We start from the raw sequence: 576,716 nt of genomic DNA, 5'->3' as shown, positions 1-576,716 counted from the left end.
GAAACGGGTCACTATATCAGACCGCAAAAGCGAACTGGGTCTCCAGTAACTACTTCTTGTCCTTATACCAAAAACAAAAAGGGTAATTATATTTCTCATTCTGGCATCCAAGAAAGTTCATCGCGACGGCAGTCGCTGAATATCAATTAGATCATCACCATAGCTTTTTTAATAGTGCTACAGTGGAACTGTCGTTCCTTGTTCTCTGCTTCAACAGACTTAAATTACTTAACAACTGAACTTAATCCTGACGTCATAATCTTACAAGAAACCTGGCTTACTCCTGAAAAAAAAATTTCATTTTAAAGATTTTCGATCTTTTCGGGTAGATCGCCTTTCACTAGGAGGTAGTTATTATTTTGTTATCATCTAAATTCTGTCATAAGGCGAAAATAGCTTTCAGGTTAATGTCTCCAGAATGTGAAATTTCGGCAGTGCACCTTAGCATCCCAGGCTACCGTTCATTTTCTATTATAGATGCTTATTTCCCTACAGGCGTACACAGTACATACCAATTGGATAGCGCGCTTGCCAGCTGCAAAAATGAAGTCGTCCTTACTGGTGACTTCAACTCGCATCACGTGTCATGGGGTTACAAAACAGATGCATGTGGGACACGTCTATGGGACTGGACCATAGATAAAAATCTTTCATGCCTTAATGTCAGACGACCTACTTTTATCCGTGGGCAATCTCGCTCAGTGTTAGATTTGACGTTTTCTAGCACAAGCGTCGCCGTGACATCTTGGACTACGATTGATTTCGGTACAAACAGTGATCATCTTCCGGTATACTTTGAAACTGGATGCCCTTTAACATCAGTTGATCGACACGGCAGAATATTTGTGAATAGCAAAAAATTTAAAGAATGCTTGCGCTCCACCATTGCGTCATTAACTAATAGTAATAACGAAGAAATTGGCTTGAATATTTGTTCAGCGTTTTAGATGTCCCGACAAAAGTCTGAATTTGTAATTCAGACCGCTAAGCGTTCCCCATCTAGTCCTTGGTGGAACAGTGAGTGCACACGAGTTTATCGAAGAAGGAAAGCTGCTTGGAAAAAACTTCTACATAATCAGTGCCCACAAAATTGGAAAGATTATCAATTTATTTCGGCAACCTTCAAACGTGCGATTAAACACGCAAAAGATGAGTACGATAAAAACCATTTCGATTATCTATCTAAGTCCAAAAACAAACGTGCTTTATTTAATTACCTTCGGTTTAGAAACAGACTCCCAATGAGCGTTAATGTAGACTCAATCGTCTATACCTCACAGGAAATGCAGGAGTCCTTAGAGCTATTGGCTAAAGGATTGGAGAGCCGGTTCGCAACGCGCCTTCAAGCTTCTGTTTTTACTCCTGCATTATCGGACTACAAAGAGATATCCTGTTCGGAAGTAGCACAAGTTATGTTACGGTTGCCAACTACAGCGCCTGGCCCGGACGGAATAACAAATGCAATGTTAAAGATTTTCTTTAAAGAAGCTCTACGTGAGCTTCTGAACTTCGTAAACTACTCTGTTAGCAATGCATGGATTCCATAAGAATAGATCGCCAAAATTATTCCGTTGCTTAAAAAGCAAGGGGCAGGGTACACTATCGACAACATCAGACCAATTGCATTGACATCAAACATAGTGAAACTTATTGAAAGAGTGCTTCTCGTACACATAATAGAGTTTATTGTCGAAAATCAATTGTTGAGTCCTTGCCAAATTGGATTTCGATCTGGCTATTCAATATGGCACGCGCATGTAGACCTTGAAAGTCGAATTGACATCGCCAGACAGAAAAAGCAATACGCGGCTTTAGTTGCCTTAGATATATGTAAAGCCTATGACAGCATTGAACACACAATTTTAACAAATCGGTTACAGAGCCATTGTTTTCCAGGCTATATTGTAGCATGGGTGCATGAATTTTTAAAAGACAGGGAATTCTATTGTTTTCGAAGCGGCTATTCTTCTAGAAAACATAAGCAAACAAGAGGTGTGCCTCAGGGATCGGTACTCTCACCAGTATTATTTAATATTTTACTGAGCAGAATCCCCGTTCACCCAGGAGTCAGTACCTACGTTTATGCTGATGACATTGCCTTTTTTGTATGGCTTGTGACATATACTCTCTTTACGAAATTTTGCAGTCGTATCTAAGCGAACTGAAACACTGGCTGGATACCTTACACTTAAACCTGAATGCTAATAAGTGTGCTATACTTGTTTTTCCAGTTAAAGACCCAGTATACATATCGCTGAACTACCATCTCGAAGATATCCCACGAGTAGAGTCAATAAAGTACCTTGGAGTTATTTACAACGGAAATCTTAACTGGCGGCCACATATTGAATATATTGCGACAAAAGGAGCTCGTACAATGGGCATTTTGCACAAGCAATCGAAGAACAGGTATGCGCAGAAAATCCCTCTTGATGGTATAGAAAATGTACGTTCGTCCGGTGTTAGAATTTGGATGTGTGTTATTCTCAGGTGTTCCATCATACAAGCTTCGGCCGCTAGTTTTGTTAGAAAGAGAGGCTCTACGTCTGTGCTTAGGCCTTCCAAAATACGTTGCAAATGCCGTATTATACATGGAAGCAAGAATCCCATCCATATTATGCCGATTTCACCTTCTGACCGTTCAGACCTTCTTAAGGCTATATGAATCACCATTAAACCATCCTCAAATTATTTTCATCTCCGATCCAGAATTATTTATTCCTGTTCATTGACCCAGGTTTCATAGACCACAGATTATATTTGTGCAAACATTACTTGAACCACTAAATGTGCAAAATCGTGATGTGCTTCCTAATAATACGCATTCAAATTACTCAGAGATCAGGTTCGACGACATTTTCCCGAACCACGCGAAACTACTCCCTTACGGCATCTTAAACGCCATGTTGCAAGACCACCTAAGCACCCTAGAAACAAACATTATCATTGCAACAGATGCCTTACAGTGCGAGGAAAAAGCTGGCATTGGAATATTTTGTCCTGCGCTCGACTGGTCTTTTTCTTTAAGATTGCCTGATTTTGTGCCTATTTTTCTGGCCGAGTTGTTAGCAGTTATCCTAGCTTTACGTAAATTAGACCAAATGATTACAACGGCTGCTATTCTTACTGACTCCCTTTCTGTATGCTCTTGCCTTACCGCTACTAATGAGTCACCCATGCTAAAACTCTTCCACTTACTAGTTCCTGCCCATGTGCAATGTATTCATTTGATTTGGGTGCCTGGTCATAAAGGTTTGTTTTTTAATGAAACTGCCGATTCACTGGCACATACATCACTAGCCGGCACTGTTCTTCCTATTCTACCAGTGACAGCACAGATCACGGCGGCAAGATTTCGGATGAGATCAATTAGATCAGCCTTATCAAACCCACATTTGACAGCTTCTCCAGAGTATAAACACCTGGCATTTCCCTGGCATAGCGAATCTTGTTACACAAAGATGCTTGAGGTCTGCCTCACCAAATTACGCTGCCGCATTCCCTCCCTAAATTTCTATTTACACAGGTCGGGTTTGGTTCCCTCTCCCCTTTGTTCTTTTTGTGAGGAGAAGGAGACGATGCAGCACTTTCTTCTATCTTGTCGCCGCTTTGCTGCGTTAAGAAAAAGATTGTTGGAGACACCTTTTCGAAGAATTGGCCTGGACGTGACAGAACCTGCAATTCTTTCGTTCGGGGCGTCCACTTTGGGATTCAGCCACAGGGATGCGTGCTTCGCTGTCCAAACATTCTTTACAGAATCTAAACGAATCCCCTGCTAAATTCGATATTTTATTACTTTTAAATTAATTATTACTCATTCAACAGCACCTTCCTGATTTTATTTTAGCCGGTAATTCAACCCTATTCAATGCTATTCCCATAGATATTAGGAAATTTATGCTCTATATTATTTTGGAATAATCCACCCATTTCTTGGCCAATCCCCCATCGTGGGTAGGAGCCACACGTGCCGCAGGCTACAACAACAACAACAACAACAGCGCTGTTCTTTCTAGCTCCAGTTTATTTCTGTGAAAATCTAAGTTCATCCGCTGGTCCTCGCTCCCTGCTCGGTCGTGATGGAAGTGGACGACCCCGCACGTCTGCCGGCGACGGCGGCGTCAGCGGCGGCCGGCTCCAGGAAGCGGATCGGTCAGCAGAGCGACAGCGACAGCGAGGACACCCATGTCTACTCTCTCAGCAGTGAGGACACTTCCGATGACGACTTCCAGCTGATGCAGAGCCGCAGAGCGAAGAGAACAAACACTAGGACGTCCTCATCGTGAAGCACGCAAACAGTAAGACACACGCAGCGGCCGGACGCCAATACCATCATATTTGTGCCCCTGCTTCCGTCAACATGAAGCTACTCAACAAGCAATCTGTGTCGATGTCACTGGAAGCCCTGGTGCCAAATGAAATATCAGACATTCGAGTCAACACCCGAAAAAATCTACTGGCGGTTGATGTCCAGCATGTACCTGCTCTAACCACGCTACGCAGCGTGACGGACATCGATGGCATTCAGGTGCGCTCTTAAATCCCTCTGGGATCTGACGTAGTCACCGGCGTTATCTACGACGTAGACGTCGCCATCCTTAATAACGACTTGCCGATTCTTATCAAGCCAGCCAATGATGAGGTCAGTGTTGATGTTAAGCGGCTAGGCAGTTCACGCTGCGTGAAGGTTGCATTCAAGGGTAAATATATACCCTCGCATTTTAAGGTGGGACACTTCAGACATGCAGTGCGGCCTTTCATTGCGAAACCTCTTCAGTGCCGCAAATGCATGAAACTGGGGCACGTGAGCAGCGTCTGCGAAAATCAGGCAGCATGCCCCCGTTGCGCCGAGCCACACGCTGCACATAAACGTGGCGCGACTGTACTGAAGTGTTCAAACTGCGGAAGAAATGCCCGCATATTAAGAAGGAGATGGCTATCTTGAAAGAGATGGCGAGAGATCATTCATCTCATCGCGAAGCCGCCGATAAAATCAAGAAGCGACGTTCCCGTCGCCGGCGCTCCTCAAGGAAGGGTGTTGTCTCTGCGACGCGCATGCCACTTCCTACAACAACACCTGCTCCTCTGCCACCCAGGCCAGACTCTGTGGAAAGGACCTCGAAGAACAAGGCCACTGAGAAGACCACATCTGCAGAATCTTGGCCGGCTCTACCGAAACGACAGCATCCACCGACAGAATCACAGCAAAATTTTGCTGGACAACCCCCGACGTCTACTGTAAGTGATTTATGCGACCAAGACATGCAGGTGGCTGATAAGCTGCACTCGCTAATTAATACAATGTGCATCATACTGAACAAGCTGCAAACCCCAGCAGCTCGAAGTGCTCTGCAAATACTGGATGCACTAAATCCAGTGCTTGCTAGCATCGTTTAAGCATCATGGCTCGACCAATAGTCCCCTTCCGCATTGAAGTTAAGTCGATCTTTCAGTGGAATGCTAGGAGTCTAAGGACCCGTATAGCAGACTTTCGCCAATTCATTTTTAGAAATCGCTTTCCCATACTGGTCATTTGCGAACCAAATACACCAACTCCTCTCAGACTGTCCGGTTACGAATCTTTCGTCTCGTCCACATGCGGTGCGAGCACGAAAGTTATCATCTACATCCGCACAAACTTTACATATGTCGCTAATGCGGTAGAGCCTCATGACGACAACCAATATGTCTGCCTGAATATCCAAAAGAAGGATGGGTCATTTACACTAATTGGAGCCTACATATCTCCAGCGGGTCATTTTGACGGCGAACGACTCAAGAAAATATTACTGATGAACAATGGCCCCTGGGTTATCACAGGTGACTTCAACGCGCATCACCAGCTATGGGGAAGCGCTAAAATTGATTCCAAAGGCAGGAGTCTCGCCTCCTTTGCTGCCGACCATGATCTGTGCTGTGTGAATGACGGCAGCCCTACGTTTTTGCGAGGCACGACCTATAGCAGCTACTTGGCCTTAACTTTGGTGTCACGGCGCTTTGCCCCGAGCATCCACTGGTTTACGGACATTGAAACGCATGGAAGCGACCATATTCCAACATACATAAAGATCAGAGGAGTTGAGCAACGTTCGTCTACTGTCTTGCGTACAGTTGATTGGACAAAGTTTAAGAAGGATATGGATGACGCATGTCTGGAAGGCCTTCCACACACTATCGAAGATGCAATCGCAGAGGCATTGAAAACATCCATCTGCTCGCTCACAAGGTCAGCAAGGCGAACAGACTTGGATATGGAACTGGAGAGGCTGCGTGCGGCACGCCGACAGGTGGAGAGGAGGTATCGGCGTACGAAGTGCGTCTTGGATCTGAGGGCTTCACGACGCATACAGAAGAAAGTCCAGCGTCGTATGGATAAATTGGAAGACAAGCGATGGAAAACTTTCTGTCAGTCGCTTGATCCCCGAAAATCGCTCTCGCACATATGGCGAACGGTTAGGGGCCTTCGCTCATCTCCGCATCAAAGGAAGCCATTTGCAGCTCTGGCCCTCTACCAACTCCGCTCGGAACTTCAAGTGGCTCAACAGTTCTGTGCACGGGTTGCTGGGTCCGTGACCATCATTACTGACGCAGCATTGCATGACATCCCTCAGGCACGTGTACCAGAAATAAACGTGCTTTTTTCACTCGAAGAGCTCGATGCTCCGTTGGCGACTTGCAGGCGTTCTTCGTCACCAGGACCTGATGGCATCACGTATGCTGCCCTATGCCACCTTGGACATGACGCACGTGATGAGCTGCTCAGCTACTTCAATGAGTCTTGGCAGAACGGCGCCATTCCTAGACAATGGAAAACGAGCCGCTTGATCCCCATTCTGAAACCTGGAAAGTCTCCGCTTGAGCTCTCATCATATCGTCCGATTGCGCTTTCGAGCTGCGTCGGTAAAGTGATGGAAAGAATTATTCTTGCTCGCTTGGAATGGTACCTAGAGCGATTCAACATCTATCCGGACGCCATGACAGGCTTTCGTCGAGGTCGCTCGTCCATTGACAACGTCATTGACATCGTAACCTGGATCCAAAATCAAAAAAGCCCCAAGCGCCTATCAGTGGCACTTTTTCTAGATATAAAAGGAGCATACGACAACGTCGCCCATGAGGCCATACTGAACTCACTTGAGGCTGTTGGAGTTGGTGGCCGGATGTATCAGTGGATTCGGGACTATTTGACTGAGAGGTGCTTTTTCTTACAGACTAAAGACGGCCCAACTTCGCAACATTACACCTGCCGTGGTGTGCCGCAGCGTGGGGTGTTCAGCCCCATTCTGTTCAACCTCGTCTTGGTAGGACTAGCGGAGTACCTACCGCAGTCAGTTCACGTCTCAATATACGCCGACGACATTTGCATCTGGGCTTCTGCGGTGACTCGCCCTCAGGTACGAGCCAGGCTTCAGCGGGCGGCAACCATGACGGCGTCTTATCTCCGAGAACAAGACCTCAGCGTGTCTACTGAAAAGTGCGCATTGGTTGGCTTTACGCGCAAACAAATGACATCGTATCCTGTTTCAATCAATGGTCAAGCTGTATCCTATGCTAAGACACATCGCTTTCTGGGTGTAATCATTGACCGCAACCTCTCGTGGAGCCCCCACTGCGTCTATCTAAAGAAGAAATTAGTTAACATTGCTCAGGTCTTTAAATTTCTCTGCGGGAAAAACTGGGGTACACCAGTCCGCTCTATGATGCAGCTCTACAGGGTACTGTTTCTCGGACTCCTACGTTACAGTCTACCAGTGTTGTCAAATGCATGCAAGACGAACTTTCGCGCTTTGGAGAGCATACAAGGTCAAACCCTACGCACGTGTTTAGGGCTGCCTCGGTGCACGTCAACAGCCGCAACAATTGCCATCGCTGGGGACCATATGATTCAGACACACGTAGCTGTCGACTCTCTCAGAGCTCTCTCTCAGAGCCATCTGTCAAGGATCCCCGACCATTATTTGGCCTCCCTACCAGCCGAGAGACCTCAAGCGACCTTTTCAAGAGTGATTAACGCTCATAAAGAGTGCATACCGTCATATTTCACACCGGCGACGAAGCGTTCATCTCCCCTGTGGTGCCTACGACAGCCTAAAGGGCATTTTGCTATTCCTGGAATTACAAAAAAGTCCGATCATCCATCGCCGGCTCTGAAGCAACTTACGCTCCTATTACTGCACCAGACGTATCAGGACCACATACATATATATACCGATGGTTCGACCTCCCGTACCAGCTCAACTGCCGCATTCGTCGTTCCAGCCAAGAAGGTTACAGTTACATTCAAATTGTCGCATACGACTACATCTACATCGGCAGAGCTTGCAGCTCTCCGTGCCGCTATGATGTACGTCAGCGAAGAGCCAACAGAGAAATTGGTCGTATTTTGTGACTCTAAGGCAGCCTTCACAGCATCAAGTCTGCATCACGTCACAGAACTTACGAGCAGATGACATTTGACATCAGGGAAGCGCACCGCCATGCTCTGGAAAGAGGGCACACCATCATATTTCAATGGATTCCTGCTCACTGTGGCATCGTCGGCAACAACCTAGCTGACAAGGCTGCCCGGTCTGCCCACGAAGATACTCAGACGCATTCAATAATTTTGGCGAGGTCGGACGCTGCCAGGGAACTTCGCCTACATGCACGCAAAAAGTCGCAAGATCTCTGGAGTTCAATTGCCGATTATATAAACTGGACCCCACGCTACGGCTACAACTGCCATCTAGCCTTTCCCGCGGTGAAGCAACCTTGCTGTACCGCTTGTGGCTGGGAGTAGTGTTCACGAATTCATACTCTTATCGTTTGGGAATGGCCGAGATCCCCATGTGCGATTCCTGTGGGTGCGAGGAGACCATCGAGCACTTATTGTGTACCTGCCCCCGCTACGATGTACAACACCTCTCTCTGCGGGAAACTTTACACCGACTGGACTTAAGACCGTTCAATGAATCAAAGATACTCGGACCCTGGCCACACCCGTCACTGGCACGAAAAGCGAATCGTGCATTGGTGCAATACTTGAAGTGCACCGGCTTACGAGACCGTTTATAGTGTCCCTGTGCATAGTGCCCCGCCCACACGCACTCAGTGATCACTTTCTACCATTTTCCTCTTTCTATTCCCCTTTCCCCCACCCCCAGTGTAGGGTAGCAAACCGGATGCTCTTCTGGTTGACCTCCCTGCCTTTCCTATCCTTGCTTTTTCTCGCTCTCTCTCTCACTCTCTTGATAGGCGCGCTTGCCCCATGCTTTCGTAATGGCTTCATCGGCGACCAGGTCACGGCGCACGCTACTATGGGGCCATCTCGTACCCGGTCGACGCCGTGAACCACGTCTCATGTGGCACTCCACTTTCCTCCTCCCCCTTTTGCCATACTCTCCTTCTCCACTTCCGTCCTCGCGCTCGCTTCGTTAGCGCTGTCTTTCATCCTCCGCTGCGCTCCGCGTTCGTTCTGCCGGTTACGCCGACGCCGGTGCTCAACGCTAGAACGGCCGGCCCCTTAAGGCCAAGCTGCACGTACGCTTGCCGGCGCGCGAAAGCTAGAGCCCGCACGCCATTACCGTTACCATGTCGCCCTTCCCCTTTCAACAAACGATAAACCTGTTGTATACTAAGCTCTGTCGGGACACTGGGAAGTATAGCTGATAGCGTCCCACATCACACGCTCTAACACGCGAATAATAATTTTTTTACACATGCTGTGTTTGATCCAACCGCATTTAACTTCGCACATAGAGTTTCCATAGTGCACCACCAATTTTCGCTAAATTTGGTCTTGGTGGCTTTTATAGTTCTGCCAGGGCAGCGGGCTCGATTCTTCTCCGCTCGTTAGACACGCTCAAACACTCTGTATTGCTTGCATACGTAATTTATTGCCAAAGCCCCAATTACCCACCGATTTCGAACTTAACCTACACATCAACCATTAAGATGTCCTTACATTCACCAAACATAACGAAGCTGCCTCCTTTGGTTCATTAGAGACACCAGGCGAAACTCATACATCACGCATGAAAAAGAAGAAAAAAGATGGCGGTTGAATAATAATTCGTGACCCTTCTAAATAATAATTCATAACACTTCTAATTCGTAACACTTCTAACACCTCAGTTGTTTTAATTATGCCAGCGCAGCCGTCTAAGTCTTACACAGGTCGTATGCCGCTCGGTGACTGCGCGTCATTGCGGCCGCAGTGTCGGCTTTCATTCTGCTATGTTATTGTACGGTTCCCTTCGTAAAACAAATATGTTTCTTGTTCTTCAAGAAGTATGTATCTCTCGTGTTTATAGTTTATAGCATATAGTTTATAGCATATAGTTTTTCATCAGTAGGTCTTCCGATACGCAGAGGGAAAGAAACACATCTGTAAGCTTCCTGCTTGCCGTTTTAAACAAATAAAACATATCGGCCCCATCCGGCTTCCGGTACTCAGATTTACTGGAAGTATTCTCATAGAAAAAGAAAAAAGAAACTGCAATCCAACATTCCCTTCACGTTTCTGTCTTCCTTGCGTAACAGTGCGCGGAGTAATTGGCACGGGTTCTTTTATTGCTGTCAGCAATCGGGCACCGAAAACAGCTTTAGGTAGTTATTATATATGCTAATCTTCGTCCCGTAAGCCGTGTGAAATTTTTTATCCAGGAGCGCTATAACGTAAAATTATTCCAAACCTTTCTATTCCGATTCTGTAATCAGCTCTCCGCGATTGGTCAGGAACTTTTTTTGAACCACACCCACTTCACCGGTCTGTCACGCGACGTCACAAAAATCGCGATAGGCGTTTTCATGGTATGGCGTGTACACACTGATTATGCAGGGTTTGACCGAAAAAAGAAAAATTGTTATTTCTGATTCGACGCCTTTTCGCCATTAGCCAACGGCTATTGGTCAAAAGTTTTCGGGCTGCACCCACTTCACCTGCCTGTCACGCGACGTCACAAAACCGCAAAAACTCCTCGCGTCGAAGTGACGTGTACGCATTAAAGATGCATTAATATGCCGAACAAAACTGAATTTTCTTCTGAATAGCCGCAGGCTGCCCCGTTCCGAAAGGAATAAAAGATGGCTGCCGCCGATCGCTCAGGCGCTGGCGAGTCGCCCCTGCCGGAGAGCATGGGTTTATTTGTGTATAATAAAACTTTAACGTAACGTTTTCGTAACATTTTCGAGCACTTTCGGCACGTTTACGACCTCATTCTGCCAACTCTTCTTTGCTGAGGATCCGTTTTAGCGTCATTCTTAAGCTTCCGTTGCTTGCCGCCGCGATTTTCGACCAGGCACCGCAAGCTCAGTAAGGGAAAGCGGACCAATCGCAGACGCCGGCACTGCCTTCTTCATCCGGTTATCGACTTTCAGTGCAGTGGCTCGGCCCTATCGAAGCCCTCTCCACTTGAGCGTGCTCCTCGCCTCTTGTGAGCCAATGAGATAAGACAAGCCGCTCAGTGTAGGCAACGTTATTCGTTTTTCAAGTAAGCAAATGTGACCTCCTATGAATGAGGAGAGCGTTTGATTGGTCTGTTGAGACAACCCTGCGGGTGACCGCCCGGTACTTGCGTCGGCGGTTACGCAAATTTGACGTCCGGAAATTGGAGTAAAAACATATTAGAATAGTTTTACGTTATAGGGCCTCAGTCTAGGCTTAACAACAACAACAAAAGAAAAGTCAGTGCCCTACCACTCTGTGAAGAAGGGTGACCAGCGAATGTGTGTGTATGTGGGCCCCTAAATGGCGAACTGCCCTTCCACCGCGGGTCGGCCCGGCATTGCGCTATCTTCGGGATTTTCTTCTACACGCGGACACGATAGTGGGGAAAGTAGCCCTTAACAGGGTAGGTGTAAAAGAAAAGAAAGGGACGCGGTAGCTTGATTAGTGGCTGCATAGTGGATGTGGCGTTGCGCTGCTAAACTCGAGCTCACTGGCTCAAAGCAGGTGGCGGAATTCGATGGAAACGAAATGAAAAAAAAAAAAAACACTCGCGTACTTGTGTTTAGGTGCATGTTGAAGAACCCTAGGTGGTGAGAACTGAACAGGGTGCCTCATAAGCATATCGCCAGACGTAAAACGCTAGAATTTGGTTAACTAAAGAAAAAAAGAAGAAGAAAAGAAGGTAGCTGCGTCCTTTGCCTTTCTTCTAGGGGTGCGAACGAAATAAATTATTCTCGAGTCCTATTTCTGAGAAAAACGTGTTCCGCTTATCTTATATTTCCTGCCTAAATGTAATGCCGATCCCGATTGTACGTCCGCTCAACTAAGCAGTTTCTGTGTTACGAACGGCAGCTTTCAGACATCCGGCGCACTATCATGAGGAAAATAATGAAGAATTTAAAGGAACCGCATGCCTCACATACACGTGGAAATATTCGTAGATCTGCTGTGTTCGTTGAAGAAGTGTGGTACCACATTGGGCACCCCGTTTTTAATGGTATACAGTCTTGCAGACATGGTGAGACTGTCAAAAAAGTGTTTTCCTTTCCTGAATCAAGTTTGCAGATTTACAGACTTTCCCAAAATGGAGCACTTATATTGAATGACAGCTAGGAACTTGTTCAGCAGAACCGATTAGCACCCATGCGTTAATTATCTCAGAAACTTGTGCGCCTCTGCGCAACAGCCCCGACTCTCCATGCATCACAACCATTTGAAATAAGAATTCTCACTTGCATCGGCCCCTCACCTTCTAGACTTCAAAAGTGCTGTCGTGCGTTACATTCGAACGCAAACGGTTATTTCATCATTTTTAATGGTGAATTCTGAAGTCCAATACGATCTGAATGGCAAATACCTTTCGATTACACTATATATTTCTACTTCATTTCGCCTGCTGGCGCATTGAAGGAGATCGCCAGGCAAGCCATGGAGGTTACTTTGGTAAAGGCTTCCCGGTATCTCCGATTCAGTCTGAGTGCATCGGCAATATCTTGTCCATAACACTGTTGCTCACATTAACGTCCAATAATTGTCTTGATTCCTGTTCTCGGAAAGTCGATTGGTTCACGTAGGGCTGGTGCAGCTTTTAAAAGAAACACGCTTATTCCGGTCAGGAAACCTCACTTTTTCAATCGGTGCAGTTAGAATATTTGATAATTGTTCTCTTACATATATCTCGTGGATATGTATGTCCATGTGCCCTTAGATTTACCTAGAATGCATTGGCATTGGTCATCTGCATCTCTTCGCGCTAAGCAGTTGATAAACCTGGTTTATTTCACTATGATATTGTTATCTTTGGTCATTATCTCTGATCAATATTCCACCAACAGGAAGCGCGCGTAAAATAACACGATATCAATGAAAGTTTCTTACGCAGCTGCATGTTGCATATAGGCAGCTTCTGTGGCAAAATGATGTGTTACTTTTAGAAAACAGTGTTAAAAATAGCAGTTTGCCCGGCTGAAACTACAACTGATACCGGCCGACAAGAATCGCGGGCTCACCAAGGCGAGTAAAACCATCAAAAATTTCACTGCACCGACTTTTTGCGAGAAAAACTGGGCGTCCGCCAGCGTCCGCGCAACGAAAGCGCGCTCTCTAGCAGACGACGCACGTGACAACGACAGCAAAATTGAAGACTACATATTCTATTGCCCATGCCTCAAATATGTACACGTAGCAAAAAGGTGTCAGTATAAATTTGCAGTGGAAATAAAGCACTATTATAAGAGCGCGCGCGGGCAATCGGTCTCAGGGCCCGCAGCGAAATTGCGCCGCGAAAAGCACACAGATGCATGATTACTGCCATAAAAGGGGGTTCGTCCCTTTATTACTCACAGTAGTCGCTTCTTTCCCATCCTTTCACATGACTGTTTCGCGTGCCACAAGTTCATCGTCCGTTGTCAAAAGCAGGAACACTGCACAGCCGTCACTGACGTGCAAGGTGTTTATCGTACATAATCTGAAGCACAGCGGTTTCAGTCTGTGATGACAAGTTAGCATGAATCCACCGAACACGGGAAAAATATCCTCACGTCGTCCTTCGTCCGTGGCGTGGTGTACGGCGTTGCATGCGCGCACGTTTCACGCTTTTTACTTCTTCCAGTCCCACCTGGCCACAACTACAGTTGGGAGAGCACAATCTGCATAACACAGCGCGGTACAACACACGAAGACTAACGCAATCCAGCACACGCGACGCTTTTGCCATCGTACTAAACCCACGGAGCAACACGTGTGAGCGCACACAACAATAATGAAGCCGCCATTGTGGCCCGAGAACATGGCCGCTACAGCGAAAGAAAAAAAAATAAAGAAATAAAGTAAAAAATGAAGAAAATACACGTCACTTCCTCCACACTTTTCTCCTAGTGCGCGGTGGGGGTGTGCCTCTTCTCAGTTTTTTTTTCCTTCCTTCATGCAATCGAGCAATTTAAGCACACCTTTCGATAAAATCAAGTCACGATTTCGTCTACAAATCCACGACCTATGGAAAAGTATGATAAGCGTTCAGTGAGTTTATTTAAAAGACTAACTGTTCGCACTAAATGGTTTCATGTGTTTTTTTTTTTTACTTAGTAAAAGTATAATGCATTCTTAAAGTTACATAGCAAAATATCCTTCAGAAAAGCAGTCCAAGAACGCAGGTTGCTTAAGATAACCTGCAAGCATAATAATGGAGAGTGCGTCCACCATAAGCATAGCGTCGTCGCTCTGTGCGTGCTCTCCCATACGTGATCGTTTTTGAATGTGCATATTTTAGAGCATCGCTACTAAATCATGTAAAGTGCCTCTGTCCCATCATCATTGTGCATAAGCACTGTATATGCGGTGTTGTTATATGTTAGTGAGTGAGGATTCGGACACGTCCTTGAAAGCGCGCCGTGTATACAATGCTTCATACTTTGTATATGTTATCGTCCTGGCGGAATTATGCCGAGATTGTGACTCAATGTTCCCATCGTCTCTTGTTGAAATAAACTTTTTATAAACACAGATTGCGGACACATTGCCCAGGGAACGGCTCCTGCGGTCTCCATGGTTGTTTGCCTTGACCCATTTTTGAGCAGAAAAGGCAAACCAAGAAATCAAAAACAACCAAGCCAACAGGCGAGCGATTTGCAGTCTCCTTTTGATAAACGTGAAAGTCATGATTTTGGCTAGAAATCGACGATCTATGGAAAAGTCTGAGAAACGTTCGTTTAAAAGACCAACTCCTCACACCAAATTCCATCACATGTTTTCTTATTCAGCAAAACGGTGATCTACTGTTAAAGTTACATTGAAAAATATCATTTAAAAAAACAGTTCAAGGACGCAGTTTGCTTAAGCCAACATGCAAGCATGAGCCTTGAGCCACCATCTCGATCACCAATGGTTAGGTCATAGTGTCTGTTTTATTGCATATATACGCGCCTGAACGCTGTCGTGTTGCCCAGGGAACGGCTTCTGTGGTCTCCATGGTCGTTTGCCATGACCTCTCTTTTGTTGAAGGGGTCCTGAACCACCTCACCGGCTTAGAGAAAAGACATAGTCCGCGATAGCATATGCTGCGGTGAACATATCAGCCAGCCAAGTTTTGCAGTCGTTCGAGGCGAGTGGATCTTGCAAGCTGAGCGCGAAGTCAGCTTTCTCTCAAACGCTCTCTTTTCAACAGAAGACTCCTTATCACTCTTTTCTGGACGCTTAATTTCGTAATACAGCGTATTCCCGTACGCGACTGCTATTGGCCAATAGATGACGTCAATCAAGGCGGGTATTTTTGGATCAGTGTGCTTCTTCCTACTGTTACTGTCTATATTTATTGACGAAGTTTAATCAACAGGATAATGTAACCAAAAATGTACTTTCGAATTTCGATGATAATTGCGTATTTCAGGAAGAAGCCGACTATCGTTGCTCACGCTCGACCGCGACCGCCGAGGTAGCGATTAAACTTTGAACGCCCTGCTTATTGGTGTCGTAGCCGTCGGGTGTCCCTAATTTCGACTAGTTTCGAACGCTCAACTAGCCTCGAACGGCGCGAAACTTCAGGCCAGGTAACAGACACGCTCGCCAGCGCGCGCTCTCTCCTGGCGGCTCTGTTGGTTAGACGCCTCTGCAAACTTACTCATATCGCTTCAAAATGCAGAAGTTAGACGTGGCTACTATTCGGCGGTGAAGCTGGTGAAGGACAAAGCCAGTCCGCACCACGTAGCACGGCCAGACGAGCGTATGAGCGCGAACACGCGCTCAAGCCTTGTCGTGCAACTGTGCGTACGCACTTCAGTTGCTTGTAGCTGCGGTCTGCTACGTAGCCTAGATCCCGCAGCCACCGTATGGTGCCGCCACGAGTCCACCGGCAAAGCGTACTGCGGCTCGCTAAGGACAGCCGCGTTTGGCGCATCCTAGGCGCGAAAATCAGAAGTGGTGGCGTCTATGTTAACACCGAAAATCAAATGTGAACTGAACGCTACGGTGACCTGCAGTAGGCGGAGCGTTGTGAACACGTCCCGCTCCACCGCAGCCTTCGCAGTGCAAGGCATTGAGGAAGGAGCGCGCGGAAGCACCGCAAAGGGCATGTTTGATTGGCAATAACTCCGCTCCTGCTGAACACATTGAAGTACTTTCTGCGGCAAGGTATTTCTTGAACGGCCTATTTTACCTTTAAATGCATTGGGTCCCAGGCCCTAAAAGCGAGCACCGCCGATTGTCTTGAAAAAGAAAGAATGGCACAGTTGGCTATCGTGTGAATGAGGTGTCACCAAAGTATTTTTTAGGAAAAGAAATTCATCACGTAAGTCCTCCTTGAAGTTTTCCCGAAGAAGGAGATGTCGGTTAGAGGTAAATTTTTTACGCTCAAGTGTGAAGCTAGGTACAATGATAAACCTTACTTTATAATATTCTACTCACGTGTATATTTTATGTTGCTTCATAAGTGAACGCATTTATGAACTTTCCGCGTTTAATTGTCTCATTAAAACATCTAATAATTGTGCGTTTCACTAAAATCTTGCATAAAATATTTAATATGTTACAGGGTCAGATTTTTGCCGCTTTGTTCCAGTACCTGTAATTTCTGCTAAACGTCACGTTACACAATGAAATTAAGACATCTTCTACAAAATTACTTAATAATTTGCCATAAAGTCACTTCTTCATAATGTTCAGACCTAAATTAAGCATCGAGGCCCTGCTGATCAAAATACGTGAGACAGGCTTAATATTTGCAGCAACCTTTCGGCGTGTGATATAAAAATTTCAATTCCGATAAATTTTGTTTGAGGCGAGAAAAATAAACTGGAAGTCCTCAACCAATCTCGACCGGATAAAAAGCGCAAAAAATTATTCTCACTGAAACGTTAACGATGTTTACGCGAAAAACTCGTCGACGATTACGACACTGCGTAATGCGAAATTTGAGGATTCGGACACGTCTAATGCATTTAGGCCTTATGAATTGTCAGTGTACTCAGGCAAAGAATTTGCTCCTGAACGGCAGGGTCCCGTCGGCCGCGGCGCTCAGCCTGTGCTCGGGCAGCTCGTTTAAGGCTCGCTCACACTACATAGCCCAACACGACACCGACGCCGACCATCGGCCGAGTAGACGACAGACTGTGTCGCCGAGAAGCACTCTGTCGATACGAAGAGGTCCCACCGAGCGGCCACTGCTTCTTCGGTGAGATATTACTTTCTGTTTTCTTGGAAGCATCAGTGCTGTTTTGAGACTTCGTGCTGTTGTCCAGAGAGAACAGACATCCCATGGGATACATATGTGCTAAAGATCACGCACAAAATCGCGTGCCATATGTCCGACTGCGGGTTCGTAGGCGCATGAGTGCCGCAGGATCGGCGCCGCATTCGGAAGTGCCACAACATGCGCCTAAATCCGTCAAGCCGGCGACGCTAGTTTTCACCGCTGCAATACGTTCCAGCGCACCTTCAGTGAATATGCGAAAGTGCTGAGACATACGAAAGTGAAGTCAAGAAACTACGGGTTGACGAAGTCAGGACATCCATCTATGAGCTAAGCGAACATGAAGACAATAGACTGTGATGATACGCCACTCTCCTTGGTAGTGTATAAAAAGAAGCGACCTGAGGGAATTCGAGTTCTTTTTCGACTCTAACAGGAAGGCCGCAACTTCTGGCAAGCGATTCGAAACCGCGCTGCGTAAGAAATTGTTTCCGCGGGAAAGGAAAAGGTACAGTCGTTCCGCGTGAATATAGATGGAAGTTTCTCTGTAAACGTTACTTCAGTCTCATCTGCAAGACATCCACTGTCGATAAGTGTAGTGGCTGGCCTGGGAGTCAAGCAATTTATTGCGGCATCTCATACCAAAAATGTTGGCAAGATACATGTCCAAGTGGAATATACAGAATAACAACTGGTTGACTTCCTGAAGGATTTTGGCGTGACATCTGCCCGTCGTCTGCCGCGCTACAATAGCCAAGAAGATGGAGCGAAAAATCACGCCCTCTGAGAACCATTATTCTTCATTTCAGAGAATACAAACCAATGCTGCAAAGGGTGCACTTGGGTTTCTCGAGTCATCCTGCAGAAGACTACCATGGTCCCGCTCAGAGATGCTACAACTGCCAGAGATTTGGACATTTAGTAAAGAACTGCCGCAGTCCACGTCTCTGCAAGATATGCTCACATCACCACAACCATTCAGAGTGCAAGTATGTGTGTCAGCCAAAGTGTGCCAATTGTGGCGGAAACCACACAGCTTCCTACTCCGGGTGCCCTCAAAGCGGAGCTGCCTCAAAGTTGCATAGACATGAGTTGAAATACGGAAGGCTGCCTCCTCGTAATGCACCCCCACCCAACCTCGATACTGTAAGATATGCGCCTCCAACTCCCAACAAAGAAAAAGAGCAAGGGTACAATTTCAACTATTCTGTAGCTATAAAGCACTCAGGTCGACAACGTACTGACAGCGAGCGACACGATCCATCTTCAGAGAATGCTACTCATCTTGCCCAGACATCGAGTCAAACTCGCCGACCTTCTCAGCAACGCCCTCTGCCATTGACACAGCAACCTCATCTAACATCTGAGCGACTACCTCAGCCACACCAGTCATCCCAGCGACAATCCCAGTCAGCTCTTCAGCGACCTGCTCCGATAACACATGGAGCTTCAGCGTCGTTTGGTGATTACGCGTCTTTACCCGTGGCATAGATGATCCTGCCCATGCTATTCACAGCTCTGCGTGCAATTATCAGTGCCATTCCACACGCAAACAACCTGCCAGAGGTAAAAGCATTGCTTTCTATGAAATCGTTGGTGGTTCCACAAGCACCAACAGCTCCCCGGCAGGCTTACAATGAATAATCGTTACAGCAATGTTTTCACATTTCAGTGGAATGCTAATAGTCTTCGAAATACGTCAGCTGATTTTCGCAAACTACTAGCTAAACATAACTTTCCTGTTTTATGTATACAGGAGGCAGGCGTACGAGATGACTTTCGTCTTTCAAACTGTTATATGTAAATCATCGCCCATTCCTTGAAGTAACAGAGCGATCTCGTGCGTGAGAAAAGACCTGTCGTCCTATTTAATACAGTCGAGCGATTTAGATATACCGGAGTTCGTAGCATGCAAGATATCTTTTAGAAATAGATGGATCTCAGTGATCAGTCTCTATATACAATGTTCTAGCAAAATATATGTAGACAGCTTGGTGAATGTGTTCGGTATCGAAAACTCGCATGTGCTGGTTTGTGGGTACTTCAACGCACATAACGTCATCTGAGGCAGTGAATATAATGATTCCTTTGGAAGCATTATAGAGTGCGCTGTAGAAAAAAGTAAATTGATCGTGTTAAATGACAGCTCACCAACGTTCTTTTGCGGGTTTCGTTACTCATGTTGTATAGATGTTACACTCTGCTCAGAAGACCTTCTTGATGGCGTTGAATGGTCAACGGACATAGAAACGCACGGTAGTATCATTTTCCGATCCTGGTAAAACATCGCCTCGTAGGCAGTGAGGGGACCCGGCGCTACTCAATATATACTAATTGGCAAAGTTTTCGTTACTATTTAAGTAACTCATTGGGTGAAAATCAGAACTTCCAAAGTTTTGCAAATATATTGTGTGAGTCTTACAAGATCTGCACAAAGCATGTCATTGTTCCAAATGAATACGCTTCAGTTGACTGGGAATATGATTGTCTAAGAGCAATTAGAAGACGCACAGAACGTGCTTACCGCCGCAGCGGAAAACTGGATGACTACAACATGGCATAGAAAGTTCATTCAATTTCCTGCAGACGCTCACAAAAATTAGGCACGAGAAGATGGCGAGAATACTGCGCGTCGTTGTCTCCGTTCACTCCAGTTCCCAGAATATGGTCAGTTTTCCGATGGTTTAGTGGTCCAGTTACCCCGAGCCATGCTTTCCGAGCTCTTGCCGCAGCTCAAAGCACTCCGGAAACATTTGTTCCTGACGAATTCTGTCAGCTTATATCCAGACCAGGAATTCCGTTAGCTTACCTACAATTATAAAAGTTCCACAACACTATCAGAATAGAAGGTTCGCGCGTGCTTTATGTCACAACACCCTCAACTTGGCTGTGAGTTTAGTTTAGATGAATTGAACTGTGCTCTTTCGTGATGCCGTACAAACACAACCGCAGGCCCAGACGGCGTTACGTATTTTATGTTAAGGAACCTCGATCCAGCAGGAAGAATGGCTCTTTTGGATACATATAATGGTATCTGGATAAGAGTGGCTCTTCCAGATTCGTCGAAATTAGCTCGGGTAATTCCAGTACTGAAACCAGGAAAGACTCCCCTTTGTCTTGACTCCTACCGAGCCGTCAGTCTCACAAGCTATTTTTACGAACTAATGGATAAGATGGTAGACAGTCGACTGCAGTGCTGGTGTGAACACACAAATGTGTTTTCGAACTACATGATCGGCTTTCGACAATATCGGCGTACGATGGATGCAGTATTAGATATTGCCACATGCGTGGAACATGAACGAATGCGTGGAAATGTGATAATAGCAGTATTCGTAGACACTCAAAGAACATTCGACACTGTAAGTCACATACACGTCGTTGCTGGTATGTTAGAGCTTGGTCTACACGCTAGAACACTGCGATGGATACCAAATTTATTGAACGAAAGAACATCAGTACATTAATATTGCTAGTAACTTGGAGATAGCCTGGACAGTTATTGAAATAAATTACGAAAAAATGATAATGGGCGTATGTTATCGCGCTCCTACTGACGCTGCCTCCTTTGCTAACGAATTACAAGACGCAATCAATATCGTCGTAACACGCTTTCCTTCCTTACCCTTGTTTCTACTGGGTGACTTCAATATTCCCAACATAGCCTACTGTTCATCACTTCAAGCCTCTGTCAACCTGGGAACTCCTGTCTATTTTTCACACTCTTGAAACGGTTGCAACTGATAAGGTGTATTTTTGCCTCGCAACAATAATCGTCATCTGTATTGCCCGCATTTCCTTTCTTTAACGCTGCGAGCCCGGTACTTCCAAGTCACGAATGGCATGCGCGTTATGAGCGTGACAGAGCATTGTGGACAGGAAAGCAGCGAGCGCAGCGTTTCCAAGAAAGGAAACGCAAGCAAGACAGATGACGATTATCGTTGTGTGGCAAATATACACCCCAAAGGGTGCAGCTGTTTTAAGAGTGCATAATCTATGGATTATTTTCCATCAATTCCTTTCGTTTCCAATCACGCCGTCGCCACGAGTGACTAATACATGCGATAACGTAGGCGTGGTGTCCTGCCATGATTTGATAAAGGGCAAAAAGGAAATGACTCGACCGATCATCTCATTATCACGAAAACGAAGGCTAGACTAGCGCAGTAATTTTACTGGTCATGATGCTGTAAGGAGGTTGAAAGCATTGTTCGTTCGTGCTACATATGTCAGAGATTAGGCAAATGTATTGACAAATTCGAAAAACCCGAACACAAAACCGTTCCATAGGCTTATATTAACAATGTAGATCCATTACGGGGAATCCTACTTGCCCACTTATCCTACTAGTTGCTTGTTTATTTTGACCATACTATGTGTAGCAGCGAAATTTCCGGAGGCTGTTCCGCTGAAGGAAGCTATCCGTACATTGAAGTTTTACTCTTGTCCATATTCGCTCGCATGGATTTGCCGGCGGAGATTCAAAGTGACAATGTTTACTAATTGTTTAACAACCACTCTCTATAAATCATCTCTAACAAATTCAGTCGAGAGGACACGTCCGCACTTAAGCTAGTGCTGTGAGCACTTTGTTGTGAGTACAGGAACATCGGGAAGTTAACATTCCATCTGCGCTCTTCCCCGTACACAGTCTGAAAAGAGCTTGTGTTCGGCATCTGTTCTGAAAACAAAACACGAAAGGAAGGGCATAATAAAAAAATTTTAAAGCACGCCTTATGGCACAATATTAGACGAAAGCCTCCTAAGACTGCAGACATAAATGCTATGAATAAAACAAATGAATTAGCTTTTCATTTATGTAGTACTCACGAAGCATTAATTTACTCACGAATATAAATTTTTTAAAGATTATGAACCCATCATGAATATACATAATTACCGCAACATTTTGCTCTTTCTTTGGTTGTTTGCATGACAGCTGGCCAGAAGCGCTCTTTTGACCCTCCTTCCTTCTGCCTCGGTGAACTAAACTGTTGGCCGCATTGACCCTTATCAGCACTTAGGACCCAATTCTGAAACGCTCCTCAATAAAGAAGTCTTACTTGCCTTAAGGCCGGTTTGTGTCGATTCTGACAGGTTCCATGCCGAGGCGCTTTCGTAAGGTGCTTTGATGCTCACCTTGGTGCTTTGTTTCTCAAGGTTTCTCAAGACTCGAGGGCGCCGCTTAGGCGTTTCTGGGGATATAACTTCTCTGTCCTACTTATTCGTACTTTTTTAGACTGCTGCCTTGGTGCGCAATCTGTGCGTCACCTTTAGGGACGTTACGAGCGGCGCTCCGTTGACATCAGCAAGGGCCACATAGCCACCTTAGCGAGAGGACTCCCATTTGTCGTCCACTACATTTCGCACAGGATCGTCGACTTTCTGTTTCGTTCTGCTCTAAACCGATCGCTGTGGAGAAATTGAGCTAAAGTGTCTCACGGCTGCTCTTTTTCTATCTATTCTGCGGTACAAATAAACAAATAAGACAATCTAAAAGATCAAACAACTGAAAAAAGCCATAGTTAAGATGACTGTAACAACGATAAGAACGCCTCGACAAAGAGTTTCATCAAATCTAACACAAGTAAAATTATATTCTAGGAATTTACTTGCCAAATCCACGATCCTAGGTCTTGCATGCCAGTACCCCAGAGCTACTGTTATACTTACTATAGAGCACACACAGAGTTCCATTACTCACCGCGAAGGCAGCCTTCCGCTGTGGGGCGGAATGTGACAGCGCTCGTTCGCTGTACTTAGGGTCTGCGTTCCAAGGACACCAGGTCGGCAAAATTAATCAGGAGCCCTCCCTAAGGCATATTTGATAACCCGTGTGTTGCTTTAGCACGTTAAATGTTATCAATCGATTCTCAATAAGTATAACTACTACTATTTAATTAAATTCTTAAGGTTTGCGCGCCAAAACCACGATATGATTATGAGGAATGCCGTAGTGGAGGACTCCGGAAATTTTGACCGCCAGGGGTTCTTGAACGTGAACCTAAATCAAAGTACACGGGTGTTTTCGCATTTCGCCCCCATCGAAATGCGGCCGCCGCGGCCGGGATTCCATCCCGCGACCTCGTACTCAGCAGCCCAACACCATAGCAACTGAGCAACCACGGCGGTTGTGACCATTCATTAAATTTCAATATTAGGCATACAAAATTCATTTTTTTTATCTTACATAGCACTACATCCAGTGCCACGACACCTTTTAACCGCGAGGCTAGTGATTCAGTCCCAAAAGATCATAATCATCATCATTATCATCGTCAACATCAGTCCATTTTGACGTCCACTGCAGCACGAAGGCCTCTCCCTGCGATTTCCAATTATCCCTGTCTTGCGCTAGCTGATCGCGCTTGCGCCTGCGAATTTTCTAATTTCGTCACCCCGCCTACTTACTCTTCTGTCGTCCTCGACTGCGCTTCCCTCCTCTTGGCACCCATTCTGCAACTGTAATGATCCACCGGTTATCTGCCCTGCGCATTACATGGCTGTCCAGCTCCATTTTTTTTCTGTTAATGTCAACTAGAATATCGGCTATCCCCGTTTTCTCTCTGATCCCACACCGCTCCCTTCCTGTCTCTTAATGTTACGCCTAAGATTTTTCGTTCCATCATTCTTTTTGCGGTCCTTAACTTGTTCTCGAACTTTTTTGTTAACCTCCAAGTTTCTGCCCCATACGATAGCACCGATAGAATACCATGACTCTACACGTTTCTTTTCAACGACAGTTCTAAGCTCCCAGTCTGTATTTCGTAATGCATGTCGTATGCACTCAAACCCATTTTTATTCTTCTATAAATTTCGTTTTCATGATCAGGGTCCCCTGTGAACAACTGACCTAGATAAACGTACTCCCGTACAGACTCTTTTCCCTTTATTCAGACTCTAAAGACTCACTGGCGATCCTGAATTCTTGTTTTCTTGCTAGCCTATTCAACATTATCTTTGTCTCCTGCATATTAATCTTCAACCCCATTCTAACACTTTCTCGGTTAAGGTCCTCAATCATCTCGTGTAGTTTATCTCTAGTCTTACTGAACAGGACAACGTCATCTGCAAACCGAAGGTAGCTGAGGTATTCGCCATTGATCCTCACTCCTAAGCCATCGCAATCTAATAGCTTAAGTACTTCTAAGCATGCAGTGAATACCGCTGGAGAGACTGTCTCCTTGCTTAACCCCTTTCACGATAGGTAACTTTCTACTTTTCTTGTGCAGAACCAAGATAGCTGCGGAATCTTCGTAGACATTTCCCAAGATATTCAGTCATGCATCCTGTACTCCTTGATTACGTAATGCCTCTATGACTGCTGATATCTCTACTGGATCAAATGTCTTTTCATAATCTATGAAAGCCATACTGAGAGGTTGATTGTGCTCTGCAGATTTCTCAATTACATTAACGATTACACGGATGTGATCAATTGTAGAATAATAACGTCCGGACGCCAGCGTGTTTTCTTGGTTGATTGAAGTCAAGTGTTGCCCTCGTTCTATTGGAGATTATCTTGGTGAATATTTTATACAATACGAAAATCAAGCTAGTGGGCCTATAATTTTTCAATTCTTTAACGTCTCCATTTTTACGGATTAGTATAATGTTGGCATTCTTCCAGTTCTCTGGTACACTTGAAGTCGTGAGGCATTGCGTATAAAGGGCCGCAAGCTTTTCAAACATGATATCTCCTCCACCTTTGACTAAATCGACTGTTATTCCACCTTCTCCTGCCGCTTTTCCCCGGCTCATGGCTTGCAGGGCCTTTCTAACTTCATCTTTAGTTAGAGAAGGAGCCTGTGTAACCTGTTCATCGCTACTTCGAAATACATGTAGCGTGGCTTCTCTGGGTACTCTACAGGTCTGTATACAATTCTGCCGCTTTCACTATATCATTGAAATTGCTCATGGCATTATCCTGCTTATATTTCAGTGCATACATCTTCCCTTGTCCTGTGCCAAGTTTTCTTTTCACTGATTTCATGCTGCGGCCATTTTTAACTGCTTCCTCAGTTTTTCCCACTCAATAATTTCGGATATCCCTTTACTTTCTTCTTGTTGATAAGTTTTGTAGACATTTTCATGCTTTGTCGTTCCTTTATTAAGTCCTTTGTTTCTTGGGAGAGCTTACCTACTCGTGGCCTTGATGCCTTACCTCCCACTTCAATTGCTGTTTCTCAAATCAGCCTAGTTACAGTTTCATTCATCACTTTAATATTATCTTCCCATTCGTGTTCTAAAGCTGCATATTTATTTGCGAGCACCAGCCTGGATTGGTCTGCTTTTACCCTTACTGCGTCTAAATTGGCCTGTTCTTGAGCAATTTTACTCTTTCTCTCTTCAAATTCAGAGAAGTCCTAGACTTCATTAACCTGTGGTCACTGCCCTTTACTCTACCTAACGCTTCTGCATCCTGCACAATGCTGGGATCGGCTGGGAGTATAAAATCTATTTCATTTCTTGTTTCTCCATTAGGGCTTTTTTAGCTTCACTTCCGGTTACTGCGCTTTTTGAAGAAGTTATTCCTTATTCGGAGCCTATCCCTTTCTGCGAATTCTACCAACATCTCTCCTCTAGTCTTCCCAGAATCGATGCCGCAGTTGCCTATTGCTTGTTCCCTAGCCTGCTTTTTTCCCTACATTTACAATGAAGTCGCCAATGACTACAACATACTGAGTTTGCACATTTCCCCAATGCTAATTCATATCTTCGTAAAACTTTTCTATTTCTTCATCGCCAAGACTGGAGGTTGAAGCATAGGCTTTTACTACGTACCTTTATTCTATACCTTCCATATTCAGCTTTATTACGGCGACTGCTACCTTCGCATTAATGCTGTAGAATTCGTCAATGTTACCCATACGTCCTTATGAATTAGAGATCCTCCACCGCCTCCTATCTCGTCTGGAAGACCTCTGTAGATGAGGATGTGGCCATTAGTCAGCACTGTATAAGCCTCACCAGTTTTAACCGCATTAAGGCCAATAATATCCCACCCGCTGCGGTGGCTTAGCTGCTATGGTGTTTCACTGTTAAGCACGAGATACCGGCCACGGCGGCCGCATTTCAATGGGCGCGAAGTGCAAAAACGCCCGTGTCCCTTGCATTGGGGGCACGTTAAAGATCCCATGGCGTTCACAGTTAATCCGGAGTCCCCTAGTATGGCGTGCCTCACAATGAAATCGTGGTTTTGGCACATAAAACCCCAAAACTCAATTCAGTAATATCCCAGGCAATGCCTGATAATTCCTCAAAGAGCCCTGCTAAGTTAGCCTCTTTCAAGAGGGTTCGCGTGTTAAACGTTGTCAGGTTCAGTTTCCAGTAGCGGCCTGTCCGGATCCAGAGATTCTTAGCAACCTCTACCGCGTCGCAGGTCTGACCGCCATAAGCGCTTCGCAACCGCTGTGGACGGGGTCCCATTGCTACAAAGGAAACCCATAGTGGTTCCTCGAAAGGAAAGCCTCGCATTTCAAGAAAAATTCGTCCTGGTCTGGGACCAGGAGGAATTCGTCCCGGGCCAAAATTTATCCCGGATCAGGACTAATTTTTCTTCAACTGCGAGACATTTATTTCGAGGAACACGTATGGGTTTCCTTTGCAGCTATTGCTACGATTGGGTGGATGTCACATTTTCCCGTTATTAATTAGCAAATATCTATAATGATTCCACAGCTGCCTTAATACTCCACACAAATAAAGCGGAAAGATACCGATCAAGAAAGGGGTCAGGCAGAGAGACACAATCTCTGCAATGCATGCTTCTCTGCATGCTTAGAAGGCATCGTGTTTGAAAGTCTCGGAAGAGAACAGCAGTTTACGATAGGTAGTGAGGCACTGGAAGTGGTAAGGGAATACATCTACTTAGGACAGGTAGTGACTGCGGATCCGGATCATGAGACTGAAATAATCAGAAGAATAAGAATGGGCTGGGGTGCGTTTGGCAGGCATTCTCAGATCATGAACAGCAGGTTGCCATTATCCCTCAAGAGAAAAGTTTATAACAGCTGTGTCTCACCAGTACTCACGTACGGGGCAGAAACCTGGAGGCTTACGAAAAGGGTTCTACTTAAACTGAGGACGACGCAACGAGCTATGGAAAGAAGAATGGTAGGTGTAACGTTAAGGGATAAGAAAAGAGCAGATTGGGTGAGGGAACAAACGTGAGTTAATGATATCTTAGTTGAAATCAAGAAAAAGAAATGGGTATGGGCAGGACACGTAATGAGGAGGGAAGATAACGGATGGTCATTAAGAGTTACGGAATGGCTTCCAAGGGAAGGGAAGCGTAGCAGAGGGCGGCAGAAAGTTAGGTGGGCGGATGAGATTAAGAAGTTTGCAGGGACAACATGGCCACAATTAGTACATGACCGGGGTAGTTGGAGAAGTATGGGAGAGGCCTTTGCCCTGCAGTGGGCGTAACCAGGCTGATGATGATGATGATTATGATGAACATTATTATTATTATTATTATTATTATTATTATTATTATTATTATTATTATTATTATTATTATTATTATTATTATTATTATTATTATTATTATTATTATTATTATGTTTGAAAGAAGTATGCAGGCTATTAAACTGGGAAAGACTTGAAGTGAGGGTCCACGACGAACATCAACCAGCAACCTTCGGTTTGCAGATGACATTGTCCTGTTAAGCGATGCTGGAGATGACTTGAAACAAATAATTGAGGAACTTTTAGCCGATAAATAGTAACAGTAACTATGCTGAATATAAAGCCTTGCAAGAGAATGAGAATTCATAATTCATAGTCAGCCTCAGAATATGTGCAATGGTGCGTTAATCTAGGCCAATTACTTACAGGGGATCCTGATGATAAGAAGGAAACTTACAGAAGAATAAAAATGAGTTGGAACGCACACGGCAGGCGTCACCAAGTCATGATCGGCAGGTTACTGCTATCCTTGAAAGGAAAAGTGTATAATCATTGCATTCTACTGGTACGAACACATGGGGCAGAAAGAAAGTTGGAGGTCAAGATAAAGTTAGCGACCGAGCAACTGGAGATGAAGTTAAGGACCAAGCAAGGGGCGATGAAAGAAAAATGTTAGGCGTTATGTTAAAAAGACAGGAGACAGAGGTATGGACCAGAGAGTGAACGGGAATGAGCGATATTCTATAGTTGACATTATGAGGAAGAATTGGCGCTGGGCAGGCCATGTAATGCGTATGGCGGATAACCGGTGTTATATTAGATTTGCAGAGTGGGTGCCAAGAGAATCTTGAAGATCGGGATGCTTCGATTGAAAGACGCGCTAGAAATGTCACATCGTACCTACGACTTGTTTCATTGCGTCCACGACCGAGTCATATGCTGATTGCCGTTGTTCCTTTCTCTCGGCAAAAATAAAATAACTCCCGTCCTCACGGTCCCCCCCCCCCTCCTGTCTAACGGGATACGTTACAATACAAACAGCGCGAACTGGTGGGCATGGTTCCACAGCGCACAGTAGAGCGCCCGGACGCATGCAATTCTCGCTTATCTTCACCAAACTTGCGTGGACGACCTCCCCAAGGACGTTTTGGAGAAGCAACGTGGTCCATTATCGCGACTGTGCACGCAGCAGCAGTTACTACATTATACACATGAGGGTGGGCCGCACGCCGCTGATTAGCCGACGAGCGAGTATATAGTCTCTTCCGCGCGCCCAGCCTGTTCGTGTAGATCCTCCTTTCCCGAGAAACAAACAAAAACAATAGTACAGCAATAGAGCAGTGCGCCATACGCGTGTCGCAACTCATGCAATTAGAGCTAATAACGAGCTAGACAAGCAGGCGGGGAAGAGGAGGCGGTTGATCCAGCAGCCATCGGCGCACTGCCGACTCTCCTTCCCCGCTCAGGTCGCCACCCTCTGGAGGCCCTTGCCTGTCTCTTGTCAAAGCTTCGTGGAGCTTGTCACGACACCATTAGGCGTCGAGGCGGATCGGAAAGGACAGCAGCGTGCTGCCTACCCGACGCGCGCCATCCTTCCATTCCCAGCGCGTCCATCTCGCTGACCTCCCAGTCGTGCAGGCGACACAGCGTGCCACCGTGCGCAGCCAGCGGCGGGGCCGCTCTCTTTCGCGCAGCATTGCCACGCTGACAAAAGGCGTCGCACCCTGTAGCGAATGCTATTAAACGCTTTCTGCGTACGCTTGCTTACGCTCGCACGTGAGGGCACGTAGTTAGAACTCGACGCATCGTTAAAAGTAGGGCCGCGCGGAGCGTCGACTGTCGCGCAGCTTACGGTGATCAAAGAATCGAAAGCGGGTTCGCTACAAAGCGCCTCACACACCGTGACGTTGCGAGCACGGGCAGGAGACGAGACTGTAGCGCCGGCTCACGTTGTTAGCTATTCATTACAAACGAAAAGGAAATTAACGGTGCGTGGGCACATAAATAACCCACATCGTTCTCTTCTTGTGGCGCTCAGTCAGGTTTATTCTTCAGTGTGCAGCCGCCTCGTGGTCATGTGTGAGTCTGTTATTGTTCTTGTAAAAGCGCCTGTACATGTCGTCAGAGTCAAAACGTCGTGTGTTATATACCTTTGTCGTACAAAGGAGTGCTGGAGCCGGACAAGGCTATGTATTCGGTTGTATTTCAAAGAGCTTACCACGACTTCTTGCGATGTTTCCCTGGATATATCTACATTCGGCATACAGTGCATTGCCTCGACTGAAACGGAAGTCCCGTTTGCAAGTTACGCATTTTAGTTCTTAATTACAAAAACCTGTTCACGCGGGTTATGGAAGACGCTCAGCCACCAGATCGAACAGCAGTAAGCGTATGTGACTGTTTTCTTGCTCTGGCTCTCGATGCGCTGCGCTCAAATTGCTTGAAAATTCCTGATATATTCTAAGTATGTGCCTCTTTTTTCCTACCGGTTCATTTTTTCGCTAGCGTCCCTGGCGTCACAAGCTTTCGATCATACTATTAGTTTAACTTTATGCGCCAGAGGTAGAATGCAATCCCATGAAATTTCGCGTCAACGGGTGAGCCACGGATGCAACGGTTACGCCGGCAAAGCGACCGTTTCCGGCGGGCAGAACTGCAGCGAAGGCTGACTCATATCAAGTCGTCGATGATCGTGGAATCCGTAACGCTTTGCTTGTTTCACCGGAAGCTAGCATCAAATTGGTATTGTCTCGTCATCTTGTGACCGATCAATGGATTTTACCCTGCATTTAAAATGGACACAAAAATGCATGATAAGGTGGATTGACAAGTTAAACCTCTCTAATACCAGAAACGCTAGAGGTATCATTACCGAGGTCCTCGTAAGCTATTGTTTACCAAGGCTCGGCTAATTGTAACACTATAGGAAATACGCAAAAACAAAAGCCGGGATTCAAGTTTCTACATTAGCTGTTCATGTCGTCATAAGGTCCCTACAGCGTCTGCACAAGTCTGCTTAATAGTGTGTCAATAATGAAGAATAACATTCAGTTCTTTAGTAGAACCGAATACTCAAACAATAGTGAGTTTCGATAACTGTTTCTGAAAGAAAGAAATGGCCCAAACATGCAAAAATGCCTCAAAATCCTGGACATCATAATAACGCATCGACGATGCGCGCGGCTCGCTTTGCTATGTTGATTTTTTCAACTATAATAAGGAACATTTTCCCGTCAAATAAATGCAGATGAAGTCTTCGAAAGATACTTCGGGAGAATAAACTAACTTAGTGTGGTTCGTCAGGGTGCCTTTAAATATTTGAATGGGAGATGGTTTTCTTTTTTTTTTTTTTTTTTTTACATATATGCGGCTGTGGCTAAAGGTACGCCTGACTCGCGGCTTTTTTACAGACACGTTAGACGGATTTGGCAGTTTTTTGTGGAAGTACGTCCGACCTATCTCGTAGGTTCCGGTGTATCCCACGTTAAGATACGTCGGGCGTAAGTACGCGTAAGTACGTGTCAAGGTTCCTGCTATGTGCGTTGCTGTGGAGCGTGCCTCCGTGAGTGCAGATCGGCGAGCTCATCGTTGTTGCAACAACTGCCGCACCTGCTTCCATAGCGTTGATGCCCACTGTCACAGAAAGAAAAAACGCATTCCATTCAGTTCCTCTAGACGCGATACTATGTGTATATACAATGGCAACGTGTGCTTATCGCAAATGAACCAATGTCGCAGTTGCTCTCAGCCACCCATCCGCTTGAGTGATTGGCGCAAATGCGTCCGTGTTGCAGCTGCTATTGATATATTTCGCAATTATGATCATGTCGAAGTCAAAACTACAATCCGCAAATGAAGAGAAACGTTAACCAATCCGGAGCAGCCAAGCGCAACTCTTCACCGAACCGATAGCTCCGCATACAGCTCTTCAAGATCGCCTTGCATCTTTCGTTCGCAAAATGGCGGGAGTGACCCTTGTCCTACCGTTTGCCTTCGACATACTCACAAGCAGTTCCGTCATGATGCTTATTCTGGATAGTATGATTTAGTTCTGTCGGCATGCAGATCACTAATAAAAAGCTTGTAAATTGGTAGCGCGTGTACACGGCGTCGTATACGAGACGTCGTGCTTCTGCAAGCGATTGAAAGCATACTCGGCCGTGTACGTACACGCTTATACTTAGATGCTACTTCGTCTACCCAAAGTAGTGAAAATTGTAGGTGGGGTTCTGCGCAAACATGACCGAGAATCCACATGCAGTACGGAAATCAGTGCCAGCGCGGCTGAGGGCTCGCCTTTCTAACGCAACAGACGCTTAGAAGAGGTTGTAGGTGTGCAATGCGCTACAGATAAAGGGTTAGAGTATAGAAGTAAAATAAAGGTGCACAAGAATTAGCCTTCGCAGACGTCAAAATCAACAAACATTGGTTGATCTCTCTTTCAGAGGAACTAGTCATAACAAGAAAGTTAAACATATATTATAAGAAGCAGAGGCAGCATTGTTGCCCATTCACGAATGCAAGTAGATAAATGTGCACAGGCTTTATTTGATCATCATTATTAACTACAGTTTCGCTCGAAGGACGAAGCATTCACAGCGATATACAGCACGTGAAGCCTGTGCTGCTTCGCAGCGTAAACAGCACCCCGATGGCTACCAAGCGTAATACACAACGGTGAGTGTGTATGTGGCGAAACTGCGTCAGAGCTCCGGCGGCATCGCGAGCTCGGAGCTCATACAGATGTTCAATGGTGAGAAGACGCGTGAAAACGGTGTATGATGGTAATCATGATTATTATGATTGATTGACATCCCCTTTGAAACGGGGTGGTGACAAACAGTCTCCTAGCCTGCTTGCGTTAATCAGGCATGCTACACATCTCCTGGGGTGTAAAAGCCAGTTTTCTCATCGATTCGGTGCCCGCGCGATTAACTCGAGATGCGTTCAGTTGTCACCATCTATTGCAACAGTCACTCGCATCGCTGTTGCTTCGTTAGTTCAACCTTCTTTTTTTAGACTATTCCAGGGACCAGGAAAGGGATTCGGTTCGTAGTCAGCTGGTCTGTATGCATGAGGAACGAGTTGCAGCCGGAGAAAATGCCAGTTGAGTTTAACTTTTCATTTTGCTTCATTATATTATTTACCGCGCTCCCGTAACAAACGCTCCGAATGGTTTGAAGAGAGATACGGGTAGTCCATTGGTAGCGCCTTCGAAAGGCCTGCCTTTGTCTCTAGTTCTCCGAAAGGACCGGAAATTGTCACTAGTGCTATTGGCAGACACACGCTGTGTTCCTCTAGCACTGACTTGATCTAAATTACCTTCCCTGTATAATCCTCGGCGTCTACAAAAGAAGGGTGAACTAGGTCCATGGTTGCTCCGTGTCCATTAATACCTTACAGGTTTTTCCGCTAATCCGTAGCTCCTGGAGGTATGGACGAAAAAGCTCCAAGCTTGCGTCGCTTCCGCCCACGTAAGAAAGCACTACCGGCTTTTTTTTTTTTTTTTTTTACGATCCGAGGCATAGTTACTTAAGCCCGGGCACTGATAACATCGGACCGGTCGCCTCTTCTCGAACTCTCGCGTATCAACCTTCTTTGTCCCCTCCTCCGGAGGGCTGCTAGCTCCTTTATCGTTGTTCCCTTCCTGAGTTTTTTTCATCGACTCGGCCCTCTCGGTCGCTTTTACCTGTGTCTGTTTTTTGTGGAGGATATACCTTCTCGGATTATCCCTTCCATTTGAACGCTCGTCGTCGATAGTGAGTTTTGGTCGCATCACGTACGCATCAGCTAGCCGAGCCGCCTTACTTATCGAGTCTACGGCATCTCTATCCCGCACCCAAAACCTCACTGACTGTGGAATGCTGCGGTAGAATTGTTCGAGACAAATACTCTCTATAATGTTGTCTCTACTTTCGTAGACTTCGGCACCTTTAAGCCACAGTCAACAAGATTTGTTTTCAAGCTGTTCGCAAACTCTGAGTAGCCTTCGTCGCTCTTTTTGCTCGCTTCTCTGAATCGCTCTCTAAATGCTTCCGGGGAAATTCGGTACCTCCTCAACAGCGCTGCCTTTACTTTCCCGAAGTCTTCCGCGTCATTCGCCGTTAATCTTGAGACTACGTTCGCTGACTCACAAGGCAACAAACTCACGAACCGCTGTGACCAGGTGCCCTGAGCGAAATTACACATTTCACAAGTTCTCTCGAAATGAACCAAGAATAAGGCAGTGTCCTCTCCAACCTTGTGCAGTTTCATTCACTGGCCCATCCGACATGGCTCGACCTCACTTGATCTGCTACAGTTGTCCCTTTCACTGCCCGCCGCTGGACGTGATTTCCGAAGTTCAACCTGTAGCTCTGCCTTCTCGTGCTTTTCCCGTTCTCGCTTACGCTCACGCTCACTCTCACGTTCTTGACGCTCACGCTCCCGTGTTTCTTTTATGACCTTCCAAGCAATCTTAATGTTTTCATCACCATTGCCACTATCTTGAATTGCCTTTTGAATAGCTGGATTTTTCATCTTTTCGTTCGCCTCAACTCCCAACTCGTCGCACAATAACAGCAAGTCTGACCTCGTCAACCTTCTAAGATCCATGGCAGCTGCCCCGACTGGTGGTTAGAATTGTTTTCCTTAACTAATTTGTGCAAACACAAAATATGTGACAAATTCACAATTCCTAGAACCATCAAAATAAACACGCAAAATTTGAAGTCCGGCGAATCAAAGGGAAAAAACCACGCGCTCACTCATGGATGCAGCACCACGCCATCTGGTTCATCGGTCCGCTGTTCCCGGTTCCTCGGGACTCCTTGGGTCGAAGGCTCTTTCTTCTTCACTGTTTCCAGTCCCTCAGGACTTCTTTGGACGAAGGTTCATCCTTACCGCTGCCACCAGTTATTAGATCTTGCCGTTGAGTGCGGGAGTTAGCCGACGTTGAGGAGGATTTTGAAAACTGAAGGTTTAATTGCATTATTTACAGTAATAACACAGAGCAATGAACAGTCATAAATTCATCGACAGCCGGCGGAAAATTGGACGCTGCGGCTTGTGGCAAGAAGAACGAAAAACTCTTCTCCCTGTCTCTCGCTTTTAACCCCTTCGGTCTCTCGGTGTCACGTCATTTTCGGCCAAACGCTGAGCCAGCTTAGGTGTCATCATTTTCCTCCAATGGTAGGCGCCCGTGCAAGTGCCGTCACTTTCGACCAATGGGGACGCTCCAAGGGCTCCATTGTCCGTGGGTTGACTTGCCTCCAGCGTCGCCTCCTCGCCTGGAAGCGCTCAGCTGGAGGAGACGGGTTGTTCTCGAACGACCTTTCAGAGCCGCAAAACAGCTTTGCTCGGGACCAAGATCAACTACCTGGAACCTTGCCAGCCTCCCGTTGCACTTTCGGGAAGAGTCAAGCAGGGGCCCGGGGAGACAATAGTTAGACGTGCGGCGCGTGAGGTGGGGGTCGCCATGCTGTTGACGGGTCCAATAACATGGTAGACGCGCCCCGGCGCACCATAATTGGAATTCGACGGCGATTGGATGTGGTCGCGGAACTTGAGTGATGCCAGGAAAAGAGTCTGTATCCAACAACACTCGCCTTAATAAGATCACCTGGATACGTTAGACGTACCTGGAGTATTATGGCATCCATTGGACGTCTCTTTAATAAATGTTCGCGCTTACGACCGTTGTAACCTTAGACAATTTGTTTCAATATTTCTGCAATAGCTTTGGTTCGCGCTTCTGCTGAGGCGGCGGTCTGTGTGCGCTTAATGGCTGTAATGTATTCTGCCTTTGTGACTTGACATGAACCTATTCAAAAGTGGGACAGTGCGATCTATTTCATTCCATGAACGCATGTATCGCGCTTACTAATCTGACACGTGGGACTTGCAATTCCGTCTAGCACATTTGACCTCTCATACTACACTCAGTTTTAATGCGATTAGCATTCTTTGCCTACTATAGCCTGTCACGCATACCCAGTGACCGAAGTTGTCCACTAGCTTGGGCTAGGGAACATTTTTAAGTTTTATGGAATTTTAGAAATTGCCTGTTGCAGATCCCATAATTCTAGTCCTTGAGCTGAATTATTCAGAGAGACAGACATTACTTGCCCGAGAAAACACAACACCCCCCGTATTGAACTAAATAAAAAATACTTTACGAATTGTAGCTGGTGAGTTTGCAAGGCATATCCATTTGGAATGAATTTCTAGAATGACACCAGTTTGGAGATATGCGCCATCACACTCGCCATAAAAAATGGACTGTTGTTCCACTTACTTTTTCAACAAAACGCTCTTTTATGCTTCGAAGCACAAGCGTAACTGGGATGCACATGCATTTTGTGTTCCACTTTGGGAATGAATATCTCGAGACTGGTGTCTTCCTGGAAATTTATTTCAGGTGGATATGTCTTGCGAACTCACCAGCTACAATTCGTAAATTCCAACATGTGCTGTAATATAACTAATTAGTTAATTAGCAAATATCGATTAATTAGTTCAATATATGTTTCGATTTCTCAGGCTTGTAATAGCGTAGCTCATGGACAAGAATTATGCTATCTGCCACAGGCTATTCTCAAAAATTACATAAAACTTAAAGATGATCACCCCGTGCTCGTGGTCGTGATGCCATCGTGGTGTTTGCATTGTCGTCATTCCAGCTTTATCCTCTGACTCTCGCCCTACCGTTGTCGTCACGCTATAGTCGTCATCCTATTGTCGTCATGCCATGGTCACAATGTCGTCCCACTGTCGTCATCAATTCAGAAACATCGTCGTATTTTCATGACACCGTCGTTGTCACACCACCATTGACGTGGTTTTATTGACACATTCCTCCTTCGTCGTTCCATCATACTCATGCTGTCGTCATCGAATCGTGTTTATGCCATCGTCGTCACTGCGTCTTCTTCATACAGTCGCTGTCGTGCCGTCGTGGTCGTGCTGTCGTGGTCGTTCCATCGTTGTCCTTCCAGCTTCGTCATCCGATTCTCTTCATACCGTCGTCGTCATACATTCGTCGTCATCCGCTCGTCGTCATCTCATTGTCGCAATGCCGTTGTCTTCATACCGCCTTGGTCATTCAGTCTTCGTCACTGCGCCGGAGCGCTCGTCGCCTCGATGATAGGCACGCTGAGTGCCACAACAGTATGTGCTCCTGGTCGTGATACCGTCTTAGTCGTTCCATTGTCGTTATTCCAGCTTCGTGATATCTTACTATCGTCATGCCTTCTATCCCAACCCAATGTCCCAGGTTGTCTGGTAGATTGGGCCACTAGATATGGGCTCATGGTCGTGATGCCAACGTGGTCGTTGCATCGCCTTCATTTCACTTTTGTCATCCGACACTCGTCATGCCGTCGTCGTCACGCCATCATCGTGATGCAGTCGTCATGCATTCGTCGCCACACCGCCGTAGTGATACCGTCGTGGTCATTCAATCGTCGTTATTCCAGCTTTGTGATCTTCCTCTTGTCATTCTGTTGTCGTCACGCCTTCCACTCCAACCTAGTGGTCCAAGGTGTGCAATATCTTGGGCCACTAGGCTTGTGTACAGGGTCGTGGTGCCGTCGTCATCGTGTCATTGTCATCACACAGTGTCGTCATACCGTCATCGTCATGCAGCCATTTTAACATTGTCATCGCTTCATTAACGTCATCACATTGTCGTCATGCCGTCGTCGTCATACCGCCTTCGTCTTTCAATCGACTTCAATATTTCTTCGTTATTGTGTTGTCATCACACTGTCATCGCTCAATCATGATTATACTGCCCTTGTCATGCAGTCATCGTCAGACCGTAGCTGTCACGCCTCCATTGCCCCTACCGTCGTCGGAATGCTGTCGTAGTTGTACAATGATCGTCACTCCAGCTTCGTCCTCCAAGTCCCGTCATGCTATCGTCGTCATGCTAACATCGTGATGCAAGTCTCGCTATACAGTCATCGTCACGCCATTGCCATCATAAACTCGTCGTCATCCCATTGTCCTCGTGCCCTTATCATGCCATCAACGTCACTGCATCGTCGTCATGCATTTGTTGTCATACCATCGTCGGGATGCCGTCGCGGTCGTTCCACCGACATCACGATAGTTTCCACATCCGACTCTCATCATACCATCGTCGTATACCGTTGTCATGCCATTGACGTCGTACCACCGTCGTCAGTCCATCGACTTCATTCCTTGTTCATCATTCTATCGTAATCATGCTGTCGTCATTCAATCGTGATTATGCCGCCATTGTCATTCCATCGTCGTCATTGAGTCGTCGTCACACAGACGCTATCATGCATCCCTTGTCATACCGTCTTGGTCGTGCCAACGTCGTCATTCCCGCTTCTTCATCTGGTTGCAGTCATACAGTCGTCCTCATCCACCATCATAATCGAAGAATCGATATCTTATTGTCGCCATGCCATCATCGTTATACACCTTTGTGTTCGATCGATATCATTCCTTCTGCCCTATTCCATCCTCACTGCGTCGGCCTCTTACAGTCGTCGTCATGAGTCCATACTCATGGGCGACCTTGCCAAGCGACTGCCATAGCAAAGTGGGACGATATCGAAGTATGTGGCATATAGACGTATTAAACAAGTGTGACTCCAAGAATATGGTCTGTCGATACATTGCTGGATTGCTATCGCATTACCGTCAAAAGTCATCGCGAGATGAGTTGTGCCGGAATTTTATTTTTTTCTGCGCTCGGCGTGTTATCATTACTACGACCTATCTTGTCGACTAACACGAGATGACCTTAAATGAGTACTGACAAATATTTTTTGAATTTGTAGAGAGACTACCACACACTTCCCACATGTGCAAGGATTGCACCTAGCAAATATGAAGCTTGCACTAATTTTCTCTCTGAATGCTTTACAGGCGTCACCGACATCAACATTCCCCTGAATTCACGACACAAGGATAGTTTTGCTGCCGTCGTGTAGAAATATTGTTAGGTATGAGGACGTTAGTCATAAGCAAAAAAGAAAAACAAGAGTGCTGCGAGCGTTTCTTTTCGCAGCGCTCACGTGTGGCCGCCGCAGCGATTGCAGGAACGGAGCGAGAAAATGTATCATGACGTCATGACGCACAAACTTCCTGGTTATTTGAAGTGGACCTAGTTCGCAGAAACAAGTATTATAAAAATTTATTTAGGGTGCACTTGATGCTTGCCAATATTTTTATAAGGTTTAAAGGGCAACTCCGGCGATTTTTCGATCACGTCAAGGTAAGAGAATATTTAGGTTCCCGAGGCCCACCTGTCACGCGTCTGATGGTAGAATTGCTCCGCAACTTCTAAAATAATTTTAAATAAGCAAAAAATCGCAAAAGCGAAACCTAAACCTCACCAAGCAGCCGAGCGAACCCCTTCGTGTGACCTCACGGATGTCCCCAGCGGGGAAGGCGCGCAAGGCATGCCGATCTCGCCCGCTGGGCGAAGGAAACCAGCGAAGAGCCTACGCTCAGCTGATTCGAGACCGCGCCGGACCTTCGGGTGACAATGTCAGCTGCAGCAGCTCTTCGGATCTGTCAAATATTGACAGTTATGATTCTGAAGAATTCAATAGCCACGAATCGCCGTTCGCATTCGACCCGTCACCACGAGAACCAGCGCCCATGCGCTACATACCTTGCTGTAACATGAAGACCAAAGGTAGCCCTAACCACCGATTTTATACGTTCTACTTGCATGCGAAGCGCTTCCCATCTCAGGGAAGCGCTTCGCATGCTCACTGTAAGATGCGGAGCACGACTTTCCGCATTTTTATCCTGCAAGAACGCCGCTGACAGTCCAAAGCACCAACCGGCGCATTGGTTTACATCGGCAGATATAGCGACCACTCGTCGTTCGCTTGATATAATGCTAGCCGCTCATCGGTGACATCAATTAAAGTCAGAACGTATCTAAACAGGCAGATTTTGTGCATGCAAGCACCGTCGCATCATCCTGAATCGCGCTGATGTGAACGACCACACATCATGGGAAACAGCCAGCGGGAGACCGAACCACGGGAGCGTTATTATGCTGCCTACTTATCATTCTTCGTATTCTCTTCACGTACGCAATATGTTCCGTAATGTAGACACGGATGAGGACTTTGCGCGTATCATCGTTCAATTAGAAAACGCATAGTTTTCTCGTGGAAACGCCGATGCCAATATTGACACCGTTGGCAGCTGAACAAGGCGGTTGTTTACGCTGCTGTATGGAAAGGGCCTACACTTGATGCCCATTTGGGATATGAAGCAAGTAGTGCATCTCGGAAGCTAAATAATGAGTCTGCATGACAATGCGCAAAAATAGACCCATGTTCGTAGTCGCATTTAATTTAGGGAAGTGCCGGTGAGTGCGGCTGGCAGCTTTCCGTCGAAAACGGCAACGTACCGATATCGATACTGCTCCGTGTCGTCGCATCTCGCTTTTGGTGTGTGCACTGTACGAAATGAGGAATGGTTTATTTCACATTCGTGCGGTCAAAACTAAACTACAGAACGAGTTTTCTTCATCCTGATGGCTTAATTAGCTTCAGGTCAATCGCTTAGGTCTGCAAGCAGTAGACGCATGAACTACGCGACTTTGATATATATGCTTAAAATCGGCTGAACGCGATCGACATCGTCTCAAGCTATGTGTGCGGATGGCGAGGGCTGAAGTCCGTGCAGCCAACAACGCAATACAACTTGCCTCCCCCCCTCTCTTGCCCGTCTACAAGGAACGCAACTTCTCGCGACAGCAACTTCTCATGCCATGTACTAACTCACTATCGTCGACTCCTCGACGCTCTCGTCGCTGTCGTCTGCATGACCCCGCATACTCTACGTGTAACACTCCTGACGTCACAAACAACGTGGCCTGTAACTGATGAGGAGGTAAGCTAGAGGTTTCCAAGGGAATCATTTAAATTCATTTGTAAAAAAATCTGTGTAACTCTCAAACCTGCTTTTTTGAGAACATGACGGAAGTGTGCAGAGGAACGTGCCCAGCGAATTTCATCGACGTCCGTTTACATAAAAAAATCGCCGGAGTTGCCCTTTAAAAGTCTTGTACTTTCATTTATCGCAAAAAAAGATTAAACTAGAAAATGTCATGTCAGGGCTCCTTGAACAGAGCTTTCAGCCAATGTTATGCAGTGCTTTCTTCCGTCATGTCTCTCAGCTCACACGTAAGGTTTCTCATGCACTGAAGTAAAATAAATGAGTGAAGAGAGCCTGAGTCATTTTACTTCGAGTAAATTGGCGAAAACCGTGAGCCAGTAAACTTAACAAGAGAGTGTCCCCGGATTCTTGAAGTGCTGTATATTAGAAATAATTGAAACTTTTCAGCTCAGACCATAAATAATGTGGATGAAATAAAAACGAAAGCAAGGAAACGAACAATGCAGGCTAAGTACCATCGTGGGAAGCTCAGTCAACGGATGATGTCCGAAGGGCGACGGCCCTTATAGTCCTCATATATATACTCTCGGGAGACATCGAGCACTGAAAATTCGCGAGTTGAACGCGTGAAAAGAGTGGACACCTCCGTTCTGTGTTATTGATTACCACCTCACGCAGGATCTATTGGATTAAATTTTTGCTCCAATACCGCCGCCAAAATCTCATCATTACAGAAGAAGGCACCTTCGAGCAAAAGTTCTTCTCTAAATTCAGTGCTGGGAGCCACTCCTTCTTTCGGTTTCAGTGCTCCTCTGTGCACGTACATTTGTGTATTCGTGTTTGGTGCCAGTCTTCTATCAGCGCCCAGCAAAGGGTATCAGACAGTGCTTGACAGGAGTGTCAGGGGCAGCAGCAGCGGCGGAGGAGGAGAAAGGAGGATGGACCAATTGCGTGCGTCAAAAGCCTGGGTCCCCGATCACACCTCATTGTCCGAGCCAACTTCTCTGCTTCATCCGCAGGCGGGTCCTTAAAAACGACATCAAACGTTGGCACGCTTTGTTGATAAAGCTGTCTTTTTTTTCTTGTAGGCTCTTTGAATGAGCTGCGCTGTTATTTCCTGTATATATGCTTGACAAAGAATAAGGGCAGTGCGCTCGGGAGACATATGTGCCTAGTTCGGGAAGGTTTGCAGGGTGAAATTCGATAAACGTTGCATATCCCTTAATGTAAAGGAAAAAAGGAAGGAAGGAAAGCAACAAATGAGCGTTCTGCGGCTGCGTGCAGTTTGTGCAATGTCACATTTGGACCACTTCGTAACTGCTTAATGTGAACTCATGTAAGGACAGGACATGTTATGTGCGTAGTATTTTAGCGAGCCTCTTGGGCGAAGCCTGATTATTACTCTTAAAGCTGATATACCATGTTACATACGCATCCCCACAGGCAAGTTCGAAACAAGGTCGTACGGATTCGCAGTCAGATGTGGACACGGTACCACAAATGTGTACATATTTATTTTCTTGTTGATAGCATTAGAAGGGTATAGGTACTCTGCACTGAAGCTTTCTAGAGGTGACACCAAGCAGCACCCGAATATGCAGCCTATAGCCAGTGGTAGCAAAATGGGAAGGACGCGATAAACATTCGCCGTGACACTTCTGCAGTCGCTCATCACTAGGCAAGAGCGTCTGAAGATGTGAAAATGTTGAAGATGCTCTGCATATCACTGCACGTGTTTGCGTTCGAAATAGAACATTTGCGAGGTTGAGCTCGGCAAAGCTCAGTGCGTACACACTATGACGAGTGGTGAAACGTGGGTCACTGCAGCTTGGAATGGCGCCTCATTTTCTTCGCAGCTCTCGTGGCCGGTGTCGGCGACTGCTGGGGTTGATACATAAAGACGTAGCGCGCTCTGGCCGGTGCGAGGTGACTACGTTCTATATAGCGCATATGTTTTCGTTACGCCTATGGTACGTAGCAGCTGAGACACCGCAGTACTAACTGCACTGCATAACGGATAGGCTAGCGAGGGTAGGAAAGAGGATATGTTGAGGCTTAGCGAATTAGTCAAGGCTCATCTTAGTCAAGGCTCATCTTGAGGCACAGGTGCCAGCTTCTGCCGAGTGACGTGTTGCTAGACAAGAAATTTTGTTGCTTCCCTGACGATATCACTAATTCTCCCAGATTGTCCTGTCCCGACGGCCAGCACTCGCATTTCCCTGAGGAAAGATGACTTGGAGAGCACATTTAGCGCCAGCGAACAAGGGCCGAAGAGACACGACACCACAATGCGGTATTTAGTTTACCACTTTACCCAGTTTACCAGCACGCCCAACAAATGGCAATGAGGAAAGATGAGATCGAGTTACGAACATTTTTTTAGTATGAAATGAGTGGCCGCCAGGCAATGCCAGAAACAACAACGCTCACCGCTTTCAAATTAAACAAGCACATAGATCACAGCGTATTTTCAGCGCATTCATGCGAAATACTAGGGACACTCCCCCTCCCCCCTTCTACTACCACCATAGCAGGATGTCTGAAATATTATTCTATCATTATTAGCTTCAGGCTTTTCTTCTCTTTAAAGAAAAGTTCACGGGAGAACACTGTAAAATAATTTACACCCTACAAAGTGAAAAAGGGTGTAAATGTGTCTATAACTCACACCCTTAGGGTGTCAGTTATATAAATAACACCCTAAGGTTGTCAGTTATAGACACATTTACACCCCTTTTCACTTTTAAGACTGACAATTATTTTACCGGGAAGGCCACTTTTCAAAGGCATGTTTGAACGTTGAGTTCCAGTACTGAAATGTTTTAGATGCGTGCAAGTAATTTCAAGCTTTTGTTCCCGTTTATTATTTCTTCTTTTCACAGGGCAGTTAATCCCGGAACCTTATATATATATATATATATATATATATATATATATATATATATAGGGTGTCTCAGCGAACACTTTCAGAAATCTTTAAAGGTTGACTGTGGCAAATATCACAATTCTAGTTCATGAGCTCGTCTACTCGAAGCGGCGGCCAATACTTGCACAAATAATAGAGATGCAACATCGACTAATTAGTAAAATTTCACTAATTAAGTTTTTCATTTATTACATACATTATGGCCCATATTGTAATTTACAAATTCTAGTCGTGGAGTTCGCAAGGCGGATCCAATTGGAACGAATTCTCAGGACCACACCAGTTCCGAGATATCAATTGCCGAACTTTGCAGAGAAATGCATTGGCGTTACAGTTAATTTGTTAACAAAACGTTGCTTCATGCACTAAAGCACACAAGTAACTGGAACATCAATGCATTTCTCCGCAAAGTTCGAGAATTTATATGTCTAAACTGGTGTGGTCCTGAGAATTCGTTCCAAGTGGATCCGCCTTGCGAAGTCCACTACTAGAATTTGTAAATTGCTATATGGGTCATAATATAATTGGCTCAATAGTTAATTATTGAACTCTTGTTAATTAGTCGATTTTGCGTTTCATTTTTTTTTTCTTTTTTTTTGCGAGTAGTGTCCGCCGCTTCGAGTAGACCGGCTCATAAACTAGAATTGAGCTATCTGCCACAGGCAACCGTATAAAAAATGTTGAAAGTGTTCGCTGAAACACCCTGTATATACTTTTGCGTGAGTTTCTCATCTGAACGGCACGAGTCAGCGAAGGGGATTCGGGGTGACGACGTTCCTGCCTGAGGGATCTAAATGGTCCGTATCCGCCGAGGGGATTTGCTGGTATATTATGAGTCCATTTAACGAACTCGCAAACACGGGATACACGAGAAAAGGGGATATTGAAAACGGCATGGCTGACCTGAAAGAAAACAAAAGCGAAGAGAAAACAAGAGGCATACATGAAAAGCAAACAAACAAAATACGAGGGGTCAAGCACGGTGCAAGGGGAAAAGGAACGGCCGTGCATTATTAATCATGACTGGCCAGGGGAGCGGTGAGTGTCCTGTCACGGGCTCGCAGCCTGCGCGCAAAAGCTAAAATGTATCTGGAGCCGTCACTGTATTAAATACATGTACGACAGATAGCCAGTCTTGCTTGGCTCTGTCAACTGATGAATGAGCGAAGCTATAATAAACAAATGAGCTGAGTAGGCACAGCGTGCCCAGTTTTGACAAAGGCAGCATTATAAGTAGAGGTAATTGAATAGGAAACCTTTCTAATGGAGTATGATTATTCCAGGAAAACTACCTTCGAATATCAAATCGAATATCCAATATCCTCTCAGAAAAACAAGAAGATTCGGGCTTATTTTTATTTACATTGTTTCGATGCATGTAAAGCCGTTTAAAGATGAACCTAATCCGATCAACTGAGGAACTTTAAATGAGAAGCAAATGAAATGGGATCATATCTAGCGGACCATGACAATGACAATAATAAAACACAGGAACAGCACGGCCGCCAAATGTTAATGATGAAAGTGTAACGCTGCATCGCCCCACGTCGTTTTAAAGGCACGCAAGCATGAGGAGATTGTCCAAATAATAAATTACATTGCCTAACTAAAAAAAAAAGTTTGCTTGGCTGCCTAAAAGCCAAGCAATAATCGAGCAGGAGTTTGCCACTCCAAGCGTTCACTCAGCAACTGGTGCGTCTCCGCAAAAGCCGTGGTTCCCCTGCAGCAGAATCATTATAGGAACAGCAGCCACTTGCAACTGGCTTTCCCCTGTAGGCTCCAATAAATATTCATATCCCTTGTATTCGAACCGAATAGCCGACAGCATTGAGAAGGGAATTCTGGTAGAGAAACCTGTCCTCCCAGGTTTCTTGTTCTTTTTGTTTTCTTTTTGTTGTGCCACAGCTGTGGAATAAAATGTTGAACTGTTATCTCAACTCTAATGAAGGTTTTGCTGTAGTGGAACAATTTCGCGATAATTTTTGTTATCAAAGACAACGTCGTTCCCGGAGAAATATGATGGCTAGGTAGCACTGCAAATTCAGCAGGCACTCACTCGCGCTTGTAAAATATTTTTCCGACCTGAATCCACTAGCGTCCCACCCAATTTACTGAAACTCACTGAGAATCACATTCACTTATTAGATAGGAGTGGACTCGTTAGAGTATGCCATCCAACAAGGGATTTACATATGTTGCATAAGAAATTTCGAAGCTGAACGTTTCGCCACGAGCCACAATGCATAAACGATGGACGAACAATGTTGCTTATGCTCTATAAGCATCTACAAAACTACAAAACATATATATTTTAAGCTTACGTGTGCGGCATAAATATATCTAGCTCAGTTTACACAACCGCGAATGATTACGTACAAATTAGTGTAATGATATTCTACCAAAAGTATGACGACCCGTGGCTACTCCCCCCCTCCCCCCCCCCCCCCGGGGTAACCATTGGCAATAAATAAAGAAGAAACGCTGAGCGAATCACAGTAATCTGGATTCAATAGCACCGCTGAAAGCACGTACCGCTGTGCCTTGGAAGAGAATTTCTAGCCCGGCCTAGAGTATGCGCACCGTACGCGAGTGCTCGCAGCATTTGTACAAGGCGTAATGAGCTCGGAAGGATGGATCGGCGACATTTATATGCAATCTAAAGCTTCGGCCAAAGTTTTGTGCCATTCGCGCAGTTATTGACGTCGACAAACGTCGAAACAGCAGCTTCGTGCGCCGCACCGGCGTCGTGCGCTGCCTCTATGAACAGAAGCTGCGGAGGCCGGATGAGGGTAGCAATGGACGCGTTTACACATGATCAAACATGGCGGCGCCCACGGGAGCGCGATGAAAAGGATCTATAACATTAGTACTCGCAATTCTGAGCATAAGAAAGGGATTTATTCACTCTGATTTTTTTTGTTTTGTCTTTGGAAGTGTCATCTGCTGATATGAAAAGTAAAATGTGATGCCTAAAGTGTCTCGGTTCAGGACTGTACTTAAGAAATTTTTGCAGAGGGCTCATCAGGCGTCTTACAAGCCCACGGCAGCCATTCTATAGTGACTTGCTATGCGAATTTTTGTGAATGAATTAGAAAAAGAACTCTCACAAATATGGTGGTCTTATAAAGAATTAACGTGAAAGTTTACTTAAAGGACTCTTTAGAGCCAGAATTATTCGCACAATTTTCTGGGGTGGGTGGGTTGGGGCGGGGCAATGGGAAAATTCAAACTTGTTAACCCCTCCCTTGGTTATGGCCCTGCCTCTGACTCCCTCCATTTAATTCAGTACAATCTCAGCCTACAGAACTTGAAATAACACGTTGTGAGCCTCTTTCCCACGTTTCACATTTCTTTATGGTTCGCTCAAGCAAATCAGGACCTAACATTCTCTTGAATCTTGGGCCCCCTATAATTAAGTACAGTACTCCGGACTTGCTGGAATTCTTGACCTATAGTGTCCGAACCGGTTCAGCAGGTGCTTCAATATAGCTTGCAATGTCCCTGTGAGTTGATCAATCCCTCTTTTTAATATGACTGTGTGGGCAAACAATCAGGTCAACCACATAAATTTACAATGAGGAACACACAGTACATTGACAAAAGTACCATGGATGGCGAATTCACGTGAAGCATGGATAGTAGCTATTGCCGTACATTTCCGTTCAACACAAATAAAATACTTTTGTCCTTCCGAGAAAAAGTGTTGCCTCCTGATGTAGAAGCCTTCTTCGGAGGCTTTCGACCTTCCCTTGGTCATGGTATCAGAGTGTGTATGATACTTGGATCTCACTAGAAACGGCAAAGTTGTCAGTACAAGACATTTTGGGCAGCAGTGGTTGCGACTGTGTGCAAGTACTGATCCTTGTGTTTCTCCGTCCAGGTGGCGAATGTATTCTGGGCGGTCCACTGGGCAGCACTGTTAGGATGACTGCTGCATCCACGGCACATTCACATCTTCCAAATACGTTACTGAACTTCAGCTACTACATTCGCCATCTACCGGACAAGGAGCTCTACAAAAAGGTCATCGCTTCCCGTTGCTCGTCATTTGGGCAGCAGTGGTTGCGGCTATGTGTAAGTATTGATCCTTGTGTTGCTCAGTCCAGGTTCGTTGCTTTTTTGTACACTCGATTCTGTATTGCGCTTTTGCCCGCTTCCATTGCTGCCTCTATTTTGTGTTTACTTTTTGCATTGCTAAACTTGAGCATGCGGACTTGTGCTGACCTAGCAAAGGAATTGCAGGCTCTTCGTGAGGAGGTTCCCGAACTGAAAACTAGCCTAGTGATGTTTAATGACATCTGTGAACGTGTGAAAAATTACAATGAGACACTGACCACAGAAAACAAGGCCTTGGGAGATAAAAATATGAACTTAGTAAACAAATGAGTGATCTCGAACAATATTCGTGACTCAATAATGTTGAGCTGAAAGGCATCCCCGAGTCGAAAGGCGAAGACTGCCTGGCAGTCGTCCAAACTATTGGTGAGAAGATTGGTTGCCCAATCGCCAATACAGATATAGACACTGCGCACCGGGTGCCCACGAAAAATGGAAGCCACATTACTGCGAGATTCTGTTCGCTAAATAAGAAGGCTTAATTCACTAAAAAGGTAAGAAAGGTGCGGCTGCCTACCGCGGACATAGGGTTTGCCCGGTGCATAGGCCCCAAACCTGTGCATGCGAACGATCACCTCACGCCAGAGCGAAAACGCCTTTTTGCGAAGGCACTTGCGCTTAAAGGAGCACACCAGTGGAAGTGCCTCTAAACCGATAATTGCGCTATCAAAGCCCGGATGACTGATGGCAGCCGCGTGTTTCGAATTGCATGTGCAGAAGACCTTGGTATCTTACGTTAGATATGCTGTCGTTTCTCATTTTAAACCGGCCTTAAATCACCATGGCTATCTACACGCGCCAACAAACGACAGATTTCTTACACGAAAAGTGATCAGCATCATCGCTTCTGCACCTAAACATCCGCTGTCTTAGAGAACACCATGATGATCTTGTTGCGTTCCTTTCTCGATCATTCCCTCCCTCTTATATGTTTGGCTGAAACATGGTTATCTGGCAATGAAGGCAACTTCATACCAGGTTATCATTCTGAATATTGTAATCGCGAATGGTGGTGGAGGTGCCCTACTTGTAAACTCGTCCTTAACATACACGCGTCGTCTTGATATCAGATTTAAAAAAATATTCCCTGTTAATCTGTCTGGCTTGAATTTATCCATAGTGTTATACCAATTAACAGTCGTAACACCATCGTAGCTTCCATTTATCGGTCACCTTCATCTTCGTATCCGGAATTTTGCAGTGAATTAAGCAACATTCTTAATAACTTGGTAATCAAAAATAAGAACGTTGTTATACCTGGAGACATTAACATTAACATCATCAATCCTGATAGTGCATCATGTTGAGAGTACATGCAATGTTTATACAGCTTTGGCTTTTCTTCACATAATTCAGCTCCAACTAGAAATTATTTACTGGGCTCCAGTACACTAATAGATCATATCTCCATTTCATCTGATCACATTGCAGGAGTGGTAGATCATTGCATTACCAGACCATGATCCTACTTTCTTCACCTTAGGCTTTAAAAATATAAAGAGTAATAATACATTGACAAAGCGGCGATTTGACGCCGTAAAATTTGTGCAGTTAATTCGTGCCGTACATTGGACATCAGTGAGTAAGGAGGATTGTGCAGAAAGGCTTTTGCGTCTTTCTCGGAAACAATAGCTATGTGCATAGAAAACTGCGCCACTTACACTACTGTGACGAAGTGGTTTGGTCCACCCAGAAATCCATGGATTGCTAACTCACTGTTCAAGTCTATTAACAAAAATAATAACCTTCATAAGAAATAAAGTCGCAGCTTTTTAACCTTACATAAATTCCCACTTTCACGAATATTCTACAACGTTATCATCTTCTTTATTAAGGCGCGTTAAGCGCAATTATTACCAGGATCTTACTGTAAAAAACATAAGCAACACGATGCGGCGCTGGAAAATTATTAAAGAGATTCTGAACAAAAATGATCGCTCAGAGACCACAATGAAATTAAAGCAAGGCGACGAAATGTATACTGATCCTCTTAGAATAGCTAACGCACTCAGTGAGCATTTATGCGTATCTACGGATACACGGCAGCCGGCTCGTCCTTTACCTGATATACCTCGGCGTGGTCATACCTTTTATCTGCATTCGACGACTTCAGATGAAGTTCACCAGGTCATCACATTTTTGAAGTCTACAAGCGATGGCTTAGACCACATTGATCCTTGTAAAGTAAAACTAATTTCACTTGAAATATCGACAGTTTCGGCACTAATAATTAACGAACTGTTCTCAACAGGGGCGTTTTCAAGCTGTCTTAAAGCTGGTACAGGGTGTCTACCAAGTTGAGATTTTCAAATTCCCTGAGTTTTCCAGGTTTTCCATGAGTGCCTTTGCAAAATTCCCTGAGTGACACAGAACGTTGTTTTATCTGAAGACCGGCTGACACCATGTCGAACGATGCTGTCACTCTCAAGTAGGCATGTTAACAAATAAAAAAAACGTCTTAATCCAGTTTGAATAGTAAGGAGTAATGTTTATTTTATTCAAGATAGAAAATTGAAGGCCGGGGTTAGTAAAATGCACAGCAAATAATATATCTTTGAAAAAATATGGTAAATCCCATTGCAAATCGAGTCGAACATTTTCAAGTACGAATAAAAAAGAGGCATACAGAATGAAATGTTTTCGAAAATGACCTATTTCTATGAACTGATAGCAAGCTCATTGGTATTAAGCCCGAGCATTGACACAAGCGAGATTCTCTCTGCAGCTGAAAGTGAACATCAACTGTCCTGACATACTCACAGCCCACGCACAATGCCTCAGTGTTGCGTTTCACTGCTTTAAAGAGTTTATTTTGGTTTGGATGAGGGTCACCTGCATCTCGGCATCCGCCAACACTTTCCTTTTTGAGCTCAAGCTCCTTCAAAGAATAGGCGGCAGAGTTCATTTCCCATTCATTCCTCCATGCAACGGTCCTTTCTGTTCTCGTCCTCGTTCTGCCGCATGTTCGTCCCACGGACCATTTCAAGCATCTTCTTGGTCAGTTGCACAGTCAACGTCCGATTTTTCGGACTCCCTAGGGGCCGCTAAAGCTTCCGAAAAATCGTGCAGTCCGAAAAAATGAATGCATGTCTTTTACTGCCCAAGGACTTATTACACTTAGTACACTTATTAGGCATATCGGTGCTCGTACTGTGACAGGAGACGGCGGGTGCGCGCGTGTGCAATTAGAGAATACGTACTCTTTCCCGCGCTTGTTAAGCTTCACTGCAATACTTTACATATGCTTAACCGCGTAACATTTTAATGCTGAGGCGAAGCTGCCTTTCGGGAACAGGCATTGTGCAACGCGTTGTGCTTTCCGAGCTTCGAAGCCAGTCGCGAGAATTACAGAGGCGGAGTCGGTACCATTGCTGACAGCGGCAAATTCTTTCAATGAAAAATACGGCACCTAACGGCAAGAACTTTAATAGCAAACGTAGAAGCAGCTAGGCCTCGCGTTGCCGCGGTGGTGACTACGGCTGCCAGCGGATCTGCGTGCGAGAGCGCCGGTTCGACGCGGCGAGGTAATTAAAACTGCGGAAGTGGTTGCTCTGATTAATGCCGTTTCGGACCTGCGATCACGGCAAAAGTCCGGAAAATCGGACGGTGAGGGGTTCTTGCATCCGAAATTTCAAACGTTCTAATACATTGACTCTATGGAGTACGTGGTCGTGCCGCGAAGCCGCTCGAATTATGGGGTGTCCGGAAAATCGGTCGTTGACTGTACACTGGCAACTCCTCCAGCCAACGACACGGTGTCAAAGACAATTCCTTACGATTCCTCTCTTTCACTCGACTTTCGTTCCCTTTCAATAGAATGACAGCTAATTTTCCCTGATAGAAGCACAAATTCCTTGAGTTTTCCCTTGGTATTTCCAGACTTCCAAGATCCCTTAGAATTCACCGTTTTCCCGATTTTCCCGGTTGGTAGACACCCTGTGGTAGAATAGTTCCTGTTTTCAGGAAAGGTGATCAGACTTCAGTAGGGAATTACAGGCCAATTTGTATCCTTTCTTTTTTTTGTAAAGTGAATGATGTATGGATGCGAAATAAATTTGCTTTGATTTCACTTGAAAAGCTATTCCACACTCGATTAATGCGTTACTTAAAGAAATTTAACCTTTTGTCTCCTCAGCAATTTGGATTTTGTGAAAGATATTCAACCGAATTGGCACTTAATTATTACTTCAACTGAAGAAATCAAGCAAGCAATTGACAGAGGTCTAATTGTGGGTTCTGTATTCATCGATCTGACGAAGGCATTCGACACCATAAACCATCGCGTACCACCTGTTAAATTCGAATCATTTGGTATATCTGGTCCTCCACTAAACTTTATTAGAGACTACTTGAGTAACCGGTCACAAATGGTACAGATTAACGGCCATCTCTCATCATTCAAGCTATTTAACGTAGGAGTCCCGCAGGGATCAATTTTAGGTCTACCTTTGTTTTTGATGTTTGATAATGGCCTACCCACTATTCTTGCTAAGACCAAGTGCATACTTTACGCTGATGACACGACCATCTTTACAGTAAATCAATTGCCCCACTCCAGTCTAACTTTAACACCGACTCAAACAATATTACTTTATGGTGCCAAAATAATCATCTAAACATTAATCCCACTAAAGCGACATTTATGGTGTTCCATTCCCAGCGAATTTCAATCGACGTCCCACCTTCTGTTCACATTGGCGATTACATCATACAGGTTTCAAACGAAGCGCGGTTCCTCGAGGTCATCTTAGATACTGAACTAAAATTTCATGGACACGCTAGATCACTTGTGAAAAAGATTGCATTTGGCATGCACATCATCGTCAAGACAAGAACTTATTTTCCACCTCTTTGTATTTTGCTTATATTAATAGCCATCTTTCGTATTGTGTATCATCATGGGCCAATACGTATTCTAAGCATACTGAACGCCTGCAGCTAGTTCAGAACCCAGCTATGAGACTAATGACTTTCAGCCCATTTGATTGTCCAGCAGGTCACCTTTTCCTAGACTTAACATTCTCCCGTTACAATTATTCTGTCAGATACTATCCATAATCGCATATAGGCTCATCACACGCGACACCTTCATTGAATGTATTGATCCTGAACACATTACTAACAACAACAGTACCCGGTTTTGCCTGCGCAAAAAACTTCTTTTTCATGCTGTAAGGACGAATTACGGCAAGTTCACAGCCCTCTTCTCTGATATAGAGATATGGAATTCATTACCTTTCGACATAAAATAATGACACGACGTTCATACATTCTACGTGCGAACCAAGAAATATTTCATTCAGGAAATAACCAAATCACCTTAATTTCTTAATTACCTATCAATATGTATGTCATTTTGCTGCATACCTTTTGTTTTTGTATAAGTAATTAATTTATTGATTATGAAACGAGTTTGGTCCCTCATGTCGGTTTGATTATTTTTGTTAATATTCGTTGTTATTCTGCTTGTTCAGACGCTTTCGATTATTTTTAGTTTCAATAATTAGCATTACCATTAATTGTGTATCCAATTACCTAATTATTATTATTGTTGTTCACCTGACCGTGCTTATTCTTTGCTGTTCTTGCATAACAACCCTATTTATGTAATCATAGGAGGTCCCCCTGGCAGCTCTTTTTTTTCAGAACTTTGAAACATCCTGCTGTAATACTATTACCATGTAATTCCAACTTGACTGTTGCAATAAACTTTACTTCGCTTGACCTGTGGCTGCTCCTGCACTTTCAGCCAGTGCCCCTGAGCGGGTTGACCCAGTGGCATTTGTTCGCCAAAAGCCATCGATCAGACCACGGAATTTCTTTGGCAGCCGACGCTTCAAGCTGCTGCAGCAACATCAAGCCAGTTTTGCGGCAAAACCAGTGGTCCGTTTATTCGATTCACCGGTTATTCGAATTCGAAAACCGGGTAACCGGAGGGATCGGCTGGGCTGCCTGGATATTCTGTTATAAAACTGTATAGCTTATTATTTATTCCTTGCATGTAACTGTGTTTTTTCTACAAATGTTCTCCTACAAATGATCTTCAATGTTTGTTCTATGTGAAATTCAATTACTGACCCTCCCTGTAACGTCCCTCAAGTGAGGGTTAACAGTATGACTAAATATAATATGTATAATATTCGGATATTCGAATATGCGGATATTTGTTTTTGTGTGCTAGTACATAATTTTTTTAATTAGCCATAACTTCATGGCGCGAATGCCGTACAAGAGAACGAGGAATTACTCCAAGCCTATGTCAACACTGCGCATGTGTTTGAGTATCCCGCTTTTGAAAGCCACGCCTAGGGCAAATGCTACCGCAAACATTCTTTAACTTGCCACTACCATTATCTGCAGCGATGTGGCGTCCCCCGTCTCCATCGTTTTCCCTCTGATGAAGGCACCCATGATGAATCAAGTGAGGGATTCATTTGGCTGAAACGGTTCGTGTAGAGATATATCTCACCAATCTTTTCTGAACCGGGACGCCCAGCACAGCTTGGTGCCTGCTAGTTAGAGAGCCTCCTTTCTCGACCTTAGGTACCAGGGCCTCCAATATGGGTAGCCAGATGCCAGTGGGAGGAATCTGGCATCGATATATGGACGCATGCTGAACATAGCCCCTCCAGTTGACGAAAGCTGGAGGGCCACTAGCCAGGCTGAACCAGTGGCACTCCTTATACTGTTCAATGCGCAGCCCCGTGTCAGTCAGCTGTTAGGCGTATCTGTTAGAGACCCGGCTTGGAGACGCTCTGAAATGATGGAAGGCCCGCGGAGCCGAAGTACCTCTAATAGCACAAACTGCAAAAAACGAAAAAAAAGATGAAAAAGAAACGAAAGAAAGAAGAAAACGACTAATAAAATAGTAATAACTATTAATAATAGTGATACCGTAATAACTTTAATAATAGCAAAAACGACTACCCTACGCTGGGCAAAGAAAGAAAGAAAGAAAGAAAGAAAGAAAGAAAGAAAAAGAAAAGGAAGAAAGAAACAAAGAAACAAGAAAACTACTATTAATAATAGTAATAACGCGTGCAACGAAGCCTCATCCTCAAGCTCGGAATGCATGCTTTCAATTGCAAGTACGCTAAGAGACGTTGCTTCTGTCAGAAGCTGTCAGCTTCTTCGCGTTTATCTACAAAAATGGCGCGTGCCTCGACATCTAAAGAGGCGGAAATTGATTTATTAAATCGGTATTTCTTTTAATGTCATGTAGTTTAACCCCCACCCTCTTTCGTGCATTTTCTCAAATTTTTTTTATTGAAATGAAAATAAAAGAAAGAGATGTAGTCGCTCTATAATGGTGACGGCCACTCCATCTCGCATAGCAGAAACAACAATACAGAAGATATATATATGTAGGAAGAAATGGAAAAGAAACAACATCCTAGGGCCAGAAATCCACAGCACGCAGTCTTACACACACACGCATACACAAACATATAGATATAAAAGGAGAAGGCAAGTCGCACCACACTGAGTTTGTAAACAGAGTCACAACTCACGCACGCGGCCGCCATGCTGTCTGTGATGAGCAGGTAAACAGGTGAGGAATACACACTAATAAAATAAGGCACGCACAGAGATACGAAAGTCAAAAGTGAGCTTCAAGACACAATACAAGAGAGTATAACCCACGTAATATGCGAGCGCTCATAAATGCAAATAATGGAAGCAAGTTGTAGTTACATTATCTTACTATTCAGTGCGGCATCTAGTACTCGTCAAGGATGTTTGTGTCTTCGAAAGAATGTTCGAGTGCGTTTAATGCTACTCGCTGCGTTATTTTCGATGACCAAGGCCCAGTTATTTTGCGCGCGAAAAAGGTAGGTGAAGATCAATGGATTGTAGCCTTTGTTGTAAAGCTGCCGTCTTTGCGTCGCGGGTGTGGGGAATTCGAGGAGTAGATGGCGAACATCCTCAACGTCGCTGGCACAGGAGTAAGAAGCGAAGGATGAATCCCGTTTTATGCGACATAGAAAAATATTTTGTGTATGCTGTCCCACGGTGCAGTCGATGAAATACTGTCTCGATACTTTTCCAAAGTTCTACATCCAGCAGGTATTCTAGTTGGGGGTCCACTTCGTGAAGAATCGATTCCTTAGTATTTTCATTAAACCAGGTTGATATTCACAATTCTTTCTTTAGAACTTTTATTATGCGTTGCGTATTTATTGGTGGTAAAGGGAACAGTTTAATTTCTGCATCTTTATGGGCTGATTTACCAACGATTCAGCTAAGTTATTGCCTGCAATACACCAGCATGTCCCGGGACCCACTGTAATATCACTTCATATTTTCTTGCAGTAGCCTGCGTTAAACTGTTTAATACTGCGTACGTTATCCCTGAGCATGATTGGTTGTTGTTATTTTCAAGACATGATAAAGCCGATAAGGAGTCCACCACTTTTGTTGTGTCTTATTCTTCTATTGCCCCTTTCCCGTCCCCCAGTGTAGGGTATCTGCCAACCAGACGCATTCCTGTTTAACATCCCTGCCTTCTCTCGTTTTTTCGTCCTCCTCCTCATATATTTTGATAAAATATGCGGCTTGCAGAATTGCCATTAATTCCGCCACTGTTTGGGACGACGTGCGTCCTAGCCGACAAGCGTACTCTACCTGTAAGGATCGTATAATACAAGCTGCAGTCGCACTGCCTTTGATCACGGAACTCTCCGTGTAGACGTGAACAGTGACTTCGTACTTGACAAATAGCTGGTGTAAAGCTAATTGTTTCACTGCTAGCGTGGAAACATCACTTTTGCTTTTAGGACCTTCGTTTGACGTTTATATATTCAGCGCCTGTAGAAGCCATGGTGACTAGCAGGGTTCTGAGTGCCAAAAAATTGATCGTGGAAGTCGTGATTTATGCTCCTGAAACATGGCGTGTATCTGAGCACCCGGACGGCTCTCTATCACTGAAAGAAGCGGTTGCGCAGAATGCTGAGCAGTAATTCTGAGCAGAAGCCGGCATGTTTCCAGGCTGGGAATTAGGGTGAAATCTAGTTCCCGCGCTTCTGCAATAGTGAGGTGGGGACGGTTCTAATATTGTCTGTCCACTCAGAAGACGATCATCTAGTTTCCTGAATGCGTTGGACATAGAGTGTTTTGTACTTCAAACTGAGGACAGGGGCACAACAGGTGATCAGTGTTCTCCTCACAGCGGCAGACATCACAAGAAGAACTGTCAGCCATTTAAATCAGTGCTGAATAAGCTTTCGTGAAGGCAACTCCTGCTTAACAGAACCAGGGGGCTCACAGCTTTTTTACAGCGAAGGTGTATATGGGTAGCCAATTCGTCCATCCGTCCGTCCGTCTGTCGCATGTACGCCGGAAACTCCTCCGCCGCAACCCCATGCGCATGCGCGAAAAAAACAATAAAGAGAAAGAGAGGCGCGCGATTGGCTATGCCAGTAGTGACGCCGTTGCTCTCCGTCGCCGCCGAGCGCGCCCGTAGCAGTTTCTCACCGGCTCCGAAATGGGTAGGCCACGCGACATACGTACTCCTGAGGAGCAGGCTGCTTTCGATCAGCAACGCCACGAGCAGAACCAAGAACGAGCTCGTCTGCGCGGTACCGATGCTGCAGCCTGGGCACAAGAACAAGCTCGTGCAACCGAGAGCAAGCAGCAACTGCGTACTGAGGATCCGACTGCCTACTCAGCCGTCATTTAAGGAACCATCGGGATTAACCCAGTGATAAACACCGGGTCCGCACGTTTCAGCATGGTTAACCATCAGTACGGAGTGCTTAGGCGGTGGCTTTTCTTTTTGTGTGTGTGAGGCCATTTGTATACACTGCGCAATATATTTTGCGCGAACACAGCATTCACACTTCTTCAAATCTCTACACTTCAGGATTTCAGGATTATTTGGAGCCCCAGATGAGTATTTTCCACGCCTTTAGTGCTTTCAATGGCAATGTTATTATTGATAAAAATAAGAAAAATAGTCCTCACTTGTTTATGTTCTCTCGGGCATTCTACTTTGTTGAGTCAACTCAGGAACAAGAATGGTCGCTTGTACCGGGTGTCCCAGCTAAAATTAGAAGCTCCTAAATATAAGTGACATAATATACGATTGTGAGACCTACGCCGTTCAGTTAGCAGTCTTCATCCGCCACCAAAGTAATTATTGCGTGGTAATTACCGGCCAACTAAAGAATCTTACTTAAACATTTTTTTTTAAATTTCATTTGAGGAAGCAGCTTCCAATGACAAAATAATTGTTGTGTCCTAAGGCAAAACACTCAGTCGTTTTCATCGCGCTATGTCAAGCACAATCAGTGGTTGGTAATAATTTATTGAATTGTACGGCAGGTTTTTGGCGACGCGGACTCAGGTCTCCCACGACGGGACGTCGAGATCTTATCTCAGGGCCGCCTCGCGGGCCGGCTGGACGGCCAATTCTTTTTCGCGATTTTCATTATAGCGCGCGAAATCGGAAAAGTGCCGTGTAATTGCGCGCCACGCGCGCTGACAACAGCGCTCCCAAAATTGGTTTGAAGAAACTGTGCTTCGTCTCAGACATCAGGTGCAACGCTGCGGAAGCGACACGCAAGAAGTGCGGGGACGGAAATTTGCCACTCCGCGCGTTTCAATCATGCTTCGCTGCGCGCCAACCGCGTTTGCTCGCGCGAGCGTGCTCGCGAGGTTGCCGCTACGGGCTGCTAATAATTAAAAAAAAAAACTCGAGAAAAAGCGACGCAAAGCAAAATGATCTAAAACAACGCATTACAGCCGTATACCAAGGTTTGTTTGTTTCTAAGGATGAAAACTTTTTTCTCATTCAATGCGGAGTCTACACTATAAAGAACAGTTTTGCAGAATCGCAGTCAAGAACATCCATTTCCAAATGCGAACGCAGCCACTGCAAGAAGTATCTCTAGCCTCCGCATCGTTACTCTGGATGTCTGAGTATAACTCCACTCCTTGCCTGCATGGCAACCGCCTGGCCATCGCGATCGGGTGCAAGCGTTGCGTGGAACACACAGCTCGCGATCAGCGGAAACCAGCACTGACAGTTTGCCACTTCTAGACGGTTGCCGCATAAAGAAGTGGTTGCCGAGTTAGGCAGTGAGAGGACTTCATTAAGGTCGCTTTTCGGACCACTGGTGTCAAGGTTCGTGGATGCGCAATCGCGCCACGACTTTCCATAATTCGCGTGCTACGAGTGCAGCGCGGAAAAATATATTTACGCACGGCATGGACTCAGTAGGTTGTTCCAGGACGTAATAGTAAAAACCACGTCTTAAATTTTAAAAATTAAACAATAACTCATTAATGTTATCTGATTAGCTGGATAATTAGCACACAATTATCCTCCTGGAGGAATAGGTAGGGTGACTGAACAGTGCAGTCCTCTAATCGTATATTGTGCCACTTTGTTTAACGGATTGGCAACGTCAGCTGGGATACCTTGTATAATAAAACTAAAAACAGCCGTGAGCAGATTTGTCCCCTAACAAATTAAATCAGGATAAGAAGTCATGAGCTAACACGTCATGCGCTAACACGCAATCTCTGTTGTAAATGGTAATATCGTAAATTTACACAAATCCTTTGCTCGCAGAGTAATGAGCATCCGGCTAAATCACTGCGTGCAAATTTGCGCCTCGTTGACCTCCCTACCTTTCCTTCCTTCTTTTCATGCTCCTCCTGCTTCACTCTTCTTTACGTTGGTCTTTATGCAGTTTTGTTGAAAGGAAATCAGCGCCACCTGTAAAAAAAATTTCATAGAATGAAAGACACAGCCTGGTTATTGTTTGGCATTGCATTGTAACAGTGCGTTAGCGCCGTCGATGAGAAATACGGCCCTACAGTGGTAGTCGTATGCCTAACAACGATCGTGCATTACCGAACAGAGACTACCGGAATAACTATTAAAGAGAAGTGCACGGTGCTGCTGCTGAAGTTACCCTCAATGAATTTCTGGGTAACTCCATAGGGTTGAGTCGTTGACCGGAATTATCAGAGTAATCATCGAAGCTCTTTATTTTATAGATAAATAAAACACGCAGTGGTGACCATGTACGCGTAAGGCCGAACACTATAGTATCTGTTAATAAATAAAAGTAACGAACAGGTGCGCCCAGTCATCAGTGGCGACGCGTCTTATTCACTTCAGCAATTAATTATTTCTGGGATTTGCCGTGTCAAAACCACAGTCTGGTTATAAGGTAATAGGTGACTCGGGATTAATTCTGACCACTTGAGATTCTTTAACACGCACCTAAATCTAAGCACACGAGCGTTTTTGCTCGTGTAAGACGGCGCGCTTCCTCCCCGCTTTTCACCCTTTCGTACGCAAGATCGAGCCGCGATCGCCGGCTCACCCCCGCACGCTTTGACTCGCACATACAGGATACGGCGCGCGGCGACGATTTTATCGCCATTGGACTCTATAGGGAACGTCACGGCGACGGCAGAAATATCTATATAATTGCTATTAAAATTATGGCGTTTTACGTGCCAAAACCACTTCCTGATTATGAGGCAGGCCGTAGTGGAGGACTCCGGAAATTTTGACTACCTGGGGTTCTTTAACGTGCACCTAAATCTAAGTACACGGGCGTTTTCGCATTTCGCCCATATCTAAATGCGGCCGCCGTGGCCGGGATTCGATCCCGCGACCTCGTGCTCAGCAGCCCAACACCATAACCACTGAGCAACCACGGCGGGTAATTGCTATAGCTATAAAACACGCTGCACGCACGTTGGCACGCGCCGACTGATTCGTATACGACTCTGGTGTTTTCTTCTTTTGTGTGTGTTTTGTGGGCGTCCGCCAAGCTGGTTCGCCATGCCTGCGAGTTGTTGCGAGGTTGGATGCGTAAATCGCACGAAAAAACGCAGTTTTTACGCTTTTTCTCTTTACTCAGGAGACGAAAAGCGGCGACAAACGTCGGTGTTGGCGATGCACGCGTCGCTTCAATTGCCAGCCGTCAGGCGCCGACGCAAGATGCGCAGTTCACATCTTCACTGGTAAGTGCGGTTCTCTGGTGAGCGTCATTGCACGTATCTACGCTGGCAAGAATGAATGTGAATGTTTCCGCCGGAGCTTGAAAAAAAAAAAAACGCTACTCGAGCATACGCAGCTTATGAGCAATGCAGTTGAATTTTATCTGTGGTTGCGCAGCTTTTTATTAGAGGCGAGTCACATGTAAGCACGCGGCGCTCCTCCCGCAGATTGAATTTGATGGACGCTGTTCTGTGCGTATCGCTAGCTAGGCATATACGTCGGCGAACGTTCGGTCAACGCTTCGGATCGTTTTTCCAGCTGTCTACGAGGAAAGGATGAGACACTGCTCGCCGCAAGCGAACAGCATTTCGACGTACCGCTTACGGGCAGCTTCTGGTGGCGAACTCACGTACTCGGACAAATCCATCGCCGCAGATGTCGTGGCAGCTATGGCGAGAGGTAAACGTTTCGCCCACCAGCTATTTGCGCTCGTCTCGCACTTCGCTTTGCGCGTGGTCTGTGACGTTGCGCTGCTTCCGAAAGTGAGAGGCCCATGAAGTGAACGGCGGGCGCAGGTAAACGCGACGGGAACACGGAAGCATGCACAGCCCGCTATACCATTCATCACTAACAAGGAACAGATGAAACACCTACGACCGATATGTATAATAACTCGTATATGCACAACGCAGACGCGCATTGACACACGATGTTCCGCGCCGCGACTTCAAACACAAAGAGAGCAGCAAATTAGGGGCATTTTTGTTTTTCGCGCAATACTTTTCGCTTATCACAAATTACCAAACACACGCATTTTATTTCAACACTTAAACTGCTCCGGCAAGAAGCAGGAGCTAAATGGTTGTAAAAACAGAAACGAGGTCGCTTTACTTCAGGTGCTTCGGGTTTCAGCCAGCTGCTGGTTCCTTCTTGTGTCACAATAGCTTTGACGCGAATATGACACAGCTCGCGAGCGCTCGGTTCCGCTGCCTTCATCGAACGACACATGCTTCCTCTAATCAGATGACCAGCCGTAACCACATAGACAAAACATGCTTTAGAAACTCGTACTTGGACAACAGCTCGTATTTTTATTATTATTATTACTGTGCGCTAAACGTACTCAGAAGACAAAACACCAACAATTTTGTGCAAGTGGAAACGAAAATAGGAAAAAAAAAAAAGAGTTACTGAGTCTTCCGCGATGAGCACATGTCGGATGGCGTAGTTGGCAGTTGGTCCGGACGTCACATATGTCGCGAAACTACTAAGCCACCTGCTGCAGCTACGTTGAGGCAGATGGGAACCCCGGCTGCGAGGACGTGTACTTGCTGACTGCCTTCGTTCCCTCGGACACGGCATGGCGGGCAAGCTCACCGGGTAGCAGCAGCCGCGTCACAGTCTGGATCTCGCGCGCCGTGACAGTGCTACGTCGGGAACAGATGGAAAGCTTCGAGGCCTCTTCGCCGATGCGGTCCAAGATGTCGCCGACGAAACTGTTCATGATGGCCATTGCTTTGCCCGAAATTCCAGTGTCCGGATGAACTTGCTTAAGCACTTTGAAAATGTAAAGGCTGTAGCTCTCACGGCGCCGGCGCCGGCGCTTCTTGGCGGCACCGTCGATGGAACTCGATGCAGCTGGCTTATGTGCCGCCTTGCCGCTCTTCGTCCGCAGCGTCTGTTGCTGCTTGGCTGAAGCCGCCATCTTCGTCGCTACTTTGGATGACATAGCCACCGCCGATAGATTGAAAACGTACAAGATGCAGTGACCGAAGAACGTCAGAATGTCAGCCGTCGCTGGCTGCGCTCCTTTTATCACGGTCGTTGTGTTCTACGTATATACTCTCGTGGGCGGCCGCGCACTATCTTGATCTCTTCATGCTCCAGGGCCACGTGACGTGCAGCGCTGTTCGCTGCTCTCAGCAGCAAGGGCAGAAGCGCACGTCACCACTGAGACTATTGTCTCCTTCACCTGCCATGTAAAGTCGACCGCAAAAGTTTAGCACTGAAGGATTGAAGCATAAGCACTCATACATCGATCATCATGACTGCAATGACCAGGCCCAAGGCTCCCGAACCACTTTCGTGCATGTTAGTACAGTCGACAGAAAAAGTTTAAGAAAGAATTATGGGGTTTTACGTGCCGAAACCACGTTTTGATTATGAGGCACACCGTAGTGGGGGGCTCCGGAAATTTTGACCCCTGGGGTTCTTTAACGTGCACCTAAACCTAAGTACACGGGTGTTTTTGGCCCCATCGAAACGCGGCCGCCGTGGCCGCGTTTCGATGCGCGCGACCTCGGGCTCAGCAGCCCAACACCACAGCCACTAAGCAACTACGGCGGGTGACAGAAAAAGTTTACGGACCACGCGAGCTCGTACCAAGCTGCCTCTCCGCGTCAGTGGTGCGAAACCTACTGTCAAAAGCAGCATTAGACCGGAAATAAATCCTTGTTTTCCATCGGCATGTCAATTTTCTGGGTCATACTAGGTTTTAATGCATAGGCATTCTAGGGCTATACTTACCTCGGACTACGAGACAGTCCTGTCAGCGCGCGTTCAGTCGACGCCGGGGCTCGAAATAGACTGTGACGTGCAAACAAAAGCGCTCACCTCTAAGCACAACTATACCACGCAGATCACTCAACCTGAACCTGACTGAATCTGACCCTGACAAGCCGAGCTAATAGATGAAAGGGGCCTACGTCGAAGGCTACCGTGAGAACCACTTGGATTCCCAGATTGCTACACGCTTGCGCCATATTGGGTGCGAAGGTGCAACATACACTTTTAAGCAAAATTACACACTTTGGATCGTATCTTACCACACAACAATAATCGTCATCTGTCTTGTCCGCATTTCCTTTCTTTAACGCTGCGAGCCCGGAACTTCCAAGTGACGAACGGCATGCGCGTTGTCATCACGACAGAGCACTCTCGACAGGAAAGTAATGAGCGCGGCGTTTTCAAGAAAGGAAACGCAAGCAAGACAGATGACGATTATCGTTGTGTGGCAAATATACACCCAAAATGTTGCAACTGTTTTTATAGTGCTGGAAGCGAAAGCTTAAAGTCCCACCTGCGCTGCAGTTCTGATTAGGTGGGGTAGTCTTCCCGGCTTCGGGTATGCGCTTGACAACACTTGAAAGCACTATAATAGGTAGTGACTGCCTTTGAAGGCGTGCGACATGGTAGGTTACTGCTCGGTGCCGCAGTGCCGGACGTACGCAACGAAGCCCGGTGTCAGCCTTATTAGGCAGTTTTAGTTGGGCGTCCGCGACCACCCACGTACGTACGCGCGAGGTTGTGCGCGCGTAGCGAAGCGCGCGCGCACGATTCGGCAATAGTGGGCAGGACGCAGAAGTTGAGAAGGGGATTGTTGACTTGCATGCGTAGGAACCAGTAGTGTGCTACTCAGCGCCGCTATATGCCCTTCTGAAACTGTGTAGCCAATATCAGTCGCCACGAAGTCAAACCACAAGCCGGAGTCACATCTTCGGCAAGAGCGACATGGAAAAATGCGCTCTCGTGGACACGCGAGAACGTCCCGCAAAGCCCGCAGCGGACGCTACGCAGCTTTTGAAAAGCTGCGGGCGCATGCAAGATATCGTGCGTGCTCCTGCATACCGCGCATGCGCACTGAGGCCTCCGCGGCTTTGCTGCGTACGCAGAGCTGCTGCAGACGCCCAACTAAAACTGCCTATTCACACCCGCAGGGCAAGAAGTTGCGTGAAGCTTGGATCGCGAAACTTAAAACCGGCAAGCAGCCATCGCCTAAACTCGGGTGTGCAGCAGGCACTTTCCAGAGAAAGATTTATGATACCGCGTCGGGAGCTGCGACGTCGGGTGAGCAGCAGAAAGCGCGCACTGAGACGCTCGCCCGTGCGCGCTGCCTGGCTAATGTCATGAAGCTATGGTCTATGAACGTGTTGATGCTAGATACTGGCAAGTTCATTTTGGTGGAAAGGGAACGGTAAAAAGCCTGGCATATGCTCATCCTTGTGTAGTACCAAACAATGTATAATGTAGTGGATTGACAAAAAGCAGCAGCGAGTAATTGCTCGCCAAGAAGATCGATAAACATACAGTGCGACGCAACATGAGAAATAATGATATCTAAACGTGAAAGACTTTAGAAGAAAAGAAAAAAAGGAGATTGAATCGTCGCGATGGAACATCACAACCCATTGGACCACAGATCTCAAGCGAATGTTCAAAGGACATGCTACAACGAATATTTTGATGTCTGTCGGATATCCACAGAAGTCCCAATGATGTACTACGGATGTCCGTAGGATTGTCCAGCGCAAAAGAAAAGCACATCCAAAAAACGTCCATCGTACGTCAAAATCAGATATTCGGACGTCTACAGGACGTTTGACTATAATCCATTGGACCACCAACGTCCTACAGGTGTCCAGCAGAGATCAGAAACGGGACATTCGAACGTCCCTAGGACATATGTAAGCCCGTGGACCATTCTTGGATGTCCATACCTCCCCACCATAGGGCCGCTTCGACGATGAACTTCCACTAAATTCTTTGGTTCGCAATGTAAGCCTGGAAGTCGTCTTGTCGTAGTACTTTCCATATTTTTTGTAGCTCCCGCGACGTTCTCTTAAAGGTTAAGGCATTGTCGGAGTAAATGGTACTTGGGAGTCCGCTTCTTGCAATGAAACGCCGGAATGCCAACAGGAATGCAGGTGAAGACACATCCGAGACCAGTTCCAAATGCAATGCTCTTGTTACTGCACATGCATGCGAAAAGTACGATGTACAGTTTCCTGTCGGAGCTCTCGGATGACTTTGCATACAATGGTCCGCCAAAATGAAGTCCTGTAGTGTTGAAAGGTTTCGTCCTTGCAACCCGGCAGACTGGAAGCGGCGGGTACGGCGTCACAGTGGGTTTCGTACAAAAACGGACGCATAGCAGGCATCAATTGATTGCTTTCTTTGCCTCTTGTCGTGCTCTTGGGACCCAGAATCGTTCGCATACGTTGTGTATCGTCGCCGTTACTCCTCCATGCATGACTCGATGATGGGCATCCGCAAATACAAGCTCGGTGAAACGATGTCGACTTGGAAGTAGCAATGGATGCTTCACGTATCGGCTGTCTGTGAAGTTCTGTAGTCTTCCTCCGACGCGTAGAAGCCCGTTCTCGTCGAGAAATGGGTGTAGTTGTGTTATCCATGAATTACTGGGCGGACCTTGCCGTTCCAGCAGCCAACTCCTCTCCTCAAGAAACGATTCAGTTTGAACTTGCCGGATGCAATATCTCTCAGCTGCCAATATTTCTTCAGCAGAGATAACCCCGCTTTTTTTTATATCTTGCACTTAACGTTGGAGACAAAGCGCTGAACCCATGCTGTGACACGGAGAAGCTTGCGCAGAGAACTGAACTTCGTGGCGTCTAGCAGTGGGGTTAACTGCACTGCGTTTCCTGTAGAGTGAAGCTTCGTTGGTTTTGTCGCTGTTATCCCTAGGATGTCGTTGATTTGGGGCCGTGAATGCTTCGCAGCTGATCATTTTTCCGAGTCCTTACTCAGCCAAGCTGTTCCTTGCCGCCAGTCTACTTCGGCAGCCGGTGTGTCTAAGGAAACACCTCGGGTCCGCATATCAGCAGGATTAGTTTCTCCTGGACAATGCCGCCAGCTACACTCCGAAGCAATAGACAGAATTTATGTGACTCGGTTCTTCCCAAAGACGTCTAAAGTCGAAGGTGCTCGCTGTAACCATCCAAGCACTATACTTGCGTCAGTCCAAAGAAAACATTCAGCTCTTGGCATTAGATCTCCGCAGCTTTCCACTATATATTTTAACAGCCTGCTTCCTGTTAACGCACCCATTAGCTCTAGTCTCGGCAAAGATAGAGCTTTCAGTGGGGCTATCCTTGACTTGGCTACAATCAGAGGGCTAGCCATGCTCCCATTCACATCTTCTACACGGAGGTATACATGCACAAGCTCTGTACGCTTTTGTGCTTGCGTCGACGAAAACGTGTAGCTGAAGGTCATGCGGTTCTGCAACTCCGCTAATGAGGTGAAGCGGAACGTTGACTTTCGACAAATGGATCAACTCCTTTCTCCAGTCGTGCCATTTTTCCGCAATGTGATCAGGAAAATCTTCGTCCCAGTCGACCTTCGAAACCCATAACTGCTGAAACAGCATTTTTCCTCGCACTAAGTATGGTGCGAGAAATCCTAATGGGTCGTAGATTCTCGACACTGTCTGGAGCACAAAACGCTTAGTGTCCTTTGCCTTCTCCAAGAAAGTAAAGATGTTCTCCGGGTTGTAGATGAAGGCGTCTGTTGCTTTCGACCAACCCATCCCGAGCACTCTCGATGTCCAGCGTCCTCAAAGGCTAGAAGGATAACAGCATCATTGGAGTCGAACAGTCGTTCTAGTTGCCTACAGCTTGAGCTCCATTTCCTTGAAGGCATGCCAGCATCATTCATCAGCTCTTTCATGCACTTGTAAAGAGTCGCTGCTGCTTCTAAGTCATTCGCTCCGAATATGAGGTCATCGACGTAGAAGGATTTCAGAAGTAGCTGTGCTACAGCCTTTTTCTCGGGATGAACTTGTGTCTTCAAGTGATGATGTAGAGTATCCGTAAGCATGAATGAACTTGCTGTAGTTCCAACGGGTACTTTGGTCATACACCAAACGTCTACCTCTTCTTCCTTGAAAGGAACAGCAGGACTTTTGTCAAACCTCTGAACAGCTCACGGTCCTCTTCTCGTATCTCCACTTGCAGGAACGCCTCCTCGATGTCTGCTGTCATGGACACCAGGCACCATCTGAAGCGAAGGAGAACCTGCAGTAAGTCCGGGTTTAGGTTCGGGCCAGCTTCGAGGCAACTGTTGAGAGATCTCTCTCCTTTGGCGAGAGATGACGCATCAAAAACCACGCGGAGCTCAGTTGTGAGTGAGTCCTCACGCATAACCTCCCAGTGTGGCATGTAGTACGCTGGGCCATTTATCGATTCCTTGTCAAGTACAACTTCAGCATGGCCGGAAGCAATGTACCGACGAATTACCGTATCGTATCTCTCAAGCCATCCTTCGGGCTTCGAGAGGCGCTAAACCAGATTTCGTGAACGATTGAGTGCGATGCTGTAGTTGTCTTGTAGCAGCTCAATATCCGGTTCTTTACACGGCACAGCTGCTTGGTACCGCTTTCCAATCTTTGCAATTTTGCGTTGGAAAACAGCCAACGTGTCTGCGTGCCCATGCGTTGCTTCCTTTGGCGCAATTCCCATAGCATCCAACGTCCAAAACGACTCCAGTGTGCTTTGGTCTAATCCTTTAGTTTCTGTAGCTTGCACTCGCAGGACGCAGATCACTTCAGATGTTCCGTTTATGAAGCTCGTTTTCATGACAGGACCTTGTAGCGTCCAGCCGAGAGTAGTCTTTACCGCGACCAATCCTCGTACTTCCGTGCTGCGTATGATGTCGCCGCTCAAGATGTTCCGCAGTTGATCAGATCCTATTAGCAGGTTAATGCCTTTCTCGCCACATCCCCGAGGCACAGCTTGATCGTTCGCCAGCCGGTAACTTTGCTCGCGTAATTTGGCTGCGAAGGAACATTCCATAGCCGTGGCAGGGATGTCGTGGCAAATTACTGGCATGGCTATCGCTTCAATGATGTGCTCGCTGTCATCAAATTGACTACGAGACGAACTTCGACGACACTGCAATTTCTCACACTAGAAGGAGCGTCTGACGCAAACGTGTTCACCTACTAGGCATGTCTCTCTAATGAGTTTTAGTCCCAACCGGGCCACCAGGTACTCCTTAATGAACGTGCGTTGACTGCCTCTGTCGAAGATGCCTCTGATATAAGACGTCTCGTTGAAACCGACGATCCAGGAACGAAAAGTCTGTAAAATAATGGTCTCGTCAAGTTGACAACTTGTAACGGCAGTCGACCGCGGACTCTTTGCCTTCATTGGCATGGTAGCATCAGATACGACGTTATGTGAATTCTCGCCCCTTGTCGCTCGATAAAATGGGTCGCACATCGTTGAAGCATACCTGCCTTTGCATGCCGCGCACACCAACTTCCGCCGGCACTCGTTTGCACGGTGGCCCTTTATAGTACATCGGTAGCACTGCATAGCTTGAGCCAGCCGGTTCCTTTTCTCTGATATGGTCAAGGTAGCGCTGCATGCCTCGGTTGCATGTCTTGTAGATTTGCAAAAGAGACATTCGTTGCGCATTTGTTTCGATTCTTCCGATGCATACAGGACTGATGACGATGGCACATTCCTTCTGTGGGACCCGCCGCCTTTGAAGGAGGATGCCGATGGAGCACACTGCTATCTTGTTTCGAGCTCTATCTGTGTATATCGCAAGAGCTGCTCGAGTTTCTTGCAAGGCGTTGTGGTTGCCTCCTCTGAAGCGGAGGATGCCGTGCCTTGTGCGTCGTCTTGGAGACTGCTATGGCGGTGGAACGCCACGACGATTTCTTGTGGCAGGGATTGAAGCAGAACGTCGTAGAGCATCACCGCAAAACTGCTAGTTAGAATTTCTAGGACGTTGAGGCCGCGCGCAATCAGCTGGACTCCGTCGTACAGCCTGAGCAACTGCCTCGTATCCGATGGAGAAGTCACGGGTTGCAGTTCGCGGAGCGCTCCGAAATGATGCTGTACAATCCGGCTCCTGTCCCCGAACCTCTGCTTTAGAAGCTGGATGGCACTCTCATAACACGCTTTAGTCGTTGCCAGTCCGGCGATGGCAGTGGCTGCGTCCCCTACCAGGTAGTTGCGGAAGTAATGGAATTTATCAATCGTGCGCAGAGTTGTATTCGCGTGAACCGCGCTGTTGAATTGCTCCCAGAACGACGTCCATTGGCACACGTCCCCATGGAGAGGCTTGATGGTCAGTGTTGGGAGATGAGGTCCTAAGCTCATTGACGCAACTGTCGTTGGGGCAGGTGGCGTATTGAGCGTCGTCGAGGGAGGAGTCTGCACCGTGCTTCGGACGCTGAGATCTGCGAGCTGGCCCCGGAGGCGTGTCAGGGTCTCACTTCGGATGGTCCTAATGCACTGCAGACTTGTACTCTCTTTCAAGCTCATGGACGGTAATCACGTCCTCAAGCTCGGCATTGATCTTCCGAAGCTCGTCACGGCTGGCGACGAGCTTGTCTATAACCTTGCTGAACGCCGTGCGGTCGTTGCAGCCGCTCTCCAACAGCGTCGTCGCCTCATTCATGATTTTCGTTGATTGGGTTCGTCTAGCAGAGCGTTTCGCTTTCAGGCGGTTCATGTTTCGTGAGGATTGCGGCTTACTTGCTCGTGAGGTAGCCGGTTCCGCGCGTTGCTTCGCTTGGTGCGGTTCCGATGAGGATCAGGTTGCTCCGGCTGCAGTTTCTAGAAGAAACTCGTCGGCGCCGTAGCTCGTTGTCCACGTCGTTGGGATCCGCTCGTTGTCCCGGGTTTCGGCTCCATATGTTGCGGAACGCCGGCCACTTACAGGTCGCGCCGCCTAAAAAAAAAAAAGTATGGAGCCGCGAGACGCCTAACAAAGCCTTTAGAGGGCGAGAGACGAGCACAAAAAAAATATCATGATGATGATAAAGGCGCGCGCACTTCTTGGCGCCAGGCGCGGAGGCAGCAGCCCACGATCCATTCTTTTTCTTCGTCGTCTGCTAATCTCCGACAATGAGAACGTCCCACGAACGTCATAATATGATATTCGGACGTCCAAGAGATGTTTATATATGGATTATTCTTACTACCCAATCCGGAGTACGTCCTAAGGACATTTTTGGCAGGATGTAGGATGCTTCTGGGGCGCATAGTGTTACGTTTGGGACCTTTGGTTGCGGATTTAGGATATCCACAGGACGTTCAGATTGATTATAAATTAACATAATAGGGACGTTCCTCATAATGTGCCCTGTAGCAGTACAGCAGGCCTGCTGGATTTGACATACCACTAATAAAGTTAGTTTGGCCTGGTTTTTAGTTTGCTTGAGGGGCAATGATGAAAAGGAATTGCATAGCTCTTGAAGATCCATACCAGCGGTCCAATAAGGCGACGAAACATTTTTGCCGTGCAAAAGTTGAAGTACCAGGAGACAGGCCAGGAATACATGCCACCGCATCTAAAAACAGGCTAAAGAAGGCTGCAGTGCAGCTAACCATTGTGCTCATAATTCTTTGCTACGGTAAGCTAATATATACAGCTTGATAAAAATGCAATAAATCAAAACATATAGACATGCAAGCTATATTTTTGTGCTAACAGGAACAAAGCTACAGAACTAAGTTCTGTAGGCTGCTGTATCATTCGACAATCTCATTAAAAATACAGCATTTATTCCAATAAAACAGTTGCAGGAAGATCACGAGTTCAACTCTCAAATGTGCTCAGCAGTTGTCAGTAAAGTGCATCAATGCAGACAAACAAAATTCAATAATTGCATCATACAAGTTCGGTCATTAGGAGTTATTTATGACGCACCGTGGTTATTAAAAGTGGGTGTGACTTAAACTGTTTACAAATGTACTTTGGGGAGCTAAAAAATTTGATACTTCGCAGTGGGGCCACTACGGAAGTTATCATGAGGCTTGCTGCGGGCTCACTTCCGTGGTCGCAGGCACATCAAAGCAAAATTTGCTGAACAGTTGAAACATGTTAGCCACTTTAAGTTACCAGAGCCTTTCCCTAGGCCATATTTAGTGATTACACACTGTCACGGGGCGCCATTATTCGATTCGGCGAAGCACTATTAGATTCGTCGGACGATCTCGCCGCTGCCACCATTTGAAGGAGTTGAAGGTCGCAGAGAGGAACTCGGTGAACAGGATTTATTTACATTATTTACATCTTAGACAAGACATATATCGACAGTCTAGCGTGACTCCCATATGGAGCCCGCAAGACTAACATACAGCAAACAGCTTACGAGCACACCGCTCACTAGTACATTTCGAGCATGACAACGAGCACGCAGCTCACTAGTACATCTCGAGCACGACAACGAGCACACACTAGCAGCCGACCATGGCTGCTTATAAGCTCTCTGCTCGACGCCATAGTTCGACGTCATTCAAGATGACCCGCCCTTTTGGAGGATGAGGGCTGTCATACACGTGCCGCACACACACACAGGTGTAAAGGTCCGGAGCCGACGTCAGAGGGGCTTCGTAGAACTCCTTCACTCGCAACGGCGACGAGGCTAGAGGTTGGCGGCGGCATTCCAAGATGAGGTTACCACCGCTGGCGTAACCGGCTGGCAAACTTGCACTGCAGCTGGCCGTTCTTAACAGCACCGATCAACGGGCGCCGAAAGGTCGTGGAAATAGGGACTGGCGAGCAAGACGGTTACTGCCGGCCACTCGGGCAAGCGGCCAAAAGAAGTCGAAGGCAGATTTAGAGATTATTGTCTTCTTGTCGTCGGCGTGATCGTGACACCCCGACGGTTTTTTGTAGGAACCCCACGTCTATTCTCTACCCCGCACGTTCTCTGAGCTTACTAAGAAGGCAGGGGTGCGAATACTCCGAAATATGTGGTGTCGCTGTGCAATCCTGTGTTCACGAATTGCTAACAGTGTATGTGTGCCGACAGCGCTGTATAGCCGGCTGCCGTCGTTTCTCCTATGTTTGTGAACGCACAATAGAGGCCCGCCACGTACTCAAGGGTGTGCGTGTGTGGTGCAATACAAGTGCCCGACTTCTAACAGGAGGGGAGAATCAGCCGTTCCCTCGCCCTTAATTAAAAGGGGCACGGCCAAGACCTTGGTAGGAGCCGGGATCCAATTGAGTGAACTTGGGGCCCTATAACGTAAAATTATTCCAATCTGTTTTTATTCCATTCTCCTGACGTCAAATGTGCGCAACCGCCGACGCAATCATCGGGAAGTCACCTCAGGGCTGTCTGAACAGACCAATCAAACACTCTCCTCGTTCATAGTAGGTCACTTTTGTTTGCTTTAAAAACGAATAACATTGCCTAGAGCGACCGGTTTGTTTTATCTAGCTGGCCGACAAGAGGCGAGAAGCACGCTCAAGTGTAGAGGAGTTCGATGGGGCCGAGCTACTGCACTCAAAATCGATGACCGGATGAAGAGGGCGGTGCGAGCGTCTGCGATTAGTCCGCTTTCCTTTACATAGCTGGCGGTGGCTGTTCGAATATCGCAGCGGCATGCAACGGAAGCTTAAGAATGACAATAAAACGGATCATCAGCAAAAAAGAGTTGGCAGAACGATGTCGTAAACGTGCCGAAAGTGCTCGAAAACGTTATACAGACAAGCGAAAAGTTTTATTATGTGCAAATAAACCCATGCTTTCCGGCAAGTGTGAGTAGCCAGTCCCTGAGCTATCGGCGGTAGCCATTTTTTATTCCTTTCGGAATGGGGCAGTCTGCGGCTATTCAGAAGAAAATTCAGTTTTGTTCGGCATATTAATGCATCTTTAACGCGTACACGTCACTTTGACGCGGTGAGTTTTTGCGGTTTTGTTACGTCGCGTGACAGGCAGGTGAAGTGGGTGCTTCCCGAAACCTTTTGATGAATGGCCGAGGGCTAATGGCGAAAAGGCGTCGAATCAGAAATAACTATTTTTCTTTTGTTCGGTCAAATCATGCATAATCAGTGTGTACACGTCATATCAGATAGGGAGCTATCACTTTTTGCGTGACGTCGCGTGACAGACAGGTGCAGTGGGAGTGGTCCAAAAACGTTTTTGACCGATCGCGGAGGGCGGATTGCAGAATTGGAATAGACAAGTTTGGAATAGTTTTACGTTATAGCACCCTTGATTGAACCGTCACCAATATCTGCCGTACCCCAACACAGGGAACTAGGAAAAGGAGAAGTTATTTAAACGCAGGTTTTAGACAGAGCTGCGCAGACTAGAAGCTGAGCCTACGATTGCTGAGAATCGTCAAGGAGCTAGTACCGTCCAGTATCGCCTGGGCCGCCTAGCCGCGTCTGAACTGCGAGTTACCAGTTGACGTAAGAGACGACAAACCAACGTCTGCAACGAATGGTATTACCCCTCAAATTAGCTCAACCTGCTCGAGGGAAGACGCCAGAGCTAGACTCCCGGGAAACTCAGCCCAGCAATCGCATCCACCGCAACGAGATCGGCTTGCCAGCGTTCTTCGGCAAAGCTCAACCGTCGACTCCACGCTTTATGGACTTGCTGCTGCTGACCGGCCATGCGTATGCCATCAATTGTTTTCTTTTGAACTTTGTTTAGTTGACCAACGTTAAGTGTGTTTTGTGTAGCGTTAATTTCTATGAGCAGTAAAACAGCGCTAAACAACAGGACGAGGAGAGGGACACAGACCACAGCGCTGACTAACAACCAAATGTCTTTATTCTTTCAGTCAGCATATATATACTCCGCCGCTATCTCAAAGCACAGAATCAACATAATTCAGCATGCGCAGGGGAGGAAAATGCAATTAATTCGATGGGAAGGCAATCTCCTTCTGAAGGAGGGAAATAGAGGGAAGGCTTACACATACTTCGACGCTAACATGAATGCGGAAAGCTTCGGAAATAAGACGTGTGCGGTCATCGCGGTATATTGACGGGTAGGTCCAGAAAGAGATTTGTAAAATTATACGTAAATAAAAGAAAAGGACTTTTTTCACTGTTGCTTAAAACAGCCTATTTAGGGGGTTATTTCTTCGGCTCTCTTTCTTTTTTGTTGAACCTAGTTTTCTAACACACTGAGCTAGAAGCTGCTTATGTCTGTTTCCGATCGCAATCGGCCAGTTCGATCACAACGCGCGGATCACGATCAACTGGATTCCGATCGCGGCTCGATGGCGATCGAAGGTGACTATGCAGCAGCATCTGATATGAATTAGCTCGATCGCGATCGAAAGGGCCCGTGTGACAGAGGTATTACTATTAAACGACACCCGTTATGTGGCATCCAGCTGGTACACCCTACAAGCACAATCTAGCTGCAGCTCTGAAGTCAACTACGTGAAACTTCTACGTCCCCGCCTCTTTGGTGAATTCCGCAGAGATCATTGCACCAATATCGAGGCAAACGGTTAGCTGAACCACGGCCGCTGGATAAAAAATAATAATAGGTGCGGCCTGCCATGTGCATCGAAAACGCTGTGGTCCGCCCCGGCGCCACCACTCGGGGACTTCTCTGGGATCGGCATAGAAAATGTGCGAGGAACGCGCTTCGAACGCCGTCGCCCGTGGAAACCAACGCGTCCCGTTCCCGAGAGCCAGCGCCGTTCGGCCCAGCCAAGCGGCTGAGAATGCAACTACGGCTGAGACATTCAAGTATAAACCCCATGCAAGCGATCTTGCACGCGACAGCGACGAGCGATGTGATGGAGATGGCTGTCGCGTTCTCTCGTCGCCTACAAGTCGTACCCCATACGAGCGACGATTTTGAGCGACGTCTCCTCGTTGTTGCCAGTATGAGGGCAGCAACATACGCGCCGATGCTACCGTGACCAGTGCTTTATTAAATTAAGTTGATGTATTTTAGTGTAAAAAGCAGCATAAAATATTTCTGAGGGTCTTGCAGTAGGTTTTTATCCTTGCACGTATAAAAATTCAATCGTTTGCTCCTTCGGTGCGACAATCGGTATAGTACTTGAGTTATGTACATCCAATTCAGGCTTCCCGCTATTGGCTGGTCGCTCATAGCACTTCTGGGCGACGAGCGACGGATTCTAAATTTCTAGAATCAAGCCATCGAGAGAGAGAGTAAAACATCTTTATCATTAATATTTGAACGGAGACAGCAGTGTGGGAGGAACCCTTGTTAGGGTTGGCGTCTGACACCACGTGGCGACAGGTCATTCACCCTACCCCCTGAACCGGAGCCCACGGGCGACCTCATCCCCTTCAACTTCTCTTGGTCGTGGCATCGTGTGTGCTTACCTCATCCCCGTCACCTTCTCTTGGTCGCGGCATCGTGTGTGCTTACCTCATCCCCCTCACCTTCTCTTGGCCGGACCCCACGGCGCCGGAGAGGTCATTCACCCGACCTTCTCCCCGGATTCGTCGAAAAGAGGATCGACTTCTCCTTCCGTGCTCGGCATGGCAGGAGGAGGGGCCCTCTCTCCGTGCCTGTCACGTGTCATCGACGGAAGCAAGATCCCGCCCACACTTGTAGAGAGCCTATTTAAGGGGCTCCGAAATGTACTTTTGATATACTTAATACTTGATACTTCATACTTCATGCTTTTCTTATTTTCTTTCAACTACCTTTGAATAAACAGTGCAAGTTTCGCACTAGCAAATCGTCTCGCCCCTGCTTGGTCGCCATGATCTACCGGATGCCTGCAGCCCGCCGACAACGCCACGCTACCCAATAATAATGTCGGTCGAGCTTCGACAGGCAGGCGCCGCTACTTCTCGGCAGCAGTACGGTACGCTACCCTGGAGTACGCAACACCCTCAGTCCAAGGTCCCTAAGATGATTCCGGCGATGTTTCGAGCCCGTTGTATCACAGCTCGGAGGACCTCGGGAGGTCCGTCGCGGAGGGCATCGTCCCACAGCTCTTTATTGCGTAGGGGGTAAAGGAGAGTTGGCAAGGGAGGAAGGAAGTTTGCAGTGCACTCAATCGTGACGTGGAATATTGTGGGCGAGCTGCCACAGCCAGGGCAACGATCTGCATAACAGTGTGGGTAGAATTTATTGAGAGAGACAAGATTAGGAAAAGTTGCGGTTTGTAACTGGCGTAATGCCACTGCTTCCTCTCGCGAGAAGGACGGCGGTGGTGCGGCGTGGGTGCGACGAATGCGTGTATAATGACGGAGTATGTCGAGCGACAAGAGCGAGCGATCTGTTCAAGCGACGACCCGTTTTGTCGCTCGAAGGCGTCGCTCGTCGCCGTCGCGCTAAGGGGTTTAGCCTTCACTCTCATTGCAGCCAACCTGACGTGGCAGGCCGTAGCTCTTTTTTTTTTATCCAGCGTCCGTGGCTTAACATATGTGGGAAGCCAAAATACCAGCGAGTGAGGTGTCAACACACAAGCGGACACGACTTTTCACTCGGCGTTCAAGCACACACATTCGAGGTCGCCAAGCAAAGTGCGAAAACCTAGACAACCACTTCAAGTAGGTCGTGGTGTAAATACACCGCACTAGGCACAAAAAGAAAAAAAGATGTCATGCGTTATTCCACTCCGTGAAGGTGGATGACCAGCGAAGCTGTTTAGCACACGACACAGAGGTGACATAGAATTTTGAACAAAGGTACGAACACATTTGTTGTCCTGATAGGTGGTCATCGTGACGATAGGTATGCACACACATTCTCGTTTACACCTCTGTTATTAAATGTGTCCGTCACGTAAGACAATGAATGGCTCACACACACTTAAGCGATGGTTCATATACCACCGTAAATAAAAGAAATTTAACGCGGCCACCCCAATACGACGCCAGAAGAGAAATGAAATTCTACGCTGGAATGATGAACAGCAATGGGGCCGACAAGAAGAGGACGACAAAAAACGCGCGAGCGCGTTCGAGCGGTTGTGCCGAGGGGCGCAAGCGAGCCAGCTGTGGAAGAAGACGACGATGCTCGAGCCACTGCTGATTATTATTGTTGTTGTTGTTGTTGTTCACGATGATGATGATGATGATGATGATGATGATGATGATGATGATGATGGTGGTGGTGGTGGTGGTGGTGGTGTTGGTGGTGGTGGTGATGATGGTGATGATGGTGGTGGTGGTGGTGGTGGTGGTGGTCGTGAAGATGAGATGATGATGATATTTACTCTTGCCAATGAATGGCTCATACCTCCTTAAAGTGAAGAATGGTTTCTTCTGCATCAGTAAATTACAGTCATACAACGCCAGAAACGCCACTCTTACAACGATAAGACGTTTGGTAAGCGAGAAAAAGCGGAAAAACGAGATACGGGTGGCGACGCCTAGTTAAGTTCCCGCACCGGGGGGCTGTGACGTCTTGGATTTTGATGTCATCTTCTAGGGCCTACTAATTATATATAGCGGTACAGATTGACTACATTGTTTTCTAAAGGAACCAAATATTAAACGTGGCAAGTTTCGGGAACCTTTATTCAGCCAACGCGGCCCAAATGCGAAAACATACTTTGGAATTCCTGGCGTCACGCTGACGTACCAGCGCTGGGGTTTCGCGCGAAATTCAAATACTGATACTTGGAACTTCATTTTCTCATCTAATAATCAAACTATCTTTTTGGAATGACTGCCTGCAGTGTTCTCAAACAATGCTGCACTAGTCTAAACTGATTTATTGTTTCGCTTTAGTGTCCCTTTAAGCAATGAGCGGCAACAGAGCCGCTGTGGAAGGAGACGACGACGACGAACTCGCGAGCTGGTTCGCGGGCTTCGCAGACGACAGGAAGCTCGCGCGAGGCATCCTGAAACTGGAGCGACCTTTCGCGTCCCTTCGAGAGCTTTTAGGTGCCTCTTGAAGCTTCGTTGACCTGCAGTGGTTTTTTTAGCTGAGTATATGGTGGTTTCAGGTGTCTCACTAACCTTATTTTAGTCCCTGATTTATTGGCATTCCTTGCGTCAGCCATCTCGGGCTGATGTCGACCAGTTATCCTGGCCAGGCGCGATCCGCCAATAGTCAGCATCCCTGCCACCTAGTTAATTGCCTGTAAGTAAAATTTGCCTAGTTAAGTAAAATTTGCTGAAGGTCTCTTTCATTCGGTGTTAGATTTAGCATTTTGTAGCGCAGGCATCAACGTTTCGTCGTGGGTAGTGGTTGACTTAGCAACCAACAGGGATCATCTTCTTGTGTTATTCGAAATCACTTGTCCAATAACATCTTTAGAATAGCAGACATGCACATTTGTGAACCACAATAAATTTAAGGCTTCCTTGCTTTCAGAATTTTTGAAACTTGCCAATGCTAATGATAAGGAAATCGCTTCAACCATTTGCTCAATTCTAGAGGGTTCCCGGAAGCAAGCTGAATTTGTCGTCCCTTCGGCTAAGGGCACCGCTTGTCGTTAGAAGAATGCTGACTATGGAAAAAGAAAAGCCGCTTGGAAAATGCTTCTGCATAAACAGTGCCCGACAAATTGGAAAAATTATCTGTTTCACGCTGGTGTATTTAAGCGAACTGTAAATCGAGCCAAAGATGAATATAATATTAGGCATTAAGATTATCTATCAAATTCAAAAGGTAAGCGTGCTCTATTCGCATTTCTTCGTGCTATAGGAAGGCGCTACCAACACCCTTAGCATTAGACTCGATCGTTTTGACCCCGCAAGAATTGAGCGCCTCCCTAGAAGAAATTGCCAAAGGCTTAGAAAATCGATTTACAGCCCGGCTTCCGGCTATTCATTTTGCGTTAGATCCTTCGGATGGCTTCACTCCAATTTCCCTATTTGAGCTAAATGAGACTGCACTATGCTTGCCGAATACAATCGCTGGCCCTGACGGCGTCATAAATGCAATGTTAAAAATATTGTTACAGCAATCGCCTAACGTTCTTTTAGACCTGGTAAATTATTCAGTTAAATATGCTTGGATCCCGTTGCAATGGAAGCTTGTCAAAGTAATAATGATGCGTAAGAAACAAGAGAGAAGGTATGTATTGGAGAACATTAGGCCCATTGCGCTTACATCAGATGTAGTAAAACTAATTGAGAGGCTTCTTCACCTTCGTATCACGAAATTTATTAATGATAATTTCATTCTTAGTCTCTGTCAGATTGGATTTAAGGCTGGCTGCACCATCTGCCATGCCCACGTCGACTAGAAAGCCGAATACAACTCGCTCGACGTCATGAGCAATACGCAGCCTTAGTGACGATCGATATCGCTAAAGTATACGATACCGTGGAGCACACTGTATTGATAAATCAGTTAACATCCTGTGCTGTTCCTGGGTATATAGTAGCATGGATTCACTCATTTTTAGGTGAAAGAGTTTTAGGTGAAATTATTGCTACAAAAACGGCTTTTCTTCTTCTAGATATAAACAAACGAGAGTAGTACCGAAAGGCTCAGTCCTTTCCCCAGTGCTTTTTAATATTCTCATGATCACACTTTACTGTCATCAAGAAGTAACTACATATGTTTCTGCAGTCGATACTGCGTTTTCCGCATCTGCAAACGACATCCACACGCTATACCAACGACTGCAAACTCACCTTTGTGCTCTGGAGAAGTGGTTAGATATTAATCACTTTTTACTTAATGCCAGCAAATGTACTATTCTCGTTTTTCCGATGCATGATACAGTGCACATCTCATTGTCTTACCACATTCAAGACATACCGCAGGTAGAGTCTGCTAAATACCTTGGAATGACTTATAACGCCTTTCTCAACTGACCCCCACAAATAGATTATGTGAGTGGAATAGGTACCCGTGCAATTGGCATATTGCGTAGGCTGAGCAATCGTCGAATAGGATTGAGAAGAGATACACTCCTAATGATATATCGTATGTACATTCGCCCTGTATTAGAATTTGGTTGTGTGCTCTTTTCTGGAGCTCCATGCAGCCTACAAGTCCCGTCATCTAATCCTCTTAGAAAGAGAAGCCTTACGTTTGTGTTTAGGTCTTCCTAAGTTTGTTGCAAATTCTGTTCTCTATCTAGAATCCCGTGTTCCTTCTCTTTCGTGCAGGTTCCGGCTTTTGACAGTGCAGACGTCCTTGAGAATTTATTAATCACCGCTGCCCCCCCCCCATCCCAACGTTCTCAAACAATATTTGTTTCACAGCCTGCGCTGTTCTTATTTTTTTCTTCACCTAGCCACGATTACATGCTCAGCAAATTACATTTGTGCAAGAATCACTTGACTCTTTGGACATGCTCATATGCGATGTACTTCCGATTCCCGACAGAGTTGTTACCACAGATATTCAATTCGATGACATTGTTCCTAATTATGCAAAATTACTTCCACATCATATTCTAGACGGTATATTACAATATCATCTGCAGAACCTTCAAACAAACATGGTAATGGCGGCAGATGCCTCACAATGTGAAGAAAAGTCAGATGTAGGAATATTTTTCCAGATTATTGATTGGACATTCCCTCTTAGGCTTCCACATATTATGCCGATCTTTTTAGACGAATTCATAGAGTGGCGCTGACATTACGCAAATTAGGACCATCATTTACGTCAGCCGTGATAATCACTGATTCATTATCATTGTGCTCATCCCTTACTGCTTCTCGTGATTCTCGCGTAATGAGGACGTTTCATTCTTGGTACCTGGGTACTTGAGAAGCGTGCGTTTTATTTGGGTGCCTGGCCATAAAGGACAAATTGTAAGTGAAGTTGCAGACTCTCTAGCCAAGGCATCGATAAGTGGCCCGATTCTCCCTTGCTGCCCTTTGACTGCTTATGTTACTGCTGCTAGATTTCACAGGAGTATCATTATACAGTCAGTATCAGGCTCCGCAATTACATCTCCTACACCCTTGGAACAGAGATTTTTGCCGAACACGGAAAATTGAAGTGTCCATCACGAAGCTGCGCTGCCGTATACCTGCATTGAACTTCTACCTACACAGGTCTGGTCTGGTCCCCTCTCCATTATGCTCGTTCTGTGGGGAACCGGAGGCAGTAGACCATTTCTTGTTGTCTTGCAGGCGTTTTTCTTTTATAAGAAAACGACTACTGGAAATCCCTCTTCTCAATATTAACCTAAATTTATCACGGCCTGTGATCCTATGTTTTGGAGCCTCCATTATTGGGTTCAGTCACAGAAATGTTTCCTGGGCAATCCAAAATTACCTAATTTAAACTAATCGATTTCCATGTTAGACTGACCATCCTCTCTCCCCACAATAGCTTTTATTTATGTATTTATTTATTTGATTTTTATGCACGATTTTCTTCCGATTCCTTTTTTGCAACATACAAATTTTTTTGCTTTTTTAAATCTCCAACGTTCAAATTGTTGACTCTCTTGTTTTTATACACCTAATTTAACATGTGGGTATGCGCAACAGCCACTGAGGAGAACAACAACAAGAACAAAAATGCCCTAGCCGCATGCAGTGCCACATGCACAAGCCTTCACGAGCTTGAATCGCTCGGTGCGAAGAAGGGACGGGCATATACGGTGATCGAGCACCAGACAGCTCCAGCGCGAGTGCATACAACGTTAAAATGATAAACAACGGTTCACTTACATGTTCGTTGAACCATGGACTAGAGCTTTGTGTCGTCTATCTAGCCGCTGTTCATCGGTAGAACCGAAGCAACAGCGCTTGCTGCGGCGCCACCCATGCCTTGTTACGATCGGCCAGTGGGGTAAGCGACCTTGCAGCCTCTCCTGCCCTATTGCGATGAATGGCTTCGTGAGGCTCACACTACGTCGCCTTGGACAGACTGGCAGCGAGATCAAGGCGAGACACGTTTGACGGTTACGGAGTTGATGGATGGCACTTGGTCGCCGACTACGACACTGAAATCAAGAAACTCCTGTGAAAGTGCGTAATACGCCACTTCGTTACGGTCGCTACTGAGCCATACCAGGAGCCAAGACGCGCACATGGAGTCAAGCGTGACACTCCTGTCTTCAAGCACCCCTTTTTTCCCTGGGACAGTCCTATGGCGTGCTATCGTGTGCTCTGACCTGTAGCTCATTCTGCGAGAACGATGTACTGCGCTCCGTGTTCCGGGCAATACGAGTACCCCTTGTTCTATGTAAAGAAGTTTGCCTTTCCAATGTAAATAAACCCCCTGCTCCATTCGTCATCCTCTCAACTTTGGGCTCTTCACTAAAGAAGCAACCCTCGTCAAGTAAGCTCGGACGACGGCGAGAGCCCGCTAAGCCTCCGTGTGACGCCCCGGTAGCGTAGGCCAACTACCCGTTACGAGATGCACCGGCGCCGTAGGCTAGACAGCGACCCTCATTGTGACGCCAGGCTCCGAGGCCACGACACCGGGCTCCTGCAGCCTACAGCCGTACGGCCGCTTCGGGTGGCCTTCAAACCAAGGCCAGTCGAGCCGGTGCGAGCAGGTGATCAAACATGGCCGCGCCCATGCGCCGCTGGTGAAAACCGTCTTCGTTATATTTCTGGCACTGTGCCAAGCTCGCTATCTTCGCCAAGTGCCAGAGAGATGTCGGCAGTATATTTCGACGCGGCAGTGCAGAGTCTCGCGAAATCTCGCGAAAGTGGAACTATCTTCGAAAGTGATGACCCGAGAATACCGCTCCAGCGCATAGTCAAAGGGCACTGACAACCAGACTTGTAGACGTTACAGAAAAAAAAGTTACCGATTACACTTACTTCATTCAGAAATATAATTGATTACAGTCACAGATTATTTCCCGACGAAAATAACTGAGCAATTACTGAAAAGTAATCAATTACGCATACGTTACTTTCGTTCGAACTTTTTATAACATTGCGCAGATACCATAATCAGAATGACCTGGCCTGGCACATTCAGTGCGTCCTCTGTAGCCCTTCCTACAGTGCTTATGTTTACTAACGGTGGCTTTTCAAAAATAAAAATTCCATTGTCATCTCCCTCGTTTTTGTCGAGAATACATCAGTAGTGACAAAGAAAACTCGCTCGATTTGAGCAATAGGCAGTAGAGCGCTGCGACGTAGCCAGAGGCTGACGCACAGGGTACATGCCCTCACCCCCCCCCCCCTCCGAAATAACTGTGCTAGTATGCTGCCTGCTCAGCACCCCTACCCTCCGTCACCCTCCTCGTCCCACGTCAAGTGTGTGCCCCCTCAGTTTCCTAAAAAAATTTCTGGCTGCGCCACTAGTAGGGCGCAGCCAGAAACGTACGGACGTCTTATGCGCAAGATTGTCGTTCGTCAGCATTTTGGTCCTCTGTGAAATGCAGGGCTTCATTGTTTTATTGTTGCCATGGGACTTGAAGAAGACGATTCCGGTTGGGCCAATGAAAAGGTGTACAAATGGTCCGTAGGCCATTCCATAATACTAACGACCTGAAGGGTCGTCGTTATCGAGACGTACATGCACCAGTTCAATTCATCAATCAACATCTGGTGACTCCGTAGCGTGAGGAAACAAGTATTCAGTTCCCGGGTTTGCCTGTCTAAACGTGCGCATTCGCGGCGCTGCTGCGTGGCATGATCTCGTACGTTCTACTACAGTTCCCAACAAATTCAGGTTCCTAAAGCTGAGTCGCCTGTTACAGCTTGTCTCGTCAGTAAAGTAACTAACTATATGTAATTCATTACTTAATAGAGTAATTGAATTACAGCGATCATTACCAATTAAAAATGTAATCATAAAATTACGAAGGTATGTAATACATTACAAGTTAATTAATTACATGTAACTGGTTATACACACTAGACGTACACACACACATACACACAAGAGTGCGTACGACTAATCGCTAGGCCCAGAGTACAAGGAGGAAGTATAGGGTTAGGGTATAGGGAAGTATAGGAGGAAGTATAAGTATAGGCTGGAAGCCGTATTATGGCTGCAAGTACGTGGACAAAAAATTAACGTATAAGTCCACGAAGTCAGCCCAGTCTCTATCGTTCCTGCCAAACCTTACCGCCCAGCGCTGCTTAAATTTCCAGTTGCCCTCCGTTTCAACGAAGCTGCCAAAATTCGGAACATTGCGTCATTGACACGGAGTCAGCTCGTTCTGTTCCTGGACGAGGAAGCGATGCTCCTATGCCTCTGTTTTATGCTGTGGTGAAGGCACGCACTCGTGCCCTTCTTGCTGCCCCCCAGTCAATGGCGCTATTGGATCGAACGTAGGCACTGCTGGTGTTGTGGAATGGTACACTAGACCTCCGTCTCAACGTTGAACTTCCACTACCAGACCTGAGTTCTTCCATTGACCCGTGACTGGACACTAAGTGTTTAAAGGACTAGGCATAAAATTGATCCCTTATTCTTTTTCACAGAATATTGCAAGTTGTCACAAAAGTTGATGCATGCCATCGGCATGAAATTTTACACTCTGATTACAGCAAAATCAAGGCAAGCGAATTTAAAGCAAGGTCAGTGTTGCATGGTACATCCTGCAGACTGAATGTATCGTACCAGCATCAGAACTGGGCCACAACCACTAGGCACCTAGTGTACTCGCACAAAACTAGTATGACACTATGCAGCAGTGGCCACATATTTCCTCTGTAGAGCTGCCATGAAAAAAGAGGTGACGGAGCCGTTGTGCTAACAATGTCGCATGTTAGTTGAAAAGTTTTGCTAGACGAGAATTAGGCCCAGCACACCGGGCTACTTGTAATCTTGTCAGCATGAACGCAACATCATCTAAATACTGTCCCTAAATTGTGGCAGTCTTGCATGACACAGTCCAGTATTACAAAACAAATTTAGTGACCATGCACTCTTTGGAGAAGGCAACTAGCGATGCTATATTGGCGTGACTATATTGACAACTATATTGAGCTATATGGTTATTGCCACATTTATTCAATAAAGACAGATACACGTAACTTGGTGGTTGTTATCGTCTTTATTTTGTCTCAGTCGTTACCAGAGTGGTCATAGCTTTGGGGCCACCGTGCTATACCGCGATCGGTTGTACTGCCATGCTAGGCATGTTCTTGCCAAAGGTTAAGTCTGTACACGACCGGTGACGCGTGGTCGGCACGTTGGCGGCCGCGTAGCACTCAATTCCAAGCCGTTCCAACAGGAAAGATACAATCCACTCGTCGTCGGGGCGCGCTAGGTCCACGTTAAAAGTCGGCAATTGGTGGGTACACTATTGCGTTTTGTTATACTTTTCGACCCTCCAATGGGAGCGAAGGAGAGGCGCCATCCCACGTTTTATACAGGGTGTCCCACGTAAATTTAGCCAAACTTTAAAAATATGCAAATGGCACGTAGTTGGACAGAACAAAGGTAATGTTTGCCATCGCTTGGAGATACTCAAATAAATTTTTGTGATTCCGCCTAATCAGATAATTAGTGCTATTAATTAATCAATTTCTCAAATAATATAGTTAGATGAAAAGTGTTAATGAGAAAATTGTAGAGAGACATGAAAAACTTCCGATACAGCTTTCTGTTGCGCAATACGTGCTACATAAAAGTATTTTTCCGAGCGTGAAAGCAGCCCACAGATGCACGCAAAATTGACGCTCGAGGCACTTTGCCTGTATTCACGGCTTTCTTTCGCGCTCGGAAAAACACTTTTATGTAGCACGTATTCAGCAAGAGAAATCTCTATCAGGAGTTTTTCATGTCGCTAATTAAATTATTTAATTAAATCTAATTATTATATTTGAAAAGCTTATTAATTGATTAGGACTAATAATGTAATCATTTTACCAGTGCCGACATATGGGACATAGACTTGGAGACTGAGAAAGAAGCTTGAGAACAAGTTAAGGACCGCGCAAAGAGCGATGGAACGAAGTTTGCTGGGCATAACGTTAAGAGACAGAAAGAGAGCGGTTTGAATCAGAGAGCAAACGAGTATAGACGATATTCTAATTGACATCAAGAGAAAAAATAATGGAGCTGGGCAGGTCATGTAACGCGCCGGCTAGATAACCGTTGGACCATTAGGGTTACAGAATGGGTACCAAGAGAAGGGAAGCGCAGTAGAGGAAGCCAGAAGACTAGGTGGTGAGATGAAATTAGAAAATTCGCGGGTGCTAGTTGGCATCGGTTAGCGCAGGACAGGGGTAATTGGAGATCGCAGGGAGAGGCCTTCGTTCAGCAGTGGGCATAAAACAGGCTTATGATGATGATGACGTATGTAATTAGGTTGAATTAAAAAATAATCTGAGTATCTCCAAGCGACGGCAAACAAAATTATTTTGGTTGTGTCCAGCTACGTGGCATTTGCATATTTGTATACTCTGGCTAAAGTTAGCTGGAACACCCATTATATGGCCATGATCATGCGTCATAACATGGTCGATAAGATGATAACGTTCCGAGCGACCGCCGCGACAGATAACGTAATGCGGGCGAAGCTACAATTCCGTTACGCAGAGTATGCGCAAAACATTCCCAGATCACTGACGTTTCGACACACATCGTCATAGAGAGAGAGAGAGAGAGCTCTTTATTGGAAAAACAGAGAATTTTGCCGGCGCGTATATAACCGCTGGCATGCTACTCTGTATATGGATGGGGAATGGGATTAAAAGATTCCAGAAGAGAGTGGGAGAAAAAGAGGAGAAAAATAAATATGAAATGTCCGAGTGGACCTGATAATAATATTTACAGGTGACATGGCGGGTAAATTTAGGCTTTTGTTATGAAGGGTGCAATTTAGAGAAGCGTTTGGGCAATAGCGTTCATCGCTCCGGCGCATTGTTTTTTGTAAACATCTCGGGCACATTTTTTTTTTCAGATCCGAGCAATAGACAGCTTTGCTGTCAAATATCTGTTCTTCCCCTTTTACCTGGGACCTTCTTGGGTCCCATGTGTGACAAGGGTAGTTCAAGGGCGCGTTAAGGTCCCCGAGCCCATAGAGGTATGTGCCATTTTGCTTGGACCCTTTCTTTTGTTTTTGTCAGCACCTCGCACACGTTTTTCCAGATCCTATAGCCATAGACAGTTTCGCTGTAAAGCTTGCCTAACGGTACAAAAGTAGGTGTAGCACTGGTGAAGCAGTCAGCTTCTTGCCCGCTTACACGGCTCAATGTGGGTGAGCTTTACGTGTAACTGGCCTGAAACACAGTACGTGCGCGAGCATGAGTGTCACGGCCAAATTTATAAGCTGAGAGTACGTTTTGCCCTCAGTTGCCAAGTCTTGCACAACAGCAACTTGCTTGTGCAACTAATCCGCCCTGCTAAGGGCTAGTCAACTCTTGGAGAAAATAATGTGACATTGAAGTACATGTGCCCCGATGTGTATATTTTAATACATCAAGAAAAAACGAAACGGAAGTCCCTGAAAGCAACCAACTTGTTCGCATGAAAGTGGAGCATTGCTCTCTCACAGCTATTGTAATCTAAACCTGAAGCTATGCACTTTGCAGCAAAATGTGCTGTAGGTCGAAAAAAAAAACACACACGGCACATAAAAACCAAGTTCCTGTTTGAGTTGCTGCAGTAACTAAAGCTCAGCAGGAGGTCACAGTTATTGGCAAAGCAGCAGCAAAGCGATGGTGGCAGCCCAAAGAGAAGCATTGTTTCGTGAGGTGCTGCTTGCCCCCCCTCCTCCACCCCACGCACACTCTAGGGGTTATACTGGAGGAAGATGCTGTATTCGAAGGGGAGCCAGATGCGCTTCCGCTGCTGTTTCCCTGTGCACGCTTGATGTAGAGATTGAGAAGCTTACACTTGCTTCCCGTAAGGGAAGCCAAACGCGGCTTCATCAATTCAGAGCTGACCACGACATGCAGCCTCACCATACAAAATACAGCCGCCTTCCGTACTGAACTCTCGCTGTGGTCATACACCTTCAGCAAAACAGGCATCATCTGGTTCAGAAACTCCACAATTATAATTTTTGGGTGCACTTCCGCGAGTCCGGACATGACCTTGATTGCAGTGATGACGTCTTGGTCATCCGACTCACCGATGAATGAGTGCAGGAGCCGCATTGTTTGCTCGGGTGGCAGCCCAGCAGCAGCCTCCATAGAACACAGTTCGGCAGCACGGCTCACCTTTCTCTCAGGTTGCTATTATGTTCCGAAGATCTTGATTATGGTGATCTCGGCATACTTATGGAAGTGTTGAGCTGCCTCTTCAATTCAGCCAAGGCGCTTAAAGCAGCCACTTTTACAGGCACCACTTGTTCTTCGAGGTTCTCCACTAGGCACCGTAGCACGTTCCTGAAGTTCTCATCCCACAACTCTGGTGAGTCATCGTTAGTGAGGGGTATGAGCTCAGACAAGGCTTGCTTGCGAAGCTCCGTCCTGCTGCTAAGGCTTTGAAGTATGGCAAAGATGTTGTTGAGGGTGTCTTTTTCATTTCTGCCGACAACGCCATCTAGTGATGTTCACCTGATCCGATGCATACCAGTTTCACAATCGTATTCCCAGCTCTCCATGCGGTTGACGTGCGAGACCTCGCGGCCGCCGGTCAGGCACTGCTGCTGCGAGAAAGTGCACAGCTCCTCCCAGTCCTGGGGTGCGAACCGCCCTCTGAAGCTTCCCCCTACACACAGTTGCAGCAGTATCTTGGCGCCTCCAGAAGAAGGGGTTGAAGCATACTCCACCTGGTCTATCCCCCGTCCCGGGTCCAATGCCAGTCGGTGGGTGAGGGCAGCGGTTCGGCGCTGCAGCGAGCTGTACAGCTCGGGCGGGTTCACGTTCTCAGTGTTGTCCTCTTCTTCCAGTGAACGCTGTATATGCATGCTTGAACGGCTCCCAGTACACCGGCTGCCCCTGTTTGGCGTACGGCTGATGGGAGAATGGACATGTGCCGTGGTGGGACTAGGTGTTCGTAGCTCACTGTCATCAGTACGACCACGCATCTAGGACTGAAACAGACCCATCGCAAAAGCCTCATTGTCAGGGTCAAGTCTGCTGAATAACCCATTGATTTCTGCTGCCCTCAGCTTGAATATGGACCCAATTACTTCCTGGACATGACTCGTAGGTTCAGGACTCTTCTGATCACGTACTGGAAAGAAGACCTTTGATACCATTGAGTGTGCCTTGGATGTGTTGACCAGCAAGTCCCCAGAGTCCATCGCTTGCAGCCGCGATATCAAATACTGTAGAATTGTGATCTTGTTCTTGATGTTTAGAGTCTGTGTTGGATCAGTGATGTAATTCGCTACTGCTTGAGATTAATGGCCGCCATGGGGAAAGCAGTCTCGAATTGTCGAGAGGACCTTCTGTATCTTTGTTTGCAGCGAACTTAAAAGGTCGGTTCCAGTCTTGATGAAGAGACGGGTCGGCAGAACATACAGCCAGCTATGCAAATCCGCAGTATGGACATGGATCAACTCCCCCAAGGCTACCAAAAAGCGTGTGAACACCTTGGTGTGTGGATTCATGAACATCTTGGTGAACATGTCGGCGACTTTCTTGTTGTCAAGCAGAGAGAGGGTGCGCCCCGACCACAGCATTCACAGCAGGACCAGCAAACCGTCTTTGCGGTTAGAACAGTGGATGCTGGTAAGATGCTGCAAGATGCTTGGCACATCTAGTAGTGGGATGTGGCCCTCATAACCACCTCTGTTGTAGGAAGTGAACGAGCGGTCCGAGCAAACACTGGGCGTTTCGCTCTCATCCGACTGATCGTCGAGGGCATTGTACCGGTTCTTTCTTGGAGGCGTGTTCCGACATACTTATGCATCCGCCACAGCAGTCTCTGCCTCTTTGCTATGTTGCAGTATCTACTGTGCCATCAATACAGCGCCTGTTGTGATGATAGTTGGGTGATACCATTCCTCAGCACCAACAAAACGACGCCTTGTGCCTCCGCTCATCCCAGGGGTTGTCCATCCCAGGGGTTGTTCCAGTGGGCCGCGTGGGGCTCTCCTCGCGGGTCGTGCGCACTGACGTGGGAATGCCAGATTTTCGGCGGACTGGTCCCGTGCCGTCTGTGAGTGTAGCCGAGTACGAAGCGTAGCTCAGCCGCGATGTGGGTGAGCCAGACCTACTGCGTGGCTGTGACCGGAAAACACCCTTCGTTCGACTTCGACTGATTCGCTCCGGCGATGCCATAGTGCTTGACACCATTGCAGGAACGCAGGGTAATTTTCACTTGTAATTCTTGCTGATGAAGCGGATCGAAGGTACTTGTAACGCCGTCCATGGTGCTCGTAAAACTTGCACTACTTCAACCGCGGTTGCCAAATGGGTGAGTATCGCGCCGCCTGTTGTATAGTCGATGGATGAGTTACGTAAGTGGCGTCCCCTCAGTGCCGTGGTGGTTGCTGATTCCCCCTTTGTGCCCGCTGTTGCTTCTCAGTGGTTATGGCGCTCTGAGCCTGAGGTCGTCGTGGTTTAATTTCCTGTCGAGGCGGTCACTTCCCGATGGGAGCAGAATGCTAATATGCCCACATACTTAAAAAGTAATGAAAGTGAGTCCGAAGCCCTCCGCTATACAGCGCCTCTCAGTGGACGTAAAACCCTTTCAGCTATTGTTTACGTTACCACCCCGACACGGACCCGCCGCGGTAGCTCAGTGGCTATGGCGTTCCGCTGCTCAGCACGAGGTCAGGGGATCGATTCCCGGCCGTTTCGATGGGGATGGGACGCAAAAAAAAAAACTTTGGAGTCACGTTTAAGAATCACGGGTGGTCGAAATTAGTCTGGACACCCTCCCACCATTACGAAGTCTCCCATTAGCCCGTGCGTTGCTTTGCATGTGCGGTCTGATCGCCTCAACAGCACCTTTTTCTTCTTCGGGCAATAGGCTCTCGCATCATACTCGGCCAGTGTAAGTCGTTTTCGCTGCTACCTGTTGATTCGCAGAAATTAAACCGGTCTAATGAGCTAACCGATATTCACGAGGGCCGTCCATTGACAGATAACCTGTTATGGTCCCAATATTTTTAGTGGGTGTACAGCAGATATGAGTGTCAAATATTGCCTGGCTGCGCTACCATAAGCACGTAAGAGTAGTTTTGTAAGGTGTTCAAGACCCTTCCCCCATTTATTTTTATTGCTGTTGCTCTTAGAACTGCACCCCCCCCCCTATTCCTGAGAGACATGGTACCATCCCCACCTACTTCTGTCCCACGAAGACTATAGAACTTGAAACCTGTGAACGCACACAAGTTGGTTCGAGATTCTTTCTTTTCTTGAGCGGTAGTACACCTCAGGACCTAATTAAAGTTCTCTGTCTTTCTGTCTAGTGTCTACTACGGCCAAACAAACTACTTAGCTAACCGATGGAACGGTCACTATAGCATGACAAAGCACGACAAGACGATGAAAAATCGCATAAAACCTAATCCGCTCATCACTCTTGTGGTCAATTAAGTTTAGCGAATTTGTTGCGTTAGCAGCTCCGTACAAGCGCCGTAAATAAAAGAGCGTGCTTGACACCAACAAAAAAATCCTGTTCGCGTATTTTGTTTCAAACATCACTTACAGCGCGTACAGCACAAGGAACCATGCGCTGTAAGTGATGTTTGAAACAATGGAATACCAACTCGCCCGTACCCAAACCTTGCTTCTGCGTATTTTGTGCGCATATGCACCACGACGGCCTGCGCTGCATGTGTGACGGTTATACCCGCCTCCACGTTGGACATATTGGATTGAGGGACGTGATGAAAGCGAGGAAAAAGAAATTGCACATTCAAGCTGCCTTCACTTGACAGTGAATCGCAGTGAATTGGTGATACTCGGTCGCAGTAAAAAGAAAAAGAAAGAAAAAGCGCGTATTACGTGTCAAAACGACGACCTGATTACGAGGCGTGTTGTAATGGGAGATGCTGGATTAATTTTGACCACCGGGGGTTCTAATTATAAATCGAAATACACCGAGTGTTTACGGCCTGACGACAATTGGATGATGATGCTGGAGCGATGACAACGTAATGCCGTTGCCGAAATTATGCCGAGGGTACGAGGATGACGGCATGACGTAGGAAATGACGGATCTGGTATATATGACGACGGCGGCATAACGACAATAGGATGATGATGCTACAATGATTAGAATGATATGACGACGACGGCATGGCGACAATGGGTGGACTGTCGTCCACCCATTGTACGAGACCAAGAAGTCGGATAAAAAAGTTCTTAATATTTTATCTCGCAAAAAAAGAACGAAATAATAGAACACGGCCTAACTCCATGGTCCAAGCATGGTCATGCCACATGCTTGGACCCTGCATAATAGCGAACACACAGATATGCATCTATCATGCACTGCTTCGGACGCTCGCGCAGTCTGCAGCTATAGCTAGTCGCTCGACCACTCGACAATTGTGATTCAAATTCTATAGTAGGCTGTTATTATTAGCCAAAACTATTTTCTTCGTGAACAGAAACCACGTCCAGCAAAAAGGGAGTCGCGCGATGTATTTACAGATAACAATTTGAACGCTTGTCGAAGTAAACAGCACACTTATTCTGTAGCAGAACGTCATACCCCGCTGTTAGGATCTTCATATGTTGCGTAACAATTCATTGCAGCTAAACCAGAGCTTAGAATTACAGTAAAAATGCTACAGTAAGGTCTCATTCGTGAAACGAATTTTCACAAATACACAACTGATCTTCGACACTGATTGTAGGCTCAAACACGCGCACACATCGCGCTGAGTGTTCCGTTCGCCCCAACGCCAGCAGAAACTCCGGCCATGCCGACTTAAATCACTTCAGGTCATCTCACAAAACCTTTTCCCGCGTGGAAGACGCCATGTCATGCTAAATAGACCGCATGAGAACGAAGAAACCACCAGAAACTGCCGCCGAGATTATACCATGGCATACCACACCGAACGCTCGCCCAAGTCAGCATGCCGACTGCCTATAGATGACACCACTGCCTATGCAATATGGCGATGCCCATGGGGGAAAAAACGGTCTATAGGCTGCAGGGCCAGGCGAACATTATAGCAAAAAAGTGAACGATGACCTTTTCTTTTTCTCTTTCTTTCTTTTCTTTGTTAATACTGTTAACCCTCGCTTGAGGGTTGTTGCAGGGAGGGAAAATAGTAGAACACAAGCAAATTTGACATTTCATAGCATCAGGTTGGGTGCTCACGATACAAAATATCAATCAAGCATTCATATTTGCGCATCCGTCTGATCTACAGCAACATCAGGTAAGGCATTCCACATTTCAATTACATCCGGCAAAAAAGAATAATGAAAAACATCAACACGTGTGTTATAAGGCTTGAAGGCTCTGCTGTGGTTTATTCTCTCGCTGCGATTTGCAGGGAACTGGGCATATTTTTCCTTTTTTATCTTCAAAACCCTTTGAAGTATGGGGAAAAAAATCTTAAGTCTGGCTTTTTTCCTTCGGGTTTCCAGCAACTCAATCCCACTTTGCTAATTAACTAAAAGATCCTATTTAACGTGCTAATTACTAACTTTAGGGCACATGTAAATGAAAAATTTATGCCGAGGTGTAATGGATATATAGTGTGTATAGTGTGTGTGTGTGTGTGTGTGTGTGTGTGTGTGTGTGTGTGTGTGTGTGTGTGTGTGTGTGTGTGTGTGTGTGTGTGTGTGTGTGTGTGTGTGTGTGTGTGTGTGTGTGTGTGTGTAGTGCAATGAGGGGTTCAGTGGATCAGCTCGTAGTTGTAACTTGAACGAAGGCACGATGAAGCGTTGTCAGAGTTACTGTTTGATTTACCAACAATTTCTTAAGTTGAACTTTCTTCATCAGGGGTATAATATATCCTCCCGAGTTCCAGCTATGGGGAATTTGTCCAATATATTGGACATCAAATGCTCCACCACTACCCAGGCCGCAGCATGTTTTAGCCCGTAAAACCAAATTCTCCAATATTTTAGACACCTACTAGCGCCACCCATGAAGTTTTGTTGAAAATACATTAGTAGTTTGGCCACCAGAGGTGTTTGCAATGGCGGCATTCAGCAGCATGGCTTTCTACGGCGGCCGCCGAAAAAGTAAGTTCTATTTCTCATACTTTATCGCTCGTTCTTTTTCTGTGATGAAATATTAATTATTAAACAGATTTTGCACTTTCGAAGCCATTTTTAATATTAAATTTGCCCTTTGATGCTGCATACCCACTACCCCAAGAATGACCGGGTAGAGTTCCAGCGTTCAATATATTGGACATCATGCTGTGCTAAAACAGCCGATGATTGTGGAGTACTAACATTCACTTTTCGTCTCTGTAACGTAAACATCAATTTCTGAAAAGCTCACAAAAATCTGTGAACTTTAATACACCTCGAAACTCAGGAGTATATATATATATATATATATATATATATATATATATATATATATATATATATATATATATATATATATATATATATATCTTATAAGAAGCCAACAAAAAAGACACCAAGGACCACACAGGGGAAATTGCTTGTACTTATTAATAGAAATACAGAAATGATAAATACATGGAAATGAAAGTGGATGAAAAAAAAACAACTGGCCTCACTTGGGATACGAACCCACGTCTTTGCATTACGTGTGCGATGTTCTTGTCCCTTGAGCTACCTTGGCGCCGTTCTCCCATCCATTTTCTGGGGTATTTGTGTTTTACTACTGTAAGTAACCCTAGGAGTGTTAGCCAGAGCCACCACTCACAAACCTTGGCGGCGGATGTGGAACATCCTTTCTGCCGCAGGCGTCACGAGTACGTGATCTTTTTGGGTGAAGGCAACTGGTCAATAAACCCGCACTTGCTACCTAAAAGCATCAACGTTGCCGGATTCGAGACCCTCGTTATGCAATGAACTAGAAGAAAGGGAACCGAGGGGCCGGTTTTTTATTATATGATAAGAAGGCAACAAGCAATGACGTCAAGTTGCATAGGGGGAGATTACACAAATTACAATAACAATCGGGCAACTTGGCCCCCTTTCTCCTCGTACACACACACACACACACACACACACACACACACATATATATATATATATATATATATATATATATATATATATATATATATATATATATATGTATATATATATATAGACGGTCCTGAATTTCGCTGCGCGTGTTCAAAAAACGGTTTTGAGCTTATCGCGCGCCGTATTCTTGCTCAAGTTTTGTAGAACGATCGCACTTTGGCGTCGACTTCGTTTAGTATAACACTTTGCACGATTATTCACCTGTTTATTAAGAAAAAATGAGAAATTGTTTTTGTCTAAGGGAAAAATGGCGTCTGAAAAGGCGGCCCTGACCCATAGGGCCCATGCATTAAAATCGGGAACCGCAAGAGCGCCGCCATGTTGCTACGCGCCGAGGCTGCCAGCTCCTGAGATGCTTGCTAGACTTGGTGACAGTAGTCAGTTTTAATCCGGGTAGGGCCTCTCCTCAGTTTCCTTCCTTCATGGAGGAAGGAAACTGAGGAGAGGCCCTACCCGCTCCGCGCGCTAGGAGAAAAGTGTGGAGGAAATGACGTAGTAGGTTCTCCTTTGTTTTGCTGTTTTTTTTATTTCTTTGCTGTAGTGGCCCCGCCTTTCGGGCCAAAATGGCGGCTTTGTTATTGTTCTGTGCGCTCGCACGTGTTGCTCCGTAGGTTACTTACCGTGGCAAAGGCGCCGTGCGGGCAGGTTTGCGTTGGCCTCCGTGATTTGTTGCGCTGCGTTACCTGGACCGCGCTGTACCGGATGTTGCTGTGGCCAGGTGGAACTAAAGTTCGTGAAATGAATGCGCATGCAACGCTGTACGCAATGTACCGCGCCACGGCAATGGCTACGGACGAAGGAATATCCGCGGGAAAAGTTGCCCTCTTTCGCGGAATCATGCTAACGTGCTAACGATTGCTTAGTATTGCTGCGGAGCGCGCGGGTCCGGGCAGCACGGTTGCGCGCAGCGCGGCGTGGTTTCGCGAGGAATGTAAACAAGAGAGGAGAGCTGGCCCGATAGGCGGAGCAACGCCATGAGCAACGCCAACTTCCTGCTTCACTTTAGCTTCACAAAGAGTGACGTCAGGGCCTCTCCTTAGTTTCCTTCCTCCGTGGTTTCCTTCCTCCGTGACGTTACGTAAGCAAAACGGGTCCACCAGCGCCATTTTGTTTGCGTCGCGCCTACGTCACGCATCGAAGAAAATGGCGGAATGTCCAGAATAGCGCCCCAGGGCGGCGCCCTAGAGGTTCCCACTTTTCCGGCCCAGCTTTTCCTCTAGAGTTGTTCTACTAACTCTATGCCCCAACGAGATTATCTAGTAGCGATGTCTATGCCCGGCACACACTTGTGTCGCCACCTGCCGTCATCTGCAGAAAGCAGCGTTTCAGGGAGAGCTGCCGTGTATTGCCAAGTGGTGTTGCCCGCTCGTGGAACCACCGTTTATAAAGCTTTTTTTTTTCTATATACGGTGTCTGGAACAGGCGCCTGTGCTCCGTGAACGCTGGTTTCTACAGATGACGACAGGTTGCGACACAAGTTTATGCTTGGGCAGTTGCAGCAGTAATTTGCATCCTCATAAACGCAGGTAAATTTCCACTTTTTTTCGTAGAAACTAGGTAATTAATTGCGCCAAGTTTTCTACTAAACGAAGTCGACGCCAAAATGCGATCGTTCTGGAAAATTTGAGCAAGAACAGCGCAGTGGTGAGCGCAAAATCTTTTTTTGAACACGCGCAGCCAAATATTCAGGACCCTGTATATATTTACGGAAGGTTGAATGGGATGAGTCTTGCCCAACTCGAATAAATCAAATGTGCATTCTTTTATAATAAATACAGCGAGTCCAGGATCATTACATGCCTTACGTTCACAACTTGTATACGTTATGCCTAGTAGTACACATCTGGAATGTAATATTCATTATTTAAATTGTGACTTCGTTAATGCAAATATTTTTTCTAGGGCTGTGTATCGAATAAAAGTTTTAGACTGATTAATTGGATTTGTGGATTTACATACATTAGCTAAAGATCAACAAATTTGAATTCATCAATTCATTCAAAAATGTTTTACGTGCAGGCACAAGAATTGGCATCGAATAAATACGCAAAAACTTCGAAGAAAAAGCTAACCCGGTTATCAAAAGCTAACCACACCTTCCTTAGCTAACCTAAGGAAGGTGGCAGGCAGGTTAGGAGTCCACCTTGTCTTTTCGGCCCCTTTTAAGCTGTCGCCGCCAGCGTTTGTCGCGGCTCCGCCCTCGCACCTCCCGTGATGCTAAAAGAAGAAAAGGCTGTGGCAAGAGCCATACCAAGCCGTATGCAAAATGCAATGTAGGTGTTGTGTACGAAATCCCCCTGGCGTGTGGGAAATACTACATAGGGCAGACAGGACGGTGCCTGAATGATCGAGGCAGAGAACATGAACAAAAGTTAACGAAAGATGAACTGGCGCACTTGCCTGGCGCACTGCAATGCCTGCCCCTGTGCACCCCTTTTTAAGGAGATAAAGATTCTGGGGAGAAGCCAGGACTAGACTGCACGCGAACTGATGGAGGCATATCACTTAAAAAAGAAAGGCCAATACTGTGTTAGTGACACTTCCGTTGGGTTGTTCCAATCGGAGATAGATTTTTTTTTGTCATTGGTTGCCCCGCTAGGCTCATGCGTGTTCTTGTTTGCTGCGTTCTGCGCATGTTCTATTTGTCTATATATGCCCACGGGTTGCCCTGAATAAACCACTTGAAAGTTACCGCCCGTGTTGTTTTTGTGTTCTTTTCCGCTGTCCCCGTCTTTACTTGCGGTCAATACGATATGCAATAAACACCAACTGGGCCAAACTGAAGTTCTTTTGACATACATGAACTTTGTCATAAAGTAGGCACAAGCTTCAGTATGGAAGGAGAAAATTTTTCAAAAAGTGAGGGGGCAGGGATGAAAACGCAAAAGGGATAGTCTCGCCCAGTCACACGTATTAGTCACTGAAAGTTGCATTCCATCGAGAAGTTCGCCCGACGGGAAGTGCATAACTATGCATTAAACTTCATCGCACCTATTAACATTGTTTCGTGCGAGAAAGGTATCCTGTGCATTCAGAAGCAGCAGGGATAAGCGATGAAGTTAATTTTTAATAGTTTTCCGCTTGCGCATCGACTGCTCGGCTTTGAAATGAGTTTAAAGGGTGGTTTAATGTAAGGGTTTCTTTCGCTCGATTATATTCGTAACTAATCATCGATCGTTCAAGGCCGATCGATCCCTGTGATAACGGGGGCGGAGCACCGCTCAGATCACTGACGAAATGATGAAAAGAAAAAAAGAACATTGACTAGAACATTACATTCTCACGACGGGATTCAAGGATGTAAGGTGCGCTATGTTTATAAGCCAGGCGGCTTGTGTGAACGCTGTTGGTGCGCTGTTATTCAGCCATCCTAGTGCAGCCGAGATATTGTGGATCACACCAAGCGTTTGAAATACCGTGTGTTTAAAGCAGGCTCCTCCACTGAGAGGCCCAAAGAAAGGGACGCAGAAGAGCCTAAAGTTGTTGAACGTTGTATCAAATCATTCAAATGATGATGCATGTGTTTGCTTCCGTTGTTCAAATTTCGCGGTAGCGCGAATGTCTTGACTAGTCTGGACTGACCGCGCCGCCTATAGTCAGGCTACCGCATGATGAGCAGCGTTTTATTTACCCTGCACTTAACTTTTAAAAAAATCGTTCAAAACACTAATTTTAATATAAAAATGTTTATTCTCAGTATTTTATTTCAGTGTAAGTATTTTATTACGCATAAACACTCTTTTAATTTTTTTCGTTCCTCACAGATGGCGCTCACTGTCAAGAACTTCAAAGGCGTGGGTTTGCGAGCGTTGCAATCATCTAGGGTAAGCCGGTAGCTTTCGAGAGCAAAAGTGGTAGAGAAAAGTGATGGAAATTAGGCCCGACCCGTGCAGCTTTTGTGAATCGTAGCATGCTCACGGCGTGTGCTCCCACAAAAGTGACCGTTAAACGTCGTTTCTCCTTCTCGGGACCAGTGTTATGACGAGGCTCAACGCCGCACACCGCCGAGGTACGAAGACGTCATAGCCCTCTCTCTTCCCCAAGCTACCAGTGCGACGAACCTACGTGCTGCGCGAACCAATGTTCAAAGCCTTTGTAGGCGCCGCAAGGACGCTCCTAATACACGTCAGTCTTGTGTGTCACAGCTCGCACGATTGTTGGTGAAGTACTCAGGCGATGCGTGCGACCACTTAGGGGTCTCCAAGTTCACTGTGCTTCAACGCCTTCACGCCAGCATGACCAAAGCTGCGATGACCAAAAATTCGGGATGGCGATAAAGTCTTTCGCTTTCTGCATCGTCGTCTGGCTTCTAGGGTGAGTCTTGTTTTGTTCATTGTTTCTTGTACTTGGACCGGCTTGACAGCTCTCTCTAGTTTGCATAATTTGTTTTCGGAATTTTGAAGTTCTGTGCCTACCCTTCTGTGTAAATAGCTCCTGCTTACTAAATCGCTCCGGCCATTTAAAGCGTGTGCGCAGGCCATCGGATTTCGTTTCCGCAGTGTGTTTACAACTACATTTCGAGAGCGCATCCTTACAATGTGTCAAAGTACGTTTGCTGTAGAAAACAATCACACGCAAGAACACTAAGTAATGCTTACGAACATTGCAGCAAGGTTACAGTTACCAATTCGCTGTGTGCTGATATAACTTGCCTTATTCAAAAGGAAACTTATCATTAATGGCACTGCATCTCAAGGAATGCAGTTCATTTCTAGCCTCACTCAATTTCATGAACCCGTGTAAGCATAATCAAAGAATGTTTGTGAAACTATGGCAACGTATGACGAAAGGTGTCTTTCAATTCTGTCCTGATTTCAGTATTACTTGCCTGCCCGCGCACTTCTCAAAGCATAGTCGTTCTTGCATTGTCGAGCTGTTCCGATATATGTTAGCAAGAAATAAGTAATCTTGCTGCTTGTGAGCCCTAGGTAGTAGAGACACAGCATATCTTGTGCAACGAAATGATGATCCAACCACAAACTGACGGGCACAGACAGTAATGCAGCCGCTTCCTTCAAGGCGTACGGATGCATAGCTGTAGTAGTACTGTATGTTATCGTTTGCGAAAACTCTTTTGAATATTTTAGAGTACGTTCTGTCGCGTTAATGTTTTGGTTGAAAGCACACGCATCAATTTCTTCTCGTTTCTTCTGGTCGAACCTGTCATGACGTGTATTTAGCTGCGGGGTATTGTCAGCACTCGTTTTCGCCTTGAGCTAAATGTTTTGAGCGACGCATATGCATCATGACCAGCGTTGATATTGCATACAATGCTTCCTGCATGCAGCGTCAAGCGTGCATGCAATTAGCTGCGACCGCTGGCATTTCAACTTACGGGCAGCAAACTTTGTTCTGCTACGGAACGCCAGCCGCTAGGTTCTTTCGAAGGCGCGCAGCACAGCGTTAACGCGGCGTAGTATCACGAAATGTTCACGAAACTCGGTACGGGTGCTAAAGTTTTCGCAGTGTACGCAGTAATATGGAAAAGGCATCGCTTGCACGGAAAATAGGCGCAAGCATGGCGTTGGTAAATTTCCTTTTGTTTCGGGCTAGCGCTGTTTTCCACATTTCGTCATAGTGGTTCATCAACGGGCGTTACTTTCCGCCAGGATAGGGTGGCTAGAATTGGTAGCCAGGATCCGCCGCTCTACTTTGCTATGCATGGTTATCACGCTGGGTTAAGAATTTCGCGGCCGGCCAAAGCTATCCTTGTTTTACCGTAACTATTTACTACCCCTGATCAATGTGGCATATAAATAGCCCGACAGCAGCTCGCAAATCCCGTAAAAAAAAAAAAAAAAACTCTTTTAAAAATGGTTTCAGCTTCCGCAATAGTTTATAAAATTCCGACGAGTTTAGCACAATCTCAATGGGCACGGAGGCAATTGATGTCCTCGCCATCCGTTAGTTTTACCACCGATCCATTGGCCGAATAATACGTATGTTGTGCATCATGCAAAACACGCAGGCCTATTTGGACTAAACATTAAACTTTGTTATTGTCGATCGCCTATGCTAACATACTCTGAAGATGAGGACAGCAAGCGCTTCAGGGAGATCAAATTACCAGGACGGTATTGTGCTCATAGGTAGTGTTTACATTAATGTTTGCTGTGAAGGGCATGGCAAACTGTCTTCTTGATTCTTTCGAAATAACTCTTTTTCGTAGATAAGCACGTATTTATTTTGCAATTATATATGTATTTCTCTTCTCGCGATTTTTATGCACGGTTACGTAGTGTCGAGCACATTCCCGACTACATGCGTTAAGAAAAATACTTTTTTCCATACGTCTTTTTAATTGCCATTTTGAGGCTTGACCGGCATTATCTCATATTTTCTGTCAGTGCAGCTTTGGCGGATGTACGATAACTGTCAGTTAGTGTAAGGCCAAGCCTTCGGACTGTGACAGGTTTCCGTTCCCCCCTGTTTCGTAAGAAGGGTGGAGGATAAAGAACCTTTCGCGAACAGATATACATATTCGTAAAGCTTTCGGCTTATGGAGTGTCCTCCTTGGAAGATGTATAGAGCTTGTCGGAAAGCCGATGTGCGACTATCGGAGCACGCTCACCGCATGCAACGCAGGAAGGCGGTACTTATAGTCTGGCCATGTGTTTTAGTTCCTTGACTCGTTGCCGCCTCCTTGCGCTGCTGCGTTCTCATTAGAGCACGTGACAGGGTTATATGGTCGATGAAATACTGTATTTTCGCTCGTCTAAGATGCGTCTTGCTTGGTGTGAGTTGGTGAGGAACGCGCCCATGCACACGGGCACAAAACGCCGTCCACGTGCCTTGACGTCACAACGGTTTCATAGGGATGCAAATAGCTCTTCCGTAATTTCCGCGGTTTAGCTTTTGGTGTTTACTGCGAAGGATCTTTTCGTTGAAAACGTCTGTCGGCGTGTGTGGCTCTAGCCATTTGGTTCGACTTTTCGCAGTGGTATTGAGAGAAGTAGTCGGGGCAGCGTCATCATCATCATCATAAATACTTTATTGTACAGACTGAGGAGTTTGGGGCACGCAGGCTCCCGGGCCCCCGCATGACCCCACTGCACTCAAGCGTTTATGTTACTTCGGTCCATAACGCTGGCAGCCCGATCAGTAGCCTGATTTGTCACCGATTCCGAATCATTAGAAAAACAAGAATACTAAGATAGCATTCTAAAGAATACATATTACTACATGTAGGAGCAACATGCCCCCTTCAGGTAGGTTCCTCAGAGGCCCCGTGCAAGTGGAACATCTTTTGCTGTGTGTGTGTGTGTGTGTGTGTGTGTGTGTGTGTGTGTGTGTGTGTGTGTGTGTGTGTGTGTGTGTGTGTGTGTGTGTGTGTGTGTGTGTGAAGGTTAAACTGGCGGCCGTAATTCGGATAACGATAGAGATAGAGGCTGTTCTGTCGCATATGCGCATTTCAGCGTTGGATAAAAATAACGCCAGCAAAGCAAGGCTGGCGCGTTACAAATTGTGACGTAACCTTTTAGCGCTGCTAGGTTCGGCGATGCCGCCGCTTATTCATATTCAGCGCGGCTTGCGCAGTGCGTTTCGGCAGCTGTCAAAGCTGCAAATGTCCCAGCTGGCCGCATACGAACTGCTTCTGGCTCTGTCTTGAGGTTGGTACCTTGGTACCAAAACTCAGAACGACCAGCTGTTCGTCGTCGCTATGGAAGGGTCGATTCTGTGATGCCATTAGAAAGGAAGTCTAATCCACGTATTCAGAAATGCATCTTAACTTGAAGCTCATGCTTGACTTGATTAAAATGGCACCTGTCGTGAACGCACCAAAAGAAACGCAATGAGCATCTTGGGCGCGTTCGCACCAGGCGTCATTTCTATCAAGTTAAGCATGAGCTTCAAGTTAATACACATTTCTGAATACGGAGGTAAGATTGCCTTAGCGCGCGCAAACCTTTTCGCATAGTTCCGGCCTTTCATTATGCTGCCCTATGTGCGGCTTATCTTCGTTCACACATCGTTGACTTTCACGAGCTGCTGTTTCTGTCACTCAATTTCGCACGTTTTCTGCACACCACTGTCAATGTAGCGCGCATGCAATCGGGACAGCGTTGTTCTGGGCGAACAGCTATTGCGCAGTGCAACGATGCTCGTATCTGCGAGCGCTTCGGTGTTGGCTATCGGAGTTTGTGTAAAGGCAAACACGTTTGCAAGTACGCCACGTGCTTGCATCATAATTTCTAATTTATTTCAACGCCGTTCGCACATACACCGAAGGCGAGGACTTTCAAAATCACTTGAAATCAACATTCTTGTTGTTGTGATCTGCATTACCACCGACACTACAGCGAAACGTGCCACCCAAGGCTGCCGGACGGATTGTGCAGGCCGTTGTGGAGTGAGCACGTGTGGACATGCGCATATGCAAGTCTTCTCCGTTGCTGGGGCGTAATAGCTCTATCCTAATATCTTCTCTTGCGACATTGTTCGCTGCCATTTTCAGGTGTCCGAAATAATATTGCTGATAAAAACGGGTTTCACAAATAAAAGAATGAAATAATAAACGTCTGCCGAAAGATTATTGAATTTCAGAATTATCGCTCAAAAATGCATCGTAAATTACAAAATTACGATGAATTGCAATTCAGGAATACGAGGAATCAATTGTTGCGCGTTTCGTGCAAGGTTTGCTGGTAGCTTCTTGGATCCAGACTAATGAGTCACGTGAGAGCTTGTTCAGTTAGTTGGTACATAGTCAGTGGGGCGAAAACTGCGAAAACGAACGGGACAATAGCGGTTTCATGTCCCGTTCACCTTTCACCTGCCCGCAGTACGCGCCTGCTAACTCCGCTTGGTCAAAATTAATCCGTCGCCTGCTGCTACCGGGTTTCTCGTAACCAGGTTGGGACGTAAAGCCCCATATTTTTTTTTTTCCACATTGACACGTTTATTCGTTAGTTGGGCGGAAGATTCGTAAATATCGGAGGTGGGAAGTTTTCTCGTGCTACAATGACAAAACGCACTCTATAGCTCTTTTTTCCGTTGTTGTAGCTTGAAAGGACAGATGTAACGTACAGAGCACGAGATGCAAGCCGTATCCACGTTGCTTTATGTCACAGGTAGGTGATGGCATCATTTCGCGTGGCTGCTGCCGAATGTACTGCAGGTAACCGGCGCCCAGAGGGGGCAGGCTGTCACTTGAAGCACTGTCGAGCCGCGAGATGCCGCGGACAATCCGCGGACGCTGACTCCGCGCTCTGGATTTTTCGCTCCGGGGACGCGTTGCCATTGCGGAAGGGAAATAGCTCTCCTCCTGCGCCCTTGAGACCTCTGAAGAGTGCAAAGGGCGGGTGTGTGCATTCCGACCTTGTGTGCGCATTTCCTGGCCCGCGCGTCTCACCTGGGGCGCTTGCGAACGCAGCTGGCGCAATCAATGCGCAATGGGAACAGCTGGTGCAAGCGCGTCGTATGTGCGTGCGTACTACGATCACGCGGGACGAGTGCGCCAAAGTGCCGCTACCTGATCGCGTTGAGTCAACGGTTGCGCCCTTTCCCGCTGGAAACTCGCCGACGGGGGACCGCCGAGGGGCGGCGGGCACGCGGAAACTGCTTGCCCGAAATGCAGGCTGTGGCAGACGCTTGCTGTGCGCAACTTGCCTCCGTCGGCGCACACCTTAACTAGCTTGCTGCTCTGAGAAAGTGGCCATTGTTCATGTCCGTCGCGAGCGCTTTGCTTGCCACCCAAAAGGAATACCAAGAGCTGGAAAGGATAGACCTCCGAAAGAGAAATGAGAGAGAGAGAGAGAGAGAGTGAGTGAGTGAGTGAGTGAGTGAGTGAGTGAGTGAGTGAGTGAGAGAGAGAGAGAGAGAGAGAGAGAGAGAGAGAGAGAGAGAGAGAGAGAGAGAGAAAAGACGTTCCCTTCCGAGTTTTTTCCGTCTCGAGTATTGCTTGTGATGAAAAGCTCCGCTTGCTCTTTTTTTTCGTTCGGGACCTTGTATTATTATTATTATTATTATTATTATTATTATTATTATTATTATTATTATTATTCGAGAGTTCCTTATTGTGCATAACAATAAGGCTACAAACAATGGGGATTATACATAGAGGGAGGTCCCATAGTCAACAGACTGTACAGGGGACCTCCCATGAGAAATGCGTAGGATACGTAAATACAAAGCAGCCACGTGCAAACACACAAGACACCGTATTAAATTGGGCGTTAGCTAACGCTGTAAGATATTTAATGACACAAAGCAATTATTAATGTAATGGTAACGATGACGTTATTATACTTGCTGCAAAAATTTACGGAGGTTTGATTTGGATGTGTAAAAATGAGAGAGCATCTTAATATGACACGGTAATGAGTTCTAAAGTAGTGTGGCTGAAAAATTAGTAGTAAATTTGCCATAATTAGTTCTAGGCTTTGGTAATAAATAGCTGTTGGTATGAGTGAAATGGGTAGACGTGTAGTGTGGAAACTGACTGTTAGTTATTATGGGGAATGGGAGCTTTCTGTTAACAGATTTATGAACAAGTATTCTTAGTGAGTATTTAGTTTCTGTAACGATTAAATACCATTAGAGCTGAGCAATGGAGATGCTTCCGATGTGTAGCTGCTATGTGTATGATGCGAATTTCTTGATTTTGGGTATGCCCTAGGGGGGATAAATGTGTGGGATACGTGTTCTCCCATGATGATATGCAATAATTAATGTGTGTGTGAATAAAGGTATAGTAGAGGGAGATGGGTGTTTTCACATTAAATAAATTGTGAACTTTAATTAATAATATTCTAATCCCATATGCTGCCTTCTTTAAGGATAAAACGTGTGCATCAAATTTTAGGTGTTTAGGTGTTTTAAGTGTGCTGGAAGCGAAGGTTAGCAATGAAGACACTGAGATGAGCTTTTGTTTAGCTGAGAAAATGAAGTTAGATTTTGCAGTATTAATGTGTAGTCCATTTAGTCGGCACCAGGCTGCAATTTTAGCCGTGTCGTGGTTACACTTGCACATTAATGAGTCAAGACTTTTGTCTGAGGTGGAGATAGTAGTGTCGTCAGCATAAAGGATACAGTCAGAGCACTTTAGGTACTGTGGGAGGTCATTAATGTTTGTTAAAAACAAGAGAAGTCCTAATATAGATCCTTGTAGTACACCAATGTTAGTTGTTTTAGGGTCTGAGTAAGTGCTAAATGTTGATCCAGTATATTCTCTATCTCTCAAAATAGTTGCGTAATAATCACAGTGCCTGGCCAGTCATACCAATAGTCTAATTTAGCAAAAAGTATGTTATGAACAATGAATCGAACGCTTTAGAAAAGTCAATAAATGATGCGCCAGTAAAATTTGTGGTTTCCATTGCCTGCGGAATCTTGTCTATTAGAAATATTGATGCTAAATCAGTTGAGTATCACTACCTAAACCCAAATTGGTTTGGTGATAGGATACGAAATTTTGATAAATAACTTGATAAGCGTATTATGATTAGTTTTTCGACACTTTTACTAAAGAACAAAAGTATAGCAATAGGGCAGTAGTTAGATGTTAGACGCTTATCTCCCTTCTTGAAAACAGGAATTATTTTTGTCTTTTTCAAAGAATTTGGATAGATTCCTGTCTTAATGATACGGTTCACTATGTGACAGAATATTTCAGATATTAGGTACGCTATCATTTTTATGAGAGATGGGCTGAAGTTATCAAGACCAGGCCCTGTTTTTTTCAGACTGGAAATGACTGTGACTGTGTATTCAGGTGTCGCGGGATGAAGGAAGAAGCTATGAGGCACACGGGGGTAATTCTTGGTCAATGGATTGTCGCACCCTTCATTATATGCGCAGAAGGAATTAATGAAGGAGTTTACAATGTCCAAGGGATTATCAAGGAGAAGATCCCCTGATTGTATCATAGTTATTTCGGCATTATTAATATTATTATTATTGTTGTTGTTGCTTGGCCAAAAAGCTTGAAGAAAAGGAGGAAAAATAAGCAATTCGCACAGTGCATTCACCATTGATTGGATTGGCAGAGTATTGCAGCACATCGGCGCTGGTCACTGGCGTGGTCTAGAGCTACTGTATATGCATATACAATAACTCTAGCACCGTGGTCAGCACTTGAGGTTATGTTTTGAAAGGGGGCAGAGAGAGAACAGTGTGTAGTCTGGTCAAGGTAAAAGGCAGAGAACAAGCACCGTTTCTTGTTAACGCATCTGTCATTGTGACGGTGGAGAAGTAAGGCAAAAAAGCGTCTCTCCTGTCCCAAATGCGCTGTTTTTAGGTGCGTTAAGCGTTCGATTAAACCTCATAAATCACTTGTCACTCAAGGGCAGTCAAAAGACTCGGTACATGAGCACTCATACTCAGCACCTTTTTGTTACGTCCAGTCTATGCCCTTTTTCTTCTCTTTCTTTCTTTCGTTCGATCATACACACGATGAACCACGCATGCTACTTAAAGCTGGCACTTATAGACTTAACAATTTGGGGAAATGTTCGCGGTAATCGTGCTTGCCATTAATAAGGATTTCCTCGCACCCTGGGTGTGTCACCTTGGTTTGAAGTCTGCAGCATTCACTTGCGACTGCGACCTCTCCACTGTGCTTCTTAACTCCAGGCTGCGCAGCTCAGTCTGCGAGGAAAGCCTGGCTCTGCGCTCTTTCTTTCTCTTATTTTTTTCTCTCGTTTAGTTTCTTCAGTAGTTCATATTTCCCCAAGAGCACATACATGAAGGAACAAAGTAAGGTTGGCTCGAGTGGAGGAAGCAGGAAGTGCGAAGGTGGCAGCGCACGTTGCATGTTGTAGAAGGGAGCACCTGGGACAGGAACTGAACAATTGGTCGCAGTAGCGAAGTCAGAGCTGGATTACGGAAGGAAAAATCTTACCATGAAGGTTGAACTGGTGCAGAGTGAAAGGGTTAATTCTGTCTGGAATTCTGTCTCTCGAGGTGTCCGCTCATCTTTACACCGTGTCTGCGCGAAGTGCATGAAACAGATTGAAGTAGTGAGACTAAATAATAATAATAATAATAATAATAATAATAATAATAATAATAATAATAATAATAATAATAATAGTAATAATAATAATAATACATTTCTCGTGAATCCATGTAAGGGGTTGGATTAACGATCCCCCCTTCCCCCCCCCTTTCTTTCCTTTGAATTTCCGTCGGCATGTCTATACATGTTCTGTAGGCGGATGCTTAAACTCAATTTTAATTGCTATTTGCTCATTCAAAATGTCTATCTATTTGCACGCATATCGCGTACTAGCCCAAGCGAATGTTTTTCTGATGGCTCATCCGGGCGTAATATTCGATGGCGATCGATCGTCGAGCTTTTCTGCACGCTCCAAACACAACCGATAGCCAAGATACACGAAGCACCATTTCCTGCCACAAGAACTGTTGCTGTTTACCTAGCGGCTGAAGTAAGTAAAAACACTCGAAGCCGTTCCTTACAAGTTCACAGAAAGAAAAAAAAAAAAAAGCTTCAGTTGCAGCTGCACGTTTTCAGAAAGGCTAATGGGTTCAGTAGGGCGTTGTTGAAGATTGTAACGACCTGTGATTCACGAAAGCTCGTGTAACTCTGTAGCAGCTGTGAGGTGTTTCTGCTGCTTTGAATGGCGGTGTGGAAGAGGTGGAAACGCGCACGCGTGCTCTCGTCCGTCCAGCAGTCGGCGAGCATTTGGGGGGCGGGCCCCGCGAACGAAAGAAAACGCGACGTCGGTCACGTACTCCGCCGGCGCGGCTGTTGTGTGTTACCGACGGCACCGCCGCGCGAGCCAAGCGAAGATCGCCGGCAGTCCTGCGTGCACGTCTGCGCCCAAATCCTGCTCGGCGCCGTGCGCCCGCGGGTGGCCGCAAGAGGAAACGTGCTCTAGTTTTCTTCGTGGCGGCCGTTCGCTCGCAGCATGGATATTGTTTGGTCCCGTGTCTTGAAGGTACGCGCCGGCTCTGTGCCCTAGATGTACCGTATGCGCTATCCGCCTACGGCTGCCGAGTCTGATCGTGAATGGGAGCGGGGGGGGGGGGGGGGGGGGGGGGTATGTAGCGGGGGGTTCCTTCCCCCGGATAAGCAGCTGCCGGTTACGGAGCGTGCGGGGGGAAGGGGGGGGGGGCATCTGTCGGGCCATCTCTCCTTGTTGAATAGTCTTTCCGACAGTGGCTCATCATTTACCCAACCATTTGCTTCCAGGCGAGATCAGCAACAGCGTTATCGACTGTAGGTGGGTGTGACAGATTCCAAGCAAGTTTCTTCTTGCTCGAAAAACCTCATAAAACGTTCGAAGGGCTTCGCAGTGGTTATAAACGTGTTTGAGCATCTTGAGCTGTATGACTCTTTGGAGCGCGCATTTCCACTCTTGCATTTTCGTCTACCTTGCAGTTTCTTCAACGCGAACGCTCGCGCGACGTGTTAAACGCTGTAGTTCGTACACCACGCTCAATGACGACAGCGTCTTCCTGCTGAGCTTACTGTCGAAACGGTAACACCAACTTGCATAACGCCCATTATTGGTGGGATAGAAATCCCCGCTGGCTGCGAGAACACAAACACGAGGTCCGGTGGTCAGCAAACGTCTGGTGCGTCGTTTTTCAAGGCCGTATGGGGAACCAGCGCTGGCCAGGAGGCGCTTCAACAGTTTTAGTGTGCAACTAAAATGTGCTGACACCGTCCAGTAGGGAGTCCACGAAGATGGCACGACACGTTAAACGATAACAGACGCGCGGCTGTGTCAACGTTTGCTTAGCCTGATGCGCCCAGCCATGCGCGTTGCGCCGAGCGCATGCGCTGCTACGTCCTAGCTCGTCGGTTTCCTGTCATGGGAGGAGCCGTGAAAAGTGCGTCTCGAGATGATCGGCGAATTTACTGACACGAAATCGCAGTATGTGCTACTGAAAACTGTGTTCGCCGCTCGCTAGGCTGTGTGTTACGGCGCTGCTGTTGGCAGGCGAAGCTCCAGCGCTGGTTGCCCATAGCGGGTGATTTCGGTTGCAGGCCGCATTCCGGGAAAATAGGGGAAGGGGTGAAATTGCATCCAGCCCGTCTGCTGAGATTTAGTTGACGAATCACGTATAGTGCTCGAGGCTAGTCAGGAGCCGCACATTGCACTTTCCCGCACAGCGCATGCTGTTAGCGGCGAGATTTGAAAACCACCAACCGGTCTACCAACGGCAGGTTGAAAAACTAGGCGCACAAGTGCCCTGAACCCGATACGCACGACTCTGGCGGATTCTACTCTCAATGAGCCCTTTTATCGCACGATCGTAGATAACAGAGGATGTCGCCGCGGAATTACATCATGCGGATAGCTCGCAGCGTTAGTAGTGCACAGTGGAAACAATGATCAGCGTCAAGCTCGAATCAGAGTTCATGAGCTCATAGTCTGTCTACGTTGCGACGTTTGTTATCACTGGCGTTATTAGTTGACTGATTACGTCGAAGTGTCGAGTAGGCAGCCTCGCGTAACCACACTGTCTCAAGTTCGTTGACCCCTGGCGTAAAGCCTCTTTCTCTGGCGTGAAATTGGAGTGTGGTTTATCGCTTGGGCGAAACACCCTATTCCCTTTCGCGTGGCATCTCCCAAACGGTTTTCTTGCACGGGGAGAGTCTTCGGTTGTCATGTTGTTTGAGGCGACTTAGACCGTTTTTTCGTAGGCGCCGCCATATTTCGAACGCAGTGGCGCCGCCTATGAGCAGCGCCATACTGGCTTGGGTGAAAGCGGTCTTTTGCATGGCAGGTATACGCTTGGGCGGTAGGTTCTGGCGTTTGTTTTCGCGGTCGTGCGGTCTGTTTAGTATGACGTGCGTCTTCTACGTAGTGAACGGTTCTGCGAGACGTGCTGAAGTGGTTTAAGGCATCATGGCCGGAATTTTCTCTGGCGTTGAGGTGGACAGAACACGCAACGCGATGTGTGCGCGCATATTCGAGTCTGCAATCAGCCTCGGAGATGAATTGTGTATTTCTGAATGTTCCAGTCACTAATGTGACCTTATTGCAGTATTATCCTCTATTTCTAAGCTGCGGAAACATACGCGACGATCATAACAGCGTGATCGTGGGTACCGTTCTGCTACGATAGGAGCTGTGATGTTATACTTTGACAAGCGTTCAAACTGTTCGCTGCAGGTTACATTGCGTGACTACTTGGTTCGATGGGTGAGGTTTCCGCACCTGAATAAGATAGTTTTGGAAAGTGATAGCAGCGTACCTTACAGTCTGAATTACGCTTGTCCAGCAGGGACTGTTTACGAACTGCGCGAGCGTCCTAAGCAGTGGTAAGTGCTGGATTACATATATCTTTGTTCTATATACCGCATGGTCCAAGCATACCGCATCAGCGGTTATATATTTATAAACGTTGTGCGGCGTGACTATGCGAGGCCCTATTGCGGCGTTAGCCCGTTTTCTCTTGCTTTTTAGAGAAAGAGGATTATAACCGAATTTCTTTTTCGGTTGTGTTTGTTCCGTTCACTACGATGCACTCACACGCATTACGGAAATTCTCTCCTCAAAAATACGCATCGCATTCTTTTTATGCGATCCTTCATATATTATGGTTGTATGCAGGCAAAAAAAGCAATGCCGAAGCGCACAGCTTACATATGCACCGTGCTGGTTCACAAACCGCAGTGATCGCTGTGTTGAGCAGCGCCATCGGCCTCATGCAGGAAGGCTAGCGTAGACATATGGTAATTTGAAGCCTACTAGACTTGAAATGCGCGAGAACGATGCCGGTGCATCACAAATATTTGACTGCGCCTGCCGCTTAGATGTTTCCGGGTTGCCTTAGGTTGGCCGTGCACGAGCATGCGCTCTTATGTTTCTGCTTTGCTCCCTACGCCAAGCGATCAGATATTGAGCAGATTTACCATTTCATGCTGCTAATACAGAGACACTGGGTTTCTTTGTTGAATTAAAACCGATATAAGTAAAATAGTTCACAACACATACGCACACCGCGACTGATAATGTGCGTACACCGCGGCTTATAAAACGCGTCACATTTCTGCGCTCCCAAAAGATATTTCCGCCTACTGTAGTTACCGATGCACCGAAAGGCTTCCCTGACGACCTTATATGAACGGACACGGCGTAAACTTCACAAAATACCATCTAAAACATCTCAAAATCGCTCCGCAGCACGCGACAGCAGTACTTTCAAGCAGCGCCGCGCCGGTTCGCCCAAGCCAGAGAGGAGGAAAGGCTCTCCGCGCGCCCTATCCTCCTCGCCCGATGAAACGGTCTATAGCTTAATTCATATTCGCACAATAGAGTAAACACTCTAAAATAAAATTGTGGTAATTTTACTTTTTTTGCTGTCAGATGGTATTCAAATCGTGGAGTGGAACACTGCGACTCCCAGGTGCTCGCCGACCTGGTCGCGCGAGCGGCTTCGCAGCTGAAAATTCGGCATGTGAGAGGCGCAGATGGGAACATACGTGCCGTATACGGTTGTACTGCTAATTGGACCCAGTATTATTATAAATCGCCATGGCATTTAAGTAGATTTTGTCTCGTATCAATTGTCCTGAGCTACGCCTGATCCGGGGGGTGACCTACTGCTGCTTAATGAATATCTCCGTTGGTGACCCTCTTAACGTGGGAGGAATACTGCGAGCACATGGCCATTGTGTTTGTGGCTCTTCCTGAATGCTTACGCCCTCTATATGGGAATAAGAGAAAGTTTATCTGGTACCCAGTTGCGATTTCTCTAGTTAAATACACGTGAGATGCAGAAAAACGAAAGTTCTGGACAAATTTGAAAGATAATTTTTGCGTTCTAAAACAAGAAAAAATGTAACCACTGATCGCGACAATTATTTTCATGGGGGCAAGGGGGCTGCTTTCGGGGATCGTCTTTGACAATCACCATATATTGTCGGTACTAAGATAAGCCCGCGTGGAATTCCCGACATCCTTCAGACTCGAACTGCGTGCACCCCTGCACTGCGTGCACCCCTGACATCTCCATTTAGTCGCTCCGCTACCGTGTTCTTGGAGGCAGCGCTGCACCCTTCAAAGTGCGGCTGGATTATCCAGATGGAGTCACCATCTCAGTATGTCTCGAGGCGCTGGATCATTTTAGAGCACGCAAGTATCCGAAATTCTGATGGCGTTAATTTGTCGAACGCCAGTTCCGGAAGCGAGAGGGTTTCTGGTCGATTACGATTACTGCACCTTTGTTGTTTGTTAATGACAGCACTTACCGTTATCGACGTAATTAACGTTCTCGATTACATGTGTACGCAATCATTTCTGTCGCCTGTAAAACGAACAGAGTTCCAGAAGTGGACGTCTCCCTACAAGGCTTCTTATTGTGGAGAAGCAAGCTTTCGCTGAAATCTTTTTGAACGTCACCTTAGAGCACACAGGCGGACACATATGGGGTGCGTTTATCGACTAGTACGCGATGAGTCGCTCCCGCTGTATGCGCGATCGGCCGTCGCCGCTTGTTGTTGCGACCAGCCGCGATTTCGCCTGCCTGCTTGCATGCAGTGGCCACTTTACCTGAAAGTCGCGTTGGAGCTGCTGGTGCTTGGCTTGACAAAAAGCGAACAACGATAATGAGCGGCTGGTCTCAAATTCTGAGCGAGGTCACGCCGCGGACGCGCCACTGGCCCACTATATCGGCTTCACCGCTTTAGTTGCCGCCTTTTTCTGGTTGCTTCGTGCCTCGTCTCTTGATTGTAAGCGCACATCGTGCGGCCGACCCCCGTATCCAAATTAAGCGTTGCTCGACTAGATATCACACTTCGACTCACGAAAGTAATGGCTGCATGTGCTGTTAGGCTAATCGGTTTGAAATAGCGCTGTTTTCTAGCGAAAAAACGGGGCAAGCGCAAAAACGGGGCAACCTAGTAGACAATACATGACAGCGCTACACCTCAGTTGTACTGGCCACTGGGCTGCGGTGACATTCCAAGACGAATTCTGAGCGAAAGTTTTGTAACCATGGCTCTTTCGAAGTATGGTCTAGGATGCAGTGGAGAAAAGTGCTCTGCTCTGTTCGGTGGAGCATGAGATGAAGCTTCGAGTCGATTCCCGTTCTGAATACGGGGGTGACTCTCGCGTTGTTCCGCGGCCTCAAATAACCGCGAGTCGCACGACCTTGCGAGAGGCAGTCGCGCTCGGACAACCTCATCAGAGGCTGGCGACCAACCCGCCGCCGCCTAGCTACCGACGGAATTCATGCGTACAGACTATTTTTTTCCCGAAGAGATAGGCGACTCTCCTATTGCTACAGTCTGGCCCGGTGTTGTTTGTGTGAAGCAGGTTGTGCTTGTGTAAGTGCCTCGTGTGATGGACGTGCGTCCGGAGGCACTTGGCCACGCGTGTGTACAAGCTGCACCTGTCTTTTTCTATTTTATTTTCTCTGTTCACCTCCTTCTTTCCCCTTGAAGCGAATTCGGGGCTGCGAATTTTGTGTCTCCATTTTGCGCAACGTGCCGCTGACATTCCAGCTGAAAACTATTTCGTTATATCAGTTCCGTGTGTCGCTGTGTCAGCAATACGCAACCCGCATAGAAATGCGACCAGCCATGCACGCGCCTACCTCGTTACTATTTCAGTCCACTGTCGTGCCATGTCACTGCCGGGATTGTCTGGTGCTGCGTCTATCGTATTTACAGTTGCGCTCAGCGTTACCTGCAATGACCAGGGAGGGCGTTGCGTTTTAGGACTGCTGCGTAGCACTCGGCACCATCAAGCACATCAAGAGAACGGGCAGGAAGCGACAGGCAGGAGTCCGGTGCATAAGTGCCATCACCTAAGCTTGTCAGCAACGTTTGCCACTTTTTGCTTCCCTTGCCTTGGTCGCTGCACAGAGACCACAGTCGTGTGATTGCGCTCATGGAGCGACTCTTCTTTATTTAGTTGGTGTTTTTTTTTTTTCAGTTTACCTCATGCTCACGAGGGCAAAACAGTACCAAAGATTTTGTTAACGCTGATGTAAATAAGCGTTGGTTGCAAATAATCCCCCCTCCCCTTCCGCTGAGTGCGTTGAGAGGGGGCGTCGAAATGGCGCGCCGAGAGGTTAACGATCTTGCCTTTCGCGAAAAACACGGAAGACTTTTCATAACATCGGCAGCTTCAAAAGTATGCCTACTAAAGACGTCGGTTGCGAGGAGCTTTGTAGTCGCAGCACCCTTTCCGGCCCGTGCGTTGCATTCCTTGCGATGCTTGTCTTTTACTTTCCGACCCAGCGTTCCAGCCGACTTCGTTTTTCCCACCCGCGCTCAGACCTGCCTGCTGCTTCAGTCGGTGGGGTGGCGTGGCCTATGCGCGTGTGCGCGTAGCCAGCCCGGCGAACAACAATCGCTGACCCCGGGACCCCGCTAACCAATTGCGCCCAGTTTCCATTGTCCCTCTTCCTTCGCTCTCTTCCCTTGTGCCAACGCGTCACTCCGCAGCTGTGCGCCATAAAATATGGCGGTGAGCGACCGCTCTGGGGGTGGGTATCAGGCGCAGCATGTGAAAAACATGAGCTGGGCTGGTCGCCTCCCTTGTTTTGGCTGTTATGCGCTGCGGTATGAGGCACTCTCTCTTAGCGCTGCCCTTGCTGCATACGCGGGCACATTGACTCGTTAGCATGTGCGCACCCACCGTGCGTAAGAGCAAACATCCAATGGAGTTGCTTCATGTATATTTTAAAAAATAATGCAACGTCTTGTTTTATACTAAAACTGATATTGTCTCTCATTTTATGCACTGTAGGTGTACAGCGCACAGTGTAGGTTAACAGTGTAGGGGATAGTCGGCTAACAAGTAACTCGTGGGCAGGATGTGGAACTGTCATCTGAACTGAACCGCTTACTTTTGCAGAACTTGGACAGAGCTCGAACGGAAATGTGTGTCGCCACTTTGGAGCTGAACTTCAACCGGAGCAGTATGATGGATTGTAGTATCGGAATACAGCTCAAGTGCGAAGAGAGGGAACGAAAGCGCTTGCTGACCCGCAGCGGTAGCCCAGCGTTGCGCTGCTGAGCCTGAGGGTGCAGGTCTGAACCCCGGCCGTGGCGGCCACATTTCGATGCGGGCGGAATGCAAAAAGGGTCGTATACCGTGCATTAGGTGCACGTTAAAGAAGCCCAGCTGGTCACAATTAATTCCGAGCCCCCAACTACTGCGTGCCGATCTGAAACTTTCATAGAAAATTTTATTTGTCCCGCGCGATTTAAGATTAGAGTTTCGCCTGCCAAGAGAGAGAGAGAGAATAAACTTGATTTGCTCCAAAGGTGGAGTTCTGCAGAGCGCCTATGGATGGCTCATCAGTCCAGAACTCCTGCGGCCTTTGCTGTCTGGCTGGCACGTTCAACCAACCAAATCTGGCCCTCCCGTTCCCATATCCATATTCAGTTCCCATTCCCATGTCTGGGCTGGCATATCTTCGAGCTACAAGATTGGTCTGAAGATTCCCAGCAAGTGCTCTCGTGCCCTGGGGCCCAAATTATCTTGTGTTTTGACTTTCGCCACCGGCCTTGAAGATGCTGGCTGCTTTTGTGCCTGCCCTATTGTTGGTCCTGGCAGGCATTCTCAGAATCCTTGTTAATAACTAGCGAACAGCCGGACCTGTTGCCTTCGGCAACCGCTACAGTGACGGCCTCCTCGGTGTGCAGGTCTCCAGCGTTGCACGGACCTTCTTTAGTTGGGAATAGATTGTCACCACGGTGTCCCTCCCATTCACGTACGCGCGTAGACTACATACTACAACGTAGACTATGTTCTTTCGTTCTGGTAGATCCTGGTTATGGCTCCTGGCTTTGCGTCTGCCCTGGTGACCGATGGGATGCGTGTGCCTGAGGTTGGTAACCACCTTGAATGTAGACCTGATCTTGTCCTGTATGTCTACCGTGTGTTCAATCTCGTATGCTGTCTTGGTGGCGTAGTCTCCGGAGCAGGCCTCCTCCTGTCGTTGCTCGCTGCAATCTTGTCTTTTGAGAAGTGAGCTGCACTCCCTGGCATTCATCATATGTATTTGTTGTGCTGAGATCTAGTAGCTTTATGGTTGCTGTTCTTCTTGTCATACCTAACGCTGTCTTATAGGCCTTCATGTGGATTACCTCAGCTTGTTCACCTTCCCTTTGGTTTAGGTGCTGGCAGATGTGGGGCCCAGGGTAGCGTATCCCACCACCGTCAACCAGTTGTTGACACTTAGGCTAGCATGGACCATCACTGTCATACAGTTGTTGCGACTCTGCGTCCAAGCGGCCGTTACGGTTCCGTGGCTGATGATTTGCCAGGTGCTGGGTGATCGAGGGGTCCGGGGTGATGTCCAAGAGATGAAAGAAAGGGTTTAGTTACAAATTTACATGATGAGACATTAAATGTACTAGGTTCAGTATGAGTACTGGTGCGACCATGAGTAAGAGCACACATACGAGCTGGAGCACACTCCCACAGCACTCAAGATCCAGTTATGTGCTTATTTTTCCTCTTTCTCTCGTCAGGCAAGTTCACTGTTCTTCTCGGCTAGCCACAATCATTAAACCGTTTGCAAAAGTCTGCCCGTGATGTCGCATTGTCCCGCTGGACTCTGCCTCCAGTGTTGCACGTTCACCTCCACATATGAGGCAATGACGTGGCAAGCTTGGAACATGATGTTGAAGTCGTTCCCATGAAAGTCTTCGACATTAGCCCCTTTGGTCAATTAATGGGCCATTCGTGACGGTTTGTTTGTCAGGGTCAGGCTCTGGTAAAGTGGTACTCAGGGTAGCTGTTGCTTCCACAAAGGAGGGTCGCTTCGACGTAAGCACCTTTGTTCATGTGTCGCCGTCTATATTGGGTCCAGTCTCATCCAGGTGGGCGCTCGTCTCACCTGTCAGCTTTGATTACACTGATTTCGTAGCCAGCTCTCTGGTCCATTAATTGTCGAGAAGGGATGCTGGGTAAACAATGCTAAAGGTCAATCGTAACAGCATCTCCGGCGGGAGACGAAGATCCTGATGCATAGGAGCCAGCAGCCACTGGGCAAGGGATCGGCGTTTCAACTGCGGAATCTCCTTCCATTGAGATGGACCTTTTGTTTGCAGCACGTGGATTCCCTGGACTGGTTCAGCAGGCCTCATCGTGCTCTTGTGCCTTTTCTCCTTGGTTCCGACTGGTGAAGCTGCACTTGCAAAGCAGTCTCGCAACCTTTCCGTTGCCTGTTTGATAAACAATCACTCGATTACAGTGCCAGACTCACAACACCACAAAGCAAGCGAGCACAAGGCCACCCTCCACCGAGGCTTAAAAAAAGAAGAAAAAAAAAGTCTACTTCTTTCTTATCCTTTCTCGCACGCCCGCCCCCTAACTCTAAAAAAAGTCGTTTCCTAAAATCCCCAAGAATTGATTACCAAAATCGGCTAACCAGCAACTATAATCACGCGATAATAACAAATGTACGATAAAAAATATATACCTACAGAAAAATGACACGGAAACCAGAATGGGCATGACGCTTTGCTACACCAAGGGCAATGACTCTGACCATCTGCATTCCCATTAAGTCTACCCCTCCTATAGCGAAACAGCTCCTAGACCACTGTAAATAAAGTCACACGATACGAAGCCTAAATTTTCTTCTTTTTATTTTCATAGAATTGAGATCCTCTCCTGGTAACGTGTCCTGCGTCTTCAAACTCTGCCTTTTCGAACAAACGATTTGCTCATGTGGTGCGTGATTCACAAAGTCACCACGGAAGAAAGAACAAAGGCACATTTTTTAATCATGGAAGTCGTGACTATGATTGGAAATGGTCAAAGGGATAAATGTTGCATGATGGGTTGCTTGCTCGGTCAGTGCAACCAGCCAGTACCAGCGCCTCTAATGCAAAACATACTGAGCTCTGCTGACTGCTTGAACTCTTAGCTAATTCATAGAGTAACATTCAAAACCCTGAGACAAAGCTACACTCGATCTGCGTACAAAAAAAAAAAATCTTGGAACAAAAACATTTTGCTTCTCCAGATGTGCTAATGCAAAGAAAATTCCTACAATGGTAACTGATACACACCCTACCTGTGAGTATCAAACTACCAAACTTGGGTCTGTGTCTGCAGACCTCTTAGCTCAATGGTTACTTATAAAATCAGTGTGACCACTAACTACCACCGTCGTAAAACCTGCTTCACTTTCATTCGTGTAACTGGCTCGTACAACGACACAAAGAAACTCTGAGCCTGACATGAAACTTTTGAATTTAAAAGGAAAAGTCCATAAACGAACAAGAAAAAGGCATCACATTCTATTTACAAACAAGAAACTGATGGGTGTGCCTAATTTATCAATTACTTCTTAATGTGCGTTCGATGGGGTTGCAGTCCTAAAGCCTTTGTACTTAGCCGGGGACAACAAAGAGTGCCAGACATACACTGCCCTCAGCAGACATCTGCCACTTTGTGTCCCTGCAGCTTGCTTTCTTGTCCCTGAAGGGGAGGCCGCAAACGTGGGAAGAATAGCCATTCTCCCTTTGTCCTCACTCTCGCGGCACATTCCATTTCAGTGACTGCTCAACTAGCCTGGTTTGTATGCCCTGGGAACAGCTCGATCACAGTTACGTACTGCCTGGTATATCACTGTCTTAACCAGATTGAACATTTCAGCCGCACCTTTGCTGACTGTCCTGTCGCAATCAGCCTTTGGCGCTGCTTTCATTTTCTTAACTGCCGCAAGGAACCCTTTGCCATTCTGCGCGATGGCCTGTTACCTTGTCTTACGCGCTGCAGTGTGGTATCTTTCTCAAGTTTTCGCCTCGCCGGATTCTTGGCTCTGTTTACCTCATGGCGCTACCTGAAAAGACTTTTCATTGCCACGTGGTCATCTATAGCCCACCTGAAATCCCCGAGCGTAGGGTTCCTCTTCTGCTCAGCCGCCATGGCATTCTGCTCTACTTCGTCTCTGCAAAGAACGCCCTCTGAAATCGTCACTGGCTCTACTTCTGCGACGTCTGTGCTCTGTACGTTTGGCACTGTCAAAGAAAAGAGCTGCTCTATTGCCGAGACACAAGGATTGCATCCAGCTCCACACTGACCCCATTGGGGTTGCTGGAACAAGCCTTTTCCCCACAAGGAGTGCTCTCCGAGATGGCTGCTGACTTGGTTTTGGTGGACGCCTCAATGGTGCACTCTCTGAAGATCGAGCCTAGAGCAATCTCCAGTTCCCTGTACTGTCAAGCCAATTTATCCATGCTAGCACTGCAAGACCGTTGCTTAGCCAGGCCCTCTGCGACAGTACCGCTGTAATCTCGAATAGTCGCTTCCTTACTTTCTCGGCCTCCCCGCTATCTGGGCCTACTTTAGATGACTCTGGCATTTTGCCCATATACACAGGCATGAGGAAGGTCTCCAGCGACATCTTAACTTTCACATGGCTGCTCGAACCAGCCTCGTCCTCGTAAGGAACACTTTCCGGAATGGTCCCTGAACTCAATCTGGTCCCACATAAGTTCCAGCTAGTAATCAGAACATTTTTGCAAATAGTTGAGCTTGACTAAGTGTAACTTGCACCCCAGGTAAAACTTAAGATGTGCAGAGCAGTGTTTCGGTCATCTTTACTGGGTTGTATATATAGCAGCATCCCACTTATTTATTAGCTGGCTCATAGTTAATCTAGTTATATACGTAGCACTGTTCCACGTACTATTTGGAACACTGTTTCACATGCATTTTTAGTAATTTTACCTGTATTGTGTTCCACAACAACTTGTCTGGGCAGCATTGCAGTAAGGCAATAACTGCTTTATAGAGCAATGTTCTCATCCTATTATACTGAAAAATAATCTTGAAGTTGTCGGTTTAGGTATACAATGAATACATAAGAAATGTCAATGCTGACTTGTCTGATTTAAATGTCATGCGACCTGGTGCTCACCCCAATATTTTATTTGAATTGTACGATTACTTAGACAGTTGCCAAAATCAAAATGTTATTATTGCCGGGGACTTCAGCTTGCCTCATATTGACTGGTATTTAATGTCGTGTGGCTCAATGGACACTAAAAGTTCTGAAGCCTTACTAGATATATTACTAGTACATAACGTTACCTAAACAGCTTACCTCCCTACAAGGATTACAGATTCAGTGACATCAATTCTCGATCTTATGTTGTGCTCTGCTAGCGTCTCTGACTATAAAGCCGAAGTGAACGAAGGGATCTCTGACCACAAAATAGTGTACTTGACTTGCACACTTCCTACTTGATCACAGTTACGTACTGCATAGTATGTAACTGTTAAATATTATGATTCTGCTGACGACCTTCAAATTGTGCATTATTTGGAAGAAGCACTTGTACAGATTGATACTGACGACGATGTGAATTCTTTGTGGAACAAGTCAAGTCCTCTGGCCACTTTTGTATTAGAATATTCATTCCAGATAAAACCAAAAAAGATCGGCAGACAGAATCCTTGGATAAATAGAGACATTAGAGAAAAAAATTGTCTTGACTTTCTTTCAGCACTTATTAGCAATAAATTGATCATAGAGCCATAATATATATTAAACCTTTAACGACTCGAAATATCTGGCACCACCAACCTCACACTTTAACCCCATATTTTCATCTACTGAAGCGTTCAAGAATTCCTTTTTTCCGCGCACTATTAACGATTGTAACTCGATGCTGTCTCCAATTGTACCTACTGCTGATTGACGTATGTTGCTTTTTTTTTTCTTGTATCTATTCAAATGCTTTTGTACACACCTTGCTTGGACCTTTGCAAGGTCCGCAGTATTGTGTAAATAAAAAAAACTAATAAAAAAGTTATTCATCTCAAACGTAAAATAATACTCTACCGAAAATCTAAAGATTATGACAAGACGATTGTTAGCGTAATGGCAAATGATTAGCTTATTAGTATTAGCTTGTTCCCTGATTATTACTTTAATAAATCTTCAGCCTGTGATGCTGTTGCTGACGATTGGCGTTTGGCGCGAGCAATACCAGCTTTTAAGGAAGGTCCCTGATCTTCTGTAATTACAGACCAATATCAGTCACCTGTTGCTGCTGCAGAACACTAGAACATCACAGTCACTTACCTGAATGATTTTTTGGAATGAAACAATATGATTATGGCTAATCAGCATGGTTTTAGACAGGGATGCTCCACAACCACACAGTCACTGTCCATGAGCTCACTTCAGTGTTTGATGAGGACGGACTAGCCGATGCTGTCTTTTTAGGTTATTCTAAAGCATTCGACAGAGTCCTTCACTCAAAACTAATAATTAAAATGAAACTTCTTGGAACAACCCTACAGGTCATAAACTGGGTAAATTCATATCTGACTGGTCATAAGCAGTATGTAGAAATAAATGGATCATGCTCCCATTTTTGCGGGGTCACTTTTGGTCTACCTCAGGGATCGGTGCAGGGTCCAGTACTATTTAATATTCACATTAATGACCTAGTTAAAATTGTGGAAACACCCGTTCGTGTCAAATTGTTTGCAGGTGATTGTACTATTTTAACGCCATTCGAACTGTCTCTGATCAGCCTTTTTCTGTAAGGAACATTGGATAGGTTGCAGAATGGTGCAATGAATGGGATATGGTTATTAACTATGACAAACAGTGCATATATGCATTAGAAGTAAATTACAAAAAATAGAATACTTGTACAAAATGAAGGATAATAAGATTGGGAAAGTAGAAAGCTGCAAATACTTTCGGATAACTTTAACTTCATGTCTATCCTGGATGCCTCACATAGACGATATAACCTTTGTAGCCCAGAAAACGTTACGATTTCTAAAATTCAAATTAGAATTAAAATTTAAATGCACGTCTTCATTAACATTTAAAGCCTATAAAAAGCCCCAGAACTGAATCGATGGCTTCAATTCATCCCCATTTCTGTCTGAGTGCTTCTCAAGCGTGTTATCACTTGTGAAAAATTTTGTCGCGCTCTTAGACCTAGTATACCTGGGAGGGTTGTCGGATCTGGAGAACAATCCCAATTGCTGTCCCCCAGATTTTTGGACCTTGCCGTTGGGTGCGGGAGTTGGCCGAGATTGATGAGGACTTTGAGATTAAAACTGGAGGTTTATTTACATTATTTACAGTGAGTACAAAGAAATTAACAGTCATAAAGTCATTATGGGCCCGCAGCAACTCGGACGCTGCGACCTGTGGCAAGAACCTCGAAACAGATGAATGAAGGAAATGCTCTCTAGCTGCTCCCGGTCTCTGGCTTTTAGCCCCTTCGGTGTCTCGAAGTCACGTCATGTTCGGCCAATCAGCGAGCCCGCTCAGGTGACGCCATTTTCGGCCAATCGGTGAGCCGCTCAGGTATCGTCATTTTCGGCCAATGGTAGGCGCCCGTGCGATTGTGTCACACCCGGCGCAGAGGATCGCTCCTTGGGCCCCAATCGTCCGAGTGCTTACTTCTCTCTGCGGTATTGCCTTGCTGACTTGCAAGCGCCGTCACAATAGGTGGAAGGGGGCGACGTTTCAGTGCTGCAAAGCAGCTTTGCTCAGTACCCACGTTACCTGGAACCGTGCCAGGCTCCCGCTATACTTTCGGGAAGAATCAAGCAGGGAATAGCTCCACCTGCGGCGCACGAGGTGGGGGACGCCAACTCGTTTGCACGCGCCGTGCTTCGGGAATGGGGTAGATGTGCTTCTGCGCTCCTTAAAGGGAAGCTGAAGAGTCTGTCGAATTCAATAAGATGCTCATATACGGATGCGGGAACCTTATAAACCATGCAGGTAAAATTTTGTGGGGGATTTTTCACTTAGGAGCGACGCAATCGTTGGTTAAAATTGCGCTGTAGCTCCGCCCCCCGTCGAGCGCCACGCGCTGCTGCTGTCGCTGACGATGCGAGCGGAGACCGGAAACAGCGGCATAGTGACGTCAGCACTGGTGTTCCGTTCCTTTGCAGTCTCCGCGACCGTGCCTGACCGGGCTTATTTCTGCGTGCGTGCCGTCCTAATCTGCTTCGCTCGACCCTACATTCCTTTGTTTGTGTGTATATAGGAGTGGTAGTTGACATGCGCAGCATCAATTGAACTTGTAGGCCGATCATGCCAGCGTTCTGTGCAGCCTGCGCTTGCACGAACACCAGCGGCCGCGACGATGTTCCATTAGTTCCTGCAAGACAAGAAGCTTTCAGCTAAGTGGGAGGCTGCTGTCAAGCGAAACAACTTCAAGCGCTCAAGAACAACAGTGTTGTGCTCTAACCACTTCCGTGATGATTACTACCGGAGTTTATCAATAATGGGTGCTTTGGGTTCTCCTTCGTGTTAGCATGCTGAACGGAAGGCGCATGTTTGTCTCCCATGCTTGACGCAGTTTTCATCGGCAAGCGCCGCGAATTTTCTATTCGCACGTGTGTTGTGAAACAGCCTGCATGCAGCTACCATAACGAAGTGCAAACATAAAGTTTGCATCTGTTGGAAAGCCTGCTCACGCCAGGACGCTGCGCTCCCCCTTCTCTCGCAGACATAGAGAAACCGACCATCTCATGTAGCCGACTGAATTCGCTGGTTGCGAGTAGCGTGCGGATGGCGCGCTGATGAAGGTTCTATACTACACGTGCTACAACAGCCAGTAAACTTTTCCCGCGTTTAAACCGTCTGTGTAGATTGCCGACAGCTTTGGGGCAGCGCACAAATGCCGAAGATCGCATCACCGCTTACGTTCTACGAGGAGGCATGCAGGAACATAACACTACAGTTGTTTGTCCGGAAACAGTACTCACTGGAACGCTGAATGCAGCTTAGCACAAAACATACTCGCCAAAGAACATTTCCAACACAAGGAGATGCTAACACTTCGCCTTCGTTCGCGTGGAAAGCAGTGCTCGTACCACCATATTTTGCTTCTTGGAGAGGCTGGCTCTTCGCAGTCGGCTCATACATGTAGTGAGTAAAGTATAAACCCTTTACAAGTGATCTTGCACGCGACAGCGACAGCGTGACAAGCGAGGCGATGGCTCTCGTGTTCACTCGTCGCCTGCAAGCCGAACTCCACGCGAGCGACGACTTCCTGGTATGAGGGCAGCAATAAATGCGCTGAAACTAGCGTGACGCATGCTTTATCAATTTAAGTTGATGTATCTTACTGGAAAAGGAGCATAAAATATTTCTGAAGGTCTTGCACTCGGTTCTTATTCTTGCACGTGTAAAATTCAATAGTTTGCTCGTTCTGTGCGACAAACAGTAGTGTTTGAGTTATGTACATCCAGTTCCAGCTTCGCACTATTGGCTAGTCGCTCGTAGCACTTCCGGGCGACGAGCGACGAGTTCTAGATTTCTAGAAACGAGCGATCGAGCGACAACACCGAGCGATCGAGCGACAACACCGAGCGATCTGTTCAAGCGACTGCCCGTTTTGTCGCTCGTAGCCGTCGCCCGTCACCGTCGCGCGCAAAATCGCTCTCGTGAAGTTTGGACTTAACGCCGAACTCCTCAGAGAAACGCAATCTCTAGAAATTTTCCATGACCGTCTCAGCAAAACAGCACCAAACTACCTTGCACCATGCTTCGTGTGTAGCGGCAGCAGTCGGTCCGGACGAGCACCATTGTTAACGTCACGAGGCACCCGACCAATCACAGGCGGAAACGAGGCGCATGAGCTGGGCGTGTCTGCTGCTGCACTTTTCGTCGAAATAAAATATGTTTGCGCTTTCTTTCGCTCAATTTTGATGCGATATTCAAATTCAGAGGGTTGAAAACCATTACGTACTGCTCTTCACTCATTTTTTCTAGAAAAGCTTTCAGCTTCCCTTTAATTAGCTGTGGCGCGATTCGATGTGGTCTGGTGAACTCGAAGGGGGCTCAGGAAAAGGTGCTGTATCTAACAGGGTATACTGTAAGAGTCCACCTTGTGGACTGTCCATTTTGGCCACTGCTGATTGGATGCAGCTCTACAAGAGAGGAGGAGACGAGCAGCCCTAGCCAATCAGCAGCGGCCGAAATGGACAGTCCACTAGGTGGACTCTTACAAAATACGCCCCTGTACAAACGAATCACACAATGTCCAATGTATTTCGTGTGTTCATATATCCGGCCCTTCTGTCAGATATTTTAGTCTGCACGTGTGTTAGGATTAAAGACTGTAGTCATGGGGTGGTAGTAACATGGTCAACCTTGATGACCTCATCACTGTTGCCCACTAGAAGTCCTTAGAGTGGCTCCATGTAATTGGACCTTGGAGCAGCGCTTGTACTGCTTTGCACTACTAGTAACTTTAGTTACTTGTTACTTCTGTGTGCGGGTGCGCAGTGTATGAATGCATCATATGTCACGGCAGGCGTATGTCATGGCATTTTCTCCAGCTTCTATTAAACAATGTCTCTCTCTCTCTCTGAATTGATAGCATTGAAAGTTAACATAATTATTTGTAGCTCTCTTGAGGAATTGCAGCTTCATAGCATAATTCCGGTGTCATTAGCTATACAAAGAAAAGAAAGAAAACGAGGGAAAAGTTGTCAGTACTCTTTTAAACAATGACTCGCTTTAAGTCACATAGGCACACACAGTAGTTAAAATGTTGATTAGTTTAACTTTGTTAGTGTATGGAGTAATATGATAGCTTTTTTCTTGAGAATTAAACCAGTCAAAAGACGAAGGACAGAGGAGAGAGACGGCACACACCAGTTGTTGTGTGTGCCACGTCTCTCCTCTGTCCTTTGTCCTTTGACTGGTTTAGTTCTCAAGATTATGTACCAACTGACCCAGATCGCTAGTCTTCTCCGTTAGCTTTAACTTTGTATACTATTTTGGCCACCTCTTTATATATATAACCAAGCTGAATATGCAAACCCATGGCGGTGGGTCAGTGGCTAGGGCGTTCTGCTGCTTAGCATGATGTCGCAGGTTCGATGCCTGGCTGCGGTGGCCACATTTGTATTGAAGCGAAATGCAAAAATGCTCACGCACTTACATTTAGGTGCGCCTTAAAGAACCCCAGGTAATAAAAATTCGAGACCTCGCCTCTGCGGCGTCTCTCCGTTGCTTTGGGAACCCCGTACATCGAGCAACGAAAATGCAGGTTCAGCGTGTCTGTCACTGCTACAGTCTACAAATGTGGCAGGATTGCAATCTAGTCGTTAGTGGTGGCCAACCTTGACTATACCTCTCCAGGTCTAGAAGGCTTTAATTTTGACCCGTGTATTTTCGCATGTTCTATTATTTCTTGGGTTTTTCGAACAAAGGTGTCCCTTTCCATTCGACCTTTTTACCTTGGAGCCATTGCTCTGCGTAAGAAGAGTGAAAGGGAGAGAGAAAGAGAAAAAAATGTGCTGAACTTCTCATGGTGTGCGGCAAGACTTGGATTCTCTGGCAAAGGAACATCGTAAACGAGGGCGCGGTAAATCGATGATGCGCGGCGTATTGATGAGCGTATTGATGAGCGTATTGGCGACGGATCTGCGGCCGCGATGTGTATGCGTGGTGCAGGGTTCATATGCGCCGGTGGTCGCACGCCGACCTTGTACACGTCGGTGCACTGGCGGACACCACATGTGCGCACCGCGTGGGCACAGCTCTCTTTGTGCATTTGCACAGCAGTTGTTTGGGCGAAGTTGCGCTCAGCGCTTTCCTCTTTTTTTTTTTTTTTATTCTGCCACGTCCTTGTTGACGCAATACGGGTACAGTTAGCGCATAGCTGAGCAAAAACAGTATACACTTGGCGTTTTTCACATCGGAGTCGAAACAGCGCGAAAGAACAGGACAAGGCATGAACACGGTCGACAAAGCTCTGCACATCATGGACAAAAAAGGACAGATGGGGGGAAAGGAACCCGAAATGGAATGTATACGGAGTGACCATTTTTAAGTTTTACAGAATTTTTCAACATCGCCTGCTGCAGACAACATAATTCTAATCCTTGAACTGGATTATTAAGAGAGGCGGACATTACTTGCACGAGAAGCCCAAGCACATTCAACTAATGAAAGAAAACACTAATTATCTTCTTAATTACTTTATGGCACATATTGCAATCGACGAAGTGTGACCTGTGAGTTTGCAAGATGTATCCGCTTGAAATAAATTTCCAGAATGACACCTTTTTGGACATATGCGCCATCAAACTCGCCGTAGGAATGCACTGTTGTTCCACTTCCTTTTTTAACAAACGCTCTTTCATGCATTGAAGCCCAAAAGTAACTGGAACGTCCATATGTTTCATCCCACACTTCGGGAAATATCTCGAAACTGCTGGCATCATGGAAATTCAAGGGGATAAGTCTTGCAAGCTCACCGGCTAAAATTCGTAAATTGTAGTATGTACCGTAAATTAATTCGGAAGGTATTTAGTGAATTTTTGTTAATTAGTTGACTATGTGTTTCGATTAATCGATTCCACCTCTTCGAATAATCCAGCTGAAGGACAAGAATTATGCCATTTGTCACAGGCGAGTTTAGAAATTCCACAAAACTTGAAAATGATCACGCCATATACTGAACGAGAGCGTCGGCAAGGGGTTTTACTTTGGCCCGTTTTTTGCCTTGCTTTGTCGCATTGTTTCGCGCTGTTTAGACTCCGATATGTATTATACTCGCGGACAACTTTCTGTGGATGTGAAGGGAAAGCTACGGGGGCTGAGCTTCTGGACATGTTTTACCGCGCGAAGTAGTCCGCCAGCATTTAACAGTGCTTTTGGTTGCTCGGAATAGACGCTCAATTGACGCAGCCGCCTCCACGTGCGACGGTTTCGCGTTTGCCCAGACGCGAAAGGGAAAAGCCGCAAAATAAGTAAACTTTTACATTCAGTGGTGTGTTTTGTCTTATTTGACTGTTTTGTAATAAGTTGTTTGTTTTCTTTGGCCCAGCTTAAACTAACGTGGTTGAAAATACGGGACTCTCTTCAGAAGCGCTCTCACTTGTGCGCGCTTTGCCTCTGTAGTTTTCCCTTCATAGCCACAAAAAGTTGTCCGCGAGTATAGCTTGCCTGCATTACCGCTCTCTTTCGCATCTGCCCAGTCTGTGCACATGTACTTCCGTGTCATTGCTATTGAAGTGCGATGATTCTATCATTGCGCATTTTATTGCAATAGCAATTATGTGAACATTTCAAGCTAATTTCCACCGCCGGCGTTGGCGTCGCCGTGAGGTTCCATATAAAGTATCAAGTGCGATAAGATCGCGGCCGCGCGCCATATGTTGTAGGTGCGAGGGAAAGACTGCGAAGGTGAGTTGAGAAGGATGGTGGCTTGGTGCGGCGGCGTCTTCTCATGCACGCAAGGGAAGGAGGCGGGGAGGGTACGCGCTGACTTTTCGCGCGCGGTAGGCGAGGGGGGTGGCAGGGTAGCGGGCGTCTCCGCTTCTACCCCGACCGCGGCTCCACATAGCGCAGCTGGGCACGGCTGCGCGCATCTTGGAGCTAATCTGTGCTGGTTCGAAGGCTGGCTGACTCAAGATAGCCGATGGCTGCGTGTGTGCTGTTTTCGCGCGCCCGGTTCACATTGAAGTGAGAGGCAGCACGAAGGAGAATTCGCTCTCCGCTGCTGCCGCTGTTCATCACGCCACAGCGAGTGTACGTGGTCATCGAGTAACATGAGTTCATGTTCCTCTGTGCGCGCGTGACACCGTGCTTGTTAATTTAGTTAGTAAGCGAATGTTTACAGCACTTTGTACAGCTAATAAGTATACTAACCTTACTATGCATAGCTGTCTAATAATTTGCTATCGCAATCTATACTTCGCCTTTTGGACGAAACTGCGACTTTTTTCAGCATAGCATCGCTAGATATAAGCAAAAGCTGTTTTCGTTTTTCCTACAAAGTGGGAGTGACGTTGTTCATTTCATCCCCGTTCATGCGGAATCTTAGTCATGTTATGTAGAATGCAATATTGAGAAAGGGAAGTATATTTCCTTAGTCGCATATATAGACTCTTCAACACTGCCGCGCTATTCGCCCTCTTTGTGCGTACACTCGTCGATTTATGCATGCACTGGCTCCGCTGAAAGTAAACCTGAAAGAATATGTCCACTAAAAATCAAGCACCATTGCTATATGGCTGATATCGTCATTTCGATATGCTTACTGTAGAAATGGTTTACTTTCTTTTAAAATATACAATGATGCTCTTTTTTATGCGAGAGCGTCAAATGGCCCATTGAGCGAAAAAAGCCTCGCGTATGTTGTCTGTAGCAGCAAAACGGCACCTAAGCTCCCATTGCCATTGGCTGCGGTGCCACGGCACGAGCGCGCCTCGACGGAGCAGAGCGGTCGGAAAGCAACACCTACTACTTCGTTAGCGCGCCAGGTGTTGCAGGAGGGCAGAAGGCACACGTGAGGCCACGTCACCCTCGCTCTCGGAAGCATGTGTTATCCGTGCGTTCCTTGTCCGTGCACACTATCGCCTGCGTTCTAACTGCGCCAGGGTAAAGCCAAATCAAAACGCATCAAGTGTCTCAACGCGCTCGCTTGCCTGCCAGGAGTTCATAACTTGAAGTACCGCTAAATGGCGTTCAGTTGGACGTTAATGCTTTCGCATTCACAACTCATATCAAGTGCTTAGGTGTCCTTGGATTTTTTCTTCTCACGGAGACCACGGAGCAGACGGCTAGTATTTACGGGGTGCCCTCCATTTGTAGACTGTAGCCCTGTTGCTGACAGCAATCGGGTGATTTCGATCAACTAAGTCTGGAGAATTAAAGGCCGTGTACCCTCCTCAGCGGAATGGCCGTATATACCTTTTCATCGAGAACGCATGGGCGTCACCATAATGCCCTCTGGGCTATGGTAATTGCGCGTGAACCTCCGCGCAAAACCATTGCCGAAGCTGCCGTGCGTGCCTTTATACTCCCCCGTCTACCCGCCGTGGTTGCTCAGTGGCTATGGTGTTGGGCTGCTGAGCACGAGGTCGCGGGATCGAATCCCGGCCACGGCGGCCGCATTTCGATGGGGGCGAAATGCGAAACCTCACTCGAAACCTCAGCAGTCATGGAGGCATTACGGAATCAGGGTGTAGATGAGCCATATGTAAAAATACTGGAAGATATATATAGCGGCTCCACAGCCACCGTAGTCCTCCATAAAGCAAGCAACAAAATCTCAATAAAGAAAGGCGTCAGGCAGGGAGATACGATATCTCCAATGCTATTCACATCGTGTTTACAGGAGGTATTCAGAGACCTGGATTGGGAAGAATTGGGGATAAAAGTTAATGGAGAATACCTTAGTAACTTGCGATTCGCTGATGATATTGCCTTGCTTAGTAACTCAGGGGACCAATTGCAATGCATGCTCACTGACCTGGAGAGGCAAAGCAGAAGAGTGGGTCTAAAAATTAATCTGCAGAAAACTAAAGTAATGCTTAACAGTCTCGGGAGAGAACAGCAATTTACAATAGGCAGCGAGGCACTGGAAGTCGTACGGGAATACATCTACTTAGGGCAGGTAGTGACGGCGGATCCGGATCATGAGACGGAAATAATCAGAAGAATAAGAATGGGCTGGAGTGCGTTTGGCAGGCATTCCCAAATCATGAACAGCAGGTTGCCGTTATCCCTCAAGAGAAAAGTATATAATAGTTGTGTCTTACCAGTACTCACCTACGGGGCAGAAACCTGGAGGCTTACGAAAAGGGTTCTACTCAAATTGAGGACGACACAAAGAGCTATGGAAAGAAGAATGATAGGTGTAACGTTAAGGGATAAGAAAAGAGCAGATTGGGTGAGGGAACAAACGCGTGTTAATGACATCTTAGTTGAAATCAAGAAAAAGAAATGGGCATGGGCAGGACATGTAATGAGGAGGGAAGATAACCGATGGTCATTAAGGGTTACAGACTGGATCCCAAGGGGGAAGGGAAGCGTAGCAGGGGGCGGCAGAAAGTTAGGTGGGCGGATGAGATTAAGAAGTTTGCAGGGACGGCATGGCCACAATTAGTACATGACCGGGGTTGTTGGAGAAGTATGGGAGAGGCCTTTGCCCTGCAGTGGGCGTAACCAGGCTGATGATGATGATGATGATGAAATGCGAAAACACCCGTGTGCTTAGATTTACGTGCACGTTAAAGAACCCCAGGTGGTCGAAATTTCCGGAGTCCTCCACTACGGCGTGCCTCATAATCAGAAAGTGGTTTTGGCACGTAAAACCCCAATTATTATTATTATTATACTCCCCCGTCACAGTCCAGGGAGGAGACTCGCGCTCTCTCCGATGAAAACGTTGATATTGACCCTTTTCGAGGCGATCCCGTTGGCGTTGCCATGTTTGATCACGTGGTGAAGCGTCCATTGCTTGCTTCAACTGCCTCCGTTGCCTCCGCGTTTACAATGGGTGTGTATGAAGCCGGTGTGGCTTAGCAAACCTCTGTTTCGGGAGATACCGGAGACGGTGACTGGGTGGACGGCACGAAGCTTTGGCCACAGCTTCTGAGAACATGCAAAAGTGCTTTGGAAGCTGTTTAAGCTATGTCCAAACGGCGCGAGCAGCGTATATGGTGCTTGTTTCAAAAGCGAGGCTAAATATGTATTCCAAGCTGTCCAAACTTTCCGCTCATGAATTGAATCAGGATTAATGTGTCTTGCTCTTCGTTCATTATTTGGCAAATATTTTGAAGCCGCGGCTTATCACATTTCTGACTTCCTCGGTGCGTTCAGTATGTGATTATCTTCTGTCTAATCGCTCGCGGATGTGCTCACCTCCGGTATATTTGTTCTTGCTGCGCGTAAGGCTTGAAATGTAGCCGTTTTGTACATTGTAGTACCTTGCAGCAAAGATGTATTATCGCTAGTAACTCGCTTACGCTTGTGGACCGTCGCGAAATCAGCTTCGACCGTCCGTGCGGTATAGGTGTAGTCCGTCATTTATTGTGCGTATATATTCAAGTTTGTGCCCATTCCTTTATTTACACGTTGTCGATGGAGTGGGCGTAAGATTCCGTGCCATTTGGGGTAGATGTGTGTAGATACTGTGCGCGAAACGTACTATGACAGGAAGCGGCGCTACTTCCTTTGTCGTTGTTTAATGAGCGGTGCTCACTCTTGCCAACATTCCGGGGCTGAAGCACCTTCTGTATCCTCGTAGAAAGCCGTACATCTCAAAGTGCCGGTAACACATACGGACAGTTGCAGCAACGGTTCGCGAACTCGGCTACACAGATGCATGCCATTCGTTAATATGCCGGTCACTATTTTTGCACCCAACTACTGCACACGTCTTCAATCCACCGCTCCACAATTTGCAGCACGATTGGAGGACAGTGCGTTAGTGGAAACTCAGTTGCATTTCCGACAGCTGATCGCACAGAAGCAAGGTGGAAGCGCTAATGGTTTCGTATTCGTGCGCTGTCGCTGAGGCGACGTGCGGCGCGCCGCCGAAAGCGCCATCTCGTTTCTCTAGAACAAACTGCTCCGCGAAAAGGGTCAACACCTACTTGCTCAACTTACGTCGTGGCGGAAAATCTTCCGCGTCACGCGGCTCTCCGGAGTCGTTACGTGGAGCGCCCGTTGATCGATTGTATTTTCGTCGAGTGACCGTTGCTAGGCTATGACAGAGCTCTGAAGAAAGTTAATGATGTTTCGCGTCACCGCTCCAGACGACATACGATTTCTCTCTTTGCGCCAGATCAGGAAGTGGGACGCATACGGAAGGCAAGAGACCTCGTCTGGCCATTATCCTTTTTTTTCCGCGTTCGTCTATTCCTCTGTTTACATACAGCCTGTCCACCAATTTATGTACAGTTAATTAACAGCAACAGACACCGCATACGTAAGCGCGCTTCTGGCCTGGTGTTTTCCGTAAGAGTTGACGTTCACTGTTAACAATCAGCGACCCAGGTGTACGTTACGTGTCTGTTGCGATAGGCCCCTTGGCAGGGCGACAGTGCATTCTAGTTGCCGGTTCCATACATACTAATAGCATCGGAAGTGCCACGGAAACATGCAATACCAATGCTTCTGCCCCCTCCCTCCTCTCCAACTCTTGTTTTTTTACCCCATAGTTTGACCCTTTCTTATGTTCAGTTCATTTATTGCGTTATTGAATTTGCAGTGCGAAAATGCTACAGGCGGGCTCTCCAACCCTCTGTTTTTTTTTTCATTGATTTTGGCACCTTTTGCGCTGTACACTTTTTTTGCAAGAACATTTTTCAGGCGCCTTGTATGTGACTGCACGCTCTGCCGCAGCTCGAAAACTGCATAGTAAAGAAACGCATATCCTTGTGAGTGCTGTTTGCACCAATAGCTTGTGGAACAGGGTTGCTGTGAGATGAGGACGACCATACGCGGTGCGTCTTGGTGGGAGCGCTGTCCGTGCAGTTGTATGCACTTCCAATGCGTACCGCACGTTTTAGTGCCACGCGAAAATCCGCTTATTTTTATTCTTCGCTTCCTCCTTGTACTTTTAGTGGGACGCATATTTTTCTGTTGGTTCGTACAGTGTTGCTGTTGTAGAAAGCCAGCGATAAATAAATAAATAAATAAATAAATAAATAAATAAACGCGACTATCTAGACGCGCGCTAAGTACAGGCATTGATTGGGCCCTGTCCTTTATGTGCCTTTTGCGATGGTGTTTTCTGCATTGGAAACTTGCATAACATTCTGTGTTCCCTGAACTTTTGCGGTCGATCATAGCTTATATAACGCCGCATTCATTCTCTCATTATATAGAATTCTGTTTCTGTTTCGCCTACGCGAGAATAAACACCAACTGACGAGGTGAATTGCGCACGCCTTAGGCATACGTTCGACTGGATATAAAGCCCATTATGTATCGACCAACGAAGATAACGTTATCTTGGAAGCCCTCCAACTGGCGAAAAGGCCTATAGTGTCAACTGAGGCCTCTTCGTTGAGACAAGGAACATGCGGCTTTACGTATAGCGTCGTGATCCTCCCTCACCTTACGCATCGTCTTAACGTGCCCTGTAGATGTAGAAAATTGAGTGCTGGTTCTCAGAATTGTGCACTGCAGATATTGATACGTTTCATGTACAAAAGCCAGATATACACATACATCTGGAATGGCTCGAGAGGTTCTGCTGAAGATGCCGCGCAGAAGTTCTTTGGTACAGTGCCCCCTGTCGTGTATTCAAGTCTATAGCTATATGTACTGAGTGGCTAACGCACACATTAGTGCTTATCGTCATGTGGTCCGACTCGCCGGTACTAGAACCTGTGGTATGGGGAACAATATAGTTTAAACGCCTAAGACTGATGCAACTGCGTCTGGTGTCATTGTAGTATTATATATGCAGGGTGTTTCACGTGACTTGAACCAAGGATTGAAAAAAAAAAAAAAAGTGGTGAACTGCAGCTGTATGAAACCAACGGTATGTGGTTTGCCGTCATGTGGCGCTCCTTAATGTATTTTTTTTATATTCGGCTTAATTAGTTAACTAAAATGACTTATGCATTTTTAAATATTCACTTTAAGGCCGAGTGCGTTTCGTTGCGTTGTAGAGGGGTCCAGAAACGGCCCATCCAATTTTTTGTGGCTACGTACACGCTGCGTGGCGATTTTTTTGTCGCTTAAAGAAAGCCCGCGAAATATGAAATAAAACCACGTGACTGCGCTCGTGCGCTATCGTATTGCAGCGCTCTTAACCTTGCGTCGAGCTTATCGCTTATCAGGGACGACGGCGCGTCCTTTCCCTGTGCCACCGCCAAAGATGCTGATGCACTGAAGCCTGCGTCAAGCGAATTTAAGAGGGAAAGATATGAAACTCTCCTGTCGGATATTTCTGTGCGCCCAAGGCTGTCAGAACGATTACATAGTTATCACCTACGTCTTTTGTCATCGCACGTCTAGTTAGAGCTCTGTTGTCGTCCTCTATAAATTTTTGTAAGGCCCTAAGGGTACGGGTGTTACCAGTCGACTAGAAAAGACCCGTGTGGGTGTTAACATTTTTACTGTGTAGCTCCACGCTACGTCAGGTGGATGACAATTTTCTACGTTTCATGAAAAATATTGCGTATAAAATGTTCGTGCGACGCCTGGTTTCACCCTAGAGTTCGTATACAGGGTGATCATGTTTAAGTTTTAGAGAATTTTTAAATATAGCCTAATGCAGATAGCTTAATTCTAGCCCTTAATTGAGCTGCATTATTCAAAGAGGCGGAGATTACTCCCTCGAGAAATCGAGACACGGATTCAACTAATTATCAGAATTAACTAATTATCGTCTGCATTAATTAATTTACAGTACATATTGCAATTAACGAATTGTAGCCGGTGATTTGCATGGCGTACCCACTTAGAATCAGTTTGCAGAATGACGCCAGCTTGAAGATATATGCCATCTAACTCGCCGTGAAAATGCACTTTGTTCCACTTACTTTTTTAACAAAGCGCTCTTTTATGCATTCAACCAGAAAAGTAACTGGAACGCCCATGTATTGCGTCCGCACTTTGGGAAATATCTCGCAACTGGTGTCATCCTGGAAATTAATTTCAAGTGGGTACGTCTTGCAAGCTCACCGGCTACAATTAGTAAAAAATTGCAATATGTGCCGTAAAATAATTAATTTAGAGGTTAATTACTTGAATAGTATGTGTTTCGATTTCTCGTGCTAGGAATGTTCGCCTCTTTGAATAATGCAGCTCATGGATAAGAATTATGCTACCTGCCACAGGCGATTTTTTAAAAATTCCAAGAAACTTGAATATGATCACCCCGTACATCAAACTGCGCTTACGGAGCCAAGTCTTTTTTTTTTTCTATCGTAACATAATATGCTTCATGTCACTGTGAACAACCACGTTCTTATAGGTGTGCGTGCGTGCGTGCGTGCGTGCGTGCGTGCGTGCGTGTGTGTGCGTGTGTGTGTGTGCGTGTGTGTGCGTGTGTGTGTGTGTGTGTGTGTGTGTTTTATAGAAGATCAGAAATAGACGAGAAAACGCTTCGCATGTTTGAGCTGGAATGAACCGGAAGTGCACGTCTCGAAGCGGTACAATGAACGGCCTTCCATGTGTGTTTGATGCTTGACAGTAAACTCTGCTTTCAGCGATAGGAAAAATGTCAGCGTTCGCAAAAATGTCAGCGTTCTGTGCTGCGCAGCTTTGTTAAGGAAACGGGCAGTCGTTGTCGATTGATTGATTGATTGATTGATGGAATTTGGTGTCCAAAAGCAACGCTTGGTCATTCCGCGCCAACTGTCCCGACCGTGGCGCTCTAGAGAAGTAATTTCTCTAAAAAAATTGCAAAAATATTACACGTATAGAGTACAAGCATTATTTGCACAATGTTCACCCACAATATCATGAACGGCAAAAAACGTTTTTTGGCAAGTGAGGGCCATTTGAATTGCACGAAATAATGGAAAAGCAGGTGCAAAATACAAGTTCGCGAAAAATCGACCGTATTGCGCAGTATTTCAAGATTTGCGTTATCTGAACATTGTTCTTTCATTATAAAACAGTTTCACAAAATAACTTCGTTTTTTTACTCATTACACCGAGACGAAAATGCCCAAATTATAGCGTTTTGGGGAAATTTTTCACAAAAGAATGGTCAGGGAGAAAGCCTGGAATTACTTTTATAGAACTATCCCTTAAACGTACTATCCTTTAAAATGTTATTTTTGCCTACGTGCTGCTCACAGGCTCTAGAATAAAAGCCTAAATTTCGCAATAACACTATTTTGGCCTATGTTTAGACGCTGGTAGCACACTAAGGTGGTCCATGAAAAAGTAAGCAGAAAAGCAGATATCATCATTGAGAAGAATAACAGCTTTCGCCACGGAAATTTTAACCGAAGTAATTTGAGTTTTCACCGAGGAAAAAAATTTGAATTTGAGTCCCACCACCATCGCATTATCTTGGTTCGCGCTTCGGCGTCACCTGATAGCATGTTGGCGGGAAATACAAACCAGGGTGGTGCAGATGGTTGTCTATGCGGTGAGGAATAAAAGCCGAGATCACCACGAGTTTGTAAGATTTTGAATCTTGAATGTATACTTACTCAAAGGGACACTAAAGGAAAACTTTAAGTCAAGCTATAGTGATAGATTAGTGCTCGAGAATCTCTATGGTGGCAGTATTATCGCGAACAGGGCCTTAATAATCGAGAAATTGAGGTAAATGCAGGACATGATTAGAGACTCCCCCGGGACATTCAAGCACTTGCCCGATGACAAAAGCTCTCCTCAGTTAAATTCTGTCACTAGTACTGAAACACTTGTTGCAAAAAACATCCTTGTATTATAAGACGAAAGAAAATGCTACTTGTCCAGTTCTATTTCATTAGAAAAAAGAACTAATTGAAATTGACAAAGACGCGGGTGGTCGAAATGTTTCGTTTTCGTTCGACTCCGCCCCGCCCACGCTATCGCGTTTCAGTAGTTTAGTTATCGCGTACTGCTGCGCTGTTTTCGATGGCTCGCAACACTCGCACAAACTGCAAATAGTAGAGAATTCAACGTCCATGTAATATCGCGGGATGCCCGAACGGTCAACGCCATTTGACCAAAGAGCAGCTGCAGCGGCGAATTGACCGCTCCCGCTCCGATGGATGTATGGATGTTATGAGCGTCCCCTTTGGAATGGGGTGGTGGTTTGCGCCACCAAGCTCTTGCTATTATACTGCGTAATGACCTACCTAGGTTTAAAGAAAAAAAATGACGCTTAATGAATTCCCACAACCAAATTTTCTGACCCCCTATTGGGAACTTTGCTTTTGTACGTCTCCGTTTTCTTTCTTTTTTTTTTTTTTGTCGTTTCCCTACTTCCCCCAATCTTCCAATCGCCTCTTACTAATCTCTATTGCGGACATGTTTACTTTCCCCCTGCTCTCGCTGAACCCAAGGGTTTCAAGGAGTCCACTGGTGCCTAAATCGACCGCTGGGCAGATATCTTCACATTCTAATAAAACATGTTCCATTGTTTCCCTAGCTTTACCGCAGCAAGCACATGCTTCTTCTTCGTTCTTATATTTCGCTTTATAGGTGCGTGTTCTAAGGCTTCGGAATGTCGCTTCGAAAAGTAATGAGCTTCCCTTTGAGTTATCATAAATTTTTTCTTTCCTGATTTCGTTTTTTTGCTCTTAAGTAGTTACTCATGGCAGGTTTCTTTTCCATTGCCGCCAACCATGAGATTATTTCAGCCTCTCTAACTTTCCGCATGACGTTCTTTGTTGCTGTGTTGCTCACCCTACAGGCCGCGTACTTGCTGGTAAGCTTCCTAGTTCTTTTCATCCACTGTAAATCAATTTTTATTCCTGTACAAATATTTCAACACTCTCCCAGCCCATTTACTTCCTTCCATATTCCTCAGTCGTTCTTCTTAATCAATTTTACTGTGAGCTTCCCTCACTTAGCGAATCCGTCTTGGCTCGGTACCGCCGTCTGTTGGGCGCCGTTTTACTCACGAACGGCTGCAGAGGGTGGTGATGGCGTATGCAACGTCACCACTCCGATTGGGTGGCGGGAGATTTGAATTCCAAAAAAGGTATTCGGACCCTTCAGATGCAATTTTCTCGTAAACTAAGTCAATTGTTGGCACGAAACAAGCGTTGCAAGGTTTCTGGAATGGTATTTAAACAGTTCACGTCGACTTAGCGTATGCCTTTAGTGTCCCTTCAAGGTAGATCGACATTGCGCACTTCCATGCTATACTGGAAATATACATACGCGGCCGCCTACGCGTGAAGTGGTAGAGCGGGCCATAAATCACTTCCATGAGCGTGAAATGGGCTCACCACCTTAACGACACACGTTGAGTCACCGTGAAATCAGTGAAAACAGACCAATTATTTGGTAAAGATTGTTGATACGTTGATAGGGAGCTTTATTGACCATATTTCACTAGTTCCGTGATTTCTCTACGATTCTTCCAGCTACTTCGGGCCAGGTAGGCAGTTGTCGCTAAAGTTTTTGTTGGGACACGAACCACAGGGCCTTTGTGATGTCACGCCTCAGGAAACCACTTTCTCAGAATACTTTTATAAAAGTAGTCTCAGAAAATGAAAGTGATTTGTAGCCCGGGCTACCACTTCGCGCGTAGGCGGCCACATATGTGTACTTCCAGTAGCATGGAAGTGCGCAATCTGGTTCTACCTTAAGTAAGCATACATTCAAGATACCAATTCTTACGAACTCCTGATGATCTCCGCTTTTATTCATCACCGCACAGACCACCATCTGCTCCACCCTGGTTTGTATTTCCCGCTAACATGCTATCAGGTGACGTCGAAGCGTGAACCAATATAATGCAATGGTGGGACTCGAATTAAAAGAATATTTTCTCGATGAAAGCGCAAATCACTTCGATTAATATTTCCGTGGCGAAATTTGTTATTCTTCGCAATGATATCTATCTGCTTTTCTGCTTATTTTTTCATGGACCACCTTAGTGTGTTACTAACGTCTAAACATAGGCCAAAATAGCGTTTTTTGCCAAATTCAGGCTTTTATTTTAGCGCCTGTGAGCAACACGTGGGCAAAAATAAAATTTTAGAAGATGGTACGTTTTAGGGAAATTTCTATAAAAGTAACTCTAGGGTTTCTTCCCTGGCCGTTTCTTTGTGAAAATTTCCTAAAAGCTCTATAAATTGCGCATTTTCACTTCGGTGCTAATGAGTAAAAAAAAAACACGGTTATTTTGTGAAACAGTTTTATAATAAAACAACAGTGTTCGGATAAAGCGAAAACGCAAATTTTGAAATAATGCGCAACACGGTTGATTTTGGGCGAATTTGTATATTGGACCTGGTTTTCCATCATTTCGTAAAATTCAGATGGCCCTCACGTAGCCAAAATTCTTTTCCGTTCAACCTGTTTTGGGAACATACTGTGCAAGTAATACTTATATACGTGTAGTCTTCTTGTAATTTTTTGAAAGATTTCTCGAGCTTTCTCGAGCGCCACGGTTGTGGGACAGTTGGCGTGGAAGTTAGTATAGACGGCGTAGGATGGGGTGCTCTGGATTAATCTTCACTGTCTGCACGGTACACGAGCTTTCTTGCTCCGATCGAAACGCGTCTGCGGCGATGAGCCACCGCGACGTGTGTCTCTGCTGGCGCTGCGGCGATCCGGTGTGTTCCGACTCGTGGCGAATAAGAATGGCCGCTGCTTCCGAGTGTCGCGAGTGATCTGGTTCTCGTCATGTTGCGATAAGCATTGCATGACGGTCATACAGACGACGAGTGCGCTATTTGTGACGAGCCTCCGAGTAGTGCTACCCTAGGTTCCGGTGACGCTTATCGGAGAAACTGCGTTCGTGGAATGTCGTTTTGTCAAAAATAGGTCTTGTTGAGCGCTACATTGAAGCACCACTTAGAAGCCAGCTGAGAGAGGTATCAGACAAACCGTGATTTGCTTTAGGCGCTGTTTTGGTACTATAGCTTTAGTCCCGAGTACACAGTAGCGCTATCAGAATTCACTAGAAAATTGCACTCGCCCCTCACGGAAGAAGCATTCAATGAGAGGCCATAGTTTCCTCTCCCCTTCTGTGCCAGTGCGGGTGTTGCGCGTCGTGCGCCACGAGTCTCGTGCGCGACTGCAGCTGCAGCTTTCTCAGCTTACCGCGTCGTTTTGTTTCAAAGCATAGAATATGCCTCCGTGGTAAGTTGGAAGCGACGTCCTCTAAGCTGTTTCACGTATACGTGCATGCGGGCAGTTCCAGAAATGGGCATCGTTTTGATCGGCGCTGTGTTCGAGATTGCGTCTCTCTCTCTCTCTCTCTCTCTCTCTCGGGACTATCGACACTTGGCGTAAGCGTGACATACACTGAAGACGCGCATCCTTGTCCGTACCTGGTCTGCGTCGTGGCGACCCAGCCGTTCGCCGTTGCCTGCACCGTTTATGCAACCGCGGGTTGCGCGCCTCCGGGGGGAGCTGCGCTGGAAGTCGCGCTCCGGGTTTAGCCTAGGAAGAGGGGTGCTAGTTGTTGCGCCGCCCCGCGGGCCGCTATTTTCGGTCATATTTGAGCTCCCTTCCGGCCACGTTGTTCGAGCCAGCGTGGCATCGCGGCGTCTTCTGAGATACGGTTGACCTTCACGCGCCGCCGACGCGTCGTGACGCGAAGGTTGCATGTGGCCCTTCCGCGTCGAAGGGGGGGGGGGGAGGGGCGAGGAGACCCAGATGCTGCTCGCAGGCGGACACCCTTTTGCGGCACCCGGCGTGCTAGTCGCACCTGTCGCCGCGATCTCGCGGCACCGTATCCCGCGACGAGGAAACCTCCATTTGCGACATTATTGTCGACTATACTGACGTTCTCCCATTCATTGTTCCGGCACCATTGTCTGCCCACTTCCCCCTCGGCTTTCTCTCTCTAATGCGCACGCACACACACGCTCGCGCGCGGGACACATTTGCAAGGGGCCGCTTTACATGTATCGTGGATGACTCGCGCGCTCGGCATTGCATACAACTTGTTCTGTTTGTTCACAAATAGTTTGCAGTTTGTCCTGTTTAGATGATTTTCTTCATTCAGCAGGAATAATGCGTAAGTTAAGCAATATAACTCAGATGCAGAATCATTTTTTTTTTCAATTTCTTTGGTATATTTTGCTTTTTCATTGTACAAATGCTCTCTCGGAAAAAACGGACATAAGCATAATCCTCTTTGTAGCGCGTGACCGTCTGTACTTGTGGGTCATTTGGCAGTTTTCCTTGGGCCAGTTTGTAGACGTTAGTGACTATATATGCAGCGCAAAATTGAAATTGCTCACCTATAGCCCCACTATATAGCTCAAAGATATGACGTGCTCAACTGCATGGCTTAGTTGTACCGCTCTGCGTGTGTGCACTCTTAAGCTAAGAGGACGAAAGAGATTCCTGCACTAAACGCTTGAAGCCTGTTTCACATGCTGCGACTGCAACGACGAAAATCGGTGCTGTCGCACGCGTCGCAATGCGATTTTTAGAGGGCTCATTTCACATGATTGCGATTTCAACAATGCGACTGGTGCGACTCCCAGGGTTGCTTACTGCCAGGTTTCGTGGCACACGCTGCATAATTACTTTATTGTAGTGAATAAAATGTTTACACTCTAATATTATTGACTTATCTTGATTAGAAGCAAATAATATGTACGTTTACTAATTTAAAACCGTTAGTTAAGATTTGTCTTGGAGTGCGCGACGGCGGTTTCTGTAGTTCAGTGCGACATCGCGCAAGTAAACAGCTGTTTGCAGGTGGTTCAGCGATTCTTTATTCTATGGTTCAGCGCTGTGTGTTGTCTTATCTACCTTCTATGACCGTTTCGTTTTGCCTGCGCTACAACAATCTACAAGATGGCCTATCGACAAGTTCATATAGCTGCCCTCACCGTATATGCAGTATTCGGAATTCGGCTGCCACGAAGTTGTGTCAGCCCAACAAGATCCTCGCGCTACCCGTGCTAGGCGTCAGCTTCTGGAGAAATGATGTGTGTGTATTGCCCGTCATTGCGCATATGTTGTGCCTGCTCCTAGCCATATTCTTACGCCAAACGAATCAAGAAGCACCAACCCGAACGCCCGCGTGTGCCCTTGAACGAAGCCTCAAACGATCTGTGTGATTACGACGTGGAATGAAAATTGTGTTGTGAAATTCAACCTTAGCGCTAGCCTGGTTCGTCCATCGCCGTGCTTGCGCTGCGAATATATATATGGGAGCCCTCTATAAATATTTCTAAAGGCGCAAAAGCCGACGCATCAAATGTTTCGAGCAGTTACCGTCACTTTTGTAGAAACCTGTACGTTGTAACCACGACCTACTGTAATACAGTAGGTCGTGGTTGTAACATAGCATTCTAAAAGACACGCTTCTCGTCCACTTGTCCCGTGTCTCGCGCTGGTAGTATACTCGGAACTTCTAACAAGAAGACCATATCAGTACGCGTTATTCATAATGCAGGATCGTAGGCCCACGGCAGGCGCACTTGCCGTAGAATTTTTCAGCTTTCTGCTCAGCCTCGCACGCCTCTCACGGTTAGCCTGTTCTGTGGAAATAAATATTATTATTATATTATTAATGTTATTAGATATTATAGTTTCTTCACTGTAATTTATAGCAATCTTCCAGATTTCTTAAGCTAGAAAGAGCGTAGGTTAGGGCGTGTTAGCTAGTCATGCATTTAACCTGTATTAGATCAACATTGTTACGACATGCTTATGGGAGTCATTTCAAACTAGATTGCTCAGCCAGAGGAAGTACAAATGCAAGCCTCAATGTTTGTTCCAATTTGGTATTCCTAAACAGATTATATTGGCAGAATTTTGTGTCTGCTTGCATTTCCTGCAATTCAATGTTCAGAGCTCGAAAAACTAATTCCTTTTCTTGCTGTCGAAAGGCTGCTTCAATGTCGATAGCAAGCTATAATTATTCATTTCGAAAGTGTTAAGCAATGACTATATGTCTAAGCTTATCAATGCGTTCTTATTCCACGAACACAATCAAGTTTTCTCTCTCCGTCTCATTGACAGCCATGGAATGAAACCGTTCACTTTCATAAGTACCAGGATGCAAACATTCTGGAGTTTGTCCTGAGCATTTGTCTGCATCCTATAGTGTGCATGTTTGTATCAAGTTCTGGTGTTACAATCTATATTAATTAACTATAGTGCAACAGAAATACGATGGACAGGAACGAAGTGAACACACAGAGCGCTTCGTTCTTGTCTGTTGTCAATTTGTTGCACTTTAGTTAATAATGAATACACAGAAACTCATCTAGTTTTCAGTTATTATGTCGGGCTTATAAGCCCGCTTGTGTCCTGGAATATCTGCACGGCTATGTATCCTGTAATTTAATTTCTGGCCATGTGCTTGCAAGTCACGTGTCAATCTCCTGATTTTCCTGACAATCTTGTGTGATGTGCAGGCCCAAATAGTTTCTGGTGAATCCATGCAGGTGTTGTGCAAGGTGTAATCTGCACTACAAGTGCTGCTTTGATATCTTTCAGTTCAGCTTTTCTAGGTGTAGGATGACCTGGAATAGTACTCACTTATATGGGGTTTAGCTTTATGTAGTGTCATACTACTGTTACACTGCTATTGCCATGCCATATGTGCCTTATGTTTGCTTGCAGCTTCATGATTAGCAACCTCCTCTGTGTGTTTGGCAGTTGCATATAGTCTCCTGGCCTAATTGTTTGCCCCCATATTCCACGGTATGGGCCTGTTGTGTTTCAAGTTCAGGCACTCCCGAGGTTGTGTTTTTGAAGGGAGGGGTAGTCGTCTTTGCATCTCATATGCTAGCTGGCATAGTATCTTGGGACGAGGTTCTGAGCTCTTGAGACAAAGAATTTGTGCTGCAGGCTGCAACTCTCCTGTCTAGGTGCTTGTTCGTTAGGTCTTTCTCATAGAGGTCTTCAAGCATGGTAAAGTTGGAAAGACCTGTTATTACTACCCGATGCCTGTATTCGATGAGTTGTCTTTTTTGTGTGCTGCTGGTAATTCATACCGTACCATACCTTGGACACAAGCACAGCATCTGCGATTTTCTATAGTATCCACTTGTCCACCCCCATTATTTCGAGATTATTCTTTTCACCAGGTGTGGAAGTTGCGTCCAGGCATTGCGAAATTGTTTCATCCACGTGCTGGCTCTGCCGTCATGGGCTTACACTAGCTGAGGATTTGTGGATGTTGACTTGTGGGCATATTTGTCCAGCTATGTGGATCACAATGTGCAATCTGGGGTAGTTCTTGATTCTAGTTTTTCTTTTTTTTCCGACGTTGATATGAGCTGACTTATCAGAAAGCGAGAGGCCAGACTGGCCAAGAAAGTTTGCAGTGTTGTCAAGGGCTTGTTGCATCATTCTTGATTTCTGTATAAGATAGCTTTCCCATAGACTGTAATACACCATAGGCTGTAGTGTTTCTTGTAGTATGCCCGTGTTGTTGGTGTGTGTGGGCCAAATGTACCTCCAACTCTCACCTGGAATTTTCTGCCTTTCAGAAAGTTACCGTTTAAGTGCTCTACCAGAAATGTTTTTGCTCATCATTCCTCTTATTAGAGCAGCATGAGGTACTGCTGTTAAAAGCCTCTTCACTCTCAATTCTTTCATAAGCGGTATTACACAATGTCCTGCAATAAAGTTTCTGCTGCTTATGGCCCACTCATATCTGCCAGAAGGGACAACTCTTGAAAAAGGTTTTCTTTGTGCTATGTGTGCGACATATATGTAGTATGAGCATTCATGCCTTGACATTATACATCTGTAGAACCAGCTTCCTGACAGAGTACTTGCTATGCCTGATCATGCTTATTTGTGCAGTGCTGTTGAACAATACATATTGAATAATAATAATATTTGGGGTTTTACGTGCCAAAACCACTTTCTGATTATGAGGCACGCCGTAGTGGAGGACTCCGGAAATTTTGACCACCTGGGGTTCTTTAACGTGCACCTAAATCTAAGCACACGGGTGTTTTCGCATTTCGCCCCCATCGAAATGCGGCCGCCGTGGCCGGGATTCGATCCCGCGACCTCGTGCTCAGCAGCAATATACATATTGATGCAATGAATATTTACACACTCGAATTATCACGAAACATGGTTGTTTTGCAATTCTGCCCTTTGCTTTTTATTGGTGTTAGATTTTGCATAAGCATGCCCCCTATGCAATAGTATTTTGAAGTGTAAGGGTTCAATAAAAGGTGATGAACTAAGTCTAAGTGCAAGAGCTTTTTTTATCACCTATGACTCCCATCGAAATGCGACTTCCATGGCTGGCAAAACAACCCCTCGCCTTGTGTTAGCAGCAGAATGCTATAGCCACAGTGGCAGGTGAACAAATTGAAGAACAATATTTCTGTCGATAATTTTTTTTCTTGCCTGTATGTAAGTAAAGTTTGCAATAAGTTTGTCATTGCAAAAAAGCCCAGTTTGTGTTCTTTTATTGAATAAACCACATATTGTGCATAATTGAAATGCAGAAATTTGTTCTAAAATCCTCGGGTTATATATGTTCTTGCAAGTAGCATGGTATTTAATTACTTATAAAGATAGTAATCGCAGCCGATATCGTTATATGGTTTTACACACTAATATATGTGATCACAAACTTATTAGAAACTTACTAGAAACATGTAAGGCATGAATGTTTCTGCACACTTAATCAGCCGTGAACGTGCAAGAACTGCTTGTACTGGCTGACGTCACTGCACAGTTTTGATTTACTTTTCTTCAGCGTGTCGTTTTATACTGTTTTATCCCCACAAGAACAGGCCGTTTGCCTACTTTTCGCATTGTTGCACGAGTTCTATATGATTGTGCAGGAGGGTATGTTGTCGCTGTGCCACTATAGCAAGCAATTTACTCAATCTACTAGCTGTACAGTTAATTACCTTGCAGAGCAAGTGTTCACACAGATGCAGTAAGGATACAAAGTCCGCAACATAGTCAATGTTTATTGGTTTCTGTGCAAGAAAAAAAAATTATCCAGAGAAGAGGTGCAACTTAACGTGCATGTCATGTTTTATTCAAGCCACGGATTTAATGCTAACGTAGCAAATTCATTACGATAGCCTACACTTTCGCTCTGTCAAATTTAATAAGAGGCAAGATAAGCTTTCAAGATGCATCGGGAAATTCGTGCTTGAAAACCGACAAGAAAATGCAACTGAACGGTACCGCGTTCAGCGCAACGTTGAAACTTCGGGTACTTTGCTGTCTTGTCATTTGCCCTTGCCAAGGTTGAAATAATTCAAGCTGCTCCGTAAGCGCGATTTCTGCATGCTACTCAGCAAAAGAAAATTGTGACGACCTCGTCGTCTGCTGGGGATCGAACACCTCCTAGCACTCACAACTCGCAAGGCGTACGAAGCAAACGTGAAAATGCACTTCATTTACTGTGTAGTGTGTCAACAAACGCATAGAAATCGGAGAATGCAATCTGCGGTACAAGTTTTTTATTCTTTCTTCGCGTACGTACTGAATTCGACGATCCACGTCTCCGCGCATTGCACTTGTCGTGCGAGACGCCATTTTCCAAAATAAACCGGCGAAATAGCTCCGTTGACAGCTCTCCGCGCAATTTCGACGTAAAATCGCAGCGATCGGTGCGACGGTGCGACTGTGCGACCAACCGGTTGGTCGCAGCCGAAAATCGGGGGGTCGGCACTGCGACTGCGATTTTCATCGCAAACGACGGAAATCGCACTTCCGGTGCGACGAAAATCGCATCATGTGAAACAGGCTTGAGACGGCCGCGCCCACTATCGCTGGAGCCAGCGGAGACCGAAGCCTTTTGTCTAAGGAGCCAGCCACACATCGTGCCGAATGCAGGGAAGCCTTTGGCGCTTCGCAGGCTTTGTTTTGTTTGGCTCTACAACGGCGAGTCAGCGCCGGTGCATGGCGCGACGGGTGGCGGCGTCGGCGACCTTGCCCGGCCGCCGTCGCGTCGCAGCTTTGCGAGCGTGCGCCGCCCCTAACAACGTTTACGGCGTGTTCGTTCCGGCGTGCACGACTCTGCCAGCGGGCAAACACGATCGGCGCACGGCGCATCCTCGCGTGGCGCCGCGTAGTGGGTGCTTGCTGGTCGATGGGGGAGCCCCGCCGAGCGCATGTGGCCTGCTTTTCGTGCGCCAAGTGGCCGACTCGGAGAGCGTGTGCACCCTTTGGAATCCGCCAACGACATTTTAAATCGCTTTGCACTCCTCGCCTTTTGAGTAAGGGATGTACACACTGCGAGGCTAAATGGACTATTTGTGCGTGCCTGCAACTTGAAGGGACTGACAACCGATTTTTAGGGACCCGCTTATTTATGGCGCAACGAAACACTCATCCTCGTAAGTGGTTATATAGCTGCAGCGGTTACTTACAAAAGTACGTAGAAATATTGTAAGCGGACTTCGATTTCAGCAATCTATTAAGAAAACGGCCTATAAGTGGCTGTTTTCATAATACCCAGTATATCCAACACGTACCCAGTACATCCAACATAGCGGTCGTTGAGTTGATCGCGCCAACGGGCACGTTTGGAGAAGAACGGAATTCGTTGCACTGCAATTCCCTGTTCTCTGATTTCTGTTCTTGTGTATGCAGGGAAGCGAGAAGATTCTGTCAGGATTGTGGGATCGTTAATATGAGACGTTAATATGAGATGTGCTTTGGCGTATTGTCAATATTCACGAGTTCATTAATGTAAAGTATGAAAAGGAAAGGGCCTAAAATGCTCCCTTGCGGAACAGCTGAAGTTAGTGGTTTTACTGAAGAATTACTACACTCATCATCGGCTTGGTTACTGGCTTTCGTATGCGAGGTTTGATCACCCATGTCGTTTTTAACTGCTCCTTCGAAGGAACCAACGTAGGCTTACGTCGGCTCTAACTGACGGTGCGTGCACTGAGGCACACAACAAATCCTTTGTTGGTTTTATACTTTTCGTGCTTTCTGAACAACTCAGTGTCAAAGAAAGGTCCAAGAGAGCGCACAACGTCGCCAAAACGACTGCGAACAACATCGAACACGCGACAACACCTGCTCTAGCTCTCAAGCAGGTCCGACATTTCGATAATCTCTACAGAGCTTCCTGGGGCCGCCGCCCGACGGAGCCACGTTTTGTTGCGACCTCGCAAACTGGGAAAGAAGGATGATGGGTGGCTGTCGCAAGAGGGAGTGCAGCTTTTATAACCATCCGTAAGAAGTAGCAGCAGCGCTGCGTGGTGGCGACGTACGCGTTGTGACGCTGTGTCTAACCAAAACGTGTTGACTTGGTATTGCAATTAGCGATTTTGTTCCACCCGCCGCAGTAGCGCAATGGCTATACGGCTTCGCGCGCTGCTGAACTCGAGGTCGTGGGTTCGATCCTGGTTGCATATCGACGGTGGCGGAGTGCAAAAATGCTCGTGAACCCAAGTGGTCAAAATTAATTCTACGGCGTGCCTCATAATCATATCGTGGTTTTGGCACGTAACACCCCAGAATCTAATCCACTTATCTACTGGCGCAAACTGGTCGGCGGCGACGTATAGTCACCGCTAAAATATTTTTTGGCATTTTTTGAGGAGAAAACTAATGCAGCGCAATAACCTTTTAACACGCTATGATAAAACACAGTACAAGATATAGGAACAGCGTAGACCAGTAATCCTAATCCGCATTTCCCGCTATTCCGATACACGGCTACGCTAGTACATCTATACAATGTGGTAAAACACTGTATGCATTCAGACTGTTGTACGTGTAGATATATGCCCTACACGCACTGCCACCCTTGGTTTTAGGGCTGGCGCAGTAGGCTCCTTCCTTCGCTTATAACTTGAATGGCGCCGCACCACCGCACGTTTGCGACTGCTGGATGCCAGCAATAACAGACGAAACATTAAGCAGGGCGCTGTGGAAGAACCTCTGTAAGGGGATCTATATCTATAAACAGGGGTGTGATGCCGCGGCAGCGTCTGTGGCCTCTCGGCAACCTTTCAGACTTACCGCTGTTATCAGCTGCCCTCAGGGCAGTGTGTTCAGATGCCACGGTGATATGAGTGGATATAGTTTCTAACCACGTTTCCCTGCCGCCTTCTCGTTTTACTTCAGTTCAAGCAGTTAAATAGAGGTTCATCTCGACGTCACCATAAAGGCACATTCATACTCACAATAGGTTTACACTTATACAACAGAACTTACTATTATGTACCACACACGCACGCACGCACGGACGCACGCACACACGCACACACAGAGAGAGAGAGAGACGCGCGGCAACAAGAGCATCAACGGCAGTAAGAGTAATGCAAACCGTTCGAGGCGGATAACGTACACGGTTTATACATAACAGCATCATTCCTCGAGCCATGTTGTCTTGTTTATGCGTATTAGAGGTTCTCCTGGGATAAACGGGCGCCCGCAGGCTTCGTGTGGGGCGAGGGAGGAGCGTCTCGCCGACAGCGCGGACGGTCGCAGCTGCTGCGGCCGATAACGACGCTTGTGGGCCTTTGAACGTCCCGAGTGGCCAAACAACGAGGAACGTGGGGGCGATATGCTCCATTGCGGCGCTACATATGTCGCGAAACAAAGGCGGGTGAATTGTTTTTGTTGGTACCGCGCTGCTATCCGGATGCTCAAGACTCCGATAAAAATGCTGCCAAACAAAACAGTTTGCTCCGTAAAAAGAGGGCTGGAAAGAGAGCGCTGTAATGGTAACGCCGATGGCGGCCCAATCGTGTTGTTGTGACAGACGCGTGCGCATTGCATTGCAAGCTCGAGAGTGAAGTCGGTGCCCTATACGCACAGCTGCGTCGGGACCGAGAAGTCTGCGCTGATTCGGTCTGTGCATACATGTCGCGTTGCTGGCCCGCGAGCGCCGTGCGCAACCTGCGGTTTTGCTTCGTGCTGTGCATGGTGTGCTTGCTTGCACTGCCTCGGGCCGTTCTCGAACCACTTGCATGGTGGAACGCTGTCCGAATGTTTTCTGCATCACGATTTGATTGGCTGCCACGCTCGTGGCGACCTGTGGCCAAAGCGGGGTGAGTTTTTATTTCATGAGCAGAAGGACGTCCTCAGGGTGGTTGTGTAACAGTAGTAGTATAGTAATAATAATAATAATAATATTTGGGGTTTTACGTGCCAAAACCACTTTCTGATTATGAGGCACGCCGTAGTGGAGGACTCCGGAAATTTTGACCACCTGGGGTTCTTTAACGTGTACCTAAATCTAAGCACACGGGTGTTTTCGCATTTCGCCCCCATCGGAATGCGGCCGCCGTGGCCGGGATTCGATCCCGCGACCTCGTGCTCAGCAGCCCAACACCATAGCCACTGAGCAACCACGGCGGGTAGTAGTAGTATAGTAGTAGTACCCGCGGCGGTATAGCCCTGTGGCGTTGCGGTTCTATAGGCTCGTGGTCGCGGGCTTTATCCCGGCCGCGGCGGCCGTATTTGGATAGGTACGAAATGCAAGAATGCTACTTAGCTTCATAAGTGCACGTTAAAGAACCCCAGGCGTTCAAAATTAAAGCGCCGTCCACCCACTATACGGCGGGCCTTATTATAGTGTCGTGATTTTGGCAAGCAAAGCCTAAGAATTTAATGTAGTAGTAGTAGTAGTACTAGTAGTAGTAGTAGTAGTAGTAGTAGTAGTAGTAGTAGTAGTAGTAGTAGTATAGTTATTGAGTATTTTTGATAGCGTTTAACGTCTTGAAGTAGCACAGGGTTATGAAAGACGCCTTCTAGAGGCGGAGGGGGGGGGGCGGAGGAGAAGGTCTTAGTTAATTTTGCCCGCTTTTTCACGCCTACCCAACACACAACAAACGATCGAGCGTTGCAACATTCGAGCGTTTCCGACCGCGAGCCCGCGGTATGCGGCCTTCGCGGGCGGGAACCGAACTGCGACCCTTGTGCTCTGTAGTAGTAGTAGTAGTAGTAGTAGTAGTAGTAGTAGTAGTAGTAGTAGTAGTAGTAGTAGTAGTAGTGAAAAAGAAATGTCAATTGTTATCTGGATATACATACTGGCGGGTATCTTAAAAGAAAATGTGTCACGTTCATATATATACGTGCATCTATAACCGGTCCTAATTGTCGCGCTCTTCGTATTGTCGCAGCTCCTCTGCGTTATCGCGATGTTCTCAATTGGTCGTCCGAGCGCGACCTTGATTTCTGGGGCGGGTAGCGCGGTCTCTGGGGCGACGACGTATAATGATCGCACGAAAGAAGCTCCCCTGCAGCTTGATGCGTCCGCTGATAAAGTGTCTTCGACCTCGTAGCCTTGTGGTGAAAAAGCAGCCTGGTGTTTACAAAGCACGCTCGCTCTGTGTGTCATCGCTTGTCTGGTGTAGGCCCCTAGCTCGCTCTATTCATGCACTGCACTGTCAAGTGGAACGCTGAAAGCTATTCTTTGTCTCTTGTGATGTCTTTCACTCGTCTTGCATAATCTATGCCTGCGGACCGTAAAGTAGTACTGCATGAATAAAAAGCCGGTTGGAGCGGTATGGCAGCGCTGACGTGAGCATAATCTGGTTACGTAGACGGCCGTGTATTTGTGTTCGCACGTGCGAAACACAGCGGATGTTGTGTGTGTACGCGTTAGCCTCATGCGTTTCAGTTCTCGGTAGTGTGGCAGCGTCATTTTTAACAATGGGTGCCCTTATTTCGTTGACTGGTCGTCGAAAACCCTGTGCGACCTTGCACATGCTACCAATGACGGCACAAGTCGCGCTTGTGTCGCGGGCGCCTTCTCATTATTGTGCCCTGATGTTTACTGGATTCACCAAAGTACAAATGAAAAAAGCCTTACGTCGAATTCCTAAACCTCACCGGCCTTATGTCGTAGAGTTGCATAGCTTAATACAAAGTACATTTCCTCTATTGCGGCTCTTCTAGCAGCAGGCAAAAGTGGCCGCTAAACATCGCGCAAGGATAGATACGCAACAGATCGGATAGGTCGAACGGACAGATACGCTAACAGATATGTGGCGTACGGAGGTCGCTTTGCATGACATCGCCTTTGTTTGTGCGCCCTGGAGGGAGCATTCCGGGGAAGGCGCAACTACAACAACGCCCAAGCGTACTGAAATTTTGGCAGTCTGTGGACCTATAGCAGAGAGGCAAATGCTACGTGTTTGAGAATACCTTGTAAGACGAAAGGCAGTGTACAGAAAACCAATGCGAGCTCGTATACCTTTTCAGTCGCCGTTACAGCCCGTTGCGCCATCTTGATTCCCAATGCCAGTACGATATTTAATAGTATTCGGGTTGGGGCATGCAGCGTTACTACTCCCGTCGAATATACAGCAGCCTGTGAGAACCAATATAGATTGGTCAACAAAAATCCTCATGACACGTTTCCCACGGCCTTATAAGCATTTCTGACCTCTTTGTGGAGGTATCCTGATGGAGCAGAATGCTATTCTGACTGTTGGAATTGATGCAAATTCAAACCAGGTAATGCCAGGAGCGCAAACTGCAGTTTGGCCATGGCTATAGGATATACACGCGCGTCTGCTCGCGGCTGAGACACCGGTTCTCCATTTAGCACGTAATCGTGGCTGTTAAGTATAGGCGCCTGGAGGTCCCGCTTTTTTGGCCTGAAAGAAAAATTGCTGTGCACTGCTGAGCCAAGGGATTGCCGTTCGTGGACTGTAAACACCACTGTTTAACTTGAAGTTTTCATCCAGGCTCAGAATCTACGCGAGACAATACGCACGAAGTGCGGCAGAAGGTTACACTGATTTGCGTCATCTAAGCGACACCGTGCGCCTTGCCTGTTCGATTTTTGGCTGAAAAGCGACATGCCACCAGCTTCACGATGGGCGCGTGTCTTGCTTTGAATCAGTATTCGAGCGGCGGCAGCGCTTGGCGTGCACGCTGCTCGCGATTGATTTCTCAGGGCCTCGCCTTCGTGCATGCGTTCGTTCTCGGCACGCACCACAGGTGGGGTAATGCCTGAAGAAGAGAGGAGGAGGAAACGGCTGAACACCTGATACTTTTCTGTTAAGAGCTTCGCCGTATATCACTGTAAAAATGTTTACACCCTTAAGGGTGTTTTCTTGTCACACGGGTAACACCCTCACTGTTAGGGACTTGCATAAATTTGTAGAGAACGACAACGGAGCTCTAACTAGATGTGCGATGACAAACGACGTAGTTGAAAACTATGTAATGATTCTGACAGCCTTGGGCGCTCAGAAATATTCGACAGGAGAGTTTCATATGTGTCCCTGTGAAATTCTCCTGTCGGATATTTCTGAGCGCCCAAGGTTGTCAGAATGATTACATAGTTTTCAACTACGTCGTTTGTCATCGCACATCTAGTTAGAGCTCCGTTGTCGTCCTCTATAAATTTATGCAAGTCCCTAACGGTGAGGGTGTTACCCGTGTGACAAGAAAACACCCTTAAGAGTGTAAACAATTTTGGTACCACTTTTTAAAAATTTTGCAACCTTTGGGGCGTATCTTTTGCCCCACAACAATAATCGTCATCTGTCTTGCGCGCATTTTCTTTCTTTAACGCTGCGGACTCGGTACTCTCAAGTCACGAACTTCATGCGTGTTATCAGCGTGACATGACATTCTTGACAGAAAAGTAGAGCGCAGCGTTTTCAAGAAAGGAAACGCGAGCAAGACAGGGCCGGTATTTTGTAGCGATGCATTTTCCAATTCTATGCTTTTTCACGCTTCTCGCGCTTGGCCAGGGGTCAGAGCGACGGTCTGCCCACATTATTAACGGGATCGGAAGGCCGTGTGTGGTGGATGATAAGAATGACATAGAATAAGGCATAAGGCATCGCTACAAAATAGCGGCCCAGATGGCGGTTATCGTTGTGAAACAAATATACGCCCCAAAGGGTGCAACTGCTTTAAGAGTGTGTACAGTTCGAAGCAACGAGGCTGATTTTTTCAAAACATGGGGGTTTAGGGACAGTGGAGGCAAAATGGACTTGTGTGTAGAAATAACCAAACGGAGATTATCTCATTGGTGGCCAAAATGAAGGCAAGGGTGAAAATTCACCCTCCACTAAATACAACATGTATTGCTAGTCACGGCTAGGTGGCGCGAGCCGCCGCCTGGTTTTAATTGAAGCCTTATCCATCCATCCATACCGGAAACGAAACGGTACTTCGACGCCGCGCCTCTTTCACGCAAGCACTGGAGAGGTGGGCTGCGAGAAAGCATGCCGCCGGACGGGCTTGTTACGGCGAGCGAGCTCAGTCCGACGGGCTCGTTCCGTTGACCCAGACGGCGGCGGGAAAGGGGGCTGCGGTCGCTCGAAAGGACGGGCCACACGCTGCTGACCCTGCAGCGCGCGGCCTCCGCTTTCGCCGTTTCGGCGGCGCTCGGCGGGCTACCGAGGGTTTGTTGGCTTCGAGCCGGCTCGAAGGGGACCCGCCACCGCCCGCGGGCTCTCTGGAATGCGCCGCCATGCGCACGCCCTCGCGCCTCTCTCCGCTCTCACTTGTAAACACCTTTGTTGGGATTTTCAGCGAGCTGCTGCGGTTTCTTCGGCGTTTTCTCTTCTCTGGCGTTGAATGGCAACGAGGTCATTCATAGCCTGACGGTGACGCGCCGTTTTGAAAGTGCCTCGCTCCAGTATTGATAGGTACTCTCTCCATGGCGCGAAAAATAAACGAGGACTGCGCGCGCGCGCCAGGAGGTGCCGTTTACCTTACGGTACCTCGATCTCCTTCGGGGGAGGAGGCACGCGTTGAGACACCCTAATTTACTTGCATCTTTTCAGTGACCCTCTGTCCGTGGCGCCGTCCAGTGGCATTACAGTGGCGTGCTGGATGCGCGTGCATGTCTTTATATCCTAAGCGATATTTGCTTCACTTTTGCCTAATATTCATAATCAGAATCAGGTGGAACATCGATGCGTGGCGTACGTTGTCTCCAAGCTACTTTCATGCATAATGATCGCATGCGAGATAGGTTATGTTTACTCATGCAATTCAATCGACACACGCTTAGTGCACCGGCTGAACTCGTGTACGCGGCTTCGTGCGTATAAACCTTGTTTTAATGAAACGAACATCTCTTTATCATTCATTCCCGATTCGTTCGTGCTCCGTTACTGTCCTCACGCAGCTTAGGACAACTCGGAGGCATAAATGCTTAAATTCTTCAAAAGTGTAGGGTTTGCTAGGAAATGAAACTCGTTATCTTCGACATTTACATTAACGCATTCTTTCCGAATTTATAACAGTTTATCTTTGCCACCTGTGCCATTCTGGCTGCTTGCAGTGATTGCTTAATTTGGGAGGAATATTCATATCGAGCAATCTCTGAAATGCGAAGGGTGAAGCAAGCCTTTTGAACACGAGCATGCAGTACGTTTGAGGTTTAAAAAATAAACACAAAACCCATTGACATTAGTGGCGACAACAATGGGACAAAGAGACAAACTGCAACTAATGCAGCCGCTCGTAGATGCGCGACCGAATAAACAGTGAAGTAGATTTGCAGAAGCGCTGCAACTACCAATGATGCGGCTAACTCATATGTGCTCACGGCCGTGCGTATTATATGTCCGGTGATTCTTTAGTGCACTGACATAGATTAACTGAACAGACTTCCCACTTACTTGCCAGAATGTACTGATTCGAACTTCATCCCATATGATTTTGGGAAGGGAAGGGCTCAGCGGAAGGACTGCTGAAAGCCTGTATAATAATAGTCGCGGAGGCTCTTAGAAGAAAAAGAAAATTCTGTGGAGATTCTCCCTGCACAATGTTCAATGACTCGCCAGCTAAAGTAAGAAGTGGCGTCTCCTCCCGAGATCCTCGAATGTTTCCAGTGGCTTGAAAGTATTTTGTAGTCGAAGGAGAGTTTTCGTAGGTGTGTTCAGTTCGCCTTCATAGGTTCTAAAGAACTGCTGTCGATTTAATAGAATTGAATTGTGAACCCCGTTGGACATCGTGCTTTGAAATATACGTCTCCTAATTTATTAGTGATACGTCTCTACGTCGCAAAAAGTGCACTTTGGTGTTGTGGGGCGTTGTCGAGGGGTTCATACTAGTTTCGACAATGCGAGGTTATTTTGCGCTCACTACGCTCTGATTACGGACTTTCTTTCTTTTTTTTTCTCCTCGCCGTGTGGGAGTGCTGTTCGATCGACCTCGCGCAGACAGCCGCATCTACTAAGCCACCGTGGCGGGGGACGGCACTGCATCTACTTGTTCCATCCTGTAGGATAATGCGCCATTATAGCATTCTCTCCGCGGGCGCGCTTCCATGCTAAAAACACAGACTTTTGAACTCGTTGGCGCCAAATTGGACGTGTTGGCACCCAAAGCACGCTCGTTTGTCAGGCATTGGGTGCTCGTTACAGAACCCCATGTTGTCGAAATTAATTCGGTGGACGTTAAAGAAGCCAATAACTCAAATACGGACGCTTATCGCACAGTTCATACTCTTCAATCTGTGATGGCTCTTGCAAAACTCGCTGGGGGACGAAAAAGAAATCGTTCCTCAATTTTGTTATTTAGGGACTAAAGAAAGTAAAAAGGCTTTAGGAAGACGTCCTCAAGAACCTTGACCCGATTTTCGCTACCGCAAGTGTTCTCGGACGTATAAACTAGATCCGGCACGCGCTCACAAGGCCGACCAACCGTGGTTCTCAAACAGCTTTCTACGTTTCACCTCCGCTGCGCAATGGCCCCCGAACAGCCCGTAATGCCCACTTATCTGTCCGGTGTGCTTTCGTGTTGAAGAGCGAAGAGTGCACTACTTCGTACAGGAGTTTGGTCTCCCTTCGCCGCGCCTTGCGCGGAGAAAGCCTGAAGTGGTCTAGGCGAGAACTGTTAAAGGGACACTAAAGGTTAATATTAAGTCAACGTTGACTGTTGAAATACAATCCCAGAAGCCTCGAAACGCTTGTTTCGTGCGAAGTAGATACTTATTTTAAGATAAAATGCGTTCTGAAGCGTCCGCGTACCTCTAGCGCAGTTCAAATCACCCGCCCTCCGATCGAGGAGTATTGACGTCATGGTCTCATAGCGACGTTGCGCCGTCGGTGAGTAAAACGGCTCCCGCAGACGGCGCTACGGCTTTTCTGCACAAAACGCAAACGCGCGGCCAGAAACAGAGCCAAGACAGAGCCGACAGTAGCGCGAAAGCGGAACTGAGGTGGCTAGCGGAAGGGAAAGCGCACGACGATAAGCTGGTTCTTTATTTTATGACGCCAACTTCGACGCTCGTTGCAATGGATGACCCTAACAACGACACATTAGCTCGCGACGCTGGGCTCGAGTTCTGCGATTTAAGCACTGATGAACGTGACCTGCTGTTGAGGGCTCGCGCTGCCGGCGTCGTTGCGTACTACTACTACGACGACGGCCTGCTTTGAAAGGCACTTCACGCGACTTCTGTAAGTCGGCGTTGAACTCGTAATCCTCTGGAGGAAAGTGCAGCGAGCACACTACGTGATTTCTCGGCTCTTTGTCAGCGCGCTGTGGCAGAGGTACGGCACTTAACCACTTCGAACGGAGAGGTTCAGTCGTTGGCACACAGTGATAAGTAACATTGGATTCGCCGCTGCAACTGCCCTTGGCCAAGTTCCGCGGACCGTTCGCGCATCCCAGGACACCACATGGACGTGTCATTCTCGCTGCTTGTTCCAAATGCAAGTTTCGCGAGCCAGCAGGACCACCGCAGCACGACGCGATAAAGAAACAACTGAAACTCCAAAGCGCGCGCGGCGCAAAGTCGAGCGCGCAGAGTCGAGCGAAAACGAAACCTTTCGATCACCCATACTATTCAAGGGTAACGTCAAAATGTTATTTTTTCTCAGAATCGAATAGAATTAGACAAGTAGCATTTTCTTCCGTCTTATAATCTAATGAAATTATCTTTTTAATATGAGTAGTTGAGTACTAGTGATATAAATTATGAGGAGGAGTGCTTCCGTCATCGGGCTAGTACCGGAATGTGGCTGGGGGGTCTCGAATCGTGTCATGCATTTACCTCAATTTCTCGGTTACTAAAGCTCTGTTTGCGATTATATTGACGCCTTAGACGTTCTAGAGCATTGCTTTATCACTTTAACTTGACTTTCTGGTAACCTTTAGTGTCCCTTTAATGCATTCGTGCCGTCGTTGATGCATTCTCCCATTGGCTCTATGCCTTTATTTTCGAAATAAAAAGAAGGAAACGAATTTTTAAAATGTTGTCGTGTCGGTATGCCCGTTGCGTAACAGGCAATAAGAACTACTTTCATTATTGGTCTTGGCGTCTTCTTCATTGAGTTTCCCGCAGCCTGATGCTGTTTGAAAGTTGCCTGGAGGACGCAGGTGCGCAGATTTACCGCGTAGCGTGCAGCGCATGCAGTCGCTCCCGGCGGCTCGCTGCTGATTCTCCGTACTGGCCCTCCCGAGAAGACGTGGCGCATGAAGCCTCTCGTAAGCGCTAGCGGCGCACTTGGCGTTCCTGCACGTGAAGGTTACGCCGCGACGCCGCGCCGGTATGTCGCCGCCGCTTTGGGGGCGAAGTCACCCTCGTGCGCCGGCCACGCTGGAAGGCCGCCAGCCCCGCATGCTTTCACGCGCTCGTTTCATTATCGATGCCGAACGGCCGCCGCGGTTGTTTGCCTGTTTTGCTTTGCTCCTTGTCCGAGGGACTGTTCACGGGCAGCAGTGCGACGATAGGGTGCCGTTCGCAGAGCATGCGGTTCACGTACGAGCACCCAACTGCGAGGGTTCTGCATATCTCTGTGCTTTTCCCGTCGCTCCCGTCCAACTCGAGGACGTCGGCAGTGTTGTCACAACCGGCTGCTAGCTGTTTCTGTTTGATGCCAAGTGCTGGCGACGTCTCTGGCGTCACCTTGTGCGCTATCGCACTTCATAGATTACACTTGCGCATTTTGCGTGGTGCCGCGTAAGTAATTGTGCTCGTTGTTTCGACGGGAATAACAAAAGAAAAATTATTGGTATGATCATGTCCTTTGTCTGATGGGGGTTAATGTAAGCTGCGTTGAGTAATGGAAGTAGTGATATATAAATAAACAAAGCAACGAAAACATACAAGTTCGCGTATAGCTTGAAGAACATACAGATATACCATTCAGTCCCGGAATACGAATATGGATGCCGTATCTTATCAGTGGCTTTTTAAATGTACTTGCAAACTTGCGTAATTATAGGGCGACTTTCCCATACTTCTGGCTAGGTTTTAACAGCCATTTGATGTCGCAGCACGGAAGTCCTTTACTGACAGAGTACACTGTTAATGTACAATACTTAACCTCAGCCGCTTAATAATATGTGACGTTCGTGAAGGCTAAAACAGCCTCTAAGGATATCAATGGCGTCAGAAAGAAGCGAAGGAACGAGAACGACGATACATTGTAGTGTTATTTTATTTATTTATTTATTTATTTATTTACTTTGCAAGCACACGTTTAGTTCTAGGCGTGATATAACCGCCGTGGTTGCTTGGTGGCTACGGTGTTAAGCTGCTAAGCACGAGGTCGCGAGATCGAATCCCGGCCACGGCGGCCGCATTTCGATGGGAGCGAAATACAAAAACACCCGTGTACGTTAAAGAACTCCAGGTGGTCAAAATTAATCCGGATTCCCCTACTACGACGTGCTTCATAATCAGATGGCGGTTGTGGCACGTAAAACCTCATAGTTATATATATTTCTCTATCGAAAGTTTGTTAATTAGGAAGTCATTTAGATTTCTCGCGAAAATTATTTTTGCCTTCTATAGTACACCGGCTCATTAAGTAAAATTGTGCTGCATTTATGTTTGCAGCGTGGACTTCATACACACACTCGCACCAAGAAACACCAAGAAGCAGATTGGACGAGCGCTAGACGTTTAGTGGTTTTAAAGCTTAGTGCTACCAATAACGACAACGCCGTATAAGTAAATAAATAAATAAATTGCACGGTACATACAGCGCTGTTCGGCTTCTTCAGATGGATCAGTTGAAGAGGCGGGTATCACTTGCACGACAAATCGCCGTGTCCAGGTAGCTAATTAAATAGATTCAATGACATACCTTTTAGTTGTTGATTGCAACACATGTTGCAATTGCGAAATTGGAGCCGATCAGTGATGAAGTCACGCCTACTTAGCAGAAATCGTAAGGCTAAACTCGCGGGCAGCTTTCTGCGGCAGTGAACTTTCTGGGGGCTATGGGCTTCAGTACATCTGCTGTCGTGTCAAGTAGTCCTGCCGCGTTTGGCAGCGCTTTTTTTTTTTTTTCGGGACAGACGCTGGGGGGGGCCGGATCGACGCAGCTTCAACGTGCGACGGTTGTTTCCCGTTTCTCCCGATGCGGAAGAGAAAATCCGCCAAATAAGTCAACCTCAACACTCAGTGGCGTGTTTTGTCTGATTTGGCTGCTGTAAATAGGGTGTTTTGTCTTTTTTTCCCGAGCTTAATTCGTTGCGGATAAAAATGTGGAACTCATTTCGGAAGCGCTCTCGCTTGTGCGCGCTCTGCCCTGTAACTTTCCTTTCATTGACACAGTTGTCCGTGAGTATAGGGTCACGTGCCAGATACCCTTCCCAAAAATTTGCTATTGGCGTTCTATAAGATTGATTTATAGTTAAGATTGTTCCGAACCACTAGAGAGCTTTTGAAAAACTATTTACTCGAACGCCAATGTATCTTGTAGATATTTCGGAGCATGGTATGACTTCACTAATGCTCGGCTCCCATTTCGCAATTGCAACATGGACCTTAAAATGGATTAAAAATCTCATCAGTAAGTTTCTTTAATTACCTCGACATTGCGGTTACTAATGCAGGTAATTTCGGTCTCCTACAGAAATCCACCTGAAAAGGCGGAGTTTGGTGTGTGTGCGTGTGTGCGCGCGCCCGTCTGTGTGTGTGTGTGTTAATGACCGTACAGAACATATACAGATCGCCTGTGACAGAAACGCGATTACGCCTCTTGATCGGGGTACATCAAGATGCACAGATGACCCCCAATGTGTATTTATTGTTAAATAACCATGCTTCATGGATTATCTAATTACTTTGGGGAGCGTGTTGCACTTATCCGTTTATTCAAGCGCCCGGTCACTGCTCAAGGCATTTTTTTTTTTCATTCGAAACACGCCAGATCCACGTTTTTTGCGTCTGGTAGTTTAGCGCTAGGATACCTCCCAAATGCTTTAAACACTATTTAGCTTTGATTTCAAGCGCATGCAACATTCTTCCCGAAGTAATTTATTATAAGGTCACCTATTTTTGTCCTATTTTGTCCTAGTTTATTATATGTCCTATTTTTGAAGTAACCCATCTGAAGAGGCGGACTTGGGTTATTGCTATATTGCCGGTATGTAAAAAAAAGATGTCTACATATATAGAAAATTCTTGTTTGTTTACCGTCGCTCTTATTGCCTTCACCCTTGTGCACATTGCGCACGGTGTGGCGAATATATTGAACGGCCACCGACTACCTTGGGTTGACTATTATTGTACTGCTCCGACCGCCAGCGTCTCACGGCAAGGTGCCAGAAGCGGCACTCTTGCGAAGCGGCCCGATACGCTCTTGGCTTAGTGGGAAGCGTGACGAGCTCTGCGTGTCAGACCTGAAGTCCGCGTAGGGTTTCACGCAAAGTCCGGACCGGGGAGAGCTACTGAGGCGAATAAAGTTGTTAGATTATGTTGCCCAAAACAAAGTATATAGAACATTTCACGTGTCCTTCGCACGTGTGCAGCGATCGAGTTCGTGCGAACGCACTGCGTCGCCCGTCCCGCGGTCGGTCCACGTTTAGCGGCAGGCGACGTATAATGGTGCCCTGACTCGGACCAGAAGGAGCCGTCAAACATCCTGCAGAAATACAGGTCACATTTTGTTATTGCCGCGTCGTGGTGTTTGGTGCCGGAGGTGGTCCATTAAAGGGACACTAAAGGTTACTATTAAGTCAACGTGGACTGTTGAAATACTATCACAGAAACCTCGAAACGCTTGTTTCGTGCCAAGGAGAGACTTATTTTAAGAGAAAATGCGTTCTGAAGCGTCCGCGTACCTCTAGCGCAGTTCAAATCGCCCACCCTCCGATCGAGGAGTACTGACATCATGGTCTCATAGTGACGTTGCGCCATCGGTGAGTAGAACGGCGTCCGCAGACGGCGCTACGGCTTTTCTGCGAAAAACGCGAACGCGCGGCCAGAAACAGAGCCAAGACAGAGCCGACAGCAGAGCGAAAGCGGGAATATGGTGGCTAGCGGAAGGAGAAAGGAATTACGTCCCACATTACGTCCCACGGCACACGGAGAGTCCGTTTTCGTTAAACTATAGGCTGCGGCGAGCTCGCAGCGTGGTCGGCGTGGTCTATGAGAAGCGACGAGCCTTTTCGCACTCGCAACAGGGCATAAAAATGTGCGAATAGACGCAAAACTCGGCCTAGAAACGTGCTTCGCCACAGCCTGGGCTCAATACGACCCAAGCTGGCACGACCCAGACGTCGTTTCCCGCACCGCCACCAGGCGCCGCTACTATACCTCAAACTCCAGCGCAAGACGCCCATAAGCTGGTACTTCATTCTGTGACGCTAACTTCGACGCTCGTCGCAATGGACCCTGACACCGACAGATTGGCTCGCGATGGTGGGCTCAACTTCAGCGATTTGAGCACCGACGAGCGCGACCTGCTGCTGAGGGCTCGCACTGCCGGCGTCGTTGCGTACTACGACGGCGGCCTCGACACCGGCTCTCCGGAGCGGGAAAGCAACAAGGGCTTCCCACGACATCACATGGACGTGGCATTCTCGCTGATTGTTCCAAATGGAAGTTTCGCGAGCCAGGAGAACCCTCACAGCACGACGCGATAACGAAACTACTGAAACTCCAAAGCGTGTGCGGCGCAGAGTCGAGCGCGCAGAGTCGAGCGAAAACGAAACCTTTCGAACACCCATATTACTGAAGGGTAACGTCAAAATGTTATTTTTTCTTAGAATCGAATAGACGTAGACAAGTAGCATATTTTTCCGTCTTATAATCGAATGAAATGATATTTTTAATACGAGTAGTTGAGTATTAGTAACACAAATTATGAGGAGTCCTTTCGTCATCGGGCTAGTACCGGAATGTCGCTGGGGGGTCTCAAATCGTGTCATGCATTTACCTCAATTTCTCGGTTACTAAAGCTCTGTTCGCGATTATATTGACGCCTTAGACGTTCTAGAACATTGCTCTACCACTTTAACTTGAGTTTCTGGTAACCTTTAGTGTCCCTTTAAGGCGCAGCCTCGCGAAGTGTCGAAACTGTGGTTGTGAGCTGTTTACATTGAAGACGCCCTTTCTGCTGAAAATGAACCTGGGCTGAGCGCACGGCCTATAACTGTAGTCGATGCGTAGCATGCGTCTCAGCAATAAGGCACCACCCGTGAAAAAAATGTGTCGCACGGAGTTGTGCGCGACTGCGCTGGAATCACGGGCGCACTAACACATCGTTCCGAGTCAGATGCTCGCGCGTCGCGTGACGGCCCTCGCGTTGCGAAATTAATTACGTTTTTTTTTCTGACGAAATGCGTCGTTGGGCAAGTAATCCGCGTCGTTGGTTGTGCGAGCCGGCGTCCGCAGACGGTTCCGGGTGCTAGGCGCCGAGGGTTACGTTCATCGCGCCTGGACGTCCGCCAACTGTGGCCCCGTGGACACCGCTCTCATTGTGCGCTACGCATATCGCCGCCTACATGCGGGAAGGTGATGGGACACTCTGTGCTCGGTGTGCATGAGCTTGCAGGCAAGCGCGGGCCGTGGTGTATACGGCCGGCGCAGCGCGACCCATGGTGCCATACTGGACGCTGTCAAATTATGCCGTGTTGTCGAATTCCGCCATGTTGGTGTGTTGAGCCAACAGGCCGTAGGCAATTCTTTGGGCCAATCAGAACTGACAGTATGGCGGAATTTGACAATTTCCGGAATACCACCCCGACATCTCCTGCCGACCAGGCCTTCGGCAAACACTCGTTCTATATTCTCGTGCCGGCGCGCAACTTCCTCTCGTTCGCCCGCTTATCATTTTACTGGTGATGCGTACTTTGCGTTCTGTGGCATATATGCCACTCGCCATGTGGATGACGCTGCTGTTCATGGCTGGCTAACTTGATGCTTTGGTGGTTTACTGTATGTCTTTTAGGGCGACATTAATTATATGGACACTCCAAGCGCATTTCTGCCGTCGGCGTCGCCGTCTCCGTCTCCGTGAGGTTCCGTATAATGTCCAATGGCGCTAAAATTGTCGACGCCCGCCGTATGCTGTATGTGCGAGTCAAAGCGTGCGAGGCTGAGCCGGCGATCGCGGCTCAATCCCGTGCACGCAGGAAGGAATGCGGGGAGGAAACGCGTCGTCTTCCGTCGCGCGCAAGGCTCCGGGGGAAGGCTAGAGAAGGGGGGGGGGGGGGGGTACTTATACTCCGGGCGGCTGCGCGCGCCCGCCTGGGCCTCTGTATCTTGAAAGTCATCTGCAACGGGCACACAGTCCGCCGTGCGCTGTGCTTTCGCGAACTATAGTTCGCGTTGGGAGGATTCGAGATGCAGCGCGAATGTCAATTCGCTTGTTGCTGTTGCCGCGCTTCCCTATTCCAGCGTTTTGACAGCGAATTTACGCGGTCATCGAGTGCGAGTATTTATGTTTGTTTGTGCGCGTGTGACACCATGCTTGTTAGTTTAAATAGTATACTTATGTTTACAAGTTTATACGGCCGATAAAACTATCCTTACTTTGTATAGCTGTGCACTGATTAAGTCAGCCGCGATCGTCGGCTGACTCTCGCAAGCTTTTACTCGAACATGCTCCGTACAGCGCACCGCGACGATGTTGTGTTTGGACTTGATGCGGAACATCACGGCGACGGCAGAAATTCGCCTGGAGTGTCCACATAATTGCTATCGCAATAAAAGCGGCGACAGCGAAGACGCGCGAGGAGAAAAGCGTAGAAGGGTGTGGCGAAAGGGTGACGAGGAAAGCGGAGTGCCGGCAGCGACCAGGCGTGCGGCCAGCGCGGAAACAAATCACTGGCGTGGGCTTCGGACCCACTGCGCATGCGCTACTTCTCTACAGCATGCGCTCCGCGTTCCCGTGTTCTCGCTTGCTCTCTGAACATTGAGCGACGCAACCGGTGGAAATGCTTCGTCTGCCACTGCTGCTAAGCGAGCTGCCCGAGCAGAGGATCAGCGTCGCCGCCGAGAGCACCCTGTCATTCAGAATTTAATTTGCCACAGTATATCGCGAATTCAAAACACCTAAACAGCTGCGCTCAAAATTACCGTTTGGGAGTATCGTGATCGTTGGTTAAATTTTTCTAGATGTCTGTGGTCTCCAGACTTTTGCTCGCGAAATAGTAGTGCCGAGAGGACACATCTCTTGCCAGGCTCCCCACTTTATAACTCGTAGGCGTGTGCAGTTTCGTAAGCTGCCTTCCCTGCGCAAATTGCGCCTAACTTTAATTTAGCGGCTTGAACATTTTGTCTCGGCGGTAGGGTTCGTTGACGTGAAAAGGCGCTTGCGGGCACTGTGATCAGCGTGGCTGGCTCTGCGGTGCTTCAAGTTCGCTCGCCGCTCCCTCCTCTCCTTGTTTCGTGATGACCTTATAGTATTTTGCTTGCGGCTATCGCGCACGTACACGAGAGCAGAAGGAAGAAAGAAGAAAGAAAAAGTTACCGTCTGGCATGGCACAGACGCGCGGCCGTGGAGAGATAATTGATGCGGCGGTGCAGCGGACGAGCGTGCTTTTTTTATCTCTGGCGTTTCAGCTGCGGTACAATTTCCTGGTTGGATTGAATGAACGCACAGCGAATGACTGAAACGTACGCCTATTAGTAGCCATGCGCAAAGTAATACTGCTTTTTTGCTTGCTTGTCAAGAAATGTTTCCTCCTTAATTTTCCCTTCTTTCTGCGTTTTTTCTTTGTTGTTTTTACGCATTTTTGCGTTACTGTTCGGAAGTCGTCGGTCTACGTCGAGTACGCAAATGAGATTCGCGTTCCATATGCAACGAGTATCTGTCTTGGCGTGTTTTTGCGTGATTTGTCAACAAGAAAGTTAATAACGGGACCCATGTTTTGTGACGTTCTATTCTCCACTGTTATGATGCGTCGCGCCGAGTGGGCGATCCCGGCGGCGTCCGTGAGCGAACGGCAGAGGAGGACGAAAAGAAGGGGAAACGAAATGGATTGTTGGGAAATATGGCTGCATGTGGCAGGAACCGCGTTTTCTCTGACGACGCCCTCGGTGCACATGCCCTCGCGTCAGTCAGAACGGATTGCGAAACGTGTGGTCACCACTAGGATGGATGGATGGACTGATTGATTGATTGATTAGCGAAATCTGATCGTTTGTGATTTGTCAGGTCATTAGCAGAAGTGACTCTCGGAAATTAAGTTCTTGGCAGTGTTTCTTGCTTAAGAAGTTTATTGCGTGTTCGAGAGAAATCATTTGAGACAAATGGAAACTCCAAGAATATGTCTACCATTGTTGTTTCAAATCATTGTTTGTTTAGTTTACTAAACGGCAGGTTAATTCACAGCTTTAGGCCTTGGATGTTGTAAAGCACGCGGAGCAGCAAAATGCCGGTTACTTGCATTAGTTGTGCACGCATGTTGGCATTTTGAGAAGGGCCCGGATTTCGCTTGGTTAGGTAGCTCACGAGCGGCATTCGTAGCCGTCGGTTTTTTTTTTTTCGCTGGCACAAGACGCGTGTCTGTTGCCCTCTTCGCCGGCTCGTTCATCTCCAGCGGCTTTGACACTGCTGCGGTGGAATGCCCTGTGTACTGACGTATACTTTTCAGGTTAGTTTGTTTCTTTTTGTGTGTCTCTTTCTACCCAACTCCGGGCACTGTTCTTTTGCTGTTGTAGTCCTGTCTTTCTGAAAGCGACCCAAAATGCTCCTGGCGCCGTGTCTTGTCGGAGACACGACTTGTCCTGTGTCTGCTTTTCTTTTGCTCCCCAGCCCCCTTTCCCAGGCGATGCCCCCGCGTGCAATTGTCTCGTCGTCGGGTATACATACGCGCACCGCATCGGTTCTATGCTGCGCGTGACTCGGCAATGCGCGCACGGCGACTGTGGTAAATTGAAGCTCCACAAATGGTCTTTTCCTGGCTTGGAGTTCCGCTCCTTTGCTTTGACGCGCTGTGGCGGTGCGCCGACCTACGTCGTATATTCCCCCCCCCCCCCCCCCTCCCCATTTTTTCCGGCTGTGTCTGGGTGCGCTACTACTGCGCCTCTTGCTTATAAGCCATTTAAGTGCCTCTTGGGCGATGCCGTGGATGGGTCGTCGGCGCGTTTTCCCCCGACGTTTTAGCTTCGCGCACTTAGACGGAGCGCTTACATAAACTGCTAATGTCCGTCCGTGTATGCGTAAATGATATATATACCGTACCGTTCATTTGTTGCTGCTCATACTGGAAGTTCGCGCCTTTTTGTTCAACTGAGGTCGAACGACAACGTTGAAAGGCCCGTTCTGCGGTTCGCGGCTGTGAGACGTATATCTGTATTGCCTCCGCGGAGCTATCGAGAAAGACCGATACGCCGACCCTTTAAACATTCCGTCTCTGTCCATTCAGAGTGGAGCGTTCATTGTGGCCTTTCTCATTTCTATCACTATGAGGCCGACATCGCGCACGTCATGTATGTCATTTTAATTAATTATACGAAGAAGTAAAAAAAAATACTGGAAAGCAATGTCCCATTTGTACTGAAACCAAGAAATAATGTAGAGAAATGAGTAAATGTTTGGAACTGTACGGTTAGTTCTGCCGATGACAGAAGTAGTTAAATACGTAAGTAAATGTAAGTAAATGGGGTTTACTGGCGCAAAAGCGACCAAGGCTCTGCTGCGCCAAACACAAGGCGTTATAATATCCAATTGAATATTCACCGCCCACCCACTCCGTAAAGATGGTTAACCAACACAACTGAAACGTGTGGCCCCAGTGTTTATCACTAGGTTAATCCTGGCGATTCATTAAACGACGGTCGGCTTTGTAGGCTGCCGGATCCTATAGATAGTGGTAGGTTATTTGAGGTGCCTTACAACTTTTTAATTGATATGTTTGCGTTTCAAACAATAATTAAACAGTTCACTAATCAAAAGTAAATAATTAAGTGATACTTCGTGATGAAAAAAAAATACTGGCTCTAAGTACGTGCGACTACGGCTACTATGCAGTCGGTACGATTTCTCTAGAGCTCTTGGGTATTTTTAAAATCTTGGTCCAAGTTAGCTGGGACACCCTGTATATATATATATATATATATAATATGTGTGTGTGTGTGTGTGTGTGTGTGTGTGTGTGTGTGTGTGTGTCGCGTATGCAGGTTTATTTAGCTATTCGCAGGTCTCTCTGCCGTAAAAGTGCATACTAACATCGAATCACCGCGTTTTAATAACCTTAACTAGCGATATCCTTCCGGTGAGGTTGCTTGACCAGCTCCGACTGCCTCTTCGCAATATAGAGTCACTCTTCGCACTCCGACCAGACAATGTAAGCACTTGCTTAAGAAAATTTAGCAGAGGAGTCATCAAGGAGCCTCAAGTAGAAGCGCAGTAACTTGAGATGCGGCTCTGCGTTCGCTCGGTGGGGGGTAAAGGAATAACTTTTGCGTATATACCGCCACCTGTGAATGAGCTCGTCAATCATATCGTAAAATCCTCGCAACGATATCGGCTTCATTGTTTCCATTGTCGAAATGCGTGTATTTTATCGCTAAATTCGCAAGATCCAAATCTGATTCCTCCCGCGGACTAAATGCCAGCGAGCCACGTCGCGCTTGGTCAGCGGTCTGAATCAGCAACTTCGCCCCTTGAGTGAGTTTACCTTTGCTTGCGTGCTCCGCAAGCGCAGCGTCTTTGTGACGTACAGGGTTGACGTGTCTTTTATGTTGGCGTGCCACGTCAGGACGCGCCGGACTCGATAGCGGCTTATCGGCTGACCGGCTCGAATCGAGGGGCCAGTCGGCATGCTCGTCAAATCGATTAATGACACTTGCTGTGCGGCTAAAGCCTTCATAATCGCTTGTTTCATTTCTGCGACCGTCTCCCATCTTCGCTTTTCTCCTTATAGATACGCTTCTGCTGATGACAGTGATACACACCAGCGGGATAACGGCATATTCGGCTGGCCGTTTCGGAGCGCTCTAGACCGCTCTCGCGAGCGGCGTTCTATTCGGCTGGTCGAAAGAGGGTGGGCGCCTTGCGTTCGGCTGGTTCTTCTCGATCACTCTCCTCCATCTTCGTGCGCCCTGAAGCGCTCCGACCCATGTCGCCGGAGCAGTCGTCGAGATTGAAGCGTTTCTGGCGTTTCCCGCAGCGTCATCACACCACAGCGTCGCCGCTGTTGGCGACGGTCCACCGTAACCTAGGCAACCTAGGCCACTGCATGCTGGCGTCTCGACGAACGCTCACCCCACCGGCGCGTCCGCCGGTTTTTCCGGCAGCGCCGGAAGCTTTGGGGTGTTACAATTCTGGCCAGCATCGGCGACAGTCCACGTAGACAGCTAAGGAAACAGCCGTGACAACTTCGAGAGCATGTAATGGAATGCGTTTCTAGCCGTCTTGACAGATGTATGGAAGACGCTTCTGCGACGTGCTACCACCTCGCGGCCACAATAAAAAGTTGAGAAAAGCACACGTTATTCCTGTATTTTAAGTCTTTGCGCCTGAATACCTATGAAAAACCCGAGGTAGTTTACATTAAGGGCGTCGAAACGCGTGTCTAAGCCATCGGCCATATCATGCTGAATACGCCGGTTCTCGTCCGAACGCGTGTCTACGTTTTCTTCTGCGCAGGCAACCGTCCTGTCGGCTTTCCAAGCGCCCTGCTCAGCCGCCATCTTGTTTGGACAGGAAAGTAGCCTGCATCGTTTTTGACTTCGATGCTGTCTTCGCGAAGCTGTCTACTTTGACGTCTTCGTGAGAATCGGAACGAGACTTAAGATGGCCGCTGTCCGCTTAACCGTCTGGACCGCTCTACGGCGAATATTGGAACTCAGCCTTGTATAGGACGAACATCGGACGTTGACAGTAGTCACGTGGTTATGCATCTGCCATTTCCTCCTCTGAGAGCTAGCCACACGTTCGACTTGCGCGCTTGTCCTCTACCTCTGCGTTCGGAGAACGCTGGATCTGCCCGACTCTGCTTCGGGGGATTGAGGCGACCAGTCGAAGATACCGTAAGTGTCGGCCCGGCCTGGAAAGGAGATACTAAGCATTTGGTGTCCGATTTTGACTGTTTTTAAATAAACTGTCAGTGTATTTTTTAATAGCAGCAGAAAGCGTGCAGTCGAGAGCCTGCCAATCTCGAAGTGATTATGCGGATAACGCGCCGTGGAATAATTTTATAAAAAGCCTTCGATCTTGCAGTCATGCTCTTCTTGTGTAGTCTTATGTACGCTGGAAACTAGTGATAAATGAGCGCTGTAGCAATTGTACGCCGGCAGATATGAAAGCCCTCAAGTATATGGCCCCAGCTGTAAGATATTAATATTTCGTTTATCAAGAGCGATCTTCATGTGGCCGATGTTTTCAGAGCTATTCAATTATTTCTACAATAATATGTACACGATTTTGCTCTATCCTGCCAAACGATCTTTAACTTGACGTTCATCTCCAAGTCGAGCAAGTTTTGCGAGTAGTTTTTGTGGAAGTGTCGAACAAGCAGGTCATACAAAATTTGGTTTCGACACCCATTTATGGCGCAGCAAGTTGGGTGCTTTACGTATGTCGCTGGCAGACCCCACAGAACTCTGGGGGACTCAGAAAATGCAGGGCGCCGTCTTGTACTGAGGGGCGCCATTGTTCTGCCGTTTCATTTGTCGCGAAAGCAGCGCTGCTTGTAGACCTGAACATGCCGGTTTAAAGTGTTGAACCTTGAGATTTTAAGTGTTTCATTTAATGGGGTGCATCGATGTCTACGCGAGGTTACCCTGAGTTTGTAGCTCAAGTACACCCGTTTTATCCATTTGAAGATCGTTGTCTGCCCCGTCTTCGTTTTGAACGCATGGCGTTGTTCAAGTCACCGTGGGTATGCGGCTTTGAGATGGGCCGTACGACGCGTCGCCTGTGCTGCACAGAATGCTTAATCATCCGTGGACAGCGTCAGCCTTGAAAAACTAACTAGAAGAAAAGAGAGGGCAACAAAAAGGAAAGAACTCGCATTTATGTTTTACAGACGAGCTCATTTGTGTGCTCATTTATCGCTTGTCAGGAAAAAAAACGGACAACTTGCCTCATGCAAGCAGCGGCATAATTGACCGTACTACGCGAGACCAAGAGCTTATTACAGGTGCTTGCCTTCGTACTTGTACGCACTGCTTGTATATGCTGAACCGCCCATTTCAGGGGCATAATTGTAACGACGGTCAGTGTTTATAGGCAACCAGGATGGCGGCGCCGTCTCGCTATAGACTGACGGCCTAGTTGTCGGCATCGTACCGACTGCACGTTGCAGCGGGGTCGTGCGATCGCCCCCGAGGAACGCGCGTCGGTGGTCTGCTTCGTGTACCCGCGTTGATTTGCAGCCGGAGCGTTTTATCCGGTTTGACGATCGATGCATCAACATATTACGTGGACGTATGTCTTTGACTCTGTCATTAGGCAAGCACAGTTAAAACTGAAGTTCCGTTCAGTTGTCACTATCTGTCTACCAGACCCCTCAGCTGAGTATAGGCAAGCATATTTTTGAAAAATTAGCTCGTATTTTTTTTACTTATCTGTTACTATTTATCTATCTTTGCATTTTATTTCGTTGGGGCTGTAGGCTCGTTTTTAGTCATGAATTTCAGAGTGCCATGTACTCCAATAAGCGTTTCAGCTATTGGGCACGGAACGCTATTTTTCCCACAAAAACTGCGTGTCATGTCCAATTATTTTCCGTCGTTAATGCTGGCAATCGTATATATAGAGTAAAATATCCGCGCATGGTTTCTGCCCCGGATGCCCGGAGTCGCGAAGAAGTGAATAGAGCTACGTTTTCGGAGCATTTAATTGCAGATGTCGTAAGAGTCCGGCGCGAACGCAGCATGCGTAGGCCTACAGATGCTATGCGTCGTATGTTGCATTGCATCCGCGAAGCGAACTAACAGTGCCACGTCTTGGACGCTTGCATAGCTTTTTACAAATTCGTCAAACCACCTTTGTTTTTACAGTTCCGCTTAAGAAATGAAAAAAAAGTGTGTGTGTGAGAGAGAGAGAGAGAGAGAGAGAGAAACAGCTGCCTTTATCTTAATCCGCAAGCCAATAGTAATAAAAGCAAATATATTTGCGCGGCCCTGCTATCGCAAACACCAGAGACCAGCGGAGCTGGGGGAAGGCCAGTAAAGTTGAGCCAAACCGCCCACTTACACCCCTGTCATAGCCTGTGCACTTACGGGAAGTGTACTTCGGCACCTTGAGTGACACTTTAGGCTACGCGGTGCTAAGCGGGTAAGCGGAGCGCACTCGCAGTAAAAAAAAAAGTGACAGACTAAGAGCGCGTTTTTTGAAGATGTAGATTAAAAAGAAAAAACTTCACAAAGGTGATTGTTTTACGTTGTGTTATAAATAAAAAGAAACTTAATCTGTTCTTTAAAAAAACCTAATGATTTTTTTTTATAAGAGTGTTGCAAGTCAATGCCGGCCAAGACGAATGCCTAGCCATTCCATAAGAACATTGCGGCATGCGACGAGGTGACATTTGATCCTGCTAGAACAGAATACGAGTGAATTCTGTTTTCATTATTTTGTTAAAAGCTGTTCAACAACTGAAATTAACTTCGCTGTCCTTTTTTATGCATTACATTTTGTTCCATTAAAATCGCTGACGGCAAGGCTAGGCACTCGGCCAGCAAAGTGCGTTCCGTGAACGCACTCCGACCGGAGTGCACTCTTCTACGTGTACACTCTACTTGCAACGTTAAGATTTGGGAACGTGCACTTAAGCCGAGTGACACTGTAGGTGCACTTAACTTGCCCGCTTGACAGGGGTATTAGTCTAACTTTTGCTGGGCTTCCCCCAGCTCCGCTGGTCTCTGGTGTTTGCGATAGCAGAGCCACACATAATTTTTTTTTCCTCTGCGAGAAAGAGGACAGCCGAAGCGAGCACGCGGGTTTTTATCGGAGAGCAATGGCGTCACACCACCTGCGCCCCGCCGCGCCGCTCCTTCTCCCCCGCTTGGCTCCACCCACCCTCGCCGCGCCACTATGCTGCGCGATGCTATTTTTAAACTCCGATCTCACTCACTCAGCTCTCTCCCCCAGCTCGGTGAAGCTGCGGACGTCAAGAAAAACCCTGCGAGGTTCTAACAGCTCCACTGTAAGAAGGAGTAGCGATGGTTTGGTTCAGCTACAACACGCAAAAACAAGGAAACGAGGGTCTGTATCGCACTTTTCATGCGAGGTGGTATATATGAGAAATAATGACGAAAAAGGAAAACTCCCCACTCAATTTCGCTCCTGGTGAGTCTCGAATCTTTCAATAGTTGGTTTCGGAGACCAACTTATCGACCTAACTGCGGCTGTTCCGAGTTAAGATAATAAACCGCTCGTAGAAAGTAAGCGAGGCTGTTTTAATTGAACTATATTGCCAATATTTGGGACATGTGTCTGCGCTATTCTGTTAACACCCTAATGACGAAACATATCAACACCAGGAAAAAATATTTTCTGTCTGAATATGCAAAACACGTCGAAAATAAGCATAATGAGCGAGAAGAAAAAATATTTTTCGGGAACTTTTTCAGCTACATATAGAAAACACCAGGCCGAAAACTGAAGGTGAGCTTCACCGTAAGGCACCTGTGGTTCCGTTTGAAATTTGTATGCGTCATATGCGAACAATAAGTGTACATTTCATATGCTTTAGATCGCATGTCAAAAATTAAATTTTGGGGTTATACGTACCAAAACCAAAATCTGATTATGAGGCAGGCCATAGTGTGTGTGTGTGGGGGGGGGCTCCGGATTAGTTTTCGCTTCCTGGGGTTCTTTAACGTGCACCCAATGCACGGTACACAGGCGTTTTGCATTCCGCCCCCCATCAAAATGCGGCCGCTGCGGTCGGGATTCGATCCCGCCGTGGGTTACGCTCTTTCCGTTACGCTACCCTATGGCTTGGCAGCGCAACGCCAAGCCCACTGCGTCACCACGGCGCGCCATCATTCGCGTGGAACCACTGCAGCCGGAGATCTTGCATTGTCTGTCTCATCTGAACGCGCTTTCAAAAGAAATCGAGTTGCGTGCCGAACTTCATCATCTAGTATTCCTGCTCTAAACCAACAAGCCACACTTGCTGCCTTTCATGCGGTGTTGGCCGAGGATGTTTAGCTAGAAACTTCGTACTCAGAACCTACACTCGGCAAGAAAAAAAAATTTTTCTTTCCTGCTACGTTAACCGTAGCACTCGTCCGTAAAGGGTTAAGGTCAGCGAGTAGCATCTTACGTGTAACAGGTTTGTTTGGACTGAGAAATTCTGGCACTAGCCGATTTTTCTGATGCCTCGTTCCCGTGGCAACCGGGCGTAAAACAAAAACAAATGTGAAATGCCATTGATTACTCGTTGTTTCCGAGGAAACGTGAAGCAGTGCGATTTTGGAGCACCGTTAATTAAAATACTTCGAAATGCGTGACGTCGCACTAACATTCCAGCGCTGGAATTTCGGCGCGTAATTGAACTAAAGTTTGGCCTTCATTTCTTTTTCTTCTATGTGATCAACTCCTTACCACGAAATGAACGAAAATAAGGTTTTGAAAGAATACGTTATCACTGTAAACTGATTTAATGTTTTTCTTTAGCGCCCCTTTAACATTTATGTCGAAAAATCTGCGCCGCACAGGCTGCTAGACGCGGGGCTGTTTCGCATTCCATTTTGACCACCTGAGGTTCGAATTGCGTACGGGTATGGTCCCTAGAATATTGGCCAATATTCTAGATACCATATACGAGCGCTTGAATTTCGGCCACCGCTTTTCAGGCGTCGAACCTGCTGGCTGTATAAGCGGTGCTCAGTGGAAGGAATGCGCAATGCCACTGAGCCATTGCGGCAATTAACGAGGCTCTTTCTTGAACAACAACAAGAGTTAAATGTATGAAGAGATTTGCAGCGGATTGTGTAATGCTGCAGTCTCGATTGACGCACTCGTTCGACACCACGGTCATTGTATGCTCGCAAGCAGTTCAATGCAAGTGTGCGCTGCCGCCAATCTCTCCCTTACGCTGCTGGCGTGTGCTAACTCTCCCAGGGCTCGAGTAACAACACAGAGGCCAATGTGTTGTCTGAGTTGTTAATTTAGAAGGAAAGGTGGGTAGGTGGGCGGGTCTCTCAAGCCTTAATGTTTTAGTAGTGTTTAAACAAAGCTCTACGCGCAGAACGAAAACAAAATGACGCAACGTGCGCTCTTAAACAAAAGATCGTGAAAAGTTTGTAACTGCAAGCAAAAAGTGAGTACGGGATTTACTACGTCTCAGACAGTTACTAACCTTTTACTAGATATTTGCTAACGCGATATCTCTACAGGGACAATCGAGATAAGTTAGTGATGGCTACATCCTCATCTTGCCCGTGGTGCATTTTCCTGAATGGCGGTAGTTTTTGTGCAACATTTGAATTAACTAGCTTCTTTCATTATTTTGGATTAGCGCTTACGTGCTGCCTCGTTTCGCACATGCGTGTAGATATCAGGTGTACATATGAGGTTATAGAAATGTATGACCACAACGTTGTTTATTTTTGAAAAAACACAGGTGCTTACCGGCACAAATTCTGGTCCCCAATACTTTGGGTATACATATTGTGTTTAAGGGAACTGAAGATGTGTTGTGTATATTAGCCTGTTCATTGCGGTTGTGCGCTACGTTGTTTTCTCTTATCAGCCACGCGCACCTTAATATTCTTTGTATATAACCTTATTGTGCCATAAATTAAGGGTGTAATCAATACAACGAAAATTGAACGTGCGGATTTGGTCCGTATTGTTATCTGGATATGCTGTTAAATTGAAGTGGCCTAATTATTAATGCAAGGCTGACACAGGTACGCTTTTGATAGTGATAATTTCAGATGCGTTCATAGCACTTCCAAGGCTTTGGGACTGGTACAAGAGCCCCATTAATAACGGTTGCTACCTTTTCTGGTTAGTAACTGTTACTATAACCCTACAGTCACTATCTGCAGTGGCTAAGACGGTTGCAACATATGTGACAACCATTTAGTAACCTATAGTTAGTAAATACAACCTTTTTAATAATGAGGACGCACAGTGGAACTGCAGCCGAAACGAAGAATGGCTGAGGTGCGAAAGAGAGATAATGCTTTGTAAAAAATTGGCGTATCTTGAAAGTGCATGTGCCGGAGTTAATGACTTTAAATAAATTTTAATGTAAGCAGGTATGCACTAGTGGCAAAGGACATCGCCAGAAAAGCAGACAGGAATACCGCCTGCCTGCAAAACCGCCCACGTAACCTGGATACTGCTGAAGTGCGTCACTCAAGAACACATCGATGTCAGTGAGACAACTGTGCTTATTGGAAGAACCACGCGCATTGTCCTGTTTCTCGCTGCGTCTCCTTTTTATCGCGTCGCATACGCTGAATATTGCGCTAAGGGGTTTGACGGTGCAGTATTCCTGTCAGGACATATCTGCATTGTAGAACATTGCGAACTTGTGTTACCTTTCTCACCTTCGTGCTGCACTTATTTATTTGGCGCCTCAGTGTATGTATAGCGGCCGTTTCGCGATTTCTGTTCCCAATGTGCAGCTGCAGGCTATAGATGCGAGCATGTTGATAATCAGATCGGGGTTTTGTCCCGTAAAACTCCATATATATATATATATATATATATATATATATATATATATATATATATATATATAATATTGTTACAAGCTGTCATGAACCACGCCTGCCGCGCAGACAACCAGAAGAAAGAAGAAAACGACGTTGGCCAAGCTGCCGCGAGACCGCTCTTCAAGAACCGCGCCTATCAACCAGATTCATCTGGTTCTGTGTTAAACACCTCGTGTGTAACATTTGGTGGAGCTGTGCGGGGTAACTTCCACGACCTACAACGGAACCACCAGCACAAGAGCTACGCCGAAGCCGTCGCCTCGCCGGACTTTCGCCGTCGCGCTCCATCATGGCTACAGAGAAAAATACCCTCACCAGCAGTGCCTCGGCAAGCCCAGTCCCTATCCAGCACTACCGAGAGCCACGCACGTTCTCGGCGAAGGCAGAGGAAGATGTGGATGAGTGGCTAACCCATTACGAAAGGGTAAGCCAATACAATAACTGGAATGCTGCCAGTCAGCTTAGGAACGTTGTTTTCTTCCTGGCCGGCACGGCGCTGGTATGGTACGACAACCACGCGGACATGCTAACTACATGGACACGCTTCGTTGAGGAAATCAAAAAGTGTTTCGGTGACTCGGACGCAAAGAGGAAACGTGCGGAACTCACATTAGCCCAGAGAGCTCAGGTACCCGGCGAGACTTGCACTACCTATATAGAAGAAATTTTGAAGTTGTGCCGAACCGTCAACCCTCACATGACAGAGGAAGATAAAGTGGGGCACGTGGTAAAAGGAATAGCGGAAGACGTGTACAACTTCCTCATTGGTAAAGAGAACTTGCACACTGTATCAGAACTGATACGGCACTGCCGTACGTTCGAGGCGCTGAGGACTCGCCGAATTACACCAAAGTTTGGACGGCTGGCCAATGTAACAACTGTAGCAAATATTGACACGAGTCCTCCGCTCCCAGACCTTTCGTCCGCCATCCGCCAGATAGTCCGCGAGGAGCTACAGCGACATGAAGAACAGGCACGTTATGCGGCGCCACGTTGCAGTCCCTCCGTTTTCCGAGACACTCTTTGGGAACCCCCTTCGGCTACTTGGAACCACTCGGTGAACGTCGCGGAGCTTAACGGCTCCAGAGACGAACCGCATTACATTACGACCGAACCACCACGCAATGATTCGCCCCCTCAACGTTTTCATCCTCGCCCACGCAACTTTCGTCCAGGAAGACTCGCCGCTACCTACGACTTTCAAGGGGAAGAGCCTCGTTACCCTCAACCGATGTCTTCGGCAGAATACTTCAATCCGCATTCTGAAGTTCGCCCTTCGCCAGTGTGTTACTGCTGCGGCATGCCTGGCCATATAGCTGGGTACTGTAGCCGACGCCGAGCATCGAACTACGGATCGTCAGCGCCGACTATGCGGTCTAGCGGTCGTACACTGCGCACTCAGTGGCCAGGAGACTCCACTTCAGGAAGCCACTTTCGAGAGGACCGATGCAGCGCCCAGGAGACCTACCTTGGAGAAGAAAGAACCCGGAACCGCTACCGCTCCCCTGCCTCCGACCGTACTCTGACGCCACCACCAGCCTTCCGAGCCTCCCGATCACCATCCCCTAGGCCGCGATTCACGTGACCATCGCCTCGGCGCCGTTTCGTGTCGCCCCCGCCGGGAAACTAGCCAGCGCGGCCGATGGAGGCGAGGTCGCTGGAAAATGTGTGCTGCCGACTCAACTACCTCCAACTATTTTCATGCTAAAGAATAAGGTTCATGTACTGATTGATGGGGTCTCTACAATAGCTTTAGTCGACACGGGAGCAACTGTCTCGGTCATGAGTGTGGGGTTTAAAGGCCTTCTGGGACGCAAGGTTTTGTTTCGTTGGGACCAGTGCACAAGTTTCCGTGGAGTCAGTGGTGAATCATTATACCCGGTTGGTGTGTGTAACGTGGATGTGTCATTGGGTGGGAAAGTTTTTAATGCAGAGTTTACTGTTCTTCCTCGCTCCTCGCATGACGTGATTCTGGGGATTGACTTTTTGCAATTGTGTGGTGCGAATGTTGACTGCCGGGCGGGAGAACTCAGTGTTGACACCAGTGTTTCACCTGTGCTCTTTGAAGGTGAAGCTTGCCCGGAGAGTGTGCTGTGCGTGTCTGAGGATACAGTTGTGCCCGCCTTATCCGCGATGCGTGTTGCCGTCGTCTGTTCATCTCCGACTCCTATCTCGTTCGACGCTGCAGTGGAACCTGTACATCGGAACTGCCTCAAGAAAAACGTGTTAGTTCCGCACTGCGTAGTCTCAGTGACCAACGGATGCGTGGGGCTGTGGGCGCTAAACTGTTCCACTGAAGCGGCAGTGCTACCGCAAGGCCTAAAGATTGCCACGTTTCAGGAAGACTCGCCCGTATCGGTGGCAGTACTTACAGAGCTCCCCGATGGAGGAGCAACCAGTGTCTCGAGCCCCGGGAGCTCGAAGATACTTTCCATGATTGACAAGTCACTCAGCGACGAGCGTCGAGTTTTGATGGCCCTGCTTACGAAACATACCTCGGTATTCGACTTTGCGCAGCACGATGGCCCGCCATCAATTCCTGCGTCCAGAACTCGTCACCGCATCAACACGGGAGCCGCCCAGCCCATCCGACAAAAACCCTATCGTGTATCCCCGTCAGAACGCAAGATAATCAGCGATCAGGTCCAAGAAATGCTATACAAAGGCGTCATTCGAGATTCATCTAGTCCTTGGGCAGCCCCCGTGATATTGCTGAAGAAGAAAGACGGTACGTGGCGGTTCTGTGTTGATTACCGTCGCCTAAACGCCGTCACTAAGAAAGATGTATATCCGCTCCCACGAATTGACGACGCCACCGACTGTCTCTTTGCGGCATCTTACTTTTCCTCAATCGATTTACGGTCAGGTGACTGGCAAATTCCTATACACAAGGACGACAGAGAAAAGACAGCATTTGTAACACCCGACGGACTATTCGAGTTTAACGTGATGCCTTTCGGGTTGTGTAACGCACCCGCAACGTTCGAAAGGTTCATGGACACGATATTACGCGGCTTAAAATGGGAAGTTTACATGTGCTACTTAGACGACGTTGTGATCTTCGGGCGAACGTTTAGTGAGCACAACAAACGTTTGGATTTGGTCTTGAACTGCTTGGAGAAAGCGGGCCTTGTGCTCAATTAAAAAAATGCCGTTTTGGGGAACGACAAACTCTTGTGCTAGGCCATCTGGTCGCTAAAGAAGGCATCCGACCAGATCCACAAAAGACTGCGGCCGTAGAAGCATTTAGAGTACTCAAGCAGTTAAGAAGTTTCTTGGGCTTGTGCTCCTATTTTCGCCGATTCATTCCCCGGTTTGCTGACATGGCTCATCCCCTTACCCGCCTTCTCCAAAAAGGCGTTCCCTTTGAGTGGACTGCAGATTGCGACGATGATGCGACTCATCGTTTCGCCAGCTCAAGTTCCTGTTGACATCCCAACCAATTCTACGGCACTTTGATCCTTCATCACCAACTGAGATTCACACCGATGCCTGCGGCGTAGGCATCGGTGCTGTGCTAGTTCAGCGTGTTGACGACAGTGAGCACGTGATCTCTTACGCTAGCCGGTCCTTGAGCCGCTCCGAGCGAAACTACACAGTGACCGAACAAGAGTGTCTGGCGGTCATCTTCGCCGTGCAACGGTTTCGTTCGTATCTCTATGGGCACCCCTTCACTGTGATAACAGATCATCATTCGCTATGCTGGCTTGTGAATCTGCGGGATCCCTCAGGACGACTAGCGCGCTGGGCCCTCCGTCTACAGGAATATGATTTCGTTATTTGCTACAAAAGTGGCCGGCGACATGCTGACGCTGATTGTCTCTCTCGGATGCCACTTCAAACAACTGAATGTGATGTGGACAATTTTGATGAATACATGGCTTTTGTGTCCCCGGAATTTCCGGATATGGGTACCGTCATATCCGAGCAGCACAAGGACGAGAGCTTACAACCGCTCTTCGCGGCAGCACAGGAGTCACCTGCAGGCAGTCGCTTTCGCCTACGTGATGGTGGCGCGCTGTATAAGAAGAGCTACTCGACCACCGGTGCACGCTACCTTTTAGTTGTCCCCAAGAACCTTCGCCACCAAGTATTACACGCCATGCACAATGACCCAACTTCCGGTCATCTTGGTTCCACGCGTACACTCTACCGGGCTCAAGAACGTTTTTACTGGCCTAAGATGCGGAAAGATATTGAACAGTACGTCGCGTCGTGGGCATGGACTTAAAACCAATCTCAGCCGCCTCTGTGCGGAGCAAAAAGGCACACGAGGCGGAGGAAGCGGCGATCGCCCTAGGCATTATAAGCACTGAAGCCAACACGATTTTTAGCGACTCGAAGACAGCCGTTCGAAACTTTGCAAAAGGGAGGGTCCACAATAAGCCCGCCAAACAAATCCTAAAACCGCAAAATTTCAACGTCAGACCCATTAGAATCATATGGGTTCCGGCCCACGCGTCGCATCCTGGGAACGAGGCGGCCCACAATTTAGCCCGAGGTTTCGTCAACCGGGCAGTGGGCGAGCCGGTCCTGAGGTCGGCCAGGGAGACCTTGACCACCTACTACGAAATAACATTATATTACAGAAACAACAGAAGGACGCTCCCGCCGCCGGACAAAAGCCTTAATAAACATCAACAAGCGGCCTGGCGGAAGCTACAAACTAACACCTTCCCCAACCCCTATATATACTCCAAGGCCTACCCAGGAGTCTACACCCCCGAATGTAAGCTCTGCGGGTTCACAAAGGCAGATTTAAAACACATTTTGTTCGACTGCGACAATCTAAAACCGAAAAAAGAATGGCATCTCTCTAACGAGCAAGAGTGGGAGGATGCGGTGTCCAGCTGGACCCGGCGGTTCAACTGCAGGCCGTCAGCTGGGCTTTGGAAGTCGCCGACAGAGAGGGCCTCACGACCATAACAGATGGCACTAGAGGAACTGATCGGACGGCCACCTCACGCACCCTGGAAGCCCACTAAAGTTAACCAAATCCTTTCTGTTGACGAAACAAAGTTGTTACCACCACCACCACCACTCGCACATACAGCATGCGGCGCGCGGCGACGGTGTTATCGCTCTTTATACGGAACAGCATGGTGAAGGCGACTGCAAAAATGCGTCTGGAGTGTCCATATAATTGCTATCGCAATAAAAATACCGGCAGTCGTGCTTGCCTGGTGTTTCAGATTTATTTTATGGGTGATAAATTTGTCCCGTGTGTGTGTGTGTGTGTGTGTGTGTGTGTGTGTGTGTGTGTGTGTGTGTGTGTGTGTGTGTGTGTGCGGTGCATTCACCGCATGCTTAGAAGAAGTATTCAAGCTATTATACTATTAAAAAGAGAGTGGTGTGTATCGGAGAGCAAACAGGGATAGCCGATGTTCTAATTGACATTAAGAGAAAGAAATGGAGCTGGGCAGGTCACGTATGCGTAGGTTAGATAACCGGTGGACCATTAGGGTTACAGAATGGGTGCCCAGAGAAGGGAAGCGCAGTCGAGGACGGCAGAATAGGTGGGGTGATGAAATTAAGAAATTCGCAGGCGCTATTTGGAATTGGTTGGCGCAGGACAGGGGCACTTGGAGATCGCAGGGAGGAGCCTTCGTCCTGCAGTGGACATGAAATAATCTGATGACACACACACACACACACACACACACACACACACACACACACACACACACACACACACACACACACACACACACACACACACACACACACACACACACACACACACACACATACATACACACATACATACATACATACATACATACATATATATATATATATATATATATATATATATATATATATATATATATATATATATAAACAAGAAATTCATAATTAAGAAGATGAGTGCTTCCAATGAATACCGGCACAAAATTTTCACGGTGTCTTTGAAGACGTTGTCTATCTCCGAAGATTGGCGCTGTGCAAATGTCGTACCAATCCATAAATCAGGTTCCAAATCAGACCTGAGCAATTACAGGCCAGTGTCACTCACAAGCGCGTGTTGCAAAGTTTTGGAGCACATAATCTTCAAAGCCATTGTTACTCACCTTGAACAGAATGATATTTTATGCCATCAACAGCACGGATTAACACATGACATTGGTAACGAAGTTAAGTCTTAATAGAGGAGGTCAAATTGATGCTGTTTCTTTTTTGTTGTTGTTATTGTTAATCTTTCCACAGCTTCTGGTGTTGTTCCTCACGCTGACTTAATTACTAAACTTCATGCTTACAGTATTCATAAAAATGGTGTATCTTTAATTTCATGTTACCTTGCTAATAAGAAACAAAGCGTGACTGTAAATTCCAGTTTCTCTGAAAAAAGAAAAAAGTTTTCCTGGTCTGCTTCAAGGGTCGGTTTCGGCGCCCGTATTATTTCTAATTTATATCAATGGCTTATAGTGCTGTGTTCACCTGATGGTTCATACGCGATTGCTCGCTGACGACTGCGTCATATATAAGCCATTGCTTAACTGTACAGATCAGCTTACGTTAAATGACTCTTGACATTCCATTGAAGAGTGGTGCAAGGTATAGGGTGTGAGACTAAACACTACTAAAAGAAAATATATTTTTCACTAACAAAAAACGCCCACTTTACCTGAACTTCATGCCTAAAGTATCTGGGGGTAATATGACAAATAACCTAAGTTGGGAAACCTATATTAATGATGTTTGTCGCAAAGCCCAGGGTAAATTGTCACTGTTGAAAAGGAAACTGCGCAGAGCAACAGCGTCCGTCAAATTGAAAGCTTACAAAAGTCTAGTAAGACCTACACTCTTATACAAAAAGTACACCCTCTGGGGTGTATATCTGCCACACAGCGATAATAGTCATCTGCCTTGCTTGCGTTTCCTACACTCTTAGAAAAATGTACACCCTTTTGGGTTTATCTTGTCCCACAACGACAATCGTCATCCGTCTTGCCCGCGTTTCCTTTCTCTAACGCTGCGAGCCCGGTACTTCCCAGTCACGAACGGCGCCGCGTTATCAGTGTGACGCAGCATTCTCGACAGGAAAGTAGCGAGCGCCGAGTTTTCAGGAAAGGAAACGCAAGCAAGGCAGATGACGATTATTGTTGTGGGACAAATTTACACCCCAAAGGGTGCAACCGTTTTAAGAGTGTATCTCGAAAACGCCGCGCCCGCTACTTTCCTGTCGGCAATGCTGTGTCAGGCTGATAGCACGCATGCCGTTCGTTACTGGGAAGTACCGGGCTCTCAGCCTTAAAGAAAGGAAACGCGGACAAGACAGATAACTCTTATTGTTGTATGGCAAGATACAACCCAAATATTGTATTAGAGTGTACTTTGTATCGGCGTACTCTAGTGTACACTCTTAAGCAAAATCACACCCTTTGGGGCCTATCTTGCCACACAACGATAATCGTCATCCGTCTTGCTTGCGGTTCCTTTCTTTAACGCTGCAAGCCCGGTACTTTCCAGTCACAAACGGCATGCGCGTTATCAGCATGACAGCTAGGGCATTCTCGACAGAAACGTAACGAGCGCGGTGTTTTCAAGGAAGGAAACGCAAGCAAGACAGATGACGATTATCTTTGTGTGGCAAATATACACCCCAAAGGGCGTACATTTGTTTAATAAGAGTATATGCCGATGCAATTTAGAGCCCGCATCAGAAATACGTAATTGACAAACTAGAACGAATACAAATATTAGCGGTTCGGTTTGCCTTCTCAGGTTATTCAAGATAGATGAGTATTAGCCAGCTAATGATGAAAGCTAATCCACAGTCACCAGTCCGTCGTAGAGCTCTATCGAGGTTAACTTTTATGTATGAGCTGTATCATCGCCACTTGAAGATGAGTTGCTCTGCCTACTTACACGGCCTCACGAGACATTCACGTCGCACGGGTCACAGTAATCTAGTCAAACAAGCCAGAAGTCGTATGAACTCACGCAAGTGTTCCTTCTTTCCAGCCGCCATTGCCTGCTGGAATAAGCTACCAGAAGTAGCTGTTTGCTCTACTTCGATAGAATCTTTCGTTAATATTGCAAACGTCAACTTCGGTATGTAACATGTTCATAATGTAACACTGTGCGACACACGATTTGTATTGACGGTTTTTTTTTTTCTCTACAGCGAAGCTGTTAAGGGCTACTTTCCCCACTATCGTGTCCGCGTGTAGAAAAAAAATCCGAAGATAGTGCAATGCCGGGCTGACCCGCGGTGGAGGTGATGCAGGCGTTAAGGCTAAACCCCATGAGCGCGATTTTGTGGGCGACGGCGACGAGCGACGGATCGGGCCGTCGCTTGAACAGATCGCTCGGGCTTGTCGCGCGATCGCTCGGTTCTACAAATCTAGAATTCGTCGCTCGTCGCCCGGAAGTGCTATGAGCGACTAGCCAATAGCGCGAAACCGGAACTGGATGTACATTACTCAAGTACTACCAATTGTGGCACGGAACGAGCAAACAATTGAATTTTTATAGGGCAAGGATGAGAACCTACTGGAAGACCTTCAGAAATATTTTATGCTGTTTTTTTACAGTAAAGCACGTCAACTTAAGTTAATAAAGCACGCGTCACGCTAGTTTCGGCGCCTATATTGCTGTCCTCATACCGGCAACACTGGGGAGACGTCGCTCGAAGTCATCGCTCGCATGGGGTACGATTTTTAGGCGACGAGCATGCGACGAGCGAACGCGACAGCCATCTCCATCGCCAAACCTGGCCCTTGCGCCATAAAATACCACACATCATCATCATCATCATCATCATCATCATCATCATCATCATCATCTCCATCGCGTCGCTTGTCGCTGTCGCGCGCAAGATCGCTTGCATGGGGTTTATACTTTAAGCACTCCTCATGCGTGAGCCGATCCCGAAGATATAAAATGCCGGGCCGACCCGCGGCGGAGGTGCGGTTCGCTATTAAGGGGCCCATGCACATACGCAGCTTCGTTGGTCATCCTTCTGTTGTGTGGAAGGGCACTGTTTCTTTATCAATTTTTTTTCCAGTGACATTGTACTTTTATACGCTTAATATGCCGTTCATGTTTTATGTTGTTGTTGTTTTTTTTTTTGTTAATCACTCCTGCTTGGGCCAGACTGCGGCCTGCAGTTTGTATACATGAATAAATAAATTGACTTACCCCCCTTGCCCTGATCACGCTTCAGTTGCTCTTGTTGATGTCGCTGGCCAGTTGGTTCTGGAGTCACATTTCGGCACAAGCTTCGCTACCCATGTAATAAATAGACTTCTCTGCTGTACTCGCTGTCAAATGTAGCAGGCCAGCATGACGGGCTTGACCAGCTGGGAACTATGGATGTCTGCCTGGGGGCCTGCCTTTGCACACGGGGTGTTGGTGTCCTGCACACGTAACCGCCGTTTGACTGATTGACGAAATCATGTACATATTTTCTTACCCTTTAACTTTTATTCGCAGTGCCGTATTAAAGCTTTTGTGCGCTCCTCGCACCTTTCTTTGTTCATTCGAATTAGTTGTGGCGGCCCTGACCATCTATCCTGCACTTCGCTAGTCTACATTAGCATTAGTTGACGCAACCGACATAATGGGAACAAGCAGCTTTACTCAAATGTGCGACAGTCACCCAGCCCTACACTTCCTTCGACATGATCCACTTCGTATTTCGACCTCGATCGCTTTTCCCAACAACATTCTCATGCAGCATTTCACTGTTCTTTCTAGTCTGCAATCTTGCGATCACTGTGCCCTTCTCGTCGGCGTCTACTACTGTCCCAACGCGGCATGGTCATGCCGAGCAACTGAATCCGGATTAATTGCGATAACCTCAACCAAATCATTTATCTCGCCCCCCTTAATTTTTTGACTTGGCGGGGAGTTCACTGAAGATTCATACGAACTCCGGCCCTAAATCTTGTCAGCAATCGAGCGCGAATATGTTCCGGTTAAAACAAGTCGCAAACATGGGCGCAAAGCCTGTCACAATTGCCTAATTATTTCTTATCGTTGGATAACGGTATCAATGCCAACGCCTTACCTGGACGCGAGTGTGTCGAGCATGGTAGGGCATATTGTCAGTAGTTGACCATTACGTTCGGGCGTCCAGGTCCTCCCTTCTTATCCGCGTATTTTAGCAGGGCAGAAGCTTTTCACGTTGAAGCAACATTACGGGTCGCATCTGTTTTCGTTTTGAGACAAGACGTCAGTTTCCAGCTGCAGCGACGGTTGGAGACTGTACAGCGTTCGTCCCTGTGTTCGGAATGCGAAACGCTCAACTGCTGTAATTTACCGTCGTTTATGCAATCACTAATGTAGTCCGCATTTTACAACTCTAAATACGGAGTGCCTCAGCGAAAACCGTGGCAGTCAATAAAGCTAAAGGAGGTCTAAGACAAAATAATAATTTTTGTGGGTAAAATTAGGTGCAGAGGTACAAGTTAGAAATTGTGCAAAAAAGCAGCGACTGTTCAGTAATCAACATTCTTAGTTAATAACGTTAGCGCACATGTTGCAGTTACGGAGCTGAAGCCGGTCATGTTCACTTATCGGAAATTCTGAGGCTAGCACGAGTTTCGAGGTGTTCATCACCAATATCAGCGATGAAATAAGTCGGTGTTTCGCGTGATAATGTGGGAAAAATGACACGCGTTCCGCCGCATGTTCGGGGATGGATTTCTCGAAACGGGTGCTAGTTTTGGGATTCTGAGTGGACATTACGTGCCTTGAGCACGGACCGACTTCAATTCAGCAGCGAAAATGTCGGGTAAGATCACTAATTCAGTGTTAGTGAAGTATGCTTAATTATAGAGCTTATCGGGGATCATCACGCGATCTCTAAGGTCTGCGACTGCTACAAATTTCGGAAAGCAACAATTATCTCTTTACCTGGAAGTCCTTATTTTTAACAATTGGGGCCAGTGATTGCTGATGTCATTATCGCGGTGTGCGAGCGTGGTGGGTTGTAGTCATTCCGGTTCACGACCTATGGCCCACTCGCTGGCGTCTTTGTAGAAGCGCCAAAATGCATCTTCCCCAGCCGGCGCCCAGTGCCGCCCCGCCGCACGGCTGTTGGGCCGATGGTTGACTGCAATCTCCGTAAGTGCCCGAGTGTCCCGTCGTGCCTTATTTATTTGGCCGTAAAATTTTTTGTTTTCGCACATATTGTGCCCGGCAGAGCGGCTGGTTGCGCACATGAATACGCGCTCAAGCCCTGTTATATATGCCGGCGACGCGCGTCGCGTCTACCTCTTGGTGCGGCTTGACCGCGTTACGTTACCTTCGCACGTCGCGACTGTCCGGGGAATCGGAGGAGAGGTTGGCTGTGCTCATTAGAACGTGGCTCACGTCCCCCCCCCCCCAACCCATTCCCTCACCCTCGATATGGTAGCACTGGTCGGCCAGCGGCGGGGCTGTGCACCCGGTGTGCGAGCGAGCCCGACCCGTATAAATACACTGCCGCGTGGTATCGCGGCCTGGGCTAATTGCGAGTCGCGCCGAGAGGCGTGCTTGACCGGGCGTGCGCCGCCGCCGTCGCTCGTTCCCGTAGCGATCGGTGTGTGAAAAACACTAGACGAGCACGTGCGTGCGTGCGCAGGCGGCGAGAGAGGTGGGTGGCGGCGGGCAGCGCATGCTGTAGCTGGCGCGCGGTGGGCGCACTTGATCCGCTTCTATAGATAGATGAACGCACGAGCCAGTCTCTGTTCAGGCCGGCTAAAAGTGTGCCCGCTGTGTCTTCTTGGATTAGGGTTGAGTGGCGTATATATACACACTGGTCTCCCGCGTGCGATAGCGAACGCGATATACAGGGCCGAGGCGGCGTCTTTTTTGTACAAGAGCAGTTCGGATACCCCCCCCCCCCCTCGTCTGCCGTATCGAAAGCATTCGGTCGTATGCACGGGAAACCGCTGGCAATCTCTAATCGTGACGGCCGGCCTCGTCTGCCGACCAATCGTCGTACAATTGATAGGCACATGCGCTTTCTCCTTATGGACCTATGGCGATCGGTGCAACTGAAGGCTTCGGGCCGGCTGCTTCATTCTGAGCGAACAGGCCAGATTGACGCGTGAACCTCGGCGTCTGCACCGTTTTAGCGCAACTGTGCGTGCTACCCTTGAACCAGAGTCCCTTTAAAGGTCAAGACGAGGCTTAAGAAAAATTAAAATTAAATTATGGGGTTTTACGTGCCAAAACCACTTTCTGATTATGAGGCACGCCGTAGTGGAGGACTCCGGAAATGTCGACCACCTGGGGTTCTTTAACGTGCACCTAAATCTAATTACCACGGGTGTTTTCGCATTTCGCGAGGGCGAAATGAGGCCGCCGTGGCCGGGATTCGATCCCGCGACGTCGTGCCAGCAACCCAACACCATAGCCACTGAGCAACCACGGCGGGTGCTTGAGAAAAATGCCGCTTGCTTACATAATATGAACGTTTCACCCGCTCACTATTTTTTTCCTTTTGTCTATTGCTGCTAGTAGTTTTCAAACATGCACAGTCCCTGTGAAATTTTCAGGTCCGACGGCGCCTTTCCCGCGGCTAGTCATAAGGATCCGTAGCCTGGAAACTTCAACAGGGGATGCAGAACTGACAAGCCTTCCTGCTCACCTTGAAAATGTTGAACGGAGATGAACCTGGTGCCGTCGTTATGTACTCACTGAGCACATTCGCCCAAACGCTTAATTAGTGCAGATTCGCCACTTGTGACAAAAATAAGTGCACGCTTAGAAAAAGTTTTTTTTTTGTTACCTATATCAAGTTTTTAATAATGCGAACCCTTCGTCTAAATTACTCGACGAGGCGGCCATTATTTCTACGAGAAATGAAAGTGCTTAATTAAATAACACAATTACGCAAATACACCTTTTAAATTGTTTTACGACACATATATTAATCTACGAATTGTAGCTAGTGAGTTCGCTAGGCGTATCCACTTGGAACGAGCTCTGGACAGCACCAGTTTTGAGATATTAATTTTGAAGTGTACGATGAAATGCATTTGTTTTAAAGTTACTTTTGCGCTTCAATGCATAAAACAACGTTTTCTTTAAAAATGTAACTGGAACGCCAATGAATTTAGTTCCTTGCAAACTCGCCGGCTACAATTCGCAAGATGAAACATGTGCTGTAAAGTAATTACTTAAAAAGTTCATTCGCGTAATTATGTTAATTATTCAATTAAGCATTTTGATTTCGCAAAGATGTAATGGCCGCCTCAGCGAGTAATTTACATCAAGGGCTAGAATCGTGCTATCTGCCACAGGCTATTTAAAAGAAAATGGCGCAGAAAAAAAAAAAAGGCACCGTATACCGGGTATTCAAAATTGCTTTATGGTTTTCTTAAAATTAGGCACTCGAAGGCATGCGAAGACCACCTGTGCAGATAAGTTATGTGGGCAGGGAACACAAAAGTGATGATAATTATCGCTGTGAGCAGCCCAATTAACTAATAATTCACTAATAATATAATAATAATAATAATTAACTAATAATTCATCTTTTGTTGACTGCTGCAAGTGGGTAAGTTCGTACTGAAAAGTTAGAGGCAGTTTTATTTCTACCCAGTACCAGTTGGACAGTATCAGTTGGAAGAATTCTTCTAGCGGGTCTGTGCTCCGAGATATCCGACTCCAAATTTTAATTGTCGTTCGCACGATTACGCATGCAAGATAGTGAGGATCGGCGCAAAGCTCCTCTCTGGTGTGACGCAGCTGTTGCGTGCGGCGTTTAGTCTGACGACAAGGTGCAGGCATAGACAAAGATAACTGGTTCCCTTTCCCTCTCGGCTGGCGAAATCAAGGTATGACAGCGCGGTGTGCCGTGCAGTTGTTGCTCTTGATTTCAGTAAAGCTTACTGTACTTGGAAATCGGCAGCCACTTTATTTGCGTAGCCCAGGCAAGGACCATGCCCACTTGTCAAGTCACCATTGCGCACGCGCGCCGTCCTCCGGCTTCTCCGCTCGCGCCATTAAGTTTACGCTGCGGAGCGGACGCGCGAATGCGCATGCGCCGTCCGCTTAGCCGTAAGCGGGTTAGCGGAGCGAGGAACACGGTCCATGGCTTAGAAGCTGCCTGAACGGAGCGTGCTGCGCAGAGCTTTGCCCAGCGTTGGCGTCAGAAAGGATTGGATGCAGAAAGCAAGCTTGCTGGCTATCACGTGGCATTGCCCAAGACGGCGCTTTATTTTCCACTGGATAAAATGAACCGGTAACGCATTACAAGCGCACGTCTAGATGCTTCATGGACAAATAAGTTATATAATGTGCGTTTTACTCTATAAAAGTGATCAATGCGTGTTTTTATTTTCTTTAATTACCCTGAGTTTGGTCTGAGCGTGCTGCAACTATGGAAGGTCCGCTCCGCTGTGGCTTAGCGGGGCGACTCGGAGCGGAGCGTACCGTAAAGACGTTCAACTAAAACACTCCACTATTAACTCGGCATGGCAGCTCCCGCCTTCATTACAGGATGCGCGCTCGCGTGTTACGACAGCGGTTCGGGTTCTTCGATTTTTTATCTCGCCAGCCGAGAGGGGAAGGGAAACAGTTATCTTTGTCTATGCCTGCGCCTTGTCAGACTAAATGCCGCACGCAACAGTCGCGACACATCAGGCAGGAGCTTTAAGCCGATCCTAACTCTATTGCATGCGTAATCACGCGAACGACAATTAACATTTGGAGTCGGATATCTCGGAGCGCAGAAACGCTAGAAGAATTTTTCCAACTGATAATGTGTAGAAACACGACTGCCTCTAACTTTTCAGTTCAAACATACCCAATTACTGCAGTCAACAAAAAGTTAATTATTCAATTTCAGTTAATGGGACTGCCGACAGCAATAATTATCATCTCACTTTGTGCCTCCGAGTGGCTAATTTTAATAAAACCATAAAACTTAATTTTGAACACTCTGTATAACGGAAAACTGGGATATTTGCTTACCATCACACGCTGGCGTTACATGAAAGGAGTGTGCATACGAACTGCCCTATAGACCGTTTTTTCGTAGGCGCCGCCATATTGCGAACGCAGTGGCGCCGCCTATGAGCAGCGCCATACTGGCTTGGGTGAAAGCGGTCTTTTGCATGGCAGGTATACGCTTGGCGGCAGTTTCTGGCGTTTGTTTTCGCGGTCGAGCGGTCTGTTTAGTATGACGTGCGTCTTCTACGTAGTAAACGGTTCTGTGAGACGTGCTGAAGTGGTTTAAGGCATCATGGCCGGAATTTCTGCTGGCGTTGAGGTGGACAGAACAGGCAACGCGATGTGTGCGCGCATATTCGAGTCTGCAATCAGCCTCGGAGATGAATTGTGTATTTCTGAATGTTCCAGTCACTAATGTGACCTTATTGCAGTATTATCCTCTATTTCTAAGCTGCGGAAACATACGCGACGATCATAACAGCGTGATCGTGGGTACCGTTCTGCTACGATAGGAGCTGTGATGTTATACTTTGGCAAGCGTTAAAACTGTTCGCTGCAGGTTCCATTGCGTGACTACTTGGTTCGATGGGTGAGGTTTCCGCACCTGAATAAAATAGTTTTGGCAAGTGATAGCAGCATACCTTACAGTCTGAATTACACTTGTCCAGCAAAGGGACTGTTTACGAACTGCGCGAGCGTCCTAAGCAGTGGTAAGTGCTGGATTACATATATCTTTGTTCTATATACCGCATGGTCCAAGCATACCGCATCTGCGGTTATATATTTATAAACGTTGTGCGGCGTGACTATGCGAGGCCCTATTGCGGCGTTAGCCCGTTTTCTCTTGCTTTTTCGAGAAAGAGGATTATAACCGAATTTCTTTTTCGGTTGTGTTTGTTCCGTTCACTACGACGCACTCACACGCATGACGGAAATTTTGTCCTCAAAAATAGGCATCGCATTCTTTTTATGCGATCCTTCATATATTATGGCTGTATGCAGGCAAAAAAGGCAATGCCGAAGCGCACAGCTTACATATGTACCGTGCTGGTTCACAAACCGCAGTGATTGCTGTGTTGAGCAGCGCCGTCGGCCTCATGCAGGAAGGCTAGCGTAGACATATGGTAATTTGAAGCCTACTAGACTTGAAATGCGCGAGAACGATGCCGGTGCATCACAAATATCTGATTGCGCCTGCCGCTTAGATGTTTCGTGGTTGCCTTAGGTTGGCCGTGCACGAGCATGCGCTCTCATGTTTATGCTTTGCTCCCTACGCCAAGCGATCAGATATTGAGCAGATTTACCATTTCATGCTGCTAATACAGAGACACCGGGTTTCTTTGTTGAATTAAAACCGATATAAGTAAAATAGTTCACAACACATACACACACCGCGACTGATAATGTGCGTACACCGCGGCTTATAAAACGCGTCACATTTCTGCGCTCCCAGAAGATATTTCCGCCTACTGTAGTTACCGATGCACCGAAAGGCTTCCCTGACGACCTTATATGAACGGATACGGCGTAAATTTCACAAAATACCATCTAAAACATCTCAAAATCGCTCCGCAGCACGCGACAGCAATACTTTCAAGCAGCGCCGCGCCGGATCGCCCAAGCCAGAGAGGAGGAAAGGCTCTCCGCGCGCCCTATCCTCCTCGCCCGATGAAACGGTCTATAAGTAGCGGCTGAGAACGCATTCTTGCGTCTTTGATGCTTAGCACGAGGTTGCGCGTTTGATTTCCGGCCTCGGCGGCCGCATACCCATGCAGGCGTAGTTAAGAAAACATCGGGTGGTCAAAATTAATCCGGTGCGTTTTATTACGACGTCCCTCACGAGTCAGAACCCACTGTGCAATGCCGGGACGTTAAACCACAGTTTCTTCTTCTTGTTAAAAATAAACTTGGCATGATAGCGGAGATGTGTTGCATCGTAGGAGCGTATCCAAAGTAGTATTTACGAGAAAATAAGCATACTTTTGCATCGCTTTCGAACAACGTCAGCTCGTTCTTTCGCCCGCGTTTCAAAACAAAAGTTGCTTTGAACGATGAGCGCGCACAATGTATGTGACGCGATGTCTACGGCCGAACGCCGTGTGTGTGGATATATCGCGCAGAGGGATAAATGACTGTGATGTACATAATCACAAACACTATTCCACCACCGCCGCTTCCTCCTCCGTGTAATTTGAAAGGAATCGCAATGCACGTCCGAAGCTGTCAGCATTTGTGCGATAAAACGGCTGTGAAATACAGCTTCCAACGTTATTCCGACATGCTCGATATTCTGACGCCTTTCGAACATGTATGCGATGCCTCACATTTTCAAAGCGCGCCCCATCGACTCGAATGGGGATATCGTACGGTAGTAACAAAAGGGATAGTATCGTGCGCAGCTTCTTTTTCTTTCTTTTTCTTAGAAAAGGGATGGGGGTCTGCCGTTCTGTTGACAGCAGAACTCGAAGAGAACGCGGGTCTGCGGCGGATGAATGCGAGAAAATACGGTAGTAAGTGGCCGACTCCCTATGCGCCTTCATTGCGTAGGCTCTATTCCTGCCGCTGTGGCATTAAAAATATATGGTCTACGGTCGCGTCCGAACGTTTACTACGATGCGTGTTGATCTGCAAGATATCAGAATTGCTTTTAAGCCTAGGCGTGCCTCCAGGAAATTATAATTTCAGGCTGCAGTACTACCTGCCACTAAAGCCCCTCCATCCACGTGCTGCTCGGCGAAAACGTGTATAGAGGGCCTTTACGGCGACCGCCACCGCATGTATACATGTGACGAAACTCGGCAGCACAGTTTCCCTTGTCTCTAAGCTAACGTTCAGTGATCCTACTAAGCTACTGGTAGTACAGAAGCGACCTTTTAATTGTTTCCTCGTATTGCCCAGGCGGTACACGCTTTGTGCGGACCTGGCGAGGCCTATATGCGACAATCCTGGGTTCTGTGCCCCTACCCTGAATGTTTAGTAAACTGCAGTGTTTACGTTTTCGAATGATTGATCTGATTTCCTTTGTTGCTTATACGAAAAGAAAGAAAGAAAGCTTTCCGTATATGAAGCTTTGTTCGTTGTATTCCTGCACGGTAAAAAAATGGACTAATTTTCCTGATTACTGTTCCTGTTTTCAGCATTAGTCTGTGTTCCAATTTCCTTCCGTACAGAGTCAAACATGAAACCATATTTTTCCTTGTATGAGAATAGCGCAGATAGCTCTTCGCCTGTAGTGCCTAGATATGAAAGTGGCGGAATATTTAAACTTATATAAGGTACGTGTATTCCACTGCTTGCTGCAAGACTAGAATCTTTTCAAAAGTTCATTCAACGCAAAGGGATCGATTTCTTGTTTACAGCGAAGCTCTATATGGCTAGGTTCCGTGCATTTTTGTTCTCTGTGAACAAAAACTATCATCATCAATGGCTCATAGCCCCGTAAGGCAGAGGCTACGAGCACCCCGCAAAGTGAAGCGAACAGTGCTTAAATTCTTTCTAATCGCGCATAGAACATACATAACAGCATGTCGAAAACTATCATCAGTGGCTCATACCCCCGTAAGCAAGCAAAAAATGCAATGATTCATGGTCCCGTAAGGTTCATGGCTACTCACTTTGCGTGAATTAGCTGCGATGACACTACCCCTGTTGTCGTTGTCGGTGATTTCAATGTGGATGTGTCGGTACCGAAAAGGGAGCAGTTTACGCGTTCACTGTTGCAGACATATCCCTTGCGATGCCACCGACCCGGCCCAACCGACCGCCCAGCGGCGTACGTGCATCGATTTGACATTACCAAATAATGTGATTGCAGTTGCGAGTGAAATAATGACCACCGATCAAGACAATAAGAGAGTGTGCCTACATTTCGTCCCAATGACCACCCATCAAGACAATAAATGATTTCGTAGCTTTGTTCAAAATTATGTGTCACCTCCGTGTCGTGTGCTAAACAGCTTCGCCGGTAAACCGCCTTCACTGAGGCTCATGATTTTTTTTTTTTTTCGGAATTCTTCTGAAACCTCGGTAACATTGATCTGAACGAAACCAGCGTATCCGTTGTCTGTGTATTATTCAATCTCAGGCTGCCATCCCGTAGCAAACACCCTGGCGAAATCCATCTAGGCCACGTCTCGTGGCCATCATGCCGCAGCTGTGTGCGCTACACACATCCGTACACATGTCGGACATGCAGCTGCACGTCGCAAGATTGTTGTGCATGCGCCGCACCGCACGCGGGCACGTGTATAGCCGTGACGGAGATGGACCGCATAATTGTTCGTTTGGCCGCTGTTGCTCACACGATGAAGAATGGCCTCCCGACCGCTTGCTAACATCACCATCGCGCGGACATTTACAGTTGTACGTGCCTACATAGAGCTGGAAGAGGGGAGGGAGGTTCTGCCGGCTCTGTCTATATACGTGAAAACGGGGTTCCCGTTAGGCGAGCGAGGCGGGGCACGCTGCCCGCCCGGCCGGCACTTTTGCGCATTTGGCGGCGTCGGTGGTAGGAGAGTTCGCGCGCGCCGGCCGTGGTGGTTGCGTGCGCGGCTCGGCGGAGCCGGCCGGCCCTCGAGGAGAACGTGCTGCACTCGGCGGAGGAGGCGCCCCCCCCGTTAGATGAAGAGCGTCAACGTTGTCGGCGTCTGCTGGGTGCTGTGCGCGTTCAGGCTGCTCTTGCTGCGCGTCGACGACGCTTACCGGCCGTCTCCGCAGAGGTGATGCCCGCGCAGCTGTGGGCTCCCTTTTCGCGCGCCTCCCGCGCTTTTGCCGTCGCTCTCCTTTGCAAGTGACTGCATCTTTACTTTCTCCTAGGTCTGAGCCCGAGTTTGTTGTACTCCTCCAAACATAGCCGCCGCGGTTGCTCACTGGCTGTGGCGTTCTGCTGCTGAACACGATGTTGCGGGTTCGATTATCAGCCGTATTTCGATGAGTGTGGATTGCGAAAACGCCCGTGTATTTAGACTTAGGTGAATGTAAGGTGAATTTCGAGAATAGACGTAGTCAAAATTAATACGGAGCCCTCCATGAAGGCGCCTCTCGCAGCCTCATTGTACGTTTGTGACGTTAGTATCGCTGATATTCTTGAAACATCGAGTAACAGTAATTGGACCCACATATGAGCAGAGGCACGGCACATTGCTGAGCTCAGAAGATGAGAATTAAAGAAAAGGCAGTATTGAAAATTTAGTCAGCGCTAGCTAGCTCGCACTTTAGCCGACGCTAGTTAGCTCGTAAATATTAGCTGACACATATTAATGAATTACATGATTACATGGGCAGGGGATATGACAGCTAGCAAGTAACAGCCCCATTCAGGGCTACTCCCTGCGGAATTTGTCACTGAAAATTGGGATTAGTTCATTTGCAATTTCCTTTAAACATTTTGATGGTGATCAATTTCATCACCATGTATTTGATGTAATTGCCATTGAAATTTGTTGAACAGGAGCCCTTAATGCACTTAGTTGTATAAATAGACGCATTGTTGGATGCAATTCAAGAAAGCCGTCTATCAAATTGGAAACAGCCAATGAGAGAATTGACTCACGAAAAGTACCACAGTACAACGTTAAGCCTAGCAAGGTAGCCATAAATGTAGCAGAGCTGTCACTGTCAACTTTTTTTGTTATTGTTATTTGTTATTGTTATTGTTGTTATTTCTGTCATCACTTGGGCAGCCTGAAACCTTGGAAAGTATTTCACAACTTTCAGGCCAGCATACAAGGTTGCAGTCACATTGTTGCCCTGTTCATAGTACCATAATTCAGATAGTGCAGTGCTGAATACACAGACAATTTTTAACAATGGAATATAGTATTTAAATGCAGTTCTGCTTCAATACAAGTTTTCTCAGTTCACAAAGTACGGTTGCCGCAGCGGCCCCACTCTTCTTTTTCTTTAAGAACTGCACAACTTGGGAACATTTCATTTCCCCAGTGACTTATGATCTGCCCGTTGCCCCAACTAAACGTCAGCAAAAATTGAAAAAAAAAAAATATGGAGGGCTTTAAATGAACTGCACTCGCTCTGTGTTGGTGGGCGTTGTTCATGCTAGTCATTATAATTTTTTTTTTCATTTTGCTCAAATTATTTCATCTCTTAACTGCTAACTTTTAATGAACTCACTTACTCAGCTAGGTGTTGATGCAAAAGTTGAGGTGGGTATGTCAAGAAATACCGATAACACCATTTAGAGAAGCAGCATAACTCTCACCCTGTCTGTGTTTTTCAATATATTTGTATATATAAACGCATGACAGTGTGTCCATGTACCAGAGATCGCTGCCCTATAGCTCGTAGATGCGTTGGCATGTGGTATTTTTAAAGCTTTACGGGCGTTATTTTTTTGCCAGAAAAATAACTGCACAAGGTCTACGTCGCTTTGAAGGCTGTTGTAGGTCATCTCTCGACATCCTCCACAACTTTTCCATGGACATCTTATCGATTAAATAAGTTTATTGTTGGATTAAGTATAATAGCTGTCTTTTAATTATTTGTGCACAATAAAGAAAGAAAAGTTTTCACGACTAGCATGAGCAATGCCCATCAACATATAGTGAGCACCGTTTGCATAAAGCCTTCTGTAATTTATATTTCTTGACAGCGTTTAGTTAAGACAATTGCTACCCACTGTATTGACTTGTTAAAATCATGCTTCGAAAGACGAACAGTCAGGCTGTTATAGCAATTAAAGTGACTCCTTTTCTAAATGGTTTGGGTAACATATACTGGTGCATTTCTGAAAATGTTTTGAGAATAAGCATCGGGAGCAACCTTAGGAAAAAAAATTCAATAGAGAAATTTCATTGGTTTCATCTAATTTGAATATGGAACAGACCTGATACACTGGTAAAACAGATAGCCTCCGTTTATCTATTAGCTTGCAAGTGTATTGGTGCAGATAGGAGCACTGTGTACCAAAGCAGGTTGTACTACAAAGATGCATTACTTATTCATTTTAAAGGAACACATTCTAGGCGAACCCTCCTGGGCTTTGCTAATTGCACTTGCTGCTACTGTCTTGCCAAATAGCACACACACACAGGACGAGAAGAAAGGGGGTTAACCGAGGTGCCCGATGTTTATTAGTCATGTCATAAGAAGCCAACAAACATTGACACCAAGGACAACATAGGGGAAATTACTTGTGTTTAATAAATGAAATAAAGAAATGATAAATTAATAGGAATGAAAGTGGATGAAAAAAAAAAAAAAACTTTCCGCAGGTGGGGAACGATACCATAAGCTTCGCATTTCGAAACAGCTACTTCGCATTTCGAAATCCATTATTTTTGCAAGCTGACAGTCTACATTGTATGTTCGTTTTACATTTTTTTAAATGGTGTTAGCACAGCAGGTGGGTTAGTCTTAACAAAAGGAAGTGGAAGCAATTCTCATGCCTTTTCAAAAGAATGTGCATACTATTCTTAATAATTATTGTTTGTTCACAAATGCCTGGTTTATACTTGTAGAAGAGAAAGGAAAAAGAGCTGGAAATTGCACTGAGTTCTTCCTTTCTTATACTTGTGGCCATGTAGAAAGATTTGCACATTAGCTGACTGAAATCTGTTTAAATCTGTAACGCCCAAACACAGTTCCACATCAAGGTGAATTAGAACAACCCGCCATGGTTGCTTAGTGGCTATGGGGTTCGGCTGCTAAGCACGAGGTTTCGGGATAGAATCCCGGCCACGGCGGCCGCATTTTGAAGAGGTCGAAATGCGAATACACCCGTGTACTTAGATTTATGTGCACGTTAAAGAGCCTCAGGTGGTCAGAATTTCTGGAGTTCCCCACTACGGCGTGCGTCATAATCAGATCGTGGTTTTAGCACGTATTACCCCATAATTAAATTTTTAAGGTAAATTAGAACAACTTGTGGGTCGTTATTTCTCACTATGGTGAGTACATTTATTCTGGCTATGGTGATTACATTTGTACAAAAAGAATAGATGAAATGCTTGATGGGTTAAGATCTAATTAATTAGTAATTAATTATTTAGGCTTGCTGAACCACCCCAAACTGGAAACTCACTGGAGTACACCAATAACGCCACTATAGGCCACGCGTTAAGTTTAATCATAGCGTTTAAGTATTCAGCATAGCATATATGATGCATTGGGATATGCATTGATGCATGGTTAAATGTTTTTTCATGTTAAATCAAAATTGTCTAACGATAGACCTAGGTAGAACAAGACCTGTTTATTTCTTTTCTTCCTTAAAAAGGTCAGGTATCATAAAAGAAGCGCTCAAATCTTTCTTTTTGTTTTTTTGCAAGTTTTGAAAACTGTCATGATTAATTAGGTCACTCCTTATGTCAGAATATCATTGCTGTTTGCAACAAAGTAGTTCTGAATATTCCATGTGTGGCTTTTCTGTGCTTCTGCTGCCAAGCACTGTCTCCAGAAATTGTAATGCATCTGCTGTTTCGTGGCAGTTTGCTCTGTGCATGATGTGTTGCTTCACCCTCTTGTAGCATTAACCACTACTGACACCTGTCATGATCATAGTTTCTAGATCTGTCTCAAGTTCTTGGTTGGAATGGTTGTCCGGGGCAGCTATGCTGGTATCACTTGTTTTCCAAGTGCTATAGAACTGGCAAATACTTGCCATTCTGTGCAAGCGCATGTGCATGAAGCACTGAGGACGAAGAGAGGGAAGACCAGGGGTGCCCCTGCTCAGTATTGTTCAACTTGATATGCTTCAGATGCACCTGTTGCTGCAAGGAGGACATTGAGAGTGGTTTTGGTGACAGTGCCAGGACCAATGGAGCTAAACATGCCAGTCATGCTGCTGTTTCTGCATCAGAGTCTGAGGCTCCAACTCAGGTGAGAACATGTTAAAAATGTGCTTCGTTTATGTATATTAAACATAAATAAATTTATTTGAACTGAGGGAGGAATGAATGCACAGCCAGCATGTTACGGCAATTGTATATAAAGTTAATGCAAAGTTATTCATACGTTTGTTTGAAGGTAAGAGGCTGTATTTTTGGTAGGGAAAAAAATAAATCTTACTGAAAAAAAAGTAGTACACATTGCAAGAAAAGCTTGCTGGCACATGCACTCACTAGTTGAAAAATTAAGCTCAGCTTTGAAATGACGTCAGCATTGTGCTGGAACTGTCTTTTGTAAAGGTTGTTTACACTTGTTGCTTGGATAAGTGCACATTCCCTAGAACATGCCCACACAGCACTGGAAGTGCACCCTAGTATCTGATGGTTGAATTTGTTATACTAGCAATATAGGAGTTACAGCGCATGGACAGGACAAACCGAAGGTATGGACAGCACCTCATCTTTGCATTCTGTTTGTCTCATTCATGTGCTACTGTTCTATTTAGCTATACTATGTACCAACTTGCCCAAGTCAGCACTCTGCTCAAGTTAAAGGCCTACTCCAATGAAATCTTGGGCCACATAAAGCTTTCAGATCCTGCACACTGTGGGAATCGGTGTAAGCGAAGCCTTAATGAGCCTGCAAGACAAAATGGCATAGAATAATAAGAAAAGCGTAACCCTCTTTGGTGACGAACATGTCCTATAACCTGCCAGTGACGTGCAATAGCTGTTGGGGCATACCTTGCAAAGTAACGGTAATTTTTATTCAGGGGCAATGTTCTCCCACCATCTCTGCTAGATTTTGCACATCTTTGCACTGGGTGATATGAAGTATTCAGACAAAAGCACTCCTGGCAGCGTGCAAAGACAGCGAAATGGCACAACTGCCAGAAATCCTGTCAGTAGAAACTGCATGGCACATTTTTCTTGAGTGAAAATGCACAACAGCTGCAAATGCTCACACTGCCGCTGACTCAAGGGCATCCACACAAAAAGAACAACGAGGCGTGTCCATGCCGCAGCAAAGCTTCCATGATACTGTGGAAGCAATCGGTGGGTTCCACTGTCTGGTATGCACGGAGGGAAACACCATTTGGTGGTGTTGCAGGGAATCGAGCTTTGCTTCACATGACTGAATGACGACGACAATCGAAAGAACGATGATGACAAGCGCTGTTGTTGTCATTCTTTTCGTCCTTTTGTCTATGTACACGCTGTAGTCGACTTTTCTGCTACTACTGAAAGTAGCAGAAAACTGCTTCTGTTGTGAGAAGAAGTTGTTATTTACTGGAAGAATACTTTGCACTTAATGTGCCTTAAGTTTCAAATATTAAATCAGATGTGTTTTTTGTCTACTGAAGTTAAATTAATTCCTGCTCAAGTAATTGAGCCATACATGCTTCATCTGCAACTTGTTGTGAACTTCAAAATTAACAAGCATTATTTCCTTGCTAAACATCCTCCTAAAGGCAGTGATTTCAGCTCTCCTTAAACTGATAACAAATGTCGGGCAGTAAAACAGTGCTCTGCTTGAAAATGGGTTCTAGCTGCCATGAAATGTGAGCAAAATTGGCCTTTCACTTAAGGAATTAAGCTTGCAACTGTGTCCACTGCTGCCTGCTTTTTCCACTTTGTCACAGGAAAAATTCCCCATGCTTTCCCCAACTCTTATTCATGCCTTTAACTAAAACTTTTACAGTGCATATAGGTTACTGTCATTACGCTAATGTGCAAAGGGGTGGTGACCCCATCTGGTTGTGCTGCTGCTGAAGTGTACTCAAGGGTGAGGTTTGTGTATGATTATGATCAGCTAATTTATATTGCTGCATGAAACAGGCAGAGCACATAACTGTACAATATCATTCCTAAAAACTACTTTGCTTTTATTCTGTAGGAGTTTCCTGAGCATTCCAATGACTTTCAATATGTTCGACCACAGAAGGCAAATGAGCTACCTCTATCACCTACCATGGAGGTTATAGCACAAGTAAGCCACTAGTGCTAATTGCATTTGTTGTGATAAATTTTTGTGCTTAACCATGATGCATTGAACTTTTGGTGGGTCATTTCTAGAACCATTGTGTGTAATAATGTGTTTCTTTATAGCAAAATTTTTTCTTCAGGCTGCAACAATTATGTGTACAATAAAGATTACTGAACACAAATTTTAAGGCTAGGACTGATGTAGAACATGTAAATAAGCCACTTTCAACTGCTTTATTTCTAACTTGGCATCTAATTTTATGCATATGTTATCCACAAAGAAAATTTTCGGATAAGGCAATTCAAATGTTCTCTTTCACTGCCACGCATACATATCACTGTTAGACTCACACAGCCCTGCCCTTTCGTAACAATAGAAAAAAAAAAACTTCAGTGACTTGAGGTGCTGTGTTATCTCTGTTTTTGCCTGGAGTCTTATTCTCTGAAGTGAGGGTTGGCATCTGAAATCTTTGCAGTGTGCATCTAGGTGTGCCCCACTGATGCTATTCTTTATATGCAGTTCATGTTCCTTTGCTTGGTTTGTGAATCTGCCATTCTGGCCAATATAGGTCATTTCATATGACAGTGGTATATCTTAAACAACTGCAGCAGTGCATGCTATATAAGTTCTTGTATGTTTCTTCACCAATCTTTGTTACACTTGTGTCCAATCAGATTATGCGCTGGTATTATTTTATGCCCAAGAAAGCTTGCACAGCTGTTCCCATAAATAATTGAAAGCAATATATCAATAAAGTATACCAAGTACACTGTGACGTACTTGCCAACTTCCAGGCAAGAAACAGCAATTGGGAAGTTTTGTAGCGCATGTCCTGACCAGCATTTATAGCCTGCTGCCAAGCACAAGAACACCTTCATAATGTGACCATATTGTGTTAAATTGAGAAAATTTTCTGAAATCATTCATGTTAGTGTAGCAGTGGGATACAAGTAGTACTGTATTACTGTGACTGAAAGACGTATATCTTTCTGTTGTGGGTATTGTGAAGTAATAGAAAGTGTTTTCCTGCTTTCTCTTTAGAGTATAGGTTTAGGTTCTACATCTTCAAATGAAAACCCAGAGCAAGAGGGACAGCAAAGTTCCCTGCCAAATGCAAATATTGTTTCTGCTGATAACGAGAAACCAAGGTTAGTTTTATTATTATTATTATTATTATTATTATTATTATTATTATTATTATTATTATTATTATTATTATTATTATTATTATTATTATTATTATTACAGGTTCCTTAACTCCTTCAGGTGCTGTTTACACAATTGTGCATGCCAAGATAGTGCCCAAGAGAAAAAAAAACTGATGAAGATAAGATATTTAATATGTGTTGCATACAACTTGAAACACTTCTGATTGGGCGTATGCTGCAAGTTTGAATAATATATGTAAAATGTTTTAGTAAAAAAAGTTGGTAAACAAGTTGAGTAAACAAGTAGACAGCTGACTGTTTGCTCCGAGTCAATATGCCATGTAGCGGGTTCACTTCTTTCATTGTTTTCAGAATGCTTTACATCAGGGATATTTTTCAAGTGACTGGATAGGTGCTTTCCAACTATGCTAGACACGAAATAGCTTTGTTTTCATATCTGATGTTCTTGTAGAGAGTTCTCGCATGTAGTCCACATTCTGTAACAAGGTAAAGAAATTGTAGCACAGAAAAGACACGGACAATGGCAGAGTGCGCAGGACATGCACTAAGATTAGAGCCTCTCGTGTCATTGTCTTTTTGTGCTATGATTTTTACTTCTTTGTTACGAACCAACTCGCCTAAGAAATCGTTTTTCTAAACCACCTTCTCTAAACTTAGTAAAACTCACCGAAGAATTGAAAATTTTTAATTCGTTCTGCATAAGCTTTTAATTATTCTAAAGGTGCTAGAACAGGGTGTCTACCAACCGGGAAAACCGGGAATTCTCAAGGATTTTGAGTAGTCTGGAAAAAGTCAGGGAAAACTTGGAATTTGTGCCTCTATCAGGGAAAATTAGCTGTGATTTTATTGAAAGGGTCGCAAGTCGCGGTAATGCTAGCTCGAGTAACAGACAGGAATCGTAATGAATCGCCTTTGACGGCCTGTCGTCTTCTGGAGTTGCCAGTGTACAGTCGACGACCGACTTTCCGGTTTCCCGATAACTTGGACGGCTTCGCGGCACCGCCACGTACCCCACAGAGTCAACGTATCAGAATGTCTGAAATTTCGGACGCAAGAACTCTTCGCCGTCCCATTTTCCGGACATTTTGCCGTGACCGCAGGTCCGAAACAGCATTAATCAAAGCCACCACCACTGCCATTTTGATTACCTCGCCGCCTCGAACCGGCGCTCTCGCACACTGATCCGCTGCAGCCTTAGCCACTACTGCGGCAACGCTAGGCCTTTGCCTTTGACGTTCGCTATGAAGCTTCTTGCCATTGGGTGCCGTGTTTTTTATTGAAAGAATTCGTTGCTTTCAGCAATGGCATGGACTCCGCCTTTTTGGTCCTCGCGATTGGCTAAGAAGCTTGGAAAGCATGGTGCGTTGCATAATGCCGATTCCCGAAAGTCAGCTTAGCCTCCGTACCGAAATGTTACTTGGTGAAACATACGCACGAGTATTGCAGTGAAGCATAACAAGCGTGGGGTGGGGCTATTGCCACGAGACACAGTATCTATTCCTCAATTACAGACGCGTGCACCCGGTATTTCCTATCACAGTACGAGCACCGATATGCCTAATACGTGTACCTACAGGCCGTCGGAGCGTTTTCGAATGTGCCTGTGGCGGTTTAAGCACTTAAGAGCAGTAAATGACATGCATTTATTTTTTCCAACTGGCCGATTTTTCGGACATTTTCGCGGCCCCTAGGGAGTTCGAAAAACGGACGTAGACTGTGCAACTGAACAAGAAGATGCTTCAAATGTCCGTTGGGCGAACGAGTGGCGGAAGGAGGACAAGAACAGAAAGGACCTATGCATTGATGAAAGAATGGGAAAGGGAGTGTGCCGCCGCTTATTTCAAGGAGCTTAAGCTCAAAAAACAGTGTGGCCTGACGCCGAGATGCAGGTGTTCCTGATCCACGCTGAAATGAACTCTTTAAAGCAATGAAACACAACACTGAGGTGTTGTGTGCAGGCTGAGAGTATGTCAGGACAGTTGAGGTCGACGCACCAATGACTGCGAGAGAATGTCACTTCTGACAAAGTTTGGACCTCATACCAACAAGCTTGCTATCAATTGATAGAAATAGCTTATATTCGAAAATCTTTGCTTCTGTATGCATCTCCTTTTTATTCGTATTTGAGAATGTCCGACTCGATTTCCAATTTTTTTCGAATATATTTTATTTGCTGTGCATTTTACTAACCCCTCCCTTCTATTCTCTTTTTGAATAACATGACCACTCCTCTTTAGTATTCAAATTGGATTAAGTCGTTTTAAAAATTTTTTTCATATGCTTACTAGAGAGTGACAGCATCGGGCGATATGGTTTCAGCCTGTCTTGACATAACACATAGTTCTGCATCACCCAGGGAATTTTGTAAAGGCACTCAGGGAAAACCTGGAAAACTCAGGGAATTTGGGAATGTCAACTAGGTAGACACCCTGTAGAAATATGGTGAAACTAAATTTAACAGAATTAATTGGCACTTGAAGGGGATAATCAGTGATTATTCTAGTATTGCTTTTGCTATTCAGTGAAAATTGTCAGCTTACAAACACCATTGCCATCTTATTTGCAGGCAAACCTTTAGTATACAGGGTTATTAGTTATAAGTTTCATGGAATTTTTAAACATCGCCTGTGGCAGATAGCGTAATTCTTGTCACTGAGCTGGATTATTTGAAAAGGGGGGACATTACTAGAATGTGAAATCAAAACACATATTCAACTAAGTAGCGAAAATTGGCTAATTATCTTTTTAACTAATTACTTTAAAGCACATATTGCAGTTAACAAATTGCAGCCTGCGAGTTTACAAGACACACATACACTTGAAATTAATTTCCAGGATTACTCCAGTTTTGAGATATTATTTTCCAAAGTGGGAGACGAAATATGTAAGCATTCCAGTTAACTTTGCACTTCAATGCAAAAGAAGAGTGCTTTGTTACAAAAGTAAAGGGATCAACAGTGCGTTTTTACGGCAAGTTTCATTGCACATATCTCCAAACTGGCATCACTCTGGAAATTTATTCCAAGTAGATACGCCTGGCAATCTCACCGCCTACAATTCGTAAATTACAATGTGTGCCATACATAATTAGGAAGTTAGTTATTTAATTTCTGTTAATTCGTTGAATATGTGTTTCGAATTCTAGTGCAAATAATGTCCGCCTCCTAGAATAATCAAGCTTAGTGACATGAATTATGGTATCTGCGGCAGACGATTTTTAAAAATTCCATAAAACTTTAAAATGATCACACTGTATATTACCATAGAATTGGCATTGAAATAACTTGAAAATCAGATTGAAATATCTTGCAACAAAATGTTTCAACATACTGAGTGAGAAAATTGTTAAATAAGTTGCACTGTGAGGTATACGCAATTAAGGAGAGATGTGTCTTGGAACACCATTTTTCTTTTTTAACATTAAATATAAGACTGGAAAGCTTTAGGCAGTGATAGTTTTGTTTACTTCTTCCAACACTGTCATTGTCATGTAGTTTTTATTCTTTGTTTGCTGTGGCGTAAAACAGCAAAAGACATTTTATGTGTGCACACTTTTTCTCATGCTAATCTTTTACAATTATTTTCATGCAGTACCTTACTTTCCTCCCTTATTTACTGTGAAGTGCTATTAAATAGCGTGAATATGAGTGATATAGCTTTCTAGAATCGTAATATTCTTCATGTTCATATTTCATACCCTCATTGAGAGATTTTATTTTTTCATGTAAGTTTTATCAGAGGTAATCTATGCACATGTGTCTAATTGCAATCTATGCATATTAAAAAGTATGGATTCAAAATTTCATAATGCTAAGGCAAACATTAGGCATCCAAAAGTCGTGAGTGTATAAAAAATGCACTTTTATTAATATGCAGTTTATAGATGATGCATTAACAGCAGGCAGCATTTTCTTTCTTTCGGATGGGGGTACTTGTAGTTGTAGCTAGTGCCTGTTTGTTTAAAGGGACACTAAACGAAAATATTAAGTTTAGTTAATTCGATAGCTTATCTGTCCAGAAGTCTATAATTGTTTTCTGGGCACCAATATATGACTTAGTTGCATCGAAAACTGCCACCGAACGTCGTGCTGCCACTTCTCAGTTCGAATCACCCGCGCCAAAAATGAGGCCATGCGTGATCTCCATGTTACTACCTCTGCCACTGTCTGGAAATCGGCCACTCCCATCTCAACTCATGATGGCGGCATTCCTCAAACCGCCCGCCTCCAGCTTCGGCTCCATTTCCCGGCTAGTGGGCTGCTGGCATCGCTCAACGCCCTGACATCACACCATGCGTCACATAAGAGAGGTACCATACTCCTCAACAGGTGGCATCACTCTAATTTTTATTTTCATCATTATCTCATTTACAAAATTTCTATTCCCACTATGATTTACGAATCAGTTATTGCAGAAGCTTAATGTTTCAGCCTAGCTTGACTTAATATTTTGCTTTAGTGTCCCTTTAAAGGCAGGTGCGAGAGACCGCAAAATTTATTTTCTTGAGCTATTGTGGCTGCTTTATATGCACTTTTTGCTGTGTTATATTTAAGTTTTTTCTTTTATATACTTGCTTGTGAGAGTAGAATTTGCAAGCACAGTATTACAAGCAAAAACTTCAACATGGAAGTTTTCAACAATAGTACAACTTTATAACCTGCATCTTCCCTAAAATATACTTCATAGACTTAGGTGTGCATATAGCAGTTGAAGTTAAGGAGTCCACAAGATCATTTTGCAAAATCAGAACGCAATGCATGTTCTCTTTTGTTGAAATCTGGCACTTCATATTTTTTTTTTCAGGGAAGCAACGCATATTTTAGAAAATGACCAAGCACCTTTAGCGTATAGTGCTAATCAAGCTCCTGATCAGACCAATGACACAGAGCATGTGAAAGCCACGACATTGGACTCTATCGCTGATACTGATAGGTAAGTTTGCTTTTATGCCCTTCTCCGGTGGTGCTCATAAACTCTGCTATTCTGTCAATGAACAGTGGATTGGAGTATGTGAGATCCTATGTTGAATGATACGGCAGGTCTGAGGTCCTAGGTGCACTGGCATTCGCTGTGCTGTTCTTCACACATGTAGTATATAATGTGGATATTGCACTTTTGCTAAGTGACATTGCATATTTGCATTCTCTCATATTTGTTCAGTGAGTTGCAGCACTTGATACAATTTTTTTAGCTGTTTAAGAAATCATACTTCACAAATAAAATTTAGTGAGCTCAGCTTTCTTTTAATTTCGCTTCAGTTATAGCATATTCAAATGATTATTTAAATGTTCACCATTATATGTGAGTTTAGCTAATTATGTTGTTAATATCACTTTAGCCAGGACATCGTATAACCACATGCTTAGGAACTTCACTAGATGTACATTTGAGGATTTGCTGCCATCGTAAATCTGCACTGAACACTTCATCAACATTTCCTAATACCATTCTTTTGTTCACTGCTGGGACATCTGCAACAGGGTACCACATTCTTTTTGTACTGTCCATTTCTTCTGCCATGTTTTCTGTGTCTATAGTGTCTTCTAAAATATCTTCTGTTTGCTTTTTGCTTAATACTAATATAGTCGTCTTTATAGTCATAGCGCTGTCTCTGTGTATGTGTTTCTTTCTACGTCCTCGTTCAGGTGTGCTTACACACTCTATCATGGAGTCGTCTTTAATTAAACTAATATAAAGAGAAATGCGAAATGAAAGCATATTGGTAGACTAGTTCTTGAACTGCGAAATATGTCGGTTTTGTTACGTGTGGAAGCCTGATATGTCAGGAAGAACGCGAAACTGAAAAAATAGATGGTGATGACACCTCAGATTTCTCTCACCAGTTTCCTATAATGTCAGACATCTTGATTACATCTTTTTTATGTTAGATAATTGGCTACTGAACTACAAGGATTATATCACATATAAACAAACTAAGAAACTCCACCTGGTAACATTTGTTAACATTTTCTGCACAAAGAAGAACCAAATGTGTGAAGATATTGTGGAATTCATGATGTTACAATGATGTTGCGAGTTCCAAGGATTAGGTGAGAAAATTGAGAAGGGTAGTGTTGGGGGCCTATTTTGCATTCCTTTGCCCACTGCTTCAGTGTTTTATTCAGCAGTTCTTCATTCAGAGAGGCAGCACAGCAGACACATTAATTGAAGTTTGTCAGTGACAAACTGCCTCCTAATATATTGTTATGATGGGATGCATGCAGACGAAGTCCACTGGGCAAGTAACTGCCATGTGCACTCAGAGTCGCGGGGACGACAGCGCTTCAGGCGGGTGACGTGAACAAGATGCGTCTTCTTAGAATGGTAGCCATTAGACACGAGATGAGCAATCCAATAGGTCACATCACTTAGGTGATCGGCGATGATGAGAGGCCCGATGTAATGAACGAAAAACTTCTGGCATAGGCCGCACTTGCGAAGTGGGGTCCGAAGCCATACTATCTCCCTTTTGTCATACGACACATTCTTATGCCGTGAATTGTAGCTGATCTTGGAGTGATCCTGGGACGCCAATGTACGGAGCTGAGCTGTGCGGCATGCTTCCTCAGCATGGTAGAGAACCTTGGTGAATGCAGAAGTAAAAGGCAGAATAATATCAAGGAAGCTATGGGGTGGTTGAACATGAAGGAGATAGAAGATAGCCAGTGGTCTCATGCTTTGCAGTGTTGTAGGCATATGCAATAAAAGGCTAAATGTCATCCCAATTTTTGTGCCTGGAATTGACGTACATTGAAAGCATGTTGGTCAAAGTTCTGTTAGTGCACACAATGAGACCATTTGTCTGCAGGTGATACAGGATTGTGTGGCGTAACTGGCAAGCACAGAGATACAACAGCTGTTTAACTACATCAGCCACGAACTGGTGACCACAATGGTTCACAATAATACAAGGGGGTCCATACACAGTATGACAGAGGACAGGAGGAAGCTCCAAACATCAATAGCCATGTCCGTTGGCATTGCTGCTGTTTTACCATAATGCATCAGATGGTCGATGCAGACTATAATTTCATGGTTGTCATTTGTTGAGCGCGGGAATGGGCCGAGAAGACACACTTCAACCATTTCGAGAGATGATGGTGGTGTCACAGGGTGAAGGAGTCCGACCAGAGCAGTATTAGGACACGAATTGCTGACACTTATTACAGCTGCTCACATACGTTTCCATATTCTCTTGCTTACTAGGCCAGCAAAATTGGCCCTGAATGTGGTGGTATGTTTTGGTGAAACCCAGGTGCCCAGCGGTCACGTCATTGTGCATAGCACAGAGCACGTGTGTTCTCAAATTCTTAAGGACTACTAAGAGGAGGTGGGCACTATCAGCCGCATAATTATTTTTGTAGAGCAGGCCATCTTGGGACAACAAAGCCATTGCTACTAGTCGGCTGAGCAGCTGAGGCGAAGAGGGCATCCAGGCTGCGGTCGTTGCACTGCTCTTCCCGGAAGGTGGCCAGGTCGGAAAAAAGAATGTTGTTGATGGCGGCCAGAAACTCGCAGAAATTGTCAGTTGCAGTTGTCAGACATGCAGTTGTCAGACATGCAGTTGTTGGTAGAAGGAGCCTTGAAAGACAGTCAGTGTCCGCATGATGGCAGCCACCCTTGCAACGGACTGTAAAGTCAAATTCCTGCAAATGTAGCGCCCATCAAGCAAGACAGCCAGACGGGTCATGGAGATGAACCAACCAACCAACATAGTGAATGGTGATCAGTAACGATCGTAAAGCGGCACCTGCAGAGACTTGGGCAAAACTTATGGACTGCAAAAACGACAGCGAGGCACTCTTGCTCAGTGACAGTGTAATTCTGTTCAGCCTTGCTCATGGACAGCCGGCATTGGCAATGGCATGCTCGGTGTCACCAAAATGCTGGACAAGGATGACGCCGAGGCCAATTCCACTCGCATCAGTGTGCAATTCTGTTGTGGCTGAGGGGTCAAAATGACAAAGTATGGGTCTGGAAGAGAGCAGAAACTTCAGTTGACAAAACAAGGGATTGCAATTCACTGTCCAGGTGAAAGGCTTATCCTTGCACAGCAATGAAGTCGGAGGGTAGGCAGTATCGGCAAAGTTCGGCGCAAAATGTCAGAAGTGTGAGCAAAGACCCAAGAAACTCCGCAGCTCGCATTGTGACTGTGGTTGTTTTAAATCACTAACTGTAGTGACCTTTTGTGGGGCTGGTCACATACCCTGCTTGACCACTAGATGTCCAACTACTAGTGCCTCTCGTTGGCCAAGGTGACATTTCTTTTAGTTGAGGGTAAGGGCAGATTGGGGGGGGGGGGGGTTCAAGCCACGTCCAAACAACGTCAAGTCGATGGTTGTGCTCTACAAAAGTGCGGCCAAAAATGATGACAACGTCAAGGTAACACAAACAAATCTCCCATTTCAGGCCGCGCAGTACCGTGTCCACAAACCTTTCAAATGTCACAGGTGCATTGCAGAAACCAAACAGCATGACATTGAGTTCAAGCAAGCAGTGTGGGGTCACAAAAGCGATTTTCTCTTTGTCGGCTAAATGCATGAGTAGCCAGTAGCCAGTAGCCCGATCGGAGGGTCACAGATGAAAAGTAGGATGCGGAATGAAGACAGTCGATAACGTTTTCAATACGGGAAAGTGGATACACATCCTTTTTCATCACAGAATTGAGACGCCGGTAATCAACACAAAACCTCCAGGACCCATCATTCTTTTTCACGGGGATGACTGAAGCAGCTCAAGGGCTAGAGGCATCTTGGATGGCGCCCTTGACTAGCATGTTGTCGACCTGCTGAGCGATGATCTTGTGCTCCGATGTGGACACACGGTAAGGCTTCTGCATTGTGGGATGCACAGACCCCATGTCAATCCTGTGGCGAGCCTGCATAGTTGGAATGTTAACTTTGTTAGCGTTCTCAGTGAAAGCAAACAATGAAGCATGTTTAGTAATGACGCCGACCAGGACTTGACGTTCCTCTGAAGACAGTGACTTGTTGATAAGCTTTAGAAACTGCAGCAAGTTTCCAGGGCCACCAGGGCCAGCCCCGAGCGCTCGGGCTTTGTGCAACGTGTCATCAGTTAAAGCGTCTATGTTGAGACTAGGATAACTGGCACAGCCATCACTCTCTTTAGAAACTGTGCAGTCGGTCTGTGTCAGTAACCGTTTTGGAACTGATAACTGGAGTGTGCCTTCATAATAGGGTTTGGCACTCTTTAAAGAGGCGCAAAGTTGTAGGCGTCTACGGAGGCGGTGGTGATGGATGCTTCACCGAAGTCACAGGAAGAAAAATGCTCTTGAACCCAAGGAGTTGAGAGGGAAATAGCCTCATGTTGGTCAAGCTCTTCACGCACCACTCGCTGAATCAGTGACGTGAGGTCTGATGGAGCTGGGACCACGTCAACTCTACAACGTTAGTTGGTCAGGTGGCTGAATTTCGGTGTGATGCGCCGCGCTTTCAAGCCATCACTTACGGACTCCACACGGTCTTTTCCAATGCCAAACTGGTACGCATCCTCGGTGATCCCTTTTGAAGATGGCCAACTTTGTCCTCTTCTGTCATCTGAGGATCCAGGGCTTTGCACAACTTGAGCACTTCTTCGATGTACGTCGTGCAGGTTTCACCAGGAACTTTGGCTCACTGCATTAGCATTTGCTTTGCATGCTTCTTTTTAGCTGCCAGATATCCGAAGCATTTCTTAACTTCATCTACGAACTTCTCCCACATTGTCATGCTTTCTTCGTGATTTTCAAGCCACACAGATGTTCCTTTGAGGAAGAATGCAATGTTGTTCAGCTGGGCGGTAGCATTCCAGCCATTGAACCGACTGGCTCATTGGTAAAAGCTGAGCCATCTGTCCACGTCTTCCCCGGCTTTTCTGGCGAAGGTTCATTGCTTGATTTAGGGCTGCCATGGGACGCTAGAAGACAGCGGTGGGTTGTTGCTGTTGGAAGCCATTTATGGTGGCAGATCAGCAATTCGGTGACTTCGGCAAAGCTCCATGGATTGCGCCTCTGCAATCGGTTCGTCGTCGTTCTTCGGGGGCGCCATTGTTTTACCCTGCACCTTTCCCAAAAACTGTTATGATGGGATGCATTTATTTAAAGATGAATTGATGAAAAGGAGAGAATGGTTGCTGCGCAGACATCGAGCCGTTTCAAAGACAAGCGCACTTTGTCCTCTTTCTTCTTCTGTCCTTGCTGTCGCTTTAGCGTGACAATATAATTGAAAACTATGTTCATTAAGAGGAATTACTATAATCTTACTTAAACCACAGAGATGCATCTATGGCACTGGGAAATGTGAATTTTCCTTAAGTTGTATTAGCACCACAGATGCATCTGGGGCAGATTTGACATTTTGGGTTGGAGACATTTGTCTACTAATTAGTAATGTTTTGGATAACAATCATCAACAAAACTACTACAAATGGCTGAAACTTTAACATGAAGAAAAATTTTAATATTCTGTAAACAGCTGAATTTTGTAAAGATTTAATTGCAGTTTTTGTAGATCTTTCAGAATTTGCAAATTTCCCATAATTTGCATTTTTAAGATCTCACTCAGAGTTATATCGTGTTCATACCAAAGGAATAAGTGTGTATACCTTTGTACTTAAATGAATGTACAGTTTAAGGATAAATTTATTTATTCAACTTCACTTTTGAAACTTAGAAATACTGTGGAACCAGTCTTGCCAGGAGCCAAGCAAGATCAGGCATCGCAGAGCCCAGATAACACTAATACAAGGGAACCCATAGAACTGGAAGAAGAAAGCTCTGTTCCGGCCTCTACACCTGCAGCAGTGGAGACAAACAAGCTGCCTGACAACATGCTGAAGAAAGAAGGGGACGAAGGTAGTGACCATGATCGCAAGGAGTCTTCAGAAAAAATGCCCACTTTTGTGGAATGGAAGCAGAAGATGTTGGCAGAGCATGAGAAAGGTGGTAAGTGGAAATTTTGCTTGCGAAGACATGTTGAAATCTTGAACTACTGAAGCAGGGCTAGTTGGGAAAATGTCCTTATAGCATTGTTGCTCCACACTCACTTGCTTTGGCATTTTTGTTGATTCTCTGTGTCCAATGGCAGCTGCTCTCTGTACGTGAGTATTTAAAGGATTATAATGTTTATATGTGTTGACAAGAATGTAATTAGGTTCTCCCGCTATAGACACTTAAAAAAAAAGAACAAAGTTGCCATTTAATGTATGAGCCAACTCTCTTCTTATTGAGGCCTCGATTTTAACATCTGGATTTTGGGAAGAGTTGCCTTAAAGGTCTGATGTGAAATACCGTATCTACTTGCATAATGATCGCACATTTTTGTCAAAAAAATTGCCACAAATTCAGGGATTAGTTCATTACGCAGGTAAATTTCCTGCGAAAAGAAAAAAAAAAACATTTTCATCCCGCATTTGCTGCGGGATGACAACAGGTGAACAAACAGGCGGCTGCCGCTGTAACAGTGCAGGACACCAAAACAAAAATGTCGGCTGGCGGAGCAAGCCAAACGCGCCGAACACATTTTTTTTTTTCTTTTCGTGAGTACATTACGCACATTGAAACAGTTTCTTTCATATCAGTAATAAATAATATTGTTAATATTGGCAAGTCTGCGGCAATAACGTAGCCATGTCCACTTTTAGGGGACAGAAACAGAGATGGGCATGCTTAGCTGCCAATGACATAGAAACACATGGCGGGTATAATGTGGAAACTGCTGCATTTGTCTTCACTACTATCTTAATACGGCACGTTTCTGCTAAGGGTGGGCGAATACCTTAGCTGTGTTACAAGCGTCAGCGTGTGAATAGGGTACACTTTTAACGTAATGTAGGTATCATATTATTAGGATGTGTATACTTAGCTGCGATGTGATGATATATAATGTTAAAATTTTCATCATCATCGTCATGTTATTGGGCTATGCTCTATGCAGTTTACTGCAAAGTCTGAAGACTGTTTCAATTTTTCCCCCTTTAATTTTAAAGGGGAACAACTACCTGAAGTACGAAGTAGTCCACCTAAGAAAAAGCCAACCGGGAGCAAGAGCCGGCGTAACTATGCCTCCTACGAATGCGGTGCCAAGGTGCTCGCAACCAATGCAGAAGCTGATGGAGCAGGACGTGTCCTTAGTGAGCAGATGGATGAGTACATGCTCAACCCATGCAAAGCCAAGATTTGGTTCGTCATAGAGCTGTGTGAAATGATTCAAGTTTCTCAGGTACGAAGGAAGCCAGTTCTATTTCATACTATCAGACATTTACTGTGAGTTCTTAAAGGAGCCTTGACACAGTATTATGTATTGTTCTTAAATTCATTGAATCACTAGTGGAGGCCTTTGTGGGTATTATTTAGTACCAAGTTCTGACACTTTGCGTTTGCCCTGTAATTTACAAACATATATTGAAGATTGCACTTCCCAGTCAGTTGCAGTGACATCACTGCACATTTTTGCCCATTTCTGCCTATCGGATGTCAAATTAGTGGCTGGTGTCACTTAGGAGAGCAATTCTATCGGCTACATTCTATACTGTATTAAGAAAAGAGCACATCAATACCTCATGCAGGACCTTGTGGCACTAATTGAAAACAGGCACAAGACATCTACATCATAACCCGTCATGGTATATTAATTTTTGCAGGACAAGTTATAGGTGTCAGAGATTTAAATATTGCCTACCATCACTTCTCAACGAATTACACCTTTCTGACATATTTCCTAATTCACTTGTCCTTTGCTCATAGAGACACCAGTACCTTGACTGACTTTTTTCTTTAACTATTGTAAAAGTAGTAAATTTATGTATTTCACATTCTTTTTATTATATTTTGTTTAGCAAGCTGTGGTAGCTTTATGTTTACATTTTTCATGGTACTGTTAACACTTTTATTAGTTTTTTTTTTAAATTTCATTATTATAGTTTGTGTGCCTTACCTGTTCTTGCTGCTGTTGTTTTGAGTATGCTAACCAGGGGATGATTCCCCTCAAGCCCAATGTCTATGTTGTCTTTTTTGACTGGACCCACAAGACAGATGTATATGTGCACCCTGCATGCACTTATTGTGTGGTGGCTTGACAACGAGGCACTTAATTCTGGTAAACCAGTGCACCTCTTTGTCAAGATGTGTGAAGGGTGTGGCTGTGTTCTAGAAGATGCAACTAGTATTGTACCGAATGTAGGCCTCAAGCGTGCCACAATTATTGCAGAGGGTGCACTGGAATGAACCAAGGGCACGAATGAACCAGGTACAGAAAGAGATGTGAGAATGGTACTGACTTAAAGCTACTTGGCATAGACAAAATTTGTATTACTGGATGATGTAGCACCTAGTAAGGTGGAGCTTATGCCATAAACTAAGAGCTGTGGCTTGAGAGGAGGGACCTATGCATGACACTCTATGAAATAAAGTGTGTAATAGTTTTATACTAAACTCATAACATATGCATAAAAGCATTCATTATGCATGTGTTGTCACCAGCTTTGTATTTATTACCAAAGCCTGCCCTTCTTTTTTTCCGGGGTTGGGCAGGGGGCTGTGTGTTTCTGAAACCATTCTGAATGAAAGGGGAAGTATGGTAAAGAACCCTCAATTGTAATTTTTTTTTTTTACCCTCCCCTTACCAGGTTGACATAGCCAATTTTGAGCTGTTCTCTTCGATGCCTAAAGAGTTTGCAGTGCTGATGAGTGACAGGTATCCTACAAGGGACTGGACTCCACTTGGCATTTTCACAGCACTTGACCAGAAAGTGGTCCAGAGCTTTGAGCTCCATTCAGAAGCGTATGGAAAATACATCAAGGTAACTTTGGTGTCATTCTTGTTTTGGCACTGCCAAACTGAACCTACCTACATTGGACTTGGCCTAATAAAAAATAGTGCAGCGTCACCAGTGCTGTGATGCAATATTTCTGCAGTTAAAGTTGTTCTTAAGTTGGGTGATCGTGTACTGCAAGGGACAACACGAAACATCCAGGATGAGGCAGAGAGAGGGAGAGATAGCAACTGGGCATTTAGGCTTTTTTGTTCACTCAAGGCAGCGTGGCCTTATTGTTTCATCTGGTAAGCTGTTTACGAAGCCCTCAAACAGAGCAGTACACTGGACAACATATGTTTTCCAACTTCGTTTCTTTATCACTATAGTGCCAGAAAGACAGTCCACTAGTGCAGCTATGATTTGATCCATTTATTGCGCAAAGTGTTTGAACGGAGCAAGAAGAACGGCATCATACATACAGTGCCCATGGCCTTTGTACAGTAGGTTTAGTTCACAGCTCCATATTGTGCTCGGTTAACCAAGCTCTGCGTGTGTTGACTTCAGTAATATGCGTGCTTCCGTAAATATGTGACATTCTCTCTCATTTCAACAAAAAGGCAGGATGGGAGAAACCATCAAAAAAACATGAGACATTTTGGGTGTGGTATCATTGTGCTAGTCCAGACCATAACACAGCACAGTGAGGATGCGTCTTGTACAGACCTTTAGCGGCATGTCTTGTGTACTTTTCCCGCTGTAAATATCTTCAGTTGAGCTTTGTTTGTTCTTGTTGCATTATGTTTGTTTGCGTAAACATTTGTTGATTGTTCTTTGCCAGGCTGCAATAGGCAAGATTGAGGAGCAGCAGATTTGTGGGAAATTCTGCACAAAACTTGGATTCTTTACACAGACACACTAGCTGTTAAAAGCACCACTTGTCTTTAGGCAAGACTACAGCTTGCATTAGAGGAAATGCTTTAATGTTTGATTTCTTTTGATGATTAAAGCCTATCAGAAAAAAGCTTCTTTTAAAAATATATTCTCAAGGTGCCATATGTGTCCGGTTTCTTGCATAGTAAAAGGTAGTCAACAGGGGATATTAACTGGAGCTCATTAATTAAAGTTAAAGCAGCAGTGGGAAAGAAAGGACAGCAAGCTCTGAAAGGAACAGTTCTGGATGTTCCATCAAGACAACGCATCTGTTCACATGTCTCTACCTTTGGTTTCTTTTTTACCAAGAAATTGATGCCACTTGTTTGTTAACCTCCATAATTAGTATACTTAGCTCTATTATATTTCATTTTATTCCTGAAATTGAAATTGCCCATTTAAGTCTACTGATATCATTAAAAAAAAAACATTGGTGAAGCTGTGCCACATTACAAGAGTTCCAGGACTTTTATTCAGTGCCAGAGGTGCCAGATTCAGTAAATATACTGAAAAGGGTACCATCTGAAAGGTGACAATTTCTAGGTACTAATTGCACACAGCTAATATGACAGACTCTTTGTAGTTTAATAAGAGTCTGCATTAATGCAACTTTGGATCTTAGTTTTAGATAGCATTATTAAACAAGAGTTATAACTAACATTTAATTGTGAATGCTATTGTGTATATCAGATTTACATTACAAACTATATAAGCTACTCTATTAAGTCTTTGGTGGGCCTTGATGCAGGTTGAGTTGCTGAGCCGTTATGGATCGGAGCACTACTGCCCTCTGAGTCTGGTGCGTGTTTTTGGTACATCTATGATTGACGACTATGAACAGCTGGTTGAGAAGCCTCGGGATCCTAGTGCTCAGGACGATGATGAAGAAGAAGGTGAAAAACTACTTTGTTTTCTGTTTACAGCCACAAAGGAATCTTGTAAACAAGGTCATGTTTATTAACTACTACTGTTGAACACCATCTGTGGGAACTGTTCATTTCACGGTATTGCAAGACTTCTCATGTGCCCTGCCGATAGGTTATTTTATCAGAGCACAGCAGATGTTGGCACAGCAGCACCACGGTCCTGTTCTCGTTGAAAAAGTCTGTGCAATTAACAATTTTGAGAATGAATACTTCACCAAAACAGCACTTGCAGTGAGGTGTGCTACATGAGGAGGCAGGGTTGTACTACTAACTAAAGCGAAGATTTAATTGTTTTTGACAACCTGACAAGTGTCTGTTTTGCAGCGCTTAAGTTTGTTACTACAAGCAGTGCACACTGAAGTCTCTTGCTTCAGCATATTCTTCCATTAATCCTTTTGGATACCATTTCCCTTTTTTTTTGCTCCCACTCTAAACATTCTTTACGTGACCTGATAAGCCAAAATGACAAGGTTGGGAAAAACAAACATGGTTTATTTTTTTACAAGAGTGAACACAATTGTATACTAAGCATCTCAATAGTCATGAAACTGGCATAGGGATTTTAGTTGTGAAATAGGAAGAAGTGACTTTGCTTTTTGGTGAGGCACAGTAGCACCTGGAACTTCATGCAAAATATTCTGAACCAACCCTTGCATCCTTCACGATTCCATCTGGACGAATCTACTTGCTCCCCGAGCTTCAGCGTGTGTTAAATGGAATCATACTGGACATCTGGACCGGCCCATTGAACAATTTCTTTCCTGGATAAGTTCAGGTGCCAGGTCTTGAATTTCATGTGATGGTTTTCCACTCTTGCTTGCCCTTCCCACAGATGTGGTGAGTTCCTCGGCAACCTGTAGTTGGAAGTGCATCCAAGTCTTGGAGCTTTGTCCTCCATCCTCCTGGGCAATTCTTGATATACAGTAAAGAACTTTCCTATTTCTTCAGATGTGCTGACGTTTAGGGATGTCTGGATGCTGTGTAGGTTTGCCCTGCAATTTGCTGAAACAAATTTGGGCACATACCTTTCAAAGTAGTTGTATGGAGTACACGATTCATCTTGCTGTCAGTAAGGCTACAGAATTATGTCTTAGGCAGAGGGAAATATTGTTTCCTTCTCTATTGGAAGTTCCTTTGAACATTGTCTGAAGAAGATATTTCTTGCAGTAATGCATCCAACAGCTTGTTTTCATCTTTGCGGGCAGAATGCTGGAAATCATGCTTTTCCTGGCCAACCTCATCTTTAATTAATGATTTCTCTCCACCTTGTGTGTTTCCACAGAACTACCTATTACGTCAACCTCATCTTCATAGCTTTTACCAAAATCTGGCACGTTACCGTAAGCAATGTCCTTTCCACTCTGTCGTGAGATTTTTTCACGACAGATTGTGAGAGTTTGAGAGTTTTCCTTCTAAGATGTTGTGCAGGGTACACAAGATCTCTGAGAAAAAAGAAAAAAAAAAGAGCCATCGGACGCAGTCGGTTATCGCATGAACACAGGGGGGGGGGGGGGGATCACTACACACCCATTATCACACTTTGCACACATTTGTGACAATGCTATAATGCTGCTACTGCCAGAGTACTTATAAGAGCAAAGCAATATGCTTTGTTGTATGTACAGTCTGAAGAATTTCACATGTATGACAAAATTTGTAAATGTTGCAGGGCATTCTAGAAAAGCAGAAAATGTTTTTATTTGCGGTGACATGCTGGCGTTGCCACAGGCATGACCATGTGTTTGTTTTGGCACATATTTAATGCTTCTTTAGTAAGATGGTGCTGCAAACGTGTGGATTGCCACAGCAGAAGCACAAGATTCGGGTAAATTAAACAAAAATGCCTAATTTTGAATGAATCCACCATAATGAATGTATTTTTACAATGTGCACAGTCGTGTACATAACGATGCAAATTGTTGACAAAGCTTTTGATAAATCGAGCAGATTCAGTAAACAAAGTGTTAGTCACAAAAACATTCAGTAGAAGAAGGGTTAATAACAATTTTGCTTATAGGCGGCGGCTGTAAATCTTGCATGACACAACTGATTATGCAGGTTGCCTCTCTGACTTTCTGCACTGTGAAACTTTTGTTTGTTTCTTCTTTTTTTTCAACCAGCTTCAACTGAACGGTCTGCTTCCAAGAATGTTGTGGACAGGGCGAAAGATGTCGTGATCAGCCTCTTTAAAGTGCTCAGGAGAGACCAGGAAGGAGGTGATTTGTCTCATTTTTTGTCTCTACAATCTCTTCCACAACCTGCTCATTTTAGTTGGTTTATAGGGCATTCGCAGTTAAGCTTTAAGGAACCTTTATAGAAGAAAAGCTGCAGTTGCTTAAGTACTCTTGTGAAGCCAGGAGTACTTGGCTTTTTGTTGAGTTTAGAAGTAGTGTGTCGGGCTGCTTGGGTGCTATTGACAAGTTTCCTATGTTGTGAATTTATCAGAAAAGGTAATCAAGAATGAAAGCCATAAATTGCCTCAAGGTTTATATATATATATATATATATATATATATATATATATATATATATATATATATAAACGAACTTCAGCTGTAGTTGTATGATATGCAAGTGGTGCTTTCTAGTTTCAACTGCTGCTTCATTTCCATGTTCATTTGCAGAAGGTGCGGATTCTGTGGCAAGTGCTCCCTGCAAGGAGTGAGTTTTAAGCTTTCACTATTTTAATTGCCATGGCGGCCGCATTTTGATGGGGGCAAAATGCAAAAAAAAAAAAACACCCATGTACTTAGATTTAGGTGCACGTGGAAGAACCCCAGGTGGTCAAAATTTCCGGAGTCCCCCACTACGGCGTGCCTCATAATCAGAAAGTGGTTTTGGCACGTAAAACCCCATAATTCAATTCAATTATTTTCATTGAGAGTTGCATTATCCAATGTGCCCTTGAAGTGCACTTAGTATAAGCCTCATCAGTGAAAGCTAGAGGGGAATAGTTAGAAGGCTGTTAATGCCACATACAGTGCATTTCATTTAACTGGAACTCGGAAGTGAGCGAAAAAAGTGATTTGGCTAATTTTCATTGAATTGAATGATACAAATTTCATGAACAATTATTTTTTTTAAACATCTCGTGTGTTGATTTCACTGTAGTTAAAGAAAAGACATTATCATGATTTACTTTGAATGTCTCAGTTTTTTTTTTTTTTTTTCTTGAGGTATGTGCTCTTCTGTAGAAGGTTGCCCAAGGATTCCGCATAGCCCTTGTTTTCAAAATGGCACTACTGTCTTTAAACTGCATATCTTGCTGTTATGGTGCTAAACAGTAATATGCACTGTAACACTAATATCTGTGTCATCGTCACAAAAACGGAAGCTTTTAGTCAATTTAAAAGATTTTTATTTATTCAGAATGTCCTGCAGTGCCCTTAAAAACATTAAAACAGAAGGGGAAAACACACCTATAAAAGCTTATTGCCACTATAACAAGAAATATACATACATTGCATGGAAATAGCTAAAGAATGAACATAAGAAAGGGTTAACAGCAAATTCACAATTTCCTAAAAACATTGCCTTGAATACAAAGAAATACAGAAAAATTGAATGTAGACAAAGCGATTAAATATGGTCACCAATTCACAATTTCCATGATGGCCCTGTGGCTGTGACATTATGCTACTTAGCATGAGATTGCAGGTTCAATTCCCAGCTGCAGTAGCAAAATTCCAGTGGAGGCGGAATGCAAAAAATGCTCATGTACCATGTTCTGGGTGTACGTGAATGTGCCCCAGGTGGTCAAAATTAAACTGGAGCCCCCTACTACGATGTCCCTTGTAACCAAACAAATGCAGTTTTTTGGATGTTAAATCTTATAATTTCACTTTTTAAATCACAATTTCCTGCAACGTGGCTTTGACATGTGGCTTTTCAATCGATAATGCACTAATGTGATGTGTTCCATACTGCTTATAATTGGTGTTGTCCTTAGAATTTGTGCCAAGTTGATCCACCTTATGAACTTCCCAGCTACACTGTGTAAATTGCAACATGTGCCATATGGTAATTAGTTAAAAAATTTAATTAGTGAACTTTAGTAATGAGTCAATTATGCATTACAATTTCTTGTGCAAGTAATGCTCACCTCTTTGAGTAATCAAGCTGAAGGATTAGAATTGTGCCATATGCCACAGGCGATCTTTGAAAATCCTTGGCAATCTTTGTGGAAACACTCATTATGTTGTACTACATTGTTTTAGATTCACACTTTTGCAGATTCGGCACTTTTCTAGCTGAGTCCATCCTAAAAGAGCTTGAATGTGAGAAATGTTGCCGTGCAAGCGAGAATCAAATTCGATGAACCTGTGCTGTGCTGAAAAAGTAGGTTTTTACAAATTGTTACATTCTTTTCACTGCATTTTTTCATGATTGGCTCTTTATGCTGAAAAGGTTAAAAGAAACTGAAAAGATTAAAGCTGAATCCACTTGCCCATATTAATATGTTTCTATGGCACTTTATTTTACCGCAGCTGCTTTAAAATAGGCGTGTGGACAAATGAAATAACCATGTAAGCCTACTGATGAATCGGTGTTAATGCATGCATTTATTTATCACTGAAGAAGGCTGTTGCCTGCAATGGTGCCTTTTATATTCATGCTGAAGTTTTCAGTAATGTATTTTGTGGTTTATGCATGTTAGTAAAACACCTGAATACATGTCTAATGCAGACTGAGATTCAGGATCGGCAGCGCCAATCTTTTGACACCCCGCAGGGGCATCTGCGTAAGCAGGCTTTTGGTGTGTTGTGACACCACGTACTCGAGCACACATGGGTTGGACCCTCCTGTGTGTAGTCATGTGCAGCTTAGCAGTGTCTGGGGAAAGGAGGATCCTGGGGGTTGAGCCGACGCTGGGTGTTCGGACCTTTAAGGCCCCTCGGCGGAGGCAACACACCTCCTTGGCCTCTGCTTCACATAGACAGCACCTCCGGCCTGACCCGGACGGGAGAAATCGGCAGTCACCTTTTTCTATCCTCCTCTCCATCTTTCACTTTTATCTTCTTTCTCTCTACTCTCCTGTCTCTTCCTCCCTTCTTGTTTGTTCCTATCCTGGCGGCTAGGGTTAACCTTGTGTAGCTAACTACCCTGAGTTATGCCATATTGGGTAATAGCCGCAGTATACAGCTGGCGTGGGCAAGTCTTGCCTGAAAGTGCCTATCCCGTCTCCTCGTTGAGCTCTGCGGTGGACATAATTTTTAGGGCTAGTTCTTTTGCTTCAATCGATCGCCCTCCTAACAAGAAGGGGCGCACCGATGTCACTGCTCAGTTCTTTGTGAAAAACAAAAACAACTTTCCTAGATTACATGTTATGCATAGCGAGCACTCAGAAATTACTGCACAGCATGTCTCTCCTTTCAATGTTATGAGGAGCCTAAGCTACGCCATTGGACAAGGATATAAAATAAAGAAACTAGCAAATGCGGACCTTCTTTTAGAATTGCTGTACCAACATCAGTATAAGAAATTTTCAGGAGTAACAGCCTTTGGGGACATTCTCATAGCTATCAGCCCTCACCGATCACTGAATACCGTTCGTGGCATCATTTCTGATGATGACCTAAAAAAGTATGTGACTGAAGAAGAACTGCTAAATGGACTCAAAGAACAAAATGTCACAAATGTGTACAGAATAAAAATCAGACAAGAAAACAAGGAAATCAAAACAAAGCACTTCGTCCTAACGTTTTCATTGAGCATACTACCTGACTCTGTGGAGGTAGGCTACACCAAACTGAAACTTCAACCGTACATACCCAACCTGTGATGCTGTTTCAAATGCCAAAGGTACGACCACGGCTCACAGAACTGCCGGGGCCGAACCACATGCACTAAGTGTGTTTCCCATGACTACCCTTCAGACAACTGCGAAGTTGAATTGCACCTCTGTATAAACTGAGAGGGCAGTCATCCTGCTTCCTCGCGTGACTGCCTAACATGGAAACAAGAAAAAGAAAATGTCACTCTCAGGGAAGCACGGAAGCGACTTTCGTTGGTCCAAAACAAAAACTTTTCCGTTGTGCTGCAACAGGGCACGGAAAAACAGCGGCCTTCAAAGCGTGCCCAGGTCACACACAGTGAGGCTTGGGCAGAGCCTCCTGCACCCACAGTGGACGCAGCTAGCATTGCGCCACTCCCTCGAAAGTAGGCTGTGCGGACCCCCAGCTCAGCAGGCCCCAAGGCCTCTCCCTACACGGCGAGGCCCAACTTGAACATACCCGTGCATCCAGCATGGACATCCAGTGTACCGTATTTACACGATTGTACCTAAGTCGACTCAAATGTAAGTCGACCCCCCCATATCGCGTGATGGGAAAAAAAAAAAAAAGGAGAGCATATCCAAGGGCGCATTCGATGACGAAAATTTATTAGTAGCTGACATGGTCACTGGACTACTCGCCTTCACTAGTGCTGCCATCGTCATCGTTGCTACCGTCCCACAGCGCATCGTTGTCCCGCGAAATTTCACATTTGGCAAACGACCACACCACGACATCTTGTGGAACAGCAGCCCACGCCAAATGCACCCAACCACACGCAACCGTCGGGGACGTTCTTTTGACAGGTCCGGCTGGCGTAATTTCGCGGCCTTCTGCCGCCAGCCACTCGTACTCATGGCGGAGCAGGTCCTTAAAAGGCAAAAATCCAGGCTTGTTTCATGACCATGTCGCACTTCACTGGCAGTGACCGATCACACATTTCAGTGACGTACGCCGCAAGCTTGGCCTACAGCTTCCGAAAGCGTCCAGACTTCGGCACGTGGGAAATTCCTCACTTGCCGTCACAGGTGAAAATTTCGCTTTGCTGCAGTCGCCACTCCCGCACCACCCGTTCAGAATAATCGAACTTACGGCCCGCTGCGCATTGATTTATTTCTTCGGCGTAAAGGATGGCAGCCCTCTTGAATGCGGCTGTGAACGAGTGCCGAATGATTAGTGGGCCTGGAGCACTCATGACGACTGAGGAAGAATAGAAGTAGCACGTAGCCAGCAGTCGAGTGGAACGTGTCAAACCAATGCTTTTCGTCGGAAAGCTAAGCGCAACAGGCAAAGAGAAACCCATGAGCGGTGTCTGCTTTTCCATGAACTACCGATACTCCCCGCAAGCGCTGCCGTTCTGAGGGTGCCGCCGCAAATGAAACAGTGGCGCTTCCATAAACTATTGACACCCCCTCATGAGTGTTGTGTGCACTATAAACTCTCAAAAATGTTGAAAAACCCTTCTGAAAAGCAAACAAACACGCGGGATAGTGAAAAGCTATGGGTAGGGCCATAGAGCAAACATAAAATTGTAACTACGTTGTAGCTCCCATTGGTCTAGCTTTTTTGGCAGTGCCATGTTTTGGTTTCGATTGTGAGTCAACCCCCCAGTTCAGATTTTCAAATTTTCAATCAAGAAATGCCAGCCTAGAACAAATAGTCTCAAATAATCTCAGCATAGACAAACTTAATGAAGCTTTCACAATCTGTATTATTGACGCTGCACACCTAGCTATACCTCAGTCCTCTGGAGTAGTAAAACAACATCAAAGTTTGGTATACACAAGAATGTGGAGAAGCAAAACAAAGAAAAGAACAAAACAAAGCATAGGAAATTTTCTCCGACACCCAACAGCAGAAAATTTTATAAATTTAAAAAAAGCAAGAGCGAAAGCCAGATATATCCGCTGCAGTGCCGAGAAGTCTTTGTGGCAAAGCTACATGCTGTATAAACAGCTCAACCACATCAAAAGAAATGTGGGAGAAGGTATGAAAGCTAAATAACAGCTACTCCCCATTCACAGTTTCTCTTCACATAGCCCCTGGTATACAGAAAAGTACAGAAGAACAGGCCAACATATTGGGTGAATATTTCTCAGTAGCTTCCAGTACATCACACTATGCAGAATCATCTCTAAAATTCAAAACTACAGCTGAGAAACAGACTACCAATAGATGGCAGTAGAAATGAACCTTACAATACTTTAATTACAGTTCAAGAAATCCACAGAGTACCCTCTGCTGCTAAACAGACTGCACCTGACCCCGATAAAATACATTAACAAATGCTAAGCAATCTCTCTGAACCTGCTGTAAAAGCCCTTCTAAGTTTTTTAACAAAGTTTGGGTATCAGGAAAAATACCCGAAGCCCGGAAGAAAGCTATTATCATTCCGATTTTGAAACCTGAAAAACTACCAACCTCCCCCGGTAGCTATAGGCCTATAGCCCTCACCAGCTGTCTTGCGAAGTCCTTTGAAAGTGTCTTGAATATTAGATTAACCTTTGCGCTAGAAGCTCGTGAGCTTCTTGATAGTCATCAATGTGGTTTTAAAAAGACATCCTCCACTAATGACCATCTAGTTCATCTTGAAAATACGGTCCGAGAAGCTTTTATGCACAAACAACACTGTCTTGCTGTCTTTTTTTATTTAAAGAAGGCATATGACACAATCTGAAGGTTTGGGATTCTTAAAGATCTGGCCAAGCTTGGCATCCACGGCAGGATGTTGAACTGCCTAAAGGACTTCTTGTCTAACCGTTCGTTCCATGTAGGCCTAGGCTCAACCCTTTCAAAGAATTTCGTTCAGGAAAATCGAGTACCTTAGGGGTGTATTTTAAGCACGACACTCATTGCTATAAAAATTAATTCTATTAGCAAAATAAGCCCAAAATCCATCATGTATTCAATCTACCTCGATGATCTTCAGATAGCCTGCCCGTCATCCAACGTATCAGCATGCGAAAGACAAGTACGGCTAACAATAAATAAACTAACAACATGGGCAGACACAGAAAACAGTGGCCATTCTTTTCTCACTCAAACGAGGTGTACGGACAGACCCCACCCTACACCTGAACGAAACCGAATTACCTGTCGAAAACGAGCACAAATTTCTAGGTATAACTTTTGACAAGAAACTCACCTTCTTTCCACAGATCAGTGCGCCGAAAAAGAAAGCATCTCGGTCTCTGAACATACTTTTTCATGCAAACACCGAGGTTCTGTAAGGGTATGCCTTCTACAAATTTATCGTTCTGTTATACGCTCCGGCTTAGACTATGGGTCTGTAGTGTATGGTTCAGCAAGGAAGTCATACTTGAACCGCCTGGACCCAGTACACAATTTAGGTTTGCGTCTTTCAACTGGTGCATACAGGAAGTCGCCTATAAACAGTCTGTATGTAGAAACCAATGGACCACCACTTTCAGATAGAAGAACCAGCTTACATGCTCATACATACTAAAAATTTGTTCACTGCAGTGTTGTAATCGCACCGCTGGCACGAGTTGTTGGGAACTCGGCGCTGACGCCCGTTGTTGCACCTGGGTCGCAAGCCCCAAGGGTAGCGTTGGCCTGGCGGCCTGGGGTACAACTGGAAGCATCCGAAGGTCCCGGCAAAGCATGAGTCGACTGGTAACAACAAAACAACTTGTTTATTCTAACATCGCAAAGAGTTGGCGGTCAGGTTGACCGAAGTAGAGAGACGGGAGTGCACGTTACTCAACAGAAGAAATCGGAGCCTCTTGGCGTCCGGGGGCAGCTGCTTTTATACTCTCGCAGTTGAGGGCAAGAAGGAACCCCTCTATAGACGAGCACGTGACTGTGCCGCTCGGGCACAATGGGATAAGGTGGCGCAGCCGTCGTGCCGGCGCCGCTGGGGCACAATGGGAAGAGAAGGTGGCTCATACGTCGTGTCGGCGCCGGTCAGACCCCCTCGCTTCACAGTTGGGGGGGAGCTCCTCTCCCCGGCTGCCGCGCTTCGACAAGCGTGGGCACCAACATGCACATACACACACACACGCACATGAAGACACGTGGCATTAGAACAGGCCTGGACGCGCTTGGCGGGGAGGCGTAGCGGCGGCGCCGAACGGGCCAAAATGTCTGCCGCTTTGAACGAAGCCCCGGCGTCCGTTGCATCCGCGCCGGCTTTACCGCACGTCGTAGGCGAAACGTAACAGACCGCCCCGCCGGGGGAAGGAGATCCCGATGGTCAGGGGACTGCATCCGCTGTCCGGAGGGATGTCGCTCGATGATGCTCATAACCGAAGTCGGGCGTCCCTCGACGTTTCTTGAGCGCAGCGCACAGAGAAGGCCTCGTTCTCTCGTTCAGGTTCGCACGGGACACTGCAAAGTGACTTCGGGAGAGTTCATATTTTTGTTCTCGTTCCCGGCAAGCGTTAGAACTACGCTGAAACTCAACCGCTTAGTCAGCAAGCATGGCACAATCCTCACTAAGCCCTGCCAGGCTCTTTCCCCTTCTATACCACTGCCTAGTTCCTTACAGTAGTCTAGCAGCACTCAGAACGCGTCCACAAATTGGAAAATTGCACTAGAAAGCATGTCATCACTTTGAAACACTAAACAAAAGCAATATGTTAAAAATCCTGCCTCAGGAAGAAAAACATCAGTAACAAACAATTTTGAGGCTGATTCCTACGTTAGGGGCTTCGACTTAAGCCATCGGCGTTACCGTTGAGACTCCCCTTTTTGTAACGCACCTCAAAGGAATATTGTTGCAAAGCGAGGCTCCAGCGCAGGAGGCGGCCATTTTTGGGAGAGATGGTTTGCAGCCATTGGAGAGGGCAGTGATCCGTCTCAATGATAAACCTCGAGCCGGCTAGATAGCATGACAATTTCTGAACGGCCCACACGAGACACGCACACTCTTTCTCGGTGGCGCTATACGCCTGCTCACGACTGGTCAGCTTACGACTAGCATACAGGACGGGGTGTTCTACTTCTCCATTTTCCCGTTGGCACAGTACAACGCCCATGCCTCGCTCACTAGCATCGCACTGAACAACGAACCCTTTTGTATAGTCTGGTGATCGTAGCACAGGCTGGCTTGTTAGGGCACTCTTTAGGGCGCTAAAAGCTCTTTCCTTTGTCTCGTCCCATACGACTGTTTGGGGCTCTGTTTTTCTTAGAGCATCCGTCAGGGGAGCCGCGATATCAGAGTACCTGGGGATGTACCTCTGATAGTAGCCGGCGACACCTAAGAACGACCGAATATCGGTCTTCGTGCGCGGTTGCGGGAAGTCTCGCACAGCGGCCACCTTTATTTCAGAGGGGCGGCGACGACCCTGACCAATCACGTGACCGAGGTAGACAACCTCGGCCTGTGCTAACTGGCACTTAGGAGCCTTGACTGTCAAGCCCGCTTCGCGCAGGCGGGTTAGCACTGCCCGCAAGTGTGCCATATGCTCAGACCAGGATGCGGAGAATATCGCTACGTCGTCTAGATACGGTAAAGCGAATTCTTGCTGTCCCCGCAACACTTTATCCATGAGGCTTGAAAAACAGTATGGCGCGTTCTTCAAACCAAAACTCAACACTTTAGGACGGAATGTTCCCATTGGTGAAATGAACGCCGCATACCTACTAGCCTCTTCTGTAAGTGGAACCTGCCAATAACCCCTGACAAGATCTAGGGTGGAAATAAACTGAGCGCTACTAACTTTCTCAAGGCGCTCCTCGATGTTAGGGATCGGATAAATTTGATCCTTAGTGATGGAATTAAGCCTGCGGTAGTCGACGCAAGGACGAGGTTCCTTGCCCGGTACCTCTACTAAAATCAAAGGGGAGGTATAATCACTCTCACCTGCCTCAATAACACCGAGCTGTAGCATTTTCTTTACCTCAGCCTCCATAATATCGCTCTGGCGGGGTGACACCCGGTACGCCTTGGATCGTACTGGCTCTGGGGAGGTAAGTTCTATATCATGAATAAGTACAGAAGTCCTACCAGGCCTCTTAGAGAACAGACCTTGAAACTCTTGTAAGAGCTGGCGTAGTTCGGTTTTCTGCTCAGGCGACAGCGGTGCTTTACTGATAAGGTCACTAATGACTTGACCGGTGTCTTCCCTGTTCGTCACTGAGCCTAGTCCCGGAAGCTCGACCGGAAGCTCTTCAGGAACGTTTACCATCATGCACACCACTGCTTCCCTTTGTCTATAAGGTTTGAGCAGATTACAGTGGTAAACTTGCTGTGCTTTCCGCTTTCCTGGCAGACTCACCACGTAGTTAACGTCCGACAGTTTCTGAACAATTCGTGCTGGGCCCTCCCACTGCACGTCTAGTTTGTTGTTTAGCGATGTGCGCAATATCATGACCTCATCGCCCACCTCAAAACGACGGGCCCTGGCGGTCCGATCATAATAAACCTTGGCCCTCTGCTGGGCCTTTGCCATTGCTTCACCTGACAACTCCTGTGCCCTTCTTAAGCGTTCGAGGAGCTTAAGCACGTACTCCACCACGACTGGGTCGTCGCCCCTGCCTTCCCACGATTCACGAAGCATGCGAAGCGGAGATCGCAGCGAGCGACCGTACACCAGCTCAGCTGGCGAAAACCCCGTAGCCGCATGCGGCGCGGTCCGTAATGCAAACATCACCCCAGGCAGACACAGCTCCCAGTCAGTTTGATGTTCAAAACACAAGGCTCTCAACACGCGCTTCATGACGGAGTGGAGCTTCTCAACGGAATTCGACTGTGGGTGGTACACTGAGCTGTGTAACAGCTTTACCCCACACCTTTCGAGAAAAGTTGTCGTCAAAGCGCTAGTAAACTCTGTGCCCTGATCTGATTGGATTTCCGCAGGAAAACCAACTCGCGCAAATATGGACAGTAGTGCATTGACTATCTCAACTGAGCTGAGTTCTTTAAGCGGCACTGCTTCAGGGAACTTTGTCGCTGGGCAGATCACAGTCAAAATGTGTCTGTACCCCGTGGCTGTTACCGGCAGAGGTCCCACTGTATCAATAACGAGCCGTCTAAAAGGCTCCGTAATGATAGGTACCAATCTCAACGGCGCCCTTGATTTGTCCCCTGGTTTGCCCACCCGCTGACAGGTGTCACATGTCCTCACGAAGTGGTCTGCGTCCCGAAAACACCCTGGCCAATAGTACTCTTGCAAGAGACGGTCCTTAGTTTTCTTAACTCCTAGGTGTCCGGACAACGAACCCCCGTGCGACAAGCGCAACAGATCCTGACGGTAGCACTGAGGCACGATCAGCTGATCGAACTCCACTCCCCTGCGGTCTAGATACTTCCGGTACAGGACCCCACCTCTTTCCACAAAGCGAGCATTTTTCTTGGCGATACCTTCCTTGATAATGCAGCGTATGTTTTCTAGGCTGCCATCCTTCTTTTGCTCGGCTATCAAAGCCGACCGGCTGACTTTTAGCAACCTATTAAGTCCGTCTGACGTAGGCGCGATGAGCAAATCTGTAGATAGCTCTTCTAACTTTCCCACATCGGGAATTTCCTCTCCAGTATCTGGTGCCTTTAACGTTACAGACTCAATTTTATTCAGTTCGGGCGTGCTCTGAATATCGGCTTGCTGCGCCTCTGACCCTTTTTCATTGTTTGATAACGTCGGCCCCGCAACTACCGCCTTTGCAGCGAGCTCCCGAACCTTCGATCTGGTTAAGGCCTGAACGCTAGCCTCACCAAACAAAAGCCCCTTCTCGCGCAGGAGGTGATCGGACCTGTTCGAAAATAGGTACGGGTACTGGGGGGGCAGCATAGATGACACTGCGGCCTCCGTCTCAAGCGCTCCGAATGGTCCTTCAATAAGCACTTTTGCTACGGGCAGACACACGCTATGAGCTTCCACGGCTTGCTTGATCCATGCGCACTCGCCCGTGAACATATGGGGTTCTACGTAAGAGGGGTGAACTACATCCATTGTAGCTGCGGAATCGCGAAGCACTCGGCACTCTTTCCCGTTCACGAGGAGGTCTCGCATGTAAGGCTCGAGAAGCTTCATGTTCTCGTCAGTGCTGCATATTGACAAAAACACAACTTTTGGTTTTGTTTCCGGACACTGCGCCGAAAAGTGACCCGGCTTCTGGCACGTATAACAAACGCGCGCTTGCCTCGTCTCGAACCGCTTTCTGCGTTCGGCTTCGGTTGCCGCCGTCTCCTTTCGTTCGTTTTGCCGCCGTCTCCGCCGTCTCCTTTCATCCGCACTAAGCGTGTTCCCCTTTGCTCTCATGGGTGTGAACTTCGGCCTCTCAAACTTCGAGCCAAATTCACCCTTTTGACCGTCCTTAGCTCCGCGAGCCCGACGCGTCACAAACTCCTCGGCTAGCTCAGTGGCTTTAGCCACCGTACAAACGTCTGGCCTATCCAAGACCCAGTACCGCACGTTCTCAGGTAACAGACTATAAAACTGTTCCAGCCCGAAGCACTGCAGAACTTTATCGTGGTCACCAAACGCTTTCTCTTCTTTGAGCCACTCCTGCATGTTTGACATAAGCCTGTAGGCAAACTCTGTATATGACTCACTTTTGCCTTTCTCATTTTCCCGAAACTTCCGACGGAACGCCTCCGCTGACAGCCTGTACTTTTTTAGCAGACTCGATTTCACTTTGTCGAAATCCTCTGCCTCCTCTCTATTCAAGCGAGCGACTACGTCGGCCGCCTCGTCGGGTAACAAAGTGAGCAAGCGCTGTGGCCACGTTTCCCGAGAGAACCCCTGCTTCTCGCACGTTCGCTCAAAGTTAACCAGGAACAAACCAATGTCCTCTCCAAGCTTAAACGGCCGCATCAGGTCAGTCATTTTGAACAATACTCGTTCTCCTGCACCGTGTGCCTGACTTCCATTACGAGCGCGTTCCATCTCTACCTCAAGACGCTTCATTTCCAAAGCGTGGTCGCGCTCTTGTTGCTCTCGCTCTTTCTGTTCTTTACGTTCACGCTCTTCTTTTTCTTTCTGTTCTTTAATTTCGCGCTCCTGTCTTTTTGCCGTCTCCCTCTCCTCAATGGTCTCAAGGCATTCCGACAGCTCGTCATCCTCAGCTTCTAACTCAAGAATAGCCCTTAGCAGTTCAGGTTTTCTGAGTTTGTCTGAGACATCCAGACCCAACTCTCTTGCAAGCTCCAGCAATTTCGGTTTGCGCAACGACTTCAAATCCATGGCTGCTCTGAATGCTGCTTTCTCTACTGCCTATTATTGTCTTGCCGCAAACTAACCCGGCAGCAACGACAACCACAATTACCAGCTCTGTTTCTGACACTAACAAAAGCCTGGCAAAACTCAGAAGAAGAAAGTCCCGCACTCACCAAACCTCGCAGCCAAGAATTCAGCGCAGTCGTTCCGCTGCAGGCAACCAGTCATCACACAGGGCTCGTTGCACTGCTCCCGGATGGTCGTTGTGCTGCTCAGCATACAGTCAACTGCATATCTTCGCTGCTGGCCTCCGTTGTCGCGATCCCACCACTGGCAGACAGTTGTTGTAATCGCACCGCTGGCACGAGTTGTTGGGAACTCGGCGCTGACGCCCGTTGTTGCACCTGGGTCGCAAGCACCAAGGGTAGCGTTGGCCTGGCGGCCTGGGGTACAACTGGAAGCATCCGAAGGTCCCGGCAAAGCATGAGTCGACTGGTAACAACAAAACAACTTGTTTATTCTAACATCGCAAAGAGTTGGCAGTCAGGTTGACCGAAGTAGAGAGACGGGAGTGCACGTTACTCAACAGAAGAAATCGGAGCCTCTTGGCGTCCGGGGGCAGCTGCTTTTATACTCTCGCAGTTGAGGGCAAGAAGGAACCCCTCTATAGACGAGCACGTGACTGTGCCGCTCGGGCACAATGGGATAAGGTGGCGCAGCCGTCGTGCCGGCGCCGCTGGGGCACAATGGGAAGAGAAGGTGGCTCATACGTCGTGTCGGCGCCGGTCAGACCCCCTCGCTTCACAGTTGGGGGGGAGCTCCTCTCCCCGGCTGCCGCGCTTCGACAAGCGTGGGCACCAACATGCACATACACACACACACGCACATGAAGACACGTGGCATTAGAACAGGCCTGGACGCGCTTGGCGGGGAGGCGTAGCGGCGGCGCCGAACGGGCCAAAATGTCTGCCGCTTTGAACGAAGCCCCGGCGTCCGTTGCATCCGCGCCGGCTTTACCGCGCGTCGTAGGCGAAACGTAACAGCAGAAACATACTGTATTTACACAATTGTAAGTCGACTCAAATGTAAGTCGACCCCCCCATATCGCGGTGACAGGAAAAAAAAAGAAAAGCATACCCAAGAATGCATTCGATAACGAAAATTTATTGGTAGCTGGCATGGTCACTGGAATACTCGTCCTCACTAGTGCTGCCATCGTCATCGCTGCTAGGGGCCCACAGCGCGTCGTCGTCCAGTGAAATTCCACATTTGGCAAACGACCGCGCCACGACATCTTGTGGAACAGCAGCCCTCGCCGAATGCACTCACCCACACGCAGCCATCAGGGGGGCCCTTTTGACAGGTCCAGTTCATGGTCTCCTGTTGCCAGCCACTCGTTGTACTCATGGTGGAGCAGGTCCTTAAAAGGCGAAGATCCAGGCTTGTTTCATGACCATGTCGCACTTCACTGGCAGAGACCGATCACACATTTCAGTGACGTACGCCACAAGCTTGGCCTACAGCTCCGTAAAGCGTCCAGACTTCGGCCCGTGGGAAATTCTTCACTTGCCGTCACAGGTGAAAATTTTGCTTGGCTGCAGTCGCCACTCTCGCACCACCTGTTCAGAAATATCGAACTTGCGGCCCGCTGAACAATGATTTGATTCTTCGGTGTAAAAGGATGGCAGCCCTCTTAAACGCTGCTGTGAGCGAGCACCGAATGTTTAGTGGGCCTGGGCACTTATGATGACTGAGGAAGCATGGAAGTAGCATGTAGCCGGCGCATAGAAGCCGGCAGTCAAGTCAAACGCGTCGAACTGAGAGCTACAGGAAAGCAGAAACACGTGAGCGGTGTCTGCTTTTCCATTAACTATCAATACTCCCCGCAAGCGCCACTGTTCTAAGGGTGCCGCTGCGAATGGAACAGCGGCACTTCCATCAACTATGGACACTCCCTCCCATGAGTGTTGTGTGCACTGTAAAACTCTCAAGCATGTTGAAAAACCCTTCCAAAAAGCGAACGAATGCACAGGATAGCGAAAAGCTATGGGTAAGGCCATAGAGCAAACATAAAATTTTAATTACGTTGTAGCTCCCCTGATATCTCGTTGGTCTAGCTCTTTTGGCGGTGCCATGTTTTCGTCTCGTTTGTAAGTCGACCCCCCCACTTCAGATTTTCAAATTTAAAAAATAGGTTGACTTACAATCGTGTAAATACGGTATCTGTTACCCAATAGTTACAAGGTGCCTGTCACGAACACTGTTTACCAACAAACTCCAAGCAATAAGACCACTCTTTCTCCGCTTTAAGGAGAGATACAAAGAATTAGACATAACAGGCACATTGCCTCAGATAGTCCGGAAACCCGATCCACTCCCGCCTTGTTATTGCTAAAGCCCCTACATCCACGCGCCACCGCCGCTTTCTTAAGTAGCAACAACCTTTGTTGTGCGCCGCCTTTTCCCCTCACACCAAATCCGGTTCCGGTATTTCCGGTTCCGGCATTTCCGGTTTAAAAATTTCCAGTTCCGGCGTTTCCGTTTCCTGGAGTTGCGCTGCGGGAATTACCGCGTTGACTGCCGTTGGACGATGGTGAGACGCCCGCGCGTGCTTGGCACAGCTGTGGCAGTCACCATAAGAAGAATGCAAAGGGGACAAGCTGTGTATTCCGCTGAAGTAGTAGTTCGCGGTCGCTGTTTTCAAAATGCACGAAAAACGGCAGTGGTCTCCAAGCGCCTAGGCACTACATTCCACTGTACATTGTCGCTCGTGCAACAACCCGTCGCAGGTTGACGCGAAGCAGCGAACACGAGCAGATCGCTGGTTACAATAGGCGGTGGTTCTTGACTGGAATCGCATTCACAGTTTCAACCGCAGCTCGTGCAATTAAAGCCTTTTTAGCAACACAAAAGTAAACAACGCTAAAGAACAAAGCGTCACTTCCACTCGTAACAGGAAGCTGCAGCTACGTAAGTTCCGCTTGCCGCCGGAAGCTAAGGGGGTGAGTGGGAGAGGCGCGTGGAAGAGGAGGGCAGCTTGGCGGTACTTAACCTGGTCGGCAGAAACGTGTATGGAGGGGCTTTAGTTATTGCCAGCCTTCAGTGTGCGACTTCACATTAACACATTTTCAGAAAAAACAAACACCACATGAACATATATTACAAGATTATTTAGCACTAAATGAAAAATATGCAGAATATACAGCGTTTTATACCAGTGGTTCCAAATCAGCAGTCTACATTGGAAGTGCTGCGATACAAATCAATTAGGAAAAACCGGTACGCCTACCTCGGTGTGCATCCATTTTTACTGCGGAGTGTTACGCAGTCTCTTTGGCCGTAGAAAAAATAATAAATGAGAACTTTGAGAACAGCATCATTTACGCAGATTCACTAAGCGTACTAACAGAACTTCACCCAAGAAATGCAATTGCACCGTTAATTGGCGATATCCTACATAACGTAAGAAGAGACACAAGACAAAGACACAACATAAAATTTTGCTGGGTGCCGAGCCACGTCGAAATCTGTGGAAATGAGAAAGCAGATGAATGTGCAGTGAAAGCTCGAGATAAATAACTAATCAAAGCAAAAATTCCTTACAAAAATTGCATGAAATTAGTACATCATAAACTGAGAAATAAATGGCAGACAACATGGAAAAATGAAGTAAACAATAAACTACACCTAGTAAAACCTGTCATACAAGAATGGAAGTCATGCTCACACTGAAAACGCTTCATCGAAGCCATTTTATGTCGCCTTCACATTGGACACAAGCAGTGGCGTAGCAACAGGGGGGGGCCGGGGGGCCGTAGGCCCTGGGTGCAAGGGGCCAGGGGCGGGGGGGGGGGGGGTGGGGGAGTCATATACGTCTGAAGACACCCCTTTATCCGCCGGCTACACCCGGTGGGGGGGGGGGGGGTGACAGAAGACCTATGGGCCCCGGGTGCCAGACGACCTAGCTACGCCACTGGACACAAGCACCTTACGCACAACTTCCTTCTGACAAAACAAGACAAGCCAGTTTGTGAAAAATGTGGCAACGAACTTACCGTAAACCACATCTTATTATCATGCGTGAAACTCTATTTGATAACTTGTCGTTTCCAGAAAGCCGGCCCCTTGTGGCACACTAGCATCTTCGTGTGTTTAGAACGTTCAGCCACGCGGAGATCAGTAAAGCTGTTTGCGTCGTCTATACCAGCTTTAGCCACAGTGGTTCTTGAAACACTGAGAAAGAATATTTTGTTTTGCAATGAACATATTCTATTTCACCCAACATTGATTTGAGGCGAAGATGCAGTTGTCAATATGACACATGTCATGAGCTTTTTAAGGGAAGCTGGTGTCCTTGAAAAACTCTAAATTCTGACCCTACGCTCTGCTTTATATTATGATACACCTCATCCACCTTCTCACATTTGAGAAGGGATCCTCCGAGTCCTTGGGATCCTCCGAGTCCTTGGGATCCTCCGAGTCCTTGTCCATACAAGAGCTGTCGCTGAGGTGATCCAACTTTTTAAAATAATTTTTACCTTGTGTTTGGCACACGGTAGCCTAAGTTACTTATGTGCCATTAAACCCAATACAACACAACACAACACAGTCTTTTGACACCTGTTGTTTAGGGTACCATAAGTATTTTTTATGATATTTCAGTATAAGCTCGCTCATACGTTTTGAAAAACAGAAACATGAGAAAAAACATACTAACTGGGAAAACCTATGATCCAAACTAACTAAAAAAAATTGACAGACTCTACTCTTGTTGACATCTACATAATGCGAAGCGTCGTGTGGATTGTTGTGGCACGAGATGCCGATGTGCGTCATGCTGGTGGTGCTCCAGCAGCCCGAGACACGTTTTGTTGTTTTCTTATTGTGTGTTGTTTTAAGAGGGCGATGGGAAACCGAAACAATATCGAGCTGGTCAGTGATGCCAGATGCTGCCGAAGCGAAGCGCGATGGCCACATCGCGCCCCCTGCAGCAGGGAATGGCGGCGCATTTGGATTATCGCCTACTAAAAACGTGCAGTACGCTACCAATGGCACTACGCACTACGCGCTGTAAAACAGAGAGGTGAAGATGCTTATCGCATAGGTTTGACGTCAAAAGCTGGGAATGCAGCGTGCAACGACCCAGGCGGAGATTTGCTGGTACCAGAATAAGAAACTGCATGCCATTGTTTTTGATGTGAGATGGGCGGCTATATACTGTTCTTAATCATGCGTGCCTCGCACCTTTTCTTGTTTACATTGGATCTAGTGGCCAGAAAACATATCATACAATTGCAGTTTGGCGATGTACTGAATGTTGATGCTGTAAAATCCTGTTTTCCGATAACGTATGAACTGGTAATAAAGGAACGTAACTTTGTTGGGTCATCTTTTTTTTTCTCTATTACGAAAGTGGGTGCTGGAAAAATGCACATAACGCAAACGTATCAACGAGGTTCTACTGTACATTGTTTCAGCTGCCTGTGACTTCTGTGGCTTGGGTTTATGTTATAGCTTTCCTGTGTCACTAATATTGTGCAAAATAGGATGCCACTCACAAAGCACATCACACTTGCTCAAAAATTGTTATCAGTGACAATCACTACAAAGTTTCGGTGTTTGTTTATTGGTGCATCTGTATTTTATGCAGCAACCTCTATACATCTGTAATCTCGAAATGCAAATGTACCTTTTAGAAGTGCTTTTGTTTATTCAATGTTTGCGAGCTAGTATATCTGCAGTGGCTGCATCATAAGTCTTGTCACTTTTAATTTTTGTCAGAAAGAGAAATACTTGGCAGTGGACCTTGCTGACTTTTATTCTTTTCTTTCCACAGTTTACATGCAAACTGCAGTGTTGTGAATGCGTCTCACCAAGCACAGAATGCAACTGCTAGACGCCTTGGCTGCCAAAAAAACAGAAGCCGCCAATTTTTTGGGTCGGTGTTTCAGCCATGCACCATGTGCTCATTGTTTGTGGGCCAGTCAAAAGTCACTCAGACTCTTAGTGAAACCATTGCCTGCCGGTTTCTCCGTACCGCTCTGTCTCTAGAGGATGACTGCCCCATAGATGAGCCTGATGAAGAAAGAGATCCCAGTAAGAGCACTGGGAGCTTTAGTGACGTGCCCCAGGAGACAGACAGCAGTTCTGATTTGACAGCAGCAAGTTCCTCTTCTGAAAAGACTACGGTGCCAGTCCCAACTCAATCGTCGTCCACATTTTCTGCGAATGCCACATCTGAAGTGGAACAATCAAAATCTATTGCTTTGCCCAGTAGTGACACTGCACAGCCAGAAAGCATGAAAGCTTCCTCTAGTCCTATGAGTGCAACAGCAGCCTCTAGTGTCGAGGCAAGTACCAGTGTTGACCATAAGAGCCACTATGACAATGAAACAGAGTCAGAAGACTTGGGCAGTGCATCTGAACCATCTCACAGGGAGAGCACAACACTGCATACTTCTACAGCTTCTACAACTCTTCAGAGTAGCTCTCAAGCATCTGATTCTACAACAGATTCGGTGACAGCGACTCCAATAATAATGGATGTACCCACATCGGTGAAGACGAGTCCTTCAAGCACATCAACTGCTGGTGCAGAGATTGCATCTCCTGTGGTGGACTCTGCATTGCCAAATAGTGTAACAACTGTTTTAGGAGTGCCACCTACGAGTGAAGTGGACAGTGGTGTCTTGGTCGTGGGACCGGAGACGGATGGTGGCAGTGTAGTTGCCACGGTACCTTTGCCTCTGGATGAGCTCGTCCACGATGCTGATGTGAGTGTTCTGTCTGATTATTATGCTCTTTTATTGCGATAACAATTATATGAACCCTCAAAACAAATTTCTGCTGTCAGTGTTGCCACAATGTTCCGTGTAAAGTCCGAGTGTAATAACATTATGGCCGTGCCACCGCTATATGCTGTAAGTGCGAGGGAAAGCTCGCAAGGGTGAGCCAATAAAGATGGTGGGTTGTTGCAGAAGTGTCTGCTCGCGTACACAAGGCAGGAAGGCGGGGAAGGTGCACACCGACTTTTCACACGTGCAATGGGGTGAGCAGGGGATAGGTTAGTGCGCACCTCCTCTTCTATTCCGGCTGCAGTGGCTTAGCACGGTCGCCCACACTCTATCTTGCAGGCAATCTGCACTGGTTTCAAAGACTAGGCGACCTGAGATAGCTGATGGCTTTGTCTGCGATGTGTTCCCACGCACCTTTTTTGCATTGAAGTGAGAGGCAGCATGAAGAGGAAGTTGCTCGCCACTGCTGACGCATTTCATCACTCCAGCATTCTGGCAGCTAGTGTCCGCGGTCATCGATTGAGACGTGGTCGTGTTTGCCTGTGTGCGCTTGACAACATGTTTGCTAATTTAGTTAATAACCAAATGTTTACAGCAGTTTATGCTGCTGATAAAACTACTAACCTTACTTAGTATATCTGTCTAATAATTTGCTATCGCAATCAAGGCTTCACGTTTCGAGCAAAACTGCGACTTTTTTTATCGCTACCTACGTACACACACCAGATACAATGTACTTACATTTCAGTTAATTTATTTTTTCATTTTTTTTTATGTCTAGGCATGGTGTTTTGCATTTGTTGTTTACGAAGGGGTTCACTAGTATTGGTGGAATGTTGAATTTCGTATTGCCATTCTTTACCAATCTGTTTAGAAAATATTCTAGGATCTGTGCAAGGAAAGACGTTGCACATGACTGAAGTGGCAGTTTGTTAACTGCTGACTGTGCTATAAATTAAATTACTATCATTAGCAGCAGGCATATGTCTGCCGTTGAAAATTTGCATCATCGAACAAGTATTATGGAGTTGTATCTACGATTCAGCATATCCTGTTAAAACTAAACAAAAGAAATAGAAAGAAGTACATGAAATGTATCTTTGGAAATACTATCTTTATCAAAATGAAACCTGCATCTTATCTAAAGTGTGAAGCAGTTACAGTAAAAGCTTGCGCAGTATTATAATACTCAGTGTTTCATGCATCATAGGTTGCAGTGAAAATTCATAGTCATGCACACTCAATATACCATGGAGAACCACAGCTTTTGCTCCATCCTCTTTTCTGCCACTTCATGCCACCAGCTTTGCTTCTTTCACCTTTGCACTGGTTTAAGACTATTGTGCACAGTAGCATGCATCACAACCCATGCTTTGTGATTCATTGCTACTCTTGGCATCTGTATATCATTCATATCCTAGTGGGGCAGTTGATTGGAGAGGGGCCTTCCACTTCAAGATCTAGTTGAAGTGATCTGCTTACCTTTTTTGTGTGCTTTATTGTTATTATGATCGCATGGTCATTTCTAAAGGCTATTACAAGATACAAAAATGCTACAAATGCTACTGGAAAGCACCAGTAATAGCTACTGCTATTTAAAAAATCATTAGTAGGACAATTACATGAAAAGAAAGCATACTACTTAAAATTTTGTAAACCTAAAATGTTACAGCACATTAGCAGTAAAGATCTGACCTGCAATTGGTACTTGTTTTAGTAGTGAAGCATAATATGTACATTTACTTATTGCTTAGTTATCAATTAGATGAAATCAAAATAATGAGAGAATACTCTCCCCCTCTTCCTCCCTTCCTCCCTGCAATTCGATTTGGTACAAATACTTGGACAAGAAAGAGGCTTTATTGAATGGCTATTTGCAGTGAGACAACCATCCACTGAAGGCAGGGCAGGTGAACTGAATGAACTTGGAGTAGTCCTAAATGTGTTTGGGCTAAGTCCAGTCAACAGATAGTATGTTCTCGCAAATGTCAGGCATGTGAAGCAGTGAAATTCTCCTTTGTACCCTCACATGCACTGTCCTCATCACATTTCCTTGCTCCAGCACACTTAGCCTCCACATGAAATTGTAGAGCTACAACACATCAGAGCATTATGCTGCGGCACTGCTGTTTTTAATGTAGTGTTTGTTTTTGTTGCACGACCATTGAACACTCCCAGCCATCGCATCTGTGTGCTAGCTCAAGTGGATTTGCTTTCTGCCATGGCATATGCTGCAGAGCACATATCTTGACATACGGTGATGCCACTAGCCAGCAAGCAGAGTGGGTTGGCACCACCACATCATAGGAAGCGTGGGATGGAAATGATGTTGAACTTATTACGAGCCCTCTTTGATAATTTGCAAACTTGTGTCCATGTCATTCTTTCTTTCTCTTTTACCGTGGTGCATTATTCCATTCCCTTGATGTAGTTATTTAGGTCCACTTAGAAATGTACGTATCTGAATGCTCAATAATTGTGCTAGAGTGATACCATGTTCGAAGTTTTGGTAGCAAGCCATAGCTGACACAATATCACTGTGTACAGAAAAAAAAAAAAAAAACACTTGCTGTGTGTGGTGCCGATGTTTCTGGCTGGAATAGACGACTGCATACTACTCGGAATGCTGGTTGCATTTGGCAGGATTTCTTGGTAGCCTTAGCTCCTAGAGCAGGAGCATTAGCATTGAGCAAACAGTGAGAATTGGTGTTACATCACCAATAGAATGAATTCCATGTAACTGAACAACTTTTCTATGACTCCCATTAGAGCAGATTCCATGGCTTATGTACCGATGGTGTAGAAATGGCAATGCTATATGGTAGCTTTAACTATATGGCAGCGTTGAGTCATTCCTGACAAGCTGGGTCATTATGATGAGTTATCAGTTCTTGACACATGTGAAAGCTTTTTTTTCTTTTCTTTGCATTTTGTTATTGTGAAAAAACAGCTTCCAGGAACTCGAGTAGCAGCCACAGGAGTGTTAAATTTCATGTAGTCATCATGACACACTGTTCCTTTTTACTTCGCACAGTTGCAGCTGAGGGAAGCAGGTGTTCGTGCTCCTCCCCCCGAAGCAGGCGCCTTAGCTCTAAGCAATCAGCGAGAATCTGTGTTCATGCGCATCAACAACCGCATCAAAGCTCTTGAACTGAATATGTCCTTGAGTGGACAGTACCTGGAAGAGCTGAGTCGCCGTTACCGGCATCAGATGGACGACATGCAGCGGGCCTTCAATCGCACTGTCAATGCACTCAACAAGACTGCTCAGAAGGCTGCTGAGAAGGTGAGAGTGCATCTCCTTATTGTCCCCAAAAGTTCCAGCTTTTCTCTCTCTCATAATCATCCTGAAAAAAATGATGTAGTCAGAGCACCTATAAATAAGACTTGACTTGACACCTGTTAGCTTTGCCTGTATGTGTGTTGCTACTCTCATGGTTCTACCTGCTTTCAGTGTGGCAAGGAGTAGGAAGTGTTTTACAGAAAAACTTGCTTCTTTTTTCCTGTGCTGAACTATTGCAACAACTGTTGCAAAGCAGTGATAACAGAATGTCATAGTCATTGTGATTGCAGTTGCCTTTTCTGTTTTGTGGAACCACCAAGCACAGTTAAGAGCACAGGGGCTCTATTTGTAGGTCCCTTTACTTGATCTGCTCCATCATTCCTAACTCCTCTTCCTCATCTCTTAAGCTGTACCCCACTACTTGCTCATGTCTAAAACCAGCGACGTACCAGAAGAAGAAAAAAAAGTTTACCACAGATCCCCCCCCCCCCCCCCCCTACGGACAAGTGGCTAGGGTCACTTGGAGAGGTGGTCAGACAGAGGTGTTGATAATGGAAGCCAGATTGATCCTTGTGATAGCAACTATGTCTTCACACCCAATGCGCAGGATTGTGAAAGGGTTGTCAGAACAATTGATGATGGGAAAAGGACCATCGTAGTGGGGCTGAAGAGAACGACGAGGTGTGTCAACATGGACAAAAATGTGTGAGGCTGTTTGCAGGTTTGAGGGTAGGAAAATGTTGTGCTTATTCGTGTCAGCAGACGTTGGCGATGAACACAAGTGTGCATGAAAATGCATAGACGCTGGACAAAAGAAGATGGATCCGAAACAATTCGCATAAATATGGGGTTGACGAGGTCACTGGCCAGATGGAGGGTGCAGCTGTACACCATCTCGGCTACAGAGCAGGCGAGTTCTGGTCAGAGTGTTGACCGAAGGCCGAGCAGCACGATCGGAAGGTGCAATACCCAATCCTCTGTGTGAGGCTGAGCAGCGAGTGCAGCTTTTAAGTGTCAATGTAGCCTCTCAATGATGCCGTTGGATGCAGAATGGTAAGCAGTTGTGTGAATGCGCACACAACCCAAAGGAATGTTACAGACGTGAAAAGTGCCCACTCAAACTGTCTGCCTCTATCAGTGGGCACCTTTGATGGTTTGTTTGGCAAAGGACCAATGATGTCCAAATTTGCCCAATGGAGGCTTGATGTGTCGTTGCACCTTGATACGTGGACACGCTGTACAAGTGTAGAACCAGGTGTGTGTATCAGCGCGTATGTACGGCGAAATGTAACATTCGGTGTTAAGGTGTTGGTTGCGTAGCACATATGTCTGGATGGCAGATTGAGTGCAGTGTATGAAAAACAGCACAACGAAAAAGAACAGGAACATAAATGCGAGAACTGTTAGGTGGTCGGGAAAGTTGACTTGCTCCAAGCGGAGGGATGTCGAAAATCGGAGTCGTTGAAGTTCGTCGTCGGATGCTTGGGCTGCTGTGGGTGAAAACAAGGAAAGGTGGACAGGACTTGTCGTGGCGTTGACAGTAATACGACTGAGAGTGTCTGCTGCTCTGTTAAGGCTGCCTTTGACGTAGCATATGTTTGCCATGAATTCGGTGATAAAAGCAAGATGCCAGAACTCTCTAGGAGTAGGAGGTGGCACTGCAGGAATGTAAAGCCGAAACAAGTAGTTTGTGGTCGGTAAGAATTAAAAATTGTTGTCCTTCAAGGAAGTACCTGAAATGCTTCACTGCGAGGTAGGCCGTGAGGAGCTCTCGTCCGAAAGTACTGTATCGGCATTTAGTGTCGCATAACTTGTGAGAAAAGGAGATGGAGGCCCTTGCACCATTAATCCACTGATGAAGAGTGGCTCCCACGCTTCCAAAGAAGTGTCCACCATAAGTCTAGTGGAAGCAGTCTGTGAAGGGTGATGCAGGAAGGTGGCTTGTGTGAGTTCGGTCTTAACAGCGGCGAAAACTTGATCAATGACTGTGTCCCAAGAAAGTGCGGTAGACTCAGCATTCAAAATGGAAAGGAGTGCTTCAAGAGGCTGCATCAACTTGGAGCATGCAGGGATGAAATGGGGATAAAAATTGATGAGTCCGAGGAAACGTCGCAAGCCACGTGTGGACTTCAGTGGCGGGTAGTCGATGATGGCCTGGACCTTGTCAGGCAGTGGAGTGATTACATGATTGGTGATGTGATGTCCGAGAAAATGGATCTCTGGAAACCCAAACTGACATTTGTCAACATTGATGATGAGATTAGACTCGCGAAGTCGAGTGAAAAGATGACGTAGATGTGCTTTGTAAGTTTCAGCATCGCTGCTGGCGACGAGAAGATCGTCTGTGTAGGCAAAACAGAACGATAAGCTTCTGGTGACTTAGTCTATAAAATGCTGAAAGGTTTGAGCTTCGTTGCGCAAACTGAAAGGTGTGCGTAAATACTCAAAAAGGCCAAATGGGGTAGTTATAGCAGTTTTGGAACGTCAGCTGCCTCATGCTTTCACAAGATCGATTTTCGAATATATTGTTGTGCCGATTAAAAACGCAGTGCAATCCTGAATATTGGCTAGCGGGTATCGGTAAGGAACAGTGAACCGCATTCACTGTGCGATAATCACCAAAGGGCCACCAGTCATTGTTCTTCTTAGGCACCACGTATACTGCTGGCAACCACGAGCTTGAGGACGGATGAATTATTTTTAGTTGCAACATATGCTCAGATTCATTGTGGACAACTTGAAGTTTATCAGGATCTAGCCAGTGGGGGCGGCAGTGAATGGGTGAGCATGGGGTAACAATACAATAGGTTACAGTGTATTGAGGGGTTTTATCCATTGGAGACCATGTAGTAATCTCCAAAAACTCATTAAGTAGAGCTACACACTGTGAGGTAGGCAGTTTGGCAAAAGTAGGATTGAGAGCAGTAGCATGCTACAGAAAACCGTTGACTGACAGACCCGTGATGTTGTCCACCAGGTGACAGCGGCTCGTGTCTACGAGCAGATAAAAATGGGTAAAAAAATCAGCCCCTAAGATGGCATAGTAGACATCTGGTATCCAAAATAGCCATGGCAACCTTCTCTTACAACTGAGATCGAGGGTAAAACATTTCTGTCCGTAAGTTGCGATGACGGAAGAGTTGATAGCTTGTAGGGGCGTTGATTTTATGCGGAGACGCCGCTCAGCTTTGGACGCAGGAATTATGCTGCCTCCACACCAGTGTCTACCAACAAACACAGTCCTGTGGTTCATTCAGTTATATGGAAAAGGCAGCTTGACGTATGTCCACGATCGCCCGCTGCCATTATTGACAACTAGCCTGAACGTTTCCTGTGTGCCACGAACAGGGTGACACAAATCGAAAAGCTGGGGTGTGAAAATGTCGGTGGTAGTAGCACAGGCCCTGTGATGAAAAACTGTACTCAGGTTGTTGGAACAGCCATTGCATAGAAGGTAGCGTGAGAGGCTGATGAATTGGATAGGGTTGACTGTTGAAGTTGCGAGTGTTGCGCAATTCCTTCAGTGACTTCAGATGCGAGCTCTTTTACTGTTTCCCGAAAGGAATCCACTTCAGAAAGTGGCGAGCTACAGGCAGCATGATGATTTCCAGACCGACGTCTGTCATATCGTCGGCGAGTTCCGACGAGGGCTTATGCTTAGCTGTGACGAGGGCTGTGCGTTTTGTTGGCTGCGAGACGTTGTAGAAACAACTCACGTAATATGGCCATGTCCAAGGAGTCTAGTTGGTCACCAATGAGGTGTTGCAGGTAACGGAGAAACTGAGTTGGATATCAGTCACTGAGCTCTTCGTTGTTCAGGAGCTGCTGAATATGCCGATGCACAGGCAGGATGAGACAGCAAAGAAGAGCTTCTTTGATTGTTGTGTATGGCGTTTCCTGATGTGGCTGGACGAGGATGTGGCATATCTCAGCCATGGCCTGTAGCGGCAAAACTTCAAGCTGGAGTTCATATTTGCGAAACTCCAACGTGACGCGATGACTGCAGAACTTGTTCTCAGCCTGTATGAACCATAATGTGGCATCGGCGAGCCATTGAAGTGGCAGCTTAATGGTAGCAGTAGCTCCTGTAAAACCCATAGGCGATACCTCACCAGTTGCAGAGGTAGTAGGAGCGGAGTTGAGGTTGTCTGGAGTCTGGGTATGCTCCATTGAAGTTTGCGTTCGTAGTCTGGGTCACCAGTAACTGTGAAACCACAAAGCACAGTTAAGAGCACGCAGGTTTTATTTGTACGTCCCTTCACTTGATCTACTCCATCGTTCCTAACTCCTCTTCCTCATCTATTAAGCCGTACCCCACTACTCACTGATGTCTAAAACCAGTAATGCGCCAGAAGGAGAAAAGCTTGCCACAGTTTTTTCCTTTGTATTATAATTAGCTTCGCCTTTCCTTTCTGGATTTACTTTGCATTTTGCCATTGTCTATACTATCTTGGTAATTACTGCTGCAGCTTGTGTGTGCACATGCACATACTTTGCCAGACAGGTGACTAGGCATGTAGCCTGAGCTGTTGCTGTGCTGTGGTGGTGCTTTTGTGGCAGTTCTGTTGCTGCAAAGCTTTAAGGATGAAGGCTAAGGTTCTGCTGCTCTCCAAAAGCATTGTAGCCTTAGTACACAGGTAGGGTCAACTTCAGTCAGATATGTTGCCTGCATGTGTAAACAAAAGCTGAATGTGTGCGCATTCAGCTTGATGTGTATGCATGTACGTGCATGCATGGGTGTGTCTATGAGGTCTGTTCCAAAAGTTTCTGAAGTGAGTCAGTAAAGGAGTGGGAGAGGATGTGGCAGTGCTGCTTTATGCACTCCAGAGGACTCCAGTGTGAGCTGGACTACTGTGCAAGATAAGCCAGAATTTTATGCATGCATTTTTGTGCAACCCATTATTGGTCTTCGTTTTAATGTACGGTAGATTGACCAACATATGTAACAAAGGATTGGTATCAAGTTTCTTGTGAAATTGGGTAAGAACAGTGCAAAGATTTAGATGTCGCAAGAGGGCCTACATACAGAAAGGAAATGAAAGAACTGCCTTCATGTTGGCTCACCATTTTTGGGAAGACTGAGATAGTACAGACATCGATAATGTGCATTCTCCCACATTCAGTGGCCCTAAATGAAAGAACTGCCTTCATGTTGGCTCACCATTTTTGGGAAGACTGAGATAGTGCAGACATTGATCATGTGCATTCTCCCATATTCAGTGACTGTTGAGGGATTATCAGAAGCACTTGGTCTATATCGGGAGCATTTGGCTTGTGAAAGTTGTCTGTTCACATGATTTTGATGGAAAAAAAGGTTTGTGCCCAGATGGCACTGAGACTGCTCACTCCTTGGGAAACGTTTTGATGAAAGAATTATGTATTGATTGGAACACTTTGGGCAAAGGCAATATCTTCTCGCAAGGAGAGTTGTGACGAATCCTGGATTTACATATCATGTCAAGCTGAAGTTGCAGAGCAAGGAGTGAAAAAAATAAAGATGAGCCAAGCTAAAAAAAGGCAAGCGTAAAGCTAAAGTCATGTTAATTGTGTTTTCTTTACTGCCATGTAATTTTGCGCCGTGAATTCATAGGTGAAGCTCAAACTGTCACTGCAGAGTTCTATGTGAAGGTTTTGAAGCATCTGAAATAATGCATGTGCTTTGTGTCCAAATTCATCCACGAGAGGGACTGGATTCCGCACCAAGACAATGCCCCTGTGAATTCAACTTTGAAAGTGCATGAGATTTTGGCTCGTAATTCCATCACTGTGCTTAAACACCCTCCTTCCATATGTGCCGGATTTATACCCTGCGACTTTTTTTTGTTGTTGTTTTCCAAATGCAAAGTGGTCCTGTGGAGGCAGAATTTCGATGATGTCACAACAATTAAAAAAGAAGCAACATCACTGCTGAAGCACTGAAGAGAAGACTACTTCCAAGAGTGCTTCCAGCAATGGAAGATGAGGTGGAATCAGTCTATTATAGTGTCTTATGGGGAATATCTGGAAGGTGACCACATTTATGAATGAATATTTTTGGACAACCTTTTTTTTTTTTCATGCACTGCACAAACTTTCTGGACAGACCTTGTCCTTTTTGGACAGCCTTTGGACATACCTTTTTGGGCAGGCGCAATGCACACACACAATGCCCATTGTACGGTTCTTAGGATACTACAGTATTTAAGGAGTGGCCATGCAGACACATTCAAAGAAAGTAAAAAAAGGAATGATTTTATTGAAAGCCTACAGCTAACATTAGTGCTGTTCTAGACACTGCCATTATTGCTTAATCATCTAACTTTATGAACTTGTATCACTGCTGTCTGTTTACTCAGCTGGTGATAGTTACACAACCAAACGATTTACCATCTTTCTCCCCCGAACTTATTGTGTCAAGGTACTCCATTGCAGGTGTCTCATGGTGCAGCACACCTTTGGAGAGTGTCATCATTTAACCCATGTTTAGGGTGGTAGAGAGGGGTGTTTTTAGGTATCCATGGTGATGTTAGCCCATCCGCAACTGTTGCAATCAAATTGGCATTTTTCTTCAGGACACGATACCACACTGAAGAAAATAATGTAGCATGATGTGTGAGTATATTTGGCGAGAGGAGGAACTGGAGAAAAATGTTAGATGCCCAGATAATCAGATTGTTAGTACCAGTTTTTGTGTTACTTGTAATAATAGTTTCAAAAGAAGACAAAACATTTCATCTTTGTGCAAACTGTAGAAGTACTCTTGAGGCTCAAAAAATTATTTTAATGGATTACAAACTCCAGCTTGCCAAAAGAATAACTTAGTGAAGTTTTTGACTGAAAACAACTTGTCGTATCTAGCTGGAAGGGTGTGGTCAAATAATTGTGCCCGTAGGGACATCGGCAGTACTTTATCTATAGAACACCTCTGGCTAAGCTGTTATACAAGAGAAATGGGACCGTGGTGGTTTTTAACCCTAGGGTGCTGAAGTAATGTTTGAAGTGAAGGATATAGCTCTGATGTTCTAGCAGAAAGAATGTGCCAGAGATAATTAGCTATGTGGTCAATGTATTCTTGAGTGGCTTCTGGTGGATATATGCTGAAACAGAGTGGTTAGCGACTTAATAGATAAAGCAGCAGCAAAGGAGCCTTGTCAATTTGAAATTTTTGTTCATCCTTGCACATGAAAAGCTACACAAGCTTCTAGTTCTTGATAAAAAGTGCTTGGCACAACCACTTGATGTCACTGACATAAATTTCCAGTAAACAGATTTGTTGTAAATTGAGCGATTTATGATCGCAGCCTTAAAGCAGTTGAATGAAAGAATCTCAGTTCATCACCTACTGAGTAGGTCATAACATGAAAGGCATGGCTAAAATTTGGGAAGATACATTTTGGTGCACTTGTGCCCAAAATAACTAATTCAAAGTATTTAAATAGATACTGCATAGCCATGCGAGCTGCTATGCATTCACAGTGTGTATTCCATATTATTCAGCTGTTATCGCTCATCCATTTGTATCACTAACCATCTTGATGCATGAAAGCAAATTGTGTGTGCATTTTTCCTTCAACTTTTCTCGCATGTTGTGTTACAGGACCTTCGTCAGCAAGAGACCTTGGTGCAGCTTCAGCAACAGCTGGACAATCTGACTCAAGTAGTAAATACTCTGCTAGCAGAGCGCCAAACACTGAGCAAGCAGGTACATGATTGTCTGCTCTCTAACATGACTAAGAGCAAGCAGTGGTTCCCTCGCTATGAATCACTGCAAAAAGCTCAGAGTTCAGCAAACAATTTGTGTAGATAGAAGTAGCATGATATGGCTTGCCTCTTCCCAGCACTGGCAAGTAGTGTAGCGTAAAGTCGCAAAAAGCTTTTAGAGTGCAGCTCTTAAGAGCTCATTCCTGCAACGGCGTGCGTTGGCATCCCTTGGCGTAACCGAGCAAACGAGCCCAGCAAAGGATGAAAGAGTGAATGCGGAATGCAGCGGCAGATGAAAGACCGCAAGAGCTAGGAAAGCGGAGGGGAAGAGTATGGTGAAAGGCTGAGGAGGAGAGCGAAGTGCCACACGAGACCTGCTCCACGGCAGTGACCAGGCATGCAACGAGTGCGTCCACCAATACAATACATGGAAACAAAACACTGGCGTCGGCTTCAGACCCACTGTGCTTGCATTACTTCGCCTGCGCTGCCACCACTAGAGAATGTGCGCCACGCGAGCCATGCGTTCCCTTATTCATGTTTTCTTTCTGAACAGTGGGCGACACAACTGGTGGAAATGCTTCGTCTGCCGCTGCTGCTAAGCGAGCTGCCTGTGCAGAGGCTCAGCACCGCCACTGAGAGGACCCTGTCATTGAGAACAAATTCTTTGCCACAATATATCGCGATTTCAAAACACTTAAACAGCTGTGCTCAAAATTTGGATTAGGGAGTATCGTAATTGTCAGTGAATTTTTTCGAAGCAGATAAGGAGCCATCTGTGATTCAACATTTGACTGCACATTTTCCCAGATCTTCGAGAGCCACATTTGCCTGATCCTGATCGAGGCCATCATTTTGGCTACGGTGTTCTCATTGTGCCTGCGCCGCATACGTACCTCACCAGCCATGCTGGCGCAGCAGGAGAGTGCAGTCCGGCCCCTGACCCCTGGCCGCCTGGTACTGAAGCGACGCACAGCATCTGTCGGCCATGAGGAGCGCATTGAGGAACTTGCCACTGTGGCAGAGAAGAAGCAGAGGCCTAGTAATGAAGACTTAGGCACAAGTGGGTGTCCCTACATGAAGCTATTTCAGAACAAAATTTGCTTAGTGCAAGTGTATGCACTGTGTTCTTGACTGATCGCATTCAATAGTACCTTTATCTTTGCACTACATAATACCCAGTATGATGCCTCATCAAATAGCAAAGAGCATTTTGCTGTGATATGATGTCTTGTTGACGCATGAACAATGTCACCGTTGTAAAAACAACATTTGTTGAGGATGTACACACCCCACAGCTATCTCTCGTAATGACTGTTCCACTACTCAAGGTCGCTGGTGTGCAGTGAAAATGATGTCTCCCAGAGGTGATAATTCAGGAACGAGGCCCTATAGCATGCCCATTCAGAAACTTTTAAGTCTCACCTGTGTGCCAGACTTTCAAGTTTAGCTGCGCTGAAGCAAGTATATTTGCTATGATAAATAAGTAAAATTATGCCTTGTGTAAGATTTTAGGCCAGCTGGTTATAGAAAAATGAAAAATGTAGCTTGAAAAGGAGACTAACAATTGGAAAGGAGTGATCATAACCCTTTTCTGTTGCCTGCTGTAGTGTGATTGCTTCCTTCCTCCCCTCCCCCTTTAGCACTATTCATAAACGCAGGCATATTTGTATGATTAACCTGATTTTGCAGGCACTTTATTCATGATATGTTCAGTAGTAATGTGGTATGTTTCATAGAGAAGTGAAAAAGTAAAAGTACATATTATAGAGTATAGTAATTGTTACTGGTGTTACTATATATTATAGTAATTTATAGATTGACCTTTAGTCAATAAGTATATCTATGTGGTTAAAATGGTAAGGGCTCACGAGGTTGTGGTTTTCCAAGTTTAATAAAATAAAAAGTAACAAAAACCATCCATCAATTAAAAGATAAAAGCTGGAATGGTAGAACTGGTACCATCATTCCTTTGAAATTTTTGTCCTCCTAAGATGATTTATCTCCAGATGGGTGTGATGCTGTGGCTGTTGTATGCATAAGCACTAAGTAACAAAGAGTTGTTTTATCTCTTTATTTTGATAAATGTTGTGGTAGGGTGAAAAAAAATAAATGATGGTTGTAATATGTATGAGATATGTTAACACTGCTACATCTAAAGGAATTTTAAAGAAGCAGTATTGTGAAATTTTTTTAGAAAGGAAGCTTCATTTTTTATATACAAATCCTGACTGATTTATTGTAACCTACAACCCTCAAAGAGTAAATTAAGCAATTAATCAATGCTGTTTTCAAAACATTACTGTCAAAAATCATGTATATGCAATACACAATCTGACAATAGCCATGTAGGGCTGCAGCTGTTAGAAGTGTAAAAAACTTTTTGTGTGCCAAATTATGCTTATAACCTTCAATGCTCTTACACGTGGTGTATACAGATCCACTAATAGGCCGGTCCTATGCTGCATATTTTTAATTGAAGATGCCACACACGCCGTCTATCAGATGGAGCGCTGGGTAAATGTAATGTTTTGCACAGAGTTAGAGAAGGGGTCAGCTTTGGAGGCCTACACATTTACCAAAGTTATGCTAAAATTTATAGAAGTTCACTCATTTTGTTCTCAGAGACACTGCACTATTCTGCAGTTTTTAATGGGATGCTTAACTGTGAACCCTGCAACGAAAAAGAAAACACTAGGGATGATTCAACGAGAAGAAAGGGGGTTAACCGAGGGACCCGATTTTTATTAATCATATAAGAAGCCAACAAACATTCACACCAAGGAAAACATAGTGGAAATTACTTGTACTTAATAAATGAACCAAAGAAATGAGAAATTAATGGAAATGAAAGTGGACGAAAAAAACAACTTGCCGCAGGTGGGGAACGATCCCACATCTTCGCATTACGCGTGCGATGCTCTACCATTTGAGCTACCATGGCACTGTTTACCCGTCCACTTTCTTGGGTATTTATGTTTTCTACTAGAACCCTGGGAGTGTTAGCCAGCACCACCACTCACAAACCTTGGCGGCGGGTGAACATCCTTTCTGCTGCAGGCATCACGAGTACGTGTATTTTTTTGGATGAAGTCAACTGCTCAATAAACCCACACATGCTACCTGAAGGCATCAATGTTGTTTGTTGGCTTCTTATGATATGATTATTAAAAATGGGGTCCCTCGGTTAACCCCCTTTCTTCTCATTTATCACATAACGAGGGTCTCAAATCCGGCAACATTGATGCTTTCAGGTAGCATGTGTGGGTTTATTGACCAGTTGCCTTCACCCAAAAACGATCACGTACTCGTGACGCCTGCTGCAGAAAGGATGTTCCACATCCACCGCCAAGGTTTGTGAGTGGTGGCGCTGGCTAACACTCCCAGGGTTCTAGTAGGAAACGTAAATACCCAAGAAAGTGGACAGAAAAACGGCGCCGTGGTAGTTCGATTGGTAGAGCATTGCACGCATAATGCGAAGACGTGGGATCGTTCCCCACCTGCGGAAAGTTGTTTTTTCATCCACTTTGATTTCCATTAATTTGTAATTTCTTTGGTTCATTCATTAAGTACAAGTAATTTCCCCTATGTTGTCCTTGGTGTCAACGTTTGTTGGCTTCTTATGATTAATAGGGATGATTCAAGAAGCACATGACCATCACTCAGTTGCTGTGAAGACAGCATTGCAAAACTTAGCAATCTGGTGTGTTCATAATGTCAAACCACTGTCTAGGTGTTTTATTATGCACAAACCATGACAGAAACCAGCTAATTGTTAATGAAGATGCCATCAAAAGAAATAAAAAGCCATGCAATGCTTATTGAAAGCTCATCCTTTCCCACTGTCCCAATGACAAAACACTGGCCCACCAGGCTGTTTGTTAGTGACGGAGTTCCTAGCCATGCCTGAGGTCGTTAGCATCAGCCACTTACCCTATTTTGGGAACTGCATTGTTTCCGCATTCTTTTTGTTCTTCACTATGAATGTGGCCTCAAAAGGTTGTTTCATTAACATTTGGAGGATGCCATGGAAGCCATGACAGCACAACATAATGTCTCAGTGAGTGACTTCAGAAAGAACTTCTGGAGAAGTGAAGGTGCACGTAATGGAGGAGGACTATACTCTGTTCAGCCACGTGAAAAAAATGGACAATGAAGCCAGAGAAAGCATGGGGGAAATTAATCATTGAAATGAAAGAAGTAATAGGGGACAAAAGGACAACTTGCTGTGGGTGAGAACCAAACTCGCATCTTTTCATATGTGTGCGATTCTTTGCGAATTAAGCTACTGCGGCAGCCATCCTCTGATCCACTTTTTTTTTTTTTCATGCATGTGTACATGATTAGCACTGCTCATGGCGGTGGCAGCATATATGGGACATTCTTTTAACTGCAGGCATCATGTGTATGGCTGTCAACATTATCATCCTAAGCCTATCTTTATGTTGACTTCAGGACAATGGCCTCTTCCAGTGGTCTCCAATTACCGCTGTCTTGTGCTAGTTGATTCCAAGTTATGCATGCAAATTTCCTTATTTCATCACACCACCCAATTTTATGGCATCCTCAACTGCACTTATCTTACCTTGGCACCCATTCTGTAACTCTAATAGGCCATCGGTTGTCTGCCCGACGCATTAGATGACCTGCCCAGCTCCAATTTTTTCTCTCAATGTCTACTAAAATATCGGCTATCCCCGTTTGCTCTCTAATCCATACCACTGTCTTCCTGTCTCTTTAATGTTATGCCTAAAGTTTTTTGTTCCGTCACTCAATGTGCGGCTCCAAGTTTTCAAGCCTCTTTGTTAAAAGCTTTTGTGGTAAAAAAAATTTTCACATTCACTGCCATGGCCATGAGCAGCCCTAGCTAACACTTGCAAGGCTAATCCTGTACACATGCATGAACACCGAAAAAAGTGAATGCAAGGATGCCGACCACAGTAACTTAATTGGCAAAGCACCACATGTGTAACGCAGATGATATGGGTTCAGCTCGCACCTTCAGCAAGTTGTCTTTTCATCCACTTTTATTTCCCTTTTCCTTATTATTTGTACATTTAAATTAAAGATAATTAATTTCCCCTATGCTTCCTCTGGCTTTTTTGTCTGTTTTCTTCATATGGTTGCAACGAACAAAAAAAATCGAGCCCTAAGATCCCCTCATTCTTCTCACTCACACTCTGTTGAACTACCACAAATGTTTGCCTCTGCAACTTAAGTTCTACTTTTTTGTACACTCTGCAGTTGTGAAGCATTATTGTCAGACAATATATTTTGTTGTTGTATGCCACACAAGGAAAAGGCTTAATTGTGAAGACCACTTACAATATAAAAACATATGCTTGTTAAATTAAGTTTCATCATAGGTTTATTAGTAACAGACCATTAGAGGAGCTTGGAGGCATGTCTCCCTTTAGATCAAAACTGCAATAAGAAATAAGAAATATGATGAGGAAAAAGGTCTTTCAAAGAAGCAGGATTGAACAGTGAAAAAGATTTGGCAAGTGTTACATTGAGGTTCTATTGTATTTCACTAATTCATAACAGGTTTTGATCATTTCTAGATACAGCAACTAACGAAACATTAACGTCGAGAATAAAGTGCTAGGTTTCCAAGGAATTCAAGCAGGAACAATAGAGTGGTTTCAGTCATTTATGCAGGGCTTTCATTAGCACTGTCATTTGGCCAAATGCTGTCAAATTGTGTATTAATTAATAACCTCATTGCTGAATTTGCTTTGAAAACAAAGGAAAAGGAAAGCTTCAGCTTTTAATAGTAAAACAAAACAAAAATATTCTATATTATAAGTGCCTTTGGTAACTATCACTCTTAGTAAGACCACAAAAATCAGGCCACTATCTGGTCTACTTTTTTTTTCATTGTAGACTGTTGGAAAAGTAGCAGCTTCAAACTGAAATTGATGCAATAGCTGTTTGTTTTCTGTGAAGAAAATTTCTTGGTTATGTAGAGATGCTGTGGGGAGTTTGCTTCTGCTGCCAGTATGCTGGTACTGCATGAGCTGCATTCACCAGGGCACATGCAAAGCATGTGCTCATATCACGTGCTTTACTCTAATTGTGCTTATTTCTTCTTTTAAATGGCTGCTCATTAGGAGCTGCTAATTTTTCAGGGTAAGGGCATGTCATGCTGATCTTTTTTAGTCTTGAGTCTGTTGTTAGCCTATGATCTCTGCCCATCAAACTAGCAAAAAGACAACGATGTATTATGACCAGCTCATCTAATGCAACATAACTGTTGTGTTTTTTTATATTGCAAACCACTGTGGGGAAAGCATTGGCTGGTGCAGCACGATTTGTGAACACGAATTCCATTGTGGGTGGGAGCACCAGCCTTATGACACCTATCACAGCCCAGTATAACTTTTTGATGTAGACCTTGACATGTCAGTGTTGTGAAACAGCAATTGGCATACTGCTCCAAAGCATAAGTGCAAGCATGCATGCTGCACTATTTCTGTAAGCAGCTTCTCTTTCATTATTTCAGAGAGGCAGAACTGGATGTGAATATGATTGGGCAGGTCTTGGATCGAGGTTTATGTTCTGCATACATAAGGAGAGAAAGAGACGTTTCCTGCCCACATTCTATAAACAGTACAAAAATCAGAGTGGAAATATTGTAAACTTCTTAATTGACATGGTTAGTTTTTGAGACGTTCAATATTGATAGTTCTCCACCAGACTAGACGTAAAATTACATATCTCAAAATATTTTTGGCTAATCACTTGGAACACTCTGGCAGCGTTAAAGAAGCCCTCTAGGGGACAGCTAAGCTTTACCATGAGATTGAACTGGTTCCAGTATGTACAGTCAAGCTGGTTGTTACTGTTAGGGCTTGCTTATCTTCAAAATACAGATTGAACACTATGCTACACAACATTTTGTGCTCCTAAACCACTCTGAAACAACCAGTTGAGATTCCGTTAGGCAATGCTAAATTGAACACAGGAGTATGCCTATCTCACATAGCTTTTTAATAGCAAGACCTACCTAAAATGCTGTATGTGTGTATAAATTTAAGGGCAGGGAACTTAGCAGGTTTTGAGTAATTATTGTTGAGTTGCAGAAGTGCGCTTCATTTGTAAGCCTGCTTAAAGAAAAATTCACTTCAATGTCATACAACTAAATCTCTATATCAGACTAATTTATGCAAAATGTTGCTGTATTAACAGATTTGCTGCAATATTCATTGTAATTTGCTGCTGTAACAAATCTGCAGACATTCGCTATAATTAAGAAGACTGTAAGATGGCAGTATGAAAATATTGTTTTTTTTTATGTTTATGCAGCCTTGAACAGAAAGTTTAAGCATTCACAGTATATTGAACATAATACGCCGTCACTGTCATGTGATAGACTTTTTCATATTGTGTTCTTGGGGGGGGGGGGGGGGGGGTTAATGCAAGCCTACAGTGTGCACTTTTATTGTAAAGTAACAGCTAAAATGAGTTGATTACTGCATTCTGTAATATTTTTGGTTCCTCTTGGTTGTTTGCTAGGAAACCAGTGCCACCCCACTGCCAGGCCAACTGTAGAAACAAAGAAAAGAAACAGTCTCCCTTTTCAGAATAGTATTGTGTATTTTGCAACTTACTCATAAAGATGTGGCTTCTCAAGAAAGCACAGAAGCTTTTAGAACATGGAAGCTGTGAGAAAACTGAATTTCCTTATAGCCTAAGCAAGCAGCGAGAAGTTGTGCTCTCTGATTTCACTGGAAACACTCAAAGGATCTGATAAAAGTAGTGCTAAGATGTGGCACCAGAGAATGTCCTACCATTTCATACATATTTAAAAGCTATGTCTGCACCAGTATTGATTGTCATGCCTCATTCTATCAAGAGATGTTATTCAGCTCGCTGATTCGCTTTAATGTTGTTTGGTGCTGTACACCTCTGTGTCACAGTTGGCTTGAGGTTAAAGACTGTGAGGATGTGCATATGCTTAATGGTGGCGGTACTTATGTGGATTCCAAGGGTTCAGTGATTCACCTCAAGAATGTACAGTATTAGAATTATTTAGTTTCGTCAGGCTCTGCCAGACATGCATGCTCGTAGAACATGATGCTATCCCACAGAGGATCCATAGGCAGCATTTACCCCTGCTGATCTCCATGGATTCTCCTCAGATACTGCAGACATATTGAAAAAAACATTCATTTTTCATATATCTGAAAATAACAGCGGCCCAGTCATGTTGAAGACATATCTGTAGAAAATATTCACACCTGATAGTGTATGTGTTAAGTTGTTTACAGTTCTGATTGAAACTTTACAGTAGTAAAGTATGTAATATGAAAAACATGCTGGAAAAGTTTGAGTTGTGACTGAATGAAGGTGCCACAAAAAACTAACTTTGTAAGTGCAACATTTTAAAATGTTTGTGCCCCAATGATGGGAAATAATCAGCTTGTTTTATCTCTTACCTGGGTCAGTTCAGAGAAGCACTTTGAGAAAACAATATGTTTTAGGCTGAAACTTTCTACAAATAAAACAAGTATTTGTAAAAATACATTGTGCAGGCTGGTGGAATTTAAAGTTGTAGTGTGAAAGAAGCCATAAAAAATGATTAAATTTGTAATTGGTATGGATCCTGCAGTTTGCTGGGAAACTAAAATGTCTTTGTGAAAGAACTATACTCAGTGCATTGGGTAGAAATTTTGAAGTATTTACAGTGTGTACTTGGGAGAATGTGCTGGTGCAATTTCAACTGTAGGGCAAATGGGGACGTCTCAATAAATTAACGTAGTACTGCAGGAGTTGCAAACATTTCTGAGTAACAAAATGAGTTAGAAATTTCTGCTGTAAAAGAGTGTGCAGATATCTTGAGATGAAACTTTGTCCACATATAGTTTGTAGCTCTGTTATTTTAGCTTATATTTTCCAACAGTCATTGGACACAGGCACACTTTCTAAGCAATGGAAAATTGGAAAGATCGTTCCACTTCATAAATCTGGGAGCATGAATTCTTGTGCTAATTGTCACCCATATTTATCACTACTACATGAGCATATAATTTTCATCACTCTAATCAGCTTTCTCGAGAGCAATTCATTTTTCTTGTCTGTACAACATGGTTTCTGCAAACCATATTCATGCGAAACTCAACTAACTACTTTCACAGATAACTTGCATCATATACTTAACAGGTCATCAGTCACTGATTGCATCTTTTTAGACTTTTCAAAAGCATTCGATAAAGTTTGCCATGATTTGCTTCTACTAAAATTAGGCCACCTAATTATTGGCAGTAACTTATTGAAATGGATAGAATGTTTTCTCATTAATTGTTAACAATTTGTTAATGTACGTTCTGGTATACCACAAGGTTCCGTTCTTGGACCACTACTATTCCTAACTGATATCAATGATCTTCTTTCTTATGTGTTGTTTAACATACATTTATTCGCTGATGACTGTGTTATTCTTCATGAGGTTAAAAACGATAATGATGTTAACATGCTATAGCACGACCTTACGGCTAGAGCTCATTGGTGCAACCAGTGGCTAATGGAACTGAACTTTAACAAATGCAAGTATATGCGTGTCACCCTTACTTCTACTCCTTTTCCAGTATACTATCTAAATGACATTGCACTTGAATGTGTCAATTCTTATAAGTACTTAGGCATCCACATCACACCTAATCTAACTTGAAGACTTCATATAGATTACATAATCAATAACACTAACAAAATGTTAGGTTACCTGCAATGTAAATTTTCTTGCACTCCATCTTCTTTGAAATTAGTTCTTTATAAAACATTAATTCATCCTAAACTAGTATACTCAACAGCAGTGTGGGATTCTAGCCAAGACTACTTGATTACTTCCTTAAAACGTGTTCAGAATGACTGTGTTCACTTAATTTTCTTTAACTTTAACCGAGGACCAAGCTTACAGCAATGAAAACTAATTTGAATCTTCCATTGTTGACTTCATGGCGAAAGATTTGCCGGATCACTCGATTCTACAAGTTATATTATCATTCCGCCTTGCACAATAACTTCTTCCATAGTCCCATTTATATATTGCGTCGCATGAATCATCTCCGAAAAGTAGGCACCTCCTTATACCAAACAGCCTGTTTATTCATTCCCTGCACTTCTAAAGAATGGAACGACTTTCCCAATGAAATTATATCTATTACTGACATCAATAATTTTCGCAAAGTTTTGATTGGTATTGTATGAACACTGACAGTTCTGTGTTTGATATTTACTAACAATTTTATTTTTTGTTTTTTAGCAAACACTGTATACCGTATTTACTTGCATAATGATCGCACTCGTGTAATGATCGCACCCCTGAATTTTGTTGTCGAAATTCAATCTTTTTTTCTTTCCCGTGTAATGATCACACCCCGAACTTGCCGCAGCGATATGTCGTGTGCCAAGTCTAGTTAATGATGATTGCGCTTACAATCTGTCAAATGCTGTCGAATGCTACGCAAACGACTCTTCAAGACATACCAAGCGGTCTGCACCAAACATTCTTAAGCAGATGCCCCCATTTCATCACTTTCTGCATTTCTATGGAAAAAAAAAAAAAAGCTACAAGCAAACTTGCCTTGGCTTTATTACTTGTAAGCGTTAGAATGGTTGTGGTCAACAACAACAACAAAAAAGGCGCCTTTCGATTCTTCTCTTCTGCACTCGTGGGCACGCAACAAATCGCGAGCGGCAACGATAGTAGCCATGCTTACATTGATACATTAGAAGTGTACCTTATTCATATGCCGACACTTGTAACAAAGCTAAGATATTCGCCCACCCTTAGCGGAAACGTGCCGTATTAGGATAGTAATGAAGACAAATGCTGGAGTTTCCACAGCATGCCCACCATGTGTTTCTATGTCACTGGCAGCTAAGCGTGCCCATTTCCGTTTCTGTCCCCTCAAAGTGGACATGGCTACGTTACTGCCGCAAACTTGCCGATATTAACAGTATTATTCATTACTGATATGGAAGAAACTGTTTCAATGCCCGTAATGTACTCGTAGAGCAGAAAAAAAAAAAATCTAGTTTGGCGTATTTAGCTTGCCCCGCCGGCCGCCATTTTTGTTTTGGTGTCCCGTACTGTTACAAGGCAGCCGCCTGTTTGTTGACCTGTTGTCATCCCGCAGCAAACGCGGGATGAAAAAAATTTGTTTTTCTTTTCGCTGGAAATTTAATCCGCGTAATGATAGCACCCCTGAATTTGCACCAATATTTTTGACGAAAAAGTGCGATCATTATGTGAGTAAATATGGTACATAGGAACAAGCATTTATGTACACTCGCCCACAAAATATTGCAGGGTGCGCGAGTGCGTAGCAAAATGGCCTTCCGCGCCTTCTAGCGGCGCACCCCTGTTGTCGAAACCGACACCTGTGCGCATGCGTATCCCTCTGGGACTGCAAGCGTACATGTTTCTGCGCCGACGATAACCGAGTTCAGCCGCAAGGTGCCCCTCTTGTGATTGGCGCTGTGGTGGCTTTTACGAGCAAAATTATGTGAAGCATGAGCTTGCGCGCACTGCTGCGCCCACTTTTTGTCGAGTCACGAGCGCAGACGCATAGTGCCCGGTGGCGAATGCAACAAGTCATTTGTTTTTTTTTTCTCCGCTGCACCTTTTCATGGCCAGTCTTCGTTGTTCCTTTCTTATTGTGAACGAGGCGCTCTCCTGCAGAAGAACATGGCAGAAAACTCGCTCTATAGAAGGAGGCAGGCAAGACGAAAATGAACTCATGATTTCCGTTATATACACCAAGTTTTGCCTGTCGAAGCTGCCACAGTGCCAATCGCAAGAGGGGCACCTTGCAGCTGGACTCGGTTATTGCCGGCGTGCAAGGAGGAAGCATGGAAATACGCATGCTTGCAGTCCCGGAGGGTACGCGCGTCGCGCAGGCATTGGTCTCGACAACAGGGGTGCGCTGCTAGAAGGCACGGAGGGCCACTTTGCCACATGCTCGCACACCCCGCAATATTTTGTGGGCGAGTGTACCTACATTTTTTCACATTGTCTGCTTTAGTTTTCTTTCTGCCCAGTCCCATCTGTCCTTCTACCCAGGCCCTGAGGGTAATAAATATATAAATAAATAAAGCCCTCTCGACATTGAAATATGTTAAATGTTTCTATGAGCATACAGAAAGGCTTATATCACAGCATTAATTGCAAGAGGGTTGTCAGTAGGAGAATTACACCTGGCATTCGAAGGGATAATTAGATAACCACTATCACCGGAAGAGCCATAGCACTGGGCTTAGTGCAGAGAGCGAGACCAGCATTCAGAAAAGCATGTACGCACACCTAGGGTCTCTCTCAATTGAATTCATGCTCAAGGGGGTTTGGGGTGTCATACTAACAGGCTAGTTACACCAATAGCTTTGCTGGAAATAAATTATCCTGCAAGGTCAGGACAAGTTTGCAGTGTTTTTCCCTATAATGCCTAATGAAAGTTTATTTACTAGTTCCTTAATTAAGCTTTCTTTATTGTAGGTGTACTAAATGATGCTTATTTACTCTAGACGACTTCATGTGTTCGGCAATTCTATTTTGCTGAACTGCTGATTAGCTAGCAAGTTTCTAAAGGCCAGTTATACTTCTTATAAATGAAGTCTGCTGTAGATGCTTTACGACATTTGGTTTTATACCACTGTCTGAATGCGTCGATTGGAAGCCTTGCGCCTCTGTTGCTGCTGCCCTTTTACAGAGAGTGTGAGCATATAAAACATTTGAACACTGGTGCTAGTGTAAACGTGGGAACTACTGAATGATGAAAATTGTGCAGGTATTTTCTGCACCATGCCCCAAGTTGTGCTTCCAATTTACAGCAAAGTTTCTAAATGACAGGACTTATGTTTTTGAGCCACAATTAGTTGTGCCTAATCAACCTCATGAAGTCCGAATGGCATTGTGTCTTCACACATGCAGATTAATGTCAACAGGGTTTTTTTTGTGTATGTGGGTATTTTATCATAGTAATGGAACATTTCTACAAAGGTTAATTTTAATGCAGTTTTTGAATACAGTAATTCGAACATCAAATAACTTGAACCAGTTGAACAGAATAACTTGAACAGATATTATCAAAGTTGAATTCACCGAAGTAGCCTTTATTTAGTAGTGAATGCATGTGTCTTTTTTTTTTAATTTACAAACTTTGTCACTACTTGCAATTCATGTTTTCTATACCATTCTGACACTTGCTTGTTGCTATAGTTGAGCACATGCACAAACCTGGAAGTCACACAGGATTTGATGTGCACCCATATGCTCACAGTATGCAGACTTTCCAGAATACAGTGAAAATATTGTTTTTGTTATGTGACCCATGAACCAGTTTATAGGCTGTTCAGAGCAGACAAGTGTTCATCTATGAGGGCTGTGTTGCAGTTTATTTGCTTTAAGGGCACAGTAGACATTTGCAGTTGTGTTCACAAAGTGAAGTAGAATACTTTGGTAGTTTCCATTAAGAGCAGTACTACCTTTGCTGTCATGCCCAAGAATGAAATGCCTGGCAAAAAGAAAAAAAAAACAGAAAAAAAGAGGCATCTAGGGTTTTACGTGCCAAAACCAAGATGTGATTATGAGGCATACCGTAGGGGGATCTCCGGGTTAATTTTGACCACCTGGGGTTCTTTAATGTGCAACCAATGCATGATGCATGGGCATTTTTGCATTTCATCTCCGTTGAAATGCAGTCGCCATGGCCATGATTCGATCCCGCACCCTCGGGCTTAATAGTGCAACGCCATAGCCACTATGCCACCACGGCGGGTGATACTGAGGAGTGAAGGCAAATGGTCAACCCTATCAGCAGTTCAGCCAAACTAATAACCTGTCACTTTTGTATTGGTCCACCATGAACAGCTTCATGATGTTTTCATGGCACTTAGCCAACTACTATTGCTTACCAAACATACTTTATTTTTCTTTCTCTCTATTGCTTTTCACAGACAACAGCTTTGTCATTGTGGAGCCTACAATGCCCATTGTTGTGGAAGCCCCACCAGCTCCAAAGGAAAAGGTAACTACTGCAGTTCCCATGTCTTGCCTTGCCTTGCTTTCCATACCTGCTTGAGCCTCACCTGCCTTCTGCTTTCCTGGCGCTCTTTTCAGGCAAAGAAACATAAGGGCAAAAAGCGAAAGTACTATACGTGAGACAAGCCAGAAACACACATACATCCAACAGCTGCTCACTGTCTCAAAAAGATCTCTTAGTCAAGTTCCTTTTTACAACTGCCATATATAATATTTTTTCTGCTTGAAAAAGACTGTGATATCTAATAAAATTTTCTTTATGGACTGAGGGTGTTGTTTCTCTGTCAGAATAGTGAAACAATATGCACACGCATATTCAGGCTGTGTATTTTTCAGTAATATGGGACCAATAATACCTTGGCGCTCTTGACTTCAGAATCGGGCAGAAAGGGCTGTTATTTCTTACGTGGACCGTTAGAGAGCACAATTTAACAAATTGTACAGGTTGCTCGAGAAAGTTGTTTCCTGACGAATGAGTTTCTTTGTTGAAGTTTTTGCTTATTGCCAAATGAACAATTGTAGAGCTACATTTGCGAATGTGTAATGCCATACTATGCAAACATAAGAATTCAGGTCAGTGTGCATAGTCTCGAGGCTCCCCTTGAATACATTAAAACTTATACTGACGCCACAGCTGGCAGGACTTCAAATTATTTATGCAATTCTTGAACAAGTGACTGAAAAGACTCTTCAGAAATGAATGGGGAATAGCTACCAATTGCTCTAGACCATTCACCTGGTGAGCGCAAGGTCATGGGTTCAATTTCTAGCTGCCACATTCTAATAGGGGACAAAGCAAAAGCATTTGTGTGACCCGAGAGTCACCAAAACTAACCCACAGCTCTCCACTATAGCTTTCCTCATAGCCCACTTTGCGATATGACACCTCGTGAATTCAGTTTGAGCTCCTAATTTTTACATGTGAAGTTTTTCTCCTTAGCAGACATCTGACGACATTTCATGTTTGGGAAAAGCTCTGTAAACTGATATTTACTTATAGCACTCCTCTGTAGCAGTTACAAGGCAGACCTGGCCTGGCATTATTTAGTGATTATTGGTAGCTTGTCACTAATTTCCCCACAGCTTAACCTTGTTAACGAAGCTTTATATGTGGTGTGGCTGCAGCGATGTCAGCAATACTGGCAGTGGCCGAAGCACATCTCTATTTGAGGATCCAGCTGAGAATTTTTTTTTACGGAGAAAGTGGATTCAAATGGGGAAATAATATAAAACAGTCTTGAGGTGTAGTGCTATAGTGAAATCTGCTTTCACCTAAGAACAATAGGCTCCACTTATGAGGAATTACATTTTCTCCACATACATGAAAGTGTATTCATCTTAATTAAAACATTGCACCATTCCCATGTGTGTGTATCCTGCCTTCTTGCATGTTATAAAGACCTGTCATGCTTCTTATACCAAGTGATCATTTCTAGTGGAAGGAAATTTTTAAGTGGACTTTAATACTAACAGGATTATTCTTTATATCCGTGCCCTCAGTTCAGCGGGCAATAGATGGGCTAGTATCTGTTGCAGTCTGCTAATTTGACCTAAAGTGAAGTAATTTTAATGACATTTCAATTACTCTCCTCAGTTAGGCTATTTAACTCCCGACTGTCAAGACCATTTTGCAATGGCAGCATTGCAGGGGGTTGCCATAGGAAGCCAAGTCGATTTACAGGATTATGAAAAGCCATCCTTCTAGATTTTTGTTGATATAGTATTGTCACTTCTTGCAACAATATTTCACCTTTCTCTACTCTGAAACTGGGGCCACAAAGAGCGATGGAAGTGCTGCCCACATAACGCTTCATGCCTCATTCGGTCTCCTTAACTTGTCTGGGTTCACTGCCAGTAGGCATGTATTGCAAAGCGTATCTCTTGATGGTAGACCATTGCTCAGTATGAGCATGCAACAATGAAGTGGATGCCGCAGCAGTAGACCATCACACTGAGCTGCTTTGCATCGTGGGCAGGTTCAAGCATACCACAATGCATCTGGTGCTTTTTGTACAGCCAGTTTCGAGACCCAAGTAGAGAAAGGTGAATTGGCAACAAATCTCTATATGGCTAGTGCTTCTAAAATTGTGCGAATTTCCCTAGCCTCCTGGAGCACCCCCCAGCAATACTATCATGCAACATAGGCTTGAAAGCCAATAATTAAAATGTTAAATCAATTAGGGGCACATTATGGAGACTATTTTCTTTTATAATGTACTGCGCACCGAATTCTGCTTTTGAATTTCGATAAGAGTTTCGTACTTCCGGAAGAAGCAGACTATTGTCTACTTACGCTCAGCTGCAGCCGCCCACATAGGAACTAAACTTTGACCAGACTACTTATTGGGGTCACAGCAGTGGAGTCTCGCTAATTTCGATTAGCTTTGATCACTCAACTAGCCTCGAACCACACATGCTTGCCAGCACACGCTCACTCCTGGCCACTCCTGGCTAGACGCCTTGGCAGTCTTCACTTCATATTGAGCTATTGACAGAGCTTCAAATTGCACAAGCTAGTGCAGTACAAAGCCTTCCTGCACAACATAACATGGCCAGACAGGAGCCCATGAACTCGAGCGCGCACTCAAGCCCTGTCGTGCACTAAGCAGATGCTGTGCATATGCACTACAGTTGCATGTAGCTGTGGTCTGCTATTTAGCGTAGATACTATGGCCGCCGTGAGGTGCCGCAACGAATCAGCTCGCTGAGGACAACTGCATTTGGTGCGTCATGGGCGAGAAAATCAAATTTGAACTGTTCGCCATGGTAACGCTCAGTAGGCAGAACGTTGTGGGCACGTCCCCCTCTGCCGTAACTTTCGCAGTCCAAGGCATTGAAGGAGCGGAAGCACCGTGAAGAGAATCGTAGAAGACCTTTGAATGCCAATAACTGCTTCTGCTGAATGCATTGAGGTACTTTTTGCATCAAGGTATTTCTGGAATAGTCTATTTTAACTTCGAATGCATTTTTCGACTTCGATAAAAAGTGGTTCAGGGCCCCTTTAACGATAAGACCGAACTTACACCAAACAAAGCACACCTTTACAGCCCAGTTGAACGCAACCATTGTAGTGTCATTTATCTTGTAAAAAATTCAAACACAAACAAGAATAATTCAACAAGAAAACGTTCTTCTTTGTAGGTCGGAGGCTTCCAACACATACATCTGGTCCTATGCTAAATTTTTTAAAAGTGAGCTATGTAATGTTGCACATCATATGATTAAGTAATTACGTATAAAAGGTATTTAAATTATTTCCTGCTCACATTTTAATCTCTGCTGATGGTACACATTAATACAAGAGGGCAATTAGTCTGCATACCAGTTAAGAAAAAATTGTGCATCAATAGGCTGAGCTTCGAAACTTATTGCACTATTTATAGATTTCATTCATTTTAGTTCACCTTGTAACAGTGGGTGTAACTCTCAAAATAAGTGTTACGTTATGCAAGCCAAACATTCCAACTTTGTGTGGTAACCTTATTTGCTGTATGGCGACATCATCTCAACCTTAAGTTGTTTTTTTAATTCTGATAGCACGTAGCTGTTGGTAATACAAAGGAATAGCATGCATGGCTCTTAGCTGAACAAATTGTAGTAAACAGGAATGCACCTTTGTCATTTCAGGCCAAGAAAGTGAACAAGCAGAAAAGGCACAAGGGACCCCGACGCAAGACTTCACTGCCATGCTACCCTTCATCGAAGACAGAAACAGGCAGCAGAGCAAAGGAGTCTTGCATTCCAGAAAGCAACGCTGGAGTTCTGTTTAGTAGCAAGGATGCACCAAGAAACACACCACCAGTGCCGAAAACAGCTGGAGCACGTACACCAGTGGTTGCAGCAGCAAAGGGCATAGGAACAGGCACTTCCAAGTTCCAGAGAGGTGCTGAGAGTAAGGGTGGCCAGAATGGGACACTGAAGAACACCAGCACATTGCAGCCAGCGGACTGCATACGGTGGAGTGGCCAGAGTTGTTGTGACAAGGATGATCGTCTAGGGCTTAAGTTCCTGAGGCTACCCGGGAAGACCCCCGTCTAGTCAGAAATCAGGCAAGAAACGGGACTGAAGGATTCAGTGAGTGTGGGGGTGCGTGATGTGTGCACAACCAAGGCACTGGTGTGCCAGGTTCGTTTATTTATTTTTTAAGGCAGTGTTGCAGTCAACTCTTAGGAACTAAGTTTTATTGTATGTGTGTGTGTGTGTGTTGTGTGTGTGCAAGCGCACATTGTTTTTACCTTGTTCTACTGCTATTAAATATTTGTTCCTTTGATCACAAGCATCATTTGACTGTTTTCTGAAGTCGTCAAAGGACTTAAAATTTGGTTTGCATGTTTTGTTTTTTTTGTATGCAATAAATTGAATGAGATATACAATGTTTTAATTTGACCCTCCTTTATATTCCCATTGCAATATAAAGTTTGTTGTCCCGTTATGCACATATTTTACCACTATATTACTGCAGTGATATAGAGCAGTGGGGCGACATCTTGCGAGGTTATGCTATGTGTTGTTTTTCCACAATTTGGTTGAACAGAATAGACATAAAATAAGCAATAGTAAGTGTATTAAAATCATGCCACTACCTAAAACTTAACACAGATGTCAACCATCGGTTCTGTGGTTTATCTGCTGAGGTTTACTGCCATATTGCATGTTGAGCCAGGACATCCCGTTAAGCAGCAGCTTTTTCAAGCAAAGCTTGTATTGGCTCAGAACTTTCAGTGACAATGTAATCATGCAAAAAAAAAAAAAAGTTGCTCCCAGCGCAGAGCAGTTTGACGAGTTGACAGCTGCGCCGGCGCCGAAGAGCAATTCATTAGCAAGGATTGCAGCTGCATAGGCGTGTGCTTACGCCACGCGTGCAACCAATCAGATTCGTTTTGCTTCCGCTGGGGAGGAAAAAGGCAGGAAAGGGTTTGGCGTGCGCTGCGCTGGCTTCATTTTCATTCAGTTTAGTCTTGGAAAACGGATTGGACGGCCACGCATTGTGCGTTCCCCTGAGGAATGGGCAGCGTTCTATGAGCGGCGGTGAGAACTCGCCCATGAAAGGGCTTGCCGTCGGCACCACGATCCAGCAATTAGAGCCACCCGAGCCCAGGCAATCCGACAGCAACGAGAAGATACCAAGCTGAGGGAATGGGAGGCTGAAGCAATCCGGCACCCTTACGTGTCGGTTACCTAATAACTGTGACAAAGGTCAGGTGCACGCAGGACAAGCTCCGCTTACCCCCATTTTCCCGTAGGAAAAGGGTTAGTTTTTTTTTTGTTGTTGTTCATTTGAACTGATGATACAAGTGTGTGTACGCTCTTTACATTGTGTTGGCTTGGGCTAGTTGGTTAGATTCCATGCTGAAAATGGCGCAAAAGGCATGGTTGAGGGAGTAGGTGACATAAGCGCTGACTGGTAATGGAAGGTTTTATTAGGCACATCTCTTCAGTCCCTGGGTACCACTGTTCTGTAGTTGAGTGCTTGCTCAAATACATACAAGTACCATGAGACATTGCTATAGGTTCCAAGCAAAAAGTAAGTAAAAATGGCAACAAATAGTGCACACATTAGCAAGTTTGTCATCGTGGCAAGTTGATTTTTTCTCCATGATAGTGTAAGCAAGGACATACACCCTACCACTATGATAATTTTGAAACCTTTGAACTCATGTTGACAGGTATTTCAGTTAAAAGCTCTTGCAAAACGGTGCATCAGCTAACCAGTGATACATTCAATACCCAAATGGGTACTGTGTGTCTCAGTCACGTTATGATTTTCAGCAAGGTACACTAGTTATAAAGAAATTCAAACTTAATGTGTTGACAAAGCTGCTTGCACAGTTTATTAAGAAGCCCATTGTGCTTCAGTTTCATTGTCCATTGTTACACGAGCATCATGGAACTTAAGCAAACTTGCCTGTGATGTGACTTTACAATGATAATGTTTGCCTGATTTCACCCATAAGTGCCTCTTTCATTCAACCCTGTGATGCAACTGCATCTGGTCTTCTTCGATGTGAAGCAGCCCTATCTTGCCACTTGACTGGGTACCTATGCTTACTCATCCTTGATTAGAATGGCCAACAGCAGGTAGTGATGAAAGTATAAAACGCCTAAGCGACTACCCTTCCTCAGAAGCTCATCAACTTGCCCTCTGCACCACCTTCAGCCAGCTAGGTAGAAAATCTTTCACCGATAGCAAAATCTCGGGCCTGTGATTTTGTACATCACAACAGCAGACAGCTACAGGTGCACTACTGCACTTTCTGAAGACCACCAAACTGATTGACCATTTGTAAGGCAGTGATGAACATTCCACATCTTGAGTCTCCACTATGCCTGAACTCTGTCCTATCTCCCTTCCAGTAATGTAGCCAATCAGGCTCATTCCTGGTTTTAACTTCCTTGGTTTTTCCTTTCTCTTCTTCTCAAGCTCTTCTGGAACATAGCGATGCTGATTTGTCCAATTATGGAAATACATACAGAACCTTTGGCTAAGACATGTTCACATCTTGTATCCAGACACTTTTTTTTTTTTTTGAAATCTGGCACGCTGCAACAGCTAGGTCAATTATTAATGAAACAGAGGGTCATGCTTTCTGAAAAGCAAGATCTGCTACAGTTCAGTTTACGGTAGTAATTCCAAGTGCTTATCAGAGTTGATGTGATAATCTAGTGAAGTGGATAAAGGTTGTGGCGGCGCAACAGAGTAGGCTGCGAATTTGGGAGAGTTGGTTATGCATACTTGATGAAAAACACATAATCGGAGACATTTTAAAATTCTTTCTTGCTGACTTGTTTTTTATGCATGATGTCAGCTGACAAGGCACACATGAGGTTGTTTATAAATAATGTACTTGGAAGTTAGCATGTGTCCTCTTTGTTTCATTGTGTGTTGTTTCTGATTACACACTGTTTCGTAAGGAGTGCAACAGAGCACTTCCCTTAGCATGAAAAGCACCTGTCACAGATGAAGTGGTGGTGCCTTCGGTGTGCTGGAAAGTATAGGGAAAGTGCACAATGCATTATATGTACATCTGCCTTAAATATTGCAACTGAACTTCTTTTTCCATTTTTACATCATTGAAAAATTTGTAGTACCCATGCGAGTAACAACTCCTTTTTTTGTTTTTCTGTACTGATTTGTGTGTTACAAGAGCACAGTAAAAACGAGAAGAAAGGGGGTTAACCGAGGGGCCCAATTTTTATTAATCGTATCATGAGAAGCCAACAAACAAAGACACCAAGGACAACATAGGGAAAATTACTTGTGCCTAATAAATGAAATAAAGAAACGATAAATTAATGGAAATGAAAGTGGATGAAAAAACAACTTGCCGCAGATGGGGAACGATCCCACGTCCTCCCATTACGTGTGCGATGCTCTAACCAACTGGGCTACCGCGACGCCGTTTCCCGATCCACTTTCTTGGGTATTTATGTGTTACTACTGTAACTAACCTTGGGAGTGTTAGCCAGCACCACCACTCGCATACTTTGCCGGTGGATGTGGAACATCCTTTCTGCTGCAAGCGTCACAAGTACGTGACCTTTTTTGGGTGAAGGCAATTGGTCAATAAACCCGCACATGCTACCTAAAGGCATCAGTGTTGTTGAATTCGAGACCCTCATTATGTAAGAACGAGAAGGAAGGGGGTTAATCGAAGGGCCCGTTTTTTATTAATTGTATCATGAGACACCAACAAACAGGCACCAAGGACAACACAGGGGAAATTACTTGTACTTAACCGAATTAAAGAAATGATAAATTAATGGCAATGAAAGTGGATGAAAAAACAACTTGCTGCAGGTGGGGAACTATCCCACGTCTTCACATTACGCGAAGATGTGGGATCGCACGCGTAATGCGCATGAGCATTGCATGCGTAATGCGAAGACGTGGGATCGTTCCCCACCTGCAGCAAGTTGTTTTTTCATCCACTTTCATTGCCATTAATTTATCATTTATTTAATTCAATTAGTAAGTACAAGTAATTTCCCCTATGTTGTCCTTGGTGTCCTTGTTTGTTGGCTTCCGATAAGAGCCCAGTAAAGAGGCTTTGCTGTAATAGCTGATGAATTATTGTCTTGATACTGAAGATGATACAGTCAGACAGAAACCGCGAGCACAGGGAAGAAGCAGTTATCGTGGTCATTGACAATGCGGCAGCATGATGAAAAAAAAAACATTTCATTCTGTGAAGATGGAATGGCAGTGAAAGCTAACGACAGCCAAAGCTCTCAAATGAAAAACCAAACTGCTTTTGCTGCCATTCTATCTTCACAGAGTGGAATGGTTGTCTTCTTCAGCGCTGATACCTCTCTGGCTTATATAATGTGATAACCTTGACGTCATGCTATTTTTCACAGCGAGCGTTCTAATCTGTTCCACATTTTGACATCTGCGCCACTGCACTGCACTCGTACGTGATCACACACAAAGCAACCAATAAAAGCCATTGTGTATGGGTTTGTTAGATGTTGCTAAGTCCGTTTCTGTTGCCGGACGCCGAAAAAACTACGGAAGGTTGGTCATATACAGCTTTCGCTGTAAAAAACTGGAAATGGTAGGTGGTGAGGCAAGGAAGTCGTCATGCTGTTTAGCTGGCATCACTGACCACAATGTTTGCAATTTTACTGGGCATCTTCCTTTATGCTCAGAGTTTCCATTTTACTATATACAGAGTGCTCGAATAAACTATCGGTATCCCGCTTGTATATTGTGAACAGACTACCAGTGAAATTGTGATTACATGCAGCTGTACTTCAAGTCTCTGTGTGGAGCGCATAATTAGCTGCATGGCAAACTAGCCCTCAACGTCTTTGGTACAGGTATAAACTATCAGTAATTTTAATAAAAAGCCTAGGCTGGCTACGCAAATGCTGTTTGCACAGGTGGTTTATGTGCTTTGGCAGACAATTTTCTTGAACAAGTCAGTAAGTACATAAAAAAATGAACATTAAATTTTGCGATTGTGGAATATGTATCAGAAACTAGACGACAATCAATCATATTCGAAGATAACTCTGCATTATTTTGCATCTAAAGCATTTGTGCTGCGATATCCATCATCAAGCTTGATACTCCATGTACTAATTTCACATTCGGAGGCAGGAGTCTCGATAGAAAAACCCACGTGATGCAGCTGGTTGTGGGGAAAGGGGGAAGCCAGTCTTGTTCTTGCCAGCCAAGAGCAGAAAACAATTATCAGCTCTGACTCGCTTCTAGACTGTTCTGCCATTTGCAATTTGCTATATCGCATGAGGGGCAGGGGGGATTTATCTTTGTCAAGACTCCCAACTGTCAATGCAAAATTAGCGTATTGAGCATTGAATTTAATGATGCATATTTTGGAACACAAATTATTTAGAAGAGTAAAATGGAGTTGTCCTTGAATATGATTTTCAAGCGAAGCTTGTACTGCCTCACTAGTGTCAGTGGCGGTTAGCCATATGAAAAAATTCAAGCTGTGCAAAAATAAAAATTGCTTGTCAGGCTGTGGATTCGTACCACAGACCTCTGGTTTGCGAGACCACCATGCTAACCAATTCAGCCACTGACAGTTCATCATATGCGCCCTTTAAAGTGGGCTTTTATATGCATGAAGAAGTAGACGCAGTGCAAGCCGCGAGCCAATCACAGGCGTCCCCTCCCTCCAGAGGAGGGAAAGGGTGTGATCGCATGTGCGCCCGCCGTTTCCCACCAGTTCAGGCCCGGCAGTCAGATGGGGAGGCCGCGTTTGGTACGTTCTGCTGAAGAGCAGGCTGCGTTGAAGGAACGGCAGTGGGAGTGGGCCGTGCGTCGTGCAATCGGCCAAAGAACAGGCGGCGTTTCATGAATATGGACAGGAACTCGCTCGAGAAAGGGTGCATCATCAATGTGCCGACCCCACCGTGAGGGAGCGCGAAGCCAAAGCGTTGCAACAACGAAGAGCCGCAGATCCCGAACTTCGCTTGCACCCCTCTTCACAGTAGTGGAAGCGCGGTCAATTTAAAAAAATTATTTGTGAAAAAATATATTTTTGTTAATTATGGCCTCGTTACTTTGCTTGTTTGTGAAAACTGTTTCCGCCAATGTGCATAAGCCACCTGTGCAAGCAGCATTTGCATAGCTAGCATAACCTTGTTTTATTAGGACCCTGCATTTTGCCGTATATAGATTAAAACGTTGAAATGTGCTACTGAGCATTTGTGCCAGTCAGTGCTAGTGTCTGTGGCATTTAAAGTTAGTTGTGATGCTGCAAAACCAAAACTTTAACACTTCTGATTAAACGCCAAATTTGAACTCCTAAAGATGACCCTAGGGATGGTATGGGTATTACTGTGCAATAATGAAACACTGCTGTAACAGATGTGCTGCTTCTATGTGGTAAATAGTGCACCTAATTCACTGGTTTGTGTTTCACATGAGTGAAGAAAGTGAAGTTATAAGCTTTATAATTGGTGAAGTTCAAAAAGCAATACTGAGAAGCGCTTTTTTAATCCAGGCTACTGTGCTATAACAAACAAAACACAACTTCCATTCACTAAATTTTATATGTTACAATTTTCTTTCCTATTTTAGAATGTGAGTTCATCCGAGTTCTTCTCAGTTCAGGTTTTATTTAAACAGAGATGTCCAAGAGCTCTAGGACTACAGGCAACAGAAATGCCTGACAGAGTCCTGGGCCCCTGTGATGCACTTGGCAAGGCATAACACAATAGAAAACATTACAGCATTTCAGTTGTAATAAGAGGCAGGCAAGACTTAAGAGCTTAATAATATTAGATATCCACATAATGAACACCCATAATACATACTCCTGAAAATAGAAGTTTACATGCACTTAATGTATGCTACTAGGTGCATTTTGAATAACCACCTAAAACATGCACACTATATTTCGTGATGAAAGAGCACAAAAAATTCAAACAATTAAGAAATGCTGCTGTGACATATGCAAGTGTTTGAATGCTGTAGCATGTTCTAGTTCTAGAAATAATAAATTGTTAATATCTCGTATTACAGGCAATATGCTTCACAAGTAGGCTACTGAAGGAGTCCAGGTCCAGCACATGCATATCATGCCCAACTGCTTCATAGTCAATAATTTTGAAATAAGCAAGGGTGCAACCATGTTTCCTAGGTACCAGCAAGTCCACGGGGTACTACGGTTATGTACTTGTAATGTCGCACAAGTTGTGCTGCCGGCAATAAAAGTTTAGCTGAAAAAAGTGGCTATATGTTGAATCTTGCCAAGTTTCCCACTAGGACATTTTGGTATTCAGTTGAAAATGCTAATGAAGCAATACTATGTTACAATGAGCCAAAATCTCTAGGAAATTGGAAACTAGGAAATTCCTGTGCAAAAACATCAGAAATATGCTTATGCACTCTGCACAGCAGTTAAATTCCGTAAGGTTGTGTGCTAATGCCCTAGGACCTTTGCACTGTACTACACTTGCATTTGGTGCAAAAATATCATTGTCACAAAAGTGCACTCAAGAGACGTTTAACTTTCTCAAGCCACAGCCTATGTGCAGCTGCTTGAACTATCATCCAAAGCATGGAAGCCACGCTGAACAAGGTGCACAGCCTCGCACTGTATACATCATGCGTGCAGGCACACAAAGCATACACAGATTTTAGGCTATGTGCTTGGGGTAGTGAGTAAGCTTGCAATTTCGTACGCTTCCATGTTTCAAAAACACTTGTGAGCAGCTGGACAGACCGTTATGTCTTCAAGTGTGACAAACATCACAAAATAAATGCTGCTCGTGATATGTTGGTTTAGATTATAGCACATTTTTCAGTTGCTGTACTTTTGGCTTGTCTGGCAGTACAGCAACTATTTTAAGAACTTGCCAAAATCTCGCACACCTACAGAAACCTTTAAATGTGGTTGTGATTTATCAAGCTGCAGTTTAGCCAAAAAGGATCGCAGATACCAATGCTCTGATTGCACATACATCCCACATACGTAGGGGAAGGGGTTTAGCATGCATATTTAGAAACATTTCCCTGAGCACACAGCCTTTTTTGACATACATATGCACTTTATTAATAATGATTTAGCTTTACAGGTAGCCTAGAAGCAGCAGCAAACTTGGCACAGCAGAGACTGTTATGTAACATACTGTTTTTATATCACGGTGATGTTTTCTGTGACTTTGCTGTCAAAGCTCACTCGAACCAAGTAGCCTTTTGGTATATAGCATCTTGTCTAATAATATGGTACCGCCTCATCTTACACCTTCAAAAGTTTTCGTGAAAAGAACTTATTTTTCGTAAAGCATGGCATAACATTAGTAAAATTGCAGAATGACCTCAAAGTCAAACTTAATGAAAAATTCAGGAGTTGGCAGGTTGCACATATGCACACGCTGCTGCTGCAGAGTGTCCAACCATGCATTGCACACAAGGCTTTTTCATTCTGTAGACTGTTCCATAGCAACATAGTGGAAGGCTACAGATTAATTTTAACCACCTGAAAATGTTTAATACGCAATGTATGATACACATGCATTTCTTCATTCCCATTCTATTGGAAAACTGCCATGGCCAGGAATTTACCGTGCAACCTTCTGCCCAGAAGCAGATCACCACAGCTACAAAGCCGTGGCAGCATGTCATACAAGACTTTCTACAATCTATCATTCCTGCAAGGTTAAAAGAGTGCCTGTATGAACGAGCCCATCTGATAGTGCTCAGTTTTTTTTTTTTAACACAGAAGTGTTTCATGCCAGGCTCCACCGAAAATCTGTTCCATGTATGTACGTCATGTAATTATCATCATGCAAATCCACAAGATGGCAATACTTTGAGTTTTGTTACCCAATGGTTAGGGAAGTAGGCATAGAAAGGTTTGCTTTATTAAAGTAATTATGCTCATGATGACATGTTTACTGTAATGAAGATATGTAGGTATCATTTGTATTACCACTGAGTAATTTCATAGACGACATGGCTAACAGCCTAGACACCTATAAGAGCAGTAAATATGGTAGAGCTTGGAAGTGTCTTGTGATCATAGTTCACAATTCTGTGCCTACCTAATGGTTAGGAAAGTAGGCATAGAAAGGTTAGAAAAATTTACTTTATTAAAGGGGCCCTAAAACACTTTTTGAACATAGTAAGAAAGCGTTGCTGATCTGTCATAAAGGCTGCTGTGAATATGAGAGCCAAACTGCACTGCACAGCACAAAGCAGGGAATTTAGTCTCGTGTCAAAAACAGAAAAATTACTTGCTCTCACTTACGCAGTGTCGCAAGCAGCTGGACCCACCAACGCTACTGGCTGATTTCATGATCGTGATAACATTCTCAGTAATACAGAATAGCTAATTTTTAGTTACAGAAGTGAGACATATATGTTTGTGATCTAAAAAAAAAATAATAATAATTTCACTTCTTAAAATTTACATTCTGGGGTATTACGGGCCAAAACCACGTTCTGATTACGAGGCACGCCATTGTGAAACTTTTACCACCTGGGGTTCTTTAACGTGCACCCAATGCGCAGTACACAGCTTTGCATTCCTAGGTATTACATGCTAAAACCACGTTCTGATTATGAGGCACGCCATAATGGGGACTCCATTAATTTTGACCACCTCGGGTTCTTTAACATGCACCCAATGCACGGTACACGGCTTTGCATTTCACCCCCATCAAAATGCGGCTACCACCACTGGGATTTGATCCTGAAACCTCGTGCTTAGCAGTGCAATGCCAAAGCCACTAAGCAACTATGGCAGGCCATTTCATCTGTGTGTAGCTGCGTCTAATGTCTATAGCGTTTCAAATAGCAGCGGTGTTCTTGGTAGAGTAGTTTTCTACAGCCACTACGAGGTGCTGCAATGAGCCCTTTCACCACTGAGGCAGTTAACTTGTGGGCAAGGCGTTGCTCTCTTGGCTTCTCCCCTGCATAGCTTCCAGTGTGCTAGCAGAGATGAAAAGAGAGAAAGCTGTGCACCAGTACTAATACTTGAAGGATACGAAAATTTTTGTGCAGCATGAGATTCGCGAGACGAGGTTCTTAAACGGTGAGGCCATTCTAAGATTAGTTAGAAGTGTTTCAGGGCTTCTTTAACGGGGGGTGCAGGGCTGAAGGGTCAACCTATGAACCGTTTAACCAATTTCAATGAAATTTTGTAGGGTTATTTATTGCTGTGTCATTAGAGTACATATTAAATTTCGTATGCTTGGCTCAAACAGAAAAACTTATGGTCATCATATTGAGCAGTTGAGTGTGTCAGCTTAGGAAAACTATCATTTCAAAAATAAGAGATAAAATAATTTTGAATAGATACATTCTAGGTGGTCCATACTGCATGATAAGGGCAGCCACTTTTTTTATACTTCTGTAAATATACCTCCACTTAAAAACCAAGATTGTTTTTTGTGTTTTCACTGTACGTAAAATATATCTTCATTGATGTAGAAGAAATTTAAAAACCTAAAAAGTACGTTATCTTGTTTCTGACAAAATTTCACTCAAGAAGCCACCTTGAAAGCAGCTTTTTGCAAAGCAGTTTGGTAAATCGTTTACCTAAAAGTGTTGCTTGCCGAAAAAGTGGAAATTAAGAAAACTCAATTCAACTATTGCAGAACATGCTACTTTACGGTGACTAGCGATTAGTCAAAGGCCCGTAGTGCATTAGTTGGGCCCCCTTCTTCAACAATGCACTGATCGGTGGCAATCACTTCAAGTTGTTTTCTCTTTTTATCAGCTTCAGAGTTGTCAAGCACTCTTATTTATGCTCGTGAAATGCTTCCCTTAGTTGCTTGCTGGACGTGCTTCATCGTCTGAACTCAACAATCCAGCTCCAGCATATCGAGCACTCCCTTAATGCCACATGCACCCTTATTGAACACTAGCACTGCCAATGCTCCAACGCTGCTCCAGTCTTCACTGTTCTCAGAAATGCGAACTCCATCTTTGGGCACCTCTTCCACACGCACTCATGCATTGAACAATTCATTTGCATTCTGTGTCTGCATCCTCAAACATAGTGCAAGGAGATCTGGCTTACTCTGTCTCTTGCACACACACACACACACTAACTAGTATTTTGCATTGTCTCTACTGAAGGCTGGACGACGGGTTTTTGGCACCGACAGCTTCTTGGCATCAACAAGGGCTTTAGGCAAATTGTACTAGAGATCACCAATTGTAATTAGATCGCCATCCACCAGAGTGAGTTTCAGTGTTGATTTGCCAGTCAATCTAAACTCACTATGACTAAAAATATGTCACTTATTGTCTTTCCATCAAATGGAGTTTCCAGTTTGGTTTGCCACTCAATCACGGCTCACCACAACCGAAAATTTTTCTTTTGTAATACTTTTCCTCTATGTTATGCTGCACTGCAATAAGCCTCTCGCGGCTAAAATGCACAAAGAACTATCTCGCAAACATTGGCACCCATTCTGCGTTCAGTTTCTCTCATGCTCTGCTGCCACGTTTTGACAATAGCATTCACGAGCCCTTTCAACGGCAAGCGCATGCCACTGTAACGAGAGAAAAGTTCTACAGTGCACGTAGCAACCAAACCTGGTGAAAGGCTTCTTTATTAGCTAAGGAATCAAAAACAACATAAATCTAAAAATTTTTATTTTTGGTGAAGATTGCAATTTTAGCCGAGCATCCCGCCTTAAAGGAATTGTGCTCTTAATTACATACATTTGTTGCAATGAGAATACTTAGGTATCATTTGTTTTATCACTCAGTAATTTCATAGACAAAGACATGGCTAGACGCACAACAACAAGAGCACACAGGATGTAATGCTCCAACTTGAGCATCAATTATAGATAACACAAGTCTGAACACCAAAGCTATCCTAGGATTGGACCTAAAGAAAGCGTTTGACAGTGTTACTCACGAAACAATACTAAACAGAATAAATGAGCTAGGCCTAGGCCAGCGAGTATACAGTTATATACGATACTGCCTTACTAGCAGAAAGGCACACATTAAGATAGGAAACCTTAACTCCGAAGAACTACAGATCGGAAGTGCAGGTACGCCCCAAGGTTCAGTAATATCACCGATGCTGTTTAACCTGGCTCTTATCGAATTGCCAGCAAAGCTACAGGAAATCGATGGCCTCAATCATACCATCTACACTGACGATATCAGCCTCTGGGTGAGCGATGGCAACGATGGACAGGTTTAAAACACATTGCAATGTGCAATAGAAGCAGTTGAACAATACCTAGCAGGAACCGGACTGACGTGTTCGGCAGAGAAATCTGAGCTCCTCATTTATGTACCATCGCGACATGGCCGAAAACCACGTAATTACGAGGAACGAAACAATCCGCAAATTCACCTAACTACGGCAGATGGTACGCCCATACCCAAGGTTGACAAGATCACAGTATTGGGCCTCATCATTGAAAGTAACTGCTACAATGGAGAGACCATACGCAAATTAGACAATATAACATCTCAAATCATGCAGCTACTTAAACAAATAGTCAACAAACATACTGGAATGAAAGAAGGCAATCTGCTTAAACTAGTCCAAGCGTTCTTAATAAGCAGAATAGTATACGTGGCATCGTACCTACGATGGTACTAGTCAGAAAAATACAAATTAGACTGCTTAATCAGAAAAATCTACAAGCAAGCAATCGGACTCTCCATCACCACCAGCAACGATAGACTACTGCAGCTAGGTCTTCACAACACACTGGATGAGCTAATCGAGGCACAATGAATAGCACAATACGAATGCCTGTCCAAAACTAAAACGGGTAGGCACATATTGGATCGCCTAGGTATAAGGTATCATACCCAACATGGCATCAAAGTAGATATGCCCAGACACATCAAAGACATGATAACCATCCCTCCAATACCCAATAATATGCATCCTACCCACCACCAGGGTAGACGGGAAAGCAGGGCACGCAATATACAGAAGAAATTCGGTAACAGCAAGGACACCACATTTGTAGACACAGCTAGATACAGACACAAGCGCGCCTACACAGCAGTGGTGATAAATTACGAGGAAAAATGCACGACGAGCGCTACAGTCAACACGATACACGCAGAAACCGCAGAGGAAATAGCTATTGCGCTAGCCATAGCACAAACACAAGCGGGCATAATCATCAGTGATTCCCAGACAGCCATACGAAACTTCGCCAACGGTCGAATCTCCCCAGAGGCTCCTACGACTCCTAAAATAGCTAATAACCGCAGCGACAAAAGTGTCGATCTCATCTGGACACCCGCTCACACTACCAGACGGTAGCAATGAGGCGGCACACCGCACGGCTCGAGAGCTTACGGACCGAGCCTCGGTTAGCCCCGCCTCACCGACTACAGATGAGTGGGAGTGGGAAGATTGAATGACCAGATTTTACAAAATTACACAACACCATAGACTGCAGAGGCGTACATTCCCACCGCCTCACCCAAAATTAAGCAAAAACCGGTCTGTCGAATGGCGGCAGTTACAGACCAGATCCTATCCAAGTCCAGCTATTATGCACCTAATACACCCAGGTTTATACATCACGGACAAGTGTAGACATTGCGACTCTAGAGCCACCCTGGAGCATATCCTATGGGAATGTCCAGCTGTAATACAGGATAACGGTGATGCAGCCTCAAACAGCGACAGCCTCCGTGCGCGCTGGGAGGCTGCATTGCTCAGCTCAGACCTGCAGCACCAACTCTGGGCCGTCCAGCGAGCTGAGGAAGCCACCAAGGGCCAACAACCCTTGGCCGAAACCTAGGCGGGGTCCAGGCCCACCCCACCAAATCGCAGGGCACTGAATAAAGTTATTTGAATGCATGAATGAATGAATGAATGAACATGGCCGGTAGCCTGGACACTTACAAGACTGAACAAAAAGATTAATTTTTCATTCTGGGCCCTGAGCTAAACTGCTCAGGATGTTGCTCCTGATAGTTATGCCAGACCAACACGCACTACCATGTTATGTTATTCACACTACATGGCCCAACCATCACGCATACTCTAAGAATGTGTCACAAGGGAACCACACACACACACAAGCACACACACATGCACACACACACACAGTGGGGAAAAAGCAGGCTAGTGAACAAGCAATTGGCAACTACGGTGTCGGTTCTAGGAACGCCAGAGGAGAGATGCTGGTATAATTTGAAGAAAGGAATAAGTTTCGAATAATGAACACCTTTTTCAAAAAGTGTAGCAACAGAAAGTGGACCTGGAAAAGCCCTATTGGTGAACCAAGAAATGAAATTGACTTCATACTTTCTGCTGATCCCAGCATAGTGCAGGATGTAGAAGTGATAGATAGGGTAAAGTTCAGTGACCATAGGTTAGCGAGGGCTAGGATTCACCTCAGTCTGAAGAGAGAAAGAGCAAAATTGGTCAAGAAGAAACAGGTAAACCTAGAGGCAGTAAGGGTAAAAGCAGGCAAATTCAGGCTGGTACTTGCAAACAAATATGCAGCCTTAGAACAGGGAGCTAATGATGACATAGAGCTAATGAATGAAACCGTAACTAGGCTGGCTTCAGAGGAAGCAAATGAAGAGGGAGGCAAGGCACCAAGGCAACCAGTAGGCAAGCTCTCCCAAGTAACAAAGGACCTAATAAAGAAATGACAAAGAATGAAAGTGTCCAACTCAAGAGATCAGATAGAACTTGTGGAACTCTCAAAACTGGTCAACAAGGCAAAAATAAGGGATATTTGAAATTATAACGTGAGAAAGACTGAATAAGCCGTAAAATATGGAGCAGTATGAAAACAGTGAGAAGGAAACTTGGCATCGACAAGCCAAGATGTATGCACTGAAAGGTAAGCAGGGTAATATTATCAGCAATTTAGATGATATAGTAAAAGCAGCGAAATAATTCTACACTGACCTGTACAATAAATACTCAGAGGAGTCAGCATGCCTCCATTCGAAGCAGTAATGAACAGGTTACAGAGGCTCCTTCTACAACTAGCGATGAAGTTAGAAGGGCCTTGCAAGACATGGAACAGGGAAAAGCAGCAGGAGAAGATGGAATACCAGTCGATTTAATCAAAGATGGAGGAAACATAATGCTTGAAACACTAGCGGCCCTTTATATGAACTGTCTATCGATGTCAAGGGTCCCAGAGAACTGGAAGATCGCCAGCATTATACCAATCCACAAAAAGGGAGCCGTTAAAGAATTAAAAAATTATAGGCCCATTATCTTACTTCATTATCTTAGTATTATACAAAATATTCACCAAGATAATCTCCAATAGAATAAGGGCAACACTGGACTTTAGTCAACCAAGGGAACAGCTAGGCTGGCTTCAGGAAGGGATACTCTACAATGGATCACATTCATGTCATTAAGCAGGTTATCGAGAAATCTGCAGCTTGCAATAAGCCTCTCTATATGGCTTTCATAGATTACAAAAAGGCATTTGATTCAGTAGAGATACCAGCAGTCATAAAGGCATTACGTAATCAATGAGTACAGAACACTTACGTAAATACCTTGGAAAATATCTACTGAGGTTCTACAGCTACCTTAATACTACACAAGCAGAAAGATACCTATAAAGAAAGGGGTCAGGCAGGGAGACACAATCTCTCCAATGACTGCATGCTTGGAAGAAGTATTCAAGCTATTAAACTGGGAAGGCTTAGGAGTAAGGATCGACAGCGAATATCTCGGCAACCTTCGGTTTGCCGATGACATTGTTCTATTCAGCAACAATGCAGACGAGTTACAACAAATGATTGAGGACCTTAACAGAGAGAGTGTAAGAGTGGGGTTGAAGATTAATATGCAGAAGACAAAGATAATGATGAATAGCCGGGCAAAAGAACAAGAGTTCAGGATTGCCAGTCAGCCTCTAGAGTCTGTGAAGTAGTGTGTTTACCTAGGTCAATTAATCACAGGGAACCCTGATCATGAGAAGGAAATCCATAGAAGAATAAGAATAGTTTCGATCGCACACGACAGACATTGCCAGCTCCCGACTGGAAGCTTACTATTATCATTGAAAAGGACGGTGTGCAATCAGTGCATTTTACCAGTGCTGACGTATGGAGCAGAGACTTGGAGTTTTACGAATTGTAGCCGGTGAGCTTGCAAGACGTATTCACTTGAAATTAGTTTCAAGGATTACACCAGTTTCAAGATATTTCCCTCAGTGTCGGACAAAAAACATGGGCATTTCAATTACTTCCGTGCTTCAATGCATAAAATAGCGTTTTGTTAAAAAAGTGCAACAATGCATTTTTAAGGCAAGTTTGAAGGCGCACATCTCCAAACTGGTGTCATGCTGGAAATTCAAAGTGGAGACACCTTGCAAACTCACCTACTACAATTAGTAAATTGCCATATGTGCCATGAAGTAATTAACTTAGAAGGTAATTAGTTGTCTAAAAATGACTACCCTATTAAACCTGTAGTAGCATGCCAAGCTTTCTTCTCAGCTAACCGCTTCACCCATCATTAATATTTATCTCGCCAATGAGCTCACCATTTCACATACTGCTTGAATATACGGTTTTTTCATAATACATTCTTGGAACACGAAACTTGTGTGTAAGATAGGTGGGCTATGCAGTGTGAAAAAGTCGCTGAGGCATCCAAGTCTCTTTATGTGCATAGAATGCGAAAGCAGTATAATTCTTCCACACTATATTTTTCAATCAGTCATGCGTTCGAATTGGGCTAAGTCAATTTTGAGGCTGGGCTAAGTCAATTTTGGTAGTGGGTCAACTCAATTTTGGTAGTGGGTCAACTCAATTTTCTAATTGGGTCAAGTCAATTTTGGGGGTGGGCCAAGCCAATTTTTGGAGTGGGCCAGGTTGGTTTTGAATGTGAGTCAAGTGGTTTTTCGAATTGGGCCAAGTCAATTTTGGGGGTGGGCCAGGTCGGTTTTGAACGTGGGTCAACTGAATTTTCGGATAGGACAAAGTCAATTTTTTGGGTGTGGGTGCATCAGTCCAACGTCATGGCTATTCACCATGGGATTTCGCAGTGCAAGCTGCAGCAGGTCAAGCGCCGGGAATGTGACATCATGACTTGGTCATTTGGGTTTGGTACCATCGGATGTTAACGCCACATGGACACCAGATTTTCAGCTTCATGGGGCATGTAATGCTTTGACATTAATAATGTAACATGGCAGTGCGTGTTCAAAAGACAATTGCACTAGGCTAGCAGTTTGGCATTACACAGAAGCAACATTCTGAGCAGTTTAGCCCACAGGACCCAAAATGCTAAATATTTTTTTGTTCACTACTATGTAAGGGTTGTAAGATGGTTGTTCTTAGAAGTGTCTTGCATCTACTCACCTTTGAACATGTGTATGCGCACTCGTGCATGATGCTGCCAGAGATCTAAAAATGCAGTTTCCCCACATAGGCACTCACTGTCAAGTCAGATATGTCTAGGACACCTGGTAGCTTCCGGGATGCTGTTTACACTGCGCAGCAGCAGCATAAGCCTCACACGCTTGCTATCACTATCATTGCTTCATCTTTCGAGCAAAACTGTAATTAATAAATGACTGTGCACATTTATGGACTTGTATTTGTCAATGTGCAACAAAGCTGGCACTGCTTCTTAGAATACGCATTTCACTTTTGTGTTATAACCGATTCCTCTGAAAACAGGATCAACCAATTTTTTTTCTTCTGTATTTATACACAAAGTAACAGTGCATCATAAAACCACAGGTCACTTGAATCTGTCGAATGCTAGTTGCTGTGACCTTCAAAGAGTCTGCTAACTAGACACTTTGCATTTATCTGGAAACTAAACAACAGCTCTCTGACCTGTTCAATATAACTGCGAGTCGGCCTAGTTGGAACAGATTCATCTTAAAACTTTTTGTGCGCAAACAAACAGGGACAAAGAATAGAAGAAACGCAAGGACGAGTGCTTTGTGTTTGTGTCGTCATTGTGTTTCTTCTATTCTTTGTCCCTGTTTGTTTGCGCACAAAAAGTTTTAAGATGAATCTGTTCAATATATTGGCGAAGTCCACTAAAATGAGTTTGTCTTAAAAGAAAGTCTACTGGACTTTTCGTTTGTGGCTTGCATCTATCAAGCTGCAATTTAAGCCAGATAGCGTCCTGGCAGAGGCAGTACGAACATTAAAACTTGGTTACACAAACTCATAAGAATAGATTATACTTGTAACGTAACTTGCTGCCATACTCTAATAAGGATACCAATAATAAAACTAATACCCAATGCACCTGTTGAAGCACAACAGCCTCGACATGACAGATTTCATTGATAACTAATAAGTAACTAGTAGTAACAAATTGATATCTGGGGTTTTATGTGCCATAACCACAATCTGATTATGAGGCATGCCATAGTGGGGGACTCCGGATTAGTTTTGACCATCTGGCTTTCTTTGATGTGCACCTAAATCGAAGTACATGAGTTTTCGCATTTTGCCACCATCGAGACGCAGCCACCGCGGCCAGGATCAAACGAGAGTATTGCATGGTGTTTTTTGTGCACTCAATGCTACTGTATACTGCAATGTTATTGTATACTGCAGCATTACATTTTTTAAAGCACACAGCACATTTGCATCCATTAATACCTTGCAATCATTCTCTGTGCAGACGAATGCATTCAATTTTGAGAGCACTGCTACTTCCAGCTAAAATTCTAGCACACTTTTTTTTTCTCGTAGAAACTTGCCAATAGTGGACAATGCCAAAGGTTTGGGGCATTTCAGATAATCAGATTGTGGTTATGGCACATAAAACCCCATATATCAATTTTTTATACTCTTCTTTGTGTTGTGCTTTTGTGCACTACTTCCCGAACCCCTTTTCAAGATGATGGTTTACTGAACACTTATGCCCCCGTTCATGACTTTCTGAGTGCAAGAGCTCTGTGTCCAAATGCACTATCCTGTTCCTGCCATCCTACATAGGTCATCCTAGATTGCAACAGTGTTTCATTTTTGTCAATGTTCACACTGTTGGAATCAAAATGGCCACACAGGCTGATGATAAAACTTCTGAAAAACGAAAAATTCAATTTATTCTGCAAGCTTTCACAAATGGCAATTGAGAATGAGAACAAGATCAACTTGTGGCAAAATCTGCTACCACTTCTCGCTCTGTCTGGCTGAGCAGTCCCACAGTTGAAAATAGCACATTTGTTAAAAGTAAGGGAGAGCAAATATTCAAAATTTTCAAATACGAATTGAATACTGAACACTAACTACATTTGTATTTGAAAAGGAACTATTCAGCATTACGATTATTTGAAAATAACCAAATATTTCACAAAAGTCTAATGTGAAAATCTGATTACTGTTCTTCTAAACAAAGTACCGGAAATTATTAGAAATGAAACAATGACAAAAGTTCTTGAAGCAATGCAAAAACAAAATGGGTAATGCAAGCTTTGTTTTCGGTTTCATGGCAAAAGCCTGATCAACAGTGACATGCTCTGTGTGGCTGGAGAGCTGAAAGAGTTGTTTCTTCAAGCAGGGAGTGTGCCTCTTTCCTGATCACATGGAACAATTGGTTTTACACGAACCTGCGTTGTTTGCTTGTCTGTTATTTAACATTACTGGCAGTCTAGTCGTGCAGCAGTTTTATCTTTTATGCTACAACCTGCGATGTTTTCCTTGCGATGGGCCCTTGTACATGTGTCTACGGCACAGAAGTCCCTCAGCAGAACTAGTTCTCTTTTTCCACTTCCGACCTTTTTCTCGGCAGCCATTTATTTAGCGTTTATGGAAAGCTAGTCATAAAGCAGCCATTATTTCTCTGAAAGCTTGTTTGCAACCAGTCTCTAATATGGTTGAGAGGCTATTCATAGTTTCTTAAGGACAATTAGTAACCATGTTTAGAACTGATCCTTTGTGCCTGATAATTAGCTCTCTTTTTTGTACTAGTCAGTAGAGACATGGTACCTAAATATACCGAAATAAATATTCCTTCTACAAATATGTGCGTCTGCATTAGACTAATCAATATTTGATTCCATATTCGATACTTCCTTTTTGTATTAAATTCGCATTCAAAAATGTAATATTCACCCACCTCTAGTTAAGTGATATCATTCTGTGTAAACTGCTCTCAAATCTGAAAACATGATTATCTGACCAGCAAATTCTACTACCAGCTGTCAGTCTGACTGGTGCAGGATGCCTATAATCAAGCAGTAAATGCCTTCCGCAAATTGTCCTTCTACAGAAGAATATTCACTGCAGTCACTGAGCATGCTGCGACAAAAAACTGAACAGAACCGTGGGCTATACTATCCGTCATCTGAACTGCCAAAGTGACTTCAGAGTTTCAAGGGTGTCATCCACCAGCAGGTGAAAAATCGCATTGGCCACCTGGTCTTTGACAATGACTTCCTCACGGCTGTAATCCACCCACTCAGACTCTTCTCCTCGGGCTTCGGAAGAGAGAAGAATGTCCACAAAATTCAGTCCTTGATCATCAAAGTTGCGGAATGCAAGTTCAGAATTTTCATGGAGTCCTGGCACTGACATCACCTTGCTTCCCACAATAGAGACAAAAGATTCAAGTGTAGCCGGCAAAGGTTGCTTTCTCCTAAGACGCACATTTCGCTGCCAGGATGGCGGAGAAGTATCTGTGGCTTCAGTGCTGAAAAAAAAATTAGAAAGTTGAACTGTTACATATCTTAAGTATTCAAATGACAACTACAAGTTGTGGCACTGGTTGCTTTTATTTATTGCTTTTCTTATGCGCCAAGTTATCTTCGCATCCATCTCAGGTGTTTGTTATGTAACAAAATATAGTGAAATGGGGGGGGGGGGAGAGCGATGTGAGAAAAGTTGCCACAACTCATGCTACAAACTTAAGTAAAGCATGAGAGAGTGGGACAATGTGGCTACATTAATATTCACACTACACGGCAGATCTTTTTGCTCATATTCAAAAGGTCCACATATAGTGAAAACTTGTGCTGCTTCTCAATGGACTTCCTATGCTGAACAAGGATTGGGTGGCTAAGCAAGATAGCACTTTTTTGTACTAACCGAAGGCTAACTTTGACGCAGTGAGATACAACTACAGGCTTGACAATGCTACAAATTTTATTTTAGGTACAAGCTAGACTTAGCTGAGCAGTTACCACTTGCCATCTTTGCATTAATGAACTTTGTAGCCCTGCTCAATTAGGTAGCAGGTACAGTCTGAGAGAACAAATTCATAGACTCTTGAATGGCAACACCAAACAGCCCTTATTGGATAACTGAAAAGCACATTCATTTACTGACTCAAAGCACAAATGAACTAAAGCATCAACTTCAGCAGCTGCAAAAAGGCAAAATAAATGGAAATTTACGATTGTTTTATATGATTTTCATGGAGCGAGTCTCATTGTAGCACAGTGTGCTCAGTAAGGCATTGCAGGTCTGGAGCACTGCAGGGGCCAAATTTTATGGCCCGAGCACGCCGTTAGAAGCACGGGCCTGGCCTGCAACCGTGGCCTTAAGCCCAGGCCCTACCTAGGCCTGTGCCTGCATTACCAGGCCCTCCCCAGGACCATGGGAGGAACTCTGTGTACATGCCTTAAAAATGCCATTGCTCAAAAAACGTTTTTCCACAGAGCAAGTAAATACAGCTAACATAAACAGGCCAATGGAAGCAAAGGCTGGGTTAAAAATTTTGGGCAAGGCATTTCATTTCAAACTCTTGTGTAGGCTTTACGTCATAAGCACTAAGGATTATACAAACACCTTCATAACGAAGTACTCGGGACCTCTAAAATCCTTTGTTATGCAGGTTATTCCGTTGTGAAGGTTATGCACCATGCCACTCACAATAGAGCAGGCTATAAGCACGTTCAACAAAAGAAAACTTTTATTTACATGAATAAAAGAGAAATTTGGTGAAATAGGCTGCTAATTTTTCTGCACACAAGTTGTCCGACAGAATATGCGACCGCAGCCAACCTTATCGCATCCAGGTTCGCAGAATGCTCAGAGGTGAAGCACAGGAGCTACACAAAATAAAGCTGCAGATTTTCAAACGCCACTATCGCCTCCCTCGCCATCAAAATTCTTTGTTCCTTCATTGGCATTCGCATCCTTCCCACCTTAGATGGCTTCGAAGATGTCGGTTGTCAATTACGATTACGTCATCACGTCATCAACTGTAACATATTCATCAACTGTCGCAGCCGTTGATGAGTTAGAACAGGTAGTATACAAGTTGAGCCATTCCTGAATTACTGCAGCAGAAGTACTTCTGCACACAGCTCCTCAGCAGGAATGCTAATGTACATGTGCACAGTGCTCATGCCAGCAGTGAAAGCCAGAACACTGCCCCGACTCCGTCAGAGCCAATTAAGCAGAGCTTGAAGGTATGATCTATGTTGTTACACAGTGCAGAACAAGATAGAACAACTACCCGGTATCATACCCTGCCTGAAGGTAACTTGGCGTGATTTGGCGACGCTTTTGCAGCTCAATGAACTCTGCATTATCTATATACTCCTTCTACACCTACATGCATGAGCTGTTCTCGCACATCAATAATGTGACAGCACGACGGTGGCAGCAGAAACAAATTTCTAGTGTCCTAATTGCTATCACAATAAATATATTCTTGCAAATAGTTCTTACAGCAAAAAAAAAATGATAAAATTATATTAGGTACAAAAGCAGTCAAAAGTTCAAGCACACATATCCTAATTTGGACACTGGAATAATGAAGATAGGAGATGCACTGCCACACTAGCCCTCCAGAGCCCACAAAGAACACTGTGAATACGGTTAAGGTGGAAGTCATCTACGTTTTACATTGCAGCAACCACAAACCAAACGCAAAAGTAGCGTAATAAATGAAAAGCAGCAAAATGATGCAACTGCAATAAAATAATCATATCTGCAGTGATAAAATAGTGCAATAGCAAAAGCATTAACAGTCCAACAGTATCAAGAGCTGTCATTGGTATTTTTTCTTATAACAAGGTTTCTTTTTGTACACAAAAGAATTAAAATTCTTTTTAGAAAACAAGAACTAAGCGAAAAACGAATCACAACAGTTTTTTTCCTTTCCCATTAAGCACCACACTTTTGAACTTGCAGCTTTCTAAAGAATGCCTTTGATCTATGCAGTGTGCCCGTGTGTATTCGAAAGCATGACCTAGGTGAAAGGGCTTGTGCATGGTCCAGGCCCTCAGCTTCTAGATTGAGCCCGGCCTAGGACCGTGACTTAAGCCCAAGTCTGGCCCAGGCTCAAGGGCATCAGGCCTGGCCAGGGCCTGCGCCCGCCAGAAGACACTTTTCCTGGCCCGGCCTGCAGGCTAGGCTGGGCCGGGTCTAGGCTTTCGTGCTGGCCCAGGCCCCTGCAGTGCTCTATGGCAGAGTGCATTATTTCACATTCAATGGAAAGAGTAGAATCCATTGGAACACAACTGCAATAGCTCATACTTTTGCGAGGTTGTTGTGAGGCAAATAGCCTAAACCTCATTCAAAGAGCAAGCAAGCAGTCAAATGTACAAAATTCAATTATGCTGTTGCCATGACAACCATCTATGAATATTTCACTGCTTTTATGTTGCAACAGTTGCAAACCAGTTCAGTAAAAAATGACAGCCATCTGTCAGAAACACACACTTTGTCACCAGCGAAGAAGGTACCACAGCCAGCACTTAGGCATAGGCACAGATGTGTGAGCACATTAACTGCTTGTACAGACTCCTTGTACCATGACAGGCCAACCGAAACATCAGTTCCTGGACCAATGACTAGAAGGCATGTTAGGTTAACAGTACCTAAATAACACTTTTGAAGTGAAGCAAGAAGTTTTAATTCCCAAAAGTTTCTTGCTACATTAAGAGCCTCAATCATAAAATGTCATGAATCTAAAAAGCTTCACATTTGTCACAATAGTGTACTACAGTGAAACCCACTTATAACGATACCAGTTTTAACAATATATCGGATATAACAATAAGTAGCCAATGCATCGTCAACTTTTGTATGTGTTCTATGGCGAAATAAACTGCTTATAACAATGGTTCTATGCTGAATTATCAGTCATAACAATGAAATCTGGCTGGTGGGTGCAAGTGCTAAAAGGAAAAAAACTAAAATTCAGAAAAAGAAGAGACAAAGGAAAGTGAGCCACTGCACTTGTTTTCCTGGATTTCTAGTTCCTTTTCTTTTTGGTGCAGATACCTAGCATTTAAAATTATATTCTGTTGTTATAGTCAATATTTTTTAATCTGAGTATGTTTTTAAAACTGGCAATGCTATATAAGTGGGTCCTGGCCGTACTTTTTCTGTCTGAAATATTTTGGATGTTTGTCTCTTGTCTGACGAGAAGGTTTAAGGTCTAGTCAAGCTGCTCTTTTGCAACTTTTTTCCTGATATCCTCCATAAACTTGTATATTTATGGAAATAAATTCATTCATTCAATTCATTCATTCATTCTGTTTTTCTCTTGCAACCTGGTAAGCAGTTGGCATCGGTTAGCATCGGTTATAACAATATGATTTCCTTGGCACTGAATATTGTTATAAGTGAGTTCGACTGTATTAACACTGCAATCAAATGTGAACAGAAGGAAGCATTTCACGAAATATGCTATATTTGATTGCATGTCACTTGATGAACCTATTAAAGCAACAATATTTTACAACATTATCCACTGAAAACCAGCCTTTGTAATGTATGTTTCACATGAATTAACTTTTATATGAGCGAAGACTTTTTTATTCAAGTAAGTCTTACTCATACACTTCGTCTGTCCACAGTTCAGTTGTTAAACCTACCTTATTTATGAATCAGCTAGGTCACTTTAATACCTCTGACACTCCTAATAGATTTTAGGAAGAACAGGAGGAAGAGCAATGAATATTTACTGCAGGTGTGCAAGGTCAGTGTGCTTTCTACAGAGGATCCTCAAACAAGTATAGCTGAAGCATTCGAAACTGGCACCTCCTATACAGAAAAAGTGGTCCCTCAGAACCATTGCATCACATCTGTGGCTAATTATTTCTGTAGGAGTGACAGCAGTGATGAAACCATGGCTGAAACCATAGGTTTCATCATTCATAGGCCAGTTCCTTAATGGAATGTACTGGCCCAACAGCACGATGTCATGATTCCGAACTTCAAGCCTTGTGACTGTTATGGACAATGTTGAAATGCACCATAGTGAGCAGACTCCATGGGAAAGCAGATTTCCCCTTTAATACAAGGTGAACATAGCTAGTTTTTTCTTACTTACTAGGTTCTAAAGCTCTTTACAAGATATTTAGCAGATACAACAGCAGCACTGAATGCAACCATTGCTCATGCAGTGATGCTGCATGAGCTGCCAGAAACCATACTTTTAACATTAACAACATACTTAAATACATTACAAAATGTGTTAAGTAACTAGGAGCTAACTCTGCACATCAACTCAGGTGTTGAACAATTGCTCACTGATCCACATATCTCCTGCGGTCATTTTGCTGTCGCAAATTTGCACTGAAGTAGAATTTAACCTAGTGAAGGCAAGGATTTGCCACTGTCCATTGCAAGCTGAATTTACAAGAATTAATGACGTTCCTGTAGAAGTCCAAGACATGATTCACACGAGTCCTTAAGCCATGGCCAGCTATCTTACTGCAATTCTGAAGATCTGGAGCACATCATCCTGTACTACTGAACTCAGTCTTTATAATGTTCTACCTCTCAGCACTTCACCTCCAAAAAAGTGAATGGAAGCACCACTCTTTGACTACAGGAGTCACTGCAGATCAATGACACTCGATTTCTACTCTCAGTTCCTGCAATTCCTAAGTAAAATGTTTGTAACCAGCTGATCTCAGCATCTGCTTGAATGCATCTGCTTGAATTAAAGGTGTGCTTCTCAAGCAACTTCTTCTTGTGGGAATAACCAAGGGGCATTATTCAAGAGTAGTGCCCTTTTCAGTCAAGGGGTGGCACTGTGGCCCAGTCAATGGAGTCAAGGAATAAATCCTCGAATGTATGCTGTGAATAGGAGGGAAAGCCTAAATTTGAATAACAAACTATTATAACAAATATTGAATTACGTGCTCGATGATGGGATCGCACCTGTCCCTCAGCACAGCAGCCCGATGCTCAACCCAGTTAGGCCACAATCACACATATACTCCTATCGTGCCAACAACAACTACAGCTCTTTGATATGATCACTGCATGCATCACATAGTGTAGCATAAGTATGTGAGAGCACTGTCGCATGCATCAGTTTTTTTTACACCAAAGATGCAGGAGTGAAATGAACTAATTTATAGCATTTGATAAACTGCTTCTCGAAAGCTTTGCTTCCCAATGGTTACTTAGGTCTTCCACATGGAAAATGCTGAATTCCAATAGACATTTTCATCGAGCGAGGAGGAAAGGGCGCGTGGTGAGCCTTCCCTCCTCTCTGGCTTGTGTGAAGCAGCGCTGCGCTGCTTGAGCGTGTTGCTGTCGCATGCTGCGGAACGAGTGGGAAATGTTCTAGCGTGTTCTCTGTGAAATTTATGTGATGTCAGTTCATACAAGGTCATCGGGGTACCACTGTGTAGCCTTTCGCTGCAGTGGTAACTACAGCATGCGGAAAAGTTCTCTTGGCAGTGCAAACATGCCGACATGCATCACCAGCAGCAGTGTGTGTATGTGTTGTGAACTATTTTGGCTGTATCAGTTTCGACTCAATGAAGAGAACAATTGCCAGCATGAATTAGAACATCTTTTCACTATCAGATCGCATGGTGTGGGAACTAAAACACAAGTGCATACTGGTGTATCGCCAACCCAACACAGCCCCAAAACATCTAAGTGCAAGTCATGAAATATTTGTGTCAGCCACCAGCATCATTCTCACACATTTGAAATCTAGTAGACTTGAAATCACCGTACTATGTCTACACTATAGACTCCTGTATGAGGCCTATGGTGTTGCTCAACACAGCTATCACTGCGGTAGGGAAACCAACATGATACATATATAAGCTTTGTGCTTCGACAATGCCTTTTTGCCCTGTAAAGCAGTAATACTTGAAGATTGTCGCAAAAATGAATATGACGGCTACTTCTGAGGACAAAATTTCCGTAATACGGGTGACTACATTGTTGGAAACAGGATGCACGAAATCTACAACAAAAAAAATTGGATTTTTATTCTCTTTAAAACGAAAAAGAAGAGAAAGAAAAAAAGAAAGAAGGACGGGCTAACGGCTGCAGTAAGACCTTGCATGGTAATGCCGCATGTTTGGACCATGCAATACCTAGAACAGATCTATAACACAGCATCTACCACTGCTTCGGATGCTTGCGCAGTCCGCAGACGGTCGCTCAACAAGTGTAATTCACACTGTATGGTATGCCATTATAGTAAAGATTTCACTAGGGTACTGCCAGTAGAACCCATTTATTGCTACATTCCTCTGGCTAACTTCATCGTCATCTTCTCTTCTTCATTATCCCGCTGGCAATGTGGATCGCCACACACTCCCAATCGGCTGTCCTGGCCCCCACGATGATAATAAGGTAGCATGTTCACAACTGAAGCCTTTTAAACTTTTTCACTGGGTCCTTGGTAGTATATTGTCTTCAGCAGTCCTTGTTGTCTAGCTGTCTTGATGACATAGTAAGGTCCTGTAAATGGAGTTTTCGAGTCAAGTCCCTTTCAGACCAGAATCCATGAATCTGGTTCAATCTCCGGCATCTTTGTGCAGTGTCTGCAGTTAAAATTCTTTTTCATTGTCGCTCTATATTTTTGTCACTGATGAGAAGTCTTGGGATGTTCCTTTAGATCAATTTGTTTCACTAAGCCCAATTCGTGGTCCGCTGGCAGCCATGAGCTCGTTCCAAATGCCGCGAAATGGGGGCTGCATCCCAGGCCTGCTGTATATGATCTGTTGTGATGTGCAACAGTGGCTTCCAAGGCGCATTTCCAGCCGCCTTTGAATTCGGAATATAGTCGTATGTACATCTTCAAGTCCCTTATCACTCGCTCTGCAAGGGAATTTGCTTCCAGATGGTAAGGTGCTGGGAAGCAAAGGGTGATATTTCTTTTCTGAGCCCAAAGTCGCAATTTTTTGCTTTTAAAGGCAGGGCCATTGTCTGTGAAGACGACTCTGACGTTCTTGAAGAGTTCTCGTTCCAGTAATGATATCACACAGTTTGCGTCCTCCTTTCCAGCTTTGGCGGCTACAAAACGCGTGCATTCGTCCACGGCGACAAGGAATGCTTGCGTCCTCCTAACTCCCTCCCCCTTCTTTTTGATTTCAGCGAAATCAAGATGCACAACCTCGAAGAGGATATCACAATACTCTGGCAAGACCATCCTGTTGCCTTTGGCTTTAACAAGCTGACACTGATGACAAGTTTTCACATAATTTGTAATGTCTTCTTTCATGTTCTTCCAAGTGACGCGCTGGGCTATTTTATGGTATGTCTTCCAGAATCCGTCATGTGGTCCTGACTCTGGCCTAGTGTGGTAAAGCTTAAGTACTGTTGGCATTTTGGTCTCCGGGATGTAAATTTTGCCATTCTTCCACTTCCAGTTCCTGCATGCCTTCCCAAAGCAGTAACAGGTTTATATTTCTAGTTGGGGCTTCATGCGGCACATGGAGTCGAGATATGGCATCGGCATCTTGATGTTTCTGTCCAAGGCAATGTATGACGTCAAAAGTGAATTGTTGTACTTCGCTAACCCATCGAGCTATTCTGCCCTTCGGCTGAGATAGCTCTAACAGGTACGTCAACACCTGGTTGACTGTGAACAGCTTGAAGTGGTTGCCTTCCAGGTAGCTTCTGAAATATCGCAAGGCTAACATCACCACCAGTGCTTCCTTCTCCATAGTTGCATAATTTTCTTGTGTCTTTGTAAAAGTGGAAGAGTAGTAACCTACTACCCTCAGCTCCTTTCCTTGGTGCTTTGTAGCATCATGCTGGTAGAGTATGGTGCCTACTCCACAATAAGATGTGTCGGTATAGAGCTCAAAGGGCAGCTTGAAGTCGGGGAGCATTAATACAGGGTCCAATGAAATGATGCGGACAAGCTCAGTGTAGCTATTCTCAAACTCTTCTGACCACATAAATGGCATGCCCTTTTGGGTCAATGCGATGAGGCATTTGGTTTTTCTAGCATAGTCTCTTATGAATGCACGGAAATGGCCCGCCAGTCCCCAAAACACTAGGAGGGAATGAACATCACACGGTTTCACCATTTTCTTGATGCGTTGAACTCTCTCTTCGTTGGTGCTTTGCGTTTCACCATCGAATACCCTTCCGAGGAAAACCACCTGATTGCAAAAAAACTCACTTTTCTTCATGTTAATTTTAAGTTGTGCGGTGCTTAGTGCCTCAAGTACTTTACACATATGTTCCTCGTGGTTTTCCCTTGTCCTGGAGAAGACAATGGCATCCCATATACATTGCAAAATTTTCCAATGAATTTGCTCAGCGTTTCGTTCATCGTCTTCTGGAACCACGACCCAGAATTCTTCCAGCCAAATGGTAACCGATTATACTCGTAGATGTTGAAAGGTGTGACAAATGCCGTAAACTTCTTAGTCTCTTCTTTCAGTGGTACTTGCCAGTACCCCTTGCATAAGTCTATACGTGAAAACCATTCGCATCCTCCATTCTCGTCAATGATGTCATCTATCCTAGGCATCGGGTATGATGGAAAAAGATCGGTCTGCTTGTTTATCATTCGGTAATCAGTGCACAGTCGGAATGATCCATCTTGCTTTGGTACAATGGTAATAGGGGAAGCAAAACAGGATGTCGATGGCCTGATGATCCCTGCTTTCAACATGCCTTGAAGTTCTTGTCTTAGCCATAATTTCTTTTCATGGCTGAGACTATACGGCTTTTTTCTGATGACTGTGCTGTCGCGCAGCAAGAACGGCACCTCAACCGTGGTTGTGGCTTCGGGATATGGCCCAATGCAGATTAACTCGGGGAACTTCAGTGGCACGTCTTCTGCGCATGATGGCTTTAGTTCATCGGGTTTTTCCGTCAAACACATATCTTGCTCAGGTTTTTCAATAGTCACCTTGTCATTCCATAGTATGTTGATTTTCACATTCTTCATGTCTGGTCGTGATAAAAGAAAGACGAAGTTCCCCACTGACACGACGTGCGCTTCCACCTTGAACTTCTGACCATCAAACTCGAGAGCTGCCGTTGTCCATTTATGGTAATCCCGAGATGAACCATCGTAGCTACACACACGAATAGGCTTTCCGGATATGGTGCTGGTTGACTCCACTATAGTTTCATTAATTAGGCTCACCGAAGCACCAGTGTCAATAAATGCTGACATGTTTCGGTTGTTTACAAGCATCGGCACTGTCAGAACGCCTGATTTAACAAGGAACACCGTTTTTTCAGCATATTGGTGAGATACTGTAGTGCCTGGACTTTTGGAGGTATGGCTGGTTGTGAAGTACCGAGCCTCACATGGATTTGTCGCTCGGTCTAGAGTTGTGACTCTTTTCTCTTTTGATGGCATATTAAAATCTGTCGTCATGACGTGCGCCAGTGACTGAGGCAGTTGGTCCATTGTGCTTGGCGACCTAGCTAGAACTTGTTTCTGGCCCTCTCTTGTCCTACCGTGCATAATGAGGGCGATAACTGACGATTCTGGAAGTTTGGATCGGCTGTACAAATTAAATTCCACTTTTCCAACACATACTCTCTGTTTATTGCTTTCTGTCTAGAATATGGCGTTATTCCAAAGTTCCACGGGATTCTTTTTGCATGCTCGAGAGAAACTCTCCTTCCACTCATTCCATGGTTCATGCAACTGTGAACTTAACCGAAGATCGTACCATTTCCGTGCATTGCCATACAGAAATGCCCGCATGTTCTGTATGCGATCCACGTCACTCAACCATTGGTTTGTGGAGCAAGCATGCTCATAAAAATGAAGCCAGGTGTGTACACCGGACGAATTGACATCAAATATGTGTGGTTTTACGAAAGGCTGTTCTCTCTTGTTTCCATATCTTGACAGCGTAACAAGATCTACCAGCTGCTGCTGTTGCTTCATCTGGCATTTCTGAAGGTCAAGCAGGGCATTCAGAACAGTTATATCACTGTCTCGCGGCGTTACAGCTAGCTGAGTTTCATGAGTTAAGATGGGTCCTTTAAAACAAGTTTCAGACTCGTCTTGTTCACTGGAAGCAGGAACGGTACCTTTAGTGACAGTGTTGTCAGCCGTAAATCCGGAGGCACTTGGAACGCTCCATAGAACATCAGGTGTGGTGACATCCTCCAGTGGCCTGGCATGTTGTTCGTTACTTGCTTTGTAGCCTTCCATGGTGGTTCATCCTTCGTTGAACGCGACATTCATCTTCTCTACAGGTTCCTGTTTTCGACTGCACCAATGTAAAGATTTCAATAGGGTACTGCCAGTAGAACCCATTTATTGGTACATTCCTCCGGCTAACCTCGTCTTCTTCTTCTCTTCTTCATTATCCCGCTGGTGATGTGGATTGCCCAAATTATTACTAACCAAACTATTTTATTCATGGGCAGAAACCTTGTCCAATAGACGGAGTAGTCCCACAATGTATGAACAGATAACAATTTGAACGCTTTTGTCAAAGGAAACAATACAACTTCTACCGTAGCAGAATGGTACCCAGGCTGTTACAATCATTGTGTATGTTTCTGAACTACGCATTGCCCTTAAACCACAGCTTAGAACTACAGGGAGAATGCTGTACTAAGGTCACATCAGTGAAACAAATTTTCAGAAATACGCAACTGATCTCCGAGGCTGATTGTAGGCTTAAACACATGTGCACACATCGCGCACGGTTTGCTGTCCGCCTCAATGCCGCAGAAACTCCAGTCATGCCAACTTAAACTATTTCAGTATACCTCACAGAACCGTTTCCCACGTAGAAGATGCCATGTCCTACTAAATAGACCGTGCGATGTGAGAACAACCACCAGAAAGTGCTGCTGAGCATATACTTGGCATACAGCACTGAGCGCTCAGCCAAGCCAGCATGCCGACTTCCTACAGATGGCGCCACTACGTACGCAATATGGTGGCGCCCATAAGAAAACAGTCCATAGGCAGACCTGCCAACCTTAGAATTCTAAAAACGAGGAAAAAGTGAAAGCTGAAAAATACTAAAATTCTGTAAGAAATACTAGGAATTGTTTGGTTATTCAATACTATGTTGACTGTTCATTAAAAGTTCAGACCTTATTCTGTATTGATGCTGTGAACATGTACTCTGCTCTTTATAGTAGCAGCAACAATGATCTGCACTGAAAATGAGCAGAAATGTTGGAGAGGTTTATTAAAGGGACCCTGAAATGATTCTGATGATTTTGTACAAATGCATTGAGTTGTTAGGGTAGGTACTTCTGATCATTAAGTGACACATCTAAGAGCTCTGCGTAAAGCGTGTAATTTATTATAAGGTTTTAAACATGTGCAACACCACTGAGTGCAGTGGTGCCACTCTCCTGAGTTTCAGTCCCCCCGTCACCATCTACATCAACTTTATACATACTTAGCGGGTGCTACCCCATTGGCTACCCATCTTGCGTCAACATTAATTTTTCTAACTTTATGGTGAACAAATATTGTTCATAATAGTTGGAATGTTGGTTAATTGGTTTAAAATGTAACAGAAAGAGAATATACAACAACAATTTATCACCACACTCAAGCACTTCCAGCACACAGCAAGTGTCATCTACTTCTGCTACCACGTGATCAGTTTGACGCGAGCTGCCCGGTCAGGGTTAGTTTCAAGGTTTCTGTTTGCGAGGACCATGAATCACCCTTGTTGCGTTGTGGGCTGCAAATCTGACAGGCAACATGTACGACGTTGTGTTCCTCTGCAAGGCAACAGGCAAGCAGAATGGCTGCAGTGCATTGGGCTGTCAGTATCCGATCAGCACCAGGATCAATGCGTTTACAGCCATCACTTCATGCCAGAGGATTACTGTCACAATAAAGAGTTTTAGCATGTCCGGTATTCCGGTAAATGCAGGCGGAGTGGGCATTTTGCATGATGGGTGGAGGCGCAAACGTGAGCGGCCTGTAGGGTGCAGCCAGCCAGTGGCACAAAGCTAATATAGCAGTAACCAAGTGTATTCTACTTTGCTACTGGTCTAAATTTTTGGCAGCAGTGTAATCCTGAACACATTGTCTTTTTAAATGTCTAAATGTTTTACATTTAATGTGAAAGAACGCTGACAATGCACACTGCTTGGATAGCTCTCCCTGGGGATTGGCGGGCAGGCGGCTAGGGAAGAGGCTGGAGAAGCTTCACACACCGACCCCAAGACACCAAAAGTAGAGAACATGATGCCACATCATGACGCAGAGACAGTGAAGGCAGAGCTTAGCCCCGCTCGCACGGCAAATGAGTTGAGGAAGAAAAGCATAACTAGGAAGGAGGGTAACTTGTAATTGTACTTAGCTTGGTTAATATGAGACGCTTCACTTAAATTGTGGCCTGAATGTTTTACTGCAGCTGTACCTTATGTGTCTTCAAAATTAGTCCAAACCGTTTCAGGGACCCTCTAAGTGTGTGTGTATGCGATTTTTTCATGTTTGTGTCAGTTCGCGCTTACTGAAATATTCACATAATGGCTGCAAAGATATGGTGCCATTTTACTGGGTGCCTTTTTTAACATTAACACAATTTTTAAAAATTGCCTGTAATATTTAGCACAAATATTCTTATTGAGCTGTATTACTCGGAGAGGCAGACATTAGTTACACTGGAAATAAAAGTGCATAATTGACCACTTAAGAAAACTTTCCTGATCAACTCTAACTACTTTAGTGCACATATTGCAGTAGTATACGAATTCAAGCCAGTAATATGACAAGGCCTATCCACTTGGAACAAATTTTGAAACTAGCAGCACTTCTGAGATAAGCGTTATCAAACTTACAGTAAAAAGGCATCATTAAACAAAAAAAAAAAAAAACTTTTCTGCGTCGAAGCTGAAAGATTACTGGACCATCACTGCATTATTTCATTGCAAAATTTGGGAATACAAATTTCAAAACGGATGTCATGCTCAGAATTTGTTCCAAGTGGATGCGACTTTCGGAGTCGCCAGCTACAATTCATACATTGCAACATGTGTCGTAAAGTAATAATAGTTTAAAGTTAGTTGACCTTGCTAATAACGAGAAGAAAGGGCGTTAACCAAGGAGCCCAAATTTTATTAATCATATCATGAGAAGACAACAAACAAACACACCAAGGAAAACATAGGGGAAATTACTTGTACTTATGAATTGAATTAAAGAAATGATATATTAATGCCAATGAAAGTGGATCAAAAAACAACTTGTCGCAAGCGGGGAATGATCCCACGTCTTCACATTACGCGTGCGATGCTCGGACTCATGCATCACGCGCGTAATGCGAAGATGTGGGACTGTTCCCCACCTGCCTTCTCTCAGTCTCCTCTCTGTGGCCCCTTTAAAATGCTGGAGCATTCACAGTATATCTGTGTCCTTGTGTGGCATTTAATATTGTGAAGGTAGTACTGAAGCCATCACAGCACAGGCAATGCAGCTGTACAGTCAACTTCTCTGATAAGCAATGAAATTCCATACAATTTCGCTTGGCAAATGGCAGCATTAGGAGTGTGTGGAAAGCAGGAGTGCAACTGCTTCCTTTGAGAGTGCATACAGGAACACTACAAGTTGCCATGCAACAGGACCGGTAGAGCTCAACAAATTTCACTCACCAGAAAATTTCTTGTGCTGTCTCTTTTACGAGATCAAACAGGAATTCACAGTAGGCTCGGTAGCTATCTCTATCAATCCCTGATGCACCAGCCTTTTCACTGACACACTCGGGGCTAAAGGTCAAGTTGGCAAGACCTTTTCCTTGCAAAGCTGTTGTATAAATAGAGGCGGCTGCCTTTTGTACCAAGGCAAACAGTTCAGCCTCCATGTTAGGTACTTTCCAAACAGCCTCAGAAAACAGCCTTGACATAAAGCCACTCTTGGGGGGACTGTAAGGAGGTGGTGGCTTGTTTGGAATACGTCGTTGGTAGGCCAAAGCATTGTCACCAGAGCGCCCTAAGCCAAAGTCATCATCAAACCAGTCCTGCTCTGAGGTTGTTGACAAAAAGCAGTCTTCAGCCTGCACGGCTCGCGAACAGAGCTCCTGAAAAAAAAAAAAAAACAGGAGAGACAGAGCAATAAGGGACGGAAAGTTAGTGGAATGAAGCTGTTTACAAACCAAGTCCAGAAGCTAATTAAAATAAGGATACATATGCTTCAACTGGTGCCAATGGAGGCAGCAAGAGTACAAAAGAACAAGGAAAAATGAAAAGGCAAATTAGAAAAAAAAGTTATTACATTTTTTTTCACATTCTCCTTATTTCATGTGGTTGGTCTCTTGCTCAGCATAGTTCAGCAACTGAATCTGAAGATATTAATAAGCTTCAAGCTGAAAACTTGAAAAGTATTTTATGATAAATATACTGAAACATGTCTGCAAACAACTGCCCCACTCATCAGTGCATAGTTGTAGAGAAATGACAAACATCTGAGTGTAAAGGAGTTGGTAAAATTGGTGATTCAGCGTCTGCTGTTGGAGTTTTGATTGGCTGGGCTGGGCTGCGCGTCCACTGCAGCCAAGTGCCACAGCCAATCAGCACTTCAGCAGCAGCAGACAAAACAGACATAACCACTAGGTGGACTCTTACAGAACACCTCCCCTGGAGCGTGCTTCAGTTATGAATGTCCGTAGGCTACCACTGTTGAACAGTATCCTTGAAATGTTCCTTTCATTCGTTCCCTTGGTCACTGCCGTGATGGTTGGCATCAAGACGGTTCAAGTCGGGGAATCTTCTCCAGTTTCTGAGGCATGCAAAGTGACCTGTCATGCGTTCTTTCCAATAGTTACTTGTGCCTAGGCAGCACTGTTGAAAGCAGTATTGGACACGATAGTTGCATGTCTCCTTTGATATTTCTTGCAAATAACCTTGACTCTGCAGAAAGATGTCCATACTTCGTGTAGCGAAAACTTCCCTTTGCCGTAAGAATAGCTTTCTTCTGCTTTAAATCAAATTTTGCGTCACACTCTCGGCTTGTATGGGCCTTTGATTCGCAGAGCTTGCATTCCATGCCCGGTGTGGGGCCGTGCAATGCTGCTGCGGATGAGCTGCGGGCATTTCCCCATTGCACTGTCTTTGTTATATTTGGGAGGTTGCTTACTGCTGATGTCGTCCGGTTGGTCCTCGAGGGTTTGTTCTCAGCTCTCCAGTTCCAGCTTGAAGAACCAGAGTAGATGACGAAATGGCAGCCGCTGGGATGATTCTGATGAAGATGAAGTTGTTGACAAAGCATTGTCATCCTCAGCCAAGGACTTGTGCTGTTCCTCTCGTTTCTCTGCCCATGATCAATGATAGTTCAACACAAACTCCCATGGGAGTGCACAGAGTAGCACAGGGTGCAGCATTGCCTCGTAGGATTACTCTCCAATGCCAAGAGCTTGCAGACCTCTCATGTGCACTTGAATGGAATTGAACATACACCACAGACCATGCACATTTGTTGCAGAAGTCATTGGTTTTATGCCGATCCAGCTTTGCATGCAGGGTCCCCGAAGCACTTCTGCAGGAGGTCGATGGCATCAGCGTAGCACTCTGAAGTCACCTGGAGCCTGGCAATCACTGCAGCAACTTCTCCAGTGAGCAGCGATTTTACGTACTTGAACCTGTCAATGTTACTCAGCTCCGGATTCTTATGAATAGCGACCGCAGACTGCTCCCAGAAAGGTTGCCAGTTCTTTCTTCTTCCGTCGAGCTTTAGTAGCTCTAACTTCGGGAGTTTTGCTCTTTGAATTTGCATGGCTGGAGCCCGTTGGATTGTTGGTTCATTTTGGCTGGCACTTTTCGTTTCAGTTTGTCGGGAGCACAACTTCATTCTATATTCTAGTTTGCCCATATAAGTTGTGATCATGTCACGGTATTCTAAAATGGTTTTGAATTCATTCTGTGCATCCTGTTCCGAGATGGGGCTCAATTGCTGCATCTACATCCTTTAGTTGTTGCTCTACAAGCTGCAGACGTTTTATAAGAGCACTCACCTCTTATACCTCGCAATCCTCGTCCAGGCTGACAGCAGAAATGGTGCCCAGAAGTTCATCAGCTTCCTTCGTGAAACGCATGACTTGAGCTCTAATGACTGTACATTTTTTCTCTTCTGTATATCCATTCTCATTCAGTGAATCGTTGCCATATTCGGTTGATGATTCTCTATGGCCTTGTTTAAACCGTTCCCGGGTTTTGGCACCAAGAATTTTGTTGTAATAGGTTGATGATTGTTCAGGAAGGCACTGCTGTTTGATGTATCTACTGTCATTGATTCTTTAAGTTACAGTTATAAAAATAAGGGCACTTCCTAAAACATGTTAAGATCTCATCAGAGCGGCTGTTTAAGATGCCTGCACACCAGATCCTCCAAGCCATACCTCCATCTGCTCTACCAGCTTCCCATAGCCCTGCCTACCACCCAAGATGTCCCCCCTGGCCAGCCCAACCAATGTCATAAACTTAAAGAGAGTCTCGGGGTACAGGGAAGCCACTGGCAGAGGGACGCGCCGTTCCATTTTTACAACAGAGCGTCTGGAGTATCTCAATTCACAACACAAACAAAAGAACCAGGCAAACACAACAAAAGAACATCAGTGAGTACAAATGTCTCAACACTCACCTTTGGTTCTATCTCTGCAGGTGCATCGTCACTCAAGGTCAAAATTGGAGTGGTTGAAGCATCCTTCCAGGAAAACTCCTCATCGTCAAGATCCGTTGAAAGTACCATCAGGTCTTGCGGCCTCTGGTGCTCGCGACTGTTCCTTGTCTCTTCAATGGTCGCAAGGATCGCACTCACCTTCTGGCTTACATTAGACTTGTGACTGTCACTTTCAACAGACATGGCTGTGAGCAGTCCCTTCTCCTTTGCAATGCCTACTACAAAGTCTATTGCCTCAGAAACCAGCTGCTCAGAAATGGCATTGATCACATCAGTAGCCCAAGGCTGATCAGCTCGCAGAGAGCTTTCAAGTTGCCCAGATGTTTTTGCAATCTTGACTTCAGCAGCACCAGCCAATTTTTCTCTCCTGGTGACGTGAACGTAGAGATCATCTGTGCTCCTCTCTGTGGCCGACAGCACCTCTTCATTTAATGACGCAGTAAAATATTCGCAACTAGCAGGTACACCTGGTATGAGTGTACATTCACCATGCGTTATTTTGGCAATTTCATTAGATGAAGCTGTTCTTACTGTCACATATTCTTCAGCAAATGGTACAGAAGAGTCCTTCCTGCCCACGAGGGCTTTGATGGTATCCTCTAGAAGATAACAAAGAATGCTATTGATTGCCTTATCAACCTTGCCTTTTTCAACTGCTTCTTCATGAGACAGGCTTGAATTTATGACTATACTGTGCACAATCTCTTCTGTGTACTCAGCTACCTCCTCTGTGAGTGCTGACTCATCCTCCAAGCTAGACAGAGTGACTGGAGCATCAACAGCCTTGACGCTAGCAGGACTTGAAGCCTCTTTAAGCACATCTACCTTGCTCAGGTTTTCAGCATGACCTAATGGTTTTTCACACGGATGCTTTTGAAATGCTTGTGCCATTTCATCAGAAGGCTGCTCGTCTGGGCTCTGATTTAACAGGTTTTTGACTTCATGGCTCAAAGATGTTTTATTGTCGCCAAAAGAAGGAAGTATTCCCTCAGAAGATTTGTCATTCTGGAACTCAAACATGTCCATGGCAGGTAAATTAACCTCTCGCACAGGCTGTTCAGTCGAATTGACCTTATCTTCTACATCTCCTTCATATAAAAGACTTTCTGATGCTGTTGCGCTGATGTGTTCACTGACGTCATCATCACTCAACAAAGTCTTGTCTCTGTCAGTGGCACGTTGAGCCTTAGATGTTGGATCAGTACTGCTCTTCAGAGAAGCATCACTTGCGTTAATATCAGGCTTAGGAGTCCTGTCAAGAACCGAAGTATTATCTTGGGCCAGTAGCTCATTAGTGGATCTTACACTAATGGATGAAGGGTCTTCATCTGGTTCAATCTCAGAAATGGAAGATGGTTCTTCAGCAGCCTTGGAACTAGCATATGAAGATGTTGCCTCAGGCTGTTCAGTGCCCCTTTTAGAAGCAGATACAGAAACTTCCTTACTGCTTAGCTCATCCCCGATTTCAGAACTAGCAGATGACGCCGATGTCCTTGGGCCTGACTTATCAGTAACAGATGGAGTAGCTAATTTGGGAGTCAACTCCTCGGTCCCAGATGAGACAAATGAAGAGGCTTCATTGGATTGCTCTTCCTCGGTACCAATTTCAGATTCTGAAATAAATAAGTAAATTATTAATACATACATATGCTTCAAGGAACTGAAGCTCTGCCATAAAAAGACAAACAGTAAATTTACCAGATTTTTTTGAAGATCCAGTCAACGTTTCCACTGCTGACTCAGTGCATGGTTTAGAGTCCTTGCTTTGCAGTGCCTGTAAAGAATAAAAACTATGAGAAGTTAATGAAACGAAGAGCCCTTCATTCATAATAAACCACAGAAGGCATATTTAGAAAAAGAAACAAAAAACAATCAGTCTCATTTGCAGACTGGGGATTAGGTATGCTAGCCCATTCCCACAATGCACACTATTGGGCCTGGCGCCTTCGTTCCTTCAATTACATCAACACCTACACATATAACATGACAACCCTGAAGTACTTGAAATGAGATTCCACAATTTTTTACACAATCTATACTTGCCAGATTTAAAAAGGTAACCTTTGTACAACTCTAAGTTTCTATTCTAGTGAGCTTTTAGAAGCAACTAAAAAAGGGGCAATAAAATAAGCCAACATTTTAAGTGGTTTGTATAAAATTAGAGCTTTCAAAGAACTTACTTAGTTACGTGCCACACCTCTGTGATCTAAGCTATTAATCTCAAAGCATACACAGTCAAACCTCGATATAACAAAACAGGTAAAATCGGCAATTTGGTTCCGTTATATCAAAATTTCGTTGTATTGAAATTCGACATTTTATGCACAGTCGCCAATCGATTTTCCTTACACGGAAAGGAGCTGCAGAATTTTCCAAATTATTGGGCAATCAAAAAAAAAAGGAAATTTGAATGAGAAAATTCATTTTGATGAATTTGGGAGTCTGGGACGAATGATACGGTTCTATGCCAGGTCGACGATACCTTCACACAGGTGGTATGAATTAAGCGAAGCCAGCCAGGCTTTCGCATGCACTCCGCTGCGGCGACTGATAGCGTCGCCCGCACTGGGACGACGCTATCATGAAAAGCGCCAGCAGCGAGCAGCGAATGCTTTCTCTGCCTTTCGCTGCAGCGGGTCACCGTAACTCGAGATTATGCAACCTTCAATACTAAACGTGCGGGAAGACAGCTTATATGATGCCACATTGTCTTGGCAGGCCCACTCTTTGCACATGGGGCAGACTACTTATAAAGCAGGCTGAGCGGCTGCGTGTGCGTTCAGCCATGCACCAACTTACTCCCCCCATTCCCCGCCCCTCACCTCGCGCACGCTTGATCGCGTTACGGCGAGCGAGCTCCCCTCTCCTTCTTTTCCTTTGCTTGCGCTGGGAGGTGGCATTCGTGCATGAAGCCACCATCTTACTGTCTCATCCTGGCACACTTTCACTTGCACCTAACGCACAAAGTGTGCAGGGCGTGATAGGATCTTATTGCACTTCAGTGGACAAGCACTTCAGCGGACAAGCACTTCAGCGGACAAGCACTTCAGCGGACAAGCACTTCAGCGGACAAGCACTCTTGTCGCACGGCACCCGGCGCTATTTGAGAGGTGCATTTGCTAGCAGCCGCTTGTAATTCAACCATTTCACCATCTGCATCCATGGAAGTTTTTATTTATTTTCTCGGCATTCCTTTGCTGCGGAAGCAAAATTTAGTTATACTGAAATCGCGTACAAACACACTTCATTATATTGAGGTTCTAATTACATGGTGTTCTATGGACAAGAGGTTATGAAAAGTTAAGTACTTCGTTATATCGAGGTTTAGCTGTACTGAATCACGAGATTTGTGCAGTATTTACAGGAAAAGAGGATAAAAAGTAAAGGAAAATTCTATTCAAAGAATGTGTGCACATGTGCACACACAAACACACACACACACAGTAACAACATCGTCAGTAAAAACTATTATACAGGGTGTCCCAGCTATCATGCATGAAACCTTAAATAAAATGCACATCATTCTACGTCATTCAGAGCAAGTGCATGTTGTTTGGTGCCTCATTGCGAAGCCGCGAGTAATCTTTTAGTTTCTCACTGAGGATGGTGAATTAAAAGTAAATAGCGAACTTTTTAATTGCTGTTCTAATCATCAAGATGCCAATTAGGGAATTGCAGAGAAATGTAAGAGACGTTCAAATATGTTTCCAGCAAAATACACATTGTCTATTTTTCCTGGCTTAGAGAGAAGGCATGAAAAATATGAAGGATACCTATAACAACACACCCATGCACATGATGCAGCAGTGCCGTCAGTCTATGTGAGAAAGCAAGCTATTCATTTCAGGCTCATTGCTCAGGCCAGTGCATTTTCTTGATGTTGGAATGCAATAATAGCCTGGAGTTGTTGGGCGTCGTGAAAAGAACATGCGTGCTGTTATTGTCACTGCCCAGTCAAGTTTGTTTTCCCACAGACTGTTTGATGACACTGCTATCCTGTGTGCACAGATGCATAGTCACATAGTGTTTTTCATACTTCACCGACTTTCTCTCTCCGCCAGGAGAAATAAACATGATATGTGTACATTGCTAAAAACATCTCATTTTGACATTCTCTACAAATACACCACATTTGAAAGAGTCATAGATACCATTCCATAACATAATATGAAAAATATGTATTAGCTACTTTGATGACGTCATGATTTTAGGCTACACATTTGAGGAGCACAATGGCAACTATATCTTGTTTTAAGCTGCGTAAAAATACTGACCTAATTTTCAATTGTAAGATGATGTCATTTTGGTAAGTGGGCAACCTTGGTGCTTGGTCATGTCATTAAGAAAGATGGTATCAGGTACGATTCACACAAGAACCTGCAGCACACCCCACCTCCCTCCTCCCTCTCCTTCTCCTTTTCGAATGCTTCCAGTTCTTTAACCCTCACATTACTCTTCTGTATCAACTTCCACTCCTCACCACTGGGGGGAAAGAGTGAGCTAGACAAATAAACACTGTCAAGGAAAGCAGTGCTTGCCTTGACAAAGGGCACATGCCTTGGATGAAAGATAACTATGGGGGTGCTAATCAGTACTTAGACTTACCCAGAAAAAGATTGAGTTAGGTAGCTGCAAATTGCAATTTATATTGGCCAATTCATCTATATTCAACGGTGTAAAAATCAGCTACCTATGTTGTCAACTTATTCTTTTCTATGTGCAAAGTGATCTTGGCAGCAACTCCAGAAATGTTGTGTGAAAGAACATAGGTTCATGATCAAGTTTATCTTTCTCCAAAGGAAAGGCATGAACGAAATCTATGATGAAATGTCACAAACTCTGGGTGACTTGCTTTTCATGTACTACCATTAAATGTTGACTTGTCAATTTTAAAACTGGCCAGTTTGATGTTGAAAGTGACAAACCCAGAGGAAGGTCTCTTTTTGTCTCTGTGCTGGCAAGCGTGAAAGCCATCCATGACACGTTCGTGGTGGACCAGAGAACATGAGCTAAATGTATTGCTACATATCCGAGTATATCACTTGGGAGAGTTAGTGCCATTATCCACAATGACTTGGAAATTAGAAAACTTGCAGCAAAGTGTACCCCAAAGCTTTTGACAACTTAACAAAAGAAGAAACATGGCGACATCAGTGACTGTTTTGGAATATTTTGCAAAAAATGGGTAAGGCTTCTTGGACAAACTCATAACTGGTGATAAGGCATGGACTTACTGTTATGATTCAGAGACAAAGAAATAGTCTAAAAAAATTGAAGCACAGTGGCTCTTTCAGGCCAAAGAAGTTCTGTGTGCAAAGGTCGGCACAGAAGCAAATGGCAACAGCTTTTTGGGATAAGAAGGAAGTTCTGCAGGTGGACTACCTCCATCAAAGTCCAACCATTCATGCAGAATATTACTGTGCTTTATTGACGAAGTAGTGGCAACACATCAAGGAAAGCTTTCCAAAGATGTCATTGTTGGTAGGCAATGCTTTGTCACACACTGCAGGTGAAACAATGGAAACACTGACCTCCTTAGGCTTTCAAGTGATGTGCCATCTACCCTAGTCACCCGACATGACTCCTTCTGACTATCATATTTTCCCCAATCTGAAAAAAAAACACCTAAGAGACAATAATATGGTAGCGTTCTAGAGGCATAGGTATAAGCGAACACTCACTTATACTCACTCACCGTTACTTCTTTCAGGCTTTGTGCTCACTCATGTTCATGCTCATATCTACTCACATTCACCAGCTCTCACTGACATCGACTCACACTCAGAGGCACACACACTCACAGGACTCACACTCACTGGCACCGACTCACATTCACACTCACTTCCACCCTCACTCACTGTCACTCATTCACGTTTTCCCGCATGCCTACTCACATTCACAGGTACTCAGTCATGTTCATACTTACGTCCTCTGACACTCACCGGCACTCACTCACATTCATACTCACATCACTGAAATGACTGAGTAAATGTACTCATGAGTGTGCCGACCTATGTATTGCCTGTGCTTGCTGTGTGCTATTATGTTTACTCCATTCCCCCTCTTTTTCCTGTTATCTGTGTGAATCGAGCTGGCTGGCGACGCCAGATGCTGCCAAAGGAAAGCGTGATGCCCACATCGCGCTGCCTGCAGCAGGGAACGGCGGCACATTTGGATTATCGCCTACTAAAAGCGTGCAGTACGCTACCAATGGCACTATGCAACCCATGCTGTAAAACAGATAGGTGAAGATTATTGCAATAGGTTCGGCGGCAATAGCTGCAAATGTGGCATGCGACGACCCGGGCAGAAACTTGCTGGTGCCGGAATAAGAAACTGTGCACGCAATCGTTTTCAAGTGAGACGGGCAGCTATATTGGCCTCGAGGGCCACCACAGGAGAGACCAGCTCTGCTATGCTATTGCTGTGACGTAGTAAACGACATCATGTGACTCGCCTTTGCTGCCACCAGCCCCGCCAGCGCTGCCCACTGCCTTTCATCCCGAAGGCAGTAATTTCGTTTATTGTTTCAGCATGGATACTGCTCGGTACCGCTGTGCCGAATGTATTCAACGGAGCCCAGTGTGAGTTTTCGTGCATACCCCAAAACCAAGCCGCAGGAGGATGCATGGTTGATAAAGCTGAGAATGGGGAAGTTGCCCACCACTCATTATCACGTGTGTAGCGAGCACTTCCGCGAAGATTTTGTGTACAGTGTTGGAGCTAAAATGTTTGGTTGGCATGACGTGGAACTTCCCGGGATTGTGCCTATTAAAATTTACGACATTTATTCGCACCAGGCTGGAAAAGATGGTGCCTTGTTCCCGGAGCATTGCCATCGCAGAACCTTCCTGTCCGGCCTTTGGACCATCCAAAACACCGAGCTTCGCCAGAATCGGGAGCTGGAGATAATCACCCAGCTGATTTCCTTCCAGATGCAGAACTTGTGGGAGGTAATGCGCAATGTGCAATGCAGAACCTGACGATCTGCTAGCCTTTGTGAAGCGCTCGGTATGATTTCATTCCGTAAAGTTTTTATTGCGAGAGCAATTCTATATACACTCGAAGAGCATTTCAGCCATCGCCATCACCGTGAAGTTCCATATAAAGTTCAAGGGCGATAACACCATCGGCATGCAAAATTACGCATAATTGCTGCAGGACTGGCCGCTCGAGGCACTTTGTGTGTATTCGCGGGCTTCTTTCGCGCTCAGAAAAACATTTTTATGTGGCACGCATTAAGCAACAGAAAGCTGTATCGGCAATTTTTCATGTTGCTCTACAATTTTCTCATTGACACATTTAGTCTAATTATAATGTTTTAGAAGTTCATTAATTAATTCTGACTAATTATCCAATTAGGTGGAATTTGTCCTCATGCTGTTCCTTTACGCAGCATATTCGAACGTGGTCAGCCTCGTACACTGCCTCTCCTTCTGTTAGCAGTCGTGATGTGCTGATCTGCTGGTCAACGAATTGGTTGATGCTAGAGACCAGCAGCAGAGTCACTGAAAACGAAATATGGTGACCGTAATTAAGAGTCGACCAAGTGATGCACACTGTGCTTGCAGTGTGCTCACTTGATATGACATCAGTGAAAATACAATGTGCAGAGAAGCGCAAATAGTGGAAGCATGGATTGAGGACACAAAAAATATAATCGGTTGAAGTTCCACTTATTAAAATATATTGGTGATAAGTCATCGTCCCGCGATAAATCTGGAGAAAGTGGCACGCCGCACTCGCCACGACGAATGCTGCAAACAGTACTGTTATTGCAGCAAGAGTGTGTATGGTTACCTTTATTAAAGGTCATGCGAACTTAATAACCAATATCAAAGCATCATATGCGTCGCCAATTTAATTACGCGCTCAAAACTAGGGCGAAGCATTGCCGTGAATCATGCACGGCAATCAACGCAAATCGAGATCTTGCTTCTCGGCCGCGCACCGTGCGCACAGTCACGCTTGCTTCAGTGAAAATAAATGCACACGAGATGTGCGAGTGCTTCGGGTTATAGATTACTCGGTAAATATCATAACAGCTCCCATATACATGAGTAGCCTCTTCACGTTCGTCGTCCATGGCGCCGCGTGCCCACGCTCCGACAAGAGTGGATGATGCCGTACGTTTGCTCACTAAATACCTTTGTTAGCCTGCACGCCAGGTTGTTTTGCAGCTAAGACAGACACATTCAACGCTTGCAACAGAATAACAATGGTGGCTGAACGGGCTGAGCCACTGGAGACAAACACTTCGCAATCGGTATCACGTGATGACATTTTCTACGTGATAGAGAGATTCCGGCAGACAGCACCACGCTATGTCCTCAACGCCAATACTGTTCTCAATTGCGCACGCCTTGCGCCTTTTCTTGTTCATATGGGATCTAGAGGCTGGAAAACGTATATGATCACAGTCTGCAGCAGGGAATGGCGGCGCGTTTCGGTTATCGCCTATTAAAAGTGTACGCTACACTTCCTATGGCACCACATGGCATGAAACAGACAGGCAAAGATGCTTATCGTAATGGAATTGGAGGGGATAGCTGCGAATGCCACTTGCGATGACCCCGGGGAAGATTCCCTGGTACCATAATGAGAAATTGAGTGCGCGCCGGGCAGCTATATACTGTTATAGATTTCGCACACCTCGTACATTCTCTTGTTTACATGGGATCTAACAGCCAGAAAATGTATCACATGATCGCACTTGGCAACGTTCTGAACACTGGTGCCGAAAAATCGTGTTTTCTTGGAACATACGAACCGGTAAAGAGTGAGTGTAGCTCTATTGGGTCACTTTTTGTGTTCTCGATTCCGAACACTGGCGCCGGAAAAACATACATAGCGGGAACGTATCAACGAGGTTCTACTGTATGTTTTTTTTCACTTACAGATTTATGTATTTTCATGTCTTTCACATTATCTTTTGATGCACGTTAGCTTCGCTTGGTTTGCTGAGTGGTGTGATCATTGCGTGCTTCGGCTCTCGAACGTTACAGTGCAATGCTGTGGCTTCCGCATTCACTTTGGGAACATCCCAGACCCCAAAAGTGACCATCACTAATTCTCGTAGAAGATTGGGCTAGTTGGTGATTGTATGAATTGGGTTTTACCAAAGTATGTTTGTTGAAAAGAAAAAAAAAAGAAATCTCCAACGATTACGATACTCCAATGCGAAATTGAGTACAGCTCTATACGTGTTTTCATTTCACGATATATTGACAAAAAATTTGAGAGAGACATGTAGCAGGGTCAGCAATCGTTGAAAATCTGACCTGTAAGTCAAGCGCGTTGGCTTCTTCAAATGACTCGTCAAAGGTTCCACTGTAATTGCTGGCATTACTTGGCTTCCTAAAAGTACTACACAATTTGCGTCATGCATACAATCAGATTACAAAACAATCGCAAACCATGACAATCAAAACAAGCGCGAATGAGACCAAACCAAGGAAACCAAACAAGTGCAAGCACGAGCTGACGCTTGCAGACGATGGTACGAAACATGCGGTCCAGCTGAGACCAGATACGAGAATGCATCGAGCAGTCGGGCGGGTCTATGTGAAACCAGTTTTCTGCGAGCACGTCACTGGAGGGGTCGCTCTCATTGGTCTCCGTCCGTGGCTCGCGTCTTTCATCTGTTGCTCTAGGTTCGCTCTTTCATCTTTTGTTGTTGTGCTTGTTAGCTTGGTTATGCCACATCTGCTCGCCACAGGAATAGGCCATTAAGAGCTGTGCTATAAAAAGTACTTTTGGTAACGTAAGTTCTTTGTGAAGTTTCTGCAAGAAAGCAGAAGTTAGCTCGAGGTAAATTTTTTAAATCAAGTGTGAAACTAGGTACAATGACAAATATTATTTTGCAGTATTCTACTGGCATGGTTCTTTCATGCGACGTCATAGATGAATACATTTATGAACTTTGCACATTTAACTGGCTTAGTAAAAAAGCAAGAGATTGTGCTTTTTCTGAAATTTTTTTCATAAACTTTGTTAACGTTTCAGCCTTATTTACTTCTTCCTATGTTTTGCTCTTTATATAGCTTCTGCTAAACATAATGCTCAACTATGAAATCAAGTACTTTTCCAAAAAATTACTTCTGAATTCGGCAAAAAGTCACTTTTTAACGGTGTTCTGACCTATATTAAGCATTAAGGCCCTCCAGATAAAAATATGTCAGATAACTCGTTATATGCACCAACCTTTCAGCTAATGACCTAGAAATTTTAATGAGTAAATTTCGTTTCAGCTGAGAAAAACATTTCTGATGTCCACAACCAATCTCATCAGTAGGCACTCCTGAACTGTGTCTTCACCGCAAAACATGTGTTGGCCACAATTGAATTGTTGCCATGCTTTCTATAACTCTTCGTGCAAAAAATATGGGCGCATGCTTTTTTGTATGCCATAAATGGCAGTAAAGTATCTCTTTGCTGTTTAAATGTTGATGCCCTTGCAACTATGTTTTACGATAATACAGTACATTTGAAGTTCAGTGTTTCACGGAAGCCCGTCTGGTCGGGATGAAACATGGTTAAAAGGTAAACAAAAACCCGGGGCACTTCGCTGACCAAATAAAGATTTAAAAGAAAAGAAGACGTTTCGGCTCCCACACGGGAGCCTTGTTCACAGGTAAAATAAACAAAAGTGCTCGAGCAGCTCGCTTAAATAGTCTTGAACACGTGACGCAGGCAGCGCGCATACACTGACGGCAGATTGCCATCGCTCCTGTTGAGAGTGTGTGGCGTAGTCTGAATCATGAGGGACTCAAGATAAAGGCGTCGAGATAGCCCTTTTTTTCTGGCAAGGACACGTGCCTTCCCCCAGTCGATTGCGTGGCCGCTTGAAGTGGCATGCTCAGCCAAAGCACTGGATTTCACATTTTCTTTTTTGACGTCATAATTGTGCTGTTTAAGACGCCTTTCAAAGTTACCAGTTTCGCCAATGTACACGTAGTCACAATCCACGCATGGGACAACGTACACAACACCTGGGAATTTCTCTTTTGGTAATTTGTCCTTAACATTGACGAGCGATTGCCGTAGTTTCTGGTTTGGAATGTGTGCCACTTGAACATTGTATGAACGCAGAATACGGCTTAGAGCTTCACTTGTGGACGGGATATATGGTATTCCGGTGCTCTTTTGACTAGAGGCAGCATAGGGTAACTGCGGAGGTGCCATTTGTCGTTCGACAGCATTGAAGAAAGGGCACAGGTAACCACAGGCTGATAGTTCCCGCCGTACCACGCTTACGTCGGCTGCGTAGTCTTCTTGTCTCGTGCAGATTTTCTCCGCGCGTCGTAGAAGCGTCGAAACCACTGCCCTTGTGAGAAGCAGGTTGCAAGGAGCCGAAATGCAAGTAGCGTCCTGTGTGAGTTGGCTTTCTGAAAACTGCGAACAACAAAGTAGGCCCCTTTCTTTCAATCAGCATATCAAGGAACGGAAGCTTGCCGTCGACTTCCTCTTCTACCGTGAACTGGATCACTGCTTCCATGCTGTTTAGGTGCGAAGTGAACGACTGAACTGCTTCTTTGTGAATGATGCAAAAACAGTCGTCCATGTAGCGAAAGACTGCCTTCGGAGCAGGGCTGAACGAAGAGAGTGCTCGACTTTCAAGTGCTTCCATTGTCAAGTTAGTGGCAGTTACCGAGATAGAAGCTCCCATAGCCGTTTCGTGGACCTGTTTGTAGAAACACTTTTGGAACGTAAAGTATGTGTTTGATAAACAGAACTGTAGCAGCCGAGCCAGGTCCGGTGCATCAATGGGCGATCTCTCGGGTAGAGTTGCATCCGACTCCAGAGAGGTACTGCATACATCACTCACACTCACATACGCAATTCCTACGGCTTGATGGACAAAGTCCATGACGTCGTACTGGATAAAAACGCCACCTTGGTCTCTTTTGACGTGAAATAGCTTTTTACTAGTGTGCCAACGGAACTGGCCGTGGATGTATGCAGTACCGCTCTGGAGTCGGATGCAACTCTAGCTGAGAGATCGCCCACTGATGCACCGGACCTGCCTCGGCTGCTACAGTTCTGTTTATTAAACACGTACTTTACGTTCCAAAAGTGTTTCTACAAACAGGTCCACGGAACGGCTATGGGAGCTTCTATATCGGTAACCGCCACTAACTTGACAATGGAAGCACTTGAAAGTCGAGCACTCTCTTCGTTCAGCCCTGCTCCGAAGGCAGTCTTTCGCTACGTGGACGACTGTTTTTGCATCCTTCACAAAGAAGTTCAGTCGTTCACTTCGCACCTAAACAGCATGGAAGCAGCGATCCAGTTCACGGTAGAAGAGGAAGTCGACGGCAAGCTTCCGTTCCTTGATATGCTGATTGAAAGAAAGGGGCCTACTTTGTCGTTCGCAGTTTTCAGAAAGCCAACTCACACAGGACGCTACTTGCATTTCGGCTCCTTGCAACCTGCTTCTCACAAAAGGGCAGTGGTTTCGACGCTTCTACGACGTGCGGAGAAAATCTGCACGAGACAAGAAGACTACGCAGCCGACGTAAGCGTGGTACGGTGGGAACTATCAGCCTGTGGTTACCTGTGCCCTTTCTTCAATGCTGTCGAACGACAAATGGCACCTCCGCAGTTACCCTATGCTGCCTCTAGTCAAAAGCGCGCCGGAATACCATATATCCCGTCCACAAGTGAAGCTCTAAGCCGTATTCTGCGTTCATACAATGTTCAAGTGGCACACATTCCAAACCAGAAACTACGGCAATCGCTCGTCAATGTTAAGGACAAATTACCAAAAGAGAAATTCCCAGGTGTTGTGTACGTTGTCCCATGCGTGGATTGCGACTACGTGTACATTGGCGAAACTGGTAACTTTGAAAGGCGTTTTAAACAGCACAATTATGACGTCAAAAAAGAAAATGTGAAATCCAGTGCTTTGGCTGAGCATGCCACTTCAAGCGGCCACGCAATCGACAGGGGGAAGGCACGTGTCCTTGCCAGGGAAAAAGGGCTATCTCGACGCCTTTATCTTGAGTCCCTCATGATTCAGACTACGCCACACACTCTGAACAGGAGCGATGGCAATCTGCCGTCAGTGTATGCGCGCTGCCTGCGTCACGTGTTCAAGACTATTTAAGCGAGCTGCTCGAGCACCTTTATTTATTTTACCTGTGAACAAGGCTCCCGTGTGGGAGCCGAAACGTCTCCCTTCGATAATACATTTCTGCAATTAAAGTAAACCATTACTGCTTTGAGGTCATCTAAGACTGGATAGTTATCGGACATGAGATGTACACGGCACCGAGTCATTATTTTGAAGTACTACAGATCAGCAGGTTACGTGTTATACAAGAACCTGAACCATCCACACTACATGCCAACCATGGTGGGGGTGACAAATAGCGAAAAAATTTCTAGTTTGCAGGCTTAGACTGCAAAATAGAAGCTGTGACTGTCCGTGGGCCTGGTCAAGCGACAATTTCGTTCTGGCATAAAGCAATAGAGAATGGATGACCATGTGATTGTTCTGCCTCTGCGTAGGTCAGAATGATGGTACGCTTTTATCTGCCACTGCAAAAAACTCACATCTATGCTGTGTTCACCTACCTGACTACCCCGAGCCCCCAAAATTAGAAGTGGTGAACTGATGAACACATGCCGTTTACAATGTATGTATACTGATGTCAAGTGCCACAGCATGTGTTTGCTTGGCAAATAGCCACAGTCCATATGCCTGCTCGAAGAATAGCCGGCGGTGCATACATGTTCTATAGTAAAGACAAAGTTCGGGAGTACCCACCATTGTTGTGGACTTCAAACACTTCTTTCTTGCCCCAAACAAAACTTACTCAAATTAAGATTACTACATTACAAGCTGAATGGTTGGTGTGTATAATGCATTATCTCACATATTTTTATCTGGAGGGCCTCAATGCTAACTTCAAATCTAAACATTGTCAAAAAGTGACTTTTCGCCAAATTCAGAAGCAACATTCTTGAAGAGTACTGGATTTCACAGTCAAATATTATTTTAACAAAAACTATACCAATGAGAAAATAGCTGAAATGTTAACAGTTTATGCAAGAAAATTCTGAAAATGCACAATTTCTTGCTCCTTTACTGAGCCAATTAAATGCAGAGAATTCATCAATGTGTTTACCTATGACGTAACATGAAAGAATCACACCAGTAGAATATTCTAAAATAAGATTTGTTGTTGCACCTAGTTTCGTACTTTCTTTGAAAAAATTTACCTCCAACCAACTTTTGCTTCCTTGCGGAAACATTAAAGAGCGCTTACGTCAAGAAAATTTTTTTTCGAAAAATACTTTCCTGAAACCTCATTCGCACGATCACCAACTAGCCCAATATTTTCCAAGAGAATGGCAATGGTCACTTTTGAGTTCTGGTACATAGCACATGGAATTACCTGTATATGCTTAAACGCTGTGTAATGTCAGCAGCATTCGGCCTAGACAGTGTGTATTGTACAGACTATACTAATAACACTGACAGTCACAAAGAATGAATACACAATTGTTAAGAGAGCAACTGTATATAACAGTTACTAAATTTAACATTCATCCTGCTTCTTTAGGCTACAAAGGAAATGTCTAGTGACATTTACATGCATTGCAGAGACCATGCACTCTCATGAGATAGCTCTACAGTCATGCGAGAAATGGTAAGGCATGTGAAAACAGCTAACTACAGTTAAAGCTTGATATAACGAACTTACATATAAGGAAATTCTCGATATAACGAAGCATTTAACTTTTCATAACCTCTTGTCCATAGAACGCCATGTATTTAGAAGCTCAATATAACGAAGTGCATTTAACGAAAGTATGCATTTCAATATAACGAAATTTCACTGCCAACGCAAAGTAATGCGGAGACAATAAATGTAAACCTACAAGGACATAGATGGCAAAATATTTTAATCACACACGGCTGCTTGCAAACGCATCTCTCAAATCGCAGGCTGCTGCGCCACAAGAGCACCTCCAAAGTGGAGTCGCATCATGTTCCATATAAAGTACAAGTGCGATAAGGTCCTATTGCGCCCTGCGCACTGTGTGCTTTAGGTGCGAGTGAAAGTGTACGAGGGTGAGGCAAGAAAGATGGTGGCTTTACGAATGACGTCTTCCCATGCGAGCAAAGGGAAAGAGGGGGAGGGGAGCAAGCTCACTGTAATGCAATCAAGCGCATGCGAGGGGGTTGGGGTTGGGCTGAAGTGGGAGGTAAGTTGGCGCGCATCTCAGCCGGCCATGGCTGTGCATGGATGTAAACGCAGCTGAGCGCATACATAGCCGCACACCTTGCTTTAGAAGTAATCCGCCGTGTGTGCAAAGAGTGGGCGTGCCGAGGCAGCATGACACCATGTAAGCCGTCTTACTGCAAGTTCAGTAATGGAAGTTGCGTAATCTCGAGTTACGGTGACCCACTGGAGCAAAGGGCAGAGGAAGCATTTGCTGGCCACTGCCGGCGCTTTTCATGATAGCGTCGCCCACACTGGGACGACGACATCAGCCGCGGGGCGGAGTGCATGTGAAGGCATGGCTGTCTTCGCTTAATTCGTAGCGCTGAGAAGATATCATCGACGTACATGGCACAAAACCGTATCATTCGTCGCCGACTCCCAAATTTATCAAAATGAATTGCTTTGTCATTCAAATTTGTTTTTTCGTTTGCCCAATAATTCCGAAAATTCTGTGGCCCCTTTCCATATAAGAAAAATCGATTGGCTACAGTGCTTCTTGCATAAAAAGTCAAATTTCGATAGAATGAAATTTCGATATAACGAAGCAAATTGCAAATTTTACCAGCTTCATTACATCGAGGTTTAACTGTATATACACGTATGTCATGTGCGCTAGCATTTCACAACATACAAGTGCATAGCAGGGACGAGAGAGGCCCCACTTCATACGATGTCTGCTCAATTAAATATTCGTAGCTATGTGGGAAAGCGCAAAAGCCACCCCTTGGCTCCCCCTAGTTTGGGTTAGGACCATTGTTCACAAACAAGCCTCCCTGCAGTCCATACGGGCTAAGTAAGAAGGGCCTCACAAACAGTGCAAAAGATGATCCCAGGATAGATGAACCCGCTTCACAGTCTCTAAACCTCTCCCAAATCCAACGTGAGGTCGCTTTCATTTAAAAATGTCAAGGGCGCTGTCGTCTTATGAAGAACGAAACTGCCTTGTGGGATGTGCACTGTTTTTTGCATTTTGCCTTCAACGCCTGAATATGAACTCTAGAAATGAGCAGGTAAAAAATTCTGCTTCTTCATATCCTTCCTTCCTTGTTCATATCCAAGTCTACTTAAACCATAAAGTGATCATTCACGTTCACAATTGTGTCTACTCACACTCAATGACGGTCACTCACGTTCATGTTCACGTCTATATAATGACATATATATGTAGGTACTCACTCGTGTTCGTAAGTCCACTCACGCACACAGGTTCATACGACTGCTCACACTCACCGGAACCCACTCACGTTCCCCCTCACCGTCACTCACCCACGTTCAAACTTTCAGGTTCTCACTCGTGTTCATACTCACATCCACTCACACTCACCGGCACTTACTCATATTCCCTCAAAGGCACTCACTCACGTTGACACTCATGCCTACTCACACTCACCGGCACTCATTCATGTTTGCACTCACGCCTATTCACATTCGCAGGCACTCACTAATGTTCACACTCCCATCCACTCACACTCACCAGCACTCACTCACGTTCACATCCTTGTCTTTGAAATGAATGTGAGTGAGTGCACTCATGAGTGGTTACACCAGTAGATGGAATAACTTTATTTGCAAGGGCTTAAGAAGCTGCAGGAATGATGTTGCAAGTGCATTGATTTTCTGGGGGAATATGTAAAATAGTGTCATAGTTGCAGCTTTATAGGTGAATTTTTTCATGTCTAGGATAAATACTTATCAGCACCCTCACACTAAACACGACCTCCTGTGGCAACCACAAACAAGGATGTTGACCACGTCGATTACACGAAGCAGTCATAAGTGGAAGGCGATGATATCACCACATAGAAAACGATAACATAAAGACATGTGGCACCCTCAGATAAATGTGTTTACGTGGGCAGGCATCTCTGTAGCTGGCAAGCGCAGCAACATATGGTAAGAGCATGTGGGCGAGAGCGCAAGGCTGAGTGCATTTACTGTAGTGGACACGATGGCATATGTCCTGCAATACTTAAGTGTTTCAATAACTCCACTATTACTGCTTTTCTAAAAGCTTTTATAGAACATTTACTGAAGAATGCACAGGAGCCATCAGTATATAACAAAATTCTTGAATAAGCAGTAGAGGGCTCCTTCTAAGCTGAGGGCCAGGAGTCTTTATGACGTCAATGCACCTCAAGCACAACAAACCATTAAATAAACTATTGTGGTTCTTGCAGTAAGGGTAATGTGCTTTCAAAGGAAAAAGGAACTACTTGCCGAGGCTGGCTGCATCAGACTTTCGGAAGAACTCAACTGCACAAGCCGGTGCTTGCGCTGCTCAGCAGCACGAGGCTTCTTGATCTGTGGCTTTACAAATGGTGCTTTCTCATGCTGGGCAATGTCAAGCTCCTTCTCTAGCTCCTCCTTTGCTTGTTGAATCAGTTTATCATACAGCTGGAAAAAGCCACAAATACATTCAGCCACCAAATAAAAGCCACAGTGAGGCAGATTAATGACAGGTGTGCTGAGACCACAGAGATTGTGTCACCATGGGCACTTTGACAGTCAAAAGAAACAACTCACAGCAATGAACAAAAATACACTTGTTTCCCATCAAACAGGACTTAGCAAATAAGTGGGTATTTCAAAAAGCGCTTCATGATGTACAAATTGACATATTGATGCATAATTTCTACTGCTCACCAGTGCTAGGTCACGTTTTCACTGAACAGCCATCAAAGGTCACTATTATGTATGTTTCATGCCGCTGTTTTCTTCAATAAAAATTAATAAAATGCAGTAGGCATTACTGCAGCAATTGTTTGGTTAAGTTTTTGTGATCAGAAAGTGCACTGCCTGCAAAGTGACCAGCTAAACATATAAGCTTTAAAGCCTGTTTCTTCTCTTCAGAATTCTGAATATGCAAGTTTGAACTGAAGCATACATAGTCTACCTTTAACTTAGGGCACAAATTTGGGTCAAAAAGGTTTCTGTTTAATTTCTCTGTTCACATAATTTTTGCTTTCTGTGAGAATGCAGGACCTGAACTAGTTTTCATTAAACCTTGTCTCTTAAATAAGCATTCAATACATCAACTAAGTTGTCATCAATACTTACTACAGCCAATTCTTAAACTTTGCCTAAACCAATAAATGAAACATATGGCCAGCTACAAAAGTTTTGATTTGTTGTTTCGACAGGTAGATGCAAATTAAAGCCTCTTTCAGAGTGACAGGCATGACGTCCGCTAAGTGTGCAGCCACAAGACCCACCTCTATGTGCTTCTTGAGAGATTCCTCCCGTTCACGAAGCACTTCAGTGCGCCGACGTCTTTGTTCCCGCTTGAGCTGCTCTGCCTCTAACTGCCGCCTCTTGAGTTCCTGACTTAGTGCTATAATTCGGCACTCAATGTCACTCTGGTCCGAGGCGGTTTCTGAAAAACCAGAACGCATAGCAACACATACCGTGCCTATACAGGCGGCCTCTTCCACTTGATTTTTGGTTAGGTGAAAAAAAGAAACATTCTTAGAGAATAGAATACCAGCTCACCCAGGAAACCATTCTTTAAAAGAAACAGTGGTTGTGGACTAATGAAATCAGTGCTGTGAAATTTTGATTAAACCACGCTTTAGAGAACAAGTAAAAAAAAAAAGATATCCACACTCAAACTAGCAAGGGCATGTAAAAACTGCAGCAATTAAGGAAGCTCATGTGGCCATGGGGTCAAACTGAAACTAAATCTCAAACTGAAAGAAAAAAAAAAATGACAGGAGGGAAAGGGAAGTAGTTTTGCGTGGACTATGTTTGAACCAAACCACTTTATTGTCACTGAAATGAAACGTGAAAAGGAAAATTACATTTTTCAGTTCAAATCAATCTTTTGTGGCACTTATGTGCCTGGATGCTGCATTCACGGTCCAGTCCTACCAAAATGCAGGTAATGTGTTAAGTGTGGGGAAATGGTGAAGCAAACCTATGGTTGATCAACCCACCCTGTCCAGGTTCTTATACTACTCATGCCCTTTATGGAACCAAGACAATCAAGATCCTTACTATAAACTGAGCTGACAAAGTAAAATGAAGGGCTTGTTTGGCGAGTTAAATATACCACCTATGATCACTACAAAAACCATCACAAAGGTAGTAATGCTCAGCAAATAAACAAGTAGAGGTACAATCTAGACAAGATATCCCCATGAGCCACAGCCTACATACACCTTTGTGTACACAAATTCTATTTATTGTCATCAAAATCACTTCTCGCACTGATTCTTACATACTACACTCTAGTACTGCATATCCTTTAACTAAATGTGTATAGCATTGCTTTAGGAAAGCTGCTCATGGAAAGTTTACAACAAGCAGTTCTATAACTGACATCAACATGTTTTGTGGACCTCACATTTCTGGGTGGTAAGCAATGCTTTCACCAAGGACGCACATTTCCTGAGTGAATTTTTATGTTAAGTGAGGGCTGTTAGTTGTAAAGTAATTACTGTTTATTTGCTAAATGCAGATACAAAATTACTCTTGTTTTTAAATGTTTAGATTTTGCGTACACGTCTATGTCATGACTCACTGATACTTAGTTAAAACTCTTCTTTGTAAGCAAGCTTTTCCAATTAGTTTTTACTTTTTATATGATTCAAGGGACTAAGTTGAACACTGACTCAATCAGGAGTGGGACTGCCAAAAGTCATTTTGTAGCAATTTCTTAAGCAAGTAAAACTGCATTTTGGAGCAGTTTGGAGCAGCTTGGAGCAGAGTAAATTTCATTTCGAAGCAATTTAGAGCAGATGAAATTTCATTCTGAAGCAGCTTGGAGCAGGCCAATCTTAATTTTGGTGGAATAATGGAATATGGCAGTGCACTTCGAAACCAGGACGGAACACAGAATAAGCCAACACGAGCGCTGTACTGCAACTCTCTTAAGCAACGTCTTAAGCTGAATTTTGAAGCAGATTACCCTGATACTAAAACCGTCTAGCGCATGCAGATTTTGTCTATAGATTTTTAATTAATGGCAGCAATGACCAAAAACATGCATGCCACAACAGTGAGTCCAAAATTTCGAAAAGTAACCAAAAACATTTTTCTATAAATACACTTTTATTTAATGTCTCGACAGTGTAGGTGAAGCACCTGGAAATGCACTTCACCAACAGACTGTACGAAGAAACAAGAGTTATGAAATACTGTGGTGTATTGAAAGCCATTTTTACATAATAGAAATAGTTTTGCCTTGCCGCAAGCCAACCAGAACGTGGGGCGGTAGAAGCACGCTTAGCAGCTATAGCGTACAAGAATATTGAAGATTGGGTCGAACAGCAGAACAGCGTATGCTTTCCAACAAAGCCGAAAATATCGGTGACGCTGCAATCGAACTATGTATTCCTATGCCGACGCTCATGATGGTAGCAAAAAATGTTCTCCAATTACGAGGTCCAATCGACGCGGTAACAATTTCTGGGTCATCATATGTCCCCGAAGACCCAAAGAGCCGCAATTGACCCTGGGCTGGTATAACACAGAACTATTCCAATCTGTTTTTACAGCGAAGCTGTATATGACGAGGATTCTATGTAGTTCTTGTGTTTGTGCAATAATGCACAACACATCGTACAATATTGGGCCGACCTGCAGCGGAGGTGAAGCCGGCTTCAAGCATTATGCACCTAATACCACTAATGACAACTACTACTGCTACTACTACTACTACTACTACTACTACTACTACTACTACTACTACTACTACTACTACTACTACTACTAATAATAATAATAATAATAATAATAATAATAGTAATAATAATATTAATAATTCACCGACGATTACGATACTCGCTAATGCGAAATCTGAGTGCAGCTCTATGCGTGTTTTCATTTCATGTGTGAATATTTTATTTTATGGTTATATAGATACACAGTTTATAGTAGGAAGAGAACGCCGCAAGTAGTGTAGCTGGCACAGACAATCTGTACCATGTGCCACATTGCAAATGGAGCACAGTGTGGTGCAACTGCTTCACTAATCGGGAGATAGCAAAAGTCGGCGCATGGGTGCAATTCACAGCAGCCGCCGCAGACAGACCTCTGCTCACGCATGCTTTGTTTCCATACAAACGATGCATGTTACTCTAGCACCATATTGTAGCCATTGTCTCTGCACAGCCTGTATTGCAGAGCACTACTCTTCTCACACTTTCATTCCACCAATGACTAGGCGGCCCTTCATAGCGGGGAAATCGTGCCAGCAGTATCAGCAGCGACAACACCCAAGTGAGCGCCACATCGAGCCTTACGCGTAGCCACTCGCAATCACCCCCTGCAAGAGCAGTGATCCCCATCACACACACTGGTACCATGGACTGCCCTCAGCAGCTGACATTGTGGACGAGCACAGCCCTCCCCACTTCACGCCAGCCTGTCCCCCCTCGGAAGGGCCGATGAGATCGCCCACGTGGCTGCGGATGCCGTGGTCGCCGGCAATTCAGCGCATGTGTAGGCCGCTTCCCCTCCACTCCTCCTCTACCTTCCTTCCCACACTCTCATCTCCTGCTGCGCTCTGCGTTCACTTTCATCTTTCGCTGTGCTCGTTCGCTTGGTTACAAGGTACGACGCTGAGGCACGCCAACGCTCAATGCAGGAACAGTCGCCTAGGAGCTGCACCGTAAGAGTAAATAATAATAATAAATGAAATATATAAATCGAGATGCATTGTTTCAATTCGATGGTATACTGGAATCGTATGTGAACAGCACATGAACTCATGAGCAAGAGCAGGGCCATATAAGCAAAGGACAAAATGTACATACAACCAGACACTCTTGACTCTCAAGAGGACAATGCCACTGACTGCAGGGATGCCTGTGCCGTACAATCGAAAAATGGAATTGTGATAATCACTGTGTATACATGTCCAGGCACACCCAAGTGTGGTATCGAGAAGTTCAAGACCATGCACATTGCGTGGGTTAGCTGTGTTGACACTACCCCTGTGATCACCGTTGGAGACTTCTATGTGGACATTTCAAAACCAGACAAGAAATGGTTCACTCAGTTTGTGCTAGAAGAGTTTGTTTTGAAGTGTCGCACCAATCCAAGTCACTCAACTACTCAAAAAACGGTCATGTGTAAATTTAACTATGGCCATGAATCTGCCTAAGGTTGTAGCCAAACCAAAGCTATCGTCACTACCATTACCAAATGATGAAAACAAATGTATGTACCCTTGTTTAACCCTGTGTGATAAGCTACAATTTTACTGGTCATCCACCATCACAGAGTGGAATGGCTCCTCAATTTTTTATTCCAAATCTGCCATTAGCCCTTTGTGACAGGTCAAAATGGCTCAGGCCTCACCCATATGGGCACAAAAACAGATTGGAACACTTTTACATTATACCAGCCCTGGGGACAGATGTGCCAGCCTGCTGAACCCTCTGCAGCGCACGCCTCCCTAATATCTAGTTCACTCATAACACCCTCAGTCTACTATTCATTGTTATTTACAAAAGCTCTATTCTCGACCAGAGTGATGCTTCTCACACCTTGGAGCATTAATACATCACTTTAGATTGACCAATGTTTGCCTTTGTTTTAATGCTGAGCAGTTGTGATAAAAGTCCAACTAAGATTGACAATGAGAACTCACTGAAGAAAATATTATATAACATGCATTAGATGACACAGTAAGGAAGCAGAAAGGCATGCATGCACGCATGCCTGTACACATGCACACACGCACAGCAAAAGAAAAGAAATGGACAGGGTGACAAGTGCTACTCTCAGCTGTTTATTTCCTTAGGGGGGGCACAAGGTGAAAAAAAAACAACTAGTTTTGGCCATAAAACACATTTCGAGGTTCTTGCAGTTCCAGGTTCCAAACTATTCAAGAAGGTGCCAGAAAAATTTAAGTCACATTGGTGAGATAACAAAGTGACAATTTCTATATTTAGATGGGCAGATGGGTACCTCGGATAAAAGAAATGTGCCATGACCACTATTTTGGAAGTGCATTCGTGGCACGAGGAAAAGGCTAAGCTTAAAATGACTATGATCAGTGTAAAGGTTGGTTTCTTTTTTTTTTTTTTTTATAAGCTCAAGCAGTGGCATCAAGGGAGTGATAAGACCTAGGCAGAGGTTGATGAATAAAGCCAAAAGCGAAAAATTTTGGGCAGCAACTGGAAAGGAAGCAACACACAAGGCACTACTGCCACAGACACTGTCACTTGACTACAATTTAATGCCACATTATGCCTTGCACTGTCATTTGATTTCCTAGGACATGGGGCTTCGTGCCTTCAAACTGTTTTGGACCTCCGTTTTTGGTGCTTGTTGTGCTCTATAGTCCCTTCACCATTTCTAGTGTGCAGATTTGCATCTGTAATACGTCCCTGAAGTTCAGAACACACCACAGCTTTGGAAAGCAGCATTGTTTGATCAAGCCAAGGGGCACATCAAGCAGGATGAGACTGACCGCATGCTAGAGTGGCTAATGTTCTAGGCTTTCCAGGCCACCACAACAGATTGGCACAGCATTGGAAATGGCAGCAGCTCTGCCATTTCCAATGACCACAGCCCTGGCAGTCATGAATGCTGGCCCAAAAGGGATTCAGAGAGTGCTTGAGAATTTAGAGACTGTTTGTGTCATGCACACAGCATACCATTTGGAAAATAGTTTAGAAGAGTGCACGTCCATGACAAGAGCAAATGCAGCAAAGTGTGCAAAAGCGGCCAAAGGGAAGCAGAAACTCCGTTATTTTTCACAGAAGAATGCAGAATACAAGAAGGCCCCACATATGTTTCACGCAGGTTTTAGGGGCCACATGAGAAGTGCACAAAAAATATAGCACAATTCTGAATCTTTGAAAGTATTCTCATTTTGCATTTCTCTAGCAATGTCCAAGTTTTCAAAAACTAGTGTTTTATTAGATGAGGGAAACATATCTGTAGGATGTTTTCTGGGGTGAAATTTTATACAGAATGCTAGAGTGGACTCAGATTTTAGAGTTTTGCTTTCCTTATAAAAAAAATGTTAACCCTTATCGCATAGCATATCATATATGATACGCATCAAACTTTTTCTCGCGGAGAGCGAGTGAAGTGAAAAATGTTCTGCCACATTTTGCTTTAATTTATATCCTATCTGGCAACTACACCCGCAGTGGCTCCACCTTCCGAAGCTATTTTGAATCCTATTTGTATGCCACAACACGTGGATGCAGCGTCGCATTCTCAAGGCTTCTAACTGGTAAGTAAATGCAATTTTTTTGTGCTTTTGACATATACTATCGTTTCAAAAAATTATTAGTCCATTATATGGCTCCTTGTCTTCTCTTGTGTCAATTTGAGTGCCCGACACTTTTGCAATGCACCGCGAGGGCTACATTTAGACACGTATCACATATGATACACTAAGCAGTTAGGGGTAATTTTTGTGGTCGGAAGCGTGTCGGTGTCGTCATTACAGAAACATTACATTTGCAATGTAATGGAGCATTTTTGCATGCTTTCTTGTTGCTGGAAAGTGAAGTATCCTTTTTTTTTGTCCTAGGCAATGGATGTCGGCACTTTTTACGGTGGAACAAGACGGGGAGTTCGGCCCATTCCTGGTGATGGTGACAGAAGCAGCGATAGCGAGCTCTCGGACGACGATGGGCAGGAACTGCTGCCGTGCCAGGCTCCATCTGCGCTAGCAGAGGAGTCGTCTGAAAGCGAGGATGATAGTCAAGATAAAGCCCCTCCTGCAACATCGACTTCTAGAGGCAAGAAAGGACCTGCAAAATGTGCACCAAAGTGGAAAAACACATGCCTTGAAAGAGACCCAAAAGAAATTGAGTTCACTGGGAGCACCGTGACGCCATCGACTATCAAGGACCTTGACACTCCCTTCCAGTTCTTCAAATTCCTCTGTCCCGTTGAGGTGTTCAAGATGATTCGTGAGGAATCATTGCGCTACTCAATTCAGTGTCGTCCTGAAAAGTCTCTTATGGTGAGCGTAGAAGAATTCAAAAGGTTTGTCGGAATGGCTCTTTACATGTCGATCATTCAGCTCCCAAGCACCCGAGACTACTGGAGCTCCAGCATCGGACACCACAAAGTTGCAGACGTGATGTGCCTCAACCGCTGGGAAGAACTAAAACGGTTTCTTCACTTCAATAATAATGAGACTTTTGTTGCCCCTGCAGAAATTGGCCACGACAAGCTGCACAAGGTCAGACCCCTCTTGAACAAATTGCTTGAGCAGCTGAGGATAATTGTGCGAGAAGAGAAACTGTGCATCGACGAGCAAATTGTTCCTTTCAAGGGACAAAGCTCACTGAAGCAATACAATCCGAAGAAACCACACCGCTGGGGATACAACGTTTTTGCTCTGAGTGGGGTGTGAGGTTTCTGCTACGATTTTGAGGTCTTCAGCGGTGCCGCGGTAAACAAGCAGCTACCAGGCGAGCCTGACCTAGGCGCAAGCAGCAATGTTGTCGTGAGGTTGTCTCGCACCATTACCAAGCAAAACAGTCACCAGTTGTTTTTTGACAACTGGTTTACTTCTATTCCTCTGCAAGTATTTTTAGAGAACGAAGGGATTCACTGCCTTGGCACTGTGCAGCGAAACCGTCTACCTGGCTGCACACTTCCGAAAGAAACGAAAAAGAGAGAGGAACATATGAAGAAAGGGTGTGTGAGGTGTCGGTCACCAAGCTGTCTGCAGTAGCATGGCACGACAATAAAACAGTCACATTGCTTTCTACGTTCACCGGTAGTGAACCAGCGGGCGAAGTAAAACGGTACTTCGCAAAAGAAAAAGCGCACAGAATGGTTCCCTGCCCCAATGTTGTGTTGATCTATAGCACACATATGGGTGGTGTGGACCTCCTTGACTCGATGCTAGGCTATTACCGAATCAAGATTCGATCAAAGAAATGGTATCACCACATATTTTTTCACCTGATGGATCTCACTGTGGTGAATGCCTGGCTTCTCTGGCGAAGGCAAAAAAGTGCCAAGACTCCCCTGCTTGAGTTCAAGTCTTCAGTCGCAAGACTCTACAGGGAAAGGAAGCGTGCAGAAAGGAAGCATGCAGGGAGACCCAGTACTGAAATCGAGTCACTCATCCAAGCAAAGAAGAGGACCACGCTGACGCCACTGCCAACTGCTGATGTTCGTCTCGACAAAATGGACCACATGCCGCATTGGCTTGACAAGCGAGTGCGCTGCAGGCTGCCCTCTTGCAACCACCTTACAAATGTAACATGCAAAAAGTGCAATGCGGCCCTCTGTTTCAACAGGGAGCGAAACTGCTTCCCATCGTTTGACTAAGAGGGCAAGATGTACTAATCATGCAAGCAAATGATATAATCACCTTTGCTTTAGTGATGACATTACAGGGAAGCTGCAACACAATTGTGCAATAAATGTTATTTTGCCAATTTTCTATTCGTTTTTCAATGCAGCTTCTTCTCTTCGTATGCTATGTTTTTTCCCATGTCCAAAAAAATTACCCCCAACTGCATGGTGTATCATATGCGATACGCGAAGAAAAAGCTGTAATAAATCTAAATCGCTCATTATTTTTAAAAACTAAGTTTAGTTTGGGTGCTTGTGTTACAAGTCAAGGCTACTGAAATTCTTCCACGCGTAATTTTGTGGCAATTTTGGAGCAATTTTGGAGTAATTTTGGAGCAATTTTTGGAGCAAATAAAATTGGGTTATGGAGCAGTTTGTAGCAGACAAAATTGCATTTCAGAGCAATTTGGAGAAGACAAAATTTTATTTTGAAGCAGTTTGGAGCAGTCCAATTTGAATTTTGGTGGAATATGGAATATGGCAGTGCACTTCGAAACCAGTACAAAAAACAGAATAAACCAATACGAGCACTGTACCCAACTGTCTCAAGCAATGTTTTCAGCTGAATTTTAAAGCGCATTGCCCTGATACTGAGACTGTCTAGTGCATGCAAATTTTGGTGATAGTGCCTGTAGATCTTTATTTAGTGATAGAAATGACAAAAAATGCGCATTCTGCAATAGGCGAGCCCGAAATTTCGAAAAGTAGCCAAAGAAATTTTTTTATAGATACAGTTTTCTTTACTGTCTCGATAGTGTAGGTGAAGTGTCTGGAAAAGAGTTTCACCAAAAGACCAAGAACTACTGTGATTTATTGAAAGCCATTTTTACATAATAGACCAGGGTGATTTCAAAGCACCTAATGCTTAACTTTCTGGTATAACATAAAATGATTCCGATCTGTTTTATTCCAAGTCCGCCATTAGCCCTTCGTGGTAGGTCAGAATGGCTTAGGCCTTGCCCACGGGGCATAACAACAGACTGGAATAGTTTTACATTATATTGGCCCTAGGGACATGGAAGCCCGTCCACTGAACCCACTGCAGCGTGCGTCTCCCCAATATCTAGTTGACTCGCAGTGTCCCCAGCCCACTTTTCCTTGTTTTGCACCTCAGACAGGGAGCGCCGTGCCGCTGGGCCCACTCAATCGTATTCTAGTACACTCTAAATACAGGTGCCCTGGCCGATCTGACAGCAGCGTTGACAGCCGGGAGTGGCTGCACGCATGCTGGCTACTTGCAGGAAGCGCCGAGAAGTCCAGTGTTATAAGCGTGAAAATTACAAGAAACTGTGGTAGGCGCCGTATTCGGTGTGCGGAATGTGAATCGCTGCACTCTTTTTCGGAGAACGAATCCACTTGCTGCTCCCGCGACACATGTGCTGAAGCCATTCTGGCGCAATTTTGGACAATTTTCTGTAATTGGTGCAGTTTGGTGCAGGAATTTGCTTTTCTATCAAAATGGCGCAATTGGTGCAGAAGTTCCATCACTGATTGCAAGGTGCAAGTGCAATTGTTCTGTTGCCAATTGTATAATTTTATTTTTTCTCACTGAGCAGTTATAAAATTCTGGCTGAAAGCAACACTTATGCAAATAAAATGCTAGTTCATTCTATGTCATTATGCACACACCTCCATGAATTTTAGATGCCATGCGACAGATGCTGAAGGCATGAACAGCAGTCACCATGTTTTATCCAATGTATCCTCAAGGTTAATATGTAACTTAGGTTCAAGACTGCAGATGCCTGCAATCTAAAGGTTTACCATAAGCATGCACACAGCTACAATTAAACTGAGCATCACGAGCATAGATGATTAAGAAGCTGCCAATTTTAACACATGCTGTGTCACATTGGCATACACTTCCTTTTTATTTTTCCTCCAATGCAGGCACTATTTTGGAATGATTGAACTATAGTTAAGCTACGTGTCTAATGCAAATTGTGCATTGTGTAGCTCACAATCATCTAATTTCTCTTTGTGGTCTTAGAACCTACAGGAAAGCGAAAGCATCAGTTGAATGTTTAATTACTTACATCATTAGGTTACCACAATAGTTTACTGCACTATGCATTCCAGCTGTTCTGCTAGAGAGCATGTTTAATGGTAAATTAAAATGGCCCTAAATAAAAGACCATAAACAAACATGTGCTGAATAAAAAAAACAGTACTCACCAGAAAGTGACACGTTGAAAGAATCCTCAGAGCCGCTAGAGTCCCGCCGAATTTTTCTTCTGACTACTAATGGCTTCTTGATAAGCATCAAGCTCTTGGGGCCACTGCTGCTACTGCACCGAATGATATTTTCAGTCTGCGTTGAGACCTCTGCCTCAGAGGAAGCTGATGCCACAACCTTGCTGTCAATAGTTGATTCAAACTGGCCACCACTGTTGACAAATGCCATAACAGTTGACAAATTAAAAATCAGGAAACAATCCATTTTAAGAATGACAGAGACACCTTGGTATACAAGGGTTCAAGAGGACTTTGTGAACTTTTCTTTCACAGCAAGGAACTGCCTTTTGAATGTATAGATAACATAAACAGAGCAAAAGGAGCATTATGAAAGCTATTCTGCACTTTTTTGTCTGTGGTATGCTTACTATAATTTTAATGTGGCTTATGGAGGTACAGTGGACTTTATCTAAATGTAACCTCAAGGGACCAATGAAATTGGTTCCGTTTATCAGCAGTTCCATTTATTGAGTGAAAAAGCTTGAGCACTGCGTGAATACAAAACCAACCAACCATTAGGATGGTGTTCCATTTAAGCAGCAGTACTGTACTGTTATGCTGGTCATGTACACAGCAATTTGCTGTTTAGAGGAAACATTCCATTAGTATTTAAGCCAATATAACCAACATATTTAAAAAAAAAAGTCAGCTTACGTGGACAAATGAGCCCCATCAATTAATTTGCCCTCACCCTGCCACCTAATGAGAGCCCCAAAGAGGCAGTTGTGCTGGGTGCACTTTGTGGACCCAGATGCATTTAGTTTTCCAACTGCAATTCTTTCCTTTTTGATGAACTTGTATTGGTTTCCTAGTAACTTTATGCAAGTTTCAAGTAGATGACAACTTTCACTTTTATATGATGACATTAGTGTTGAAATACTTATGAGATCTTTTACTAACAATGGATGATTGTGTACAACACACATTAATGTGCTAAGGCAGAACTTTCTGTGACAATGGCGCTATAAATACAGCAACTGTGTAACCACTGCATCCTTCACAAGCAACAATTGGGGTAATATATAAGCATTTCAGAAAAAGTCTGCGAATTCCTCAGCTCTCTTTACACTTCCCGCTCATTTATTAAATATAGAATTTCTAGGAAGTTCCACCCACGATCATAAGCAAGTAATGAGGGTATTTTATAATTATATTGAGAAATAAAAAATCGGTATTGTGGCTGATTCTGGTGAATCACATTAAAAAAAAATTAAATTATGGGGTTTTACGTGCCAAAACCACTTTCTGATTATGAGGCACGCCGTAGTGGAGGACTCCGGAAATTTCGACCACCTGGGGTTCTTTAACGTGCACCTAAATCTAAGTACACGGGTGTTTTCGCATTTCGGGTGAATCACATTGATTGTAACAAGCCCAGTCAGTGTTTCACAAGTGTATTAACTGAAGCTCACTGCACAAAGGAGTGCAATAATGCTCGTCACATAGCCCAATGCGGGAACACCCATGACAAACTATAGTATCATCTATATGGACCAATAGAGTTTTAGCAAAGAATGTGGCACTGCGGTAAGTTTATTGACTAACCTGCATGTTTTTAATAATCCTCGAGCAGGAAATAACTGATATGTACAGAAAGGCAAAGTTTAGAAGACCTCTTGATAAGTGCCCAAGGTAGTAGGCAACATGCTGAACAAAAGCAAAGGTGTAACAAAAGACACTAGCCTATTTTTTTTTTTTAAGAGCCTTAGAATGAACAATGCAAGTGAATTATTGACCAAAATTTTGATGCAGATGAGTGTGTGTGTAGAAAAACCACAATTTTTCTCCTGCATAGCCATTTCAATCAACCCACCTCCTCAGTAATGAAAACGCAACTGATGATTGAGCAGATGACACTGTTGTCCAAGAATGCGACATGGGTAAGCTTAACTTTCTTGAAGTATGGGCAAGCAGTTGCAACTCTGTGACCATTAACAATGTTATACAGGGTCTGTCTGTAAAGTAATGAGACTGGGTCTGGTAAAAAGTATTGATATGATTGGTACATATTAAAATTCTCCAAAATAGTCTCCTTTGGCATCGATACACCACTGCCAACGCGATTCCCACGCTGCAAGGACTCCCTGGAAGTCAGCTGCCATAACCTCTTTCACAGACTCTGTGACAGCCCGTTGGATGGCGAAAACAGTGACCTTTCAGGCTTCTCATGAGCTTTGGGAACAGGAAAAAGTCTGCCAGGCTCACATCGGGGCTGTACAGTGGCTGCAGCAAGGTTGCAAACCCCTATCCGGGCTACATAGGCAGTCACAACGAAGGCGGTGTGGGCTGTAGCATTGTCATGGTGAAGCTTCCAGTGATCGGCAATCGCCAGTCATTTCCATTTGACAGCTCTGTGCAAGTGCTCAAGGACTTCTTTGTAGAACACAGCGATGATGGTTCGTCCCAGAGGTACGAATTCTTGTGGACCACCCCACGCTTGTCAAAAAAGACGATGAACATTGTCTTCACCTTGGACTTCAACATTTTCACTTTCTTGGGATGCGGGGAGTTTGTGGTGTGCCACTCCTAACTTTGGCACTTGGTTTCGGGGTCATTCTGGAACACCCATGATTCATCGCCTGTTATTACACTGTCTAAATTTAAGTCCCATTTACTTTCTAAGTGGACCAACATCTCACAGAAAACGTTAACTCGTCGTTGTTTTTGTTCATTACTCAACACCTTTGCCGCCAATTTAAAAAAAACCTTATGCATGTTCAAATTTTCAGAAATAATTTTGTGAATCATTGTTTTGGACATGTTGACATCTTCAGTGATTAATCTGATGCTCAAACAACGGTCATAGTCAAAGAGATATTTTACTTTGGCCACATTTTTTTCCATACCACTCGTTGGAGTGGCGTCCAGATTGCTCCATGTCTTCAATGGTCTCTCGTCTGTTCTTGAACTCACTCAACCACTGCAAAACCTGGGCCCTTGACAGGGCGTTGTCTTTGTAAGCCTCCTTAACCAAGGCAAGGCCTCCTTAACTAAGGCTTAACCACATGAAAGCTAAATTTAATCAAGTACCGCTGTTCCAGCGAATGTTCCATTTTTGACGTTTTCTGCCGTGACAAAAACTCGAAAACAAATTTTTCGCCACTTCAGATCATCACTGCTTCAGAGCTTGGACATGACTGCCGCTTGGTGCGTCACTTAGCTTAGAACCCACACCACAAACCCCACCTCCGAGATTGCTACTGGCGATTGAAGCACGGCATGGCAGGCAGTCTCATTACTTTCCAGACAAACTCTGTATACAGGGTGATCATCCTTAAGTTTTACGGAATTTTTAAAAATTGCCTATGGCAGATGGCATAATTCTTGTCCTTGAGCTGGATAGTTCAAAGAGGCAGAAATTACTAGCACGAGCAATCGAAACACATATTCAACTAATTAAAAGATTATCTAATTAGCTTCTTTATTAATTACTTTATGGCACATATTGCAATTTACGAATTGCAACTAGTGAGAACTAGTGAGCTTGTAAGACATTTCCACTTGAAATGAATTCCTAGGATGACACCAGCTTCAAGATATTTCCCGTAGTGTGGGACATTGGTTCAGTTACTTTTACATGGGTGTTCCAGTCACTTTTGTGGTTCAATGCACAAAAGAGCATTTTGTTAAAAACGTAAGTGAAACAACAGTGCATCTTTAGGGCAAGTTTGATGGCGCATATCTCCAAATTGGTGTCATTCTGGAAGTTAGTCAAGTAAATATGCCTTGCAAGCTCACCAGCTACAATTCCTAAATTGGAATATGTGCGTTAAGGTAATTCATTCAAAAATTAATTAGTGTATGTTTGTTAATTAGTTGAATATGTGTTTTGATTTCCCGTGCAAGTGATCTCCACCTCTCTGAATAAGCCAGCTCGAGGACTAGAATTACGTTATCTGCAACAGGCTAATTTTAAAAATACCACAAAACTTAAATATGATCACCGTGTATACTGTGATACATACAGATACACTAAAAACATGAATAAATTCCAACTCCACACTCAGTTTTCTTACCTTGTTGGTTCTGTCCCAGCTGCCTCTTCCTGTATGGATTCTGTTGTTGGTGCGGCCTTAACATCCACTTCTTCAGACACTTCTTCCTCTATTGAGGAATCTTCAGGATATGCTGAACTTTTTACTTCTCCACCACTTCTAGATCTGGAGGTTGTCATCTCTGCTTGAGATGGAGCTGCTATGACAGGTGTGTCCGATTTGCCTTTAAAAAACATTGAAGCATGCAAAATAACGAAAAATAAGACTACGAATGCTCGAGCTTTTTGCATACTGTTTCATCAAAAACTTCATTTTAAAGATTTCAAGGATAAGTTTTGAGTCCTAAGTTTTCAGTAAGAGTTCCGAGCCACATAAACATTTGCCACTGCAGCTGCAGATAATAGCTAAAGCACCTCACAGCTTGAACGAAATTAGAGGCAAGGTAATCTTCACTGTGGCTACGCATTGAATGCTCATGTATGGTCCAGGCATCACTACGAGTTCTGGCCTGCATAAAAAAATCAGACAACATGCATGCACACACATAGGGTATGGTCTTTAGGCTACATAGATTAACAAAAAAATACCTGTCACAAAGAGTGAAATTCTGCCTTTTTAGCTGGATTACATGAAGTGAACACAACTTGCATGCCAAATTGTAATTTTCAATTATTTATAAAGTTTACTTTCATTACGATAACAATTATTTGGACACTCCAGGCACATTTCTGCGGTCACCGTCGCCGTGAAGTTCTGTATAAAGTCCAAGCGCAATAAAATTGTCACCGCGTGCTGTATGCTGTGTGTGCAAGTGAAAGCATGTGAGGGTTAGCCAGTGATCGCAGCTCAATCTTGTGCACCCAAGGGAGGAAAGTGGGGAGGAAGCGCACTATCTTCCGTCGTGCGCAAGGCTCCGGGGGATGGTAGGGAGGGGGGGGCGGGCATTCTAATCCGGCCAACCCAGGCAGCCGTGCGCACCTGCCCAGGCCTCTGTATCTTGAAAGCCATCAGCGGCAGGGACTGAGTCCGCCGTGCACTGTGTTCTCACGGCTTAGTGTTGATGGGAGAAGTAGCACAAAGGTCAATTTGCACACTGCTGCTGCCGTGCTTCCTCACTCCAGCATTTTGACAGCGAGTTTCCATGGTCATTGAGTGAGATGTGTTCATGTTTGCCTGTATGCGTGTCACAACATGTTTGTTAATTTGGTTAGTATGCCTATGGTTTACAACCTTATATGGCCAATAAAATTACTATCCTTACTTTTTATAGTTGTCCACTAATTTGCTATCGCAGTCGATGCTTTGCCTTTTGGGCGAAACTGCGACTTTTTTTTTTATTTTGTCACATTTGGGCTGATATAGCTGTTGCTTGATCATGCTGAGAATTGAAGACCAGCAGTATTCAAGTTGTGTCCGTTTATCAAAAGTCGTTTAGAGTAGTAACAGTATTACGATGTTCTTTCCCAACCCATGAAATGCACACTGCGATACACATTTGATATTCACAGAGTGTTGTTCTGCAGTGCATAAGGAAGTAATTTTGTGAATATAGGTGGCATGCTAATGCATTTTGTTTCTGAGCTACGTCAAAACTGGTGCTAGGCTCAGAAAACTGACCAATAAGCGTAGCTTAGCTTTAATCCTGAACTTACAATGTGCCCACCTTGAGGACATTAATGAAATTAAAATTAGATACATTAATTATCTGATTATACATAATTTGTTGAGCAATTAATTTCTGCCTTCACAAGTAGTCCATATAAAGTTGGAGAGATTGTGCTAACTGCCACAGGTGATTTTTTTTAAAGATCTACATCGATACTTAGAAAATTCTTATCTTCGCCTGAAGGCTAAACAATGAAAGTAATAACAAGGTTTAGCGTTGTGCTGAAGGCCACTCAGAACACTGGCATGAACAGGAGCACTGCCAGCAATGTTGCATACCTCAACGGTGCACAAGACGAGACCGAAGGAAAACCGTCAGCGTTTATCAGTGCCAGCAGAAAAGGTTAGAAAATTTAGATTTATCTTTACTCTGTTTTCTGTTCGTACCAGTTTATGCACCACGGTGTAGTATGCACACAGCTGCACAGCTAATGTGTGTGTGCACAAGGCTCATGCCAGCAGTGGAAGCCAGAACACTGCCCTGGGTCCAGCACAGCAGTTTGAGTGGAGTGTGACGGTGCATCCGCTTGGCTTTGGCTTCGTCACTTTTGCAGCCAAACGCACTGCGAATCACTGGAGACCATCTAATCTTCCACTTGCTGGCTGCTCACGCGCATTGGTGCTGTGACAACATGATGGTGCCAATCGAGACGGTGTGAAAGTGCTTCAGGTATCTGCACAATTGCTTTCGCATACACAACTTATGTCACGCATACACAACTTAAGCGCAGACACACAGTACGACCAAGTTCAGTACGAGTGGCAACAGAGTAATATGTGGCTACAAGGTCTCAGTTGGCTGCTTGATAACACCGAAGTACATGAAGTTCAAGAGAACTAAATGCTATTCCAATATTTGGCAGAACCTCCTTTGGCACCAAAGAAAAAAAAAATACTATTTCAGATGTTTCAAGGCAGTCATTCAAGTTTAGCAGCAGAAGAAAAGGACACTCGCCAATGAAGAAATAAAACATGTGTCAATGTTTCGACACCCATACAGGTGTCTTGATAACATGAACGAAATGCACTATTATATGATCGCAGTTGCGAATTTCGTTCTTGTGGTCATTCCACCAAATTGTCACTGCTGTGCATTTCAGTTTTGCAATCAAAGCACTGCATGGGCGCCAAAAGGTCAATATTTTATTCCTTCATTGGCGAGTGTACATTTTCTTCTGATATGAACTTCCCTTGCCAGACAATATTTTGTCAAACCCTTGATTTCATCCAAATTTTACTGCCAGGCTATTACGGCCTTTTTCTTGAGCCACGATTTGCACTCTTTTGCCTAGTACCAGATTCTTGTATTTTGTTAACTCCTTGAAACAGTATGAGATAATCTTGTTAACACAATTTGTACTGTTCCCCTGCCTAAGGCTGAGCTCGTCCATATTAATTTAGATGTTTGTGCACTGCCTCTAATTTACTTGCCTGATTCCTGAATCAACACGCAACATGCTACAAAATCATTAAAGTCAACTTCGATTTATAGTGAATTTTTATTGGTGCAACAAACTCAGACAAATCACTCTTGCATTATATTTTTACTACTGATAATCAAATTGGTTTTTGCAGACAAATAGGGGAGTATTTTTGAGTTAGAGCAACGAGGAACAAACACAAAGAATGATGTGGACACATGCCCCTTAGGTTCCTTGTATTAATGCCTTGTTGCACTAAACTGTCCCCTGTCATCAGACCTAGCCCAGTAATTAAACCTTTTTACGAATGCTCTCATTGCTCTCTGCATAAATAGCATCAGTGCCAGCACTCACTCTGCAGTGGAGTCTTCGCACCACGTCCCCTAAGCCTAGCAAGGGCTCTGCGCTCAAGGGCACGTACGCTTGCCTCCTGTGCATTGAGCTTCCTCTGCCACTCGAGCAATTGCTGCACATTCTTGCGTCGATCCTGCAACTTTTGCTGCCGCTTTTCCAAGAACCTAAATGCATATTGCATTTACTTCATGGTTATGATCCATACATACTTGCAGAAAGCAAAAATAAAGAAACAGAACAAAAGAAAGCAAGACAAGCATTGGCAAGAACCATGCTTTTCTATAATGCAGTTTCATTTTATGGTGCAACAGCAATAACACTGAAAAAATTATGAGTTTTATAGTAGCTGTCATCATAATGTAACAGTCAATCTACAACACTCTAATGTTGGTGACTGGTCATTCAGTAGAAGATGCCTCACGAATGAAATGTGCACAGATCCACCAGCAAATCCAACCTAGTCTTCCTCTCCTCCCTCATCCCTTGCATCCATGTTCCTGCCTTTGTCTTAGGTGTTTTTCGTTTTTCTTGCAGTGAAGCTCCTCACACTGCTCGTAGAGCTTTTTTGTTGATCAGATGCAAGTGACACCCACATCTGCGAAGGGACCAACCAGGCCATTCGGCTTTTTGTGGTGCATCTTTTCAGCCACAGTATACACCCACACAATCAGGGTGGCAATGTGAACTTGTTGCCCAGTCATATTGAACTGTGAAGTGTAAAGCAATATGGGAACAGAGACAAGAAGGAATGGCGCACACTGTTTCGTCTTGTGCCTGTATTCCTATGTCGAGCTGAACTTAATCTCAATTAAGCAGCAGCACAATGCACAAGGATGCAAAAGAGGGAAGGGGGAGCCTTTCTATATCATACCCACGACAGCTATTTTGCCCATTTGTGTGTGTGGTGCATGACTGTGGCATACTTATTATTGCAGAATAACCAGGGCACTTCCTTTTTTTGCTGGCGGCATTTGCAAGGAAAATATTTCTTCAAGTGTGAGGAGATGAAGGGCGGGCAGTTTATGCTTTTTTTTAGGAGGAGACGTGCCTGCATTCTTGACTTATCACTGACAATAAAGGAACTCTGGAACATGGAGCACAGATTTCTCTACAACAGCTGCTCTAAATTAAGAAAGAAACAAAAACACAACCATGCTGTGCTGTAGAATACTGTAAGAAGAAATACCAGCTATAAGCTGGTACACCCTGTGCTTACCGTTTACTGGCATTGAGCTTTAAATGAGTTGAGTCCTCCTGGATCTCTAGAGTAAGAATAAATGAAGTGCAAAATGTTTTCAAACTCAACAATGAAACATTTTCTTAAATTTTCATTTTTTAATTGTTGCACTGTGTGCTAGTAACAACATTTAAATGAAAAATAACTCAAAATTATACCATACTGATTTCCACTAAAGTGCAATGGTTGCACTGACAATTATTTCTTTAAAAATAAAGACTGCACAACAGACATGGACATTTTTGGACACATGGAAACAAACAGACACAGGTGTTTCTTCATTTCACCCTCAGCGCAATGCCATGGCCACCGAGCCACTATGGTGGGTAAGTGTACATTACATGGCAGTGTACATTACATTCCCTTGCTTAATAATTCTGCTATGTTACTCATTCATACATTCTCACACAGCAAACCATGCGCGGTGCAAAGTGTGCACAATTAGGTTAAGGGTTACAAGATTTGTATCATGGGAAGGGCAAATACAAAAGTGAAACTGCACCCAAAATATGAATACAACCGAAATTATATTTAAAAACATGCACTGAAGAAAAACATTGTCAAGCTAGATTAGCAGATTTCACTTTGGAAGTAGCAAATACATTACTCTTCTCAAGAGCAGGGGTTCAGCATGCCTGAAAATAATGCAAAAGTGGAATACGAGCATTGATACATCATTCAAATTTTTTTAAGTACTTCATTGTGATATAAAATGTAGTAGCAGTGATTGGACAAGGCTAATTAATAAGTAAACATTTCTTATTCTTGGCTTTTTATGTGCCAAAAGTGTGATGTGATTACAAGCACGCTTTAGTGGGGGACTCCGGATTAATTTTGACTGCCTGGGGTTCTTTAATGTGCACCTAATCTAAGTATACGAGCATTTTTGCAAGGCTAGTAAGTTGTCGCTTATTTGGAAAGAAGAAAATTCCACTGCACTTTAAAAAAAAAGGTTGTCTGACAGTTTTTGGAACTGTTCCTTGCACAAAATGAGATCTGAATCAGTTGGAAGACAGAAATATAACATCAATAGAACAATGCCCCTGCTTCCACAGCTTGGCTGTCACGAATTGAAAAATGGATGGGTTCAACTTTAGCAAAGAAACATACAAAAAAAAAAAAAGGGATAATGTACCACACTAGCCTAGGCAAGTCCTCACTTTTAGCATTAATTTAAAACAAGATCCAATGTGAATGAATTTTGAAGGGTCAGAGTGCTATATCTGTATTTAAATAATGCAAGTTTTCTTGCTTGTACTTTTCACTTAAAATATGCATCTTGCACTATACTTGTAACCAAGCTACAACCACTACCTCCTTTCTTTTTCTAATGCACAATACTTAAAAACCAAGCTTCTCACTCATAGAAAAAAAGTGGACCTGAGCCCTTATGTGATATTTTGTCAGCTAACCTGAATTACTTCAATTGACATCTCAATTATTTCAATCAATTATTTGCACACCACCGATTAACTAATTTGCGCAACTGCCTTTGAAACAATGTACAGTAGAAAATGCATGAAAGCAACCTTTCAAAATTTACAGATTTATAATATTTATTATCAACTAAAATTTTTTTACAACTATTAGGCCCAGTGACTTACCTGGAAAAGTGCTACTGCTCTCAAATGTTGAAATATAGCTGTTGACTAGTGATGACTTCTGTTCAACCTGCACCATTCAAAAGTGCATGCAAGAAAGCAGTTGAACAAATCTACCATGACATGCAAGTACATGCTTATGGGGCAAAAGAGTACCAACATGCATGAATGCTCAGGCGCTTAGGGTGCTTATAAATAACTGCACGTATGTATGTACTCGTCAAGCAAAAGAAGCAGAAGTGTCCCATTTGCTTTTAAACACTAAAGAGTGCCTTATGCCTCCTTACTCACATTCCTTTCATATTACCTGTGTGCATCTGCTTTAAAAGATAGAATTATGAAGTGAGGACTGCACTAGCAGAATCTAAGAAATTTGCAACTTCAGTGATGCAATTGATACAAGGCATTTTGGAGAATTTTCTGAAACAGCCAAAGTATCCCTTTGGAGAAGGAAATCAAGCTTTTTGGAGCAGTTAACAGGCAAACACATTTTTGCAAATATTTACAGCAGTATTGCCATGTTCTTCAATGAGAATTGGTATATACACACGTATATGTATACATGCGTGTCTCTGATATCCCAGTGGATGACTTCCTCCACTGCTTTCCCTTCATTTTCCTGTGCAGAGCCCTAATTTTCTTCAGATCAGTGACTGAAGGCTGCCCTTACATATGCACACTTTCGCAATACAGTTCATATGACATTTTTCAAGCTGGCTTTCCCCACCCAGTGGTTTAGTTGTGATGCCTGAAACAATAAGCAAGCTGAAACTTATGCTTGTAGACAGGGATAGCATGTGCCACACAAATGATAGAGGAATGTTTTCCACTATTGGAAAGAACACTCATGATGCTGCCCACAATTTTGGTAAGAACTAGGTATCTTAATACCTAATACCTATTTATGCGTGTTTCCAATCAAATACAGTCAACTTTGTTAATTTGACCCAGAAGGGACTGACGAAATTTGTCGAATTAAACAAGAGGGAGAAAAAAATACCAAAACACATCACTGATTCATTTGGCAGTATTTGTCCCAATTGCAATATGACCCCAAAACGCACACCCATTTTCTATGGGTCCAAAGTAGAAAAATATAATGACCAGCCAAGTTCGAATGATCCAGTCAAGGTTAATTCCAGGATTGAGATAACGAAACCTTGGTCCCACAGAAATGTATGGGTGCTGGACGGGACCTTTGGTCGAGATCGAAGTAATGAAAAAAATCGAATTAACCAGAGCCAAAGTAACGGAAGTCTCCTGCAGTGAATTTACTAAAACCCGACATCTCGGAACCAACTCTGCTCCTTTCTTAGGGGTTAATGACAAATGGTACAGGGGTGCAGCTTTTTGAGAGAGAGAGGGGGGAGAGGGAGGGGGAGGGAGAGAGAGAGAGAGAAGTGGTTCTTGTGGGGAAGCTTTTTGAAAGTCTTTCATAATAGGGGGAAGGAGGTGGATGGGGGGTTTCACTAGGGATGGCAACTTTCTTTGTGTCCTTGACCAATAAAGGGGGCCAAAGAAAGGTGCATGGACCAGTGTGTGGTACTGTTAGAACTGGAGATGGGAGGCTACTGTTGTGCCGTGGAGTCCTTTTTTCTCCTTTTCGTGGTGGTGCATAGGCCAGGGACATATACAGTGGGAAGGTTGCCCTTCAGGAGGTTTATGTTGTCTGCCATGTTCTGAATATACAATTACTCTAGTACTAATAGCCTTTTTCAGGGGTTCATTTCTGTCTAAGATTTGAGTTTCATGGAAAGAATTTTTGTGGTTGGCATCTTCTGAATGTTCAGCAGTGGCACCTCACATTCAAGAGATGGTCATGATCTCGTTCTTGTGTTTCCCAATTCATTCAGTTAGATTTTTTGTTTCCCCAATGTAAGTTTCTGGACAGCTGGCCCAAGTGATCTTGTAAACAAAGCTTTGAGCTTTCGCTCTCGGTTGATAGTCTTTTGGTTTAGGAAGGGGGCTAGTCAAAGTGTTTGCCAGCTTGAGCACACTGTTGAGGCCCCTATACAACCGGTATAGGCTACGATATGCACTCTAAAATATGTGTGTGCCCTTTAGTGTTTATCCTGTCCCCACCCAAACAATAATCGTCATGTATCTTGCGTGCTTTTAATTTTTTTAACACTGTACGCCCGGTGCTTCTAGATAATGAAGGTACTTCCAGATCAAGAGCAGTCCCTGATCGATGAAGCTAAGGAAAACAAGTTATTAGTGGTTGCCAATCTGTTTCTGAACATTATTTTTGTACAAAAATTACTTGACAGAGGATGGCACAAGTGTCATGAGCATGGCCAGCGCTGCCTTTTCCTCATCGTTTGCTACGGCATTGGGTGCCCTGTGATGTTACGCAGCGAAATTTGCTCTGCGTGCACCAAGAAACCACGTGCTTGTCAGTTGCTCGTTATCACTTGCTCGTCTGCGGTGCGCGATGTTCCCCATTATAGGCTAAACTAAAAAGCCGAACTGTTTTTGCTGACAATGAGCGAATTCACGTTCATAAAATGTCGTGCCTGGCTTCGCGCTACAGCATATGACCCGGCAAAGCCAGTTCTTGCCGCGCGCTGCCGTCTTCTCCCTAAGCTTGGTTTGCCGCTTTATAGCAGAAATTCTTCGGAGCAAAAATTCCCCCCCCCCCCCAATCCTCAGTTGCCCAGCAGCTTTAAACTATTGGAAGTTAGTTTTGCCAGGGTCTTTGAATACTTTGGTTTTGCTCTTATGGGTGTGTTGCAGAAAAATCAAGCCAAAGTAAATAAAACGTGGAATTACCCAATCCTTAACAAGATGAATCAAAACATTAATTGATCAAGAAAACTAGCTCTAAAAGCTGACGCCTAGTACTCTCAGCCAGCTATGTTACATGAATATACAGCAGCACTAAAACTTGCAACTTTGTTTATTAAATTTTGGGGTCGTATTCCCACTTTAAATACTGCTAACAAATAGTATAATCAAAACTAACCTGCATGGATTAAAAGTACTATTTTATGAAAACAGCTTTGTTTTTTCTCATGTGCACTAGAAATTTGGTAATGAATGGGCTTTTCATGTCGTGTTTCCATAAATGTGAAGCGATGTCATATGGCATGCATGTGTTGCCACTGGAATTCGCTTTACAGTGGAACATGACATTTAAGCATAGACATGGAGCTGCGCTTGTCCTGTGTGTAGTGTTCTTTGACACAACACGCAACTTCAGTGCAAATTTGCCAACTAACCTGACAATATGTTCTGATGATGTATCTGTCTTTACAGGTTCTACACTGCTGCAGTGAGGCCAAAAGCGGAAAATATACTCACCAGAGACCACAGGCGTCATCAACCGACTGAGAGATGATACACAAAGGTATAGCAAGTCAGCAAAGTTAAAGAGCTGCTGAAAGATTACCACAAGGAAAGCACTAGAGAAGTCGATGTATCATGTGAGCCCAGAGTTCTACCAACTCTTGCAGTGCCAGGTGACACTCCATTATCGCAAGAGGAAGAGAAGAACATGGAGAAATGTTTTGCGAAGCACGCTGGTGTGGTCGTGCAGTTGTGTGGTGTCTTCACTGTACTGAAAGATAAGCTAAACAGTAGTGTACTGTGAGAAATATTTTGCTCTAATAATTGTCGCATAGACCTGCTGTAGTAGTTCTGCTATACGTGGCTTATGCTGTGCATAAATGACATCAATCTGGATCTCAAAAAACAGTGCGAGAGAAAAATCGCTGCAAAAAGAAAGCTCCAAAAGCTTGAAAATTAAGAAAAGTTTTCTTACTGATATTTTAATATTTTTGTAGTTCCGATAGCTCTTAGGGCGGTTTCCTGATTAGCCTTTCTTTAGAAAATATTTTGGCATATTTCAATATTTGCAGAAACACCGTGCAACCTATTCTTTCTGCAGTCATTGCTTGCCCACGTGCACCCTCCTCTCCAAAGATTATTGCACAGCTACCATGCATGGATCTTGTGAAGCTAGAATCTTCTCGTGCTTACTATAGAAAAGTTGTGCAAGTACTGATGTTGCTCTGAACTCTTGACTTCAATGTTTTCATTAATATGGCAAAAGTGGGAGGGAAAAGGGAGTCTCCTTTCGGCAAATTCACGAATAATCTTAATAAACAAAGAAAACATGCTGTGCCAGAAACGAGTGTTCTAGAAAAGTTGAAATGCTTTCGCCTCCTTATTGTGCCAACACCGAAATTCTCATGACAGATGACCTCCAGCCAATGATGAAACTCGTAACATAGCTCTAACACCTGTCCTATGCTTCAAACAAGTTGCACAGAACTGAGCCTATAAGCTTTGTTAAAGAAAGTGTGTAATGTAGATTCAATGTTGATGCGCGAGGGGGAACCATTCAAAAGAGAATTGTGCTGAGCAGGTTGGCCTAATGCATTGAATGCAGCTGACTTGCGTTTCTTTTAGAAAATATTACTCCGTGTCTTGAACCTACATGTTCAATAATACCTTTGTGCATCATTCTGTCGTTGCCCAACCTCTACTGACAATCAACCACCAATTGACACATGCTTCTCCTGCATTTACTGTTTCTCAGCAAAGAACTTAGCGCTATTTGTTGTTATTGCCTTGCAACTGTGCCATTTATGCCTACAGATAAAGATAGAGCAAGCGAAGTGCATTACAAATTTTAAGAAACATCTGCAATATGCTCGCGAGGAATTTCGTATTGATACCTTGTTCACAATGTTACAAATATGAATGAAGCTCTAGTGGTCTTACATGTTGTATTGCGAAACAAAACCACCTATGAAAACAGACAATAGACATTTTCAATATAATCTGCTGGATATTTATCGGCACATTAGCATAAGGAGAGCTATGCAGGAAATTGAATAGGTATAGCATGTTGTTTCGACTAGCAAGTATACCCGTTCATTCATTCATTCAAATAACTTTATTCAGTGCCCTGCGATTTGGTGGGGTGGGCCTGGACCCCGCCTAAGTTTCAGCCAAGGGTTGTTGGCCCTTGGCAGCTTCCTCCGCTCGCTGGACGGCCCAGAGTTGGTGCTGTAGGTCAGAGCTGAGCAACGCAGACTCCAAGCGCGCACGGAGGCTGTCGCTGTTTGAGGCTGCATCACCATTACCCTGGATTACAGCCGTACATTCGCATAGGATATGCTCCAGTGTGGCTTTAGAGTTGCAATGTCTGCACTTGTCCGTTGGGCATAAATCTGGGTATATTAGGTGCATAATAGCTGGACTTGGATAGGATCTGGTCTGTAACTGCCGCCATTCTACAGACTGGTTTTTGCTTAATTTTGGGTGCGGAGGCAGGAATGTACGCCTCTGCAATCTATGGTGTTGTGTAATTTCGTGAAATCTGGTCATTCGATCTTCCCACTCCACTCATCGGTAGTCGGTGAGGCGGGGCTAACTGAGGCTCGGTCCGTCAGCTCTCAAGTATACCCGTTGTATGGAATAAAAAAGGAAGTTTTTGTTACTGGTATACGAAAAATGTGGATCTGCTTCTTTTGATCTTTCTATTATTCACAAATAACCGTTGTGAGAAAAATTGCTTTGGTAGAGTTGTGTTGTGCACAGCAAACAAACATGGCCTCTGTAGCAATTTTCTGTCTAGGAGAAATTGTAGGAAGCAGTCTTACTTATGTATGATTGTAGTACAGAATGCACCCATTCGTACCGACTACTGAGATACTCAGCTCTACATTACAGTGTTGTGTATTGAATGCCTTGCTGTGCAATAGGTTGCAAATAAATAAAGTGAAAAAGAAAAAGTGAAAGAAAAGAAGAAAGGGACAAACGAAAAGTGGCGGTAATTCCCTACTTTCATAAGGTTTCCCACAACCTAAAAAAGGTTGGGCAACGTTCTGGTGTAAACGTTGTGTTTACAGCACCTAACAAACTCTTGAGGTTGAGTGTGATGAGCTGTCCCATGAGGAAACGAAAGCCTGGTTGCGCTACCGCGCACAAAGATCCTTTAGTTACATGCACTCGCAATGTTGTGTATAAGATCCCACTCTCGTGTGGGAAGTACTACATGGGCCAGACGGGCAGATGTTTAAACGTGCGTCTGGCGGAGCATAGTAACAAAGTGGAGAGCATCGCAATAGATGGGCATCTGGCTGCCCATTGTAGAAAGTGTGACGCGAAGGCACCATGCTTCCCGCTATTAAAACAAACTCTTGTTGTCTATCGCCACAGGAATAAGATTACGAGGGAAATTGTGGAAGCAGCCGAGATAGCCACAGCAGGTGACGAGTGCGTTAGCACGCCGTCTATATTTTTATCAAAGAAAAAGCTTGAATTTTTGGGCATAATAGTCACATGACTGTCTTTTCCTCCTTCCCTTCAGTGTGTTCTATTGCAGTGGCGTCCCAGTGAGTATATATATACTCACCAGCTGCAATAAATCAATTGTTGAAAGTTAGCGCTCGTCCTGTGTTCTGCTTGTCCCTGTGTCATTTTTTGCGCTATGTATCCCACTCTGAATGAATAAACCAACTTTGTCTGCCTACTTTTGTTTTGGCAAAGCAAAATAGCCATGTGGCATGGCATGCTGGCTTGCGCATCTTGAGCAGAAAAAGATAAGGTTCCACACAGATGTGTTGCATATATGTTGTAAGAAAAGAAAATTAGAAGCCAAAGGATGTTGAAAACAAGATCTGAAAGAGGAAAACAATCTGAAAAAATTAATGCACAGTGTCTACCAAGTTGACAGTTCCAAATTCCCCGAGTTTTCCAGGTTTTCCCTGAGTGCCTTTGCAAAATTCCCCAAGTCAAACAGAACTGTTTTACGTCAAGGTGCTATCACTCTCCAGTAAGCATGTTAAAAAATAAAAATGACTTAATCCAGCTTGAATAGTAAGGAGTAGCGCTTATTTTATTCAAAAATGAAAACGGAAGGAAGGGGTTAGTAAACTGTACAGTGAATAAAATACCTTCGAAAAGAATGGTAAAACCCACTGCAAATCGAGTTGAACATTCTCAAATACGAATAAGAAGGAGATGCATACTGAATAAAACATTTTCAGTTATGAACTATTTCTCTCAACTGATAGCAAACTCATTGGTTTGAGGCCTGAACTTTGTCACAAATGAGATTCTTTCTCAAGAGCTGGTAATTAAGCCAACCTCAACTGTCCTGACATACTCTCAGCCCCTGCACAATGCCTAGGTGTTGCATTTCACTGATTTAAAGATTTTATTTTGGTTTGGATGAGGGACATTTGCATCTCATTGTCAGCCAACACTGTTTTTTTTTTGTTTTTTGTTTTTTAGCTCAAGCTCCAAAGAAGTGGCGGCACGCTTCCTTTCCCCTTCATTCCTCAATGTGTAGGTCCTTTCTGTTCTCGTTGTCCTTCCACCGCAAGCTTGCCCCACAGACCATTTGAAGCATCCTCTTGGTTAGTTGTACAGTCAACGTCCGATTTTTCGCACTCCCTAGGGGCCGCGAAAACGTCCGAAAAACCGGGCATTTCGAAAAAGGGAGGATGACAAAAAAATGAATGCATGTCTTTTACTGATTTTGAGGGCTCGAAATCGCCACAGACACATGCGAAACAGGAGATGGCGGGTGCACACAGGAGATGGCGGGTGCACGGGTGTATAATTAAGGAATACGTACTGCGCCCCGAGACAATTGCCCCTTCCTACGCTTGTTATGCTTCACCGCGTAACATTTCTGTACTGAGGCAAAGCTGACTTTCGGGACCCGGCATAATGCAACGCGCCGTGCTTTCCGAGCTCCGAAGCCAATCGCCAGGACAAGAAAGGCGGAGTTGGTGTCATTGCTGACAGGGGCGAATCCTTTCAATAAAAAACGTGGCACCAAACGGCAAGAAACTTAATAGCGAGCGTCGAAGCAGCTATGCCTGGCGTTTCTGCGGTGATGGCTACAGCTGCCAGCGGATCTGCGTGAGAGCGCCGTTTCGAGGCGGCGAGATACTCAAAACCGAAGGTGGTGGCTTTTACAAATGCCGTTTCGTACCTGCGGTCACGGCAAGAAGTCCGGACAATCGGACAGCGAAAGGTTCTTGCGTCCGAAATTTCAGACGTTCTCGTCGGACGTCCGGAAGTCGGTCGTTGACTGTACAATGGCAACTCCTCCAGCCGTCGACACGGCGTCAACGACGATTCGTTACGATTCCTATCTGTTTTACTCGAGCCAGCTAGCGTTATCGCGACCTTCGTTCCTCTTCGATAAAATTCCAGCAAACTTTCCCTGATAGAAGCAAAAATTCCCTGAGTTTTCCCCGAGTATTTCCAGGCTATTCAATATCCCTAGAATTCCAGGTTTTCCCGGTTGGTAGACACCCTTCTTATGTATGCATCTCCTTTTCATTCCTATTTGAAAATGTTCGACTGAATTTGGAATGGGTTTTACCATTTTTTTTTTTTTGCTGTGCATTTTACTAACAATTTCCCTCTGTTTTTATTAATAAAATAGATTTTGCTCCTTACTACTCAAACTGGATTAGATCATTTTTTTGTTTCAACATGCTTACTAGAGAGTGACAGCACCGAGCAACATGGTGTCAGCCTGTCTTGACATAAAGCAAAATTCTGGCTCATTCAGGGAATTTTACAAGGGCGCTCAGGGAAAACCTGGAGAACTCAGGGAATTTGGAAATGTCAGCTTTGTAGACACCCTGATAAGTAGAATATGAGCTATTTCTGTCAACTGATAGCAAGCTGAGGCCTGAACTTCGTCACAACTAAGATTCTCGTTGGAAAGTCGACCTCAGCTGTCCTGACATACTCTCAGCCCGTACACATATCAGTGTTGGGTTTCACTGCTTTAAAGAGTTTATTTTGGCTTGAATGAGGGACACCTGCATCTTGGCGTGAGCCAACACTTTGTTATTTGAGCTCGAGCTCCTTCAAAGAGGCGGCGGCACGCTTCCTTTCCCGTTAATTCCTCAGTGCGTCGGTCCTTTCTGTTCCCATCCTCCTTCTGCTACGCGTTCACCCCATGGATCATTTGAAGCATCCTCTTGGTCAGTTGTACAGTCAACGTCCGATTTTTCGGACTCCCTAGGGGCCGCAAAAACATCCGAAAAATCGGGCAGTCCGACAAAAATTTGTGCATGTCTTTAACTGTCCTTAAGGGCTAAAATTGCCAAAGGCATGTCTGAAAAAACTGTGACAGGAGACGGGGGTGCACGCGTGTATAATTAAGGAATACATACTGTTTCCCATGACAATTGCCCCTTCCCACGCTTGTTATCCTTCACCGCGTACCACTTCTGTACTATGGCAAAGCTAGATTTCGGAGACTGGCATTACGCAACGCGTTGTGCTCTGCGAGTTTCGAAGCCAATCGCGAGGATTACAAAGGTGGAGTCGGTGCCATTGCTGACAGCGACGAATTCTTTAAATTAAAAACGCAGCACCGCATCGCAAAATGCTTAATAGCGAACGTAGAAGCAGCTAGGCCTAACGTTGCCGCGCTGGTGGCTACGGCTGCGAGCGGATCTGCGTGTGAAGGTGCCGGTTCGAGGCGGCGAGATAATCAAAATGGCGGCGGTGGTGGCTTTCATTAATGCCATTTCAGACCTGCAGTCAGGGTATACATTGACTATATGGAGTACGTGGTGGTGCCGAAAAGCCGTGAGAATTATCGGGCATGTTCGAAAAATCGGGCGTTAACTACTCTGGCAATACCTCGTGCCGATGACACGGCGTCAATGACGATCCGTTGGAATTCCTCTGTTACTGGAGCCAGCATTAACCCGACTTTCATTCTCTTTCAATAAAGTTACAGCTAATTTTCCCTGATAAAAGCACAAATTCCCTGATTTTTCCCTGAGTATTTCCAGACTATTCAAATTCCCTGAGAATTCCTGATTTTCCCTGTGTTCTTTCTCATGTTCATAGTCTTTCATGAGGTGTAGCTAAAAATAAATGAAAAATATATCACTTTTCACAAATTTCTGTCAACATTGCTGAAATTTGCCAGTACTCTACCAATACAAGTGAATAAAGAATTCCACACTAAATTTCTCGGAACTGTCCACACATTCTCCTTTGCGACCAAATAAAAATAGTAGAATCTACTGGAAATTGGCTTTTTCACACTACAATTTGGTTGGCCTACATAAGATGGCCGACCTCTAGTTCACACCACCACAGAACCAAGGTAGGCTTGCAAAAAGCAAGGAAGTAGTAATGAAAAGATGGTGGCAAGAATAGTGGTGCCAGCTCATGTGTTCCTGCTTTATTTTCACTTCTACGGCGGCGGCCGCCATCTTGTGTGGGTTAAACAATATAGGTGGCAAAGCACACTTGCGGAATTTCGCATATCTATTTCTATTTAGTAGTTTCAATGTTGCAAAATGCCTGGATAAGTACTGCTACCGAGCATATTATTCATCATCATGACTACTAAGATTAATATTCAAATAAGAGTGAAATTAAATTAAAATTAAATAAATTTTTTGTATCATCCTTCACAACAATGAAAATTTAAGGCCTTCAAAGAATTTTAGAACTTATTAAGAAGCACAGAAGAACACCATGCAAGCTAAGATAAACTACATGTCAAACTTGTTAGTAAGCAATAAGCAACTGCAGCCTAGCCCACTTTTAGCAGTCCAATCAGTAATGGAAAAGCAGTTGCAGTAGAAGATAGTTTCATATCAATAATGTTGCTGTGATAATAAACTAGAGAAGAATAGAAATTCGGCCTTGTTGGTACGACATACTGCAAGTTCATGGTTATATTGCGCTCAGTTTTACAAACACGATATTAAGGAAGGACAGGACGTGGACGGACGTAGCGCAAACTACCAACTGTGTCCACGTCCACATCCTGTGTCCATGTCCTGTCCTTCCTTAATATCGTGTTTGTAAAACTGAGCGCAATATAACCATGAACATTCACCAACTAGCCGCCTTCATTGCTCTACTAAATACTGCAAGTGAAGCGCAAAAAAACAGGGAGCAACGCAGGGTACAACACAGGCTCTAATAATAAGTCTTCTTTGCAAAAAAGTGTCTATAGTGTGAAACATGATTTCCGATTCCTTGCCCCCACTTACAAATGGGCTAATCTGTACTCTTATTACTCGCGACTCATGGTACATGCACACTGAAGGGCAAACACCTTGCTTGGAATCTCTTCAGCTTGGGACGATTCCTTAGACTGGTCACTGAGTTGGTCACCGAGTTGGTCACTGAGCAATGATGCCGCACGATTTTCTGCAAAACGTATCCAAAAGAAAAAAAATGAACATATGTCTATACTGACACAAAGTTTCTGTTCATTTGAATACAATTGGACTACCAGTATACTAGCAAATACTTTGACATGATGCCGAATACAAAGTTGCCTATCAATAAGCAATAATCATACAAAAGCATGTGGTTGCAAATGCTTTTATACTGAAATCATGGCACATTCAATACATCAAATACCATTAATTATTCAAAAGGTAGACCCTACACTGTGTATGTTCACGGCCTGTGCTCCACAAGAACAAGAGACGATATGCGACAACAGCAGGCCTTCTTTTTGCTATCTGAAACAATGCTCCCAATGTTTGTGCTTTCAGTAAAAACTGGATGTTGCAGGTGCGTGGAGAAGTCTGCCTACTGTACTTATCCGTCGGCTAGCAAACAGAATCCTGAGGCTCATGGTTCCTTGTAGTTCATAGAATGCAAGACAAAATAATTAATTGTTTGGACCTTTATGTCCGAAACCTACTCTGTGAATATGAGGACTGCAGTAATGGAAGGCTCCAGACTGAATTTGAGATGTTCTTTAACATGCATTTTATCTAAGTGCATGAGTGTTTTTGCATTTCACACATACTGGGACCTAGTTGCTGCAGCCAAAATTCAATACCGCATGTATCACAATTCCGCAGGCACTATGCATCTGTGGCAGGTTGAATTTGCGATGAAGAATTTCGTCCTCTGTATAACATTTAAATTAAGCATACTACACGTAATGTTCTGATCATCGTTTAGAACAGATATAAACCTGCATTTGTGGTGAAAAAGAAAAACAAATAGTGCATTGCAAATGCATATCATTCAATGAAGCCTCAAGCCTGTTTAAAACACATGTAATTGTTTTATTTTATTTTCTCTATATTGACAACACTTAACAGAAATTTTTCCTCAACTTGGTAAAGTATTCTTACAATGTGGTTTGCTTATTGCATATTCACAGTGTACACAAGCTACAAATCTTACAGTTATGTGAATAGCTTGAACTGCCCACATTTTCCCGGCCCCCTTATTCCATGGCACAAGCATTCACCGATTTGGAAATATTTGGTCAAACCTGCAATAAGGGGTAGCTGTAAATAGCAAATGTACAAGACAAGACCACACCTATCATTCAGCCAAAACTTCGCTTGTTCGAAAAACAAATTAAAAATTGTCAATTCTTTTTATTTGTCCTATTTTGTGGTGTTCACGAAGCCCTGATTATGAAGTTTTCATTCCAGACAGTGGGCATCTATAGTTTCGTTTTGATACAATGCAAGGTAACCGCGTCGCCATTTATAAGCAAAGTAAAAGTCGCTTCAATTTCTACCCACATGCTTGTGTCAAACTCGCTAACTATAGCAGTACTCGACTACGTTGCTGGCCATAGATGTGCTCACTTGAGAAAACCACCCCTAGTTTATCGTAGCACTCTCATAGCCACTTCTGATACAGGGCAGTTTTGTGTGAGTTCATCCAACATGGTCGTGAGTTTTTATAATTTGCATTCAATGAATAAAACTACCACTTCCACATTGATTTTATGTAAAATACAAACGGATTCCTTCATGAAAAGAAAAGCTTGTAAATACAGAATACATATGCCCTTTGTCTTAGGTTTGCGCAGTGAACACAAATGTCGTATTGTAAAGTAATATTTGTGGTGTTCTTTGATGACAAATCGAGCACATCATCCTAAGTACGAAACTTACAAAAGTTTTGTACTTTTAGCTGTTTGTATACATGAGCAAATGTTCCACGCATACTTTCACTCCACGAGGTGAACAGTGATGCAGTTTGCAGCAGAGCACGCGTCTTTATGCTGGCCTTGTCTTTTGTGAGATGTGGTATTGAGGAACACATCTTCATAGCCGAGCTATCAGTGAGATTGCGGTGGGCAACGGTATCTTTCAGCCGCAACACAAATGGTAATTAGACTTACGGCTATGGTAAGCTGCATCCCACGAGCAGTGACAACTGCGGTTTTGTTTGCTGATCAAGGTGCAGCGCTTTTATGCATGTAATGAAGGCTGTGTTCAGTCTGCTAGTTATCACAATCAGCCTAATCCAATAATGTCCTTTGTTCAGTACACAGTTACTGTCCTTTAGAAATCCTTAACTCCAGAGTATGTGCCTGTCAGCTCTCAAGCCAACTAAAAATTGCACTACAGTTATGAGATAGAGACTGAATTATAGATTTCGAGAGCTTGCAGTCTTGTAATTCCTCAAAAGACTGCTAAAAAGATGTCTTGGAGCTGGCTCAGTGCAAATTATGCACTTTTTTTGCCCAAATGTAGCAGGATGTAGCAGGCTTCACTTCATAGCACAGGTGGTGCAGCAATTACACCACTGCCAACAGTAATTGTGCAAGTAATGTGTCGGCAAGACAAACTACTTGCAAGATGCATACATACATGTGTCAATCTCTGCTGTGTTTAATATTCCACTTAAATCTTTCCTAATACACTTGGTACTTTTGTAATGAAGTGGTATACCAACAACAGAATTTGTTTAATATGAACTTAGTTCGACTATAGTTGATGCTTCATGTGTTTGAGTGTAAACGTTACTCTGTGGACTTGAGGGTAAAATGAATAAATATGAGGAAAGTAATTTCAACCAATCAACACATGAAAGTGTTTAGAACAAGACAGCCTGTTATAGCAGGATCAGTAGTTGGGTAGTTGGGGATCAGTAGGCAACATATTTCATTGCAGAACGAAAAAACATATCTGCGTGCGTCTCACCTATGTATGTGTCTTTCAGCACTACTATGAAGTATATAAGTAAGCCTGTTATTAGACAACTTCTTATAAAGTATCCCAAAAGCAGAAAGCTTGGTGCATTACACAGTTGTACAATATTACATATCTGGAAGGATGTAAAATGACAACATGAAAAAAAAAAAAGAATACAAGAAAAGTAAGACCAACGTAGCCCCAGTTGCATGACCAAGCACTTCAACATTACCAACACAATAGAAACAAGTGTCCATTGTTAGGCTTTGGAGAATTTGGAGTTGAGGACTAACTTTAGAAACAACAGTACTGCTGCATTATCATTTACACTTTGTTGCCAGGGGAAAGTGAGAGCAAGCAGAAATTCATAGTGCTACTTATTACTATTATTAAAGAGCCCCTGAAACGGTTCGGACAAATTTTGTAGATGCGTAGGGTACAGCTTAAGTAGAACATTCACACCACAATTTAAGTGAAGCGTTACGTATTAATGGAGCTACAAGCGATTACAAGTTACCCTCCTCCCTAGCCATGCTTTTCCTCCTCAACTCGTTCGCCGAGCCATCGGGGCTAAGCTCCGCCTTCACTGGTTCTGCGTCACGATGCGACGTCACATCGTCCACTTCCGGTTGTTTTGGAGCCCGCCCCCGGCCACGTGAAACCTCTCCGCAAGCCGCTTGGCTGTCGACCGCAAGCGAGAGCTATCGAAGCAGCGTGTGTTGCGAGCATTCTGTCGCAGCGCCGAACCTGTCTGGTATTCCATTAACCATGCACATTTGTAAAATATTTTAAACATTTACAAAAACAACGTGTTAACGATTACACTCCTGCGAAAATTTACACCAGCAGCAAAGAAGAATACATTATGTTACTGCTACTGCGTCTGGTTGAGCTCTATGCCACCAGGTGGCTGCACCATGCAGACAATTCACATTTGCGCTTCTGTTCATCCCATGAAACGACACGCAAGGGGACACGGCCAGGCCCTGTCCCCTTTGCGGTTGCGTTTACCCTAATACCGGATTCGCAAAACGCTATTGCGTTAGCAATCTGCCGGTGTAAATTGACGGCCACAATCGTGCAAATCCTGGCGCCGATCGGATAGCGGCAGTCCAATGCGCTGCAGCCAGTCTGCTCGTCTGCTGGCTTGCAGAGGGACACTATGTCGCAGCTTGACATACTGCCAGTCACTACGTTTGCAGTCCACAACGCAACAAAGTCGAATCATAGAGCTCGCGAAAAGACCGACCGACACTGACGGCGGAGCTCTCGTCAAAGACGGAGCACATTGTAACACAAGCAGATGACACTTGCTGTGTGCCGGAAGTGCTTAAGTGCACTGAAAAATTGTTCTTGTGCATTCCTTTTATGTTACTTTCTTTTTATAAAAACAAATTAACTAACATTGCAACTATTACGAACACCATTTGTTTACCATAAAGTTGGAAGAATTACAGATCATGCGTCATGGTCAGCCAATCGGATAGCTCACCCCACTGACGTCATATGGGTGATTTGCGTCATATGGGTAGGGGCGGCTTAAAATTCTCCCGCGCAGTGTGCTGCGATCGGCAGCAATGTGCATTTTTTAAACCTTATAATAAATTACACACTTTACACAGAGCACTTAGATGTGTCAATTAATGATCAGAAGGACCTACTCTAACGACTCAGTATGTTTGTAGAAAATCGTCAAAATCGTTTCAGGGTCCCTTTAAAGCAAATCAAGACCACAATGCATTCTACTGCAAGCATGTGGCCTTTGATTCAAAGAGCAATGATACATTTTTTACATAATGGAATTGACAAAGCCAAAAAGTCCAGAACAACATGCCTCCCTGAGCATCTCACAAAAATAACTAGTTTTGCCTAGGCATCAAGATTAAGATCCGCAACTGTTACTCATTATTTCTCAAACACAAAGAAAGCCTTTTCTAAAATCCATATTTGAGAACATCAATATGGATGCTTTCCTGTAAGCTTTGCTTTCAATTTCTCACAAGGAGAACATATAACAGTTTCCAGCGAGTACGGACACGAGCACAAAAAGTAGAAACGGACCGGACAACACTGGACTTACAATTGAAGTTATTGTGAATACATTCCACAAATCTCCACCACGCATGCGTATACACCCATGAACAATAACATGGTTTGTAGTCAAAAGATATACACATACACAAAAGCCAATTCACACCCCTTCCTGACAAAGGCAACAACACTTGGATTAACATGATAAATTTAGAAATTGAAGTTCTTTATCATTGATATGAACCGAAGGTTCACTCACACAACCATACGCGCCCAACTTTTTCATGTGGAATGCTTCGCTAATTTCTCTTTCCAGTTTCCAGTTCCCACAAGGAAATAAACTCCTCATTAAAATTACTTTGAGATGATTCCTCACATTAAGCTAGCACCAGTGTAATGCCTAGTCAACTAGTGCTTGAGTTCACTAGCATGAAAATGGAAGCTTGTTCACTCATATCTGCCAATAAAATGTACTCTTCAAACAGATATTCTGGCAAGCATTCTGGCAGATATTCACAAGCATTCTTTTCACAAACAGATATTCTGGCAAGCATTCTGGTAGAGCCTTTTTGAAACAGCTCCATTCTGCAATTTATTTATTTATTTATTTATTTCAAGATTACTGCCAGCCTCTGGTTAGAGGCCTTAAGCAGGAGTGGTTACATACATGACGAACAAGACTGAGTACAAGGTGTGAAGCGTGAGCAAAATGAAATAGCACTGAATTTGAAAATATAAGCAGCGTGTCATTTGCGAAAAACGTAGCAATTAGCGCTAACAATGTGAAATAATTCCAGAAGAAAAATGTAAACTGCTCTTAGCGCCAAGTTGACAAACACTTAAGAGACAGAAAAACTAAACTAGAATAATATATGTATACCACGCGTGGCAAACGATTACAGAACATACATCCTGTCAGACAAATATAATGTAGTAGTGTGTAAAAATGTGTAGCAGTGGCAGAAGCATCAGAAAACACGTGCATTCAATTATGTGGAAGGACAAGCCGAAAAGAAAAGAAATAAAGGAAAGGGGGGCAGGGATGTACCCCGGTCATTCACACAATTTCTTTAAGCAGCTTTAAGAATGATTCAATGGTGTCACAGGCAACCACCGCAGCAGGAAGTGCATTCCATTCCCTAATGGTTCGGGGAAAATATTAATTTCTAAAGGCTTCTGTTTTGCAGTAGTAATCTTTAAGCTGCTTAGCGCGGCTAGACCGAGTTGATCGACGAGCGAGAGGCTCGGTATACATGTCCTTGTCGATGCCCAATTTTCCATGATAGAGCAGATACATGTACTTTAATCATTCTTTAAATCGCCGTTTTTGCAGGGTAACCAGTTCTGCTGTTTCGAGCATAGCACTTGGTGATGCATACCGGCTGAAGGAATTGAATACAAATCTTATCGCCTTTCTCTGAATTTTTTCCACCTTTTTTATGTTAATATCGCTATGTGGATCCCAGATGACGGACCCATACTCAAGAATCGGGCGGACGAAAGTTTTGTAAGCTAGTAGCTTTATTTCATGGGGTGAATTTCTTAAGCAACGCCTCAAGTAACCAAGCTTCTGCATGGCTTTCTTTTCTATGTATGACACGTGCTCATTCCACTTTAAATCCGAGCTGATAACTACACCCAAATATTTATAGCTTGTCACGCGGTCTAAAATTTGCCCATCGATCGAATACTGGTTGTTTAAAGGGTGTCGTTTCCGTGTCACGGTCATCACTACAGTTTTTTTTCGCATTGATTTTCATTTGCCATGTGCTGCACCATGATTGCACTGTAGACAGCGAGGTATTTAACAGCAATTGTTCAGCGGGACTACGGATTTCTTTATATAAAACGCAATCGTCAGCAAACAATTTTATTTTAACTGGCAATTCCTGTGCAATATCATTGATGAAAATTAAGAAAAATAAGGGCCCAAGCACTGATCCCTGTGGGATTCCGGATAGTACAGGTCTTGAACGTGAATGTGTTCCGTCTATGTTTACAGTCTGCCGTCTCGAAGTAAGGTATACTTGAATCCAAGAAAGAAGGGACTCATTTTTAAGTATAGGTTTCAATTTTATCATGAGTTTGGTGTGTGATACCCGGTGAAATGCTTTCTCGGAATCTAAAAAAATAATATCAATTTGCCCTTGCTCATCCAGAATAGCTGCGAAATCATGAATGGTTTCTAAAAGCTGAGTAGTAGTTGAAAGCCCTTTACGAAATCCATGCTGCCTGGGGTCAAGAAAACCATGAAGCTCAAGATAAGCTGTTAGATGTTTAAAGATAATGTGTTCAAGAAGTTTGGAACATGTGCAGAGTATAGAAATGGGTCGATAGGAAGAAAGCAGCGATGAGTCTCCTCCTTTTGGCACTGGAACAATCTCTCCAAACTTCCAGTCATGAGGCAACTCGGATAGTTGCAACGACTTATTAAAAATCACACATAAGAATTTAGAGCACCACTCTGCATACCGGAACAGGAATGTGTTGGGTATCGCATCGACGCCAGAAGATTTTTTTGTATCAATGTTAAGTAAAAGCTTTAGAACACCTTCTTCCATTATTATAATATTACTAATAGGTGGAACGCTTTGCAATGTCGAAAATATGGGTTTTTCACCGTTATCAACTGTAAATACGGAACAGAAAAAGTTGTTGAGCGATTCTGCAACTTGTAATTTCTCCGACACTGTTTCACCATTAATGCAGAGGGTGGGCACGGTTTTTGATTTTGAAGAAAAATGCCGCCAGAATTTTGCAGGGGACGAAAGGAGAAATTGCTTCATAGTGACATTGTGGTAGTAGTCTTTTGCTTTTTTAATGCTTTGGCTTAAATGAGTGCGCAGCGCTGAAAGTTTGCGCATGTGACTTTCAGAGGGGTGCTTCCGCAGTTGTTTTCTTGTCTTCTTCGCCTTTCGTTCTAAGCGCACAATTTCTTTTGTTATCCATGGGCGGGTTTTGCGGACAGTGATTACTTTAGTCGGTACAAAGTTATTCACGCATTGCAACACAAGATTTTTAAAGTATTGCCAAAGATCCTCTACTGAGCATAAAGCAGACTGGGAGAGGGAAACAAAGTTGGAAAAAGATAAGTCCAGAGCACCTAATATGCGTACATCATCTGTTCGTGAGAAAACAAGCACTGAGCGCTTTTCATGCTCAACCCCAGCGACATGGTCCAAACACATCGTAAGACATACCATTCTGTGATCTGATATGCCGTTGACGATGCTAAGTCCCGTAACCTGAGGAAGCATACTTCTGCTAACTAAAAAAAGATCCAAGATAGATTCTGAGTCGTTATGTATGCATGTAGGTTGCTTTACTAATTGCGTTAGGTCATGACACATTAAAAGATCAACAAATGGTTCAGCGATTTGTGCACCTGGCTGGGGAAATTCACCGTCCCATACCACTGATGGAAAATTAAAATCACCACCCAGTAGTATATTGCAGGCTGAAGCTCTGCATGAGCAGAGAAATTCATTAAGTTGGTCGCTGAAACTGCTGTCTGTGTTAGGAGGGCGGTAAAATCCCCCGATAATGAAAGTTTTGTTAACAGTATGCACTTTTACGAGGACACATTCAACTCCAGGAATGTCTGCCAACCTTTCTGTGTGCAAAGATTCCTGGAAAATGATGGCGACCCCGCCCCCTCTCGAAATTCTATCTTTACGGAAGATTTTATAGCCGTTAGGTGCTATTTCTTTGTCACTGACATCAGGTTGCAGCCATGATTCTGTAATAATTACAATATGCGGCCTGTACGCAAGGATTATGCTTTCAAGCTCGGAGGACTTGCCCACTATGCTGCGAGCGTTCAAGTTCAAGCACAAAAAAACCGCTTGTGTCATTTTTATCGATTTATTGGTTTGCTGCCGCTACATTTTCGGGCCTGCCTGAGAGGACCATCTTTCTCTGTTCACTTTCCCAGTTGAACCATTTGCCGTCGACCTTAACTTTACACAAACTGTAACTACATCATTGAGATCCTGCTGCATATGAATTATACATACTAAATAACAGAAGTAAAACAAGTTTAAGCATGACCAGTAAGTAGTTTGAGCTTGCAATTATGAATCTCACTTACCACTATTGCCACTCGAGTGCATGCCACTGGTAGAACCATCAGGAACTCTAGAAGCATTGTACATTGGAACAGAAGTCCCATTTGATACTGAAGCATGACTAGTAGCTTCATGACTCTGTGTAAGACAGCGGCTTTGAAGTGCCTTCAGTTCTGTCCGTTTCTGGTGTAGCCTGATGAGAATAGCTCGTTGCCTCTTGCGCAGTGCTGGCAGCTTTTCTTCAGAGCCTTTTTCCCGACACTTCCTGCCAGAATAATCAATAAAACACCGAACATTGTTTGGAAAGATTAGCAAGCGCTACATAAAAAATAAATGCCATAAAAACTCTACTCAAAATGCATTAACATCACAAAGTGTATGCAGGTCAAAGTTAAAATTTTTTTTTTTTGTCAGAGTGTCCTAAGGTGCACATGCTGCGGTTGCAAACGAAAGAGGATGATGATGATTACAGCGAATACATGAGTGTGATTGTGCAATGGCAGAGAAAAATAACGGCGTGAAAAAAAAAAAAGAACCTCCTGAAAGCCGCATGGCGCGTGCACGGAACGGAGATGCAGAGCCATTGTGACAGAGGAAGATGAGCGAAGAAGGCAGCAGTGGTGGAAAAAGCAGCCTGTCGGACTATGAGTCCAGGCTCCTGCCTATGCCTAGTGCTCCTAAGCCTACAGCTTGTCTGAAGCTGGCGTATAATTGCGGGGAGTCCAGCAGAGCACAGACCACAGCCTCTATGCTCTTGGCCTTCCTTGCTGGCCTACATTCCTGCCCCATCTTGACATGTTGCATCGCCGCCCAGTTCCAGCTAGAGTACTTCAGCAGTAGCCCACTTGACGTCTGCACCATTCCAGCCATGAACTTCTCCAACACTCCACACCGAACCATGGCGATACGTGAACTTCGATGATTTGCTGATGTAGTTTGCAGACTTAATTATTGAATCCATATATAGAGACGTTGCTAATTATATTTTGTTCAAGTTATATGTTTTTGAAGTCTTACAAAGCGTGTGTGTGTGTGTGTGTGTGTGTGCAACAGAGAGCATACACTTCGTATTTTCTTTTCTAAATTTGTTTGTACTGAAGAAGTTCAAGAACCTACTACGATGAAAATATCTATACTGTGACACAGAGATAAGAACCCCAGGGGCAAAAGATGCTTGCATGTAGCTTGATGTGACCTGCAGCCCTAGAAAAGGCGACATTACTATACACAAAGTGTCTACCAAGTTGACATTTCCAAATTCCCTGAGTTTTCCAGGTTTTCCCTGAGTGCCTTTGCAAAATTCCCTCAATGACACAGGACTTTCTTTGATGTCAAAACAGGCTGACACCATGTCGCTCGATGCTGTCACTCTCTAGTAAGGATGTTAAAAAACAAAAAAGGACTTGATCCAGTTTGAATACTAAGGAGTTGTGTTTATTTTATTTAAAAAGAAAACAGAAGGGAGGGGTTAGTAAAATGCACAGCGAATAAAATATCTTTGAAAAAAATAGTAAAGGCCATTGCAAATCAAGTCGAACATTTTCAAGTAAGAACAAAAAGACATGCATACAGAAGCAAATTTTTCAATTATGACCTATTTTTATCAAATGATAGCAAGCTTATTAGTATGAGGCGCAAACTATGTCAAGTAAATCTCTCTCAGCTGCTAGAAAGTCAACCTCAACTGTCCTGACATACTCTCATCCCGCGCAAAACGCCTCAGTATTGCGTTTTGCTGCTTTAAATAGTTTTTTTTGGTTAAGATGAGGGATACCTGCAGCTTGGTGTCAGCCAACACCCTCTTTTTTTTTAGCTCAAACTCCATCAAAGAAACAGCGGCACACCTCCTTTCCCATTAATTCCTCAATGCGTCGGTGCTTTCTGTTCTCGTCCTCCTTCTGCCATGCGTTCGCCCCATGGACCATTTGAAGTATCTTTTTGGTCAGTTGTACAGTTAACGTTCTATTTTTTCAGACTCCCTAGGGGCCATGAAAACACACACAAAAAAAAAATGCATTTCTTTTACTGGTCTTAAGGGCTCAAATTGCCACAGGCACGTCCAAAAAAGCTCTGAAGGCCTTCCAGTAGACTTATTAGGTGTATCGGTGCTCGTACTGTGACAGGAGCAACAACTTGATTTGAGCGAGTTGGTACATGTCGAGTAAAACTTGAAGCAGCGTGAAGAAGACAAAGACAACAATTGAAAAAAAAAAAAACACAACAGGAAGAGCGCTGTACTGCCAACTGGAAAATTTACTGAAAGATCACACAGCTTTTATAACATGTCAAAAAACACCAATAACCGAAATGTTGAAACCCACGCATACTGCCTACAAGTATAAGTGCTTATCTAAAAAATGTATCTTATGTTTTGTTAGGCTGAGCGACGCTGTGCTAATGCATTTATTTCCTGCTTTGGTAATGTAGTAAGCGTCTACAATTTCTCTTTCTTTTTTACTCTTTGCATGCTTCAGAAACCTAGTGTCATGGAACATTGGGGTACATGAGCATTTGTTGCAATACGCAGCTAAATGGCTGCTATGCATGTTTTTTTACATTGTGTTTATGTTGCCTAGCTCTGTCATTAGAACATTGCCTGGTTTGCTCGATGTACACTTTTCCGCAATCTAAAGGCATCTTGTAAGTGACGTCAGAGGTACACTTCGTGAATTCATTCAACAGCTATCAATCATTACGGAAATTTTTATGTACAACGCACTGGTATTTGTATCTGATTTGCCTTGTCACATAACTTCAAGTCATCAGCATACATTTGTTTGCTGATGACTGTGTATTATATCATAAAATTTCCTGCTTTCATGACTATTTACAGCTTCAAAAATCATTTTCTAATTTTAGCTCTTGGTGCACTACCTTGCAAATGACAATTAACATCCGTAAAACCATTGTTATGAATTTCACTAATAAAACGAAGCCTTCCATTTTTACTTACAAAATTAATAATACTCCAATTCAGAGCGTTAGTGAATATAAATACCTTGGTCTTGTTTTCACACCCAGCATGTCTTCGTCGAAGCACATAGATTTAATAACCTCAAGTGCATTGAAAAAGTTAGGCTATCTGCGCCGCACATTGACCACAGCTCCAAGGGATACTAAATTACTGACGTATAAATCGCTAATCCAGCCTATACTAGAATATGCTTCTCCCGTCTGGAATCCGCACAAACAGTGCGACATTAATCAGATTAAGGCCATCCAAAAGAAAGCAATCCGCTTCGTATGCCGTGGGTACGATAGGGATTTTTCACCTTATACAGCGCTTTCATCCCCAGGCTTACAACCGCTCTCAGATCGCTGACGCATGGAATCACTCAAGTTTTTGCATTGCATTATTAACTCCTCTTGCCGTATATCTTCAGATAACTACCTAACTCCTACAAAACCATCTATAATACTATAAGTCACCATCGCCTCAACATCACACCTCATTTTGCCCGTACGGACACTTTTAAATACAGTTTATTTCCCCGTGTAATCAAATACTGAAATTCTTTGCCTGGTCCTACTCGTTCTCTTCCTTTAAACTTATTCTTGGCAGCCATTGAACAGTTTTGGTTTGTATTGGTTTGTATTGTTTGTATTGCCTGTATTTATTATTTGTCATGGCTCTGCCTTTCACACCCACTCCTGCAATAGCCCAATCGGGCTGCAGTATGTACAAATAAAAAATAAAAAAATAAATACTTGTGGAATAAAATCAACATTTGGTAACTGTACATTGTTCTTTATGGTGAGCATTTGTGGGTACCCTTCGGACTCTGCCTTCAATGCACATGGTTTAGGCCCTTCTCACCTTCACGTCAGCATCTCTCCTTTTAGATGTAGCTTCGATGCTTCTGGCTATTGAATGATGAGACCGACTTGGTCCTGCACTCCACTAAGTAAGGTGGGCCTAGCTCATAGCCACATGTAGCTAAGTGGACTTACCAGGAATTTTCACCTGTACTGCACGACCGTCATTCCAGTGCCAAGGTTCTTGTATCATACCCATCCTTGTTTCAGGAAACCACTTTATTGACTAAAGTATTGAAGCCATCTATGCACCTCTTTGATGAACCAACAAACCAACAGCAGTGTTCCTTTTGTGTATGGCAGGGTGGGGACTAGCTACTTGTCTCTATAGACAGTACCAGGCATGTTAAGCCCATAATCAACATAAAGCTCGCACTAGTGATAATAATGGTAATGAACAGCAACCCAAATACTACATGCTGAGGCATGCCGTGGCATTCAAAAAGGTTTGGGAAAGAGCATCAGTTTAATTTTACAGCTTCCGGAATTATATGCTGGTTCACCACACAACGAAATTTCAGATGCCACACAAGACCTCGCTAGCTTTTCTGGATGTGATGTGCACGTGCAATGTTGCATATCTATTGCAGCCATGAACAAATTTGCTACCAATTATATTACTGAATTAGAGGGGGGAGGGGGAAGTTATGCCGACTTTCAGCACAATAGCCTTGAGAAGTCTGAGTGGCACTCCTATGTGTGACCTCAGCTGGGGGGACTCCACTGCTATGCCACATGTGTGCTCACATTGTGCAAGTTGTTCCACACATCTGATAGGCCTCCTCTGCACAACTTTTTCAAACAGCATGAGTGTGCAATTTTGCACTAGAGTGTACAGAAAATTCTGGTACATTTGAATTTCTATACCTTCAATATTTTGACCCATATAAAGCTGTAGAAGCTTGCCGCTCCTGCTGTGCAGAGGTAATCAGTATTGATGCATTTCAATTCTTTATAAGTTTAAATCTGCCCCTTATACTTTCCTCAAGTTCTTATTTACAAGTGTGTTGGATGACCCTAGTTGTAAGAGCTAAGCTTGCTTGGTGCCTATTTGCTCCAAATGAATCTGTCAATGCAATGTAATTCCCTAGAAGAATAGATGTTTGGCAGTTTAAGGGAGGAAGCTACATTTAAAGGCCGAAAATTAACACAAAAATTGCATTCAGTTTTCTTATCTTTTGCAATTCTAAGACTCTTCATTTACATAAGATTCACTATACATATGATCCCAAGACCCAATATTTTCATAAGGTTTTATAAGTTTCGTCTGAATGAAGATGCTTTGGAATGCTTTCTGAAAACAATTTTCTTGCCCTTTCTATTGTGGAGGAGCAATATCTTTTGTACTACATGGGGCTATCGTTATATTTTTTTCCGTAGAAAGATAAGTAGAAGTGGTGTGTCGTGAAGTAAATTTCGTTATACTACTTTTTTCATGGAAATTTCAAAATGAAATTTTTTTAAGTATCAAGGTGGCCATTTTTATGACTAAGTTTGCCAACCTACAACTTAACTTCATAATGGCCTAAAACAACAACTTCTAGCTTACAATGCGCTATAAACATTCAGAATTGATTCTGTGTGCTGCACTTTACTGTGAAAGTTGCTGTTAATTAGCTAATTAGGATTAAACAAACGCCCTGTTTTAGATATCATAAAAAATACTTATCCTAGAAAAAAAATTAATGAATTTTTCAAATAAGCTCGTAAAAATACATTAACTGTGTAAATTTCATCCAAAATGGTTAAAAAAGCAGTTATTTGAAGTGTATCATCCCCCCCGTAATATGTCTACAACATCTTGAAGAAGGACAACAAAAAATAGTACCCAAAGGAAATTCCGCAATCATGTGCTGCAGTACTGACCCGTGAAGGAAAATTTGTTACTTCCTCATGCCACTTGATATGAACAACACATCATAAAGGACTTCATTCAGCTTCTGTATGTTATTAGACTCAGTATCCTTGTTAAAAAGCAAGGAATACAATTGATAAATAGGCTCTTGCATCAAACTTTTCTCTTCATTCTTGCCATCAGTAGCCCACACAGTTCATAAGTGAGATGTTGCCAATAATGTAAAAAAATACTTTTAGAAAATCAGGCAACAATGTTGCCTAAATACAGGTAGAGTTCATTCACTGTCCTAAATATATTTTACTTTAAGTGCATCACCCTGATCTAAAAAGAAAGACACTAAAACATACGCACCAAGGCTGCTTTAAAAACAGGCTTTAGTGCATCTCTACAACAATTAAAATATTTTTCCTCTGACAATGCAATGTTTCACAGCTCGTTTTGCTTCTGTTCAATGCACTTTTTTTCAAAAAGGCATTGAAAAGAATAGGCATACCATGCTAACACATTTACATTAATTTCCACTATGAAAAATGATGATTCTTTTGCAGGAGGAGAGTCTAAGGCATGCTTGACTGTAAAAAACATGACAAAGCTCAGAGAAACAAATACTTGAGAACCCTTTATCGACAAAATTTTCAGATTTTTCACACCATCAAGAGCTTTAAGGACCAAATGAGTAGAAAAACTAACAAAAGTATACTTTACACTTAACTACACCATGGCATACTCGGCACGCCATTCTGTGACTGAACCAGAAGACTGTGCTTCAAAAAAGCTGCATAGGTTCTCGTTTCACTCATTCAACTTGACGTTTCAGAATTATCACAAGGTAATGTTTGGGTTCCTTGGCTACAAAGGCTTTGGTTTTATGAAAGACATAAAAAATGCTTTTTGTGAAAAGAAAACTTGTCGAATACCTGAATGTAGCATGAAGCAACAAAGGGAACCTATACAGGTTTCTCAGAAAGAAAGCTTCGCATTTGAAGAAAAATTCGTCCTGGCCTGGGGATTAAACCCGGGACCGCCTTTCTGGGACGGTTGTTCTACCATCCGGGCTTCTCAGTTGAAGAAAAAAAATTCCACCTTTTCTTTTTTTCTTAGCCATTTGTAATCATCTGAACCAGTCTTGTGCTCATTCATCGCATGTACTACTAAAATGTGCTTACTGTGCAAGCTTCAGGTAGAATGCAGTACCATGTCTATTTCTTTATTGACATTGTTTTTGTTACGAACAGAGTAGCCATCCTTGGTTCAATCCCCAAACCAGGACAAATTTTTCTTTAACTGCAAAGCTTTCTAGAAAAAAAAAAACCTGTATGGGTTTCCCTTGTAGCTTCGTGCTATACTCCAGAGGATGACAATTTTAACTTTCACGAACCTCCCTTCACCTTGCAGGCTTCCACAAAACTGATTTGCCAATAATTCTTTTTGGTTTAATAGCATCCCCTTTCATAAAATTAGCTCTTCAAAAAAATATTCACAGTACTTTCAGAGCACAATTCTATTTGTGCAAGCATTGTGCACAATGGTAAACGAATAAACAGGCAGCAATTACAACCAGGGTGTAGCGCACAACAAATGTGAGTCCCATTGTTGACATCACCAGAACACTACTTATAGTGCCGCTATCAGTCGTGCACAAGACCAGACTTGGAACAGATCTTTGTTGACTTGGTACCATGTTGCAACATTCGCTAACTAGGGCAGCAAAGCTTCCAATAAAATAGCATAGTTGAAATTGCACAATCATGACGTCAGGGACATTCCAACAAGAAAGTGTGCTTAAATTCAAGCTTTAAAAATGACATGGGCAGCATTTCACGCTGCAGTTTCTAAATCTTGCAACCAAGCTCAATAAGCTGCATTTACAATGCCACAGAAGTATTCCAGCCAGCTATGAGGCTTGGTTTCAACTGAAAATGAGCATAGCTTTATAAAAAATAGACATTCTACTAAGCTCATCTGTGAGCTTGCTGAGAATAGAGAATCTTGTGAGTAGGCAGAGTTGCTGATGCTTTGTGCGCTGATGCGAAACATGCATCACACTATGCATCGGAGAAATGCAGAATGCCTGGCTATAATTAAATGTTGAGCAGATATTACCAGAGTGAAGTGCAAGACTGAGCAAAGGTCTATTCAGCATTCTGTTCTCCTTTGTGAATTTCTTTTTTTTTTTCTTCCTGTTGCTCAAATTGCTTTTGTTGGACTGTGAATAATATCTTTTGAAATATACATGCACTGTCCAAAAGGAAATTAAGCAATTGCGTGGGACCTTCTCAGCTGTGAATAACTGAAAAAATGCATTTCTGCTGCCTCAAGATGTAAATTACAGATGTTCACAATGCAGTTAGCATTCTTTGGGAACATCAACCAGTTTGCAGTATTTATGCTTGTATCTAAGCTCTTTTGAGCCAGCTTGGGTCACTGGGTATGCGTACCTCTTCAATGAACCTCTGACACCAACTCAGGTCACTGGGCATCTTCCAATGAGTACCCCCCCCCCCCCATGCTTCTCTTCAATGACAAAAAAAAATTAATTTTTTTGGTGCTGTGCAGAATCCAACCTGTGTCACATATATTCAGACATGCACCGCATGCAGACTTCACAGTGGCAGCGCTAGATGGCACAGCGTGTCCAGAGGGAATCATGAGAGAGGAGCCCAACTGACGTGTTTTGACGGTGGCAATACAATGTGTTGCTGCATAGCTCCCATGCTGATCACATTACCATCGAGGGTCATCCAGAGATGGTTTCTGCCAGAATTTTTATGATATGAATTTTGGATGTCACCAATATTTACTAGGCAACCACACAATAGTCATATCATCGAAATTCTACGATGCTTCAAATTTCATTTTGCAAAAGCTGTTACTGAATAGGAACTTTGAAACCGAGAACAAAATCACACGGTCAACATGCTTCCAAAAATCCATCATGTACAACACACACAGAAACACAGTCCAAATGAGGATTGCCGTGGATGATGAACATACTTTTCCAGTAACAAAAAACAAAGCAATTTACAGATAATATATCTCAGTATGTAACATGCTTGAGTAAGATATTAAAAAGATGTTGGTCTACTAGAGCACCTGTTAAGCAATTTGTACCAAATCCAGATTTCTGTGAGGACATAGGCCGTTGTAAATTACTATGTGAAACTCATGCAATCCTATCCCCTCTTGTTTATGTATATTAAGCCCAATAGTGGACTTCTTTCCTTCCCTTCCTCTCTCTTTCACACACACACGCATACATTATAGTGCATTTTTTTCTTTCAGCGTAAACATTTTCATGTGTAGCACATCTGGGTAAAATATATATGTATTACTGTATATAATATGCAAGACTTAAGTATTCTTTTAGTGCGTAGTGTAAATTTCCCCACCGTTGGTAGAGTAGGACCTTGATATTTATTACAAATGCAACAGTCCCAAAATATTGATTCAGTTAGCAATACTACTTTAGCCCTTTCCAAGCCGTGCTGTTCCGAATTCTGAACAAAAATGGCCAAATTACTTTAAAACTTCAGTTGCCAACGTACTAATTTACTTCCTCAGAAAGGATAAATTTGCTTCTGCTCGTGTTGTTCTGTGAATTATGTGCTGCCATCTACTGAAAGCCCAACTAAGCACTGAGAGAAAGCTAAGCAGACCCCCATTATAAGGGCTTTAAGTGACTTTCTGTAGACTCTAGTGATCTTGGTCGGAACTCCGGGCGCCGTATTCCCGGCTTTCAAAAGTGGTGGGCGGGGACAAATGGCCTGCTCCCCCCCCCCCTTCTGAAAGTGGGGGGGGGGGTTCTATGGCATTGCTACAAAATGCAAAATACTGCTGACATGCTGAGCTCGTCTTTAGCCATTTGGACCAGAAACCCGTGGACCAACCCAGCTCGTCCAAGGTGTGAAAGGGGTGAAAACTGAAAACTAAGCACAAGGTGTAGCCCATCAAAAAACAGCATTAACATATCAACCTTGACAGATTAACTGGCGTGAATTTTTCGTTAATCCATGCAGGTGCATTCAGATGCTGCAGAAATGTACCAATTGGAAATTACAGCTATTGATGGCAAAGAACTGGACATTGCTGAAAACAATGCCATCAATCACCTGAGGAGAGCTGCTCCTGTAGCTCACTTGGTAAAGCACCAGACGCAACACTGATACAGGTTCCACTGAACATGTGCATTACTTTCCTCCACTATTTCTTTATGTCAAATGCAAATGCAGAAACAAATCAATACCTGCCTTTTACTAGAACACTTCATTTGCTCTATGCTTTCCTCATTTTCAATTATTGCTAGCCTCTTATGTATCTTCATAGACCTTTTTTTTAAAATAGGCAAGAAACACCAAATCAATCAGGTTGATGTCTGTTTATTACAAGTGAAGTTGTACTATATAAAGAGTTACTACAATGGTGCCATGCTACACGACATTTCTCTCACCGCAAATGTCTAGTGTGATGTCATAATCGCTGCTCCCTCACCTTTTGAGAACCTCAATCCAAGTGAGGTCTGCTCGTGCACGCTCAATAAGGTCGCGCTCCTGAAGGCGCAGCAGTGCCAGAGGTGGCTGATCCCCTCCCTCGATTTCTTCTTTACTGGATGACCTTCCACCGAGTGGGTCCATCAATGAGCCATAACTACACAAATCCCGGTCCAGCAGGACTGTTTCACTCAGGGAGCTCTGGCTCCATGCCTGTTGTGGATTGGAGGCCCCGGCAGAATCCTAATACCAAATAGAGCAGTTCCCAGAAATTAGTCCTGTCAGGTGGGGCAGCCCTCCTATGAAGTAAGTTACCAGTGATAATTATGAGAAAATTGCAACACTGATTTTCGACTTCACCATTCATGCTCCAAATGAAAAAAACTATTCAGTCCACTTACAACATGCCAACTTTATCTGACAACTTCTCACAACTTAATCTGAATACCAAATGCTCCACCACAAATTGTGCTACTGGACTTTGTTATGATACCAATGAAGAAACAGACATGGCACTGCATTCTACCTGAAGATTGCACAATAGGCATACTTTAGTAGTACTACATGCAACAAATAACCACTGGACTGGCTGATATGGTTAGAAATGGTTAGGAAAAAAAGAGGACATATCTGACAAAAAGCATCAGTTCTATAAAGCACAAGTGCTTCACTGGGTTTGAAGCACCATGCAACATGTACTATGCACAACAGTAGAACGAAAACAAATATAAATTATCAATTATGTATGGCCATTTGTGATTAAGGTAGGATGCTCTAGACTATGCCCCAGCTTCAAAGCCTCAAAAAAGTCATCTCAAACACAATTCTACTAAGCTGTGTCACTACTTACATATCACATAGGTTAAGAACAATGCTTTTAGCATGCTATTTAAGGACTTTTGCTAAAAGAAATAGCATTGAGGGAAAAATGACATGTGTATTCTATGCAGACGACGACGACGACGACGGGAGCACTAACGGACTCCGTCAAGTGGGTCAGTGAGATTGGGCGATGACAAAGAAGACGTGTCTCTGCTCTGTTGTCCTGTAGTTCTTGAAGAACGTCTCCCTGTGTTCTGTCCGCGTTGTACCGTGACAATATAGAACACACTAACCTGTAAGCCACAATAATCTCTTTTCGAAAATAGTCATATTAGGGTTATCATAATTAGACAAAGGTATTTCGCTCTCGCGAGCAGTATTCCTTGGGATAGTTACTCGGGTGAGTTTCCCACGCTAGGGCGCTAAGCGTGCGGCGCTTGCCTCGCACCTGCTTAAGCTTTTCCTAGTCTTTAGAGTCGCTCGAGTTCCCTCTTATCGACGGTCGACCATTTTTTCAAGAAAGTATGCTTTCCAACCACTGAGAATCAGCAAAAATCGACCATTGCGGACAACATCAGGCTCTTTCCACATAAGTATGAGGCTCGGGACAAGAGGCATGCCGCTTCAAAGTAACCTGGGGCCTGGTGGACCAACCGACTAAGCCATCTTTCCGGCCAACATCCAGGGGTGACGAGTTCAAATCCCCAATTTTCTCCTTTTTTTCCCCTTTTTTTATTTCTTTTCTTCTAGTTTATCATTATAACAGGGAATTACATATCTTCGCCACGACCGTCCACACGGGGACCCTCTTAAATTTTTTTTTTCTTGAAACACTTGCAATTTTCTTTCCTCTGTTATTTATGGCCACTAACGTTCAGGTCATAAACTACCCAGTTTCTCCAGTTGAGTGCTAGTGTTGAGTGAGCAGTTTAACCGAGCTCAGATTGGTTAGCCTTGACTAATCGAAGAAGGCACCACTGTAGCTAAAAACCTAAAAGTTATGGAATACCAACATGCCCAAACCTACGCTCTTTCAGGTTAAATGAGGCATACAACTCCAGTCTCCCGAGGGCTTACGCTCACTGTGTTCCCAGAAAAACTACGAGGTCAGGTACCTCCCCCCGCCCCCACCATTCCCTCCTTCTCATTAGCTCTAGTATAATCACTGTCCAAAGCTGTAGAAAGGATGAAGACACCACTGAGAGCAGTCAAGGCCGCCTGCTTTGTGCGAATCTCAGCGTGGTAGTGCGAATGAACATTCTGAATAGCCACCCGGGAACACGAGTGTTCGAACGATAAGAGACAAGCAGACGTGACGAGCGGATCGTACAACACCCGGGGTCTCTTAGTAAGCACTGAAAAACATTTCCCTTTTTTATTTTTACGCACAAGTGTTAAGTGCTGTTCAAATTTAGCAAAAATGTATCGTGTACCTAGGCGCGCTCAAGTCCGCATGCATGCGTAAGATGCAGGAAAACAAGAGTCAACCAAGAATTGACACTATGTCATGCAACCTATACCGATCAGCAAAAACCCGCAAAGGGCGGACAAATTGCCTAGCCGCCTGCGGCATTATCTTACTGAGCTATGTCTGATGCTCGGTTGTGGTAGTCGGAAGTTCAAATCCGCCCCCATTTCTTTTTCCTTTTTTTTTCTCTTTTTTTAACGATGGTGTATCTGCGTATGACATCCTCCAGTGCACTATATCTGCAGGCTAGGAGTGGTGCCTGACACCGGCGAAAGATGCCGAGAGCGAGTGGGGCTATACTAATCCAGGTACAACCAAATTAGGAAGGCCCAAAAAGCTTGAACAAAGACACTCTCTCACCAGAACAGGAATTGGCCTCCCTGGTGTAGTATTCGGCCACAACCTCCGTAATGAAATGATCTCCTCAATGAAATGGCCCTCAGTCCTCAGTGGCTGCGGAGCACCTGACCAAGGTGGCGGTCAGACTTGCAATGCAGCAGAGGGTGCTAAGAATATCTGGGTCCGGACAGGCCGCCAATGGAAACTGACCCTTGCAACGTTTAACACCCGAACCCTCTCGAGTGAAGTAAGCTTAGCAGGACTCTTTGAAGATCTATCAGACATTGTTTGGGATATTATCGGCCTTAGTGAGATTAGAAGACCTGGTGAGGCTTACACATTGCTAAATAATGACCATGTTATCTGCCAAAGAGGTCTCCCGGATAAGAAGCAATACGGGGTAGGATTCCTAATCCATAAAGACATAGCGGGCAACATTGCAGAATTCTACAGCATCAACGAGAGGGTAGCAGTAGTCGTAATAAAACTCAATAAAAGGTATAGATTAAAAATAGTGCAAACCTACGCTCCAACGTCCAGTCACGACGATGAAGAAGTAGATCAGTTTTATGAAGATGTTGAATTAGCGATGAGAAAAGTGCAAACGCGGCATACAGTAGTAATGGGGGACTTCAATGTAAAAGTGGGGAAAAAGCAGGCAGGTGAAAAGGCAATTGGCAACTACGGTGTCGATTCTAGAAATGCTACAGGTGCGATGCTGCTAGAATTCGCAGAAAGGAATAAACTGAGAATAATGAACACTTTTTTCAAGAAACGTAGCAACAGAAAATGGACCTGCAAAAGCCCTAATGGTGAAACAAGAAATGAAATTGATTTCATACTTTCTGCCGATCCCAGCATAGTGCAGGATGTTCAAGTAATAGGTAGGGTAAAATGTAGTGATCATAGGTTAGTGAGGGCCAGGATCCACCTCAATTTAAACAGAGAAAGAGTAAAATTGGTCAAGAAAAAACAGGTCAACTTAGAGGCAATAAGGGTAAAAGAAAACAAATTTAGGCTGGTACTAGCAAACAAATATGCATGCTTAGAACAGAGATGAAGATGACATAGAGGTAATGAATGACACCGTAACAAGACTGGTTTCAGAGGCAGCAATTGAAGTGGGAGGCAAGGCACCAAGGCAACAAGTAGGCAAGCTCTCCCAAGTAACAAAGGACCTAATAAAGAAACGACAAAGAATGAAAGTGTCCAACTTAAGAGATAATGTAGAATTGTGGGACTGTCATAACTGATCAACAAGGTGAAAATAAGTGATATTCGAAACTACAACGTGAGAAAGACTGAAGAAGCCGTAAAAAATGGACGCAGCCTAAAATCAGTGAGAAGGAAACTTGGCATAGGACAAACCAAGCTGTATGCACTAAAAGATAAGCAGGGTAATATCAGCAATCTTGAAGATATAGTAAAAGCAGTGGAAGAATTCCATACTGACCTTTACAGTACCCAGACGACTCAGGAGTGCTCTATTCAAAACAATAATGAACAGTATACAGAAACTCCCTCTATAACTAGAGATGAGGTCCGAAAGGCCTTGCAAGGCATGAAACGGGGAAAAGTGGCAGGAGAGGATCGAATAACAGTCGATTTAATCAAAGATGGAGGAGACATAATGCTAGGAAAACTGGCGGCTCTCAATACGAAGTGTCTATCGACTGCAAGGGTCCCAGAAAACTGGAAGAATGCAAACATTATGCTAATCCACAAAAAGGGTGGCGTTAAAGAACAAAAAAATTATAGGCCCGCTAGCTTATTCCCAGTATTATATAAAATATTTACCAATATAATCTCCAATAGAATAAGGACAACACTGGAATTTAGTCAACCAAGGGAACAGGCTGGCTTCAGGAAAGGTTACTCTACAATGGATCACATCCATGTCATTAACCAGGTTATCGAGAAATCCCCAGAGTACAATAAACCTCTTTCATAGATTACGAAAAAGCATTTGGTTCAGTAGAGATACCAGCAGTCATAGAGGCATTGCATAATCAAGGAGTACAGACCGCTTACATAAATACACTAGAAAATATCTACAGAGATTCCACAGCCACCTTAATTCTACACAAAAGTAGGAAGATACCTATAAAGAGAGGGGTCTGACAAGGAGACACAATCTCTACAATGCTATTCACTGCATGCTTAGAAGTATTCAAGCTATTAAACTGGGAAGGCTTAGAAGTAAAGATTGATGGCGAATACCTCAACAACCTTGGGTTTGCCAATGACATTTTTCTATTCAGCAACAATGCAGACGAGTTACAACAAATGATTGAGGACCTTAACAGGGAGAGTGTAAGAGTGGGACAGAAGGTTAATATGCAGAAGACAAAGATAATGATAAATAACCTGGCAAGGGAACAAGAGTTCAAGATCGCAAGTCAGCCTCTAGAGTCTATGGAGGAGTACGTTTACCTAGGTCGACTAATCACAGGGAACCCGGACCACGAGAAGGAAATTCACAGAAGAATAAAAATGGGTTGGATCGCATACGGCAGACATTGTGACCTCCTGAATGGGAGCATACCATTATCATTGAAAAGGAAAGTATACAAGCAGTGCATTTTACCGGTGCTGACATACGGCGCAGAGTCTTGGAGGCTGACAAAGAAGCTTGAGAACAAGTTAAGGACCGCGCAAATAGTGATGGAACGAAGATTGCTAGGCATAGCTTTAAGAGACAGAAAGAGAGCAGTTTGGATCAGAGAGTAAACGGGCATAGATGATATTCTAATAGACATTAAGAGAAAAAAATGGTGCTGGGCAGGTCATGTAATGCGCAGACTAGATAACCGTTGGACTTTTAGGGTAACAGAATGGATACCGAGAGAAGGGAAGCGTAATAGAGGATGGCAGAAGACTAGATGGAGTGACGAAATTAGGAAATTTGCGGGTGCTATTTGGAATCGGTTTGCACAGGACAGGGGTAATTGGAGATCGCAGGGAGAGGCCTTCGTCCTGCAGTGTACATGATGATGATGATGATGATGATGATGATGTTGTTGAAGAACGTCTCCCTGTGTTCTGTCCGTGTTGTACCGCGACAATATATAGTGTGTTTTATATTGTTGCGGTACAACACGGACAGAACACAGGGAGACGTTCTTCAAGAACAGTGGCTTGGGACTTGGGACTGAATTTGATCACCAACCCAGGATACCCTACAAGAATCGGCAACTCGATCACCCGAGACACAACGCCTGATCTCACTTTCGTCAGGGGTAACGGCGGCGGTATGGCGGACTTTGAATGGTAAAACATGGGCCAAAAATTGGGCAGTGACTATTACATTGTGGAGGTCGCTGTCCCGCTCAGTGGTAACGACGAAGTCGACAAAAGCTTTCGGAAACAGATTTACTGACTTCATTAAAACTTCTTTCTGGGCGAGTTGGTGCATACTTGACATAAAAATTGTTACAGCGCGAACACATGCAACCACAAAGTACGAAGGACGGGACAAGTGCTGACATAAAAATTGTTACAGCACGAACACATGCAACCACAAAGTACGAAGGACGGGACACAAGCGCTTGTGTCCCGTCCTTCGTACTTTGTGGTTGCATGTGTTCGCGCTGTAACAATTTTTATGTCAAGATTTACTGACTGGGACGCATTTCGAAGATTGTTACCCGAGGAGCAGACCGAAATTACAGACATTGAGGAGTGGTCCACCGAGATTGTAAACAAGGTAGAAAAGGCCACCAAGGAAGTCGAGACGGACGTGCGTGTCCACAGGGTCGACAGCCGCCTGGCCCACCTCATCGCAGCCAAGCAGTCCATACTGTCAAGGTGGAAGATGCAGAGGACAAACAGAAAGCTACGTAAGAAGGTCGCCGAACTCAACCGCGAGATCGAGTCCCACAGCAGAGTGCTATGCACTCAGCAATGGAATGAGGTTTGTAACGCGGCGGACGGCCAGATGCACTGCGGCAAGATGTGGAGTATGCTGAGGCATCTTTTGGATGCGACCACTACCAAGTCTCACCAGCACCACAACCAGGCCAAGGTCATCCACAGGGCACTGACCGAGCACGGGGAAGACGAAGTGAAGAAACGCCTCGACGACAAGTACCTCCCAGTCACTCCCACAGAAACGCACCCAGACTACCTAGGCGAAGCAAACGAGTGGCTAGATCGAGACATTGAAGTATGGGAAGTAAGGGTTGCCCTGCACGATCTCAACAGCAACTCCGCCGCTGGTCCCGACCGCGTTACGAACAGAGTGCTAAAAAATCTTAATGAAGCGGCCATCGAGAACCTCACGGCATACTTCAACACTTGCTGGCGAGCCGGGTCACTACCTCGGCAATGGAAAGCAGCCAAGACCACCTTGATTGCTAAGCCGGACAAGACACCCAACATTGAAAACCTGCGCCCGATCTCGCTTACGTCCTGTGTGGGCAAAGCATTGGAGCATGTACTCATGAACACGTGGCAGAGGTACCTGGAAGATTCCGGACTCTACCCAAACACCGTCATCGGGTTTCAAAATAAGCTCGGAACTCAGGACGCCATGATACAACTGAAAAATGAAATCCTCGATGACACTACCAACACGAAAGACAAGCGAGCCATCTTGAGTTTGGACCTGCAGAGCGCTTTTGACAAAGTGAGACACTCTGCGATCCTGGCCCAGGTGTCACGGCTAAACATGGGCAAGAGACCATATGCGTACATCAAGGATTTTTTTATGGAGCGGACTACCGAAATCATCGCCAGTGACCTGCGGCTCCAAAAGAAGAAGCTCGGCAGTGTGCGGGACCCCCCAGGGCTTGGTCATCTCGCCATTACTTTTCAACCTTGTAATGATAGGGGTGGCCGAGCGCATCTCGCGAGTCGCGCGAGTCCAACACACCATCTATGCCGACGAGATAACACTCTGGGTCCCAGGAGGAAGCGACGGACACATCGAGAGTACATTGCAAGAGGCGGTTGACGCTATCAAGGAGCAGCTGGACGGGTCTGGGCTCGTCTGCTCCCCAGGCAAGTCTGAGCTGTTGGTGATTCCTCCGAAAAGAGCAGCTAGGAAGACGAAAGGCAACGAACCTGCGAAAGAGCAAGACACAATAAAGATCAAGACGAGCGGCGGTCACACGATCCCGGTTGTCGAGAAGATCCGAGTGCTGGGGATGCTGATTGAGCGCAAACGAGTGAACGGCGAGACGGTCAACCGTCTCGCGGCCAAAGTCACCACGGCCATCCGCCTCATTAAGAGGGTGTCACACAGAACAGCAGGCATGAAGGAAGAAAGCCTCACCCGGCTAGTGGAATCCTTCGCTATAAGCCACATTACATACATTGCTGCTTTCCACAACTGGAGGCAGTGCGAGCGAAATAAGATCAATGCACTCATACACAAAGCGTACAAGGCTGCACTCTGACTTCTTGACTGCACAAGCACCGACAAGTTCCTGGCCCTGGGAGTACATAACACCCTGGAGGAAATCGCCGAGGCGCAGAGGACAACTCAGCTCGCGCGGCTATCGGAAACAAGAACGGGCAGACAAGTGCTGCGTGGCCTAGGCCTGGGACCCAAAAATACAGAAGGAAAGGGGATCCGAAAAAGGAAAAGGGGACCCGAAAATACAGAAGTGCCTGTACCGGACGCAATTAGTAGACGGCTATGGGTACGTCTGGAGCCAAGAAACATGAACCCCGAGTTCCACAAAGAGTGGCGGGCGGCGAGGGCCAAGGCGCTCATCGATTTCCATGCCAAAGACAGGGATGCTGTGTTTGTGGATGCAGCAGAGTATCCACATGACAGAAAAGCATTCGCCGCTGCAGTCATCGAGTTATCGACCGGTGCAACGAGAACAGCAGCGAGTGTGCAGACTCGAGGGGCACATCCAGCCAAGGAGGTGGCCATTGCCCTGGCCATCACCGACCCCGAGTGCACGACTGTGCTCTGTGATTCTAGGATGGCAGTGAAAAATTACGCCAGAGCAAGGGTGTGTGGTGAAGCCGCGTGTGTGTTGCGTGTGGTCGATCTTGTGAGTGAAAATTGGTGTGTGGTGATAAAGTGGTTTCCGGCCCACATGGGCAGTGATGTGTCGGATCGCGGCAATGCAGACCACAACAAGACGGCGAATGCGGCGGCGCGAGGACTAACCAACCGTGCCGCTGCTACTGCGGTCGACCCGTCGTGGTGCTGGAAAACCAAGGACAAAATGACTTCCTACAACGAAATTGTGAAGTGGTACAGACTAGAGCGAAGGACTATGCCGCCACCTCATCTGGGCTTGACCCGTAAGGAGGCGGTTTTATATCGACAACTTCAAACGGAGTCGTTATTCACCCCGGTGCTGATGAGGCACGTGTGTCCAAGCGTTTATGAAAGTGAACTGTGTTGTGTGGGCCGAAAGGAAAGAGCCACTGCAGCTCACATCCTTTGGGACTGTGCTAAGAATCCGCACGAAGCTGCAACGATAACAACGATCCCGCCGCGGCTCGAGGCCGCAACGAGGTGCTATGATCAAGATGTCCAAGCCCAGGCCGTCCCGCAGATCTCGGCGGCCCTCGAAAGGCAATGACCGAGCGAAACTGGAGGGAGGCTGCCACCCCAAAAGAGGGGCAGGCGCGGTCGACCAAAGGGAGCAGTGCGGCCGCGGCCGAAGTAGTAGAGGCGCCACACACCGCGAAGATGTCATGGTTGCGTCACGGTGACGCCTCCCTAACAGGGGAAGGCTAACCGTTCTGCAGGCATTCATAACAAAGTTTCTTCACTCACTAACCTGTAAGCCACAATAATCTCAAAGCAATATTAGAGCACAATGGGACAACAAGACAAACCAAGATCTGATGGCACATGAACTTGTTTGCCAATTACTTTATTGTTATCACGAGACAGCAGTGCAAGAATGGGCAGTCATAAAACCCTATCACCCCCAAGTTTGACACATTTGCTACTATGTTCATATGACATATGTCCTTTATTCATGCAACAGCTAACCGTACTGCCATGATTATATGATCAAACAGACCTAATCAACACCAGAAAAAGTGCTTTTTTTTTTTGCCACAGCTGCTATATGTGCACAGAGACTGTCCTAGCCATTTTTCTTTAAACCAACAATGCACCAAACATGGCCCATTCCTAGGCATTTTTATTTACACCAATAATGCACAGAACTTGGCCCACTGTGCTGTGAGCCTTCGGTCATATTGGTGTCAGATGCACATGTATACAGTGCTTCCACAGTGCTTGGCACTTTTGTCATGACAAAATTTAAGTGATGTAGTAAAAGTGTGCAAAGTTCGGATGCAGTGACAATCGGTTCAGCTTTCAATCTTGGCCAAGAGCTTGAAAATTAAGAAGTGAGTGAACAACAGAGAATGACTGCTATTTGACCAAAGAGACCATTTTCAACAGTCATTTCACAACTAAAATTATTGCATGACCCCAACTCAACAGTGTGAATGCACCCTAAGATGCAGGAGCTTTGAAATGTTGCATTGAATGAGCACAGAGCAGCATCCAGCACCATTCTAATGCACAGTGCAAAATTTAAGTTTGTCTCAGGGAAGAAATGGCTTGTTGTATGAATTGATGGGGTATTTAGCTTTATTATAATGAGGTTTCAAATAAATGTACTGCTGAAGGTATTTCAAGGGATATTGTGATGTATTTGACCTATTGATTATATCAATTACATGACATGTTATAATGAGGTTCAATATTACTGCATATTTCTTAACCCCTTTAGTCACGACATACACATTTGTAGAGGCAACTTATTTTTACAATTACTGTGCAGTGCTTGCAAGGAATGTACAACAAACATTAAGCTTTGAGTAAATTGAACATTCTACTTTCCTAAAGTACAGCCATTTCACTTCTGAGTGAAATGTATCACTTCAGATGACTGCTTTTATGAGGGCACTACTGTGTTTGACGGGGCGTTTGAAGTGGGGTGTTTCGGTAGTAATTGTGAAAGATTTTTTTTTCCCTTGCTGTAATGTTTGCACCTAATAATTAACTTGTGCATCTAATTCGAGCGGGCGATTCAATATTTTTAATGAAGAAACATAGCATGACTGACGGTAAAATAATAGGTCTCTATAACATGCACAGAGTCATTCTCCTCCCACCTTGACTTGCTTTCTGTGGAGCCTCCAGCACCTTGGCCAAAAATTATGTAAATTTCACACATTTATCAATAATCGATCGTAATTTGTGACTGAAGGGGTTAAAGTGGCCCTGAAACACTTTTCTAACTAATCATAGAATGACATCACTATTAAATTATCTCACTTCATGAATCTTCTGCTGCAAAGATTTTTTGAATTCTTCAAGCACAAGCAAAGTTGGACATACTAGTTAGTGGACCGATCAGTGGCTTTATTTAGCCTTTCATTTCTACTAGCATGCTGGAAGCTACACAGGGGAGACGGAAAGGGGCTGCAAGGGAGCAATGCACTGCTGGCCCCACCCAAAGGTTAAACACGAGACGACTCGTGGCGGCACCCTGTGGCAGCCGCGGTATCTAATCTATGCTTTTTATCTCACAGCAATGCACAACTGCTGTGTTTAGACTAGCAGTGCAAAAATGAAATAGCTTTTCTGTCATTTTGAGATCACATACTTTTCATTTAACTCAAATTAGCAATAATTGTATTATTGAGAATGTTCTTGTGATCACGAAATCAGCCAATAGCTCATGATCATATTGCGCTTAGTGTTACACTGACGAACTTAAGGGACAAGACGCGGACGTACGTAGTGCAACGTACATCCGAGTCTTGTCCCTTATGTTTGTCAGTTTAACACTAAGCGCAATATAATCATAATCATGAACATCCACCAACTAGCCCCGTTCATTGCTTTACAGTCAATAGCTGTTGTAGGTACAGCTGCATACAACGACACTGCATGACAACAGGAAGCAAAAGCAAGCAATTTTTCATTGCTTCTGACACGAGGTTGTAAATTCCCTCCTGCATGCAGTGCAATAATATTTGGCTCACATGTTCACAGGAAGTTCATCAACAGATTGGCAACACTTTCTTACTATGTTCAAGAAGTGTTTCAGGGCAACTTTAAGGGCCCATTTTTCTCTGGAAAAAACTACATTACCATAACGGTTCAATTTCTGAAGATGTTAAATTTTTCGAAAACGTGCTTAAAATGCAAAAATATGACTTTAAATTTCATGTGGCATAGAATAACCATTTGTTTACAAGAATGAACCCCACACTTTACTCCCCAGAGCTTTGTAAAAAACATTGTTAGGAATGACAGTACTAAAAGTAGCAATCCTTTACAGCTGCTGTGCAAACTACTGATGACTAGCATAGCTATGGAAGTACTCAACACATGGAACTTTTTGCTCACTGCCATCTAGAGAGTCATCACTGTTGTTTTCATATAGAGTGAAGCACAATCAAGATCTTTGTCATTTAGGGTATCGCCATCAGAGAGATAATAACGTACCCCTTACTTCCACACCACATAAAAGAGATGCAATGTCTGTTTTAACCATGGAAAAATCTTACTGAAAGAAAGGAATGTTAAAATGTCTGCTGCCATCTATGCTGTGAAAGAAAAAATAAAAATACCATTTGACATCCTCTGTATAACACAAGCGACACAGAAAGTGGCAAAATACTCACGACAAAGTGAGCTCGTCATAAGTCAAAAAGTGTGGATCGCTCATGAAGAGCTGAGGTCATCAAAATCCCTTAAGGGTCCAAAGAAGCTTTGCAACACTTTTTGACACGAGAAATAAATCTGTTCACTTGCTAGATAATAATGTCATTAACAGTTAAGCTGAATATTTCTGTACTCGCAGTAGTGAGCGTAGTCGTTCAAAAGTCCACCGGCTATTTTCCGCTGTTGTTTCCATCAGTGAAAAGTGAGAATCATATCAAAAGATACCAGCCTAGAATTTGCACAGTCGTAGTACTCTGACACATCTCAAACAGCAGGGGTCCCTCATTGTTTCAGAGAGCTAGCTGATAGATTGGTGGGATTCAACATCTCAAAGCAATGTAGAAATTAAGAGAAACCGTAATGGAGGGCTTCTGATTAATTTTGTCCAGCTGGTGTTCTTTAAAGGGCCCCTCGCCACGTCTGGCCATTTTTAGCTGACAAGTGCCGTGCATACAATGTGCACTAACAATCGTGCCTGCTAAGTATTACATCACTACGCAGCACAGAAAGAGCTGAAATTTCAAACCAAACGCCGTTTGCCTTTCTCGCAGGCACCGTGCTCCAAGCTGGAGGGATGACGTATACATGGTAGTGCGCCTACGTACATATGTCTTTGCTGTGACATCACTCTTAGTGACTCGTGACTTCGATAATTATTCAAAGCAACATCTGTTGTTTGTGTAATCTGTTGCATCGATAGACGAATTAGGTTTAGAGAAATAATAAAACATACAAACTGAATGTCTGCGTGCATTTGTTTTACTTTGCACCGCAGCAAGAGAGATGTACTTCCGTTTTGTCTGCTTGTTCCCACATCATGCAGTCGCACCCGCTGACACCAAAACTATGCCATTTTCTACCGTGTTCCAGCGCGCAATCATGCTCTGTGATCCGCTTGTGTCTGCCTCAGTGTTCGTGTAGCACTGACTTGTACCGCTAGTCAGATGCTCTCGTGCACAGCGCGCACAATCGTGCGCTGCACGAGACAAACACAACAGCTCGTGTGCGATGCCGTCAGCAGAAGTGTGCCGTGCAACAAAAAAGCTAGGGAAAAAAAATGAAGGCAGGGCCTGTGATGTATGCGTCGCGCGATCCTCAAGGTCCGGTATGAGAGAACACAGGCAAAAAATTCACTTGCAGAGGCTAGACAGGGCAAGTGGAGAGAGTGTCTCCCTTGGCAGTGGCACACACCTCCTGAAATCATAGATTGGTAACACTGAAATATTTCTCTCGGCTATTAATGAACCAATTAGAAAAATTATTGCGGCTGAATGGTCTTTAGAATGCACGTAACAACTTCCACCATATAACCAAAATTTGCTATGGGGCCTGGTGAGGGGCCCTTTCATATGCAGCAAAATCCTGGAGGTGGAATGCAAAAACGCTATCAAAATGCTCTCACTGCGTCAAGGAGTTTAATTCATGCTAAGCAGTCAGAACACCATAGCTACTGAGCCACTATGACAAACAGAGCCAGTTCAATGTTCTAATAAAAATCTATTAAGCACTCCAGTATGGTGCAAAAGTGTCACTGTTCGCTTAGGAAGAAAATGCCCCAGTTTCTGCTGCATCTCTTGGGAGTAATGTCATACTTGTTCGTATTGTGAACTGCCATGAAAGAAATTCGCAGCATTCATTAAAGTGCTCCTGGAAGGTTGCTTTGTCCTGGATCTCAAGTGGGAGCATGTCCACTTCTTCCTTTATGTCTATTCCTGCATCTTTTACACGCTGGCCAATAATCCATGCGGAATTATTCCCCTTTCTCAGGAAAAGCACTGCCTTCATGGCCAAGATGCCATGTAAATACAACTCTTGGCTATTTCTGAAAAATTTTTCCAGAAAAAATTATTTTTAAGAAAATATCTGTAAGGAGTATCTATGTATGATTGCACTATCCTTTTGATGGCACCATCGTCATGTGCACTTTTCGACCCCATCGAATTCTGCCTGCTGCACGCTTCCCATGTTTAAGATCAAACACTGCAACTCTCAATTTAAAGCCAGTCGTACAGCTATTAAGGTGCTCGCCCATCATGCTAAAATCCTAATGTTTGGCAGGAAAAAAAAAAAGGAAACAGCGCACAATTGCCAATGAACTTGCAAAAATGGAGCCGGTAGTGCTGATGCCAATAGCTTATATAGATAGTGTGAGTTCGTGGAAGAGCTGAGAACCTGAAGCTGGCATTGACGTGTGCCATCTGTAGGCAGTGGCTGTAAGCTTCTACATGCATGTGCGTTTCAAAGGCCATTCACATGTGGGTTGTGAAAAGGGGGAGTGCTACCCTTATGGCTGAGATGCCATGTAAATAAAAAAACACCGTATATATGCGTGTAAGGGCTGCACCTGTGCAGCCCTTACACCTGTGGTGCCACCCTGTTTTCCAGAAAAAGTTATTTTTACGAAAATATCTATGTAAGGGCAGCACTCCCCCTTTCCACAACCCACATGTGAATGGCCTTCGAAACGCACACTTGAGCATTCATCGCCCCATCTCACACAGCACTATCTCCCAGCATATCGAGCGCCCTTACTACCCGCCTTGGCAACCATCTCGTCATATATGCTATTACTGTAGTTATCGCGTCCACATATCACGTTTTTGCCGCAAGCGCCAACAAGATGAGCGTCACGGGTATGATCTGAGTGAACACAATGCGTATTCTGGTGGGGCCACTTCTCAAAACTGGCGTTACGCGTCCCCTCCGTGCCGTTCCACATCTCTACCCGCAACAACCGAGACACCGAATGGTTACTGCCAGCACCAGACGCTGCTCACCTTCGTCCTTCCGCCGCTCCTCGTCACTGCTACGGCCTGCTGCGTTCACCTCTGACCGTCGCTCGGAAAACTAAGTAATGCAGTTTTCGGAGGAAAAACTGCATTTACCGATAAGACTACAATTCCTCCAGCACGCCCTTGTAATAAGAGGTCTGTGTTCATTGAGGATGTGCAAGTTGAAGCTTTGGTGGACACTGGTGCCACTTTATCTGTTATGCATGCTGATTAGTATAAGTGTCTCAGGTAAGTTACAACGCCTTACGATGGACCACTGCTGGTTGCAGCTCAAGGGGACTCTATTCCCCTTCTGCATTTTGTACTGTGCGTGTAATGATCAATGGCATTATCCACCACATACAGTTTGCTGTGCTGTCGCCATGCTCCCACAAGCTCATTTTAAGATGGGATTTCCTTGCCTCTGCTTCTGCTGCTATATGTTGTGGGCAACGTGTCTTACATATGACCGACACCGCTTATTCGCTTGGCGATGAAAAGTACAAGCCAGTTCGTCTGCTCGCTGCAGAAGATACCGTGCTACCTCCAGGCTGTCAGCAAATTCTGACCATCATGTCCGACATCATCGACCATGGAGATGCACCTTCTGCACATTGTTTCACAAAGGGGATAGCAATTGTATCAGGAATAGTTAGATTTGACTATGGGTCTGCACTTCTCACCGCAAGGATCACAACACCTGAGAAAATTCTCCTTCCTAAAGGCGCCACTTTGGCTTGCGTTGTTGATTCCGAGCCTCTCTGTGTCATTCCCCTGAAGGCGGCTCCCCCTGAAATCACTTATGCTGTACATTCTCCCTCTACCTCTGCTCTTGCAGCCGTAATCAGCCCGACTTGATCCCTTCGCAGGCACAAAAGTTACTTCATTTGTTGATGAGGCATGAAACTTCATTCGACACCCATTCTTCGACACTGGGTCAGACTTCCGTCACAACACATCGCATTCAGACAGACGGTAGGATCCATCGTACATTGCAGGCCGTATCGGGTGTCTCTAGCTGAGTGCAAGGTTATTGAGAAAAACATCACCAACATGCTGCAACCTCTGCTAGCCCTTGGTCGTCTCCCATCATTTTGGTCTGAAAGAAAGATGGCTCCGTGCAATTTTGTGTCAATTACCGAGCGCTCAACAAGATTACGCGCAAGGATGTACATTCTATGCCTCGCATTTACAATGCCCTCAATTGTCTGCAAGATGCCAAGTACTTCTCCAGCGTGGATCTGCGTTCAGTTTACTGGCAAATTCCAATGCACGAAGATGACAAAGAAAAGACAGCATTTGCACCCCCCGATGGCCTTTACGAGTTCAACGTCATGCCCTTCAGCATCTGCAATGCTCCCGCAATTTTTGAGTGCATGATTGACACTGTTCTGCGCGGCCTGAAGTGGAAAACATGCTTGTGCTATCTGGACGATATCGTTATTTTCTCATCGACATTTGCCCAGCACCTGCAACGTCTGGACGAGGTTCTCACATGCCTCGCTAACGCTGGTCTTCAGCTCAACACCAAAAAGTGCCGTTTTGCAAGCAAGACGATCAAGGTGTTAGGTCACATTGTGAGCAAGGATGGTATTCGACCTGATCCTGATAAAATTTCGGCGGTGCTTTGCTTTCCTCGACCAGAAAAGACCAAAGAACGACGCAGTTTCCTTGGCATCGAAGCTTCATATTTTCGCCGATTTATACGCGACTTCGCCTCTATAGCTGTTCCTTTACACAACCTACTCGTTCTGGTGCTCCCTTCATGTGATCACCAGAATGTGAATCTGCCTTTGACCAGCTGAAGGGCACCCTCACATCTGAACCTGTCCTGTGTCATTTTGATGAGACTGCACTCACAATCTTGCACACGGACGCTAGTGGCCATGGAATTGGTGCTGTTCTGGTGCTGTGAGACACCTCTTTGCGTGAGAGAGTCGTTGCAAATGCAAACCACGCACTCACACCTAACGAGAAGAATTATACCATCACCGAGCAGGAATGCCTAGCTGTCGTTTAGTCTGTCCAGAAGTTTCACCCTTATCTCCATGGCCGTCAATTCACTATCAATCATTACGGACCATCACGCCTTATGTTGGCTCTCCACACTCAAGAACTTGTCAGGACGTCTTGGTCGCTGGATTCTTCGTCTGCATGAATATGACTTTGAGATCATCTACAAGTCTGATAAAAAGCAATAAGACACAGATGCTCTTTCTCGCTGCCCGCTTCCTACAGCCACACTCATCAATGACTCCGCAACCACCTCCCCAGGGACACAATCCCCGACGTCTCTTCTATGGCGATTTTGTCCTTCGTCACTCTTGACCATCTCACTTCCGATGACCATGAATCATTTTCATCTCAACAACTCGCCGATTCGTACTGTTGACATATTATAGACCATGTTCGTGGAGCTTCGCACCTGCCTAACGCCAGGCTCCGTCGACAGCTGACACAATTCAGGCTACAAAACTCCGTGCTGTACCACCATATCCATCATCCTGACTGACAACGCCGGGTGCCCGTACTGCCTCGCTTCGCTGCTTTCGTGCTCATGTCCTTCAGGCATATCATGACGATTTGACTGCTGGCCACCTTGGCATCCAGAAAACTTACGACCGCATAATAAGTCGCTTCTACTGGCCTGGCCTGTCTACCAGTGTGGCGAGATACGTCTCTTCCTGCACCATTTGTCACCGTCGAAAGCAGCCAACTTCAGCTCCTGCCGGGCAGCTACTACCGGTCTCGCGTCCTGCAGAACCGTTCCGAGGTTGTTGGCATTGATCTCTATAGGCCACTTCCCATGACTCTAGCCGGTAGTCGATGGATAGTTACAGTCGTTGACCACCTCACGCACTATGCCGAAACAGGTTGTGTCAGTTCTGTATCCACTTCCGAAGTTGCTACCTTCATTCTTCAAGCCATAATCTTGCATCACAGCACCCCTTGTGTCCTTCTGAGCGACTGCAGAAAGACATTTCTATCTAAACTAGAAGGCGAAGTGCTCAGAGCCTCTGGCACAACTCGCAAGGCTACTTCAGGCTACCATCCTCAGACCAACGGTCTGACTAAGTGGTTCCATCGTACACTCTCTGATATGATAGTCGCCTATATTGAACCAGATCACAGAAATTGGGACGCAATTTCACCAATCGTCACCTTCACGTATAACACCGCCGTTCAACGCACAACCGGTTACTCACCATTCTACCTTGTTTATGGCCGTTCGACCAGTTCCTTTCTTAACATTTCCTTCTTTTCTGCCCCTGTCAGTCCATCTCCATCTTCCTGCGAAGAAAATGTTTCCCGCCTTGACCATTGTCGGCAGCGTGCCCACTTCAACACCGAAGACTGACAATAGGACCGCAAGGATCATTATGACGCATCTCATTGGGCAGTTTTCTACCAGCCCGGCGATGAAGTGCTGCTATGGACATCAGTTCACACTCCTGGGTTGTGTGAGAAGTTTCAGCACCGCTTTATTGGCCCATACACGGTCTTATAAATGACTTCTCCCGTTAATTATCCTGTGACCCCTGTTGTTCCCTCAACTGACCGCCGTTGCCGCTCTACCGAAGTGGTCCAAGTTTCTCATATGAAGCCCTTCAGGCGGCGTTCCCCGTACCTTTAGACTGCGGCCAGGATGGCCGCTCTCGCACGGGGGAAATTAGTGTGGGCATTTAGTGTGGGCATTTAGTGTGCACTTCATAATCTGTATATTATCATCATCATGTGTGTGCCCTTCTTCTTCATTGTGCGGGTAGTCGCATCCTCATAGTGGACTGTGCCGAGGGTTCTTCGCTGCGTCTCTTATGGTCAATAAAGGTCGGCCCTTACTGTGACGTCACAAGAGCAGTAAAACATTGCTCATCGAGCGCACCCCGTGTAATGCTACAGCACAAGTGTGCCCGCAGTCTTTTGGCCACTTTTCGGCATCCAAGAGACTGCGGTTTCTGCCATAGCAAAGCGTCAGGAAAACTATCACAGGGGATACCAGCAATGCGATTGCTACCAAGAAGAATGGTTCAGGCACGCTGCACCATGAAATTTGACAGCTTCCGTTCGCTCCGCAGTAAACAGCTGGGAGCACTCGGCACTCGCTTGGTACCCGTTACTAAGCGGTCATCGGTTGTGGGTTTGGTATTTTTGTGGCCTGTTCTGTGCTTACATGAGACTAATTTGTCAACGGTATTAATCTGACACTACATGCGCAAAAGAATCGCCATCGCTCACCACTTTGCTCTAAGCGAGTCAAGCTCTTCGTGCACTTCGAGTAATGTGGCTTAAAATGCATGCGTTTGGGTCGGGATCGGAAGAAATTTCGAATAAAGCGATATTTTGAGTAAAGTGATTTTGTTATAACGAAGGATTACTGTATGTATTATGGCCCCCCTTCAATCCAGGAGACTTGGCAAATATGAATGTATACTGCTCAACTATTTCAACCCAGACATTCCACCAATCGCCAAACCACTTTTTCTCAGTGTTTATAGACTTTTCAAAAAGCACTGAAAATTTTACAATTTTGCATATATGCATTCTCTTGAACAGTCCTTGAAGCCCACTTTTATAACTAACAAAATGTCCCTCATAGGAGTTCATGGTTTTAGTAGCCTCTACTAAATACTATTTTGTAACATACCATGGGGAAATTAAGATTTGAATAAACTACCCTTAGGTTGGTTTGTGTCTCCTCAAGTGTTGCATGGAAGCAGGGGATCTAGTGGAGCCAAACCAATGGTACAAAGCGCCAAAGTGTGTTTGTCAGACACTGAGCAACGAGAATGCCATCCTCTCGCTGACTGCAATTTGCTGAGAGATGTGGCTGAGAGGAAGGTGCGTGTGTGAAATTGCAAGTTTGTGAGGCAATTAGTAAAAAGAACAAGCCACAAAGATAGCTGCACAATGCTTAAACAAAGAGGAACATTGTGAAGCAGATGGAAGAAAGCAAGTACCAGTGTACTAGGGACCCCACTTTTTCACTTGGTTCATTCCTTTCACAATGCTTTGGAAACATTAGTGTATTTTAGTTTAGAAGTCATGCCTTTGGAGCATGTTTCCGCGCTGGACTGCAAATACCAGGCTCACCTCAGTGGCACTGCTGTCTAGAGAGAGAGGAGCCGCGTTTTTTGGTTGCCATTTCTTAGATGTGCTTGACTTCGATATCCTGTTGTTCTGACTTGAATCTGCAAAGTCAACACAGACAATACATTTTAGTAGCAATGCACTAGGCTACATGGTTCCCGTTGTCATTAAAGCAGGTTATCTCAATGTTATTGTACTACTATTACCCTGTTCCACAACTGTGTATACACAGTAAATATTATGCATGTACAGTCAGTGACAGGCGGGATCGGTAATGGACACAGTAAAATGGTAACATACTAAAATACTCTGTGTGCTTCTCACAAAATAGTTCAGCAATAAGCAGTGCATAAAATATACAACTCTTTATAAAATTACACACTGCACTGCAGTCAAACTCTAATTATACAAATTTCAAGACACCACACAAAACATCCAAGAGTCACAATATGAAAACTACAGGGGGGACGTGGCAATGAAAACTTTTTTGTCAATTATAGGAATAAATTGATGAAATCTGGCATTCAGGTGTGATTTGTTATGCTGATATCATAACTGAAATCAGTTTTGTGCTATATATTATAGTTTCCGAGTTACAACACTTGACAGCCTCTAATGGCCATTCACAAATGAATTAATTACAGATAAGTTTACCAAGATTTTCATATCAGCATGTTCACAAAGGCCCATTCTGTGCAATAAAGCTATCGGTTAAGTTCTTAAATGCCGAAATAAGCATACATTTCTTTTTTGAACTTTCCTATGCATATTGTCTTATAACGACTTTTGCAAAAAGCCATTGTAAATTTTTTTTATGAAGTGCAGATAAAAATGGGACAGCTTTATTGCACTCATCGATGTTTCAGTATCAAAGTGAAAAAGACTTAATGATTTTGTGTTCATTCGTTGTGAAATGGCACTGGGATCACTGAAAGCAACTGCACAAAAAATGAAAGCTGAGAAAAATGAGCTCAACGTTTCATTCGTTGTAAACATTTAAGTGTTTACTTTGAGCACCTAAAACCCGCCTGGGATGTAGTCCTTTGTCCGTGAGGACACATTTTCTTCACATTTTGATGTAGTTTTTCGCTTCTTTGCAGCAGTTTTGTGCATCTTAGTTGCCTTTTTCATGCGCCGTGCATCGATGCATCGTGCAGAAGTAGATGACAGTGCAGTCAAAACATCTGCTCTCGTCTCCTCTCGTTGCGCAACCTCTTCTTTAGTGAGAGTTAGGGCTGAAATCAGCAGCTCAATATTTGACACGAAAGCTTCTCCTCTCGCCGAATCCCACAGTCACGTTGTCCCCATAGCCCACGGTCGCGTCGTCAGCACTGCACGTGGATGCGCTTTCTCAGTCACCCACGTCACTGATCGTGCCTCGTCAACAAGGTTGGTGGAATCGACTTGTACGAGTAGTTTTCTCCCTCTGTTCCATGCCTTTCATGGTCTTCCGCACGTGTGGGCCGTTCGGAAGTGGCTTCCTTTGGGGCTCATCACAGAACATGTGCGTTAAGCTGCCACAATCATCAATCACACTGATCAGAACACGCAGCTCGCTGCTGTGCAAATGCACACGAGAGAGGTTTGTCAGCAATTCAAATCTACAACAGCCAATAGGAGCGTGCCCTGTGCACCATGTGACTACTGTGCCCAATTTCAATGCCGCTTTTGCCTTCTTTTCACTCGCATTTGCTGGTTTATTTTTCGATTGAGAAACACGTCGTTGCGACTATCTTGAGCTCCAATCTCTCCTCTTTAAAATGATATCAAGATAGTTGAGCTGCGTCAACAGATAGTCAAGCGATCCGTGGTGCAACAGCGCTTTCCAAAGCCCTATTTTTTTCGCAATTTTCGAAGACAGCACACTAGTAAAGTGCTTACTTTTCGATTTCTACAACATATTTTGTTATACTATTTCACAACGAGGTAAAAAAAGGTCTGTGGATTGTAAAAAAAATAATAGGAAAAGTGAAAATTTTGACAATTTGACCACTTCATTTGCCACGCCCCCACTACAGTGTAGCTGCAGCATTCTGTACGGTGCGACAATCATATGCAGAACTCGGGTATATCCAGGCTTGACTATAATCCTGAGTTAAAGGCATCGCCAAGTATTTGGACATATATTGTGCAACTTTTATAAATAAAAAATTTGCTGATGCAAGCACTAACTTATACCACTACCAGCCTCTGATGACTTTTGGTGATAACAAAATAACATCCAGAACCTAAAAAGTGCAAATTCAGCAGATCTGTACATTATATGCACACACCCACAACGCTGTCCGAAATGTCAGCCAGCAGTGGACACCACAGTGCACATCACGCATTGTACCCAGCACATGGTAAACCAGAACCTCCTAAAAGACAATGTATCTTGAGGTGCAGTACCAGCAGGCTATGTCTAGCTACAGGGCACACAAAGGTTTTCTTGCTTGTATCCTTCCCTCCACATGACTAATGATAAGCATGCAGTACCCTTTCTGCTCACACACGTACCCACTCAACAAAGCTGGCATCTAATCAACCTTTTATTACTCATTGCAAGGACATGTCATGTCCTTTCACTAGACACTTCTCAGCACCACCGACCACCTTGTCGTTTGTTTTCTATGGACTGTAGCTTCAGTGTGTGAGAAGTATTGTGCAGCCTTATTGTTAACCATTGAAATCTGTTAGATTTCAATGGTGAACACTGAAGTCTGTTGGCTAACCAAATTGTTAACACGTTTAAAATGTTGTAGCTGCTGCAAACAATTTCTTCATGCATGCTACAGGAAGCAAGTACAAGTATGAGATTTCAGCAGGTGCTTAATTAAAGCTTTATATAAGCAGTCTTTTCTTTGACAATAACAGCATGTGCATAACTTTAATAGCCAAACCATGTCCGCTATCCATCTGCTACTTGTTGCAAACAAAGGATGAGGTGCTCGACGTGTAATATCAATCATCATCCTCACCACTTAATCCCAATGTGTCCAGCTCCTCTGATACAGAAGCTGAAGAAGCACTTCTGTCTGACCCACATGCACCAACATTATCATCGTCTTGCTGAGACTTGGCTTGGGTCTCCTGAACTTCCTTGCTATTGTCTTCGGTTGGTGGCGAACCACTCTCCTCAGCTGAACTCTGTGGAGATGTTTTGTTGATGGATTCAAAGCCAGCATCTGTGGGTTGTGATGCTGTGGACGAGGATGATGATGCCCGCGTCCTCCGGTGAGCACTTTTGTCACTTGCAATCGACACCTGCCAGTCAGGTCTCTGGCTGGCCAAGGCAGCTGCCAATGCAGATGCAGCTAGAACAGTATTGGCTGTAAGCTGCTGCACCATGTTTTCTCCATGAAGCTCCAGCAAAGATGGGGCACGGGCCTGTTTGTAAGAAAACAAGGCATGCACCAATGTAGTACTAGAATCATGTTTTATTTTTCAGCAGCTTTAACTTGACATGCGTACTGCTTTCTTATACCATATTTTACTATGCAACCATACGGGAGTTGATACCCTCAACTTCTCAGCCTTTATCCTTAGCCTTCCAATTATGAACGGTTCAACAGAGTAAATCATTTTTAAAATTAATTGTGGGGTTTTACATGCCAGAGTCACAATCCGACTATGAGGCACGGTGTGGTGGGGGGACTCAATTTTGACCACCTGGACTTCATTAGCATCTAAGTACACTGGAGTTTTTGTGTTCTGCTCCCATCGAAATGCGGCCATCACAGCTGCAATCGAGCCCACGACCTCGAGCTCAGGAGCACAACACACCACCACAGACCCTAAGCTACTGCAGCAGGTGTTTAGTAGGGAGCCAGGACATTTACTTTGTTTAGAGATTTAACTTAGTTGGCACACTACTTTTTCTATCAAAGAGTATTTGCTGCTGCATAGTAAAAATTTACAAATACACACAAGGTTATCTTGCATGCCTTCCACTAGTGTCACGGTGGAATGAAGATAGGAGATGAGGACACGTATTACAAAAACAACTTGATTTAGTTGTCGAGCATAGATACGCCTTGTTTGTCTTCTAATCTCTGCTAGGCTGACACACGAGACGAAGCCCGCTAAGGCTCACATCGTTGTCTTTGTCGCTGACATAGAAGACATGCGGCAATATGATCTAGTGTAAGCGTAGGTCGGAAACTCACTCATGAGCCGACTCCCTCAGACTCACTCAGACTCAGACTGAGTGGGGCTCAGTTTGGGTGAGCCCCACTGAGCAAAATTTCAGTGAGTGAGTCTTCTTGAACCCGGCTGGGGCAAATTTTACTGAAAAAAAAATATATGGGGTCTTACGTGCCAAAACCACTTTCTGATTATGAGGCACGCCATAGTGGAGGACTCCGGAAATTTCGACCACCTGGGGTTCTTTAACGTGCATCTAAATCTAAGTACACGGGTGTTTTCCCATTTCGCCCCCATCAAAGTGCGGCTGCCGTGGCTGGGATTTGATCCAGCGACCTCGTGCTCAGCAACCCAACACGATAGCCACTGAGCAACCACGGCGGGTCAAATTTAATTGAGTCTAAGTTCGAGTGAGCTCTGAGCAAAAATATATTTTGTGAGCGAGTCTGAGTGAGTTGCAGCGTGCATTGCACGAGTGCATAAAAAAGAGAAGGAAAGGAAATATCGAGAATGGAAATACGCGACCGTCATTCGCATTGTTGTTCGGCTCCATGTCGCACTTGTGACCCATTACATTTTCCCATCAACCACATTACTTTTTCTTCGTGGCTTATCTGCATGATGACTTTTGGGGAGTAGGCCCTGTTGGCCTCCTCCATTGACTGGCCTTTTGAAGATATTGTTTGGTGCGCGGTAACTGAAGCCCCAACAACAATGAAGGAAAAATGCATGCGGCATGCTGCCGGCAGTGCGCCACTGTGGCAGTCACATGACAGCATGAAAATCCCGCCTCCTCTCTTTTATTCTGCACATAGCTGCGATATGTCACTCACTGTTTCCTTTATCTGCTTTTGTTCTCTGGCATTCATTCTTAATGAAAATCATGCCGGATGATGATGATGATGGTGACATTGCCACTGATCACAATCATGTTGGTGTGCTCCTTTCTGTTGCACTGTTGCCATATTCAAAGGACAAGGAGAATGAGGTACTGGATGTTGCCTCTGCATCCTTGTATTCAGGGTCCATCTTGCCGTACAGAATCGAATATGGCACGCTGTTTCCAAAAACCTTCCAATCGGGACATCTTGATTTAGGCTCATCAATGTAAAAACAGTTGCAAACCATGCAAATCAAAAGCAGCACAAGCAATAGCTGACGCGCGCATATGATAGTGCGAAAAGAGTCGTCCGGCTGACACCATACACGAGTGCAAATTGAGCGGTCGGGCAGGATACCAGTTTTTTGTGCAGATGACACCGAAGGGGCCATTCTCATTGGTCTCCTCCATTCGCAGCACGTGGCAAGGTGCAATAAATCAGTCCACGACCGATTTCTCCAGCGACACAAAAAAGGTACAATGCGACTCAATGGCAATTTCTGTGGCATGCCGTGCGCTTTATTCCTCTAGTGTGGATGGGGCTTTAGTGGCACCCTTATGAAGATCGATCTGCGCCATGCCCACTCTGGTCTACTATTTCCTGTGCACCCCGCACTCAGCAGCTAGAAATTACCGCTTGTGCATTACGCAATTAGGGCTTATTTCCTATGAGCCTTTCCATTACATTTTTTATGACTAGGCTTCAAGATGGTCGCATGACGCTCCTTCCCAGTCTTTCTCCTTCCTCCATGTTTGGTGCTTTCAGCGCGATTTACAGCAAATATATTGGGTGTTTTAATTTAGCATTAATAGAACTTTAAAATCAGCCTGTGACATTTAGCATAAATCTACTTATTGAGCTAGAATACTCGAAGAGGTATATGGTAGAATGTCGTCCATACGTTCTGGAAAAAACTGTGAGAAAAACGTACTAACCGGGAAACAGTAGGATCCGAAGCAACTAAAAAAATTTGGCAGACTCAACTATTTTTGACATCTACGTAATGCTAAGCATCGCGAGGATTGTTGTGGCACGAGACGCCAGTGTGCAATGACCTAGTGGTGTTCCGGTGGCTTGAGACGCGTTTTGCTGCTTTGTTGAAACCGAAACAAAATATAGCTGGTGGGCGACGTCAGATGCCTCCAAAGCAATACGTGATGCCCACACTGCACCGCCTGCAGAAGGGAACGGTAGTGCATTTAGATTATCGACCACTAATAGCGTGCAGTATGCTACCAATGGCACTACGCACCATGCGCTGTACAGTAATACAGATAGGTGAAGCTGCTTATCACAATAGGTTTGGTTAGGATAGCTGTGAATGCGGCGTGCGACGTCCCGGGTGGATATTTGCTGGCAACAGAATAACAAACTGCACGCGCTGTCATTTTCACGTGAGACAGGCGGCTATATACTGCTTTTGGACGCACACACCTCATGCCTTTTCTTGTTCACATGGGATCTTGCAGCCAGAAAATGTATACAATCGCAGTCTGCAGCAAGGAATAGCAGCATGTTTCGGTTATCGTCTATTAAACAAGAAGGAACAGCGGCGCGTTTCTGTTATTGCCTATTAAAAGCGTGCCCTATGTTTTCGACGGCACCACGCACTGTGAAACAGATAGGCGAATATGCTTATCGCAATAGGATTGGTGGCCATGGCTGTTAATGCCACATGCGACGACCCCGGAGAAGATTTGCTGGTACTGAAGTGAGAAACAGTCTGCGCTGGTGTTTTCACGTGAGACGGGTGGGCGAGTACTGCGGTGCAGCTGCCGCAGCTAGGTATATACTATTCTCGATCGTCCACGCCTCACGCATCTTCTTGTTTACATGGGATCTAGCAGCCGGAAAACATACCATACGATCGCAGCTTGGTGGTGCACTGAACGTTGGTACCGAAAAATATTGTTTTCCGGGAATGTATGAACCAGTAAAAAAATGAACGTAGCTCTACTGGGTCATGTTTTTGTGTTCTTGATTGCGAACATTAGCACCGAGAAAACGTATGTAACGGGAACTTATCACCGAGGTTTTACTCTACATTACTTACAACAAAAATCAATGCACATAATTGGCTAATTAGGAAATATTCAACAATTCACTTTTCAACTAATCACTTTAGTGCACATATTGCAATACACGAATTGAAGTCAGTGATTTCACAAGGCACATACTTTTGAAACAAATTTTGCAACTAGCGACTCTTTTGAGATAAGCGTAGTCAAACTTGCGATAAAAATGCAGTGTCGTTCCACTTACTTTTTTAACAAATCACCACCTTTTTATGCTATGAAGTTAAAATATTACTGGAACACTAACGCATTTTACTGCAAAATTTCGGAATGCAGTTCTCGAAACTGGTGTCATTCTCATAATTCATTCCAAGTGGATATGACTTTAAAGATTAAGAGACTTAGATGAGCTAGTTGGTTGCTGGCTTGATGGAACATGGTTATAACAGTGCGTTTTGAGGACGGAACACAGAAAGAATGCACAGAGCACAATTGCCGAACTTCAACTGAGCTCTACTACAGAAAAAAAATTACATGAGCAGTAGTTGCTGTGCAGAAACATTGGAAACAACATTGCCACAACACACATTGTCAGTGCAATCACACCAGAAGATCATCATTCCTCTCACCACTACTGAATGTCCTGATCTACGCAAGATTAAAGGCGTTTCTGAACCATGCTATAACATCATTCAATGCTCTTCATGCCCGTGGACTTCGAAATTTATTGTGCAAATATATCTCTTATTTTCTTGACAAATTGAGTGGTGCAGTGCTAATGCAACCTTCTCTTTCCTTTCTATACAAAACGCCTCAAACAATTCTCTCTCTTTCTGAGCCTTAAAACTTCCAAGTATACAAGTGTCTCTGTACACTGGAACACACAGGCACCTTTTGCAATGGTCAGCCAAGTGACCCCCCATAATGAAAGCTTGCCTATTGCTCAATGCTCCCTCCTCCTGTGGCAAATGTTACTTCGTCCAGACTGGGCAATGCGTTAATGACCTTTTGAGGGAGCAAATGCACTTTTGCACCTCCATGTCCTGTGTATGTGGTCCACATGGACAAACTTGCCTGCTTTTTATTTTTCAGAAATGTCAAATGCACTGATCTTGAATTTACAGTTTTCCAGTTTGTCCACAACTGTTTCCATGTACAGCACATGGCCAAAGTTTATACAATACACTTGTGTTGCATTCGTGTAAACGCAGCTTACAAGAGATTTTGCTATGCGACGCACCATCTTGCTTCGACACGTTTGGGTATTTGTGAATGTTGCCCTGCAAGCTACCACACGTGAAATGTGGCAAGGTTGTTCTTCACTTGTTTCGTGACTACATCAAGCCTGACGGGTAGAGCATCTGGTTACTGTGCTGGAGAATTCCGGTTTGAATCTTGCCACCGGAGATACTTCTTTTTCTTTCATTGAAAAGACCCCAAATGAGGCATGCTTTCTGATGTCACATTTTCCCTCTCCCTCGATACTGCTATGTACATTCTACCCTCTAACGTGGTAGGCAAGATGGTAGGGGGACGTTGACGGAAGAGGCAAAGAGATCTTCACTTTAAAAATAACCGCATGTGGAGCTACATAGTGATCCTGTTAACGCAATATCACTCAGAGCAGCATAGCTTGTTGAACTGAACCTAAAGACTGGTTTTCATTACAGAAATCGGAAAAAAAGAGGGGGGGGGAGGAGATGTGCATGCGTGCAAGTGGTGACGCTCAGTGCACATTACCTTGCCAATTTAATTGTACAGGAACACAGGCTCTTGTACTGCCAGTGCAAGATTTGCAGAAAATGTTGCATTGAGTTTTACATCAGCAATGCCAACAGAGTAGGCAGAATGCAAGCTGAACACACACAAAATGCACCAAGGGAGTGTGTAACACGAGGCTGTGGTTGAGTGCTAGTATCTCTTTAAATGAGCCTGCATTTCATTCACATATATTAGAACGTTTTGTGCAAGAACGTGCTATTACAGGGCAAAAATAAATATGTACGTTGCAGTCAGTGCATTTCATTACCACACAATTAGCCAAAATCACTCACAGCGAAGCAGCACTTTGTATGATTCAATGCCTATCGCTGACCGCCCATCCACACTAATGTGGCGATGGTGCTGCAATCTGCGGCTCGATCTTCTGGCAAATAGGTGCAGTGGCCGAGCAAACGTTCCAGGAGCTTTCACCCATAGACTACGACTGCCACCCCAATGTCATAACCCTTGGTTACTGTATACCTGCCTCTTGTACATATCAGGGAACAAACCCCTTTATTGATACGACATCTGGAGTTGCCTCTACACCTTGCCAGTGAGCAAACAAACCTGCTGTGACAACAATTTGCATAAGTCAAGGAGGAGGGATGAGCTATGTGTCTCGCTTTTAGACCTTAGACAGCCATTAACAAAAACATTAGCCTAAACCAAAGCAAAATTAGTCTCCATAAGCTTTAATTATCATGCATGCATGATAACTCCCATACACTGACATTTTACTGGCACCTTCACAATTCTAAAGGAACAAATGAATTGTTACACAATACAGAGTGCATGATTACAGCATCCTAAACTTCCCAATACAACAGTCAAAGCCTCCAAAGTGCAAGACACCTTGACTTTCTGCAAGAGTCCAAATAAGCTCTGAGCACGTAAAGTATGAGTGCTACATACTTGTGCCAAGTGCCGTGCTGTTTCTGCTGATGCTTGAAGGGCCTTTGCTTGAGCTTCAAGTAACACCCAGGCTTTGTCGTTGTTCAAACTTGCTTGCTTTGGTTCAGGCCTCTCAAAACCACTCAGATGCCTGCTGGCTATGTTAGAGTCAGTCACAGGCACCAGTGAAGTCTCCGTATTTTCACTAGGCTGCTGTTGCTGAAGATTTTGCCTAGAAGACTTTTTAAAAGCTTTCTTGGGGTTTAAGAGTGACCTCGTAAAAGGCCGGGAGTCTGTTTCTGTGCTTGCTGGTTTAACAGGCAGCACCCCCATCCTGAAATTTAAGAGAGAAACAACGTTAGCAGGTTTAAACAAGCTCTCAGCAGGCATACATCAAACTAAGAGAATGCTTAAAGCAAATCCTTGAAGGTCCACATGGGTTTCCAAATGCAATCTTAGGCTGATGCTGAAGTCTTCATAGAGATTGCTCAAGTTTGCAGAAGTTTACATGAAAACAGTTAGAAACACTTAGAAGACCCTGCCAGCTGCTATAGCATTCGTCCACCCTACCGATGTTCACTGCAACTTTGTTATTTACAGGGTTTAAGATTTCACCAGATACTCTTTAAAGGGGTTCTGAGCCACCCCTCAGGCTTGGTGAAAAAACATAGACCACAGATAGCATATGCTGCTGTCAACATATCAGTCAAGTCTTGCAGTCGTGGGCAACGTGTGGAGCTAACAAGTGGAGCGTGAAGTCACCTTTCTCTAAAAAGTGCTCTTTTCAACAGAAGCCTGCTCCTCACTCTTTTCTGGATGCTTTATTTTGTAATATAGCAGATTCTGATTTACGGATGCTATTGGCCAATAGCTGACATCAATCAAGAAGGATGTTTGGATCAGTGCACTTCTCCCTACTGCTACTGTGTACATTTATTGACGAAGTTTAATGAACAGGCTAAAGTAAGCAAAAATCTGCTTTCAAATTTCGATGATTATTACATACTTCCAGAAGCAGCCGACTATCGTCTGCTCAAACTCTGCTGCGGCTGCTCGCGTAGGAATTAAACTTTGGCTACCCTGCTTATCGGTGTCGTAGCTGTCAGGTCTCGCTAATTTTCATTAGTTTTGAATGCTCAACTAGCCTCAAACCACGCAAAACATATGGTCAGACCGCACGTACGCTTGCCAGCGCATGCTCACTCCTGGCCACTCCTGGATAGACGCCTTGGCAAACTACTGATGGTTGGTTGGTTGGTTCGTTACATTGGGTTCAATGGCACAAAGGCAACTAAGGCTATGCTGTACCAGTCACAAGACAAAAGGAAACACAACGTTAGAGCAGGTAAACTAGCATTACATTATAGTTGGTGTAAATAACCAGTTTTCCCTAAAAAGTTGAACAAGTTAGTGAATGGCACTGGGGGTTCATCTGCCAATAGGGCAGGGTGTAATCGTATATGTAAATTATACAGGTTGCGTAAAAACCTCCGTCTCTGTGTGTCGATGCTTGGACATGTTATTAGGATGTGTATGACTGTAAGAGGTTCATAACATTTTTTGCAAGTTGGCGGGTTTTCTTTTTGAAGGAGGAAATTGTGCATCAGATGTGTGTGTCCAATTCGAAGTCGACACAACATCCCCTCATAGAACCATAGCTGGTCACTGCATGACTTCCACTCGCCAATTACAGCTTTAGTAAGATGTAGCTTGTTGCTTAAACAATGGTCCCATTCATGTTGGAATTTTGACGTCAAGACCTTCCAAATCACATAGATACTGTCTCTATGTGAAAGTGTTGTATTTGTTATGCTTTTGTATGCTGCCATTGACGCGCATCTATCCGCTCCTTCGTTACCCAGTCTCAACATGGCTTGGTACCTAGCAAAACCTAATTGATCTGCCGTATTTGTTTGACGTTAATTTCACGTGTAGAGCCTTGAGTGTGTTTAATGAATCTGTGTATATGACTGTGTTTTTGTGTTTGTCCGGATTATCTTTTGAACTACCGTCCATATTGCATATCATAAGCCAACAAACACTTATGATATGACTAATAAAAATCTGGCCCCTCGGTTAACCCCCTTTCTTTTCGTCCGTATTGCTTGCACTTCGGCTGTGTAGTCAGAGGCGTGCTGTGGTAATCGAATATTTGTTTCCCAATTTTCTGTTACGGCCCCTACACCCACGTGTTTTTTCGTTTTAGAGCCATCAGTATAAAATTCTATGTCATTTTTATATTTGTCATGAAGAGCGTAGAATTCTTGTATAATGTGTTCGTGCGGGTTGTCTCTTTTCGTTAAATGTGTTAGTGTCCAGTCGCATAACAGTGTGAAATCGCACCACGGGGGCAAACGTTCTGGCTTTCTGGCCACCTGGAGGACTTCGCGAGGGATGTCACAATCCCGACAATATTCCTTGTATCGCAGCATAAGTGGCCTAATCATGTCTGGTTTATTTGTGTAGTGTAAGCGCGAGCTGCACTGTGTGACGATGTTGCAGCATATGTGTCGTGGTGTGGACTGGATTCCGAGTATGTAGGAAAAAGTTAGTAGCACTCTGCGCTGCTGTAAAGGAGGCTCATTACAGTCAACATATAAACTATGGACAGGTGGCATTCTATAAGCGCCACTTGCCAGTTGTAGGCCGAGGTTATGAACTGAGTCAAGCCATCTGATGTAAGACTGTCTGACTAAACCGTATATGATGCTACCATAGTCTAATATGCTACGTACAAAAGTGCAGTAGATGTGTAGCAGGAATTTACAGTCAGAGCCCCAGCGCTTCCGGGAGAGGACTTTCAGGATGTTAAGTGCATTGTTCGCTTTAATTTTAAGACTATTTATGTGCACGAGAAAGTTCAATTTTTTATCAAACAGAACACCCAGAAACTTGTGTTCTTGTTTTACTGGTAGAGTGGCTTCCTGCAGCTTAAGAATGGGATCTGGTTGTAGGCCTCTTTTTTTTTTGTGAAAAGACAACACTAATAGTTTTTTCACTTTAGAAGTGAGAACCGCTTTCAGATGCCCACTGCATGAGTTTGTTTGGCGCAATTTGGATTTGCCGTTCACAGGTTGCCAAGTTCAATGCACGACATTAAATTTGTAGATCATCCACATATAATGAGTGCATCACAGAGGTTGGAATTACATTATTGACTGAGTTAATAATCACCACACACAATGTTGTACTTAATACACATTCCTATGGCACACCATTTTCCTAAATGAATACGCATGACAGCAGCATTCCTAAACGCACTTGGAATGTTCGGTCAGACATGAAATGGGCCAGACATTTGAGCATTCTACCATGAATTCCTAAATTCGCTATATCCCTCCATTGTGTCGTACGCCTTTTCTAGATCGAAGAAAACCGTGAGACAGTATTGTTTGTGTAGAAAGGCCGCTCATATCTCGTGTTCTAGCCGGACTAGATGATCTGTTGTAGAGCAACCTTTCTTGTACCCACACTGATGATTATCGAGCAGGTTCTCGGTTTCAAGGACGCATGTCAATCTGATGTTTATAATGGCTTCATAAGACTTGGCAAAACAGCTTGCGAGTGCTATAGGTCGGTAGCTGGTTGCTGTTGTAGGATGCTTTCCAGCTTTCAAGAAAAGGATTATAATGGCTTTTTCCCACTCATTCGGCATTTTTCCTGTTTCCCAGATTATGTTGAAAAAAACGGAACAAGGTCTTAAGGGGGGGCACGAGTTTTAGAGAACAAAAAATTACAACAAAAAAAATCAATATTTTGAAAACAGAGTGCCAGCTACATCGCGATAGGTGGACGATCTGTTGGTGATCAGCGCGCTGGCGAAAAAATAATCGAGATGTGCGCACGGTAGTGAAATGCATGTCTTGGATGAAAATGTGCGCCGCGGCCACGCTGCGAAGGAAGTCGTGAGGCCTTTGCCACTGAGACTGCTAATCAGTCACAAGATGTGAATTGCAGCTTTCGCACTGCTTTTAAGCAAAACAAATGGGATTTCCTGATTCATTTCCTAAAAAAGCATGTTGACACAGTAAGCATTTTTTTTTTTTTGACACCCTCAATAATTCAACATTCGGTTAATATAGACATCTTTTTCAGTCTCGTGAAATCTGAATTATTGAGGTTTTACTTCTCTGATTTTTTTAATGTTCGGTATATTTGGTGAAACACCTGGAGTGGTCAGCACCTTAACACATGTAGTCTTTTTATCCACAGCTGGTACAAGGTTCATCAGTTGGCGAGACCAATCGATACAGTAATGCAACAGAGACAGCAGGAATGGTGACAAAAGCAGCCTGTATTTCGGAAAGCGTGAAAGCATGTGCCAAGATCAGGTCAATAAGCAACTGGTGGGCATGCATATCGTATCAAATGCACTTGTTCACACACATATTCATGAAGTTCTAAGCTTTCTGTTCACATGCAAGTAAATGTGCACTGATGAACTTTGTACATACGGCCGCGGACCCGAACTCTTGCTACCCTATCTGAACACTGCTTGAACTGCCATCACACAGGCTATTAGGCCTAATTGGCAGTTTCATCAGGCATCAGCAACTAAAGTTACCGTTTGTTGCCGAATCAAGTCAGATATTTTTTCAGCAGCCGCACAATACTCTGAAATCCGTCAAACTGCCTCGCCAATGAATGTGAGTGTATGGGACGGTACCAACATTGTTCAAGGCCACCATCTTTGCAACACCCCGTATGGCGGCCTCCCATTCCCAATGCCGTTAGTAAATGCACATCGGTCTTTTTTATTTTAGGTTTGAGCCAATGTCTTCAAGCAAACTCTCACATAACTAGCTGTAGATTTACACAGTGGGAACGAAAGTGTCATGCGAATAGTGCGTTGACTGCCCAGCTGCAGACATCTGCACAGACAGTGGATGCACATGGAGAGGAAGAGGAGAACGGGGGTTACTATTAGTACCTAATCATGCTCTACTTACTACCTGCCATGCTCTAACTCCCTACCTCGATTGGCAGGTCGCCATGGGTTCGTGTACAAACTACCAAACCTTGGAAAAGGGCAGTGAGTGTGCATGCACTCTTAACACCAGACATAAAAGTGACGACACTTCTCTTGCATAACATGAACGAGCACACTCCTGCTACGTCCTTTAGAACTGGCCACTGAGCAAACAAGGTAAAGGGCTGCTCCTGTCTGTGCATTGCTTTGGTATCATTCTAAAAGATCACAATCATGTTTGAACTGCCATGTCACAACAGCACAAAAGCTGCATGCACCTGGGCAGTAAATAGCATCGCACCTACAAAGGTATCAATTCATTCTGATCACACAATCTCAGTCGGCCTGGACCTCCGAGATTTTAGTTTAGCAGAGAGTCATCTTTGTACTAGCTGCCAATTGGAAATATGGCTACAGTGGTAAAATAGTTACCCAAGGGTTTCAAGTGCTGTGTCCTAAAGCTATACGTGGGCTATGACATATTGCATACCAGGGGACTTCATAGTGACTTTAGACACCTTGATGTTTTCTTTACTCTGAGTCATGCCCAAAGTATCTCAGTCAAGCCTCCCCAAGCAGTGCCCCTCGTAAAAGATAAACTACCTGGTTTTTTACTATGTATACAATCCCTACCACCCCCAGAATTATTCCTATTCCATCACAGATAATAGACCGATTAACACCATCTCGCGGGGTGTTAAAATAAACTGAATGGCAGTTTTGATTGTTGACAACAGGTGCCACATTTGTATTGATACAATCGGTATAACCTGCACCTCTGGATCTACATGATAAATAAGCACAGGAAACAACTATTGGACAAAATTTGGACTATGGCGACGGCAACAATGAGCTTCTCTTGCATGAAAAAAAATGTTTCATCACATTCTTACTTTTCAGTAGCAGCTTCAGATTTCGAAAGCAACTTTGTACCACATGTGTAGCTTGCGGAAATGCTGCTGTGTTGAGCAGTGCCCTTCTCAAGTAAAGACGTCAGGTCCTCGGCTGATGTGCCTCCAGATGTTTGCACCCTTTCTTGTAAGCTCTCTGGATAAAAAGGCAGACAACTTCATGTTAATTACACTAGCTTTTCTTACATTGTAATTACAGCATAAATGAATATTCACAAAACAAAAAATACAACAGTTATAATAACCAGGTGTCATTATATATCAGCACAAACCTCCAAAGTTCTACCCAAGAAATATTCCATACACATGTGCAAACAGCACGACATCCTCAGCAATCTTGGTGAAGTGGGACAAAAGAAATGTGCTGTCAAACTATGTGTGCAAACCTACACTCAATTCTTGAACAAGCCACAACACAGTAATTACCCACGCCATGAAAAATTATTTTTCACTTGAGCAACAGCAAAATGAAATGATATGTCAAAATTTACTGGTTGTGTTAAAGGTCTGATATACAGGCTTTCTTCTGCAGACGGTGGATTTTTATTATTTCTTTAAATATTTTGCTAAGTCGCAGGATGCATGATAATAGGTCTTTACATACATAAAATCATGTACCAAACAGCAGAGCAAATTTATATATCTATAATTGCTTTCGCAAGCCCTCATAGTTATCCTTGGCTTAGTGGAATTCAGGTAATTTCATGACACCAGATATTTTTACAAGTTGCTTTTCAAAAGCCAGGAGTCAATCATATTATTGAAAATGCAACAGAAGTTACACTGCTATCCACCGTAATTTGCATAACGAATGCCCTTTCATAATGAGCACACTCCCCACATTTCCAATAAAAAAGCTAAAAAATTTTTTTTCCTCGCACAATTATTGCACCCCGAAGGTGCTACCATGAAGTAGGAGACACACACTATGATTTGGCATCTGACAAGGCATACAACGCGCCGAAACAGCAGCTGGTTCTGAGGCATTCTGCCATGCTGTAGCGCTGGATCAGACGCTAGGAGTGCAACAGAAGTAGGTGGCATGCGGTACGATTCGGTGTCTGTTACAGCATCTGGATCAGCAGGGCTTTGTCATGCTGTAGCAGCAGATTGGATGCCTGGCATGCAACAAAAGTAGGAGACACACAGTAAAATTCAGCATCTGATACAGCATCTGAAGCACCAGAAGAGCAGCCAGATCCAAGGAGTTTTTACCACGCTATAGCGGTAGATTGGACGCCTGACGTTGTGGGGGTTCTCCTCCCGTGCTCTTGGGACAAAGGAACGACAACACAGTAGTGCAAACAATCACAAGGGCATTTATTGCACCTTTCATAGCTCAATGCCTGCCAGCCGAGTTGCTATCCACAAAACATGCCGATGGGCGCGCAACAAATCTAGAAGTCCGACTCACCACGACTGGATAACGAGCGAATATGTTCACCCCATGCTGGATCCCAACGCCTGGTCGTTCGCGCATACGGTCACGCGAACGGTGGCGCGTTCGAAGGAGGCCCCGCGAGACGGTCTCGCAGAAGCGTGCATCGGCGCACGTGCGGCAAGTCCGCGCTGCTTGCCGTTCCCGACCCAAAGCGCAAACGCCTTCTCTTACCCGCACCCAAGTAACCCCGCCGTGAGGCGGCGCTAGCAGCGCAACACTCGCGCCATCTCTCGCACTGCGCTTCAACCACTCCGACCGCCGCGGGCGCCAGGCCACGCGGCGAAGCAGCACTGCAGGAGACGGGAGCTATGCTGGAAAACAAGATATGAGGGGACGCGTGAGAGTCACGCATCCCCACAACGCGCAACAAAAGTAGGACATACAGTATACGTGGTGCACAGCCTATAGAGGCGCCACTGATGGCCACGAAGCGGGTGCTTTCGAAAGCACACTCGGGAGCAGTAGCAGACAACAACCATTTGCAGCAAGGATGGCTGAAGTTTATAGCTGTGATTTCTCCATTGTTCAGGTGCCAGACTGCTAGTTCTGCGGCGACAGCTGCAGGAAAGGCGCAGGCCTCTATGAGAGCGGACCTGTACGCAATGTTACCGAGCTTTGGGACAACCCAGTCCGCATACATGCCAGGTGTGTCCCGCAGACAAGCGTAACAAAGCCCAGATACAAAGTGGAGCTTGCGTTAAGTAGCAGTTTTGCCTTGTTGACTAATGCAATCTATAATTTTTTTTATCAATTATATGGACACTCCAGGCAGATTTCTGCCGTAGGCGTTGCCGTCATGTTCTGTATAAAGTCCAAGGGTGATAAAACAATGCTGCACGCCGTAGCTGTATGTGTGAGTGAAAACGTGCGAGTGTGAGCCAGTGATCGCGGCTCAATCTGGTGCATGTGAAAGAAGAAAGCGGAGAGAAAACGACCCATCTTCCGTCGCGCAAAAGGCTGTGGAGGGATTGAAGGGGGAGGCGGCGTTGTGCTCCGGCAGGAACTGCGCATTTCGCGACCGGGCGCAAAGGGAACCCATGATCGTGGCTCAATTTCATGCGCTATATATGGAGGAAAGCGGGGAGGCAGTGTGTGTGGAGGGGGGGGGGTAGGGGAGGGGCAGCTTGACTCTGCCAACAAGTGCATACTTGGCACGGTAGCACGCACCATATCTTGAAAGGAATCTGCAGACTGCTCACACCTTTGTATTTGCTGTTTTCTCGCCACTCTTGTGTTGAAGCAATAGACTGCACGAAGATCACTTTGCACGCTGCTGCTGCGAGTGTCTGACTCATCGAGTGTGATGTCTTCATGTTTGCTTGTGCGTGCTGACACCATCCTTGTTAATTCAGTTAACAAGCGAATGTTTCCAAGTTCATACGGCCGCTAAAACTACTATCCTTCCTTCGTATAGCTGTCTAATAATTTGCTATCGCAATAGATGCTTTGCTTTTCGGGCGAAACCAACTTTTTTTTTTATTCTACCCTTGCTGCATTACTGTTTCTGTACCCCAATAATAAGCCCACATCGTTGGTACACACTTATATGTTAAGCGACTCTGCACAGCGTGATGCTGGTACACATAGGAGTGATCTTTCTACTGTTGGAATACTTGTAACATCGCCAAATAGCAGCCGTGAAAATCACCTAATGAAGAGCAATTATGAAATTGGTAATGAAAATGCATATCATTGTCAATAAAGTAACAAAAAGCACAGGTGAACACAAGCACGGATGTTAATGAAATGCCCTTTCCACTAGCGTTTTCTCAATTTAAAATCCTCTTGGTGACCTGCTTGGAAACGTACAAAGCTAAATGTCTTACCAGCTTTTGAGTATTTTTTTTTACGAATGTTACTGAAGAGAGAAGCTTGTACATTTAAAGGACAAGCAGCACTGGCGGCAAGGGCGGGTTTAATCTTTTGCGGCACAAACCTTGCACGCATACGCTTAAGAAGGTATTAACAAAAAATTAAAATGACTACAAGATGCACACGAAAAAGGCACTCAGCTGTGAAACAAGCAAAGCACTCTGCGTGGGAAGTCTGCTTGGACAGCAGCAAGCTTTAATGACTTCATAAATATGATGCAATTTTTTTCAGCGAAAATCGAACAGAAATATTATATGATATGCAGCAGCTGACAGCAATCCTTGCCCCGAACTAGCTCTTTACTAAATCATTCTCCAAGTAACCACAATATTGAAGATGTCCTCAGGTGATAAGAATCATGCCATTAAAAAAGCACTTGCCAGTAATCATTCTGATAAAACACAGCGCGATACAAGCAATGCAAGGAGAAAACCTCAGACTTAAAAAATCAACAACAATTCAACATTTGCAAAGCTGCATGGAAAATAAATCCCAAAACATGAACTGCGAGACAGGAGAAGCGATGATTTAATGGCCCTCATAAAACCACCAAAATCAGTGCTTAGATGCAGCAGCTGCTTTAGCACACACACCGCGATATGCTCGTACAGTCATGCACCCCAGCAATTGCAAAGAAGCGGCAAATGGTAGAAGTGGCAGGCAGCATTCCGAGCATAAGCCAAATGCCTATAACCCACATGCTGTACGGCAGACAAACCAAACTAGAACAAGGGTATGTCATGATTAACTGTCGCTTACCTGTGTAAACGTCATCAAGCGCAACAAACACCGAGATGACAGAAAGAAAGCATTGGAACAAGAAGTTTATCCCCGAACAGCGGTGATCCATTGCTGCTGTCACTACTGCACATGAAGCCTTGCAGGGAATGAGTAGAACCATGTCGCCGGTAAGTTTTTGTAGATATTTGAGCACCCCATCACACAATAATTGTTTTTCGACATGCCTTGAAGCTTCGGCCACCATACACGTAACAGGTATTGCTTATTTCACTCCATAAAATGTGAATCAAACAGATGCACGAGTAGCGAGGCAGACATCTACCGGGGACGGCTGCCTCATTCCCGAGTACACTTCCGTAGCAAAGTCGCTACTAGTGGTGCGTCCATTGGCGTGCTCAACACATATATGGCTTGGTGTTTGGCATGGTGTTCGACGTGCCAGAATGGTACCTGGATCCTGAATATTTTGGTGTGCTGTAGCACCGAATGAGATGCTCAGCATGCAACAAAACTAGGAGACACATGGTATAATTTGGCGTCCAATACAGTGTCCGACGCGATGGAAAGACAGCCGGATTCGAGAAGTTTTGCCGTGCTGTAGTGGCGGACTGGACGCCTCGTGCACAACAAAAGTAGAACACACACAGTACAATTCGGCATGCGACGTGGCATCAGACACGCTGAAGGCGAGGCATTTAGCCGTGTCATAGCGCCAGCTCGGATGCCTGCACTCTGCTTGGTTTCAGGCATGGTTCAGGTATGGTGGCTAGAAGGGGGCAGTGTGACGGGCGGTGTATCTGCACCGTGCGAGGGAGAGGCGTGATTAGTGATGAAATTTCCCGGTGCTGCTAGAAGCGCTGAAGCGCGCTGGTGTGCAAGGACAAGCTGCCCTGTGGCCCTTGCCAGTGTAGTGCCAGCGAGGTCTGCCGGGCAAGCTTACGTGTGGAGACCACGCTTCTTCGCACATCAATCGCAATCACTTGGAAGCTGGGAAGCATCGCACATATGCCACTGTAAATATTTTGAGATGCGCAGTGCGTGATATTGTGCTGTTTCTGCGCTATGTATTACATAATACGGCGTGCACTCATTGCGTCGAAAGCGGGAACATGTTTTGTATAGTCTAGTTTGGTGGCAAAATTTCTTGCAAACATTGTGCTTGTGACCTTGTAGTCACCAGAGAAGTAGCTGATTGCAATGCAGACAGCGCATTCACTCAAAAATTTATCAGGGGAGGCCTGCTGTACCCTGGAGCTCATTAAAGTGCTAGAGAAGGCATTCACTTTTTTTTTCAACAGAGAAGCTTTATGCTTTCAGTGTGCATGATTTTATACAGTTCTTGAGCAGTTCAACATTAAACTTCGCCAAGCCGGGTGCGAGCTCTATGGCAAAGTGTTCACTGCAAAAATTATGTAGTTTGTGGTGTTAACTAGGCTGTACTTTTTCCCAAAATCTTTGAACAAGGACAAGGCTCTTTAACGGGAGCACCAGAAACATTTGACGTCAAGAAGAGCAAAGTGGAGCCAACTGCTTAGCGCGGTCTGATGTGCGCATGTGGATTACTGTACTATGTAATAAAGTGTTTCCTCTCGTCTTGTGGACCTAGCTGTACAACAAAAGCAGTGATGGAAAATATTTAGCGCATGTTGAGGTTCACCAAAGTACCAACATATGTACGTAACTTTTTTTTTTACAAAGCTAGAGCATTTTAAAGCACATGTTGCTGGCACATGCGGACATGGAGAATGAACTGAACGACATGGTAATGTTATCCCTCGGTTCATTGCACGCAGCCCCAGCGTTGTTCTTGTCTGTTTGCATGTACAATTTTCTTTGTGACCAATGACTATATTTGCGGCCGACGAGCGAATGAAAAAAATATGAAAGGCAGCATTTCAGGTTGTTTGTGTTCATGGTTCATGTTCGCTTGCACTAACATCAAGCCATTTAGTAAAAACCAACTCGTCCAGAGTGGCCTTCAAATGTTATCTTCCTCCTTTTTTAAATTGCATGGCTAAATATCAGCTGCACGTTCCAGTGTTGCAAATAATGCATCTTTCCATTCTCTGCTCTCCAAAGAAGTGCCACCGTTCTTAATAATTCATCTCTGAGTTGCAAACACTTCATGATGCTTGCACTGCATATTATATTAAAGATTCAAACGCAACGCAATGTAAATGCCCCGCACGTGCTAGCTGCCGTGTGCCGCCCCCTTCAAAAGCCACGAAATCTGCACACCAGCTGCAAGTAGCGCTATCTACAACTTTCATCGCTCCTCTGCACACCCGTCGGCTCCCGCCCATCACACTGCCCCCTTTTAGCCACCACAGTTCAGGTTACCGGTTACAGCCGCTTCAGTTACAGCGACAAGCAGTGAGCGAGAGTGGAGCGCAGTGCCTCAGCTATTGTATACAGTCTACGCTCATTACAACGGACCTACATACAACAGACTTTCGGATATAATGGACTATATTTCAACCTTAGTTTGCTCTACCTATTTTATTAATGCAACGAAGTTCGCTTTTAATGGACCGCGCTACAACAGACTATCGACTACAGCGAACGAAATAAGCGGCAACTTTTGTTAAAATCGGCATATAAAATGGGCTTTTGCCATGTAGACAGGGGCTGCCAACTGAACTGCGATGGTCAGCCGACTATCCCGGCTCAATATCGCATGGGCGAGGCAGGAAGGTGGGGCGGAAGCGTGCCGTCTTCTTGCGCGCCCGAGGCATGGGGCAGAGGCGAAGGAGAGAGGGGGGAGCGATACTCCGGCGGCTGCTGCTTACGGCACAGCCGCTGTATCTTGCAAGCAATCTGCGATGTGGACACAGTGCACGCCCACATGGGCCTCATCTTCAAAGCAATCTGCGATGTGGACAAAGTGCGGCCAGTGCTGGTAGCTTCGTATGCGCTGTGCTTCCAACATTTAGTTCGCGTTGAAGTGAGAGACAGCACGAAGGTCAATTCGCTCGCTGCTGCTGCCATGCTTATCTTGCTTAATTTGCTACTGCAATCGATGCTTCACCTTTCGAGCGAAACTGTGACTGCTTGATTTTTTATACTTTTGACATTTGTCACTCACTCTTTGCAATAAAGTTATTAGACATAGTGACGAAAGTTTCGGAAGTGAGGCGTAAAACGGACTTCGAATAAAACGGGCATTTTTTGTCAGATTATCAGGGTCCGTTGTAACGAGAGCTGACTGTATAAACAAACCAATGATGTTGCCAGGACAGGACAGAGCACTTAGGCTTCAAAAGCACCCTTGATTTTGGTTCTGTGACCGTCCTGCACTTGGAAAGCAGCTATGGCTAGGCCTTACAACAACGACCAAGTTTTTTGTGCAAACTACCTTATGGTGCACAAGAAAATTCCGTTCCAGTGAAATTTACGAAGTGTTGAAGGTAATGGTGCCTCTATGTTGCGGAAGGAATTGCATCAAGGTGCACATCCACTCAGAGATGGAGATCAGGTCTGTCAACACTGTTTCAAGCGGCACAAGGATTTGGTCTTAGCCTTCATGAAATCTGGCGATACCGGCAAAGCTTTCATCCCTGAGGAAGAGGCAGTCAGTGAACTGAACAGGTACATGAAGTTCACTGACATTTCACCCGTGAGGTCACCCAATTGTGCTCCTCAGAAAAGCTTATGCAAAAAGAAAGCAGAGCAAAATCGAAAACGCTGTTGCAGTCAACATTCAATTAGGGGTTAGCACTCTTTTTGGGAGAACCGATAGCAAAGGAACCCTCAAGGAGCAACTGTGATGACTGCCCTGCATGGTTAGGAAACTTGAGGAAAGCCTACGAAGTATCTTCATCTTATCAAGAGTGCCTACAATTGTTGACGCTGTTGCCAGCGATCTTGGTCCACGAAAAATCCAATTCGTCATGAGCCACCAACTTGACTGTGGAGCCTTCGGTTCCCCCCAATCAAGTTCCTCAGGACACTCTAATAAAGTTCTTGTCACTGTCACTATCATGCCAAGTTTATCAAAGTACAGGCATGAAGCTGGCATGAGAAGCACAGCATGTAGACAGCCCTAGCTCCACTACAGCGATCTCGTTTAAGCCCTTAAGATCTGCAGACTACTATGGAATACTACACAAAAGATAAGATGAGTACAGGTGCTCACGAACAGAGCCCAAACAGGAAAGACATTATGCGTGTTGTTGTTGAAGTGAAAAGCAGCACGTGTCCAGAATATTTATGACTTGCTCAATACGAGAGGCATACTGTGTGTTCAAGGTGGCTAATCCGGACATTTTAATGGCGGTGAAGTTTTATTTGCTTCGTCCGAAGTGAGTCCCACTTGTTCCCGAACAAGAAGTGTGCCTTTGTGTGTATTGTGCCAACACAGAGCTCTGTATCTGCACTAAAAAGTTTGATGGGTGATGCCTATACCATCGAGGACATGAAAGAACTGCATGTCTACACCTCAACAACAGTGAAATGCTATCTAGGTGACTCAACTGTGTTGTATGAGTGATGGAATAACAACAAAAACATTGGGGGCCCCACACGGGGCTGAGGTCACATTGCAGTGTGGGAATATGGAGACACTGTAAAGAAAACATCGCAGCCGACTTCGTTTGTGAAAGAAATAGCTAAGTGGATCTCCAAGTGGGTTCCACACGACTAGTAGTATGTGCGGCGGACACAAGCTGCGGCCATTCGTGAAGTAAAACAATGCCAGCGGCAAGCATCCCTCGTTCTTCATTTTCGACTTTGCAGAAAACTGAACTGCCACTGTTTCAAATGAGATTCAATCTTACCACTGGCACACACAAAAAAAATTTCACTTTTCACCTGTGTTGTAACCACCAGAACAACTACACACAGTTTCAGTTATTTTCAATAACTGCAAGGCAAGCACGGAACACCCAGCTGATTCATGCACTTGCAAGCGAGATTGAGTGCTTCCGTATTGAAAAAAGGAAGGAGTGGGAACTCATGACCCATGTGCAAGGCATCCATGCACAGCATATTTGGCTAAGCAGATCAGACGCAACTTGTTCTAAATGTGTTTTATCTGTGGCCAAAACTGCTGCCACCTAACTTCACATAATCTAATATTTTTAAACTCTGGTTAAACGCATCTGGTGCAAAGTGAAAACTTTTGTTTGAACTAAACCAACGCTCTCACCGACTTATCCGGGAACACAAATTATTCTTGCCATTCATAACGACTTTTTAATTTTGGAAGAGGGTGAGAACAAAACACATGCATTTGAGTGAATACATTCGTTGGCATTCAAGACACTAATTTCTTTCCATGCAAACAGATGAAGGAAAGGAAAGCCGCCATTGGGGGTGCTGCCTGTTGACGAGGAATATCGGATGCTGTACTGGTCACGAACTATGCGAGTGCATTTTGTTCAAACAGTTCATTTTGTTTCCGAAAATATTTTCCACCGACCGCAAATACCACATTCCTGCCATTGAGCAAGGCTCAAAAGAGAAGGAGGTGTGTCCCTGTATTATCTTATTGCAAGAGATGCTCATTTCTGCATTATGGACCACTTTCTCGAAACACTACAGTAAAAGTTAGTTCACTCACAACTCATTAATTTGAACTTTTGGATAATTCGAAGTAGCTGCCACGGTCCGTCCATCCAGCAATGTATTGAAAGTAATATGCAACACATCCTGCTAATTCACACTGAAATCCGCACCGTCACCGATAATTCAAACTCTGCATAATTATGCTAGGCGCAGGAGCACGTTGGCGACGCTGGTGTCAACGCGCAAGCCATGCAGCTTTGCTCTTTCCATCTGCCGCCCTTTGTTTAGGCCCGACTGGAGAGAGACGCGTTTGCACCAGGCCAGGCATGGCATAGCATAGCCAACTCCTTTGTTGCAGGTCAGTTCGCTCCCTCTCTCAAGAACTTCAAGATAAAAATGCGGATGTGGCACTGCGTGTTTTTTCCTTTTTCTTTCTTTTTCATTTTACATCTTGGAGGCTATGCTCTTTCTCTATGAGGTGTTCTGCCGAGAAGCGGCAACAGGTAATCTCTACAAAATGGTGGCCGTGACGTTTATCAGTGCTCGAAGTACCAAAAAGCACGGCCTTTGAGATTCATGGCTATTATTCAAAGGAAAGATCCATGGCTATTATTCAATACATGTTTGGACGCCACCTATAGCAGTGTGCAGCCAGCGCAGCTACGAAAGTACAACAGAGACCAACATTGCAGCAGGTTGAGGCGTTTCACGAGTGTATTTTAGAGCACAGTTCTTGTTTCTGCGGCAAGCGTCGGTGGTGTAAAGGCGCGTCTACATTTTCAGCGCGAATTACTTGCGGCCAGTCAAGCTACACCGCTTGCACTGCTCCAACTGAAATGCCGTCTTCTCTAGATGCGCATGCCATACCTGGGAGCGCTGCTCTCTTTGAAGCATGTGCAGAACGATCTTCAACCCGCGCGCCGCTTTGAACGGCTGTCTGCGACTGTCGACGAAGCAGCGTGGACACCTTTTTTTCTCCACGCCATGCATAGTGGGTCGGCGCGACGAACGCACGGATGGAGCAAGAGCCATCTCGATGTCGGGCACGTCGGATCGCATTGACCGCGTCCGGTTACGTTGGCTGCGCCAGTGCTTCTAAATATATATGTTGCCCTCACCAACATGACGTAGCATGCGTGCGCACGCGAGCACTGCGTCCGACTATATACGTGCCCTAACCAAGCAATTTTTTTCTTCTAACTCTTATTATTTCGAATTTTATATAATTCAGGTTTTTGTAGCATCCCCGCAGAATTCGAATTAACAAGCTTCTACTGCAGTCGAACATTTGTAACTTTGTTTCGATAAAAAAGATGCAACATGTTTTTCCTAATATTTTGCAGTCCTCAGAGAACAATGTGGGTGACTTTGAATGAAATTTAGAGGGGGGGAGGATTATAGACATTTTTCAATATTGTGACATTCTTAAAAAAAATTTTTATGTTTGAGTTAAAAAATTACTTTAATAATTAGCAGAATAAAAATGCATAGGTTCGGCATCCACCAAAGGACTATCTCTACTGTAAATCACAACAAGCTGGGATGTACAGAGAAGCAGGAACAGAGTCCCAATGATCATGTTTGAACAATGTAGCATTTTTGAGAATTAAAAAAGAAGTTATTGTTCTCAAATCCAGAAAATGCCGTGAGCTACTTGCCCTTTACTTCTATTTGCACTGGCAGTAAAGATAATTGCTATACTATACTTGCGTGGCCTTAAGCATTGTCGCGAATTTAGGAAAAAGCACATCTCGCAATACTGTTGTCGTCCCATGACCTTCGATGATTTTTTGCCCATTTGCTAATAGCTTTCTTCAAAAACAAGTAGCAGTTCAGCAATATTCAGTCACGTGTGCATAATGTACATAATTATCAGAAAAATGAAAAATGTCAAATACTCCCTGTTTTGATCTCTCAGGGAATTGACTAGCGGTATTTTCGAGCAATCCTTTTTAGAGTACTATACTACTTTCACAAATTTTTACGTGACTCTGCATCGCACTTGTCGAAATATGCAGCTGCGAGTGTTGCTCGCTCTCTGTGCAGATAGCCAGCTTTGCACAGCACCAGAAACGCTGGTTGCCATATATACCGGCGCATCCGGTGCCGAGTCGCGCGAAACCTCACGTATGTGATAGTAGTATCTCCGAAAGTGATCGTAATCGATTACAAAATGAACCCAGAAGAAAACGTGTTCTGCCGCCTTCTCATGACTGCAATGACGCTGCGTCTGACAGCTGACGATAGGCTGTTGCCAACGGTGCGGATGCGGTGTAAGTTTCGTGTACAATTGTAACTTGCAACCAATTTTTGGGCCCATTTGTTTTTTTTTTTTTTTAAGATGCAGGTTAGATATGTGTAAATATGGTAAGCATTACTCAATAGGAGAAGACAATTATTAGTTCAGGAGCAGTTGCCTGTGAGCCATTCAAATAGATGTGGAACAATGGATCACAGAGTGATGCAAGTACAATAATGCTGAATGAGCCCAGCAAAAGCAGTGCAAAGTGAAACAGACTGTAACAAGCAAGCTGCATCCACTTCATATATATATATATATATACAGGCTATATTAAAGGAAACTGTAAAGCTTTCCTTCAAGAATTCATTTTTCACAGCCTATTCTTTCATTCTTGCACTCATTCATGATTGTTTAATAGGAATCATAATTTACCTGACTGAGTCTGGTGAGCCAAAACTTTTCCTGGAGTGAGAGCACCTGAAGTGGCCACTGTACTTAGGTTCATGCTTGGCAGGGAAAGCTCGTCTCCTAGTCGTGTGCTGGTAAGAAATGCTGCACCACCACACATGTTGAAAGGAAACAAATACATGTGATGCGAGTTTCAACATCTTTCTGAAACTCCAATTTTCAGCTCTTATTGACAAAAACTAAAGCTCAAAGATAGGTGTATTACAAAAGTAACAGTTGTGGCAATCATAACTGCTGAAGTAGTAGCAGCAGCAACATACATAGTATGACCTAATCTCAATTCAAGCTCACATCCCATCTTAATACCCCTGTCACACGGGCAAACTGAAGTGCGCTTTGAGCAAGTGTACTTCAGCGTGCTGCTACACGAGTAAGAAAAGTTTTCTTTCAAATTGGTGATGATGGCGATCAGGAGTCAGAAGGCAAAGCATGTATTTGTGAACAGCCCGAGAGCGAGAGTAGTTTATTGCAGTTGTGTGTGTGTGTGGGTTTTTTTTTTTTTTTTTTTTTTGCTGTGGCACAATTTGTTATCTTGTAATGTTAGCAATATTTAAAAAATGTTATTAAAAATTACTCCTGACTCTGTTTTCAATATTACTTATATTTTACTCACTGCTAATGAGGTTACACACTTCACCAAAGTGAACTGTGTTTGCCGAACACACTCACCGACAAGTGTGCTCTGCAGTAAGTGTCACTAAGCGTTCCCGTATGCCAGCCTGCAAATGACATTAGCGGTGAAGTGCACTCACTCAAAGTGCACTTAAGTATGCTTGTGTGACAGGGGTATAAAATGTGTTCATTTACACTTAGCTCCTGGCAATCCAGTACCCCAGTGCTTTTCAACACCATGCACATTTTTAATAAAAATGCTAAGAGCGTAGCCAAGTGGCATTCTTGCAGAGGAGTTCCTAGGCAAGGTGGACATACTCTGCCACCAATGGAGAGAGTTTCAGAAAGCTAATCGAAATATGTTGATTAACTTTTTATCAGAACCTTGGGGCAGTCGTTCTTTGTCGGTCTGTCTGTCTGGGGCAGTCGTTCATATGGCAGATTTGATGGCAGTTTCATTTTAATGCACCCTTATATTTTTTTAGATCTCGAATTGAATTCTGGGGTTTTCTGTGCCAAAACCATGATTTGATTATCAGGCACGCCGTAGTAAGGGACTCCGGCTTAATTTTGACCACCAGACGATTTTTAGTCTGCCCTCAATGCATGGGACATGGGTGTTTTTGCGTTTCACCCCCTCTGAAATGCAGCCGTCAAGGCCAGGATTCGATCCCGCAACCTGATGCATGGCAGTTAAACACTGTAGCCGCTAAACCACCATGGCGGGTGTTTTTTTTATATCTTGAAAATCTTACCTAATGGAGATATTCAATGAATTACAATGCTAATTCTAGGCAATACCAAAACTAAGTGTGCTGGGAGCGCAGAAAAGGCTGTCCTGCCATCATATCAGACAGAAACGCCTTGTGATGAAATGTGCGACAAAGTTTGAAACTAAACGTCGTGGCCAGTCATGACAATTACTGACAAGGCATATTTTGCCCAGCAAGCATCTGCTGCGACGTGGCATGCCAGTATTTGCTGCAGCATTCCATGACTCACACACTTCGTCATAAGGTATTTCTATCTACCATAGCAGTGGGGTGTGCTCGCTTTCAATTTTGCCTGGAATGAGCGTTGAAATTTTACGGTGATTATCTTGAATTAGGTTAAATTTTCAAGATTAAAAAAAAATGCAGGTGCATTGAAATATGACTGCCCTCAAATTTAGGGAAAACATGGGGAAGGCGGGAGATGGAAATTCAAGACGATAAGCAAAACGAGAACAAGGTGAAAGCAGGAGCCAACATTTTGACAAGTGGACTTGTCTTCTTCATGGCAACATATGCTTTCCTTGCCATACTGTGGCGAGGAAAGGATATGTTGCCTTGAAGAAGAAAAGTCCACTTGTCAAAACGGTGGCTCCTGCTTTCAACTTGTTCTCGTTTCGGTCATTGCCCCCAAATCTGCAATATAAACAACTGCCCCCAAAGCTCTAATAAAAAATATTGTTACCAATTTGTTAATTAGTCTTCTGAAACTCACATTATTAGCAGAAAAGTATGTCCACCTTGCCTAGAAACTCTTCTCCAAGAAAAAAAAAAAGCCACATTCACTATGCTCATTGCTTTCTTATAAAAAATTTGTATAGAAAGCCATCCTGTGTATTGATAGTGTAAACAAAATGCATCAGAGTGCAGTGCAGGAGAAAACAATGCTGTTTTTGCTGTGAGTTCGATTCCTACAGAAGAATAAGTACATGCTGCCCAAAAGTACCACATCCGTGTGATCTCTGTGAGCCAATGTCCATTGCTTTGTATATCAATGCGGTTAATGGTTCTAAGCCTTGCCAAATATTGACTTGACAGCTTTTCAACAAATGACACCATCCAGAGTTTAGTTTAAAAGCTACTCCTTCAATTTCGAACTCATTTTTGTTTTCTGGTACTTGTGAGAGTCTGTAGAATTTCGCACTTCTGCTGGAGGCATTGTCAAGAATGGTCTCCACAGCATTTCAAACTTTGTGACCCAAACTGTGCATAATCCTAGCTTTAGTAAAGAAACTGAGTTTCTAAGGCACCTCTTCCTTGTAGCAGACTCCATTAGGCAAATAGAAGCATGTTTAAGGGCTCAAAAGCTACTCTTGTTGAGGCTCATGCCGACATGCGAGGTCGGCATGCGAGGTCGGCACAAAAACAATTACCAAATGCACTCTTACTTAGAATTCCCTGATAAAGGCATAAGAACATATAAGCTCCAGCCATAATTTCCTGAAGCAAATTGAAGGAGCCCTACCATTCTGTTGAGCTTACCGAACATATAAAATAATCATGCTTTTGTCACCAGACAATAATACCGTGAATATCTGAGCCTAGTGTTACTCCTGTACTTACAGCAGGAAGTCTTCAGTTTTGTACAAAATGCTGCCTGTTATTTCTTTCAGCTCCTGGATATCCTTAAGTTATTATTGTGTGAGTGCACTTCCACACTTTAGAACATAGAGACTGATGGATGGAACTTTTTTGAAACATGACTAAGTAGTGCCTCCCCAGCAAAAGCAAACGCAGAAAAATCCTATGACTGACAATGCGATGGCACAATCTGGTAGTGGAAAATGATCCCATCGTACTGATACTATAGCATATCAGGTGGAGTGATGCAGAGCTTCACAGCACAATCTCATGGTCCTGCTTTGTGAGGACCCCCTTGGACCTCCAACACCGGTTCATGTACGACTGGGGCCATTTGCCCATGAAATCGCAGGGGCCACACCATCCCAGCATTATTTTGGATAGGCTACATTCCTCAGAGCCACTGGTGCCAGCGCCATTTGGAGCCTGCGGCTTGCGCGGGTGGCTCACATTATGCCGTGCGCTGCACGTACAAATACTGCCCGAGGATAGAGTTGCCAACTGTCCCGAACTTAGCAGGACAGTCCTTACTGTTTACTAAATATCCTGTTTCCCAACTTCACCCAGTTGGGATGGGCAAATGTCCAGACTTTTGCTTTGTTTTACAGGATAGTAATAACTCAACAACATTTCCTTTTATAATTTCTGAAAGCGAATTTGCACATTTTTCTTTTCTGTGTTCTGTTGCATTTTTGTGGAAGTTCTAGTTCTGTTGTATGTCCTAACTGTTCACAGTACCTTTAACCGTATAGGTAGCTAAGTGCACTTTTTTTCTTTTTCTTTTCTTTCTGCCCCCCCCCCCTTTTTTTTAATCGTGATGCAGTTGGGCTAAAAAAATTATTTTTGCACTCACAGACTGGTGGCTCCTGCCGGGCAATGACAAGGTCAGTCGTCGCCCTTTTGCGTGGAGTTGTGCATTTGTTGTGAAGCGGGGATGAGCTACATGTCACCTTGACTAACCGGTACCGGACACATTAGCCTGAATCCCCACAGCTGGTACAAAATGCCATGCCATGATTGGCATAGCACGGCAGGCATCATTTCCCGTGGGCATGCTGGACCAGCTTCAAGTGCAGTTTGAATGATAAAGAGGAGGGGAAGGCTCTGTAGGGTGTGGCAATGGCAGAATCTGATTGCCAATAACTTCATTCACACAAGATGCATGCAAAAGCTTTTCATTGAAACGGATTCTCGAGGAGATGCCTTTTTGTAGTAGACATACTCCATGGCTTCGACAAAAGCTGCTCTGGTCAGGTAGCATGTTACAAAAAATGGAAAAATTAAGGTCACTGACCAAATCAACATTACTATTCTATGTTTCAGAACTCATACAGGTTTGTTCACAATGCAGTGGGCATAATGTTGTGGTCAGTTTATATACATAGCACATGACATAGTGAGCAAAGATAAACCTGTGGCATGGTACCATTCATCCAGTTGATAAATTTAGGTGTCACCTGCATTAGTAGTGATCTGAGCAGAAGCCACTTGTCACATTCTTTTCTTTTGCAATATTTTACATGTGCCAGTTGACCACATGACTGCATTTGTACATGTGACGACCCTTACAGTTTGCCAGTAAACTAGAAGATGATGGGGAAAATGCCCTTTCTCGATGTGCTTATGTGCCATTCTGACAGCAGTTTGTCCTTTTCTGTTCACCAGAAGAAAACTCATATCAGTCGCTATCGTGACTCTGTGGCCTATAACCCAGATGTGCACAAAACATCTGTTGTGTTGTCCCTTGTAACCCATGCGATGCGCACATGCTACAATTAAAAAGCGAGACAAGAAGAGCTGCAGCTCATTAGCTGAGAACTATCTGTAAACATTCACCCAGCTTCTTTTATCACCAAGATTGAAATGCACGCGCTAGATCTCAAACTAAAGGACTAGTGTTTAAGCTCGATTCACACAAAGGAACGAATCGCTGATTCAGTCCAAGGACAAGCATGATGTGGCTCAGTGCCACTTAATCAAGCCAGTGAACATTGTGAACAGAATGTGAATGTGAATGTGGAAGAGCTTAGCAGCGGAATTCGTTGAAGCTCAGACAAATCACACTCGTATGCTGTCTGATTTAGCTATTCATCCTATCATGTGAATCCAGCTGTACCAAAAAGGTTCAAGCAGATTCCATATGTTCCCTCCATAAATGAAACACTGTCTAGTGCTCTTTTTTTTTTTTTTTCAATGTACGACTTCTGTGTTGCACACATGCAATCTAACAAGCTCCGTAACAACATTGCAAATGTAAGGGACTGCCTAGCAGACAACAATTTCTTGGAAGTTGTTTACATTATACCCTGCAAGCACTACAACTTGTTTTATATTTGCAAAAGCTGTAAATTTCACACAATTATTTAAAGAAAACAAAGGTGATGTAAACAATGGTCGTTATGTGTCTAATGCACTTGCAGAGTACATGCACAAGGGCAATCTTATCAACTGGGACAATGTTTCAATTATCATAAAAGACAAAAATGTGGCAATAAGACTGCTGCTTGAATCACTACTAATACAAGTGACCATAGGTCGGCAAACTCATTCATGGGTCTACTCATGCAGACTTGACCCAGAAGTAAGTTGGAGTATGTTTAAGAAGTACTAAACAGGTACTTTTTTTCGGTTCAACACCCTTTAAACGGACACCAAAGGCAAATATTAAGTCAAGCTAAAGATATAGATTAATGCTCAAGAATGTCTATGACATCAATATTATCATGAACAATGCTTTAGTAATCGAGAAATTGAGGCTACTAGCCCGATGACATAGGCACTCCCCATTGTAATTCTGTGGCTAGTACTCAACCACTGAGAATAAAAAGATTATTGCATTGCAATATAAGATAGAAAAAATGCTACTTGACCAGTTTTATTTGATTTATAGAATAAAGACCTCATTGATGCGATGTTTGACAACGATGTGGGTGGTCAAAAGGTTCGCATTGCAGTAGTTTCGTTATCACATAGTGCTGCACTGGTTTTGCTGGCTCGTGAAAACTGCACAAACTGCAAGTAGCAGAGCATGCCATGTCCATGTGATGTTTCGGGCTGCCTGAACAGTCGACGCCACTTGGCCAAGAGCAGCTGCAGCGGCGAATCCAACTCCACGACTCGGTTTATCCATGACCAAGCATTTGAGTTCTTTGCAAAAAACCATAGCACCCTCTGTCATTGCACTGTTTTACTCACTGACAGCAGTAAAGGGCAGTGATGGCATATGCAAAGTCATGACTCGCTGCTTGAGGGCGGGTGGTTTGAATTGCACTAGAGGTATGCGGACCGTTCAGAAATGATTTTCTCTTAAACTAAGCCTTCTCTTAGCATGAAACAAGCGCTTGAAGGTTTGTGTAATAGCATTTGAACAGTCCATGCTGATTTAATATCTGCCTTTAGTGGCCCTTTAAATGACAAGTAGGTTCGTGGGAGCGAAAAAGCAAACATTGCTAATTACAAACGATAATCTGGTAGGCGTGAGGTATTTGGCGATAGTATACTTGGGTATGTGTGCATATGTATGCATATGTATGAGGGAGGGGACTGTTGGCACTCGCATAGGCAGCGAGCACTTTCATTAGTTTTGTTTTCCTGCCTTTTCGCATCAGCACAAAGGATACACAAGTGAAAGCATGAATAGCGCCTGCTGGAGAAAATGTGCGCTTGGAAATACTTCCACAACATAGGTGTAGGGAGCACACAGAATAAAAACCAGTCTAGTTGCTAAACTACACTTCATAAGAACATGGCTATGGAACTGACCACCTTCCAGCTTGCATTTTCAAACACTGATACAAAGGACACAAGGCCTTTGTACATGTGTCCTCACTCATGCTTACTGAATTTAATGGACACAACTCATGAATATAGACTCAGATTCATTGTAGTCACCTAGATTTAGTTTCAAATTTAGTCTTGCGAACTCAAAAAAACATGGAATCACATGCGTGATACAGACGCACTTATGAGTCTGCTCATTCAGACTCAGACCGACTCATGAGTGTGAGTGAACTCAGCTGAATGAATTTTGGTGAATCAGAGTTCACATGAACCCAGGTGAGAAGAGCTTCGGTGAGTGAGTCCAATTGAGTCATAAGCAAAAAATTAATTTTATGATTGAGTCGAAGTGAGTCCCGTTTATTTTGCTGATCTGTGCAGGTGGTACGCAACACTATCAACCAGGTGGATGGTACCATGGCCAAAGTTTAGCTCTGCTTACTATGTCATGTGCTATGCAAATAAACCGACAACGGCACTATGTCCACTGCAGTGCAAACAAGGAAGCCATATAGGTTTCGAAACATTAAATAACTTTGACTTGGCCAGTGACTTTTTTCACTTTTTGTATCATACCTTTACACATGCCTTGTGTTCCTACATTTGTTCAAATAATATATTTTTTGTTCTCAGCTCTCAATATGTTTTCTTCTAGTCTACCATTCTATGTCGTGAAACCATTAAGTACACTTACCTTTTGCAAATTTGTTTTTCCAGGCTCTGGCAATGGTATTTGGGTCGGGCATGAGGTGGTGCGAAGGCTCTTCATCAGGTGTCGACAGCTCTGTGCTGGTAGTGCTACCTCTTGGACTAGACTCCCTCTGTGCTAGTGCAGACTCTTCAAAAATGCAGCTCAGTGCATTCACCCCCCCATGCTTTTCATATTTCTGGAACCAACAAAATTATCCTTCACTAGTTAAGCAGATTATAAAATATGAGCAGTCAATTTCAAAAACATCAGTTGCAACCTGTCTCTACTCTTCAGGATATGGAAGAGTTGGTACATAAGGTAGCAGCATCTGGAGTAGCCAAACATATCAAGCAACAAGATGCACTCTACCTAGCATTTAGCAAGGATTTCTGAACAATTGTGTGCCTCAATATAATTCACAACCTTTATAATGTACCCTTTGCAAGTTAAAACTAGGGGTGTGCGAATACCGAATAGTAGATTTCGAATCGAATATCGAATCAAACATAAAATTGAATATCGAATAGCAGAAAAAATTTCACAAAATTTAAAGCTCACAAATTTTGGGCAAGGAAATACAGTGCCGCGCATTGTGCAAGAGTCTCCTTGCATTGCATAACAAGAAAGTTGCAAGCTATCACTAACTAAGGTTCATAAAAATCAAGTATCCAGCACGGTCTACTCCTATTAACAGGAACACTAAAATAGAACACCAGCACTGATTACAGCTCAGTTCTAGAATATGAAGGTCTGCAAAATATTTTTTTTTTGATCAATAGAACTCTTGAATACAATGAAATGCTTTTTTTCCCCTCTGAAACTAATCAATTAGTAACATTCTGGTGTACTGAATACCAATTAGGTTCTCGATACAACAGTGGACCTGTGTTTCGTAGCAATCTTTTATTTATTGCATAGAAATTTTTTCTGGGCAGTTTTTCACCAAAATACAGAAGAGCTAAAGCAATTTTACAGCTGTTAGGTTATCGTAAGGCCAATCTGCACAACAGACGAAAGGGCTGTGCATCACATGACTTGATCACCAATCAGAGCGTAGCTGGCGCCGACTGTAAAGAGCGTAAAGAGCCTTCCTAACCATTTCATTGTCAGGTTCAGCTAGATTTGCCTCCTCTCAAAGAATCTGAAATCTCAAGGGTCACGGCAAGTTCGAGTTCAAGTCCAGATTTGCAGACACAAACTACAACTGACTCTTATTTTTAAAAATGCAATGAAAAAAAAAAACTGTTTGGAAGAGACTAGATAACGCTACTTGGGATTATCAAATGGAGAAGTGACATCTTCGTGACGCTGCAAGATGTTATTGAAGAAGTGCAGGAAAATGGAGATTGCTACGTCCTAAACAGTGAGCATTACGTGCCTCTTCTTTTTCTGAAGGTCTCTCTCACAACGAAAAATGCCAAGAAAAATGCTTGCATATAAGAATTATTAAAATAATGTTCAGTGAATACAAAGCAATCATTTGTATTTGTGTCATAAACGTAACACCATTGTAGGCAACACTGAAAGTTGGCGTCTACATTTGTGGATGACAGCCCCCCCCCTCAAAACTGCCTTCACTAAGGGTCATTCCATATCGAGTGTCACAGCCATGTTGCTCAACCATCTCACATTTTGATTTTTAAAAATCATGGCTATTTACTACATTGCTCAGTGATTCCCCAAGATATTCTTGCAGAAAAAAATTTTCTTGTCATGTGACATGCTTTCAAAGTTTCCTCAAGTATGGGAAGCATACTTCTTCAAATGAAATTAATATAAAAAATTATTTTAGCGCCTAATACTTTGTAGACCTATTGATCCTAGAAGGATTTATCTTCAATATGTAATGATCCTTGTTGGCAACATTGGTTAGCAAAATTTCCTTAGGAGCCCTGAATTCTGACAAAAAATATACCAAATTGACTATTTTTTCCTGGTGAAACTATGATGAAATGGTTTATTGTAATTATTTTAATGGATTGTCCCAGAGCTTTGGTGGGCACTGATTCAGGGCCCACTAAAATTATTTAAGCGCTGATACATTGTAGAAATTTTTGGAAATAACATGCTAAACATACAAATAATTTTGGTTTTTTGCGATGAGATACTCCTCGTAAAAATTTTATGCAAAATGTATTAGATAGGCCTGCTTATTGAAATTCTATCTCCATCATCAACTCATTTTTATTTTTGTTTTAAGCAAGATATAAATTTTTGAATTTGGCCCCTGCGTTATGCTCGGCACAGTTTCATGCTGCCACTTCATTGCAAAACGCAGTGGCTGTCTTGCTTCAGACAGTAAGTACGCACAGTTTGGTATTGTAATGTGACCTTCCTCTGTACATGAGGGCTCGAGTGTATTGCCTTGTCCCATAAACTATTATAAAATTTCTCTTTGTGCTGTCTTTTTGTCGTACTTTCCGAGTGCGCAAGACGACAGTTCTCGAGAGTTCTTTTGTCACGTACCCACCCCCCTCTTTTTTTTTTCTTTTTTTATTTTACTATACACACGCCTGCCTGAGAAGTTTGAAAATGGACTCCAAGAGTGCATTATCAAGAAACTTTTTCTACACATGCAGTGTTTATCCGGGTAAATGAGTACAAAGTGGCAAAGCTGTGCCAGGAGTTTTCAGTGTGCGGCTGTGACCGAAACGGGATGAAATGGTGTGTATAAACAGTTAGCCGAACGCCTGTGAGTGAGTTTAAACGACTCCAAGTGATTGTCAAGACAGCTTCAGGATCGTGATCACTGTTTGCCTATGCTAATGTGCAGTACAAGATGATGGCCTCTCCCATTTTTTCTTAAGAACTGTGTCCTGCGCTGAATGAACACACTACTACAGTATAAAAGGAAGAAAAATAGAATGCAGACCAAAATGGGGTTGTCTAAAAATTCTTAAATGTTTCGGCTTCCACACGGAAGCATTGTTTAAAGGAAGGACACACACGCAGGGTGGTATCTTCATTTCACTTCTGTAAGCCCTGAGTGCCAAAAGCGGTCTGTGGTGTTCTCATTTATACAGAGAGCCCAAAGGATTTGTAGTAAGCCAGAAGACTTAGATTCCGATTAGGCCTGAATTCAGCACGAGCTCGGCGCGTGCTGCTACCCAAAAAGCTATATTACTTCTTTGGAAAATAAAAGAGCCTCGCGCCCTAGGGAAACATGCAATGACTACGGCCAATGTCGTGCCGCCATTCCGTATGTTCCCGGTATCAGCTATGCTTTGGCACATGTCCTGCGTAAATATAACATGCAAGTCGCCCATGTTCCCAGCCGCAAATTACATCATGTGCTTGTCGACGTCAAGAACAAACTAAGAAAAGAAAGGTTCCCTGGTGTTGTATGTAAGATACCGTGCACCAGACTGCAATTATGTCTACATTGGGGAAAGTGGCAATTTTGAGTGGTGCTTAAACGAGCACATGAACGATGTGAAAAAGAAAAAAAAGTCACTTCGAGTGCACTCGCTGAATACGCAGAATCCAAGCAACACGATTTCAAATGGAGCCAAGCTCCAGTCATCGCCCAAGAAAAGAACTGGACGAAGCGACAGTATCTGGAATCCCTGACTGTCCAAACAACAGCACACACGCTTAATCAAAACGATGGCAATCTCCCGCCAACATATGCAAAATGCCTTAAGCAATTGTTGATGCAGATTTAAACTGAAGGTTTTATGCCTCTCAGCTCCGTGAACAGTGTGGAAGTTGAAACATTTGAGAACTTTTAGACAATCCCATTTTGGTCGGCATTCTGTTTTTCTTCCTATTATGCAATTACTTCCCGGCCACACGAGATTTCGTCAAACTATTGATTTCACACTACCACGGTGCTGCAAATTTTGTCATTTTACTTAACCATATCTAACTACAACTTTGCTACAGACTTGAAAATTCTAATTTCATTTGCAAATAAAAAATTCATTTCAAGCCAGTTTTTCCAAAGCAACGTTTTTACATAGACACTCTATATTCTTTCTTCACCGAGTACAATGTTAGTCCCAGCACTTGAGCGCGAAGAACATGCCTGTTATTGCGCTAAAAAACTTGCGCCACAGAGCCGGGTCATACATGATTCTTCCCATTGAGCGTAAGTGCACGTGACACTCAAGTTGCATGAGGATGACTTCTTGGGCGAGCTGGTGTTTACTTAACACGATGTTTTTTGGCACACAAAAAAAAAAAAAAAAAAAGCAGAGAGAGGCAAAACGAAGGCAGTGGTTCACAGGTCTTGTCCCGACTGTGAACCACTGTTTCCTAATGTCAGGATCCTAGGCTGTTACGCTTTATGATTCAGAATTGAGATTGCTAAGCATTTAAAAAAAAAGTTATAACAAAGCTTTCGGCTGACTGGTGTTCTTTGGTGTTTTATGCGTTTGCACACATGTATGTTTTGTGTATATATAGGACGCACTGTTTTCGAAATAAACAGTCGTAATTGTAGCGCTCGTCTTTCTTTTCCTTTTGCTTCTCTCAGGTTTCTTTTTTTTTTAGTTTTTGCGCCAGAAAGCATCATGTTAAGTTAACTCAAGTTGCAGTGACTATCGTACTTCTCATAGTTGCCATCACAGCACTGAGCAGAAATAGACATCTATTGGAAGCCTGTCTTGGGCGTTGCCCTATTTTGAGAGTGAAAGTATGTAGTTTCATTGTTCATTAGCAGTTAGCAGAACTCTGATGCGGCTTACTACAAAAAAGAAAGGTACTTGCTTTCTGATAAGAGCGCCTTGTAATTAAGCTTTTGATTACAGCTGCACACACAAAGGGTAGCCTGCGCAGTCTTCTACTCCTCTATTTGAGATGAATACGCCACAAATAAAATCTTCTTGTGTGCACATGTTCAGGCGTGTGTTTTGAATTTTCTGAGGCAGGAGTATGAAAACGAGTGTACAAAAAAAAGACAAGACGCCATAAAAGAAGTGAACTCAGAGCTCTCGCTCGACGTCTTGGCTCATTGCACACTCTGGGTGGTACTACAAAAAGACAGCACAAAGAGAAATCTTACGATAGTTCATAAAACTGGGCAACACATTCGGGCCCTCACGTCATGAGAAAGGTCACGTTACACTACCAAAGCATGTGCACCGACTGTCTTAAGTAAGACAGCCACTGCGCTTTGTGGTGAAGTGGTAGCACGGAACTGTGCCGAGCGTAGTGCAGGGGCCAAATTCAATAATTCATATTTTGCTTAAAACAAAAATCAAAAGATGATGGAAATCACATGCCCATAAGCAGGCCTATCTAATGCACTTTGTGTCGTATTTTTATGAGATGTCCCTCCTTGTGAAAATCGTGAATGAAAGTGAACCAAAACTGAATTTTTTATATGTTTACCATGTTATTTAAGAAAACTCATAGTTTATTTAGTTTACTGACGTTAAAATAAATTTAGTGTAGATACAACTCTGGAACAACCCAGTCAAATTACTACAATAAACAGATTGTACTTTCGTCAGAAAAAGAAATGGTCAAGTCAGTAGATTTTTATCAGAATTAAGGACTCCTTTGGGACTTTTCCTGACCGAAGTTGCCGATAAGCATCTTTACATATTCAAGACAAATCATTGTAGGTTCAGTAGGCAAAGTTATGAAGTGTTATACAACAAAATAATATTTATATAAATTTTTATGCAGCAGCATGTTTTGTGTAGATGAGCAAACTATGAAAGCATGTCATATGACAGGAAAATATTTTTCAGCAGAGGCATCCTGCGAAATCACTCCGAGCAAGGAAGTAAATAGCCATGATTTTTGATGCTAAATCTGAAATTGCCAAGCGAGATGCAGCATCCTTCATCCTGACATGATCGAAATTTCTCATTATCCCAGGCCTTCATACACATGGAGCTGAAAGAAGAAAGCTCAATGATGATGATACAGAAGATATTTTTGCAAGAATTTAGACGAGAACCTTTCTGGCACAAATCTCGATGATGTTGGGTGCATTCAACATCACAGAAAAATGGTATAAAAGTTTGATGATGATGATGTGTAGTGTTTTATGGCGCAAGGGCCAGTTATGGTCAAAGAGCACCATGACGCATGGTGATGTTGACTATGTATTGCGGATAGCATAGACAATGAATTCTCATGGTAGATGTGAAATGGCTGTAGAAGGGCGTAAAAAACTTGCTGTAAATTGCATAAAACATATAGGTACCAAAATAATGACAGTTAGTGATGCGGGCTGTGGCAACAGGGTTTCGTTAAAAACATGATGCTACAAAGCATAAAGGTGACTCAAGAACTTCAAAAGAGCTCTTGGATACAAGGGCTGTTAATCACGAGCTAAAATTACGTGGCCAAATGATTTTCAGGGTGTCCATTTCAGCTAAAAACTCCAAAGGGATTTGCAGATTAAAAAGCGATTCATTGCTAAGAAAAAATGCCGGGTGTAAGGGTATGTTTTTGCAATATACAGAAGGGAAATATTTTTTCCTCTCTGCTTCTTTAGCGGGACACTAGATAAGAACATGGAGAACTGTGAGATTATCACCGCACTTACTACTGTGAGATTATCACCGCACTTACTACAAGTCGGAGGGTCACTGCCAGTCAAAATGTAAGAGTGAGTACTTTAAGGGCATCCTGTTCTTAATCGACAAAGTACTTCCTTATATTGTGCTGTTTTTCCAGTTATCCAGTTTCCTAGTATTGGTTTTATCATGTGCAGCTTATTCAATATTTGGGTATTTCACTGTCCTTAGCAATGTTTCCTTAGCTTACGGCGTAGAAAAGACTTGGTCTGTAGAAGCGATAGTATTGGTTGCATCTGTGTCGCTAGAAGTTACTGACGTAGCGCTTTCATCAGCAGCTTCATTGCCTTTTATACCTTTGTGACCAGGTAACCAGCATAGGACAATCATTTGATTGCACATATACACAGAGCACAACAGACTGTACAGTTCACTAAAAACTGAGTTCTTATGTTTTCTTGGACTAAGTAGGGCTCTGACTACACTTAACAAATCTGTAAACACAATAACCCTGACGAGATTTGTGAGCCGTATATGTTGGACAGCTGAGACTATAGCGTAGGCTTCCGCTGTGAAGATACTTGTGTGTAGATTTAGTGCCCCGGATATTGAAAATGAAGGTCCGAGGGCTGCGTAAGAAACTCCATTGGAAGACTTGGAAGCATCTGTATAGTATTCCGTACAGGAGTACTTCTTCTGAAGTTCACGAAAATGGGATTGTATAAGTGCTTCTGGTGCACACTTTTCCCATTTTCCCATTTAGCATGGCGGTGCGTTCTTCTACCTTGCGACTTTATGTTCTTGAAACTGATCAAGTTCTTGGCAGTTGGAGAGTCGCGAAGGTGATTACAAGCCTTATTTTGATTTCTACGAGCTTCCTTACACTCTGCATTCCACAAGGAAACACTTCATTTGGAGGGCGATCCATTTGATTCGAGGATACATAGTGATGCCGCATCAACAATAAATGCTGTCAGATATGCCACTGCATCATCAATAGAAAGTGTAGAGATGTCTTCCCAGGTCATGCACGTGAGTTCTTTATAATGTTTCCAGTCGGCTGACTCAACTTGCCAGTGGGGACACGTGGAAAGTATTTATCACGTTTTGTTAAATTTATGAGAATCAGAAAATGCTCGCTCCCATATGGATTCTTAATCACATTTCACTGTAGATAGGGTACGAGTGTACCAGATGCAATGTTTAAATCGATCGATGAGAATGTTTTGTTTGCCACGCTATACAATGTAGGCTCTTTATTAGTGAGTAAGCATGCACCTGTAGTGAAGAGGAAGTTTTCTACTAAGCGTCCCCTTGCATCGCAACGACAACCTCCCCAAAGGGTGCTGTATGCATTAAAATCTCCCACGACACTATAAGGTTCGGGCAGTTCGTAGATAAAGCTGTGAAAGTGTTTTTGAAAGGTGGTAGTTTTGGGGGATGTATAGGGAGGTAATTGTTACAAGCTTATTAAACAGCACCGCATGGACCGCAGCTGCTCTAGAGGCGTTTTAAGCTGAAATTGCCGGCAAGCAACACCCTTATCTACTACTATTGCTACACTGCCCAACAAGGCAAGGGCCTCACTGCGGTCTTTTCAGTAAATGGCATACAGCCAAAGAAAGTTTGTGTGTGAAGGATTAAGATGTGTTTCTTGGATACATAGCACCTTTAGACTGTACTTATGTAAGAGTTCCTTAATATCGTCTAGGTTGTGGAGTAAACCGCTGACATTCTACTATAATATCTGTGTATCCTTAATATATATGTGTTTTGTGCTGTGTGTTCAAGAGATTAGATTAGATTAGCTCACGAGACCTTTCCAGCCCTCATGATATGGGATTTTTCTTTCTTCGCGGCACACTCGAGGGACCTGAGATGCCGGAGTTTTGCTCGTATCCATCACCTCTGCTGAGGCGGTGGATACTGCCCACGCAGCGGGCACTTTCGGGGGAGTTTTGGGCCGATCTGCACGGGCAGTGGCCCTCAGTCCAACAGGCCTGAGGGTCTGCTGGCCTTCCTTTGCGGGGGACGAAACAGCACTGGCTGTTCCAGCCAGGGGAGGCTAATGACGTGAACGCCGTCACTTTCCGTGTGACTTGGGTGGCCGCCGAATGATGTGGTGCTGCCCCCCGGCGCCACATCGGTGTAGGAAGGACTGGACTGATTGTTGGAATAGAAATGCTTACGTGCCTCTGGGAACGACAGATTTAATTTCACCTTGAGTTCTATTATTTGTTTCTCTTTTTTCCACGAGGGGCAGGATCGCCAGTAAGCAGGGTGGTCTCCTTCACAGTTGGCACAGTGGGTTGCTGAACTGCAAACGTCAGAAGAGTGTTCAATGGAGCTACGCTTAGCACAAGCAGCACCCCCTCTGCAGGTTTGTGACCCATGCCCAAAACACTGATACTTGAAACCTCGACGTGGATTTGGAATGTACGGTCTGACACGAAGCTTGCAGTAACCGGTCTCAATTGATTCAGGAAGAATGCTGGTTCCAAAAGTGATGATTATATGCCTAGTTGGTATTTCTTTGTCATCTCGTCTTATTTTAATCCTTTGCACCTTGACAACGTTGTTCTTGCCATCCTTATAGTAGTTCACTTTCACAAAGTTCAAGAAGGTCATCTTCCGAGAGGACACCGCGAACTGTATTCATCGTCCTGTGTGGGCCTACTGAAACGGGAACGTCCCCAAACACTGCAGCTTTTGAGAGTTTGTCATATTGTGGCTTGTCGCGAACTTCAAGAAGAATATCGCCGCTTCCCATCTTTGTTACTTTAAAACCTGGGCCTATTGCTTCAGTGAGAGATTTGGCTACAAGAAACTGTGATATCATTCAGACTGTCATAGTTTCGTGCTGACTGTGAACAATGTGGTATTTGGGAAAGGACTCTTTCGGTTGCAGAAAAAAGTTGAATGGTTCATCGGCGCGCCCCCTCTTCAGGGAGCGATCAGGCAGTGGGGGAAAAGTGTTTGCCATACAAAGTTGGACAATTCGGCGGCGATGGTGGCCACCCACCACCAAGCCCAACAAGGGGATGCTACAAGGTTGGGAGAATACCTGCAGATGCCAGCCATGCATCGCCGCTATAACCTAATATAAAATACCCAAGGTTGGATAATTACGCCAGGTTAACCCTTGTCGCCCAGAACATGGAAGTGAGAAGAAGTGATAAGAAGACAGGAAAGAAGAAACAGCAAGAGAGAAAGCGAAAGCTTGAAGAGGGGGACAGGAAAAGGCGACTGGTGATTTCCTCCACGTGGGTCAGTCTGGAGGTGCCGTCTATGTGAAGCAGAGGCCAAAGAAGTGTGTTGCCGCCGGGGGGCCTTAAAGGTCCAAACACTCAGCATCGGCTCAACCCCCAGGATCCCCCTTTCCCCAGACGCAGCTCCGCCGTGTACGGCTACACGCGGGAGGGTCCTACCCTCATGTGCTCGGGTACGTGGTGTCGCAACACACCAAATGCATGCTCGCACAGACGCCCCTGCAAGGGGTATAAAAATTTACCTGGCATTTCCAAGGTATAGAATTATGGTACATAATACTATTAAAGTATTGCGGTGAAGTGTTAAATTCTTGAAGCATCAGGGACACACAGCAATCACCTGCCAGAGGGGTTACTGAAGAACACAGTAAAGTATGTGGCGAAAGCTTTCCACCCCACCGACATTGACTGCAGCTGACAACCACAAAGAATAGTCTTGCACGAAGAATGTGATCATTCTGCAGTACACCTGCCTCAACTGCCTCATGACAGAGTGGACAAACTTGACTGTCAAAGTGATTTCTCCATTTGTATTTCTCGTATTGTGCAACTGTAAGGAAGAATACCTAAGATGCAGACATAAAGCTGCTTCAGAAAAATACTCTGAAGAAGCAGATATGACGCATAGCCTGATCACCTCTAGCAAAACAGTGCCACTAAAACGTGGTTAGCGGAACATGGGCAGGAAAGTGGTCAGTGGTCAAAAAAACATATTCAATCAATTCCCTGAGATACTATAGAAGAAGGCTAACCTGCAGTCATTACCCATAAGTGCCAGCACATATAAAGGCTGAAATAATTGGCAAGGGTATGCCAGCATGGCAGACGTGTAGCGCTGCACTGATGGCATCAGGGGTGCCTAACAAAGTGCCAGATTCATTGTCAAATGTGTAGCATTTTACCATTGTTACCAAAATCACTGTTTACACCTGTTTTACATATGCTAGAGAGCAATTGCATGTGTTAATAAATTAAGTAAGAATGTGTCAAAAATTATGTGCCATAAAGCTAGCAAAGAACACTCATGAAGGGTTAGTTGGTTGCATACAATGTTTTTTTTCTGACATGAGGCACTGAGAGGCCATCAAAGAAAAAAGTGAAAAAATTTAAATTTCAATGTCTACCTTTTGAAGGCTTGACTAGAAGTGTAGAGAGCCAGAAATGGTGCTTACCTTTGCAGATTTATTTCATGCCTGAACAGGATATTTTATACATTTCCCAAGGTATCCTTCACAAATAACATGTTGAAAAACATAGTTCGATGATTATTAGTCCCCCCACTAGACACACCATAATGGGGAGACTCAACATTAATTTCAAACACCGTTTCTTTACCGTGCAGGCTATGGTGCACTGCCAAGATGCCCAAAAAATGTGTGACGCTTTTGGAAACGGTTAGAGTGGCAAATCATCTATGAGAGGAAATGCTACAAAAGAAAAGTGTGCTGAGCATTGGTGTCAAGATGTGGAAACCAAGTGACAGTGTCGGCAGCAAGAAATGCAGAAGAAGCACAAAAGGATAGCACGATGGAGGTAAAGAGTAGGCCAAGACCACCACCACTATTGCATACATTTGACTCAATTGTAACATGGGGAGCCCCCCCTAACTATTCTTTTTTGCAAATTCTTTCCAAACTCACTTGAAAGGACACTTAAATAGTCCTCCTTTTTTCACCCAACTTCTGCAGTCAAGCTTTCTAAATATGTTTCTTAAGAAACGAAATAATTTTGAGATTATTAAAAATGATTCGATTATGGGTTTTAATAGCCCGAACCTGCGCAGTGGGTTTTGAGGGACACAGTAGTGGAGGGCTCCAGATTCATTTTGACCAGCAGGGGTGCTTTTGACATGCACCCAAAACACGGTTCACAAGCATCTTGGCACTGGGCCCTATAGAATGACGTCAGGAATAGAACCAGCAACTTTGCGCTCAGAAGCAGAATGCCATAGCCACTGAGCCACAGCAGCAGGCTTTTTAGGAGATATTCTTTTACCAAAACCCTTCCCGAATAAATTTTTTGTGCCCTTCTTATTAAGAATTATTGCACCTGTACAATGTATATTGAGCATTCCAAAGACTCTCATATAGGTTTTGTAATGATTTCGCACTTTTGGTGCCATGTTACACCTTCATATAAAAAAATCATTCTTCATCAACAGCTAGAGCATATTGGACTTTTCCATTCAGTAGAAGTGACCTCCTTATTATATAAGTACAATTAATTTTATGCTATATGTTTAGTGTGTCAGGCTTACTACGAAATCCAAGATTGTGTGAAACAGTGAAGAAATAACAACACACAATTGTTGCACTTGTATGAAACAACTTACACCAAAATTATAAGTGTCAACTAGTCTGACCTAAAGCAATTAGGGGCTTGGAAGTGCCCTTAAAGAGACACTAAAGAGAAACAATTAGTTTAAACTGATTAAGTATTCTTTCAGAACTATTTGCATTAATTTCATGGTATGAAGTTGTTTACCTGAAAAAAAAAAGAAGGGAAATGGAAGCAGAATTTTTTTCATTTTTCTTTTTTTTTTATTATTTCGTGCCAAAACCACAGCAGCCAACTACACTTTCATGCCAACTACACCTGTGTGGCATTACGGATTTCGAAGTATTTTCTGAAGTTTGGGCCATTATGGCACAGGAAAAATTGCCAGGTTCAGCCTTTGACCGCTTTAGAGCACAAAGTAGTACATATTCATTGACGTACATAGTACATAGCGAGCAAGGCACCATTGACCCACGTGTAATTATTGCATCTTCTCTGGCTTACAAAGAATCTTATCATGGAGACAGTAATTTTTTTCTTGGTATTGTAGAAAGGTAATTTACAAACACAGTTTAACTTAATTTTCTCTTTAGTGTCCCTTAAAGATGAGTAATGGTGCTGCTAGAAGTGTAGCAGTGAGGAAACTAATATTGGCTGCACTTACGTGGTCATCTTTTCCAAGCATTTCTTTGCGATTCTGAATCTTGCGAAAGAAATTTTGTATCTTCCTTGCAGCTTCATTCTGCACTTGGGTGAGCACAGCGGTGCTTGGTACTAAGAGAAATCGACAAAACGTGATATATTTTTCAGGCTACACAAGACAAAGGCAGTCCTTGAACCACATTTTTGTAGGAGATGCAAATACTATACGTGCTAATGCAGCTTACACCACACGTGTCTACAACGCTTATCAATAATAATTATTACAGCAGACTGCTTCCAATTTGAACCTGTTGGAACATGAAGTAGTACTGAGAAAATTATTTTATGTTTAAATTAAAAGAAAGCTTGAAAGACCAGTGGTATCATTTGGGACCTCAGAATTCAGCATATTTAGAATGTGAGACGAATTAACCAAATTTTTGAAAACCCAAATTTGGAAAAAAGTCACTACTAGAAAACAGATTGGGTTTATAAACATGGTGAACATGTCAACTGCGCAGAAAAGAAGTCTGAACTATTGGCAAGGTAAAAGATTTATCAGGAAGTGAGCTGATTCAGTCATCTGCATGTAAATGCTCACTATATTCAACATAAGCAGAAAGATCCATAGTAGTAAAATTTACACACCTTTGTCTGGAGTGTCTTCAAATGGCATGCTTCGATCAACAGAATCATGTGCTTCAGGTGGACCATACAAAGTTTCATGTACTTCAGATAACATCATCTGAAGGCTCTCAGTGATTCCAGAAGCATGGTGTCCACCTAAGAACATGGGCATAGGGAGATTATGTCACTATGTTAACAAAAATAAGAATTTGCCTTCTGCTACCTTCTTGGAAAAGTAGCACTTGCCCCATCACCAACTCACCCAAGTAATGACCTGGTAATAGATTAACAGCGCAAGTAAAAGACAACGATGAAGCAAGCAACAGGACAAGCGCTGATTTCCAACTACTATATCTTTTTAGATGATGATGATATTGTCACGAAAAGAACCATGAAAAAATGAATATAAGAACTACATGTAATCAAAAAAGCAGAACGAGCAAACAAAATGAGGTCTTCATCTAGACTACATGGCTTCCATGTGACACTAGGACCTAAATTCTGTAACATAACTTAGTAAGCCTTTACGTCAATTCTGAAAGATTCCTTACCAAGGTACCCTTAGTGGAGGCTTCCTTGGTGCTTTTTTAGCAAAAGGCAGCCCCAAAACTACCTTCATGCTTCCTTTCCTTGCTCCTTTATTAACTGAACGAGGGCTACTCGGTAATACTTGCCCAAGTGATGCTCGTCTGGTCACATGCAATTACTTTTCGCTGGCCGGCTGGCAGGCAAGAAAAAGACCGGTGGCTGCGAAATGCAGCAGATGGCAGCACCCTTTATAGAAATTTCAAAGTACAAGCAAACTTCTATGTCCGTGGCCTCCAAGATAGTGCGTTGGTTGCCGCACACGCCGCTGAATCTCAAGGCCATGCTCAACTAATACAGTCTCTCGTTAAGCCTATAGCAACAAAAAAATTGAAAACCGATCTGCGGAACAGCACCCAACTGTCACCAGTACCTTCCTGCCAAAGCATCACGGCAGAAACGGAAAGCAAATTCCACTATCAGTTGAGAAAGAAAGTGCGAAACAGTGCAGGACGACAACATGGTATATCCAAAGTGGCCGGCGCCCCCTTTGATGGGTGCTGCCATGTTTCCCTCTTCAAGATGTCCTTATGTGCGTTAGTGTTGAACGTAAATCGGGAAAAAACACACGTATTTATACATTAACTACATATATAGCGTAAGAAATATTAGACGAACAAACTTTATTTTGCTGAATAAAGACATTTGAGTGAGAATTATGAAGAATGCCTTCTAACCAAGATTAATACAATACGTTCCTTACGTGACAAAATGGTTCCTTTCGTGAGGATGACTGAATGGAGCTGTCAGAACACACTTGCTTTCTCCATGCATTCTTTGAAGGGCTTCTCACATAAGGTTAGGAAGTGACCCAAGAAAAGGAAGGCTTTAGAATTTACTGCTAAAAAATAGTAGCCTTTTTTTTTATTGGTAAGAAAACAGACAATGTTCATGCATAATGTGTCCATTTCTCCATTTCAGCTGCTATTATAATCACTCCTGTGAGCCTGTTCCCACTCCTGCCGATGGGGCCTGAAAAATGCCCTTGTGAATTGCCCACATAAAATCAATACCAGCTTCAGTGAACAGATACGACACCTTGTTCATTCTGGCTATCCGCAGCATGTGCCGACTGCCGTTTCTGAGTGAATTCTCAGCAAGTTAAGCACCCGCACTGAAATGCAGATGCCAGTTGTGGTGTTGTACATTCATGGCATATCACATGGCCTTGAAGGGGAAAGGCCAACATGCAAAAGTGGATGTACTGTTCTCCTCTTTGTAGAAATTGATAAATCTTTGCGAGGATCAGCAGAATCATGCTGACAACACTTGTCAACGCTATATATAATGTGTTGGTGTTGTGCACAAAGTTCCCCTTTCATGCAGGAGGTGCTACAGTTAAACCTCAATATAATAAAGTCGGTGAAATCAGCAATTTGCTTCATTATATTGAAATTTTGTTATGTTGAATTTGGATTTTTCGTGCAAATTAGTGCAGTCGCTGTTGAATTTTTCTTACACGGGAGGGGGCCGCAAAATTTTTCAAATTATTCGGCAATCAGAAAAAGCAAACATGCATGAGAAAAATAATTTCGTTGAATTTGAGATTCAGCAACGAAAGATACGGTTTCATGCCGTGTTGATGGTATCTCTCCATTGTCGGTATGAAGCTAAGCCAGCGACACTTTCACGTCCACTCCACCCCCACGGGTGACAGGGTCGCCTGCAGTGGGACTTCGCTGTCATGAAAAGCGCCGGCAGCGGGGAGCAAATGCTTGGTTTGCCTCTTGATTCAACGTGTCTCTGGAACTCGAGATACGCAACTTCCATCATTAAACGTGTGGGAAGACTGCACATCATTCCACGCTACCTCAGCTCGCCCAGTCTTTGCACGCACAGCAGATTACCTTTAAAAGCAGGCACGCAGACTACATATGTGCATATGCACTCAGCAATGCTGACAGCCATACACAGCCGCAGACCCACTAGAAAAGTAGACTCGCACCAACCAGCCCCCGAAAACAGGCTCAGAGGAGAAATTATAGAAGAACCGGAAATGGAGCGCTATGACATATGTGTCAGTGTTCCCTCAGTTTCCTTATCACAAGAGCTACAATTTTTTAAATGTTACATGTGGAAGCAATGCAACATAGATTAAGATTTCATTTTGTTTGTTTACTGGTTCTGCTTGTTTGATTACAAGTGGTTCCAGCACCCGGTTTTTCATGCTTCTTTTCTACCTATACAATCTATCACTCTGAAAAAAAAAAATAATAGAGTAGTTGAAGTCAGCGCTCATCCTGGTACTTTCTTTGTATTTGACTTTTACTTGCAATGTTAATCTGCTACTAGTTACCAATTAGCCCAAACCAGCACTTTGCTTAATGACCTTGTTGCAATCTACTAAATGGGTGGATGGAAAAGTTTCCTTTCATACACATGAACATAAATCACACACTGTTTTTTATTGCTCCTAGCTTCAGTTCAAAGTGAAAAAATTATGTGAAAGTCAGAATGAAAAAAATTCACACAGAAACTCCTCTAGGAGTTGTCTAAGTGTGCATAAGCATTGTACCACTTGCTCATCACCACACAGCCTGGTCTCATTATCAATGTTATGAAACTTGATAGGACCGGTATAAATGACAGCATTGCAGCAACACGAACTGCTGCAGACGGTGGTGCAAAGGAAATTGATGAGGCAAGCAAACTACAGCAGGCGGTGGCGCCAGGTGCGCTGATGACATTCCAATCATTATAAGCTGGTATCTCTCTTTAGTTCCTAACCCATCCGCATTGAACCGTTATGAGAAGTGTGGAGCATATCTTGAACGCGACCAGCAATGCAGACAGAAAGTGTGGACTGCCAATCGCTTTGTGCGCTGCATTTTTACTGCTTCATGTTGAAGAGAGACATGCGGGTCCATATCATGAAAGCGATTTACGAAAGAGGCAGGGTGCGGCATGTGCTGAGAGATTTGTGAGTGTTGTGTTCTAGCTGATTTGTTCGTGTGGAAGCGACAGGCAGCACGAAAGTAAAGCTGTTCGCTGTAGTGGGCTCTATCTATACTGTATGCGTGATTCCAAAGAATGTATTCCCTTTTTGTTTCACTTTGTTGAGTGCTTGACGCCTGCTTCACCTCCACCGCGGTTCGGATTGCACTATCTCCGGGATCGGCCCACATTTTTGTCTTAGGAGACGAATGGTTTTCTCGTTGGGTAAGCAGCGAAATGCTTACGTATTTAAAGAAAAGATGAATGAATGAAGCGTGAATACAACTAATAAATGCACAAATTACATACCATATTCTGGCACTTGAAAGGCAGTGTTACAAGTCAATATGTGCAAATGTTCATCCAGTGTCCTATTAATTTCCGCAGAAATTCGTTCAAGGCGGAGAACCTGCTCCGTTGGTTTGTACTGAAATTCTACAAGAAAAAAAAAAAGAAAGACAGACCTCAGATATTTTTTTTTTAAATAGCAACAATATTAACAATTTGGAAAACAAAAGCTTTTTAAGCAGCAAGCCAAAAATTCGTACATTTCGACAACCGCTAAGTTTCTGTTTTTTGTTGCATGGCAATACTACATCGCAACGCGAGACAATATGTAGACAAAAAGATGGCATATTATTGACAGCACCATCACGTTTGCTGGGATAGAACAAAAAGTAATTTTTTGCAGAGACACAGATATAAAACAAAGGGCACAACAGTTTCCAAATAGCCACATGTAGTACGTCTACTTTCCAACGAAACTATCAAACCACTGCCTTTGATGGCATGTAAGAAAATTTCAAAACAGTTCTACATTGAACAGTGGTGGCAAGGTACTTTGGAATAAGAGGAAGCTTTAGCTCAGGGCCAACTCTCACTTCCCTACTTAAACACATGTAAAAAGCAGAAATCATTTTATAAGACAACCATTACACTGATCTGAATGAAATTTGTTCCATATGAGAGAGAGTTATTCTTTACAACCTGTAGGGAAACAAAATCTAGATTTAGAACATCAAATGTTTTACAAAAATTGCCAAAAATAGGAAAGTCTTAAAAAGATAGAAGCACAATGCTTACAAATCCATAACTGCGCACCAAAAACGGATATCACAGTTCTGTAAACTGCATCGTGGGAACATCTCAAGCAGTCAAATGTGACATGAGTTTACAGCTTATGTGAAATTGTTACAATGCTTACAATGGTATTGCAAAAGTCCTACTTACAAATTAGTGGTGTATTTCAGAGTGATGTAAATACATAAACATAGTCCACTTCAGCTATTTCAATAAGTGCAGTTTACAGAATTCTGATACTTTATTTTCTTTATTGCCGAGTCAGAGTTGTAAACTTGGTACTTGACTCTTTCTTTATTGCCGAGTCAGAGTTATAAACTTGATACTTGACTATTTCTTTAATTTTGCAATTGTCATGAATTTTTCAGAAAAATATCACATCAACTGAAAATTCACATGTTACAACTACAAGAATTTAACCTTCCCTTTTAAATGCAACAAACCCTACCGAAATTGCTGCAGTGGCTGCTGCGAAAAACAATTTGTCTACACCCTTGCATTTAGATAGGAGCTGCCAAGCTCAAGCTTCCCTTGTAGGGCGCTATAGAGCCGTACCAAGCAAGCAGACACAGGTTTCACCAGAAGTGGTAGCAGATCAGAGAGGCTCAAAAGTGCTACAGTTCAAATACAACATCAGGGAATGAATTCTCTGTTAAGCTGAACAATAATTTTTTTTTTTTCATAATTCAGCATGTTTTTTTTTTTTTTCTTTAATATGGTCAGCAGAGGCGGCTTTACCTGTGCCTACTCATTAAAGGGCCCCTAACCAGGCAACATGGCAAATTTTGGTTATATGCTGAAACTTGCTACATGCCCTTTTGGGAATGTTCTACCGCAAGATTTTTTTCAAATTCGTTCATTGATAGCCAAGATAGAAATATTTCAGTGCCACGAACCCATGATTTCAGGAGGCAAGCGTCACCGCCAACATTAGACACTTGCCCCGATCTAGACTATGCAAGCAAAATTCCCTCCCTGCATTCTCCCATACCGGAGCTGCAGGACCGCGTGATGCATATGTCACGGGCCCCACCTTTTTTCTTTTCTCTCTCTCTTGCTAGTTTGCAGCACGGCACACTTCCACTGACGGTCTCGCATGCGAGCTGTTGCGTTTGTCTCATTTCATGCAGTGAACAATTTTGCACACTGTGCACAAGAACACCTGACTAGTGGTATAAGTCAGTGCTATACGAACACTGAGGCAGACGCAAGTGGATCACAGAGCATGATCGCGCGCTGGAACACGGTAAAAAATTACACAGTTTCATTTTCTGTGCATGCTACTGCACGACGAGGGAACAAGCAGATGAAATTTATGTAAATCTCTCTTGCTGTAGTGTGAAGTAAAACAGGTACACGCAGACATTCGGTTTGTATGTTATATTATTTCCTTAACCTTAATTGGTTTATCGATGCAACAGATTACACAAATAACAGATGTTACCTTGAATAATTATCGAAGTCACGTATCACTGTGAGTGACATCACAGCACTACCATGTACAGTGCTCACCAACTGAAACACGATACTCAGACAGCATGGTGGCTGGCACTTTTTTACGCCACCGTTGGGCGCTGGGAACATTTAGCTGATGCACTTTTGTATCACATGAAAATGAGAGTCACTTTGATGCATCATGATGCAAATGGGCCCCCTCAGCAATCACCCAGCGCTCACCGGTGGCACAAGAATCACCGGCCGCCATACTGTCCGAGTATCGCATTTCAATTGCTAAGCACTGTACGTAGGTACGCTTGCGCTATCAACGTTGGCTCTCCGGCTGAGAGCGCTGCTCCCGCGAGGAGAAGGCAAACAGCATTTGATTTGAAATTTAAGCTTTTTCTACGGCACATGGGGATGTAATAACTTAGCAGACACAATCGTGAGCATGCTTTGTAAGCACTACGCTTGTCAGCTCAAGATGGACAGACCTGGGGAGGGGCCCTTTAAGGGTTGAAGTGGGGCTAAAACCAATTTTAGCCAGAAATACGCATTTGCTCATTTTGTGTGTTTTGGATTTCTAACAACATAAAGACAGTCTTCGCCAAGTTTGGTTATCTGCATGACAGAAGAAAATTAGCTTTTTTACCTGGCAGTTACATGTGTTTTGGCATGTTTTGAGATTTTTAAATCTATTTTTCTCAGTTTGCACTTTTTGGCCAATTTGCACTTTTAGGAAAACTATCATTTTGAAACTGCAAAGGTGAAAACCGTTTGCAAGACTGTTTCCAAGCTGAAAACTTTTGAGGAGCAAGACTCTGGACATTTTGACTTTCTAAATTGCCTCTATCGAAAAAAAAAAAAGTATAGGTTTCTGGATCATAGTAAAAAAAAAAGAAAAAAGAAAAAAAAACGTAGTCTTCAAATTATGCGATTTCTACAGAAGGCATAAAATTACAAGCAGCTGACCCTATCCTGTAATACAGGGCGTCCAGAAGATATTTATTCCAAAAAAAACATTATATAACTTTATAATCTTTAAAATGATCATTTTCCTAAGGTGACACACTTATTTGCTTAATGGGCCATGCTTAACTTTTACCCATTTCTGCTAGGGTAATCAAGTCTGCTAGATGACAAGAACACAAAGCCTCCTTCAGAATTTTGTTAAAATTGGCATGCCAGTTCAAAAGTTGACCTTTCAACACTGCATCCCTCCTTCAGTGGAGTTTGTAACAGCTCTCACAGACTTAGCCATTTGTTTCCCTTTTGCCATGCCTCGCCTGTCATCATGGTCAATGAAATCAGTTAAGACCTAGTATAGCCCATGCATTGCTTGCATCACTTGGCCTGTCAGCTGGTAGACAAGCTATCATTACAAAAAAAGAAAAACTGCCAGCAATGGCTTTATTTTTCAATTATAAGATGGCATGCACTGTGATGCCATCAAAAGGATAAAATATTATGGACTGAAATGCCAAAAAGGGCAAACAAGAGTGTTGCAGGGCCCCTTTAATGTAAACTGCTGTACTGACTCGGTAGTTATCTGTGTGCAGAAGTGCATTATTTTGTTTAAGAGTGCAACATGGACAGCAGCATAGAGAGCTGCAATAGCCTGATCAACAAGGTTTTTACATGTAAGCCTTCTTTAAGTTTGATAAGCAGTAGAGTAAAATTACAAGGTACATTCAGACGCAACACATAACCTAGAATCTTTTCAAATCATGTTAGCATTGTTCATTCAAGAGCATGAGAGTTGTCTGCAGCTCCTCAAAAACATTAAGCAAATGTCTTTTTTCGTGATAAAAGAGCTATAGTCGGGTGCAACTTAAGAAGGCAAGAGAGGCCCCGCCCAGAGGACCAAAGCGTGGCAGTCAATCGCCTCTGCGATTAAAGAAATAGTCCCGCTGACGTTCAAAGCTCGGTTCAAAGCGCGCGCTGCCATTTTCTCTGTCGGCAAGGTCACCCGCCATCCAGCTCATGACGTCTGTTTAGAGTGCACGCCCTTTGGTACAGGCTCTAAAGGTGCATCCATGTTCCAGGAGCAAATTCCGCTGCCTTCTAAAGTTGTACCTGACTATAGTGTTGAAGAAAAACTGAGATGTGCCTGAAGGTATCCCATGGAATTACTGTAAACTTTCCCAACAATGTGCCTATTGAATGTTCTCTAGCGAATTCCCCGTCATTTATACTTGCTTCATTCCTGGTTTGCTATACATTGTCTATTGTGCAACCTAACTTTTTTGGGTACCAATGTTAACAAACCATTTGGTTATCATAAGGTCAGCCTAAGGTATCTATGTTCAAGCATTCTTCTATACTGTGTCTCGTAAGTTGGTCAACACTAGCTCTACATAATAAAAGCATGCACAGAATTAAAATTGTGGACTTGCCTTGCTTCTGTAACCCCTGTTTCTCACAATCAACAAGACTTGATGTTCCAAAATCATAATGTGCAGTAGCTAGCTGGCCCTCCAGTGGTTTCTTCAAGAAATCACTTTCATCGCACTGTGATTGGTTCGACAAAAGATTTGGGTGGTCGGCCGAGTGCCTCAAAGGGCACTTGTCTTTGCTGCCATGACCAACCAAAGTAGCGTTGGAGCTTGCCTTTACAGCCTGAACCTCCTGATCTCTTTGCAACTGAATATGTGGTTGGCAAGAATCATGACCACTGTCAGCTACTCCAACATTACTACTAGGAGCTAAGCTTCGAGGGGAACTATTCTCCTGGTCAAAGTCAGGCATATCTTGCATAGACTTCAAATGTCTCACAAACTCATGGACAACCTTTTCATCTTCCTGAAACAAAATTGAAGAATAAAATGTGAGTACTTTAAACAACAGCAAGTTTCTAAATTTTACTGGTGCACAGCTTGAAAGACATTCAGGGCAATGAACCATAAATAGTACAGTCTTGTAGAAATATTTAGCGTAGTGGTTACTACACAAAGCAAAGCTACAAAGTAGACAATTTTTCTTATTGCAGCATACTATATTTTTTTATCTCCTAGATAATAAAACCTGTTCACTAAGATTCTTAACAAAGCAAGGGAAAATAAACCAACACATACAGATGCAGAAAGAGGAAATAGCTCAATTAGTGGAAATTCACTCAATTATGAAATGCCTACCCTTGTCATGCTTGTCTGCACTAAAGGAAAAAATAAAAAAAATATGCCTTTAAATCGTCTGGAAATACTTCACAGAATATGCTGATAGAAACATGAATGAAATCACTGCGGGTGGCATACTGCTGGGATTCTAAGTTACTCACATGACGGCAATCAGTAAAGGTCAGAAGTTGCTCACATGATACTAAGTGACCAAATTACTTGCATGATAGCATAAAAAGGATTGTGGTGGGCCACCGCCTTGGGTGCTGCTGATTCTAGTGATGCCCCTGCCTATCATGAAGGGCTAATGGCGGATGTGGAATAAAAACAGATTGGAATAGTTTTACATTATCCTGGTCAAGTGCGACAAATGCAATTTAATTTAATACTTGCTTACCAGGACCCCACCTGTTACTTGCATATGCTGAGGTAGTATGTGCCATTCATAATATAGGGTAAAATAATTGTTCCCGTGAACAGATATTGACATGTGTACTTATCTTTATCGGGCGACCATGTTTCACCGCCTAACAAATGTTATCGCACAGCGCAGGACGCGCCTGCATGTATAGGAAGTTTCTGGAAGGTTATTGATGGTTCCATCCGCTGTCTGTGACCGAACCTTGTGTAATCTGATTGCATGTATGCGCGTCGCGAATAATGTAGAACTTTGTGGAAGACACGCGGGTCCCAGCAATTACTCTGGAACATTCGATGACTGATGTATAAAAGCCAATGCGCTTGACCCATTGATCAGATTTTGACGATCGCCAACTGTGTTCGCCGCTGTAGCCATTCTTTAAGTGCAGTTTGTTTTTGTGGGCACAGGTTCGCCCAGTAAAAGCTAGTTTCACCTTTCACAGTATTGCTACTGTGTTCTTTATACGTCACTACCACGTGACAATGTAATCATGTCATCTATAGACAACTGTAGCACTGGCAAATAATAGCACCACTTTGCACATGCATGTGACAGGAGTTAGAGGCTCTTCTCGTGACTGCAACTTTCAGTTCTGTAAGACCTTAAAGTCTCTATTGCACAACTCATTCTCGACAAGTCAGGTACCCAGCAAACTACCTAACTACCTATTTACTAAGAATGCCTGAAAACACTCTCTTCCCCCTCCCCACATTCTAACTCGTCCCTACATTCCATCCTTATTGACCGACACATGGAATAGCCAGACCACTTCACTGCAAGAGTTATGCCTGGTACTGTGGCCACCACTGGTAGCCTACATAAAAAATGTGAATAGGTCCACTGAACTGCACTCAGTACTACAGCCAGAGAGGCAGCTGGACTGACAGCGGTAACTCTAAGCAGGAATCAGTCAAAAATAAAGTGCTTCTCTCTCTCTCTCGCATAATGTCACACAGATTCAGCGAACTATGACACAGCTAACGTGTTACTGCTCAATACCAGACGAGCTACACACCTGCTGGCGACTCATTTTACACCGGCCAATGCGAGCACTGTCGCATGCAGTCTTCCGCTGAAAAGCATACAGCTTCTCCAAGCGTAGCTCTCTTGTTCGAGCAGTGTCCTCTGTTCTTTGCTCAGCCTTATGCTTCTCCAGTTTCCGACTCAATTTCTGTTTCCTGATGAAGTCACGGACTGCGGGCGCATCATAATGCCGTACTTTAGTGGCTCGTGCAGGTGAATTTCCTCCTGGTTCTGCATGATGCAAAGAATTAACAAGCAGAACAAGAATAATGTCAAAGGTGTTGTGGTCAGTGCAGGGCTTGTGATAACATGTTTAATAACATGAAAAGTGCACACAAATGGATAGCCAATTGTCACAATAGAGCACCACATTGCCAATATTTCTTTTTCTTTTTTTTTTCACAACAATAAACTGGTACTTTTCCTTAAGCAGTGTGCTGCTGCACAATTTGTGATGGCGACCCAGTGAGGGGCTTAAAGATGTGTCATGTAGAAAAAATATAGGTTTAACAGTAAGCACCAATTTTATTTCAACAACCCACTGGACTGCTTCATACTACAAGTGGACAATGCCCAACATTTTCACACAAAGCAAGCCTTAAAAAAAGACAGTCATTCCTGGATTTGCACATCACAGCAAAATGGTGACCAAATGCTATGCAGCTAGAACACTGGGGCATGTCTGTCTACACGATTAAATAAATTGAATGAAAAAAGGCTCCTAATGCTGTGGTTGGCATACAGGCATGCACATACACCCACATACATGCATGCGTACATGCACACACACACACACACGTGTGCATGCACACACACAAAGATGAATAAAGATGCCAATAAAAGTACTCAGCAGTACAGCACAACACATGCCAAAGCTTCAATTTTTGGGTTACTGCTTTGCCAATGACTTTTCTGTCATTATCATCATATGCCATAATTGGACACTATCATTGGATGCTATTACTAGACGCTAAGAACTAATTTGCGTGCTTTTACAGCATGCAAATTAGATGGTAGAGCGGCTGCCCTGGAAAGGCGGTGGTCCCGGGCTCGAGTCCTAGACCAGGACGAATTTTTCGTCAACCGCGAGGCTTTTCTTTCCAGGAACCCGCATGGGTTTCCTTTGTAGCAATTGCTACAATTGGGTGGATGTTTCATTTTCCCTTAATTAATTTTACAGCATGCATTACAGAGATGCACTTCATCTCACTGCCAAATGATACTGAACCCTGACACTTACCCATATGGTGCTGTGCTTTTCTTTTAACACTCTGACTTTTCTCCAAGTTCCTTAGAGCTAAAATCCTGTCTTCATTAGGCACAATGTACTTCTCACCTAGGTGAATACAGGAGTATAATTGGCAAGAGTATACATTTCCTTTTCTTTTTATTGAAATAAATAAATGCTATGAAGTATTACTTTGTACAAAATAATGAATTAAGATGCTAAACCAAGACTTTACTATCATCTGCACAGTTTATCTGGCCACGGCAAAAGAGGCATGAGAAACAGCTCACAATTTGCACTGGTTCTTTGGTTTAGTGCTCTGTATGCCAAGGATGTGCTTTTCTTCATATTTTGCTCTTATACTGTGCAACCTGGTTTCTTTCAGGCATCTAATATAACACACTTCTAAAAAATATATTTTTCGATCTTGCATAGATAGGACTAGAAACAAAGCTACCCCTGGAACTTCAGGTTTCAAGTCTCAGCAAAATGCAGTAGAAGAACAAAGAAGAAAGCTGCTAGTAAGCTGACATTGAGCTCAAACTACAAAACTCCAAGTACTTAGATTGGATAACTTGTCTTCTGAGCCACTGTAGCACCCAATCAAAAAATTAGAACAGAATCCCATTTGAGAGACTAGTGTTGCCACAACTATAGCTATCAGCCACGAACAGAGGGGAAAAAGAAAATCTGAATATACCATAAGCTCCTATAGCGCGAAGTTGCTCCACTTGAGCACGGTCTTTGGTAGCACCATTCCCAGACTGCTTTTCTATAAATATGAAATAGAAAGGTCAACATTTCTTTACCTTTTCTCCAGTTGCACACTTCAATTTTAAACACTGACTTGCTGCAGCCAAAGCTTCCTTTTTTTTTTTTTACCACTAATCTAATAAGTACAGTAAAACCTTGTTAATACGTAGTTGGTGGGGGAATGTGGATCAGGTATGCACTAAGCAATATACTTATTAACTAACAGTGGCAGATGAGCTACAGACTTTCCAGCCAAAAAAATGCGTTAATTCTCACTCAAACACACATGCAGACAAGTTTTATTTGCTAGCAGGCAGCAAAAAAATCTGATTTTCACTTGCTGCCGTGGCGGCTTTGCAGCAATGATGGCATCCTCAAACTCGGCAAGGCCATGAGCCCATTTCTCCATCAGGCCTCGCTTCTCTGTGAATGCCCTCATGACGGTCAATGCACTAGCCGCATCAGATACGGAAGAGTCATCATCCATGTCATCATTCATGATGATCATGTGTAAGCGCTAAAAGCTATGGGAGTAGGAAACACGCCATGGATACCATGTTTTGAAGTCACTATCTGTGGCGACCGCAGTCCAGGAAAGGTCCGTGCACTGCAATTTCGCTATCTATGGTCTGCGTGCATGACATTTCACTGATTCCAAGCTTGTACATGCCAAAAAATGAAGTAAATACTACGCAATAACCATTTGGCATGCGTTAAGCGACTATGGCTTAAACCAGTCAGACAATACATTAAGTTCAATGGCCACAGGGTGGGGGATTCATCATGACATTTCTAACAGAACTATTAAGCGGGTACGTATTAACAAGGTTTGTGAGGATCGAGGTGCCTCCTTGTGCCTCGTCCCCCGGCTCGCACATTGTGCTTAGCTCGATCTCCGGGAACCGCTGCCACAACAGCAACATGGCGGACATGGCTAGCATGCTGGAGCTAACTTCTTGCACAAACTAAAGCCCCTTTAAACTTCGTAAAGAAGCACCACACTTTGAAGAATGCCGCCTCCTCCTCGCGCGCTCTGTCCGAGGCTGAAGCTGCGTCGCTATTGGCCTAATAGCATCACGTGGGCCCTCGTGTCGTGCTTCAGCGCCATTTTCGCTCGAGAAGCGGCTACGGAGTGGCGAGGAGCGCATGTTGGCGCCGTTGCTACGCTTGAGCAATGTAGGTGGCGCCACGGTCGAGGAGGGAGCATGAAAGAGGAGAAATGAGGAGGAGTGAAGGTGGAGGAGGAGAGTGTCGCTACTTTACAAAGTTTAAGGGGCTTTAGTGCAAATGTAGGGTGAGCCTTGTGCAACCCCATCTCCACAGGTTTCACTGCACCAGCTTCATTTCAGCTTGATCATCTACTACAGCCACAACATACATTAGCATTACTCACAGCCACAGGCCTAAATACCTGAAAACCATTGGCTCTTACGAAGACTGGACCCCGACTGAAATGTCAAAATGAATTCTTCATACGTACCATCTTTCTTTTGTGCCATATTTTCAACAGATACAAAGAACTCTTGTTTGACGTGTTTTCTTATTTTATATAACCTATATATAGACCAAAGTTCATAGCAGTAGTAAGCATTACAATTTGTGTGATAAGCACCAATATGACTATTTGCAAACTCTCATTTATTAACAGTTAATGACTGTAAGGGCATGTTGTAACTTTAGAATTGAAGTCAGTCAATACTCAAACCAGAACCGTTTGCTGTAAGCTCACTGCTTTGCACCAATTTCGAGAAGTAGGTACTAAAATGAACTGCTGTACAAGTTCATGTTTCCTCACTGTGAAAAAATTCAGTACAGTAAAATGATAATTGGAACAGCAGTGCATTTCATGGCACAATTTGAGCCCATATTTCTAAACCTGGTGCTAGGCACGAAATATGCTTTGTGTACTGGCTGACTTATATTCATATTACAACATGCCTTCTTAAGTCATTATTAGCCAACAAATTTGCATAATATTGCTAATCATAGAGCCTGTAGTTACTGCACACATTCTGGTGTCCATTGCTGCGATGAAGCTTGGTCAGCAAAATCAGTACTGTCTTGAATTTTCTATCTTTAATAATCAGAGACAGTTGTCTTAAACACATGGCACTATGTACATCATAACCACATAACTACGACAGGTGATCTCCAACTGTTTTCTTGAGACATTTCAGTACATTACCATAATAACATGAAACCCAATCTTATCATTTGGTTTTGTGATCTTGAACAACTGCTTTCCCTTTGATAATAATAATAATAATAATAATAATAATAATAATAATAATAATAATAATAATAATAATAATAATAATAATAATAATAATAATAATAATGTTTATTTCCCATCAAGAAAGATGGAGGAGGCTGCAGGCTGCAGGAAACTGCACGAACAAACGGCAGTTTGACGGGGGCCCACAGCCCCCTCAACAAGGCGGCAGTAAAAAGGTTACAGGAAAGAACATCGAAAACATGCATAGGCACTGAAATGGACACTAGGAATGAACAGAAAAATCATCGAATGAGAAAGACTAGATACCTTATACATAGTGTTGCCGTATTGCAGCATTAGTTATTTTTAAAATGTCAGTGGTACTTTTGTCGTTTTTATTCAGGAGCGTGGGTAGGGCGAAGGACAGTTTTTCTGTGGAGTAGTTAGGCCCGAGGGGTTATAACATTCCATTTTTCCTTGTGATGGGTAATGTGTACAGAAATTTTCTCTTTTAGTGATGATAAGTAGTGTAGAAACCTTCTATTTTCAAATACTTCGCGTTTGAAGGCTAGTGTTAGCTTATAGTCATAAAGCTTTTTACTGGTATGTTTGTTTTTTGAAAAAAAAAACTGTGTATGGCTGTTATATGGCAAGTCATAAAGCAGTCTGAAAATTTTTTTCTGGAGGACAAAAAGTTTCTGTAAGTTAGTTTGAACAGTTGTGCACCAATCCAATAAACAGTAATTTAGATGAGAGTAAAAAAGCGAATTATAAAGAAGTTTGACTTTGAATGGCAGATATGTTCCTAGGCGAGATAAGACGCCAACTACACGAGTTAACTTTGTCAAAACAGTGTCAGTGTGGTTATCCCAAAGCATATTATTGGAAAAAGTTAAGCCAAGGATTTTAATGTGATCAGTTATTTCTAGTGGTTCGCCCTGATACGTTAAGTTTACTGGAGCGTTGAACTGCTTCGATTTCGGCCTAAATATAACAGCTTTTGTTTTATTAACATTTATTTTTGGCTGGTTTGCTATTGACCATATTTTCAGGTTTATAAGGAGGGAGTTTGCTGCACTTACCAGTTGATTACAATGAGGCGCTGTTATAAAAATACTGGTGTCATCCGCATATAAAATATATTTTGGTCGTTGATGTAAATATTAAAGAGCAGTGGACCCAGAATGCTCCCTTGGGGAACACCTCTAATAATAGATTTTAAGTCAGATTGATAGGATTCAATTTTTACAAACTGTTGCCGGTGACTAAGGTATGATTGAATTATTTGCAGGAAATGTCCGCGGAATCCATATATTGAAAGTTTTTTAAGTAGTGTACAGTGATGAATACAGTCAAAGGCTTTAAGAAATCCACATAAATACCAAGCACTAACATTTGTTCTTCAAAATGTGATAAAATAAATTTTTTCTGTTCAAGTAATGCCATTTCCGTAGATTTGTTTTTGCTGAATCCAAACTGTGCAGGTGAGATTAAATTGTGTTTATCAAGGAAGCTGGACATTCGAATATGGATAACTTTTTCTAATCCCTTAGAAAATATGGGTAGTACAGGAATTGGTCGATAATTACCTATGTCATTCGCATCACCCTTTTTGAACAGTACAGTCACTTTTGCAATTTGCATTCTTTTCGAAAATGAGGCACTCGACTAGTAGATGTTAAAAATGTAAGTTATATAGGGACACAGAATGTCAAGAAAATATTTAAATGGACGAATTTGCATAAGTTATGCGTCACAGCTCAGACTATTTTTAAGAGAGTAAAAAACTGACATCACCTCGGATCCGGTTACTGGACTGAGAAAAGCGCAACATTGGTTGTGAGCAGGCATGAAGTCGATGAACTCATTAAGTACTCCACAATTAGAATACTGAAGTAAGTGATCATTAAAGGGATTGGCAAGTGCGTTGCCGGTTCCTTCCCTGCCGTCCAATGACAATTTCCAGATACCTGGTGCTGATTTTATAGGCCTCATAAAGGTATTTAGTTTTTTCCACAGTTGATCACTTCTGTATAAACAACTCTCGAATTCAGAGTAAAGGTAATGAGATCTTCTCATTTTAATCTTTTTGTTTAGCTTATTTCGATATGTTTTATATTTCTTGAGAAGATTCGGATCTTTTGTTTTAACACAACTATGGTAAAGCGAGTTCTTGTAGTTAATTTTGCTGTGCAGTTCGGGTGTAATCCAGGGCTTACGAATATTTTTACCCAGGGTAAACGTTTTTAGTGGGAAATGTTTCTTATAAATATCCGTTATTTCATTTACAAACCTGTTGTATATGTCATCAGCATTTTGTATTTCCAGAGGCCATTTAAAGTCAGACTGCAGTAATATGTTTCCAAAACTGTCTAGACCAGTCTTCGTAATGGGTTGACACACAACGCACTGTCGCATTTTACAGGCTTCCATATTTTCTTTCTGTATCATGAGAATTAGCGGGAGGTGATCACTAAGATCGGATGATACAACTGCCGTAGTGATGTTCGTTTTGTCAATGTTTATTATGAAAAGGTCAAGTAATGCTTCAGTCTTTTGTTACTCTTGTGGGTAGTGTAATTGTATTCTCACACCCATTTGAGGTAATGAGCGTTTCCATTCCTTTTTGCAGATTAGTATTTGCCAGCATATCAATATTAAAATCACCGCCCGAAATCGCATAGTAACCATTGTTAGAAATGAAATCCAGGAATTGCTCATAAAAGTGAAAGCAGTTCGGAGCATTTCCATCAGGAGGCCGATAGCAAACAGAAAATATGTGTTTGTTCACATGTGCTGAGAGTATTTCAAAGTCATTGCAAACAACACAAAAGGAAGCAAGCAGTTCACAATTGACACCTGGCTTTATCAGCAACATAACACCACCACCACCACGCGTGGATCGATTTAACGGAAACGACTGATAAGAGGAGAACATGTAGTTATTTTGGCCGTCTTTACACCAAGTTTCCGTCAACATGACGACATCAAATAAAAAGGAAAAGCTAGAGATAAAAGCGTCAACTTCGGTTTCCCTGTTACACAGTGAACGGGTGTTTAAGTGAAGACATTTGAGGGAAGTTTTGTTATAACTTGCTACAACTGTTCTTACCTCATCAGGAAGAAGGTAACTGCGATTAGCTAGCCATGGTAAACATCAAAAATAACTTTCAGACACATGACATAGACGTAATAGGGAGAATTATGTAGGAAGATCACGTGCACTGCGCACTACAATCACTGAACCACCACTGGCTTTCCGCATCAAAATTTTACCCTTGCTTTCCCTTAGTCTCAAGATCAGAGGGACGTAAGTATGAAACATTCCTCACAAAGGAAACACTAGGACATGAATGAAACCGATGAAGGCACGAAGAAAAGTAAAAAAACTAAGCTACAGCACCACCTCACTTTGAAATCATAACCACAAGTGTTACTGGTGAGGCTATGCACACTGGCTATAGCCAGAGTCAGCTTCTACAAAGCACACTGCAACCTTTCCAATAAGGTCTTACCAATAAGTGGTCCCCAGAATATGGCAATGAAGTAGAGAACACTACATGAACACATTGTTTCCAGCAATTCTGAGATCCCTACTTTATTCTTCTGACAATTAAAAAATCTGAATATGTGACTTCAAAAAAACCACCAAACAAGAACAGCCTCAAGTTAGTCCACATGGCTGCTCACATTGGCCGACCCCAGGTTAGATAAAACCTGAAAGGGCATCAATGATGTTTCACTGTACTTCAATGATTCCAATGCTGTTCAGACAGCTATAGAAGTCTTCGCTAAGAGGCTATGCTGCATACACACCATCACCAAGCATCTATAACTTGACAAAAAACTTCATTCCATGATGCACAGCATGACTTTTGTATATGTCATTTCCTTCATAAAACACAGTATCTCCAGCATACTTCGGTCACAGCACTTACCTGAAACTGCTGCTGCTTTCCCCGATGAAGAAGGTGGGTAGGGGCCATGTATCCTCAAGGCTAAGTCCCTGCCCTTTTTCCAACTGGTCGGTGTGATTACTGCACGTACAATAAATCGGCAATAAGTGAAATGCAAATGAGAACACGCATACACAATACACTGAATTTCCCATGCCCAATTCCTCGAAAGTGCAATGTGTGGTGGCTAAGGTGTCACTAAACACTTCAGCCCTAAAACTCAGTATCCAAGAGTAAATCACGCCAGTGTTGATAATGTGGCAAATATGAAAACAGATACACATTCTATTCATTTTTATCTCCTTCCATATTTTGTTCTGGCATAGCAGTACTTCCCAGAACACAAAGTCCCTTCAAGTCACAAAAGGGGGGGAGGGGGAGTGAAATTACTTAATTAAGCTTTTTTAGTCACAAACAAAGAAAAAAATACTACAAAGGGACTTCATTTTCAAGTAAGATATAAGAAATAAAATATATGATCGTCACCAAAACTAGCTTTTTTCTCGCTGTACAAAAAGGTTCTTCATGCAATCGAGTCCTCTTAAGAATGAACATTGTTCACCTTTTCGGTGTCACTGACGTACCAGAATGCTTTCGCATTTCTGTTCCACCATGTCACTGATGTCAGATAGGAATGCGAGGACCATACCAAAAGAGCATTTGCCATTATCCATGTCATTTTCTCCCTTTTGGATAACCAAAAATAAACCATTACGATTGTTTTTAATTTCAGAGAAAGAACGCCGAAGCTGGAAGTGCGTCACCTCAGAAAAAAAAAAAAATGACACTGAAAGGGTTAACAGGGCAGCTAAAGACAGTGATGGCAGTCCTCTGCCAACATTGACATTTTCAAGCGAAGCTTGTATTGCCTCACTCGTGTCGGCGTTGGTGTTGCCACAGGAAAAAACCCAAGCCATACGAAAATAAAAATTGCTTGTCGGGCTGTGGATTCGTATCGCCAACCTCCAGGCTGCGAGACCACCACACTAACCGATTCAGCTACTGTCGGTTCACCATACGCGACCTTTAAAGCGGGGTTTTATATGCATGAAGTATATGCAGCGCAGGGCACGAGCCAATTACAGTCGTTCCCTCTCTCCGGAAGAAGGAAAGGGTGCCTTTCGCCCGCCGGTTCCTGCCAGTTGAGGCTGGGCAGTTAGATGGGGAGGCCGCAATTTGTTTTTCTGCCCAAGAGCAGGGTGCATTGAAGGAACGGCAGCGGAAGCAAGCCGCGCGTTGTGCGTTCGGCCAAAGAACAGGTGTCGTTCAATGAACGCCGCCGGGATCTCACTCGAGAAAGGAGTCGTCAACGTGCCGACCTCACCAAGAGGGACCGCGAAGCCGAGGCGTTATGACAACGAAGAGCTGTGGATCCCGAGCATCGCTTGTGCTGCTCTTCACAGTAGTGGAAGGGCAATCAATTTTTTTTTACATACATTTTGAAGAATGCAAACATTCTCGATACAAATAGTACAAAGTACCACTTCTAAATGCTAGGTGCACTTCTGAGTGATGTGTGCTGTTTATTGGCGCAAGGGCCAGCTATGGCCAAAGAGTGCCATGGCATATGAATTGCAAATGGCAGATGTAATGTGGCTGCAAAGAGGCCTAAAATGGGTTGCTGTAAACTGTGTAAAATATATAAGCATCAAAATAATGACAATGACTCATGATGTGAGCTATGAGCATTAAAGTTTAGCTACGAAAAAGTGATTAATTAAATGTATACAAGCACTACTGCCTCCGTCACAGGGCTCTTGAAGGGCTGAGGGCTAAGAGGCATGTGCTGTAGAAACTTGTGTAAAAGAATTGTGTGGATGACACCATTTACGAGATATGTGCCATCAAACTTGCGGTAAAAGTACACTGTTGTTCCACTTACTTAACAAAACATTGTTTATGCAATGAAGCACAAAAGTAACTGGAATGCCAATGCATTTCTCTGCAAAGTTAGGGAATTAATTTCTTGAAACTCGTGTCATCCTGAGAATTTGTTAAAAGTGGATCTGCCTTGCGAACTCTCCGGCTAGAATTTGTAAATTGCAATATGTGCCATAAGGTAACTGGTTATAAACCTAATTAGTGAATTTCTGTTAATTACAAGTTATGCATTTCAATTTTTTTGCAAGTAATGCTTGCTTGCCTCTTTCAGTAGACCAGCTCATGGACTAGAATTGTGCTTTCCACAGGCAATTTAGAACATTTTATGAAAGTGTTCGCTGAAACACCTGGTATAAGTTCTACACATTAAGCTAAATTTGTATAAAATGTTATGTTCCTTTTGTTGTTTGTTCTCCTTTTCGTTAGGCCACCAATCTTCCAGCCGTCAATTACTAGTCTCACCCATAGATTTGAACACATTCTCACTGCTGTCCTTAATATGCAAGGCTTCAGGCAGGCAAACTACATTCATATTTAACTCTGGATAGTTAATGCTACATAAGTGCCTTCTACTGGATATATGACAATACACTTCTTCTGGACAATGTCATCTGTAGATGCAAAATTGAAACGCATATGCTTAGCCAAGCTTGATGCATCCTTTAGGGTAGAATGGTAGAAATAGTGCCAATCAGACAGTCTTTTCTACAGTAGTGAAAGGTTTCTGGGAGGCATGGAATTTTTGTAGTACATAAATACTTGTTTCCATGTTTCAGTTTTATTAAAATGTCACTGCACAGAATCACAAATCATGACATAGTGCAGACACCAGAAAAAGAGAATCAAGCAGGATGACAAGTACCGACTATGTTGTTGGTCTATAGTTGGAGTTTGTGTCATCCCACTTGTCTCTGCTGCTGTCTGCACTGCTTGAAGATGCTACGTATTAGTAGCTAATAGTCATTGTAAGAAATTCAGCTTAAGTAAATATACTAGCTTGTAAAAAAACTGTGTAAACAAACTTTCAGTTCTTTTCTACCATGCTCCTACTTTCAAGCACTTGTGCACACTTCGGGAACTATGTTTTCGTATGCTCTAACCTGGTGGTTTCACAGGATGGGCCCCAGCATTGGTCTTTTCTTCAGTCTCAAGACATCCATGCTGAATTGCTCCTGTAGATTGAGCATTTGGCTTATTTCTTTCAACAGCTGTGAAAGGTAGCTCACCAGCACCTTCTGGCTTATGTATTTTGCTTGCTGGAAGTAAAAAACAAGTAGGTATACATCTCATGCACTTAAACTAGGGTTTGGAAACATTGTTATAAGTCACTTCCATGAAACATTTCACTCCTTTGTCACACCGTCACAACATAATTACAGCCCTAAACAAAACTGATAAATAGCATGGTATTCATTGTTGATTCAAAAAGTTGAATTGTTTGCAAAGGATACAAGATAAGCCGCTGGCATAAATATGACTGTAGGAAGTTTTTTTTTTTTTCCAAGTGAAAAGTGCACTATGCTCCAAGTGGAACTACTTGGCACCAAATGCCAGACAGGGACATTTGAGAAAGGGGAATGGATGTATTAATCTTTGAATCTATTAGACCATGATTCCTTATGGCATTCAAAGAGGAGAAAATGGTCAGGACAAGTTCAATACAGATGTCACATGTCTGAGGACTGCGGTGTATCAGTGTATTCTTGTTTGACTACACTGAATATTCAATTTGACTAAATATTCAATTCGCTCTTCTTAAATTATGAATTACTAAAAATACAAGAGGACAGATATGAAAGTAAATAACTCAATAATACTATAACTTTGTGAAATTCTTATCTGTACATGATGACCAGCTAATACTGCCCTGACCAAACCACATTCAGGATGGCTAATTCTCAATGTGAAAAACAGCACAAATATGACAGAAAACAAACTAGACAAACACAAGTGTATACTTGCATATAAACTTTATTCAAACACCCGTACTTTTTTAGTAGTGCTCAGAAAGAAACAACAAAACACAGAGGAGAAAAAGACAGTGATACAGTGCGCATACCTACCCCTGGCACACATGGACCTGCTGAACCTTCTATTTCCTAAACAAATTAATGCCTGCCTTGACAAGCACAATATGACAAGTAATCCTTTGTTGATTACTGAATCGTGCTATACTGCATGTTAGTGCAAGCTTGCCATCAGCAATGCCGAGACATTAGCAAAATTAGAGACAGTGTTACAGGGTTAACTATAATCAAGGCAATCTTTATTAACATCTTAGAACAACACCTATTCCCCCCCCCCCTCTCTTAACAGTTCCAAGGGCTGATAAAACAAAATTTAGTTGCAAGTTAGCCCTACTGTTTTTCAAATCACCTGTCTTTTTGCATTATTCTCAAAATATTTATCAGTGCCAAACCACCCAGCTGTCAGATTCGTAAATATGAGCTGTGCTATGCCCCAGCTAAACTCCAAAATGTAAAAATGAGCCATTAAGGCATTACTCACAAAGCTGTTGAAGTTTCTTTCGTGTGGATGCATCAACTTGGAGAGAAAACCCTCTATATTCCTTTGGTTGAGGTAGAGAGGCAAATTTTCGCTTCCAGACAGGGTCAATAAAAACTTCAGTCGAAGCCAAATCAATGTGCTCATCTTCAGGAAGGTTTTCATGCCTGTAAGGTCCATTCTCTAGCACAGTTGAAGCTGTGCATGGCAAAGGCTCCTTTGCATCCTGTCCCACAGTTTTTCTCTTCTTCAGATATTCGAGATACTCCTCCACACAATCTTGTGAGCACAAGCTTACGTTTTCACCCATTTCTGAGAAAGCACTGTTTCTCCGCAAGGTGTTTTCATCTTCCAAAAGCTGTTTTTCAGATGGCTCAGAAAATCCAACAGCCATAGTCATTGAGGTGTTAGTGGCAATTGTGGTGATGCTGGGTCTACAGCAGGTAGAAGCGTCCACAAGCTTTGTTGACTGTCCTCGTGCGGTAGCTTGAGACGCACGGACATCAACGTGGTTTCCATTGCAATCAGCCTGATGTTGCAGGGATTTGGCTTTTCTGTGTCGATGCTCTGCCACATTTTTCTGCTTTTCAACCAACCTGCGGAGCTTCCTGCTGCTACCTGCACATAACAAAAGTGTGATGCTTTGCACCTAAAGCTTTCAGAACAATGTGCAGAAGCACAAGACAAAACATAAGAAAATAAAAAAAGGCTAGTGTTCAAAAGCAATCTGCAACATACAAGCACAGAAAGTCTGCGGCCATAGCAGGCTGGCAATATTACTACGATTTCATGTTTTACGTGCAAGTATTAGCTTGATTCTGTAGGCTGCTCAATACAGAAGCAAGCATAACATTTTATTCTCAGAGCTGTTTAGCAACATTTAAAGGAGTACCAACAGAGAAATTTTGTGCCTCACTTTTTTTTGCTTTTGTAGACAAGTGCCAACTCCATAATTAGGATAAAGCCTCAATTTCTCAAAACGCCACAAATATTTACAGCACCTTTTATACAACCCGTTCAAAACGGGCATCAAGTGCAGCATGACTTCAGACATGAAAAATGAGTAAAACCTCATTCATATGTTATGGAAAAATAATGCTAGAAAGAAAGCTTACTAACTGGGAAAAGGTACGATCCAAAGTCAATAAAAAATTTGACAGACTAAACTGTAGTTGACATCTATGTAATGTGAAGCGTTGCACGAATTATTGCAGCACAAGGTGCTGACACATGCCGATCAGGAGAGGCCCGAGCGGCTCATCATGTGTTGTCCTTTTTGTGGCTTCAGCAAGCTTACATTTGCCCTCCTCGAACTAGACCTCGGTCAGCAGCTTCAAGCGGGAAATTTTGGCAGGAAGCTTTGACATGCCCAGTCAACGCAAATTGTTGCAGCCTGAGACACCGACACGTGTTAGATGGTGGGGCCCAAGTGATCCAAGACTCACACTGTCGTTTTCCTATTGCGTAGTGTTTAAACCGGCAAAGGGTAATTGAGCCGGTGGGCAATTCTGGAATAAGATACCTACGATGCTGCCGGAGCAAAACATGACGATTACTTCGCGCCGCCTGCAGTAAGGAATGGCAACACATTTCGGTTATTGCCTATTAAAAGCATCCACACTTCCAGAAAGCCACAGAACAACACTGTTCGTTATTATTGCAATAACAATCACGGTGATTTTACATATATGCATATCCAGAGGAATTTCCATACAACAGAGAAGGGCTCATGTACTGTGAATTCAAGTGCAGGGCTGTAGCGGCCATTCAGGTAATTTGCAAGCAGACAAGTGTAGTTTGTATCACCGCTCATTAAAAATGGTTGTTGGCCTATCCAAACATATAGCAAATGTATCCAATTGACCTTTTTTACAATGCACATGCAGTTGCAAGACAATAACGTGTAAGGGGCAGTTGGATGCTGTGCCTGTTGCCGTTTCTTCCGTGCTGTCCTCAGAGGCATCTCTAACTGCACTGAACTCCATGCGCTGTGAAACAGATAGGTAAATAAGCTTATCACAATATGGTTGTCTGCGATAGCCATTAATACAGCATCCAATGACCTGGGAGGAGATTAGGTGGTACCCGAATAGGAAATCGAGTACACGCCGGCGTTTTTACATGAAAGGTGGGCGAGTATTGCGGGGAGCTGCTGCGGCGGGTGGCTACTGTTTTTGTTCGCACGCATCTCACACCTTTTCTTGTTGATGAATGTGATGTTTTGTGGCGCAAAGGCCAAGTATGGCCAAAGAGCACTAGCCCAGTGTCAATTAGCTGGAAATGGAGCGATGAACTACTAGGGGTAGATGTGACGTGGCTGAAAAGGGGCCTAAAGAAAGCCACTGTAACATCGTAAAATATATACATAGTAAGATAATTACAAAAAGTTGTGAGGTTTCCACATGCGTGTACATGTTTCCAAGATATTTACGTAGGCATCCTGTACTCCCTGATTACGTAATGCCTCTGACTGCTGGTACCTCTACTGAATCAAATGCCTTTTCGCAATCTATGAAAGCCATATAGAGAAGCTGATTGTACTCTGCGGATTACTCGATTACCTGATTGATGACATGGACGTGATCCATTGTAGAGTATCCCTTCCTGAAACCTGCCTGTTCCCTTGGTTGACTAAAGTCAAGTGTTGCCCTTATTCTATTGGAGATTATTTTAGTAAATATTTTATATAATACTGGGAGTAAGCTAATGGGCCTATAATTTTTCAGTTCTTTAACGTCTACCTTTTTGTGGATTAGTATAATGTTTGCATTCTTCCAGTTTTCTGGGACCCTTACAGTCGATAGACACTTCGTATAGAGAGCCGCTAGTTTTTCTAGCATTATGTCTCCTCCATCTTTGATTAAATCGACTGTTATTCCATCCTCTCATGCTGCTTTTCCCTGTTTCATGCCTTGCAAGGCCCTTCTGACCTCATCTCTAGTTATAGGAGAAGTTTCTGTATACTGTTCATTATTGTTTCGAATAGAATACTCCCGAGTCCTCAGTAGCAGCAGTCGTAATCAAACTTAATAAGAGGCAGAGATTAAAGGTAGTACAAGCCTACGCTCCAACATCCAGTGACGACGATGAGGATGTAGATCAGTTTTATGAAGATGTTGAATTAGCGATGAGAAAAGTGCAAACTCATTATACAGTAGTAATGGGTGACTTCAATGCAAAAGTGGAGAAAAAGCAAGCGGATGAACAGGCAATTGGCAACTACGGCGTCGATTGTAGAAATGCTAGAGGAGAGATTCTGGTAGAATTCGCAGAAAGCAGTAAGCTGAGAATAATGAACACCTTTTTCAGGAAACGTAGCAACAGAAAGTGGACCTTGAAAAGCCCTAATGGTGAAACAAGAAATGAAATTGATATCATACTTTCTGCCGATCCCAGAATAGCGCAGGATGTATAAGTGATAGGTAGGGTAAAGTGCAGTGATCATAGGTTAGTGAGGGCTAGGATTCACCTCAATTTGAACAGAGAAAGAGTAAAATTGGTAAAGAAAAAACAGGTCAACTTAGAGGCAGTAAGCGTAAAAGCAGACAAATTTAAGCTGGTACTTGCAAACAAATTTGCAGCCTTAGAACAGCGAGATGATGACGATGACATAAAGGTAATGAATGAAATAGTAACTAGGCTGGCTTCAGAGGCAGCAATTGAAGTGGAAGGCAAGGCACCAAGGCAACCAGTAGGCAAGCTCTCCCAAGTAACAAAGGACCTAATAAAGAAACTACAAAGAATGAAAGTGTCCAACTCAAGAGATAAGATAGAATTCCCGGAACTGTCAAAACTGATCAACAAAGAGAAAATAAGTGATATTCGAAATTATAATGTGAGAAAGACTGAAGAAGCTGTAAAAAATGGAGCAGTATGAAAACAGTGAGAAGGAAACTTGGCATCGACAAGCCAAGATGTATGCACTGAAAGATAAGCAGGATAATATCATCAGCAATTTAGATGATATAGTAAAAGCAGTGAAAGAATTCTATACTGACCTGTACAATAAATACCCAGAGGACTGGACAAGGCTCCTGTATAAGTTCAGGAGACATTTTCGATCATTAACCCTTGTTGTGCATCACGGAAGCTTAAGGAGGTTCATTGTTTTCTGACATCTCATTTTCAGATATTTAACATGGGAAATAAGCATGAGCTTAGAGTCTAAAATGATTCCCAGGAATTTATGTTCACTGCTCACAGAGAGGTGGTCTCTCTTGACCATATTACTTGGTAGTGATGTTACAACTCTCTTGTTTAAGAAAAGTATGCAGGTACTTTTTGGTTGCTTATTTTGACACCATTTTCACCTGCCCGTTTATACAATTTGTTTATTGCAACCTGCACCTCTCGTTTGCAGATAGCAATGTTTCATGATTTGAAATGTATCTGCACATAATCGACATACACAGAATAAAACAGTGCGTGGAATGACTGTATACAAGGAATTCATTTTTACAACAAAGAGTACACAACTAAGCACGCACCCTTGCGGCACGCCATTCTCCTGGGTGAATGTTCTAAATAAAGCATTGCCCACTCTTAAGAGACACATGCAGTTAAACAAGTAGCTTTCGACTGTGTTTGACATATTTCCACGGACACCCATCATGGAAAGATCTCGCAGAATCCCGAAGCGCCATGTCATGTCTTATGCTTTCGCGAGATATAGAATCATTTGAAGTAAAAACTGTTTACATATAAAAGCATCTCTGATGCTTGCCTCGATGCGAACAAGGTGGTCCATTGTTAACCTACCTTCTCGGAAACCACACTGGAGGGGGTCTAGTATTTTGTTATTTTCTAGGAAACAGATTAAGCACCGGTTTATGATTTCTTTTTTTCAAACAATTTGCACTGACAGTTTGTTAGTGCTATTGGCCTGTAGCTGCTTGCTAAGAATGGGTCCTTGCCTTGTTTAAGTACTGGGATGACTACAGCTTCTTTCCACGAGGACGGAATATACCCAGCCACACAAGACATGGCATTAAAAAGAGACAGAAGTATTTTCAGTGTTTCAGAATGTAAGTACTTAATCATTTCCTACTTGATCCAATCGTCACCTGGAGCCGAGTTGTTGTTGCAGCAAGTGAGAAAACTGTTAAGTTCAGCTAGGCTAAATAGGCAGTTGTAATCTTCATTTTGTGCACATTTCCGATTCCGGCGTTGCCGCTCTGCATGTTCTTTGAACCTCAGGAATGCGTACACAATGGGATGCATTGGAAATATATTCAAAGTGTTCGCCTAAACAATCTGCCTGATCTTCCAGGTTCTCACCTCAGGTACATACTAAGTGGAGGTGGGTGTACCTCCCGGCCATTTAATCTATTTACCCTATTCCACACTTCCGTCTCATGCATTTAAGAATTTATAGCGGAGATGTACTTCACCCAACTCTCTCTCTCTTAGCATGTCGACATGTTCTTCTACCTTGTGACCTTATTTGCTTAAAATTAAGTTTTTGGCGGTTGTAGAGTCGCAATATCGTTCCCAAGCTTTATCTTGATTTTTTCCATGCTTTTTTTTCCGTTCTTCAATCTACCATGGGATGTGCCGTTTATTCGCCAGTCCGTCAGTTTGATGGATGCATTTTGTGGCAGCCTCAATTATATGTAAGTACGCCACAGCATTGTCTATATTAAGAGAGGCATTATCATCCTGGCTTAAATATGTCAGTTCTTGGAAAGATTCCCAGATAGTTGAGTCAACCTTCCATCGGGGAATATGTGGGGGGCATTCATCCTGTTTTGTTTGACTCAAAACTATAGGGAAGTGGTCACTTTCGTAGGAATTCTTAATGATACTCCACTCTAGGTATGGCATGAGTGTACTCGACACTATGCTTAGGTCTCTAGAAGAGTATGCTTTGTGTGCAACGCTATAGAATGTCGGCTCTTTCTTGTTAAGCAGAGATGTACTGTAGAAAAAAAGAAAATTTTCTATTAGGCGATCCCTTGTATCGCGGTGAGTCTCCCCACAAAGTGCTGTGTGCGTTGAAATCTCCTACGACTACATAATGTTCTGGAAGTTCGACAATAGAGCTATAGAATACTGTCCTGGAAGGCTGACAACCAGGAGGGATGTATAGAGGACCAATTTTAACTAGTTTATCAAACAGTACCACTCTAACTGCAACTGCTTCAAGGGTTGTTCGGACTTAACTGTTGGCAAGAAACACCCTTATCAATTATTATAGCCACAACGCATGATGAGGCGGTAGCGCCATCGCAGTCTTAGTGAAAAATGGCATATTGCCTCAGAAAGCCTGTGTGTGCTGATTTGAGATTCATTTCCTGAACACAGCACCCTTGGACTATATTTACGAAGGAGCTCTTTGACGTCATCAAAATTATGGAGCAGACCCTTAAAATTCCACTGCAATATTTGCGTATGCATATTGAAAAAGAAGTTTGTGCTGTGTGTTTAGGGATTGCAAATTAGCTTACAGAGCCCTTGCCAAGCCCTGTGATGCAGGATTTTTTCTTTTTTTGAGCTATCGTGAAAGTCTCGCCCCTCCTTAAGCACTGGTGGTGCCATCTGGCTGGTTGCTATCTCCATTGCCTCTTGCGAGCACTGGACGCACACTCTTGTGAGCACTGTTTGACTTGAAGGCATCTCGAGAGACGAGGCGCTAGAGGCCACTAGCATGGGGGTTGATGGCCCTTTTCGTCTGGGATCGCGGAGCAGCGCTAGATGCTCCACAGAGGAGGCGGTTAGCATCACCGCCGGCTCACTGTGTGTGGGCCAGACAGCTGCTGGGGGCCATTGTGGTGCTGCCACCTGATGTGCCACTTCGGCCAAGCTGTTGCATGGCATGTGTGATGCCCGCTTGCGTACCTCCTTGAATGACATATGTTTTTTACTTTGACTGTCACAATTTCTTTCTTCTTCCATGACAGGTAGGACTGCAAGTATGCAGCATGCTTTCCATCACAATTCACACAGAGTGGAGTGTTCTCGCAATATTTGGATGGATGTTCAAGGGGACATTTGGGACAGCTTAGTCGGCCTGGAAAGTTCTGAGAACTGTGGCCAAACCTTTGGCATTTGAAGCATCAGAGGGCACTGGAGATATAAGGCCTGGCCCGTTTCTTTATGTACCCTGTCTCAATACTCGAGAGTACCATAATTGAACTGAATGTCAGAATTATATGCTTGGTTTTAATCTCTTTTTCACCAGACCTCATAATTCTTTTCACAGCGATAAAATCCTGGTTATCTACATCAGATCTTCATCGAAAATGACACCACGAATGGTGTTCATACGTAGTATGGTGCGGGAAACGTCACCAAAAGACACAAGAGTAGGTAGCTTTTCATGTTGAATGTTATCATGGAGTTCCAGAAGGAGGTCACCACTTGTCAACTAGGAAACTTTACAACCTCGGTCAAAAGCTTCAGTCAGTGATTTTGCAACCAGGAAAGGCGAAATCATTCTTGCCAACTTTTCTGTTTTCTCATAATGCATTACATGAAATTTTGAAAAATTATCAATTTGTCAGCCAAAAAACTTGAAGACTTCGGAGTGCCCTCGTTTCTGAGGGCAATCATGGAGTTGGGAGAAACTACTTTCCATAGGTATACCATATATAAAATTCTCGGCAGCAGCGCCAGTGACCCACCATGGATCCCAAAGGGACACTGCAAACCTGGAAAGGACAGGCCCTGCAAAGGCCAGCTGTACGGCACTACTATAACCAAACATGAATAACCAAGGGTGGTTATGTCACACAAGGTTAACCCTTGCTGCACGGAAAATCAGAAGTAAAAAGAAATAAGGAGAGGACAGGAAAGATTGAAAGTGAGAGAGAAAGACAAAGATAGAAGAGGAGTGCAGGAAAAGGCAACTACCGATTTCCTCCAGTTGGGTCAGCCCGGAGGTGCCGTCTACGTGAAGCTGAGGCCAAAAGGGTGTGTTGCCTCCACCAAGGGACCTTAAACCTTAAAGGTACAAACACCCAGTATTGGCTTAAACCCCAGGATCACGTTTTCCCCGAACACAGCTAAGCCGTGCATGACTACACACAGGAGGGTCCAACTCCCATGTGCTCGGGTTCGTGGTGTCACAACGCACCAAACGTTTGCTGACACAGACACCTCGCAGGGGCACCTTTTCTTGTTACATAGAATCTCGCGGTTGGTAAACGTATCATATGATCGCAGTTTGGCGACGTACTGAGTGTTGGTGCCGAAAGATTGTGTTTTCAAGGCACACATTAACCAGTAAAAAGACATGTAACTGTATTGCACCATTTCTAGTGTTCTCGGTCATGAATGCTGGCACCAGAAAATTGCATGTGACAGGATCGTATCAATGAAGTACTACTGTGTTCACATCACTGAAAGCGAAGGTCACGGTCACACAGTATCACAAAGATGTCAAGAGTGCGCCAGTCAGCTTGGTGCAGTGGTTGAAGGCCATACAATGACTGTGTCGCTGAAAGCTGCCAAATTGGCCTTTTCAAAGAATGCTTTCAGAAAGTTGAGCGTGCTCCTAGCAGCAGTCCCCCCCAAGTAGACCCAATGAAAGGACGCCAGCTCCGCTGCTTGCTACCACAATGTGTTTGCAAGGTCATTACAACTACCACAGGAATCGTCTAGTCTTGTACTGCTGATCTAGGTTAGCAAATGCTGTACAAACTCCCTGAATTTTTCACAGATGTGCAAGTACTATCTGCTTCAAGGAGTGAAAAGTCATGTCAGTCATATTTCTTACGTAGTTTGTTACTGGGAGTGCTGTCTCCTTTGATTAGCCTTTCGCTGGGTTCTTGTAGATTTGCTCTGGTGCCTGTTACATTGACATCTGACAGATATATGACAAAAACGTTTGCAAGCGCTATAGTGTATGCGCATGAAAACACACATGCATCGATAAGATGTCCAACCGTCATCTCTGCCATGAGGAAATAACATTAATGAAAAACTGCGTCTACCATGTACCCAATTGCAGGTAATGTTGAAAGTGCCAAATGTCTCTTCATCACCCTGCCTATAATGCGAATTTGCAAACTGTGCTTGCAATGATGCTGCTGCACTTATTAACAGCACAAACTGCACACAATATCACATATGCCATGGTGCGTGGGTGGCTTTCTGCAGTGCACAACCTAGACTGTGCCGAGGATGTTTTGATGCGTAAGTGTCGCATGCATTGCGGTGGTGTACCTAGATTGGTGAAGGAACAGTAACATATATGCTGCCAACACTCGCTCGCAGTGTTGGCACTAGAGTACATGAAGTGCTTGCAGCAGAAGAGGTTTGCAAAGCATTGGATCAATACCGAGCCCACCTGCTTCATGTGCTAACATCCCAACCGCCTGGTACATGCCACTGCTGAATCTACGAGTTGTTTTTTTGCAATGACTAAGTAATTTTTAAAAGGTGCCAGTGTCAGATAGCACAATTTAAGCTGCTCTACTTGAAGAGGCGGGCATTACTTGCATGAGAGATTGAAATGCATAATAGATTAATTAACAAAAAGAATAATTAAGTTTTTACCAAATTAGTAATTACCTTACAGCAGATATTGCAATTTATTAATTGTAGCTGGTTAGCATGCAAGGAATATCCACTTGAAAAAAATTCTGTGGATGACCTTATTTTCAAGATATGTGCCACCAAACTTGCAGGAAAAATGCACTGTCATCCCACTAACTTATTAAACAAAATGCCATTGTCTATGCATTGAAGAATGAAAGTAAGTGGACTGCCAATGTATTTATTAGCAAAATTCTGGAATTAATATCTCCAAACTGGTGTCATCCTGAGAATTGGTTCCAATTGAATCCGCCTTGCAATCTCCCTGGCTACAATTTGTAAACTGCAATATGTGCCGTAAGATAATTAGTTAAAACATATTTTTTTAACTAGTCAATTACACATTTTGATTTCTCTTGTTAATAATGTTCGCCTGTTTAAGCAACACAGCTCAATGATCAGAACTGTGTCACCTGCCACATGTGATTTTTGAACTTGCAGAAAAATAACAGAACCACTAAAAAAACTTAGAACATTGCTTTTAAAAATGAAGTTTGTTTCTCAAAACCTCTACCTAGTACAAGTTTCTTTAAATTTTGATGCCGAATGACTAACTGACAGCTTCAATATCTAGGTTGGACCATTTATAGACCTTGGTATGACATTATTTTAATTTTTAGCTTTGCATACTTTTTGGAGCTTGACACAAGCCAGAAAAAAAAAAAAGAACAAGAAACTTGTTCCTTTTTTTTAGATATTTGTTAGTTGCTATTAGCTCAAAGAACGCATCAGGCTCCATGCTATCTGCACTGTAAAGACCGTTGGCATTTTTACTTTCAGACATATTTATCGCCAATAATGGTGCTAAGAAACAGTATAGCCCACACAAAACATAATATTTTGTCATAAAATTGATTTTTTGTGAAGAAACAGATCTGGGCTCACCTCCACAAAACAGCCCATAAAGCATGCTGTATCATACAGGATGTGCGAGGTATTGGAGGCCCAGCTTTGAATTGTCATAGACATTAATATTCTTATTCTACCAGTCTATAAGCTAAACTTTGCCTTCGCCAACCACCCTGTCACCTATCTAACACACTTATTCCCAGGTATCAGCTTCCAATCTGATGCAGGAGATAAAGCTGTATGCTGTTTTAGTACCCTCACACACTGACCACAGCAGACTTTGATATCGCCACCTTCTTAAATGTCACCAAATTCTTTCCTTTTCCAGTGAGAATAATTTATTGCCAACTGTCATCTTTGACAATGAGAAAAAAGCACTGCTAGCCATCAGACACCATTCAGACAATTGAGTTTCTCCAGCAGGTGGAGGCCATGAAAAGTGAGAACCCTGAAAGGCCAATCATGGCCATTGCAGAGCAGCTTCAAGCGGTAGAGTCAACAGGCAAGCTTACGGCACACGATGTCATTAGGCACTACTTTTAAAAAATTGATTTTCTTGGCCCCACCGGGCCTGCGCGACCCAAGAATGGCTGGCTGTAAACACATGCGGCCACATAACGCCCAATATGATGTCCTAGTTCTCAATATAAATCTGCTACACTGCTATTTATAGGATGTGTCACTGAGAGGGAGACTATTAAAGAGCCAAACAATGCTGAAAACTCACTAAAGACTGCTGTTGTAGAAGAACTGTCCAACAGAAGTTATTGAATCCGAGCATGCAGCCATTATCGAAACCATATGACTGAGGCCATAGATGGCTTTATTCTACAGCCTTAGAAAACAACAGTGAAAGAAGCAATGTAGAAAATTTGGAATGAACATATCCATGCTTGCCTGAAAATTGCTGCTATTCAAGAAGTCATCCTTATGTTCTCAAATACCTCACTCACCCAGCATATCGCAGAGCAATTATTGCTTGCCTATCGTATCCACCCATATAATTTTCTCGATCAAAACATCGCAGTAGGCTAAAACACCCTGGCAATTTGTGTGTGCCGGTTTCAAGTATATAAATTGGGAAAATAACCTGTTTATTTACAAACTTCTTGCATGTGTGATGAGCGACTGGCATACATTTTTAAAGAAAAAAAATAACTTAAACAATTACAATTTCTTTCCAGTGTTACAACCACCATGCATTTCCTTGCTAGGAAGGCCATATTCCCAGTGAATATGTAGGATTTTCTCGTTTCAACTCTATTATGCTAGAAGTTGTTCTATGTGTATCATATTATACACCATACGGTAACGGGTTAACTTAATCTGGAACGATCAATAAGATACCTTCAGCAGGCATTTTTTATTATGCAAAGAATAAAATCCTAAACCAGTGACTTGAAACCAAAAAACTTACCTGGTAAAGTCTTGCTACCAGAATTTCGTGGTCCCTGTTTCAGCAGTCTACCAGCTTCATCATTAATATAATGTGCTTTCCTTACATGAAGCCCACTACTGCTTGCATTGTTCTTCGTTACGATGCCACCTACAGTAAATGTAACATTGGCAGCAGTCGTAATGGCAGCCGCCGAGGGAACAAAGCTGCTTCGAGTGCTGGACTGTCGAAGTGAGCGCATGAAGTCCAATTCATCATGGTGCAGAAATGCCACATTTTTTATCGATGATGGCTGCAATGAAACATGGCATTCCTCTGCTGACTGGGCTTGTAGTGACGACAGACCTTTAGAAAGAGGCAAAAAAAATTGTGCTTTTGGAAAGGACTGCACAATGAGAACACATTATTGTGGCAGCCAAAACATGGTCATGGTTATACTGCGCTCAGTTTTACAAACACGATACTAAGGAAGGACAGGACGTGGACGGACGATCCTGTCCGGACGACGGAGGAAGGACGGTCCTGTCCTTCCTTAGTATCGTGTTTGTAAAACTGAGCGCAGTATAACCATGAACGTTCACCAACTAGCCCCCTTCATTGCTTTACTAAAAGCCAAAACATGCTAAAATGCACATGCAGCTGTAAAGATTTTTACTGGCAATCAAACATAAGGCTCACAGGCTTCTGTATATATATACTTCCATAAAAGACTTGAGCACCTTATACACTAATATTAAATAAAATTCTGGGTTTCTACATTCCACAAAAATGATGTGATTACGAGACATGCTGTAGTGAGGGACTCTGGATGAATTTTTTATCGCCTGGCATTTTTTAACATGTACCTATATCCAAATACACAATCGTTGTTATTCGCGGCCATTGAAATGCTGCCACCATGGCCCACATTGAACCCGCAACCTTGAGCTCCCCAGTGCGATGCCATAGCCACTTTGCCACAGCTGTGGATCACCTCATTCACTGTGCATCTGCAACAGCAGCAGCTTAACCCTCAACACTCCCCCATAACTGTGCATAACGGAACAATAAAGTGCTATACTTTTAAAATACAGATAGGACAAATGACTCAACATCTCAACTATAAAGGATGGCAAGTGGTTAGTGGTTGTGGTATAGCAGTTTCATCACACTGAAATCTATGAGTGAACTACAAGGTTAAACACTAAAAGCATCAACTACAGGTAACCCCTCCTTGCCTGTACTCATCTTCATCACCCTATTCTATGTCCACTGCAGGATGAAGGCCTCTCCCTGCAATCTCCAATTACCTCTGTCTTGCACTAGCCGATTCCAACTTGCACTTGCAAATTTCCTCCTTTCATCACCCCACCTAGTTCTTTGCCGTCCCCGACTATACTTCCCTTCCCTTGGCACCCATTCTGTAACTCTATGCATTACATGGCCTGCCCAGCTCCATTTTTTTCTCTTAATGCCAACTAGAATATCGGCTATCCCCGTTTGCTCTCTGATCCCAACTGCTCTCTTCCAGTCTCTTAATGTTACGCCTTGCATTTTTCACTCCTTCACTCTTTGCGCGGTCCTTAACTTGTTCTCAAGCTTCTTTGCTAACTTCCAAGTTTCTGCCCCATATGTTAACACTGGTAGAATGCAATGATTGTAGTTTTCTTTTGAACAAAAGTGGTAAGCTCCCAGTCAGGATTTGGCAATGCCTGCCGTATGCATTCTAACCAATCTTTATTCTGTAAATTTCCTTCTCTTGATCAGGGTCCCCTGTGAGTAATTGACATAGATAAACGTACTCGTGTACAGACTCTTCCCTTGCCAGGCCTATTGAACATTAACTTTGTCTTCTGCATATTAATCTGCAACCCCACTCTTACACTTTCTCAATTAAGGTCCTCAATCATCTGTTGCAATTCCTCCCCCTCAATTCTAACAATTGCTATGATTAGGTGGATGTCTCATTTTCCCCTTTATTAATTACTTCCCTCCACCTTGCGAGTTTCTGCAGAACTATTACGTTGTCCCCTGTGTTGCTGAACAGGACAATGTCATCTGCAAACCAAAGGTTGTTGAGATATTTGCCGTTGATCCTCACTCCCAAGCCTTCCCAGTTTAATAGCTTAATTACTTCTTCCAAGCATGCACTGGAGAGATTGTCTCCTTGCCTGACCCCTTTCTTTATAGGTATCTTCCTACTTTTCTTGTGGAGAATTAGGGTAGCTGTCGAATCTCTGTAGATATTTTCCAGGATATTTACGTAAGCCGTCTGTACGCCTTGATTACGTAATGCCTCTATGACTGCTGGTATCCCTACTGAATCAAATGCCCTTTTATAATCTATGAAAGCCACACAGAGAGGTTGATTGTACTCCTCATATTTCTCGATTACTTGATTGATGACATGGATGTGATCCACTGTAGAATATCCCTTCCTGAAGCCAGCAAGTTCTCTTGGTTGCTTGAAGAGAATGTTCTGCTGATTCTACTGAAAATTATCTTGAATATTTTATACAATACTAAAATCAAGCTAGTGGGCCTATAATTCTTGAATTCTTAACATCTCCCTTCTTATGGATTAGTATAATGTTGGCATTCTTTCAACTCCCTGGTACACTTGGAGTGGTGAGGCATTGCGTATAAACGGCCGCAAGCTTTTCAAGCATGATATCTCCTTTATCTTTGATTAAATCGACTGTTATTTAATCTTCTCCTGCCGCTTTACCCCGAGACCCGTCTTGCAAGGCCATCTAACTTCATCACTAGTTATATAAGGAGCTGCTCTGGGTACTTTTCAGGTCAGTTTAGAAGTCTTCTGCTGCTTTTACTTATCATAGAAATTGCTGATGACATTACCCTGCTTACCTTTCAGTGCACACATCTTGCCTTGTCTTATGCCAAGTTTTCATCTCACTGATTTCATGCTGCGGCCATTTTTTACTGCTTTCTCAATCTCTGCCACGTTATAATTTCGAATATCCCTTACTTTTTTCTTGTCGATCAGTTTTGACAGTTCATTGAACTCTATTTGATCTCTTGAGTTGGACACATTCATGCTATGTTGTTTCTTTATTATGTCCTTTATTACTTCAGAGAGCTTACCTACTAGTTGCCTTGGTGCCTTACCTCCCACTTCAATTGTTGCTACTGAAATCAGCCTAGTTACCATTACATTCATTATCTCTGTCACCTTCATCTTTCTATTTTAAGGCTGCATATTTGTTTGCGAGCACCAGCCTGAATTCATCTGCTTTTATCCTTACTGTGTCTAGGTTGGCCTGTTTCTTCTCGACTAATTTTACTCTTTCTCTCTTCAAAATGAGAGAAATCCTAGATCTCACTAACATATGGTACTAATCATCAGCAGCTCCAATTACCCCTGTCCTGCGCCAACCGATCCCAACTAGCACTGCGAATTTCTTAATTTCATCACCCCACCTAGTCTTCTGCCATCCTCGACTGTGCTTCCCTCCTCTTGGCACCCAATCTGTAACCTTAATGGTCCACCGGTTATCTAACCTATGCATGACATGACCTGCCCAGCTCCATTTCTTTCTCTTAATGTCAATTAGAATATCCGCTATGCAAGTTTACTTTCTGATCCAAACTTCTCTCTTCCTGTCTCTTAACATTACGCCTAACATTCTTCATTCCATGGCTATTTGTGTAGTCCTTAACTTGTTTTCGAGCTTCTTTGTCAGTCTCCAAGTTTCTGCCCTATATGTTAGCACCGCTAGAATGCACTGATTGTGCACCTTTCTTTTCAATGATATTGGTAAGCTTCCAGTCAGAATCTGACAATGTCTGCTGTATGCGATCCAACCCATTTTTATCCTTTTATGAATTTCCTTCTCATGATCAGGGTTCCGTGATTAATCTACCTAGGTAAACGTACGCCTTCAGACTCTGGAGGCTGACTGGCGATCCTGAATGCTTGTTCCCTTGCTTGGCTATTAATCATTAAATTTGTCTTCTGTATATTAATCTTTGACCCTGTTGTTACATGCTCTCTGTTAAAGTCCTCAATCTTTTGTTGTAACTCGTTCCCAGTGTTACTGAACAGGACAATGTCATCTGCAAACCGAAGGTTGCCGAGATAGTCACCGTTGATCCTTACTCCTAAGCCTTCCTAGTTTTATAGCTTGAATACTTCTTCCAAGCACGCAGTGAATAGCATTGGAGAGATTGTCTCTCCTTGTCTGACCCCTTTCTTCACAGGTATGTTCCTACTTTTCTTAGAGAATTAAGGCAGCTGTGGAATCTGTAGATATTTTCGGGGATATTTACATAGGCATCCTGTACTCCTTGATTACGTAATGCCTCTATGACTGCTGGTATCTCTACTGAATCAAATGCCTTTTCACAATCTATGAAAGGCATATAGAGAGGCTGATTGTACTCTGCAGATTACTTGATTACCTGATTGATGACATGGCTGTGATCCATTGTAGAGTATTCCTTCCTGAAACCTGCCTGTTCCCTTGGTTGACTGAAGTCCAGTGTTGCCTTATCCTATTGGAGATTATTTTGGGGAATACCTTATATAATACTGAAAGTAAGCTAATGGGCCTATAATTTTTCAATTCTTTACCGTCTCCCTTTTTGTGGATTACTATAATGTTAGCATTCTTCCAGTTCTATTTCTATCTCTCTTGAGTTAGACACTTTCATTGTTTGATGTTTCTTTATTAGGTCCTTTGTTACTTGGGAGAGCTTACCTACTGGTTGCCTAGGTGCCTTACCTCTCACTTCAATTGCTGCTTCTGAAGCCAGCCTAGTGACGGTTTCATTCATTGCCTCTATGTCATCTTCATCTCTCTGTTCTAAGGCTGGATATTTGTTTGCAATTGCCAGCCTGAATTTGTCTGCTTTTACCCATACTGCCTCTAGGTTGGCCTGTTTCTTCTTGACCAAGTTTACTCTTTCTCTCTTCAAATTGAGGTGAATCCTAGCGAATCCTAGCGAATCCTCACTTACCTATGATCACTGCACCCCCCCCCTCCCGCCCTTTACCCTACCTAACACTACTACATCCTGTACTATGCTGGGATCGGCAGAAAGTATGAAATCAATTTCATATCTTGTTTCACCATTAGGGCTTTACCAGGTCCACTTTTTGTTCCAACGCTTCATGAAGAAGGTGTTCATTACTTGCAGCTTATTCCTTTCTGCAAATTCTACCAACATCTCTCCTCGAGTGTTCCTACAATCCACGTCGTAGTTGCCAATTGCTTGTTCACCAGCCTGCTTTTTCCCCCCTTTTGCTTTGAAGTCGCCCATGACTACAGTATACTGAGTTTACACTTTTTGCATCGCTAATTCAACATCTTCATAAAACTGTTCCATTTTTTTTGTCGTCGTGACTAGAGGATGGAGCGTAGGTCTATACCTCCTATTCAGCTTGATTACGACTACTCCTACCCTCTCAGTAATGCTGTAGAATTCGTCAATGTTGCCCGCTATGTTCTTATTTATTAGTAATCCTACTCCGAACTGCTTCTTATCTGGCAGTCCTCTATAGCAGAGGACGTGGCCATTTGCTGATGGGTGTACCTCCGTGCATACGTGACTCGTGAATTCTCGATAAGTGCTGAAAGCTTTTTTTTTTCCTCTCTTGTTCCTTTATTTTTTCCACACTCATTTTAAGCAACATTCAAATTCGCCAAAAATATATTGTGTACCTAGCCGCATTCATGGCCGCATGCATACAGGAGATTCCGAAACCACGATGTTAGAACCATTGAGAAATACTATGATGTGCCACTTGCCGTGATATCGTAAAACCCATACATTTCAGATTATTGAAGCATGTTTTCAGGCACGTAGGATCCTCTGGGCTGGAATTCTCCGACATAATGCGGCCTTACAGCCTGCAGGGTTATCTGACTGAGCTAGCTTGGGTGCTCGGTTGCCATAATCAGAGGTTCGAATCCTCGTGTGTTTTATTTTTCTTTCTTTCTTTTTTATCTGAAGGTGGGAAGCTCGAATTCACCTCCTCCAGTACACTACATCTCCAGGCTTGGAGTGGTGCCTGACACCGGCAAAAACGCCGAGAGCAAGTGGGGCTATCCTAATCCAGGTACAACCAAATTAGGAAGACTCACTAAGCTTCAACAAGACACTCCCTCACTAGAACAGGAATTGGCCTCCCTGGTGCAGTATTCGGCCACTCCCTCCCAAATGACTCATTCGATTAACCTATGGCCCTCTGTCCCCGGCAGCTGTGGAGCACCTGACCAAGGTGGCGGTCAGGCCTGTGACGCAGCAGAGGGTGCTAAGAATCTCTGGACCTGGACAGGCCACCAATGGAAACTGACCCTTGCAACGTTTAACACCCAAACTCTATCGAGTGAAGCTAGCCTAGCAGGCCTCCTTGAGAAACTATCAGGCCTTATTCGGGATATTATTGGCCTTGGTGAGATTAGAAGTGGTGAGGCTGACAAATGGTACTAGTATGTCCCTTTTTCTCGAATTGTTTCATTAGCCTATGGTTTCATTTTTCAGAGTACTATCAGGTATGTCAAACCTTCAATGAAATTAAGTAGACTGTAATATACCTATATACTAGGGGTGTGCGAATAGTGAGAAATACATTTCAAATCAAATATTGAATCGAATCAAGAAAAAAAAAAGCCAAATATTGAATCGACTATCGAATATAGGAAAATTTTTCACGAGCAAAATTGAATGCCTACGAACTTTGGGCAAGAAAATATGATGCTGCACATGCTCAGACGTCTCCTACCAGTACATAAAATGTAGCAAGCTATCAGCAGCTTGGGCACATAGAAATCGAGATATACAGTACAGTCTACTCTATTTAAAGGGAACACTAAATTATTATGCCAGTACTCATTACAGCTCAGTTTTAGTATAAGAATCTCTGCAAAATATTTTTTTTATATAACTTCTGTTGAATAAAATCAAGTGCTTTTCTTCCTCTGAAACTAATGAATTAGTGACAAGTCTGTTGAACTTGTGGCGTGCAAAATCAGTGATGACGATGAGCCACAATAAACAGGATTATATTTTTACTGAGCAGAAGGCCCTAGCTGAGGGCGATTCCTCGGCGGATAAATCTCTCGGTCACCTCGCGCCGGCCGCTGGTGATCTGAGCCACGCGCCTGCTTCGCTTCCTAGGCAATGACCTGTCCTTAGCCAGCCGCCGCTCCCATCTTCCTCGACCAATGAGGTTCTTAGTTTAATAGCAGACCTGTGTTTTGCAGCAATATTACTTATTGCACAGAAAGTTTTGCTATCTAGTTTTTATCGAAGATACAGTAGGGTGATCCTAACTCAGCTGGTGGAATCTGCACGACAGAGGACCATGCAGCATGTGACTCAATCACCGCTTTGTGCATAACCGGCACCAACGGTGAAGAGCAGGAGCTGTCTGCACCGTTTTATTGTCAGGTTCAGTGAGATTTGCCACCTGTCAAGCATTATGAAATCTGCAGGGCCACTGTATGCTTGACAGTCCTTTTGTGGCGAAAATGAAGTGAAGCACACGCTTGGGTGGCATTGAGCACGAGGGGCTCCATGGTGGACATGGCATGTGGTGTCACATGCAGGTTTGAATGAATGTTTGATGTTTAATGACGCAAGGGCCAGGTATGGCAAAAGAGCGCCATGCTAGTGGTAATGAGTTCACAGTGGACTGATGAGTTCTGTGAAGTTGATGCGACGTGGCTGTTAGGGGGCCTAAAATAGTTGATGTAAATTGCATAATATCTACGCATAATAAGATTATGGCAATGACTAATGATGCGTACTATGAGCATTAAATTGCATTGCAAAATAATTATGCAATATACAAAATATTTCAGATGCTAAAATTGGCTAGAGCACTACTGCCCCACCAGAGCCTTTGAAACACAAGGGCCTAGAGCATGTGCTATACAAAACAACTATCATAGTGGAATCCTCTGAAAAGAGGATGCGCTATGAATTTAACGGGCTTATAACATGTAGCACAACATCACTCAAGACAGCGAGGACTGCTTTGGTCCTAAAAAGCGGTACTTCACCAAAAAACATAGCCGGATGAAGAGGGAGACAATAGCAGTATGCAAAAGGAAGATGTTTCTTCCTTTCTCTTTCAGCCTCCCGACACTCCAGGAAGACGTGGATGATGGTCAGCCTATCACCACATCTACCACAGTTTGGAGGCTCGTTACCAGTCAAGAGAAAGTTATGAGTGCCAAATGTGTGTCCTATTCTGAGTCCAGTGAATAGGACATCTGTTCTTTGTGTTTTTGTAGTTGGGGGCCAGAAACCTAACTTCGGCTTAATCACGTCATGTTTATTACTCGTTTCAGCATCTCACAAGTGTTGCCAGTGGATTTTCAGTTTGTTTCGTAGGAAAGGCTTCATGTTTGTGGCAGGGATAGCAGCTGAACTAATACCCTGCGATGCTATTGATTTGGCGATTTTGTCGGCAGGCACATTACCCTCTATTCCTCTATGGCCAGGAACCCAGCATATTACTACATGCCTATCTGATAAATAAATGTTGCATAAGAGTGAGTAAAGTTCAATAAAAACAGGATTTCTATGCTTTTGTAAGGACATTAACGCTTTTACAAGGCTTAACAAGTCTGTGAATACGATTGCTTTGTCAAGTTTTAATTTCTTTATATGTTTTACCACAGACAGTACTACATAGTCTTCTGCAGTGAAGATACTTGTTAGGGGGTTCAATAGGTCATATTTGGAAAAAGAGGGACCAATATCAGGGTAAGACATGCCAGCATGTGATTTTGACGCGTCTGTGTAGAATTCAGAGAAGGAGTATTTCGATATAAGTTCACGAAAATGCATAGCGATTTCGAGCTCAGGAGCATGCTTTGTGACCTCTACAAAGGATACATCACATTCTATCACCTGCAACTCCCAGGGTGGTAATAGCTTAGCTGGAGGCATTAGGCAATGTTCGAGAATAGGGACATCCATTTCATCGCTAAGTTCTCTTACACGCAGTGAGAAAGGTAGTCTCATAGAGGGTCTATTACGAAAAAGTGTTGTACATGTCAAGTCGTTAACGGTTGTGGAACACATATGTTCCTGATTAGAGTGCATTTTGAGAAAATAGGTGAAGCTGATGTACTACCTATATTCTCTGAAAATGGAGTGACCCCTCATCTGACTCTACGTATAGGCTTTTGACAGGGCTTGTTCTAAATGCGCCAGTGGCCAGACGGACGCCTAGATGGTGGACGGGATCTAGAATTTTTAGCACGCTCGGTGCAGCAGAGTGATATACCACGGCACCGTAGTCCAATCGTGATCGAATTAAGCTCCTGTAAAGATTCAATAAACACTTTCCGTCGCTACCCTGTGTTGTGCGGAATAGTATTTTAAGTAAGTTCATTGTTTTTAGCCATCTTGCTTTAAGATATTTTATGTGTGGAATGAAAGTAAGCCTGGAGTCAAGTATAACACCTAGAAATTTGTGCTCTTTGCTGACAGGTATTTGTTGGCCATATATTTCGACAGTGGGATCTGCAGCAAGCCCTTTCTTCCTGGTGAAAAGAACACAAGAACTTTTTTTGGTTGTCATCTGCCCACTTAGAAACTTTGTTCAAGCAGTGTTGTACTTGTCTCTCAAAGACTGTTAGGTTGCAGGATTTGACACCCACTTGTATGTTGTCGATGTAGACGGAATCAAAAATAGATGGTGGTAATGATGTACGAAGCGTATTCATTTTAACGACAAAGAGCGTGCAACTCAGTATGCCTCCCTGGGGTACCCCCATGTCCCGTATGAATGCACGCGGCAGTGCATTACCTATATTCCCCCGGAATGTATGATTGTGTAGATAGCTTTCTATAATGTTTAACATAGTGCCGCGGATGCTCAGCATCGACAGGTCGCGCAGGATTCCGTAACACCAAGTTGTATCGTACGCCTTTTCCATGTCAAGAAACACAGATAAGAAGGATTGCTTATTCACGAAGGCGTCCCAAATGTTTGCTTCGGTGCACACTAGATGGTCGGTTGTAGATCGTCCTACTCTAAAACCACAGTGATATGGATCAAGAATTTCATTCGATTCAAGAAAGTGTAAAAGTCGACGGTTTATCATTTTTTCAAAAAGTTTGCATATACAACTTGTAAGGGCAATTGGGCGGTAACTTGTTACTAATGTGGGGTCTTTGCCTTGTTTCAGAACCTGAACGACAAGGGCTTCTTTCCATGCGGTAGGGAGGTACTCCGCAGCCCATATAGCGTTAAAAAGTGCGAGCAGAGTTACTTGAGTATCATTGGGGAGATGTTTAATCATGTCGTATGTGATCCTGTCAGGTCCAGGTGCAGAGCTCTGACATGGAGTCAGGGAGGCTCTCAACTTGGCAATGTTAAAAGGCAGATTATAGGGTTTGTTCTGTCTGCATTAACGGTCGATAGCCTTGCGTTCTGCTATTTGTTTCTATTTCAGGAATTCCTTAGAATAATGATCAGAATGCGCCGAAAGTGTTCGTTAAGAGCGTCAGCTCGGTCTTCCAAGAGGTTTGTTTCATTGTTCACTAAGGGCAACGGATGAATTTCTTGTCCCTTTAGCCTTTTCAGCCCGTCCTATACTTTAGCTTCTTGAGTATACGAATTTATACCTGAGAGAAAAGAGAAACCTCTGCCAGCTTGCCCTCTTTGCCTGTCGCGTCCTTCTTTCCTGCAATTTAACCTGTTCAAATTCTATTAGATTTTCGACTGTAGGACATTCACATAGTTTGCCCCAAGCTTTATTTTGTCTCTTCCGTGCCTCTCTACAATCATCATTCCACCAGGGGACCCATCTTTTGAATGAAGTGCCTCTTGTTTGAGGAATGAACTTTTCAGCGGCGTCAATGATAAAAGCAGTAAAGTATGAAACAGCATGATCTATACTAAAATTATCTATAAAATCTTGTGATAAGTGGGTGGATTTCCTAAAATGTTCCCAGTCAGCTGAGGCCAGTTTCAAGCGAGGGAAGCGCGGAGGGAAGTCATGTTGGTTTACGAAGTTCAGCGTTACTGGGAAGTGATCACTTCCGAATGAATTTTTAATTACACACCATTATAAATCTGGGAAGGTAGAAGCAGAGCCGAGGGACAGGTCTATTGATGAGTATGAATCATGATGTGGATTATAATACGTTGGTTCTTTCTTATTAAAGAGGCACGCACCAGAGGTTAAAAGGAAATTTTCAATGAGTCGACCTCTTGCGTTGCATCGTGAGTCTCCCCACATCGTGTTATGAGGGGTTAAAATCTCCCACGAGTATGTAAGGCTTGGGAAGCTGATCGATGAGATTATAAAAGACTGTTTTTTCAAGATGACGGTTTGGGGTATATAAATGATACTACAGTGACCAACTTATTAAAAAGAATGGCACAAACTGACACTGCCTCAAGGGGGGGGCATCTGAAGGGCTATGTGTCGGCAAGCTACAGACTTGTCGGCTACTATTGCTACACCGCCGGAGGCATTAGCCTCATCACTGTCTTTTCGGAAGATGGTGCAGTTTCTAAGAAAATTTGTGTTTGTGAATTGAGATGTGTCTCTTGAACACACAGCAGCTTGGGATTGTGTTTGTGTAGTAGTTCTATAATGTCGTCGAGGTTATCAATGAGTCCTCTAACATTCCATTGTAGTGTTTGTGTCTCCATTATGATAAAAGTGTTTTATGCTGTGCGTTTAAGAGATGAAGATTAGCTCACGGGCCTTTTCCCGGTGCCGTGACGCGAGCTTTGTCTTTTTTGGAACAATCGCAAGAATCTAGCCGCTTCTTATGTGCTCGTGGCGCCGTCTGGCTGGTGGTTGTGTCCATCGCCTCTTGCGAGGCACTGGATGTGCGCTCTTGTGAGCGCTGTGTTTGACATGAAGGCCTCGTCTCAGTAGACGAGACCTTTGAGACCATCAGCCCAGAGGTCGATGGTCCCTTCTGCTGGGGCGACAAAGCAGCACTGGCTGCAGCCGCTGGGAGGGCGGATGGCATCACTACCGCCTCACTGTGTGCGGGTTGGACAGCCGCCCGGGGCCATTCTGGCGCTGCCCCCTGACCCGCCACATCGGCAAAGCTGTTCTTGGCCAGGTATGAAACCCATCTGCATGCCTCCTTGAACGATATAGTCTCTTTTACTTTGATTGCTGCAATTTCTTTTTCTTTGTTCCACGATGAACAGGACCGCGAGTATGCAGCGTGCTCCCCATCACAGTTCACACAGTGGAGAGAGTTTTGACATGATTCAGAGAGGTGTTCGTTAGCACTGCATTTCGCACAAGTCTGACGGCCTCGGCAGTTCTGTGACCTGTGGCCAAATCACTTGCGCTTAAAGCATCGTAGAGAATTTGTGATGTACGGTCTGTCTCAGATTTTCACATACCTTATCTCGATAGTGTTGGGTAGGTTGCTTGAGCTAAATGTAAGTATTAAAGTCCTAGGTATCAATTTCTTTTCCGTCACGCCTCATTTTAATTCTTTTGACATTGATCACGTTCTGATCGTTCCAACCCTCTAGAAGTTCGGCTTCAGATAATTCTACCAGATCAGCATCCGAGACAGCGCCACGGGTAGTATTCATGGTACGGTGTGGGGTCACTGTTACTTGAACACCCCCAAGAGATACAAGTTTGGGCAGTTTTTCATGTTGTTTCTGATCGCAGAGCTCTAGAAGATGATCGCCACTTGCCATTTTTGACGCTTTGTATCCGGGACTGAAAACTTCGATCAGAGATTTCGAGACTATGAAGGGCGAGATCATTCTCAGTGTCTTTTCAGGTTTATCAGAGTGGATTATGTGAAAGTGGGGAAAGTTCTGTGTACAATTGCCAAAAAACTTAGACATCTTCGGTGCGCCCTCGTTTCTGAGGGCAATCAGGAAGTGGAGGGAAAGAAGTTTCCATGAAAACATAAAAATTCAGCAACAGCGCCGACCACCCACCACAGAGCCCAACGAGGGGATGCAGCAGAGCTTGCATACAAGTCTGCACGATGCCAGTCGTACGCTGTCACTATAACCAAATATGGTGTACCCAAGGTAGGATAGCCACACAGGGTTAACCCTTGCTGCCAAGGAGAAAGGAAGCAAATGGAAAAGAAAAGACAGGAAAGGCCAGAAAGTGGGAGAGAGAGACGAAGATTTGAGGAGAGAGAGAGAGACGGGAAAAGGCGACTGCTGGTTTTCTCCAGGTGAGTCAGTCTGGAGGTGCCGTCTGTATGAAGCAGAGGCCAAACAGGTGTGTTGCCTCTGCCGGGGGGCCTTTAAGGTCCAAGCACCCAGCGTCGGCTCAACCCCCAGGATCCCTCTTTTCCCAGACACAGCTAAGTTGCGCACGGCTACACGTGGGAGGGTCCAACCCTCATGTGCTCAGGTACGTGGTCACATGCAGGTTTCTACACCAAACATATCGAACTTCCGAAAAATTGAATAATAGATATTTTATTCATGAATCGAATTATTCGAGCATTCACTACTCCATTTAATGATATTCAAGCATTTGCACACCCATACTATATACCATGATAAAATTTTACATGCTCTCTTCAAGAAGAAAGTGACTCTGGAATTTGGAAAAGGTACTGCTACAGGAGCAGGACACTAAGGTGCATACGGCTGTCACCTGTTAGTACTGACCTTTTGCAGTACAGAATTGGTGCGACTAAAGAAATGGGAAGATCATCCCATTATAGTAACTAGACACAGCTGTATACACAGGGCATAACAGAAAATATGCACATATCTTTTGCTTGTTAGCAAGCATGTAGAGCATCCACCCCATTTTTCATGCTCTGCCTAATAAGATAATTTGGAGGATTGACAGTGATTAAAATATTGATTTTGCAGCCTGAGTGTCATTTTAAAAGTTTCCCATAATGTTTAAAAACATATGATCCGTTTGTTCACAGCCCACTAATATTTTGTGCAGTTGTCTCCTAAAAAACATTGACAGGTTCTCATGCAACATGAGTAACTCTAATGTGTTAATATTGGTGCCTTCCAATCATTCGACAAGCAGAAAATCATAGAATGACGGAGTTTTTAGCTTCAATGAATGTACACTGCCCTCTGTACGGAACTCCTCCTCCTATCTATGACTTTTCCATTGAGCTACTGCAACTTCATGTTCACATAATCAGCTGGAGCATTTTGGCATCCTATCACTCAAAGATTATCCATTTACACTATTTTATTAGGATCACCTCATACAGAGCAGTGTGGCAAAGAGTATTGTGAAATCTGCACCCCCCGCACATCCGTGCAAGCACCACCACTCCTCCTGTCACGTGCCCTTGTATGTCATGCCATACCTACAGCGTTTTCTTCCACCCTCTGTCACTCTCGCCCTAACAGTCACTCCACTGAGGACATACCTTTGTAGACTACGAAAGGCAGCTTTGATCAGTATAATATAATAAAAATTAAATTACGGGGTTTTACGTGCCAAAACCACAATCCAATTACAAGGCACTCCATAATGGAGGACTCCGGAAATTTGGACCACCTGGGGTTAGTATAATGTTGCAATAAAACCCTTGCAAAAAAGGACACACATCGTGCACTGGAATCAGGATTGGCCCAGCCAAGCATTTTATTACACAGCCTCTGGGATCAGCCCTTGTTACAAACCACATTAAAACCTCCTAAGAACACCACCACTCCTCAAAGTTCTCAGGATAGCCCACATGTGTTAGCTGGAGCACTTTGAAGAAATTGCCACCTTTGGCAAAATGAATGAAGCTCAAGACACTGAGCTATTAATGCTTTCACAATCGTACTTGTGCTGTTTGTGCAGCGCAAGTACAGTCACCGTCATGTCTGAACACACCTCAAGTGCCTTTTTGCCTCATCTGTGAAGGCTGCTGTGTTGGAGTGTCTTAAATGTGCTAGCTTAATGCATCTGCCTTCCAAAGCATTTGATGTTTGCTCCTTACAGCCTATGTTTGCCAAGTTAAACTGCTGAGATGTGTCTTCATTGTTTGAAAAAGCTTATTTTGGGGTTTTAGGTGTCAAAACTCTACAATCTGATTATGAGGCACCATGTAGTTGGGACTCTGGAATAATTTTATCCACGTGGGTTTTATTTTTAGTGTGCACCCAATGCACAGTACACAAGCATTTTAGAATTCCACCCCCATTGGAATGCGGCTGTTTCATTGTTCCAAGTATGATGGTGGCTGTACAGTACACAAATTGAATGTGGGGCATTATGCAATTACGTACAAAGTGATTATTTAGTGACAACATGCAGTAACAAATACACCATTGTCCAACTTGAAGAGAACTTGTAGAGATGCACCAGCCAATTATGTTTGCTCCTTTTCTTGATACCACAGCAGAGGCGAATTTCTTTCAATATTGGCGCCTCTCGGGAACTATGTTTTGATGCACAGAAGCACATAAAACAGGTGTATGTATTGTGGGCAGAGCTCCTACGGAATTCTTAGGTTATCACCAAGTGCAGTGGCAGTGCTTACAGATAACTCAAGGTATGTGGGAAAGCATTATTTTAGAGCTTTTCCATAGCCACCTTTTTCAGACTCATCTGCAGACACGACATCAAATCTATTTATTCAGTTTCATCAAAAGCCAACCTAATTTTTGTGCCCACTGATAGCAAAATACTCACCATTTATAGCAGTGCTTCCTGGGCTTTGAGAAATTTGCTTGCATTTCCTTGGGCTGACCTATCAAAAGGCATTGCATGTAGGAACATTAAAAAAAAAAGCCCTATTGGTTGCAATAACCAAGCCTTTGCTTACCATACATATGAACTGACTGGAAAAGTTCAGTTTAGCATCCCAAAACAACAAAAGTGCTATGAGAGACAGCCTAGTGGATGGGTACTGATTAGCTTTACCATCTAGGATTCTTTAAAGTGCACCCAAAGCTTGGTAGACAAGTGTTCTTGCATTAAAGCCCCACTGGAATGTGACTATACCAGCCAGGAATCAAACCTATAAACTCATCCTCAGAAGCAGAACACCATACCCACTGAAACACCCTGTACAGTTGTCTCAATATAGGATGGCATTAAGATTATGAAACCAGAAACTGCACTATGCAGCTTTTGGTTTCATAACTTTTTAAGCAGCAAGTACGATGAAAGCGCTGGAGACTAGGCACCTTGCTTTTTTACAGCTTCTGCTCCAAAATTTATTTTTGCTGCACAGAAGTGGAAAGAAACTGCAATACTGTAAAACCTTGAAATAATAAAGATGAAGGGGAGAGCCAAAATTACTTCATTTGTAATTACCATTACTTAATTATAGATGTCTACCATTATATTCAACATTGCCAGCCAGGGGTGGAGTAGGCATAGGCATAGCTTCCTACAAAAATTACCAGACGGAACTCTGCTGCTAATGTCTACAGGAGCTGCAAGTACGACAGTTCAGCAGCAAGAGAATGATGGTCAATACATAGGTTTGCCTAAACCTTGGCAATCTGGCTTCAAATGGCTTAGTGACTTAGTAAATTTATCCTCTTCAACAAAATACTGCATTACAAGAGCAACATTTCATAATGCCTATGCACGAGCACAAAAACTTATTGCCTTCATGCATTTAGAAAAATGTAATTGCTTGGAAACTTAGAAAAATAAAGCACAATAAACAATGTGAAAAAAGTGCCAAAGCTACACGCAGGAAAATTATACAAGTCAATGTGCTACCCATCATTTCCATGGTAGTTGAACAATATCACCAAAGTTCCGTCTAGAAATTTTTGTAGGAAACTAAGAACACCGGTACAACCACATATGCTGATGACAGTGCAACAGCCAATCTAGACCATGAAAGAAGTAAAAAAAAGTACACTTGTCTCAATTTATTCTTCCAGCATAAACAATAAACAACCAAGATGGTTGCAGCATGTCATGATCATGCTAGCAGAGCACTGCAATCCTCTGTTTACGATGCTCCTCATTAGATGCAAACAGGTGCTTCTAAACAACAAAATCGATTAATGTTAAGTAGAGAGCATTGTACTAAATCAGAGGCTTGGAGCTCTCTGCCAGCATGCTCACGAAACCCCAATAAGATTAAACAGAAGTTGCGGCAGTCCAAAATGAGTGTATAAAGTTGCTGCTGAAAGTGGCCAGAGCCCCTTTGGCTGGGGAGCAAAAAACTCCATCGGGCCAGAACAAGCAGCAGCTGTTCAGGCCAGTTGCCTTGAAGAACTTCCAAAATTCATAAATTAATTTCTGTTGCTTCAACAACCACTATTTCAAAAATTTTGTCTGCCAACCAAGCACAGCCATATGTTTAGTGTCCCTCGACTGAACACTTAATCTGCCCTGCTCTACCTACGTTTTCATGTACAGGTAAGCAAAGCAGACCAGCAATCAGCAATGTACCATACCAAGGATGAAGCAGAAGTAGCAGCAGTCCTTGATGAGTGTACAAAATTGGTAATGGATATGGCCTCCCCAGAGCTTGGCCGGGATGTAAAGTTGAACTCAATTGGCCCGGAAGAAGAAGCAGCTGAAAGTTTCTGGCCAGTCCTGTTTAGCTGCAAAGCAGAATGAAGCCAAATGTTTTGTCCTTCAGATTTTACTGCCACTCCCAAACAGACATTTCAGCTTTTGGAACACCAATGGTATCATTGCAAAATAAGGCTACAAAAAAAGTAAAAAAGAACTCTAGTACTGCTTCACGACAAAAAAAGAAAGAAGAAAAGGAAGATTTTAAATACGAACACTTACAAACATAAATTATCACAAAGCTTGAAGGTCTGATTCTATTATCAGCCTAGCCCAACAAAGTCATTTTAACGAACCAATCAGTTTCCTAAATAAAACTCAGTTTTTCATGAAAATGACATGTCATCAGAAGCCAGTGTGCCATTAAAATAAGGACACCATTTGATAAAGCATTAAAAAAAATAACTGCTTATTAACAGTCATCTACATTTTAATCTACATGAATGACATATGTGTTGATATTTCATCTCCTGTACGTTTATTTGCAGATGATTGTGTGTTATATAGAGTTATTCATAATGAAAATGATTGTCTTGCCTTGCAAGAGGATCTGAACAAGGTTACGGATTAGAGCAAAAGCTGGGGCATGCGTATAAATTTGCAGAAAACTGTTCACCTGTCTTTTACAAGAAAACATACTCCTCATCAATTTAAATACAAAATAGGCACTCAACAGCTGTCATCTGTATCCGAGTTCAAATATCTTGGTGTTTTTTTTACCTCCAATCTGTCATTGCACCATCATATTGAATACGTTTCAGCCAAGGCGTGTAGGGTACTAGGTTTCTTGCGACGAAATGCAAAACATTTTCCTTCGGAAACTAAGCAACTCCTGTATATTACGATTGTTAGATCTGTCCTCGATTATGCTTGTACTGTATCGGACCCTTGCCTAAAGGTTGATATAAAAAAGTTAGAAAGAGTTCAAAATTTAGCGGCTCGTTTTGTGTTCCGTAATTACTCTAGGCATTTCAGCATATCACGTGCGAAAGAGAATCTTGGCTGGGAACTATTAGAGGAACGAAGAAAATCACTCAGGTTAAAGTTCTTTCATAACATATTTCATTCTAGAACTGGTATTGAACACGATAAGTACATATTTAAGCCAGATTATGTATCTCTGCGTCTAGATCATGTGAATAAGGTAAGAGAAATAAAATGCAAAACCGAAATGCTAAGAATGTCCTTTTTCCCCAGGACGATTTCGAACTGGAACAGGTTACCGAAGGACTCTGTGACAATTCTGTCTAATGATGCATTTTTTTCTTCCTTGTTATAACATGTTCTTTTGATGAATGAAGTTGCGCTCTCAGGATCAATACTGTCTAACGTATCTGTCTAATGTATTTTTCATTTTCTTCATTAATATAACATATTCTGTTAATGACTGAAGTGTTTCTCAGGATGCATATGTTGTGCCGTAAATTATGTTGCATTTATTATTAAATGACTTGTACTGTTTGTTGTATATACTATTTGAACCTCCCTACCCCCCCCCCCCCCCCACTGTAATGCCACACTGGCGCTGTGGGTTCTGTAATAAATAAGCATAATGTAAAAGGACGAAAGCATCAATATATTGAATTACTCAGTAGTTCCTGTTACCAGTTACTTACCATTGCCACACAACATAGACAAATCCCAAATGCTGAACATTATATATATATATATATATATATATATATATATATATATATATATATATATAAAGAACTTGAGTGGTGCTACAAGGTAAACAGAACAAGTATTTAATTTCAACAGTTTCAATCGGTGGACCGATCATCAGGGTTTACAAAAAACCCTGATGAAGATCGGTCCACCGATCGAAACTGTTGAAATTAAATACTTGTTCTGTTTACCTTGTAGCACCATTCAAGTTCTTCACGTTTGAAAGGTAGCCTGAAGAATTCCTCTTTGCCTACTGTGTGTATATATATATATATATATATATATATATATATTCTCAGTGACAGTAATTGAAATGTCAGCTACAAGTAATTGAGAACTAAATGAAGCAGGTTGTTCTTACTGGGACAATAAGGAGTGACACTAAAACAATTCAGACTGGCAAAATATACTTTTACTGGCCTATTTCCATTCATTCAGTTGAAAAGGTTGATTATTACTGGCGAAAACAAAGGCCAAACTACTGTGTCTTAGTTTTACACCGAAACCTCAGCACCAGTGTGACATCGTGGATTTGGAGGCATTTTCTCGATCTGCACCATTTTGGCACAGGAAAAGTTCTTGAAAATTGCTTGGTTGAGTCAATGATTCCTTTAGAATGCAATGTAGTGCTTGTTCACTTAAACAATTAACTAGACTCGAGCAGACACGGTCAAAATCCTTGACATTACAGCAAGCCGACATGAGTATTTCAGAGCAGTAGCACAACCCATAATTTTCTTTTTTTGCATCTTTTCTGGCTCACAAACATTCTCTTGTGGTAAGAACGGCCATTTTGCTATTACAGAAGCACAATCTACTAATACAGCATAATTTGATATTCCTCTCCAGTGCCCCTTTAAACCAATACAAAAAAAGTATCCATGAAGCTCACAAAAGGGCGGAGGCTCACGGGCTTCCCGTCCCAACGTGGGTGTGGCCTGCGACCCCTGCCGGCCACTAAACCAAGAGTGGGTGGGGAGGGGTTCCTCAGGACACAATAAAGTTATTTCCTCCTCCAAGCACATGGCATATCAAATGATCAATGTTTGCATTTCTGTTATGATTACTGCAGTAAGCAAAACATCACAGCCTCCAAGGAGTAAATGTCAGCATGTAGAGCTTTATTTCAGGCTATGCAAGTACAACTTTGCAAGGTAAAACTTGTGTATGCAAGCAGTCACTATCAGATAAAAGTTCAATATCCCATTCATTTAACTTGGAAGTGTGAAACTGCAAAGACAGCTTCACATGAAGTCTTGGTATAAGAAAACTATTATTACAGGCATTGATGCGTAAGGGACAAAACAAGGCCAGCATTTAAGCCTCTAGCTCTACATTTCTAGCAAAGCTTTCTGCCCAAAAGTTGCTTCTTTTGCAAAGTGAAGGACTGCAAGGCACAAGCTAGCATACCTCAATATATTACGAAAAGGAAGACAGAGCTGCAGAGGCTCAGACAGTTTTCACAGCAGACGACAAGGTTACTGCATCAGAGAATACAGAAATGCAAGAGGATAATGTGAACATTGCAAGCAATATAATGTTGCACTAATGTTTGATTCCAAAAGGAAGCATAAGACATATGATCATATTTCAGTTCATATTTATCAGTTCATTCAGATCAATTTTCAGTTCATGTGATCATACTCCAAGTTCACACTTATTTTACTTATTAAAACTGGCAACACCTGAAGTAGCTGCAACAAAAGCTGAGATGTACAGTTACATATGGGTGGAGCCTTAAACGTTAATATGGGACGTACCTACAGCAATGTCACTGAGACTCAAATGACATAAAGCAAGAAAGCAAGAGGTTAAAAAGTACCACATAAAACAACCACAGAAAGCCAAAAAGAAGAATGATGAAGGTGTAGTTCTATATATGTTCACATTCATCCAAGTGAATTGATTCACTGATGGTTTCATGATACTTAGCATAACATTTCTGACACTTAGCCATCATGTCCAAGTACCAAGGTTACAATCATAACACATACAAAATAAAATTAGAGAAAGAAAGGAAAGGTCTCCAAGTGCATAAGTGTTGTTCACAAGAATCGAGAGAAGCAACTTTTCAAGACATGAATGCGCACTAAAATCAAACGCTCCTTTCACCGAGCCTTTAAAATCACCCCCTCTTCTTAAAGCGGATATGAGAGAAGAGAGAGGGGAGGGGGGTGGCTGCCACATCTCAAATGCTCATTTCCAGAAAACGAAATCAACTTATGCAAAGAACAATGGGTTATCCAAAAATGATGTGCCATACTGCTAATTATGGGTTAATTAGCCAAACTTACAAACAATTAGCTTATCTTGCACACACACATACATACATGCATATGCATACAGTGAGCAGCCCATATATGAATGGGAGCTCCCCCTGCTGAAGCATAGGGAGACCTTAAAGGGACGCTAAAGAAAAAAATTTAAGGGTTAATTAAATTGCCCTCCAGAAATACGAAAAAATCCACTCTTACTAGAGAAGGTTCGCTAAACAAAAAAAGATGCAAATACAAATGACAGGTGATGACGGCCACTCTGAAGTTCCTACACCAGCTCACCATGATGTCATGAATTTAGACATCTGCTCAGACCTGGTTAATTTTTTATTCATAAAAAAGTGAACTACATTGCATTCTAAAGGAGCTAAAGACTGAATTTAACAAGTTCTGGGAATTTTTCTTGAACAACAGCCCAAACATGAGAAAATACTTGGAAATCTGTGACATCAGACTGACATACAAGCACTGAGGTTTCAGCATGAAATTCAAACAGAACTTCGACCTATGTTTTAATTTCTAATAGTCAACCAATTATCATGAAATACTTTGTCAGCACATTGCCACATTTGATTCTTTTCCTTATTATCCACCATTCACGACCGGCTGATTCCAGTGATAATGTGGGCACAGGACCACTGACACAGAAAGGAATAGCACAGGAACAGAATTGTAATAACATCCCGCCTAAGGTAGGCATTATCAGCCAATCACTTTTCATGGTATCTTTTTCAGTTCACATTCAGTGGATAAGCTAGGAAAAACAGGATTCACCGAGAATATGGCTCAGAGTGGCAAAGGACAGCAGCCAAATTTAAACAAACGAAATGCCAAACACCAAATTGTAAAAAAGAGGTTGCAAAAGTAAATGGCAGCACAAGGGATAGGAGAAGAGAAAGGTTCCTTCCTTACAAACCAACAAGTTTCTATGCAGCTTTAGTTATGAGTTTACTTCTGCAGAAGTAACCATGAAACAAGTCTCCTCCAGTAGCCTGACTTCAAGGTAACTAAAGAGAAACAGTAAAGCAGTTTAGACTGACAAGATATTATTTCGGACCTCTACCTTTGTTCTATTGTGGTGATAGGTTGATTTCTAAAAAGAAAATTAAGTGAAACTTCCTTTTTCTTTATTTCATGCCAGAACCCTAGCACTGGTACATTAGAGTGATGACACAAATTTTCTCATATTTTGGCCATTTATCTGAAAGTGTTTTCTCATATTTGGGCCGTTGTGGTGCAATAAATGTTCTTGAAATTTGCTAAACTAAGTCTTGGGCTTCTTTAGAGTACAGTGTAGGATGAAAAATTAACTAAGCCTGAGCAGACGTTGCCAAAATCCATGATGTCTCAGCGAGCTGGAGTGGGAACTTACAGGTAGCATCACTAACTGTCTTTTGCTTATGTGTCTTTTATGGCCTATAATCTTCCTTTTACGATAAGTGGTTCTCTTGGTGTTGCGAAAGCATAATTTATTAACACAGCTCTACTTCTTTTTCTCTTTAGTGTCCCTTAAAGGACCCCTCACCAGGTCTGGCCATATTGAGCTGACAAGTGCAGAGCATACAATGCGTGATAACAATCATGGCTAAGTATTACATCGCTACGCGCCGCAGAAAGATGTGAAATTTCAAACCGAATGCCGTTTTCCCTTCTCCTCACGGCCACCGCGCTCCAAGCCAGAGGATGACGTACATGTGCTAGTGCACCTACGCACACGTGTTCACGCTGCGACATCCCTCGTGGAGACACATGACTTCGAGAATTATCCAAGCCCACATCTGTTATTTAATAGGTTACTAGAATAGACAAATTAAAGAAACCCTGACACGATTTTGACAATTTTGTACAAACATGCCGAGTCGTTAGAGTAGGTCCTTCTGATCCTTAATTGACGCATCTAAGTGCTCCGCGTAAGGCGTGTAATTTATTATAAGGTTTTGAAAATGTACATCACTGCTGATCACAGCACACTGTTCAGCAGAATTCTCAGCCACCCCTACCCATATGATGTAAATCACCCAATTGACGTCAGTAAGGCGAGCTATCCAATTGGCTGCCCAGGGCACGTCATTGATAATTTTTCCAACTTTATGGTAAACAAACGATGTTCGTAATAGTTCGAATGTTAGTTAATTTGTTTTTATAAAAAGAAAGTAACATAAAGAGAATGCACAAGAACAATTTTACAGTACACTTAAGCACTTCCAGCACACAGCAAGTGTCGTCTGCTTATGTTACGACGTGCTCCGTCTTTGACGAAAGCTCCGCCGTCAGTGTCGGTTTGTCTTTTCGCGAGTGCTACGATTCGACTTTGTTGCGTTGTGGACTGCAAACGTAGTGACTGGCAATATGTCAAGCTGCGACACTGTGTCCCTCTGTAAGGCAGCAGACGAGCGGACTGGCTACAGCGCATCGGGCTGCCACTATCCGATTGGGGCCAGGATTTGCGCATTTGCGGCAGTTACTTTACACCAGAAGATTACTAACACAATAGCGTTTTGCGAGTCTGGTATTAGGGTAAACACAAGCGCAAGGGGACAGGGCCTGGACGTTTGACCATGTCGTTTCACGGGATGAGCAGAAGCGCAAATGTGAATGGTCTGCAAGGTGCAGCCACCTGGTGGCACAGAGCTCAACCACACCCAGTAGCGGTAAGGAGATGTATTCTTTGCTGCTGGTGTAAATTTTTCGCAGGAGTGTAATCAATAACACATTGTTTTTGTAAATGTTTAAGATGTTTTACACTTGCTTAGAGCAATATTAGTTCTTTGTTTGGCTGGTTAAGCTCTGTGCCAACGGGTGGCTGGACCGTGGAGATCGATCAGGCAACTCACATACGTCTACGCTAAAGTTCCTTCATCAGCTTGAGCTGATGCCTCCACCATTACATCTAAACGGCCAGCTTGCCTGTGGTTATCGGAATACCAGACACGTTCGGCGCTGCGATAGAATGCTCACAACGCACGCTGCTTCGATAGCTCTCGCTTGGGGTGGACTGCCAAGCAGCTGGAGGAGAGTTTGGAGAGGCTTTGCGCGCTTGCTCGTGGAGAACTGTAAGTCGACAACACAACATGCCATCATGACGCTGAGCCAGTGAAGGCGGAGCTTAGCCCCGATCACTCGGCGAACGAGTTGAGGAGAAAATACACGACTATGGAGGAGGGTAACTTGTAATCGTCCGTAGCTCTCTTAATATGAGACGCTTCACACAAATTGTGGTGCGAATGATTAACTTTAGCTGCACCTTACGCGTCTACAATATTTGTCCGAACCATTTCAGGGGCCCGTTAAAGCTTAGAGAAATAATAAAGCACAAACTGAATGTCTGCATGTTTTTGTTTCACTTAGCACCGCAGCAAGAGAGATGTAGTTCCATTTCGTCTGCTTGTTCCCACGTCATGCAGTCGCGCACGCAGATACCGAAACTATGTCATTTTCTGCCGTGTTCCACCATAAAATCATGCTCCATGATCCGCTCGTGTTTGCCTCAGTATTTGTGTAGCACAGACTTATATTTAATTATTTCCACTACTGTTAAGCCCTGACGGGCTTTTACACATTTACACAAAAAGCATTTCCAGCCTCTGCTGAAACATTTCGGCTGAGTAGTATCCTGTGAACACATTGGGATCGAGACTGTTCCATTCAACAATGGTTTGAATGAGACATGAAAATTTGAATGCGTCAACCCTTGGCGTGTATGCCATGATGGTGATTTGTACGAGCTGATACTCATACTGGACGTCGTAGATATAGCTCTGGATCTATTTTCAACTTTTTATTATAAAGCTCGTACAGGAATTTCAGCTTTGCTATTTTTTTTCGTTGAGACAAGGGTTTCAGAGCGGCCCTGTGAAGGAGCGCAGTCACGGATTGTTTTATGTCGTAGCATGAAAAAATGAACTTGGCCGCTAGCCTTTGGACTCTTTCTAATTTACTAATTTCGGTTTGACTGTGAGGGTATCAAACGATACTAGCAGATTCCAGTGCTGGCCTTACTATAGTTTTATATGCCGCAAGTTTGACATCAGGAGTTGCATTTTGTAGCCTCCTTTTTAGGAAACCAAGCTTACGTTGCACAGATCCACAAATGTACTCAATATGTTTGCCCCACCTCAAATTATCGGTAATAGTGATTCCAAGATACTTTACATGCTTGGAACGCTTGATTTCTTTCTGGTTAATGGTATATGAATATTGTAGGAGGGTTTTCTTATTTGTTACTGCCATACAGGTAAATTTTTCAAAATTAATTTTCATGTCCCATGTAGCACACCAGACATTGATAACTTTCAAAGACTCATTCAAAATTCTTTGGCCCCTGACACTTTTCACAAAACAAAACAAAACGTAGTCATCTGCAAACAATCTTACATCAACCATTGGATGGACACCAACTGTAATGTCATTAATATACAACAAAAATAAGACAGGTCTCAAAACTGACCCTTGCGGCACACCTGACGACACGGGCAATGTAGATGAATGACTTCCAGATATTTCAACAAATTGGTACTGGTTATGCAAGTAGGCTTGAACCCATTTGATTATCTGAGAATCAACACCAAGGTCACACATTTTTTTCAATCAGTTTCACATGACATACCCTGCCGAAAGCTTTCAACAGGTCTATTGCAATCATATCTATTTGCTGCCAGGAGTTAATTTCTTTTGCAAAACTATGTAGTGTATCGAACAATTGGGTTACTGTTGACAGGCCCTTTCTAAATCTATGTTGTTTGCTGTAAAACAGGCTATTGTTTTCTAGATATTCTACTAACTGCTTTGCAATCACATGTTCCAGAATTTTAAATGCCGTACAAGTGATTGAAATGGGACGATAATTATCCACAGAGAGTTTATTGCCCGCTTTAAAGAATGGTACCACTCTCGTGGCACTTTTCCTTCGCGAAGCGACAAGTAAAAAATAATAGCCAAGAACCTTGATACCCAGTCACAATAGCATTCTAAGAATTCATTGGGTATCATATCAGGACGTGGGGATTTCTTGGTGCCTAATTTGAGAAGCATTGCCATTATGCCTTCTTATGAAATACCGAGGTTGCTTTTATCACTCGATTGCTAAGTAAGCTCTGAAGCATATTTATTTTTTGGAACGAAAACAGGTGTGAATTGATTAAATGCTTCTGTAACCAGTTTAGGTTCACTACATGCGTTTCCATTCACGTGTACACTTTTTGCCGCACTTTTGGAATCACTCATATACCACCAAAACTTCTACGGTGACGTTTCCATGTATTTGGATAGAGTATTAGTCATAAAACACATTCGAGCTGTTTTTAGCCTACTGCGCAACTGAGCACTTAAGTTTACAATCACTGCAGTATTTTTGGCTTGTTCTTACGCGTACGGCGCAGTCGCCGTTTAAGATGGACAATGTTCTAAGTTACCCACGGATTGTTTTTTCTAAGCGCTTTGTCCTTTGGGGTACAAAACATGATAAGCAGTCTTGTACGGCAGATTTGAAGCAATTCCAAAGCTGGTTGATATCATTTGTTGTAGGCATTACGTCAAGTGCTGTCTCTAAGTAATTTAAATTGGACGTGTCGTCTGCACTGTTGAAATTGTACACTTTTGTTGTCGGGTAGCTCACCAAACGCTTGTTATTTTGTCTCATGGTGGTTACGATAAGTTTGTGATCTGATATCACTTGTTCGATGCTGTTTTCATGCTGAAAGGATCCTTGGGATAAAAACAATAAGTCAAGTAGTGACTGGCAGAACCCTTGAACTCGTGTTGGCTGGTTAACAGTCTGTAATAAGTCGTACTTCAACATTGTTTCGAACATGCTTTCAGCATGCAACTTATCTAAAGATACTGGAATTTATCATCCCAGTCCATGCCAGGTAAGTTGAAATCACCTACTAATATTATTTTACTTCTGCTATTTGTCACATTTGATAAGCAGTCATCGAGTCTGTTAAAGACCTCCACTGAGCTTTCTGGAGGCCTGCAAATAGCGCCAACAAGTAACGGTATTTCATTTATGAATAACCTGCACTGCACATTTTCACATCTGTGGAAGCTCAGTAGTGGTTAATATGTGAGAGTCGTAGTTAGTAGTGCTACACTACCACCCCTCGTCTGTCTGTCGTAGCGAAGTATGTTGTACAAAGGAGAAAACACATCTGCGTCCGCAACATAAGGAGACAACCAGGTCTCAGTAATGAAAATCAAATCGGGGTGATGTAGTAATACCAAACTCTCTAATTGTTCACTTTTATTAACAACACTTTGTGCATTAACGTTAATCAGTCTGATTTCATACGGCTTTTGATGTCACTCAAGGTGGAAGGAAACAACGTTATAATTGCTTGCAAACTTCATCCGCGAATTGAACCGGAAGTCCCATGTGTAAGCAACGCAGTTTACATAATGTTTGTCACGGACCAGCTTCACCTTAGCACCATTGCTTTTATCTGCCTGCGCAGAGTGCCAAAGCAACATTCTTTTTTCAAGTATTTCATGTGAGTAGTCATCGGATATACTAAAATTTGTTCCATTTAGTTTGATGTAATTTTTGAATATAACTATTTTTTCTTTGTAAGTCACATAATCGCACAATTATGGGCCTGTGTTCTTTAATTTTTTTTTCATTTGACCAATAGTATGTTCGCTCTACCGATGACACAGTGATTCCAAGGGTATAAGAGAAAATTATACCGCTAGTCAGGTGTCCTCGTGTACAGCACGCAAACTCGTGTGATGCACGAAACGAGACAATCGCGACAGCTCGCAAGCGACACCGTCAGCGGAAGTGTGCCACAACGCAAAAAAAGTGAGGAGAAAAAAAATGAACTTATGAAATGAAGAAAAATTTAAACACTTATGCGACACGCAATCCTCGAGGTCCGGTATGGGAAAACGCAGGGAAGGAATTTTGCTTGCGGAGGCTAGACGAGACTAAAGCCCCTCCATACACGTTTCTGCCGACCAGGTTAAGTACCGCCAACTTGCCCTCCTCCTCCACGCCCCTCTCCCACTCACCCCCTTAGCTTCCGGCGCCAAGCGGAACTTACGTAGCTGCAGCTTCCTGTTCCGAGTGGAAGTGACGTTTTGTTTTTTAGCGTTGTTTACTTTCGCGTCACTGGAGAGGCTTTAATTACACCAGCTGCGGTTGAAACTGTGAATGCAATTCCAGTCAAGAACCACCACCTATTGTAACCAGCGATCTGCTCGTGTTCGCTGCTTCGCGTCAACCTGCGACCGGTTGTGGCACGAGCGACAACGTACAGTGGAATGTAGTGCCTGGGCGCTTGGAGACCACTGCCGTTTTTCGTGCATTTGGAAAACAGTGACCGCCAACTACTACTTCAGCGGAATACAACAGCTTGTCCCCTTTGCATTCTTATGGCGACTGCCACAGCTCAACTAAGCACGCGCGGGCGTCTCACCATCGTCTAACAGCAGTGAAAGCGGAAATTCCCGCAGCGCAACTCCAGGAACCGGAAACGCCGGAACCGGAAATACCGGAACTGGATTTTTGGTGTGAGGAGAAAAGGCGGCGCACAACAAAGGTTGGCGCTACTTAAGAAAGCGGTAAAGCCCCTCCATACACGTTTCCGCCGACCAGGTTAAGTACCGCCAACCTGCCCTCCTCCTTCAAGCACCTCTCTCACTCACCTCCTTAGCTTCCGGCGTCAAGCGGAACTTATGTAACTGAAGCTTCCTGTTCCGAGTGGAAGTGGCACTTTGTTTTTTAGCGTTGTTTACTTTTGCGCCGCTGGCGAGGCTTCGGTTGAAACTGTGAATGAGATTCCATCCGAGAACCACCGCCTACTGTAACCAGCGATCTGCTCGTGTTCGCTGCTTCGCGTCAACCTGCGACGGGTTGTGGCACGAGCAACAACGTACAGTGGAATGTAGTGCCTGGGCACTTGGAGACCACTGCCGTTTTTCATGCGTTTGGACAACAGCGACCGCGAACTACTACTTCAGCGGAATATAACTTGTCCCCTTTGCATTCTCCTTATGGTGACTGCCACAGCTCTGCTAAGCACGCGCGGGCGTCTCACCATCGTCCAACAGCAGTCAAAGCGGAAATTCCCGCAGCGCAACTCTAGGAAGCGGAAGCGCCAGAACCGGAAATTTTTAAACCGGAAATGGCGGAACCGGAAATACCGGAACCGGATTTGGTGTGAGGGGAAAAGGTGGCGCACAACAAAGGTTGTCGCTACTTAAGAAAGCGGCGATGGCGCGTAGATGCAGGGGCTTTAGACGAGACAAGTGGAGAGAGCATCTATGTTTGTGGTGAAGCTCGCCTCCTGAAATCATGGGTTTGCGACACTGAAATATTTCCATCTTGGCTATTAATGAGCCGATTTGAGAAATTTTTGCGACAGAACGCTCCCTAGAGGACACGTAACAACTTCCAATGTATAATCAAAATTTGCTATGGGGCCTGGTGAGGGGCCCTTTAAAGGACAGTAATGACTTTCTGGCATCAGGCATTTTATCTTCACATTAAAAAGGTACAGTTCCAGGCACCTCTTGCAACATCTGATGGTAGCCAGACAGTAAAACAGGAGACATGCCAATCCATTACAGTGCACTTTTAGAACAGCCTCATGCAAAATGTTCAGAACAGAGAACCTCTAAATGACTACTAAGAAATGTTGATGCAGCACTGTTGCCTAAATTTATTGTTCAGCAACACAACAAAAATTTTTCAGAACATGTGCAGACCTCAAATGTATGTGACAAAAATCCATTGATACTTTAAGATTACTAGGTAACAAACACCAGCATAGTAAATATATTTTGAGAGACTGGAATTATGTCACGTGTACTTAAATGTAGGTACTTGTGCATTTTTTTCATTCAGTGCATATAGGAACAAAGCTGTCATGGCTGTAAATCAAATCCACAACCTTGTGCTCAGTCACCAGCACTTATCTTGAACCCATTGACGGCCAACACTTCTAACCAAAAACAGTGCCAAAATGGTCCTTATATTTTGGGGCTGTAAGCTATAAACTATGCTTCCCTCTCTGCAGCCAGTACCAAGTTCAACAGGTACAGGCACTCGCCAGCACCTGCACTGGCAAACGTTGCATCCGGTGGTAATGCGAAACTGTTCTTGTTAAGAAATTCTGTAAGCACTGGTGTCCTTTCCTTGTTTGTACCATGAATTGATATGCTCCGGACACTGCCAAAAAGAACAGAATGAGCTTCCCTCTGCTAAGAGTTTCTCCGTGTCCCAAAGCACTCCTCTAATTTACGATTTGGGTTGGGCTTGCAATGGGGAGGGGAGGGATGTCACAGTGCAAGAAGGTCTGGGGGAAGCTATGAAAGCGGACAGAACAATTCTGAGGAGCTGGTGTGCATGCATTGAATAACAGCAGCTCTGACGAGATATTAACATTTTAAAGCAAGTGCTCTTATTTGTACAACTGTAACAAGAAAAATAAACAGTGCTCTCCTTGATGACCATTTACTACAGTAACAATGAATTACCCGTTGAAATTTTTGGTTATACGGGATGATGATCTTTAAATTTTACAGAATGTATAAAAGTTGGCTGTGGTAGACCACATATTTCTTGCCCTTGAGCTGTATTATTTTAAGAGGCGGACATCACTACAAGAAAAAGAAATTGAAACACATATAGACTAATTAAAAATTCACTAATGGATTTAATTACTTTACGGCACATATTGCAATTTACAAATTGTAACCGATGAGTTTACAAGTCATATCAACTTGAAATGAATATCCAGGATGACACAAATTTGAAGATATTTCCAAAAATGTGGGACGAAATACATGGGTGTTCCAGTTACGTTTGTGTTTCAATGCATGAGTTTTATTAAAAAAGGGAGCGGAACAGTGCATTTTTATGGTACATTTGATGGCACATATCTCTATCTGGTGTCAGTCTTTTATTTCATTCCATGTGGATATGCCTTGCAAACTCACCGACTACAAGTTGTACACTGCCATATGTGCCGTAAAGTAATTAATTCAAAAGGAAATTAGTGAATATGTGTTAATTGGTTGAATATGTGTTTCCATGTCTCGTGCAAGTAATGCCTGCCTCTCGATGGGCACCCTGCAATGAAGTTTGCTTGTACATGTCGTGCCACCTAGCAGCGGCGGTGAGCACCCACGGGTAGGCCCTCACTGTCATTTCACCATTGTCCGTGGTGTGCTCAGGCCCACCTGAAAGCCTGCTTTTCCAATTTTCCAATGAATTCACCGCGGCCTCTTGGCAGCTCCTTCATGGGAAGTGGGAACAAGAAGAACAAGCGTAGATACTGCTGCACTAAGGATTGTCACAATCACGAAGGGGATGTCAGTATCAAATTGTACCACTTCCCTTCAAAACCGGGGGAAGCAACCAAGTGGATCGTCGCAGTTCGTGTCAGTCTTGCGAAACGTCCACGGCCGTATTTGCTCACTTAAGTGGAATCAAATAATTAGTATTTGTTAATGTACTTTGAGTTCGACATCGCAAGCATGCTTGATTTGTTGTGACAAACACTTCGCGACCTGCGGTGGTTGCTTAGTTGCTATGGCGTTCGGCTGCTAAGCACGAGGTTGCGGGATCAAATCCCAGCCATGGTGGCCAAATTTCAATGGGGGCGAAATGTGAAAACATCTGTGTGCGTAGATTTAGGTCCACATAAAGGAACCCCAGGTGGTCCAAATTATTCCGGAGTCCCCTACTATGGTGTGCCTCATAATCAGATAATGGTTCTGACACCTAAAACCACATAATTTATTTTAAGCACCTCGCTGCGATGTCAGTGCTATTTGCTTTTTTGACACGATATACATGGTTGTAGTCGTAAATTTGACGTCCTTTCTCAAGCATCGGTGGTCCAAAATGGGCCTCGATGCTTTCGACGGCCTTAAGAAGAAGAAGAAGAAACTTTATTGAAGAATAGTCCGGCAGTTCTTAAAACCGCAATTTAGAACGTCCAACAGGTTCCAAATGAGCGCCACAAAAGCATACCTCCGTAGCAGTGGCCGCCTCGGTGTTTTGCGCAACTTACACGGTGGCGCTGACGGCTGAGCCGATCGCTGCGCCGCCTGACCATTGCAGGGAGCCCATAATCCAGCTCAACGGCTAGAATAAGGTTACCTCCAACAGGCGATTTTTAGAAATTCCGTAAAACTTAAAAATGATCACCCCGTATACTGGAACTTGTAAAGTGCTGTCCAGGGATCATTCTACTGCAATAATTTTTTTTAAATAGTGGAGAATGATGCAAACGAAATGTTGCAAGATGATGCTGTGAGATATCTTCCTGACAGCACAGTATCTCTCCAATTTCCTCGATCAGAGTCTCGCAAGCTACATTCTTCCCAGCCTTTTCCAATATCAGAGCCAAAAGCAAAAGCCTCTTTAGGGCGACAAGTTCAAACTCATTTTCTTTCTTTCTCTCACTTCTTTTTTCACTGCGTGGTGCATTTCCAGCAGCAATCTTGCACAATTTGAGTTAAATGGAAACTCCTATGTTATTCAAGTTGCTGCTGCCTATGTGATTGCTGCCACCATCTGATTATGAGGCATGCCGTAATGGGGGACTCCTGATTAATTTTGACCACCTTTGGTTCTTTAATGTGCACCTATAAGTACACGGGTGTTTTTGCATTTTGCACCCATCAAAGTACGGCCGTCGTGGCTGGGATTCGACCCTGCGACCTCGTGCTTAGCAGCACAACACCAAAACCACTAAGCAACTACAGTGGGTGTGCAGCAGGAGTGGATGCTAGCATGCACACCAAACATGTGCATAGCCTCGTGGATAATGCCAGGGTCTGCTGGCACAAGACAGTACTGTGCCAAGGGTGTTGTTACCCACAGTTGTGGGGCCTACAAAATATTTATTGTGAGCATATGCCCTATCAAGTAAAGGAAAGTATTTTTGATGTCTGCTAATGTTATCAGTATGCAATGGCGACTAGGAATACGTCCAAATGCACCACACCCTCATGCATGTGCCCTCTACCAATAGGAAAGGCAACACATCATCTGTACTCAAACAGTCATTCTTGCAAATGTGCAAGTCTGCTTGCACAACTTCACACAAACTGCTTCACCACAGATCTCTCCTGGATTTAGAAAAAAAAAAAAGTGGTTGTGCACCCGAAAACTTTTCTGCTACATGTTTCATAAAAGCATCTTTAGCAAGATTCCTTTATATGTAATGCTAAATATCAATGTGACTAAGTGCAACTACCAAAGAGCGCTTTTAAAGACTGCAACAAGGATTCTATTTCATGATATGATGTAAGAGTGCTCTCTACTAAAGAAAAAACAAACATGTACAAATGGTTTGCCCTCTACATGAAAAAGGATTGGTAAGAAAGGCGAGTGTACCTTGTCCTTCAAGTCATTCAGGGAGGAATGAAGTTCTTTCAGCTCTGTTGAAAGAAAGTATTAGAAGTGTTCATTTACACATGAAATTAATTGGAAACACACTCAAAGCAAAATAAGTATTGAGCACAAATTGACAAACCCAGCCAAGCTCCTTTCTGATCAGCATTCATGTCGCCAAGTCAAGAAAATGCCCCCCTCCTCCTGGAACAAGACAATTTGATCAAAAAGTTAAATTACTGCCATGAGATAAAATAATGCTTTCAGCACACCAGGATAAACAAAGTAAAGCTAGCAGCTTTATGTAAAGGCTGCTGAGAAGTTTCCATTAGAAGGAGTACAAAAACAAAAATTGTATGTCCTCCTTTTTCTATTGCTTTTTTAGATAGCTATTGACTCCATAATCACAACCTGAAGATTCAATTCCTCATTAGTGTCACAAATAATTACAGCACCTTGTATATAATGCATTAAAATTATGTGTCAAGCACAGCACAGCTTCGGATGTGAAAAAAGAGACTCATTAAGTCACCAAAAGTAGAGGTGGCATTTACATGGTATGACAAATAACTTAGAAGCCTGCCTGTAAGCCCAGTGCAGTGGTTGAAGGTCATACAATGACTGTGTTGCCGAAAGCTGCCAAAGTGGCCTCATTGTGCGCTTCTCATTGAAATACAGGAGGACACACTGTCCCCCTCTTACCCCAATGAGTGCTGCAGGGACTTGGCTTTCCACAGCATGACCATAGTGTATGTATATGCATCAGTGGTATTTATTATCAAGAGAACACCGCAACAGGTTTCAATAATGTGATGAGTCTCCTTTTTCACGTCCAAAGCTGCACTGGTTTTCCCATGCATTTTGAACTTTGTTGCATTTTGTTGCACTCATGGGAAACTGGGGCTCCATAGCATAATTACTGGGTTGACGGCTATTCAATAAAATAATAAATACAAGACAAAAATTTCTGCCAGTACTCCCACAATGAACAGTAGCTGTGAAGCCATTTTGAACTGCAGTTACAGCTCTACTGCAGCTCTACTATAAAGCAATTACAGCACAAGCCTGGGATAGTACTTCATGAGTAAATACAGGATTACATGTACAGGTGCCAAAGATGTTTTAGGCACCTATTACAGCACTAACTGCAAGTTAGGCATACATGTGTACAATGATAACCTCAGAATCACTCCCAAGGACAAACTGCACTTTGATAATAAAAATGGGTGCAGTAAGCACTCGCTTTGTTTTAAAATTCTATCTCTTAAGAGCACAGAGACCGAGGAAGACACAGCTAGCCTACGGCAGCCTTACAAAGAAATTAGTTAAGAAGTCATGCAAGTAAAACACAAGCACTATTTCCAATATTAAAGTATTGCCATTTTCACTGAAAATTAACTTGTGCACAGAAAACAAGCACTGAATGTCCACTGATGCCAGAAGAGTGCACTTGTACACAAGCACCTGATGAATCGACACCCCATGGAAATTATACTATGCTTTCAGGACAGAACATTTCATGTGCCTTTCAGCACAGACAGCACAGTTTGAGCCTTCTTCAATGTGACACTTGCATCTCTACAGAGTAGTTTACAGTGGCATCGCCACAAGCAAAGTGTGGCAATATATGACTGCTCTCAAGCATGCTTTCCATTGTGTTACTGTGGCCCTTTGTGGAAACGACCCATCTGAAACTTTTTGCAGAAAATCACAAGCATGACACGTTGACTTCGTGTGCTCATTCACTTTTGCCATATAGACCTACCCAGCTGCTATGGGTTGATATATATGACGAAAACATAGAGCCTTTGTTCTCTCGATTACAGCCTTAATCCACATAGCTGCCGAATAGCCCTGCGATCCATCTCATAGACAGTCTGAACTCTCCCCACCCTGATCCTTCCTTACGAATGCTTGTACTTCACAGCAATACCTTACATCGCTACAATGCCCGTCCTGACAGTGCTGAGCTCTAGCTTGTTGTTCCCTTGCATCTTTGCTCTGCTGTTTTGGGCCAGCTTCATGATGCACAGACCGCCAGACATCTAGATGTATCACACACACATGATCGTATCCACCGGTGCTTCTTTTGGCCTAGACCAGGCCAAAAGAGATTGCTACCGCAGATTGCTACCATTCTGTGTGAATGTACATTGTGTCTTGTGACCTCTGCCAGCAGTGCAAGACACCTGCCCTACTGCCTACTGGCAGCCTTCAGCCTCTCGACATCCCTGATGAACCCTTTTTCCATGTTGCACTCGATCTCCTAGAGTCTTCCCACATGTATAATGTGCCCTGTAGCATTATTAGCTAGGAAGTTGGGTACTAACTGTTATAGTTTGTATCATAATTTCTGAAGGCAGCAGGTATGAATAGCAGGTTCCGGAAAATACCCTTTTTGTCAAAAGCACAATGGCCGCAGAATGTCTCTCATTTTTGCTCAAAGATGCAATACTGCAGAAGACACTGAATGGCGAAGCAGCTTTGTTCATAAAGAGATATTGCATCAGTGTAAAGTCACAGTACTCTGTAGTCTCACTCCAGAGGAATAAAGTACATACATGTGAGAAGTACACAACCGTCATGCCATTTTTTTTCTCTAGCCAGTAAGAACAAAGCAGGATAGGCATTGTCTTCTTGCTAGCTGCTAGCTTTCTGACAACCAAATGACTAAGAAGTTATCTAGTCACATTTATTGTCTCATTACAGCAACACAAATGAATAGCAGGGCTCGCAAGTACTGGGCAAGTACGTTGCAATCATCAACATTCGAGAGTGGCCTACACAAGTTGCAAGCCACCTTTTCTATTCAGTGCAGTCTGATGAGAATGAGCATTTTGCCCCCGTATTACATGTCTGCATGAGGTACAAAAGAAGGCAAAGTCAAGACAAAATGAAAAAAAGAAAGAAAGTGAAGGAAAGCATCATAGGATCTCAGGGCTAATTATAAATGGAAACAAGTAGGCAAAATAAATGTACGCTGAAAATGCATCCTGAAACAATTCTTGCTTGTGTGACAAATAGGCCCAACAAGAAGAAAAAAATCTTGCCCGAAGGTCCTGTCTATAAAATGACAAATTAAGTGTATTATGGCAAGTAGCATGTAAACTGCAAATTAACTGTGGTGAATTAGACACAAACACTGCACAAAAGATAGATGGAAAGTAGCAAGCAGTGGCGTACCAACTATTTCTTGAGTGGGGGGAGGCAAACCGCAATCTGATCTCTCTCTGTGTGTGTATGTGTATATATATATATATATATATATATATATATATATATGTATATATATTGCAAATTACTATTAAAATAAGTGAAAGAGCTTAGAAATGCAGCTGTCAGTAATTTTTATATTTGACAGACATAGACCTATTTATCAACCACATATGGTGAACCATGGGGGCACAAAAAATTATATAAATTTGCATTAAATATTTCCTGCAAATATTTAAAATCTCAAGATGATGCAGGGACACAAGGCAATGAGTACCTGACAGAGGTCCTGATCCCGCAAAGTAGCAGCTGTACAACGCACATAAATTCACATTTGCTACAAACAATATTAATAATCATAGAAAAAATTTCACTGTGTTTAAGTCTGCAGTATAAGTGTATCACTCGTTTAGGTAATAGTGTTGTTGAGGCTATACACAACGAAGTACAATCGCCATAAATTACTTGCAATATTCACAAGGAAAGAGAAAGCAGGTGTATGCGACCTTGGAGAAATACGACAATTTCCTGCGAAGCTGTTTCTACCGAACAGTTGCAATAAAAGTTTCAGTTGCTTGTAATTATATCGCTGACTTTAAAAATGTTACTTCACCATAACATTGGCCATGATGCCCTCCTTCCCTCCCTTCCCCTGCTCAATTTTCGCAAGATTTGCTGTCGCTTGCATTCACAGTTCTCACAGGGCAGCGGGATAAATTCTGCTTTGTTCGTAGAACACATTCATGAAGCTCCGGATCACTTGTGTGCCTAATTTACCGCAAATATCATATTCTCCTGTCTTTCAGGTTTACCTACACATTGCCGATAAAGCTGCCTTTATTTTTGTCAGATATAAACAAAGTGCCTTGTTTAGTTCACTGAAGACATCACTAAAATCTAGTAGGAATGTCTTATGACGCATAATAATACTGGGAAAAGAACGACAGCTCAGTAATGTTTTGCAACGCTTTTAACTGGACCAAAAACGTAAACATTTTGTTGTATATTGCAGACGCCATGACCCCACTCCCCTTTCCATGAAACATAAACATGCTGTAACCTATAGCTATATCAGGACACTGAGAAGCATAGCTCATGGTGGCCACATCACACGCTCTAACACTTAAATAAGAATTTTTTTTGCAATGGCTGTCTTTGATCCAACCGCATTTAACTTCGCAACAGAGCGTTTCCATAGTGTGCCACTAATTTTCGCTAAATTCTTGGAGGCTTTTATACTTCTGCCAGAGCAGCGGGCTCAATTCCCCATAGTTAGACACGCTCATAACACTCTAGTGTGATTGCATATGCAATTTGTTGCAAAAGGGCCAATTATGCATCTATTTTAATCTTACCTACACATCCCCTATTACCTCGTCCTTACAGTCAACAAACATGAAGAAGCTGCCTGCTTTAGTTAAGTGTGGACACCAGGCACATGAAAAAGTAAAAAAAAAGAAAACCAAGGGCTCTATAAATGTAACACTTCTAAATAAGTCAGAAACGTGAAAACTAAGTGACACATTGCACTTAAAATGCTGCCATTCCTTCAAAGTATAATGGGATATTGGGAAAGCTAGCTAATAAGAGAAGCATGATACTTTCTAATACTTGCTTACACTTTTTTAGGCTGTATTTGATCAACACGCATTTACCAACGCACATAAATTTGGCGTATTGTTCCCCCTATGTTCAAAAAATTTTACCTCAGTTGTGGATGTAACCGCTCATGAAACAGACAAATAACAGTATGGACCCCTTGCATACTGCAGAAACAAACTACCAATCTCGTATTATGCACAAAAACACTTGGAAAAATGAGGGTTTAGTAATTATCTGCTACACTTGCATTTAAAGCAGGAAAACGAAAGTTTTGCAATGCGTTGCGCTTAAGTTCTCCCCATTATCATGAAATTTCAAGTCCGCATCTTGTGCTGTTGTTTTAGGAGTCTTTTTGATTAGCTGCAATATGACAGCTGGAACGACTCAATGAGTAACTTTCTACAAAGGCTGTAATGAACCTACACAGTTTAAACATTTATGGCTCATCACTCCATACTTCGAATAAATGAAAACACCATGCCCTGCATAGTTTATGCGAGGATACCGGAGGAAAACTACTAAATGCCATATGTAGTATATAAAAATTGGGAAAAAGCAAGTATTCACTAAGTGTTTTCAGAACACATAAGCAACCAACACATTTCAAGTTTACAGTACACGTAACCAAAAAGAAGCCCTGATTTGTTCAAAATATGAAATATCTGCTGTCTTTGATCCTGCCGTGAAACAAGTAATGATATAGCTATTATTTAGAAACAGCCTGAAATGAAATCGACAATGTCAGAAATGACACATGCCTTTAGAAAAAATTAAAGTCAGTGTTCTCTTGGTATTGAAATGGCTCTGCACATGCTAATAAGGTCATTTTCATGAACATATCTACGATAAGTCATAATTACATGATGGAATTTGAGTTACACCTGTAAGAGGTTTGGTTAGGTTTTTAATGGTTATAAGGTGCTGAGACTGCAATGCTATGTAGGCTATTTCTGGGCGGAGATTCAATAGTTCTAGCATTTCATAATCCAACGATTTCATGCTGTAAGGCACATCAATCATTGGGCGTGGCTGATTATAATAATTTATCCAGACCTAAATATCAAGTTGACTGTGTTTTCAAATATGGATATAGCTGTCCCGAACAAATTGAGCATGATGCAAGTAGCGACAGCTGACATTTGTTAGGGTGGGAACTGCCCAGCGCCGGGCCTTCACAGCAACGCGAGTGTGTATGGCGGATCCCATGTGTCGTCCACTGCAGCACATCATGGGGAGGCACAAAAGACAATCCTCGTGTCCCAAGCAAGGGATACGTAGCAAAGAAAAGCATTACTTATGTAGCCGCTCCATTAAAGGGGCCCTGAACCACTCTTTATCGAGGTGAGGCAATGCATTTGAAGAGAAAATAGGTTATTTCAGAAATACTTTGCCGCAAAAAGTACTTTAATGCATTCAGCAGAAGTGGAGTTATTAGCAATCAAACATGGCCTCCGCTGTGCTCTCATTCCTTCTTCAATGCCTTGCACTGCAAAGGCTAAGACGCAGTGGGGCGTGTCCACAATGCTGTGTCCACACAGTATTTCATTGGGATGTTAATGCAGATGCCATGACTTCCGCCTTTGGTGCCTACGACGCGCTAAACATAAGCCAAAGGGGGTTCTCCTCATCGAACCACAGTGCACTTAGCCAGTAGACTCGTGGTGGCACCCCACAGCGGCTGCGGTATCTACGCCATGTATCCAACCGCAGCTTGATGTCAGCTATTGGCCAATAGCAGCCGTCTAAGGGAATGACGAAATAGGGCAGCCGACGATGAAATAGTGCGTCTAGAAGAGAGCGAGAACAGGGCCTTCTGTTGAACGTTTGAGAGAAAGGGGACTTCACGATCCGCTTCCGAGCTCCATGCACCGTGTACGACAACAAAACTTGGCTGAGACGTTCACAGCAGCATATGCAACCCGTGGACTATATTATTTCACCAAGCCTGAGGGGTGGTTCAGGTCTCCTTTAAGAAAATTCTGCTTCAGCTGGAGTTTCGCTGGTCTTTCCAGCATACAGCCAAAAGTGCCCGCTTTCAAAAGTGTGTGTGTGGGGGGGGGGGGGGGGGTGGCATACTTTGCTCCACCGCTTGTGACAGTGGAGGGGGGGGGGGGCAAGTGCTCCCCTGGTAGATATGCCTATGGTAGCAAGCGTACGTTCTTAGCCTGTTTCTGTTACTTTACTTGATGCCCATTAACTACAATTAAACACCTTTATAACTAAGTGCTCAAGGCCTCCGAAATCATTCGTTATACACGTCGCTTCGTTGTAACGGTCGCGCACCGCACACCTCACGATAGAACCGGGTCCGAATGATTCCTTCGTTATACAGGTCATTTCGTTGTAGAGGCATGCGACTGTACTGCGATTTTCTTTTTTTTTTTTAATACGGAGTTTGAAATCGGCGCTGAATAAACGCACTCACGCCTGCTATATACAAGGCTGGCACTGAACCATCTAAACTAACTCATAAACACAACATCGTCCGCCCCTATATACATAATCGCGTGTCTCGAATGGCAAATGTTACAACGCTGCAACATTTACCATGCGCAAGTTTCAAAAATTGGTCCCACCAGCAGCACAGCAACAACCGGCATACTAAAAGCCGCGTGTATTTCATTCGCAAATGCTACGTTCGGTGCAAAACAACTCGGACAAACGAGCGCTGGTGAAACACCGGAAGTGCAGATGATGAACAAAATTAGTTACCATTAGTAACTATATCTACGGAGCGTGGAACGAACAGGAGCAGCTTACCCAATCAGCAACTCGCAGGTCATCAGTACTGAGCAATTCTGCATCAGTACTACTGCCAGTTCAACAGCATAATAACTGAAAGCGACCTCAAGAGTCACCAACACTTCAGGTGCTGTTAGCGCTTTTCGGGCGCGCAGAATCGGGCATTTGACAACCGTCCGCCTCGTATATGCATGGCGCATCAGATGTCAAATAACATGTCAAATAACAGCGGGGCAATTTGAAAACCGGAAACTGCCGGAAACAAAACATTTTACCCCTTGGTTGCCGAGCTACCATAAAACCAATAAGCTGCAACTGAAATATTCAGCATCATTTTATTAATTTACTTAAGTGGAAAGGGTAATAAAACTTTGTTTAGGTAATTAACTACGGGCAGACAGACATTCTTGTCATTCGGGCCCACTCCTGACGTGCTCCTGACTGTCCTAATAAACGTTGGTCCTAATGTATCCGTAACTTCCGCCGCTGCATTTAAGAATGGCGGCGAGCTCAGGCAGCGCTGGTGACTGGTGTCTAATTGAAAGCGACCCTGGAGTCTTTACTGAATTAATCAAAGGATTTGGTGCGTATTTTAAGTTCTTTTTTCTATGTGACTGTGAGAGCTACCAACTGGAGTTTGACTACGCACGGCTTCGCCGACGGGGAAGGCATTGGTGTACCGATCGTGTGCGCTCACATTGTCATTTGTTTACGGCGGTTTTCGTTGTAAAAGAAAACCACCGCTGACGCTTTGACGAATTCTATATTAAATACCTAGTGTCTCCTGTGACACTTTCTTCTTTGCGTAGGTGTGAAAGGGGTCCAAGTGGAAGAGCTATGGAGCTTAGATCGCGAGAGTTTTGATAAGCTCAAGTAAGTGCCATTGCCGAACGCATTAGCTAATTCTCCATTAAGTTTGCTTCATTTATTTGGTTAGAAACTATTTTATCCCCGTGATTATCTGATTCAGTGGCATCTCTATTTTTATTTACAGGCCTGTTCATGGCCTCATATTTCTCTTCAAGTGGTACAAAAACGATGAACCAAGTGGCTCCATTGTGCAAGACAACCGTCTGGAGAAAATATTTTTTGCAAAGCAGGTGCGCCGTATTTTGAATCCTCTTTAGTAATTTGTCTTCCCCTAGTCACGCTGTTTCTTCTGCGTAAAAAATCCCCGCACTTGTCGTGACGGTGGTTCCGTGAAGTTGCTGCGAGGGTTACTAATTCTGCTAGTCATGTCACCTGCCGCGATGGCTCAAGTGGCTGTGTCATTCTGCGGCTAAGCACGGATGTCGCGGTTTCGTCTTTTAGCCGCGGCGGCCGTATTCAGATAGGTGGGGAATGCAAACACGCTCGTGTACTGCGCTTTCGGTGCACTATGTTAAAGAACCCTATTGGTCGGAGCCCATCACTACGGCGTTTCCTATGGCCCGCTGTGTTGCTTTGGGACGTTAAACTCCGTTAATCATTCGGCCAGTTACGTCACCCTGTTCTAAACCCCAACACCTTTGCACAATTTGCAGATTATAATTCTGTTTCAAGTTTCTTGTCAACTAACATGTTGAAAGCATTGCAAGATCTTCATATGCTTTCATTTGAAATTCGTGCTGTCGCCTGTTTTAAGATCTTGCGTGAATGTGATTTGCTTTGGTGAGAAGGTGCCTAATAATATATTTCCCCAAAAAGTTGTAAGGCAATTCAACCTTCACTTAAGGTCAATCATAAAGGTCTTTCTGAGCAAGTTGAGGGGTAAGAATGGGGTGCAGTCACCGCGCAGAACACACTATCGCGTCGCACCTCGCGTGAGGGGAGGTGGAGCATCGGACTGCTTCAATTTTTTTTTTTACTTTACTATCTTCGGGACCTGCCCATATATTTAGACTGCACATACCCATGGGAACAGCCCACATTTTTACACTGCTCTATCTTCAGGATCGATCTACATTTTTAGACTGCACCACCTTTGGGATTGGCCCACATTTTTTCTGCGCATACCCACGGGAATGGGCCACAGTTTTTTAGACTGCTCTATGTTTGGGGTTGGCCCACGAAAAGAACTAGAAATCCAGATAAACGATATCAGAGTCCTTTGATAGTTTTACTGGTCACGAAACTTCTACATTACGATATGAGAGAGCTTCATATGCTGCCAACAGTGACTGTGCTGTGGCGCCACCTGTTCAGAGGCGGCATCTTGAGAGCGCACTTGGCAAGAGGCACAGCAGCTGCCCACTGTGTCCATGTGATTTTTTGTAGCAGCTTTGCATGTTTTTTTTCTGCCGTTTAGCATCTGCAGAAAAGCTCAAATGCTCTGAACAATGCTGAAGACCTGTTGTGTAGAACAGTGTTGTTTTGGCTACAAAGCAATGGACGAAAGGAGCCGCCAGCCTTCGTGAAATAAATCTCTAACAGAAAACATCGCAATGACAGTCTGATTGCTGCAGCACCTGCTCTTGTATATATATATACTGAGTGACCCAGCTAATGTTAGCCAAGCTGTTAAAAAAAAGGAAACGAAAAACACTGTGCAAGACACGACTGTAAAACCTTTTCTTTCTTTTTTTTTAACAAGCTTGGCTAACGTAAGCTTGGACACATTATATATATTTGCACATAAAGTGTGTTGAAACCAGCTTACAAAGTTGAAATGCACGATTGTCAGCCCTTGCCAGCCATTAAAATCAAGTTTGAGGCTGTGTTGACCTCGTTCAGTGAATGTTACGCCTAGCTCAGCAGACGAGTTCAGGCACCCACTACTGACAGACCTGAACTAAAAGATAAGGAATTAGTAGTTCAGCTCTGGCCATAGCAATTTGCTTCTATGCTTCCATGCTTCTATGAAGACGTGGAATCTGCAATCGGTAAAGTCAAAACAAAATACACTATACTGATGGGCGACTTCAATGCCAGGGTAGGCAAGAAGCAGGCTGGAGACAAGTCAGTGGGGGAATTTGGCATAGGCTCTAGGAATAGCAGGGGAGAGTTTGAAAGTTTATTTAACATAATGAACGTATACAATTGCAAAGTACACACTTTTTGGGACCCAACAAATTTGTTAAAGGGTCCCTATTAGCAGACTTTGCAGAACAGAATAATATGCAGATAATGAATACCTCCTTCCGCAAGTGGGATAGCCGAAAGTGGACGTGGAGGAGCCCGAACGGCGAGACTAGAAATGAAATAGACTTTATACTCTGCGCTAACCCTGGCATCATACAATATGTGGACGTGCTCGGCAAGGTGCGCTGCAGTGACTATAGGATGGTAAGAACTCGAATTAGCCTAGACTTGAGGAGGGAACGGAAGAAACTGGTACATAAGAAGCCGATCAACGAGTTAGCGGTAAGCGGGAAAATAGAGGAATTCGTATCAAGCTACAGAACAGGTATTCGGCCTTAACTCAGGAAGAGGACTTTAGTGTTGAATATATAAACGACAATCGTATGGCCATCATTAAGGAGTGTGCAGTTGAAGTCGGTGGTAACTCAGACAGAACGCCAGTAAGCTATCGCAGGAGACGAAAGATCTGATCAAGAAACACCAATGTATGAAAGCATCTAACCCTACAGCTAGAACAGAACTGGCAGAACTTTCGAAGTTAATCAACAAGCGTAAGACAGCTGACATAAGGAAGTATAATATGGATAGAATTGAACATGCTCTCAGGAGCGGAGGAAGCCTAAAAACAGTGAAGAAGAAACTAGGAATTGGCAAGAATCAGATGTATGCGTTAAGAGACAAAGCCGGCAATATCATTACTAATATGGATGAGATCGTTCAAGTGGCTGAGGAGTTCTATAGAGATTTATGCAGTACCAGTGGCACCCACGGCGGTAATGGACTAGAGAATAGCCTAGAGGAATTTGGAATCCCACAAGTAACACTGGCAGAAGTAAAGAAAGCCTTGGGAGCTATGCAAAAGAGGAAGGCAGCTGGGGAGGATTAGGTAACAGCAGATTTGTTGAAGGATGGTGGCCAGATTGTTCTAGAAAAACTGGCCATCCTGTATACGCAATGCCTCATGACTTCGAGTGTACCAGAATCTTGGAAGAACGCTAACATAATCCTAATCCGTAAGAAAGGGGACGCCAAAGACTTGAAAAATTATAGACCGATCAGCTTACTGTCCATTGCCTACAAAGTACTTACTAACGTAATTGCAAATAGAATCAGGAACACCTTAGACTTCTGTCAAGCAAAGGACCAGGCAGGATTCCGTAAAGGCTACTCAACAATAGACCTTATTCACACTATCAATCAGGTGATAGAGAAATGTGGGGAATATAACCAACCCTTATATATAGCTTTCATTGATTACGAGAAAGCGTTTGATTCATTCGAAACCTCAGCAGTCATGGAGGCATTACGGAATCAGGGTGTAGACGAGCCGTATGTAAAAATACTGAAATATATTTATAGCGGCTCCACAGCAACCGTAGTCCTCCATAAAGAAAGCAACAAAATCCCAATAAAGAAAGGTGTCAGGCAGGGAGATACGATCTCTCCAATGCTATTCACAGCGTGTTTACAGGAGGTATTCAGAGACCTGGATTGGGAAGAATTGGGGATAAAAGTTAATGGAGAATACCTTATGTTGAATTCCAATGGCGGAGTCGGAGCAGCCGACGGACTCCGCGAGCGAGCACTCGACTCTGGTGCAGAGCAACGCCTCCAGATCCGCGAGTGGAACACAACCTGCGCCGCCGGAGCAAGGCGGAAGCGGAAGTTCTATCACCGAGTTACCCAGGATACCTTGCGTGTTGTCATTTCCTTCCGCTGTTTGGCCCCAGCACCGCCGCACAGGTCACTTTTCTCTTCAGCGCCGTTCACCTGTTGTTGTTGTTGTTTTTTTTTTTTAATGCGTAATGGATATCTCGGCAAGCGTGCAGCAGCTTTTGCTTCCTCGCAAGTTGTGACCGGTGGCGCCTCCCAGCAGACAAACGTGGTAAAGGAAATACGTCATGCAGAGTTCCAGTCCACTCCGTCGATTTTGGCGGAGCATCTTTTTCTGCTCCACGGACTGACTCCCGCTCTGAATCCCCTCCTACTCTCTCATTGGAACGCCTTACTCCCGCCCTCACTCTGCCATTGGAACAAACTTGCTCCGAAAGGAGCAGAAAAACTTGCTCCGACTCTGCCATTGGAATTCAACATTAGTAACTTGCGATTCGCTGATGATATTGCCTTGCTTAGTAACTCAGGGGACCAACTGCAATGCATGCTCACTGACCTGAAGAGGCAAAGCAGAAGGATGGGTGTAAAAAATTAATCTGCAGAAAACTAAAGTAATGTTTAACTGTCTCGGAAGAGAACAGCAGTTTACGATAGGTAGCGAGGCACTGAAAATGGTAAGGGAATACATCTACTTAGGACAGGTAGTGACTGCGGATCTGGATCATGAGACTGAAATAATCCGAAGAATAAGAATGGGCTGGGGTGTGTTTGGCAGGCATTTTCAGATCATGAACAGCAGGTTGCCATTGTCCCTCAAGAGAAAAGTTTATAACTGCTGTGTCTTACCAGTACTCACGTACGGGGCAGGAACCTGGAGGCTTACAAAGAGGCTTCTACTTAAATTGAGGACAACGCAACGAGCTATGGAAAGAAGAATGATAGGTGTAACGTTAAGGGATAAGAAAAGAGCAGTTTGGGTGAGGGAACAAACGCGAGTTAATGACATCTTAGTTGAAATCAAGAAAAAGAAATGGGCATGGGCAGGACATGTTATGAGGAGGGAAGATAACCGATGGTCATTAAGGGTTACGGACTGGATTCCAAGGGAAGTGTAGCAGGGGGCGGCAGAAAGTTCGGTGGGCGGATGAGATTAAGATGTTTGCAGGGACAACATGGCCACAATTAGTGCATGACTGGGGTAGTTGTAGAAGTATGGGAGAGGCCTTTTCCCTGCAGTGGGCATAACTAGGATGATGATGATGATAGCAATTTGAAGTGTTGTATGGGCGCACACAATAAGCTAGACGCAGCGACACTGCATACAGCCAATATCAGTATGTCGTCATTGTTGATCGAAAGCTGCCAGTCGTAATCACCAGCACTTCCATGAATGAAATGCGACTACACATATGGTAGCCTTGTACGTATTGTTGATGACCTCTAGAAGAGATTGTAATATTCTTATGCTGATACATTTGTTTGCCTCTTATGCCAAATGAGCAACAAGTGACAGCTCCCACAATACTGCAGCACGCTTCACTCAATCCGCTTTTTTCATTTTCCTGTGCTGCCCCCTGCCGCACGCCACTGGAAACGTTTTGGAAGGGTGCCGGGGCTTTCGCCCGCTGATTTGTGTACCTGCGCCCACGTTGAGTAAGCATCAGTTTTGCGTCTCGTGGATTGCGAATCATTATTAATGGCTTCCCCGGGGCAGAATGTCGTTCCTGAAGCCATGAAGCACTCAATGACTACTGTGTGAGCAGGCCTGAGTGTGCTGTTGGGCAAACAGTGCAGCCGATACAGGCATGCTGAATTCCCTTTACCGACACGGATGCCTTGTAGTTTGTTGTCAATGATTTCTGCACTTTTAGCTCACTTTTTGTATTTTTTTTTAAACATAATTTAGACATTTCGCATATTCAAGAAATCTTCGAGTGCAGCCTACCGTGCCGGATTTATCAAAGCGGTGCACTTGTTTTCATCGACATCTACAGGCACAGATCGTTGTTAGCGTTAAATATTGCGGAAAAGGTGCATTGCTGATATAAAATAATGTCAGAATGTAGCAAAACATACATATCTGTGCATATGTTACCCAAGTGTGATGCACGGGTTTTTCGTTAAATTTGCTGGCCATCAATGAAAGGCGGCAACTACCTGGCTCACGGTGCAGTCCGAACCACTGGGACGAAGCCCTGGCCGCTTTTTGTTTTAGAGTTGCAGTCTTGCGCTATGCACATTTTCGGCACCACAACGTCGTCGAGCTACCAGTGGAGTTTCAACGCGGTACATGGCTCAAGTGCTTGCCGCAGCGCGCGTCCGAGCGGTTTCTTCTTTCTTTCTTTTTCTTTTCTTTTCTATTGTTTCTTTTTTTCTTTCTCTCTCTCTCTCTTTTTTTCAGTCGACCTTTCGGCGCACGGTGACGTGGGTGACCTTTCCAAAACATTTCGCGACTAATCTGCTAGGGCAAGGCGCATGCGCCATCTTGCCATGAAAAAGGCAGATTATGTTAGTATATAAAAGGCATCGACATTTTCAAAGAAAGCAATGTGCTCTCTGAGGGCATATATGAAGTTTCCTTTCACAATACTACTTCATCGAGCTCACTGCATGCATGGTAAAGAGTTCTAAATAAAAAATGGCTATCAATGGTTCCCCATCTCTCAGTTGCTGTGTTTAAAGGGACCTCTGAAGCCTCCAGTCCCTCATATCATCCAGCTCGTCTCGGCAAGTGTGATGCAACAGGGCTCACATTTGCAAATAAGCATGTCTTGCAATATTTTGTCATTACTTCATGTCAGTGCTGCGCGGTTTGCACAGTGCTTGAAGCAAACAACCAACTGTGGCCGTAAATGCCGATCTGAGCAAATGCACCGCTCAGATAAATCAGTCTTTATACAAGGAAAGTTGCACATGCTCTGGCTATCCTTTGCCATGAATATGCTAAATGCCTTGTTCAGAATGATTTTTAAAAATAAGTGAGCAGCATGTGTAGAGGTCAGCAGCAAGAATTTCTCGACAGCAGTGTCTGCACAGCAGTGAGAGGGGCTCAGCCATGGGGCAACAAAATTGTCTGACTTGTCTGCCGATGACTCCACTCCTGCCAACACGGCCGTCAGCAGAACACAGCTGTTGCAGGAAGTTGGCCGACCAAAATCAGTTTTGTGTCAGCCTAGTCCAATTGCGCCTAAACCCATCTAAACTGTACTAAACCATCGCAGCTAGTCGACCACACCAGCGATTGTAGCTGCCTCATCTGCAGTGATGCCCCTAGTGACAGCTGCTGTCCCTAAGAAAACTTTCCTTTAAGTTTCGTCACCGATAAAAAAAGTATTCAATGACTCTGCAGATAGGGGATTGGGAGTAACTTGCCAAGAAAGACATGGTCTTTAAATATATGTGTTGAAAACTAACTAAAGAAAACTTGAAGGTTGCTATAGCACACAGTCTCATTTCATTAAAGGGACACTGAAGCTCCTTGAGCATTGTGAGAAAACAATCCTTATCTGTAGACAACACTGCCATGAACATGCAAGCCTGAACTTACAGTGTCGCTTACTAGATTGCTTGCTCTCTTCTGTAACTTTCCTGGTTGGCAGGTTGTTTTTTTCTGCCCTATGCAACATCTGTGATGATCTTACAGCTAGTGCAAAGCTAGCCATTGGGTGATCATTTATAGCTTGAAAAACTTGCGAGAGCATGTGCACTATTCTAGATCTAAGAAACAGGGAAGCAACAGTTGTTAACATGTCTTGCCTGCCCTGTCACTGCTCTTTTGTTGCTTCTGTACGTCTTTGTCAGATACCAAACTCAAAGGTTACCATAAGGGCACCATGGAAGGAAGCAAAATAAAGGAAGGAGCAATAGGCAGGGACTTGCTACTGCCGCTGGGTCACCTTAGAGAAACCAATGAGTTGAAGGGGAACGAGGAAAGTTAACATATCACTCTTTATACCTCCAATAATATCAAATCTTTTTCAAACATTTTTTTTTTCAAGAATATATTCCTTGAAAGGCACCACACTTATTCCAGTGTGTTGCCCAGGTTAAAAATAATGCATTTCAGGATCATTTAAATACTTGTCTCTGGCCTGTCTGTAGGTTCTATGCAAGGATACATTTTGTGGCCTTGAGATATATGTCCTCTTCAGGCACTGTGTGCATAATTTTGCATGCCAAGATAGTGCATAAGAAGCAAAAGCATTATGATGGATGTATTCATATGTAAAATGTGCCACATACAACTTGAAACACTTCTGATTACACCTGTGCTGCAAGTTTAAATAATATGTGCTAAATGCTTTCATAAAACAAGTTGGAAGGTAGATGGCTGTTTTTGCACTCAGTGTTAGCTTGAAGGGAGGCGGCAAGACAGCTGTTGATTTTAACAACTGGAGACAGGGAAAGTACACTAAAATACTAGAGACTGAACTGCACTCAATGAAGAATTTTCAATTCTTCAGTGAGTTTTGTCAAGCTTACAGAATGTAGACTCCATGCGAAAACTCTACAGGTGTGTCAGATCACAACTTTGGGTAAGTATGGTGGGCATCTGTTAATGTGGTAGCATTCAGCTTGTTTATTTTATTTGATCGCCTGTTAAAATGTTGCACATTGAAACAGTTTGTCTAAATCAATTTTGCTTTATAATTAGTTATTTAATTGTCTTTCGCAGTGTGTTACATCAGGCATATTTTTCAAGTGGTCGTGTAGTTCCAAGTGTTCAGGACATTACAGAATTGTTCATGTTTTCATACCTGACGCTCCTGTAGAGACTCTTGGGTGGAGTTCACATTTTGTAAACTTGGACAAAACTCAATATTTTCTGCAACTGTATGCATTTCATGATTGTGAAGATGCATAAAAAATGTGGCGAAACTAAATTTCCACTGGATAGGATTAGCACATGAAGTGGATGTTACATAAAGGTTTTTTTTTTATTTAACATTAACAGAAATTTTTTTTAGTTTCTTGTGGAATATAGCACAAATTTACTCATTGAGCAGGATTACTCAAAGAGGCAGACATCACTTACAGTGGAAATCAAAATGCATAATTCATTAACAAATAGTCAGTAATGTTTTTACTAACTAATTTAGCATACATATTCCAATACATTAATTGAAGCCAGGGATTTCACAACGGACATCCACCTGGAATACATTTTGGAACTAGCACCAGCTTTGAGATAAGGGTTGTCAAACTTGTGGTAAAAATGCACTGTTGTTCCACTTTTTTATCAAAACACATTTTTATTCATTGAAGCTCAAAAAACCAATGCATTTTGTCGTAGAGTTGGAAAAACATATCTTGAAACTGGTGTCATACTGAGAATTTATTTCAAATGGATATGACTTTCTAAGTCACCGGCTGTGATTCGTACATTAATTTGCAATATGTGCCACGAAGGAAGTAATTAAAAATATAATTCACAAAGCTTTGTTAATTCATGATATTCATTTTGATTCTTCAGGCATATAATATCCACCTCTGAGAGTAATCCAACTCAAGAAGTAGAATCATGCTCATGCCACAAGTGAATTTTAAAAATTTTGTGGATGAAAACTAAATGCATTTTTTTTTAAGCTGTGGAATTATCTTAAAAAGGCAATGGGGGCCAGACATTTTTTGTCAGCTATGCTACATTCTATTTAAGGTCACTGTTTTTTTATGACTTTCCTCATTTTGCTCCATCAGTCACATACTACTTACTCAGTTTATAGGTTTTAATATCATCTGCTGTGTCTTGTTGCCTCCCTTTAGACTAACCTCATTTCCTGTTCCGGTCAGCATAATCACCCTATTTTTGCTGCGACTGTAGTCTCTTATTGCATGGTCAAACAAACCAACCACCTCTTGAACACTGGTTATGAGGTCTAGCAATTAGGCACCACGGCCACAAGAAATATTAACTGAGTAAGCATGTTAGGCATCTGTTAAATGGCAGCATTCAGTTAGGCTTGTTTATAAACTTTATTGATCAATTGTTAAGGTGCTTTTGGACATCAAAACAGTTTCTCAAATTTAATATTTCTAGGCAATTCAAATATTCTGTAGCTTTACTGGTTTATTGGAAAACTACCATATTTTACTAATGTACTTGTAGTGATGGTACTCTGTTGTATTGATACTCATTGTTAGATTTGCCAAGAGTCAGGTTTGTTGCACACTTCTCACATACCATTTCTGTTTGGGGCATGTTGCTATGCATACTTTGCATGTTTGTTCCACTGTTGAAAATAAATTTTCTCGTACCCAAAAGACAAAGGTGTCACAGGAAGATGAAGTCTTGATGTGACAACATTGATAAATGCGGGACTCCTCAGCCTGCAGCCAGTGTTCAGTGTTTCGTCAAGAGGACTTGTTTTTTTTAAAGGGCAACAACTGCTTTTATTGGCAGCATTTATGTTTATTTATTTATTTAGCATTTTGAGATGCACAGTAGAGATACATACCCGCCATGGTTGCTTAGTGGCTATGGTGTTGGGCTGCTAAGCATGAGGTCGCGGGATCAAATCCCGGCCAGGGCGGTCGCATTTTGATGGGGGCGAAACTCGAAAACACCCCTGTACTTAGATTTAAATGCACGTTAAAAGGTGGTCCAGATTTCTGGAGTCCCCCTTTACATTGTGCCTCATAATCGGATCATGGTTTTGGTACGTAAAGCCCCGTAATTTAATTAAGAGATACATACAGCAGTCTCATAGGGCATGCTTAAGGTCACCTCACCCACCCTACGCTTTCGAGACTGCTGCATGTATCCATACAACCTTAGTCATGTTCACACTGTGTGAAATACAGGGCACAACAGCAAGATACAGTACAGTCATAAAAGTACATATATACAAATGTTTTAATATATTGTACCAATAACAAATATGAATGAAAAAAATTGACAATTGACAATCATAGTGCACATGCAGATATTTAGGGCATCAGAATAGTGGCTAGCCAGGCATGTTGTTATGAACACATACTTCAGCAAACGGCGCAAAAAGGGGCACACGACACAGGCAGTGAGTTCCAATATGTCTATTGCACGAGCGTGGAATTTATTGGCCGAGAAGCATGAGTAAAAGCAAACGGCGTGATAAACATGAAAAAAATGACTTGAGGTTGCAGGTAGGGAAAAATCTGTTAAATTTACAAATACGAGATTTCCTTGTCTAATAACTGCAGGGATCGTGAACTGATTGATGCACGAACGACCACGTTTCATGATGGCACATGCCTTGATAATTTCACATGTGCGCTGGTCATCATGCTTCTTGGCCTATATATATAGTTATGTGTAGTTATTCTTTTCATGACTTGATTCCTGGGTATTCAAATATGTGTGTTTACGGCTTCATGGTTTTTCAGAATCTTTTTCTCCATAAATTGGTGTATTGTTGACATTGCTAATTTATTAGTGGTAATTGCTGTAGTGTTTAGTGACCTTGTACTGTAAAACAAAGAAATTACAATGGATTTGTTAGTGTAAATTCAGATTCTAGGGCTCATAGTTGTCATTTTTCAACAGAAAAGAAAATAATGAAGCATTTTTATAATAACTAGGCTTTGGTTATACATTGTGGGTCATGTATTATCCATTCCTTGATAGGTCATCAACAATGCCTGTGCTACACAGGCAATACTAAGTGTCCTCCTTAATGTCAAGCATCCTGACATCACTCTGGGTGAGACGTTGAACTCATTCAAGGATTTTTGTCAGAGCTTCGATGCTACGGTAAGCACGTTTTCTTCTTCTTTTGTAATGCTCAGATGTATTTGTCTTGACAACAAGTGCATCATTATTTAAGCAGTACCTTTGCATGTTCTTCCCTTGTTCTGATAGCAGGAGGACTAATATCAATTGGATGAACTGCTGCATTAATGATAAGTGAGCGTCGTATGTTCATGGAGAGCTATGAGGCCTGTGGCTACACTTGCGTAGATGAATATGATGGAAATGTATGATGTCAGTTCTGTTACCAGCAACTTCCACTAGGCGTGCCATAAAAAGAAGCATAGAAAATTAATTCTGTTTGTTTGCTTGCTTCTAAAAGCTTGTCATAAGAGTTTAATTTCAGAGCCCCAGCTTTTCACTTGCTTCAATATTGTCACGTGGTAGTGACGGTTAAGAAGGCAGCAAAACTGTGATTAACGAAACGAGCGTTTTATTGGGCGAACTTATGCCCTCAAAAACAGACTACACTCAAAGAACAACGGTAGCGGCGAACACACTCGGCGATCGTCGAAAAATCTGATCAGCGGGTCAAGCGCGTTGACTTTTATACAGCAGTCGGCGAATGTTCCAGACTAATCGTTAGGACCCGCGTGCCTTCCACAAAGTTCTACATCATTCGCGTCAGGCAATGAAATCAGATAACACAAGGTTCGGCGACAACAGACAGTGGATAGAAGCATCGATAACTTTCCAGAAACTTCGGATACATGCAGGCGCGTCCCGCGCTGTGCGATAACATTTGTTACACGGCGAAACGTGGTCGCCGGATAAAGATAAGTACATGTGTCAATACCCCCCTCTTAAAAAGCATCGACCCGATGCTGCAAACAAACGAAAGTAATAAAGAAAAGCACTCGTAGCAAAGAAAACAACAAAATAAGGAAGTTCGTCAGCGTCCGTAAAAGGGCGTAAGGCGCACCGCGTGGACCACTTCAGATCGTGTGCGGCACTTCTGTGAATGCGAAATGCCGTCTGGCATGACCTCATAGTCCAGTGCGCCAATACGTCGGATGACCTTGTAGGGTCCGAAATAGCGTCGCAGTAGTTTCTCACTGAGTCCTCGTCGGCGTATCGGGGTCCATACCCAAACACGGTCTCCGGGCTGGTACTTGACGAAGCGTCATCGGAGGTTGTAGTGTCGGCTGTCGGTCCTCTGCTGGTTCTTGATCCGCAGGCAGGCGAGCTGTCGGGCTTCTTCGGCGTGCTGGAGATAGGTAGCGATGTCAAGATTCTCCTCATCAGTGACGTGCGGCAGCATGGCGTCGAGTGTCATCGTCGGGTTCCTGCCATAAACCAGCTTAAACGGCGTGATCTGTGTTGTTTCTTGCATCGCCGTATTGTAAGCGAATGTTACGTACGACAGGACGGCATCCCAGGTCTTGTGTTCGATGTCGACGTACATTGCTAGCATGTCGGCGAGGGTCTTATTTAGGCGCTCCGTAAGACCATTCGTCTGTGGGTGGTAGGCCGTTGTCCTCCTGTGCCTTGTCTGACTGTATTGAAGAATGGCTTGGGTGAGCTCTGCTGTAAAGGCCGTTCCTCTGTCGGTAATGAGGACTTCTGGGGCGCCATGTCACAGCAGGATGTTTTCGACAAAGAATTTCACAACTTCGGCTGTGCTGCCTGTCAGCAGTGCTTTAATTTCAGCGAAGTGGGCGAGGTAGTCCGTCGCCACGACGATCCACTTATTTCCGGACGTCGGAAACGGCCCCAACAAATCCATTCCGATCTGCTGGAATGGTCGGCAAGGAGGCCCGATTGGCTGTAGTAATACCGCTGGCCTTGTCAGTGGTGTCTTGCGTCGTTGACAGTCTCGGCATGTTCTGACTTGATAGGCGACGTCGGCGGTTAGGCGCGGCCAATAATACCTTTCCTGTATCCTCGATAGTGTCCGGGAAAATCCGAGGTGTCCAGCAGTCGGATCGTCATGCAGGGCGTGCAATACTTCTGGACGCAGTCCTGACGGGGCAACAAGAAGGTAGTTGGCGCGCACTGGTGAAAAGTTCTTATTTACGAGTAGGTTGTTTTGAAGCGAGAACGAAGACAATCCTCGCTTAAATGCCCTAGGGACAATGTCGGTGTGCCCTTCCAAATACTCGACGAGGTTTTTTAACTCCGGGTCTGCTCGCTGCTGTTCAGCGAAGTCTTCCGCGCTTAAAATGCCAAGGAAGGCGGCGTCATCTTCGTCATCTTGCGGCGGCGAGTCAGTGGGGGCGCGTGATAGGCAATCGGCATCAGAGTGTTTTCGTCCGGACTTATAGGTTACAGTGATATCATATTCTTGCAGTCTTAGGCTCCACCGCGCCAGCCGTCCTGAAGGATCCTTTAAATTTGCTAGCCAACATAAGGCGTGATGGTCGCTGACGACTTTGAATGGCCTGCCATATAGGTAAGGTCAAAATTTCGCTGCAGCGCAAACTATGGCGAGGCATTCCTTTTCGGTTGTAGAATAATTGCCTTCCGCTTTGGACAACGACCGGCTAGCGTATGCTATCACGTGTTCATGTCCATCTTTTCTCTGGACTAGGACGGCACCGAGGCCTAGGCTACTGGCATCAGTGTGGATTTCGGTATCAGCGTCCTCGTTGAAGTGAGCAAGTACGGGCGGCGACTGCATGCGTCGTTTGAGTTCTTGAAATGCGTCGGCCTGCGGCGTTTCCCACTTGAACTCGACGTCACATTTAGTTAGCTGTGTGAGCGGCTCAGCGATGCATGAAAAGTCCTTGACAAAGCGCCTATAGTAGGCACACATGCCAAGGAATCTATGCACTGCCTTCTTGTCGATGGGCTGCGGGAACTTTGCGATGGCAGCTGTCTTCTGCGGATCGGGGCGGACTCCAGACTTGCTGATAACGTGGCCTAGGAACAGAAGTTGATCGTAAGCGAAGCGGCACTTTTCTGGCTTCAGAGTGAGCCCTGATGACTTGATGGCCTCTAGTACTGTCGCTAGCCACCTAAGGTGATCGTCGAAATTACCAGCGAAGATGACGAGGTCATCCAAGTAAACAAGACAGGTCTGCCACTTCAATCCTGCTACACCGTGTCCATGACGCGCTGGAACGTTGCAGGCGCCGAGCACAGTCCGAATGGCATGACCTTGAACTCTTAGAGGCCGTCTGGTGTGATGAAGGTGGTCTTTTCGCGATCTCTCTCGTCGACTTCTATTTGCCAGTAGCCAGACTTGAGATCCATCGACGAGAAGTATTTTGCGTTGCAGAGCCGATCTAATGCGTCATCTATCCGTGGTAGGGGGTATACATCCTTCTTTGTGATCTTGTTCAGTTGACGATAATCGACGCAGAAACGTAAGGTTCCATCCTTTTTCTTCATCAAGACAACAGCGGATGCCCACGGGCTTTTCGACGGCTGGATGATGTCGTCGCGCAGCATTTCGTCGACTTGTTCTCTTATAGCTTCACGTTCTCGCGGCGAAACTCGGTAAGGGCTCTGGCAGAGTGGTCGAGCGCACTCCTCGGTGATTTTGCAATGCTTTGCGACTGGTGTCTGTCGAATCCTTGATGACGTCGAGAAGCAGCCTTGGTATCATCGGAGCAGACTTCTGAGCTGTTCTTGCTTAATCATGGGGAGACGGATTAATGTTGTAGTCTGGTTCGGGAACCATGGTTGTCGGGGTAGATGCGGCGCAATCCGAGAGGACAAACGCATTACTGGTTTCAAGAATTTCCTCGATGTACGCGATTCCCTTGTTGATGTGCTTGAACTCCTGGCTGAAGTTTGTTAGCAACACTTCAGTTTTCCCTCCGTGCAGTCGAGCGATCCCTCTTGCGACGCAAATTTCATGGTCGAGCAGTAGACGTTGGTCACCCTCGATGACGCCTTCTACGTCGGCAGGCATTTTGGTGCCGACGGAAATGACAATGCTGGAGCGAGGGGGGATACTGACTTGACTTTTGAGCACGCTTAAGGCATGGTGACTACGAGAGCTCTCCGGCGGTATCGCTCCATCTCCCGACAGCGTTATCGACTTCGACTTCAGGTTGATGATTGCGCCGTATTGGTTCAGGAAGTCCATGCCGAGAATGACGTCTTGTGAACACTGTTGGAGGATAACGAAGGTGGCAGGGTAAGTCTGGTCATGAACGGAAATTCTTGCCGTGCTGATTCCAGTCGGCGTGATGAGGTGTCCTCCAGCGGTCCGAATTTGAGGGCATTCCCATGCGGTTTTTACTTTGTTCAACTGGGCGGCGATGTGTCCACTCATGACGGAGTAATCAGCCCCTGTGTCGACTAAGGCGGTGACTGCGTGGCCGTCGAGAAGCACGTAGAGGTCGGTGGTTCTTTATCTTGCATTACAGTTCGGTCATGGCGTGGGATCACGGCTGTGTCGCGTTCACCTGAAGCTGGAACGTTGCGTCGTCAAGTCGTCTTTCGTCGATGTAGTCTTGGCTTCCTGATTTTGTTGGGACGGCAGCGTGTCGTTATTATGTCGTCGAGATGGTCTCGTCGTCGGCTTCATAGGCGGCAGAGGATCTTCGTCAATTCGACGAACAGCAACCGCACCTCCTTCGGTTGCTGATTTTAGTTTTCCGGATATGGGCTCGCAGAGCGGCCCCGGGCTGGGCCGGTGTATTGTCGGCGCTGCGGCGACAGGTAGTGGCCTGGTGACGGGGAACGGGACGGTCGTCGAGGGCTCCACTGAGTGGCGGCGAGGTATTCGGCGATATCGCGAGGTCTTTCACCAATCTGTGATCGCGGTGTGTTAACGGCGAACCCTCGCAGTCCCATCTCCCGGTATGGGCATCGGCGGTAGACATGACCCACTTCTCCGCAGGTAGCCGAGTGGGCGGGGGTCAGGAGCGTGCCAAATCTCCGTCTTCCTCGTGTAGTGGCGCTGGGCGACGAGTGGGCATGCTGACGGCAGCGGCAGTGGGCGACGTAATCGTGGCGTTAAAGGGCCCTGGCGCAGTCGTGCAGGGGGACCTTGACGGCGGGCGACGACGGCGTAGGTCATCGCTTCCGGCTGGGGCTGCGGTGATTCTGGTTGCACCTCAGGAACTCCAAGCGATCGGTGCACCTCTTCTTTCACGATGTCGACGATCGAGGCCACTTGAGGCTGCGACGAAGGCAAGACCTTGCGCAGTTCTTCGCGCACAATGGCCCTGATGGTCTCGCACAGATCATCCGTGGCCAGTGATTGAATTCCTGCGTAGTTGGTAGAGTTTGTACGACGGTTGAATTGCCGGTTCCGCATTTCGAGTGTCTTCTCGATGCTGGTGGCCTTGCGAAGGAACTCTTCTACGGTCTTCGGTGGGCTTCATATCATTGCGCCAAAAAGTTATTCCTTCACACCACGCATGAGAAGGCGGACTTTCTTCTCCTCGGGCATATGTGGGTCGGCGTGGCGGAACAGGCAGTTCATTTCTTCCGTGAAGATGGCAACATTCTCGTTAGGTAGCTGCACTCGGGCGTCCAGCATGGCTTCGGCCCTTTCCTTGCACACGACGCTCGTAAAGGTGCGCAGGAAGCCGCTACGGAAGAGGTCCCATGTTGTCAAGGTCGACTCCCGGTTCTCAAACCACGTTCTGGCGGCATCTTCTAAGGTAAAGTATACATGCCGCAGCTTGTCGTCGGAGTCCCAGTTGTTAAAGTCGCGATTCGTTTGTAGGTCTCCAGCCAGGATTCCGGGTCTTCAGTCGTTGCTCCATGGAAGGTCGGTGGGTCCCGAGGTTGTTGTAGGATAACGGGGGACGCTGGGGCAGCCATTGGGGTTGTTTTGACCACGATCTTCTTTGTCGACTCAGGTAGAAGTCCGGGCTCTGGGGGCAGTCCTTGCAGTCTGCGGCTAGCACGTTGGTCTTGGGCGATGTTGGTTTTGTCCTCGGGCTTCGGGCTTGGATCGCGGCTTTGCGGGGGCGTTCGGTACATGAACGCACTAGCACCTCCACCAGATGTCACATGGAGTGACGGTTAAGAAGGCGGCAAAACTGTGATTAATGAAACAAGCGTTTTATTGGGCGAACTTGTGCCCTCAAAAACAGGCTACACTCAAAGAACAACGGTAGCAGCAAACACATTCGGCAATCGTTGAAAAATCTGATCGGCGGGTCAAGCGCGTCAGCTTTTATACGGCAGTCGTCGAATGTTCCAGACTAATCTTTGGGACCCGCGTGCCTTCCACAAAGTTCTACACCTTTCACGTCAAGCGATGAAATCAGATAATGCAAGGTTCGGCGACAACAGACAGCGGATAGAAGCATCAATAACTTTCCAGAAACTTCGGATACATGCAGGCGCGTCCCGCGCTGTGCGATAACATTTGTTACACGGCGAAACGTGGTCGCCCAATAAAGATAAGTACACGTGTCAATATATTGAGCATTTATATCCAGGATGCTAATCTGCTTGGACATATCACTGGGATACCCTGCTGCACATCACGCAAATGCACTTCATGCTTTGCCTTTGACAAAATGCAAGTGTGAAAGCAAAATTTATATAATATTCAAGTTTAACAAACAGTACCTTCTTGTCAACTATCATTTTTAAGGTGCATTCTGAAGTGTTCAGAGATATTCTTTGTAGATTTTAGTCTGGCATACAATTTTGTTTCTTTTTGCTTGAAGATAGCGTTTTTTCTAAAAGTTATAACAATAATTTGGCCCTCTATTTAACACAAATATTTCAAAGCCTGTACTTTTAAAATAGCCTTTTCACAGGTACAAAACTATTATATTTTTCTTGGCTCTTGGGTTTACCACTGTTTTAGGAAGCATAACTTAAATATTCATATTGGACCATCCATTTCTTGGCTATTTATGTTTAAAGGAGTACTGACACAAAAATTTTCCATCTTGGTTTTTCCGCTGCAATAAGTAGCTAATGACCCAGTCATCACAGCATGAAACTTAATTTGCTTCAGAGCACGACAGGTAATTATTTGGAGTCTTGTTTGTAGCGACCAGCCCAAGTTTCGGTTTCAGAGAGCAACGAGATGGCCAAAGAAGCAATGTAAACACAGCTGGGCACATGATCACAGAAAACTGTGACATAGGCATGCCAGTGCGCTCGCCGGCACGCTAGGTTCGTGTTGCTTGTTTGTCTGCTACGTCTGCACGTGCTTTGTGATGTCCTCACCATCATCATCGTCCTCGTTTTCGTCCTCCAGCGATGACATTTCCTGCAGGAGGGAGTTGCCGCCGTATTAGACGTGGCCAACCACTTTTGATTGGATCCACTACAATGCAACGACTCGGAAATCCGGCCAGCGACAGCTATCAATATGCGTACACACTCCTACAAGTAGTACAAACCATTTGTCAAGGGCACTTTGGGAATGAAGCATATTCTGGAGTAGGACACAAGGCAGGGTAAAAGTCGGCACAGCAGCAGGCTTGGGGGTACATAGTCTTGGTGGAAGGTCATCGGACTGCTCTAAGCTCGATGGGTTTTGTTTATACCAGGCATGCTTGAAATGAGCAAATATGGCTGCTCTTCAACGGGGTCCATTATAAGCTTCCAGCGGCGTGCACGAACTTGGACCACTTCTGCCACTCATCGACGCCAACGGTAGCAAACGAGCAAGCCCGGCGAGCTGGTGATCGCTAGGAAACGGCATAGGCCTAGCTCGTTGGCCGTCGGATCCAAGGCCAACGGCACACGCGATCTGTCTGCAGCTCGTAATAAAGCACCTATATTCGTCAACACAATCAATGTCTGTACATTTATGTCGCTTATAAGTGACAATACAATTAATTTTCCCGACGCCGTTGGTAGCAATGAGAAAACACGTTAGCCAAGCGAGCCGCTTCGCAGAGACAATAGCTGCAGTGGCTGCGCTGACCGCTTGCAAGTCAAAGTCGCGCCAATGATTTACTATATTGTGCAACATTTTATGACATGCACACTTTTGAGGTCACTTTACGCTGTGTTATTCATGTCGGAAACAAATTTTAGATTTTCAACGCTGCTGTCAGCAGCAAAAAAAAGAACATCGGGGCTATCGGAGCTGCGAGAAACTTGCTCACTGGGCCCGCCCCAATGGTAGCGCAAACTCGTGATGTTGTGTGTTCTCGCTTGTTTACACTCCTGCCTTAATGTCGATGTCGCAAGGTGGTATATTTTGCGGTTGGCTGCGCGCATGCCACTTTAAAATTGATTCTAAATATGTTCTAAGCTATATTCGCCGTTTATATTTTGCAGACAATGTGTGTATGCCCACATAAATCCATCTCGCACGTTAACTCGACTTCGAATTTTTGTGTCAGTACTCCTTTAATATATACCAGAGTATTGATGTAACATACAGGGTCCTGAATATTTAGTTATGCCTGTTCAAAAAAAAAAGTATTTTGCACTGACCGCTGCACTGTTCTTTCTCAAATTTTGCAGAACGATCGCATTTTGTTGTCGGCTTCGTTTAGTATAACACTTGGCACGAGTTGTCGTCTGTTTTTTAAGACAAAAATGACAAACTGTTTTCATCTATGGGGAAAATGGCATCTGAAAAGCTGGCCCTGGCGCAGACTTGTGTCGCTGCCTGTCGGCAGCAGCAGGAAGGAGCTGCTTCGCAGACGAAACGGCATCTTCAGGGTGTCTACCAACCGGGAAAGCCGGGAAAACCGGGAATTCTCAGGGATTTTGAGTAGTCTGGAAAAACTCAGGGAAACCTCGGGGAATTTGTGCCTCTATCAGGGAAAATTAGCTGTAATTTTATTGAAAGGGTCGAAAGTTGCAGTAATGCCGGCTCCACTACAGACAGGAATCGTAATGAGTCGTCTTTGACGCCCTGTCGTCGGCTGGAGGAGTTGCCAGTGTACAGTCAATGACCGACTTCCCGGATTCCCGATAATTTGGACGGCCTCACGGCACTGCCACCACGTATTCCATAGAGTCAATGTATCAGAACGTCTGAAATTTTCGGATGCAAGAACTCTTCACCATCCCATTTTCCGGACGTTTTGCCGTGACCGCAGATCCGAAACGACAATAATCAAAGCCACCACTGCTGCCATTTGATTGCCTCAGCGCCTCGAACCGGCGCTCTCTCACACAGATCCGCTGGCAGCCATAGCCACTACTGCGGCAACGTTAGGCCTAACTGCTTAAACGTTCGCTATGAAGCTTCTTGTCGTTGGGTGCCGTGTTTTTATTGAAAGAACTCGCTGCTGTCAGCAATGGCACGGACTCTTTGTGGTCCTCGCGATTGGCTTAGAAGCTTGGAAAGCACGGTGCGTTGCATATTACCGGTTCCCGAAAGTCAGCTTCGCCTTGATACAGAAATGTTACTTGGTGAAGCATATGCAAAGTATTGCAGTGAAGCATAACAAGCGTGGGAAGGACCTATTGCCACGGGACACGGTATGTATTCCTTAGTTATACACGCGTGCACCTGGTATTTCCTGTCACAGTATGAGCACCTAAGTGTAAGTGTACCTCCATAAGTGTAAGTGTACCTCCAGGCCTTCAGAGCGTTTTCGAATGTGCCTGTGGTGGTTTGAGCCCATAAGGGCAGTAAATGACATGCATTTAATTTTTCCCACTCATCGATTTTTTGGGCGTTTTCGTGGCCCCTAGGGAGTTCGAAAAATCAGACGTGGACTGTGCAACTGACGAAGAAGATGCTTCAAATTGTCCGTGGTGTTGGAATCTCAGCGCTGACGCCCGTTGTTGCAGCTGGGTCGCAAGCCCCAAGGGTAGCGTTGGCCTGGCGGCCTGGGGCACAACTGGAAGCATCCGAAGGTCCGAGCAAAGCATGAGTCGACTGCTAACAGAACAACTTGTTTATTCTATCATCGCATAAGAGCGGGCGGTCAGGTCGACCGAAGTGGAGAGACGGGAGAGCACATAACTCAACAGAAGAAATTGGAGCCTCTCTCTTGGCGTCCGGGGGAGCTGCTTTTATACTCTCGCAGTTGAGGGCAAGAAGGAACGCCTCGTCAGAGGGGCACGTGATGCACCGCTCGGGCACGTTGAGATGAGTAGGTGACGCATCCGCCGGGCCGGCGCCGGTCAGACCTCCTCGCTTCACAGTTGGGGGAGCTCCTCTCCCCGGCTGCCGCGCTTTGACAAGCGTGGGCACCAACATGCACACACGCACACACGAAGACACGTGGCATTGGAACATGCCTGGACGCGCTTGGCGGGGAGGCGTAGCAGCGGCGCCGAACGGGCCAAAATGTCCGCCGCTTTGAACGAAGCCCCGGCGTCCGTTGCATCCGCGCCGGCTATACCGAGCGTTGTAGGCGAAACGTAACAGACCGCCCCGCCGGGGGAAGGAGATCCCGATGGTCAGGGGACTGCATCCGCTGTCCGGAGGGATGTCGCTCGACGATGCTCGCAACCGAAGTCGGTCGTCCCTCGGCGTTTCTTGAGCGCAGCGCACCGAGAAGGCCTCGTTCTCACGTTCAGGTTCACACAGGACACTGCAAAGTGACTTCGGGAGAGTTGCCATTTTTGTTTCTCGTTCCCAGCTAGCGTTAGAACTACGCCGAAACTCAACCGCTCAGTCAGCAAGCACGGCACAACCCTCACTAAGCCCTGCCAGGCTCTTTCCCCTTTTATACCACTGCCTAGTTCCTTACAGTAGTCTAGCAGCACTCAGAACGCGTCCGCAAATCGGAAAATTGCACTAGAAAGCACATCATCACTTTGAAACACTACACAAAAGCAATATGTTAAAAATCCTGCCTCAGGAAGAAAAACATCAATAACAAACAATTTTGAGGCTGATTCTCACGTTAGGGGCTTCGACTTAAGCCATCGGCGTTACCGTTGAGACTCCCCTTTTTGTAACGCACCTCAAAGGAATATTGCTGCAAAGCGAGGCTCCAGCGCAGGAGGCGGCCATTTGTGAAAGAGATGGTCTGCAGCCATTGGAGAGGGCAGTGATCCGTCTCGAAGCATGTGAAGCGGAGATCGCAGCGAGCGACCGTACACTAGCTCAACTGGCGAAAACCCCGTAGCCGCATGCGGCGCGGTCTTTAATGCAAACATCACTCCAGGCAGACACAGCTCCCAGTCAGTTGGTTGTTCAAACCACAATGCTCTCAATACGCGCTTCATGACGGAGTGGAGCTTCTCAACGAAATTCGACTGTGGGTGGTACACTGAGCTGTGTAACAGCTTTACCCCACACCTTTCAAGAAAGGCTGTCGTCAAAGCGCTCGTAAACACCGTGCCCTGATCTGACTGGATTTCCGCAGGAAAACCAACTCACGCAAATATGGACAGTAGTGCATTGACTATCTCAACTGAGCTGAGTTCTTTAAGCGGCACTGCTTCAGGGAACTTTGTCGCTGGGCAGATCACGGTCAAAATGTGTCTGTACCCCGTGGCTGTTACCGGCAGAGGTCCCACTGTATCAATAACGAGCCGTCTAAAAGGCTCCGTAATGATAGGTACCAATTTCAACGGTGCCCTCGATTTGTCCCCTGGTTTGCCCACCCACTGACAGGTGTCACATGTCCTCACGAAGTGGTCTGCGTCCCGAAAACACCCTGGCCAATAGTACTCTTGCAAGAGACGGTCCTTAGTTTTCTTAACTCCTAGGTGTCCGGACCACGAACCCCCGTGCGACAAGCGCAACAGATTCTGACGGTAGCACTGAGGAACGATCAGCTGATCGAACTCCACTCCCCTGCGGTCTAGAAACTTCCGGTACAGGACCCCACCTCTTTCCACAAAGCGAGCATTTTTCTTGGCGATACCTTCCTTGACATTGCAGCGCACGTTTTCTAGGCTGCCATCCTTCTTTTGCTCGGCTATCAAAGCCGACCGGCTGACTTTTAGCAACCTATTAAGTCCGTCTGACGTAGGCGCGATGAGCAAATCTGCAGATAGCTCTTCTAACTTTCCCTTATCGGGCATTTCCTCTCCGGTATCTGGTGCCTTCAACGCTACAGGCTCAATTTTATTCAGTTCGGACGTGCTCTGAATATCAGCTTGCTGCGCCTCTGACCCTTTCTCATTGTTCGACAACGTCGGCCCCGCAACTACCGCCTTGCAGCGAGCTCCCGAACCTTCGACCTGGTTAAGGCCTGAACGCTAGCCTCACCAAACAATAGCCCCTTCTCGCGCAGGAGGTGATCGGACCTGTTCGAAAATAGGTACGGGTACTGGGGGGGCAGCATAGATGACACTGCGGCCTCCGTCTCAAGTGCTCCGAAAGGTCCTTCAATAAGCACTTTTGCTACGGGCAGACACACGCTATGAGCTTCCACGGCTTGCTTGATCCATGCACACTCACCCGTGCACATATCGGGTTCTACGTAAGACGGGTGAACTACATCCATCGTAGCTGCGGAATCGCGAAGCACTCGGCACTCTTTCCCGTTCACGAGGAGGTCACGCATGTAAGGCTCGAGAAGCTTCATGTTCTCGTCAGTGCTGCATAATGACAAAAACACGACTTTTGTTTTTGTTTCCGGACACTGCGCCGAAAAGTGACCCGGCTTCTGACACGTATAATACACGCGCACTTGCCTCGTCTCGAACCGCTTTCTGCGTTCGGCTTCGGCTGCCGCCGTCTCCTTACGTTCGGTCGGACTGCTTTCACTCGCATCCGCACCACGTGTGTCGCCCCTTGCTCTCATGGGTGTGAACTTCGGCCTCTCAAACTTGGAGCCAAATTCACCCTTTTGACCGTCCTTAGCTCCGCGAGCCCGACGCGTCACAAACTCTTCGGCTAGCTCAGCGGCTCTAGCCACCGTACTAACGTCTGGCCTATCCAAGACCCAGTACCGCACGTTCTCAGGTAACCGACTATAAAACTGTTCCAGCCCGAAACACTGCAGAACTTTCTCGTGATCACCCAACGCTTTCTCTTCTTTGAGCCACTCCTGCATGTTTGACATAAGCCTGTAGGCAAACTCTGTATATGACTCACTTTTACCTTTCTCATTTTCCCGAAACTTCCGACGGAACACCTCCGCTGACAGCCTGTACTTTTTTAGCAGACTCGATTTCACTTTGTCGAAATCCTCTGCCTCCTCTCTATTCAAGCGAGCGACTACGTCGGCCGCCTCGCCGGGTAACAAAGTGAGCAAGCGCTGTGGCCACATTTCCCGAGAGAACCCCTGCTTCTCGCACGTTCGCTCAAAGTTAACCAGGAACAAACCAATGTCCTCTCCAAGCTTAAACGGCCGCATCAGGTCAGTCATTTTGAACAATACTTGTTCTCCTGCACCGTGTGCCTGACTTTCATTACGAGCGCGTTCCATCTCTATCTCGAGAGGCTTTATTTCCAAAGCGTGTTGACGGTCGCGCTCTTGTTGTTCTCGCTCTTTCTGTTCTTTAAGTTCGCGCTCCTGTCTTTTTGCCCTCTCCTCAATAGTCTCAAGGCATTCCGACAGCTCGTCATCCTCAGCTTCTAACTCAAGAATAGCCCTTAGCAGTTCAGGCTTTCTGAGTTTGTCTGAGACATCCAGACCCAACTCTCTTGCAAGCTCCAGCAATTTCGGTTTGCGCAACGACTTCAAATCCATGGCTGCTCTGAATGCTGCTTTCTCTACTGCCTACTATTGTCTTGCCGCAAACTAACCCGGCAGCAACGACAACCACAATTACCAGCTCTGTTTCTGACACTAACAAAAGCCTGGCAAAACTCAGAAGAAGAAAGTCCCGCACTCACCAAACCTCGCAGCCAAGAATTCAGCGCAGTCGTTCCGCTGCAGGCAACCAGTCATCACACAGGGCTCGTTGCACTGCTCCCGGATGATCGTTGTGCTGCTCAGCATACAGTCAACTGCATATCTTCGCTGCTGGCCTCCGTTGTCGCGATCTCACCGCTGGCAGACAGTTGTTGGAATCCCACCGCTGCCACCAGTTGTTGGAATCTCAGCGCTGACGCCCGTTGTTGCAGCTGGGTCGCAAGCCCCAAGGGTAGTGTTGGCCTGGCGGCCTGGGGCACAACTGGAAGCATCCGAAGGTCCGAGCAAAGCATGAGTCGACTGCTAACAGAACAACTTGTTTATTCTATCATCGCATAAGAGCGGGCGGTCAGGTCGACCGAAGTGGAGAGACGGGAGAGCACATAACTCAACAGAAGAAATCGGAGCCTCTCTCTTGGCGTCCGGGGGAGCTGCTTTTATACTCTCGCAGTTGAGGGCAAGAAGGAACGCCTCGTCAGAGGGGCACGTGATGCACCGCTCGGGCACGTTGAGATGAGTAGGTGACGCATCCGCCGGGCCGGCGCCGGTCAGACCTCCTCGCTTCACAGTTGGGGGAGCTCCTCTCCCCGGCTGCCGCGCTTTGACAAGCGTGGGCACCAACATGCACACACGCACACACGAAGACACGTGGCATTGGAACATGCCTGGACGCGCTTGGCGGGGAGGCGTAGCAGCGGCTCCGAACGGGCCAAAATGTCCGCCGCTTTGAACGAAGCCCCGGCGTCCGTTGCATCCGCGCCGGCTATACCGCGCGTTGTAGGCGAAACGTAACAGTGGTGTGAACGAGTGGTGGAAGGAGGACAAGAACAGGACCTACGCATTGAGGAATGAACGGGAAAGGAAGCGTGCTGCTACTGTTTTGAAGGAGCTTGAGCTCAAAAAACGAAGTGTTGGCTGATGCCAAGATGCAGGTGTCCCTCATCCAAACCAAAATAAACTGTTTAAAGTAGTGAAACACAGCACTAAGGCCCAGGGTGCGAGTATGTCAGGACAATTTAGGTTGGCTTACGAGCTGTTGAGAGAGAATCTCAATTATGACAAAGTTCGGGCTTCATACCACAGCTTGCTTTCAGTTGATTGAAATAGTTCATATTCGAAAATATTTGCTTCTGTATGCATCTCCTTTTTATTCGTATTTGATAATGTCCGACTCCATTTGCAATTTTTTTCGAAGACATTTTATCTGCTGTGCATTTTTTAACCCCTCCCTTCTATTCTCTTTTTTGAATAACATAAACACTACTCCTTAGTATTCAAATTGGATTAAATTGTTTTTATTTTTTTCATGTGCTTATTAGATAGTGGCAGCGTCGGGCGATATGGTTTCAGGCCGTCTTGGCATAAAACATAGTTCTGCATCACTCAGGGAATTGTGCAAAGACACCCAGGGAAAACCTAGAAAACTCAAGGAATTTGGAAATGTCAACTTGGTAGACACCCTGATCTTGAAATTGGCCGCTTACAAAGCAGCAGCCCCTTGCTGCTGCTGCCGGCAAGCGGCGACACAAGTCTGTGCCAGGGCCGGCTTTTCTGATGCCATTTTTCCTATAGAGGAAAACAGTTTCTCATTTTTGTCTTAAAAAACAGGCGACTACTCGTGCCAAGTGTTACACTAAACGAAGGCGACAACAAAATGCGATCGTTCTGCAAAATTTGAGCAAGAACAGTGCAGCGGTCAGGGCAAAATATTTTTTGGAACACACGCAAGCATATATTCAGGGCCCTGTATATGAATGATCTGAACAACCCGCATACTTGCCAAAGGGAGCCTTAGCATAAATCAGCTGTGCGGCATATTGCTGTCAGAAAATGCTCTGTGGTATCACCAAAAATGGTTTTCGCACAAAATAAAGCCTTGCCAAAGAGGAATAGTTTATACAGCCAAAATAAACACATTTGATGGGTAAATAATGGTGTTCTGCTGTTGAGCACAAAGTCACGAATCGCAAGGAAATTGTGGCCTGATGCCTGTGGGGGCACTATGGGAAAACTCTCATGCAGTGCTTTTTGAATGTGTATTTAAGAACTCCAGGTAGTCAAGATTAATCCAGAGCTCTCCACAATGTCTGCTTTCATAGCCCCAATGATGTTTTGGAATGTGATCCCTCCCCCCCGCATCAGATCACCGTATCCTGCAAAGTGGTAACCTTGGTGCCAGTTGTGATATGACCGTTACCATATTTACAGATGAAAGGCCTTACCTTGAGCAACTCTGACGTTATACGAGAAGTGCACAACAGCTTTTCAAGGTAAGCCCCACATTAGGAATGCTTAATTTGCATGACTACTATTTAGGTATTCATATAAAGTGGCAAAGGGGCTTGCAAGACACCAGGCATTACGGCCTTAAAGTTATCCTCAAAATATATAACCAAGTTACTGGTATATTTAATATATACTGTCTGAACTATTTTTATCTCTGAACAGCAGTGGCTTTTTAATGAAGAGGCGTTGCACAGCAGACACACAGCAATGACAATCTCTTTTTAGTGTTTCCTTCTGGACACGCTACCGAAAGCGTGGCGCTGGCAACAAAATCGGGCAAATTAATCTATCTTGAAATATAAGTGAAAAGTTGTTGTATTACACATTTTTCAAATAAGTTTAACAAAGCCAGATTAAGAAACATAGCAAAGATTTATTTTTGTACTTTAAAGAGCGGTTCCAGGACTAGCGAAGTGCACAAGCTTGCCTGGCAACATTGGGCTTTTTTTATCGCGTTGGCTGCAGCGTTCCCGCCATAGGGTGCTTTTTGCATGCACCCAGAGCTGTTTCGTCAGCGGCGTTGGCCATCGATGCTCACAATGCTGGCGCGATTTTTCTCGCCCGTGCGGCACGGATCTGTAAGTGCCATCACGTGACATTCGCAACCCACTCGACCTGCTTACGAGAGTAGAGAAGAAAATGAGCATTACTGGGTTTAGTGCACCTTCTGCGAGACAAAATAATTTTTTACGACGAGCCTAGGCGACAGAAAAATGCACATTTGCTCATATATATTTTTTATATATATATATAATAATCGCTGGCGCCCCTGGTTTCGAGACTACTCCTTTTCAGCAGTAAAAAAAGATAGCTGAACTCCGTTTCCAGAAAAGACCGCTTCTGAAAAAGAGATCGCACCCTGTCGTGTGTCCGTGGGCGAAACTCCTTTTCAGGAAAAGTCTTTTGGTTCAAAAGACTTTCGAATGCCCGTGTGACGGGGGTATAAGTTCTGTTTACTTAATTCCAAGTTTAGCCTTTATGTCTTCTAACTGCCGGAGTTTGTTTATGTCTAGATATTTTCTTAATTCCTTTTTGGTCTCTTCTTAAAATTGTGTGGGCTGTTGTGTGATGGACAGTCTTGTTTGTTTGCAACAGGCAGCAGATGTTTGAGTTTGATATAAAGCAAAGCTCAAAGGATGATGATGTTTATCACTTCATTGGATATGTGCCAATTGACAGCCGCCTCTATGAACTGGATGGTCTGAAAGAAGGGCCCATTGACCTCGGTTAGTGATGTTTCTAAATTTTCTTATTTCTACCAATGATTTTCGTGTGTAGCTCAGCATGCATGAGTGACAAAAGCACAAAAGGAAGGAACACATACACAAACCTTTTGTTCCTGTTCCTTCCTGTTGTGCTCTTGTCACTCGTGTGTGCTGAATTTCTCAAGAATATGAATCTGTGTGAACTTTCCCAACTTTCTGTTCTACTTTAACTGATTCACTTCGCAGTAAGATTTATAGCTTTAACTTGAGCAAACTTGAGTTATTTTCTGCAGTTATATATAAAAACTAAAGGTTTGCACTATTCACAACCATTGCAACCCCAGTTAGTCTGTGTTACTAATTTTAGTTTCCTAGATAGCTGAGGTGGAACCCTTTTGGGCACAAACGAAGCTTAATAATAGCTTGTATAACTGTGTGCAAGGGTGTTTTGTGCTTATACTGAAGGCATTGCAGCATCTAGCAGGGTGTTTGCAAGGTGTCTGCCAACCGGGAAAACTGGGAATTCTCGGGGATATTGAGTAGTCTGGAAAAACTCGGGGAAACTCAGGGAATTTGTGCCTCTATCAGGAAAAATTAGCTGTAATTTTATTGAAAGCGTCGAAAGTTGCAGTAATTCTGGCTCGAGTAACAGGCAGTAATCGTAATTAATCGTCTTTGACGCCCTTTCGTTGGCTGGAGGAGTTGCCAGTTGCCAGTCAACTATCGACTTTCTGGATGCCCGATAATCAAGATGGCTTCGCGGCACCACCACGTACCCATAGAGTCAATGTATCAGAAAGTCTGACATTTCGGACGCAAAACTCCTCCGCTGTCCGTTTTCCAGACTTTTTGCTGTGACCGCAGGTCTGAAACTACATTTATCAAAGCCACCACCACTGCCGTTTTGATTACCTCGCCGCCTCGAACCGGCACTCTCGCACGCAGATTCGCTGGCAGCCGTAGCCACCACTGTGGCAACGCTAGATCTAGCTACTTCGGCGTTCGCTATTAAGCTTCCTGCCGTTGGGTGCCTTGTTTTTCATTGAAAGAATTCGCTGCTCTCAGCAATGGCACCAACTCCGCCTAGGTGGTCCTCGCGATTGGCTTAGAATTGGAAAGCACGGTGCGTTGCATAATGTTGGTTCCTGAAAGTCAGCTTTGCCTTTGTACAGAAATGTTACTTGGTGAGCATACGCACAAGTATTGCAGTGAAGCATAACAAGCGTGGGACGGGGCTATGCCACGTGGCACAGTATGTATTCCTTAATTATACACGCGTGCACCCGGTATCTCCTGTCGCAGTATGAGCACCGATATGCCTAATACGTGTACTGACAGGCCTTCTGAGCGTTTTCGAATGTGCCTGTGATGGTTTGAGCCCTTAAGGACAGTAAATGGCATGCATCTATTTTTTCCAACTGGACGATTTTTCGGACGTTTTCCCGGCCCCTAGGGAGTTCGAAAAATGCGCGTTCGGTGAACCAGGTCATCTCTCATCGGATGACGGCAAAATGCATGCTGCTGGCCGAGCGCTGCCGATGAGATAAAGAACGCCCTGCCACTTTCTCGTTAGCAGTCACGATGCAGACGACCTTGTTCACTAAACGCACGTTCGAGAGCAGCACAGCACCACTGCGCAAATGCTCTGTCACGTGGCTTTTGTCATATTTTGCGGGCTTTCTTTGGAACCCAGAAAAAAGAACTATGTGAGATGTATCGTAAAGGAAACTCGATCGGTGGTTTCTGAAGGCGCTCTACAAGTCTACGTATCATAATTGGGGTCCTCAGCCAATAATCAAGAAGTTGGGTAATTAAACTTAATTAATTAGTGAGTTATGGGGAAAGCAAAAAAATGTCTGAGTTACTATAGACTATTGCGAATAGTATGCGTTCAGTTCAATTCGCTTCCGACGCGCCTTTCATTTTCAATTTCTTGGCTCAAGTTGTGGGGACACCCTGTATATATATGTATATTATTCTGTGGTTGCAAAAATTTTGTAAGTAATGTATTTTGACCACATTGAGTCAGTTATGTAGGTCAGACTGAAGCACAAGGGGCTTGTTGCATGTGCTATGCTGCAGGCTGCATGTGTGTGGTACAAAATGTGAGGAAAAGACAATGTTCCAGTGGTTCTCTTCTTAGCAGTGCTCATGGCGAACAGCACACAATCATTTCGTTTTGGTTGGGTACTAGCACAGCTTTTGCCTCACTCACTTGTCGTTACCTTTACAGTGCTACCCTGCGTTCCTGAGCACAAATGCACTGAGTGTAAACTAGCACAGGGACAAATGCCTCCGAGTTGACGGGCATTTGGTGGTGCATAATAGTGTCACGTGGTAGTGATGGTGAAGAAAAGCAGTCAAATAGGGAAAGATGAAACTAGCATTTTATTGGGCGAACTTGTGCCCTCAAAAACAGGCTACACTCAAAGAACGGCGACAGCGGCGAACACAATCGGCGATCGGCGAAAATTTGATCAGCGGGTCAAGCACGTTGGCTTTTATACATCAATCGTCGAATGTTCCAGACTAATCGCTGGGACCCGTGCGCCTTCCACAAAGTTCTACATTATTCGCGTCGCGCACACATGCAATCAGATTTCACAAGGTTCGGTCACAGACAGTGGATGGAACCATCGATAACATTCCAGAAACTTCCAACACATGCGAGCGCGTCCTGCGCTGTGCGATAACGTTTGTTAGGTGATGAAATGTGTCGCCCGAAGAAGACAAGTACACGTGTCAATAGCATACAGGTTCAAATAAACCAACTTTTACTATATGGCATACCTGCCAACTCTTATGAATTTTCCGTAAAATGCACAAGTTTCAAGCAGTCTCACGATTTTACGAATCTTGCTTGAAATTTTATGGAAAACATTTTATTTGTTAAAACAAAAGATGAAAATGTACTAAAACTACACCCTGGTACCTTGCGCCGCCACGAGAGGGCAATACGTATGCGTGGTATCATCATCAGCAGCTACAAGGTTGTAGTGACTTCTGTCGTCTATGGGGGGTCACGAATCCATATCCAAAGCTCTGTAGTGCTGATAGCGCCCCTAGCGACTCCGCAAGCCTGTTGCCATGCTGTTGCCTTTGTTCACGCGGGCGCGTGAGTTTGGACTTAAGTCAGCTTCAGTCACTGCAGTGTTGGCCTCGCCTATTGTGTGACTAGCTGCCACGTCGGAGGCAGTGCGACTCCAGCCTGTAGCAGCTTCACAGTGCAATGGCGGGCTCGAAGCCCCGACAGTACTTCCAAGTGTTTATGAAATCGTACACAGCCGAATTTCCGTGATTCGTGTCGTCAAAGAAAGGGGAGAAGTTCGGATTCTGCACCACGTGTGCCTGTGATGTGAACATCTCGCATGGCGGCAAGTCTGACATCAAGGTCCACATCGCTTCGAAAAAGCATCAAGGATTAGTGCGAGCCACGGACAGCCAACCAAGTCTAGCAAGTTTTGTATGCAGCAACGACCTCGGTGTGATACATGCAGAATGCCTCTTCACGGCATTTTTAGTTGAACACAACATCCAGTTGAGTGTCAGCGATCATGTCGGACCGCTTTTCCAGAAGATGTTCCCCGAGTGCAAAGAAGCAAAATGCTACGCCTGTGGACGAACAAAGACAATGTCAATTGTTCGGGAAATGGCCTCCAATGTGGAGACTCCTTTGCTGGATGCCCTAAAACGGCAAGTATTTTCGATCGCTGTGGATGGCTGTAATAATAGGGGTACGCAGCTTTACCCTATTGTTGCAACACATTTCGTTAAAAAAATGAGTAGAGTCGAAAGCAGCCTTCTTTGTCTCGGGCCAATCCAAGGGGGAGCAATGGGTCATGAGATTGCAAATCTGGTTCTGGACGAAATGAAGTCTTGGAATTTGCCTGTTGGAAGCCTGTTGACTATGTGTTTGGACAATGCCAACGTCATGATCAGCAAGAAAAACAGTGTTTCTACTGTATTGAGAGAGGTTCAACCAGGTTTGATAGGGGTTGGTTATCATGCCATCTCATCAACTTGGCCGCCCAAAAAGGAGCTTCATGTCTTCCTGTAAAGGTTGATGAGGCTTTGGTTGACATTTTTTTTTTTCCTAGAGAAAAGCTTGAAACGAAAAGATCGACTTAAAGGGTTCCAAAAGATGCATGAAGCCATGGTCAGAAAGATGAAGCATTTGCCGACATATTGGCTGTCATTGGGAAAGTGTTTGAAGAAGCTGCTCGACCAGTGGAAACCACTACTCAGCTTTTTTTTTATCTGAAACAAAGCAGTGCAACAAGCAGAGCTTGTTTTTGGAGTCATACCAAATTCCAGAGACTTCCTCACAAACCCCCAAGAACCCTGCACTGACCCCAAAGTCTGCTACACATCTTCACAAGACTGCTGCAGGCCTCGGGGAAAAAAAGCACTGACAGTGATAAACTCTCGCTAAAGAGGAAAGGAGCTCATTCTGTACCTCAAGCAAAAACACTGAAATGTCATACCAAGGATTCTGGTGAAGCCAGCCACGTGGCCCGTGAGGAGTGCCTGTTTTATTTTTTGTCATCTGAGCTAAACAGGGCATGCTGTCTTTTTCTCCAAAACGTTTTACCGCTTTTTGAGTAGGCAAACTGCCTTCTTCGGGCATAGGCTCCTCAGATTCATGTACTGAAGGGCTTCTTGAACCACCTTTTCAAGGATCTCCTGACTAGATTTGTACGTGCAGGTGTTGTCAATGTATGTCATTCATTGCTAGAAGTTGACTATGGAGCTGCAGAGAACCAGAAAGGTGATGAAGACGTAGTCATTGGCAACACAACCTACTCTGGTTGAGACACTGACCTGCATTGAGAGAGAGTTCTTCTATGCTGTACATGTGTACTTAATGGCAGCATGCGATTACATTCGCCACAAATCCCCGCTAGAAGACGTCAATCTCAATATAGCTGAAGTTGCTCAAGTACAAGCTCTGGAAACTGCTTCATTCAACAGCATACATCATTTTATTATGCCGTTCCCCGCTATCCTACCCCAGTAGAGTGGCAAATCAAAAGAAGAAGCAATCGACGCACTTGAAGTCGAGTTTGCCAACTTGCAAGCATATCAGGTTCCAGCCGACATATTGAATGAGCCAAGGTGCGATGTGCAGTGGTCGCAATTAGGAAGCGTTAGAAGTGTCGGCTCATAACTCAGGCTCCTGAGAATTTCAGTGGTTATGCTGGGTATTCTCTCCATTCCCCACAGCAATGCTGAATGTGAGAGAATATTCAGCCCTGTGAACAAAACTCAAACGTCTGCTGATGGTCAAAGGGCACCAAAGTGGTACTTCATACCTTTCAACGCTCCCGATTCGTCCGGGAGACTCCCGATTTTTTACTGAACTTTCCGATTGTACGATCACCGTCTTATATCTCCCGAAAAGTGGTCTCTGTTCTTGCAATAATGGTTTTTGTGAAACCAGCACCGCAGAATCTACAGTCACATCGTGATCATGAGCATCACCAACAACGGCCGCACTAGCACCATCAGTATCATCGACTAAGCAGCAGACTACGGTGCCTAGTAAGCGACCAAAGCCAGAGCCAATGTAGCTCTTGCATTTCATGCGTGCCTTCCTCCATGGTGCATCTTGTTGCTGCTAACAACGGCGCTTGTGTGTATGATTAGTGTTGGCTAGGCCATGTGTGTGTGGTGCACCGTGTAAAGTTACGATCCTCGTGTGCTTGATGCCATGGCGCTATCAAAGCCCAAGAAAAGGTATTTGCAGAAGTTTTTGCGATCTTGTATTTCTGAATTTCCGTGCTTTTTGACATCAGAAAAGGAGAACATTTTGCATTTTGTACAATGTGTCGATACGACGTCAGCATGTCTCACGGTGGCAAAGGCGACTTGAAACTGCACGTTTCCACGGCGAAGCATCAAAGCTACATTCGCACCGCTGAGCAGCAAAACAACAACTTTCTCCAGAACTGCGACGACAGTGTCATACGTGTGGAGTGCCTGTTTACTACAAGATTCCTCGTCGTAATTTGAATGAGAAAACAATCCACTTTAATAAATTGGGGAGTCGTCAACAATATCTTCTCGGGGTACGAATTAAGCGGAGCCAGTCGTACTTTCACGTGCACTGGGACGACGCTATCAGGAAAAGCGCCGGTGGAGGGGAGCGAACGGTTCGTCTGCCTCTCGCTCCAACGGGTCACCGAAACTTGATATTACACAATACTGGTAAGACAGCTGCTGCGGATTACCTCTAAAGCAGGGTGTGCGGCTGCGTATGCGCCCAGCGGCACGGCACTTACAGCCACGCTCGAGATGTGGCCAACTAGCCCCCCACTTCCCCCTCTTCCTGCCACCTCACAAGCACTTGATCATGTTAACGCGAGCTCACTCCCCTTTCCCCCTCTTTCCCTTTGCTCATGCGGGAAGGCGGCAGTCGTGAAGCCATTGTCTTCTCTCCCCCTCGCACACTTCCACGCGCACCTAATGCACACACTGCGTGGGGCGTGATAAGATCTTACCGCACTTGGACTTTACACCGAACATGATGCGGCCCCACTTCGGTTGTCTAGCCACACGCGATGTGAGAGGTGTGTTTGCAAACAGCCACTTTTAATTCAATCATTTGACCATCTGCGTCCACCGAAGTTTTCATCTGAAGTTTCCATTTATTGTCTCGGCATTCCTTTGCGACTGCAATGAAATTTCGTTATATTAAAATGACATACAAACACGCTTCATTATATTGAGGTTCTAAATACAGTGTTCTACAAAAAAGAGATGATGAAAACTTATACTTTGTTATATCGAGGTTTGACTGTACAGTGACCGACTGATTTTTCTGACTTCAAGGGTACAGGAAAAATTTCCAAAAAAAGAACAGCCTGTAAAAATGGTGAATAGGAAAAATGATCTTTATTTTTGCAGATCAACTTTGAAATAGTCACGGATTGTGCCTTGCCTCATATTGCGCTTGCGTGCGACAACATCCGCTTGTATTTGCACGAGGGTCGTCCTCTCATCGTACACATTTGACAGCAACATCAGCGTACTGGCAGGGTCTGATGTCGTTGGTTGAGGACAGCTGAAAGACTTGTTATCGGATCCGGAATAATTTTCTTGAAGCGCGAGCACTTGTGTCACAATCTCATCGTCACTAGACTCTGTGCACATTTCAAAGTCGTCATCAGCAGTGGCAAATGCGTAGACTGTAGAAGCTTCTGAATGTCCATTCACTGTTTCGTAGGTCGGCAATCAAGTTATCGCCAACTTCTGTTGCTATGTCGCATTCGATTGCAGCTCCACCCTGTCAGCACCATTATCGGTCCGTACATCTTGATGGCAAGATTTTTGGCCTTCTGTTTAAGGGTGTCTGTCGCTGGGAACTGGAAAATTCTTTGTCAGCACCCCTTTAAGCCACAGTTTAAAGGGCCCCTCACCAAGACTGGCCATTTTGAACGGACAAGCACAGAGCATACAATGCACACCAACGATCGTGTTCGCTATGAATTACATCGCTGCGCGCCATGGAAAGGTCTGAAATTTCAATCCAAACGCTGTTTTCCCTTCTCTTTGCGGCCGCTGCGCTGCAAGCCGGACGGTGACGTACTCGTGTCCCTGCACCTACGTTCTCGGATCTGCAGTGTCATTCGTGGTGACACGTGACTTCGAGAATTATTCAAGGCACCATCTGTCATTTATGTAATCTGTTGCTTGAATTGACGAATTGAAGTTTAGAGAAATAATAAAACACAAACGGAATGTCTGCATGTTTTTTGTTTTACTTCGCACCGAAGCAAGAGAGATGTACTTCCACTTCATCTGTTTGTTCCCACGGTCACGCAGTCACGTGCACAGGTACTGAAACTATGCCATTTTCAACCATGTTCCAGCGTGTGATCATGCTCTGCGATCCGCTTGTTCTGCCTCAGTATTCGTGTAGCACTGAATCATACCGCTAGTCATGTGTCCTTGTGCACAGCGCGCAAAATTGTGCGCAGCGTGATTTTGCGCGCGCACGATTTCTGAAGTTCGTCTTCCAGCTGCAGATGATCACCCTTGCGGTCGTTTTTTTTATCCTTCAAGTGTGAATTCTCGAAGGCAGACAGTGTTGGATCTGGAGGACAATCCCAATTGCTGTCCCCCAGATTTTTGGACCTTGCCGTTGGGTGCCGGTGTTGGCTGAGGTTGAGGAGGACCTTAAGATGAAAACTGGAGGTTTATTTACATTATTTACAGTGAGAGGACCAAGAAATTAACAGTCATAGAGTCATTACGGGCCGGCAGCAACTCGGACGCTGCGGCCCATGGCAAGAAGCTCGAAAGAGATGAATGAAGGAATGCTCCAGGAATGCTCTCTTGCTGCTCCTGGTCTGTGTCTTTTAAGCCCTTTGGTGTCTCGAAGTCACCTCACGTTCGGCCAATTGGCGAGCCCGCTCAGGTGACGCCATTTTCGGCCAATCGGCGAGCCCGCTCAGGTGTCGTCATTTTCGGCCAATGGTAGGTGCCCGTGTGATTGTGTCACACCCGGCGCACAGGGTCACTCCTTGGGCCCCAATTGTCCGAACGCTTACTTCTCTCTGCGGTATTGCCATTCTGACTTGCAAGCGCCGTCACAAAGGCGGATGGGGGCGATGTTTCAGTGCTACAAAGCAGCTTTGCTCGGGCCCTGTGTTACCTGGAACCGTGCCAGGCTCCCGCTACACTTTCGGGAAAAGTCAAGCAGTAAATAGCTCCACCTGCGGCGCACGAGGTGGGGGACGCCAACTCGTTTGCACGTGCCGTGCTTTGGGAACGGGGTAGATGTGCTGCTTCTGCGCTCCTTAATTTGCTGTGGTGCGATTCGATGTGGTCTGCTGAACTTGAAGGAGGCTCAGGAAAAGGTCCTGTATCTAACAGTATCTTGCTCTTCTTTCAAACGTAATCTGAAACTGCTTGCTTGGACAGCTGGAACTGCTTCGCGACGTCAGCTTGGGTCTGTCCTTTCTCCACGAGTTCAATGATCGCAGCTTTCTTTTGTAGAGTCAAAGTGGCGTAGTTGCCACATTTCTTCTTTGCGATGTTCGACGGAGAGCCACGAGGCCGGGCCATAGCGTCGAGTACACACAGTAAAAATTCATTTCTGAAAGGCGAGAATATCCCGTGAGACGAGCATGCTGCACACAAGTAGGGTGGCTAGAAGGGGAGGTGTGAATACCGGCGGCGAAAACGTGACCCCACAGCGCACCAATGCCACGGGGCGGCGCTGTTGACCGAGGTGCGGGAAGCAGGCAGCCGAAATGAGCGCCTCGCCAGCCTCGCGTCGGCTGCATCTCTAGCACCCAAGTGAAAGTGAGCCCATTTCGAGTATCGCGCGCTTTCTGCGAGCGTCAAAGAATTAATCTTTATCGTGAAAACGATGTTATGTCAGCCCACATCATTACTCCTGTGAAATTTTACGGGTGCAGTTCACACTGAATCGAGATTCAAACGCGTTTTGTCTGTGCACATTTCGTGAAGCGGCTCAGGGTTTTAGGGGCTAGTGGGGGCTTCGAAATAATTTCGACCACTTCGGGTTCTTTAACGCGCACTGACATAATACGGCACACGGGCGCCTTGCATTTCGCCTCTCTGAAAATGCGACCGTCGTCCTCGAGATCAGCAGTCAATCACCCTATGCGTGACGCACGCATAGTAGTCAATCACCCTATGACGTAGTCACGTACAGTAGTCAATCACCCTATGCTTATCAGGTAATAGAAAGTTTTAGAATAGGGGCCCCAACAGTTTGGGGCCCCAAAGAGCTTTGCGGGTGTTATCGTTGGGGCACGCAGGAGTGAAGAGTTTTAGAATAGGGTTTTGCGTTTGCGGATAGCGTCTTGCGCTGACAGCGCCACTATGGCATCAAAGAAAAGCTATTACAAATAATTAAATCAACTATACCATTTTAAGATAGGAATAGTAATTTTGACTTCCATGTATTCACGTTTAATTACAATTTAGAGGTTATTCTGTAAGCAGCAAACAATTAGTTGCGCTTAGTTTTGAGCAAACCAACTTTACGTGCCTTTACCAGCCAAGCTTAGCCGTGTTAGGCCTACGAGCCATAAAATCCACAAACGAATTCGGAAGCAGCAGCGTCTAATGAATCAGTCTTCATAACACACGCTAGTTGAGAGAAAGCGATAGCCGCAGTCACTTCTCCTAGCTTCCGAACTTCACGCGTTACCACGAACCGAACCCAGTTTGGTGCTAGGTTAGAGCCGTCCCTTCGATGGGTGTCGCCATGTTTGCTGACGCAAAGCTTTTGGGGCCGCTATTTGGGCTCCCGCTAAATCGGTGAAATAGCGTTCCGAACGCAAAACCCAAACGCAGTTTGCGTCTCGCGCATGCGCAGTGGCTTCGACGCTATATCTTTGGGGCCCCTATTCTAAAGCTCTCTAATGTCTGCAGATTAAGAGACATTACCTGACAATTCGTCTCGACGTATTTACAAACCACTTTCTGTCTGCACTTGACCTGTAGCATGTAATTTTGATGCTCATTTAAGCAACTTCCCATGATTGCAGACAGTGAAGCAACAGATCTGGTCATGAAATCGTTTATTTACAAGTGAGGAAAAAAATTGTCATAACTTTATAACACACAAAATTTCAGTGTTTTCCGTTTCTTCTCCTACCCTGCTGACTGACACCTTTAAGCAAAAAGTAAATCCTTGTGAGGCGATAAAAACGTATAACTGAGGCTGTCAGTGTAACAGAACAGTCCAGGCAACCAATTTTTGGCACGTCACGAATTGACTGCAACATTTCGGCCACAGCTTTGGCATGCAAGTGTATTACACTGAAGGAACGCGTGAGTTTCTTTTCATGGGCATTGGCCATCTTATAGAATTATTCTGAGGGATATAAAATTATAAAATACCCCCAAGGTCCCGCTCTTTGGATGCCTCTGATGGAAGTTCTCTGGGGATATTGCCTTTATCACTAAGAGATGCTTCTTTGTAGCCTCACAATGTGTGGGAAAAACACGCCTTCTCGCCACATAACCTGCAATGTAATAAATTAGCCGTGCGTCGCTGCGGTGCTTTACATAACTTTGGTGGTCCAAAGCCACTTGCACAGCATCAGTTGGCACAGCCTTCACGCTGTCTTCACTGTGGCTTTCTTGTTCAGCCAGCGCCTCTTCAACAGATAACAAGAACTCCAGGACATCCGACGGCATATTGCCGCCTTGGGGCTCCTGCTAGACTGTAGAAGCTTAGACACCTGGATGTGCACAAGCAACATTTGTTACATAAGCAAACCGAACTTCTGCAAAACATAGGAACAATTTACCAAGCTTGCACGTATACATGCCTTATGACTAGAATACATTGAGTTGTTTGCCCCACTCGCTTGTCTCACAACGCCAAAACATTGCTCTAGGCGGTCTGAGGTCTCCTCGATTTGGCTGCACTTTTTGCACTAGTTCAGAAAAGTGTCGTGCCAGTGCAGCGCCAGTTCTTCAAGTGTAAGTGTAGCGCGGCACTAGCGCTCTCAGTGCAGCGGTCAAATCGAGGACAAAAGTGCAAGAACGTACAAGCCTTCGTCTGCTGCGACTGGGCGGCTGTGGCTTTTCTTTTGTTGGTGTGTGCGGACATGTGCCGCGAGCTTAAACGTGTGCGCAATGGCCTTTTTGGTCCTGTGGAAAGAATTTATGTATTAGTACCTAGAAATTAGGTCAACTTCGGCATCATTATTCAGAAAGCATGACCGAGCGCGGTTTCCACACATTTCTGAATCATATGGCACAACGTTTCAAACGACTGACCGATGTGGTTTTTTAACGTCGAGGTAGCGGTAAGCTCGTGAAAATTAATACAAACAACTGTGACCTGAGGGAAAATCCCGGCCTTCAGTGCACTTAGCAGCAGCTGAAGCCGGAAAGCGCTCTTAACAAGATGCTGCGTACACATCCTGAAGAAAACTGGCGTCCGTGCTGCGTTACTAATAACAGGCGCCGTCGATGCCTTCTACCAACACCCGCATGGCCACGGAGGCGCATGTGTCGTCTGCTATCAAAAGCCTTGCACTACGTGCACGAGAAAAGAACTTGTGGAGAATCTAGTGCCGAAGTGTACATGAACTCGTGCAGCACGACGTCAAATCGAGTGCCGAAGTGCAGGTGGCGCTAGCTGCACTGGCAAATCGAGTGCTAGAGTGCTGCACTCCCTGAACTAGTGCAGAAAGTGCAGCCAAATCGAGGAGACCTCTTGGCTCAGTTTCGAAGTCATCATGTACATGAAGTCAGCGTTTTCTGCAAGGTACTTTAGAAGGTGTTTTGTTGAATGGATGTTCATCCTCAGCCCTTCAGAAGTGCTGTTACTAAGAAAGCCGAGCCCTTTGGAGTGAGCCTCACATTCATCAAGAAACGGAAGAGTTTCAAGGGTGGCCTCTTTCTTGCTGCCCCGTCTAAAATACCAAAGACAACAATCATGCACCATTTTGAGCGAAAAACTATGTTAAAATAACGTCATGACTTCTGCAGTGAACCTCGATGTCATAGCTTCAATGAGCCTGGCCCTTGGGATCGCTCGATCCCGTTCGGCAAACGTTTCTTTGCAGGCAGGGGAACGGAAGAGATACTTTTTCTGAGGTTTTCCTGCACCCAGGATCACATCCGGGCACAAAGCGCCAACGCTCCGCCTTCTTTTTCGCTGCCGACTGCATCTCGCCCTCGAATGACAGGTTGTCGCTAGGAACCCTCCAAAAGAGGCGACGAGACCAAGTGACAGCGGAGGCACGGAGGTGCAGGCCAGCGAGGCTATAAGTACCCCGCCGCGAGCGGCAGCGCCACATTCCCCCTGGTGGCATCGGTGCGCAAGGGGGTCGCGCGCGCCCGAAGGAAAGCGCCGCCGGTATTCACACCTCCCCTTCTAGGCACCCTAACACAAGCGGCAATGGTGACCGTTCACTATGGATGGATGATAAGGCTGAACCCTTGAAATCGGGTGGTGGCTCAAGCCACCTAGCTGCGACACCAATCCAATCCAAGCCACCAGCGGTTCCAAGGAAAAGCGCTCAAGAGCGGGCATGGCCTCCGAGACGTGGGGATTGCGTGCACATCCCAATCTTGAAGGCTATAGAGCAGGCCACTCAAAGCCAAACCCGCATAAAATCCAACATGGCGGCTTTCAATACCAGGTAGCGTGGCTCTGAATGAGCGATTTAGTCCTGAAAATCGAACTTCGGCACCCAAATTCATCCGAAAATCAGTACCGATAATGCATTAGCTCTATGGGAACCCTGACGGTGCATTTATGAAGTCCGGAATATCCAACAAGTCCGAATTTCCTGAGTCCAAAAAATCCGTCTACTGTATTCGATTCGCATTAAAGAAATTTGATATTCGCACACCTCTGCGTACAATTCTTCCAATTATTATTACCTCATATGTACTGATGATGCTGTGCTAAGAATACAAGAATTAGAGCTTGGTAAGCAGGAAAATGCTTCTAATTCATTCCAAATTTCCTTCTGGCTTCTTGGCATACTTCACTATGCTTCCCAACTCTTGTGGCCACCCACTTGCATGATAATTTCACAACCTTGCTTGAGCAATATTTGAACAGTATGGCAGTGGTCCCTTAAGTCACCTGTAATGTATTCTGTTTACAGTTGACACATCTAATTTTGCTTTCTACTTTAGGTCCAATTCCTCAAGGCACAGACTGGCTTGACACTGTCAGGCCAGTCATTGAAAGCAGGATAAAACAGTAAGTGTAATAAATTTTTGTGGCAATCTTTATTGGTGTTTTTGTAGCATAAATGTCTGGTAGAGAGCTTTTGCAGTGCTTTTGTGACTGCCACAATTTTCATTGCAAAATAATGTGCAAGCAACATGACTCTTGAAAATTGATTTATTCTCCTGCACTAATGTGCACCTGATCAGATTTGCTAGGCCATCCTGAGAAAAATTGCCAATCTGGCACCAAAATGAGTGTCTTGAAATTTGGGCACACCTTCTGCCACTTATTCTACCCAAAACTAATTTCAAATTGTCTTTCCATCTTGTACAGGTAGACCCTAATAATGGGACCACTTCTATGGCAACATAGGGTATCTGATGGCTTTTCTTTGAGACCAGGAAGAAAAATTGTGGGCAAACTTAGGGTAGCAGGGATAGCTGATATGTAGTGTTTCGTGGCACAAGGGCCAATGATTGCTAAAAAGTGCCAACCAGCAGGGTAACTTGAGGACTACTCTTCTCAGAAACGCTGCCAAAGCTGCTGAACCATGCCTAATTGTTGCTCCATGCCGTAAAAGTCTGGCGAAATAAGTTCCAGGCTTTTGCACTGCAGTTGTACCTTAAGAGACCAAATACCCAGGAAGAATTCCGTGAAATGTCTTGCCTCTTTCTTGAATGATTGAGCTACACAGTTTCTTTGTATTGCCATTTTGATTACTGCAAAGCATTTATACATTGTATATACACTTCAGCACTTTCAATGAGAAGGACCCATGCAAGCATGACACCCTCAATTTCTTGCTGCACCATCTTGTGGTCGGCATCTTTTTAGCACCTACCTGTGGCTTGATTTATGATTGTGGTAATGCTCCAAAACAGCTCACTAAAGTACATGCGAGTGTTGCTGGATAGTGACAGCCAAGTCTAGTTGTTCCTGTCTCTCACTTTTGTAAGGATAGGTAATTGGGATTTATATTGAGTTGCATGGTAGACGAGACATGGCATAACTTTTTTTTTTTTCCCACATCTCTGCACATCAACATCAGTTCAATGAAGTTTTGGTGCAGGCTAGCACGTTCTCACCTTCATTCATTCTTACCTTACTTAGCTAGGCAAAAATCATGGGGCTGGGGCCAACCTATCGAAATCCTAAAATGTATAATGTACAGTGAAGTTCAGCTTCATAGGCTTTTAGCCTTAGCGTTCATAGCAGTCTGACTAGACTAATCAGCTGTGTGGCACTTTTATGCACAAAAATTGCTGTAATATTTGTTTTTGAAGACATATTGCACCTAAAATGAAATATTGGGACTTTTGTCAATGACATGTCATGAAATACCCTGTTTCTCATCTATGGTAAAATGTACCTATACATACAAGACTATCCTACCACACTGTTACCTGGGATGAGCTGTGTTGTAACATTGCACAGTACAAACCTAATCCCTATGTCTCTTCTAGGTACAACGAAGGTGAAATTCACTTCAACCTCATGGCACTTATCACGGACCGGAAGCTTCTGTACCAAAAGCAGTTGGACAGCATGAATGCCCAGTTGTCTGTGAGTCTCTTTAAGAGAAGATGAGAGTCTTTGAAACCAAGGAATTGCAAAAAAAATTAATAATCTTAAAATCTGGTTTTGGAATGTTCAGCTGCTCTATCATAAATCTGGGAACTCTTAAACTTGCAGAATCAGTGTTCTTGTCACTATCAATTTATACTATGCCTACTATTTTATACTATGCCTACTGTGTGAGCTGAACCTGAGCAGTATATGCTACAGCAGCAATTTCTTCTTAACATGTGGCTGTTGTACTGCATTTTGTAGTACAGACATCCTGCTTTCATTTGGAAGAGCAGCTTTTCTCTTTCAAGTTAGTGTCATTGTGTGACCCATTTGCCCTTTGGCTACTTAAAAAAATGCAGGACAGAAAAAAGGTCTAAGTGCATTTCCCGTGTAAACGTGACTTGAGAACATAATATGATTGGTGGAACAAGTAGTGTCTGCATCTCACTGCCCCCAACGGTGCCCCCCCCCCTCAAAGTAATAGAAACCAGTAGGACTTATAATAGAAAGGTGTTTCTCGCATGAGCTGAAATGCACACAAAAGGCTGAGTTCATCCTACTGAAATTTTAGAGTTTGACTCTTGGCTTACTGGGCCATAGGAAATTGATCTATTTGATCAACAGCTTTTTGGCACGTTGTTAAACATTGGTGGCAAAACTCTTTCACAAGCGTTGCCATGCACCATATGAAATGAAGGTTGCACTTTAACTTTTGCTAACATTTGGAATTTCTGGCATATTAGGCAGTCTTTAAAAATAATGAATAATAAAACTTTGACAGGTGGTTTCGTCAACACTGGCCTCCAATGCCCCTCGCACTTCCCAAATCAAGCAACGCAAAATGTCTTCCTTTCTCAACTCGGCCACATAATTTTGAATTGACAGCGCAGCGAAGACTTTGGAACTTTTGTCAGGTTGTCTAATTTTCCACTTCAAGTTCTGCGCTGCTTCAACAGTGGTTTAAACATCAGCACATGCTCATGAGTGCACATTGTTTTGATTATGTTCTGCAACTTCATTTTCTCTCGTAGCAAGTTGCTTTTATCCATTAGCATTTCTACAGCGCATATACAACTTCTGAGAAATCTTTGTCATCGTGTGGAGCTTTCAATCACACAAGAGCACGCAGTCACTATCAGGCTGATCTACTGCAGAAGCTTTACTAGCTGTCTAATCTCTTACTTTTTGAGCATCATCTGTGCAAATTCTCTCGGTAATTTCTATACAGTATTGTAAAAATACTGTACAAAGCATGCGAAGGCTCCAGCATCAATTCAAGGTGCAAAACTAGGCCAACTTGCTTTCAGACCAAAGCTGATAAAGCCCAATAATCGAGTATGAGAAGGTTTGTGGATGTTCCCTAATTTGACAAACATTGCTTAATGGCACGTATTGCAATTTACAAATTGTAGACAGTGAACTTGCAAGGCATATTTACTTCAACGAATTTTGAGCTTCTCTCTTCCTGCACTGGTTTCATGTTCTGAGGGAGGGAGAGTCGTGAGGAGAGAGTGGCGGCATAAGCGGACCGAGAGCTCCAAGCAAGTGAGGCGAAGCTTTCTTGAAGGCCACGAGTACGGTGGAAAGGGGGGAAGGAAGGCGCGCGGGGTGCGTGAGGGATGGTGTGGTGGAAAAGTCGTGTAGCGTGGCAGTAACAAAATAATTCCTTTACATTGGTGTCCTGCAGCGAACATCAAGCATTGTACGAAATCAGACGTTTGCAGGAATCAGATGTCACGCTCATGAAACGTTGGTAAGCAGAGCAGATGTGCATGTGTGTGTCTTTTTTTTTTTTCATTTCTTTTGTGGTCTTTCAGTGGTACATGGCAAGCTGTTGCATCAGCTTTGTCTTATTCAGAGGTAACTGCCACCAGGGGCCACTGTTGGCCATGGGGGTGAACGGTGGCAAGAAAGTAATTTTGGTGCCCCTTTTAACTATAGTGTTGTTTTACTGCATCACAAACTGCTCATGCACATCAGTCTGCCCAGTACAGTGGTTGCAAACCACACCATTGGCATGTCACTGAAAGCTGCGTGCACGTCAGCCATTCTTTCTTTCACTCCGTGTTTTTCTGTATTTGGCAAGGGATAAGGGTGGTTGTCCAGTGTTCTGCTGCTTTGGTACGAAGCAGCATTCTCTGACATCTTGCCTTCTCTCCCCTATTACATTGTCAAGTGCTCAGATTTTGCCACTATCATGATGTGCCCTATGAGTGCTTGACCAGGCTGACTGATATGTTATAACATGATCACTACTACACCATCTCAAGGGTTGTTGGCATTGAAGCCAATTTGTGACTTTATTGTCTTCAGCAGCCACATTTTCTGCATGCAGCTTGTTTCACAGTGATTGTAGACTACAAGTGATGCATAAGGTACCTAGAATGTAACCCTGGCAGACTGAAACAAACATGCCTTTAGCTGTCAAGGGGTCTGTGGGCAGCAATAATGTTTAAGGAATGCTGGTGTATACTACTGGTAAAGGGTCGTTGAGCAGGGTAGGATACGTGAATAACAATCAGGTCTTTACTAATACACACCTTGTTTCTTCTAGTCTGGTGGGATGGAAACTGATGATGTCCAGTCTGAGATAAGCAAGCTCCACATGCTCATCCAAGAAGAAGAGAACAAGTGTAAGCGGTACAAGGTATGAGGGTGTTGGAATGTCACACACGGCAGTTGTTCCTTAAGTTGCAGAGTGGAAACCCTGTTCTGTGCATGTTGCACTATATATTTCATTGTTGCTAATTAGAAGGCAACTGGCCATAGGGCACTTATCTCATGCACTTTTCCAGGTGGAGAACATCAGACGGAAGCACAACTATTTGCCACTCATCATGGAGATTCTGAAAATCCTGTCAGAAGAAAAGAAGCTTGTGCCTCTAGTAGAAAAGGTTGGTGAATGGTAGGCCTCTGCAAAATCTAGCCGTGATCAGGTTCACTTCGTTGTTATGCTTGTTTTTGTTTGCTTAGAGCATGCTGTACAAAATTAACTTATAGCTGAGGAGGGGGCTTTGCTAACACAGCCGACTTCTGTTATTTCGACCGTGACAGGACCAACAAGATGGACCGAATTATCTGGCAGGTTGAATTAAGCAAGATTGAGCAGAAAAAAAAATATACCATGCCGATTCATTTGCCAGAGTCCAACACCCCTTCGAATCAAATGTGCACTCAATTTCTATGTGTGCGACGTAACTAACGTAGAAATGACAGTGAAGCTTAGGAGCTTCCTTGTCAAAGTAAAAATCTAACGGCCACCCAATTTTTTAGCTTGAAAAATGGGCGCCAAGGTGTAATATGTGTTGCACAATACTAGCCAGTCCTCCAAGTCATCTTCATCGCGTTGTTTTTAAAGTCAGCTTCACCGCAGAACATTTGTGATATGAGATAAAGCATACGAATGCCTCGGAAGGCGGTTTTGGTTTTGTGTCCGAATACATCATGCAGGCAATTTTCGACCCAATTTTCCTGAAAAAAAAGTGTGTTAGAATTGGGTAAATACTGTAATCAGACATTGTCAGCTGCGGTTATTGCTTCGAAATCTTTTTAGGGCAGGGCAAAATTAGGTGTTTTCAACTGGAGACGTGTGTTCAACGCATTCACTGTCCCCTAAGCTCTGCAGAGACAAATGCTGCTTCTAAAAGGGTCGCTATTGGGGTCACCATAGGGGTCAGGTGCGTAGCGTGCTTGCTGGTTAAGTTCAAATTATCCATCGAAGGCCAACTTTAAGATAGAAATAATGGAAGTTTGGGCTCATAGATAAATGCATGGGTGCCAGCCGGGACCTTCAGTCAGGATCAAATTAACCTAAAAATTGAATTAACTGGAGTTGAACTAACACAAGTCTACATTAGTGTGTGCATGTATCACTAGGTTTTCTTCAGCTTTCAGATTTGTGCATTCAGCTTCCAAGCCTTTAATCTCCATATTATGACTTTGAGAGGCAAATAAGTCGAGCAGAAAGATTTTTTCTGTGGACAAATGAGTCAGTTGTTTCACAGGCAATTTAATGTGTGGATTCAGGAATGAGTAAGCATTTGATGCAAGTGGTGGACGAAAAAGATATTGTATTTTGCATTTTCAATCTTCTGAGCTAAACTGTTCACAAAGTCGACACTGCACCCTTCCAGACTATTAGCCTTGGGCAGTCACCTCTTGGAACACTTCCACGTTAACTGCCATGTTATTCGCACTGCATAGTTTACCCATTGTTTACTGAACTTGTATTACCTAATAATGAATTGCAAGGGAGACTGCACACATCAGTCAGTGTGTCGGTATGTGTGCAGGGAAGAGGAAAAGTTTAATGACAACTGGGGAGCTTAGCCTGGCACCAGGCCTGGCATGCTACCAAGTATAATAGATGATGAGAGATGAAAGGGAGAAAAGAAAACATGGAATGCACTATAACACAAACTTGGCAATATAGGCAACAGTGACACCATGAAATGGAAACAGTGTAAAGTGGAGCTGTGACAGGGGCTATTAACAAAATGTTATCTATTATCCCCCTGACAGCAAAAGCGGGCACCCTGTAGGAAAATATTGAAAAACGATCAACTGATTGCCTTTAAATGAAGGTGGTGAATTTTTCTTTTAATAAACACAATATGATATCTCTTTGTTCACTAATTTATGTATGTGTATTTATTTCATATTTTGCATACATCATATATTACATAATTGTGCATCATTAGCCTGTTCACATTGAAACAGCGGAAATGACTTGTAAGCCACACATAGCAACACAACCATTTAGTATGTAATGCTGTAGATTCTGTCAGATCATCTCTTTACTTCTATATTTCAAGGAACCTGCGCAAATTTTTTGCTGTTGATAAATTAGAAAACACATCAGTTCCAGCAGTGTTGATACTCAACCCAAATGAAATGCACTTGGTCAACTTGCATTAGTTCATCATCAGTTTATTTGACTTTTTCATGAATTGCAGTGTGCTTAAAGCTGCTTGTGGAACTGGAACTCCTTAGGTGGGATGTCTAAAAGAGCAGTGGTGGTAGTGAAGAGATTCTGGCACTGCAGCCAACCATGACTGTAATGCAGTTTACCTCACACACAGGTTCTTCACACATTCAAACAGGGCCAACAAGGCTTTGCAACATATATTGGCTTCTTAATGTTCATGAAGTGCCAGATAGTGTGCATAAAACCATCATTGCAAGAGAGTTTCAGTTAATTAATTATAAACTGACGCAATTTTAAAAATGCCATTCCATGATCAGCAAATAAAACCCACATCACTGCCATCATTGACTTGAAGTATCACTGGAGTCGCCTTTTAGAAACAAGTTTAATTTGCTTCCTTCATATCTTGGACCTAGTATTGTGCATGTTTTTCCTGTTGCTGTATGATTTTTACACACCTTTTTCCCGCTTTCTCCCCCCTCTTTTTTTTTTCAGGCAAGGGAAAAAGCCTTAGAGAAGAAAAAACAGGGTGAAAAAATGAAGTAAATGATACTGCTTTAGGTCTGAATGTAAAGTGTCCTCTCTCTCTCTCTCTCTACATGAAGCACCCACTTGTCCCTTCAATATCCATTCATTTTTCATCCTTTCCACCCTTCATCACTCGCTTGACCCCCGCCACAGTGCCTTTGCTCTGAGATCGGCCACTTGGCGCAGCAGATAATACGAGGAAACGAAAATCATATGGTTCCTTACAATATACAAAGCCAAAAAGCAATTGTGTACGAGGGATCTGTTTGTATCTCGAAATGTCATTTCATTTTGACTCTTAGGGAAAAATTGTGACCTGGTTTCTTCCTTGCACTCAAAACAAAGAGTGTGTGTTCACTTCATAGCAGACTCGCACAATGCCCACACCCATCATTTTAAGAATAAATTTTAGAAAACAGCGCCAAAACAAAAAGGTGACTGTACAGTACAATGCATTAGTCGTGTGGGCCCACAAACAGATATTCATTCTATCTTTAATGCCACTGTTCCTGTATCATAGGCATCTACTCACCAGAAATGTGTGTAACTGAGTTTTGATGTTTGAAAATTGGTTTGAGTTCAGCTGATTAATTTAGGTTGAGAGAACACGAGGAAATTTACATGGTAATAGTAGAGGAAAACAAAAGTGAGTGCTTTTTTTTTCACCTTTTTTGCTACATGGTTCTGAACATGCCAGAAGAAACACTTTTTAGGCTAGTAAAGTTCTATGTGAGCAAAACAGCATTAGGATCTTTTTAAAAAGACGCAGTTTCGCCCGAAAGACTAAGCAGATTGCATTAGCAAATTAGTAGATAGCTATACAAAGTAAGGATAGTGGTTTTATCAGCCGTATAAACTTGTAAGCATTCACTTACTAAGTAAATTAACAATGATATAATGTGTAAGCACTACTCAATGAGGACATAGAAAGAAACAGACAGTGCTGTCTCTGTGTGCGTTTCTTTCTATTCTACATCCTCGTTCAGTGTGCTTGCGCGTTCTATCATGGATTCAAAGCAACTAGCTCGCCGACGTGTTATAACTAAATTAACAAGCACGGTGTCATGCGCGTACAGGTAAACATGAACACATCTCTCTCTATGATCGCGGAAAATCGCTGTAAAAATTCTGGAGTGAGGAATAGCAGCAGCAGCAATCGAATTGACCTTTGTGCGTCTCTCGCTTCAACGCGAATGAAACATAGAAAGCACGCTGCATATGAACTTACCGGCACTACGCGCACACTTAGGCCACGTCGCAGATTGCTTTCAAGATATGGCACCCGCACGGTTGCGCCTTGTAATGGTTGGGGTCGGGCATGAAATAGATGGTAGCTGGCCTATGCCGTCGTCCAACTCACCCACGCTTGGGACGTGGTTGCAGGGAGGAACTTGTTCTCATCGAGGACTAGGAGTACAGGGTTTTTTACATATTTACATTAAAACAGAACATACATATCAACAGCCTAGCATGACTGCAAAAAGGAGCACGAAGCTCCCACCGCGAAGCACACGAGCACAAAGCTCCAAGCACCCCGCTTGTTGAGCACACGGCTGCTTAAAAACACTCTGTCCTCCCTAGATCCCTGGGTGAGGGAAAACTGCTGTCCAACCTTTGTCCAATCGGACCGTCCACAGTCGTTGGAGGTGTAGTCGGCCCGCCTTTGAGGGGGAGGGCTCACGCACTCACGTACGCACTTTGAATTCCCAGAACCCACCGAGTTGAGCGGGTCCTCGTAGCCAGGTTGTCACGCTTGACCCCAGCCGGCACCTCTTAATTCCAGAGCTGACTTCTCCGGTGGCTGCCACGAGTGTCGGCAGACTGTGATGAATCCTAGGGTCCGAGGAAAAACGCACCGCAAAACACCCTTTTCTGAGAAGCTCTCTTGCTGTAAATAGACCTTGAAGGCGACGGCGAATCAACCAGCAATACTCGGTCCGCCAAACGGCTAGCCTCGCTGACGCCGCTGGGCTGTACGAGGAGGCGCATGGTTAATTAGCTTTACCATGGTCTCCAGTTCTCCGAAGTAAGTGCATGGTCAGTTAGCGTTGCCAGCATCACTGGTTCTCTTGAGGACGCCACCCCCGCGGGTCGATCAAAACAACTGCAGCGGGCTGAGATAGGTTTGCAGAGCAGTACCCCTGCAGGCCGATTATAACAGCCTTAAGCAGCAGCAGCCAGAGAAAAACCCTCCTCCCTCACCTCGCCCCATTGTCTCGCGCGCAACTGGAGAGGGGGCGTGCTTCTGAACCACCTGCGTCGCACGCACACATGAGATTGAGCTGTGTTCGCCAGCTCACCCTCGCATGCTTTCACTTATGCATACGACATGCGGCAACGATTTTATCACCCTTGGACTTTTATGGAACCTCACGGCGACGGCATCGGATGGGCCAACGATTCCTCGTGTGATGACTGTGGTAGCGAGGAGAGACTTCAACACCTTTTCTGTGACTGTCCTCGCTACAATTTACAGAGACTATCGCTTGCAATCGCGATAGCGTGTTTTAACCAAAGACCTCTAACAGAGGAACTTATTTCAGAATACCAACATCATAAGCCATCACAGCGAAGGGCGACTGTTGCAGTTCTTAAGGGCAACATAATTGGACGAGCGGCTGTAACCTGAACAGATGTTTACAAGGTGTGACACAAAAAAACAAGACTGGTCCAATAAATTATTGTACTTACAGAATCAGTTCTCTGTGACATTATCACCTTCAAAGTAGTCCCCTTCAGCATTCACACACTTCTGCATTCGGTGCTGCCATTGCTGGTAACAGTTCTAGAACGAGGTTTTTGGAAGGCCCTTCAGGAGATTTTCCGTTTTTGCCTGAGCCTCTTCAACTGAGGTAAAATGTGTTCCCTTCAAGCAAGATTTAACTTTAGGAAATAAAAAAAAGTCGCTTGGAGCCAAATCAGGTGAATAAGGAGGATGCCCCTTCACAGTAATGTTTTTGCTGGTCAGAAACTGCTTGACAGATATGGCCGTGTGAGCGGGTGCATTGTCCTGGTGCAACAGCCATCCATCACTCCACAACTGTGGCCTCTTTTTCCTAAGTTTTTCATGAAGTCTTTTTAGTACTTCAATGTAGTAGTGTTGGTTAACAGTCTGACCTCTAGGAACCCACTCAATCATTAGAATTCCATTAATGTCAAAGAAGACTATTAACATTGCCTTGAATTTTGATTTTGACATGCGTGCTTTTTTGGGT

At 44.4% G+C, this 576,716-nt stretch overlaps 4 protein-coding genes and 1 pseudogene across 10 annotated transcripts; 2 read left to right on the top strand and 3 right to left on the bottom strand.

The window, feature by feature from the left end:
* Positions 1–61,978: 61,978 nt before the first annotated feature.
* LOC142571606 (histone H2B-like) lies at positions 61,979–62,739 on the bottom strand. The gene has a single exon (XM_075680110.1). It carries the CDS (start codon positions 62,634–62,636, stop codon positions 62,193–62,195), a length of 444 nt encoding a protein of 147 aa, XP_075536225.1. The 5' UTR covers positions 62,637–62,739; the 3' UTR covers positions 61,979–62,192.
* Positions 62,740–67,575: 4,836 nt separating this feature from the next.
* On the bottom strand, positions 67,576–90,439 carry LOC142577074 (CLIP-associating protein 2-like; annotated as a pseudogene).
* Positions 90,440–99,073: 8,634 nt separating this feature from the next.
* On the top strand, positions 99,074–271,771 carry LOC142579984 (SUN domain-containing ossification factor). Of its 4 annotated transcripts, none has more exons than XM_075690698.1 (17): positions 99,074–99,622; positions 201,911–202,031; positions 203,937–204,029; positions 205,068–205,174; positions 209,999–210,127; positions 215,866–216,137; positions 217,181–217,413; positions 218,819–218,992; positions 220,626–220,770; positions 222,924–223,019; positions 223,428–223,464; positions 241,533–242,469; positions 245,525–245,776; positions 253,350–253,454; positions 254,264–254,516; positions 267,410–267,480; positions 271,122–271,771. In XM_075690698.1, exons 1-17 carry the CDS (start codon positions 99,576–99,578, stop codon positions 271,530–271,532), a joined length of 3,483 nt encoding a protein of 1,160 aa, XP_075546813.1. In that variant the 5' UTR covers positions 99,074–99,575; the 3' UTR covers positions 271,533–271,771. The 4 variants fall into 4 exon arrangements, with proteins under 4 accessions (XP_075546813.1, XP_075546828.1, XP_075546820.1 ...); XM_075690713.1 differs by lacking the exons at positions 99,074–99,622; positions 271,122–271,771 and adding exons at positions 197,790–197,914; positions 267,573–267,759; XM_075690688.1 differs by lacking the exon at positions 99,074–99,622 and adding an exon at positions 197,793–197,914.
* Positions 271,772–290,458: 18,687 nt separating this feature from the next.
* On the bottom strand, positions 290,459–523,601 carry LOC142579953 (uncharacterized). 3 transcript variants are annotated; one of them, XM_075690640.1, is made up of 36 exons: positions 523,311–523,601; positions 515,878–515,939; positions 515,739–515,782; positions 499,325–499,474; positions 497,592–497,649; positions 482,026–482,349; positions 470,226–470,840; positions 468,818–468,973; positions 465,819–465,917; positions 459,613–459,684; positions 458,925–459,020; positions 457,677–457,915; positions 455,521–455,926; positions 450,917–451,042; positions 447,110–447,244; positions 446,484–446,593; positions 433,801–433,993; positions 426,331–426,450; positions 414,080–414,233; positions 408,239–408,551; positions 401,502–401,910; positions 398,545–398,642; positions 378,388–378,629; positions 368,249–368,490; positions 359,280–359,374; positions 348,209–348,275; positions 346,584–346,629; positions 345,368–345,531; positions 341,949–342,150; positions 337,873–338,084; positions 327,624–327,784; positions 326,629–326,805; positions 310,874–310,949; positions 309,137–310,788; positions 306,157–306,581; positions 290,459–292,069 (listed from the first exon to the last, which is right to left on the bottom strand). In XM_075690640.1, the coding sequence occupies exons 2-36, from the start codon at positions 515,906–515,908 to the stop codon at positions 291,721–291,723; spliced, it is 8,058 nt and encodes a 2,685-aa protein (XP_075546755.1). In that variant the 5' UTR covers positions 515,909–515,939; positions 523,311–523,601; the 3' UTR covers positions 290,459–291,720. The 3 variants fall into 3 exon arrangements, with proteins under 3 accessions (XP_075546755.1, XP_075546764.1, XP_075546771.1); XM_075690649.1 differs by lacking the exon at positions 459,613–459,684; XM_075690656.1 differs by lacking the exon at positions 290,459–292,069 and having other exon boundaries at positions 306,412–306,581; positions 310,621–310,788.
* A 119-nt stretch (positions 523,602–523,720) lies between these two features.
* Positions 523,721–573,541, top strand: Uch-L5 (ubiquitin carboxy-terminal hydrolase L5). 2 transcript variants are annotated; one of them, XM_075690668.1, is made up of 11 exons: positions 523,721–523,875; positions 524,102–524,165; positions 524,287–524,392; positions 535,570–535,695; positions 551,511–551,572; positions 552,684–552,814; positions 566,441–566,507; positions 567,941–568,040; positions 570,601–570,693; positions 570,842–570,940; positions 573,469–573,541. In XM_075690668.1, the coding sequence occupies exons 1-11, from the start codon at positions 523,791–523,793 to the stop codon at positions 573,517–573,519; spliced, it is 984 nt and encodes a 327-aa protein (XP_075546783.1). In that variant the 5' UTR covers positions 523,721–523,790; the 3' UTR covers positions 573,520–573,541. The 2 variants fall into 2 exon arrangements, with proteins under 2 accessions (XP_075546783.1, XP_075546791.1); XM_075690676.1 differs by having other exon boundaries at positions 570,842–570,951.
* Positions 573,542–576,716: the final 3,175 nt, after the last annotated feature.

This window comes from Dermacentor variabilis, chromosome 1, assembly GCF_050947875.1.
Source record: "Dermacentor variabilis isolate Ectoservices chromosome 1, ASM5094787v1, whole genome shotgun sequence".
NCBI lineage: Eukaryota > Metazoa > Arthropoda > Arachnida > Ixodida > Ixodidae > Dermacentor > Dermacentor variabilis.
The sequence above is the reverse complement of the archived record's forward strand: the minus strand, read 5'-3'. Positions and strand labels throughout refer to the sequence as shown.

Coding starts and splice junctions, on each gene's coding strand:
- LOC142571606 (XM_075680110.1), bottom strand. CDS start 62,636: ATGTCATCCAAAGTAGCGACGAAGATGGCGGCTTCAGCCAAGCAGCAA.
- LOC142579984 (XM_075690688.1), top strand. CDS start 197,817: ATGAAGAGCGTCAACGTTGTCGGCGTCTGCTGGGTGCTGTGCGCGTTC. Junction 202,032..203,936: donor AGTCTGAGGCTCCAACTCAG/GTGAGAACATGT, acceptor TTTATTCTGTAG/GAGTTTCCTGAGCATTCCAA. Junction 253,455..254,263: donor GCCAAACACTGAGCAAGCAG/GTACATGATTGT, acceptor ACATTTTCCCAG/ATCTTCGAGAGCCACATTTG.
- LOC142579953 (XM_075690640.1), bottom strand. CDS start 515,908: ATGAATGCTGATCAGAAAGGAGCTTGGCTGG. Junction 451,043..455,520: donor ACAGGGGTTACAGAAGCAAG/GCAAGTCCACAA, acceptor TTTTTCTTGTAG/AATTTCAGTACAAACCAACG. Junction 359,375..368,248: donor GCACTCGAGTGGCAATAGTG/GTAAGTGAGATT, acceptor TACGTTTTGCAG/AAAATCGTGCGGCATCATTG.
- Uch-L5 (XM_075690668.1), top strand. CDS start 523,791: ATGGCGGCGAGCTCAGGCAGCGCTGGTGACTGGTGTCTAATTGAAAGC. Junction 524,166..524,286: donor GAGAGTTTTGATAAGCTCAA/GTAAGTGCCATT, acceptor TTTTATTTACAG/GCCTGTTCATGGCCTCATAT. Junction 570,941..573,468: donor TTGTGCCTCTAGTAGAAAAG/GTTGGTGAATGG, acceptor TTTTTTTTTCAG/GCAAGGGAAAAAGCCTTAGA.